Source organism: Thrips palmi, unplaced genomic scaffold (assembly GCF_012932325.1).
Source record: "Thrips palmi isolate BJ-2018 unplaced genomic scaffold, TpBJ-2018v1 HiC_scaffold_10, whole genome shotgun sequence".
Classification (NCBI taxonomy): domain Eukaryota; kingdom Metazoa; phylum Arthropoda; class Insecta; order Thysanoptera; family Thripidae; genus Thrips; species Thrips palmi.
The window spans coordinates 19,028,599-19,558,965 of NW_023144621.1; the positions used below are offsets into that span (position 1 = coordinate 19,028,599).

General features: G+C 58.2%; 15 protein-coding genes, 2 long non-coding RNA genes and 1 other non-coding gene across 40 annotated transcripts; 7 read left to right on the plus strand and 11 right to left on the minus strand.

Moving 5' to 3' along the window:
• Positions 1 to 406: 406 nt before the first annotated feature.
• LOC117654068 (sex determination protein fruitless-like) lies at positions 407 to 33,092 on the minus strand. Of its 8 annotated transcripts, none has more exons than XM_034400217.1 (5): positions 27,364 to 27,589; positions 25,577 to 26,133; positions 25,255 to 25,422; positions 19,514 to 19,631; positions 407 to 846 (listed from the first exon to the last, which is right to left on the minus strand). In XM_034400217.1, exons 1-5 carry the CDS (start codon positions 27,458 to 27,460, stop codon positions 422 to 424), a joined length of 1,365 nt encoding a protein of 454 aa, XP_034256108.1. In that variant the 5' UTR covers positions 27,461 to 27,589; the 3' UTR covers positions 407 to 421. The 8 variants fall into 8 exon arrangements, with proteins under 8 accessions (XP_034256108.1, XP_034256107.1, XP_034256109.1 ...); XM_034400216.1 differs by lacking the exon at positions 407 to 846 and adding an exon at positions 2,286 to 9,186; XM_034400218.1 differs by lacking the exon at positions 407 to 846 and adding an exon at positions 10,861 to 12,231 and having other exon boundaries at positions 27,364 to 27,583.
• A 48,530-nt stretch (positions 33,093 to 81,622) lies between these two features.
• LOC117650726 lies at positions 81,623 to 83,061 on the minus strand. Its single transcript, XM_034394316.1, has one exon. It carries the CDS (start codon positions 83,051 to 83,053, stop codon positions 82,571 to 82,573), a length of 483 nt encoding a protein of 160 aa, XP_034250207.1. The 5' UTR covers positions 83,054 to 83,061; the 3' UTR covers positions 81,623 to 82,570.
• A 4-nt stretch (positions 83,062 to 83,065) lies between these two features.
• On the minus strand, positions 83,066 to 84,694 carry LOC117650734. The gene is made up of 3 exons (XM_034394328.1): positions 84,626 to 84,694; positions 83,324 to 83,493; positions 83,066 to 83,256 (listed from the first exon to the last, which is right to left on the minus strand). The coding sequence occupies exons 2-3, from the start codon at positions 83,464 to 83,466 to the stop codon at positions 83,082 to 83,084; spliced, it is 318 nt and encodes a 105-aa protein (XP_034250219.1). The 5' UTR covers positions 83,467 to 83,493; positions 84,626 to 84,694; the 3' UTR covers positions 83,066 to 83,081.
• A 56,004-nt stretch (positions 84,695 to 140,698) lies between these two features.
• On the plus strand, positions 140,699 to 184,620 carry LOC117654540. Its single transcript, XR_004588321.1, has 3 exons — positions 140,699 to 141,008; positions 164,201 to 164,236; positions 184,573 to 184,620. It is a non-coding gene; the product is annotated as an uncharacterized LOC117654540 (long non-coding RNA).
• A 16,859-nt stretch (positions 184,621 to 201,479) lies between these two features.
• Positions 201,480 to 201,551, minus strand: Trnaq-uug. Its single transcript has one exon. It is a non-coding gene; the product is annotated as a tRNA-Gln (tRNA).
• Positions 201,552 to 204,716: 3,165 nt separating this feature from the next.
• LOC117654535 (tyrosine-protein phosphatase non-receptor type 13-like) lies at positions 204,717 to 210,433 on the plus strand. Its single transcript, XM_034401238.1, has 16 exons — positions 204,717 to 204,888; positions 205,298 to 205,434; positions 205,521 to 205,722; positions 205,827 to 205,928; positions 206,028 to 206,275; positions 206,378 to 206,519; positions 206,614 to 206,814; positions 206,895 to 207,103; positions 207,183 to 207,274; positions 207,363 to 207,499; positions 207,589 to 207,769; positions 207,849 to 208,181; positions 208,277 to 208,400; positions 208,483 to 208,604; positions 208,745 to 208,913; positions 209,002 to 210,433. Exons 2-16 carry the CDS (start codon positions 205,301 to 205,303, stop codon positions 209,285 to 209,287), a joined length of 2,682 nt encoding a protein of 893 aa, XP_034257129.1. The 5' UTR covers positions 204,717 to 204,888; positions 205,298 to 205,300; the 3' UTR covers positions 209,288 to 210,433.
• LOC117654539 lies at positions 206,696 to 211,924 on the minus strand. The gene is made up of 4 exons (XR_004588320.1): positions 211,529 to 211,924; positions 207,598 to 207,681; positions 207,161 to 207,527; positions 206,696 to 206,937 (listed from the first exon to the last, which is right to left on the minus strand). It is a non-coding gene; the product is annotated as an uncharacterized LOC117654539 (long non-coding RNA).
• Positions 211,925 to 211,931: 7 nt separating this feature from the next.
• On the plus strand, positions 211,932 to 213,767 carry LOC117654538 (ester hydrolase C11orf54 homolog). The gene is made up of 7 exons (XM_034401244.1): positions 211,932 to 212,194; positions 212,314 to 212,412; positions 212,576 to 212,751; positions 212,842 to 213,006; positions 213,082 to 213,178; positions 213,257 to 213,423; positions 213,506 to 213,767. The coding sequence occupies exons 1-7, from the start codon at positions 212,119 to 212,121 to the stop codon at positions 213,677 to 213,679; spliced, it is 954 nt and encodes a 317-aa protein (XP_034257135.1). The 5' UTR covers positions 211,932 to 212,118; the 3' UTR covers positions 213,680 to 213,767.
• Positions 213,768 to 213,815: 48 nt separating this feature from the next.
• On the minus strand, positions 213,816 to 216,121 carry LOC117654537. The gene is made up of 2 exons (XM_034401243.1): positions 215,638 to 216,121; positions 213,816 to 215,500 (listed from the first exon to the last, which is right to left on the minus strand). The coding sequence occupies exons 1-2, from the start codon at positions 215,999 to 216,001 to the stop codon at positions 214,023 to 214,025; spliced, it is 1,842 nt and encodes a 613-aa protein (XP_034257134.1). The 5' UTR covers positions 216,002 to 216,121; the 3' UTR covers positions 213,816 to 214,022.
• Positions 216,122 to 216,513: 392 nt separating this feature from the next.
• LOC117654536 (rap1 GTPase-activating protein 1) lies at positions 216,514 to 399,956 on the minus strand. Of its 4 annotated transcripts, none has more exons than XM_034401239.1 (13): positions 399,810 to 399,956; positions 294,575 to 294,644; positions 279,798 to 279,890; positions 232,281 to 232,601; positions 222,254 to 222,424; positions 220,397 to 220,635; positions 220,162 to 220,313; positions 219,951 to 220,077; positions 219,673 to 219,838; positions 219,272 to 219,595; positions 219,082 to 219,179; positions 218,651 to 218,993; positions 216,514 to 218,563 (listed from the first exon to the last, which is right to left on the minus strand). In XM_034401239.1, exons 1-13 carry the CDS (start codon positions 399,887 to 399,889, stop codon positions 218,423 to 218,425), a joined length of 2,325 nt encoding a protein of 774 aa, XP_034257130.1. In that variant the 5' UTR covers positions 399,890 to 399,956; the 3' UTR covers positions 216,514 to 218,422. The 4 variants fall into 4 exon arrangements, with proteins under 4 accessions (XP_034257130.1, XP_034257132.1, XP_034257131.1 ...); XM_034401241.1 differs by lacking the exon at positions 399,810 to 399,956 and adding an exon at positions 356,458 to 356,927; XM_034401240.1 differs by lacking the exon at positions 399,810 to 399,956 and adding an exon at positions 326,956 to 327,406.
• Positions 399,957 to 405,184: 5,228 nt separating this feature from the next.
• Positions 405,185 to 408,173, minus strand: LOC117651104 (mortality factor 4-like protein 1). Of its 2 annotated transcripts, none has more exons than XM_034394871.1 (9): positions 408,017 to 408,173; positions 407,376 to 407,493; positions 407,173 to 407,271; positions 406,812 to 407,097; positions 406,605 to 406,696; positions 406,428 to 406,530; positions 406,282 to 406,351; positions 406,082 to 406,166; positions 405,185 to 405,995 (listed from the first exon to the last, which is right to left on the minus strand). In XM_034394871.1, the coding sequence occupies exons 1-9, from the start codon at positions 408,048 to 408,050 to the stop codon at positions 405,911 to 405,913; spliced, it is 972 nt and encodes a 323-aa protein (XP_034250762.1). In that variant the 5' UTR covers positions 408,051 to 408,173; the 3' UTR covers positions 405,185 to 405,910. The 2 variants fall into 2 exon arrangements, with proteins under 2 accessions (XP_034250762.1, XP_034250754.1); XM_034394863.1 differs by having other exon boundaries at positions 406,812 to 407,100.
• Positions 408,174 to 408,217: 44 nt separating this feature from the next.
• On the plus strand, positions 408,218 to 415,074 carry LOC117651085 (ubiquitin-protein ligase E3B). 3 transcript variants are annotated; one of them, XM_034394842.1, is made up of 18 exons: positions 408,218 to 408,402; positions 408,515 to 408,810; positions 408,926 to 409,066; positions 409,194 to 409,500; positions 409,583 to 409,792; positions 409,871 to 410,062; positions 410,177 to 410,448; positions 410,540 to 410,688; positions 410,767 to 411,057; positions 411,128 to 411,300; positions 411,387 to 411,541; positions 411,617 to 411,753; positions 411,900 to 412,063; positions 412,190 to 412,452; positions 412,540 to 412,669; positions 412,751 to 412,915; positions 413,013 to 413,124; positions 413,248 to 415,074. In XM_034394842.1, the coding sequence occupies exons 2-18, from the start codon at positions 408,650 to 408,652 to the stop codon at positions 413,418 to 413,420; spliced, it is 3,195 nt and encodes a 1,064-aa protein (XP_034250733.1). In that variant the 5' UTR covers positions 408,218 to 408,402; positions 408,515 to 408,649; the 3' UTR covers positions 413,421 to 415,074. The 3 variants fall into 3 exon arrangements, with proteins under 3 accessions (XP_034250733.1, XP_034250744.1, XP_034250724.1); XM_034394853.1 differs by having other exon boundaries at positions 408,218 to 408,336; XM_034394833.1 differs by having other exon boundaries at positions 408,218 to 408,810.
• Positions 415,075 to 416,064: 990 nt separating this feature from the next.
• LOC117648049 (smoothened homolog) lies at positions 416,065 to 421,685 on the plus strand. 4 transcript variants are annotated; one of them, XM_034390231.1, is made up of 13 exons: positions 416,065 to 416,309; positions 416,458 to 417,031; positions 417,119 to 417,328; positions 417,422 to 417,594; positions 417,728 to 417,846; positions 418,167 to 418,391; positions 418,491 to 418,692; positions 418,778 to 418,975; positions 419,056 to 419,201; positions 419,286 to 419,442; positions 419,520 to 419,584; positions 419,654 to 419,769; positions 419,858 to 421,685. In XM_034390231.1, the coding sequence occupies exons 2-13, from the start codon at positions 416,501 to 416,503 to the stop codon at positions 421,022 to 421,024; spliced, it is 3,309 nt and encodes a 1,102-aa protein (XP_034246122.1). In that variant the 5' UTR covers positions 416,065 to 416,309; positions 416,458 to 416,500; the 3' UTR covers positions 421,025 to 421,685. The 4 variants fall into 4 exon arrangements, with proteins under 4 accessions (XP_034246122.1, XP_034246104.1, XP_034246116.1 ...); XM_034390219.1 differs by having other exon boundaries at positions 416,070 to 416,166; positions 416,252 to 416,309; positions 419,520 to 419,769; XM_034390213.1 differs by having other exon boundaries at positions 419,520 to 419,769.
• Positions 421,686 to 422,362: 677 nt separating this feature from the next.
• LOC117648080 (motile sperm domain-containing protein 1-like) lies at positions 422,363 to 424,799 on the minus strand. The gene is made up of 6 exons (XM_034390283.1): positions 424,660 to 424,799; positions 424,054 to 424,203; positions 423,802 to 423,965; positions 423,571 to 423,724; positions 423,352 to 423,495; positions 422,363 to 423,260 (listed from the first exon to the last, which is right to left on the minus strand). The coding sequence occupies exons 1-6, from the start codon at positions 424,733 to 424,735 to the stop codon at positions 423,226 to 423,228; spliced, it is 723 nt and encodes a 240-aa protein (XP_034246174.1). The 5' UTR covers positions 424,736 to 424,799; the 3' UTR covers positions 422,363 to 423,225.
• LOC117648073 (zinc finger protein 765-like) lies at positions 424,733 to 427,408 on the plus strand. Of its 4 annotated transcripts, XR_004587850.1 has the most exons (5): positions 424,783 to 424,899; positions 425,371 to 426,258; positions 426,347 to 426,558; positions 426,645 to 426,809; positions 426,895 to 427,408. XR_004587850.1 is itself a non-coding variant. In XM_034390257.1 (4 exons), the coding sequence occupies exons 2-4, from the start codon at positions 425,423 to 425,425 to the stop codon at positions 426,680 to 426,682; spliced, it is 1,086 nt and encodes a 361-aa protein (XP_034246148.1). In that variant the 5' UTR covers positions 424,733 to 424,826; positions 425,371 to 425,422; the 3' UTR covers positions 426,683 to 426,834. The 4 variants fall into 4 exon arrangements, 3 of the variants coding, with proteins under 3 accessions (XP_034246148.1, XP_034246133.1, XP_034246158.1); XM_034390257.1 differs by lacking the exon at positions 426,895 to 427,408 and having other exon boundaries at positions 424,733 to 424,826; positions 426,645 to 426,834; XM_034390242.1 differs by lacking the exon at positions 426,895 to 427,408 and having other exon boundaries at positions 426,645 to 426,834.
• LOC117648087 (PEST proteolytic signal-containing nuclear protein-like) lies at positions 426,965 to 428,892 on the minus strand. Its single transcript, XM_034390294.1, has 5 exons — positions 428,732 to 428,892; positions 428,496 to 428,616; positions 428,031 to 428,200; positions 427,794 to 427,942; positions 426,965 to 427,667 (listed from the first exon to the last, which is right to left on the minus strand). Exons 2-5 carry the CDS (start codon positions 428,530 to 428,532, stop codon positions 427,550 to 427,552), a joined length of 474 nt encoding a protein of 157 aa, XP_034246185.1. The 5' UTR covers positions 428,533 to 428,616; positions 428,732 to 428,892; the 3' UTR covers positions 426,965 to 427,549.
• A 5,421-nt stretch (positions 428,893 to 434,313) lies between these two features.
• On the plus strand, positions 434,314 to 446,872 carry LOC117654077 (protein drumstick). 4 transcript variants are annotated; one of them, XM_034400241.1, is made up of 4 exons: positions 434,314 to 434,615; positions 443,697 to 443,926; positions 444,806 to 444,893; positions 445,409 to 446,872. In XM_034400241.1, exons 2-3 carry the CDS (start codon positions 443,709 to 443,711, stop codon positions 444,849 to 444,851), a joined length of 264 nt encoding a protein of 87 aa, XP_034256132.1. In that variant the 5' UTR covers positions 434,314 to 434,615; positions 443,697 to 443,708; the 3' UTR covers positions 444,852 to 444,893; positions 445,409 to 446,872. The 4 variants fall into 4 exon arrangements, with proteins under 4 accessions (XP_034256132.1, XP_034256129.1, XP_034256130.1 ...); XM_034400238.1 differs by lacking the exon at positions 444,806 to 444,893 and having other exon boundaries at positions 434,315 to 434,615; XM_034400239.1 differs by lacking the exons at positions 434,314 to 434,615; positions 444,806 to 444,893 and adding an exon at positions 434,638 to 434,767.
• Positions 446,873 to 487,455: 40,583 nt separating this feature from the next.
• LOC117649206 (protein sister of odd and bowel-like) lies at positions 487,456 to 495,924 on the minus strand. The gene is made up of 3 exons (XM_034391730.1): positions 495,546 to 495,924; positions 492,190 to 493,276; positions 487,456 to 488,472 (listed from the first exon to the last, which is right to left on the minus strand). The coding sequence occupies exons 2-3, from the start codon at positions 493,191 to 493,193 to the stop codon at positions 488,004 to 488,006; spliced, it is 1,473 nt and encodes a 490-aa protein (XP_034247621.1). The 5' UTR covers positions 493,194 to 493,276; positions 495,546 to 495,924; the 3' UTR covers positions 487,456 to 488,003.
• Positions 495,925 to 530,367: the final 34,443 nt, after the last annotated feature.

Below are 530,367 nucleotides of genomic sequence, written 5' to 3' on the forward strand. Positions count from 1 at the left end.
GCCCCCCGCGGGGAGGCGCATCGTATACGTCGAGTCGGAACTGTGTGTCCACACAGCAGTTTCCAAAAAGAGGAGGGAAAATAGAAAACTTTTTGGCAACGCTCTTGTGTCACCTCCTTGGAGGAGGAATCAGAGTCACGCATGGCCCCACAAAGCCCTACCTGCACCGCACGCCCTACACGAAGCGGAGGCCCCACGACCGTCGGCCGCGAGCTCTGCCGCGGGGCCGGTACGCGACACCGTAAGGCCCCCCGAAGGGGTACTGTCCCGGTGGCGGCGGCCCGTACGGCCCGTAGGGGCGGGCGTCGGCCGCGGCGGCCGCGGCGGCGGCAGGCCAGTTGTTGTTGCCTCGCGCCCAGAGGGCGCTGGAGGCGTCGGCCATCAGACACGGCAGGCAGGAGCATTTGGAGGCCCGCGGCACCTAGTGCGAGTTGTGGTTGGGCGGCGTGCCGTGGGGCGTGCCGTGCGCGCTGTGCGGCGGCGCCATGGGCAGCGGCGGCGCCAAAGGCAGCGCCGGGTGTTGCGGCGGAGGCTGCAGGTGCAGGCCGGGCCCCAGCGTGCCCGGCCCCGTGTGCGCGGAGCGGTAGTGCGCCTTGAGCGAGTCGATGCGGTTGTACGAGTTGCCGCACTGCGGGCAGTAGAAGCGCTCCTGGCGGTGGGTGTGCGAGTGGTGCCATGGGTTCGACACCTCCTTGCCGCACTGCCGACAACGCCATTTTTCGCGGTCCTGCACCGTCTGCGGCGGCACCCGCTCGAACATGTCCTTGTACGAGGACGACTTGTAGGAGGTGCGGGCCTGTGGGCGCGCCCGGTCAAGCGGCCGGTAGCGGTGCTGCATCGGCTGGTCTGTGGACAGATAATGGCACGACAGGTCACGCGACACGCTCTGCAAGCCCCGCCCGCCCCGCCCGGCCATGGCCATGCCACCCCATGGCGGCCAAGCGCGAAGCAACGCACTGTCTCTCTCTCTCATCACAGAACCAGGACCATAGTGTGCCCTCTAGAAACTCGGCGACACTCAGGTGCTCGGCGGCGCGGACCCTATACCCCGACAACGGCAAAGCGAGGCAAGCCGTGCCAGCCGTCATGCGGTCTCTTTCATTACACCCCGAAGTGACAAAACTACCGGTAAACAGAAAAGTAAAGAACGAGGCCCGAGGTCGACCGGCGGGGTGACAGAGTCACGAGGACGAACGCGCGGGACGCGTAAATTTAAGCCATGCAAAAATCTACGTTTGACTGTGCAGACAAGGATATAATGGAACAGAAAGACCGCCTTCACCGAAACACAGAAGCACCGAAGAGCAAGTTGCTTGTGGAAACCATACATAGTTTGAGAAGAAGAAAACTAAGTAAATGACAAAGAAGATAATCCGCAGGAAGTGAGCACACTCCTCCCCCGAATCAAAGATTAAAACAAACAGAAACTTGAACGTAGTGCAGTCATCTTCCTAAAAGGAGCATCCCTGGATTTTCCGTCCGTCGCGCTAACACAACACTGGCCTCGGAAGGTCTTCGCGGTCGCAGAGTGGGCATGCGGCAGCTGCCCACAATGAACCACAATGAACCCGGGTTGAGCGGCGCGGCGCGCGGCCTACCTCGCCCCTGGCAGCCCTGGCGGAGTGCTGCACGCTGATTCCGAAAAGTGCCTTCCCTTGTCGCTGTCTCTCCCCCACTCCTAGGAACGGCCCGTGAGTGCGAGAAAGACAGTGCGTCAGTAACACAGTTTGCAATCGGCCTGCTGACAGCGCCTCACCGTAGAGCGGCGTACCTCGGGAACTTGGGAAAACGTCTGCCCCGGATTTCCCGCTCGACGGTACCGCCGCCCTTCACCACCGCCAACAATTATTTACAGATTTTCACAAAGGGGTAACTAGAGTCACTAACTACAAACTAGGTCTTGCCACAGAACCAGATCACACTTATATAAAGAAAGGCAGTGCTGAAAAAAAGAAATTAAGTGTACATGAGAATGACACATTCGTAAACCTTTTGTCTCCATCGTCTCTACACGTTGTAAATACAAATATTTCAGTTTATCCTTTTTTAATGCGAGGTTTCTTTTTATGGTGAATGGCGTTGGATGCTACGGTGACATTAGTCATGGTAGATATAGGTCGATAATATAGGAGTTGGTGTCACCTTCATCTTGATGAAAAAAATAAATTAAAGTATGTGTCGAATGGAGGATCTAAAAAGAAAAGTAAAGTTGCACTAAATGAAAGAAATTGCACACACACATTCCTAAAACTGAGATGTAGGGAATAACAACAAAAACAAATGGAAATGATTTTATGTGTTTTATTAGTAAGCTCAGAAATAATACATAATCAATGTGAACAATGTGAAAGTTTGTTTGGTTCCACAGCTGACTTAGATAGTATTCCACATCCAGGTACCACAAACTGTACAAATATGTCATAGAAGAGACAAGCCTATGTTGCCTCCAGGAATGTCTGTAGTCTACTTCTAAAGATAACACATGATTTGACACAGCAACGTTCCAATCCTTAACAACTTACGAACAAAAATATGCCTGACTTGCACTGTTACTGATCGGATAGATTCCAGTGAAGGGAAAGAAAAATGAGCAGGCTCTGCCAGCATTGAGTAAAACTGAACACATTGACATCACATTGAAAAATAAAATCAACAGAAAAGACAAAATGTTTCTTTAGACCCTGTTCAATTTTTTTTAATTCTATCAAATTTGGCATATTTGGCACAAGTTGTCCTTAACTCCTTATCACACACAAGTATAAAAGCATTCCACTATTCCTTATTGCACATACAAAACAGAACTAAGGCAAGAACCTGAAACTGAGTCAATGAAATATGGTTATCTCAAAAAGTGTTTCAAGTCAATGTGTGAGTAAGTAACACATGTGTTAATCACATCGGTCCAAGATGTTGATTTACTGACTAAATTAATAAGCTCACTTTCATTGCACTGCCATGAGTAAGTCAACAAGAGCTGTCTTGAAATAGTTGTTCAATTGCAATATTCAAACAGAAGAGAAAAAAATTAGCAAAAGAAGAAAAATCCACCTGCTCAGCTTTAAGAATAACTAAATGTTTCACCTTTCTCCCTTTTTATGATGGCTTATTATCTACTTAATACATTACAAAACTAACAAAGTTATACGCTTTTCAAAGATGTATTGACAGTATGTACAACGTATATTACACTCAATCTACCCCTCTCAATAAAACATTTACCAGGTTCGTTAAAAATAAATATATTTTACATATAAAAGTGTGGACCTTAGGGCAACTTGCCCAGCAACACTTTGCATCCTAATACCATTTTAATTGTACAGTTAAAAAAATCCTCACAATCTAGACCAGCTGGACGGATATCAACATAGCTTTCACTAAATTAAAAAAAAGAAAAGAATCTTCCCCTTTGCATTAAAGAAAAAAAAAGTTAATTACAACACATAAGAAACATAAAGGCATTATTATTATTAATGTTTTTGATACTTGGTAACTTATGGTAGTTCAATAATAACTGATATCATCTATAGAATAAAATCACATTTTTAGTGGACGATAATTAATCGTAGCCATCCTTTCACATACTCACATTTCCATCACTTCCTAAACTGAGTGGAATTCCCATACAAATAAATACTATATGACAAACAGCTAATCCATGGAAGTTACTAGTGCAAGTGAGCAAGGAGTTCTCATCATTTGGACCATACCTAAATTATAATGAGTTCCATCTTTCACAGTGTTAAGAGAAAATAATCACACACAGTGAAAACATTTTATACCTTGAAAAAGAAGCGTGTAATCTTCCTGCCTTTCTTTTCCCACAATGGGCATATGCACAGAAATATGTGAGTGAAACTACATGTTTAGCAACCCCATCACCTTTCTGAATGGTGAGCCTGCGGTTACATGTACAAATTTTAGAAGTACTTATCAATCAAAAGAATAAATTCTAAACTGTCAAGGTCAAAGCCATATGTTAACATGGTTCTGTTGTTTGTTAACAGGGAGAGAAAGCTTACACGCTTTTCATTTCAGTGTATAGGACTCATGACCAGAGTGCTACACAATATGGGCATATTAGAGAGATATTTCAGTAGCCTACAATTATCAAAGAGCCAATTTGCTACTTTTTATGGCATATGATACACTGACTATTTTGTGCTGGCAAGTGCCCTTCAAGGGACATTTCAATTGAAAAGCAACAGAGAGCACTTGCAGCAACAGTAGGTGACCGCTTTTAATTTGTTCGCTTAAACCTATTGGGTGCTTACTACACTGATTGATTCGCTTTTTGATCTATTTCCTTCTTCCCAAAATATCTTGCTAAATATTAAATATAAAATGACATCTTAAGCCAAAGAATTCATTTTGTTTGTTTTTAGTTTTATAGCAAAAGACACAGATTCCTTAACATACATTTCAAAATCACAATGATAAGTATTAAGTTTTGGCGTGAAAGACAAAAGAGTCTTCCTAGAAAATATTTTAATGTTATGTGGATATAGATATAGATGTTGTAAGTTATGAACCTGCACACATAACAGAAGAGAAACGGGGAAAGTGAACCAATGGTAGCAAAATGTAGATCCCAACACTCCACAAGAGAATAATTCCAGTGTTGATCGACACAGCCTAAAACTCGTAACATTCACTAAATCCGCAATAAACCAAAATGTTATTGAACAGGAAAATACTCACACTCAAACTAAACAGATTTTTCCGATAAAAATGATTCACACCACTTCTTAAAATTGAAATTACAAGATGGAAATCAGTCCTTTAAAAATAATACCCTTGTTACTGCACACTTGACATGGGTCCTTACATAATGAGCACCAACTGTCGAAACAAACAATAAGAATTTCACAAACAATAAACACAAAAAGGTAGTCATTCCACAGTCTTAAAAATCGGTTAAATGCTATTGGCATGTACATTATTACAACTCTTGAAAACCACAAAAAGAGAGCTATGAAACACTGCAAAATGATGGAATACCATACGCGACCAGGGACTCCAAGAAGTATAACGAAGAAGAAAAAATCAAAGGAAAATTCACCATTGACCAGAATTTAGAATTTTCAAACTGAGAGAAGGGAGACCAACTAATATAAATAGCTACTTCGAACATTATTCACATGGCTAAAAGACAGATTCTGGTCCCTAAAGTAGAAAACAACTATTCGTTTTGTAAAATTCCGTCCAATGTTTGTTTGTTGCAAGTGTGGCAACTGAATGGCATCAAAATGAATGGGCAAAATGAGATACGTATGCATCAAGAAAATCAGGTGCAAAGAACATTATTCTGAGCTGTCCCTAAAGGACGTACATGCAGATCTAAAATCTACCAACACAGAAAATTAAATCCAATCAAACAATACAATTTAGTAAGCTGGGTGCAAATGGATCCATACATTTAGCATGTGCTTCTGACATGGTTCTTAATGGTTCCTATACATTTAAGTAAAAATTATTTGATTCATACTGTTGATTGCAGTGCTATTACCACACAATGGCAATCCTTGTTCTTGTTGGGCATAATTTGAATATTTTTAGAAGACAACAAATGATGTTTCTCATGCAGAGAACCTTACTTTACTAATTGATACCAGCCTTGAAATTATGTACAAGTAGTAATGTAAAAAATGTAAGTACAGTGAATGGTGCAAACAGTACAAAATGTGGGATATAGCACTGGCATTCAACCTCAACCAGCTGATAATAAAAGCATATAGCTCAGTGTATAGTTGAGCCTAAAGTAGTTGATCAAAATTCTCCAATGCATACCTATGTATGATGTCTCTTTCAGTCCTTTGCAGTTTTCTAGCCAACAGGCAATACATTAAGGTGGTTGCAACACATAAACAATCACAAAAAAAATTAAGATGTAAGCCAGACTTAGTCATTTATTGGGACTGCCTCAAAAAGCAGTCCTTAAAGAGATTCGTTATTGTGACCAATTTCTTGATAAGTAATCTAATGTTGCAAGGCGCTCCAATGCACTATTTTCTCAGTTAATTGGAGATATTTGAACCACACATGTTAATATCCACAAAATCTTAAATAACTGAAGCACAGCTCAATTAGAGATACATCAGACCATTCAATGCTGAAAAGTCCATTGGAGTCCAATTTTGTTTCAGGATAATTAAAACAGAACCACAACCTTATATTAAGTTAGACAAGCATACTTGCGACTATTCAAGAAACAGCCTGCCATTACATTCAGTTGAGAGATCTGTTCTACTGCTTTTGAGAAAAATTTTATACCAGCCAAAAATGAAAATAAAACTTCATCATAAGTAGGTAGACAAACAGAAAATGTTGTAAAACGAGATTATGAATGTTGGTATGGATATTAATATCCACATCAAAATGGGTCTCTGAAAACATTGTTGCAAAGTGACAACGTCTGCAAACTCCTCACTAGCCATTAAAACTTGAATTTGTTGAAATAGCTACTCACATATATACATAAAGAGCATTTTTCGTTCTGTGTACTGTCACAGCCAATCAAAACACAGATATCCAATCTACACATATACATATGCGCAAGCAAATCCATCCAAGCCGACTACAATACACAATATTGACTGAGGGGCTGACTGCACTATGTGATACTGAGCACAAAAGAGTAAAGGTATCAAATCTTTGTTTCAGATTTGCGACAACTACTGGCAAAGGACCTACAGTTAAGTACACAGCTTCTAACAGCACCTTTATCACAAGGAAACAGCACAAGTATCCAGTCTCTGAAGTTTACGAACAAAGCTGAAAGAAACTTGTACATTAGTCACACTACTTCCAATTGAGGCCCACTGCATATGTGAGTATGCACATGTTTTTATTTTTGTATAAAAAGGTACCCCCCCCACACACACACATACACACATCCTTGTCCAGTGCCAATTTAATGGTTTCATTGCGCAGAACTTCTCTGGACTAAGGCAAGAACTTTGGTCATTGGCATGGCTTAGACTACAAACACAAACCTACCCAACTATGACAAGGTCACAAAAATGGGATGGTCAGACTAACTTATCCACTGAAACTTGCATCATTTGAGCTCATCTTCACAGAATTCAAAATTGGTACAAGCAATATTAATGCATGTGTATTACACATCCATTTTGAGTGCGTATATACAGGGCCTTAACTTGAGCTGTGCGTAGACAGTTACCATCCTCAAAAGATATAAGATATTTAAATATCATGATTTGGCCAGAAATGAGTATTGTATAATGACAGTTAAATTCACTTTAAGCTTTAACTAACAAAACCACATTACAGATAAGTACACACATAGACTTGAGTGCACATAGCACAAGAGTTTAATAGAAAAAGGTACACAATTTGATTAATTTGCAAGACATTAGGTCTATACACATATAAATGAATCACAGCATACATTTAAACATACAGAGTAACAATCATACACAACATCTTATTATATAGCAAGTAAGAAGAGCACAAATCAACAAACACTTTTTCAATGGAAATAACGAAAATAAAAATATAACTTTATATATATTTGTATATATATTGTGTGTCTATATAATATATCCATATTTATCTATATAAAAATTGTTTATTTCAAATGGAACGACCATCGCTCTTTCTTAAACCAAATTTGACTCAAAATGTCAAAAAGAAACAAAAATTGAGATTTGCATAAGTGTTGCGCTTGTCATACTGAGCACATTAAAGGTGCAATGCACCCATTAATGAAGTACGATGTATTACACACAATATTGTGTGTGGTACAGAGATAGAAGAAAAACTAAGGAGCCAGAAGGCTGTTAAGAAATGAAAAGGAAAAAAAAATGAGAAAACTATGTAACAAATATAGATTCTTTACATAATATGTTAATTCTTTTTTTCAGACTAGAAAAAGTTCGTTAAAGGATTAACAAGAAGAGTGGCATTTCAAATTCAGAGATTAATGCAAACATGACAAAGAAAATGTGTTTGATGTTGAATTTGAATTTTTGAAGTACTTGAGACATTTCTAGAATAATGAAAAACAAATATTAGCCTTCATGTGGAAACTGTAGGCATAGATGTTAGGTTCTTGAAACACAAGGTCTGAGATACATAAACTGTAATCCTAATATTAACGCGGTGATTGTTAACCATTTCCAACCCTCACTTATTTTTGACACACAAAATAGCATCATCACATCCATGAGAACATTCTTGAAGAGGTGATGCTACATACCATCACAAAATGCTGCATCGAAAAAATTCAGAGGAGAAGAAACAGAACTAGAAGACCACAACGATTTCAACATCAGCATTCAGAACAGAATGGGACAGTTTCCTCATTCAAGTTGCAACAAACCACGGGCGCCCTCTTCTCATATACCAATCACTTCCTTTCAGCAAGAGGCTCCCAGCCTCCGTTGCAACCCAATCGAGGCACCACGCTACGCCACGCTACGCCACGCTACACCATGCACCAGGGGGTAGAGAAGAGCACTTAGGGAGGGGCGCCGGGCCCGGGGAGGTGGCCGAGGTGGGTCGAGGCTGCGTGGAAGTCCATTTGCCTTGCGTCCCACCAGGCCCTCCACGGATGGAGCAGCCCACCGAAGCCCATGCCCATTCCCATGCCGGCCATTGGCCCAAAGGCTTCGTACACAGAGCGAGAGTAGAAGCCCAGGCCCAGGTCCGGGGCCTGTTCTCCTCCTCCCGCTCTGGCTAATCTTCAGGAGGATTTGTCACTGGCATCCTCGGGGTCGCGGTCCCTGTCGACCCTGTCGCGCTCTCCGTCCCCCATGTGCTTGAGGTCGCGTTCCCAGTCGCGCAAGCTGCTGGACCGGCCACTGCCAGCGGAGCCGCCCCCACCGCCGGAGCAGCCCCCGCCCCTCGAGGTGGTGGCGAGGTCCTGGGCTCCCACGGAGGCCGGGGCGGAGGACGGGGATGGCAGAGAGCCCGTGGGCGGGCGCGTGACGAACTTGCTGAGGTCCGGGTTGAACAGCGGGTGCTTGAAGCGGCAGTGCGTGCGCAAGTTGTCGCTGCGCGTGTACGTCGCGTGGCACAGGGGACACTCGAAGCGGCCGGGGAAGTGCACGTGGTAGTGGTTTCGGACGTGCGTCACCACCTTGCCGCACAGTCGGCAGCGGTGCAAGTTGTTGGCCACCCCCTGGATCCGCTCAAAGGTCAGCCGCATGTGCCACACTTTAGACCCTGCGAAGGAGAAAGGGCCGTGTGTCACAATGGATACCCTGGTTATAATGTTAGTGACAAGCCCTGCTGCCGTTTGCGTGCCCATGGCCCATGGCCCAGGGCCGAGAGTGCCTTGCCTAGCCGTGCGGGGAGACCAGCGCCAGCGTCACACACCACTCTCCAGCACACCAAACAGTACATCGCCCCGGCCATGCCCTGACCCACTCCGCCCTCGCCCGGCCCTGCAGGCCCCGCAGGCCCTGCCTAAGGGCCAGCCCCGCCCCGACCAGGACACCGTCCAGGACAAGGCCCGGCCTAAGGAGCCCCAGGAGCCTCAGAGAGGCGGCGAGAAACTTCACGAGACGTGCCCACCACTGCAAAGGAAGCCAAGGGCAGGGTGGGGCAGGACAGGACATACACCATTTTGCGAGCGCCCCTCGGGGTTATAGCGTCCATTTCTTAAACCCACACATGCTTGTTAAGTTTGATTGATCCATTTTCCCTTTTGTCTAACTCCACAGCAGAAAGGATCCGTCTAAGAGACTTAGGATCCTTTACCCTATCCAGTCTGCTCATTTAACAGCTTACGCAGTTCGAGGTTGGCTCTACCCTATATTATCATACAAAGTTAGGAAAACGCTTCACAATTTAATTTCTTACAAAATTTACATTTATTTTTAAAAACTGTAATATGCTCATGTCCAATCTGATGAAGCCATGATAAGATCAATTTAAAAGACTTTGAACATGTTTAGGATGCAACTCGAGCCACATGATAGATGAAGGTATTGAGTAGCATGCATATTGCACCCATTTAATGAGATACTCTGACAAAAACATGCAGCAGCAATGACATTTAGAGGCCAGTCTTTGAAGTTGTGCTGTATCTGAAGACTAAGTAAACCAATCGTTCAAACACAATAAATAGGAAGTATAAATTTAAAAGAAAAAAATGTTTTGCTATTTTAATGCAGCATGTGTGAAGAGAAATATGCACAAAATTGTCAAGGCACACAATGCTTGGAAACAAATTGGTGCCACTCTCCCAAATGTATTGTGCCCCCTTGACAATGCACAACTTTCACACAATGATGTCAAATTCACTGAACAATTAAGACATAGAAATGTTCTTTATAACTGGTATTCGAGTATATTCAGATATTCAACAACAAAATTTTACCAAGGTGCTGTTTTTCACTGATTTGATCACATACATTTTTGGCCCCACTCAACAAGCATTCCTCTGAAAAATCTCTGTCAACTTAGATGATAAAACTTAAGCATTAGATATTTCTGAAGATCTCCTCCTGCCATTGGATCTCTATATTTTCACTTTATTTCCCATCATATTTGTCGACATGTTTAATAGAGCAAAAACTATTGGTTTTCCATTGCCTTCAGAGATCAGCAGTTGAGAATACATGAATGAATGAATGAATGTATGTATGTATGCTAAGGTAAAAACTGAATGATTCTGATTTTTTTTTTTTAGAACTCGATCAACAGATACAGGTAGCAGCTTGTGAATGAAAGAGGAATGCCAGAATAGAAATACATACACAAGCAAAATCTTAACAGCCATGATGGAAGGAAAATAGAAGATCATGTGCAAATTAACAAGTCCCTTGGAAGTGGCAATTGGATAGGTGAGCTTTGGTATATTACTAGGAGACAAAGATTGAGGCTCATTCATAATACTGTTGCCACGAAACAATTTATTGCTTAGCTAAAGAAATATACATATAGCTTGGATGGTCGTCATTAAGGAACGAAGAAGTCGACACAGAAGATTCACACAATAAAATTGCTATGTCCCTTACAAATCCTCCAACTTTCTCACAAAGTCAGTTTCGTAACAATAAATTATGGCGCTGACACTAGCTTTCTCTCTCTTCTCCCACATTTCAATAAAAAAATATAGGTAAGGTTCATGAAAATATCTAAAACTAAGATAAAATTTATATAGACACATTTGTACATTTCCTATTCCAATTATCATAGAAATCAAAGAGATTTTAAAACGCTGGGACTAATAAACTTTTAAAATGCAGTGAAATTAAAAGAAGGAAAAGGAGTCAAGATAAAACGGACACAAAGAAAGAAAGCATCCAAAAACCATAGACCATAGGGAGATTTGCTGAATAATGGCTCAGTATGAAATGGTTGTGATGAATGAAATGCATGATGATATTTTGTTTATCAACAGAAGTGCCTTGAACATCATTTTTGCCTCTACTCAAACCAAAAGGGAAGAGACAGGGCGAACAAAGAGGGGATCAAAAATAGTAATGATTAGGTAAAGACAAACTAAAATTATGGATAGAAAAAATTTACAGACTTGCTCAGATGAGATACCCATTTTCAGTTACTTTGCATCAAGATCATACAGTACAAATTTCTTTAAAAAATTTACAACAAATTCATAGCACAAGTGTCAATATAAATAACTTAGATAATAAATTAGGTACAATGTGTCATAGGGTAGAGAACTAAATTAATGCCTTTGGTATCAACCATACATAAGGATGCATGGGCAGCAATTTTCAAGTAAGAAACATATACCATCAATGCAATGGCAGCTAGACTGCAGGACTGCCAATGCACTACATTACAGAAACAAAACACAGGGAGTGCTGGAAATGTTGCAGCATAAGATTAAAAAGGCACTGTTACTCCGATAAATTGAACCAACAATAAAATGGTAATGCAAAACATGACAACCATTTGAGATACTGGTTTCAATGAAATCAGATGATTTTTCCTCCCTATTTCCAAATATTTATGAATCAGTCGGAGTAGAGAGGCCATCGGTTTCACTACTAATCTGTTCAGGGGTAAGTTTGTGTTTCATGCGCATGTGACGCTTAAGATTATCAGCCCGGGTTAGGGAGAGGGGGCACAATGGACAGGGGTACTTTTTAAGAGCATGCATTTTGTGATGTCTTTCCTTATCTGTCACTATTTTGCAGCAAATTTTACATCTAGCTAGTCCATGAGATAAGTCCTCAAACATTTGCGTAAAGTCTTCAATAGATAGTTCAACTTCTGCCTGTGGATAAAGGAGTCCTGGAAAAGAAAGAAAGAAAAAATGTAGCACTTATTACCACTGGCTGTGAATGATAAAATTAGAATAATTGTAAAACCAAAAGGTTGTACAATACCAAGATTTAATTTAGATGCTTCAAAATTTGGACGTTTTAAAAATTCAGCTTGGGTAGATTCAAGTATATTATTATATTTGTGACTTGCTTGGAAAAGATTGTGATCAGCACCTGCCACTCTAATACTACTCTACATGTTTGAGTCTACAGGAAAGACAACACTACTTCAAGAGGGGACTTATACATGCATAACTGTTGTGCCAACACAACATACTTGTAGAGAAGAAATATTCTGATGCCAATGACATAGTCTTATCCACCAAACAATCTGTCGAAAGTTCCATTTCTTATAACAAATTTAATAGAGTACAGAAGAAGAAAAGAAAAAATGTAGGCACATAATAAGCAAAACAGGAACCTGATGGTTGTCTGACATCTTGAGTGGCGGTTAAAATACAGCTGGAAAGCACAAAAGAAACCGATGATGTGATGATAGATCATAGCATAAATTATAGACAGACAACGTCTCAATTTTGGATGCTAGAGAAACAAGATTCATTCATAAGAAAGGGTGGGGGAGCTTGATTACTGCTTAAAGAACTCACACTTTTCAAATTAGTATTATTTTGTGCACAATACTGATAAAAAAAATGTTTAAAAAGGGTCAGAGCTGTCACAAAGGATAGTCTGGGTGCACAGCTTTAATGTGACGCTTTAAGTTGTCTGGCCTAGAGCGAAACACAAAGCAGACAGGGCACTGAGCCTTCTCATTTGAATGTGTTGTAAAATGATTCTTCATGTGTGAGACAGCCCTGCCACAGATCTTGCACATTGTCAATCCATTGGGAAGTTTCTCAAAAAATAGTTTGTGGGACAGTTCGTGGCTTGATGATGTTTGAGCAACTCCTGTAAACCACAAAACATATGTGTTACACACATTGTTCCCACCCTACTCCAAGAAATCAAAGGAAAACGTTAAATAAATAGATAACTTCAATAATTCCATCTTGGGTCTTTGACTGACAGCACGCCATGCACATGGAGGCATTATCAGTTCACATGCACATAATAATGTTAGGTATGTACTGGAATGTGCTGGGAGTATGATAGTCCCTGGGTAGACCCAAATTGTACAGACTTCTACAGCGCTCACTCTAACCCTGGCCCCAGAGAGCAATAATATGTACATGTCCAGCACCTTCAAGAAGCTATTGCATACAATATTTCTTCTACATAGAGGCGAAGGACAGAATTTGAGGAACAAGTGAACTTAATAAATAACTAACTCTTCTTGTGTGTTTAAAAACAGTTGAACAACTCAACAACTCTTGACACAGCACATTGCTCAGATCATTCTTTTAATCACTCACAGCATACACTGAATTCACACTGTGATTGGCAAGGTGAAGTCACGATTCACATACTGTACCAGGGTTCCACACAACGCGCAATGTTTAACACAAAGACTGCACAACTCAGTTGCTACCCACTTATGATTGGATTAAAGGGGAAAAAATTAGGGACAAGATAATAACGTTGCAATCTAGAGAAATGTATACACACAACACAGGTAGCAAATGGAGTTGAGATACCTACATTGTGCTCATAACAACAAATTACAGGAAAACAAGACTGTTCCCATGGATTAGGAGTTCACGCAGATAAAGACAGCTTAGTTTTTTTTTTTTTTTTAGACATTTAACGGGAAAGAAAAAAAGGCCAACCCACAAAGGAAAACAACAAACTAAGAAATGATAAGGATTAACAGAAGACAGTAAAATGTTCAATATAATAGTTTTATTATATAAAATATTTTTCCAAAACGGGTACAAATTTAACAACTTAGAAAACAATAATCTGTTAATATAAATCCCTGCACCTTGGACCACTAATCAAATCAACAAAAATTTTTTTTTCAAAAAATCGCATTTACACATGTAGAAAACGGCAAAAATCCAAACAAGTCAATTTCATGACAATTTGTTACAGGCTTCATATTAATACTGCCATGGATAGTGTAATACTTTCAACATTAACACCGACATAGAATAGAAAGAAAATACCTGAGCTGATTGCTTGTCGTGTCAAAAATAAAAGCCAATTCAGCATACATGACTAATTTGTACAATATCTCAAAACCCTTGCAACAATATATAAATAAATAAATAAATAATTATCAAATAGTTCTTTAACCTAACTGAGCAAATACGGAATTACTTTTACCAGGTAGGGGAGCGACTATTTTCAAGAGATGCTGTGCTAAATGCAGCAAGACTTTTGTACTGAAATGTTCCACCGGAAGGCAATGAGTCTAGACATTAGATCACAGCTGGGTCAACTACTTTGTAACTGCAAAGTTATTTTTAAATTATGCATGTGAGAACTCAAGAAGCACTTTTTGAGCTGTCTTCACTTGATGAAAACATGTGAATAGTTAAATGATCCAGCGTGGTTCTTGATCTGACACTCAAAATCAGCCTCAACTTTTCTTCAAAATGTAAAATGTAAAAAGTTAAGAATATCAAATGGCACTTGCATACAAACTGAAAAGGCTATTGCAAAACTATTTTCAGTGTCAATAAAGGAGCCTGTTCAAATTCAATGAATGTAGCCTTCATCTCAAATCTAACATAGAATAAGAATTATGTAACTAGAGTAGCATAACTAGTGTTATTTCTATTTTCTCAGAAAGGAAAAGGCAACCTTACCTAACCAAGTATTGAGCAGATACATAATAAATTTCCTATAAGCTAAGACCCGAAAATATAGAAACATTACATTGCTAGATTTAAGGCTGCATCAATCCAATGTCATTGCGTTTTAAATTCATGAATCTGGTAACAGCATGAATCACATAACGTATGAATAGAAAATGAACCAGGCTTATATGGCTAGAGAGGAATTAAATTAAGTAACAACAGCTTTGGCATGAATAAGATTGCTCTTTAAATTGTCATAATTAGTGGCACAATGTAAAACGACATAGAATTGTGAACTCACTTCTTTGTACCAGTAGAACCCGTTTAAGTAAGTGCTGACAATCTATATCAGCAAATGTAATAAATAACTTAACCCATCAATCTATATTCCCAGCCCATAACGTCTACCTAATTACAAAGCAAGGGTCATATGCTGAGCATTTTGTGAGGTATAAATACCAATTAGATGAAACTCCAATACTGACTAGTGATTAAAAAAAGGAAGGGGGGTGGGGGGAGGGATTGACAACATAACAATGCCTAACAGCCTGTTAGGCACCGGTTTGACAGTGCTCATTTTGTCAACTTGTTAAAAAGTCAAATTTATAATTTGACTAACTCACAGCCTGTGGAAACGGGCATTAAATTTTCATATACCATGCCTATCTCTGAGGTGACGTTTAATATTATCTGAGCGCATTGTCAACCGGCAGATAGGACATTGTCGTTTATCAGGTTTGTGAGTCTTGAAGTGGCTTTTCATGTGCAAGACAATACGACCGCACAGTTTACACTTTGCCTGACCAAATGGAAGTTTCTCATAGAAATCTAAATGAGATATTTCAGTTCCTGCAAATGTATCGCTCGATCCTGCAAAACAAAAAAAATTTAAATGAAATAACTTTCTTTTTTGGAAAATTTGAATTTTAAAATTTTTATTTGAAGACAATAGAGTCATCTGTCTTAAAAAGTCCAACACCAATAGTGTGACTGTACACTTGTCTGTTACCGGTGTGACCAGCAGCCATCCAAGATTCTCAGAGGTAGAAGAAATAAATAACCAATCCATCCCCACATACATTTCATTTGGAGCACAGTCAATCAAAGATGAGGTATGCACCCACCAAAGAAAAGGCAAGAAGAGTTGCAATTATCAAATATTTGATAGAATGACAGTGCAAAAATTGGGCTGTACATACTTTGTCTTTGACATCAGCAGACCAAGCATTTCTTCTCTACAGTAATACATAAGTTTCAGAAGAGATTTGCTAACACCAAGATTATTTGTTGAGGATTGAGCGATAAAAGATTCCCATTCCATACCTTCCCTTTACTGTCCTACTTGGAAACAGGGTAAAACCAAGGAAAAACTGACTGTACAGAAAATCGGGCACCAAAACTTATCAGGGAATGGCAATGAATTAATGACTAACTAGTCCCATTTACAAAAGAGAAGATACGTGCCAAGTGTAATTTTACAGGAGACTTTATTCACCAGTAACATGTTTCATAAGGTCTTAAACATACTGGTAAACACTAAGCTTCAAACAAAACAAGAGAAAGTGGCACCTCAGCCCGGGCTTTGAAAAAAAACAACAAAAAAACATCATGCTTCCGTCCATCCCCTACCCCTCCCTATCTTTGACAAGACAAGCAATCAGCAAGAATTGGGATTCTCTGAAGTTGTCCACAGCAAGGGCAAAAAGACTAAAGGGTGCAAGAAAATTAATACAGTACTGACATTCTGTAAAACTGCATTGCATACATGTTTACAGTAGAAAGTATAAAAAGTAAAACAAAACAAAAATTTAGAATAAAATAAGATTTTAAAAACAGAAGAAACAGAAGAGATCTGAGTGATTTTGAATGATTCAGTTTTATTTATTAAAAGAAGGTTTCTAATTGAAAAAACTGTAAGCACTCATGCTTTTAAGTGTTCTACCTACACTAAACTGTCAATATCTGAATTATGCAGTCTTCAATCTCAAACAAAAACCAGAAACACTGATTTGCCAACAAAGAGTTTAGAACCACATAACATTACCTAGCAGCACACAGTACAAAAATGATTTTATCTTCTTATATGTTCTCAAACGGGAACGGAAAAGATTCCGATGGGGTACATCGTTCGTATCTTCTGGTTAGGTCCATTCCATGGGCTCGACGGAGGTGGGCTTTCAGCTTATCAATTCGACTGTACACTGCTTCACATAGGGTGCACTTATGAGCTCCTGGGAAGTGTACTTGCATGTGATGCCACTTGTTCCGGACTGCCTTTGTGCACAATGTGCAGAAGTACGTGCCAGGAACCTGGGTATCGGGCACGAAAATGTTCTCGGACTGCAGAGAGCTGCCTGGAAGAGAAGAGAGAACTATCAAAGTCTCCCTTCTCTCACAGGAGTTTAACTATAAGAAAATAGTATTGCTATGTAAAAGGGAAAATTAATTTCAAACTAAAATGAGCCAGTCTAACTGTCTTCTCTAAAAACAAAATAGAAGGAAATTGCCACCACACATTGTGTGACTGATTTTGACATCAAATAGTAAAACATTACATTTAGATATGAGCAAAAAGATTATTGCAGCCAGAGCAACATAGGCCAAGAGCAAATAACTTTTTAAAAATAGACAACACCCTTTACAAGAACACTTTTTTCCTCGTCAAACTTATTGAGAAACTTAAAATTTATAAATGTGAAATGATTCCCTTCAGGGAAAAGAAAAGACTTTGGTCTAAATTAAAACCTTTTGATCCTCTACATTCATGCAAATATCGGTTACTGTCAAACACCATGCACACACACTCAGCAATCATGTAGAACACAACAAATTTCCAGAGAGGAAAAATTAAAATTTAAGGTTACATCACCAGTCAAAACCAACTACTATACAATATTTGAATTACATAAGAGGATCCTTATATAAGTTAACTTTACTTAATAAGTGTGCTCTTAAATTTTGAGTGATTACGAGGTTTTATTATGGGCTCTCAATTACAACAGGTAACTGATGCTTTTGGTAAACGAATGAAAAAAAAATTCTGCATCAGGTAAATAAACAGTACAAGGCAAAAATAAGACAACACAAGTAATGTTACAGTAGACATGAACAGAGCAAAAGTTGTGTTGCACTTCATAAGAAAAATAACAGCGGCCATTATGTCATTTCTTCTAAAAAAATATTATGGCATGATAATGATGAGAAGTGGGTGATATACCAAGAGAAATAAATGATGGTTTGTAGAAAGGAATGGGGACTTCTGATGAATGTAAATATATGAAAGAAAAAAGGTCTTGTTAATAGCAATATAGGATGCTTCGCTATTCAATAAATAACTTCAAATGGGAAAGATTTTTCTCAAAGATTGTGTGTGCATTTTCTTTCAATTGTACAAATAACACCACCGTTTATACAGATGGGAGATTGTTGTGCATTGCATAACCAGAGTAACAATAGAACCTTAGGCATCCTAGTTTTGTATTTGTTTCCAAGCCTGTAACCAAGATGACTATTCTAAAATTTTCAAGAAAAAAATGGCCTCCTCCTTTGCACTTACCAGGAGCATGAGTCCACGATATGGTATGGCCATAAGTCTTCAATACAAGCAACAAACTTCCAAGGATCCAGTTCTTGAGCTGACCTGACCTACACTAGTGCCCAGTACTAGGTGGCTCCTAGGTCTGGGTGTTTGTACACGCAACAGCAGCAGGAATCCCTCTCTAAACCTCCCCAACCCATCTGGCATGCATAAGGAAAGCCCAGGTTAACTGTGTCATTAGAAAGGGCTGAGCCCAACTTGTTAGAAAGTAGTCTTTCTCATCCTAAAATTACCATGAAAGTAAAGTAGGGAAAACCAACAAACACAGTGGCAAAAACACAAACAACCATACAGAAAGCAACCTAAAGCTACTCAACAGGTACATGCATTAGAAGACTCGATGAGTAAACCTAGCTTTCCGTTTTGTAGGCACCAGCACAAGGCTGAATGAGACCTACTCATCATGTGTGCATAATCTTCTTCTCATTGCATCAAAATCATGGTAAGCTGATAAACCCAAACCAAGACCCCATCACCTCTATATCTACATTGACACTCAGGGCAGAAAAACCTGGACAGCTCATGCCAGTAACTGTGTCCAGGCGGTGTCATAAAAAAGGAAAGACGAGGACAGGGACGTTTCCTCCTCTTAGTGTCCAAAGCTATCAAAAGTACTTTTTCTTTTCTTAACTTTTCTCAAAAATAAGTGATTTAGAGAAAAACTTAGTGTTTAAACTTGAATACATTGAGAAGTTTAAGACTTCAAGACACATAAGAGGAGAAAAGGCAAGAAGAGATCCAAGTCACCATTTAAAGGTTACTTATAATAGCACTTCAATGAAGGCTCTCATGGAGGATGAACTTTAATAGACTAGGGACACACTTTATGGTTAAAATGTAGCATAACTGTGTCTATTAATGACCTAAATTGCATTTAAGGGGTACTGATAACTGAGCTACAGCCTCCCTGTACACTGGCTAACAGTAATTTAAAAAAGAAGAGATCTTACCATCAAGCGCGTCCAAGCTGTCTGCTGCCGAGCCGCCTCCTTCTGCATCACTGGCGTCTAATCCATGTTGCGACATATTGCTGAGGTCATCAGGATTGAATAATGCTCCTGCGCCAACCTGTGGATGTCAGCATTTTATTTAGTAAGGATATGATTTTCAAAAAAAGAGGAAAAAGAAACACATTTGTGAAAGCTTTTAATTAATACAAAAACAGATTGTCACATGGCTTATCTCCCCTCCCATTTGAAAAACATTTCATCTTTATTCGATGTTCATAAAATGGCTCATCTCCCTAGCAGTAAAGCAAATATCAAGAAAATGGTCGATGTTATTCTAGAAAGGCAAGAACTCAAACATGCACAACTGTTGCTGGCTACTCACTTCCCTGATAAGAGCATGTTAGTTAATTCATGACATATAGCATTATGAAAGGAGATTCAAATTATGCAATACTTAGGACAGAAATTGTGTACTGTGGTAGTATTTTGATTACTATGACCTAATTGTATTGGAAAGAAGGTCAAATCTCGGTATCCAACATGAGAAAATTGAGAAACTAGGTGACATTAACAAGGAAACCTTGAACTGCAAATAAATTCAAACTTTTGGTGACCTACTGAGGAATGATCGGGGTGTTCGTGAATAAAACACAAATAGATCAGTTTTATATTTATATAATGAACTTGACAAAGCCAACCTTGATGATTCACACCTTGCAAAGTTTGCATGCTAAAAAGTCTTATTCGCAGATTCACCAAACTGGAGCAATGCAACATATTGCACCAGATAATATCCCTGAGTTTTCTTCTTGCAGTAGCATTATCAAACACTACAAAAGTAACGAAAGTACAATGCAAGCTGAAAAGAATACATTGTCCTGTGGGCATGGGTCTTAATTCAATGACGACTTGATGTAAGTTCTACATAATAGAGAAAAAGTACCATTGAAACATTAACAGGGAAGTTCCAGCGTGACCACACTAAAATAATTCATCACAGACTTATTATTACTAAGCTACATCTGCCAGTAACAAACAAAACATACCCTGCAAAATCAGAAGTAGGTGCTAGATTCATTTGAGAAGAATAACAATGAATGATAAAATAACAATAAAACAGTAACAAGGGACAAAGGAAACATGTAAATCTAAATGGCTTTGTGACTTTAGAAAAACAAATAGAATTGTTAAAATAATAATACAGACAAAGAATGACTACCTGCAACATATAGAATCAGTGGAAAAAAAAAACTACCCTTTCTGTGAACAGGAACATGGTTCTGTTATTATGGCGAGCACAAGGGCGTGGGAAGGTTTCTCGGCTAGAGGGGGGCGCCAGAACGGCGGGCATCTTTGCTGGCGCCCCCCTTTGGCCGAGTGGCGCCCCTAGTGGGCCCCCCTTCCCTTGCGCTGAGTCTTAGAGCGTCCATGCCAAGGCACAGTTTTGGCGCCCCCGCCGCCTGCCGGGTCAGGGGTGCCCCTTCCCGTTACTACACCCCTGGGTGAGCACATCGTAATAGGTGCGGTTTAAATAAAGCCTTTGTTCAACTAATGATTTGGCACATATCTTAAAATTTCCTCATACACCACAATGGTCTCAAAACCTGTGCAGTACCTCTTTGATAGAAGAATGCATAAATGTACTCTCCAAGCTTAATTCTAAATTTATGGCATTTCCGGTTAGACACACCAAATCCATGACAAACATAGATGTCATGTTTGCGGCAGTGAAAAAAAAAATTTAAAACATAAAGACAAAGTGGAAAAGGTGGAAGAATCAAGTGCATTGGGGTGAATTATTTTTAAAGATGGATAAATCATCCATTATCAGGTTTCCTGAAACTTGCAAGACAATTTCCTTGAACTCGCAATGAATTCAGTTTTAAGTATTTGGAAGTTCCCACCATACAATGCAAGAGGCAACTTTGTACAAATCACAAAATTCCAAAAAGTATGTCATACTCTGGCTTACAGAATACTGAAAACTAATAGTGAATAAAATCTGATTCTTAAAAAGATAAATTTTATGTGACAGCACTAAAAATACCCTAGAAATACACACAATTTTATCAAAATATAAATTAATCTGAAGCCCAGCTCCAGTGACACACATTTTATGGGAAACGGAATCAGTAAACCCCATTGAAGTATACTTCTTTAATTGATTCTGTAATTGACAGCTGCTCCCTTACAACAGGGTGCACAGGAAACAACTTAAAAGGCTGGATTTTGGTTTCAACTTGAGCAACTGGACAAGTTGCACCATGAACTAGTTGATGCGATTCTAGAATAATTTAAGGGAGTTTCAAGGGATGCAGATAATTACTGTCCCTATTTATATTGGTAATGACAAGAATGGTATTCAGCAAAAAAATACCAACAGGTGTAGAAGATGTAACATGCCCAATAGTAAATTCAGTAAAAATTGACTGAACAAAGAGCACAGAATGCAATTGCTTCAAGAATGCTCAAGTCCATGCAATAAAACAGGGCATTCAATCTTAACATGCATTTGTTCTATGATCACACAGCAGAATTAAAATGATCCACAGCCACCAGTTTGCGCTCTGCAATAAATTGCAGTAAATGCATAGGCTACTTCCGTCACTACATGATGCAATTAAATAGGAGTCAGTTACCCTGGGTTCAACCATTTACTATTCTCAAGTATCATACCATGATGCAACATTTCAATTGCATTGAAAATGTACCAAAAAATATGAAAACCATCTTTTTTCCGTCTAATTTCAAGCTCTTCATCTGACTAAAAATATCACAGCCTTCCACTAGGTGACAACACAAACATCATTTAAACAGTGACCAAAACCAAAGACCAACACTTTCCCCCAAATTAAAATTCATTAAGAAGGATAAGAAAGCCACAAGAAACGAGGCATGCTGGGTAGGGGGCTAACCACAAATTTTATGATAGATGTTTGACATAGAGGGAAAAAACACCTCTCATAATAGCATCAGTTAAAAAAAAAATTTAAGTTTTGCTCTTGCAACATGATGAAAACAGATTTATACTCAGATCACAGCAGAATAGAAGGGGAGAGGGGTCTGATGCACGGTTTGCACACATCATAGGTGGAAATGTCAATGGTATAATAAGAATAAATTAACTAGTTTGGCTCTGTTGGTTTGGTTTCTTTCCCTTCTGATAAATGAAAAAGGAGAGAATCAGAAACTGTCACAATGATTCAAGACATGCAACAGGTACATTTGTGTGAAGTTAGGTTTCAAACTGGACACCTTATGACCTAATAAATGCTCTAAGTGAACTAAGAATATTATGGACATTGATAGACATAAGATAAAAATTTGTTATAAGCTTGTTTAGCATAAATTCCCAGGAGTTTAAAAATAACTTTTAGAAAATACAACAACAAATAACTAACATGATACTCTGTTGGTACCTGATTCAGTGACTAGAAGTACATATAAACTCCTGCTTACAAGTAACTAGTGTCATTTCGAGTAATAGAATCCTCTTCTCTTTCCATACATAATCTATGTGCTTTACATTTGTCATGATGATTAACAATTTCTAATCGAAAGTTCCCATTTCCTTCAGCAAAAGACGTGCGAATATCAGGGACTGACTTGCTCCATTTTCTACAATATTTACAGAACATTATGTTTAAATGTTCATCATATTGTAACCAGACGTAAGATTCAAGCCAACCCGCACGAAATCTTCCTCCTTTCCGCTGGCCACCAGAAGCACCAGCCATTGGAGTCCCACTATATCCCTGAGGAGACTGTATAACTGAATCTTGTCTTGAAACTTGTCCTTGGGTTTGAGTTTGGTTTGGGATATGGGACTGCTGTAGATGATGGTGAGATACCATCAATGATTGTCCATGCACTTGAAACTGTTGAATAGGTCCATCTTGATTCTGGACCTGATTCAAGGCTTGTAAATCAACACTTGCTTGCATTTGAGCCTGAGTGGTACTCATTAATGCAGGCACAGGTTGAAACTTGCGTAAGGGCTTTGAGTGTGTACGCATATTTGAAGTTGAAGCAGAGTTTGAGTTATGAGGAACAGTGTCTAAAGAATTAGGACTTAAACCGGGAACTGGGACTCTGTCTACTTTCTTCTTTGAGACTAAGTAGTGCAGATGGCCTTTAGAATAATCTGATTCTAATGCAGCTTGCGATGTTGCTACAGATGCTATGCCTCCTCCCCCTGTCATATCCAAGCCAACCATACACCAATCACCCACCGACGCTGTTGTGAGGCCAGCGGATTCACTACTTTTCCTTCTTCCACTTGTCTGTCAACAAAAGAAGGAAAAGAAATATCATTATTGTTTCTTTTTAAGAACCTCAAATGTAGAATGTTCCCCTCCCCTCAAAAGCTTCCTCACTAATTAGATGAGTTACAGGTCATTTTTGCCAAGGCTTCTGCTGCACCATTAATGGAATAAATTGATTTAATTTTGAAAAGAAATGAGAAGTTATCATATGCGCACTATGTCCCATAACTTAGAACACAAGCATGAGCATGTTAGCTGATTGCCCAAAGGTGTATCTTGTCAGGGCCCATAGTAATGTTGTTTTGAGATTTAAAAAAAAAATAAAAAAATGTTAAGATAGCAGATGACACCAAGTACATTGACATAAAATGCAGTGTTAGTCTCCAGAAAGAGAGAAGCGCATGAATGAGAACAATTTTAAAAAGATTAACATGATGACCATTCAGGCAATGCATCATAAACATTTGTTTATCTGCAATGAAAGCTCTTGAGGGATTTTAAAAAGAAATGCATTACAATTAAGTAGGTTACAAGGAAATAGAATACAGAATAGTGACACCTGCACCCATGAAAGAATAGAAGAAATTTAGAGCACGACACACAACGAGATTTGTCTGCCAATGTTAAAATTAGAAAGTGCTTTGAGATCCATAAGCAATCTAGATAGATATTAAGGTGTCTAACTCAATCAGAACACTTACAATAATACAGAGCAAAAACACTTTAAATATAGCATGGCTAATACATGAGCATATTTGAACTCTACAGGCTGTAAAGTGATTAAGGTTTTTTTCCAATAAATGAAGTAAGAAACATCATACTTTAGTCCTAAAGTCAAATGAGCTAAGAGCTAAGGGTAATTGAAATAATGCAATTTCATTGTTTCTTGAAGCAACAAATCGCAATACACATTATTGTTAAACAAGAAGCCATCTGATTCAGAGTCCACAGTACCTGACCAAGGGTGAAAGGAGGAATACAAACGTGCGTTATCTATTAAGGCGCTATCTACAGGAAGCCTGCTCACCGTAATGTAAAACAATATTTGATATACTCACTTGTGGTCTCATGACTGTTTCCGTAATAATCTTCTTTCACATATGGCACAAAGTACAATACATGTTTCCGTGGCATCCAAAAATGCGTTCTGCACCCTCACATTCTTACATCCAAACATCTTGGGCACTCGGAGTGAGGCAAGCTTTTTAGGGGAGAGGGGGAGGTGTAGCACATCACAGCTTTGCACATGTAAAATCCACTAGTGGCTTCTATTCTGATTTGTGTGCCTACAGTAATGCAATTCAGTTTTGCCAACGTACCATAACACGACCATTTTCTTGCTATCCAGAAGGGACAATAGACTTATGAACCAAGGTTACTGGACTGCTAACTTTGACTGTCAATTTTACACACCCCATAAAGCAGAGCCGGGAGGGAAAAAAAAGAGGCAAACAACGATGAAAATTTCTTACTTACCGAAGGCATTCCATGGAAGTCATCCAATTCTTGTTTAATTGGTGCTGCTGATTGATGAGGTGGAGGAGAAACATCTAACACATCATCTACTTCTGTTGGACTGGGTAGAACTGGAGCACTAGTAGATAAAAGGCTTGGACTAGTCTTGAAGCTCATTTGAGGTGAAGGCTGTCAAACAGATAAGGAACAGGTCACATTTGTTACAGTAGGTACACATGAAGTAGTGCAAGAAATATACTCTTGAATTAATTAGAAATTATAAAACGTTTTACGTTTGATAAAAACTTCTTAAGTGTGGAAAATAGTAAGTGATAAAAATTACCTGAGCATTTGAGTGAAACCTTTCACTTGGGCCGGCTCCTGAGATTGAGAGGTCTCCACTTGATGATAACTTGCGTTTTCTTGTCTTCTCGGGGGGAGGAGTGTCATTTCGAACCTCTACACTTCTGACAGGTGTGCTACCCCTTGAATTTGTCCCTCTTGATGTTGATTCTTCTGGCCTTCTTGCATTGTAACTGTCTGTGAGTCCTCGCACTTGGAGTGCTTCTGCAGTCTTAAGAAACATTGGCAACAAATTCTGACTAACATTCACTTCACCTTTGTACATGAAATGTAATAAGGCTTTCATTTCTCTGTAGTCAACATCTCGTAGGAAAATAATTGGATGTGGCACTTTATTTTGAAGGAATATGTTTTCAAAATAGGGACTACATGCAGACAATATTGTCTGATGCGCTTTGAATGTCTTTCCATCACAAGCTAATGTCACATCAACTAAGGCTTCCCTTTGGAGTAGGTCACTAAGCACATCTGTCAGATTTGTTGGGTGATTGTTCCAACGTAGGCAGAATTCTTGATCCATTTTGTTAACTTGAAAACCTGCAAATAGACAAGTGTGTCAGTTGATGGAAATTTTGGATCAAACAGACACGCACACTCGGGATCAGGGTAATTTGATGATGATTATGATCCTGAAAATAGTTGTAGAAACAAACACACCGGTATAAAGATTTAAACATTGCTTGAAGCTCAAACGGCTGTCACATAAAATGAAAGGCAGTAGTTATTCAATAATCTAACAGAAAGACATGGACTATCCTCACAAAATTCTAAAAAGCTCAGTCATACACCAAAATTTTACACATATAATCCAAGTTCTAAGCAAAACTAAATAAGTAGACATCTATGGATCACAGCTCAATAGCATTGAGACATGCAATCAACAACATGCTGAAGTGTTTATATACAAGGTGTGATACAAAAACAAAAATTTCGGGTTGGAAATTTTTTACGTTTTTAAAATAGATGAAAAATAATTTAAAACAAAACCAAAATATGGTTTGCCTTTGCTAGCCAAGGCCTAGTTTAAAAATAGATCCATCTAAAAACCCCAAAATAAAAATAATTTCTAAACAAAAAAAAACAAGAAAAAACACAAAACAGCAGGGGAGGACTTAACCTTCAATAAATATCACGAACTGCTGAAGTAAGTGCAGATGTGTGTGATCGAAAGACATACTTCCAAAAGTGGCTTCATCATCACTATTCTCTACTTGAAATTATTTTGTAATTCCCCACGAATTATCAAATAAAACACATCTTCACTCAAACACAAGAAAGAAAATACGCTGAGAAACTCAGAGGAAATGCTAGAAGGAAAAGCAGAACTACCTTACAGTGGGACATACAAGTAGGCCATTCAACTTCCTTGAGATCTGTGGCACAAAATGAAACACACACTAATCGGTGTGTGCAATAGAATAAGGACTGAGAAGTTAGCTGGTATAAATAAAATTTTTGTTCACTGTCAATAAGTTTAAAATTGAATACAAAGGAAAGATTTAAGAGCAACACCCAACCTTAAAATTTCACCAACTGTGAATGGAAAACAGAACCAGGTAAGTTTCTGCCATGTCACACAATTCCAATACTTCAAATCACTAAATTGGACCGCTGGTATTGGTTACAGAGGGAAATCTGCTAAGCAGACAGGTTCATTACCCCCTCCACATCGCCTCCAAGCCAGTTAAGAAATAATCTTTCGTTCACCACATCTTGCATTGACAACAAAAAACAAAAAAGAACAATCAAAATATAAGGCTATCTAACCTTGAGCGCATAATATCCAAAATAACACACACACAGCACCGCACAAACACAACAACGCGTTATTTTCAAGACATTTTCGAGGTATTTGCTGGGACATATGCAGCCTGCCTCAACCGTAAACACGCACGCCTAGGTGAAACCATCTCTTGCCAACATGACAGAACGCAGCGCGATGTGTGTCAGCCCAACAGGCCCCTCTGGGCCCCTTGCCCAGCCCCTCTCCTTCCCTACCGCTCCCTTCGTCTCTCTCTCCCGCCCTACCCTACCCTACCCTGCCCTGTCCCGCCCCCTCCCCCCTTCAGCGCGCCTTCCCGCGCCCCACTTCCAAGTCATGTCAAACACATACGACCAACAGCCATTCAAGGCAACGACAGCACTTGAGAAAAAGTCCTAACACACCAAAAAACCTAGAGGTAGTGAAGTAAAAGGCACAACAGTCACAAATCACGAGCCAGAAATCGGATCAAGCTAAAACAAGGTCAAACCACCAAGCTTTCGAACCGCCATTAGCCAATCTCTAGGTCATAAGCCTAGACGCATTGTTTGTCCCGATGAATCTACCACAAAACAACAGTCATGTTTCCCGCATTCAATTCACGACACTACCCAGAATCCATTCCCCAACAAAATGAGAAGAATCAAAACAAATTTCAAACAAACAATACAGTGCAATAACTTACCTTTTTGCGAGCTATTTTGCCATAACACCAAACAATCAACCGACTCTTACTATCACGGCCTCCTGGATATTCAGGTGTTCGCCGTTTTCTTTTGAGTGGCATGGCATAAGAGTCTCGGTCATCGGCCAGGGTACAGAGCTCGGATGTGGTTTTATTCTATCTTTTAAGTCCACATTTTAGGTTTTCAATAAAGATTTCCACTCTGTTTTACGTTTAGAACTTAATGTAATTGATTGTGATGTAAAATAAGTTATGCCATCCATTTGAAACGCATTGTTTTCTGATTTGCGTGACTGTACTAAAGGCATTGTCATTCTATCTTGAGGAGCTTACGGTTCTGACATACATTTTCGCTTTTCTTGAGCGTCTTGAATGACATATGAGAATGGAAAACAATAAAATCTGGCATGGTTTTGCCATTTATTTACGTTTATTTCCTTGAAGCGACATTTACAGTGGTAAAATCCGTTTGCGTTGGCGAGGTTAGTGCTGGCTGGTGACGTCATCTCTGACTTCGACGTGGATCTCCCTCCTCCTGCTGATCTCCCGCTCGAGAGACTGGAATTGACATTAAGCTATTTGAGCCAAAATGTTAAAAGACTTGCAGTATTGGCAAATTGATTGTTTCTTATTTTTACTTAAAATTTAAGAAATGAAGCGGCTCTTGTTCTGAAGCAGAAGTTCATCCTTGCCTTGAGTACTTAATGTCTAATATTTAAAAATGCGGACTCATACACGTATGCGTTAATTTTATTAACTCGAAATTATTAAAATCCTCTTCTTTTGAGTAGTTTGCCGATTGTTCATAAACAGGGCCGTAGAACGTCGGCGTGATTTACCCGCATTCTAAGGGGGATTCGAAGACGCGAAAGTTGCAGTGTGAGATTGGAACTTTGATACGACATATGTGCAACCCAGGGCAGCCAGGGCAGCCAGGGCAGCCAGGGCAGCCAGGGCAGGGCTCGCAGTGACTGCAGTGACCAGTGACGCGATGCGGCGCCACGCTCCGCCACCACGCGATAGGTGGTGGCCTGCGGAGCTATTCCGAAAGCGCTTTCGACCATCTGTCTCTCTCGCACTCGTCGTGCGTTGCGTTGCCGTGCGGGAGAGACAGCGACGAAGCGCTGAGCGGAATCCGTCCACAGCCGGGTGCGTCGTGCACTCTGCACTGCGTGCGCTGCGTGTGGCGGGTGGAGGCTTGCCAAGGCGAGGGGGAAGGCCTGCCTAGGCCTGCCTGCCCTGCCCCGCCTGCCTCGGCCGATGCCAAGAAAATCATCTATACCGCCGCGTCGTCGGTGCGGCCGTACCGTTCGACTTGGACAGACAGGGGCTCCAAAGGGGGGATTTGATAGCGAACCTTCGCAGGAGGCCGTCCAGCTCCGAGCTCACGGCACGGCCTGGGCACGGCCTGGGCACGGCCTGCCTGGGCACGCCTGCCGCGCTGCCGCGGCACTCGGCACGGCTCGAGAACTCCACAGGTCGGCGGGCGGGCGGCTCCGCCGTGGCTCCGCACGGCAGGCAGGCCCGAGGCCTACACGGCCCATTCCCTACTCCATAGTTATTAGACACCAAACCAGTTCTCCGCACTGACCTTGGCGAATATTCCAGCTTGCGCCAAGTAATTATTTAGGGACAGGGCCTAACGTGGAGGCTGCATGCGAGCCGCGGCAACGCGTCGGCACTGGTCGGCACGCCCGCGGGGAATATCTGCGGTGTGACGGCCCAGCAGGCCGGCCAGGCCCAGAGGCAGGCCGCCTCGTCACGAATCGGAAACGGGGAATGGCATTTCCTCTTGCACATTTTTCGCCTTTCTGCGCTGCAGGCCCGTCCCGCCGCGCCCCGGAGAACGTGTCGGGTCGGGTCGATCCTTCCCTAGAGTAACCCTGTGTAAGCTAGTGTAGCCCGGCCTGGACCTTTGCGGGCTGGACCCCTGGCCTACGCGGCGCGCTGCCCTGGCGGTGCCCTGGCGCTGCCTCGGCGGCCCTGTCTGTAGTTAGGACACGGCTAGTGGGCCGCGGCCGTCCTCGTCCTGCTGGAGGTAGGTGTGTGTACGTCCGCCGCGTCCGCGTCCCCTTGCGTAGGACCCCCACCTGTCCCGACAGACGCTGGCCTGGCACGGCCGTGCTCGCTGCTCGCCAAGGTCAAGGACCGTGTGGCTCTCGCGGCATGTCCTATCCCGTCCTGTCCTGTGCGTCTCCCTGCGCGCGCCCCGCCCCGCCACTCCCCGCCACTCCCCGCCACTCCGCTCGCAGCTGTACCCGCGACTCGAGGGCGTCCAGGGCCGCGTCCGGGAGTCCGGGACGGCGCGCTCTCCCTCATTTGCGTGCGGGGGGCCTGCCCGGACGGCCCCAGCCGGCCCCGCAGCCGGCCCAGCCCATCGCGGCGTCTCTCTCCCACCGCGGCCGGCGCCGTGCCCGGCCGTGCGTGCGACGAGGACGGCCGCAGCCGGCCGCAGCGATCGCGAGCCGCGGTCGGTTCCGCGCCGCTTCGCGGACGCAGCCATGGGCGTAGGTTTGAAACTTGGACTGTGGCACGACTCAAGTCGGCGCGGCTTGGCTGGGCCGGCTGGGCCACGGCTGGGCTGGCTGGGCCACGGCTGGGCTGGCTGGGCCACGGGCAGCGCGCGAGCTGGGTGCTGGGTCCACATCGCCGCGCCCGCCGTTCCACGCCGGGCAGGGCACGCTGGGCTGGGCACGCGCGCGGCCAGCCCAGGCCAGCCCAGGGCCGCGTTGCAAGTGTCGCGCCCTCGCGGGCCGTGCTCCTCGCTCGCGGACTCGCGGACCGCGGCGCGCGGGTGGAACCATGGGTGGAACCATGGGTGGAACCATGGGTGGAACCATGGGTGGGACGGAGGCGCGTTCTACGTTGGGCGCGCCGCGGTCGCCGCGGACGCAGCCCTGCCCAGCCCAGCCTTCGTGTGGGAAACATTCCCGGAACCCAAAGGAACCTGACGTGACGAGACGGCACGGGACGCCACGAACGCTTTCCAGGCCTGGCGAAGCCTGGCGTGTAAAAGGCCCAGCAGCCTCCACAGGCCGCACGGGGAAAAGATAACGTACTTGGAAAAAAAGAAAAGAACAGAAAAAGGGAATGGGAGAGACGAACGTGGGGCTGCCGGCAGTGCCAAGGCAGTGCCAAGGCAGTGCCGGCTGCACGTCGCTTGGAACGGTTTATTATCTGTTTAGCCGGAAGGCGCGACCGCCAATCGCCAATCTCGCGAGACGAAGCACCCGAAGTTCGATCGGCTTTGGCTGGCTTCCCTCGGACTTCCCCGGGCGAGGCGAGGCTCGGCGCGCGGCCCGGCCCACTGTAGTCAGACCCGCGTCACGCGTGGAATGTAACATTGTATTCCAGAGACGGGGAATGATCAAGAGGCGAGCCTTGAGGAGGAAGCCGCGGCGCCCTCGCGGTGCCCTCGCGTCCCGCAGGCCAGGAGATTACGATTGACCCACATAATGTCTGCCGGTTCCAATTAGCGTGTTCCCACGAGTCCCCGTGTGATGTCCGAGTAAGAAGCGATGTGTTTTTTGCGTGACTCCCCCCTCCCCTCCCTCTCCCCTCCCCCCGCGAGATAACGCCGCCCAAACGTCCGCTATTTGTACAATGCCCGCCTTTTTGGGTAGCTATTTTATTTTTCCAAAGGACAAAACGAGGAGAATACGAAGAGCCCGAGAGTGGGCGCAGATCAACTCGGTCAACTTGAGTGGGGTTGCGGCATTGCTATGTACTCTAATCACGACTCGTTAAGGCTAAGCCCTACATCAGACTCGTCTAAGGCATGGACGAACTTTGCTGCTTCTTAAAATGTAAATGAATCTGATTTGATTTTATATTTGCTTTTAGTTTTAAATGATCTGACTGAATGAATTTAGGAAGTGGTGATGCTGCTGCCGCTGCGTACCGATGGCTCGTTGCTGCTGCTGCTGAAGAGCGACGTGCTGGAAGACGGTGTGGCCGAGACTCGACATTTAATTTTCAAAGAAACTAGGAATCAAGAGCTGAAGGAAAAACTAAAGCAACATTCGCAAAAGTCTGACATGAATTTACTGCCAGGCGTTTCGCCAGTAGCTCGGAGGCATAGTGGGGAAATCTAAGGCGGGTTTATGGCTAGCGGCTTGAATGCTTTAACGACCGAGCGGGTTACAGCCGCACGAAAATCGGACATTTTCAATCGCGCACCGTTATATAAAATCGGCGGCACGGCAAGGAGCGGGAAAACTAGTTCTCAACTCCGACGCCAGGTGGCGGGAGGGGACGGGCCTGACTGCCAGCATGGATGCCAGCATGGATGCCAGGACGAAAGGGACCTTCTCGCCGAGTCTCTAGCGGGGCTTCCAGCCGAGCTTCCAGCCGCCTGGAAGACAGGCAGCCCGTTCAACTAGCGTGACCCATCCCATCCTCGTCCGAGCGGAGCCGTGCAGAACCGAGCCGAGCCGAGCCCGGTGGGCACGGTACCCGCTAGGTACCGCTCGGCTCGGCTGGCCGGCTCGCCACGGCCCGGCGCGGTCTAGTAGCAGCGTAAGAATGCGGTCCGGTCTCAACTAGTCGCGCAACGTTTAGCAGACTCTCATCAAGGAAAAAACTGCGCTCGCCGCTCGCCACGACGGCAGAATCTGCGGATTTCATCTGGCCGTCGATGCTGGCCTGCTGGCCGGGGAAGGGGAAGGGAAAGGGGAACCGCGGGCAACGCGCTTTGCCTGCCCTTCAGGGGCTGGGCCAAGGGCTGGACAGGCCAGGACAGGCCGGGTTGGGATGGGCGGGAACTGCAAAGCGAAAGGGTTTTCACGTTGAGGCCTAACGGGCTAAAGGTTCAACGCCTGGCTCAAGAAAAAAATGACGAGACAAAGGTAAAGAAGCTGAAAAAACGATCCTCAAGTCATCATCAAATAAATACTATGCAATCTCAATCGGGCGCTTCTGGCTACAAAGTGTAATTTCGTTATTAGTAAACTTGAGCTGAGAATGGAAGAACGGCGCTTGCCGAAGAGAGAATCAGAAACGGATCTAGAAAGCGGTTTAAAGATGCGGCCCGGCCAATGCTGGAGTCGATGATCAGCACGCCGCTCTGCGCGCCTCCGCCGCGCCGGGCCGCGCCGCGCTAACCGGGCCGGGTCGGGCTGGCCGGGATGGCTAGCCCGACCAGCCGGGCCAGCCGGCAAGCCACTAGGCCAGCCACTCGGCCAGCCACTCGGCCAGCCACTAGGCCGGGGGGCGGCCAGGGGCGGGCCTGGAGCGACACCACCTCTTCGTCCTAGAGAACCATGCGATGGCATGCACAATGAAGAAGCATTAGTAACATATATGGTGAGACGCACCGAGTACGTGCATTACACAGAACTACGACATGGATTCCCACACCAACGTACCAACGTAACCACAAGATACTTTTCAAGTACTAACAGGTTGATAGGGACAGTGGCAAGAAGTAATGTTGCTGAGACAAAGTCGGTGTTCCCCGAGTAAAGGTTACGGAAAGACAGTCAACACGCATAAGGACAGAAATAAGAAGGTGTGTCTCAGAGTTCAAGTAGATGAACGTATAATGACAGGCAACATCGACAAATAGATTACACAGTTTTTAAAGATACGCGTGAAAGGACAGACATGAAGAAGGCGATCACATGTGGTTGGGTTTCGTGCAACATGTGTCGGTTTGCTACTGCTACTCCCTTCCAGGTTCTAAGGGGTTAGGGAGTCGGTGGGGTTCTTCCTCGAATCTTTGTTCGAAAGGGTCGTGTGTTATGCTCGGGAGGCCGGTGCAAGTGCTATAGGCGAACAGGTTCCCCGATCCCGCATGGCCCCTGATGGGCCCCTGATGGGCCCCCCGGTCGTCGTCGCTACTCCGTGCATGTAGGTCGAGATGTTGCGGAGTATCGACACGACACGGCCACCGCGGTGGCGACCCGTCCAACTGGAGTATCGGTCCAGCCAGGCAGCCGATGGGTCGCGCGGTAGGGGCAGGGCGGCAGGGCCGGGCAGGGCCGGCTGGGCACGCCACGGCCCGGCTAGCGGCTAGCCGCGTGCCGCGTGGTGGAAACGTTGCTGGAGTTCACGCGAGACTCGCCTCCGAGTCTGTGCCAATTTCTGCGCCTTTTTTGCAACAAGGAAAATGCAGGCTCGGCGCCGCGCCGCTTCGGCCGCTTCGGCCGCTTCGCGCGGCACGTGCTGGCTGCTGGCTGCTGCTGGCTGCCCCCATTCAACGGAGCGGCGGCCGAGGCGGCAGCGGCCCGCCGGCCGGCCAGGCTTGCCTTTCATTGGGCGCGGCGCGGTACTTCCCCGGAGCGTCCGCCGGAATCCTTTTTCAAAGGCTGGCTTTAATTTATGGGGAAGGGCGTAGTGGCGCAAGCGGCGCAAGCTCTCGCCAAAAGGGAAGGGCATGGTTGGGGAAGAGAGGGGGCGCCTGTTGCGGTGCCGCGGCGTGCCGCCTCCCAGCTGTGCGCCCAGCTGTGTGCTTGGTAAGGCCCTTGCAGGGCGTGGCTGCCGTGCCGTGCCGCGCCGCGCCGTGCCGTGCCGCGCCCTGGCGTGCCGAGCTGTGCCCCTCCCCTCCACCCTTGCGCCACGTCCCGCGCCTTGCCACGCTTTACGACTTGCAAATAGATTTGCATTCTGGTTTTTTTGCGCCTCCATCCATGGCAGCGCTGCTCCGCGGTGCTCGCTGCTCGGGCGCAGGGCAGGCAGGCCGGCAGGTTGGTAGGTCTGGTTCTGCTCGCGCTGGCTGGCTGGCTGGCTGGCCGGCCGCACTGCGCCGAGCCGGAGCCGCCGCGCTTACATGCAAATTCTTTATATATTACTTTTTCGCCTCGCCTCGGCTAGCTCTCTTGGCTCGACTTGGCCTGACTCGTAATGCGGCGAGTATTGGCCGACGCGCAAGTGCATGGGAAGTGCCGGGCCGGGAAGGGGGCGGGGAGGGGGCGGGGAGGTGACGCATCAGCACGAGGCACGGAGACACGGAGAATGAATGCTGCAGCGCGGAGCCGCGGAGCCAAGCCAGCCTGCCGCGTCACGTGGGAAGCGGAGGGCCTCGGCCAGCCTCGGCAGTCTAAGGCGGCCTGGGGCCCGGAGGCCCTGACGTTGCGGCAACGGACGCTAACGGCAAAGGGCTGCGGGTGAGGGCCACGGGGGCCACGGGGGCCACTCGCCCATTGGCATACGAGTCGAGAGTAGGCCAGCAACTTTGACGGAGGCATCACGGCTCGGGCTTGGCGACGTCTCGTCGTCAGTTGCAGCTCTGGAGCCAGTCCTCGCGACCAGCACCGCGGAGCACCGCGACATGGGAACGGGTTCAAGACGGCCCGTCCGCTCCAACCTTTTCGCTTGCACGCCCCTCTCCCCGCCCCTCTCCCCGCCCCTCTCCCCGCTTGGCTGAGCAGCGCGCCGCCATGCCGCGGCGCTGCAGTCGCTTCGTCCTTGCAACCACCGCCGGAGAGGGGGCAGGGAAGGGGAAGGGCATAGGCAGGACCTCGAGACGTGACGCGGCCGCCTCTGGCCGCGCCAAGGAGCGCCTCCTTCGCCTGCTTCGCCTGCTGCCACGCACCGCTTCCGGGAGGCGAGCTAGCCGTGCTAGCCGTGCTAGCCGAGCCGGTCGTCGTCCTGCGCTTCCTGCTCCAGCGGGGCCGAAGGGCGTGCAGGGCGTGCAGGGCGTGCAGGGCAGCCCAGCGCCCTGTCTCACTCGCACCGATACGCAACGCACCGCGAGTGCGAGAAAGGCAGAGCGGCGAAAGAGATGCCCGGAACCAGCCCACCCAGTCCCACAGGCTGTTAGCTGGGTCCAAAGGTCCAGACGACCTGGCCCTCTGGCCCACCGGCCCACCGGCCCACCGCCACGCCGCGGACCACCAGTCTTAATAACCAGGTCTCGGCGGACGGGCGGCGGGGGAGGGGCAGGCGCTGTCCGATCCAAGCTTCCTCCGTCAGTCGAAGGGTAACCTGAGCGGCTACACTGCCAGGAAGAGTGGGGGCTGCACCACAATGGGGATGACATAAGTATGGTGTCGCCCGCCGTGGCCATACCGTGTCCGCCGATACGCAATCTCCCCGAAATTACACACCCCGACGGTACCGTTTTCGCCGCCCTCACAAGCGCCGCGATGGTGATGCAATCCCCCAACAACAACAACAACAATCTTTTCGTTATATTTGCCGTATCAAAGAGGGCAATCGTACACGCACCGTTAATGACAATGCGACGATACATGATAGCCCCGGCCGGACAGACGTGCGAGGGGAGGGAGGGGCGTCCTCAGTATCGCCGCACGAGGTGCACGAGGTGCATGAGGTGCGCCGCCACCGCCCTGTCGTGCACTGTCGTGCAGGCCATGTCAGCTTGCGGGCTGGACAGCAGAGCTCATGGGCAGCGCGACAATGCGACACGTCAGGCCGTGTCAGGCCCTCTGTGGCGGCCGCTATCAGATCAGCCTGCCTGCTGGTGCACCGCGGTGCTGCCGGCCCGGGCTTCGCTGGGCTTCGCTGGGCTTCGCTGGGCTTTCGCATCGGGGAAGCGTGGGCGGGGCGGGGAGAGGCACTTATCGACTTTCAAATGCCGCGGGACGCGGGGCCACGTGCCCGCCGAACGCCCTGGGCTGTCAAACAGAGCGCCGCCCCGATTGGCCCGATTGGCCGCAGCTTCCAATTCCGAGAGGGTGAGCGTCGCACCGCCACCGCACCGCCACAAACGGCGCGCTGGGTGTCTGCGCAAAATGAGTCGAACGGCGTGCGCTGCGCTGGCCGACCTGAGCGACCTGTGCGGCCTCCAGAGGACGAACCGGACGAACCGATACGGCTGGCGTATACGCCATCGCGGAGCGTATTGGCGTTTGCAGGCTGGGCCGGGATGCCGGGATGCCGGGAGAGGGCGTGCTCGTTTCCGTACTTCGTACTTCGTGCCCCCTTCTCCCTCCAGTGGTGCCTCTCTAGGCACCCTCCGTCCTCCGCGCGCCACGCGCAAAGCTCCGGCGTGATAGGGCTTACCCTGGATCATGGCGGAGCAGGGCGGCGTGCTGTACAATTCGTTTGCGAACCCCCCGCCGCCCGCAACCCGCGCACCGCCCGTCTCCCCCTCGCCGTGCAATTCCCCATCAGGTGGGGGAGGGGGGGGGGCGTGAAAGAAAATAGAAGGAAATCGAGGACGGAAGTTAAGTAAGGGGCGGGACGAGGGAGTGGGTGTGGTGGGGATGAAAGGAAATAGAGGAACGAAAAGTTACGGGAGGTTGGCGGGGGAGTTGAGGCCGTGCCCTCAGGTTGATGCTGAGGCGCGGCGGCGCGGCGGCGCGGCACGGCGCGTGGCTGGCACGGCGAGGCGTGTGCAGATTGTGGTATCGACCGCTACGCCACGCGGCAAGGCGCGGCAGGGCAAGGCGAGGCCAAAGGGGAAGGAAGCCACTCGCCTCGGTGACTGAGTGCCGGCGTGAGGCGGCGTGGCGCAAGGCGTGGCGCGCCCAGGACCTGCCCTAGCGACCCTCCGGCACGCCTCTCGAGTGCGAGGGAGACAGTCACGCCCTGCATCGCCCTGCATCGCCCTGCATCGCCCTGTCTCTCTGGCTGTCGCCCATCGCGCTCCTGTTGCACACGCAGCGCGCGGCGCGCGCATCTCCGGCGTGCGCGCTTCTTCGCTTCTTCTCTGGCGAATTCCAGGGACGACTCGACTCGAACACTTCCGAGCGCTTGGCTGCGCTTGGCTTGGCGTGCCCCGGCAGTTGGCACTGCTTGGCATGCGCACACACCGGGCCGCCGGGCAGGCCGAGCTGGCAGCGCGGCCAGCCTGGCAGGAGTCTCGACCGTCTCGGCGAGAGAGGCACGAGGGGCGCCGTGCGGGCGGGCAGTCCCGCCGCGCAGCCCTGCACGCGTGGAGGCCTACCCGCGCCCCGACGGGGGCTCGGCCCGCCCGGCCCGCCCGGCCCCCTCGGCAAAGCGCCTCATTCCAAGGGATCCCTTTCGAGTGATGGACTGCAGCAGACTGATTCCCAGAGGAGCTTCCGTCGCTCTGTCTCTCTCGCACTCATGGGGCGTTCCCTAAAGGTTCGAGAGAGACAGAGCGACGGAAACGACTCTCAGGATCAGTCGGAAGTCTGGTTCCGTGCAGTGCCTTCGTCGTTCTGCCTCTCTCGCTCTTATGCAGCGTTCCATTCGTCTTTCGAGTGCGATACGAAAGCACCAGAGGAGGCTTAGCGGATGGGGCAGTCTGTCCGAGGAAAACCGCAGTGATTGGTGGATGGATCGAACTAGTGTGGAACAGCTGCGGAGGAAGTTCTTTTCCCTTTTATTCGGAATAACGGCATGATGGAGAGAGAAAAAGAGAGGGAGAGAGAGGGGGAGAGAGGGAGATAGAGAGCGACGAGGAGGGAGGGAGAGAGAGAGGGGAGAGAGAGAGAGAGAGAGAGAGAGAGAGAGAGAGAGAGAGAGAGAGAGAGAGAGAGAGCAGAACAGAAGTGTGAAGCAGCAGCTCGGTACATCAGGCATGCAAACACTCATCGTACGTGCTCGGGGCGGGGCGTGGCGGGGCGCGCGGCGGGGCGCGATGGAAGCGCGGCGGGGGGCGCGCCGTGGGACGGGGAGGGTTGGCGACGGGCTGGCGAAGGGAGGCCATGAAAACAACCAGTGCCATTGGCTCTCCCCCGGGGATTGTCGAGTCGGCCGCCGGGACTGCCTTGAGAGACACCCTCGCGAAGGCGTCGCGTCGACCGAAGAGCACTGACAAGTTGGAATAGTCCGATTATTCCCGTTGCAAAGGCAGTCGCGAGTCGCGGACACTGGCCGCGTCGCGCCGAGGACCGCGGGGGACCGCGGGGGACCGCCGGGGGACGCGGGGGACCGCCGGGGACCGCCGGTGGTTTGAGAGCCGCATTAGGATTGTCGGATCAGCAGCCTGCAGGGAGGCCGTGGAGGCCAGGGAGGCCATGGAGGCGGCCGGTGACCAGATTGAGCGCTGATTCCCCAAGGACCCCAACTGGCTCCGGAGCCATTCAGAGCACCAGCGCGGAGGGACGAGAAGGGACTGGTGGACGACACGGCGGCAGCCCAAAAATGGACCAGGGCGGGATTTCGCTATTGAGCTGCGCAGCGGCTAGCCAGGCAGGCGGGCAGACAGGCGGGCAGACAGGCGGGCAGACAGGCGGGCAGCGGCCTAGAGAGCCACTCAGCGCGCCTGACACTGCCGGCGCTGCCGGGGCCCCGGCTAGGCTAGGTCCTACAATGGGGATGGCAGCGGGCAGCACCGCGAGGCTGCGCGAGGCTGCGCGAGGCAGACGCAGGGCTGCGGGGTGTTGACCTGCGCGCCGCTTGCGCCGCGTGGCGCCGCGCGTCTCGAGCCAAGCACGCCAGGCGCGCCGCGTCTACGTGCTGGAGCGTGGGAGCGTGAGTGCCGGCGAGGGGGTCGCGTCTCCCACACACGCCCTGCCCCGCCTTGTCATAATGTGTGTCTTTTCGCCGCTTCGCCGTCATCCTTCCTTTGTGCTGTCGAACGCACGCGTCGCCGCGACGGGGACCCGGCCCGCCCCGCCTGCGAGGGCGGCGAGCGCCCAGTGAGGCTCCAGTGGCGGGGCTGGGGCGGGGCCGGGGGCGGGGGCGGGGGCGGAAAGGAAGGGACCAAGTGGGCGTCGCGACGCCAGCCCGTCCGCTCGGCGCGGCGCGGCGCCCTCACGGCAATCTGGAAACGAAGCCCGCGTCGTTCCGCCGCTCCAGCGCTCCCTCTAGCGCTCCACGGTGGGGTGCTCCCCGTGCCGCCACCGCGCGCCGCCAACCCGAACCCGCGCCGCCGCGAGAGTCGACTCCGCCAGTGCCGAGCATGGCCGAGCACCGCGTCGACTAATCGACAGCGGGTCCGTTTTGATTACGAGTGTCGAGTGCGCCTTGCAGGGTTGCCAGGGCAATCGGGGCCGCGGCGATGATAAGATCGCCTCGGTGTCACGCGCGGCGACGCAAGGCACGGGCAAGGCACCCTCGCGAGTTGCCGCCGGGGCTCCGGTTTCACGACATCCGCTGGCACCTCCCCCACCCCTACCCACCCCTCGAGCGACGCGCTGCGCGCTCTCATCAAAATCAGGTCGCTTCATGAATTGGAGCACTGTCTGTTCGGGTTCAGCCGGAGCTGTCTCCGGCACCGCGCCGTGGCGTGGTGTGGCGAGGAGGGGCGGGGTGGGGCGTGGCGGACCGGGGCGTGGCAGGGCGAGGATGATTGTGAAGTAAATTTAATTGCAGCCCCGCAGCAGCTCACCATCGCGTTGGCGCGGTCGCTTCGAACTCTAAAACACACACACCCGCGCACGCAGAGTGTTGGCCGGACGACGAGAGCTACGTGTCTCTCTCTCTCTCTCTCTCTCTCTCTCTCTCTCTCTCTCTCTCTCTCTCTGGTGTGCGCGGCGTGGGTGGGGTGACTTCCGGGGAGAGGCCCATGCAGGCAGCCAGGCAGGCGGCCAGGCAGGCAGCCCCGGCGCAACAGTTATCAGAGATTGTGAATGGTGGCGAATTGGCCCCGTGCATTTCTATACGCTGCCTAACTGTGAAACAAGATCTCTGAGTGCACACGGGCCGCCAAGCTACGCAGCCTCGCGCGCGGCGCGGTGGCGGTCTGCCAGCTTCCCTTCCACGCCATGGCGCGCCAGCCCGCCATTTTCCTAAAAGGCCATGGTGTTGTGGGTTGTCTACCTTCCAGGCACCACGTAAATGTTGTGACAGAAAGCAAATAGGACATTTATTCAGTTGATTCGAAATCAATTTTAAGAACAAAGTCAGAGCGTCTTTCTACCTCTCGTTTTAGTTTGTGTGACAGAAATTATGAATGATTTGGCATCAGGCTGAGCATCGATGTCAGGCGACGGGACTTGGGTTTTCAAGTTGTGCAGTCGCGCATAAGACCGACCGTATGGACTGGGAATTTTTAAAGGCCATATGGACTCTCCGATTCCGATTCTAGGCCATACGGCATATGGCCTCATACGGCCCCATACGGCCCCATGGCTCCATATGGCCTAGAAAACACCACTGCGCCAGTCCCCCGCAAAAAAAGAATAAAAAACGATAACGGAAAAAGAACAACGTTTCCGCAGCGATCAGCGATTCTCGCAATAAATTGTCTTCCGCCTCTATGGCGGTGAAATCGGCACGTCCTCGCCGTTTTTTGCAGTTTTTTGCAGCTCGCCGCGCGCTTTGGAAGACACGCCCGTGCAGTAATGAACGGAATAGGCAGGTGAGGCGTCTCTGGCCGACCTCTCATTTTCCGAGCCTGCTGCTACGCTATGCGACGCCATGCTGTGCCCCACCTCACAGTGGGCTGGAAGACCGGTGGAGGCGGCCAAAATTCTAGACGCATTTTGAGCGAGCTCCAGCTCCAGAGTAGCTAAATGGAACTCGAACCGAACGTGTGACCGCACCAATAGATTGCTCTCCGAACGAGTAATCCATTGGTGGGGCCCACGCGGTCGGTTCGAACCCGAATTAGCGCCTCTGGGGCTCGGAACGCGTCTAGAGTTTTGGCCGCCTCCACCGGTCTTCTGGCCCACTGTGCACCTCCAGGCGAAGCAAAGCGAAGCACTCTGCCATGCGCCATGCATGCGCTGAATCCGATGCCGAGACGCTGACCCTCTTCGTCGAGAAACCCCCCCTTCCCCTCCCCTGCACTCAGGCAGTATCTCAGATTTCCTCTGGCTTCTTTTTCTCGAAATTGCACAAGCATCAACCAAGAAGCGACGGCGGCACGTTGTCGTCGGACGGGTGGTGGGTGGACTAGGGGCACGCCAACCCTTGGGGCCTGGGGGCGGTGCTGCACATGGCCTGGGGGAACCTTGAGGGGGACGCGCAGGTCCTGGAACACCCTTCCCCTCCCCCCCACACGCACACACACACGTACGCACACACCACCGCAGCAACAGAGCGACGTCAACAAGGACGTCGCCCTATTTCGGCCCGTATCGCCATCGCCCCGATTGCCGGCGAGTCCTCAAATGAAGTGAAATGTGTATAACTCCGGGGTCGCTCACCCCGCGCTGCTTGGCCTGCTTGGCCTGCTTGCCTTGCTTGGCCCTTCGGAGCGGGGAGGGCTCGGCGAGTCCTTCCAGAGTTCGTCCTGCACGGCGCCGGCAGCGTGTCGTGCGGGGCGCCGCGGTCGTCGGGCGTAAACAGACCGCAGACCGCCCCTCCCGGCACCCAACTTTTACTTTCCTCCTTTTCCCCTATTTTTTTTTTGCTGTTGACATGATCTCATTTCGAAGCACATACCAAGCGGAGAGCAATACCAACTCACTCACTGGCCGAGCGCCGAGCGGCCGAGCCCCGCCTCCATTCCGTCCTCCACCCCGATCCCTCTGGCTTGCTCTGGCCTCCAGCCATGTCATCCCGCTGCCCCCGTCGCAATTTCTCACGTTTTTGTAAAAGGATGGAATCTTCTAATATTGGGACATGCCGTATGTGTGTGTGGGCGTGTGTGTGAATGTGTGCGTGTGTGTGTGAGTATGCGCGCGTGTTGTTTGTCATGTGTGATGCGGTGCTTTTTTAAATATCATTTTTCTCTCTCTCTTTTTTTAAGGGACGGAGTGGGAATGAGTTCCTATGGCCGAAGCAAAATAAAGAAGGGAAGTGACCGCTCGCGTCCCCGTCGCTCGCGTGCTCGGCGAAATACGTGGAAATGCGCGGACTCCCCTGCGCTTTATTGCCGTCCCATTCGGACCGAACCACGAACGCGGAACAACGAACCACGAACCGCCAACCACGCCCTCCTTGTGGTCCGTCTTCCTTCTCGCTAGCCGAAACCACTTTCGCCCCCTGCATTGGCAGCACTGTGTTGTTCTCGTGACATCTACACTCGCGTTCCCGCCTGTGCCGTCTAGAGAGAGCGAGTACAATGCCGCAAGTAAACGTGTCATACACACGCACGCACTCACACACACGCGCGACACAAAAGTCTCTTCATTCATACCGAAACACGTTGCATGTGCTTGCCGGAGCTGCATATACATATTTGTGTGTGTGAGTATCATTGGAGTGTGTGTGCCTGTGTGTGTGCGCATGCGAGGACACGGGCATAAGGTGGAATGTGCGAAATGCCTGGTCCACTGTTTGCCTACCGTGCCGGGCCGTGCCGAGCCCTGCCCATATGTTTCCTGTTTACCTGGGCGTGATTACATGTCCGCCTCCATATGGGTGGCCATCCTCCTCCCCCTCCACCTTGTCTCGCCGTGGCGGCCATGGCGGTGTGTAGTTGTCTTTGTCTGATGAGTGCATGCGACCGAGGGCCGTCACTTTCACGCGTCTCTGTCTCTTTCCCTCTCTCCGTCGCGCTGGTCGCGCTCACACACGCGCGCGCCAACCCGCCGCGCCAACCCGCCGCGCCAACGTGATGTGCCACTTCGGAGCGACATTTCGGAACCAAATTATTTGCCGCGGAAGCTCAGTTGACACGCGGCCGCTTGGGAACACGGCTCGCCCGCTGCGACTCCGGCTCCAGATCCGGCTTCAGCGGACCGATTTCAAGAGTCGCTCTGTCTCTCTCGCACTTGTCGGGCGTTCCGTACGAGAGAGACAGAGCGACGAAAGCGACTCTCAGTGGAATGAGTCTGCAGTCGCTTGTCCGGCGGGCCGCGCTGGACCAGGCTGGACGCAGGGCCAGGCTGGAGGGAGGGGGGGAGGGGGAAGGGTGTGGAATTACATCGGCAGGGGTCCATCAACACGTGTATGCGGACTGCGGGGCTGCGGACCAGAATACGGAAAAGAGATTGCTCGGAGCGGAGCGCGGGGCATGCCACTGCGTTGTTGGCTGAGCGGGCCATAATTATTGGCCGTTGTCGAGGGCTAGAGCAGCCAGCCAATAGAGACGTGACGCGCAGTCTAGCCGCAGCCCCGCTGGGAGCGGGCGGCCTCGGGGCGGCCCTCCGCGGCGGCGCCAGCCCGCCGGCCTCCATGGCGGTGAACGCGGTGAAGGGACGAGTAAAATGGATTTTCGTCTGCTTCGTCGTCATGTTTGGATTCGGTCCGCCAACAGAGCGGTCTGTCTGTCCGTCCGTCCGTCCGTCTGGCTGGCTTGCTGGCTGCCTCTGTGCTGCCGCCCTTTGCCCGAAACACGGGCCGGCGAGGCTGTCGAGGCTGGCGCCGTCCGTAGTTTGATTAGCCACCGCATCCCGGCTTCACTATTGGCATACGCGGGGTCGGGGCCAGGGGGCGCCACTGCCACCGCCACTGCCACCGCCGCCACTCACCGCCATTCCCGCGGAAACCACGGAAGGCGAAAAAGCGGACCGGAGAACAAACGGGGATCGCACAGCACGGAAGCAGACATGCAACGCGCGCGCGCACACGCACACACACACACGACTTGATTGTTGAACGGCTCTATAGATTATTTGGCCACACAATAACAACTACAGCCGCACAAAGGCTGCGAAGGTTATATAGGTGTCCCGTCCGCGACATGGCCGGTGACCGAGGACCACGCGGACCAATAGCGGCCGATAGTGCCCCGCGGCGCCCGCGGCCGGGCCGTGTCGCGCCCGCCGGCACGCCCACGCACGGCACGGCACGGCACGGCACGGCACGCCACGCCACGGCACGCCACGGCACGCCACGGCACGGCACGCCACGCCACGGCACGCTTGTTGCCGCCATCCGCCATAATGAGAGAGCGCCATGCCGAATGAGCCATCAGCTCAAAAAGGCCCCCGCCCTTCCTTTTTTGGCCCCCGCCCGCCCTGGCCGAGGGGGTGGGGGGAGCCTATGCGGCGAAACAAATTGAAATCCGGTGACTGCTTGCCTACCCGCCGCCGGCGACCGAGAGAGATGAAGCAGACAAGGGAGAAGAGATAGCAAATACACCGCGGGAAAAACCGCAAACCAATTGGAGCGCCGGCCACATTGATCAACGGCCAGATGCAATCAGAAAGCCATTATATTAGGGACCTCAAAGGACCCCGGCAGCCGCGGTAGCCTCGCCGCCGCCAACGCCGCGGCGCCGCGCGGGCTGCTAGCGTTCCAGTCACGCCGCCTCAATCAAGGCCGAGGAGCGAACGCGTCGGAGGGAGGACGCCGACGTGGCGCGTCGCGGGGCTGGCCCGGAGTGGCCAGGCCGTTAGCTATTTACACCGGACGTCTGGGCCGCGTCGGGCCGCGGCGCGGCGAGTCGGCGCGCCGCTTCCGGCCGCTAGCCCTCCCTCCGCCGCTCCGCCGGCGCGCTGGCCGCCAGGATCGATCTGGCACTCCTATCGGACAGCCGGCGGAAGTCTTCGCCACCTGCAGGGCCTGCAGGGCCGCGCCCCGCCCCCCGCGCCCCGCGCCGAGCCGCCGACGGCGACCTTTCCTCGACGAGGGTCAAAGCGCTCCGGTCGGCGAGGCGGGCGCGGTGCTCGGCGCGGTGGGCAAACGAGTGAAATGAGTGATGTTACGTTACCGCCGCAGCCGCTGCTGCCCGCCAGACACCCCCTCCCCCCCCTCCCTTGTGGCGCGGTTAGCCGAGCGCCCTCGGGGGCGTACACAGCCGGCTGCGTCGGTACATGTGCATCAAGCCAGACTTTTAATCTGTTCCTTATTTTATTAGTTGGGATTATTTGAACAGCACGCAATTAGCTGGACTTGTGTGCTCAACCCGCCAACCCACGCGTCTGCTCGGTCTAATAACGCGGCAGCTCGCGGCTCGCTGGCCGTAGGGACGCCCCGCCCCGCCCCTCCCCGCCCCCTCGGAACACAAGGAAGAGCGGGACCGCAATCGGCAATGAATCCGCCTCATAGGCCGGCCCAATAGCGCCCAATAGCGCCCGATAGCCGGACCAATGAACACTTCCGCATTTCGCATTTTCGCAAAGCAAATTGGGAAAATGGCGGGGAGGACGCGGCTGCTACGCGAATCGAGTCATGCACACTTGACTTGCACTGCACCCAGCGCCCCGCTCCCCCCGCCCTGCCGCCTGCCGCGCGGTGTGGTGGGCCGGCGACACGGCGGGCTTTGCAACTTTGAGGACAATCTAACTTTGTCATAGGACCGGCGAAACTGTAAAGCGCGGTCGGGTCGGCCATCCGGCCATCCGGCAGCTGGCTCTGTTTTACTGCGAAGAAGACGGCGATCGCGACTGACCCTTGGACTGCCCTTGGGTTGCCCTTGGCGCGCCGAGCGTCGGCCGCCTAGCAGCAAGGCTGGGCCGCGCGCCGCACTCGCCGCCGTAGTTTCGGCCGCCCTGGCCGCCTTCGGCCGCCTCGGCCGCCTCCACGGCGCGCTGGCGGTGGCGCGGTAGCGGCGCCGGAAGGCGCGTGATCAAATGATGTAACTCGTGCGCGAACGCGGGGCGGGGCCCGGCCGGGCCAGCCGGGGGCCGAGGGCGGGGCGGGGGGCGGGCGGCGGAAGATGATGTTAGCGTACAAGTACTGCCAGCACGCCCACTTACTGGGACTAAACTCCAGCGGCCGGGCCTGCCGGGGGGGGGGGAGGGGGAGGGGAGGCCCGGCGCTGCATCCCTCTCCGTCGGCGCGCGAGAAGGTAGAGGAGCGAGAGCTCCGCGAACAAAACTTCTGGCCCAAACCTGTCCGAACTCGGCGGCGCACCGGCGGCGGCGCATTTCCACGACGCGCACCTGGAGCAGCCAGCCGCGCCTAGAGTGGCCGCGGTCTGCACGGCCTGCAGCACGGCCTGCAGCACGGCCTGCAGCACGGCCTGCAGCACGGCCTGCAGCACGGCCTGCAGCACGGCCTGCAGCAGGGCCTGCAGCACGGCCTGCAGCACGGCCTGCAGCCCATCGATCAGGCCGAGTCGCGCCCGCTGGCGTGTCCGTCACGTGGTCGATAAACGACTCGGACTTGGCGGCGGGCCGTGCGGGCCAACCGGGCGAGGGCGTGGTGCCGTGCCGACGGCGTGCCGTGCACCGCGTCATGACAAAGTAATACGCGCCGAGCGAGCCGCCAAGGGCCGGAGGGCTGGGCCGCCTGTCCGGGGCGTGGCGAAGACAGCCGAGCCCCCGGCATGGACATCCGCCCGGTATTAAATAATGTCGAGAAGCAGGCACTTCCAAGTGCACCGCGCTGCAAGCTTCTCCGCCCTCTACTTTGGACGCCGTCGTCGGCGAATGTCACGCGGGCCGACAAGAAGGAGACCGAGACGGAGACGGCATGGCTGCAAGACGCGCTTGCCTCCCAAAGCCCCGGAGAGCCCCGCCTCGGCCCCGCCGTCCTCGCTGCCCTGATCCTTCACGTTGCTATTTCAGCGCGCATAAAAACGTGGCCGCGGATCCCACGGCCCATTGCTGCCCGTGGAAACACACTTTGCTTTTTCGCGCAAAGAGCAAATGCAAACAGCCGGACCTCGCGGGCGGGGGGAGGGGAGGGGGCGCCGCGTGCAAAACCACGCGCGCTTTTTTTCCGCGCTCGCCTCCGACATCCTCGCCGAGCCCGGCAGAGCCTGGCAGAGCCGCGCACTTGCCTGCCTACTTTACAGCCGCTCATCGGCAGGCCGATGCCGAAGTGGAGTCGTCTCTCTCGCCGTGGGGCGTTCCGTGGGGCGTTCCGTGGGGCGTTCCGTGCGAGAGAGCGAAACGCGCCGTTCGGTCGCAGCCAGCAGCAGCGGGGAGGACACGAGCTGCACTTGGACGCAGCGCGGGAAGCGGGACTGAATAAAATGGATGCAATACGAGAGTCAGAAGAGTCCGTTCCCTGCCTCTGGGGGCCTGCACCCGCCTGCACCGCTTGTGCGAGTGCGCTGAGCGCCTGGCTGGGTAGGCAACGTTCGGCGAGCGATGCGAGCGAGTGCAGCGGGTTGCCTACGGGCCGAACTGCAGGCGCTGGCCGGCGGGCCGAGTGAGCACGGCCGGGAGCGGCTAACGGGGCGGCGGCGCTAGGCGGCGCGGAGGCCACTTGCCGGGCTGGGTGGCGGGCCTGGTGGCGGGCTTGGTGGCGCGCGGCCCCGCAGCGCAGCCTCGGCGGGCCATGGACGGACGGGGGAGTTAACGGCGGCGGCAGGGCCGGGCAGGGCCGGGCGACAACGCCAACCTCCCCCTATCTCAATAAAGACCGGATTAAAGCACTCCCGTCTGTGTTTTCATTTAACCGGGGCCAGGCCAGCGCGCCGGGCCGTGGCGAGCCGCGCGCGGCCGTGGCCGTTGCCCGCTTGCCGGCCCGGAGCGGACAGGCCGACAGTCCGACGGTCCTAAGTACCGCGCGGACGAGGCCCAGGCTAGAGCGGTCTGCCATCATTCACCAATCAGCCACAACAACTTTTCCCCCCGCCCTGCATTATTTCCGTTATTTCCCTTCTTTTTGTTCGCTCCGTCTGTTGTTGTTTTTCTGCCGGAGGCCACTCGCTCCACCGCCGGCGGTGTGTTCTTTGGGGAGGGGCCGTGCTTTGCCGCTTTTCCGCGCTGCCGCACGCTGCCGCACGCTGCCGCACGTCACGGCTGGTTGTGCCGCGGTGACGCCGCGCCGCGCCCCGCGCCCCGCGCTGACGGGGAGCCCGGCGCCTCCATTCCGAAGGACCGTTTCGTCGGGGGGCCGACACGTTCCGTGCAAACGGACCGCGCCGCCCGCTCCGCCCTCCGCATGTCGCGCGTCGCTAAAATGACGACTCTATCGGGTCGCGCCCAATCAAAATCAAAATCATACAGTGTACGTGCAGCCGGCATGCGCGGCCTGCCTGGGCCTGCCCGGCCGCGCGCGGGCCGATTGTAATTTAATGTCACGCCGAGTCGCATGTTGTTTGCGGGGGCGGGGTGGGGCGCGGTGGGGATGAGCGATGTGTGACGGGGTGGAGTGGGGCGGGGCGGGGGTGGGGCGGGGCGGGGTGGAGTGGGGCGGGGCGGGCGGGGCGCCTCTCATTAGCGACAACAAAAGCGTCGTGCGGTTCCTGGAAGAAGGGTCGCGGACGCCGGCATGGCGCGACACCGCACGCGAGTGAGTCGAGTGAGTGCGCAACCGGAAGGAAGGTTGCCGTCGACCGCCACGGCCTCCACGCCCTTTGCCGCAGGACGTTTTGGGCGCCAGAGTTCTCCATTTCGGCTCGAATTTAACATGTGATGCGGTTCCAATGAATGGCCTGCTTTTGGGATTAGTACTGCGAGAATGGTGATATTAATTGGAGTCCTCTTGGATTATAGAGCCCAGGCCTGCTGCGCTCAAGGCACGTCCGCGACGACGCCCGCACCACTCAGCGGCGCCGCCGGTCGCCTGTCGCCCTGTCCGAAGCAGGCACCGCGCGGTGCGGCGCGAGGACGCGGGGGCAGTCGGACTGTCTGTCAGCGCGCTTGTTTTAATAAAAGCTCGATGACCAAAGTAAACACGGATTGGGAATGGAAGGTCGGGACATGCACCGTGCACGCGGTGCACGCCACACCGGCAGACGCCATGTCAAAGTACAACGAAGCGCTCGGGGCGCTTGGCGTTCAATATGCATCACCGTATCGTGTTTGTGTCCGTTTGAGGGTGGCCTAGCAGGCGCCTTCGGTAAGAACCACTGCCTGCAGACTAATTCCGAGAGTCGTTTTCGTCGCTCTGTCTCTCGCAACTGTACGGGATGCCTCATGAGTGCGAGAGAGACAGGGTGACGAAAACGAATCTCGGAATCAGTCCACAGTGGCCGGGCACTGGGACCATGCCACCGCCGCGCCGCAAGCGTCCGACAACCACTTGCTTCTAAAAACGTGGATATATTTGTCGGTTGCGTGCGGCCACGGCGTTACTGCGCGTCGCGTGCCTGCGTCGCCAAAATAATGCGCAGGAATGAGCAGGGGCGCGGCGGGGCGGGGCGGGGCGGGGCGGGGCGTGCACAGTCGACTGCGTCTTGCGACTCCCAATGATGCAGAAGAGGTAGACGACACGGGGGCACGGCGCGCGTATCGCCGGGCTGCACGCTGCTCGCGTCTCGTCCCGGGAAGACGAAGTGAACTAGAAGGAGAAGAAGGAGGAGGAGGAGGAGGGCGAGGGGAGCGACGCCGTCGCCGCCATGCTCGGGCCGGGCCGGGCCGGGTCGCGCTTTCGCTCGGGGTTAATCTCGACGCTGATTCATCTGAATAATAATTCTTGACGTGGCGTTGGCTGCGCCGCTGCGCTGGCTGCGCTTCGCTCTGGGGACGCGGCGACGCGGCGTGCTGCGGGGATCACTCTATATGGAAATACCACGTGGCAATGGGCGCGGCGCGGCGCGGCGGCCTACGGGACGATACCCCACGCCCAATTCCAGAGCCGGGTGGACTGAGCGGTGAAAGTGTCGGACGCGGCTCGCCGATGACGAGCAAGCCCACGACGCGCGGCCCCTGTCCGTTCGCTGTCCGCGTCAAAGACAGTCAGGGACAGTGAGGGAACAGCGCGGCGAGGCGAGCGAGGCTGACGCTGGCCAGACGACGGGCGGATAGCTTGGCTGCAACAGGTCTTCTCTCTCTGTTTCTTTCTGTCTCTCTCTTTCACTGTTCTTCGCAGCCTTCCGAAGAGCGGTGGCGGCGGTCTCTGCCTGTTATTTCCCTCCCCTCCAAATCCTCCCCCGTCCGTCCGTGCTCTCCCGGCAAACTGGCTCACTCTTGCCGCCGCCGCCGCTCTCCGTCGTGCCCGTCGTGCCCGTGGCAATCCCGGCCCCGGGTCGCCGCCCGTCGCCCGCCGCCTCTTGCCGCCGGGGGCGGGCCGGGGGCGGCCGGGGGCGGCCGGGGGCACGGTGAGCCACCGCGACAGCGCTGTAGGGCGCCCCCAACAGAGCCGCTCGGTCTCTCTCGCGCCCGCGGACGAAACGCAGAGAGAAAGGGAGACAGAAGAGACTGGCTGCCACCTCGCGATCTTCACGACCCTCGACAAGCGGCTCATCATTACGACGAACCGAATTCCGAAAGGGAGCGCGCCGGTTTAAGGTCTCAGGCTTCCCCTCAATTAAATCGCGCACAAAATATTTTAATAGGGTCTGGACTGGAATGAGTAGCACGGCGCAGCTTCCGCGACACCGGCGGCGGATTCTGTGAGTTCTACGTCAAAAACGTGGGCTTAGACCTGGGCATAGACGTGGACAAAGGCCCGCCTCACGCTCCCCGCGAGTGACTCCCTTTTGGCCCTAGCCTTCGTTCTCGGGCCGAACGTTCCGAAATATCTTTGGCGTTACAGGGACAGGGCGGAAATCGATACGCGAGGGAAGGTACTGCCTCTCGGAAAGAATGAGACGGAGAATAAGCGAGAGGGGAATACAAACAGAGAGGGAGACAGAGGAGAGAGGGAGAGAGGACGCTTAATGTCCCGAATAAAGGAACAAACTTTTCCTCTGCGAGTTTGAAAGCAGACGGGACGGCACGGGGCTGAAGTTTAGCCGGATGATGGATATCTCGGCGTGAGGTGGAGGCAGAGGCACTGGGGATACTCGTAATGGGAATGGATACTTGAGAAATATGAGTTTTTAAAATGGGATTGGCTCCTGTCTTTTCGAACGCAGCGAGGCAGGGATTGCGACACGGGAAGTCCTTTTGTCGCACGACGGCGCCGCGCCGCCCGAGACGCTCCATTCTCGGCAAAAAACGAAGAGAAAAAGCGCGGATGGACTTTGGGCGTATTGTGAGGGCCGGGTCGATCTGCTTGTTCAAGTGGAAACATTTGGCAAGCAAAGCGCCGAGCCGCCGAGCCCCGTCCGTCGCGGACGCGTCCTGGACGCGCTGCGGACGCGCGCACTAGGTGCGTGTAACACGCGGGGTGGCACACATGGACTCAGACATTCGTTTTTCGATGTGCACAAGTGGACCGGGGATGCTCGCGCTGTGACGCGGCCGCCGCCCTGCTCCGCCAACCACTGCCGCCGTGGCCGCGGGAATCAGACTGCTCGGCCTGCTCGGCCTGCTCCACCGCGCGAGGCCGCAAGGGGTCGCAAGGTCGCGATGCTGCTATTCATGAAGGTGATTATTCCCGTAGCGCTGCCCTGTCCGGCTCTGCCTGGCTCTGCCCCCTTCGTCCGTGGCGACGCGATAGTTGTGTGGGTAGACGTCAAAATGGCGTCGGAGCGGCAAACGGTCACGGGGTCGACGTCGATACCCCCACCATGACAACCACGGGGAGGCTGGAGGTAAAGAGCACCCTGCCTCTCCGCCTCCCCCCGCACCGCCCCGCACCGCCCCCGCACCGCCCCCGCAGCATCCACAGGGCCCTGCAGCCGTCCCTGCGCCCTGCACTGCGCACGGCCTCGGCGGCTGGGGCGGCTGGCTGGGCTGGGCCGGGCCCTTCCCCCTCCCTGGCTTTTAAATCCGCGCTGCCGCCGGCCTCCACCACAACACGGCTCGGCGCTGCGCCGCGCTGCCGCAGCAGCATCCAGACGCGCTGACCTACATTTTGGGCGGTGGCGGCGCCCCGCCTCGTCCTACCGCACCCCGCCCCGCCCCGTCTCGCCCCGCCCTACATCCGGCCAAGGTCATCGCGGGCGAGCTGCATGTGCAAGGCCCTGCAGCCCCGCCAGCCCTGCCAGCCCTGCACGCCGCTGCATCGAGGGCTGTGACGGAGGGCCGTGGAGGGGCGAGGCCGTCGCCGTGGCAACCGCGGCCACAAACACACAGGCAGAGTGGCGGCGGCGCGGCGGCCGAGCGGCGGAGGGGGAGGGGGAAAGGGCGCCTGAGGGGTTCTGCCGGAAGAGGACGGCGAGGACGACGAGGACGGGAGAGGATATGAGAAGCAAAGGGAGCGGCCTGGGACCAGGCAGCCCTGGGCCGCGGCGCGCCCTACCTCCCTACCTCCCACCTGGCCGGGCGAGGCCGGCGAGGCGCTCGCGGGGAAATTGGCATTTGTTATCGTGTGGGTTTCCGGATCGGAGCGGATTAGGGAGGCTCCTTCCGGGACGCACTCGCTACTGGCTGACGTCGCCGGGCCGGCGGCAGGGAGGGCATCACGGCGACGGCGGAGACACACAGAGAAAGAGAGAAGGAGCTATATTGAGAGTGAGAGAGACAAATTGCAGCGAGCGCTGAAGCAGCAAGTACTGGTGCAGGGAGCCATCATCCCTTACCAATACCAAGGAGCTCTGCCCTGCTCCCCCCCCCCCCCCGCGAGCCTGCACCGTGTTCCCCCGCTCCCACTTTGCCACGTGCCTCGGGACCGACTCGGCGTGGCTCGGCGCACGCGAAGGCCCCCCCCCCTCCGCCCCCCTCCCGGGGCCCATCCCGCCGTCCCGCCATCCTGCCCCCATCACTTCCTCCCGCGGCCCAGGACGCCCAGGACGCCGAGGAGGGCTCAAGGGAGGTGGCGGTCGCACCCCAAGCGGCGCGGCGCCGTGCCGCGCCGCCCGCAGCTCAACTTTCCACGGTTTACTGCGCCGCGAAGCTGTTCTAGAAGGGCGGGATTTCGGCGGGGCTGCCCGGAGCGCGAGCCGCGAGCACGGCGGAGGAGCAAAGGACGGAAAGGTCGAAGGGTGGGCGAGCAGGTGGTCGGCATGCCTCAACGCGCACCCTCGCGGCGAGGCGGCGTGCCGACCGTGCCGACGCCGACCCGGACCGTCGCGGCGCGGGGTGGGCGGGGCCCGGGGCGGCGGCGGACCGCGCGACAAGTGCCGGTCCGGGCCCACGCCCACGCCCAGGGCGGCCAGGGCGCCAGGGCCCGGAGCGCGAGCCAAGGGCAGGTCAGGCGAGCGAGGGGGGCCGAGCCAAGCCGAGCGCGGCACAGCCTCGGAGGGCGGCCGTCTAGGCGGCCGGGCCGGGCCGGGCCCACAGCCACCGCCAACGAAAGGCGGCGGAGGCATTCTTCACATTGATGCGGCCACTCTCCGTGATTGATGTCCGAGCGCTCCCAACTCCAAATTAGACGGTGATGCATTAGGCGTACCCCCTCTCTCTGTCTCTCCGCGCGGATCGGTACCGCCCGTTTTTACCGCCCTACTCGCCGCGCCGCCACCGCCGCCACCGCCGCGCGACTCCGCGGGGTCGTTGCTCGTTACTCATCCCCGACAGGAGACGCATGGTGCGTATTAGTGTGACAACGGCGCGCACCGCCTGGCAGCGCGCGCCAACCGCCGCAATATTTCACAATCATGAGCGAGTGCCACGTCCTTTATTCATCCTCCGTCTAGCGGTCCAGGGCGGCGGGGCGGCGAGGCGCGGCGGGGCGGGGCGCAGCGCCGCGGTGCGTGCGGACGTACCCGTCGAGGGGCTTTGCCGAGTAATTGCCTGTTGCGCGGGTGCGCCGCTTAGGGCCACGCCGGGCCGGGCCGGGCAGGGCCGGGGAAAACAACGAAAACGACGAGGGCGTCCGCTCGGTTTGTATCTCCCTCCCCCGCGCGTCCCGGTCCTGCGACCTGCGTGCTCGCTCTGAATTCGGTGGTTAAAAACGCCCCCGGCTCTTGAAGCCCACCACCCGGGCAGGCAGCCAGGCAGGCAGCCAGGCACACCCGGGACTCGGGCGCGCGTGCCGCCTCGACTCTCGACGGGGCGCTTCTGCATGCAACAGCCTGGCCCTCGGCCTGGCTGCCCTGGCCTGCCCCGCCAAGCCCACCCCGGGCCCCGGGCCGCCTCGTGCTGGCCCTGGTGCCCGTGCTTCTCTCCCGACAACGCCGCCGACAACGGCCCTGGTCGCGTGCGCCGCTCAATTTCCGAGTGGTGGGACTCGAAGAAGTGCAGGCGGTGCAGGGGACGCATGCAGATGCACGCTGCACGCTCCGCGCGGCGCCGGGCGAGGCGCTCTCGGAGTGCAGCCATCTAGCAATGGAATTACGCCGTGCCGTGCCATTTCCCGGTTTTATCTCGAGCACTCATAAAAGAGCGGGGACGGCCCGACTGCGCGGCTCGGCTCGACTTCGCCCGAGCTCCGCTCGTCTCCCATTCGCTGCTTTTGTCCTAAAACTGTTCGCCGAGCAACATGCACACAGACCCGAGCGAGGTCATAGGGGAGTGGGGACGAAGATGATAGTACTTCGAATGAGTCGAGTTGGGGACGTGGTGTCAGGGATTTTAACGGGTTGCTTAGGTTGGATGAGAACACAGGTGCAAGTAGAGAGACCGTAGAGCGGCCGGCTTAAAAAAGGCGAAGGCAACTCGCTTTTGCCGGGTTCCGAACCTGCGAACGCCGCCTGTTTCCAGATTGGCGCGCACACGTCCTACGCAAGTCGATACGTGTGGCGACACACTGTGGCGACAGAGCGGCTGCCTCCGGCCTTCGGCCTTCGGCTTGGAAACGCCGGCAGAAGCACAGCGGACTTCCCGGCGCGACTCCCGGTCCCCCACCGCAGGACACACTGACACAGTGATACAGTGACAACCAGAAAGGAAGCAGTGATGACAGTTACGTTACCTGGCCGCCACAGGGATAGGAACAGACGCTCGTAGGCCCTACATCTGTCTGTCTGACCAAACAGGTCTGGCCGTCCGTTCGCCACTGCGCTGCCGGTGGTGGCGCCTCGCCCGGTGCCCGGGTCTGGGCCGAAGGCGCTGCCGGGGCTGAGGCTGTCGAGGCCGAGGAGGCCCTGAGGAGGGCTGTCGCCGGGGAGGTCGCCGCGGAGGTGGCCGCCGGCCAGCACGCGGTCTGCCGCGGGCGACAGCGTCGCCGGGGACAACCAGGGGCGAATGGGCGACAGGGCGACGACGGTGTTCTTCAGGGAGAGAGAAACGATCGCGGTAGAACGAGACTACTAGGGGACGAGGAAGGAGAGGAGAGAGAAAAAGACTTACGGACTATGGTTATAGGGAAACAGTTAAAACATGACACAGATACGGACAATGTACAATGGCTTAGACTAGGGGAACGTGACAGTCACTCGCGCTGACAACGTGACAGCGTGCGCGCGGGGTGACGGGCACGTGACGGGCACGTGACGCGTGGCGTGACGCGTGGCGTGACGCGTGGCGTGACGGGGAAGGCCAAGGGACGGCGCGGAACGGCGCGGCGCGGCCAGAGTCGCGCACGGCGGCGTGGGCACCCGGCGCGGGCGGCGCGCGGGCGGCGAGGGCGTCGCGGTGTCGGCGAGTCGTCCGAGAAGTGACAAGGGTGACAAGAGACAGGGCGCGGGGCGTCGCGGGGCGTCGCGGGGCGTCGCGGGGCGACGGCGCTGCGCTGCACTGGCTGCACTGCTGCACTGGGCTGGCTGGCTGGAGCGACTAGACTGTTGCCGGAGCCGAGTGAGCGACGACTGGGGCCCGCTCCGCTGGTGCTGGTGCTGGGGTTGGCATAGCAGCCCGGGCCGGAGCCGAGCCGAGCCGAGCCGGACGGGGCCGGGTCGGGCAGGGCGCGGGCTGGGCAGGGCGGCAGGGCAGGGCGCCGCGCGGCAGGGGGCAGCCCTCCCCGGCCCTCCCTCCCTCCCTCCAGCGCGCTACCTCCCGGCGCTCCCTGCCCTCGCCTCCGCCGGCAGCACGTGCGGGCATCAGGGAGGGGTGGGCGCGGCGGCGACGGGGCGGCGGGACGGGGCGGCGGCGACGGGGTGGCGGCGCGGCGGCGCTAGCCGAGGCGCGTGGTGCGGTGTACCCGTGTGCGCGCCGCACCGCTTCGCGCCGCCCCGCGCCCCCTCGCGCCGCCCAGGACCGCGTTCAGGTTCAGGCTACAGCAGTGGTTCTCAACCTTAGGGTCGCGACCCCAAGTGGGGTCGCGAAAAAATTTTAAGGGGTCGCGGCGAGGTAGCTGGGGTCGTGTTTTGGGCCGATTTTAAGCAGCCACTGCGTCTGATCCGAGGCGGGCATTTTGCTCCCTCAACGGGCAATTGGTCTTTGGACCTTCCTTTAGCATGCCTCTGTTACGGAGTGTGATTATCAGTCTTAGTTTGGGAGCAGTACTGTCTCAAAGTTGGCCAAAACGCTCAGAAATGTCTTTAAAAAATCATGTTTTGGGTCGATTTTAAGCAGCCACTGCGTCTGATCCAAGGCGGGCATTTTGCTCCCTCAACAGGCAATTGGTCTTTGGACCTTCTTTTAGCATGCCTTTGTTACGGAGTGTGATTATCAGTCTTAGTTTGGGAGCAGTATTGTCTCAAAGTTGGCTGAAACGCTCAGAAATGTCTTTGAAAAATCGTTGTGCCTGTTTTGGTCAACTTTGAGACAATACTGCTCCCAAACTAAGACTGATAATCGCATTCCGTAACAGAGGCATGCTAAAGGAAGGTCCAAGGAACAATTGCCCGTTGAGGGAGCAAAATGCCCGCCTTGAATCAGACGCAGTGGCTGCTTAAAATCGACCCAAAACATGATTTTTTAAAGACATTTCTGAGCGTTTTGGCCAACTTTGAGACAATACTGCTCCCAAACTAAGACTGATAATCGCACTCCGTAACAGAGGCATGCTAAAGGAAGGTCCAAAGACCAATTGCCCGTTGAGGGAGCAAAATGCCCGCCTTGGATCAGACGCAGTGGCTGCTTAAAATCGACCCAAAACATGATTTTTTAAAGACATTTCTGAGCGTTTTGGCCAACTTTGAGACAATACTGCTCCCAAACTAAGACTTATAATCGCATTCCGTAACAGAGGCATGCTAAAGGAAGGTCCAACGACCAATTGCCCGTTGAGGGAGCAAAATGCCCCCCTTTGGATCAGACGCAGTGGCTGCTTAAAATCGACCCAAAACATGTTTTTTTAAAGACATTTCTGAGCGTTTTGGCCAACTTTGAGACAATACTGCTCCCAAACTAAGACTGATAATCGCACTCCGTAACAGAGGCATGCTAAAGGAAGGTCCAAAGACCAATTGCCCGTTGAGGGAGCAAAATGCCCGCCTCGGATCAGACGCAGTGGCATGCTAAAGGAGGGGTCCCGTGGGGTCGCGAAACTTTTCCTGGGGGTCGCGGAAATTTTTGGCTACAAATTTGGGGTCGCGAGCCGAGAAAGGTTGAGAACCGCTGGGCTACAGCGTTCCGCGTCCACGTCGTCCACGTCCTGCTACATGACTTGGCCGACGACCCGCTTGTCTAATCACGCGGAACGATTGGGTCGGGAGGGGCGGCCATCACGCCATCACACCATCACACCCGGAAACGGGTTGTGCACCGCCACGGAAAATGGTGTAATAACGTTCTAGCCGACGATTGCCTCGCCCAGCGGCCTCGCCCAGCGGCCTCGCCCACCAGTACTCTGATTCCGAGTGTCGTTTGCGCCGCCCTATTCCTCTCGCACCCATAGCGGACCCCCCATGAGTGCGAGAGAGACAGAGCGACTGAACCGACTCTCGGAGTCAGTCCGCTGTCTCGCTGAGCGGGCTCGCCCAACAGCTTGGTCCCGCTCCATCACGTCGCCGCCATCAGGACACGTCAACGCGAAGCGCCGCCGCAGCCAGCCACCTGTCAGTTCAGTTCCGATGTTTTTCTTCCATTTCCCTTTTTCTGATCCCCAAACACGAGTCGGATGCCCTCTTGACGAGGTAGACGACGCGCAGGGCTAAGCGGGTGGGGCGGGGTGGGCGGGTGGGGCGGGGTGGGGGTGGGCGGGGTGGGGCGGGGTGGGGCGGGGTGGGGCGGGGTGGGGCGGGGTGGGGGGGGGGGCGGCGTCCCTCGGGGATTCCTAATCGCCCGAGTCGCTTTAGCTGCTTCATCGCCGTCGCGTCGCAGCTTCCTCGCCGTCTTACTCAATCATCGGGGCCTTGTCCGCCTTGTCCGGGGCACAGCCCGGCACAGCCCGGCACAGCCTTTGCTGCGGACGTATTCCGCGCCGTCTCTCTCGCTCCCCCACGCGAGCGCCGACGAAAGCGAGAGAGACGGCGGCGTCGCGGCGAATGTCAGAACACGGCCATCTCGGGCATAATGAGACGCTGCATCAATCTCGTTTCGTTTCGTTTCGGCGAGGCGAGGCGGGGCGGCTGGCCGGGACTGAGCAAGGCAGACGACGCGGCGCCGAGAGACAGAGGAAGAGAAGAAATTGGAGATTCGAGTTGCGCGTCGCGATGCTTCGCGTTGCGTCGCGTCCGGCACGGCACGTGCACAAGTACGCACTCGTCCCTGGTTAAATTGGCCCTCCAGGGACGAGCGGGCGGCGCGGGCGGCGTCTTCAGACCCCCGTGCGCTCTACCGCTCCCCCGGCTGCTGCACTTGCGGTGTGGGGAGGGGGCTAAAGAGAGGGGCGCAGGGGAGGGGGAGGCGAATGCCAGCAAGGCAGGGGGTAAAGGGCAAGCTGGCTTTGAAAGTGGGGAAAACCGGAAAACCACAACGCGATCCAGGTGAGGAGATCAAAGCGCCAAGTATGGAGGAGGCAGGGCGGGGCCCGGGGCCCGGGGCCCGGGGGGTGGGGCGGTGCAGGCGGTGGTCGGCGATGCATGCTAGTGCAAGCCGAGGGCCTGGAGCGGCCTGGAACGGCCTGGAAAGGCCTGCGAGGACGGCTGGAGTGGGGGAATGGGCTCCTTGGGTCTTGCCTGGGCGAAGCCTCGCCCGAGCGCGCGTTCTGCAGCATGCCCCCTCGGCCTGGCCCGTGCCCTGCATGGCGAGGCACGGCGTGGCACGGCGTGGCACGGGGCAGATGACCCAGATGGACCAAGACACGCTCTGGACGCGGCTCGAGCTCGAACGCGGCAGACTCGAACCTTTCGGACCACAAATGGAAAAAGGACGCGCCGCGGTGTTGCCCGCGTTGCCGGCGTTGCCAGCACCACGGCTTCTTGTTAGGCCTGCATTCAGCTCCTGCCTTCACAGCCCGGCACACAGAGGGTTGGTCCCGTAGCGCCGTCTGTCTCGCACCCGAGTGGTGTTCCACGCGGGTGCGAGAGAGACAGAGCGACGACGTGGCCGGATAAAGTGGGCCGTATTATGGCGCCGGCCTGCCGGGCTGCGGGCTGCGGGGCCCTGCAGTCGCACAAGGTGGCGGCACAAAGACGACAGCGAGGAGCTCGCTTCTGATTTGTTTGCAGCTCCGGGCAATCAGCGCAGTGGACGCAGCGGACGCGGCGGACGCAGCGAACGCAGGGAATGTCAATTTGCATCGCCCCGTCCGCGCGGCGCGGCGTCCCCTTTCTCCCCGCCGCCCACGCGCCCCGCCGCCCCGCCTCGGCCTCGCCTCGGCCTCGCCGCGCGCATTCCCGGACAACCTTCCCCCGCGAAACACTTCCGGTGCACGGCATATTGGACGCAGCACAGGCATGAGGCGGCCATTGAGAAGCAAGGCTGCCGTGGGCCGCCGTGGCCCCTGCGAACCGTGGGGTAGGCCCGCCCGCCGAGCGCCGGCGCGCAACGGGTTGCCTATGCCGAGCTCCACAGGCGCTCCGCGCGCCTTGAAAGCTCCGGGCTGAATGCCGTCCTTGCGATGACATGCTTCGTTTCCCACTCGTTCTCGATCTCCACCAACGGCTGGCTGCTCTTCGGACCCCCTCAGCATGCCTTTGTCACGGGGTGCGATTTCCTGCCTTAGTTCTGCGGCAGTAAAGTTGGTCAAGACGGTAATACTTGTGTATAAATCGTGGTATTTTTGTACTGGCAGTGTCCCTTTTTCTGTATCCCAACGCGTGCCTTTTCATTATTATCATCTCTATGTCATATTTCTTTTTCCTTCCCTGCCTCCATTCCTGCCGCGCGGTTCCTGGCGTTCTGTTTACGTGGCATTCCTCCCTCGCGGTCCAAGGGACGGGCGTCTGTCTCCAACGTCGCGGCACTCGACCAGGGACGCCGCGCTATGTGACCTACATGGACGGACCGTGCCACACATGTGAGTGTGTGTGTGTGATGGATGAATGAATGACCGAATGAACTAGTGCTGGAACGAACGAACGAACGAACGAACGAACGAACGAACAAATGATTGAAAAATTGAATACGCGTGAGTTAGTGCGGACTTGGCGCGACTTTTCCAGGCACGCGTGCGCGTGGACTGGGCCGAGGGCGCCGAGGGCCAAGCAGCTCGGCGGGCCGCTGGGCCGCTAAGGCGCTGTGGGGGCAGTGCTCGCCGCTCGGCTCGCCGCGCGCCCTGCTTGCTCCGCTTGCTTTGTCTGCTTTGCCGCCGGCCAGTTTGATGGATGGCGACCCGTGTTGCTACGCGTGTCCGAGACCAGACCACCGTCTGCCGCCCAGCCCGGCCCAGCCCGGCCCTGCCTCCCCTCCGGCCTTCCGCCCGCCGAGGCGAGCCAAGGCCACCGAGCCCCGGCCGCCCTGGCCGGCGTGCTCCGTGCCCCAAGGGCCGGGCGCGTGCTGGGTGCGGGCTGGGCACCCTCCGCCCCATCACGCCGGGCACCACGCTGCCGACGACACCCGTCCCGATTTTATTGCATACACCGTCCCGTGAACCGTTAGCCTATCGACACCGGATGGGAAAATTATTGAATTTGCAGCGTGACGACGACGCCGCTGCCTGACGACGCGCCTGTGGTGGCGCCCCTGCCCACCCCGCCCCACCCCACCCCGCCTGGTTGTTTGTCGACGGCGAGGCTCGATCGTGCGAGGCCGGGGGCGGCCGGGGGCGGCCGGGGGCGGCAAGGGGCGGCCGGGGCAAAACCGTGGCAGGGCGCACATGGCGGCAGGCCGCGGCAGGCCCAGTGCCTCGCACGGCCAGTTGCCCACTCTGAATGCTGCAGCGACGAAACGCCGCCGTTCCGTTTAACGCCGTCCCTGACACGGCCATCGGCCAATCGGCCATCGGTGAATGAGCTCCAGACACTCCCCTGATTGGCGCGTTGTGATGTGGGCTGCGGCGCTGCAGCCACCGACTGCCAGCCGGCTGATCGGATGAACCTGCGCGGCCCAGCCCGGCGCGGCCCGGCGCGGCCCAGCCATGCAAGCCGCTTGTCTCGGAATCAGGCAGTCGACTGCACACGGCAGGGCGGGGTTGGCGGTACGGCGCGCCGCTGCATGCCGGCAACAGGCTGATCCCATCGGGATCCAATCCTGGGGAAGCAATCCCGGCGAGCCGGCAAACCGCACCTTGAGGCCCAGCAAGCAATACACGGCCACACCGCAGCACGGCGCAGCACGGCGCAACGGCGCACGGCGACAGCGCGGTGTGGCCGGGACCGGGGGACGGCTTGGTGTGGCTGTGGCTCCTTGCGGCTCCTGTCCGGGGATTACATGCCGCTCCAACAATGCGTCTCGCCGGCAACCGAACCGAACAGTGCTGCGTGGCTCTGTCTCTCTCGCTCGCCCACCGCAAACGGGTTGTGGGAGTGCGAGCGAGACAGAGGGCCTGTAGATTGGCCTCTCGCGTGCAGTACATGGAGACGGCGCGGCTGTCCGTCCGTTCCGTTTGCTGCCGGTCTGCGCCTGAAGCCTGAAGCGCGCTGGTCTGCAAGTCTGCAAGTGCCAGACAGCGCAGCAAGCAGTCTTAACCGAGCCGTCGAGGCGGGGCCCCGCCGCCGCGGCCAGGCAGCCCGGCCAGCAGCGCCCAGCAGCGACCAGCTCCGAACTGACACTGGTCGTCTCGCCTGATGTAGTTCCGTCCCAAACTTTGACCTCCATGTTTTCACCAACCAAGTTTGACAGCACCCTGCTGCTGCAGCAGCAGGCCAGTCGCGTTGGCGTGGTGGGGCGTGGTGGGGCGTGGTGGGGCGTGGCGGGGCGTGGTGGGGCGTGGTGGGGCGTGGCGGGGCGTGGTGGGGCGTGGCGGGGCGTGGTGGGGCGTGGTGGGGCGGAGTGAGTCGGCCGCCACGGCACTAACAGGGATATAAATAGATTGAAAGAATAGAGTGCCAGGGCGGGAATGGAGACAGGGCCCGTCACTGGAGCCGGACGAGCCTGCATATTGCACGCGCAAAGCATTGGGCCATTAGGGCAAACATGTAGGAAGCAGGTGGAATAGGAGAGCGAATGCAGGGCGGAAGGAGGGAGGGAAGAAGGGAGGGAAGAAGGGAGGGAAGGAAGGACAGACGGACGGAATTAGATGAAGCGGAAAGGGCAGTGGAAGCAAACATAGAGACACACTCCGGCAGGCAATTCAGCGCGCATTGCCGAGGGGGCCAGGCTGGCCTGGCCGGCCGACCGAGCTGGCAGCATGCTGGCAGGGCAGGCCGAGCCGAGCCCGGGGGCAGGGCAGGGCGCCCTGTTGCTGGGTGGAAGGGTTGGTGGTCGGCAGCGACCAAGTGATTTGACCGCGCCCTGCCTGGCCCCGCCGCGCCCCGCCGCGCCCCGCCAGGCCGTCTTGCCGCCCCGTTCTTTACCGACGCCAGGCATGCCAGCGACTCAATTAGTGCAGGCGGGGTGGGGCGGGGCGGGGCTGGCTGGGGTGAGGTGAGATCGCTCGAGCTAGTCGAGCAGGCAGGTCCCTTTCCTGGACCGCAGGCCAGCCTGTACCCGGCACTGTTACGACACATTTGACCGCGGGCCGCCGCGCCGCTCCGCCGCTCCGCCGCCACCGAGACGGCCGAGACGAGGATGGGAGTCGTCATGGCGACGCCATGGCGCCCCCTGGAACGGGGGAACGGTGCGGCCCACACGACATCGTCCTTGGGTCCTGAACGCCGAGTCCTTCTTTCCCTCTTGGCTCTCTCAGAAAAGGAATGGTTGAAAAGTTGCCTGCACGGACGGGGTGCCCAGGCCCAGTCCGGACGCCGATTCGCGCCGATTCGGATCGCGGCGCAACGCGTAGACTCGCTAAATATGCCCTGGAATGGAAAACCGCTCATCCCACTGGAATTCGACAGAGTGCTCTTCACCCTGGAGGAAAATATCACCACAATTTACCATAGCGTCCAGTACGGTATTTACATTTAAACCAAAGAGGCCAGTTTCGGTTGAGTGTTAATTAAAGCAAACACGTTGTGAAATTGTGGAAACATGGTTTCGTCCGAGGTTTCGTCTGAACACAGGCGTCCTCGCTCATCAGAATAACATCCAGCGCTGCTCTACTTCTACAAAGTTTTCAAAGTGCTGGTGGCAAAGCGTGAAGCGGCAGTCGTTTGGGCTGTTAGGACCGATCGCCGCGCGGGATGCCACTATGTAAAACGAGCCAGGCGCGACGGCGGCGCCAAAAATAAGCCCCCCCCCCCTCGCACGTGTGATGGCGGCTGAGTGATTGCCTCCCACCACCGCCGCACCGCGCGGCACCACCGCGGCGCTGCCACTGGCTTCGGCCGGCTTCGCCGCGCGGCCGCCAGAGCGCGCGCGTGCTACTTTATCACTCTCCAGTGTCAGCGCGTCTCTATTCCCGCGGCACACCCTTAACCCGCCCTGCCCTCCCCCCCCCCCCTCCGCCGCCCCCGGTTCGCCCCTACCTGCACATAATGAGAAAAGTTGCAGCCTGTTGTCCTCCCCGTCGGCGGCCTGCCTGCCTGCCGTTGTTGTTTGTCACATATGATGCCTCGTTACAGGTGCGCGCCGGACAGCGGTGACGGTGAGCCAGGCCGCCACCGTGCACCACGAACAGTGCTTCGTTGCCTTGCAGGCTGCTGGCTTCGTCCTGGGCGGCCGGCGGCCCAGGCAGCGAGGAGGACGAGAAAACCCGGCAGGATTCAATAATTGAGCTGAAACCATCAGCAGCAGCTCGCTCGGCCAAGCGCTCGGCAGCCCCGAGGACACGAGATACGATCCGCCGCGCCCCGCCGCCCCGCTGGGCTGCCAGGGCTGCCAGGGCTGCCGCTGCGCCATAGCGGGCATAGCTGCGGAACTGGGTTGGGCGTTGGGCCGCCGGGCTTGGCCACGTGGAGCAGCCCGCTGCGAGGCTTGCCCGGCCTGCCTGCTATGCCTGCCTGCTATGCCTGTCTGGCCGGGCGTTTCACGGCAGTCTGGGACAGACGTGAGCTGGACGTGCAAAACCAGAGACTAATGGGATTAGTTTTGGGATTGGTGGGGCGGGGCGGGGCGGGGTGGGCAGCGGGGTTGCGCCGGTGCCGGTGGTTGCGTTTCCGCCTCCCTTCCAAGCATTCGACTTTGCGTTCGGCGGAGCTGCGAGGGCTGCGAGGCTGCCGGAGGGTTCGGGGCGAAAAAAATGTCCCCCTCGTTAAGACAAGGCCGAGGGTTCCACCACGCCACCCCGCCCCCCGCCCCACCACCACGCCCGCGTTTTCGCATTCAGAAACGATCGCGTCGGGTTTCGCCGTTTTGGGCCCGATTCCCCGAGGGGGTTGATTTATTCGCTCAGCTAACAGGCTGCCGTAACACGCGCGCACATACTCACACACACGCACGCGAGTGCGGTGCCACACTGCAAGGCGTGACAGACGCGTGCTTTGCGCGACGCCGCACGGATACATCGGCTAATTCTGCGTATAGCGACCGCATCAGTATTCAACCAATACGGCCGCGCGCGCGCACACGCACACACACACACACACACACCACAGACACACACACACACACGCAAAACAGACAAAATTCAGCACGAGCCTCGCCGAGCCGTGCCAGCCTCGCAGCATCGCACCGTGTCCGCGCTCTGCTCGTCGAGCTGCAGGTCGTGGCGGCTTTTTGGCGCGGCAAGAATCCGGCCGGGGCGTCGCCGTGGCGTCGCGGAGTCACGCGTCGCGCGCATACTTCGTCACTTTGTCGCGTGCCTGGCGGCGTGGCCTGGCCGTGACGGCGTCGTTGACGCGCACCTCGCTCCGCTGCCCCCGCCCGGAAGTGACGTGCCCAAAGTTTGGCGGCGCACACGCAGCCGCCGCAGGCACCGTCCACACGCCGTCGACCGCCCTCGCGTGGCGGGGCGGGCGGCGGGCGGGGGCGGGCGGGCGGGGGGGGCGGGCGGGGCGGGGCGGGCGGGGCGCGGGCGGGGCGGGACGCGGCCACGCGAGAAAAGAGCGGCAGCCAGCAATCCCGCGCCAGAAATTAAGGCCGACCACTCGGCCATGTATTATGGCGGGCGCAGCCTTTTCATAAAGCAAATTGAAAATCCGGCCGGACTAATATGAATCGAATCAGGCGCACTTGGCTGCCGACACTGTGTCCGCCGCGAATGCGGGCGAATGCGCGTGCAGCCAGCGGGATTATTGCCCGCCAGGCGGCAGGCGGGGCGGCAGCGGCCCACGCGAGGCAAAGGGGCGGCAGCCAGCAACCGGCGGCAGAAGACAGGCCGGACCACTGCGGCCATGTAGCAGGCGGGCGGCGGGCCTTTCATAAAGCAAATGAAAATCCGGCGGACAAATGATCGGACAGGGCACTTGGCTGCCGACACGGCCGCCGGAAGCGGCAGGCGCGGCAGCAGCGGGCGGAGGCAGGCAGGCAGCAGGCAGGCAGGCGGCAGGCAGGCAGGCAGGCCGGCAGGCAGGCAGGCAGGCCAGGCAGGCAGGCAGCCAGGCAGGCAGGCCGGCAGGCAGGCAGGCAGGCAGGCAGGCAGGCAGGCAGGCAGGCAGGCAGGCAGGCAGGCAGGCAGGCAGGCAGGCAGGCAGGCAGGCAGGCAGGCAGGCAGGCAGGCAGGCAGGCAGGCAGGGCAGGCAGGCAGGCAGGCAGCAGCAGGCAGGCAGGCAGGCGGCAGGCAGGCAGCGCAGGCAGGCAGGCAGGCAGGCAGGCAGGCAGGCAGGCAGGCAGGCAGGCAGGCAGGCAGGCAGGCAGGCAGGCAGGCAGGCAGGCAGGCAGGCAGGCAGGCAGGCCAGCATCCCGCCGACGTCAAGCCGAGTGAGGTTCGCAGACAGCGGGCCTGCCGTCGCGACGCGTCGGAATCGAGTGGAGAATAACGCAGTTGGACGCGGCGGCGGGGCGGGGCGTGGCGCGGCGTTCGATGGTAGCACGAAAACTTTGCCGACAATGCCGTGGGCCGCGGGGGGCGGGGCCAGGCGGGGCCGCGTCTGTGTAAACGTCGAGACGCACTCGGGGAGGTAAACAGGTTCCAGCTGAGGACGTGCCGCAGCGGTCCCGGCTGGGGCGGGGCGGGGCGTGCTCGGGCGTGCTCGCCTCCGCCTTCGACAGCTCCGGCCCGACACGACCTGAGACCAGGACCAGGTCAAGGGTCTAGCATAGAACGATGGAATGTAAGCGTGCTAATTTTCACCGAGTTTCGGCGGTGCAGAGAGTCCCGCCGTCCTCTGTCTTGTCCGTCTCCGCCCAGCCTTCGACTCTCTTTTGTTACACTGTCTAGACGGCGGAGCTTCGCGCAGTGCAGACGCAGCTTAGTTGTAAAGGTAGTGGCGCTGTCTGGGGCTGCAGCCAGAAGCTCCGAGAGCTTCCTCGTTCCCTCCCCTTCCTTGCGGTGGCGACGTGGCCGACGCTATATTCGTTCAGGCTGACGTGGCGTGGCGTGGCGTGGCGTGGCGTGGCGTGGCGTGGCGTGCGCCGTGCAGTGCCGCGGCCCGGGTCGACGCGGTTCTCCAATAAACTCGTGTTCCGCCTTCCGTTCCGCCCGCCTGCCTGCCTCACGGATAAAAAAAAGTTATCCCAACAGAAATCATCAGATATTTCTTTCGCTTCCTCTATCAAACTGTTACACACTCAACTAGACAAAGTTCTCCAGCAAGTAAGAGAGAGTCGCCCTGTGTTTTTCCGGGGCGTAGACCGAACTAAAACGAAATATACATTACTTCCCCTCGTCGTCCCTGCTGATGAAAATTTCAGGCCTCCAATTTGCCCCGTTTTGACGAGTCGTCACACGAACGTTGGGCGCGGCGAGGCGCGGCGGGTGGGTGGGCGCAGAGCGACGCGGAGCGCTCTAAGGGCCCGCCGGCCGGGGCGCGATGGGCCGGGGCGCGATGGGCCGCGGTGCGGGCGGCCAGTGAACCCACCCGGCGGGGCGGGCCTACGCCCAAGCCTACGCCGCCCACGGCCTACGGGGCGGAACGCGGAGCGGAACGGCCTAGGGCTGTGCGTGGCGCCGCAGGGCAGGGCGCGGCAGGGCGAGGGAGGCCTTCTCGCGGCGGCGCCCGGTGCGCAGGTCAGGGCTCGGAGCCCTGCGCAGCCCTGCGCGCCGCCGCGGCCCTTCCCCGTTGAGTAGGGTCGCGGTGCGGCCCGGGGCCCTGCCTGGCCTATGCGTAGCGCCACGCGTAGCGCGCAGCCCGCCACCCCGCACGCACCCCGCTCGCGCCGCGCCGACGAGCCCCCTGGCCCAGGCCGTGCCCAGGCTGGCCCCCAGCCCCCCAGTCGGCAGACGTCGATTTCGATTATTCCTCGCGAGGCCTTTCCTCGATTTGTCGTCGCCCGGTCGTCGCGCAGCGCGGCGCAGCGCGTAGCGGCGGCATTCCAAATTCGTCGCTCTCTCTCATTCTCGCGCCACTTCGCAGCGCCCCCATGAGAGCGAGAGAGACGGAGCGACGAAGGCCGTGCGGGGGTTGCACCGTGCCTGCATTTACGGCTGCCACTTCGGCCGCTTCGCCCCGCCCGCTTCGCCCCGCCGCGGCGCTTTCGCTGCTTTGCAACACGTTCTTCAAGGCCCCGCCTGCCAAAGGTGCCGAGAAAGATGAGGGAAAGAGAAGGGGCGAAAGAGAGAAAGAGAGGAGGTGAAGAGAGCACACACAACGAATAAACACCGTTATGGGTAAGCAAATAAAACAATGCGGGAGGGGAAGGCGGGGCCCTCGGGGCCTGGGGGCGGCGGCAGGGGCGGCGGCGGGGGCGGCTCGGAGCAGCAGGAGTATTACCGGCGTGTTTCACACAGAAGACGAGATGCAGGGGGCGCCTTCCTTTGTGTCGGCAGCGACCGTCTGTTGTCATTCACATCGGGTGGCGTCGCAGTGGCGTCGCAGTGGCGTCGCGGCCCCACTTTAAAACCATCCGGGGATGATACAGTGGCGTGGCGCGAACAATGAAGGGCTGGCCCGGGCCACTTGGCGACGGCAGCGCAAGCCACCCGATGCCTTGGGTCGGGAAAGACTTACCACTCTTAGTTCGAGAGCACCGCCCTCACAGAGTTGCCAAAAGGTTGAAATATCCAATATTGCTGCCTGTGGGCGTGGGCGGCCACTGCTTCCAATTTAAGTGTTCAAAGCCCTCGCCCCCGATACCTTTTAGCCCCAACTACTGTATGTCATAGTACCTCACCCCCCCCTCCAGCCGCGCTCTGGATCCGCCACTGACAGCGGTTTCAACGACGAACCTCACACTAACGAACGCGCGGCCTAACCTCCCGGCACTTGCCTTGCGAGGCGCAGCTGATCAGGCTAACCAGGTTGTCGCGAACACCGCGCCCTGTTTAGCATGAGCAGCCCGTGTGCAGCCCGTGTGCAGCCCGTGTGCAGCCCGTGTGCAGCCCCAGCCCGCGTGCAGCCCGCGTGCAGCGCTCGCCGCGCCGAGCAGGCCACGCCCCTAACGGGATTAGGCCGCATTAAGGCAGCACAACACTTTGGGACGCCGCGCCGCACGGCACCGCGCGGCACCGCACTGTATGGACGAATCTCGGTTAGTTCCCGCGGCGTGTCGGGTCAGAGGAGACGCCTCGGAACACGCGGAGGAGGCCGGCACACTGTCGGCCTGGCAGCGTCACACAGACTTTGGCCTCCACAGGTGGAGAGGCGAGGGCCGCGGCCTGGAGTAGCGGCACTGTTGAAGTTTCACGGGGAGTTGACGTCATCGCGTCGTGTCACAGTGGGCCAAAATTTTAGACGCGTTTTGAGCTCCAGAGTCGCTAAACAGGACTCGAACTACACGTGCGACCCCACCAATGGATTCCCCGTTTGGAGAGCAATCCATTGGTGGGGTCACACACGTTCGTTTCGTGTCTCATTTAGTGACTCTGAGGTTCAAAACGCGTCCGGGACTTTGACCAGCTCCACCGGTTTTCTGGCCCACTGTGCGCGTGGGTGCGCGTGCGAGGTGGAGTTTGGCGGGGGCCGTGCCGAAAGCTGGAACCTGGAACCGAATGTGGCGATGGCGCGCGATGGCGTCGTCGGGTAATGAGCCTCCGTCGGGGAATTCCATTCCAGCTGCTCGCTGGAGTCTCGTTGGCCGACCCGCCCTGCCCCGCCCTGCCCCGCCGCCTCCAGCACGGCTCCAGCACGGCTCCAGCAGCAAGACGACGACGGCGGCGCGGAGAGCTGCAGCGCATGGGAATGATCCGACTAAAGACGAGATGGCCGGCCGCCGTCTCTCTCGCACGGTTTGCACCTTGGCTCCTCCGGCCAGCCCTCCGGTTATCTTTTGTTGCCGTGCCGCGCCCTCCCTGCACTATGCAAATGAAATGACATATGAAGGGAGTTAGGCGCCGACGGGTCGGGACGCCGGGGCCAAGCCGGGACGCCTCCTAGGCGATGCAGGCGGCATTAGGAAGGCGCCAGCGGTGTAAGTGCCAAGGCGGCCAGGGCGCTATCTCCCTCTCCGTCTACCTCGTCATGTCGGGCCGGGCCGAGCCGGGCCGAGCCGAGCCACTTTAGAGCCGCGAGGGCGACGAGTATTCATCAACGCGCCCGGCGCGCGGCCCGGCGTCTTTGTACGCCCTTGTCTGTCTTTGTCACTCCCGTCGCTGCGTTCTCGTTCGTCTCTGTCGCTCCCGTTGCCCCGTCCTCACCTGTCTCTCTCGCTCCCATCGGCTCGGATGACGTGTCGCGAGCAAGAAGCGCGGACGGCCCAAAAAGCGGAAATTCATCCGTCGCGTCGCGTCGCCCCGAAACTAAGCTGTCAGACGCGGCCCGAGCGACACATGTCGCGCCGTCAACATCGACACGGCGTAGCACGGCGTCAGCCTCGGCGTCAGCCGGGTGTGAGCGGCGGCAGAAAAAGAGGTAATTGGTGGCGGTGACACAACAGCCACGCGTCGCGTTCCGATGCGTGGGAGCAGACAGGTAGGGGAGGGGGAAAAGGGGGGGGAGGCGACGGGCCCGCGCAGGAACAAGGTGCAAACGAAGGGACGAGGTGGAGAGGAACCATTTAAAACGAAGGAGAATATGAAACGCAAATTCCACGCGTAGCGGCGCACAGTGGGGTGCGAAGGGTGCTGTTCCCGCCCTGCCCTGCCCCGGGCCCCGGCCGTCACCATCCTCCTCGTCTTCGACGTCCTCCGCTCCCCACAAAGGCGGCGGCGGTGTTTCAGCTTTCCGTTCTGATGCCATGGCGCGGCCTCCTTGCCAAAGTGCCCCGGCCCGGCCCGCGTTGTGTACGTGTCTACTCCTCATCGTCGTCCGTTGTTCTTCGTCTGCCAGTCTTCAGTACATCGGAAATAAGGGGTCGGGGCGTCTGGTCGGGGGGCAAAGCGGGGAAAGGTGGCTGGAGTCGAATTAAGGGGCGGAACACATTTTCGGTCCGCGCCGCCCCCGGCCGCGCCGCCCCCGGCCGCCCCGCCCACCAAACAGCGCGGGGAACGCCAAGAAGAGAAAATCACACGAGCTCCGACGGAAAATGGCTTCCGCGGCCCCAGGCGAACGTGCTGCCGCCGCGGCGCCGCCTCACAGTGTACCAGCGTATGTATGTTGTTCCGGTTTTACGGTGTCGGCGAAGACTCCGCGGTGCGAGCGACGCGTTTCCGGTCTGCTTCGCCTGCTGGCTTTGACTGACTGGCTTTCCCTGCCTTTCCCCCGTGGGTTCATCGAGACGCACACGTAGTCCGCCAGGCCCTAGCCTCGCCCTGGCCTCGCCCTGGCCGTGGCTAAGAGAAAAATCACCGGATCAGCGGACGGGGTGATGAGCATCAAGCGAGAGAGGGAGAGAAAGGGGGAAGGGGCCCGAAGGGGGAGGCGAGCTCGATAGGACGGCTAATTGCTCATCGTCTCGGGAAGAGCAGCCAACAACGCCTGCTTATCCGACCGGCAGCTTCCCCGGATTATTTTATTTTGCTCCCCCCCCCCCCGCGTCCTTTGTGTCGGCAGTCAAGACGGGCCGAACCCTGGCGCGTCGGGCCTGACGACAAGTCGCTTAGGCGGACGCGGGATTTTTCCAATCGCATACCGACAACACCACAAAGATTGGTTCCAGAACTTTGAGCCGCGCCGTGCGACGCGAAGAGCGACGCTGCCAAGACAAAACGCTCGGCGCGCGGCCTTTTCAGTTTGATCCGGTTCAATGACGGAACCGAAATCGAAAGAGAGGGGACGGCGGGGTTATGACGACTGGTTCGGCGAATAACTCGACCTCGCCGTCCTTGCCGAAAGGGGGCTGCAAATCATTCGCCGTGCCTTCGCCTTCATGGAACCACCCAATCTCGCATCTCGCAGGTATTCCCCTCGCAAAAGAAAAGTCGGAACGAAAAACGGGACGGGTTTTCCCTAGGGTGTCTGCCATTGATTGTTTTCGACTGTGCAATAATTAGTGCCGGGTTTATCTGATTTTCGGTTGTTTCCTCTCTTGGTTCGTATTCTAATAAATCAAATCCAGAGGTACTGAAACAGAAAATGGTAGACGAATGCATGTTGTCGGTAAAAAGAGACTTTATTCTGTAGCGCTACACTCTTAAAACCTTACGAAGTATTTTGAGCATACATATAACAAACTAAAATACTTTGTTATACGAAAAAATAGTTCGTAAATTACGAAGTATTTTCTTTGTAAGCTGTAAAATACTTTGTTATACAAACTGCTTTTCTTTGTAAGGCCCAAAATAGTTTGTAAGGTTTTCTCAGTGTAGTAGCGCTAAAAGTTGGCAATACAATTACATTTATTGAAAAATTTGAACGCCGAGGTGCGACGCCAAGACCCCGAGGCTACGACGCCGAGGCACGACGCCGAGGTACGACGCGGAGGTACGACGCCGAGGTACGACGGCGAGGTACGACGCCGAGGTTCGACGGCGAGGTACGACGCCGCACTCCTCGATTTTATCCTCTACTGCGGTCTCTGCGCTGATCGAGTCGAACAAACACGCTCCGGCGAAGCGACGGCGCGCCGTCGGCCTGCTTGTAGTCATGAATGTTCGAGTGGCGGCGCCTCGTCCCGCTCCGTGGCGCATTGAAATTCGTGGACTGTCACTGCGGCGGTGCCAGTGCGGGGCCGGGCTTGCGCCGATACGTGCGCTGGCACCCGCCCGCCAGCTTTGTCTCCACGTAATCTGCCCGCCCCGCCGCGCCCCGCCGCGCCCCGCCACCTGCTGTAAAAACACCGCCGGTCCCGATCGCAAATGCTTTATCGCCTCTCCCTTGGGCACTCGACGCGGACTCGGGCCGTGCCCTGTGACGGGTGGTGTGTATGGATTCGCGGGACGTGCTGTCGTGCTCGAGGGTGGCGATCACAGGATGCGGAGGCACGAGTCTACGAAGGCCCCTCTCGAAGGGACGCCGTCGACGCGCACCACCAGTCCGCTGGAGGCGGGTCGGGATGACGCCGGCGGACGCCTTGAAGCAAGCCAGAACTAACACTCTTCCCAGCGGTAGATTGGATCCAATCCGCCCTCCACGGCCCCCACTCCGCGCACGTGCCCGATGGGACGACCCCGAACATGTAACCTGCAGGTGCGCTGTCTCTCTCGCGACCGTGCGGGAGCGGCACGAGTGCGAGAGAGACAGAGCGACGAACGTTCGGGGGTAGCAGGCCCAGCCGCACGGCCCGGACCAGCAGAAGCAGCAGAAGGGTGGAACTGGAGAAGGGAGAGGAGAGCGAAGGGACGGACTGCGGTCCGCACCGGACACGGTCGGCCGCCCCGCCCCGCCCCGCCCCGCCTCAACCGCAGCGCAACGCGTCCCCGTCTCGTCTCGCTTCCGAATAAACACGGCGTCACTTTTTATTTTCCATTTGGGTGCGAGTCCCTCGCTGCCCTCGCCCTGGCCGTCGTCCTGCTCGAGGCCGCCCCGCCCCGCCCCGCCCGGCCCCGCCACCCTCATGTTGCATGTCCGCTTAAATGGCCGAGGTTTATTTCCATTTCCCGTCGTTCGCCTACTTCCTACTTCGGCCGCAACCCGGCGCGCGTCCGGCGCGCGTCCGCGTCCCCCGTTTGCAGTGAGCCGCGTGTTGATTTTACAAATGGGGAAAAAGGAGGACGACTACGGGCTGCTATGGCGCACTTTTGGAGCGAAATCGGCGCCGCGGAAGGGAGGGAAACTCGACTTCATAGTGTGGGAAAAAAACTTGGCGGCAGACCGCAGCACAATTCGCAAAGTTATTTTTGTAGTAAATGAGACCTCCGCCCAAACTGGGACCAATTCCGCCATCTTCTTGTATCTCATTCCGGCGGCGAAGTGTGCCCCTAGTTGAAGGTCCCTTTTATTCAAACAAATCTGGCAAACCTCTCCCAGTCGCCCGGCCCGGGCCCGGGCTCCAAATACAGCCAACTTTCCGCAGGAGAGAATACCCAAGGAGAAAGATCCGAATCTGAAATACTGTGCTGCTTGTCTTCAGTCTCCGCCAAGCCGCGGCACTTCGCAGTTCGACACGGAGACGCCGGATTGGGCCGGCATGCCATGTCTGAGTGTGTGGACGCTTTGCCGCCCCGCCCCGCCCCGCCCCGCCCCGCCCCGCCCCGCCCCGCCACGCCGCCTCATTGGTGGCCATCTACGCGGCGCCCTGGCGACGACCAACCCAGTTTCCCAGAAATATCCCTGTGGCAATTCCGTCGCGAAAGGGACGCCAAAGACGCCGAAGCGCATTTTTGGTCCTTTTCTAACGCGGGGCGCGCTGCCGGACCACTCCCCCTGTCTGTCTCTGTCTAACGGTCCGGCAGCGCTCCCCGGATGAAACCGGGAGAAAATGGCGTGGGCCGCGCGGAGGGACGGGGAGGGGAAGGCAGGGACAACACAACTCTTTTAGGAAAACAAAATTGGAGCGCGTGGATATCGGAGGTGAGCCAATAATATAATTTTGTCGTCGTTGTCCCGCCCCTCGCGCAGCGCGCGGCACCGCGGCAGCGCTGCTGGCCTGTGCATGTAATTATATAGCCTCGGGAGGCTATTAAGAGCTGGATGTATGCGCAGACATACACACAGACTCGCCCAAACATGCAACCTGCCCGGCCTGCCCCTCTGTTCCTTCCTCCACCCCGTCTGCAGCGCGATGCTGATTGGCCCACGTGTGACCGGGCCGACCGGGGTGCAGTGCAGCCCCGCGCCGAAATGACGCGGAAATGGATGCACGTCGCTCCACGTCATTGGAAGGGCGGCAAAACGCCTTTCATTTCAAATCATTTACAGGTTGCCTGCGAGTTGCCTTCTGCAGGTTGTCTGTCTGCGCGTCGCCCGTCCCGTTGCCCGGGACCCAAGCCAATCAACGCGCGGATAAGTTTCCGCGGCCAGCCTCGGACACAATGAGACGACCTCGTCGAGTCGTAGTTGACGGGGTGCTCGGTGTGCAGCGTGCTCGTCGGGGCGTGAGATGGCGCGAGGTGGGGCGCCGCCGCGCCGCCGCGTTAGCTTCAACTCCTGGAGCCGAGCCGGAGTGGACCAGTGATCCAATCAACTTCTCGCAACACTTCCGCACCAGCGAGCCCTGCGAACGCCGCGGCGGTGCGGGCCGGGGAGCCGGGGCGGGGAGCCGGGGCAGCAGACCAAGCGCACTGCTGCGCGCGGAAGTTATTATTCCATTGATCATTTTCGATAAATTTTTATTCTTGCCGCTCGCTGTTGCGAGGAAAGCAGACGGCGGGGGGCCTTCCTCCCGCTCGCCCTCCCCACCTCCTCTGTCCGACTCAACACATAAAAGATCTGGTCGAATTGGAGCAGCAGGGGGCAAGGAGCGCGGCGCAGCGGTGACGTCAGCAGGAGCCAACCGAACGCCCGAACGCGGTGCAAGCAAGACCGTCCGGCCGAACCACCCGCACGCCCTGCACTGCATGAGGCTGACGTGAGGCTGCACACGCGGTGCACACTACTTGTGTGAGTGACGTGAACACCTCTCTCTCTCCTCCCCGCCTCGCATTACATCGTGTACGCCCGCCCCTCCACCGCCACTCTCTCAAATTACAGTGCAACTAATCCGCCCCCACCCCTCCGCGCACCGCCCCCTCCCCCGCTGGTTTCACCACCGCTCTCAACAACTCCATCAAAACCAGACCTCTGCGAAACAAAATTTTAATCTCTGGGGAACGGCGCAGGGTCGTCCAGCAAGCAGGTCTCCACTTCTCGCTAGCTCTCCCTCTCTCTACCGGCAGTGTCTATCTATCTCTCTCGCTCTTATTCGGACCTCGAACCGGCCCTTTCTTTCACCCTTCCCTGTCGGGGGGCTTCGGAGTCCGACAGCCAAAAAGACCCAGGAATAAGAGATTTACAAGCAAACAAAAAATACAGAGGCGTACCCGGATATTTTTGAAGGGGAATATTACCTGTGCAGCCTTGCCATGTCAAAAATATAATATGACATACCTTTTTTGGTGATATGAACAGTTTGACGTTGACACGCGTGCTGGACCTTGCCGACGTGGCTTGGCAATAAATAAAGCAGAGCGTGCGGCGAATGGCTTATTGGGCGGTACCCCACCACTGTCGGAACCTGGCCGGGGTCCCCCCCCCCCCCCCCCCCCCCGGTGGAGGGTGGGTCCGGCCCGGTCGTGTCGGAGGCCAAGTAGTCCTTCCTCGTTGTGAGATGCGCGCCGGCACGCCCGCCCGGCCTGACCTGCCTCGTGTAATCCGTGTAATTCGTAGGCGGCTGAGCGGCGGCGCCCTCGGGGGAAAGGGGGGGGGGGGCTTTTAAAGGGGCAAGGGGTAGTTTGAGTACGGCGGACTCAGGCAGTCCTTGACACGTTGCAGTGCACGCGGCCGACGACAGCTCTTATCGGCAGACGTCCTGTGTTTACGCAGAGGTCGTCCAAAGGCAGCAAATTTTCACAGTTTGACAACACTACGAGGCCGATGTGTACGATGTGTAAGGCGTCCATAAGTTAGATTGGGTGCCGCCACCCATATGACAATTAAATACTGCAGCAACAGGTAATAGTAAATTTTCCGAAGCTCAGTCAATATTACACACACCCTATTTACTAATTCACTCCACGCGGCCGCGCCGCGTTGATCCCAGTCCATGGGCTGCTGGCGACGTCCGGACGGTAATCCGCGGCGACCGCCACCTCTTTCCGAGGGATCGTTTCGTCGTTCTGTCTTTCTCGCTCCCCCGCGAGACTCCCCGCGAGTGCGAGAGAGACAGGGCGCGGCAGGTCCAACAGGTACCGATTCGGCGCCATTCGGCCAATCTGTCCGTCCGGCAGTCCGGGGCCGTCCGGGGCTGCAGCGCGCTGATTGCCGACAGCGATTCTCGCGATATGTTTCCACCGTTCCTTTCATTATTCATGGCCTGCCGCCGCGCGTTGCTGCAGACTGAGTCGTCGCTCCGTCTCTCTCGCACTCATGCCGCGTCCCGTGGAGGTGCGAGAGAGACAGAGCGGGGCGGCGCGTTGCTTTACGGTCGCGCGCAGCTTTTGTGCGGCCAAGACGCGATCCGCCGCGGCGCCGCGTGCCGCCACGCAATATCGTTTTCGACAAGAGGCGGGCGGGCGCGTCCGAGCCGCGTTTTGTTTGTCTCTCTCGCACTCACGCGGGACGCCCTGCGAGAGAGACAGCCCGCAGCTGCAGGTAAGCGCTCAGTGCCGACCGAGCTGTCCGCCGCGTGTTCCGCGCAGGCCTGTCTCGGCAGGTCTCTAGACGCGACGAGGCGCCGACGCCGACATCGGAACGAAAACGGGCGCCCTGGGACTGCCGGCGGGGCGGGGCGGGGCGGGGCAGGCGCCCGGGTGACGGGGAGCATGAAGTGCGCCGGGCGGGGCGCGGCGGGGCGCGGCGGGGCGCGGCGGGGCGCGGCGGGGCGTGGTTTGGGCGCCAATGTCACTGCAAGCCCTGCTGTCGTCTCGGCGCTGGCGCTGCCATGGCGCTGCATGCACCGAGTCCTCGGCGCCCAGCCCCGCCGTGGCGTGGCGTGCTCGGTCGTAAACTTACAAAGCACCGAAGCCAAGGCAGCCAAGGCAGCCAAGGTAATCAAATTCCACGGCCCGGCGCGATAGTGGGGCGGAGGGTAGACGCGCATCCGCTCGGCCCGCAGTGTGCCTGCACCACGTCGCTCCGTCTCTCTCGCACTCCCACTCGGACCGCGCGAGTGCGAGAGAGACAGAGCGATGGTTGGCGCTGCTCTTCTTCCTCGCGTCACACCTCCCCCCACCCCTTCGGTCCCCTTCGGCCACTTGGCTGCCACCTAAAGAGTTTGCCAATTATTTTTCGCCCGCAGAACTCAAACTTGAGGGAGGAAGTGCGCGCGACGCGTGAGAGGGAGGGAGGCGGAGCGAGGCAAGCAGTCGGAACAATAATTACCTCTCGGGCAACGTGACGCGTCGCGACGGCGGCGGCGCCGGGACGACTTGAGATTCCGGTCGAGCGCACTCTCTTCTTGTCTTTCTTGTTCGTCGTCTCCGGGCGTCTCACTCCCCAGTCCGCCGCCCCCGCCGCCCCCGCCGCCCCCGCCGCCCCCGCCGCCCCCGCCGCCCCCCGCCGCCCCCTGCAGCCCCACAAGAAGCGCACAGTAGTCATTTTACCGCGGTTCGCGCTTAGCCGCCAGTTACAAGGAGAGAAAGCACTGGCTGCAGTTCGGCGGCATCGCTGTCACGCGCGGCGGACATTTCTCATTAAAATTTAGCGCGTCACAGGCACTCGCAGGCGCACACAACACACACACACACATACACGGGTTCTGCCCTCCTGCCGCGTCCGTGCCTGCCCATTACAGCCCAGCATGCAGCAAGGCAGAGCAAGGCGCAGCAAGGCGCAGCAAGGCACACACAGACCTGTTGCCTCCTCCATCCCCCCGGCCTACCCTGCCTGCCCTGCCGCGGCCAAGTTTTTCTCCAACTTGTTAAACTTTCCGGCCAGACTACTGGGAAGCTGGAAAGCTGGGAAGCCTGAAGCTGGCTGTGTGAAAGTTGAGGGACATCCCACGGCTCGATGTGCATGCGTGACGACGACGCTGCCAGGTGGAGTAAGGTGGAGTCAACGAGGTCGAGACGGTACTGCTAGCAGAGCCGAGCAGAGCTCACCAAATACCGGAGGAACGCGGGCAAAAGGCGGGCAGACGGTTCGAAAGCCAAGGCTCTGTGTGCGCGCCATTCATATCGTCCAATGTTTGTTGTCTGTATCGACAACGACGTCATCCTCTTCAGGATCAAACCAATCTCTGCGCGTCCCTCTCGAGGAGAGAATCCCGAAATCCCGGCGCCATTCAGCCAGCATTCAGCCATCCCGGGTCGGGCCGGGCCGGGTCGGGCCTCTTGACCTGCGAATCAAACATGGCCCGCGCTTCTTGTCAAAGAGGGAGGAACGCACGGCGCGCAGAGTGCAAGCAGGCACGGCACCTGGAAGTACGGACGGCGAGCGGTGCGCGAATCCATGCGACGATAGTCGAACCCTCTTGGAGACCTTCTTCTAGTTTTGACGAGTTGCAGATGAACTTATGTAGGATCTTCCTGCAATTTTTGATCGAAAATAAAATAAAAACTTTCTGGAAATTTTGTTTAATTTTATTTACAGTTGTAATTTCTGAAAGCGTTCATCAGCAGAAGTCGGTAGATGTCGACAATTTTTCAGCAGGCGATAACTCTGAGTAGATTCCTGCCAAGTTGTGAGGCTTGTTACGGACGGAAGTCGACTTGAAGGCTTTGATTGGCCAGCTCGACAAGCCTCCTGCCGACACTCGAGCTACAGCGATTTCGAGATATCGAGCCGTCCGTGACTGTCCGTGACTGTCCGTGACGGGCGCATCGCCCAGACGAATATTAATGCGCGACTGCCCAGGAATGCGCCGCTGCGCTGCAGCGCGCCGCGGCGCCTTCTCAAGGCTCTGCTGCATCGAATTTGGAGCGTCTGGTTTGAAGCGCCGCGACAAGCAGTTAATCACGTCGGGGCGAGGAGAAAGGCACCGAGACGCAGACACGACGAGAGAATAAATTGCTATCCGCCCGACGGTGCTCCCCTGCCCCCCTCCTTCCCCCATCTGCCTTTATTATGACACGATGGCTCTCATTTTATTAAGTTTTTCCGCGAGAAAGGAGCCAAGCAGACGCGACGGGCGCGGCGAGGCGAGGCGTGGAAACGAATACATATTGCAATGCGTCAACCTGCGAGGCGACGCGACGAAAGGCGCGAGAAAGCAGACCGCGGCGCGCCGTGTGTCGAGTGGCCAGCGCGGCCAGCGGCCGGCAGGAAATGGAGTGTGGAATCGACAGGAAGCGAGGGACTGTCGAGGTGGAAGGGACAGGGGCGGGCCGGGGGCGGGCCGGGGGCGGGCCGCGCTGAAGGCTCGGGGTTTTGGAACGCCGTGTTTTAATCCATTCCGGTCCAGCCAACTCGCCCCGGGCGGGGCCGTGCGGGGCCGCGGAGCTCTGCGGGCGCGACGCAGCGACCCCCAAACGCATAATAGCAACAGCCCCGAGCGTGGCGTGGCGGGGCCGGACGGGGCCGGGCGGGCCCAGGCGGCCGGCAAAACCACGAGTTGGTCGAAATACTGCGCCTCTGCCAAACGCGGGACTCTGCGTGCAGCCAGCGGGCACCAATGGGCACCAGCGGGCCGATGCGATTTTAATGCGTCGCTGGAGTTCGAAGCCGTGCCGCCCACGCAGCACAGCGCAGCACCGCGCACTCGGAAAGTAGCGGAAGCGGCGCTACACTGCTCGCATCGCGGCGGCAAGACAATGGGAAAACGGACGCCTTACGGCGAGCGAGTGCTGTGCGCTTCCAGCGCAAAACAAAATCCACTTGCAACGCTTTACCCGCTCCCATTGACAGGTCGGGATGCGGCGCTGTATTGTTGGCATATAATGATATAACTTGGGGCGAATCCGATGCAAATAGGCGCATCGTGTGTTGTTGGCGGGCGGGGGAGGGGAGGGGGTGCATTGGCCCGCCAACTCAGTGAACATGGTCTGGCCTGGGGGCAGGTGACCGTCGAAAGCTGGGCCGGTCAAGTAGTTAGGTCAGCGGTTCTCAACCTTTTTCGGTTCGCAACCCCAAATTTGCAGCCAAAAATTTCCGCGACCCCCAGGAAAAATTTCGCGACCCCATGCGACCCCTCCTTTAGCATGCCTTTGATACATAGTGCGATAACCTAACCTTAGTTTGCGAGCAGTATTGCCGCAAAGTTGATCAAAACGGTCACAAATGTCTTTGAAAAATCGTGTTTTGGGCCGATTTTAAGCAGCCACTGCGTCTGATCAGAGGCGGGCATTTTGCTCCCTCAACGGGCAGTTGGTCTTTGGACCTTCCTTTAGCATGCCTCTGTTACGGAGTGCAATTATCAGTCTTAGTTTGGGAGCAGTATTTTCTCAAAGTTGGCCGAAACGCTCAGAAATGTCTATGAAAAATCGTGTTTTGGGCTGATTTTAAGCAGCCACTGCGTTTGATCCAAGGCGGTATTTCGTCCTCCCGCAACGGGCAATTGGTCTTTGGACCTTCCTTTCGCATGAGTTTGTTACGGAGTGCGATTATCTGCCTTAGTTTGGGAGCAGTATTGCCGCAAAGTTGATTAATACACAATTTTTTAGACATTTGTGACCGTTTTGATCAACTTTGCGGCAATACTGCTCCCAAACTAAGTCAGATAATCGCACTCCGTAACAAAGGCATGCTAAAGGAAGGTCCAAAGACCAATTGCCCGTTAAGGGAGGACGAAATACCGCCTCGGATCAGACGCAGTGGCCGCTTAAAGTCGGCCCAAAACACGATTTTTCACAGACATTTGTGACCGTTTTGATCAACTTAAAAGTTGTTCCCGCCAGTGCTTCGGCGTGTGGGTCAGCTGGGAAACCGCCGCAACGCCAAGCGACTCCTCGAAATTTTTTCGCGACCCCAAGGTTGAGAACCGCTGAGTTTATTGTTCACGCACCACACTAAGTCAAAATGCAACGGGGAACTTTGAAGCTGGTTGTTCAAAAAAGAGGCGAGAAGTGACCTGCGCCCCCGTCAGGTTGTCACAGACCAATGAGAAACCCGCTACCTGCGGCATATGTCGCCCACCGCGGTGGCCTCGCCAGATTACTTGTTCGTCGGAACCATAGAGACCGACGAAGGCGGACGAAGGCGTCCCCCTTCCCGCGGCGCCGCGACGGGGCCCGACGGGCGCGGCGCCCGGTGGGTAATGTGTTTCATTTTCACATCCATTTCCGCGTCGAATTCTGCGGAACGGCGGCGGCGTGCTGCGTCGAGGCGGCTGGGGGCGGACCGGGGTAAACCGTGCGCCGCAACTACAAGGTGCACTGCAACTCAAGAGCGGCTGGCGAGTTTGCCGGGGCGTCGGGGCCAGAGAGGAAAGGGGGAGGGGGAGGGGGCTCGAGCTGGATAAATCCCCGACTGCGCTGGCCAGTTGGCCGCCGCACTTTGTTCTGCTCATGTCGGAGACTTGCTGTCTTTCCCCCGGTGGCCTCCGAGTGGGGAGCGACAGAGAGAGAGAGAGAGAGAGAGAGAGAGAGAGAGAGAGAGAGAGAGAGAGAGAGAGAGAAGACGGAGGGGGCGGGGGAAGTGACGTCGGCTTCATACACCAGAGCAAAGCGCTGCTACATACACGCCAAATGAGGATTTGCGGTGGACTGCAGCGCGCTCTCGTGGCAGACTGTGTAAGCGCCGCTACTCTCTCCGGTGCAGTTCGCACCTCGCCCCGCGACGCCGCCCCTCCGCGACTACTTCCAGACGACTACTTTTCAACTCGTCAGGCGGCGGGTTGCTCTGTCTGAGAGAGCGAGTGAGAGACGCGCTAAAAATAATACCCCCGCCTCGTCGCCACGTTACGTTATTTATAAACGCAATCTCGAGATTCTGGTGAAAGGCCCGTGCAGACTGTGCAGGCTGCGCGGACGCGCCGCGCCCATTCAGAGAGTGATTGCATGGCTACCGATTTCGGCGCCGCGATTTCACGATTTCACGACGCGGGAATAAGCTTTGGCCACACGCAGCGCCGCGGCCTCGCCGCCCCGACTGGCACCCGGTGAAGCGAAAAGGCATTCATTTGTCGCCCGGCTCGCTAAATCACAGCACCGTTATTTTCATTTATTTAGAGTGTACAACAAATCTTTTGAGAAGTCCGTCACGGAGTTCACGCGGCTGGCGGCACCTCGCACACCGGAGGGCCGCGCGCCGCCGGGCAGGAGTCATCTGCGCCGTCATCCTGGACCTCGTCCTGGACCGCGACGCAGGCCTCCTCCAGCGGGACAAGCAGGCCGTGCTTGTCCAGCGACTGACGGTTCTCGGGGCACGCCTGGCGACGGCCGTCGCTGCCCGCCGCTCGCTGCAAGCCTTGCTCGGCGCCCCGGAATCGCTGAATGAGGTCCTCGAGCAGGGACTTGTCGTCCTTGGGCGCGGGCAGCTCCCTGCCTTTGGCCTGCAGCACCCGCTCCATGGCGCGCCGATCCGCCTCCAGGTCCTTGCGCATGTGCTCGTTGCTGCGAATCTGCTTGCGCAGGTACTGGCCGAAGTGGCTGCCGAAGTGGCTGTCCATGGCCCGGAACACGCCCGTGCTGTACCAGCACACGAAGCCCGCCACGACGAGCGCGCGCAACGCACCGCCACCCACCGCCATGGCTGGGCCGGGCCGGGCAGTGCAGCAGTCACAGGCCCACGGCGTCGCGGAGGATGTCCACCACCTGCCACACGTGCGACCAGCTCATGGTCATGAAGACGAGCAGCGAGTTGGCCACCACGAAGAGGCGCATGTAGGCGACGCCGTCCGTGGAGCGAAGCCAGTTGCCGAAGCCCTCGTTCTCGTCCTCCGAGTCGCAGCCCCTGCAGCACCACACTGGTTGAACCCTCGGCCAACAGGGTGCCGGACACACCGGAAGGGCTTCCCTACCTGTCGCTACCCGGAAGTGCTTTGGGCCCGAGCTTGCTCGTCGGCTTCTTCTTCTGCTCCTCCTCCTGCTTCTGCTGCTGCGCCGAGTCGCTGCGCTTCGCCTCTGCCGCCGCTTTGGACGAGTACGCCTTCCTCTTCTTCATCACCACGGCGGCGGAACAGCGGCGGCGCTGCGGAAGAGAAGGATTTATTAATTTGCGTGCAATCGGCTGCAGGAGGGGAGTGGAGGGCCGGCCAACCCTGCAGGCTGATGCGGAAAGGTCGTCGTGGCTCCCTCGCACCCTTACGCCTCGCCCCATGAGGGTGAGAGAGACAGAGCGACGGCGTTCGGAATCAGCCTGCAGCCCTGGTTGACGGTGCAGCCCTGACCATTGCGCCCTAACGACGTCTTTTATGGTCTTAATTCCCAGGAGTGGCGCCTGCCCGGCCACTCGGCCGCCGTCGGGCCGCCCGGCGCGCAGTCCCAGTCCCACTCCCACCCGCACGGACAGAGAATCAGCTCCCTGATTAACTCCAGTCCTGCATGCGCTAGCGGGGCGTGGCGTCGCTTGACGCTCGGTGTGAAGGGGTTGAATCGAGGCGGTGGTTGAAACGTGGCGGTGGTCATTCGCGGAGAGGGTTCAATGGTGGCGCCGCGAACCGTGGGTGAACCACGTGACTCGCTGGTCGGCTGGCGGCCTGGCTGGCGGCCGTGCGGTGCCGCTTGTGCCGGGGACAGACCGCGGCAGTTTCTCGGTCCGGAAAAGTTTGGAATGGCGGGCAGCACACGCAGAGAAGGGCACAAAGGGGGAAAGCCATGGGCTATTTTAGGGCCAGTGGTTTCGTAATGAATCGAAAACGAAAACCCGAGAGGTACCTGGGGGTGCCAAGATGGCGAGGGTGGCTTGGGTGAACCATACGACTGACATGTCTGCACCTGTTTTGAGCTCTGTAGATCTTATCTAGGAGAGGTGATGGCACCGATGGATTGCTCTTCGTTTGGTTAACCCATCTGAGCAATTGTGTGATAAACTCAAGTCAAACTTCGCGGTGTCGGTCGTAAGGTACTTGGGGGCGCCAAAATGGCGAAGGGTTACTAGGGGGAACCTTACTACTGACATGTCTGAACATGTTTTGAGCTCCGTAGCACTCATCTCGGAGATATGACGACACCAATGGATTGCTCTTTGTTTCAGTGACCGATCAGAGCCATCGTGATATCAGTTCAAGTCAAATTTCACAGTGCTGTCTCTGCGTGGACCACCGTCCTGACTGTGGCCGTAGCGGCGTTCCCACAAACGAGGTGTACTCATCGTCACTCACCCGTGAGATTATCCAATCCGCTGGGCCGCGTCTCGAAGTCGCCGCCAAGTCCCATCCGACGCGGCACGCTGGCCGGCCGCGACTGTCCGTTCGGGCCGCCCCCTGTCCCCGCCCTGGTCTGGGTGGCGGCCTGGGCGCGCGGCGTATGGGAAGCCCTCCTAACACACTAGTGCTTGCTGATCCAATTACTAGTGTGGCGGCGTGCGGGGCGGCGTTCGGACGGCCCGACGCGCCTTACGAAGGGGCGGCGCCCCGGACGCTATTCTCTCGGGGCAAGGGCCGTCCCCGACCGTCCCCCGGCCGTCCACCCGGCCATCCGGGCCACGGGGAAGGGGAGCCATTTGCGTAACGCCGAGTCGGCCCAAGTCGAAGTCGAGTATTTCGTCAGCCAAAGTCCGGTCAAGACGGTACGCCGCCTATGTGGTACACGGCCAGACGAATCTAGTTCAGAAGGGCCATATACCAATGGACACATTGAGTCACCACCCCAAATTGGACTTTGAATCACACATTTATGTCACGATGGATAGCCAGAAACCAGGAATTGAAGGACCTCGGGGCTCAAAACTGTCCATATGCGTTGCTTGATAGCAGCTGTGGCATGTATCTCTGTGAGTTTCCGATGCACGCCCCGCCAAAAAAAAAGAGTCCGTCGTTATCGCCTGGGCAAGGCCTGGGCCTCGATGTCGTCACTGCGAGCCATAAGCCCGTTGTCTTCCGTTTATCCTCTGCCGGCTCAAATTAATCGACTCGCACTGCAGAATATACAAACCCGTCAATGGCGATTGGGGCTCGTATATAAAGCACCTTAAACTCGCTGGATAAAACAATATAAATGAAAACGGGGAACGCAACAAAAACGAGAGACAAACAGAAAACAACGCAGCGAAAGGCCAAAGCCGCGCACATGAAAGCTTTTTATTGTCGCCAAACGCGCGCGCAGCGTAAAAGCAGCGGGGCCATGACGGGCGTTCCGACTTGATATTGAAAATACTGAATCGGACATCGCCAAAAAGGGGAGATGACCAAAAGTAAACAAAAAAGGGGGAGCGACGTGGAGCGCAACACAGTGCTTCAACACAGAGTCACGCAATGCAACGGTTGCAGTACGTGGTACATCCTCGGCTGCGCTCGCTGCGCTGGCTGCGCTGCCGACCTCAGCGATACGAGCACCAGGCCAGTGATGTCGCAGAGGCCTGCCAATACACCCCCGGGAATGGAAGACGGAAAGTTCACGGAGCCTTGTTTACACTGCTGCCCGAACCGTCACCACTCGTAGGCCGTCCAGTAAGCGCTCGCCAACGGGTGGAAAAAATATCTTGGAGCAATGTCCATTTTCCCCCCAAATATTTCTTTCTCCATCTCTTTTTCACGACTGCCGCCTTCCGACGGGAATAATTTCGTTTACGCCCTGCCGCGTCGCGCCGCGTCGCGCAGAGACACTCCGCGCCGACCTCGGCTTGCTGCCGCCACGGCGCGCCGTCTCGACGGGCTCGGCTAAGCGCACTCTGCCCTCATCGGTGCCAAAGCCAAATGGAAGCGCCCGGCCCGAATTAGATTTGATTTCTTGCGCTGCCTCATCGCGCCGCTGTTGGGCGCGCCACGACGAGAAAGGCTGTTCCCGATCCGGCTCGCCGTGGGCCTGCCGTGGGCGTGGTGCAGGTGTGAAGGCGGGGCGAGGCGGAGCGAGGCGGGGCCAGCGAGGCGGGGCCAGCCAAGCGGATGCGCTGCTAAAAGTTGTCAGCGCACAATCGGCAACAAAGTTGTGACTCTATTTTCATTGTCTGTGGCACACCGCTAGAACACCGGCGGGGTATCGTCTTGCCCTGTCCAATTACCGCAACGCAGTGCGTAGTCAAGGCTGCGCGCAGCTAGCCTGCCCGTCTCTCTAACTTATTTCGGCCCCAACTTCAACATAATGTGTTTGCTCGATAATTGGGGCCCCGGCACTGCACTATGGCGGACTCGAACCCCAATCTGTGGGGTCTGGAGCTGTGGGCCGAATGTCCCGCCACTGGACTAATAGGATGCATTGCCATGAAAATACAATTCAGCTCTCGCAGCACTCAAGGGGACCCTATTCTTGAAAGTTTTCTGTTTTTCAGTGATTGTTTAAGTATTTGTGGGTAGTCTACTACTGACAGGGGAATTTTATGCAGAGGATTGTGGGGTGCGAGCAGGTTCTTCACCTCTACCCGGATTCGTTTGAATAAAGCAAAGAATGTTTGGACGTGTTGTTTAAACCAATTCCTTCTTTTGGTCGCACAGACGCGACGCATTCCCACCAGACGGAATAATGTGGCTCTGTGAGAGTGCGCCACCGCAACGTCTGGTTTGATATGTCGTCTGTAGTATATTCAATCACGGTGAACTCGAGTGGGAATATCAAGTCAAACAGACACTCCCCCTCTCCCCCTCCCTCTCTGTCGGTGGTTCTGTCTCTCTCTCTTGTTCTCACACCGCGGTGAATCGATTTTGGCGCGCGCTGCCGGGAAAGCTTCCTGACAAGTTTCATTGAAAGTGGGGTAATAAGGAAAGAAGAGTGGGAAAGAAGGGGAGAGAGCGCTCAGGTCGTCGGCCCCTCCCTTTCATACCAACAACAGTCTAATTCCGCAGTGCGCGGACGGAGGACGAGGACGCCGAGGACGGAGGGAGAGGAGTGATTGGACGGAGGGGGGCGGAGAGACGGCGACGATGATGGGGTGGGGGGAGCGGCCAGAGTGGAGGAGAGACCTTTGTTGTTTGCTCCGGGACAACAACGCATTGATTGGGGATTAATATGAGCAGGAGCCAGGGCGTAAAAAGGTGATTATGGGACGAAGCGCCCCGTCTGGCCTGGAGTAGGGCGGCCTGGCCCTCGGCCTGGCCCTCGGCCTGGCCCTCGGCCTGGCCGCGTCAGCAGTCGCCTCGCGCTGCGCAGTCTTGGCGATGAATATGCAGCCTCCGACTACGCGACCGCGTCGACCGCGTCCACTTCGGGGAATTCCCCTCCGCCTAGCGGAGTGGCGCCGCCAAGCAGTGTACGCTTTTCGGACACGGACGCCGCCCGCACCATCGCCGGATCGAACGAGGCCGGGGGCCGTGATGGGCTGGCCCCGGTTGCTTCCCTTTCAGGGCGGCCAGTGAAAAAATAGATCGGCCCGACCGCTAACTCCGCACTAACTTTGCCACCGCGTGCTGGAAAACTGGTTCCCACCGATCGCCATGGTAGTTCGGCACGACGACGGCCCGGGGCACAGGCGAGGGGCGGGGTGCTTGCTCGCGCGCGCGGAGTTTAAGTGGCGCCGGTGATTGGCCAGAATCTGGTGTCGAACTGGGATATCAAAGGGTGTAGGGTTCTCCCGGCTTGACAGCGCGGCTATCAAAGAGGAGCGCGGCGACACACGGCGCGGCGGGGCCGTGGCAGTGCCGTGGCAGTGCCGTGGCTGTGCCGTGGGCGGGGCGAACGCACCACTGTCTGTGTGCCTCTGCGGCTCTGCAGCTCTGCACTCACCCAATCACGCAATATGACCGGCCCGGCCTACCACTCCCGTGAAATTTGTTACCCTGTGCCGAGTTTCAAAGAGGAGTCAACTTTGTTTTCGGAAAGTGCAGTGCGTGGAGTGGTCTAGGTAAAAAGAGGAAAAACAATTCGTTATTGCGGGAAAAAAATGGTATCTGTCGGGCTGGCTTCGACATTTAATAAAAGGTTCGTGGTGCTGGCTGGCTCCTGCGCCCACGCCGGCCCTGGAGGGGCCGGGCCGGACTGCGCGTCGGGTCGCGGTGGCGACGGCGACCCCACGGCGGCGTCTCGGCGGACGTCGTGGGTCGTGCGGGCGGAGGAATAGATTAGGTACCCTCGGTGGCGTGGCGCGGCGCGGCGTGCCGGAGTCCGTTTCATCGTGTGGCTTTGTCTGGCACGACCTCAGCCCCGCAGCCCGTCCCTCCAGACCACTCCAGCACCTGGATTGGGCGGTCCCTGTTGTCTCTGCTCACACACTCGCACGGGGGAGGACGCCCCGCAACGCCGCTTGTTTTTCCGGACCATCAGCGGCGCGGTGCTGCGGTGCAAGGCGAAGGAGTGATTCGCGGAAGCGCTCTGGCAATCTGGAACTCTTGGAGGAGGCTTCTCGAGCTGCACTCGGGTAAGGATTTTCTGCCTGCACTCTTGATGCACGATGGCTTTGACACCTGCGGGAAGCAGCGATAGCAGCATTGAATCACCACACCTGCGGGCGTCAGTCCCTCTGGGGCTCCCTCAGCAGGAAACAGAAAATCCTCCAATGGAAGGTGGCCGCGGGGCCTGGCCAGGCCAAGACGATGTCCTGGATGGGCGCGTACCGGGCTGTGCCGTGCGACAGCCTCTGCGACCTTTGTAAAGCGGAGCGACGCAGACGGTGTTTGTACAGGCGGGACGGGCAGGCTGGAGGCAGGCTGCTGCAGCACCGGGGACCGGCGCAAGACGACGCGTCGAGCCCTGCGGCGGAGCGGGCCGCCACGCTGCCAACGGGACAGGCAGCACCACGCAGCGGCAAAAACACGATGGAACGGTGCACACGCACACACACACACACACACTCGCACAGTGGCAATTCTGACGCCGACGTGTCGATCACCGGCCGTTTTCGGCGCCGATGTGTCACCAAACACGTGGTGCATTTTTTGCGGAGAGAAGAAAAAATTGACGCGCACTGCAATGTTACCCTTGACGTATTCGCGTGGTGGGGAGTTGGATAGGTCCTTTTCTGACCGAACCCACATCCCAGGACTTTGGGGTTTTACCAGGCACACCCCAACCATCCACACACACACGCGCGTGCAACCCACACAAACACACTCTCTCTACCGCGATTTCTTCCGCGTGTGGCTCCAACCCCACCCCGCCCCGCCCCGCCCCGCCGCACCTCTCCTCTATTGTTTGCCTAGACACTTTTCCCAGACGGCGGGTGCGCCCTGATTACGTTTGGACTGCAGGGCAAACTACCGTCCGAACCCGTGGGTCCGTGGCGCCGCGCTGCCGCCGCCGCGTGCCGGCCGGGATCTTTCTCAAATAACCCGAACCTGCCGTAAAACGCACCGGGATTCCATTTCAAAATGATTCGCGATAAAAAAAAATGCCGAAATAAAACTGTCGTCTAGCGGAAAGAATGGGATGAATCCGAAGCGCGCCGATACCCGCTCCACCCGGGAGGGCCTCCGGCATGGCCGCCAGGCATTCCCATCGATTCCGATGAGCGGAGCGTGGAGCAGCGGGCGACAGCGGCGTAGGTGTCACACACTACACTCTTCGAAAAGCGAGGCACAGTCGGGCCCGTTCGGCAGGGCGGAGAGGGCTCGCGCTGTGAGTGGGCGTGCCGGCGTCCTGGCGGCTCCGAGAACGAGAACCGCCGTCGCAATAAGAGAAACAGGTCCTCCGGATGCCTGGCTGTGCCTGGCTGTGCCTGGCCGCCACCCCCGCCCTGCCCCGCCCCCTCACGTCGCCGAGGGTCCTCATAATATTCTCCTTCGGCATTCAATACGACCGCCGAGCGACAGCGACGCAGCCACCGCCAAATACAGGCAGCGCTTCGCTTCTGGGGGAACGCCTTTGCCGTATTGTCTCATCATAATATTGCTGTTTGCGGGCGGGGCGGGGCGGGGTAGGGCGGGGCGGGCCAGCCCCACGCACGCCTCACCAGCGCGGTCTCATATCCGTGACCCACACCACGTAATGAAAATTCCTAAAAGAGGAACAAAGGCAAGAGCAGCGGAAAGAAGGCAGCCCGCCGCGGCGCGCCGCGTGTTGTGTTGTCTCGTCAGCCCGCCTGCCTCGGCCCTCGGCACGGCTGGGCCGGCCCGCCGCACACCACTAGGTTGCCTACCGCCGACGCCGCGGGCGCTTCAGGCGCGCTTCAGGCGAGCGCCTCTAGCGCCAAATGCGTTTTATCCTTCTTGCACTCTCTAGGATGCCAGAACTTCTGAAACCAAATTTCTAGAGAATGTGACAAAGAATTGCTATAAACACGGTGCGCTGTACGGACCCATGAAATGCAGTGTTCCGCGTCAGATATCAGACTTTCGACTGCCCCGCGGTGCGATTTGCTGTCGGTTTCACTGCGATCAAGAAAGCCACCTCATTGGCAGTGGACGACGGCACACACGGGTCGGCTTGTCTTTTGGGCGCACTGCTTTGGCGAGCGCTGCGAATCGGGCGGAGTGTCCTCGAATGCGGAGGAGCGATAATCACCACCGCTCCGCAGAGAGTCGATGGCTGGCGGGGCGGCCGGGCCCCTCAAAGGGAGCGAGAGAGACGGGGCGCGCCGCAATCCGGCCAGCCTCCGAGAGAAGCGAAGCCGACGCCCGTTTTTCGTCCCGATCAGAACCGCGTGCGTGTGGCGCTGCCGAACCCCGCCGAGCCAGCCCGCCGAGGAGCCAATGAGGCTGCGCACAATTTACAGTCTACTCCTGAATCGACCAAGAGCTCCAGCTGCTTGGCAACTCACAAACTTTTCGAAGATTACCAAGAGGGGAAGTTGGAAAGCTGCACTGTGGCTGACACGTCTAGCCGAACGGGCCCGGCGGACCGTACTTAAAACATATATAGCAGCTGCCTGTCTTGGCTCGGGGCCGGTTCTCCCCACGCTGCCCGGGGCACCGGGCCCCGCCGTGCCCCACCGGGCTCTCCAGGCCGCCCCGCCGGGCTCGCCCTAGCCGCCCTTGCCCGCCCTGGCCGCGGGGCGGGGCGGGGCGAGGCGGGGCGAGGCGGGGCGAGGCGGGGCGAGGCGGGGCGAGGCGGGGCGAGGCGGGGCGAGGCGGGGCGAGGCGGGCAGGTCGACCGGGCTGCGGCGGAGCTACACAGATCAGACACCGTGATATTGAATTATCGATGCCCCGCGGCGAGGCGAGGCGAGGCAGACACCGTCTGGGGCACCGTCGGGCACTTGCTGGAGTCAACTAGGGTGCCCCACGGCCCTTCGCATCCCGAAACGCAGGCCCAGCAGGGCTACTGACATTGCGCTTCGGGAACTGGGTCCGCGTCGGCTGAAAAAGGTCTGAAATGGGCGCAGGCCTGCCTCAACAGGTCAGCCCGGCCCTGAGCAGGCCCTCACAAAGGCCCGTTGTCGTCCAGGACTCGGCTCGGCCCAGGACGGCGCAACTTTTAAAATTGAAACGGGCCTCTTGCTGCTGGAGAGCATGAAGGCTTAGGCTCCGAAATGGCCGGGGCAAGCGCTTGCGCGGCTGCGTGTACTTTCCGTCTGCGATTTTCCAGCCCCCCTCCCCTGGCAGGTCGTCGACGTGCGGGCGTTTTCCCGTGTGTCTGCCCGCACGCAACGCCGCACCGCGCCACACCGCACGCCGAGCCACGGGATCAAAAGGATTGGCCGGAGCCGAGCCAAGTCAGCTCAGCCGGGCCGGGGCCCCGGCCGGGGCAGCGCCGACAGGCGCCGAGGCGGGGCGTTCGAACCGAGCCGGGCGGCACGTCGCCCTGCCTCGCCCTGCCTCGCCCTGCCTCGCCCTGCCTCGCCCTGCCTCGGGCTGTACCGGCTGTGGCAATCCCGGACCCGCGGCGCGCGCCCCCTCCCCCCTCACTTTTTCTTTGCCATTTGCGCCCCCGGCCGCCCCTGGCTGACCCCAACATGAAAGTAAATGCGCGAAATGGCAATTCGCGGCAGCAGACGCCGCGAGTGCGCGCAAGCCGAGCCTGTCGGCCCGTCGAGCCACCGGCCTGTTGCGCCGCATCGGCCACTTTATCGGCTACGCCGGGCTACGCTATCGGCCAGACGCCGTCTTCGCCGTCTCGGGGCTTTGTTGTGCCGTTATTAAAAATCTGTTTGCAGTCGAGGGCCGTCGGGCCGTCGGTCGGCTGGCGCCGCCAAAACTGTTATCCTGTAATATCACCACGAGGCCGCCGCCGCCAACGCGACCGCCAGCCGCCAGGGACGACGACGCCCAGCGGGCCAGAAGGACGGCGCCGGCGGCCGAAACTCTGGGCGCGTTTTGAGCTCCAGAGTTGCTGAGCAGGACCGTGTGACCAATGGATTTCTCGTTTGGAGATCAATCCTTTGGTGGGGTCATACGTTCGGTTTTATTCTCATTTAGCGACTATGTAGCTCGAAACCTGTTGGAGCTTTTGACCGCCTCCACCGGTCTTCTGGCCCACCGTGCAGGGACGACGACGGCCAGCGGGCTGGAAAAACACCCACACATCCTGGACCGGTGCCGTTTTTCCGGGGCTCGGACCGAATCGGACCGAACGCTTGACAATGCCAATGCCTTCCCCTTTGGAACGTGAATGTAAAGGAGCTATCTCCTTGCTGTTTGCCTCAAGCCACAAGGTCTCTGCGGGGCGACCCGACAGCTTTGCGCGCCTGGCCAGGCCTGACCAAGGTTTTTCATACAAGCACATGGCGGTAACCAGGCCGGACGCGGCGCGACCGACGCGGAGATCGTGTCAACCTCGTGGAATAAAAGCAAACCCGAAATCGATTGTCGGCCGAACGCATCGTTCCAGCTCGTTGTGGAGCGATGCCTCTGCTCGGATAACGACTGCATTACGGGACAGAACACGATGTTTGGCGGGGCGCGGCGTGCGCGCGGCGCGGGGCAAGCCGGCCGAAGCCATCATTATTTGCCCCCCAACCTTTTAGCGTGCATTTTCCAGTCCTGCGCGACGAGCCGGACTTAAGCGGCGATAAGCGTGTGTGCAGTCGGGTCGGTCCGACCCGGTCGTCCAACCCTGTTGCCAGAAATGTTTTCCCGGTGCACGCCGCGGCCCGCGCACGCGAGACGGGCCGGGCCGACCAGGCCTCCTCGCGACACCCTCGCCGTCCCTCCCGCACGCTCCCGCACCTCTGCGCGGGAGTGCGAGAGAGACGTCAACGTTCGAGACGCCCCAAGTGCGGCGCGCGGCAACGCCTCATCGCGTGCGCGGGGCGCGGCGGGGCGCGGCGGGGCGCGGCGGCGTGCCTTCGATGGGTACCCGATGATTGCTCTGTGCGCCGCCGCGATGCCGCGATCACGAAGGCCGCGTGGTTTGTGGCGCGCGGCGCCGCGCTGCATCCCCGCGTGCCCGATTAGCATACACTCGCAGCGCAGACAATTATTGTCCGGCATAAAGCCGGTGCAGTAAAGTGCGAGCAGACGAGACGCAGTGAAAAGGGGAGGGGGAGGGACCGTAAAGGTTTTACGCGCCAAAGGCAACGAGGAGGAGGCGGCGGCAGTGCTGCGAGCGAGGCAAGCGCCTGCGGTGGCGGCGATAGGCAACACCGCGTGCGCCGAGTGCAGCGGGATGGCCTGCCATCCCGGCGCGCTGGCGAGCCCCTTGAACCGCCGCCCTTTGGGCCTGGGAACGATGAGGTGTCGGTATTGGAGCGCATAGGGCCGAACAGGGCCGCGCAGAGCCGCCAAGGGTCGCCAAGGGCCGGACGGATATTGATCCATCTCGTTGAACACACCTCAACACCGTCTGGGACGGCGGGGCCTCCGGCGTGGCGTGGCGGGGCCTCGGCGGTTCAGACCGTCTCGGCTGCGGCGCGTCAGAGGAAAGGCAAGGGGCCCCGAGGGGACTGGAACCCGTGCCCTGCCGCCCTGGAGCCCCCCCCCCCCCCCCGGTTCGAGAGCCAGACGGAGCAAATATTGCAGCGCGATCGCGTCGACGCCAGCCTTGCCAACCCTTCGGTCACATCATCCCCTCGTTAAACTGCAGGCGGCCATAATGATGGCACTCGCAGACGCGCTACAGGACGAACTGCAACTCGCACTCAACAAAAGTGCCACCGAAACTCATTGGGTTTTGCTTTACACTATAACCCTTCGACCGTGCAGCTCGGAGCCCGGGGCCTCATGACGCTATTGTAGTCAAGCAGGTGACTCTCCCCGGCGGCCTCTGCCCCTCGTGCCGTGCGGTGCGGTACGGCGCCGTGGCACGCGGACTCGTCTTTCGAACACCCTGCGTTATTGATGCACAGTGGCGGGGGCATCTGGTCGATGCTGCTGGATTTTCCTTCTCTTTTTCGAAACGCCGAGAGCCGCGCGGCGCTGCCATCGTTTTTATAATGGATAACAAACCTGGAAAGGGGCGAGGCGAGCGGCGGCTTGCCATTGGCTTGCCTCACAGTGCGGAACACAGTGGTGCACACGGTCGCGGCAATGCGCCCCTTCACTTTGTAGCGCCGCAGCGGCGGAGTGGCGCGCCACGCGTGTGCAAGGCGAACGCGTTTCCAGCTCGTTCCACCTCCTCGCCGAGTCCATTTTCGCGCCAGAAGAGGCTCGTATTTGCATTTATTTCCATTATACAACACAATGGGTTTGGACGCCCCTCTCCACACTTGTTGCGTGTCTCGCCCTTGCCGGCCTCGCAGCGAACCTCGCAGGGTGCATCGCTAATGCGACTCTTCGCATAAAGACACCTCCTCGGCGTGCGCGTCCGCCCGGCCCGCGGCTCGGCCCGCCTCAATGAGCACAATTAATTAAAAATGCAAGACGTCGTTCGCGTGGCCCCACAGCCGCGCAGCCCCGCTCTTGGCTCGGTCCAACGATCTCCATAAAAAAAGGACCGCGGTGTCGCCTTCCTTACTTTCCCCTCCGGCGTGTTCATTTTTACTTCTTTTCTGTTCAGAGATTTTAAAGCAAGCGTTATGCAGATCGTGGTCTTTTGGCACATCAGCCAATGAGGACTTCTGAAGGCGACGCAGTTATTTGGAATGACGGGTGTGTGAAGAGCTGTGAAGGCGTCGAGGTTTTTTGGATTGGCGGATCAGCAATTGAAAAGAGTAAGTACTGAGTGCGTTAAGCTTTCTTTCTTTCGAGGTCTTTTTTTTAGTTGCGGGTCTATGACTGAAAAGAGTTCTGAAGGCGTCGTGGTTGTGCAGAGCGTCGCGCTGGCCGACACACGGCATCCCGTCCGTCCGCACCTCGCCGTCCACTACCCCGAGCTTCACACGCCGAGCAGCACAAGTAGGCTAACGAGAGGCCAATTAACGGCTGGCGCCCTCTTGTTAAAAGTTCCGGCTTGTCGGCTTGAATCGGTTCGCTGGTCCGGCTGGGTGGCGGCAGCCTGCCGGCAGGGTGGCGCGGCCACCGACACCTCCAAACTAGCAGTGGCGTGGCTCTGCCGGCTCTGCACGGCTGGGCGTGGACGGCAACGGACAGCCGAGCCGCACCAACCAAACAACCACCCCCGGCAGGAAGCAGCCCGTCGCAACGCGCCGACAGCGTGGCTCACACTGGAAAACCGGCGCGGAAAAGTTGTGAAAATCTCAGTAACCATCAAGCCTACCAGTCCCGCCCTGGCGTGCTGCGCGGCGCCGACGCCCCCAGACCCCACCCGGCTCGCCCGGTTCCGGTCGGCTGGATGTTAAGGCGCTACTGCCGGAGGAGCGCGGGGCTGAGGGTGGAGAGGGAGGGGATGACAACAGAGGTGTCAGCGAGGTGCGGCAGCAGGGGTGTGCCGAGACTCGTCGAGTTAGTGGCGTCGCCCCCGTTGCATCTCGTTACAAAACTTGAACTGCCATGCCAACGCACCGCGCCGCGCCCCGCTCGGCACGCATTACGCCGGCGACACTTCCCCTTTCACCCGCGGCTGGGGCGCTGGTTGCAGTGCAGGGTGAGGTTAGGTGAACTGTCGACGCCCGCGTGGTATGAGATTGGTTATTGGTTGGTGCTTTCCGAGGCGCTGGTGCGCTCTGCGAGAGTCCGCTTCCATGGGACATCAAAATGGCGGCCAGCTACAATGGGGGATCCATACCACTGACGTCAGCCTGCTACAATGCGGGATCCATACTACTGACTGACACGTCGGCCTGCTACAATGGGGGATCCATACTACTGACTGACACGTCGGCCTGCTACAATGGGGGATCCATACTACTGACTGACACGTCGGCCTGCTACAATGGGGGATCCATACTACTGACTGACACGTCGGCCTGCTACAATGGGGGATCCATACTACTGACTGACACGTCGGCCTGCTACAATGGGGGATCCATACTACTGACTGACACGTCGGCCTGCTACAATGGGGGATCCATACTACTGACTGACACGTCGGCCTGCCACAATGCGGTATCCATACTACTGACGCGACGGCATGGCAGCGCGGCGGCGACGGGGTGACGGTCGCACGCATTCCCAGCCAACCCTTACAGAACGAGAAGTCCACAGAGAGGTTGCGAACAGGCTGATACTAGTATGCATCAGTGTGCCACGGTCCAACGTCAGTATGCCAGAGTATTTTGGTCGGACTTTTGGTCAACCTGCTGGTCTCCTCAGAGTATGCCCTGGGTTGACCAGTACGCCCCTAGTCCATCCAGTCCGCTAGTCAACCTGGTCAACCCCGCAGTGTCCCTTGGCGGACCAGTCGGACTCTTCCCACACTCTTTGAACTGATAGAAGATGGCTACGATGGAGTTATTAGTCAAATATTAAGAGACAGCCACGTGGTTATGTGGACGGGACGAAAAGAAAAATGCAAAATATATTTTAGTTAGCAACGAAACTTTTTGACTAAAATCAATGCAGGCCGCTGCCCAGAACTTATTGCGGCACCGAACTTATTGGGTGCAAGTCCAAGCTCGTCCAAGCTTGAAATACATTACGATAATACAGTGGGTGTAGGCACAAACACTTATCATTCGCCATACAGCTTGCCTGGGCGCATAACAGCGCACAAACGACAAGAGTCAGCTAGGCGCAAGCGAAGATACAGAGCGCTCCGCGTCAGTCCGTGAAGCAGAGATGAGCCGTGGTGTAACGGCTAAGGTGTCGGGACACCAAGCCGAACGTGTGGGTTCAACTCTCGCTTCTGTTCGTTTTTTCGACCGACCGTTTCAACCCGGTCGGACTAGTATCAACCCGTTCCGAGGTTGAATTTAGTCCGAAATATGAAACCTTTTCAACCCGTTCAACCCCTTGGTCAACCTGTCGGACTCAGTCCCTTCAGTATGCCGTCAGTCCACCCATCAGTCCCTCATGAGTCCATCCCAGCAGCCCGAATCAGGACTTCTCGTTCTGTAAGGGAACCGACAGTCCGGCTTGCCGCTCGGCTTGCCGCTCGACGTGCCGGCCGGCCTTCGAACTTGACGGACGCATCGCACTGTGAGTTTCGGAGTGGAAACAGCTCGGCAGGATTAGCACAACCCCGTGACGGACAAAGGGGGAGCAAGTGGAGCAAACGGACCTCGCTCCGCCCCGCCCCACCGGCCCCACCCCGCCTCGCCTCGCCATGGGAACACCCACATGCCGCCGTGCTTACACAGCACGACCAGCCGTGCTGTCTGGCCGGCACAATTATAATATCCACACCTCGCCGCCGGAGGGATGAGAGGGGGCGGCCCGCCCCGGCGGGGATCAAGGATCAGACAAAATAATGCGGGGATTTTGTCTATTCCGTTGTGTGTGGAGGTGCCCGGCCCCACCCCAGCCGACTCGAGAGCGCTGCTGCAGCACTCCGTGGACGCAAATAATCTGCAGAAAGGACCGCCATCCGCCTTCGGGGAGGAGGGGGCGGTCACAGCGATCCAGATGAATTATCGAGTTTTCGCGATACGTTACGGTGCTTGTGGGTTTGTATACCCCACGTGCGGTGAGGGCGTCGGAAAAGGAAACAAGACATCAAAGTGCCTCTCATAACCTGACGGAATTCCCCGCATAATGGCTGTTCCTCGACAACAATGAACGACGCTCTCACTCCATTCCCGACTTTTCCGTTTTGTGGCTTCCGACGGCGCATCCTCGTCGACAGCCGACGTCTGGAGCAAGGGGCACCTCGAGGGGAACCGCCCTGCGCGCGCCCCTGCCGCCGACCCGAAGGTGGCCAGGTAGAAGGGAACACGGGAAACTACTTCGGTGCGAGTGCGGTCGGGTGCAGCCCGGCAACGCGGCACGCTGGCCATCAAAGACGTCGGGCTGGCCGTTCGGGGCCCCGTCTTCGAGCTCGTCCTCCATACACTCCTCCGTGGCACCGCTGGGCTGCGGGCGCCCATTATGAAGCTGCACCTGATTGTCCTGGCAGCGGTCCGAGGAGGGCGGTCCGAACATTTAAGGGCACCCCGCACCCCCGCAGCAACAGGTAGCCCTGCCCATCCCTCCTCCGCCCTCCGGCCTCAGGACTCTCTTCATCCAGCTAATCTCGCCGGAGACACCGACCACCTCATGCACTCCACCCACCCTCCCCTCGCGCCCTAACACGGAAAACGTGGATCGTGACGGCTGGCTGGCAGCTCAGTGCTATCGACAGGCCCTCGGCGCCAACAGCGCCGCCAGACAGACAAGCCATTTTCGAAACCTGGTGTGTGTGTGTGTGTGTGAGAGAGAGAGAGTGTGTGTGTGTGTTCGAATTCACACAAATGGCGTGGGGTTGCGTTGTGGCCCCACCACCGCTGACTAAACTTTGCGCGCCGGGTACACGGTGAAGCGGGGTGCCCCGCCACGCCCCGCCCCGCTGGATAGAGAAGGGCTAACTTTATCCCATGGCAACCGTGCCGGCGGTGGTCCACGGCGGAGGCTAGACAACCCCTCCCCCTCGCCGGCTCGGTATGTGCCCTGGGGCACGCCAGCACGCCACGCGCAGGCATCCAAACCAATACTGTTAGTACCACCACTACCAGGGCGGGGTTATCGAAGGTGGCGCGGCGTGGCGCGGCGGGCGACGGGGCGGTGGTGGCGGCACCAAGTTTTGGACCGGAGTATGGAGTCCCTTCGGGCCGTGGGGGCCGACAGGACGGACGGCACGAGCCGAGACACAGCGGCAAAGAGCCCCGGCCACCTGCGAGCGAAGAGCAGGGAGTGGCGCACGGAGTGGCGCACGGAGTGCTCGGGGAAGACCCCTGGATGCCCCTGGCCCGGCTGGAGGCTTGGATGGCCCTGTCACCTTTTCGCCCCGCCGCTTACTCCTGGGAACGGGACGGATAGCGGGGGGCGCCGCAGAGAGCGCCGCAGAGAGCGCAGCGACGCCGCGCCTCACAAAGACCTGATATCATTAGCTACAGGCGCCAGTGGCACCACGCCGCAACAGACGGGGGCGGGGGCGCGCTTCCTTGTGATGCCTCGGCGTGCCGGCTGGAGGTGAGACGGGGCGGGGCGGGGCGCGGCGAGGACTCCTTGGAGATTCATGAGGGCGGCGGCGCGCGTGTGCCGCGACGCGCCCCGGCATGACAGGGGGGACCGCCGCCGCCGTGCCCCGCCCCGCCCCGCCAGGCGGGCTGCTTGCCGAATCCCACAGTTGTCGCCGACATCGCCGCAAAGGGCGCCCTGACTTTGTGCGCCCGGTTCGTTACCCTGGACGTGTGCGCCAAATCAGCACGGTTTCGCCTTTTTTGGGGCGCTGCGCGCTCTCCCTCCGTTTTACGCGGTAGTTTGCATCATCACGCCAGGAATAAAACATTTGCCACCGTGGGCAGTCGGCGCTCTTGCCAGCAAGCCTGGCGCCTGGTCCTCGCTCCTGGCTCTCTGCCCGCAGTGGCCGCGCGTGCCTGCGCCGCCCACGCCCCAGCTGCCCCAGCCTCCAGGTGCCCTCAACATGGGAGCCCTTTAGGCCTTGTCTTTTCCCATCCCGCCCCGTGTCACGGAAACGTCCTTCGGAGACGCCCGCTGGCGCCCAGGACGCCGCACACTGTGCTCGACGAGCATATATGCGTCGAGTCTGGAGGCTGCCTGCCGCCTGCAGTGTGTGGCCTGGGGACAGGACGAGACGGGACAAGGCGCCCTGGGCCAGTGTAACCAAGACGTGCCTCACCCTGAGTGCCCTGCCCGCCCTGCCTCCGAGCTGGCCGCCCCAGGGCCGCCCTAGCCGACATGGAGATAGGTTGGGATCACGTTCACCGGGCCGGCCGGGCGGCGCGGGGCGCTCAGACTGTCTGGTTCAACACGACGGGCTGCGTATTGATCGGCCAGGGTGGCGGCGGCGGCGGGCGCGGGGGGTGGCGGGGGCGGAACCGGTGTGCAAGGCACACAGTACCGGTACGAGTAAAGAATCAGGTCGCCCTGCTGAATTCCAACACCTCATCTCCGCAGCATCCCGACGGCCCGGCATGCGGAACGCCACGCCACGCCCCGCCACGCCCCGCCACGCCCCGCCACGCCCCGCCACGCCCCGCCCGACGGGGCCCCACCTGCTGCTCCCGGGCCGGCCGTTGCGGCCAGGTGCGCCAAAGTGTGTCCGGCACATGGGGACGGACAGCAAGCCGTGCCAAAGTGTCCAAAGCGGCTTCCGTGGCCAAGCATGCCCAGAATACTTTCATCGAAAAAACAATAACAAGACACTACAGTTTGAGTTTTTGCTTTTTCTTGTGGGAGAGAGAGAGAGAGCAAGAATCACGTTTGGCACGCGTTTAACGATCGTCAAGTGTCCTGTCCACTGGGCCGCCCGCGTCGAACGATTAGGACGATCAAACGTTGGTGTCGAAAACGTGACCACTCCGTGCGGTTGCCAGTTAGTTGTCGCCGGCGGGTGTGAAGAGTTGTCGGCCGCGAGCTAGTGCCGGCCAAGTTGTTGGCAAGCAGAACGTGTTGCGGCGGGCCAACGGCGGGCCGCGAGGGGGGGGGGGAGGGGGGCGAAAATTGAGAGGCCCCAAGCAGCTTGCGGGTGGCTCGGCGGTAAGAAGCCAGCCACGTCGGGTGCCGCAACTCTCATCGCATCGACCTCAGTCGCGATCGGAAAAGACAGCGCGGCTTGCTAAGCCCTCCCGCTGGCATGTTCCGAGCACAAGGTAGGGGAACAGAGATCGATTTAGTTGATCGTGGCCTCTGACGCGTTTTGTGAATTTTCAGCGACTTTCGGACTGCTTGTGGGTGCGGCGGATCGCGCGTATGAGTAGTGTCATAACGAAAACGTTTTGGTCCGACGGCTTCGGGCGTCCCAAACTTTGTTCTCCTCGCGGTGAGGGTCCGGGAAGGCGGAACCACACTGCCAGAGCGCCAAACCGTCTCTCCGAACACAAACGAAAGGCCCCGCACCGCGCTCTGGATCCAGGGACGGCGAGTGGCCAAGAAGAAAGATTACACACCGCTGCAGCCCCGCATTGCACGGAGGAGCGCGGCGGGCGGAGAGGCCCCAGAGGCCCTGGAGAGAGAGAGAGAGAGAGAGAGAGAGAGAGAGAGAGAGAGAGAGAGAGAGAGAGAGGCGGCAATGCCTGCGAAGGCTGCAGAGGCACGTCGATGAGGGGTGCAAAATGGCTGTCAAAATGTGCGGCCCAAAACACGGCGCAGCGCATGCAAGCCGCAGAATGAAATTTGCCGGCGGAAATTGCGCGCGCTCGACGTATTGGCGGCGAGGCGAGGCTGGGCGAGGCGCTCTCCCGGCCTCGGCCGCGCCGGGCCCTGCTGCAGCGTGGAGCGCGTCGATCGTAGAAAACCGCACGACAGCAAGTTTTGGCGCGGGCTGGCGCGGGCTGGTGCCTTGCGTGCGGTTTTCTTGGCATGTGCGCGCAGGGTGTCGTGTCATTCGTCCAAATTGTTTCGAAACTAGCTGCCGCGCCCAGTCGCGCCCAGTCGCGCCCGGGAGAGGCGGCGGAGGCGGCGGAGGCGGCGGCCCCAGCGCGCATACCCCGGCCAAAAGGCAATTCGTTTACAGGCGCGGCTTCCATTCCGCGATGCGCGCCGCCAGGCGCCGCCTTCTCTCGAGGCAGTCAGCATCTCATTCGCGGCGTGTGTGCTTGCGCCGCAGCACAGTGGGCCACAAGACCGTGGAGGCGGCCAAAACTCAAGACGCGTTTTCTGCTCCAGAGTCGCTTAACAGCACTCCAACCGAACGTGTGACCCCACCAATAGATTCCTCGTTCAGAAAGCAATCCATTCGTGGGGTCGGGCGTTCAGTTAGAGTCCCCTTTAGCGACTTAGGAGCTCGCAAACGCATCTAGAATTTTGGCCGCCTTCAACGGTTTTCTGGCCCACTGTGCGGAGTGCATCGCTTAAATCGCGGCTGTCCTTAAAAACTATTTAAAAACACGCTACAAAAAGGCCTGCACGGAGCCTTCGCCACTTTCGGCCACGATCTGGGCTGCGACCTCCGTGTGTTGCGCCAGTAAGGGGCTCGCTGCATGCAAATCATTAATTAACTCGTATTGGAGGTGAAATGGCTAATTGGCCCAAGTCTGCACTGTGCCCCGCACTCCGCCCCGCGCCCCAGCCCACGCCCCGCCCCGCACTGTACCCGCCGCCGCCGAGACTACAAAGGGATCGCTCATCGCTATGTTCCCTGAGCACCGTCGCGGCTCGGGGGAGGACGGGGAGGGGCTCGGGGAGGGGCTCGGGGAGGGGCTCGGGGAGGGGGCAGCTAGTCGCACTGCTCCGCTATTCCGAACCGCACGGCGGAAGGACTCAAGAAGGACAATCTCCAGAGTAAACCCGCACTAATCTGGACTGGGATTTCAGTCAGCGAACCATGGAAAAAAAACTGTTTAAGAAGTAACACTGGCCGTGAGTTGCACGCCTGGGGGATGCAACACGGGCAACGCGCGGTGGGTTACATGATTAATAACCAGCCGAGACGGCGGGTACATATTTAATTGGCATATATGCGCAGCCCGCGTGAAAAGGCGAGGAGAAAACGAATTATTGCAGAGCGAGCCAACTTTTTACAACTTGCCACTCCGCCCGCAGCAACTCGAAGCCACCATTATGTATTTCGCCAGCATTTACCGGTCTAATCCGGGGCGTGGCGGAGCGTGCCCGGGGCGGGGTGGGGTGGGGCGGCCAGCATCAGCACGGTGCATGCAGTGTTGTTATGACGGCCCGCCCCGCCCCACCGAGGTCCGGCCAGTGCAGTCAGCCGCGTGGGAACATGCAGGTGCATCCTCTCTCTCCACGGTGCGCCCGCCCCGGCCCGCCCCGGCCCGCCCGGCTCCCAACAGGGCTCCCTGCTCCATCGCCGCCTGGGGCTGTCTGGACCACACAGACGCCGCGCTCCTGCAACCCCCTCGCGCCGCGCTAGTGCAGTTTTCCATTTCTTTTGGCAGTATTATTATCATCACACACGCGTTTCGTTTTGTTTTCATTACTTCCTCTTTTTGGTTTCCCTATCCTCTCCGTCGCTCTTTACCCCTCTCTCACTCACTCTTTCATATCCGCTCCGAGCCAGCCAAGCTTCAAACACAGTGCACGTAGCGCGTTTGTTTTCCTTTTATTTATTTTTTCCGTCGTGATCCCCCAAATCTTCACAGATGCACGCCATGCGTGCGACTGCTCTCATTAGGCGTTGTTGTCTCTCTCCCCCACGCCGTGCCTCCGACCTGTGCGTCTCTCTCGCTCGCCGCACCACTCCAGCCTCGCCGCCGGGAGGGCTTAACTGTCTGTGGATTCCGGGACCTGATGCTCGCATGCATGATGGCACACCGCACGGCCATCCCGGCCATCATCAATAATGTTCTTTCTCACATTTCGGGCGGCATGGGGTCAGCGCGAAGCGGCGAAGCGGAGCATGAAGCGCCGGGGGCCGCGCCGCCCGCCCCCAAAGCTCGCCGGATTACCAAATATTTCATTTCCATAACCCGCTAAAAATACATGGAAACGACGTGGATTGACACGGAGGGGCATAGGAATTTATTCACGGAGTCACTGGTCGGGGCAGCGCAGCAAGACTATCCGTTCGACCGAGATATGAATTATAGAGCTTTAAACCGATATTGATTTACAGTTCTCGGAAAAGGTAAAGGCGGTGGAGCTGTGTGTTTGCCCTGAACACACTAATTGCACATCACGGAACACAGATAATGAATCATGCAAGCGGCAGCGCAGCACAGACCTGCTCGAGCCACCCGGTGGAAGGTGGGGCGTGGTGGCGTGGGGTATCCCCACGGACCTACCCCTCTCACTTCGGCGGCACTACTCCGCGCGCCCTTCTCCATGAGGCCACTGAGACCGCGAGTATCCCCGGCGAGAGGGTGGTGTCGCGCGGGGTATCGCCGCCTGCCGTACTCCACGCCGGTGGGTGGTCCAGCCGGTCCAGCCAGCCGTCACTGAGAGCCTCTCAATGGGAACGAGAGGAGAAGGGGGGAGGACAGAGACCGTACGCCCTCGCGTATTTCGTTGCGGGAACAACTCGAATTACCCTTCCATGCTGAAGAAAATGAAAGAGAAAAGAAAGTTGCAGTGAGTTTTCTGCGCATCTGATCAAAGGGTTGCGCCCTTGGTGGTTGGCTCCGCGACATCGAGTGTGTGGGTGTGGGGCGGTGCAGTCCTCCGGACTGACTCCAGACTTGGCGAACTCGCGCCGCCGCCCCGCCCGGCTACAAGCCCGGCTACGCCACGCGGAAGTCGTTTTTGCTCGGCTGCAGCTGCTCGCAGCCCTTTCAACAAGTCGGGCCGCGTTTGCTTCGGGTCTGTCCGACAGACTTCAATCGAATAAGAACGCCGCGCGGCCCCCTGTTCCGAGACGCGGCGTAGAAACTGGTGGAAAATGGAGGAAGCCCGAAGGGGGCCTTGCAACAGCGCGGTCGAGGTATTGAGAGCTCTTTGCCCCGACGTGCCCAAACGACGCTCTAGGGGCGCGGAGCAGCACGGCACGCCGTCGGCACGCCGTCGGCACGGCCTGACCCGTTGCTGATTCCATTATATGTTGCGAAGATACGGCGCCCTCAGCCAATGAATAACTAAACAGACCGCCGGCCCACCGCAACGCAGTAGTTCCCAGGCAGCCGGCCGGCCGGTCCGTGGCGAGAAGAGTGAATACCCCGCTTGCTGTTGAGGTCGTTTAGGCGCCGCCACACCTGGGGACACTCAAAACACGTGGCGGCTGCCAACGAATGCCGCGCCGTGCCTGGCCGTGATGAATGGCGCGCGTGTCATGCCCTCGGCGAACGCGACCATCGCGGTGCGCACGTCTGGCAGGGAGACGCGCCGATTGGAAACGCGTCCGTCGCCGTGGAGCCCCGCCCGGCCAGCTCGGCTCCGTGCTTCCGAAGAGTCCCTCTGTCCCTCTCGCAGCCGTGCGGGACTTCTGCTGAGTGCGACAGAGACAGGGTGACGAAATGACTCTGCTGGCCCGGCCTGGCCCGGCCTGGCCCTGCCGACGATGACCGCGCGGCTTGTTGACACATCAAACAGAGCGCGCGGGTGGGCAGGGCCCTCAGCTGGGCCGGGGGGGCCAGGGGGCCGGGGCCACCCCGACGACCGAAATGAACGGCCAAGTTGAAAGTGGCCCCCGCAGACGCACCAGGTACCCGGGAAGTCTTATATCGCCAGCGGTTTTCCCTCTTTCACTTGATTGAAGACGGCTAATGCCTGACCTAACCTCTAAAGGCCGTTTAGGGATATCAAAAATTAAGTTTTGATGTTCGTATCTCGCAAGGAGAGAGCGTTATTAGAAAACCCACACGACAACCCATTGAAGAAATTGGAGCTCTTCAAGACTCTTCTACGACAACGAAACACATCAGTAGTAAGAACACCCCTTCTTAACATGCGCCATTTTGATTTTCCGCTACTTGATTCAGCGGACCTTACTAAATCATGGGTCTAAACAAGTCTTTTGTTGCTGCTGGCACAGCGCCTCTGAATTCAAGCAAAACCTTGAACCATGAGAAAAGCCTACCTTATTTCCGTCTCCATTTCTTAACTTTGCAACACATGACGAAAGTTGATCTCAATTTCAGCGCGAGAAGGCGACGCTCCCTTCCCAGGCTGCCACGCCTCGGCTACGCCGCCACTCAACACAGCCACGTGCCCCACGTGCCACTCTCCCTGACACGTTACTCGCCTCCCTTTGTCTCACTTCCCCAAGGTTTGCCCGTTTGCCCTCCCCGTCTCCGGTGTCCCTTCCTCTCGCGTTACCCGCCCCATTGTGCCTTTCCTGCCGATGGACCGCAGCGCGCCTATCGGCCACTCTGTCAACCTATACCTAATTAAACACACACAAACTTTGCATTTTTAATTAAAGTTTCGTCGAGGCTAATTACTTTCTTTCCTTGTGTCCACCAAGATCGGCCTTGCAGCGGCGCGGCAGCGGAGCGCCCTCCGTCGTGCCATTTCCTTCGACATTATTTCGGCACCGCCTTCCTGCTCCATGTCAAAGGGCCGTAATGGGCCGCTTCCCCTCGATAAGAGTAGGTAGGTCAGGTAGGGCGGAGACACCATTGTGCTCTTTTTTTGCTGCGCGTCTCCAATTGGGTCCTTTTCCTACGGTTTTCTTTTTTGCTGCATTTGTTTAAATGTTCCCTATTGAAAGAAACCTATTTGAAAGTTGGGGCGAGAACACGCCTACAAATTAAGCTACCGTGTGACAGCCGATCTGAACTGAGAGGTTCTCGGTCGTTGGACAACAAAAACATCCGTTTGAATACAAAATAATGTCGTGATGTATACAGAGTGTGTTTCAAAAGAAAATTAATATTAAAAATGAAAGTAGCTCTTGGGGGAATCGAGAGTCCCGTGCGGCCAGGAGTTGTGCACCAGGGTGATGCCGGTGTGCAGCCCGCTGCACTTGGAGGGCTGAAGGCCTGCAGGCATACATGTGATATATCCTGTGTCGGCTCACGTAGATCAATGCCCTGCCCCTGGGCTGCGCCAGGCTGGGCCGGTCCATCCGGCACTGAGCGCAACACAGTGTTGCCAACACTGCCGGCCGAGACGGGGCGGGGAGGGGCGTGGCGGGGCTGGCGGGGCTGCAGGGCGCGGAGGGGGCGCGGCGCTGCCAGTGGGTCTGCAGCCCTCGGCGAGGCCGTGCCACCAGTGACGCCCAGTCGCACCCTGGCGCTGCCTCCGTGCGGACCTCCGCTCCCCGCAAGCCTCCCGCACCGCCCTCCCCTCGACGTGGTTGCGATCGCAGCGTCGCCGCCCCCGCGGTCCGTTCGCGCCGCCCCCGCGCCGCCCCCGCGCCTACACTTCGCAGTGTGTGTGCCGCTGGGCCTTCCAGAGTCACGCGTCCGGATTGGATCCTGACCACGAGAGCGGTGAGTAGTCCGTCGGATTTTCACAAGTCAATAAAGGCTGCTTGTCTGACTGCGATGGCAAACTGTCAGTCAAGGAGAAGCGCAAAAAAATGTAAAGTCAAATGCAAATATAAATAAGCAAATGGAGAAAGAATGTTTATTTGCTTGCAGAACAAAAGTTAGTCCGTAAACAAAACGCTAACTTTCTTACAACGAAAAAGCAAACAAACGAAAGGGTAGAAACGTGGCGATGGTTTTGTTATCAGTACAGTGGGGCGGTCGGAGTCGTCCCACTGCTCATTTAAGTCATTTGTGGTCCAGCCGTGTTCCCGCAACCGCACCGCACACTGTCCGTCTGTCTCTCACACACAGTGTATCCGTCCCTCTCTCTCACGCACAGTCTTGCGGAAAGAATACGGCTCTTCGTGCCCCTTTCTTTTATACACACCTGGCTGGTGAAAAAGAAACAGCAAATGCCAAGAATGTGGGTCGTTTGCATGCAATTGCCGGCAACACTCTCGGCGTGGAATGCCGCTTGCTCGGCTTGCCTCGGCTGCCCCCTACCCTCGGTGGTGCCACGGCCGTGGCGGACGGCGGTGCGGGCGGCCGATGCGGCGGGGGAATGCACGCTGGATACAGTCCGCCCCCCCGCCCCGCCCCGCCCCGCCCCGCGCCCCGCCGCGACCACGCGGCCGCGACACGTTTTTCATTTCAGGAACTCGGCCCGCAATCCCGACGCATTCTCCACCCCGACGGCAAAGTTGTTGTCCGCCTACCCTCTCCGTGGGCAGCGAGACAGTGCTGGGCAGTGCAGGCTCCTATGGCGAAACTTGTCCCGAAACTCATCGCGTCGTTTGATATCGCCGTAAACGGGATGCTTGAAATTCACGGTGGAGGGCCTCACGGTCGCGGCGCGGTCGTTCGAAACAGTAAACCGCTCGGCGGCCAGCCAGTCAGCCACTCGTCCACACGACTCACTTTTTCAACCGCCCACGCCCACATCCAAAAACAAAATGCGGAGTTTTCAACGAAAATGTTATTGATCCAATCTGTGAATTCTTGCACAAAAAGAAATATTAATTGGGAAATGAAAACAATCATGAAACCTCTTTTTTTGGGAGGGGGGAGGGGCGGCCCACTTGGTCCGAAAGTCTCATTACTCGCGGCGGAAAGTCGACGGGGCGGTCGAGGCTCTGACGAGAGAGACAAATCAAAAACGAGAGAAAGACTGGAAAATAAATTGTCGAGGGGAATCCAGCGTAGGGCAGCCGAACATGACGGCGGCGCGCCGTGGCGTGGAGTCGAAACCCCGAGCCAAACGAATGGTGAATGTCCATCCATCCGTCGGATGTCGCCGAAACAATGGCCGATGCGGACATTCGGACCGGATTCGGCCGTTCGTGTTTCGGTCGTGTCGGAATGCGACGCGGGATGTTCGACTGTTCGACCCCGCGGCCTGGGCCGGCCTGGGCTCGGCGCCCTGCCCCGACCCGCTGGGGACACCGACGGAACTGGCCGTTTCATTTCCGCGTCGCCCGGCGGGAAACATGTCCTAATCGCCAGCCATCATCGGCCGAGTTCGCAATCAAACCGCAAAATGGGCGAAAAATAATTCAAGAAATTTGGGTAAAATGCAGGCAGGAGATGACACACTGCGCAATCTGCAGCCCCACAGCGGCGGATCCTCCAGCCAGGTGCGCCGCGGCGGTGTTCTGCCACTTTCAAAGCATCGTTATAATCTTTTGAGGAACGCGCGCGCACCCACACCCACTTGCATCTCGGCCCAGAGGAAGGGGTGAGCGGGGCAAGGGGGGGCGTATCATCAGAGCAATTAAGATCAAAGCTGTTGGGAGCGCGCCGTGGGTCGCTGTTCCCATTAGGAGGGGGAGGAGGGGGGAATGTGTTGGCGGTGTTCACACGGCGGGCCGCGGTGCCGCGCCGCACCTGCGTCTGTTTGCGGGAGGGGCCGGGCCTGCCAAAGGCTGCCAAAGGCTGCCAAAGCGTGGCAAGTTGCAGCCTTTTATTCGACAGCCGGGCCTCCACTCGAAAAGCGCCTTTCCCCTGTCGCGCGGCGTGGCCGGCGTGTCGCTCCCTCCCCTCCCCCGACGACGTGTCAGCCGCCCCGATATATTTCCATGCTCAGAGTGAACTATTGGAAATCGGCAAGGTTGATGCATCCCCCCACCCTTCGGGCTCCGCGGCCCCTGCAGCGAGGCAGCAGTGGGGCAGCGCCGGGCAGCGCAGGGCAGCGCCCCTTTCCCCAGGACAGCCGGACTGGCCGTCCTCAGCGGAGGGTGGCCGCCCGCGTCCGGCTGGCCAGCCATTGCAGGATGGGGCTGGTCCGGGGAGGAAAAAAACAGGTTTTACTCATAAATCTGCGAATTTATGGCGATGGCCGGCGGGGCGGGGCGCGTGGCATGTCGGCTGAGCGTTCCATGTCGACGCTGGGGAACAAGCATGCAAGCGTTCTTGGCGTCGAGCAGCCAGCGCCGCGAGGGTCGCCGTCGTCCGGGATTCCTCTCGTCGGCCGGCCCGGCTGCTTGGCTCTCGGAATCGAAGGAAAATAAAGGGAGATGCCGGAGTGGCGCCACTTGACACCGCCTGTGTTTGCGGGGCCAAGACTGACCGCTGACCCGCCGGGAGTGGACTGCGGGGCCTCGCCTCGGCCTTGCTGGCCTTGCCGGCTACAGCCGTGTCGGGTCGGCGTGGTCACTGCGCCTCGCCCCGCCCCGCCCCCAAGGGGGCCGACTCCTGGGACCGAAACGGTCTGCTGCGCCAACAAGCCCCCGGATGCCACGGCACGCCGTGCCACGCCGTGCCACGCCGGCATCCAGGCCACACCGGTACACTCCCACTCAAATTGCCTAACGCGCCACCGATAGCATTTGAATAATGGTCTTGGCCACTGCCAATGCAGCCAGCGCGGGGCGGCGGGGCGGCGGGGCGTTGGGCAGGCGGAGGCGAAACGGCGCCGCAACTTGCGCGTCAGCCCCGCCGCCCCGCCGCTGCAACGCCCGGCCAGTAAGGCGACTTGGACGGACAGAGCTCCTGCAACTTAGTTGGACCGGACCAGGAAGGGGGAGTTGAGAGGTCCTCGGCAGCCAGCCAACGCATCACCTGACCGGACAGCCAGGCAGGTGGGCAGGCAGGCAGCCCCACCGGCAAAAAATGCGGTCTATATAGCGGATCGGAAGGCAAGAAATGATGATGGCCCTTTTCCCCCTTTTCCCCGCACGGCGGCGCGGCGTATCGGTCAACGCACCATTTGCGGCGCGTCACCCACACAAAGCGCGGCCCTCTCCGCCCGGAATCAGGCGTGAAATTTCATTTTTGCCGCAAAAACGAGAGGGACGTGATTGATGACTCACACACACATACACACGCACCCTCATCCGCACCTGCCCACCCACCGCCGAGCTTTTGAACGTCTGACCGGGGCGCATGCTGCCCCTCGTACAAACACCCACATTCACTCACTTGCACGCACACACACATACACTGTGATGGCTGTATATGGGAGTAGAGGGCTGTGTGGCCACAAGCCATCTGTGACGCATTCCCTTCCGCTGGAAAGCTGGAAGCCAAGCCCTTCCTGCTTCGGGCGCCACCCCCACCATGCACTGTTTGCGTTCGGGTCGAGCAAGCCAGGCGAAGCCAGGCCAGCCCGCGCTAGTGCCACCCACATTGCAAAGCGCGGCCAAGCCCTCCATTTGGATGGCTGTTTTACCGACCTGCGCGAATGAGGTAAAATCTGAGGCAACCCGCGCGCTAAGTATTTAAGTACAATTATGTACGAGGTGTTGCAAGATTTTAAACCTGTCTCACATTTAGCAAAAAATTGCGCCAAAATTTGCATAAAATTGTCCCAAAATTTGCATAAAATTGCGCCAAAATTTGCATAAATTCGTGCTTTTACGCAAAAAATTATGCGAATCCCACGTTGGCACAAAATCATGAAACTTATTACACGTACAAAATTCCACACAAACATTTAGTGTGCGGCTCTGATATCAGCTCTGATTTTGTTTTTTTGTTGCTAAGTTTTGTACGGCAAAGCTAGATTGCCACACCACGTGACTCGAGGCAGCACGGAGCGACACCACTATTGGCGGCGGTACCGAACAGGGCAGCCAACTTGTATCGTGCAATTGTGTCGAGCGAGCGTCGCCGAGAGAAAAGGCCGCCCTAGTTGGCGACACTGCTCGACACTGCTAGTGGCAAACGGCGGGGCCGGGCGGGGCCCTCGAGTCAAAAGAGATTGGCCCCACAGCGCCCCTTGCGCCTGTCTCCCAACTTTTTTTTCTTTATTTTCGCGTCATGACAGACCGAGAATATTGAATAAGGATGCCGCCGCTGCCTTGCGTACCTGACGCTGACGCCTCCAGGCGCGAGAACAACTTTAATCATCCTTTCGTCCGCCGAGCTCAAAACAAAATGCAGAGTGACTCTTAACGACGGCTGCAATTGTCCACTCGTCATCCATCCCGCAGTCACTCACTCACTCACTCACTCACTCACTCACTCACTCACTCACTCACTCACTCACTCACTCACTCACTCACACTCACGCACTCACTCATTCACCCACTCCCTCAGCCCTTTTCCCACAGGGTCGCTTCGCCTCCCCACTTTTATTTTTCTGGGACTTTATATTCCGGCGACTCCATTAAAAGGCCTGGCCGCGTGCACACGTGGCGCGGCGGCCCCTCGAAATGAGCTCCGCGCTGCTGCTGCAGATGGGATGCATTTCAAGGCTGCAGCTGTGCATTATCACGCTGCCACGTCTAAATGAGACGAACGTGCCTCCCATTCCAGGGGGAAATGCGCCCGAAAAACAAACTAAATATTCCACGCGACGGGGAGGGGGGGAGGGTCGGCGGATTGTCTAAACAGTTTAGGTGTGCAAAACGTCTGGAGGCCCGACTTGGGAGTCTCGGGCCGCCCCTGGGCCGCTCCGCTCGAGTCCCTGTCCGTCGCGCACTAACCGAACACCAATATTGGCTCTGCTGTTGGATCTTAGCCCCGCACAAAGCAGCCAGGGAGCCCGGCCCCGATCCGACTCGATCCAGAAACGTGTTTAACAGCGGATTAACGGAGTGAACGAACGCCAGTGTGTGTCTGCAGTGTGAGTGGCAGGCTGCGGGGGTGTGGGGGTGTCTTGTGAGCCTCCATGTCATCAGACGGTACAACATAGTAGCACGGCTGCTCGGGGGTGGGCGGGCGGCAGGCGCTCGTGGTGTGGGAGTGGGTTTGTGGCTGCACCTCGTATTCTTTGCTTTGCCCCACAGAAAGAGTCTCACTCGCAAGGCGCGGCAGGGCGCGGCAAGGCACGGCAATGCGGCAAGGCTCCAGGCGGCCTCGGGGCGCCCCCGCCAAAGCCACACCGCGCGCGGCCGCGCCGAGACTGCCGACTGCAACATTCATACCGCCTGATGGCCGCGTATTGGCTCCAGCCTCACAGCCACACAGCAAGCAGCTCCGTGAGAAAGAACTACAGTGGGCCACAAGACGGTGGAGATGGCCGAAACTCTCGACGCGTTTGGAGCTCCAGAGCGCTCCAGAGTCGCGAAAGAGGACTCAAACCGAACGCTCGACCCCACCAATGGATTCCTCGTTCGAAGAGCAATCCATTGTTGGGGTCACAGGTCTGGTTCGAGTCCCATTCAGCGACCCTAAAAATCAAAACTCGTCCGGGATTTTGGCCGCCCCAGCCGGAGCGCCGTGCTGGGTAGGCAGCCCGAGCACTCAGGTGCCGGCGGGCGGCCTACCCCCGACTTCGCAGGCGCTCTGCGACGCTCAAAACGAGTCTACAATTCTGGCCATCGGCCTGGCCCACGGTGCGCACCTGACAGGAGGACAATCAGAGATGATTCATCTTTGTTTGGCAACATCACGGCAGTGGTCGATACTGTTATTCGTCACATATTGAGCCACCGGAAGAGCGGATATTTGGAAGTCCTTTTCAAAAACATCTCCCTTTTTCTCGATATAATAAGTGAACGCAGCTCGGAAGGAGGAAAAACGGACGCTATTTCCATGACGATTCCTACAGAACCGACGGACTGCGATTGCCCGTTCTCTTTGTGATTGATCGGGCGTGGCCTGCCATGACGTGATGGCATTTCCGAGCCGGCCAGGCATGGAAAATAATGGAGGCTCCAGCGGAATGCGTCTCCTGTTTACTAAGAGCCGGCATGCCCCGCTCACAGTCACACACACACACACACACACACACACACACACACACACACAACTCACATAGACGCTTATGCACACACAGAATAACGGACGCCAATTTTTCAAGAAGCTTGTACCAAACCTACCGTGCATCACAGAGCTTATGTTTACTCTTTCAGAAGAAGGATCCCGCCGTGCCCGGAGTCCCCGCCCTTCGACCGACGTTACGGACTTGATGGCGCGGCAGGAGACGTCGTCGCACCCTTCCCCCTCCTCTTTCAACCAAAAAAAAAATAAATTATGAAAAATATTTTTGCCAAGTCGGACCGGAAGTCGCGTCCCTATTCTTGAAAGCGGAAACAGTACACCACGAACGCGCCGCGGGCCGCGGGCCACTCTGGAGGCAGCTGCCTGGAATTTGTCAACCCACTCCCCTTCATGTTGCACATCTTGCATGCTGAGTGAAGGGCCCGACCCACCCAGCTCCTCTAGAGGAGCAAACGACAAAAACACCAAAAAAAAACACAAACAAAAAACGTGGAGGACCTCCAAAAAACAGCGCCAAGATGAAGAGTGGCTATCTTGATGAAGGAAAATGGCGCTGTTAGAAGGCCGTGCCGTGCCGGCCGGCTGGAGCGGGACAGCTCGGGCGGTCTGTTTGGCGCGCCACTACACTGGATAGGGACCCCCGGGGACGCCGAGGGCGGCCGAGGCGGCAAAGGCGGCAAAGGCGCCGGGATGAAGCGAATTACATCGGCAAACGGGACGCACAAGGTGTGGCTGGAGGGGCCTGGAGTCTCGCCTGGAGTGGGCTGGAGAGAAAGGAGCCGAAAGAGCGGCCGGGGCGGCTGGAGCTGGAAGGTCGTTGCCAATACTTAGTCGGCCCGGGGCGGCTCCCCTGCTGGAGGACTAATCTTCTGCTGATGGACGGAATAAGACTGGAGGACCATTCCAGCGTCGGGTTAGCCCCGCGCCACGCCCCCGCGCCCCCCGCGGCCCCGCGGCCCCACGGGGTGTCAGGCCCAAGTTTAACAATTCGCATCGGAAACTCGCAGTGCTTTCCAAATGTAAGACAGGCCTGCGGAGCACTGCTTGTCAGATGGCGCGCCCGCCCCGCCCCGCCTCACCCCGCCCCGCCCCGCCCCAGTGACCCGGGCCGGGACCCGGCCGGGCAAGAGCGGCAAAGTTTCCGAGGCGCTTGGCTTTCTTGGATTGGCGAGCGTAAACCATATTGGGAAAGCGAGACAAATGGCGAGGACACAAGTCGGTCGCTTTCGATCCACAAAGCGACCCTCCAGTCAACTCCATTAAAAAGGCGGCGGCCGCTCGGCGGCTTGGTGGCTCCGCTTCGTTAGAGGCGCTGCAGCACACTGAGAGTCGCTCTGTCTCTCTCGCACCTTGACGGGAGCGAGTGCGAGAAGGACAGCGCGGACGAAACCGACTCTGAATCAGCCGCTGCAGCCCGCTTCGCGGCTTGGCTGCCCGGCCACCCGACTGCCGGGACTAGCAGCGCCGCACGAATTTGCTGCGCGCGGTTCGCTATTTTTTCCCCTCATTTTCACCTTTGTGACTACTTTGCCGCAAAGAATTTAGATTAAAACATTTTCCATCGCAGTCGTGCAATTACAGAGCGCATTCCTGCGAGCCGCGACCCACCGCGGACCGGCCAACCCGGCCAACCCGGCGCGGCACGCGGGGTGGGGAAGGGGGGGGGGGGACTCGGAACACCAAAGGCTGCGGGAAAGGGGCGAAACAACAACAAAAATAAATTTAAAAACAAAAAGTTATAAATGGCGTAATACATACCGTCGACGCAGGAGGAGTGCTTCGTTTCCAATCTTCGTCTAGAAAGCATCCCACCTTTTTACAAGCGGGCGACTATCGGCTGCACTTTTTTCCGCTTCAGCAATCACGTAAAAAGAGGAAACGAAACAAAAAGTCGTGCCCGTGCTTTGCTGCGGTTGTGGTTCAATTCGAAGAACCGGTGCTAATTTTTTATTTCCCTGCGGGTGAGGGCTGGTGGCGGGTCGAGGGAAATGGAGCAGAAATCATTTTCCGGGCGATGTGCGCGGTGCGCGGCTCGGCACAAGTCCCGACACACTGTCAACCACTTTCCCATTCCTGGAACGCCCCTGCAGCCGCTCGGCCGCGCTCGGCCCTGCTGATTCCGAGGTCGCTCTCGCAGTGGGGCGGCTCTTCCTGCGAACTGTCGGCCCTCACCTGCTGCCGCGCTGCCTGCTGATCCGCCTGCCGCTGCTGCTGCCTGCCTGCCTGGCTGGCTCTGCCTGCTGCTGCCTGCCTGATGCTGGCGCCTGCCTGCCTGCCTGCCTGCCTGCCTGCCAGCCTGCCTGCCTGCCTGCCTGCCTGCCAGCCTGCCTGGCTGCCTGCTGCCTGCCTGCCTGCCTGGACGCAACCCCCAGGAACGGGCGGGCCGTATGGGCAGGTTTAAATGCCGCTACACATGTAGGCTGCCGGGGCGGTTCGGTCGACACCTTGAGCCCGGATGAGGTCGCAGGCCAACAATTGTGTTCCTCGCTGATTTAACTTTATCTCTGGGCGTGGCGCGGCAAGGGGGAGGGGCGGCGTGCCCGTCTCCAACTTTGGCGGATGGCGGTCGGCGAATGAGGTGGTGAAGGGTGCTGATGACAGAGAAACGAAACTTTTGCTGTCCCAAAAGGACGGGGGTGGGAGGAAGAGGGGGGAGGGCACAACCGCCTTAGGATTTTTTCCAGCCCGCCTCTCCCCTCCCCCCTCTCCGCGTAGGGCTGGAGCGAGTACACTGCCAAAACGCTTTCAAAGCAATCATCACCTCAACCGTATGCCTCGTAAAGTTGTTACGGCGCACTCCGGTTACCGTAACAGAGAGATTATCGACCTACACACACACACACACACAAGCATACACAACAGACGCGAGCACACGCACACCTACTCACACATATACATACACGCACCTGAGCGTCGCGCCTTTATGCTTCCCCCTTATCACCAACACCCTTATCGCGAATCCGCTTCCTTTTTTTTCCCTCGCCGAGTGTCGATTGCGAATGGCCCTCATAACCGCCTGCCGCCAAGCGCGCATTGCTATCGTAATGGTGCTGGCCGGTCGGCCCAAGCCGCGCTGGCCGTGCAGCAGACTCGTTTTCGTCGCCCTGTCTCCCTCGCACCCATACGGGACGCCCCATGAGTGCGAGAGAGACAGAGCGACCGTGCCGTTCGCTATCGGCCCATCATTGCGTTTCGGTGACCCGCGCGGGGAGCCGCACGGGCCGCCCCATCACATGGCCATGCCGGGGCCATGCCGGGGCCGTGCATGGAGGCGGTAATGCGGCCCGAAAACGCCCACAGGATGCCCGGGGGGGGGAGGGGGCATTGGAATGAATGGGCCATTGAGGGCTCTGCAGCGCTTTTCAGCGTCTGCTCACTGTGGATCCAAAAAGTGACACGAAATGGAGTAAGCCGAAACGCGCGAGTGCATCTCAGCCCGGCTTTGTCTGCGCCCCGCTTCGCTGGAGCGACTCGCTATGTCGGAATGTCGTTAGCCCGGCCCATTATATCACTATTTGCAGTGTCGCACCATGAAACTTCCCCGCGCCGAGTTTGCGTGGTGGTGCGGCGGACTTTGACCGAAAGCCTCTTACTCGGCTGCGTTAAGTAACGCGCCTTAAAACGGGCCGCGGGATTTGCGAGCCAGGCGGGCCGCGGTCGGGGCGGGGCGGGCGGGGCGGGGCGGGGGCGGGGCGGGGCGGGCTGGGCGGGGCGGGGCGGGCGCGGTTGGGGCGGGGCGGGGCGGCCCCAGGCCGAGCCACTGTAAGCCTGTCGCCGCGCCGAACGCCGAATCGACTGGAAGAATTGGCCACTATAAAACGCGCCGGATTAAAAGTGGCGGGGCGGGGCGGGGCGCCATCGACGCTTGTCAAGCAAACCCGTCGAGAGCTGTTTAGGTCGGCGCGATTCGAGACGCCTGGTTGCCTCGAAACAGGACTCGAAGATGGCACCGTTTGGTTGGCCTTTGCACGAGCAATCGATCGGTACCATCGTGTGTCCGAATCAAACACATGCGCAGTGAGTAGGCTGGGCGGTTTTATATTCAATATCAATACCCAATATTTAAAATATTGAAAATTTCTCTCAATATCAATATTTGGTATTGATATTGAATATATTGACTGTCAATATAATATTGAGATATTGAAATATTGAAAAATTGAAAAATTGAATATTGAAAAATTGAACTATGGAAAACGCAAATATCGGAAATAGTAGATCGAGTAAAATGAAAGGACTAAGACAAGAAAAGGTAGGAAACGATGATATATCCATATCATACATTGAGAGCAGCCATGCTCGGACTGGCCCCCAAAAGGCCCCGGCAGATAAGACCGCAAAAGGCCCCCGATCATCATTGTTTTTACCCTTCATGACCAACTTTGTGAGGCTGCCGCTCCACACAAGTTTGTGGTCAACGTCTTCCCTATACAGGCATGAAAGAGTAGGGTCTTGAGAATACTAGGACGTTGAGGGAGGCCGTTTACGGCAACTATTGGACACAGTGGCCGTCCAAAGTCAGCAAAATAAGCAAATTTCCGAGATTCGACCACTTTTTGACCAACTTTGGTCCCAAAATCGTTGCGGTCAAAGGCAAAATCGTTGTGGTCAACGTCTTCCCTATACAGGGCATGAAAGAATAGGGTCTTGAGAATACTAGGACGTTGAGGGAGGCCTTTTACGGCAACTAGATTAGACACAGTGGCCGCCCAAAGTCAGCAAAATCAGCAAATTTCCGAGATTCGGCCTCTTTTTGACCAACTTTGGTCCCCTAAATCGTTGCGGTCAAAGGCAAAATCGTTGTGGTCAACGTCTCCCTATACAGGGCATGAAAGAGTAGGGTCTTGAGAATACTAGGACGTTGAGGGAGGCCCTTTACGGCAACTAGATTGGACACAGTGGCCGCCCAAAGTCAGCAAAATCAGCAAATTTCCGAGATTCGGCCACTTTTTGACCAACTTTGGTCCCTAAATCGTTGCGGTCAAAGGCAAAATCGTTGTGGTCAACGTCTTCCCTATACAGGGCATGAAAGAGTAGGGTCTTGAAATACTAGGACGTTGAGGGAGGCCTTTTACGGCAACTAGATTAGACACAGTGGCCGCCCAAAGTCAGCAAAATCAGCAAATTTCCGAGATTCGGCCACTTTTTGACCAACTTTGGTCCCTAAATCGTTGCGGTCAAAGGCAAAATCGTTGTGGTCAACGTCTTCCCTATACAGGGCATGAAAGAGTAGGGTCTTGAGAATACTAGGACGTTGAGGGAGGCCTTTTACGGCAACTAGATTAGACACAGTGGCCGCCCAAAGTCAGCAAAATCAGCAAATTTCCGAGATTCGGCCACTTTTTGACCAACTTTGGTCCCTAAATCGTTGCGTCAAAGGCAAAATCGTTGTGGTCAACGTCTTCCTATACAGGGCATGAAAGAGTAGGGTCTTGAGAATACTAGGACGTTGAGGGAGGCCTTTTACCGCAACTAGATTAGACACAGTGGCCGCCCAAAGTCAGCAAATCAGCAAATTTCCGAGATTCGGCCACTTTTTGACCAACTTTGGTCCCTAAATCGTTGCGGTCAAAGGCAAAATCGTTGTGGTCACGTCTTCCCTATACAGGGCATGAAAGAGTAGGTCTTGAGAATACTAGGACGTTGAGGAGAGCCGTTTACGGCAACTAGATTGGACACAGTGGCCGTCCAAAGTCAGCAAAATAAGCAAATTTCCGAGATTCGGCCACTTTTTGACCAACTTTGGTCCCTAAATCGTTTGCGGTCAAAGGCAAAATCGTTGTGGTCAACGTCTTCCTATACAGGCATGAAAGAGTAGGTTCTTGAGAATACTAGGACGTGGAGGGAGGCCTTTTACGGCAACTAGATTAGACACAGTGGCCGCCCAAAGTCAGCAAAATCAGCAAATTTCCGAGATTCGGCCACTTTTTGACCAACTTTGGTCCCTAAATCGTTGCGGTCAAAGGCAAAATCGTTGTGGTCAACGTCTTCCCTATAATGATGAAAGAGTAGGGTCTTGAGAATATAGGACGTTGAGGGAGGCCTTTTACGGCAACTAGATTAGACACAGGTGCCGCCCAAAGTCAGCAAAATCAGCAAATTTCCGAGATTCGGCCACTTTTTGACCAACTTTGGTCCCAAAATCGTTGCGGTCAAAGGCAAAATCGTTGTGGTCAACGTCTTCCCTATACAGGGCATGAAAGAATAGGTCTTGAGAATACTAGGACGTTTGAGGGGCCTTTTACGCAACTAGATTGGACACAGTGCCGCCAAAGTCAGCAAAATCAGCAAATTTCCGAGATTCGGCCACTTTTTTCCAACTTTGGTCCCTAAATCGTTGCGGTCAAAGCAAAATCGTTGTGGTCAACGTCTTCCCTATACAGTGCATGAAAGAGTAGGGTCTTGAGAATACTAGACGTTGAGGGAGCCTTTTACGGCCCTAGATTAGCCACAGTGGCCGCCCAAAGTCAGCAAAATCAGCAAATTTCCGAGATTCGGCCACTTTTTTGACCAACTTTGGTCCCTAAATCGTTGCGGTCAAGGCAAAATCGTTGTGGTCTGTTGTAGTGGTATGAGATTACGTTGGCAGTACCGCCCAGAAGTCGGGTATGAGAACTATTCGTGTCACTGCCTTGTAACCCTGGTGTCCATACTATGCAATTACCTATGAATAATAAATCTCTCTCTGGAGTGTTCCCTTTGGTGATTGAGTCTGAGTCTTTGTTCCTGTGATCCCAAATACTCGAGAATAACTATTCTATTCAAGAATAGAACATGGCGCAGTCGTAATCGAATCTTAACAAGTGCTCTGTCATTGTGAGTAATAAATTCTTGATCGGGAGATTGAGAAAAGTGAAAAAATCAGTCTGGTTTAAACCGGTGGTCTGGTCTCGCTACTTGCTTGGTGGCTTGGTGGTGGTGAATTCTGCTGAAAATGGGTGATAATCATCTAAAAAGCCCTGGGCCTGTCAATTTAAAGTCAGGTAATATTCAGAAGTCATGGGAAACTTTCAAGCAGAAGTTTGGATTCTTCTTAACCGCAATTGGAAAGGCTAAAGCGGCGTCGGATGTTCGATGCGCACTCCTGATGGGAGAGGCCGGGGATGAAGCTTTGGAGGTTTATAATGCCTTTAAAGATAAGCTGATATCCAAAACAACCAACGATCAAGGAGAGGAGGTCATTGAACATGACTATACAAACAACTATGACAAGGTTGTTGCAGTTTGACCTCTATGCGGCGGAGAAAAAATGCATTACGGGTTGTCGTGAACTGTTTAATGCGCGAAATCAAAAAAAAGAGGAAACGTTTTCCAACTGGCTAACAGATTTGCGAAACTTGGTGAAAGACTGTGAGTACGCAACTATTGTTGATAGTATGCTGAAGGACAGAATTATATGGGGTGTCTGGGACAAGAGGTTAAGAGACACTCTGAGATCCAAGTCAAATCAGAGTTTATCTGATATTATTGATCTGTGCAAGGCAGTTGAAGCTACGGCACGATATCCGAAGTTGAATGGTGATAACGATAATGCCCAAAATGTCGAGGCTATCCAGTCATTCAACAAAAACCGTAGCAAGAATGGCATTCCCTCTCAACCCTACCAAAAGAACAAAGGTGGAGGAAAGATGAAAAATTCACAGTACCACAACCGACCCGGTCCAGGCTATAAATCAAAGAGGAATGGATCACAACAGGGAACACCAACAGTTGTTTAAATACAAGTGCAGAAAATGTAATAGAGTGCATGAGGCGGGCAACTGTCCGGCTTATGGCCAAATTTGCTCTGCTTGTAATGGAAAAAATCACTGGGAAGTTGTGTGCCGTAACAAGGACAACAAAATGCTGGCAATTTTAAAAAGCAAAGTAAGGTTGACAGTCTTGCTACTGTGACTAATCAACTTCAAGATTGCTTGCTTAGCTCGTGGACAGATGATGGTGCGAGTACCAGGTATGTACATATGTTAACTGCTGTTAAAGAAAAAATGAAATTATTGTCAGTGGGGAGAGTAAAAGACCTAGAAAGAATACACTGAGGTATTAAAACTTCAGGGGGTTCACTTTGTAAATTTAAGTTGGATCCTGGGTCTGAAGTAAATATTCTGCCATTTCATGTTTTCCAAATAATTGACAAAGGGTATACTGTCAATCCACTAACACCGTGCTGAAGGCTTATGGGAATGTTTTTAAGCTCACCTAAAGGTACAGTAAGGTTGAGTGTTGAAACAAAATATGGTGGCAAAATGATTTGTGAGTTCCTACTCTCTACAATTGATCCTAGACCAATTCTTGGTATAGAAGCATGTGAAATTTTAAATCTGGTAAAAAGAGTTGAACATCAGTCTAAAGATGTGAAACTGTCAAAGTGATGTCTCAGTTACTGCCAGAGTCTAAAATTGTGTTCCTAGAAAAATATAAGGAACTATTCACAGGTCTGGGTGAGTTCAAAAATAAAGTAAAATTACTGTTGATCCCAATGTTACACCTGGAATGTGCCCTCCTAGAAGGTATCATTTTTCAGTGAATGATAGACTTAAAACTAAACTGGAAAGTTAGTACAAAGAGGTATTGTGGCCAAAGTTACTGATGAAATTCCAAAATTTGTTAGTAATTTGGTAATTAGAGAAAAAAGTGATGGTGATTTAAGAATTTGTCTTGACCCGGAGTTGCTGAATCAGGCAATAGTCAGACAAAATATGTAATTCCAGATGTTGATAACTTGTCATGTCAGGTTAAAGACATGGAGGTTTTCACAGTGTTAGACCTGAAAGAAGGGTTTTGGCATGCTACATTGGATGATGAGTCAAGTCTTCTGTGTGCATTTGCTACCCCTCATGGAATTTACAGATTCTTAAAATGCCATTTGGGTTGAAGTGTGCACCTGAAATATTCCAGTTTATGACTGAAACAGCATTTCAGGGTACAGGCGCAATAGTATATTTTGATGATTGTCTTATAGCAGGTAAAGACTATGAGGATCATGATCTAAAACTTCAAAAAGTAATGGAGAAGGCCAAGAGCAGAATGTTAGGTTTAATCCTGGTAAAATTCAGTACAGACAAAAAGACAAAAAGAAGTAAAATTCCTGGGACACTTGTGGTCAAAAAATAAAACCAAAGTGGATCCAGAAAGAGTTCGAGCAATAGAAGCAATTAAAGAACCAAAAACAAAAACACAACTCCAAAATGTTTGGGTATTTTTAACTATCTGAGAAAATTTATTCCTCAGATGGCTACAATTGCTGCTCCACTCTATGAATTGCTGTCTAATGCTGTTCTTTATAAATGGATGCCTACACATGCAAAAGCTCTTCAAACTCTAAAAGAAAGTATTTCAAAGGCCCCTGTCTTGGCTACATTTGATAGCAAAAAGCCAATTATAATTCAAGCGGATGCCAGCCAGTATGGACTGGGCTGCTGTCTCTTGCAAGATAAAAAACCTGTAGTTTTAGATTCCAGAATTCTCACTGAAACAGAAAAGAATTATGCTCAGATTGAGAAAGAAATGCTGGCTTTGTGCTATGCTGCCCATAAGTTTGAAAAATACATTTGGGGTATGCCTGATGTATTGTTCCAAACTGATCACCAACCTTTGATTCATATTTTCAAAAACCTATTTACAAAATAACCAACAACAGGTTGAAAAAAATGAGACTCAAATTACTCAGATTCCAACCTAAAGTTGAATATTTACCGGTAAATATATGCATATAGCTGATTTACTGTCTAGAAATTGCCTGGAAGATCCTGTAGAGGATGATCCAGAAATGGTTGAGGTTGTACATGAGGTGACAAAATATTGACATGTCACTCAATGTCAAGGCTGATCTGGTGAGAGAAACAGCAAACGACCCAGGTTTGTCAGCTGTGATGCAATATTACCAGGAAGGTTGGCCTAAAAATAACAAAGTTATTGTTAATGAGGTAAAACCATATTGGAAACTGAGAATGGATATCTTTGTAGAAGATAAATTGGTAATTCTGGAAGATAGATAATCATTCCGGTATCGCTCAGGAAAAAAGTTTTGAAAATTTACATACCGCTCACTTGGGTGTTGAGAAAACCAAAAGTAGAGCCAGGCAATCTGTGTATTGGCCAGGTATGTCAAATGACATAACCACATTTATAAAAGAATGTCGGACATGTGAAAGACATAGTGCCAAAAATAACATGAGCCACTAATTCCACATGACATTCCGCAATTGAGGTTCCAGAAAATAGGAATTGATATATTACATTTTAATTCCAAAGATTTTTTGGTTGTTGAGGACTACTTGTCAAAATGGTTAGAATAAAACCACTGTCAAGTAAAAGTAGTAAAGCTGTAATAGATGCACTGAGATCTATTTTCTCTACTCATGGTAATCCACAAATAATATTTGGTGATAATAATCCACTCAATTCACATGAGTGTCATGAGTTTGCAAAAAGCATGGGGAGTGTGATTAAAACCAGTTCACCTGAATATGCTAGAAGCAATGGACTGGCTGAAAAAGGAGTTCATATTGCTAAACAAATGCTTAAAAAATGCAGTGATTCTGGTACGCATATTCTGGATGCTCTCAAGGAGTATAATAACACACCTTTAACGGGTATGAATGTGTCTCCAGCTGAAATACTTATGAGTAGAAAGTGTCGTACTTTAGTCCCAATACTAAACAAAAATCTCGAACCAAAAGTTGTAAAGGTTAAGCAAGTGCTGGAAAGATTGCAAGATAAAGTAAAATCTCAACATGACTTGCATGCTAACCGTAAACCTGTACACTTTTCGCAAGGTGACAGTGTGGTTGTCAGACGAGGAAAGAAATGGCAGAAAGGGAATATAGTTCGTAAACTTTCTGGTAACAGAAGTTACGTAGTTGAACTATTAGGGGGAGGTCAGTTACGCAGAAATACATGGCATTTGAAACATTCTAGTACCAAACCGGACAGAGTTGATGCTAGAGAAAATAAAGAAATTGATGCTGATGCAATTCTCGCCATATTAGAGCTGGTGAAAAGAAAGTGACCATTAACCCTAACCCTACTGTTCGTGCTGTTTCTGTTCCAGCAGCTCAAGGATTGATGACATTTGAGTCACGACAAACAACAAGATTTGGTCGGAAGATCCTAAAACCACATCGTTATGATGGGAGCTGTTAATAAATATTATTCATGTAATCAAATATATTACTCTGTATTTTTATATCAAATATAATCAACTTTTGTATTCTGCTATGTGTTTGTTTACTTTCAACGTAGAAAGTGTTGCCAACTGAATACTTTAGTGTCTCGAAGGGGGAGGTGTTGTAGTGGTATGAGATTACGTTGGCAGTACCGCCCAGAAGTCGGGTATGAGAACTATTCGTGTCACTGCCTTGTAACCCTGGTGTCCATACTATGCAACTAACCTATGAATAATAAATCTCTCTCTGGAGTGTTCCCTTTGGTCATTGAGTCTGAGTCTTTGTTCCTGTGATCCCAAATACTCGAGAATAACTATTCTATTCAAGAATAGAACAGGGTCAAACGTCTTCCCTATACAGGGCATGAAAGATAGGGTCTTGAGAATACTAGCGTTGAGGGAGGCCTTTTACGGAACTAGATTAGACACAGTGTCCGCCCAAAGTCAGCAAAATCAGCAAATTTCCGAGATTCGGCCACTTTTTGACCAACTTTGTCCCTAAAATCGTTGCGGTCAAAGGCAAAATCGTTGTGGTCACGTCTTCCCTATACAGGGCATGAAAGAGTAGGGTCTTGAGAATACTAGGACGTTGAGGGAGGCCGTTTACGGCAACTAGATTGGACACAGTGGCCGTCCAAAGTCAGCAAAATAAGCAAATTTCCGAGATTCGGCCACTTTTTGACCAACTTTGGTCCCTAAATCGTTGCGGTCAAAGGCAAAATCGTTGTGGTCAACGTCTTCCCTATACAGGGCATGAAAGAGTAGGGTCTTGAGAATACTAGGACGTTGAGGGAGGCCTTTTACGGCAACTAGATTGGACACAGTGGCCGCCATTCGCACATTTCTTAATGAACCTACGGGACGGGCCAAAGTTGCCGATGTATATCGCTACTTTTCCTGTTATTTCAGTATGGTCCCCTTTAAGATGAGGTTTCATGGGTTTCATATGGAATACAAGCAAGTTCTAGAACGGTGGTGAAACAAACAAGGCTAAACAAGCCACATTTGCGTTGAAAAACAGTCGTTTAGCGCTGGATTGACTTCAATATCAGATATTGAAATATTGAGATCAATATCATGTATTGAGATATTGAGACCAATATCATATCGAATATTGATATTGGTCATTTCAATATGCCGATATGAAATTCAATATAAAAAAAATTGAAATTGAAGTCAATATATGAAAAACCGCCCCGCCCTAAGCCAGAGGGCCGGTGGAGGCGGTCAAAACCCCAGACGTGTTTTGAGCTCTAGTGCCGCTAAATGGGACTCAAAGGGAAAGTATGACCCCACCAATGGATTGCTCTCCGCACGAGGAATCCATTGAAGGGGTCACACGTTCGGTTTGAGGCCTATTAGGCGACAATGGAGCTCAAAACCCATCCCGGATTTTGATCGCCACCGCCGTTCTGGCCCACTGTGACATGCTGCCACCGTTGGATCGCCCTTTGTGCGAGGAAGCATCGCGTGGTCGATGCCAGTCCTGTTCAGGGAAATGCGCCTAAAAACGTTTCGGCGGGCCGGCCGGCGCAGAGCTTACTGCGGCGGTGCGCTGCCGAGGCGGCGTCGACGCCTCCATTAGCGGCGTGATGGCGTTACCTGGCGAGCCGACCCCTTTGTGCGCGACTGCGCGTTGGCAGTGGCCTGGCCCGGCCTGGCCCGGCCTCCATCGACGCGGGGCAAAACGTATGGCTGGCCGAGGCGAGGGTAAAGAAATATATATCACCTCGGCGACAAGCTTCTTATTCATCCGCTCTTTTCCCGAGATAAACCACCTCTCGGGCCGCTATTCGCGGCGAAGGGGCGACCCGCGGGGCGGGGCCGGCCCACTCGCCGTTCGCGGCCTCGACGCCTCGGCCTCGTCTTGCTTGCCATTGTTTCGGTTGTGCGGTTGGCTGCCGCCGAGTTCCCCGACGTGCTGCCTCTGGCTGCCTCTGGCTGCCTCGGCTCGCGGCGCCGCGATCCAGTCGGCTTATCGGCCGAAGATACCTGCCGCGTGCCTCGGCTGGCCTCGGCCGATATCCGCATCCGATACAAGACGAGGCCCTTCTTGGGGCGCGCGGCGCGCGGAGGTGCAGAGTGGCGGCCCCATTCCTGCGGCCTCGGACAGCAGCAGCCTGGCCGACGCCGACCCGGCCGGCAGTGGGCCAGAAGACCGGCGGAGGCGGTCAAAGTCCCAGACCTGTTTTAAGCTCCAGTCGCTTAGTGGGACTCGAAACGAGCGTGTGACCCCACCAATGGCTTCCTCGTTCCAAGAGCAATCCGTTGGTGGGGTCACAGGCTCGGTTCGAGTCCTATGCTCAGCGACTCTGCGGATCAAAACACGTCCGGAGCTTCGGCCATGGCGGCGGTCCCTGGCCCACACTGTGTGCTGGCTCCGAGTCGCGCCCCGTGCGCCACGCCCTCGACGTTGTTCCCCGCGCCGCGCCGTGGATGCGGGCCTCAGAGACAATGCGGCGCGGCTGCGTCCGCCCGCGGCGGCCTCGCCGAGCCCCGCTTTCCAAAATAGATAGAAAAGAACTGGGGTCCTCGACGCGAGCGCCGTATAAGCTGGCCGTGACTTGGCCACTCCGGCCGTGATCCGGCCTTGATCCGGGATGGGATGCTGTAGTTTGGCCAGATAAATGGTCTTGATAGGAGAAAATAAGATTCGCACGTCACTGCTTTTTGATGAATGGTTTCTTGAGGCCGAGATCGGCCTCTCCCACACTGGCATCCTCCCCCGCACTCCCCTACGCACACACACACATACGAGCCCCCACACACACACACACACCACACACCAATCAAACCTATGCTGGGCCCCGCTGGACGTCGTCTTTGATGACGTCACCATTAGCGCCACTTCGGCCTGTGATTAGAGCATGTACTGGGCACGGCCTGGGCCCGGCACCCTCCTTGGCCTCGGCCAGGGGCGCCAGGGGCACGCCGGGGCAGGGCAGGGCAGGCCAGGCAGCCCAGTGCGTCGTCCCCACCGCATCGCCAACTAGGCGCTGCCAGATTAGGTTGGCAAATTTCCCACGAACCCGCAGGAATATGTCATGCAGTTTGTGTGGGGCGCGTCCCAAACACACGCACACACACGCACACACACACGCACACAGAGAGGGGCGGGCAGGCTTCACGCGTTGGTTGCGCGCTAGTTTTCGCGGCGCTTACGCGGCTGAACCGCCGCAACTCTGACGCGCCTCAACGCGCACACGCCGCCCGCGGTCGGACGGCGGTGTGATATTTGTGGCCGGCAGTTTTGAATCGGAGCGCAACTTTCCATCAGGGACAGACGCCGCTCTCACGTCGGGGGGGGGGGGGGGGGGGGGGGGTTTACAGAGCCCCGGGGCAATCAAACTAACTTACGTCCGCCGGGCCCTCCCCTCGCGTGGCTCTCGCAAATCACAGATTGAACAAAAACGACAAAAAAAAAAAATAACCGGAACAAAACACAAACATAATCCCAGCCGCAATCAAGATTAACCGCTCCGCCGCACGGACGGATTTATTTCAATGACGCACTTACTTGACTCGCAGCCATCACTCAGACCGCGTGGAGCGCGCTGGGCGGACGGCCCCCGGTGTGCGAGAGAGAGGGCAGAGGCCTCGGCAGAGGCAGAACCGCCTTGAAGAGACACACATTTGACAAGGAAAGCAGAACAAGCAACTGTTCGGTCTCTTTGAAGGTGGCGGCCCCGTCGGCGTGCTCACGTCACTGTAGGGCGACGCGGCGACGCGGCGACGCACTGGTCGGAAGTCCCCGCTCGCTCCGCGCATGCTCCGCGGCTCGCTCCCAGTAGACTCGCGGTGCGGCCGTCGGTCTTTCTCTCTCGCACAGGTACGGAACGCCCCTTGAGTGCGAGAGAGAGAGAGAGACTCGGAATCAGAGTGCAGACTGCGCCGAGTTAACCCTTTGACCCTTTTCCTCGCGCTCGAGCGGCCCGGCCGAGGGCGCCGAGGCCCGGCAGTCCGTCCATCCGCCTCGGCGCGCCTGCCAGTCTTGTCCCGCTTCCGGGCGAGCGCGTCTCGCGATGCACCGGCGCGTGAAAACAACAACCAAACAAACAAAACAACAACAACAAGGATCGCTTATTGTGCAGCCTTTGCCGCCCCTGCGGCGCGCGCCGAGCATCCCAAAGCAACACTGTGCAACGTGCGGCAACGTGTCGCTGTGACAACCATCGCATGGTGGCGCCCGTATCGGCCGTATCACCCCGGGACCTACAGTGTGGTTGGCACTGCCCGGTTGTCCGTCGGCGCCCACCCACTCTCCTACTTGAAACCGAATCCCCATTGGGCAGTACTTACTCTGGCCGGGCTCGGCCATGGCTCGGCCCGGTTAGCGCGCCGCTCGGCGCCGCTCCACCCCGCCCGCCGGGCCCTGGCTGGACAGGGCGTCATCGCTCTGGCCGTCTGTCTCTCTCGCACCCTTCCGAGCAGCCCCATGAGTGCAGAGAGACGGAGCTATTCGCTGCACCGACGACGTGTTTCTCTTACCCCTCCCCGCATTTTTTGGCGTGGTATGCTCTCGCGTGTTTCAGTTTTTATTTTACCGCCCATCCCCGTTCTGCCGGGCCAGCCGTTTGTATCCTAACACTGCCGTAACACAGCCTCTCTCTCTCTCTCTCTCTCTCTCGTGCGTGCCCCGGCCCGGCGCGGCCCCACAGCGACGGGCCTTCTCCCCGTCCTCCCAAGGCAAGGACACAATGACCAGTCACGTCCGCACGCACACACGCACGCACGCACACACACACACAAAAACACACACACACACACACACACACACACACACACACACACGGCAGATACACAGTCGGCCTTTTTACCGCGGCCCTTTTTAATGGCGGCGCGGCTTGGCCAGCGCTGTAACCCCCACTGTAACCCCATCCCCGGGGCGCCGCTCCGTGTTTGGGCCAAAAGTTGGGGGCGGTGGACGCAGCGTGCGAGAGCGAGAGAGAGAGAGAGAGAGAGAGAGAGAAGAGAGAGAGAGAGAGAGAGAGCAGGGTCCGATAACAACGAAACCACAATACCACGAACCACAGCAGCCCGTAAACAGAACCGGCAGTCAAAAGGTGAATCCTTCGGCTGGCTGCGCGGGGCTGCGCCACTGCATGCTGCGCCTCTCCTCTCCGCCCGGCTCCCCATTCAGGCGGAAGCGCCGGCGAGCTCGGCCGAGCACCGCCGCCATATCGCGCAGCTTTTAATCGCAATACGTAATAAGCGTGCCGAACGCGAACAACAACGCGGACACAGCCGGTACACTGTGCACGGCCAAGGAGAGGGACTAATTCCATTTACGCAACGCCCTGCTGGCGGGTGGCGTTCGGAGGGGAGGCGGGCTTATTTGCAAGTCCGGCCGTAGTCTGATTCCCCCCGCCCCGCCCGGCCCGACCCGCCGGCCTGGGTCTCCCCGACCCGGCGAGAGGATCGGCTCCGCTGCTTCGCCTGCTTCGCAACAAGCGGCGGGCGGAGCACGGCCAGCCGCACGGCAGCGGGAAGAACGACCGGGAGATGGAGAGGGTGGCGCAGGTGTCGCACTCGGTGCCACTCGCCGGCGCCCCAAACAAGGAGGTACCGCCGGCCGGGCCGGGCCGCCACGCCCGCCGCGCCACCCATCGCGCTCACCAGGATTTACAGCACGCCTCAATCACTCGGACAACGCGCTGCACGTCGGCACCGCGCACATCTTCATGTCGAAGGGGAGGGAGAGACCGCGGCCGGCCAGCCAGCGGACTGATTCCGAGGGTCGTTTTCCTCGCTCTGTCTCACTCGCACCTATACGGGACACCCCATTAGTGCGAGGGAGACAGAGCGACGGAAACGACTCTCGGAATCAGTCTGCAGCGAGCGCCTGCCATCGCCAGGGCGGCAGGCCCGCCACGCAGCGCTGCCGCACGGCGGCCTACCTCGCAGGCGCCCTCCGCAGCGGGCTGACTCATTCCGAGTTCCAAGTGCGACGTTTCTCTCTCTCGCACTTATGGAGCGACCCTTATCCGACCGAGAGAGACAGACTGACGCACCACCGTCCCTTTCGATTCCGAATTACTCTCAGTCCTACTGTCGGATCGATCTCTGCATCAACTTTGATCATTAATTGGCGGTTTTCGCGTGTGTACGCGTTTCTGTGCGTGTGATTGTGTGAGTGGTGTTGGAGAGAGAGAGAGAGAGAGAGAGAGAGAGAGAGGAGAGAGAGGGAGAGAGAGAGAGAGAGAGAGAGAGAGAGAGAGAGAGAGAGGGAGAGAGAGGGGGGGGGTTCTATACAGTCGGCCTCAACCCAATTCCAGCCTCACTTCGACATCTGGCGGTTTCTGTTCCTGCGGGGCGCCCTGGTGGGGCCGTGGCGGGGCCGTGGTGGGGCGGAATGGGGTCCGGGGGCGAAGCACGAGGCAGCGAGGCAGCGCGCCCTGGGTCGGGCTGGCCGGCCAGTCCCTTCATTTGTCTCGAAAGTGAGACTAATGCGCCCGGCCTGCAGACAGTACTGAGGACGCCCTGCCCTTGGGTTCGGCCGTGGACGCTAGCCCCACCCCGCCCGCCCCCCCCCGCCGCGCCATTTGTCACAATGACATTGCGAGAGTGTGCGCCGTCCCGGCCCGTCCCGGCCGTTCCCGCTGACTGCGTGACTCCCAACATATAGCGACCGACACCCACGCAATTAAGCGCTCGCGCCTCAATGCGAAAACACCACCAGGACGCGGCCACGGCGCCACGGCCTCGCAAAAGAGGAGAGCAGGACCAAAGAGCCGCCCAGCACGCACGCACACTCACGCGATCACTCGCGCGCGCACATACACACACAACCCCGCTGTCGCCCAAAAGCGAGACACACACTCCGCACGTGACAAATTTGGCGTCGTGAATGGCGGCACACACACACACACACACGCACGTGGCCGACACGACACGTCGCACCGGTGTCTCGGCGCGCGATATGACTTTGACGCGCGGCCACCATTAATTACTGGCAATTAATTAGCAGTGCAGCAGGTGACCGCATCGCAGCGTCGCGCGGCCAAACGACGCCCCGGCATGGTTCCCGCCGCGCCGCGCCTCGCCGCGCTAGGGCCATGGCGGCGCCGCGTCGCAAACAAATGGACGCGTTACTCCAAAGTGCCGCGCCACATCCTTGTCGCGGCGGCGCTTCCATGTCTGTCTGTCTGCCTGTCCGTCCTTCTGTTGGCCGCGGTGCGTCGTTAGGCAGCCGCAGCCGCAGCGCCTGCAGGCAGGCAGCCAGGCCAGGCAGGCAGGCAGGCAGGCAGCCAGGCAGGCAGGCAGCCAGGCAGGCAGCCAGGCAGGCAGCCAGGCAGCCAGGCAGGCAGCCAGGCAGGCAGGCAGCCAGGCAGGCAGGCAGGCAGGCAGGCAGGCAGGCAGCCAGGCAGGCAGGCAGGCAGGCAGGCAGGCAGGCAGGCAGGCAGGCAGGCAGGCAGGCAGGCAGCCAGGCAGGCAGGCAGGCAGGCAGGCAGCTAGGCAGGCAGGCAGGCAGCCAGGCAGGCAGGCCAGCCAGGCAGGCAGGCAGGCAGGCAGGCAGGCAGGCAGCCAGGCAGGCAGGCAGCCAGGCAGGCAGGCAGGCAGGCAGGCAGCCAGGCAGGCAGGCAGGCAGGCAGGCAGGCAGCCAGGCAGGCAGGCAGCCAGGCAGGCAGGCAGCCAGCAGCAGGCAGGCAGCCAGGCAGGCAGCCAGGCAGGCAGGGCTGCAGCCACAGCGCGGACGCCCCGCCGTCGGTTGGTCCCCGCCGCGCCGCCGCACTGAATGAAATGCTGATGCGAAACACTCACGACCTCGGGCCTCGACCTCAGCTCCTTCGCCCCCCTCGAGTTCCCCTTCGGCCGAGGCCCCCGCCGAGGCCCCGCCGAGGCCCCACCGAGGCCCCACCGAGGCCCCCGCCATCAGTCAGGGCGGCCGGTGCATGGAGGAGAGGCCGCGATAGAGAGGGAGAGTGGGATAGACGCGCCGCGCGCCGACGGTCCCCCAAATTCACGGTCGCACTGATGGGACGTGGCGCCGCGTCGCGCGGGGGTGCGAGAGAGACGGAGCGACGGGGGCACTGTTCGCGACCAACCTTGCAGGCCGAGCGTGAGGGCGCAGAGCGGAGCAGAGTGTCCCGCGAGGCGCGTGAATGAGGGACTCGGTGCAGTGCCGTCAAGTCCGCGGCCGTGGTGGCGAGGCAGGCAAGGCGCCACCAGGCGCCACAAGGCGCCCCGCACGGTACGGCCGGGGAGAAGGTCGAGAGGGAGAACTTTGACTTTCACTGTTATTCGGGACGAGCGGCTCTCGACGGGGAGCTCGGCTCGGCAGGGCGCCGCGGCCTTGCCTCCGCCTTGCCTCCGCATTGCCTCCGCATTGCCTCCGCCTTGCCTCCGCCTTGCCTCCGCCTTGCCTCCGCCTTGCCTCCGCCTTGCCTCCGCCTTGCCTCCGCCTTGCCTCCGCCTTGCCTCCGCCTTGCCTCCGCATTGCCTCCGCCTTGCCTCCGCATTGCCTCCGCCTTGCCTCCGCCTTGCCTCCGCCTTGCCTCCGCCTTGCCTCCGCATTGCCTCCGCCTTGCCTCCGCATTGCCTCCGCCTTGCCTCCGCCTTGCCTCCGCCTTGCCTCCGCCTTGCCTCCGCCTTGCCTCCGCCTTGCCTCCGCATTGCCTCCGCCTTGCCTCCGCCTTGCCTCCGCCTTGCCTCCGCATTGCCTCCGCCTTGCCTCCGCCTTGCCTCCGCCTTGCCTCCGCCTTGCCTCCGCCTTGCCTCCGCCTTGCCTCCGCCTTGCCTCCGCCTTGCCTCCGCATTGCCTCCGCCTTGCCTCCGCCTTGCCTCCGCCTTGCCTCCGCCTTGCCTCCGCCTTGCCTCCGCCTTGCCTCCGCCTTGCCTCCGCCTTGCCTCCGCCTTGCCTCCGCCTTGCCTCCGCCTTGCCTCCGCCTTGCCTCCGCCACGTCAGGGCGTCTAGTCGGGGCGCCAGCAGACTGATTCCGAGACTCGTTTCGTCGCTCTGTCTCCTTCGCGCCTCATACGAGGCGCGCCGTGCGGGCGGGAGAGACAGAGCGACGGAAACGACTCTCGGAATCAGTCTGCTGGGCGTCAGAGGGCGAGGGGAGCAGAGCCGAGCAGAGCAGCCAGCCGCCGCGAGGAGGCCATGTTTGCTCCACAATTTGTGGTTATCCATTTGTCGCTCGTGCCGCCGGGCTGCCGTCAGCTCGCATGCTGCTCCGTTCCCGCGCCAACTAGTTAGACTGCCTCAATCCATTCGCCGGCCGAAGCTTGGCTCCGCTCGGCTGGCCCGCTCCCTGTGCGCCCCAAGCCCTCCCCTGCTCAGCTCGCAGCAGCACGCCCAGCACGCCCAGCACACCGCCAAGCCCATGCCTTAATTTAACTTTGCCGCCACCGACACACTCACACCTGTACGCGCGACACGAGCTGATGCATCTCCCACACTGACACGCTCACCTGTTCACCTTGTTGCGACTTTCCAAACAACGGCACGGCCACTTTTGCCGCCGGAATGCGTGCCTGCGACACTGCCTGCGACACTGCCTGCGCCTGGAGTTTGAGTGTCGCTGGCTGCCCTGGTTGGCCTGCAGACGCCGGCGTGTGCGTGCGTGTGTGTGCGTGTTCCTGCTGACGACCCGCCGTCCGCGATCTTCGCACGCACACGAAACGCGTCACGTTTCGCGCGTAAAACTCTTCCTTCTCCATCTTGCGCATTTCGTCCCCCCCCTGTTTTTTCCACCCTGTCCATGCTTTTTTTTGGTGGGTTCGTTTTCTGCACGCACACAGAAGCAACAACTCTGCACTCACTCAGTTACACTCACAGAGACACTCACTCATACACAAACACACACACACTCACACGCGCACAGAGATGCAGTGGGGCCGCCTGCTTTAGAAAAGTAAAAAAGAACTCGAGGGGGAGCATTTGAGAGTTGGCTTTGTCGAATGCTTGGCTGGCATTAGGTTGATGCCGCACTGCTGCAGCAGCCCCACAAGCAGTTCTCTCTCTCTCTTTCTTTCTCTCTCTCTCTTCTCTCTCTCTCTCTCTCTCTCTCTCTCTCTCTCTCTCTCTCTCTCTCTCGCACTCGCCGTCAAGCACAGTGTGCGTACCGTGTCTCGGTCGCTCCCCTCCGGTCCCCTCGCATGGCGACGGGCGCATTCAGAGTCCCGACTGCGCTGCGATGCGGCACCAAATTTTTCTTCATCGGGGTTTCCTTTTTCGCGCTTTTTCGATTCACCAGCACGGGGTGGTTACCCTTTCAGATCAGAATAAAATACATCGTTACCACTTATTTTACCACGAACCGGGGTAAATCCTCAGGTTTCCGAGGGTGAATTTCTATGTACTTATCAGAACAGGATTAACCCGACTCAGTATACTCACAAGATTTTTCAAAGGAATTATTCGCTCATTTCTTTTCATCGGAAATTTGGCGTTGCTGTTGTCAATCAGCAAAAAAGCCATTGAGTACCCATCAAAAATTCTGAATTTTATGTCTAGTTGAAGCAGAAATTTCCCGTATTTCATGTACTCATTGGCAACCAGAAAATCTGAGTGATTCATCCCTCGAAATCGGAAAACCCATTTTAATTTTATGGTGTAAAGTACAGGGCAGCCATTAAAAATTTTTCGATATCGGTTTCATTTTGGTATGTGACATGTTCAGCCGATTTGACTAGGGCCATTTTAATCTTATGCACATCGGATCATCTTTAGTAGCATATCGAGGCCTGATCACGAGCTATCGAAAATCGGACTTCAGATTTGGATCGGACTCAGTTTTGACCCCCCAGAGAAGTTATCATCAATTTTGAATGTGCCTCGGCATGGTCATATTACCGATGTTTGAAGTTGTCTTACCAATCAGAACTGTCCACTCAGAAAAAACACAATCAGAAATAGTCAATCAGAACTGGTACCAATCAGAAATCATCAATCAGAGGTGCGCGAAAAAACATCAGGATTTTCCAATCAGAAAATATCCTGATTGACCAATCAGGAATTTCCTGATTGAAATCCTGATGAATTTTACACCGGTGGACGTGCCTCTCCGCGTTCGATCCGAGGGGTGAATCACTAGTGTACTTATGTGTACACATTAACCCGTACTCAGTATACTCACAAGTTTGGAAAGAGCAACATTCGCTCATTTCTTTCGCGATTTGGCGTTGCGTGTTGTCTAAACCGCTAAATAAAGCCAAAAAACCATTAAAAATGTGGAATTTAAGTGTATTAGAAGCAGGTGTTCTCACCCGTACTCATGTACTCATATGTGTACACCAGAAAGCTGAGTGATTCACCCCTCGGTTCGATCCCATTTCAAGTTATTTGTAATACACAGGACAGCCATTATTTTGCTTTTCTCCGCCTTCATTATTCGTCTCTCCTTTCCCGTTATACTCCGCATTTCCTTGCTTTTTTTGGGTCTTGGCGACGCGGCGCGGAGAGAGAGAGAGAGAGAGAGAGAGAGAGAGAGAGAGAGAGAGAGAGAGAGAGAGAGAGAGAGAGAGAGAGAGAGAGAGAGAGAGAGAGAGAGAGACATGTCGTGATGAGAAGAGTCCCTGAAAGACGCTTTTGTTCGCCTCATCGAGGCTCTGGCGGCACACTGCCCGGCACACTGCCCGGCTACTGCCCGGCACATCATTCCGAACAGGGCTCTCGTCGCTCTGTCTCTCTCGCACTCAAGGGCCGCTCCGGAGGGGAGCGACAGAGACGGAGCGCTGAGCCAGTCGTGCGCAGGGCGCTCATTGCCCCGCCTCTCCGCTGCACGCACCTTCCGCTGCCTCTCTCGCACCCTCGCGGGACGCCCTCTAAGTGCGAGAGAGACGGCGCGACTTTGATTTTGATGCTCCGGCCGTGAATGGCGGCGGGCCAGTCATTGGCGCGACTTGGCGCTGGGATTAAAACCAGCGGCCAGCGCCTCTTCCCGCCTCGCCTCGCCTCCGTGCCGCCATTCAAAGGCCCGCCGGACCGAACGCCCCGCCCCGCCCCGCCCCGCCCCGCCCTGTTGTGGCCAAGACCCCTTCGTCCCGCCTGGGCGCCTCTCCTGCCAGCCTCTCCGCCCATTGATCAAGCTCGCCCACTGTAAAAATTAAAACGCACCGACGGAGGTACACTGCTAATCAAAGTGTGAAGCTTGCTAGCATAGAACTACGTATTTGTTCCACGATATTATCAGAGCGAGCCTAACCCACCCAATAATGGATACGAAAGTTGGCCAGCTTGAAAAGTATCAAAATATTTTCCAACTAGTTTAAATAAGCAGCACATACCTGTCAAATATTAGACGATAATCTTGAGTGGTCAATATCCAACCAAGGATGAGGACGGCTGATCTCAATGAGCATAGTGAAACGGAATGTTCTTGTCAACAAAGAGAAGTCATCACTTAATTTTGTCCAAAAAATTACCATTGATCACAATTCAAAAAAACACTGAGGTGCAATGAAAATTTGGAAAATTTGGAAGCACTAAAAGGAGTCCCTTTCTTAATCTTGAAGACGGTGCAGATTCCAGGGTCCAGTCGTGCCTGGCCATGAGGTGAGGTTGGGCGGCCCACGAGATGGCCATATTTTCAGAGTTTTGACGCGTGTCAACATACATAAGTCACCCAAACTCACTTTTCTTTTTTCAATTTCTTTCATGATTTCACTTTCTCAGCTGTCAAGTTTGAGTGCAACAGATCAAACCCGTAATAAACCAGCACACGCGAAACTGCACGTAAAACAAACGAGACGCAACAAACAAAAACCGTTGTTGATGCTGCCAACATTACAAATTAAAAAAAAAAAAGTCTGAACTAAAATGCCTGATTTTGAATCTTAACCCTGGTACAATTTCGGGTCATGAGAAAAAGGCGCAGGATCATGTGCAAGATTTTGGTCGTAAACTCAAAAGGTTACATTTATTCTTATTTTCTTACGTTGGCAGCATCGTCTGTTTCAATTTTGTTTTGTTTATTGCGTCGTTTGTTTAGCATGTAGTTTTGTGATTTCGTGCGTGTTCCCGGCCTATTTATACCGATTTCGGACTTTTGCACACGAATTCGAGTGCTTCGAGACAGCTAAATTGTGAAACAAACTGAGCAAAGGATAGTGAGAGTGCGTGACGTGCGTCAACACGACTCAAAACTCTGAAAACGTGTCCATCGCGTTGGGCAGTCCAACCTCACCTTATGGCCAGGTCTGACTCAGTTCCGACTGGCTCTTGGAATCTTCCCACTCTTCAAGATAAGGGAAGAGACTCCTATTGGTGCTTCTTTCCTTCAAGACCAAATTTATTTTGTCACCTCAGTGTTTGTTGAATTTGTGGACAGTTATAAGTTTCCGAACAAAATAAAATGATGGCTGCTATTTGTTGGTAAAAACATTCCGTTTGGCCATGCGTGTTGTGATCAGCTGTGCCCATCCTTGGTTGGATACAGACTACTCAAAATCATCAGCAAGTATTTGTCAGGTATGTGTTGGTTATTTAAACAAACTGAACAATATTTTAATACTTAATAAGTTGACCAAGTTACGTGTCCATTATTTGGTCTGATTTAGCTTGCCCTGGTGATATTGTGGATGTAGCTCTATGCGCTCAAACGTTGATCCAAAATGTGGTCTACGCTGCAAAGCAAGGAACAATCTGGTTCATGTCTTGAACCGTTGGCAGGATCCACACTGGGATTTGCAGTGCAGTCCTCGTCCCAGTCGCCACTTAATTCTCACCTTCCTCCCCGTCACCACTCTGATCACGCCAGCGGCAAACAAAACAAACCCATAAACAAACGGACACGGAGGCAAACTGGCAGCAGCGCCGCGTACCGCGTGACGTCAAGTGAATGCTGAGAGAGGACTGGATTACCATTCATTCGGCGCTGCTGTCTGCGCCACCGCGCCCCGCCCCGCCGCCCCGCCCCGCCCCGATGTGCAGTGCCGACTAAACCGGGTGCCCCTCCCCCTTTTTTCCGCGCAAACAAACACATACCCGCACACTCACGCGCGCACGCAGCGAAAACATTTTTTTTAGAGTGCTGGCTGCTGTTGCCTTTATTGAGTCGGGGATGAGCAAAGAGGCTCCCCGACCTCCCCGGCGGGGTGGCACCGCAGACCAATTCCGAGAGTCGTTTTCGTCGCTCTGTCTCTCTCGCACCTATACGGGTCACCCCATGAGTACGAGAGAGACAGAGCGACGAAAACGACTCTCGGAATCAGTCTGCTGGCGGCACGGGGCGACGGGGACCGCCATTTCGGACGCTGCCACGCCACTAGATAACGCGGCGTTATCGCGCGCGCTGCGTCGCCGTAGGGTAGGGGGGGGGGCAGGTAGGAGGGGAGGGGAGGGGAGGGCGACCCCCCGGGGGCGGCGCGCCGTGGCGGTCGAGTGAAATGGGTTGTCCGCAATCACGCCGTTTTGCCCTTTATTTGTTTGCCGCCCTGGGCTCAGCGTGTGGGCTCAGCGGCCAGCAGACCGACTCCGAGTGTCATTTTCATCGCTCTGTCTCGCTCGCACTAAAGGCGCTTTCCGTAGGGGTGCGAGAGAGACAGAGCGACCCTCGGAATCAGTCTACTGGGCGTGGGCTAGGGTGGGCGACCCGGGCGGTGCATGCCTGGCGCGAAGCCGTACGACCTCACCTACTAGAGCAGCAGGCCGAGGCGCCCGCACCACCTGCAGCCTCATTCCGAGAGTCGTTTCCGTCGCTCCGTCTCTCTCGCTCTCGAGGGGCGTCCCGTGCGGTGAGAGAGAGACAGAGCGAAACGACTCTCGGAATGAGTCTACTGACCCGGCCGGCCGGCCTGCGCCCGTAGCTGCAGGCTGATTCCTAACAGTGCTCCTTCGCTGTGTCTCTGTCTCTCTCGCGCCGGCACGACACGCCCCGTGGGTGCGAGAGAGAGCGGCGCCCGTATGGGGCGCTAGCGCGGTCCAGCCTAGTCCAGCCGGCCATCAGTCAAAGGGCGGGCCCAATTACGCGCGCCGCCGACTCGCGGGCCAAAGCCCGGCCCGGCCCACCCCTACAAGACGCTGGATCGGATGTTGTCCCTCTCGGCGGCGGCACACGTCCCGGGCCTCGTCCGGGGCCTCGTCCCGGACAGACAGGCGGAAGCGAAGAGCGAAGGCGGCGTCCGTTGGCGTCCGTCGGGATCCTGGCCGGGATCTTGATGCCCCAGCCTGCAGGGCCTCGCTGGGCCTCGCCTCGGCCTTGCCGCGCACCGCGGCCTCCTTGTCGCTCATCAGTCACGTCCGTCAACAGACGCCCGGGAGGAGTACGCCTCATCAGCACGCCCCGGGCACACGCCCTGACCTTATCTGCAGCTGCCAGCTGTCACTGTCTCTGTCGCTCCCATGCGCGAGACAGGATTACACACGCTTAAGACACTTCCGGAGTGTAACACGGCGTGCTTTCTGTTGCAGGTGGCGTTGCAGGGCGTGGGCGTGCTGGGGCAGGCATGGGCTTGGTGCGCCCTGCCCTGGGCCCCTCGGCCCCCGCGCGCCGCGCACGCCGCCAGCGCCGGTAGCGGACTTGCCTCGCTGCTGCAGGCCTCGCAGGCCGCCTTGGAGGCGCGGCGCGGACCATCCCTATGTTGCGCTATGCAGCTGCTGGCCCTCAATGCCCTGCTCATGTTCGACGTCGTCTTCGTCTTCTTCCTGTTCCTGGTGGGCGTGTCCTGCCTCGCCTACTACCTGCCCGCCACCACGCGCCGCTCCACGCCCCGCTTCGCCGACCCGGAGCCGCCGCCGTCGCCGCGGCACTACGTCACGGACCCCAACGCGCGGCACGCGGCCAAGTCCCCCGTGGACCAGGTGTGAGGCCGTCGACGCCGGCGTCGCGGTGGCGGCCCGCGGGGGCGGGGGCAGGCGGCGGCCTCGGCGTGGCAGGGCCGCCCGCCCGAGGACACCGCGGCACCGCGCCGCCCCCGCACCTGACGCGGCCCCACGGCCTCGGCGGTAGTGGCACCGGCGGAACGAACTTGACTGCGTGTGTGTTTGTGCGTGAGTGTGAGTGTGTGTCATAGCGGATTCGTTGGCCATTGATTGGCTTTCTCTGACAGTGCGTGCGTGTGCTACGCGAAACAGTGGACTGTCTTTTTGTTTTTCTGTCGCCCAACTTTTCGATTGTCTTTTTTTTTTCAATTTGTGAAATCGGGCCACCGCATCACTGACGTCGTGGCTTCACTGCTGCGACGCCTCGACCATGCGGTGCCAAGCTTCACGGCGGGGACGCGGTGCAAGGTGAGTCCCACACTGTTCTTTTTTCTTGTTCGTTTTTCAATTTCAAAGGTGAAACAACGTTTTTCATTATCGTGCCTTCCGCTTGTTGGCACTCGGTGTGTACTTGTGTACTCTGGCAAAATCCCAAAACTCATAAACACCTAAAGCTCTCGACTTTCGCGAAAAAATAATAAACGTAGAATCACCGACACGTATTGAAAAGTCGAAGCAGCGGGCGCGGCAGGCAGGAGGTGGAGGCCGCGCCGCGCGGGCAAGAGTCTGTTTGCGGGAGGGATCGCTACACCGATTGCAGCCGCATATTAAAGTTGGGAGACCCAGCTCCTCACCCTCCCCACATCGTGTATTACTGTTCCATTTTTTGTAACTTTTTACTCTCTTTTTTTCGAGCAGTGTCGCGAAGAAACTCTTTGTTGCGCGGCCCTCGATAATCGACCTCGTCGCCACTCCGTGCCGCAGCGTGCCGCGTGCCCCGCGTCGGCAGCAATTAGTGCGCGTGGCGGCCGCCATTAGCGATCCCTCCCTTGCCTGCGCAGACCTTTGTTCTGTCACGATTTGCATCCAAGTGGCATCGCTTTTCGATTAGCGCGGCGCCGCGCATAACGCCGACGCGCCACCTCCCCGTGCGCAGCGCGGACCGCGTGCCCACGCGTCGGCACGCCAACTTAGTCGCGCGGGCCGGCGACGCGGCGGACCGCGGCGGCCCACCGCGCGGACACCGCGACAGCCGACACCGGCGGACACGCGGCGGACACGCGGGACAACGCGGCGGACACGGGCGACACGCGCGGACACCGGGGGACACGCGCGGACACGCGGCGGACACGCGGCGGACACGCGGCGGACACGCGGCGGACACGCGGCGGACACGCGGCGGACACGCGGCGGACACGCGGCGGACACGCGCGGCGCCGTCACTGTCGTCACTCACGCGCGGATATTGCGCCTCACTCGGTGTCACTTTGGCGTCACTCGCGACAACCTTCATTACATGACGCGTCGCTCTTTTCCTTGTTGTCGGCGCGCTTTTTTGCGTCCGGTTAATTCACCACCGGACCGCGGGTGGTAGACCGGTGGAGGCGGCCAAGCCTCTCGACCGAGCTCTCGACGCGTTTTGGGCTCGCTAAATGGGACTCGAACCGAACGTGTGACCCCACCAATGGATTCGTCGTTCAGAGAGCAATCCGTTGGTGGGGTCATACGCTCGGTTCGAGTCCCATTTAGCGACTCTAAAGCTCAAAACGCACCCGGGATTTTTGACCGCCTCCACCGGTCTTTTTCCCCTCCGTTGCCGGGCCAGCCGGCCGAGGCGTCCCATATTGCAAGTCCGCGACGGGTTTCATTACTTGTGCTAGTTCAACAGAGCCATGCTGCCGCGTGCTGCCGCTACACCGTGCAAGGCCAGCGGCAAACTTTGCCGGCCGAGTACACTGTATCTGGTGCAGCAGCGCCGTGGTGCGCCGCGCCTCCTTGCGCACTCCGTTGCAGCACCTGTGCCGGGCTGGGGGAGTTGCTACCTGCCCGGCGACTTGGTGGCGCTTTCCTCTGCTGTTTTATTATGTTGTTAGTTTACACGGGCTGAGCAGCAATTGCTATCGTGTTTACCTTGAGCCCCGCCCGGCCCGGCCCGGCGCGCCAAACGCCGCCCCACGGGGTGTGGGGCCCCCTGGCTCTGCCCCCTGCCCGCCCCCGCGCGGGGCGGCCCGTCGGCGGCTGTTCTTGGGGGATGTACCCGGGTTGGCGCTCGCCCCGGAAATTTATGTGACTCGTCCTCCTGGACGCCGCCGTGCCGCCCTGCCGCACGGTGGGCCGGAAGACCAGCGACTCTAGACGCGTTTTGAGCGCCAGAGTCGCGAAACAGGACTCGAACCGAACGTGTGACCCCGCCAATGGATTGCTCTCCGAACGAGGAGTCCATTGGTGGAGTCACACTTTCGGTTCGAAGTCCCATTTAACGACTCTGGAGCTCGAAACGCGTCTGGAATTTCGGCCGCACCCACCTGTCTTCTGGTCCACTGCGCGCCGTGCCGCTGCCTTGAAGGAGTAGCCGGGGTGTCTGGTAGACGGCCGCCCGAAATGAGACTCGGGGAAAAATGTGTTTGCGGCGGTAATGACTGCAGCGCCTTAGTCGCCCACACTGTGCATTAGCGAGGGGGGGCGAGGCGGGGCGAGGAGGCAGAGGCAGCGCCCATCCATTGTTGGCCCACCAAATTATCCGCCCCTTGTTTCCTTGTTAGCTCGGCGCGCTCGGCGTGACAAGGTTCAAATACCGAGGCGCGTCTGTCGCACGGGGCCGCACGGGGCTCCATTAGTTTCCTTCTCTGTCAGCGGTAAATTTCGCACATTCAATTTTATTTCTTTTTTTGGCCAGAGTGCGAGCGCGTGGTGGCGGAGGAAGGCGTGTGGGTAAATGTGTATTTTCCTGATGCTGTGGGTGCCCCGACCGTCCATGAAGCCGAACTCAATCTTGCCGTTCTCGGTGCCAATTCAAAGCCCCCTGGCACAGCAGCCCTTCTCACACACACACACACACACACACACACACACACACACACACACACACACACACACAACGGCTGCTTGGTGCCAGGCATGGAATGCGCCAGGGTTCGCCATAGGCACTCCGTAGTCACGCCGAGGCAGAATGGGTCGGGCGGTCCGGGTCGGCGGGGTCGGGAGGACGTTTGGGAGATGGGTCGGGAAGGGGTCGGGGTCCTGGCCGCTCAGGTGAATCGAGGCGCATTCCCTTCCCCACCTCCTTAAGCATCCCCTGCACACTGGGAGCGCCCCAGCCTGCTCCACCCTTCCAGCCTTCCAGACGGTGGAGGCACAATTTCCGGAGAGCAAAGCATCTGGCGTCGCATGCGACGGGCGCAGGCGGCGGGGCGGGGGGCGGGGGGCGGGGCGGGGCGGGGCGAAGCCTTGTTGCCATCGGCACGCCGGCGAGACGCCCACGCGTCTGCAACGCGCCTTTCCAATAACCACAAAACAAAATACGAGATGAGGGCGGCAAGCAGCCGGGCCGGGGCTGGGTTCATTTCATACGAGACAAGGCGGAGATCTACTCGGGCACCGAGCTGCACTGCGATCAGCTGGGACTGGGCCGCCAGCCCCGCCAGCCCCGCCAGCCCCGCCAGCCCCGCACTCCGATACGAGCCGTCATCACTTTCGGATCCCCGCCCCGCCCCGCCTCGAATAAAACAGCAGGCCCCGTCGGATTGGCGTGCGTTTTCGCGTTTTCGCGGCTTGGTGGGAAATGACGGCCGACTTGAAATGACAGCGCAGTTATCCTCTCTCACCCCGCCAGACAAAATGAAAACGGAAAATCGAAGAAAAGGAAAAGGGTGTCTATTAACAGGGAGATAATGTGCTGCGCAGGGGGCCGCTCGGAGGAGGCGGCGGCGCGGACGGCGCGTGCGGTTCCCCGACCGGTGACCGCGGACCGCGAGTTGCGCGCGAGTGATCTCGTTCGCACGCTCCGTGCACTCCGTCGTCGCCCCGCTGTGCCCCGCTGTACCCAAGGCTGTGCCGCACCCTCCTGTTGTGCCCCTGGCTGCTGCCTTTGGCGCGGTTCGGCGCCGCTGCTGTTGGGGCTGCCACTTGTCGGGCTCCTTCACCGCCTCCTTCATATCGTAACCTAGACGCGCCCCCGCCCCGCCCCGCCGCACCCCGCAGACGAGATTCCGGCGAGAGAGTGAAAAGTCGACCGTAAATCTTAGCGCTAAGGAGCGGGAAAATTACGGATAAACTGTGTGCGCCTTCTCTTTTTTTCCCCTTTTTCTCCCCCTTCTTGCTGCGAAACGAGAGCAGGAGTGCGGAGGGCGGCGGCGTCGTAGGCCGCGCGATGTGATGAGAGGGAAACGGGAGCGGAGGGAGCAAAAGAAAGAGGGGACACGGTGCAGTCGCCCAGAACGCCGAGCGCGCCGTGCGGCTCAAGGCTCCTGCCCGGCCTTGTCGGGCCCTTCCGAACGGCCACGCTGCGTCTCTCTCGCACCCTTGCGGGACGCCCCGCCAGTGTGACAGAGACAGCGCGACGGCACGGCGCTTCGGAATCGGTCTGCCGGCGGCCCGGCGGCGCTGCCCTCGGCGCTGCCCGACGGGGTTAGGGCGACGTCACACGTCAGCGGCAGCAAGCCGGACAGAAAAACCGAACGCCTCGCCGGCACGGCGGCACCGCCTCTTGTTGATGCCCCTGCCGGCCCCTGCCGGTCCACGCCCTCCCCGTCCTGAGCACCGCAAGGCGACCAAAGGCCTGGCCAAGGCGCGGCTGGCTTCTGGCCGTCTGCAGGCAACGGCCGGGGCGGGGCGGGGCGGGGCGGGGCGGGGCACAGTTTACAGCCCTCAATAGACAGGGCGAGGCCACGCCGGCCACGCCACGACGATGCTTGTTCGAACACGACGCCGCGTGTCGGCAACGTTGGCAATCCTGCGTACAGTGGGCCACAAGACCGGTGGAGGCGGACAAAATTCTAGACGCGTTTTTGAGCTCCAGAGTCGCTAAATGGGTCTCGAACCGAACGTGTGACCCCACCAATGGAAAGCTCTCCGAACGAGGAGGAATCCATTGGTGGGGTCACACGTTCGCTTCGAGTCCCATTTGGCGACTCTGCAGCTCAAAACGCGTCGAGTGTTTTGGCGGCCAGGCTGGCCAGCGAGTCTACGTGTTTCCGTTTCCAGCGACGGGATGCCGCACTCTTTCACGCACCGTTGTATGGCTCCGTGTTGCCGAACTATTTTTGTGTGTCCTGCTCGCGGTGGCGCACGCGCGGGGCTGCCTCGTCCTTTTGTGCGCGCGCCGCTGCTATTTTTTTTCTTTTTTTGCTGTTGTTATTGTTTTTCTCTTGTGTCGTTGCGGCTTTGTTTCCATTCGCCACACGCGCGGGCGTGACCGCCATGCCGAGGCGCCGGACCTGCAATATGTACACGCGTCACGGACTTTTGTATGAATCGTTTAATTAGCACTCGTAAATTGTTGGCGCCGTGGTGTCAAGCCACGCGCATCATTGCGCGGACCGCAAGACACCGCCCCGCGCCAAAAAATAAATAAAACAAAAAATTTTTTTAAATATACTTTGCGTGGAATTGTTGGCGTTGTGGTGTCAAGCCATGCGGATCATTGCGCGGACCGCAAGGACACCGCCTCGAGCAAAAAAAAAGAAAGCAAACAAAAAAACATTTTTGGAAGTTTGTTTTTTATTTTGCGGAGAGCGTCTTTTCATCCCGTCTCAATATGTTGGGGCAGCGGGGCGGTCTTCCTCCGGGTCCTCCATCACGCGACGCAGCCGTCACGCCACCCCGGCCGGACGAGGCCCTTATCGGCGGCCGCGACGCCGCGACGCCGCCAAACATCGTATCTCTTTTTTTTTTTTTCATCCCAGTGGAGTCGTTTGAAAAGCCAAGGGGCTAATGAAGAGACGGGCTGCCTAGCTCCGGTTTGAGTTGGTTCTGCTCGTCTTGTCGCTTGGCTGACCTGCCGGCAGCGGCTGGACACCGAACATCTCGCCGGACAATCGGCGTCACATTCTCGGGACGAGGATCCGGAAGTACGGAGCGAGCGTGCTGTGCTGTGCTAGGCCTCTTGAAGCCGATGCACGAAAAGGACGCACTGCGGTGCGTGGGGCGGGGCGTGGCGGGGCGCCGCCGTGCCTCCCGCCGCCTCGCGACTGCTCCTGACAGCTTGTTCCACATGAAGGAATGCTGGTAAACCCCGCCAGTGGAGCTCCTTGGCAGGCATCTTGGCGTGCCGGGGGAGCGCGGCGCACGGCCGCACGCGGCGAACCGGCCCGAGTCACGCACGCACTCACGGCTCACGCGCGCGTGTCACAATAGCGCCGATAGCATCCGTGACCGTCCGTGACCTCCACCGGGGTCGCCGCGCCACGCCGCGCCACGGCACTGCAAAGTGGGCTCTTCTGGCGGCCGCACGCACGCAGCACGCACGCAGCACGCAGCAAGCACCCTTTCCGCTCGCCAAGTTCCGGGAGGAAGAAAGTCCAACTATTTGGCCTCCACAAGCGGGGGACGATTCGGGCATTTCAGGCATTCCGAAAAGTTGAGTCGCAGGTCCGAGATTAGCGCGGCAGGGCGTGTGGGGCGGCTGGAGGCTGGCTGGAGGCTGGCTGGAGGCAGGCAGGCTGTAAGCAAGCACCGCACGCCGGGATGCCACACGCCGCCGCAAGAGAGACGCAGTGCGACAGCCAAAAAAGCATCGCGCATTCTTCTCGAAGGCCGGAGACCTGGCTAGGCTGGCCGTGGCTTGACTGCTGGAACAGAAAGAGTCTAAGTTTAGACAAGACCTGGATTGTACACGAGATGGTGCCAAAGGGTTGCCCTAAAATGAGGGCATCCGTGTGACGGCGCCCCAGCCGGCTCCAGCCCACTGCCGAATCATTACGAAACGACTCACTTTAAAATAGGTCGGTCGCGTTTGATTCGGGATGTCTTTGAGGACTGTGTAAGGCTTCTGGCGCGGCGACCAGGCCCAGCGCCGCCGTCGCAGAGCGCCCGCGAAGTCTGGGGTAGGCCGGCCACCGGCACCCGCGTGCTCGGGCTGCCTACCCAGCACGGCGCTCCGGCCGCCCGTCGGCGTGCACCATTAGTACCGCCGGCGCCTCTCGACATCCAATCGTCCGTCTGTGGGCAGGCGAAAAGGGGGGGGGGGCTACAATCTCGATTCGAGCCTCTCGCGTCGTGCAGCGATATCTCGATGGCTCTCCTTCCCGCGCGGTGTGCAGTCGTGCGGTTCACACTCCCAGGGGCACGCCGCAGCAGCTCCTCGCCCCCTCTCCCTCCCTGTCCCTCCCGCGCGGCGTGGACAGGCAATACCACGCAGCCCCCCCCCCCCTCTCTCCCTCGGTAGGCAACTTTATCACCCCCACCCCGGCCAGTCCTCGCCAGTCCTTCCCTTTCAGACTCCACCCTCCCCCGTTCCACCACACTCACAGCTCTCTTTGCTCGATTTCACAAGTAGACCGCGTACATCTAAGTGGGGCCGCAGTGCTGCGCCGCCGAAGAAAGCGGCAAGGAAGGCGGGGCCCGTCCGGACGGCCTGCTCGCTGCCGCCGCCCGCCGCCGCGGATTTCGGGGGTTCCAGAGAAATAAGCGGCTTATAAACCGAGCCGCCGGATCGCCCGCGACAGGCAATACTGTTCGGTAACAAGCGCGCCGCGGTCGGGGAGGGGAGGGGAGGGGACGTCACCGACGCGTTAATCTCGTTAAGGCGGCGTTGCGTTATTGGCGACGGCCGACTCGGCGCGAGCAAGCTTGGCGTTTCGTCGTTGGTGCATCGGACTGGTGCGGCGAGGACGGCCTCTCTCGTGCCGCGTCCAGTGTGGGTGCGACAGAGACGGACCCCTCCCCCTCGGAATCAGCCGGCAGCGCTAGCGTTAGTTAAGACTGGCCGGCGGCGCAATATCGGCCATCGCCCTGGCTGCGCGCGGCACGGCACGGCACCGCTCGGCACGGCACGCCTCGGCGCAGCAGGGTTCGCCAGTGCGGGTGGCCCGTAATGGCTAATCAGTTTCAATCCCAGCCTCATTATCGCTCCGCTCAAGCCATCGCTTCTCGTTAGTGCCGTGTGCTCGCCGCGCACGCCACCGCCACGCCTCGCCACGCCACGCCCCACTACGCCACGCCCCGCCACGCCCCACTGCGCCTCGCCCCGCCACGCGAGCGCCGAATCGTCCACCCAATCAGGCCGATCCGCAACAACTCAATCGCCGCGGCCCTGGCGGTGCAGCGGACCGTGCAATCGAGTTTTTGGCGACGCTGTGTAAGGCGGGGCGGGGCGGGGCGGGGCGGGGCGGGCCGCTGCCGTCGTGACTGAGTTCTTCCGGATTACTTGGCGGGACGTGTGCTGCGCCGCCGCGCCTGCCGCCTTCCGCTGCTTGGGCCCGGGCCTCGCGGCCTCGCCACAATGGACCAAAAGACACAAAATGAAAGCGCCCCTCGACGACACGGCTCGCGTTGCACACCGCCTTGACTGATTCCGAGAGTCGTTTTCTTCGCTCGGTTTCTCTCGCACCCATAAGAACGCCCCATGAGTGCGAGAGAGACAGAGCGCGGGGAAACATGGGGCGGCTGGCAGGCCGAGATACTCCAGCCGCGGACGGCGAAAGTTGTCCCGGCAGACGGTGCGTGCGCAGCGTGGCACTGCGTGGCACTGCGTGGCCGTTCGGCCGCTCGGCCGTGCCGCTCCACCTGTACGCCTGCCCCACTAATTGGCTCGTCCTCGACTCGACTTCATTAAAGCCCCCTCCCCCCTCCCCACCCGCTAACGACCTAACAGGCCGCCCCGCCCCGCCGGGCGTCGAACCCGCGCCAGGCCGCCAGATAGACCGATTGCGTCTTGTTGCGCTGCACTACTCGACTGTGCTCCCACTCGCGTCCCACTTGCGGCGCGGGGATTGGCGGCGACGCCACTTGGTGTGATTTCAAGGGATTCCAACTACCCGGGCCGGGCCAGCCCACGCGGGGCCGCCCCGCCAGCGCCTCGCAGCCCGCGCAAGCCCGCGCCGCGCGCTGGCGGTAAGCACGTTTTACCGCGGCTGTACGCCCCGCCCCGCCCCGCCCCGCCCCGCCCCGCCCCGCCCGCCACACCTCGCAAAGCCACGGCGCGCGGCACGCCTGGTCGGCATGAATAATTCACGCGGCCCACTCCCAGCCGCAGAAGAAGGGGCAGATTTGATGGAATGTTACGCGGAATCAGGAATCGCGGGTTTTAAGAAGCAACCTCGCCACTGCCGCCGCGCCGCGCGCTCCGCACCGCACCGACGGACCGAGGAGGGAGGCAACGGCCACCGTGCGCCTCCTCGCTGGAAAGCGCCGAAAAGATTTATGGCCGTTGGGAGGATAGAGCAGCTTCACCGACACGAACCTCCTGACCTCGGGGGCGGCCCCCATTGAATCAGAGGACGCCGCGTCACCCCGGGGCCCCCGGGCCGGGGGGCTCAGGGCGGGGCGGTGCCGAGGCGGTGCCGAGGCGGTGCAGGCCTGCAGGCTGCAAGGCGGCCGCCGAAGGGGCTCCTGCCGGCCCTGGCACCGCTCCACTTGGCCGACGTAAACATGAAGTCTCCGTAAGACCCCGCCGTTTCGGCAGCGCGCTGCTACGGAAGGAATCGGCCCGCGTAAATCACAAAGGGTGTTGATGCCCTGGAAGGCCCTGGAAGGCCTGGAAGGCCTGGAAGGTCTGGAGGGCCGGGAAGCCCTGAAGGCCTGGAAGGCCCTGGAAGGCTCTGGAAGCCGCCCTGGAAGGCCCTGGAAGGCCTGGAAGGCCCTGGAAGGCCTGGAAGGCCCTGGAAGGCCCTGGAAGGCCCTGGAAGGCCCTGGAAGGCCCTGGAAGGCCCTGGAAGGCCCTGGAAGGCCCTGGAAGGCCCTGGAAGGCCCTGGAAGGCCCTGGAAGGCCCTGGAAGGCCCTGGAAGGCCCTGGAAGGGGCCACATTTCAGACCTTAATCAAGCCAGGAGCCGCGCTGCACGGCACACGGTGCGGCGTGGCGCGCCCCGGTGGGATCAAACGCGCGTACAAATCCGACTTGTGTACCGCGGCCTCAGTCCCAGCCACTAATAGGAAAAGTAACACACCAGAAGTTTGGAAGGCGGGGCTGGCGAGGCGGGCGAGGCAGTGGAACTCTGCTGGGAAGCCCTCTTCTGCCCCGCCGCTGCAGCTGCTGCCCGTAATAGCCGGATGAGGGAGGGGCTGGCGAGCGCTGCGAGTTCCTGAATCCTGCTCCACCAGGAAAGACGCTTCAAACAACTGGCGGACCACGCCGCCCTGCCCCGCCTCGCCCCGCGCGGCCCGGCCGTCGGCGAGGCCGCTTTCCGGCGGTGCCCGGCGGTGCCCCCAGGACTGCTCCCGAACCTCGCTGCTGCGATTAATAAAACAAAACACTTTTGATGATGGCGCGGCGCGCAGCGCGGCGAGACCGGCTGCCGCGAAAAGGCTGCAAAAGGGCATTATCAGCACTTTGGCTCCTTTTGTTGGGTTTGTTGCCGCGGCCCCGGATTAGCTGTGATTTTCACACCGAGGCGACGGCGGTCATTTACAATGGAGGTTCCCACTGCTGGCTGAAACAGGGCCGTCGATGTGTGCGTGTGATTGCAGTGTGTGCTTTCGAAGAGGGAATCATTTCCAGCAACACTGCAGAATGAAATTTGGTGGCTGGTGCTGTTGTTGTTGCCTTTGGAGCTCCGAGAGCAGCATGTTTGCATTCCCCTGCCAAACAAGTTCAAAAGTCGAAGTGCGTTTCGCTGTTGGATTCGAGCGGCATAGCGCCTTTCCGTCCTCACGGCAACCTTAAACTGGAGCGGGGCGCGCCGCAAGGACAGACCGACCGGCCCCGCTCCAATTGGAGAAGTAGGGGTGGGGGGAGAAGCCTGTCAAAAGGGGACGCAAACAGAATTGGAAAAATTCTCAGCCTCTCCCTCGTCGGCACCCTTGCTATTTTCCGCGCCATCAAGATGGCAAGGATGGCCTTTCTGTGAGTTTTCCGAAATCGAGTTGCGGCCGTTTCGTGACATCTGGCGGCGCGTTGGCCCGTCACGTGCCGAGGCAGACCGAGGCGGACCGAGGCCCCCACGGACGCCACCCCAAATGGCGGCCCTCTTGTTGGGCGAAACAGTGGTTTCGTGGAAGAGGGCAGCATTTCCACGCCCTCCTCTGCTCTGTTTTTGAGGTTCGAAACGACTTTTGCGTGGAAGCCCCGGATTGGTGTGTCATCCGGACCACACGATGGGGAGCGGTGGGGTCCTGCTTCATATTCCACTGGGCCTTCCGGTCGGGGCGCTAGCCCTGCTTAGCATTGCCTCCCCCATATGAGCGACCCGTCGGTAAAGTCAACGTTCGACCCCTCGACCCGTCAGATTAACAAGCCTGACAGCGCGGAGGGAGGGACGATCATTCTTTGGCTGGCGTCAGACTGTCCGTCGTGGGCCGGATGGGGCGAGCGAGGCCTGATGAGTCGGCCGAAGGGGTGCAGTCTCAAAGCCAGCCCTTGCGGTGGAGTGGCGCGCCAGCCCCCCTTCTTTCCACCTCTTCGTGGAAATCAACCGCTGCTCGCCGTGGCCCTAATTTATTTGGACTCGCCGGGGAGAGGCCCTTCCCTGCCCGCCAGCCTCCGGCCCCCAGGCCTCGGGCTACCGGCACGCGGTACCCGGGACGTAGGACGTGCCTCGTCGGTGGGGCTGGGGGTGGGCTGGGGGCGGGCCGGTGGCGGCAGGCTGACTTTGGCAGGGGCGGCCCAGACGAAGCTGGAAAGAGAGAAAACCCGGAAAGCAACCGGGGCCACGGCGCGTCCTCATCGCGATGCTCGTCATTGGCTGCCTGGCTGCCCTGCACTTCCGGCCTGTTTCCCGCGATGCACTTGAGCGCTGAGTGAGTGGGCCGAACGCGGGGCCTACACTTTGTTTGCGGAATGTTGATTGCGAGTGGGGAGTGGTTGAGCGGGGCTGATCTCTCCCCGGCCGCCTGCCCGCCGTTTGATTTGCATGTGATGTGATGGGATGCGCGGAATAAGCCGCCAAGCGCCTCACCACTACACGCGCAGCGCAGCGCAGCGCCCGGCCATTGGAAAAGCGAGTAGTACCTTTCGGGTCGAAAGTTCCCGCCGGCCTTAAATATTCAACACGCTGTAAGCTGAGGCGGTCCATGAGCGTCCCTCTCCCTTTCTCTCCCCGGCTGCACACGGCCGGGCGTGGTGCGGGTATAAATCCTTAATGGTCCGTTCCGCGGCTAGTAAATGGAGATTAAATGGTGGCCGGCCGCTGCCGGCCTTACCACTCGCCCACCTGACACACGCAATGAAACGGAACCGCGCGGCTCGGTCTTGAGCGCTCTTGGAACCGCCGCGACGCGCCGCGACGCGCTTCACCGAACTGCCGCGCAGTTTCAGCTGTCACTCGGGTGTACTTTGTATTTTTGAGACGCATACGTATACATTTCTTAATTTCATGAAAAAAAGGTGTTTTAAAAAATTTGAAGTAAATTAATGGCGTCAAGTACCTGCAACAATGTTTTTTCATTTGTTTGTTTTTTTAAGATCTTTGTAGATTTAGAAAATATATTTTTTGAATGTTACCTAGTATTTGTTAAATTTATTTTTTCAATGGTTTGTGGGGGAGAGGTGGGAGCTGTTTGTTACAGAAAAGGGAGCGAGCCCAGAGAGTGGTCTTAAAATCAAAATCCCCCGAAAAGCATAAAACTCAAGTTTGAGTGGAGCGCGTCCGCGAGGCCCCGGCCAGGCCTCGGCTGCGCGTTACGAAATTGATAGCGCGCGGCAAAACTTCCAACTTGTTTTAATTTTAGTCATTCCCCGCGGTTGCCTCCCAGGTGGGCGTCGCGGCGAGGGCCTAGGGCCGCCACGTCACACAGCGGAGCTTAGCGAACTTGCTCCCCTGTCGAGGGCCGCGGCTGCGCGATCCAACTCTCCAGGCTAATGTTCGTTCCTTACTGGCATTAAGGTGCCCATTACTCATTACCGAGTAATTTATGCCCAGCTTGCTCGCTGCAGCCACCAAGTTGTCGTGTGAGGCCGGCCTTTCTTGGCCCACCACTTCCTGAACATGTCCACACTGCTGGCACTCGGGAGCAGAAAAGTTGTGATCATCTCAACAAATTCACAAAACGGCATGAAATTTAGGCTTGTTTGGAAAACGTCCTCACTCATCTATTCTGTTCAACGCCATTGCAAAGTTCACTCGGCACGTCGACGAACTCCCCACGCTATTCGCAAGGCGGGCGGTGAACACCACTAAAGCAAGCAGAATTAAAGACACCTGTTAACCTTTCATCCAAAATTGCGACTGCTTCTCCTGCCTGTTTGTTGGCTCTCCGCTTTGGCATCGGCTGCCGTCAGAGCAGGGCGACAGGCCGACGCAGTGTTCACTGAGAGTGTTTCCAGAGGAGTGCCCCGAGAGCTCGGCAGCGCAGCAATAAGCCTAAGTGGGCCGTTTTTGTCCCGAAGAACGGGCGGGCTGCACTGCTCCACCTGTGACGAGCCTTTCCCTGTGACGTCCTACAAAGGGACTCGTACATAGAGGCGCCCCGGCCCGGCGACTGCACTGTTCAACTTTGCCTTTTGAAAAAGTGAAACGAAAAGAGAGAACAAAACGAACAGTGAGCTGTAGATGGAAAAGAGGGAAGGCACGCAGTGCATAGCGCGACGCAGCCACTCTGGCTGCCTGAGACCCATTTGCCGCCTTCTTGAGGCCCCGTGCCTCGGCGTGCCTCGCTGCTGGAGTCGGCTGGAAGGGCCTGGAGTGGCGCGGCTCGGCGCGGCGCCGCGGAGCATGAATGTTGCATGAGAGCACCTTGCTTTCCTTTCCATATGTAATTACCGAACAAGCCGCACAGCACCACGCTGGTCTGGCGCGTTTGGGGCGTCCTTCCGCCGCGTTCCGCCGCCACCACACTGGCTGCACGCTGGCGCGCTGCCACAAAGTGGGCCAGAAGACTGGTGGAGACGGTCGAAATCCCTGACGCGTTCTGAGCTACAGAGTCGCTAAATGGGACTCAAACCGAGCGTGTGACCCCACCAATGGATTGCTCTTCGAACGAGGAATCCATTGGTGGGGGTCACACGCTCGGTTCGAGTCCTACTTAGCGACTCAGCTCAAAACGCGTCTAGAATTTTGGCCGCCGGCGCCGGACTTCTGCCCCACTGTGCTCCAGTCTGCCGCCAGTCTGGCCAACCACGGCGGCGTGCGGCGAACCGTGCCGCTTCCGGCGGACAGGAGCAAACACAACCTGGCTGGCAAATAATCGGGCGGGCTACTTTTTCGGCCATTCCTCGCAGCCCCGCCACTAAAGTCCGTCCGCTGTTGTTGTTGGCGTCTTTGGTGTTTGTTTTCCGCTGGCGTGCACGCGCCGTCTCCGATTCCCGCGCTTTCCACTTCTTTCATCCCGACTTGCCGGACGGACCGCTGTCAGCTCGCGGCCAGGCAGCCGCACCGCCCGGCACCGCCACACCCGATCCAGTGCGGTAATGAAGGCGGTGCGTCGCTGCACGCGGGACGACGACGCCGACCGGGACACCGCCGTAATCCCTCCCGGAAGCAGAATGAAAGAGAAACAAGGCGCCGCTTTTCCTGCTTCGCTGTGCCGCGCCGGCGAGCGCGGTGCCTTTTTTTGAGCCGCTTAGAGGGAAAGGTGCTGGAGCGCGGCGGCACGGCGCGACAGCCCGGCGACAGCGCAGTCGCGCAGCCGGGGGCGATAGCGTGTGCGCGGCGCCGTGCCCACGCCATCCGGGAGACGCACCCCCCGGGACCAGGGGGGTCATTATCACCTGGGGAAAAGGGACAAAAAGCGGCCGCGGCCAGCGCGGCCAGCAGCGCGGCCAGCGCACACACCGCCACTCCGCGCCGCATGACGGCGTCGCGGCGCCAACAACCCCCCGGGGCCCCCGGGCCGGGGGAGCCTGCTGGGCCCTGGCGCCGCGCTGCCGACCGGGGGAGGGGGGGGAATTTGTATACGCCGGGGAGCAACAAATGAGTGTGCTGAAATTATCGCCGGGCGTGCAGGACGCGCCGCGATTTGCGTGATTTGTGAATCTGTTTGTGCAGGTGTCTATTGAGGGCGCTTCGCTGTTGTGTGTATGTGTTTGTGGGTGTAGATGATGTGTGTTGGTGTGAGTGAGTAGGTGTGGATGTGTGTGTGTGTGTGTGTGAGCGCGTGCGCGCGTCTGTGTGTGGGTGTGTGCCGCAGGCTTGGCTGTCCGCATGGATTTAGGCTGGTCACGCTCTCCGCATAATTAATGCTCACACGCCGTATCCCCCACAACATACAACCGCCATACAAGCCGTGGAAAATGCCGGCCCACATTTCTATTTTCGGCCGGCTATCGGCACCCTCGCCCTTGAAGCAAGTTTTCCTGCCGCTGCGCCGCTCCGGGCGCCGCTCGCCCGCTTCGCCCTCATTTAGGCCTCCACTCCCCACCCCACCGGCCCGGCCTGGCGGGCCTGGCCGCTTTTGCGCCATCGAAAACGATGCGCTAATGTGCCGGCCTGCCTCTCTCTCGCTCGCACTCGCTTTCAGCGGGCCAGCCCGGGGCGGCCCGGCCAGGCCGGCCGGGCCCCGGGCCGTTTGCTTGGTTTCACCCCCCTCCCCCCATCCCCGCTCCTTTGCTGACTTTGACCGTTTCCTTCTCCCGTTCCTTATATTTAAAAATCCAACTTTAAAAACTGTCCCAAGGGCGGCGAGGGCTGGGCCGGCCGGGCTGGCTGCTCGGTCCGAGCGGCGCGAGGCTGGCAGTTCGCGCGATTGCCGCCGGCCCTGGCGGGGCTGGCAGGGCTGGCAGCCCTGCGCTACAAGATGGCCCTAGATGGTCCAGGGTCATATTCATTCAAGGATAATTCAATTGCTTGGGCGTGATTAGATCTGAGTGGCCTTCGTCGCGCCGCCCGGCTCTGCCCGACTCGGCCCCCTTGTGAGAATCTTTTCATTGGCGACAACCCCCGCTCCATTGGGAGTCCCATTTTCCTCGCCTCCGAGTCGTTACCCCCTCCCCCGGGGTCCCTAGGTTATTGCGCGGCGGCCCTGGCAGGCCTTGGCGGCCCCGGCGGCCCCGGCGGGGTGGGGCGGCCGGCGTCCTGGACGCTGAGCTGGGCGATATGGAGCCGACACGTCGACCTGCGACTCGGGGGTCACGGGCGGGGCGGGGCGGGGCGGGGCGGGGCGGGGCGGGGCGGGGCGGGGCGGCGCGCAGCAACAGGCGACACCGAGGAGGCGCTGCGCCTTGAACGCCACCAGGACGCCAGCGGGAGGAAAAAGAACCCGATCGGAAGGAAACGACGCCATCGGTTCGTGGCGTCGCGTGCCGCCCCGCCCCGCCCCGCCGCGCGGCAGACGCCGGTGCTTAAATTAAGTCGCGCAGAAAAAAACCAGGCCGACGCCGCAACAAAAAAGCGATCCGGCGTCATCTCGGCTTTTTCCCACTCGACCAAATGCGGCGCGCACAAGGCAAACAACACATAAAAGAAAACTTTGCGACACAAACTGCCCAACTTTTCCCGGACGTCCTTTTGATGTTTCACCTCTGGCTTGGCCCAGCCCACCCTGGCTGGCAGCCGGTCCCTCCGGCCTCCCCTCCGTGAGCCAGATCAGCGCACACACTGCACTTTGTCCCGCCGAATGGCAATCCCGAGGCCAATGCCAATATCCCCGTTAGTCATCCAGCAGGCTTATACTGTCTAGGCCCCGGGCGGCGGGGCCGGGGAGGGTGGGCGGGGCGAGGCCGCCAGTAGGGCCCAGCCCTGCAGCCTCCTAGGCCCCAGCCTGGCCAGGTTTGTTGGTTTTTCGGGGCTCGGCACGGTGGGCACGGCACAAGCGGACTACAGCCAAGCAGGCCAAGCCTCCTTAGTAGATCCAGGCAGGGGGTTTCGGGCTTGAACCTGATTGCATGTTTGTTGACCAATAGGAGAGGCGAACTCACGAGAGAGTTGCCCCCGCCCCCAACTACCCCCTCTGCCTTGATCTGTGGAGGACGGGGTAATTAAATGCCATTGTCCACACCCCTGGCCCCCTGCCCCCCACCGCCCGCCACCCTGGGGCTGAGGCCGCCCCCACGGCCGCCCGGCCACCCGGTGCCGCCTCGCGAGCCAGCGGCCCGGTGCGGGTCCCCAGCCACCCTCCCATTCAAACCCTGCTGTTTTACTACTCCCATTGCCGGCGCGGCGCCCTCCCTCACTCATCTGGACTTTCGCCACCCTGCAAAAAATAAACAAAACAATAACCGGGCAACCTGGCTTGCCCGGCCTTGGGCAGCCTCGGGTGGTACATCCGGTGACGCGCGCGGGGCGGTGCTTGTGTTTGCACTACTTCATTATGACTAAGTCAGTGGAAGGGAAGGAGTTTCCATGAGATAACCCAAATGGCCCTGGGCACAGGCCTGAGAGGAAGGGGCGGCGGAGTGGTTAAGCGGCCGGCCCCGCCGTCCCCGCCGCCCCGCCACGGACGGACTCACCTCCTATCTCTGGCCAGCGCCAAGGCGGCCGGACGGGCCGGGCCGGGCGCCCAAAATGGAGCGACACCGGTGCGGCCGGCCGAGACCGCGCTGAGACTGGCGGGCCGGGCAGGCTGCCGGTGCCCCCGATGAAATTCCCCTTATCCCTCCAGCTGGCGGTGGCAGCTTAGAGGCCGGGTCCAAGTGAAGGGACCCCACCGCCTGCTGCTGCTGGTGGTGGCAGTGGCGGTAGGCAATCCGGCTCAATTTTTCATCGCGAGGTGAAGCGTTGCGCCGCCGGGACCGCGCCGCCGGCACCGCCTCCCCGAGGCAGCCAGCAGGGCCGGGCCAGGCTGGCAGCGAAAGCCCGGGAAAGGCGTCCCAGGGGGTATTACGGAATGGCGCTGCAGTGTAGGGCTGGCGGCGGGTGCAGCGGGCTGGAGCTGATTTCGGGGCGAGATTTGGCGGACCTGGCGGACCCGCCATCCGAGCCATGGCGGCCATGGCCTCACCGGCTGCTGCCAGACCACCTGCCTCTCTCGCGCGCAACAGTCCGCCGCAGATGGCCTGGCCTGGGACGGCGCAGATGGCACGGGACTCGCTCGCACGGCCGCACGGCCGCAGCACGCCGGTTACAGCGGGAATGACGAGTGGGAGTTCCCAAAGTTCAGCGGGAGGCACATAAAAGTAAGAGAAATATAGCCGAGTTGTTGGGGCCATCTGGGATATTGATGGCCCGCGCCATTTCTCATACTTTGAGGCGGTGCATAGCTGTCGCTGGCTCGGTCTTGTGTTCTTGCCAAGTAAACAGCCCATTGGGCAAAAGGCCTTCCCATCGACGGCCGAGTGAAATATTAGTTTCTTATTCCGCGCGGTTTCGTTCGTTATGGATTCGCGAGGGCAGCACCGCGTGTCTCGGCGTGTCCCATTGTCGTTTCCAACGCCATCTCCTGATGAATTCAGTGCAACAGGTATTAATGAGGAATAATAATTGTTTAATGAACCCGTCTACTGCCAGCGCCCGCCACAGGAAATGCTCGACACGGGAAGGAGCCGCATCGCGTGATGGATTTTTGTGGAGGGCCACCGCCATTTTGATAAACGAGCCTGGCTGACAGCGCGGCCGGCGCGGCCGGCGCGGCGCCGCACGGCGGTTGCCACGAGAAGAAGCCTCTGTTCCGCACTAAGACCCTAAGCCCCGGGGGCCTCATCTCACGTCATTCGTCCCTGTCTTCATCAGCGCAATTCCTCATATTCGGAAAAAAATTCAAAAAACTCCCCCGGCTGGGATGGCATGGGCGGCGGGCCCTTTAAGCTCATTCAAGGGGTACTTCTTAAGCGGAAAAAAAATCTGATATTTGTTGCTTTCTGTCGGTACAAGGTGTCGACCAAATGTTTCTGATCCGCTTCGCTCGCTGGGGGGCTTCGTCCCCGCCCCATTGAAAAGCCCTTGATAATTCAGTCTCAATTTCAGCTTCTAACTATTTTGACGGATTTCGCTGGGGCGTTGCTGCCGAGAAAGACCAAGAAGACTTCCTGTCTCTCTCGCTCGTATAGGGTGTCCTCCAGGGGTGTGTGAGAGAGAGAGAGCAAGGAAGCGGCCCTGACCAGAAGCAGTTTACTGACGTCATGTCGAGCTGCAGCGCGTGGCGTGGGCGGACCGGGAGGGGTAGCCACTAGGCCAGCAGGCCCGGACTAGGCTCTGCAAGGCCCTGCTAGACCACACAAAGCTAGCTGCTTTAAGAAGATCAAAGCAGTCCGTCTTATTCGTCCTCGCCCCACCGTCGCTGCCCCACAGTGCTGGGCTGTGCTCCCAGCCAAACCACGCGCCTCGCGAAGCGTCGCGAAACCTTGCAGGCATCGGTTCCTTCAGGGCAGAGGGAACGAAGCCCTCGATGCTTCCCCCTGGCTCTGTTTCCGTTCAGTGTGGCTGTCTCTGCCCCACTTCTACGGAATGCCCCATGAGCGTGGGGGAGACAAAAGACAGCGTGTATTGAATTACAGTGCGAAGGCCGCGCTTCGTTTCAAAGAGGCATCGCCAGGCGCCCCGAATGGCGGCCCTGCCCGCGCCCCACCCCGCCCCGCCGCCTGCGTCCCGGAAACTTGTTAGAACGAAATGGATGACACAGTGGCGGCTGCGAGCAAGTTTTGACGTACTACTTGCTTGGTTACTTTTCCACCTCGCGGCACTCGCGCAGTGCCACACACACACTCACGAGCTAGGGGCCCCGTGATCCATCACGCGGCTGTGTGTTGCAGGCGGCGGCGGGTCGAGGGAGAAAGAAGAGAGTCTCCCCTCTCGCTCTGGCAGGAATCCAAGCCGCGCGACGGCCGCTGCTGCCAGAGACTGCATGCCGCGTCTCTGGCAGACGGCATGGCGCCAGCGCGCCAGCACCCAAACAGGGCTATGGAAAATCAATGGGGTCACGAGCGAGACTGACTGGCGGGGTGAAGGGGGTCGAATGAGACAAAAGTGATGAGGAGCTCGGGGAGGCGAAGCAGGCAAAGCAGGCGAGCGTCAGGCACAATAAGCGAGCGCGGGTTATTCTGATGGAAGGAGCTGGCCCACTGCCGCACGGAGCGCACGGCGCACAGTGGGCCAGAAGACCAGTGGAGGCAGCCAACATTCTAGACGAGACACATCTTGAGCTCCGGAGTCGCTTAACGGGACAACCAAACGTATGACCGCGTCAATGGATTGCTTCTCTGAACGAGGAATCTCCATCGGTGTAGTCACACGTTTAGTTCGAGTCCTGTTTAGTGACTGCGGAGCTCAAAACGCGTATAGAGTTTTGGCCGCCTCCCCAGGTCTACGGCCCACTGCGGCGAGCGTAGCAACGCCAGCAACTCGGAGACGGCGAAAGAGGCGGGGCGGCAAGATCCACACCGCCGCCGCGGCGCGCCGGCAGGAGGACCGTGCAAATATCAATTCTGGTCTTACGCCGTCGTGTGGGATGCACGCCGACGTTGTTTGCGTGAGGTACCTCCGAAGCCCTTACCCCGGTTAGTCCTCCCACAAACTTGTCTCGTGTTTGTTGAGCCCATTCCGCGCGAGCCACGCCGAGCCACGCCGAGCCATGCACACCGCGCCGTGAAGCGCGCATCCCTCCGGCCTCCAGGCCTCCAGGTGGGCCCGCTGCGGCCGCCTCCAGCACGTCCGGCGCCGCGTGTGCCGGATCACATGGAAGCCTGGACAGGCTGGCCCGGACAGGCCTCGCCCCGCCCCGCCCCGCCCCGCCCCGCCCCGCCCCGCCCCGCCCCGCCACGCCCCGCCCCGCCACGCCCCGCCCCGCCCCGCCCATCACGAACGGTGATTCACTGGAATTACCATTCCGTGCCTAGCCGGGCCGTGCCTGGATAAGCATGCCGACACACTCACAGCACGGCCGGCCTGTTTGTCTATTCTCACAAGAAAAATCCACTTGTGGCGTGTTTTCGTGGTGCTGCTGCCGCTGGCTGGGGAGAGGACCGCATTCCAGCTCCAGACGGAGCAGGTCGCGATCCCGCCCAAGGCAGCCACGGCTCGGGGTGGCGCCCTCCCGGGACGCCGCCGGCCGCGCTCCGGGCGTGTCCCGGCGTCCCGGAACGTGGCCCTGGCCCTGCCGCCCTGCCCCGGAGAGCGTCCCAGCCCGCTGCTGTCCCGGGCTTGCAAACTTATCGGCGCAAAAGGGGATTCTGGGACTTAAGCCCCGGGCGAGCGCCATGGCGAACGCCGCGACGGCAAGCGTACCGATGACGGTCGTCATGGCAACACACACAGGGAGGGCCCATAAATTCCTTAACGCAAGTCAACACGCCAGCCGCGCGTCTAACAAGCTCATTAATGCAAATTAAGATTTGTTGGAAGTGGCGCGCGCCGCGTGAGGGGCGGCCGTGGCAGCGACGGGCGCGACGCGCGGGGCTCGACATTCGCTGACACATTGCGTGTGTCGGCTTTGGCCGCGTCTTGGCGTCCATCGGCCGCCCCGCCCGCCGCCCACCCCGCCCCGTGGACTCGGCCCGCTCGGCCGCGCCGTGGGGGTCCGGCATATTGCGCGCCCAAAACAAGTTCGCAGCGCTAGACTATGCATAGCGCGCTCGTCCCCATTACTTTCTGTCCTCCTCCTGTTCCCTTTGGATTTCTTGGCGTCGCCCACGCGGCCCCGTCGCCCCGCCGTCGCCCCGCCGTCGCCCCGCCGTCGCCCCGCCGTCGCCCCCGCAACCCGGCATTCTTCTGCAATATCGCGATCCGCGTCCGGGACAGCTGGGAATGGTAATACGGCTCCTATTTCATTACGCCGGCGTCGCGCCGTCTCTCTCGCACCACCGCGGGACGCCCGCCCCGCCCCGCCCCGCCGCGAGTGCGAGGAAGGGAGTGGGTGTTTCGCCCCGTCTCCACCCACCCAGCGCCTCGCCCAGCGCCAGTCGGACGACGCCGAGGACGGGGCCCGACGCTTCGCGGACCGCGGTTGACATTCAGCGAACTCGGCACATCGATCTGGATTTATTGCTGCAGCTCGCCACTCGACAAAGTCGCATGAAGCGCAGAGAAAAAGCAAGAGAGACTCGCCCTTTGAGGCGTGCCTCGGGTTCTAGGCGCGCGCCGCGTGCACCGCGTGCACTGTGAGTGCGCGCCCTCGGGCCAAGTTGGCGGGGGATGTCCCGAGTGGTGCTGATCACGGGGCTCTTCAGGCCGGCAAAGCCAAAGCCAAACCCAGAGTCGTACTACTCGCTTCCGCGCTTCACCTGAGCGGGCAAGCCAGTGCCCCATTGTCGGGATTGGATTCACACACACACACACACCACGTAAAACATGCCTTCCGTGTTGCCCACGCAGAGTGCGTGAATGGTGAAGCCCTCGCCGAGAAATCTCCGTAGTTATACCAGCCCGCAACGCGTTGTAGCTCCGTCTCTTTCTTATCTCTGAGCGAGGGCCGGGTCGGAGCAGGGTATACTGTGTTGCCGGGGCTACAACACGGAGCCACACGCACAAACTCACACACACATTACACGCTCACTCACACATCATCGGCAGGGCGGTCGAAGGGTGGGTCGGTGGCTGCTGGTCTTCGCGATACAAGATATGCTGGCCAGCGGCGCACCCTCACACATGAGTGGAAATTTTAATGACGCAAGTTTGGCTCTGGCCTCCTGGCTGGCCTGGCGGGCTGGGCTGGCTGGGTCTCTGCGGGGTATACCCCTCCTCCTCCTCCCGCCCCTTGCTCCGAGGGCCCCCGCGGCCTGACTGCGAGGTCTGAGAGGTTGTGGGCCTCGTAGAACATCTTGTTTGGCGGAGTTGCGGCGATGCTGGCAGGGCCCGGGGAGGGGCCGCGCCGGGCCGGGCCGCGCCGCGCGCTGTGCGGTGCTTCACACACCCATCGCACTAACCTAGCCCAACCGTCGAAATAAAATACGCCGGGCGGTACGCCAGCCCCGGCGTCAGGTCGTCCGGTCGAGGACGTAGTGGAGGACTTGGTGGAGGACGTGGTGGAGCGCGAATTATTGGCGCTGCTGGAGTGGCCGGCGAGGGGGAGTGAGCGGAGCAGACCGGCCGAATCTTGTTTGATCTGCAGCAGCGGGACCACCGCTCTGTCGTGACTTGGTCGTTGGCAATCGCAGGGAGCAATCGCGCTGCCGCATGTTGTTTACCACTGCCGTGACCTTCGGGCCGGTCGGTCGGTTCGGAGGGCCAGCCTGGCTAGCGTCCGCTAGCGTGCTGCGGGGGGCCGACCAAGCTCTGCCCTTCCCTGGCACTCACATTTACGACCGCTGCTTCGTTCCTCCTCCGTTATTCCCTTCCGGGGCATCCCGGCTTCCACTCCAGGGGCTGCACAGCGGGCGCAGCGCCCTAGCGAGGGCCCCGCGAGGGGTGCGGCCCCCCTGCCCGCCCCCGGCCCTTCACGACGCTGCTCCTGAGCGACGCGGCCACCACTGGAACCGTTTGCCCGCGTCTTCTGGACCCTACAATTTTGTTTTTTCCTCAGCACGAGAGCAGCCGACTTTGCGTTTTTAACGTCACCCACGAACAAGATCTGCATGTTAAAGAAGTTGAAATTTTCACTTCTCTCATTTTCTCTAGCTGGTTTTTACCTTCAAATCTTCTCGTTTTTAAGTTTTTTGTACAGCATAGTCCCAGTTTGCCTTTGCATTTCGCTTTTCTCAGGTGAAGAGCCGGAAGATCCTCACATGACTCAAATTCAAAAGTAGATCCAAAACTTTGAGCCGCGGAGGGAAACTCTTGCTCCCAGCGTCTCTGACACCCAACTGTTTTCGGTTTGTTGCAGGATTTTCCGCCCCATTTGCATATCAACGAAATGGAGGTAAGGAGGAACAATGCTGCCCTAAGCTCACTTCCGCGCTCCTCGCAGCACAAGGGGTGGCCCGGCGTTCGCGGCGTTCGCGTTTGAAAGGGGACTTTATCGCTGCGAGCAATTCTTTCCGGATCGGGTCTGGTGGCCTTTCGGCTCCTTTGGGGACAAACGCATGCATCGGCACGCTCAGCCAGGACGCCCCTCCCCCACTCCACCGCCTTCCGCCCCGACCCTCCCTCTGGCACCGTGCCTTGTGCTTGCTCTGCAAAAATTGTCGACGCTGCGCTGACACGGGATCGCCCGGCAAACTGTAATAACTTGTGGTTCAATCCGGCAGAAACTGAGTTAACGCACGCTGAGGGCGCACTTTGAGCCAAGACCGACCCAAGCACCCTCTCATGCTGGCCTCTAGGAGCATAGCGGTCCCCTTTCCCACATGTGGCTACTCCCCTTACTTTTACTACTACTACTACTACTACAACCACTACTACCACAACTACTACAGACTTACAGAATGCTGATTAGGGGAACCAGCAACACTGTAATTGTATCCGTCGCATAGTTGCACAAGGAAACAGAATCCGGGTTGCGACTCAGACCAAACGAATTAAATCAAACTTCAGCAAATTTGTGAACTTCGCCCCTTTTAGACGTCTGTCCCCGCTCCCCCTGTCTTTTGTCATCCCTGCCCGAGGACTCGTGCCGTCATTCACAAGGAAGTCCACCAAAACAGCGACGAAAAAACACTGCGAGTCGGCTGGCAAAGGGAGAGGAGGTGGCGCTTCAGAGGGTGAGGAGACCCAGAAAAAAATGATTAAAAAGCGACCCAGGTGGAGGGACGGCAAGGAGCACAGCAAGAAGGACACGGAATTAACGCCAGGAAATAATTACGAAGCCCTGCCGCGCTGCGGGGCGTTGCACCCGCGCCCAGCCATGTAGCCAAAAGTAATGACCAGAATGTGCCCTCGACGGACGCGACGCGGGTGAACGCTCTCCGCGTAAGTGCGGGCCGTGCGGGGCGCTGCAGGCAGACGGCCCCTCCCCCTCGCGGTTCCGGCCGGCTCAAATAAAAGTGACGAAACGTCGTTGGTGCCTTTCAATTTTTTCTCCCTTTGCCTCGCCTGCTTCGCTTTGTTTCGGCCGAGCCGAGCTGCAATCACTTAGGCCGCTGCGGTCAGCGCTGTGCCGCGGCAGCCGCGGCCCGGGGCAGGGGTGCTGGGGGTGGCGCGTCGAGCGCGTCGAGCGCGTCGAGGCCGCCAGCTCTCAAAGTGGCGACTTTCGATTCGGCTTGTTGTGCTTGTTGCGCAGGAAAAAACAACGAGAAAAAAAGCAACTCACATCCCGGCGCGGTCCCATGGCACCGCACGCATAACTTTACCATACAGACCCCTTCCCCAGATGGGTGGCACCCGCAAAAATTCCGCGCCAAACTCAAAGCCGTCGGAGAATGCACCCGTTCGTTCCGTGTATCGAAAATTCGCCGGCGGCTAGAAGCGCTGCCTCCACTGCCGCCATCGGCATGCCTCGCGTGCCGCCCCGCGTGCCGCGCGCGCCACATGAAAGGCAAGACAGGGGCGCAAAGCCCGCCCCGCCCGGCGCAGCATCCTCTCGACGAGTCACTGCGGAAGTCGGAGCTGTTGACGGTAGGCAACTCTATCTACGCCGCCCTGCCGAGGAGCGGGGAGGCTGGCAACTCTAATCGAACGAACCATTTCCCCCGCCGGGGATAACGATGGACCGAAACGCCTAGCCGGGCCCCGGACTCAGGCTGCGCGGGCGGGTTCGGAACCGTGGCCGTCCCTCTCACTCCCCAGCAGGAAAGCCCCGGCAGTGCGAGAGAGACGCGGCTCTGCTTTTAGTCATTTGGCGGAGCGAAGACGACTAGAAGGCGAGAGCCGTCCCCACTGCACTCCCCCCGTCGAATTTGGCACGTCGATTGCATCGCCACCTCACTGCAAGTTTCCTCCGCCTGCCTTAAATGCGGCGCCCATCAGCGAACCGCGGCGAACCGCCTCCACCAATCTGAGGGCGGGCCGAGGCTGGGGCTCCGTGGCGGTGCTCGAAGCGAAGCTCCTAGCGAAGCTCGAAGCGAAGCTCGAAGCGAAGCTCCAAGCGAAGCTCCAAGCGAAGCTCCAAGCGAAGCTCCAAGCGAAGCTCCAAGCGAAGCTCGAAGCCTCCCGCCGTTGGCCGCAATCGCCGCGCCTGTTAGCGTAGCCAGGCCAGAGTCCTTGCATCAGCGAAACTCTGGCAACTTTACGCCGCAGCGGCCGCTCGGGGCTCCGAGTGGCTGCGCGCCACGCTGGGCTGGGCCCGGCCTAGATGCATGTGTAGATGGAAGGCAGCCCCGGGACTCGGGACCTCCCCGACGGCTTCGTCACGAGCCCATCACGCCGCCTTGGAGGAGAGCCCTGAAGGTGGGTGGTCACTCAGGCCCGGCCAAGGGCCCGGCTGTAAAGGGCGACCAGTTCGGCCCTCGGGGGGCGGCGGCTGGCGGGGAGGGGTGGGGCTCGAGGGGTGGGGAGTGCATTAGTCGACATCGCGCGACGAGGAGCACCGCCCGAGGCCGGCCGGGTGAGCCGGGTGGCGCGTCGGCCCGCGCAGTGGCGCGCAGTGCCGCGCCTCGCAGTGTACGAGCAAACTTTATGGACGTTCCTCCTATCCCTTCTGTCACGCTTGTCCTGCTCCTCGCCGTCCTTTGCCGCTCCCCGACGTCCGGGCCGTGCCGGGCCGGGCCGCCTGCCGTCCCTCGTGAGGGATGGGCCCGGCGTCTTGTGTTTGCGCTGGGACGTACGATGTTCTAGGCGGGCTCGGCTCCGCGTTCCGCCAACACTGTATTCATGGGCTTGCAGGAATTAATTCGGGCGATAGGCCTAAAACACGTGGTCGGCGCTCCCCCCGGGCCTCCGCCGCCCACTCTTTTCGGCAGCCTTCAGCGCCGCGCTGCAGTCGGGCGCGCGCCGCCGCGGCGTCGTGATGAGAATTTGGGCGGGCGGGGCGAACAGCACAACAAGCTGAATAAGTCCACCCACACGTACCATCACGGCGTGGCCGGGGGAGGGGGGGGGGGGCAAGATGGAGGAAGGGTTTCGAAAACGTGGCGGCGCTGGAAGGGGGTGGGGCACGCGGTGGCGCTGAGCGGCGGCGGCTGGGGAACGACAACCCTCGCTTAATCAACTACCCGTGGTGATTTGATTAGCAGCTAAGCCGCTGCGAGCGGGGCTGCCTGTGATGTGTGTAGCGTGCTGTTGGTTGGCTACGGCTGGCTGCGGATCCTCGCCCATCGCGGGATAAAATATGCCGATTTCTCGTCCCCGCGTGTCCTGCCCGTGTGTCCTGCCAGCGTGTCCTACCCGCGCTCTGCCCGCGTGTCCTGCCTGTGCAGGGGCGCCGGAAGTGGGGTGCAGGGTGGGCAGGCTGCCCCCCCTGGACTTTGGTGGGAAGCTGCGAAAATCGAGCCTAGGGTCAGTTGGAGCAATTATAGGACACGGGGTAAAAATGGGACAGCATATTCCAAGGAGTACCCGACTCAAGATAATCATTGCGCGTCTAGTTGGTAACCAGTGAAATAATCAACATCATCCAATCATACTTGCGGGGATTCAATCACTTTTGACAATTTTTGCGAGACCACTGCTCCAACTATCAGCGGTCAAAGCCTTCCCGAGGCGGGGCATGAAAGAGTAGGGTCTTTAGGATAGTAAGGCGTCGAGGGAGGCCTTTGACCGCAACTAAATTGGATGCAGTGACCGCTCAAAGTCAGCAAAAACGATGATTTTTTGAAATTCTTTCACTTTTTGACCATTTTTGCGAGACCACTGCTCCTAAACTATCAGCGGTCAAAGCCTTCCTTAGGCGGGGCCTGAAAGAGTAGGGTCTTTAGAATAGTAAGGCGTCGAGGGAGGCCTTTGACCGCAACTAAATTGGATGCAGTGACAGTTCAAAGTCAGCAAAAACGGTGATTTTCTGAAATTCATTCACTTTTTGACCATTTTTGCGAGACCACTGCTCCCAAACTATCAGCGGTCAAAGCCTTCCCGAGGCGGGGCATGAAAGAGTAGGGTCTTTAGAATAGTAAGGCGTCGAGGGAGGCCTTTGACCGCAACTAAATTGGATGCAGTGACAGTTCAAAGTCAGCAAAAACGGTGATTTTCTGAAATTCATTCACTTTTTGACCATTTTTGCGAGACCACTGCTCCCAAACTATCAGCGGTCAAAGCCTTCCCGAGGCGGGGCATGAAAGAGTAGGGTCTTTAGAATAGTAAGGCGTCGAGGGAGGCCTTTGACCGCAACTAAATTGGATGCAGTGACCGCTCAAAGTCAGCAAAAACGATGATTTTTTGAAATTCTTTCACTTTTTGACCATTTTTGCGAGACCACTGCTCCTAAACTATCAGCGGTCAAAGCCTTCCCGAGGCGGGGCCTGAAAGAGTAGGGTCTTTAGAATAGTAAGGCGTCGAGGGAGGCCTTTGACCGCAACTAAATTGGATGCAGTGACAGTTCAAAGTCAGCAAAAACGGTGATTTTCTGAAATTCATTCACTTTTTGACCATTTTTGCGAGACCACTGCTCCCAAACTATCAGCGGTCAAAGCCTTCCCGAGGCGGGGCATGAAAGAGTAGGGTCTTTAGAATAGTAAGGCGTCGAGGGAGGCCTTTGACCGCAACTAAATTGGATGCAGTGACCGCTCAAAGTCAGCAAAAACGATGATTTTTTGAAATTCTTTCACTTTTTGACCATTTTTGCGAGACCACTGCTCCTAAACTATCAGCGGTCAAAGCCTTCCCGAGGCGGGGCCTGAAAGAGTAGGGTCTTTAGAATAGTAAGGCGTCGAGGGAGGCCTTTGACCGCAACTAAATTGGATGCAGTGACAGTTCAAAGTCAGCAAAAACGGTGATTTTCTGAAATTCATTCACTTTTTGACCATTTTTGCGAGACCACTGCTCCCAAACTATCAGCGGTCAAAGCCTTCCCGAGGCGGGGCCTGAAAGAGTAGGGTCTTTAGAATAGTAAGGCGTCGAGGGAGGCCTTTGACCGCAACTAAATTGGATGCAGTGACAGTTCAAAGTCAGCAAAAACGGTGATTTTCTGAAATTCATTCACTTTTTGACCATTTTTGCGAGACCACTGCTCCCAAACTATCAGCGGTCAAAGCCTTCCCGAGGCGGTGCATGAAAGAGTAGGGTCTTTTTAAGCACCTTTTTTTTGTGGGGGAGGGGGGTAATTAGGAACGTAGGATTTAAAATTGTTTGCCCCCCCCCCTGAGGAAATACACTTCCGGCGCCCCTGTGCCTGTGTGTCCTGCTAGCGTGTCCTGCCAGCGTGTCCTGCCAGCGTGTCCTGCCCGCGTGTCCTGCCAGCGTGTCCTGCCCGTGCTCTGCCCGCGTAGCTTGCCCGCGTCCTTCCCGCGCGTCCTGCTTTGCCGGCGACATGGGCGGCGACGTCGCGCCCCTTGCCTTTTGTGGGCCGGCATGCCGCGGCAATACTGGATCAAACCTCCGCCGAACAAAGAACCGGATGTAGACCCCTCTCCTCCCCTCCCCGCCAGTTCCCACCCCTTCCCCTCCGGTTGAAAAGCGCTCCATATTCATCGCGTGAGGCCCCCGATCAGTGCCCAACTTTCCCCTTCAAAGGAGGAAATCGAATATGAAAAACGTGGAAATTTATTTTTTCACGTGCGTGTCTGGGGAACCACGGAATGATGAGGGACGAATATCAATGAACTTTTGGGGGTTCTTTCTTTATTTTAATTATTTTTACCGGATCTATTGTTTGTTTGTTGTTTTTTTTTGCCGAGAGCGAAGAGGCGTCGGACTGGGTGTTGGGAGAATCTGAGTTTGACACCCGGGCCGTCTGTCATGTTAGGCGGAAGCCAGACATTTGAAAACAGATTTCTGCAGGTTTTGTAAAGTAGATTTTGATTGTAATGAGATTCGAAATCTTCCTATTCCGGTTTCTCTCGAGATTTTTGGACCTGGGGAGTTCGAAGATGAACCCAAAAAGTGTCTTTTCGTTTGGAACGGAGCACCCGGCCGGCGGCCGCCTCTGCGCGGGCGGTGGACGCAAGGGTGGACGCCAGCGCGCTGTGCGCGTGCGCGCCGTCTACTGAACGCAGCAACGCAGCCCAGGCCTGGCCTAGCCCCGGCCGCCACACCCGAATGGACCGGACTTATTACATTTTTCCAGCGTAGATTTAATTCCCCCCTCCAGGCCTGGGGAGGGGAGGGCGCGAAGGGAAGGGGGTGGGCCGCAGTGTAAGGGAAGCAGCACCCCGTCGTGGCGGGGCGGGGCGGGGCGGCGCAGAGATTCAAGACACGGATCGTCGCGCTGGAAGGAAACAACCGTGGTAAAGCGGAGCAAGTAAAACCAAAACCGGCGCGGTGTAAGACCAAAAAAAAATTGGGAGAAAACGGAAATTATCTGTCGACGCGCACTTCCCCGCCTAATTTCATCCGAAAGGGAAATACTTGAAAAACATGACGGGCCTTCGGGCCTCCTCGCCTCCGGCTAGGCAAGGCAAGCATGGCGGCCGGCAGCCCAAGGCAGCCCAAGGCAGCCCAAGGCAGCCCAAGGCAGCCCAAGGCAGCCCAAGGCAGCCCAAGGCAGCCCAAGGCAGCCCAAGGCAGCCCAAGGCAGCCCAAGGCAGCCCAAGGCAGCCCAAGGCAGCCCAAGGCAGCCCAAGGCAGCCCAAGGCAGCCCAAGGCAGCCCAAGGCAGCCCAAGGCAGCCCAAGGCAGCCCAAGGCAGCCCAAGGCAGGCCCGGCGTGGCGGCAAGTTTAATGCGGCCGTTTTCCGCGTTGCTGCCTCGCCGGCCCGTGGCGCCCGTGGCCTCCGTCCCAAACATCCTTCCGGGGACCCGCCGCGGATCAGGCCCGATCTGTCTCGCTGATCGCACCCGGCCCGCCCCGCCTCGGACACGATCCGCGCCGCTCGAATGTAGCTTGACTCCACCCGGGCAGAGGGAACACGGGGGGCATGGGCGCGCGCGCGCTGATTGAGCAAAGGATCTGCGAGAGGCAAAGCTCCCTGCTGATATGGGCAATTTCATTTGGCGAGTGATCCTGACCGACCGGGGATCGAAGCCATCGAAGCCGGAGCTGAATCAGCCGCTCAATCCGAGCGGCACTCTGCTTCTTGGCCGCCGCCGTGGCTCAGCGCGCCGCGCAGATCCACCGGCCGCACCGCCGCACCGCCGCACCGCCCGCCGCATCCGTCAGGCGGCCGCTGTGCGTGTCTGCCGCCTGCTTGTCGCTGAGCGATCGCAGCGAGCGCAGCGCCTCGCGTGCCGCGGCCGGCGAGCAATCAAAAAACGAGGTGCACTGCAGAAAAAAAAAGAAAAAAGAGAAGCAGAAAGGGAAAAGAAAACGGCGAAAAAGGAAAAGAAGGCAGCGCGCGCAGCTGGCGCACTCTTTCGAATTAAACGGCTATTTGCCGCGCTAAAGGGCATCGACCGCATCGGGCGCCGCGCCGCGCCCGGAGAGGAACACGTACCGCTTGTGAAATAAAAACAAATAATAAAAATAAAACATTTCATAAAATGCCCGACACTTTTATTGTTCTTTTTTTTTTTAATTTGGCGAGAAAAAAGTAAAGAGGAGGGCGCTGCGCGAGCGGTTCTATCGGGGATTGGTTTTTCTCGTGCATAAAAAGTGACGAAAGGGAGCCACGGTGTGCAAACGCTGGGGGGGGGGGGGGGGGCGTTATTCGGCGAGCGGTGTCTGCCCGGCGAATATGGCGTTGTCACTTTGCAGAGATTACGTTTCTCATCTGGAGACCGCCGGTCCGAAATGGCAACGGCAATGGCGGCGGCAATGGCGGCGGCAAATGCAGTGAGAGGGTGGCCGTGGCCGCGGGACCGCGCGCGACGGACCGCCAGACCGACTCCGAGAGTCGTTTCCGTCGCTCTGGCTCTCTCGCACCTTTGCGGGAGCCCCCCGACGGCACGACAAAAAGAAATTTCTGTGATTCGACGTACAAGTATTGGTGCGAAAAATATTTCGCGCCTAGGTCACTTACCTAGATCACTTGCACGATCACTATGTGCAAGTCCACAGTCCCGCCCCGCACGCCCACAGACCACGCAATCGCAAGCAGCAGCCTAAACGACGCGTTGTCTTTCACGGCCCCGCAGTGTGGCGCGAGGACGCCGTCGTAAAGACGCTGCAAGGTAGTCGCACCGAGTCGCACTCCGCCGCCGCGTCTGAGTGTGTGTGCGAGAGAGAGCGCGAGGAGACAGGCTGTGTACGAGGGTGTGTCTACTGTGTTCGACCCGAGTTTTTTAAGGTGCGTTCGCGGTTTCGGTCCGAATCAGTTGTATTTGAATTGATAGAAAGCCCACGGCAGTGTCACTACAGTGCCTACCGCCTTGCCTACATTGCCTACTTGTGGGTTGGGACAGCTGCACGGCGGACAAGGCAGGCAATGTAGGCAAGGCGGCCCGGTGGTACACCTCCGGGCTGGAAGGGGAGCGGCGCGCGTCGAGCCCGGCCAGAGATTGGAGACGCGCCCGACGGCCCCGGCGGCCCCGACGGCCCGGTGAACGGATACTACGGCGTGCACCATGAAGAATTGGCGGCCCGCCCCGCCCCGCCCCGCCCCCCGTGAGCCTCTGCAAAGCCGGCAGACAGCGCAGGCAGGCGCGGCAGGCGCGCGCAGTTTTACTGTTCGTTTTATTATCCCCCGCTGTGGCCGCGCAGCGACGCGCAGCCGGGGCGCCAAGAGACACCTGCACGTTTTCTCGTACGTCTCGTCGCCAAGTCCTCGCGGCCTCGCGGGGAGCAGCGGGCGGGAGCAGAGCAGTAGGCTACTTGCGGGGATAAAGCCGCACAAAACTTGGCCGCGCCGCCGCACCCCACCCCACCTCGCCCCGCCCCGCCCGAATGGGCTTTTGTTACGGGAAATAACGCCCTCGAGCGGGATTCGAACCACATCGCGCGCGGATGTATCTGTCCGGGCCTGCTGGGGTGCAACCGAAGAGGTGCGCCGCAGGATTACCCCCACCCCTTGAATCTCCGCAGCACACTGTGGAACAAAGTTTTGCTGTCACTCACGGCCTGTCTGAAAGGTAGTTTTGCACAGAATGTTTTTAAACGTTGTTCGACGACCATGTCCTCATATTCTTTTTACGATGGCTGAGCTTGGACGCATTATCGCTCTCTGATGAAATGGTCACCACCTTTTTTAGGTCAGAAATATCTTATCAGTCATTCTGTCATGAAATGGTAAACAAAGTTTCACAGTGCGCTGCCGGGAGGCGTAAGCCCTCGTTCCCGCGTGTCATAGCGCTGCCGCAGTTCCCCACCTTAATTCACCCCCGTCTTCGCGCCAAAAAGCGATGATGGAGCCGCCGCCAGGAAACCAAGGAAAATCCGATCTAGCCGCCCAACCGTTCCTGTTTCACCAAATTTCATTTCCGATCAGGAGTCTTCGGTGAAAAAAAAATAGCACAGGTGCCGCTAGCCTGACTGGGGCGGCGGAGAAAACGCGGAACTCGCCGCGGTGCAGCGATCGGCAGGAGCAAGAAGCAGTGGAGGGGGAAGAAGACGGACTACCCGAAGAAGGGGAGGGGCAGCAGTGCTCTCATTAGCTATCTGTTGGGTTAATGGGGAAAGTTGCGGGCACCGCCCTGCCGGCCCGCCACCGCGCCATGGCGCCCACCGCCGCCAGTCGGACCAGCGGACTCTCGGGGCCGGCGGACCAGGGAGGACCACCCTCGGCGGTCAAGTCGGAAGCTGTTGCCACAAGTGCCGCGCCGTGCCGCGCCGCTCCGAAAAGACCCGGTGCATTTCCCAGGCGTGTTCCGCTCCGAAAGCGCGCGGAGATACGGGCCGCGTGTAAGGACGATATCGGAACAATGCGCGCCACAGGCCGGGGCAGGCCGGGGACGGGGTGGCAGCGCGCATGCCACAGAGGACAGGGGCGGCGAAGGGTCGCGTACTCGTTTGTAACGGCAGCATCGAAAATCGGCCACGTTCGCCAAATTGGTGCCGCCGGAGTCTCGCTGGAGCGCACCGTGCGCGCACCGTCCCGCGACATCCATATGCAACACGCTCGCGCTTTTGATCGCCGCGGTTCAATATGCGCCGAATACATGCGTTGTCGCTCCGCCGCCAAATTGCAGTCCCTAACTACTCTGGCAGGGGCGGCCGGGGCGGGGGTATCGCGTCGACGTATTCAGGTTGGCCATAATGTTGCCCCAGACTGCCGTGTCGCTGCCGTGTCGCCATCGACGCGGTGCGTGCACTATCGCGAGAGTCGACGACGCGCTGCTGCGGTGATGGCGGCGCCGCTGTCGTCTGAGGCGCGTCGCGTCGCGTCGCGGCACGGCGTGAGGACACCTGACTGCGGGCGATAGCACACGCCGATGTGCGAGGCGTGCTCGGGCATGCGCCCCGCCGCGCCACCGCGGTGTCTGGCGCGCCGAGTAACGGCGGCCTCGGTGTGGGGGGGTGTGTGTGACGCGGACACTGAGTTGGCGGGCGCCGCCGGCAATCGGCACCTCGCTGGCACCCGTCACGGCCTTGGAGAGCACTCCGCGCCACTCCGCGCCACGGCAGTGAACGGCCTGCTGTGTTTAATCGCCACTCGGCCGGCCGCGAGCACGCCGACCACGGCCTGCTCACTGATTTCGAGAGTCTCTCTCGCACTCATGGGGCGCTCCGTGCGGCTCCGTGTAGGTGCGAGGGAGACGGAGCGACGAAAACGACCCCCGGAATCAGTGTGCTGCTGCAGCGCGGCAGCGCGTTGGCCAGCCCGGCCAATCCCCCCGCGGCGTAACGACTGCCACGCCGCGGCCTTCGCCCCGTCCATGCGGCAGCGCGACCAGCAGGCTGATTCCGAGAGTCATTTTCGTCGCCCTGTCTCTCTCGCACTCATGGGGCGCTCCGTACAGGTGCGAGAGAGACAGAGTGACGAAAATGACTCTCGGAATCAGCCTACAGGCCTCGACCAGGCCTCGACCAGGCCGCCAGCCAGCAGGCTGACTCCCAGAGTCGTTTTCGTCACTCTGTCTCTCTCGCACCTGTACGGAGCGCTCCTTGAGTGCGAGAGAGACAGAGTGACGAAAGTGTGCCGGCCGTTTGTCATTCGGCGACCAGGCCGCGTGGAGGGAGGCGGTGCGGGGAGCGCCGCGCAGGTAGGCCGCCCCGAGGCCATGCGCACGCGTGTGCGGCGCGTTGCCTACCCGCGGCCCGCAGGCGCTCCACTCTGCAGCCCCGCCGCGTCGCCATCACGGGGCGTCCCGCTCGCGGCAAGGCAGACAGAGCAGCCAAACGGTTCCGGGAAGTCGCTCGGCGAGGCGGGAGAGTGTTATCGCATCGCGCTTGTTTTTTTAGCTCGTCTGTGGCTCGCTTCGTAACAAAGGTTGAAAAGAGGGGGGGATACTGATGACGACGTGCAGTGTGCCATCATCGCCGCGTCTCGCTCCCACTCGTGGGTCGTCCCGTCGGGGTGCGAGAGAGACGGACGAAACACGGCCGTCGGCATGCAAATCAAAACAGTAACAAGGGCATTAGCATGCCAATTAATGAGCAAGCCGACCGGGCCGACCCGTCGCTGTCACCGCGCCCAGCCGCGCCCAGCCGTCAGTCCCGGCCAGGCCGGCCTGTGCGGGCCACGTGCTGCCCGCGCCCAACGTCCGCCCTCTCGCTCGCACTCGCGGGGCGCCCCGCCCCCGCCGTCCCGCGGCCGTGCGAGAGAGACGGAGAGGCGGAGAAATAAGAGGAGCCGGACAAAGCCGGGGCGTCGCTGGCGTTGCCGCGCGCTGCCGGCACTTCCCCTCCGAGGCTCAGAATGCAAGCCCGCCGACAAGGGTCGGGCAGGCTCGGCTGGGCTCGGCTGGCCCGCGGGGCGCGGCGGTGTTGTGCGGAAGGGGACCGCACTGGAAGGAAACAAGTACGGCTGTGTGTGTGTGTGTGTGCGTGGAGGCTGAGTGGCGCTGCGGGGGCCTCGGTGCGTCATTGTGCCCCACCCCCTCTCTCCTTCCCGTCCGTCGCGTTCCGCGCATTGTCCCTCGATCACCTACCGCCCTCATTATTCGCCCCTCCCCTCCCCCTCCAGGGGGTCAGGGCACGGCCGGCCGGCCGCGGACGTAAAGCCAGTCCGATGAGAGGAGGATGGCGGCCGTTGGCTTTTTATTTTATCGCCACTAACGCTACGTGTCTTCTTTTGTTCCCCGTTTGCCGCCGCGGCCTGCTGCGAGGCCTGCTGCCTGCCTGCCTGGATGCCGTTATGCGTCTCGCCGCTGGAGGCTTGCTTCGCACTGCTCGCTGCGCGCCGCTCGCGCCGCTGGCGTGAACGTGTTAGCGGGGCCCGTCCCGTCGCGTCCCGTCGCGTCCCCGTCGCGTCGCGCTGAGCTCCCTAATTTCGTTTGCCGCGCTGCCTCGCTTCGTTAGCTGCACTACGTTTGGCGCCACGCCGTAGTCCTCCGCCCCGCCGCGCCCCGCCTCGCCGCGCCCGTGGGCCTTGAGTGGGATGCGCGGGGGAGTCCGATGCAAAAACACTAAACCCCGCGCGGCACGCCGAAGCACCGACATTGTCAGCGCGGTCAAAGCCACGAAGGGGGGAAATATTTGCGGGGAAACTTGTCGGCAACAACGACCAGGCCAAGCCGTGGCGGCGAGGCCTCGTTTTTTTGCTGGTGTTTTTTTTTTCACTCCGTCGCCAAAGGAGACCCCTTCTGGGGCGCCACCGGGCCGAGCAGAGCAAGCCACAAGATAATAATGGCATACTTTGGCGTGGTCGCTTGTTGCTTCCGTGCCGCTCCGTGCCGCTCCGTGCCGCCATGCGGTGGGCGATCGTGGCCTGCATGGCGGCGGACCGGAGCGGCACGTGACCCCGTGTCCTGGGCGCCGCCTGGACGGACGGACGGACGGACCTGGATGGGTGTGGCTGCTGCCTCGGCACTGCGGAGGCGTCGGAGGCCTCCGTTGTTGGACACCTTAATTCTCGTTCCGGGTTGTCAATCCCAAGAAGTTAGGCAGGCTGGCGGGGGAGGGGAGGGGAGGGGGATTCGAATTCAGATTGGGGTCCGGGCTCGGCCGGGGTACTGCTGCTGCAGCCGGCCACGGCACGCCGCGCCCCCCAGGTGCCCCCTCTGCCTGGCCGACTGGTTATCTGAGAGGGCAGCATCGGTGTCGCCGGGAGCGGCCGGGAGGGTGGGGGCGCCTCCACTGGAAACAGTGGAATTGCGGTATCAGTCTACATAGTAGAGGAAAAAAAACGTACACTGTTGAAACTAATGCATAACACTACGACTTCCGTGGAGCGTACCAGAGCTCATGCGTTCCCTTTTCCCTATCTAAATGTTCGAATCCGTCCAACGTCCCCATTTTTTTTCGTTGCGTGGCATACCGAATCACTTTCCGAACCAGCATCCCATTTCACGAAAATGGCAAAACGAGCTGCTGATGGCGACCATGTAATAGTGGAAGTCTCTAGAGGGAGGGGGATGAATTGCAATGTGCAATTGTAGGTAAAGCCTGTGCCGGCGTCTAATCGCTTTGAAAACTCTGGCGGCGTGGGGGGTCCATTCTTTCCGCCGGGCTGTTTCTCTGCTAAGGAATATCCACTAAAACTTTTATAAGCCCTCGGTGTGGCGGGCGGGGGAGTCAGTGCGCATGGCCTGCCACGCCCTGCCACGCCCCGCCACGCCCTGCCACGTCTCGTCTTAACTCTGTGTAATCCCACGCCTGCATTCCGTGACTAGCAAGCGGCCCCGCCCGTCGCGCGATCAGCTCCTGATTACTCGCTCTGCCGCAAAAATAAATTTAAAAAATAAACAAATTTTTACAGTAGACAGACAACAGCAGGGTACACAGATTTTTCACCACCTAACTTTTGCCATTCCAGCGGGCGCGTTTACTATGAAACGGGAAAAACTAAAGCGGAAAAAAATCCAGCTTTAATTGTGGCCGCCTGGATAGGGGAATGAGAGGCACGTGCGAGCTGGGGGGGCGGGGGGGGGGCACCGACATTACACTTTCACAACGGCCGCCCTCATAATTTAGCGCGCCGCCCTCACGCGCACACGCACACAAACACCCTCACACCTACGCACGCACACACTCGCACACGTCGCCGGCAAAGTAATAGCGCGGCCGGTGGGCGCGGAAAAAGCACCTGGGACGTGTGGCGGTGGCCCAGGCGGGCCCAGGTGGGGCAGTACCGAAAGGGTACCACACCATGGCCATGCCATGGCGGTCCGGGCGCCGCGAATTTTCCCCGGGGCTGGTATAGCCCAGCTCGAGGCCGGGGCTGCATGCCGAGCAGCAGACTCATTCTGAGAGTTGTTTCCGTCGCCCCGTCTCTCGCGCACCTTTGCGGGACGCCTTGTGAGTGCGAGAGAGACAGAATCAGTCTCCAGGTCGTGGATCGGGCCGCTCGCAGTGAGGTAGAGCACCAATCAAGCCGCGAGAGACGCGTCGCGAAATGCGCCAAGTGCCAAACAAACGAGATCCGCGCGCAGCACTATCGTCACGCAGTGGGCCAGAAGACCGGTGGCGGCGGCACAAATTCTAGACGCGTTTTGAGCAACAGAGTCGCTGAATGGGACTCGAACCGTACGCGTGGTCCCACCAATGGATTGCTCTCCGAACGAGGAATCCATTGGTGGGGTCACACGTTGGGTTGGAGTCCTGTTTAGCGGCTCTGGAGCTCGAAACGCGTTTGGGATTTTGACCACTTCCTCCGGTCTTCTGGCCCACTGTGCGTCGTGGGCCGTCTGGCTGGAAGGAGAGGTACAGTCCGCAGCAGCCTGGCAGGCGGGCAGGCGGGCGCAGGGCATCGGGCCGCTTATGAAGGCGATATCTTTTGATTACCCGGGTCCGACCCGACGTGCTGCGGCCGGGCGGGCCGGGCCGGCAGGGCCGAGGTCAGCAGCTAAATTAACCAGCGTGACCACTCGCTGGAAGGGGTTTATTAGACTTTCAGCGCCTGCGCTGGAAGAAAAAGGGAGGAAAAAAACTTAAACGGAGGCGCCCTGTCGTGTCGAGCGGCAATTATTGTTATTACCGCCTAATGCGATTACGCTGCAATATTGGGATGGAATTTATGAGGAGCTGGTCGGCCGCCATTATTGCCGGGCCCGGGAAGGCCAGAGCCAAGGCAGGCTGAGGGAGGCAAGGGTGCGTCTTGTCGGTGGCCAACGCAGCGCGACGCAGCGCGACGCAGCGCGGGGTACAGCAGGGCGCTTCAGCGTGTCACCACCTCCCCTGCCAACCTGTATCTTCACCTCCAGCATGGCTCCGACTTGAACCTCCCTCCAGCAGCCTCCCTCCGCAGCCTTTCTCCAGCGGCCTCCCTCCAGCGCGCTCCAGCTCGAGCTCCAGCCGGCCCAGAGGGCTCCGAGGCTGTTCACCTGTCAACCTCTTTGTGCGCAATGTAGCCCGCCCTGAAATATGAGTGGGACCGTAAGCGTTTCCTTCCGCCCCACCCCTTCCCTCGCAGCCCCGCCCCGCCGCGCCGCGCCACGCCACGCGCCCCGCGAAACGTGCGGTCCCTGGTATACGGGGCGACGGAGGTCGCCTAGGAAGAAATTAGGGCAAATTTAAATAATTTAGACGGGTGTCCTGGGCGGGGCAGTGGGGCGGCGGCGGCAGCATTTCTGCACGGGAAGGAGCATCAGATTTAGTGTTTCTGGCAAATGACCCGGGGAAGGAACTAGGAACGGGCTTAACGGGCAGAAAAAGGGGAGCATGACGAATTCCGAATGTCCCGGCGGCGAGCGCGCGGCCCGGTGGCCTGGTGGCCCGGCAACCCGGTGTGCGTCTGTGTGTCGCCGATGATGAGTGGAGGCGAACAAAGTTTCCACGGCGGGCCGCCCCGCTATGGGGGTTGCTTATCCCATCGGGGCCAACAAAAAAACACCAACAAATTGTTTCTATTTCACCCCGCGGCAAACAATTTCACTCCTTGGCAGAGTGGCTGTCAGACGGGGACAGGCCGCAGGGCAGGGATTGTCCAGAGAGAGAGAGAGAGAGAGAGAGAGAGAGAGAGAGAGAGAGAGAGAGAGAGAGGCAGCAGCCTGCTCATTGTCTTGTCAGGCCGGCCGACTGAGGGCGGCCGCAACATATCGAGGCCAGCCTTATATCCCCATTGTGGGGCCACACCAGGCACACACTCCGCCGCCCCTCCCCGAAATCCCCGACCCTTTTCCTTATCTTATTCAGCGATTCACCGCCCGCGCGCGGTTTAGCTGCTTTTTACGGGAGGCTCCACAGGTGCTGCTCCGCCGTGCTCCGCGCGCCGCCACTGCCACGCCTCCGCCGAGCCGAGCCGAGCCGAGCCGAGCCGAAATCCGCACGGGGCTGAAAGCCACAGCTGCACGAGGAATCTGTTTGGCATCTGCCTCCCCTCCCTCCTCCCCCCTCGGCCGCACCGCCGCCGTTTGCGTCCATCGGGGGTTTGGATTCTTCTTCTTTTCGGCTCTGCGGTCCGGATAGCCAGGAGGGCTGGGACCGGCGGGCGGAGGCGCGGCGCGCAGCGATGTCTTTAGCGAGGCGGCTGGGGGGGGGGGGGCTAAACGGAGGCGCGGGAACTAGCAGGCGGCGGCGTATATACATTTCCGTTCTAGTGTTGACGGCGGCGTGCGCGTCCGCCGCTCTATCAGGATGATGTACCATATGACCTCGTCTTCGCACCCTCGGCGCCGAGCCCCGCCCCGACGCCGCACCACCCTCCACGACGCCCCGTCCATCACTCTGGCAGCCCGGGCGGGGCGGGGCGGGGCGGGGCGGGGCGGGGCGCGGCGGCCGCGACATATGAAAGTCACTGCCACACGGAGAAAAAAAGTTAGTTGTGACAACGAAAAGGTTAGTTAATTTTTCCGGAGCAAAATAAGTTGGTTATGACAACAAACTTTTTTCTTGCCGTCGCAACGTTAAGAAGATTACTAGTTGAAACAAATTTGTAGCTTCAAGGAACGAGAAACACTTGCTGCTGTAACTAGTTTCTTGACTTCAAGAGCGATTGAGTTTTAGTTCTGAGAACGAAGCCAATATTGTTCTGAAAGCAAATATATTGGCTCATGTAGGCAAAGCTACAAGTAATGAGTTCGATGAGGGACGGAACTGAGCCACGTGATGTGCAGGTTCTCTACAGATGTGGTTATTTCTGAAGGTGCGCGTCCCCGGGGAGACCAAGCATAAAACAGTTGATCAGTACAACCGACTTACAAAATTTTAACGGGCGGAGGTGAATGGAATAATCCGACCCATCAAAGGATGCAGCGAAGTCATGACTACTTCAGCTCCACATCAACGTGAAGTGGGTCTCTGCCCAACCAGATTCACGCTGTGAGCTGCCCGCGCGAGCGCCAGACCGCTGGACGATCGCAGCTTCTGCAAAGTGTTCAAGTCACTGCGACGGACCATGACAGCATAGGCAGATCGGCAGTGCAGTGGCTTGCGATGTCGCGTCTCAATACGAAGAGTGCGGGTTCAAATCCCCATCCGGGGACTTCGATGTGCTCGATTCTTTTCTCCGAGCTTGCAGCTCTGATGCTGACGTCACAGGGAGATCGTGCCTCTGAGCACGGTTGCAACCCCTTTTAGGCGAGAGCCTCACAATTTCGTCGTTACAACAAAAGAGGCGTGAAGCAGTTGTAACGCGCTGGGGTAAACAGGTGTTTCGTACAGGCTCCCAAAACTGTGACACTGATGACAAAAAAAATTTTGCCGCCCTAGCAAATTTTTGTGAGTGCCGGGAACTAAGTTTATGCATTCGTAGAACGAGGTTTCATGATGATCATTACAAAATTGATGACGTTAAGACTACATTCATAGTTTTGTTGCATCAACTAATAGAAATCGTAGAGAGAGCAATGCTGTTTGTTGAGACAAGCGAATGATTAGTTCGATCAGCTAAGCGTCTTGGTTTCGGAAAAAGTAACTAATCTCTTAGTTGTCCCAACGAAGTGTTTGTTGCCACAGCAAAGTCTTTTTCTCCGTGCAGGCCGGGCCTTGTCAGAGGGCGAGTGGGTGGCGTTTTGCCGTAGATTGAGTCGCCACCGAGTGATGAGCCGATAATGAGTTGGGTGATTACGCCCGACGCGATGGCATTGACGACAACGCAGTTCGCAAGGACCCGCGCTTCTTTTCTTCTAGCAGTTTTTTGGCTCTTGTCTTTCCTCTCCTGTGTTTTTTTGTTTGGCCTCCATCCGCACTTAATGATGCTTCTGGTAGTCATTTCTCGTCCGCAGGGGTTCCACGTTGCACGTAAATTCACCGCAGCTCAGTCTGATTGGGGCAGCCTGGGCCTCTAATCACGCCGCCGGGTAGTACTCGGGGTTTAAAGAGGCCGGGCCGGGCCGGGGCGGGTGGAGATTACAGGACCAAGAGGCTCTGCCGGAAGCGGCTCACGAGGAATCGGTCTCGCGGCGGTCCGAGCGCATGGCGGGGCGCGGGGCGGGGCGCGGGGCGCACAGCGAGAAGCCTTGTCATTAGGCCGCAGTCTGCGGGGCCGCCGCCCGTCACCGCCTGTCAGTGGAGGGAGCATGTCATCGCCCCGGCGAGGCCCGGCGAGGTGGCAAGGCCGGGCAAGGCAGTGCCGTGTCGACCTGTCGTGCCGCCGGCCCGTGCGTCGTGTCACATCTAGTCACGTCGGGGTCGGGTCCGCCCGGGTCCGCCCCTGTCGGCGCAGCGCGCACTGCTCGGGATCATCCGCACGCCCGGCCTCGGCGGCTGGCCTCGCCGGGGGACGCTCCACTGGCGGCGGCGCGCGGCCCTCGGGGACGGAACGGGCACAGGCACGCCAAATCAGCGCCCTTCGTTTTCTGCTAGGAGCGCGCGTCGCGTCTACGACACGCGTAGTATTCTCTCCGCCGTGGCAGAGACGGATCGCTATCTCTCCGCGCCCCTCTCGCCGCCGCTTGCCGCTGCGGGCGGGGCGGGGCGGGGCGGGGTGGAGAAATTGCCGAGGTGTCGTCGTTGTGCTCCGCGACGCCAGGGAGCGCCGCCGTCGCGCCGCCACCGCGGGCACCGCAGGCCTATTGTCCCAATTTGTGGTTTATGATTCTGCCGTGCTCTGCTGGTGGTGCTGGCTGGCTCGGTGGGGCGGCCGGGGGCGGCGCGCGGGGACAACACCTGCCACTTCGACCTCCCCCGCCCCTTTCTCTCTCATCTGCCCCCTCCCCCCTTGCCCCGCACTGCTCCGTCAGCCGGAGGGGAGGCAACGCCCCTGCTATCCGGGGACAGAAGGTTGACGGCAGCAGGATATGAGCCGCTGTGGTGTTGCTGCCGAAGAAGGAACACCCCGAAGGGGGCGCCAACCCGAAGGGGATCACCCGAAGGAGAACGCCTGCCAGGAGAGGAACGCCCTCGGGAACACCCGAACATCCCGAAGGGGCACAGCACTACGAAAACAAAAAGGGAAGAACACCCAAAGAGGAATCACGAGCGCAAGAACGCGCGGAGAGGGGCGGGGGGCGTCCAAAGCGCGCGCCAAAGTCTCGCGGCGCGTAGTGCCCCATTCTGTAGGCAGGGCCGTTAACGCGCTCGCTGTCGCGGCGCTCCAAAACTCGCGTGCGCGTGCCGCGCGTGCTGCGGTCGCGCTGACGGGGTGGTTGGCGTGCTCGGCGCCATGCCCGCCATGGCAATGCACATCGGTGGCGGCGGGGCGCGGCAAGGCGGCGAGACCGCCTTCGGATTTTCGGCTTGGTCGCGTTTAGTGCTTTATTGTGTGTGGGAGTCTATGCGCGCACCGGGCCGCCGCCGCCTACCTCCTGGCTGCCGGGCGATACGCCGCCGCCCCCTTCCCCAGCCACTACACTGCGGCGGCCCGTAAATCCTGCCCACTTGCAGCGCTCTTGACGCGCTCCGTGTAGTGCCTAGTCCCGGACGAGTGCGCTGCGGACGAGTTCACATGGACGTTGAAACACGGCGCCGTCCCGTTCGTCATCCTGGAGAGCACGACGGCGCGCCCACGCACTTCACGCCGTGCAGCACCACCTGCAACACGCCTCCCCCCCCCTCCCCGAAGCAACACAACTCAACAAGCCGACACGGCGTGGCCGCGGCGTGGGCTGGACTGGACAGTGATGTTTGGCGGGCCGGCCCGGGACTTCCAGTGGACACGGCTCGCTACGCCGCGTCCCTGCGAGGATGTCACGATGTCACTGCGGTGCGGTCCAAGTTGTGCTGGGCGGGGCGGGGCGGGGCGGGGCGGGACGGGGCGGGGCGGGGCGGGGCGGGGCGGGGCCAGGCTTTGGAGGTTCTCCGGGCGGCGCCATGGCGGCGCTCCCCAGATCAAGACCCGCGGGGGACGAGTACTTCCGGAAGGAGCCCTGTCTCTGCGCGCGCCTCGACGCACTACGTGTGCTGTACTAACTGCTTTGTGTTTGTCTGTCTGTTGCAGGGCGCGCCAGGCCGGGCCGGGCCAGGCCGGGCCGAGACGGGCGGGGGCGTCCACGACTGCAGACTGCGACTCGACTCGCACGCTTTGTAACATGTGTGTACACAATAACTGTATAATGACAATAAACAGTTGTGAACTGATTTAACACAAAGGAGCGCGTCCTCTTTCTCCCCCTTCTCGCTGCTCGCGGAAAAACAGGAGAAGACAACAACAACAAACACACACGGGCTAATTTTCCGAGCAAACAATCCAAACGATGGAAGTAAATAAAACTCTCCATGCTGAATACAAACTAATTAAAGAGGTCGCTGCCCGGGGCTGAGCCACGAATGCGTTCATCCCTGGCCGGCAGACTGATTCCGAGAACTCGGTCTCTCTCGCACTCATGGGCGTTGCTTATAGGTGCGATGCGAGAGAGACAGAAGGACGAAAGCAGTGCTCGCAGTCTGCAGGCGGCACGGTTCTTGGTGCCATTGTGGCAACTCGGTACTCGGTCACTTTCAAAAGCAATTACATAGGTCATTGTTCCAGTCGGTTTCTCGGAACAAACACAATCCGAGTGTCCGTAAGTCCGGAACTTATTGAACAAGAATGACATGATGGCTCGATGAAAACCCGACCTTCCGCTGACTTCTACAAAATTTTGTAAGCGTGATATGTTGGTCTCTTTCTGCAGAGTGGCTTGGGTCAAATTTCAGTGCAAAATTGGACGCCTTCTATTGCGAAATTCCGGGTCGGGACGGGACCAGTGGCAACACCGGAGGCCCAAAAAGAATACTCATTTTCCATTTGTCTTCCTCGCTGGCTGCCGGAGCGGTGCAGAACAGTCCTTTCGCCACTGTGTCTCTGTCGCACTCAGGGGGACCTCCTTGAGGGTGCGAGAGAGACAGAGCTCTTCCGCATGGCTCGGCTGCACGGGATCGCGGCGCAAAGTCGACTAGGGTGGGCGGTGCCTGGGCGGTGCTGGCCGCGCTTCAAACAAGGCCGGCCGGCCGGCCGAGGCGCGCCCGCTCGAAATAATGCGGCGCCCTTTTTTCCCGACCGTACTTCCTCCTTTTATTTTCCGAGGCGGGCAATATGCATTTTGCTTATGAATAAACATCACAGAACGTTTGGGACGGAGAAGCACCGCGAGAAAGCACGCCGCCGGGCTTTGGTGGGCGGGGCGGGGCGGGGCGGGGCGGGGCGGGGGGGCGGGGCGGGGCGGGGCGGGGCGGGGCGGGGCGTCTCCCAGGAACAAGGAGTCCCCCCGGACCGGGCAGCAGGCCGCCACAACTCCACGCAAGTATTCCTGACTTTGGTCGGCCGGCTGGGCCCTTGCGGCTCGGCTGCTGGGCTCTGCCACGACTCGGCCGTCACATGCCTAAACAAGTCGCCGACCTCGTTAAACAATTTTTCCTTCTTGTTATTCCGAAATCATCGCCCTCCTCATTCCCCCCAGCGGGGAATGGCTCCGCTCGCCCCGCCCCAAACTTTCTTGCAAACAAAGACGGATATCCGTCCGGATCAGTCGGGGCGGCCGTGGCGTCGGGCGCCTCGGCGTGGCGGTCGGGCACTGGCACGGCGGCATGGCGGCGGAAGGGTCGGAGCGAAGAGATACAAGGGCTTGGAGGGCTCCCAGGCGGCCAGGCAGGGCTGGCAGCCAGGCTGGAAGGGATGATTGCCGTGAAATGGTCTGGTAATCACATTAACGACTTTGGGCTGCGGTTCGGGACACGAAGAGCGTGGCTGCGTCACCGGCCGCGCCGTGCCGCGCCGCGCTGCCGAGGAGGACCGACTCTTGCGCCTGCTTTGTGCTGGCGCGGCTTGCGCGGCTTGTGCGCGGTGGCGGTGGCGAAGCAGGCCGACAAGTGGGTGGGTGGCTCCGGCCTGATGTTGTCTACCGTGTGCTGCGCCGTGCTGCGCCGTGCTGCGTGCCCCGGTTGGCTGCCAATACAAGCTAATGAAACCACTGGTAATCGCATTAGCCGCCCGAACGGGGTCCCCAGCCCGGCCCTGCAGCCCCAGGGACCCAGCCCCCCTCCGGGTCTTCTCCAGGCCCTGGCTCGGACCTTCCAGTGCGGCCCACAGAGAGCTAACAAGACGCAAAAAAAAAGACACCGAGGCAAAAAAAAAGCATTTGGCCGGTAATTTAACTGGCGGCATTGGCCCGGATATTCTATTAGCGCCGGAGTGGTTCAATTACTGGTGGCGTGGCCGCTGTGTTGTGCGACGCGGCCAAAGGGCAGGTGGCGAGCAAGGCTGCAGGTCTGCCGCGGCCGCTCGGAGACCGCAGTGCTGTTCTTGGAGGCCCGTGCACTTTCCACCGGGTTCCGTCCGGCCACGCCCCGCCACGCCCCGCCACGCCCCGCCACGCCCCGCCACGCCCCGCCCCGCCACGCCCCGCCACGCCCCGCCACGCCCCGCCACGCCCCGCCCCGCCACGCCCCGCCACGCCGCACCGGTGACTACGCGACGCCGGTCCAGGCCCGCCGGACTAATTCCACGGACGCGATTTTCAGCCGATAATGAGTTTAGTTGATCGCTTTGACGCAAGCCGGCGCCACTGTAGCGCGGCCGTGGCCCCAGCACAGCATTCACAGCATCCACTTCCCGGCACGGCATCCAGTAATACGCTAATTTCCTGCCGGCCCGGGAGGGACGCGGCGCGGCGCGGCGCGGCACGGCGCGCTTCGACGAGAAACAGCCTTCGATTTCGTTTTGCCATTGGGGTGATTACCGCAACTCAACTACCTGCGGGGCGGGGCGGGGCGGGGCGGGGCGGGGCGGGGCGCCGCAGCCAGCAACAGTTGCCCGCAATGGCGGGGCCCGGTAATTGTCACGGCCCGCCGAAGACGCACCATCGGCCAACTTGGCGTCTGGCTCGCGTCCGGGTCGGGTTAGTTGGCTGCCGGATGCGACGATCCGCGATCACGGCAACTCACGGCAACTTTGCGACGGAGTGCCCGTCGCATCGCCTCTGCCACCTCCTGCCCGGCCTCCACCTCCCCTCGATGGTGAACACATTCAATTTCCAGGCGCTTCCTTTGGCTTGTTCCACCTATGCGCATCCTGTGGCAGTCCCATTTCCTTAGAAACACACCCGCCCCGGCCCGGCAGCCCCCGCCCGTGTTATAATTAGATGGCCGCTTACTCTGCCCTGCTTTGCGCCAAGTGGGCTGGGCTTCTCGGCGGGCAGGCCTCTGAAAACGCATCTGGATAAGTGGCCGCGAACGTGCGATCATCCTCTGAAGTCGAAGTTGCGTTTTCAGCCCGCCGAACGCAGGGTAGGCAGCCCGCTCCGCTGCCGTGCGAGGAGCGAGCGCGGGTTGCCTACTGCGCAGGCGGCCCGCCGAGCCAGACTTGACTTGACTTGAAAGGCTAGACCACAACTGATCTTATGCCGGTGTCGGCGTGTAAGTGTACCCCCCTGACCCAGAGTACCCCCGGGTACACAACGCCTAGGGCCAAAGTACCCTGGGGTACATGACGACTAGGTTCAATGTACCCAGGGGTACAATGCGCCTAGGTGCCAGGCGAATTGTGCCCCGGGTACAATGCGGCTAGGCGAAATGTACCCCGGGGTACATTTTGCCTAGGCTTATTGTATCCCCGCCGGCCGGAGGAGGATGCACGTCGCCTAGGCGCAATGCATCCCCCCCCCGGATACAAAGAGCCTAGGCGAGGAGTATCCCCTCGGCCGGCCGGAGGGGGATACAAAAAGCCTAGGCGCAATGCATCCCGCCCCCCTGGATACAAAAATCGAAAATAAAAAGAAGAAAAAAGGGGGGCCCTTCTCCCACCTCCGCACACAGGTCGGAGGGCCGCCTGCAACTTCGGTGGATCGGGGGAACCGGTGCTTTACAGGCGGCGACCCCAGGGGTTCTCGTCTGTATATGGGCCGGGCTTGAAGGGCGGGTTTGACAGTCTCTCTCTGCCTTGAGAGCCTTTGCTTTTCGCGGGGTGGTCTGTACCAAATGTACACCCGCTGTCCGGCGCTCTCTACCAAACATACAGCTTGTTTAAGGGCCAGCTTCAAAGGACTTATCATCTCCTCCCGACGAATCAGGAGGACCCACCCGCGACCAATTACGGGTGGCTGGATTGACGGATCGAATACTCCGTCGCTCCAGTGCCGAGGCCAACCCGCCGAAGCGCAGTTGCTTTTTAGACACCCCAGCGGAGTGGCCAGGTGAATGTGACTCTGACCACTACGCTATCAAGCTTGTACGTCTGGCGTCGTGTTGGACGACGGGTTTGAGTTGCAGTGGAAGGAAGCCAGTCGAAAAATGTAATGAAATGATGGGAGTCGATCCCAGGACCCTACTGCCGGGACCGCACGACTTTTGCCGCTCGCCCACCACGACCCATGACGAATGGAGCGGCGTGAGGCGGGCTCTTGACGCGACAGGAATGGACCGACCCGGTCAAAATTTCAAAAGAAGTTTGGGGAGTCGAACCGCCGGCCTCAGAACGGAGAAGCGACGCCTCTACCCCCTAGACCACCACGGAACATGCAGTTCGTTGGCTGAGGTCACGGTTTTCAACCACACTGGGCGTGGCAGTAAAATTAAATGTTAATGTTTGTTAGGAATCGAACCCCCGACGTGTGGGACTGTTCTACACGGCTCCGCTCTGATGGCCTCAAACCGTTCCACAAAAGAAAGGAAATCGAAAAAAAAATTTGAGATGCCGGTATTCGAACACGGCACTGTGCAAATGCGATCGAACGTCTGTAACATTTGCACAGTGCGGTGTTCAAATACCGGTATCTCAAATGTTTTTTTTCGATTTCCTTTCTTTTGTGGAACGGTTTGAGGCCATCAGAGCGGAGCCGTGTAGAACAGTCCCACACGTCGGGGGTTCGATTCCTAACAAACATAAACATTTAATTTTACTGCCACGCCCAGTGTGGTTGAAAACCGTGACCTCAGCCAACGAACTGCATGTTCCGTGGTGGTCTAGGGGGTAGAGGCGTCGCTTCTCCGTTCTGAGGCCGGCGGTTCGACTCCCCAAACTTCTTTTGAAATTTTGACCGGTTGTGCCGTGGTGGTCTAGGGAGTAGAGGCGTCGCTTCTCCGTTCTGAGGCCGGCGGTTCGACTCCCCAAACTTCTTTTGAAATTTTGACCGAGTCGGTCCATTCCTGTCGCGTCAAGAGCCCGCCTCACGCCGCTCCGTTCGTCATGGGTCGTGGTGGGCGAGCGGCAAAAGTCGTGCGGTCCCGGCAGTAGGGTCCTGGGATCGACTCCCATCATTTCATTACATTTTTCGACTGGCTTCCTTCCACTGCAACTCAAACCCGTCGTCCAACACGACGCCAGACGTACAAGCTTGATAGCGTAGTGGTCAGAGTCACATTCACCTGGCCACTCCGCTGGGGTGTCTAAAAAGCAACTGCGCTTCGGCGGGTTGGCCTCGGCACTGGAGCGACGGAGTATTCGATCCGTCAATCCAGCCACCCGTAATTGGTCGCGGGTGGGTCCTCCTTGATTCGTCGGGAGGAGATGATAAGTCCTTTGAAGCTGGCCCTTAAACAAGCTGTATGTTTGGTAGAGAGCGCCGGACAGCGGGTGTACATTTGGTACAGACCACCCCGCGAAAAGCAAAGGCTCTCAAGGCAGAGAGAGACTGTCAAACCCGCCCTTCAAGCCCGGCCCATATACAGACGAGAACCCCTGGGGTCGCCGCCTGTAAAGCACCGGTTCCCCCGATCCACCGAAGTTGCAGGCGGCCCTCCGACCTGTGTGCGGAGGTGGGAGAAGGGCCCCCCTTTTTTCTTCTTTTTATTTTCGATTTTTGTATCCAGGGGGGCGGGATGCATTGCGCCTAGGCTTTTTGTATCCCCCTCCGGCCGGCCGAGGGGATACTCCTCGCCTAGGCTCTTTGTATCCGGGGGGGGATGCATTGCGCCTAGGCGACGTGCATCCTCCTCCGGCCGGCGGGGATACAATAAGCCTAGGCAAAATTGATCCAGGAAGCGGAAGAAGGGGTTAAGTCGAGTTGATTCAGTGACCTCTTATCAGTCTATCAAGTAAACGTGAGCGAAAATTTGGTCCAAAAATAAGTGTGGTGAGACAAGTCCTATCCTCTTGCATCTATTTTTAGTTGACACTCCCCACCTAATCTCCCACCTGCAAGGTTTAGGCCTTGCAAAAATGCACGGATTCAACTCGACTTATACCCTTCTTCCGCTTCCTGGATCAAATGTCGGGGTACATTTCGCCTAGCCGCATTGTACCCGGGGTACAATTCGCCTGGCACCTAGGCGCATTGTACCCCTGGGTACATTGAACCTAGTCGTCATGTACCCCAGGGTACTATGGCCCAAGGCGTTGTGCACCCGGGGGTACTCTGCGCCGACGGGTACAGTTCGCCTCCTACACCGGTTCGGGCCCGGTAACTGCCATGCTTGCACTGCTCAACATGACATACCGTCCGTACAAAGAGCAGGAACCTTTACCTCGGCGGCCAGAGGCGGCAGCCAGATCACAGTGGGCGTTGGAGACGGTCAAAATCCCGGACGCGTTTTTAGCTCCAGAGTCGCCAAATGGGACTCGATCCGAACGTGTGACCCCACCAATGGATTACTCTCCGAACGAGGAATCCATTGGAGGGGTCACACGCTCGATTCGAGTCCTGTTTAGCGACGAGCTCAACGCGTTTAGAGTTTCGGCCGCCTGTTCCGGTCTTCTGGCCCACTGTGCAGAGGCAGCCAGAGAGAAGAACGGCGCGTCGCGCAGATCGGCCAGCGATGATAAAGTCCACGCGCACAATTTCCAGAGTGGAAACTCTTTTCTCTTTTCAGCGAGCGGGTGCCGCCGTGCCGGTCCGCGACGAGGCGCTGGCGGTGCGGCGGCGGTGGAGGCGGGCGGAGACCACGGCGCCGACGCGAGCCTTGCGAGCCCTCCTCATTACACTGAAAGCAGCACATCCTTGCACCAGGCCACGCCCGGCCCGGCCCGGCCCGGCCCAGCCCAGCCCCGCGTAGCACTGTTACCTTTGTGCGGCAGGGGTACTGGGGAGGAGGAATGCTCACGGCTACAAGGAAGACTCCCACACTGCACTACACCAGCCCCTGCAGCCACATGCGGAAAACGCGATTAATTTTTTAAAAATATCCAATGTGCCCTGGTGATGTTTGAGCCCCGCGGAACGCGTCATGAAAATCGCGCACGTTTTTCATCATTTGTCGTTTTGGGAGCGAAATCTCGACAGTGGTGTTATGCTGGCCGGGCTGGCAGAGCTGGCAGTCGTGATGAAGTGCAATTACCATGCGCGTTGTTCTTCACGTGGCTTCGACGCGCGCCTGCTCCCCCGCTTTTCCGAACGGGAGTATAAATCTTCCACCCCGCCCCACCTCACCTTACCCCGCCCCGCCCCGCCCCGCCCCGCCAACACCAACCAGTGGCGGCGGCAACACCGCGGCGGGCTTCGCCAGGCTGCGCGCTGCAGGGCTGCGGTGTCGGCCCTCCAATCAAGCCGGAGGGGCACTTACACGCTTGCACTCTCTCTCTCCCTCGCACTCACGGGGCGGCCCGGAAGGGCGCGAGAGGGACAGGCCGCCCGAATGAGCCCTTAGGCGCTGCGGCGGCAAGAAGGGGCAAGCATGGAAGACACGGCCGCTGGATTAATTTAATTCTCCGTTTAATTGGCTGGGCCGTGGCGGGGCGCCCAGATATTCGGATTGGCTGTTCCGTTTCCGTTCCGTTCCTCGTCGCCTCGCAGTGCACCTCAGTGGATTTGCCAGAAGACCGGCCTCGAGACCGGCGCAGGCGGCCAAAACTCTAGGCGCGTTTTGAGCTCCAGAGTCGCTTAACAAGACTCGACCCGAGCGTGTGACCCCACCAATAGATTCCTCGTTCGGAGAGCGAGGATTAATGATGGGGTCACGCTTTCTGTTCTAGTCCCATTCAGCGGTTCTGGAGCTCGAAGCGCGTCCGGGATTTTGACCGCCTCCACCGGCCCTCTGGCACACTGTTCCGGCACGAGTCCGTTTGTTTGCCGGGCCGGCAGGGCCTTTGCATGATGGCGCTGTCACTTCGCTGCGGCGCGGCATTGCGGATCGTATGAATAACGTATCTGAGGAGAGGAGGACGAGAAAAACAGGCGAAATAAACAACGGAAAGGGAACAGAATGGCCGAGGGAGGGACAGATACACACAGAGAGCGACAGGATGAAAAAAAATGTTCCAGATTAGATGAGTTTTGAAAGACGCCGGGGAACGTGATATGGCATCCGATTGATTTCCCTCGGGCCTCGCCCACGCCTCGCCCACGCCTCGCCCACGCCGCCGCGGGGGTCCTTGCGCACTCCCACACTGCAAGCCAGCCGCGCCACGCGCAGCCACGCGCCCGCCGTTCGTGCGTATTGTCGCGAGCCGATTGCGGAACGCTGTTTCCCTTCCTCAATTATAAACATTCGCGCGGAACGATGCCACCACAAAATTCGCGCCAAAAGGAAAGGCAAGAGCGGATATTTAAAAATGAAAAGTGACACGCAAGAGGCGACGAGGCGTAAACAACACGCGCCCCTCCACCGGCCGGTTTGGCCGAGAAGGTGCGGAAATGGCTGCGAGATGAAGCGGCAAGGGTGCCGGCGGCGCGACGGTTTGGCCGCCCTGCTTTGGGGCGGGGCGGGGCGGGGGGTGGGAACGTTTGCAACCTCATCTGCAACCTCCCCGCTCCCCTGCCTGCCGACGGAGTGAGGAAATGGCATTCGCTCTTTTTATGGTGTTTTTAATAACAGCGCCAGGGCTGCCCTCATCTCGTTACTTCACCTGTAACGTATTTACCGTCTGAATATCGATCTATCGCTGGGCGTCCCCCCCCCCCTTCCCCTCGCCCCGCCGCCGGCCTGTCGGAACGGAACACCAGGCCTCATCTTTGCTACCCCTACCCTGCCTTCCTAGCGCCTCGCGCCAAGCCTCGCGCCAAGCCTCGCGCCCAGTTCATCCCCGGGCCTGCTGCGCGCTGCGCGCCTCGCCCGGGGGTATTAGTTTAGTTCAGGCGAGCCACATTATAATTTTATCGGACCAAAGTAAGGCCGAATTTTGTTGGTCCACTGGGACTGTATTGGCTTCAAAAGAGGGAGGGGGCTGCCACCCCCAGCCGCCCCCGCCCCGCCCCCGCCCCGCCAGACTGGCGCGCTCGGTGGGTCGAGTCGAGCCAGGCGGTTAGCGTCTCGGCCAAGGTAGTGATGAATAGATAGGAGGAACTCATCCGTCCTTTCAAAATTCGGGGAACCGCCACGGGTCCTCTCCGGGTCCTCTCCCCTGGCTTGCCCAGAACTCGCCCCGCTTCGCCAGAGGGCAGCGGCGAGCCGCGGCGCCTCTCCTTGATAAGAAACCTCCACGGCCCACCCCGCCCTCCGCAGGTTGGCGCACCTGCTACAAATTATCGAGACATTGAAGGGGGCGCTCTCCACCCTGAGGATGGCGCGCGGCGGTGCATCGCGCGCGCAAAGTTTCGCCGGGACGCGCGGAAACAGTCAACAAGGCAACGCTGGAGGCGGCGGACAGTCGGACTGGCTGTCCAGAACTCACTCGCTCACTCTCACTCGTCTTCCTTCGTCATTGGGGTTGTCTCAGGGGTGTTTTAGGTCGCCGAGACAAATCCGTTTTGAGATTGCAGTACTTCGGCCCGTTCGGTCGCCTTCCGGAGGACAGTGACAGTCGCGGGTGCTCCCAGGCCCTCCCCACGCGCGGCCTCCACAAAAGAGCAGAAGGGCCGCTGGGGGTAGCTTGGGTAGCCTCACCCCATATCACTCGCCCTCCTGTCGTCACATGATACACCCCCTCGCCGCAATGGCCTCCCCGCCCCACTCCCCGCGGTACACTACTGGCCTCTTTTCACTTAGGAGTGCCAGCGCCGCCCCTCTCCAGCCGTCCTCGCAGTGACAACCCAGTGAGTCGTCTCTCTCGCACTCGAGGCCTCCCGAGGCCCCCCCTGCAGGTGCGAGTGAGACAGAGCAACGAAAACGAGTCTTCGGCCTCCCATCCATTTTTGGCGCGGCGCGGCGAGACGCAGTCGCCGAGGGCGTTGCTCGGGCGAGGCCCTCCGTCGCGCCGCATTATTGCCCTAACGCAGACGCACGACCACGGCGGGGTTCAAACACTCCAAGTGCCGCTACCCCGCGCTACCCCGCGCTACCCCTCGCTGCTCTAGTTGATATAAACGGGACGTACCCGCGGCGTATCGTGCGCGCCGAGAGCCCCGGGACTAGACGCGAGACTCGGGGGTCGTAGCTACGCCGGCTACGCGTAGCCAGGAAGGGTACAACTCCAAGTGGCCCCTGGAGGCCGGAAGGAAGGCCCCCCCCCCCCAGCGTCCCCCTCTCTGACCCCCGCGGCGAGCATTAGCGGAAATGGTCCCAGTGCCAGTACTAAAATCCAATCTGCCAGTCGCCATCTCGCCGTCCACTTCGGCCCACTTGGCATCGCGTTGGCCGCGTCAAGCCTCGCGTCTTAACAGCGCACACGTGCTGTGCCGCGCCCTCCGGCCCCTCCGGCCCTCGGTCAGCAACCCGAGGGGCCCGAGCACGGCGATAGACCCGCCGACCGCATCAAGGTTAATCCCGCCGGCGCCCGCTGGCCGACGTTTGATTGTTTGATGACCGTTACGCCGGCCGGGGTAGCGTGTGGAGAGGAGGGAAGACGGAGGCAGGGCCGCGGCCTCGACGCCAGCCCTGGTGGCGGGCAACACGCAGCCGGGACTAGGTCCTGGAGCAACCCTGGCACAGGTGTGGTCGTTGCTTAATAGCGCGCACTAGTAGCGAGGCCCGCCCCGTCACGCCACGCCTCGACCCAGGTGCTGCCGTAATCGTGTCAATCCTTGTCGGGCCGAGAGCACCGCGACAGCCCCCACACATGCTCCCCTCCAAGGTTCGGCAGGGACAGACCCTTGGGGTTACCCCTCCCCGCCCTCCACCCCCTTTCCCCTCCGCCTTCCGGAGCGCTCCGGGCGAACGGGGTAGGCCGATCCGGATCCAGCGCTGCGGCCCGGAATCGGCAACCACGCCATGATGTGTTTACTTTGGGAGGGAAAAGATTGTCCCAGACGGAACCGGCCTGTGCCTTCCCCGCCGCGCTAGGGAGTGGTGAGGGAGAGAGTGAGAGAGAGAGAGAGAGAGAGAGAGAGAGAGAGAGAGAGAGAGAGAGAGAGAGAGAGAGAAGAGAGAGAGAGAGAGAGAGAGAGGAGAGAGAAGAGGGGAGAGAGGGGGGGGGTCGAAGAGTACCAGTTGGGACCGCGGCGGGAGGCGTGGCAGTGCGACGATGGACTGCGAGGGGTGCATGTTGTCGCCGTACAATGCTTCTGCCCATTCATCGGGCCGGCAAAAACCGCCCCGGCATCCAGCGCAGCCATCGCCCCGCGCAGCGCAGGGCGCAGCCCGTGGAGGCCGTGCACCCGAGGCCGTGCACCCGAGGCCGTGCACCCGAGGCCGTGCATCCGAGGCCGTGCACCCGAGGCCGTGCACCCGAGGCCGTGGCCTGGCTGCGGCGGCCAGGCACCCCACCTGGGGGCGCGCCCTTCGCAGTGGCCCTGGGCCCGGCAGGCCCGGCAGGCCCGGCAGGCCCGGCAGGCCCCGGGGTGCCGCAGGTGTCGGCGCGTCCGGAGGGCGATGCTCCGGCAGGGCGTGAAGGACGTCAGCCTGGCCTCGGCCCTCCGGTCCGGCCGCGCTCCGGGAAAGCCCTGGACGGCGTGGAAATCGAGGTGGAAATGTATGTCGGAGAAAGCGAGAGGCAGTAGTCACTGCTGCCGCAAATCGGTCCATTTGCTACGCCACTGGAGGCCGCGGCCGAGGCGTGGGCCGAGGCGAGGGGTCACTAAGAACGAGGGGGTGGGGAGGGGCGGGAAGGGATCGGCCCCGACAGTCTCTCCCGGCTCGAACGGTGGTATATCGGCTCCCGGGCGGCGTTTCTCCTTCCCAAATGCCAAATGCGTGCGGCGGCCGGGCCTGGGCCGGGCCTGGGCCGGGCTCACGCACACACCGACCCACACGCACGTGCGCAAAGGGGTGGCGCTGAGCGTGGGGGCGTAGGAGGGCGTCCTTGAGATCGGAACTCATTCAGAAGGGGCAGCGAAGGCGGCGCGGCGCGGCGCGGCACGCCGACGTCTAGGAAACTTCTCCATTACTCCATACATGACGTAGGGAGTGGCGGTCGGGCCGCCCCGCCTCTTGGCGGAGGAATTCAATGCGATGCAGAAATGCTCTCGCAACTTCCCGTGCCACATCGGTTTTACACTCCGGTGCCCCAGAAACTTTGCCCCCTGCTCCGTGGCGTCGCCGCCAACCCCGCCAACCCCGCCAGCCCTCACCCTCGCTGCGCCGCTGCGCGCTGGCATCGGGACGAGTCGGCGCGGCTGTAGGGCTGTAGGGCTTTGGGGCCTGCAGGGCCAGGGTGGGCATACAGTGTGCCACACACGGCAGCGCAACGGAGACACGCCCCGCCTCTCTCGCACTCATGGGGAGTCCCGTCGCGTCCCGTGGGGGCGCGAGGGAGACAGCGCGCCTGCAGGGTAATCATTGCTGCCCTGCCATCATTAGGCCCTTGAAGGGCTGAGGGGCTGGGGACTGAAGGGCTGGCACGCTGATGACTTGTATCTCCGCCGCGTCGTCTTTGTCTCGCCACCCTTTAAGGCCTGCGGAAGGGCCGGCCCAGCAGCCGTCGCTCTGTCTCTCTCGCACCAAGGCGAGACGCCCTGCGAGCGCGAGAGAGAGAGGGCGACGACGCCTGCGGGTCCTCGCAGACGCGCGGACGCCGTGGTGCCTTTGCGGATCACACCAAGATCAGTCCATCCATCCATTATGAAAAGGCCGGGCGCTGTTGTGGGTGCTGTTGCGGGGGCGGCTGCGGGGGCGGCGCTGACGCCGAGAGAGAAAATAGAAAAAAGGAGATAAAGAGGTGACCTTATTTTAAGGTGGAGCCGCCAACGCAGCCCCAGCATTATGGCGCCGCATTCACCAAAAAACATTCTCATTCAGAATTTTTTCTTTATTGGACGGCCGGCCCTGTGGTGGTGCCCCGCGGTGCCTCGTGGTGCCCTGCGGTGGGACGCGCCGCGCCGCATCCGGAGGAGGAGAAAGAGGGGGAGGGAGGGGGCGATGCCTCGGGCTGCTCGTCTGGAGGCGCCTACACAGCGGCGCCGCACGCACCCTCCCAGCAGCATCCCCGCAAGACGATGGTGCCGTGTTGCGTTTGTGTGAGGCGGGGCGGGGCGCGGCGTGGTGCGGCGGGGTGCGGCGTGGTGCGGCGTGGTGCGGCGTGGCGCGGTGGACAGCTGTTGTTTGCCCTTTAGGACGATGTCATCGGCCCGTGCCAGACAAGTGCACACTTGTCATGGAGACCGAGCCTCCGTTCCACTCCGCCGGAGGCTCCTGCAGGACTGTTACGTTGCTGTTGTTGTTGTTGTTGTTTTTGTTGTTTTTGTTGTTTTTGTTGTTGTTTTTGTTGCTGCTGTTGTCGCCCTCTGGCCGCCAGGGGTTGGGTTACTACCCCGTGCAGTAGGTCAGACTAGCTCACCGGGGTCAGCAGCATGCCGCCCGCGCGGCGCGCGGTGAGAAAAGACAAACTGAGTTGGGGGTTTGAACTTCGGCCTCCAGGCTGGCAGGCTGGAAGGCGGTCACCGCTTTCGCCCGCGGCGCTGAGGCCTTGTGCCGCGAAAGCAGGCGCGGCGCGGCCGCTTTGAATTTCGCAGCGAACCCGTTCAGAAATTTATAGAGGCTGGGAGGTCCCTGCCGCCGTAACTTCGGTGATCGGGCGCGCGGGGACCGGCGGGGACCGACGGCGCCGCCCTGAAGATCGGCGGCGACGCGGCCGCGGCCACCACGGCGTCGGGGCTGGCGGGCTGGCGCGACCCTTAGCGCCATTCTGTGACGGAATAATTGAAAGGAAAAATGGGGGCGGCATTTGTTCTTGGTGCTGCGAGGCGGCAGCGGCAACACGCCTAGAAGAGGACTGACAGGAAATGGGGGCTGCGCTGCCTCTGCGCGGTGCGGTGCGGCCGGCCACCAGAAGGGGGAGGGATCGGCCGCGGTCTGGGCGCGGACCGCCGCGGGTCCCAGCCCGGGGCATTAGTGACTCTGCAGGGCCAGGGCGGCCAGGGCGGCCAGGGCGGCCAGGCGGCCAGGGCGGCCAGGGCGGCCAGGGCGGCAGGGCGGCAGGGCGGCCAGGGCGGCCAGGGCCAGGGCGGCAGGGCGGCCGGCGGCCAGGCGACAGGCGGCCAGGGCGGCAGGGCCCGGGGCTGGAAAAAGCAGCCGGCGGCCACCACCGCGGCTGGACAAAACATTGCGCCGTCGGTGGCTCGGCTCGGCCCGGCCTTGTTTGGGTCTTGTCCGTGCTGATGAAACCACCACACCGCGCGCCGTGCGGCGCCGTGGCCGCATAGCGCCAGCTCGGCCTGCATCGTCATTGTCCACGTGCGGGGCGCGGCCAGCCAAGGGCTGGAGCTGGAATACTGAATAGGGCGCCGCTGTGTTGCCTGGCGCGGTGAGGCCCCGCCGGGCCCTGCAGGGACATGGCGGGGCCCAGCGCGCGGGGCGTCGGCGGGGCACTGCCCGCCGTCGCCCCTGTCACACCCTTACAGTGGCCAGGGGTGTCGCACTTCCGGTGCGCGCACGCACGTCGGCACACACTCACACACACACACACGTCACACACACCCCCTCACACACACACACACTTACACTAGCGCGTTCTGAACGTCAAAGCTGGACAGCAACCTCTCCGCCTGGCTCGCCGCCTAGTCTCGCCTGGACAGTACCAACTTCCCCGATGGTTTTGCAGGAAGTGAGTTGTTAATGTGAGTGGTGTCCTTTATTTGAAGCTCGGCGCAGTGGAGCGGCGAGACAAGACGAGAGAGCCGCCAGTGCCGCTGCCACCACCGCTGCCTCCGCAGCCACGCTCCGTAAATGGATGGCCGCCCCCACTTCTCTGTTAGTGGCGCCACGGCGGGCACGGCCGCCACACGACCATGTTCTCCCTCGCTATTCACCACTCGGGCCTTTTTCCCTTCACTTTTCCCCCCACTTCTTCACTTCGTTTATTTTGCAATTACGTTTCGCGCGCTGCAGCGCCGCCGCGGCCCGCGTGCCACACTGCAAATATTGGCCGCGCGGGGAGTTAGGCCCGCCGCGTGGTCGCGTCGCGGATGGCTCGGTGGCTAGCGCTGGCGGCCTGCCTCTGCCTCTCTGGCGCGTCCGCAGGGGCGCGTCCGCAGGGGTGCGAGAGAGACACAGCGACTGAGCACCCGGTCCTGATTGGACTGGAAGCCCGTCGTCCTCTTCGTCCTCGTCGTGACGCCCAGCTGCCACGTCAGATGGCGCGTCAGTCGGCGTCAGTCGGCGTCAGTCGGCGTCAGTCGGCGTCAGCCCAGTGAGTGGCGTGCGACATCCCGCAGCGCCCCGCAGCCCATCACGGCCATCACACTGGCATCACGTCTGGCCGCAGGCCGCAGGGCACCGGGGGCGTCCTGGGGCGTCCTGGGGGACGGCGCGGCACAGGACAGGCAGGATAGGACAGGGACATATCAGGCTGGGCGAGACAAAAGGCATTGTTCACTGTTCATTTACCCCCTCCCCCTTCTACCCCCCCCCCCCCCCGGCTAACTCTCACTGCTACCCGGCCTGCTGGAGGTTAGCGTGGGGACTGGACTAGGTACTGGAGACGGGCCAGAGGGTGGTGCACTGTACACCATGGCGGTGGGGCGACGTCGGGTTAGCGCTGATTCCCTGGCCCTTGTTCGGCTGCAGCGGGCTGCAGCGGGCTGCTGCAGGCTGTAGCCGTGCTCGTCGTGCTCGTCAGAGCGGGGCCGCGATGAGAGCGGCTCCAGTGCCTGACGACTCGACCCAGAACCTGGATTGGCGTGCTGTCGCGCCGCCTAGCGCCGCCGTGACGGGTGGCTCGGGTGGCGGCGGCATGGCGGCACCCTTCGACGAGTTCGACGTGACACCGCCGTCACCGAGGACCTCACGGAGGCCCGATGCCCTGATAGCCCCCAACCGTAACTGGCTCTTTTCCTCATACTAGTTGGCAACAACACTTAGCTCATCAGCCACCCTCGAAGCGGGGACGACGGGACTGGGGCGGCGAAGGCGGCGGCCCCCGAGATGACACTGTAGGTGCAAACGAGGCAGCCGAGGGGGGAGGGGGAGCGCCGATGTGGCGAAATCATGAATCCTGTGAATGTTGCCTTATCAGGCATCCGGCACGGCCGAATGAGGCCGACGAGTCCTCGCCCCGCCCCTCCAAGTCCTGGAAGTCCCCGAAGTTAGTAGTTATTTCTTTGCAGCAGCATCGGCGAACCAGGCGAGCGGCACGAAAACGTGTGGAATTCGATGCTCGGGTGCCGTCGTCCCGCGTCGTCCGGGACTCCTCCCTCCAAACAATGAACCGTCATTGACGTATTTCTGTTCTGCTTTCTCTTTTTCGCTCCCTTCGGCGGCCTTGAGCTTGCCGCGCTCGGGCTGTCTGCTCGTCTGCTCGGCCCGCGCGCCGGCAAGTGATTTGCCCCAAGGAAGATAGTCCAAACATGGTGGCAATCAGAGTTCGATTTCGCGGCCCGGAGAAGACAAGACGGGGGCCGAGAGAGGGCGGCCCAGAAAGAGACATCGGAAAATCGGCCCGGAAATTTAAAAAGAAGAAAGTGACGAGGAGGAGGAACACGAGGCCAAACGAAGCGCTGAATGCCCTGAATGCGCGTCAGTGCGAATGCCGCAGTGGAACGAGTGGAACACAACCCGGCGGCTTCTAGAACGTTCTCAATCGAAGCCAAAGTCGTCGGCGTCCGATTTCGCAGTCCCTCGCATAATTTTCCTCTCGGACTAAATGCCGATAGTGGTGCCGCAGATAGGGCTGTCTGAACGGAAGGATCAGAAAGATGCTGCTCAGGACACCGCGTGCAGAAAATTAAAATAATATCCCGTTTGGATAGGTCCCACCGAGATTTGAACTCGGATCGCTGGATTCAAAGTCCAGAGTGCTAACCATTACACCATGGGACCAGATGTACCGGCCGGCCACGCGAAGCGCACTTAGAGTTCGTAGGTTCAGGAGTGCCTTCGCGGGCCGCGGCTCGTCCTCTCTCCCGCGGCGCGGAGGATCCGCGATCCGCGTGGCGGAGTGGAGTGGATGGATTCGAAAAGAAAGCGTCGAGGAGAGAGAGAGAGAGAGAGAGAGGGGGGGCGAGGCGGCGGCGCGGCATAGCTCACTTAGTTCACCAAGCTGCCGCCGCACGGCGAGGAGCGCTGCAGACGCCGCGTCGCGGCACTGCTAGTGCAGGTCGCTGCCGCTGGGTGGCGCCACTGGCCTGACCAGGTCCTTCCGCCGAGCCTAGTGACCCTGGATAGAAAGAGACCGGCGAGTGGGGGGGCCAACGCTGGTTGGTCTAGCGCAGTCACGTGAAGCTGGGGGCCGCCATTTACGTGAATTCGGAAGCAGCAACACACTAATATTCAAAGGAACGTAAAAATAAACAGGAAATTCAAATCAATACCTATTTTTGATCAAATCTCAAGCTTATGTGAGTTTTAAACATTTACGTTGGCCTCCTTTTAACCCTAAAGAGTACTTTTACATTCCTCGCACGTTACTTTGTGTATACAGGTTGGCAGCCTTGCTTTCACGTTTTCAAAAACTCCCGCCTATGCCCACTCCATACAGCGACTTTGAAGTTTCATATCCTTTGAAATTGAAGACCCAGAATATTTGGATACTAAAATAATCGCTTCACTAACTTGTCAAGCCCACATGTTATGGTCGCCTGTCGTTAAAAACGTCTGGAATATCGAAAGACAGTAGTTTGAGGTTAGGGGGCGACGGAGGGCGAGTCCGCCATTTTCGTGAATTCTCTTCTCGCCATGGCCGGGCCACGGCGAGCCGAGCCAAATCCGGAGCCGCACTCGCTGGTCTCTTTACATACAGGGTCACTAGCCGAGCCGCTCGGCGGGTCGCGCGCTCATTTTCGAACTTGTGGCGACGACAGCGGTCTAGCGGTAACAGCGAGTAGCTGCTTGGAGTTGGGGAAGCGGGTTGGATAACCAAGCTATGTTCAACACGCCGCCGAATAATGCAGACGGTCATAGGGACGGACTATCACCGAAAGCGGGACGGAGACAAGTATGAAACAGCGACCGTTGCAACGTTGGAGCGTTGGAGGCAGACAAGGACGGCAAAACTGCAAAGAGGGAAGCGGCCCGCCTCCTGTCGCGCTGCCGTGGAGTCCTTCCTCCTCCTCTTTGCCAAGTTTTTAATTGGTCCTGGAAGTGGTCGAGTGGCACGGACAGGCTGGCTGGAGGAGCTGGACCGAGCTGGAGCACTGGAGACTGGAGGGACTGAAGGGCTGCGGGAGGGTGCAAGGGGCCGTCTGCGCGTCGCTCGCACCGCGCGACCGGGACAAAGTCATGGACAAAGTGCCCCCCGAGTGTCACGCGATGTCGCGCGATGTCGCGCGCAGGTGCTGGTGGCCGGCCCTTTGGTCTCGATGTCCACTGCGCCCGAAGGGCTGCTTGTCTCCGACGTAAACGATTTTCTCTCCTCCGCGCGGAGTGCGGCTGCGGGTTCCGCTGTCCTAGATTTTTGACCTGGTTTTACCCCCGACGGGTGGGGCCAAAAAAAATTCTTCCGTCTGTATCACTTGGCCCAGCGGAAACGCAAACCGGATCGTGTTGCCACGGAGTCTCGTGGTGCTGGTGTTGCTTCCAGGAAGACAACGGGGTGCCAAAGAAAGGGGTCCTCCAGCAGGACGAGGGCGCTGACGGGGTCATCCCGGAGGGCCGCCGCCGTCGGGCGACGAGACAACAACGTGTAAGCGAAAGTGGTGTTTTGTCCGGGTGCTGCAGTGCTCCTCTGGCTTCGACGTGCGGTGGCTTCGGGCTTCGGGGCCGGGTCAGGGCAAGGGCCAGGGTGGCCAGGGCTGTCAGCGCGAGGACGTCCCGCCAGTCCCGCGTGCCCGCGGCCCCGAAGCGAGGCCCCGAAGCGAGGCCCCGAAGCGAGGCCCCGCCCCGAGGGAAGGCCGGGCGGGGCGCGCCTCGTCCGTCTCCACTCCGGAATGAGTATTCCGCTCCCCGCGGCCCACGCCGCGTCCTTTATCATTATTCAGACAACAAAACAGCTAGACCATCCAGCAGCCGGGGCTGCGGGGGCTCGGCCGCAGAAAAGGCAGAGACGGGCCCCGACGGGCCGCCGCCGCAGTGCCCTCCGCCACGTCCACTACCACCGCGCCCCGCCCCGCCCCGCCCCGCCCCGCCACGCCCCGCCACGCCCCGCCCCACCCCGCCACGCCGCGGCGACGACGTGCTTTTGTCATTTCAGTCTGTTGACGAGGAGAGAACACAGGAAGGAAGAATAAGGGCCGGCACGCCACCCGCGGCACCACCGTGGGCAGCGCGAAAAACGTCAAGACCCGCAGCAGCCCCCACCCCCACCTTCCCCGACACGACAGACCGAGCGACAGACTGGCGGACAGCGTGGGAGTGGACCAGGACCAGTGTACTAGGCGTCGAGCACACTGGCGCCGGGTCACTCGGGGGAAGTTTTTGCCGGCAACGAGGAGGTTTCCCGGAAGCGATGGGAAATGGAGAGGAGATTGAGAACAGGTGGCGGTGCGCGGCCGCGTCCCAAATTTCCACCTGGATATTACTGCTCTGGCGATGACTCGGGGGCCGCGTACCCCAGCTTCACACACGTCGGGGTGCCGGACTTGCCATCATCCGTCATCATTGCAGTCTGCAGACGGATTCCGAGAGTCGTTTTCGTCGCTCTGTCTCTCTTGCACTTATTCGGGACGCGCCATCAGTGCGAGAGAGAGACAGAGCGACAAAGACGACTCTCGGAATCAGTCTGCTGTGTTTTCGATGTCGATGAATGATTCATGGTTCATGCCACCATTGATCGCCAGCACCCCATGCTGGTGTGGAAATGAAACTCCTTTCGGGGCGACGCGACGGGCTCGGCAACGGGCCAGCCGGACCGAGGCGAGACATTCTAGCCTCCCCTTTGGTGATTGATCCGAAATCTTCGCATAAATCTAGACCCTTTTTAATTTCGATCGACCTCCTCGGAGGAGGTCTGGACTGACCACGTACTGTGTCCCTGCAGCGGCATCGCTTAAATTTTCCCGCCGGGCGGGTCCACCTGCCGGAGCTTTCTCATTGGTCACTGCAAAGGACACAGGAAAAAATGAGGAACAAAAGAAAGACCACTTGTTTGTTTGTGATGGGAGACCTTTGTTTTCGTTTGGGAAGTTGGAGTTTAATTAAGCAGAAAGTTACCAACGGAGTGGAATCATGTGATTCTTTCGTGAAGCTGTTTTAGTTTGTTTGCTGGGCAATCTCATTGATTGTAAGTGGTTTTGTGGTCTTTAAAAGATTTTGTATCCCCTATGGCGTCCCTTCGTAACCTAACCAAGACGATTTTCATTGGACGCTTATGCTTGTAACACTGCTCTGACTTATTCTATATTTTTGGGAGAATCGGCTTGTGTTTGGCTTTGTATTTCACAAACTGCCGTGCACTGCTGTTCTTACCCACTTGGCCTTTGGCAAAAACAGTGCAACAGGTGCATTTGCCGGGCTCCGCGTATCTTTCATCGCTTCATTTTCTGTAGATTATTTTCTAATCGTCTTTTATTCTTGCTCTATTGGTATTACTCACTGACTATGTCCCCCATTTTTATTCCCTTTTAAAAAAAATATCTGTCTTTGAGTTTGGTTTCTTGAAGTTTGGTTCTTATGAGTACGTATTGTTTCAGTTGATGACCATGACTGTAAACCGTTTCGATGCACCTTTAGCCCAGCTAGAGGTTGAACTTGAAAAAGCTCGTGTTAAGCGTAGGCTGATTCGAGAGGCACATGACATGCAAGGTTCCGTTGAAGACATCAAAAACATGTAAATTCAGTATTGAACCTTAAACTTGATAGTTAAGAGTTTCTCCCTGATTCTCATTGGTACTTTGTCTTTTTGACTTCTTGCAGGGTGGTCCCACCAGGTAGTTCACTTGATGGTGCAGCTAGGAAACATCCAATTCAAAGGGCACCCTCTCGGTTGTATAGAACTGTATTACCCGCTCAAGGTAATCCTCGAGCTAAATATTGCTGTCCCAACACCTGTATTGGTCCAGAATTTGTTGTCAATTCATCAAGTGCTGTTAAGCATATCCGTATGACTGACATTAAGGTATAATGTTATTTACATGTATTTATTTCTTTTTTCCTTTGCTTTTGGGTGTTTTGTCATTGTTGTAACTATGTCACTAACATTTAAACAAAACCTCACTATAGCATTCTTCTCAAATACGGCGTATTACTGTGATCCTTCTTAATGGCCAGAAATTAAAAGTCAGTTGTAACATTAATTCTATGACAACTGGGCAACTTTTTGAGGTAAACTGAGGCAATTATGAAACTGTCTGTCTATTTCATATTTGCCTTCTATTTGTGATGCAGGAAATAACCATTTTTAAAAATTCTTTATCTTTTTAGGTGGTTGTCAGCAGTGAGGCCATAGAAGACAATTTTACTCTTGGTCTGGCAGTTCTTTTGGGAGGAGACTTTGTGTTTCCTCCCTCTGATTTCCGCCTTAGCAAGGTTTCACCTGCAGGACTTTGGGATGAGTGCCGACGACCACATTCAAATGCAGTCTCAAGTTTACTCGAGCCATTCGGTGGACATCCTCCTTTAACCATGTATATGAGAACAAAATTTTTCCTTCCTAGCTTGCGAGGAATACGGTAATTTTATTTTTAAAACTATTTGCTTGATTGATTTTAATTGAATATTCCAAGTTTTAAAATTTGTGTTATACATGAAATTCTTATTTGACTGTGGTTCAGAAGCTGGAATTTAAAGCATCAGTTGTACTTGCAACTCAGACGATGCCTACTCGAGCAACAGTTGCGTAGTCCCAACAGAGGTCAACTATTAATTCTCATGGGATATGCCCTTCAGGCTGAATTTGGTGATTTTACAGAAAAGGTAAGTTAAAGTTTTGAATGTTGTTTTAATATCCATGGTGTTCGCTATCGCCCAACCAGTGTCATATTGCTTCAAATGTAAATTCTGAATGCAGGAACATGGGTGTGGAGATTATTTCTTAGTAGAGCATTACCTTCCTGATGGTGATTCTGTTGAAGAGTCCATTGTGCGCAAAGAGTTGCAGGCAGCACATCAAGAAAGAATTGGTCTTGACCCTGGCAGAGCTGAAGAAATGTTTATTTCTCTTGCGCAACAATTTTCGGAGTATGGCACACACTTTTACTCTGCCACCTCAGTGAGTAAAATTTTATTAAGCCTAAGTTGATTGTCAATAAATGTTTAACATGGTTTTCATTGATTTTTTTTTAAATGCAGGCCCAGAAGTCTGGAAGAGATGCACCAGTGTGGCTTGCTATCTCTGCAAGTGGAATAAGTCTACATGAATGGCGTGCAGGAGCGGTGCAGCGACCTGTAGCCCAAACTTATCATTGGAAAGACATACGAAAGCTGAGTTACAGTCGACAGCAATTTTGTCTTCAGCCATCAAGTGGAAAGAGACTTAAGCTTCGCATGGACTTTCGAAAGTATGGTGGTTGCATTTTTCTTGCAATTTAGTTCTTTTAGGAATTTCCAATACTCACCTGTAATTTGTGCTTTGTGTAGGAGTTACTTCACTTTCCGTCTTGCTTCTCTCCAACATCAGTTCTTCTTGAAATATAGAGCAGAACTGAGTTCTCTTCAATCAGTTGCTACTGGTGGGTTCACCTTCATTTGAGTTAGGTTAATTAATTCAAGTTTTAATGGATGTTTTTACTTTTTTTTTGTGTTTGTCCTTGGTTCTAGAATTTGGTGTTCCCATTAGGAAAAGTAATCTTCCTTATGTTGAAAGCCGAGAACCTCCAGATGTTGCATCCAAATCAGCATCATCTGATGTTAAATCAGTTCTTGGAGCTGTGCTCGGTCCAGTAAAATCACGACAGGTATGCAAACTACTATATCTTCTGGCTCCTGAAATGGACAGTTCAATGTAAATTGAAATAATTAATATTGCTCTGCATCTTGTTTATAGGTTGTTAACCTGCCCAGTCCACCAAAGTCTTCATGCCGATTCAGCCAGTTGGCCTGCATACTGGGTGCTGCTGTTGCGAATAATTCACACAATCTAGAAGTTATTCAAAACAAAGAAAATGAGCTTCCGACTTGGGTACCAAGGGCAGTGCATCAACGTAGTGGATCTTATGATTCAATAGGTATGTTAAGATACTGTATCAACATTCTACTTTGATTGTTATAGTTCCCTGTTTTCATATCTTTCAATTTTATTTCTAGGACTGTTACGAGATACTAGGCATGATTTTCGTAGGGTAGCCACCTCTCCATCTAGCACGCATGCGTCTGTTTCACCAGCATCAACAATTTCAAGGACGTCTGTTCAAACATGTTTTGGGATGATAGGAGGTGAAAATCGTACTCCAAGTTTCCCTCGTCGCTCAGGGGTAAGGATGGGTACCAGAGCATTTTCTCTGGGGAGCAGTTGCCAAACTCTTGCAGGAGCCACAGAACATTACCGCACTACTAGTGTGGGTGGTACCCCATGTGGAACTCGAACACCCTCAGAATGCTCTGCTCCGTCATCGCCCTATGCTGAAGCCTATGTAATAAGTAAGTCTGAGTAAAATAGAAAGTTCTTATGTATTGCTGCTGTTTTACCAGACAATTTCTGTGTTAATTAAGACTTTCTTTCTTTGACTTTTTAGATTCAAGCATCAAATCAGTTGATGAACATTTTCAAATGGATTCTCATGAATCTATAAGTGAATCCCTTGCAGAAAAGATGGGAAACGTTTCCTTTGAGGAAGAGAGAATCCTTCGCACAATAAGGTTTGTGTTGAGGTTCTCCTAAGCTGTTGGCTAAATGTTTGAAAATGGGTGAGAGTGATTATTAAACTTGATGCGTTTTCAGATTACAGAGAGATAGATTAGGTAGTTTCGGTATTGAAATTACCGAGGGGGAAGATGGTGGAGTGTACATTCAATCTGTTCAAAGAGGTGGAGCAGCAGCAAAGCTGGGAACTATTCACAGAGGTAAATGGAAAAAATTTATCTTTGATTTCTATTTGTTGTGTGTGTATTTTGCCTGTTTCTTTGTTTGTTTGTTTGCATGTCTCTTATTTCCTTTTTTTGTTTTATATTTTATCAATTTGCTTTTTTTTTCCCTGTTTCAGGTGACAGACTCATTGCTGTTGATGGGCATTGTCTGCTGAATCGACGATATGAAGAGGCTCTTCGTCTGATGCGTGCAAGTGGAGAGGAAGTAGAATTAGTTCTATCACAGGCTACTCAATTGACAAGTGAGGAAGACTTGAACCAACCATCCACCTCTTATCAAAATGGGTACGTCAAAAACACCAAACAACATTAGTTGCCCATCTTTTCCTATTACTTTATACAACCACTGTAATTTACCCAATTTTTGTTTAAGATTGATGAGACTTGCCGAATGCAACATCAAGAACACCCCTGTTGAGGAGACATATCTTAGAGATATTCGGTATCGCACTGAAGATTGTCCAACCCCACAGCACATTATGATGCCAAAATCTCTGCCTCAACCTCAAGCCCAAGCAACAGGGATCGCTATTGCTGCCCCATCAAAGTGGACTGCACATAAGAAGTACCCAGCACCTAAACCACCTCACATGAGGAATGCATGCTTCATTGCCCCAGTACCAGAAGATTGTATGGATATGCTTGATATCACCATCTGAACATTCAACCTAGATTGTTATTTATTTTAGAATCTGATGCATGAGCTGAGAGATGAAGACTGATGTGTATGCACAATATGTACAATATATCCGTCTTGTATCTTGTAGTAATCTTATCAAGTAATTCAAACATGTTTGAATATTTCCACCTTTTGTTCTACAGAGTTATGAGTGTCCAAACTTGTTATAGTTTTGTGGTATCCCACTGCCTGGTTCTCTTAGGACAGCAGATATCTGAAGAACGCAGTATTCCATTATAAGTTACCATTTGTATTCGTCCAATCAATTTTCCTCCTATAATAATTAAGTGCTTTTACACCAGTGTTGTTTTGTGCTTTCCACAACTATCTTTCTGTAGGGAGAAAAACAATGTTAAATGTATATTTATCCTACAAAAGCAATTGTAACAACCGTACTCTCTCGTGTTATTGAACACTTATCTGTTGTGTAAGCATTTTATTAGTCAACTCTAGCGTCTTTAGTGTATCTGGAATGTTGTTATTTTCCAATCCTTGGTACAAAACACAGAGTAAAATTTTATATTACTACTCTGTTATTTGTATCTTGTAATGGAAAAAAAATGGAAGTTATATTCTGGCTACTTGCTCTACCAGTTTGAAGTGTGATATAATTTTTTGACTTTGTAAAGCAAAGACATATTTTTATAAATTGACATAGTACTTAAAGTGTGTAACAGATCTGATCTGCGTGTTCTGTTTGCATTAGAAATTATTTAAATTATAGGCATATTAGACAAACCCTTTTTCATTGATCTGGACCATATTTATCTTTTATGCCAATAATTATTATAGCAATTCATTTTCAAGACTACCCTACCTTAGTAATAGTACGGTCGCACTGACTGACAATGAATGCAGAGCAACAGTCTTGTTTTCTAATGTTGGAATTTTATCTGTCCTCTCTCTTTTCTCATGATCTCCTGCTTCTGAGGATGCAGATTTGTTGTTCCTATTTTCCTAAGCTTTTATGTATGTTTTTATACATAAGTTTATGCCAATGTATAGCTTCTGTTAAATAGTGTTGTCTTGTACTTCTGACCCTTTTTTTAAATTTTATAATATTGTGTTTATCATTTGAGTTTTTGTACCATTTTTGTCTCAAATATAAAAGTTAATTGTGCTAGAACACTCTCCAATAACTCCAGAAGCCATTTTTGGGCGAGTCATAAGATCAATCAAAAGAGAACACAGACATATCCTAGAAGAGAGGATCATCGGGGAGGCCCTTCGCCCCGAGAGAGTACGGTGTCTCGGTGGCTCAGTGGTCGTGGTTAGAAGTACTTGGGTTCAAATCCCGGCTGGTATTTTCCGCTGCCGCGCTGCTTTTGCAGCAGCGTGTCAAATGGGTGGCCTACCTTGACGGTGCTTTGTAAAAGTGCCAGCACTTCGAGGCAAACCTGGACACAATGATGATAATAGACGCGAAGCAAACACTCGTCTTCCCCTTCCCCCTCTTGGGGCCCCTTCCCCTTCCCTCTCTAGGGGGATGGGTGCCAAATGGGTGGCCTACCTTGGTGGCGCGGCTAGCTTTCCCCCTCTAAGATTCAAAAGAGTTCCCGCCGTCGGCTCCCCCGTCAGCCGACATCTCTACCATCTCAGCCACTGCGCAGTGATGCGATCAATCTAAGAGTGATGCTACCAACCGATATCAACAGTCTCGCTGGGGAAACTGTTGTTACTCTTGACATTCGAATCTCAGTCTCTCTCATCGCGGCAGACATCTCTGCTCACTGAACCATCTGACAGCCGAAACTTGGCCAGCCCAAACTTAGACTGCTATGCATTCAAGCGGTCCACTGAGAAAAATAATTTCATCCCTGAGACGCGAACACATGTCCTCATTCGTTCGTGGCGGTCGCTGCTACGCTGCCTCTGCGCCGATGTCGCTTAAGTTGCCTACCTACAGGGGCCAAGTGCGACTATAGTTGCCTACCTTTCAGGCGGGTTTGCCCCCCGATCCGCCCTTGTGATTGGGTGGCGCCGATTATTTACTACTGGCCGCTCGCGGGGTTAGCTACCTTCCCTGACTGTGCTACCTGCCAAACATGTTCCCACATGAATTTTGACATTCCAACTCCATCGATTGTGCCACCCTGGCGTATCCTATCCGACCGCAAATTTTCCGCCGCGACGGGCCAGCAGTCTGAAAACCGGTGAAAAGCACTTTTGGGAGAAATGGAGGCCTCTGATTGGTCGAGACCGGTCACGTGACCAAACTTACAATTTCCAGTCCCTGGAGAAACCGCCTGAGAGAGCTCAGGGGTCGACCGCCAGAACCGCCAGAGAGGTCACGAGGAGGGAAGTTCGGACGCTCGACGAAACAAGGACCGGGGTCAATGGGGATGGCCGTCGACTAGTCAAATCGGCGAGCGAAGCCGCGAAGCTGCCCCCGCGAGCGAATGGGATCGCAAAGTGCGCCTGCGCTGGGCGGAAGGGGGAATGACTAGAGAGACAACAGGGAAAGGTGTGACAGGGGGGGGGGGGGCACTGCAGACTGCAGAGCCTGCAGAGCCCCCGAGGCCTTGGCGGGCCGGCCGTGGCGTAGCAGAAACGCCTAGTGACAGAAAACAGTCGGCAGCCGGCTGCTTGAGCCGAAACGTTTTATAGAACGATAACAGCTAGAAGGGAGTTAGGGCGCCAGAAAGATAAGATAGGAACGGGAGGAGGCGGGCGGCGATTGGCGAGCATTTGTTCTCGCGGCACTGCGGAGCACGGCGGCCTTGTCCTTCCTCGCCATTTAAAGGACCAGCCTCCCTTCAACAGGTGTCCTTGCGTCCTTGGCGCGCCGGCCGCAGTGAAAAAGCAGCTATCATGGCACAGAAGATGGCATCCTTGAGGATCGACCGGGCGCCCCTCAAGTGCCCCCCTCTAGAGGAGGTCGCATCGGGTAATTAATAGAGTTATCATTCTATGGACGGTGTTTGTTGCTTGATATGACACTTGCAAAGAATGTCAGTTTATAATTTGATTTAGAAGCTGTATTTGATTCTTGTCTTGTCCTTCCAGTCTTGTCCAAGGGACTGCAGAATGGCTTTTCACAAGTCTCCGTGGAGGTTGTTGATTGCCCAGATCTTTCTCAGCAACCGTTCACCTTGGCAAAACAAGGTTAGAGACATAAAATAAAAGAGATACCCAAAGAAAAATATAATTAGTTTCAGATGGGTTGCTGTATGACTACAGCCCCATTGCCTTTTAACAAAATAATAGGCATTTAATATTTTCTCTATCTGTTTGTACTTTTACTGAAACTACTTTAATTAATTCTCAGGTCTGGGCGGGAAAACTGCCCTGATTGAATCGGGTGGTGTTCCATTCCTGCTTCCCTTGGTACAGCGTGATAAGATGTACGACATGAAAGAATTTGGAAAATTAGCGGGTCTTGATTCATGTTTAATTATTGGAGCTGGGGCAGGACCTTGGCCATTTATTGGGGTCAACTGTGAGGTACGAACTTAAACCGTCATCTGTTGATGTATATATTTTTTTAGAGTGTGCATGACACGATAGTACTAATTTGACATCCTGTTGTTTCAGCTGATGGCAAATCTTGCCATTGATGGTGATAAAATTGATAATCAAAGTCGTATGGCCAAAGTAAGCCCTAAGGATTCTAGTTGTGATCTGCAGGTTTTGCCAAATGACGAAACTCGTCATGCTTTACTTGGAAATCTGTTCTGTTCTGAAGGGAAACCAGGAAAGGTAATCAACCTGATACTCCTATGATTTGAACCCTAGTATTTTATTAACTGAAACCTTCCAAAAACCACCATACAGGTGTTGAAGGTTCATTGCCGCAAGCGCACAGGAGAGGATGACTTCATTACAAGTGTGAGAAAGGTCTTAGCATCGCACTACAAAGATGAGCCTGTTGGTCAGTATTTAATTGTTGTAGCCAAAGTCAAAAATTCTTGAGTTTTTTTTTTCACTTTAAAATTTCTGTTTTTAATAGGCCTAGGAGGAACATTCCTACTGAAGGAGGGAAAAGCACGTCAGCACGTTATGCCTGATTTCTCTACCACACCTCTGCACACTGATGATGATGTCAATTCTTGGCTTAAATTCTACAACATGTCTGCCCCTCTCATTGCTGTGGGAACTCTCGTTTCTGCTGATCCTGTGAGTATAATTACAGTCAACTCAGAATACTTTTAAAAATTCTGAAATTGTGCAACTCACAATATGATGTCTGTCCTTTCAGGGCCTAGACCTGCGTGTTCAGCATTTCCACAGTTTCTCTCACCACGGAGAAGGCGGTCATTACCACAATGATACTACACCAGATACTGCTGAGTACTTGGCCTATTTCAACTTGGGGCAGTCCATCATTAGGGTTGATGCACCCATCGAAACTCACCACATAGGAAGAGACTGAAATTATCTTAGCACTCTTTAGTGTTAACATCACTAAAAATTTTAAGGATATTGAAAGTTTAAAATAAATGTAAGACACAGTTATAAAAGAGATTTTATTTTCCTGTTTGCAATACATAGGAACCTTGCAGTTTGGCAGTATAAAACCTTTGTACTAAAAAAATACTAAGAATCAAGCTAATGCAGCCACATTTGTCAGTTTACAACAATGAGTTGTACAAATCAAGGCATAGTGAGCAGTTATGATTCATTAACATTACATTTGGCAAAGAAAAAAGTCATTAAAAATTATGAAGTAGAAGTAATTTAAAAACTAATATAGAACAGTACAAAAAGATACATAGCTATTTGAAGAGAGCAGCATAAGTCATGTAACTGTTAGGGCCCATGAAATGACCCTGGTCAAAGTTGAAACAGGAAGACAGCTTCTGAAGGACTTCCACATCATTCACAGCATCATGGGCATCTTCATCAGATATTTGGAGGAACTCAGCAGCCAAGTGGGTCTGTGAGCACCTGTCAAAACGCCTTAACTTTGCCCTGAACAAAGGCAGGGTGTCAGCAAAGCCATTGACTACATTACTGAATTTGTCAACCAAGCGATGACGCTTAATCCAATAAGCCAATCTTAGGCTGTCAAACTCTATGCCATTGTGAGCAACTAATAGGCACTGTCCTCCTAGTCCTGAGAGATACTCATAAAATTTATCTAAAGCTTCCTTAATGGGCACAGAAGGTAAAAGCTGACCACGACGGTGCAACTGGCCATCTACATTAGTCATATGGTTAATTTTAGTAGCGGCAGCTGCAATTTTTTTGATTGGATTAACAAAGGTCTGGAAAGAACTGTCACCACACCGTGCAGCAAGCTGCAGTATATCACAGGTTTTGCCCAAGCCTGATGTTTCAAGATCATAAAAAACAATTTTTACAATAGGAACATTGCCTCTGTTGATGCTTGTGCTTGTATTGCTGTGATTCACTTTTATGATGCTTGTGCTACTATTGCTATCATTGACTTTGTTGATGCTTGAGCTAGTCTTCTGATCATTAACTTTGTTGATGCTAGTGCTGATAATGCGAGCATTGGTTTTGTTGAGGCTTGTAACGGTGCTGCAATCATCAACTTTGTTGATGCTAATGCTAATACTGCGATTAGTGTAAGTGATATAGTTTCTGGGATCCATAAAGTGGCCTTCATCAAACTCAAAGTGAGCGCACAGCTTCTGGAGCGCTTCCACATCCTTGGCAGAACCGTCTGTTATTTTAAGGAACTCAGCAGCTAATTGGACCTGGGAGCAATTGATGGAGCGATTTAGCTTTCTCCAGAATAAAGGCAGAGTATCAGCAAAGCCATTGACAACCTTGCCAAATTCATCAACCAAATGGCAGCACTTGATAGCAAAAACTAATCTAACGCTATCAAAGTCTGTGCCATTGTGAGCAACAAGGAGACATGGTCCTCCCAGTCCCAAGAGAAACTTGAGAAATTGACCTAAAGCATCTTTAAGAGGTACAGAAGCTACATGCTGGCCAAGGCGATACAATTGACCATTAATATTAGTCAGGTGGTGAATTTTAGTTGCAGCAGGTTCAATCTTTTGAACAGGATTAATGAAAGTCTTAAAGGAGGTGTTACCGCTCCTTGCAGAAAGGCTGAGTATATCACAGTTTCTGGCCAGGCCTGACGTTTCAAGATCATAGAAGACTATCTTGAAGAACGGGTCCTCGTCGTCGGGGTTGCACACGTAGACTGGGTGCGAATCTGTTGCCCCTTTGTTGAGTGGCGATTTGCCTGCGTGCTGAGGAGGGCCTGCGAAGCCTGCGAACAGTGCATGTGTTGGTAAACAAACCATGGGCAACATAACCTCTGCAGAAAAAGGCCCCAGCAAAAGTGGACACAATTGACAGTGGAGGGGTAACGCAAAATGGTACCTCCACATAGTTTTTAAAACTCACCAGCAGCATCTGCGGTGTTGATGTTGATAAGATTGAGCGTTCCCAGTCTCCTTCGGTGCACGTTGCCAGTTCCCACCAGATTCACCGACGAGCAGCCGTGACATTGGACATGCATGTCCGAGCCGCCTTGGTTTTCCTTTTCCAGGAAGCACAGGGGTACATTGCAGGAGGAGCATTTCGTATTGCTGGCAAATACTTTCTCTGGTGGTTTCTCTTGAGCAACGGGCGCGCATTGGGGCACCGGCACCGGCCGGGGAGCAGGGGCAGGTTGAACGGGAGCAGGTTGAGTCTTCCTCCTCCTCCAGTAGAACCGTTCATACGGCACAAAATTTCTCCAGCCACTCCAACGACGATAATAAGGCATGGCAGCAACAAGAAGTGGCAGTCAAAGTGGATGCACTAGGCACACCGACACTGAAGAACAGTTGTCGTGGTCGACAAGTGGCCTGACCACAATCCAAAATGGCAGGTGGATGGCGGGAGATCAGTCAGCTGTAAACTCGTCGTGCGGATAGTCCACCAACACGCACTCTGATTGGCCCAGCCTGCTCCTTGCGCCGCGCGGTGCATCCAATCAGAGTGCGTTCTGGTGGCTATACGCAGGATAGGGTGAGTGAGTTATGTGCAGTTTTGCGAGCATGGAGTATTTTCTCTGAACACTGGACAGTCGACACACTTTCACCCAATGACAGACAAATCAGATCTTTGCGTTGTGGGAGGTAGTTATGTAGGTCAATTTTTCTCAGCTTCATTTAGTTTTTAAAAACTATTTTATATTGTATTTGTGGTTGAGCTGAGTATTTGGGTAAGACAAGAGGGAAAAAAGGGGGGGGGGGTGTTCCGTTGGGGGGGAGGATGCAAAATGAGAATTCGGGATAATGTTATATAATTTAATATTCTCTCTTGAACTTGAAGTTGCACAGACATAAGCATCGACAAATTCTTCCATACTATTACACTGAAAATCAAATATATGTCAAGTATGTGACAGCTAAGCAGCTTGATTACTGAAATTTAAATTTTGGTACATAGCAAAATATCTTTTTCCCAAAATCCAAAAAAAATTGACACCAAATAAGCATAGTCACAGAAGTCACATCTTGCAATGTCATGTCAATCTTGGTTCGAGTAAATCAAATGTACACTTTCTTTGATAAACATCTATGAGGCACTTTATGAAATAATCTTTTAGGCAAAGTATACAGTTCAGGTCTTGAGGATATGGTAACAATTGATAAAGACCTTAACTATATACAAAGACCATTTGGAAACTGCTCTTGCGCACCAGGTAAACAAAATCTGCATCAAGTTATTTTAGCTTTCTGATGATGAATTATTTTGTATTAAGCAGAGGTATGCCAACTTCGAGACAACTGTCATGATTTCAGAGTGATTCACAAAAGATGATGGCTAAATTTCTGAGAAAGTAATTACTAGATGCAGAATTGAATATTGCAAGAACTACAGTAATACATACATAACTAGTATATACAAAACCAAAATTGTGTGTTACAATATATAGCCTTTGGGGGGAGGGGGAGACACTAATAATTCTCTAAGGAATAAAACAGGTAATTTTCTACTTTACAATAACATATATACAGCATACTATCAATGCTTACTGACTTGAGGAATGTTAGCTTTGGTATGTGCTTTATGTTTCAAGAGTGCATATGCGCAAGCACACAAACGTGCTAAATTGAACAGAAAAGTTGCAAGTACTGAGCTTGTTAAGTGTTTCCGGCATAATGATTCATATCATGAAAACCCAATGCATCATTTTGCAGGAAACAATTAGAAGCCAGACTCGAAATTTAGTAATTGAAATGCCACTCTAAGTTCAATGCAGAAAATTCTGCAAAATGCTGCAATTTCAGAAATGCTTTAGTCTATTGGTAAATAAGACAAAGTTTTCTCATCTCCATAATTATGATGTTTTCACCACAGAATGCTAATTAAAGCATGCAAAATGGTATTCATAGGACAAATACTTAACAAGGATGTTACAAAAACAATTTTCAATTTAATATCTTAAACTGTTATAGGATGCAAGAATATACAAGAAAGATAGACTACACTCAATATTAATATAACTTAGTGGTGAACTTCGAGTTAACAACACAATCAACAAGATATATATATAAAAAAAATCGAGAATCCAGATGAAAAAATATGCACATTACAATGTTGCATAGTCGTTTGTGCTTCTTATACTGCTGTTATTGGGTTCTGTAGTATTTATTTTGGGAAGATTCAAACAAAACCTGTTACAACTGCAAAAGATGAAATTCATCATCATGTGCTATAAAATATATATATATCTTCAGAAAGAAAAGAATTTTGAACTCATTGGATCAACAGTACGGAAACATCTAACATTAAGAAACAAAAATATATACAAACAACAATAAATTATTAGATCACATCTATCATAGAGTGTCAAACATGCTGAGTCTAGTACAGAAGATTTTCTGAGGTGTGCAACTGTCCAAACAATAAGCAATGTCTCTACACAAGGTAATATAGGAAATTCTTGTCTGTTTAGTGCACGCCAATGATATGAGGCATTGTTTCTCCATTTGACTAAACCTTCTGTTGAATTCAATTCAACCATACTTGTTCCTTGCATCAAAATGCTACAAATAATTTAGTTACATTTTTGCTCAAGTTCTGAACTCATAACACGACAAATCATCTAATCAAGATGCTGATTTCTTAACTGGTAAACATTAACTTTGGCTAGATCACATTCAAGTTTTGTCAGTCACAGGGCTTGCACACTAAGCTACACTGGCGATCCCTCTCCACTGCTTCCGAAGTCCTTCAGCATTTCTCTCAACCGAAGGATCTCTTTTGATGCAGCGGCCAGGTCAGATTGAAGCTGCAACTCTTTCTCACGTAACCGCTTGATATCTCTTTGGCAAGTCTGCAAAAGCAATTTAAAATTCAGGTCAGTTAGCCCAGTAATGTGTCACAAACAACGATTTAAGTATAATTGATAAGTCTAACTTACCACATTCTGCCGCAAGAGATCCAGCTTATCACACTTTAATCTGGTAACTTCTTGCCTCAGTGAATCTGTGTTTGGTTTGTCACCACAGCACCCTGTTCCAGTTTGAATGCTGACTCCATTTGATGGTACAATGCCATCGGTGCTTCCAGTTCCACTGCTATTAGTGGATCCACTTGTATTGTTACAGCTACAGGCATGACAGTGTGGAGTGCCATTGGGACCACTTTTGTGGGGTGTTTCAGCTGAAGACATGCTCTCTAGTCCTGTGTCGCTGTCCACGTAAACTGCTACATCCAGGTCCATGCTGTTCAATGATGATGAATCGCTTTCTGACAGGGTTACCCTGAATTTGAAAAAAGAAAGCCAAAAATTAATGTTTGGTTGGAACAACAATGGTCAGGAGTAGTTTCAAATTATCTAACAACTCTTACCTTTGAGAGCGATGTGCATACATGTCAGGACTGGACACAGGCGATGAAGGAGAACTTTTCTTGTTAGATGAAACAGACTTGGACTGAGACCTCACACACTGTAAAGTACCAGAAAACAAAAATCAGTTAAAATCATGAAGCAAGATGCTTGAAAAAATGAGCAGATGAGAATAAATAAATTTAATCTTACAGCTGGTGTAGTTCCTTCCGAACTGTTTCCCAGTGACGACTGAGCAATTTGAGCAGCAGAAGATTTTCGCATGCCGTTCTGATGAGTGGGGTTGTTGTTATTGTTGTTATTATTTAAGTTTTGTTCAATACTTTGAGACCTTCCCTTGGTAGAAAGTGCTTTTCTGACAGTATCAATAAACCTACTCCCAGCTCCACCACTGCCTTCTGATTTAGGGGTGTCTGGGGTGGAACTTGTACTTCCTGACGTTCCCCCTACAAAGCTTTGAGACTTGTCTTGCAGCTCATCCACCAATGACTGAAGGAGTGAAGAACGCGTTCGCAACTAAAACAAAGAAAAAAATATTATTAATAACTGTTGGATGTTACTCTAGGTGAATGAAAAGAAATGTATGAGCTTACCTCCAGCTTAGCAAACTTTTCTGCTTTGTAGCAGGCATTCTCTGCATTGATGAGCTTTGTTAGAAGAAACTCTCGAAATTCTGGCCCCTTCCTAAACACTGCTGGGCTAGGAAGGGCTGGGCCAAAGAATGGTACATCATCTCTCGCAGTGACACTAACTTTATACCTAGAGGAGAAAAAACAAAAGAATCTTATTAGATATGGGACTCACTTTGAGTTTGTTGCTGCTGGCTTTATTTCCCAACAGCCACTTTCGGTTTAATCTAGTCGGTACATACCTAGTGTTTGGAGTGTTGGGTTCCAAGACTTGGACCACAATGTAGGCATGTAAAAAGTGAGAGGCAATCATGTCTGGCGAAAAGGGTGTGTTGGATTCTTGAAAAACAACAGCTACAATGTCATTTCCTGAGAAAGGGACAACCAGATTAGAACAAATCCTTATGAAACCAGATCATCGGGATGTATTCTGAATTTACATATTCTACTTACCAATGTGCCTTTTCCGCTGCAGTTGCTGGGGGTCATTTTCTGTGTAAGGCAGCATGGTGGAAACATGGAACATGATTTCTCTGTCTTTGAACACATCATAAATGGCTTCGTCCCCGGTCTGTCCAAACTGAGTGTCCAAACCCCCTCGGTACCTGAGAACAAGAACAGCATTGGTCAGAACAAACCTTGCAGGACGCAGTGTAGTGGCGACTCTTCGCACCCCTTCGGAACTCACCCCTTGTGGTCCTTGAGCTGGATGCGGCGTCCCAGCACCTGCAGGAACTCTTCCAGAGCAGGGGAAGAGTGGCGGTTTGAGAAGAGCTGCTCCTCGGAGGTCTGGCCGAAGCGTTGGTACAGGACTCCGAACTTGAAGTTGGACACGATGACGTGCTCGTCGTAGGCCGCTATCAACTGGGAAGCGCGCGGACAGAGCACGGGGGACACACGGTCGACGGTCAGGCCGTCGTTCAGGAGCTGCAAAACACAGACGAGACAGAGCGTTAGTTTGGCTCAGCCAGGACACGGGGAAGTCCCTGTCGGTCCCAGTGGTGTCCCGTCGCGCCTACTCTTTGCCAGCCCCGCTGAGGACAACCTGCTCGTTCCACAAGAGCAGCCCTAGCAGCCCTTGCCCTCACCTGCCGTGACCACCACGCCGTGCCGGCGAGACCGGGCCAGACCGGGCCAGACCGACGGGTAGCGACGCAGCCAAGCCTTCGCCTCGCACGGAAGCACGCTTGGCTACGCACCATCCTGCGGGCAGGGCCGGGCAGGGCCGGGTTGGCTCGGCCAGGACAAGGCTCCCTTCGGCATACAATACGGGAGGGCGTGGGTGGGCGTGCGATACCGACCGGGGGAAAGGGAAAGAGTACCTCCCCCTACCGACACGACACACCGAAAAAAACCTGAGCAATAACACGGGTATTCAGCCAAAATAACACGGCAGGCCAGACAACGGCTAACGCGCTCCCCCAGCCAACGTGTACGACGTACTGCTTCCCGGGCTCTCGGCCGCCAGGGCCGGGTTCAAATTTCAGGGTGGTCACGTCGCGTCGCGTCGCGTCGCCGTCTCGGCGGGACGCGCGGCTGGGGCGCTTCTCGGCGTTCAAAGGAAGCTGCCACACCGTAAACGCGAAGCAGCGTTACTTCCGCGTGACGCCGTGCGGCGTGCGAATCCCGAACAGCATCGCTCCGTCTCGCTCGCGCCCCCACGAAACACCGCGAGTGCGACAGAGACGGAGCGACGACAACGACGGAATCGCTCGGCAGCCGCGCCAAGTTCGCCATCGCCACTGCAAGACCGCACTGCCGCGGTGCGCGGTATGCGCGCACGCAGCCGGGCCGCGAAGACGACGTCCACCGCAGAGACGCGACGCGCCTCCGACGAGCGAACCGCGTTACCGCGTTGCACAACCAACGCCACGCATCGCCTGGGCCTGCATCGCCGGCATCGCCCTGGCGCGACCGCCACCGCCATCGCAATCTCCGCGGCGTGGAGTCGGACGGAGTCCCGCAGAGCGGCGCCGCGCCAAAGCGACGCCAAAGCGCCCCGCGCGCCACGGCCCCACGGCGCACCGCGACGACTCATCCCGAAAGATGAGCACAAAAAGGCCCGGGGGGAACGCGAAGAAATAATGACCCCAGTCGGTCCTGGCGGTCCTGCCGGGCCGTCGCGGTGGTTAGCGCACCAATCGCGGCGCGGCGCGTCGTCCCGGGTCCTGGGCCCGGCGGGGCTGGCGGGCCGGCGTCGTTAGGCGGCGCAGCCAAGCACCGCGAGGCACGGGACGATGACGGCCGGGCCGCGACGCCCCCGAGACGCCGTCCCGCCACCGGCCTTTCTGCTGTCCTGCCCGCGCGGCCGCGGCCACGTGTCACGCCGTGCAGCGCGGCACCGCGGCAGTGCAGTGACTCAGCGTGCCGTCGACCCGTGGCCGCGTCGCCCAGCACGCCGTCGAGGCCCCGGAGGAGGCGGAGCGGGGACGGACGCCCGGGCGCCCCGGCGTCCAAGTCACGCGTTTTTGCGGCGTCCCGCTTGGCGTCCCGCTTGGCGCGCTGCAGGCTAATGCCGTCACTCTGTCCCAAAGGGTGCACCCACCTTGGCGAGGGCGGCGGGCGAGGGGTGCGCGGCGAGGCACGACGACGGCAGCAGCTCGTGCACCGTGCCCGTCCGCAGCCGCAGCAGCAGCCGCGCGTGCTCCTGCTCCACCTTGAGGGACAGCAGCATGGGGCCCAGGGCGTCGTCCACGCCCACCCAGTTGCTGTGCTCCTGCGACAAACAAAAACAAAACAAATACGTTAGTCGAAAGGCCGAGAAGAGAAGCGGGTCACACAAACGGGGGCAACGTCAAGCAGCCCTTCCCGCCGCGACGGAAGTTTCCTCGCGTCACGCCGAGGCGGAAAGGGGGGGGGGATGGAGGACACACACCACTGCAAGGACGGCAAACGGAACAAACCCGCGGCAAGGACTCGGCCTCGGCCCCGCCGCCACCCTTCGAAGGCCTGGATCGAGGAACCAGCCCTTGAGCGCGGCGCGTGTTGCCACACCGTGTGCTGCACCCTCCACGGCGACGAGAAGCCCGCAGGACACGACTTCCCACGCTCGGCCCCGCCGCCCCCGCCCGCCGCCCCCCGCCGCCCCCCCGCCCGCCCCCCGCCCCGCCCCCGCCCCCGCCCAGCACGCTTCCCCGCCACCGGGCGGCTAGGGGTGCACGCCACGCCGCCACCGCGGCCCCTGCGATACGACTCCGCGACGCCCACCCTCGCCCCACCGGAAACACACCGGAAGCCCGGCAGCCCGGCGCCACCACAACACGGGGTGGATGCAGCACGCCGCATGCACGGTGCGGCACACCGGACCGCACCGCCAAAACCAGGGCGGCCCAAAAATTTTTACCGCCGACTGGGGAAATTTCACGAAAACGTGTTGGAGGGAGACGTGCCGGCCGCACCGCGCCACAGCGAAGGGAGCTTCCCTTCCCCCTGCGCGCCCCGCCCCCACCCGCCCCCGCTGCAGCCCCTGGAGAGCGCGGGCCTGCGCGGGGCAATGCAATCTCGAGGAGCTCGGCGTGGCGCGGCGTGGCGTGGCGCGGCACCACAGACAGACACGGGACCACCTCGCCGAGCAAGACGTCTGCTCCGCCATTCAAATACGTTCCGCGCAAACAAAAACAAAACAAGATCAGCAACAGCAGCAATCTGGCGGTGCAAGCAATCCGGACGGAGCGGGGCATTGTCCACGCGTCGCGCCCCTCGGCCCCTCGCCGATGCAGCGCCCGATCTCGTTCCATCGGACAAATTGCCCAATATCTTAGCCACCGCTGCACTCCCCCCACCCCGCCCCGCCCCGCCCCGCCACGGCGTTCCTCGCAGGCAATCGCCCGATATGCGCTCGCCAGCCCGGCCTGCCAGCACACTGATTCCGAGGGTCTGAATCGTCTCCCTCCCACTCATGGGGCGCCTCTAATAGGTGCGAGAGAGACAGAGCGACGAAAGCGACTCTGAGAATCAGTCTCTGCAGTGGGCTGCCCCGCGCCCGACCACCATAAATACTGCCCCGCGACGCCACGCGACGGCAGCGTCGCGCCGCCGGATTCCACAACGCTCGCATTAATTACTTGATTGCTTCGACGGAACTCCCCCTCCCCCTCCCCCAGCCACCTTTCCGTTCCACCCCTTCCCAAATACTCCAGTCGCCCGCCTTTAATTGCCAACTCCAGTGTGCGTGTGTGTGTGTGTGTGCGCTCTCATCCGCGAATAGACGACGCGTTATGCTCATTTCTTTGCAATGCAATGAATGTTATTACTCTTTCAACGTGATCCCCCATTAGTGCATTGCGTTCGAGGCGGCGTGGCGCGGCGTGGCGGCGATGCTGGCCGCATGCCACGACGACGGCCAGCCTGCTCAGCACCCTCGCCACCGCCGCAGCGCCGCCAGCCAATCACAGTGCACACACCACCACTTCCACTCCGCCCGGGGCTCTCTTCGCGCCTCTCTTCCCATAAATCCACACAGCCCGCTCCGCACAGAGACAGACCGCGGGGCGTGGCGGTCTGGACACACGCGGCGCGATGTCGCGACTCATTTGCAAGAGTGTTGTGCGCCCCGCCCGCCCCGCGGCACGGCCGGCGGCCACTGAGAGGCCCTCGAGGCCCTCGACGACGTCACCGGGCGTCACTGTATCACCGCACCGGTCCGCGTTTTTACCGAGCAAAACGCCGCCGCCGACTTTTTGTCGCGCGTTTAGTTCCGAAGCGCCAAACCGAAATTTATTTCTGCGCTGCCGAACAAGTTGAACAGCTGCTCGCGCCGGCTCGCGCCTCGCTGTTGGCGACCGCGTCGTGGCGACCGCGTCGTCCCCAAGGCCGCCGCGCAGCGCCTCGGCACGCCCGGCCCCTCGCCCGGCCCGCCAGGAGGAAGAAAGGCTCCCGACGGCGACGCACACACGCGCGCACACAGAGGCGCAGTGGCCCATGAACGCCATTATATTCACCACCACGATGATAATCATGACGGTCGTGGTCATGAACGGCAGCGCCGCCATACCACGATCCAAAAGTTTTAGTTTTTAATGACCCCAATTTATGCGTGAATTTGTTTTTGGGGGGCTTTTTTTTTGCAAAAAGAAAGGAAGCACCCCGAGCCCCGCCCCCTCCACCAAATCATACACGATATCCCGCCAGAGATTCGGAAATGAAGATGGATGTCTGCGAGGTGGCCAAAAAGAAGTCGGGGCCGCGACGCCGACGAGGAAAAAGACGAGGGGAGGGGAAGGAGAGAAAAATAGACCCACAAGACGGCGACGCCGCGGCGGGACGCGGCGCGACGCGCTCTGAGGTGTAGTAGGTGGGTGCGGGCTGTTTTCAAATGCAAAGCCCGCTCTGGACTCTCTGGACGCGGCCAACGCAGTGACACTGATTGCTGGGCAGCGTCGCAGCGTCGCTCGCAGCCACCAGGAGAAAGACTGGACGAGGCCAAGAGGAGGAGGAAGAAGAAGGAGGAGAGGAGGAAGCGGGCCATCACTCGGGAGACATCCTCCCAGGAGTTCTAATTCGCGCGGCCGGACGCTGGACCTGCAGACTGATTCCGAGGGTCGTTTTTCATCGCTGTCTCTCTCGCACCCATAGGGGGACGCCGCACGAGCGCGAGAGAGACAGAGCGACGAAAACGACTCTCGGGAGTCCGCAGGCGGAAGCAGGGACAGGGCAGTGCAAAACGAGGCGCGGGGCATTCGCATTGGGCGCGGGAAGGGAACTCGTTGCATCACAATCGGCCGTTAGGAAGGGCTGCCGCTGCTGGACGAGGGGCGCCGTCAGTGTGGGCACAGCGGGACAGGCATAGCCAAAGGGGCTTGCGTCAGCGCGTCAGCGCGCCCGGCCGACCGGGAGTCGAACCCACGACCACAGCCTTTGTGCGCCACACATAGTAATTGGCGCCCGCCAGAAAGCGACTCATGCCGAACAGGCTGGTCGCTGTCTCTGCCGCACTCGAGGGGCGTCCCGCGAGTCCCGCGGGGGTGCGAGAGAGACGACAGGCGGCCGGTCCAGCCAGCAGTCCCAGCACCGCGGTCGAGTCGGCAAGGCCGCCCACGCCACAGTGACCAAGGGCCGGCCCGGCTAGCGGACGACACAGACAATGGCAGAGCGCTAGGCCGGCGCCAGGATATGCAAATGGCGGAGACGGGCCGATGCTCCTCGCTCTGCCTTATCGTCCAGCCACCAGGCCCGACCAGGCCCCACCAGGCCACCGGGACAGCCCGACCGCCAATTTGCCTTGCTAAGGGCGCGTCATCAGGCACAGTGTAGGCACTAGCTTCACGTGCCGACCGCGACAACAACAAAAAGACAAGCAACAAAAATCGGGGCAGGGCGTTTCGGCACGCAAAGCTACGCCGGGCAGCTAGTGGAGAGTGTGGCGCCTGCGACGATTGTCACACATTCCCTGGGAATCCGGCACGCGCGCAGGACACGCACTCACGCGGGGTCGCACTGACAAAAAACTGCAGTGAATCCAGGTAATTTTCACACCAGCCTTCGCGACAGTTTCAGCTATTCACTGTACTTTTTTCCCCCACAGACAGTGCACCGGCCGCTGAGTGGAAGCAACGAACGGGCTCCTCAAATCCAAGCAAAGCTGCGCGAGACGCGGAGAAAGATAAGCCGCGCGGGTGTGGGAAAAGGAAAAAACATGTCATAATGGTAATGATGATTCGTACGGGGGCTGCACGCCAGTCGGCATGCTCGGCGTGACCTCCGCCGCGCGGGGCGGGGCGGGGCGGGGCGGCCAGGGCCTAGCTGACAGTTGCGAGAGTCCAAATTACTCCCGGGATGAGAAAAAGACTCCCTCCTAAGCCGCGACGCCAGGCAGGCCAACAATGCAGCGCGAAAAGCGCGGCCCAAAACTCCCACACCAACAAACAACGCGGAGGGAGACCGGCAGGCACACTGCTTGCCGCTGCTTGCTTGGAAAATGTGTAGGAAGGGGGAGGGGGAGCACTCAAGAGGCAGACTGCAATGCCGAGTAGTTTTTCGCAGCGCTGCTGCGCCAAGCCCTTCACACACACCACCACCACCCACCCCGATGCATGTTCGATTTGGCGCACGCACACACACACAACGCGGGGCTTGTTGGAGTGCGTGAGTGTGCGTGTGTACAGTGTGTGTACACAGCAGCCCGCAAGGCGTGCCTCCATAAGCACCCCCCTTCTTAGGACGCGCATGCAAGATTTATCGAATTTATCGGACAGCAGACGCGACGCCGACTCCCCCGCCAGGCCAGGCCGGCGCCGTCATCGGCTACAAGAAAAACGCTTGCCTTTTTTCCGTTCATGGGTTCATGCATGCATGCATGCCGGCAGGTTGGCGGCGTGTCCGAGTGGCAGTGCGTGGCAGTGCGGCAGGGAAGCACTGGCGGCAGGGCGGCAGGCGGCGGCAGGGCGCCCAGGCCCAGGGCAGAGCCCTTCCCGGACGTGGGAGAGTTCCCACACGGGGAGCCTCGCTGGCCAGTCGCCGCCACAAACGCCTCGCCTCGCCGCAGTCCAGTGGTCGCTCCGTCTCTCTCGCACCCACACGGAGCGCCGCACGAGTGCGACAGAGACGGAGCGACGAAACGACTCGTCTGGATCGCTCGGCAGTTCCAGCGGCGGCCGTAAAGTCCGCGGTCCGCGACAGCAGGCCCCACGGACGACAAGCAGCCCCCCGCCGCCTCCACGACCGCCGGCGCCGCGACGCGCAGGTGGCTGACGGGGTGCTAATGAGGAAGCACACTGCGAACGCGAAGCACGCGAAGCGTCCCAAAAGCCGCCCAAAAGACGCGCTTTTCGCAGTCGCTAACTTTTTGGAGGCTCGACGACGGCGACGCCCTGACCCACACCACTGCAAAGGCGGCGGGCGCGGCCTGTGGAGCGCCGCGTATCGGCCGCGACACGGCGCCACGCGTCCGGTCGGACTCTTCCACTTCCGGTGTCGACAAGGCGGAGGGCCCCGCGAGCCTCCAGACGCGCTATCTCCTCGTTAGCACACCGTCACGGGGTCAAGGAGGAAAAACAAACTCGAATCCTTGGCCCAAAAAAGGGCGGCGACGACCGACTAATTCCGGACAGGGTGCATGCATTCGTCGCTGTCTCTCGCACTCACGGGGCGCCCCGCGCGCGTGCGAGAGAGACAGAGCGACGGAAGCCATTAGCGCTATTGGCCGGCACGGGCGTGCGCGCGGCGTGCCGCGGCGTGCCTCGGCAGCCAGTTTAGCGCTTTCCCGGCGCGCACGCCACCCGCGCCAGCAGGCTGCCCAGCACGCAGCAAGCAGCGCGATGCAGGCGGTAACGAGCACAACGCCCGGTCAACGAGAAGAGCCTCCCGTCAAAACCATCGCGGGAAAAGAACCAACGACGAGCGAAGAAACCGCGGGGGCGGCGCCGGGATTCGAACCCGTGACAGCACCGCGTATTGTGTGTCAGACAATCAGGCGCCAGTCCGAGTCGCTTACGCCCCCGCGCCGCCCCGCCAGCCGATCACAATATAATGCCCGCGCATTTGCTCCGCGGCGGGGCGCGGGGCGGGGCGCCTTTCACCGGCCGAGGTCGTGAGCGGGGGCGGGGCGGGGCGGGGCGGGGCGGGCGCCGACAGTAAGCAATAGGCCTGTCGCAGCATCAAGCATAGCCAGCCTCTCTCAATACGCTCGCTCCGCCAGCAACCGCAGCCAGCGCCCTGGTTGTAGCCGGCTCCGCCCGCCTCGCCCTACTAAAGAAGTTACTCCCGGTGGTGCTGCCCGCGCGGCGTGGTGCGGCGTGCGACCGCCACCACGGCGACGAGGCGATGAGCTTGTCAAAGCCGCGCACTGGACGCGGGGCGCGGGGCGACGCGGGGCCGTCCGGCGGACAGACAACGAGTCGCCTTGTGGTGGCGGTTGGGTTGGACAGTGTCGCAGTCGCACAGTCGCAGGCCCTGCGGTACAATGCGGTGCCTGTGGCCGAACACGTCGCTCCGTCTCTCTCGCGCCCCCGCGGAGCGCCCCGCGAGAGCGAGGGAGACAGGGCGACAAAGCCCGTGTTTGGAGTCGGCCCGCAGAGCGCCTGTGGGAGCGCGGCGGGCGCGGCGGGCGGGGTCACGGCGTCACGCAAAGCGCACGGGAGGGTGTGTGCAGGGCGGCCCCAGGGCCCCCAGGGCCGGGTCGCGCATAGGAAGGCAGGCAAAGGCAAGGTCGGCTTGGGGGAGAGAGAGGTCATGTCATGTAAGCGAGAAATCGCGTGCCCCGCGCTGGGCCTTCTAGCTCGCCTTCTATGGCCTATGCAGTGCAATGCTGGGCCATGCTGGGCCGGCCAGCCCCGGGGAGGAGTGGCGCAGGCGGCGCAGGCCATAAGCCAGGCAGGCAGGCCGCGGGGGCAAGCTGACCCGCCGACTCACTCCACTGTCTCGCTCGCACGCTTGCCGGACGCCCCACGAGTGCGAGTGGGACAGCGCGACCAAAACACCGTTCGGAATCAGCCCCGGCCCAACAGGGTACCCGCGGGGCCCGATTCGCACCCGATATCGATCAGGCCGCACGCCGAGGCGCAAAGGCGCAGAGGCGCTGCGAGGGCGCAGCATGGCCAGCTCCGTGCGGCCAGGGCGCCCTTCCGACCGCCCCGCCGCCGCCAAGCCGCGAAGCTCGAATCGAGGTCGGCGTCGACGCCACGGCCAGGCCCACGGCCAGGCCCACCAGCACAGCGCCGTCCCTGTCGCGCTCCGGCGGAACGCCCCACGAGTGCGAGAGAGACAGAGCGATGAAAGCGCTGTTCGGAAAGGGCCCGCAGGCCCGGCAGTCCGGCAGAGTTCTGCAATGGGCGGGCGGTCTCTACCCGCCGCCTCAGACGTGCGAGAGAGACAGACAACGAGCGAGGGAGACGAGGCGGTAGTGGCGTGGCCGACGCTACAACTGCAACTTGCCGAACTCTTCCGATTTGGCGGGTAGGCCTCTACCCACGGGCTCGGCTCTGCTCGGCTCCCACTCGGGCCCGACCTGTCAGCCGAGCGCGCCGGTAGCGTGCCGTGTGGCGTGGCGTAGCCGGCGCGGAGCAGGCGTGGCGTGGCCAGGCGTAGCGCTCGTAGGCAGAGTTGGTGGGTACCCGGTCTACCCGCTCAGCTAGTCTGGTCGGGCGGCCACCCTACCCGTGGCCAGGCGCTGGGTAGGGTCGGGCGCCGGACCAGGAGTGGTGCCTGAGCCAACGGGTAGAGGCCGCCCGCCCAATGCAGAACTCTGCAGTCCGGCCGCCGCACGCGCGTGATAGGGCGCCATCAGGCACGCCTAGCGCCGCCACCTTCGCGTGCGCGCACGCCCCACGACACGCGGGGGAAGACCCGAGACCGTCCGCGACCCGGCGTCGGTTTTTTCGGAGAGGCAGCACGGCAGCAAGAAACTGGAGCGGAGTGGGGCCGCCATCGCCGCCGTCGCGTCCCCGCGCAATGCAACCCTCCATCCTCCGTGGACGTCACCGCTCCAAAAGAAACGGACCACGGCAGCGGCGCTGCTCGGCGTGGCTGGCCAAGACCATCCGCAACATGCTGCAGAGAAACTCTCAGCTCCGCGCATCACGGCATGGGGATGGAGGGCATGGGATGGGGTACCGACAGGGACAACCCCGCGGCGGGGCCCCGCCTCCCGCCAAGCCCTCTTAGCGTGCCTCGCGGGCCTTCCTTCCCGATCCGCGAGGTCCGAACCGGAGCCGAGCCGAGCCGAGCCGCGCGCCGCAGCAACAACAAACAAGACCATTTTTATTTCCTGCCCGCCCCGCCGCGCCCCGCCGCGCCCAGTCACGTGCCAGATGGACTCGACTGCGTTTTGGATGAAGTAATGAGCGTTGCGCCGCGGTATCACTTTAATTGGCCGGACCGCCGTGGAGCCGCGGGCCGCGCCGCTTCCTCATCAAGCAGACCCTCGCCGACGTGCCGCGTACGCGACTCGGCCACGAAGGCGGCGCTTTTCAGCCGCTTTCCACCCCTTTTTGGGGCCCGTTTTCGTGGCAACGCGCGGACCGCCACTTTCGAGCGGGCTGCAGCAGCATGTATAGTCCTGCGCCCCATTTCTTGACATTGTCCGCTCGACCTCCCCGTCAGGCAGACGGACAGACGGACGGCCAGACACTGTAGATAGATCCGCGGCCCGCAATTGCCTCGACGTCCAATTTCGTTCCGCCGTGTCGCGGTCGGCCCTGTTGGGCTGCCCCTGTTGGGCTGGACGGCAGCTGCGCCGTCGTCGCTCAGTCGCTCTCTCTCGCACCCGTGCGAGAGGCCCCCGCGAGCGCGAGAGAGACAGCGACGAAAGCGCTGTTCGGACAGCGGTAAGTGGGGCCAAGCAGGCCAAGCAGCAGGCCGGGCACACGGACCTAACAATGCGTCGCGTCGCCCCATTCCGTTCCATTCGCGGCGTAGCGGCGCCACTACACTGTGGCCGCGGCCGGCAGCACAACGTGGCCGCGGTTAGGTTGCGCGTCGCGCCCAAAAGGAGCCCGGCCCGGCCAATCCTGCCAAATGACTCACTTCACTTCGTGACCGCAACACGCGGAGCACAAACATGCAGTGCACCCGGCATGTGCACGACGCGGGCACCTGCACCGCGGGTAATGCGTTCGGGTTCCTCGTCACCCACATCGTGATTGCCATTACCGCCAAGAGCACAGCAGGTGACTTCACCCACCGATGCCGATTCTCGACGGCAGCTGCTCAAACACACGCCAAGTCGACCGTGGCGGCAACCTTTGGTGGACGCTGACGCCACTGCAGGCCACTGCAGGCCACGGCACGCGCACGACGAGCAGGTGGCCGAGGCGCACACGGTCGCCACGATTAACGCGCACCCCATCGATAGACAGCCCGGCGATAAAAGACCGCCAGTGACACTACGCCGCAGCGGCAGGTATGAGACCGCCCTCCCGCGAACGGGGTGCCGTGGCGCCGATAACCACCACGCTGATAGTTGCAGCGGGGAAAGGAAGCCAGCAACACTCTGTCTCTCTCTCGCACACGCGCTGGCGCCAAGGGCCCAAGGGCCACGCCCCTCGCACCCCAAGGCCGGGGCGCACCGCACCGCGCATGACGCACACCTGTTAACGTAATAACCGCCCCGCCCTCCCCGGACTCCTACACCCTATTGATCCGGCGGGGCGGCCTGTCGCCGCCGCCAGGACGCCGATGACGATGACCGCGTCCGGGGCAAATGTTTCATTAGGTTCGCGCTCGCGCAGGCCGGCTTAGACTGGCCGTGCTGCAGCCATGGACAGCGCTCCAGCGCCACGGCGGCGACGACGGCGACAAAACCCGACGCGCCCATCCCTCCCTCTAGAGGGCCTCTAGCCGCCAGGCCTCCAGGCCGGCGTCCTCCAGTTCCTTCCTGCCGCCACATTGTAGCGCCCTCCGCCCGCCCCCGCCCCCTTTCCACGATGCATCTCCCACACTTTCGCGTCGCGACGCCCCGACACACAAAGCCGGCCGCCACTTCCAGCGCTCCAGCACCGCGCCAGCGCCGCTCCAGCGGGCCCTTCCTGTATGGAACCAGGACACGCGGGAATGTCGTCGCCAGCGAAAGCGACGACGACGTCCAGGGACTTTCAACGCGACGACGCAAAGACGGAGACAAAGGCAAAGACGCTCACCCTGCCGACGAAGAAGCGGCGGTAGCAGCGCGCCGTCTCGTCCGTCTCGAACTTGTGCGCGCGCCAGTCGGCGTGCGGCAGCACGGGGTTGCCCAGCGTGTCGAAGGCGCACTCGTGCTCGGCGCCGTCCACCCAGTAGCCGCGGCCGCCCTGGGCGCCCGGCGGGCAGCCCTGCTGGCCCTCGGGGGGCAGCACGATCATGGGGAAGGGCGCGGGCCGCGTCAGCGCCTCCTCCAGCTGCCGCTGCGACGCCGACACCGCGGCGGGGGCGGACGACGCGGCGGGGGTCGAGCATGACGACGACCTCTCCTCGCGAGACGCCTGCAACAACAACAAGGAAAGCACTTCCATTAGAAACGAGCAACAACAACAACATTCGAGAGGCCGCGCTTCGCGCTCCTCGCCGCGTCAATGAATGAATAAACGGAATGAATGCCCGGGCCGTGTGCCACACGGTGTGCCCGACGTGTGCATTCAATACACTGTAGGATGCGGCCCGGACGCAGGGCCGGAGGCTCAGGTGGAGCCACATGCCACACTCAATAGGCAGGCCGTTACTTTAATTAATGCAGGAGAAAGAGAAGAAAGGCGCAATGCACGCCGCCGCGGCGCCCTGGCAGTCCCTCTCGCACCCCGACGGGACGCCGCTCGAGAGCGAGAGAGACAGAGCACCGTTCGGAATCAGTGGGCGCACAACGACGGCGCACTGCGCGCTCAAAGCGGCGGCCGACGGCAATGTGTCCGCCGCGGCCCGTACCGCCCCGCCACCGCCCCGCCACCGCCCCGCCACCGCCCCGCCACCGCCCCGCCCCGCCCCCAGGACTCCCCGCTGACCGTACAAAGCGCTAGGACCCTGCAGGACCACACGGGACGAGACGCACTACAAGTTGCGCGGGGCTATTAGGCGTGTCGCCTGTAACGCGATCCGACCAGTCAAGCCCAGCCACGCCACACAGTGTGCCACACACGCAGCGCGTCGCGGCGATTCGCACAACAAGTCGGCAACTCTAGCTTGGAGTGTACCGGCGGGAGCCACGCACGGTGCAGCGCGGTGCGCGGGTGGATAACAGTATAGTATAGAGTTGCCGACCCAATCTGACGGCTGCCTCGTGGGGCTTCCTGGCAATAAGCCCCCAGCGGGGCGGCAACCCGCCCGCCGCCGCGCCACGCGCTTACAGGTGGGTGGTTTGGGCGTATCCTGCCATCCTGCGCTGCCGCGCTGCCGGCGAGGAGGGCTCCCTGTGGGGAACCTTGTGGGGGATCCCTGTAATGTCCTGGAGGGTCCTGCAGGCCCCAATCCTGGAGGCAGGGCCCAGGCCCAGGGCCACCCACCCAGACGGGGCGAGGCGAGGCGAGAGAGATGCCATCAACAAGTGCATGTCCAGGGCGGGGCCATGGCGGGACCCCTCGCCGCCCGTCGAGCGGCGGAAGTGACCGGGAGAGGGGCGGGGGAGGGAGAGAGAAGGTCAAGAGACCCGAGTCACGTCGCAAAGTGGCCAAAGGCGGGGTAAAAATCACGCCATGGAAGGCTCTTTAAAAACCGCCGCGCCCGGCCCGGCCACGCCGTCCGAGACAATGTCATTGCGGGCAGAGCGGGGCAGAGGGCAGACATTCCACGGAGTGCATCATTTTTTGGGCCGTCGCTCGGCACGATTTCCATCCCCGCCGTTGCCGTTCGGCCGTTGCATCACGCACTTGGCGTGCGAACGGGCCCTCCAACGGGCCGCGGCGCCGCGGAGCTCCACTCGAAAAACAAAACAAAACGAAAAACAGGCGCATTTACCCGGCCGCACGATTTCCACCGAAAGCCGGGCGAGCGTTCCGAATCGAGGGCCGACGCTCGTTCCGCGCGCGCTACAATTACGTCTTTTATTATTTTTTTCGATTAGGTTGGGAGAGAGAAACAGATGATTAAACCGCCCACCGCCCCGCCCCCTCCTGCAACCCCTGCTCCCTGCTACAGTGGCAAATTCCTGACGTCCCAAGTCAGTCGGTCATAGTCAGACTGCGGTCCAGAGGGGGGCGGGGAGGGAGAGGCCCTCGGGGGGGGGGGGGGGGGGCTTGGGCCGCACGGTGCCGTGCCCGCCCCGTCCCCAAAAGCCGGGGCCATGACGCATTCCTCCAAACTGTACCAACACACGCTGGGCTTGGGGCACACCGCCCAGGGCCCCCACGTCAAGGGGTGCCACGCTGCCACACTGCCACGGGCCCCACAAATTCCTCTCCCGAGCATTGATGAATGCGAGGCCCGACGTTAATTCCCTGTAAGAGAATGACGGGGGCATTTAAAGTGCATCCCCACACACAACCCACACACGCGCGAGGGCGAACGTCACCCGCCTGCGGGCAGGGCAGGGCGCGGCAGGGCAGGGCAGGGCACGGCAGCACTCTCCTCCTGTCCGAGATTCCCGAGAGGCAGTAAGGGCTCGAGTCCTACAAGGCTATCCCGCCCTAAGCCCCACGGCGACGATCAGAAACCCGTCCCCTTCCCCTGCTGTACTTTCATTAGGACGAAGTGACGTCACCCGGGCCGCAGGCCGCAGGGCGCAAGGCGCCGCAGGGCCGGGCGGCGGTCCAGCACTGCCAGGGCACTGCCCAGCGCACGCCGGACAGGGCCAACAAGGCCTTCAAGGCCCTGGTCCACTCCAGCGGGGCAGCGTCCCGCTCCACTCTTTTCCCAATCACCAGTCGTCAAACTCGACAGGGACAGACTACTCAGCGTGACGTTATCGGCATCGACCCTTCCAAGCACCAGCGGTAGCGTGGCGTGGCGTGGCGTGGCAGGGCGTGGCGGGGCGTGGCGTGGCGGGGCGGGGCGTGCCGCGGGGGTGGGAGCGCGTCCGTTGGGCCGCGCGGCGCACGCTTGGGTGCGCTCTGCTTCCGCCGCGGCCTACAGTGCAGTGGGGGCGGCACTGACCCGCACCGCACCTGGCACCCCATCCACCACGCGGCGCAGCGCGCGGCGCCGACAGATTTCACACTCGGCTTGCTATCCGCGCGGAGTCGACGCGACACGGCCAGCAGACTGATTCCGAGTCGTTCTCGTCGCTGTCCTTCTCGCACTCGTGGGGCGTCGCGTACAGGAGCGAGAGAGACAGTCAGGTTTTGGCCGGGGGAAGCAAAAAGGGGAAAGAACCCGGGGTGTTTATTTCTCGGCCCAAACGGCTCCGCAATCACCGCGTACACCGCGTGCCAAACCACAGTGCATCGGCACTGGAGAAGGGGGGAATCAGGCAGTCAATGGCAGCAAGGCTGCGTGTGTGTGTGGCCATTTCTTTTTGCATCTGTTTATGCCGGCGGCGAGTCGCGGAGGCAGGGACCGCGGCAGGGCAGGGCGTGCGCCGAGCCGACGCGCCGACGCCCATCCCGGCGTCATCGACATCGACAGACCTGTCCCCCAGCCACGGCTGCCACGGCCCACCCAGACGGCCGTACGCAAGCCGGCATAATGATACAACGTGCGAAGACGAGTCTCCTTCACAGAGCGACACCAAAAAATCCAAGATTCCACACACGGAGAGGCGCGAGCGGCAAAACTCCAGCCTCCACAACGACCACGACGATGAAGATGACAACACCTGGCGGCCGATGAAACGAGCCAGAGCCAGGACGGCCGGCGTGCTTGCGCCGCCACTCGCCACTGGCGCGCCAATGCCATTTTGTCTATGGGGAAGGCACTGGGGCCACTTACGGGCACGCCGACAAAGTCACGCAGCGGCCAGGCCCAGGCCAGGCCCAGGCCAGCGCGGCGGGGTGGTGGTGCTCGCCGAGGCCCCGGACGGCCGCGCCCAGCAGACCTCTGTCTCTCTCGCGCCCCCACGGGCCCACGGGGCGCCCCGCGAGTGCGAGAGAGACAGAGCGACGAAGCCACTGTTGGCGGCGGCGCCCCCGCCCCCTCCGTGTCGTGTCGGCCCGTCAACTTTCCGAAGAGCACGCGGAAACGGCGCGCCGACGGCAAAGTGCCCCGCCAGTGGGCCTCACCTTGGGCCGCCTCGGGGCGCCTTGGGGCACGCACGCGTCAAGTCGACAAGCCGAGCCGAGCCGTGGGCCCCAAACCCCAAACAAGAATACAGTAATCCCATTCCGGGCCTTCGTTGCTCGTTGTCCGCAGTCCGTTCCGGCCGGGAGGAAGTCGGACGACAAACCGGCCTCAAGACTGATTCCGAGAGTCGCTTTCGTCGCTCTGTCTCTCTCGCACTCATGGGGCATACCCTACAGGTGCGAGTGAGCCAGGGCGATGAAAACGACTCTCGGCATCAGCCTGCTACGGGCACGCGGGGCGGCGACACGGGCCGCCGAGGGCCGCGAGGAAGGGCAGGGCAGGGCAGGCCCCGTTACTGCACTTAGGCCCTCGAGGTGGCGCAGGGCGGCGTGTTTTAACGGCCCATCCGTCCGGGCGGACCCGGGCCGACCCGGACCGACCTGGCGGACGGACAGACGGAAGGGCAGGCCCATCGAGCGGACACGACCTTGACACGACCAATCAATGAACTGCGACGCACGGCAACCGCGCCAAAGCGAATAAAAACGCAGCTCAGAGAGAGACGGCCGCAGACCGAGAGGCAGAGAGAGCGAGAGAGAAGCGTCCACACAAGGTACAGTCGGCCTTTCGGTTGCCAAGCAGAGACGCAGGCAGGCAGGCAGGCGGGCACACGCGCGGGCCGCGGAGACACAGCGACAATTTCCATTCAAATGGAGCGAAGAGTGGTGGAAGCAAACGCCGAAAAAACGCGTTCGATGAAGCGCGGACGGCCGTCGCCGTTTCACTCGGCAAGAAGAGCGTCGCGGCGAGAGGGAGAGAGAGAGAGGAGGGCCAAAAAGGCAAGGCAGTCAAGCCTCGGCAGGTAGCGGCGGAAAAGCAGTCGCGGCCCGTGCCCTTGGGCGTTGTGCCGTGGCGTCGCGCCTTCAAGACGGATAGGGCCGGTGCCGGTGGCGGTGGCAGGCCGGGCAGGCAGTCATCAAGCCCGGCGAGGCCCTCGCGAACTAATCGGCGCGCCACGCGTCGCCGTCAACAACAAGACCCTCCGACGGACTTCCGCCTCGCACGGCTTGACTGGCGGGCCGGCCGCCGCATCCAGGCGATGCCTTTCCCCGTCCGCGGCCCTCGTCGTCGTCGTCGTCCTCGCGTCGACGGCGGCCTCTCGCCGCGGTGCGCGCCGCAATAAAACACAGTCGACGACATGCAGTGCGCGATCGTGACTCTGGCAGGGGGCCGGCGTGCCGCCCACGCGGATGGGGGTCAGCGTGTCGACACCACGCCCGTGAACACGCCCCGCCCCGCCCCGCCCCGCCCCGCCCCGCCCGGCCGCCGTGGCCCCGGGCCGCGAAAGTGCCTAAACGGGCGACGAGTGGCCGATAGTGGTCCTGGTGTATTACGATGTTGACGCGGCCGGTGACCGCTGGGCTCATCAGGACTTTCGCTCCGCGGTCCGCCGTCCGCGCCGATGACTTGATTGAGCTGCACCCTAGAGGCGCCGCGACCCTGCCGGGGACTCATTGACGCCGAGGCCCCGCCCCGCGCCGCGCCCCGACCCGGCCGGATTGGAAAATAAAAAAACAAATCAAATCTGCGGCGCGCCCGCACGTCCCCGCCATCATCCTTACGTCAGAGTCGCTGAACCAGCGACGGCGGACGTGCAGCACCACGTCGCGCGCCTCGCGCACCAGGACGGCGAGCTGCTTCTCGGCCTGCGTCATGGCCATGGCGTCACCGAAGCCCCGATGGTGGCGGCGGCGGCGGTGGTCGAACCCGCGACCTCAGGGACGCCGTCGGTAATTGCCTCGGCCGGGAGGCCACGCAGACAATCGAGCAGCTAGGCACTGCTTCCTCGACCTGGGGCGCCGCGCCCCGGCCCGGAATCTGGGACCCACGCGCCGTCCGGCCGTTCCCGCCACAGGAGCCCCTCCGCGCCGCGCCGCGACTCCCGGACTACTGTAGTGGTGCAGCGGCGGCAGCGGCGGGCCTGCCCGGGCCTGCCTTGGCGTCCGCCGGCATGCACGCGCACACACACACACTCACGCCTCGGGCGATAACACAGCCAGTCGATCGGGAATGTATGTGCGCGCGAACGCCGCGAACGCCGCGAACGCACGCCCCAGAGGTGCCACCTGTGGCGTGCACGGCCAACACAGGTGTCGCCGGCGGCTTCCAAAGCACCGCGGCGGCGGTCGGCAGTCTCGGTAGCGGAGAGGCGCTAAACGCCTCGGAAAACACCTCGGCCGACAGGAGTCTCTTCACCCCCAGGCAGGCCGCGCTGGTCGCGCTCCAGAAGCGAACGCGCAACCGACCGACGGGCCGACGGGCCCAACCACGCGCCGCCCGGTTCGGCCCGCTTCGGCCAGCACGGCCAATGTCGGTCGCTTTGACAATGGGACGCACCCATTGACACCGTGACCAATCCAATCGGGGAAACAATGACCACCGGTCCGGTCCAGACCCGTCCAGACCCGTCCGGCCGTGACGCGACCCCGCGGGCCGCGGCCCCGTCAAGGGCCCGCCGAAGAGTCGCTCCCTCTCTCTCGCACACCTTCGGAACGCCCCGATCAGAGTGACGAGGGCGAGACGAAGTATAACGACTCCGCGCCCAAAGCAGCCGGCCCATACCACGCGCGGGCCGAGAGCGCTTTCCGTCAACATGCCGTGCCGTGCCAGCGGGCGGGACGCGAAGCGACGCGGAGTGCAAGGCTATCGGATTGCGGGGCGGCTTAATGGAGGGCGCCAGCCCTGTGAGTGAGTGTGTGTGTGTGTGTGTGTGTGAGAGAGAGAGAGAGAGAGAGAGAGAGAGAGAGAGAGAGAGAGAGAGAGAGAGAGAGAGAGAGAGAGAGAGAGAGAGAGAGAGAGAGAGAGAGAGAGAGAGAGAGAGAGAGAGTGTGCGTGTGTGTGCGCGAGAGTGTGGGCGAGTGTGCGAGTGTGTCCGTGCGTTGAGCCCCTCCACACACAGGTACGTCGTCCATCGCGGCGCCCCCCGCCCCTGCAGACTAAAACGCCCCCTTTTTGCACGCGAGACGCAAGCGGCAGGCCGGCACTAACTGCAACCGTTTGGCGGCGTGGGAAGCGCGTCCACGCCGTGTACTATAGTAGTGTAGTGCAGTGGCTGAGAGCGCCAAGCTGCAGACTGATTCCGAGAGTCATTTTCGTCGCTTCGTCCCTCTCGCACTAAATGGGGCGTCCGTATAGGTGCGAGAGAGACAGAGCGACGAAAACGGCTCTGCTGCACCACCGCCACCGCCGCAGCTGGCGGCAGCTGCAACGCAGATGCGCCGCGAGTCGCAAAAAGCATCAATGGGCGCAGCGGCGCAGCTGCGGACGATGATGGACGACATGTCGCCGCGTGCGAGTGTGTGAGTGTGAGAAACACTGCCTGCGTCTGTGTGTGTGTGTGTGTGTGATGTGTGTGTGTGTGTGTGAGTGTGTGTGAGTGAGTGAGTGCGGAATGGCTGCAAGCTGCAGGACGGCCTTGTCGACTATATCCGACATCTTTGCGGTCTCCATCTCCCCACCGCACACACACACACACACACACCGATACAAAGCCATCAGCCGCCACCGCCATGCCGTCCGTCATGCATCGGGGACTCGGGGACCATCAGGGCGCGTCATCGCGACTGTGACACTTTCCCATGGGCCGGCCTGCAGTGCCACACGGCAGTGCCCCGCACTGGCCAGTCACTGGCCGGGCGAACTCTTTCCCGGCCGGACGGGTCGGGGATTAGCATGCAGTGCGAGAGAGACGGTGCGATAGATAATAACAGCCCGTAATGGAGCGAGCCGGACACGTCGCCGCTATAATCGCTTCGGTCATCGCATAGTTTGGAAGGCCGAACGGAGCGTCGCCCCGTCTGTCCATCCACCTGGCCTGGCAGTGGCCTGGCAGTGGCCTGGCCGACGGCCCGGCCCTGCTATGCCACCGCCGCTGTCGCTCCGTCCAGAACGTCGAACCCGGTCGAGGCGTGCGTGTATCATAATCGCTCATCTCATCTCGAAAACCTCTTCCCGCGGCCAAGCCAGGCCAGCCACCACCGTTCTGACCGTTCTCCTAGTTCTGAGCCGTTTTCGGCGCGACTCCGCCCTGCCAGCCGACGCACAGTGGGCCAGCCAAACCACCGACGCCGGCGGCCAAAACTCTGAACGCGTTTTCGAGTTCCAGAGTCGCTAACCGAGACTCGAACTGGACGTGTGACCCCACCAATGGATTCCTCGTTCGGAGAGCAATCCATTAGTGGGGTCACACGTTCGGTTCGAGTCCCACTTGGCGACTCTGGAGCTCAAAACGCGTCCAGAATTTTGACCGCCTCCACCGGTCTTCTGGCCCACTGTGTGACGGCGTCCTCCTCGCTGCAGTGGCCAAGCAGCTTAGGCAAGGCCTCGCCGGCCGCGGCGTCACTGCCATTCGTCAACAAATATCGCGGCGTAGAGGGTGGTCCGCTACCGCCGCGGCGGCTACTGCTGGCTATCAGCGGCACGGCCTGCAGCGGCTGCAGAGGGAACAATGGCGGGCTTGGCGCAACGCGGCGCAACGCGGCGGCCCGCGCTGCAGCACTGCAGCCTGCTGCGCCTGCCGCAGGTCCATCAAGATCCAGCAGCGCCACCCAGCGGCCATTCCCAACGCCAAACGCCTCGTGTCGAAGGGCGCGGCGCCGCGTGGCGCGCAGCAGAGGCCTGCGACTCCAATCTAGAACAGCGGTCCTCAACCTAGGCGGCCCACATATAAAGTAGCGGATAAAAATACTAGTGTAAGACGCGCGTCAGTCAGCAAGTCCCTCGAAAAGTGAGACAAAGTGCATCGCCTCGCTGTGCAGCGTTGTGCAGTGCGGCGCGCCGCGGCCCCGTTTCCACTGGATGCAAATGCGAGAGCAGCGCGCCTAGACTCCAAGACGGCCGCGGGGGAGGAGGGAGGGATGGAGTGGAGCCGCAGTCAGTGCCGTCAGTGCCCCCGCAGGACCGGGAGCCGGCAGCGAGGCGGGCCGTACTGGTGGACCCTTTCGCTCTGCTTTCGCCGGCCGGGGCGGGGCGGGGCGGGGCGGGGCAATCGCTCACACACGGCCGGATTTCGCCGCCATCCATCTGCATTCGGCGCTCGGCAGCAGCGGCCCGTCCACCTGGCTCACGATCTCGACCGAGTCCCGCCCCGCGCTTTGCAGGGCTGCGCACGGCACTACGAGTGTAGTGCGGCGCCGTCCTTCGCTTCGATCGGCGGCAGGAAGTTTACTCGGCCGCCAACGTGACCCAGGCAGCCAACAACAAGCGTGACGTCGTCGTCGTCGTCGTCGTCGCCGTCGCCGTCAGCACCGCCACCGCCTCCACGCACCCCCGCACCGCCAATTTCCCGTCCGGCGCCTCTTCCGCGAACCGAACCCGCATTAGACGATTCGTGCCTCCACCACCGGCGCGGCGTGCGGCGCGGCGGTGGTCACCGTCACGACGCCGTCGGGCACCGTCGGGCCGCGGGGCCGACACGTAGGGCCGGCGTCGGTCACGGCGCGCGGCAGCAGCGCAGCCAATCGACCCTTCCTCGCGTTCCAGCGAGTCCGCCGAGTACTTCGCCACTGCACTGCAGTCCACAGTCCGCACGGCGCGCGCGAGACACGTGGCCGCGACGCCGCGACGCCGCGACGGGGCAGTGGGCCGCGGCGTGGCGTGGCCGCCATTTCAGCGAACGAACCCGCGGGACGGGAAAGGCTGAGTCTCGCTCCCACTCACGGAGACAGAGCGACAGTCCGGAGCCAGCGGAGCCAGCCGGCGGCGTCGTGCCCCACGGGCCCCACGGGGCTCACATCCTCCGGCGAGACCATCTGGGAGGAAGGAAGGTCGCGGCGTTCGCGTTCACCTCCACGACAGGAAAAGGGGTGAGGTGCGGCCATGGCGAGCCAGCCGACGGGGCCCTTTAGTTTTTAAAAGGACGGCCGGGGGAAGTAAAAGCTCTCGGCATAAAAACGGAGCGCATACGGCGGCGTGGTCGCCAGCTGGCTGCGCGGTACCCCCTCCTCCCCCTGCCCTACCACACACAAAGGGGGGCGACTGCAAGGAGCGCAGGAGTCAAGCCGGGTCAGGTAAGAATCCGCGCTGATCCACCCATCCCATCCCCATCCACCGCGCCGCCTGCCGCCATCACGGCGCGTTTTCCAATTTCAGTTTTACACGTTCCGCAGCTGCCGCGCGCCGGCGGTACCCTCGTTTTCTTTTTCCCAACCCAATTTAACAGCATCGCCGCCGTGCGGCTTTGCGCGCCGGTACTAAATCACGCCTCTATCGAGCGGGCGGGCGGACAGACAGACAGACGCGTCGTTCGCTACAAACCAGCTGCCAATCGCGACACCAGCCACGTCCAGCGGCCAGCACTGCCAGCACTCACTCACCTGCAACAGAAAGAACGAGGTCGTCAGGACAAACGAGACAGATTCGCGTCAACGTCAAAGGGGGGGAGGAGTCGCCGGGCTGGACAGCGGACAGCACCTGGGCGGACAGGACGCGAGCGGACGCTGCGCTCCGGGGAGGCTGCCCGGCCCGGCCTGGCGGACACCCTCTTGGGAGTCTTGGGCGAGTCTTCGCACGACGGTAGCCGCCTTGTCTCACCTTACCGGTCGCGTCGGTCCCCGCGTCCCCACCCCGCGCGCGTCTTTCTTTCTGTCTCTTTCTTTCATGCCCCGCGACCGTTGGCGGCCCGCGCACCCCTCGCCTCGAAGATGCGCACTGCGCCGCGCGCGCTGCCCGTGGCTGCCTTGGCTGCCCACTCCAGTCGCTGCTGGGGGCATCCAGCTGCCACCACACTGCCACGCCCATTCAGCAGCGCGTCGTCGCGGCGTCGCCAGATGCAAATCCCAGACAGAAGCACGGACAGCAGCAATGGAACACTCGTCGACGACGGGCACGGGCTCAGCGTGCCTGGCTGCTCGCATCAAGGCGAAGGACACTCTGATTCACTCACGGCGCCCCCCCCCTCCCCTTCCCCGCCGGAGGAAGCGGCCCGGGGTGACTCACGGCGCGTCCGGCCGAGTGCCGAGGCAGGCAGGTGCGCTCCGCCAGGTGTCCGTCCGGAGCACCGTCCGCCCCATGCGGAGCCCCTGCAGGGCGACCCTCCTGTGGCGCGAGGGGCTTCGGCTTCGCCCGGAAAGTCGGGCATCGGTGGCGGAGGCACGCGTCGGGGTCCTTACAAGGTCCGACCTGAGTCACCGCCGGGCCCCGGCACTCCATGAAGAGAGGCTCTACTACACCGTGATGCACACGGTGCACAAGGTGCAGGCCGCGCTCGCGTCGACGCGCGCTGACCGCTTTGTCGCGTGGGCTGTACACTACACCGCCAGACCCGGTCAGGCGGCCGCGCCGGCCGCGCCACTGTGCGTCGTGCGTGCTCGCCTCGCTTCCCGCATTCTAATTTTCAATTTCGGCCGCCGCGGCCCGGGCTGCCGGCCGTGGGCCGCCGTGACGACCGAAACAGCGCGTCTTCGATCAAGGCCGCGGCGCCGGTGCGGGCGTGGCGGGGCGTGGGGCACGTGGAGGCCCAGGCAGTGCCCAGGCACTCGCTCAATTGATTGAGGCTCGCGAGGCCGACCGACTGGGCGACGCGGACAGCACGGCAGCGGAGGCGGTAGCGAGGGGCGACGCGGCGACCTGGCCGATCGGCCGAAGCTTGGGCGTTCCCCGCGCCGAGTACGCATTGGCTCCAGCCAAGGCCCCCGCGTCCTGTCGCCGCCACTGCAAACATTTCCCGAGCCGCCAACAACGCCCTTCTCCAGGACGCCGAGCGTCACCGAGGACGTCATGGAGGCTGGCAACCCGGACCTCGCCTCGCCGTGCCTTGGCCCTCGGCGCCCTCGGGCACGGCGGTCGGCGGTTCCTGCCCGGCAAGCCCTGCCTGGCCCTGCCAGTACGACACTGACGCGCAGCCGCTCAACCGGCGGCCCCGAGGCGGCCCCGGCCCCGCCCTCGCCACTTTCACCTTCAGACTCCGAAATAAACGGCGGGCGCCCTCGCGAGCGGGCACACTGGCACCAGGCCCTTCCTTCTTGTTGGAGGGCTCCGGCGACGTGCGCCAGGATATCCTGGAAAGGTGGCGCCGGCGCGGCGGGACCGCGGGACCGGGCCGCGCTCGGGGCCGGGTACGGCGGGGGAGTAGCACACCAAGGCCTCGCGGCATGTATCGGCACCGCCAATCACAATTCGAGCAGACCCGGCGGGGCTAGGCGGGGCAGGCCTTCCTGCCTTTCATGCCCCGACTCCGTACACCGTAAGCAAGCACACCGTACGCCGGCCCAGGGCGCCCCGCCCCGCCCCGCCCCGCCCGGAGGCCAGAGTGAAAACAAAAGAAAACGGCGGCAGCAGAATATAGCCCGGGCCGGACGCCCGTCTGACTCCACCGCTCCGCTCCGCCCAGGTGTGCAGACACGCTCGCGACGGACGCACCCACACGCCGGCCTGAGGCCGCCACACAATGCCCCCCGCACTGTACCCGTCACTGGGCACTCACTGGCCGCGCTCCGCAGCCGGACGGGCGGACGGAGACCCACAGCGCCCCCGGCAGCGCCGCCACCACTCGGGCTAATTAATTAATCCGCGTCAAACTGCTCGTCTCGTCTCGCCTCGTCCCGACTCGTCCGGCCGACACGTCTCTACGGCCGCCCGGCCGAGCGCGCATTTGCATAAGGCCCCAAACGACGCGCCGGCAGCCTCCCTCGGCAAAGCCGGGCGAGGAGGAGCAGACTCCAATCCATTATCCCGACCGATATACTCGATATCGGCGCCACTCGGGCCGAGCAGGCCCAGCCCCGCCCAGCCCCGGCAGAATCGGCAGCTGGCGGGCGGGACACGGGCGGGCAATGCGAGGGGACGCCGTGTCCACCACCTGCCGGCCCGCACCTGGCACCGCCCGGCACCGCCCGGCACCCTTAGCAGGGCTTGCAGCACGTGCCGGGCACTCACACACTCACACGGACGGCCGGACGTCAGCAGGACCCGGACGCGCACAAACGCGAAGAGAGAGTCCTTCATTATGACAGGAACCACGCGAGCATTGTGTGTGCCGTCGTCCCGTCCGCCCGTTCGTTCGTTCGGGCTTGAGCGCTTGAGCCGTGAGTGGGCAGCAGCAGCAGCCGCGCCACTGGGAAAGGAAGGGGTACAGGGCGGCGGGCGGCTGGGCCATGCCTGGGCCCGTCCCCCAGGCCCGCGGCGGGCCGCCGTCACGGCAGGACGTCGTCGAGGGCCAGCAGCACCACCACGACGACCACCACACCGCGCCGTCGACGGGCGCGAACGCGAGTCAACGGTTTCCCTTCCTTTCTCACTCCAGCTTTTGGCTGGCCTTGCTCCGCCGTGCTCGCCGCCCCGCCGATGCAGTGTGCTGAACAGCGGCGCCGCAACCGGTACCGTGTGTCTGCTGCGGTCATTCCCTGACGGTTCGTTGTTTTCGTTTTTTCGCCTTTCCCATTCCGCGCCGTTTCCACACTTTTCTCGGGCCACCGCCGCATCCGCGCATCCCCGTTTCGGGAGAACTGTTAGCGCAGCAGCGCCGAGGGAGGCAGGGCGCGCCAAACACAACACAAAAACGTGTCGGCGGCCAGGCAGGCCGGCAGGCTGGCAGGCATCGGCCTTTCGGCCCTTCGGTGGAGGGATAAGCGCGGGGCGTCCATCACGCGGCTCCGTTCCGACCGAACAGTCGTCGCTCCGTCTCTCTCGCACTCGACGGCGTCGCGTGGGGGTGCGAGAGAGACGGAGCGACCAAAGCCCAGTTCGGGGTCGAGGTTCTGCCCCGCGGCGCGAACGACGCCCTTCCTTCGCCGCGTGGAATTTTCTCAGATTGGAACGGGACACGCGGAGGGCACGGCGGGCGGGGCGTTCCTGGGGCTTCCCTGTGGGGCGGGGCGGGGCGGGGCGGGGCGGGGCGACTACTGGATCATCGGCCTGGTGGCAAGTTATGGGCGCCTCGCGTGGCGCTGCCCCATCTCCGCCATTCCGTGGACCCCCAGCGGCGCCGCGGCCCGCGTCCCATCGCCTCGCCAACTACAACAACGGCCAGGGTCAGCGGGGCCTCCTCGCCGTTGCCGGGGTCAGGTCAGCATCGCACCGGCCGACGAGAAAGTGCCGGAAGACACGACGCTGGAAAGAGAGTTCGCTGGAGCCGATCCGATAGTCCGTACTGCAGCGGGCAGCGCCGAAACGGGCAGAGCGCACGCACCAACTGTTTTCCGCCGCTTTTTCCACGGTGCCAGCGCGCCCCGCCGAAAAAGCAGGCCGAAAACAATCCGGGACGGGGAGACCGGCCGCCGTTGCGCCGCCACTAGAGGACCATAATCCACGGTAGGCGCGGGCCGCCCGCCTCGCCCGCCGCCACAATGCAATGTCGGCCGAGCTTCAATTATGCAGACAATGCGGCCGACTACTTGAGGAGCAGTCCCACCCTCTCTCTCCCCCAGCCGAGCAAACACACCTGGGCGCACGGCCCGCCGTCCGCCGTCCCCCGCGAGCCCATCAAGTGCCAGAAGAACGCCGAGCGTCCCGGCCGCTCCAAATCGCACGCGTCAAGCGGCGAGTCGTTTACCGCCGCACTGCACCTCGGCGTGCGTGCCGCGTGCCCAGTGCGCTGGCCGACGACCAGCCGTCGCTCTGTCTCTCTCGCACTCGCGGGGCGTACTACAGCCGCGGCCGGCCGAAATAGACAGGCCGGCCGCTAGGGGCCCACGGACCGACGCCGGCGACGCTGCACCGAGCCAACCTGCGTCCCGCTGCGTCCCGCGGCGCGGCGCGGCGCGGTCTCGGTGTTCGTCCGCGGCACCTCCGGGTCGCACAACTCAGGCCCGTTCCGTCACGCCGTCACACCGCGCGCTAAATATACCGCCAGAGAAATTGCCGGGCTAATTTTAACGCCGCCAAGAAGACCATCAGGCGCTGCAGTGGCAGCGGTGCGAGCCCGAGCGCGAGGTACAGTCAGTGCCAAAACTCGTTTCCCAGTTGACCGATCGCCGAGGCCGCCTCACCTTTCGGCGTTTCGGCCGCGCGCATAGACGCAGCGACGCAGCCGCGCTGTCGTCGGAATTTACGACGCGCTGCCCTACACCATAAAACAGGGCTCGTTCACCCCACTGGCAATGCGATCCACGGATTAGGGCTGGAATTTTTATTCCACCGGCCGGGCCGCCGGGCCTCCAAGAAGACGTCCACCAGGACTGGCGGCTCTGCATATTTACACCGGGCAATCGCACCGCCCAAAAACGCCGACGGCGGAGGCAGGGCCCGGCCCGCGGCCCCGGGCGACGCACAGTGGGCCACAAGACCGGTGGAGGCGGCCGAAATGCAAGACGCGTTTTGAGCTCCAGAGTCGCTAAATGGGACTCAAACCGAACGAGTGACCCCACCAATGGATTCCCCGTTCAGAGAGCCATCCATTGGTGGAGTCACTCGTTCGGTTCGACACCTGTCAGCTACACCGGAGCTCAAAACGCGTCTAGAGTTTCGGCCGCCTCCACCGGTTTTCTGGCCCACTGTGCAGCGGAGTGACGCGCGGACAGTGGCAGTCCGCGACGACACCGGCAACGCCCTGTGCAACGCCCCGCCTCGGACTTTCCATTTCCCACAGGAGGAAGCTGCATGTCGCGCGGTGTCTGTCACCCTACACACGGCCGTGTCGGGGCGAGGCGGGCCATGGCGGGCAGGGCACATGGCTTCACTTTCCAGATTACGCCACTCGAGCGAGTTTCTCGCTTCTCCATTCCCATAGCAACTTCGGACAGGACTCATCACACCGTCGGCGGCGCGAGCGGAGCGGAGCAGAGCGCCTCGCCCGCTGCAGCTTTACTACGGTTTCGACAACAATCCGGCTTCTCCTCCGAGCGCATTCCTGGCCAAACCACGACCGGAACCGGCACGCCGGAAGCACGCAGTGCCACGCAGCACGCCGCGCACGACACAAAGAAGTGCAGGCCGGCGTGCTGGGCCGCCTCGGCCACCTCCTCGTGCACTTCCTCTCCTCCGCCGCGAATGCATTATAAGGCTGACCCATTCAAGACGCGCCCGCCTGGGCCGGCCGGCCGGCCGCAGGAAGTTGGAATATCATTTACAGTGGGGGGAAGCCAGACCCATGCGAGAAAGGATATAAAGGAGATGAACTCGAGGAGGGCGGCGTGGGCGGCTCGCCAGGACACTGGCAGGGCGGCCATCAGGTGGGCCCGGTGCTCGGCCTGGTGGGCCGCGAGGAGGTGCCAACGGAAGCGAAGCGGGAACCGGCCGAGGACGTCCCAGGGGCTGTCTCTCTCGCACTCGCGACGCGTCCCGTGTGGGTGCGAGAGAGACAGACTGGCCTCTCTGAATCGGCTGCCCGAGGCGGCCCGAGGCCTCGGTGCAGCCCAGCCCGGCGAGGCAGAGCCATGGCAGGGCGGCCAGCCAGCCGGCAGGCCGCGGTTCCCAACGCGATACCATCGCCGGCCATTTGCACACAAAGACAACACAACACCACATTTTCCCAAACCAAATTTCTTCTGCTCGCTCCGTCTCGGTGCGCGAGTGCACGCGGGATAACGCGAGAGAAAGACACGCCGGTGGATAAGGCGGACTGGAGGCTGAACAGCGCCGTCTCTCTCGCACTCGCGGGCCGAATCTGCTGGTCGTTTTCAAGGGGAGGGGGACTTCCCCGGTCAACGAAAGCACAATCCAGTTCGATCGACACAGGGGGACAGTCCGCCCGCCCCGCGCCGCCCCGCGCCGCCCCGCGCACGGGCCCGTTCTTTCTTTGAGTACTTCCACACCGGACATCCGGTGGCAGGGAAAAATTCCGCGATACCTTGCATACAAACACAACAACAGCAAGCGTCGTGTTGTTGAGGCTTGACGGCTCGAGAGCACGCAAGAGGCGAGGCAGGTCAGGGTGGGAAGGGACGCCCTGGCCGGGCTGCGCCGAGGGCGAGGGAAGGAAGAGGGAAGCCTGGAGACGGAATGTCGACGAAGGCATGCATGGCTGTTTCCTTCCCTTGACGGAACACACACTCACACATCCTGCACCGGAAACACCCTCGCCTGCCGGCCCGCTGCGCCGCAACACAACGCCAAACAAAATGCACCGCAACGCCACGCCGCCCCGCCCCGCCCACCTGCCCCCCGAAAGCACGGGGAGGGTGGCCGCGATGACGGGGCGGGGGCGGCGGGGGCGGCGGGCGGCGGGGGCGGATAGGACGGGCCGGGAGGCAGAGGCGCGCCGATAAAGGCGGCGAACCGCCGCAGGAAGTCATCATCATCGCCGTTGTCATGGTAACCACCTTCACGACGATGCAACGCGCGGTGCAGCCGGCCAGCCGCGTCGCCGCGTCCCAGTGTTCGTGCGTGTGTGTGTGTGTGTGCGTGCGGACGCACGTGGAGGCGTGACACTCACACAGGCAGGCGCGCGCGCGCGCGCACACACACACACACAAACACACTCACGGGCCTCTATTTCAGTCGCCGTCGTGGACGGGCGCCAAGCATTGTCATTACGACTTGCTGCGCCTAACCGCTCGAAATGAGTTGCGTTCCTTTCCTTTCCCACCGCGTCTCTCTCCCCCTCTCCCTCCCGCTACACCTGCCTGCCCCGCCGCAGCCACGCACGCCACACAAAACAGAAATCGAATTTCCATTGGCGGGGAAAAAATGATAACACACGGACGGAACAATAAAACGGCAACACGACCGGCGGTGCCCTATTTCCTGGTTCCGGAGCGACAGCGACAGCACGCAACGCCGAGCCAAGACAGGCAGCCAGCAGTGTGCCAGCAGTGGGGCACTCGCCGGCACTCGCACGCTCGATCACCTTGAACACACGCTGCAGCACGTCCTGCGCGCCGCGCGTGTCACCGCGGACGGCGAGGGCGTGCCGGCAGAGTGGCATGCATAGTGTGCGGCGCCAAACCCGGCCGAACATACAGTGGCGGCGCCGCCACACGCAAAACGCGCAGGCGAGGGGACACTCGATAAACCGCGGCGCGGGTATAAACCTACATAGCGCGGTCGAGCGAGCCGTAAAATAAAACACATCGCGCCAAAAGGGCGGGGCGGGGCGGGGCGGCGGGCGGGGCGGCGGCCGTTCCGCCCGGCGCGGCCTATGCAGGCTCCGTGCAGCACCGTGCAGCTCCGATAGCCATCGGCCCTTCAAACTGCAGCGCGCGGCGCGGCGCGGCCTCCCCAGTGTGCCCGCTGCAGCGCTGCAGCGCCAAGGGCCGAGGCCTAGAGGACGCCAGGCTGCCTGCGCGGCGCGGCGCGCGATATCGCGACGCCAAGGGCCGTTGTCGCGGACCAGCAGCAAAGAGGCAACAACAAAAACAGCAACATAAACACAACCAGCCGCGGCCGCAAGAAGCGGGCCAGTGCAGTGCCACACCAACGGTGCCGCTCCTTCCCCTCCCCCCCCCCTCCCCCCCGAAAACGTGGCTAATGATAAGGCGGCTGCAAAATGCACTTGCGAGTCGCGTGGCTGGCCGCAGTGTGGTGGTGCTGCGCGTTGCGCGTTGCACGCCAGCCTCCTTGGCCCGGCCGGCCGGCATTTACAAGCATTACAAGCCTTGTCGGCCGTCAGCCGGCAAAAACACGGCCGTTTTTTCGTTTTGCTACCCGTCAGCGGCCGCGGCGGCAAACACTTCGCTTAGTACTTGCGCCGCCACGCCAAGAGGGCCACTCCGCGGTCACCAGCGCCACGACCGGCCACACACCACACCATTTCAAACTTCGTGGCGTTTTACCTCACGGGGCGGGGCGGGGCGAGGCGGGGAGGCGGGGCGGGCGGGCGGAGGCGGGGCGGGGCGGGCGGGGCGAGGCGGGGCGAGGCGGCGACCGCGTCGTGCGGATTATTCATGAGGCGTCGTGAACCACCATCATCATAACCATGACCATCACCGCAATTAAACGAGGGCGTCATCGGTCGCTGATCATTAGCCGTGCACTACACTGCGCGCCCCGCGGCCCCCGCCTCGGCCCCCGCCGAGCCGCGGACACTTCCAAGGCGCTCCATCACTGGAAATCCCGCGGCCGCGAAGCCAGGCCTGAGCCAGGCCGTGCCGCGATCCAGCGCCCCGTTTATGCGCCATTGTGCCGCCCGCCACCGGATTCCGAGGTGTCTTCGTCGCCGCGTCCCTGTCGCACCCATGGGGGACACGTAGGGGTGCGAGAGAGACAGGGCGACTCCTCGAAGTCGCTCGGCGCGGCCCTCAGGCTGCACGGCCTCTGATTCGACGCGCAGACAGAGGTCGCGCTCCGGACTAACGGGGACCCCCAACACGGCCAGGGCACTGCCAAAGGGCCTATCACTGCCGCGCGCGGAGTGCGGAGCCAACGCGGCCCACCCGGCAGCGGGCCGCCACGCCGCCACCGGCCGGCACCGCGACTCCCGTCCGACCGCCGCAGCGCTGCACCCGCCTTTGGCTGCCTTTGGCTGCCTTTGGGTGTAGTGGGCGGACCAGTCCGCGGTCGCGGCGCGCGCGGCGGGCGAGGCGACCGGTCGCCAATCAACAAGGTCGTCGACGTCGTCGACGCGGGAAAAAAGGTGAAGAAAACCGGGACGGGAATCCGACCCTCTGCACTGTGGTTACCGACCGGCGGCGGCGAATTCCCCCCCCCCCCTCTCCTCCACGTGGAGGTCCTGCCCGCCCCTATCTTATCTAGGCCCACCTGGGCAAACGCCGCCACCGGCCGGCCGGCCGCTCGTCGAACCGGCCGGACACCCCGCTGCGTCTCTCTTTGCTTCCCAGTAATTGTTTCACTTTCTTTCCGCTGCCGGCAAAAGGGTTGGCTGCCGGAGTGTGACCAGGCATGGGCGCTTCCTCTTAGCAGCCGCCGTAACAAAGCCCTGCAGTGCTGCAGTCGGCTGCAGGCCCAATCACTGGCCGTGGTCGTGCCGGGGGTCCAATCGACGCTTTTCGACGGGGAGCCTTCATTACCAGCGGGGCAGCCTTGACGAGCACGCCTACCGGCAGCGCCGTCTCTCTCGCACTCGCGGCGCGTCCCGTGTGTGTGCGAGAGAGACAGCGTCCCAAACGACTCGCGCAATCAGTGTGCAGAGGCAGCGAACGGGCAGCGCCTAAGGAGCCAAGGTGCGCGTCGCGCCGCGAGCGAGGGGACCGAAGGGTGCATGCTAATGGGCTTGTCCTTTTCACCAGGACCTCGACGAGCCAGTGCAGCACCCTGATGAGCCGGGCAGTAAAGCACGCCGACAGCCGAGCCAGTCGTCGCTCCGTCTCTGTCGCACTCATGGAGATCTCCATAAGGGCGCGAGAGAGACAGCGACAAACCGCTCTTCTGAATCGCTCCGCAGATAGCTATGCAAGGTAAGGTGGGACACTGGTGGGACACCTTGCTGCCGTGATTTGAGACCGCACCACCTTTATGAAAGGGGGGGGGGGGAGAACACTTCTCTCTTGAGGCACGCACACCACTACAAAACGAGGATTATTTGCTTTTCGCCGTTTTTTATTTCCGACATCATAAACACGGCTATTTTTTTTCTGTCGCGAGGCCGTCAACGTGGCGAGGGTTCCCACAGAGACAGACCTGTGGATTTTTCTAACCGCCTCGCGCCAAGCAACAACCCAACGGATCCTGAACAACGTGCGCGCACCGGGCCTACTTGATGACTTTGAACTTGTGCTCGAGACATCTTCCGCCGCAAAAAAATATGAGCAGACTGTTTTTTACCCTCCCCATTCCCGACGCCACACTCCGACGTTTCGCTTTGCTAATGGACATCCTGCAAAACATCACCTGGGCTGCGTGCGAGGGAGGGAGAGAGGCGCCCGAAAAGCAGCGCCCGCCCGAGTGAAACCCCAAGAATGGGACTGCGCCTGGGAACGGCCGCCGCAAGCCGCACGGCGCGCGGCCGGAAGGAAGGACGCAGGCACGCGAGATTCTTATTAAATCCGAGTCTCTCCGACGCGGCGCTCGTGCGGCGTCGAGCGGCGTGCATGCGAGGCCCGCTCGACAACGGGGACGTGTCGCCGACCCCCTCCGCGACATCCTCGTAGGTGCTACCTGGACGGCCCCGGCAGGCTGATTCCGAGAGTCGTTTTCGTCGCTCTCTCTCTCGCGCATATAGGGCGCTCCGTATGGGCGCGAGAGAGACAGAGCGACGAAAACGACTCTCGGAATCAGTCTGCAGCCGCCCTCGCCAAGGCTGCGTGCCCGCCCCGCCACCGCGGCACCGCGGCGCTATTGTTGTTTACCTCGCGCAGCGCGCAGCTGCCATTCTGCCAGAGCGCTGCCAAGGTGCTGCAGGGGCGGCTGGCTGGCCGAGGCTTGCCGAAGTCGCGGCAAGCTAACACTCCCCGCCGGGCGGCGGCCAGCCCTCACAGTCCGCCACCGGCCGCCACCGCGCCGACGGGGTGCTTCGCGTAGCGTCCACGTTCACACGGACTCTAATGAGTCGCATTCTCCAACGGCTCATCACTCGTCTCCGGTGACATCCGCTCGTCCAGTCGGTCCGACCCCGCCGGGTCCGGCCGGGTCAGTCCAGTGGCACGGACGGTGAGTCAGTGTCGCGGACGGTGAGTCAGTGTCGCGGACGAGGCGAAGCGCGAGGAGCGCGAAGCATCCCGCGGCGAGGTGACACGGCCATTAGCGATGACGGCATGCACCGCCACGACCGGCTCGGCCCGCTCGGCTCCCGTGCCACCGAGTGCGCCCGACTGGCCGCGGATGCTGCGCGGCGCGACCGGCGCGACCCCGCCGAAAACGCGGCCACCTTTCTCACGGCCAGCGCCATGCTGCCCGCCGCCAGGGCTGCTGCTGCTGCCCAGTCTGCTCAGGGCCGCGGCAGCCGCGGGACCGCCTCACACCTCCACCGCACGCCACACTGCGATCGCCGTGCGGTGGCCGCCGCCTTGGCCGCATCGCGGGGAAAGCAGTGCAAGTCGATACCGACCACACGCGGCCCTGCAGCACCCTGCAGCAGCAGAAGAAAGCCCCGCCGCCACCACACATCGGCCAGGCGACCGCCGCCGAGGGTCCCTGCCGACTGGCAGGTCTCTCTCTCGCACTCATGGGGCGCTCCGCGATGGTGCGAGAGAGAAAGACCGACGAAAGCACTGTTCGGCATCACTCCGCTGCCCCGACCGCAGAGACACGTCCATGCAGTGCACACAGTAGCGGCGGCGGCCAGGCGGCCGGTCCCACGCCGACGGTTTATCGACGAAAACGCTGGAATCCGCGAGGGGCGTCATCGCGACCGCAGGCCGCGGCGCGGGGCGAGGCATTGCACCCCTCCCTCTCGCCACGTCGGCGGGGCTCGCCGTCCGTGTCGCATTCAACAGGCGGCGGCGACGCGGTCCTCCCCCACCAACCCCACCCTCCCTCATCATCCCCGTCATCCACATCCACGCGGACCGACCACTCTTCGCCCGAATCCCAATCAGCCAGAAATGACGAATGTTGTTCGAAAGCGCGGCGGGCCGTCGTGGCGCTAAGAAGACCGATCGGCCAATCCGAGCGAGGCACAGCGAGGCAGCGTCACTTTCACTGTAACAAATCGCAACGCGTTTATTGCGCGCCGCAGTGGCTGGCTGGGCTGCCGCGCTGCCGGCGGCGCCGTGTTCGCGGCATCGCGAGTGTGTGAGAGACGCGTCATAATCTGGCCACTCATCCCGGGGCGCCTCGCCTGGCGTGGCCTAACGGCTCCGACGAACTTTGCAATTATTGCCACCGCCCCGCCCCGCCAGCCCTGCCCTGCCAGCGATGCCGCAGCTATGCTAGCTCTGGCCTCCGAGACATGTCCTGTCTTGTCCTGTTAGAACTCCGCTCCGCGGAGCTCAGCTCGACGCGCGCGAGCCGGGGGCATGCAGGGGCAGGGGGAGAGAAGGGCAGGGATGGGTCGGACAGGACGGGACGTCTCCGCGGGGCAGCCCCGGGGCCGCGACTTGGCCGCACGCCGCCGGACAAACTACCCCCCCCCCCCCCACTTCCAATTACATCCGGACAACTTGGAGCGAATCCCGCTCGCCCTGCAGTGCAGTGCACATGCAGGCCGTCAAGGTGGCATGACGCGGACGCCATTCCTCTCTCTGTCTCTCTCGCACTCGCGGGGCGACGCGCAGGGGTGCGACAGAGACGGCCGCGCCCTCGCCGACGTGCACTTCTTCGGCACTTATTTCTTTCTTTCCCCGCCCAGGTGAGAGGGGAGGAGACTTTATTCTCCGCGTATGACGTGGAGGAATCAGTGAATCTGCCCCCCGCGGCGGCCATGCCTTGGCCATGCCGAGGCTGGCGGGGAGCCCATTACCTGTCCGTCCACTAAGAACAATGGCACTAAAGCAACCACCGACCACTTTTTCTCCCGTGCCACGTCCAGCGCTCCGTCCGTCTACAACAGCCAAATTTTACGATCGAAGGTTGCCGATAGTGAAATTAACGGCCACTTTTTCCAGCCGAGAGGCAGCCAGCAGAGAGTGCGAGAGAGACAGAGAGAGAGGATCAGGCATGCCACCGCACGGCCGCGCGTGGGAGTCCACCTGGAGAGGCGCCCGGCGTGAGGCTAGTTTTCCCCGCGCCGCGCCGCGAGCGCGACAAAGAGGGAAGGCGGACCGTTAGCGAACAACAGTCAATACGGGGCGAGCCTCGGCCGCCTCGGCCGTCGCCGTGTCGCTAGGAAGACGAAGGGAGCAGCGCTGCACTGAGCGAGAGAGAGACAGACAGGGCAAGCGAGCACGGAGAGGATTACCAGGGTCGTCCATAAATTTGGTGAAATGAGACGAGGTCCGTCTGCCGGGAGGGGGCCATTGTCTCGAGTCCTATTCCTGTCACTCAGCCCGTCGGCAGGGCATAATTGAAGAAATGAAATGGCCAGGGGAGATAATGTGTAAGCAGCGGTCCGTATTTACATGCTGCGCAGATTCGCAGGGCGGCCGGGACAACAGCGTTGTGGCGAGGCGAGCAAACACAACAACAAACGTGGAACGCCTCCAAAATAGCGAACAGGCTGAACCTCGAGGGAAGGCCCGCCTAAAGGCCCGCCGGGCCGCCGTCGCGTCCGGACACGTCCCGACAAGCCGAATTCCTCAATCGACAGGAAGCAACAAAGCGAAAAGCTAAATCCGCTTTTCCGGGAATTCGGCTGCGTTTCCGCGGCCCGTTCGCTAATCCCGGAGGCTGTTCCGCAGAATAGAGGTGAGTGAGGTTTTACCTGGGCATCCAGCTTGGGGCAGTCGGCCTGCCGCCGCTGCTCGGCCCTGTCTCTCCATCGCAGGACCCCCATGGCGACAGTCACGAGTCCTGACACGCTCTGCGCCAGGGCGCTGGGTTCGAACCCCGCGGGGGGCGGGCCGAACCCGGGCACAAAACACTAACGCACGCACACGCGCGCGCACACACGCACTGACACACTGCCTCTTCTGTCACCGGCGGCTTCTTGCGGTGGCCATGGACGGCGTGGGCGGATTAATCCAGAGCATCCACTCCCACAGTCACAACACCACGGCACCGCGACGCGAGGGCGGATTAATCCAGAGCATCCACTCCCAGAGTCACTGCACCACAGCACCGCGATCACTTGCACCACAACAACACGACACGCAGGAACACGCGGGGCACTCGGAGCGAGCGCGCGCACGGAGCTCTGACCAGCACACCGCGAAGGACCTCTCTCGACTGACAACACGAGCGCGGCGGCGGCGGCGGCCGGCGGGCTGGCAGCCAGGCAAGCGGCAGCAGCGGCGGCCCGGCTGGCTGCCAGCTCGGCCGGCGCGGCCTGACTCGCCGGGCCGCCGCGCTGCCGGCGCAGAGCGCGCTGGCTTCGCTACGCCTCGCACGGCCACGGCAAGGCGGCACGGCGGCACGCCCGAGCAGCCAGCCACGGGCCGCGCCGCGCCGGCCGCCTACCCCGTGGGACCGCGCTGCACTGCACTGCACACTGCACTCGCTGCACCCCGAACCCCGAACCCCTTTGTCTCATGCCATGCCAATTCCCATTGTACCAGCATCGCCAGGCCTTGCCAGGCACTGCCAGGCGCACCGCAATGGCGGCCTTTTGCAGTCCCTTGCAACCCTTTGCGTCCCTGCGAAATGCGAAAGTCCGCCAGGCTGCACAGGCTGCACAAGCAAACCCCGAGCCAACGCAGCCAGCGCAGACCCCCACCCCCTCCCCACACGATTCAATAGCCCCTAAGCCGTCCCCTGGCTTTCCCTCTTGACGACCAGCCCCGCCGTCGCGGGGAGGGGGCAGCGGGGGCAGCGGGGGCGGTTTTGGGGAACGGCTCTGCATTGTGGGCAGGGGGGTGGGGGCTGGCTGGCACACACGATATGTTATTGTACGAGGATGCGGCGGGCGCGGCGGGCTGCGGGACAAGAGGCATATGGGCGCCGTCTCCTCCCTTCACAAACCGGGCCAGGTGGCCAGGTGGTTGGAGAGGTCCGCGCCACTCCGCGCCTCTGTGTGCGTGTGTTACAGTGTAGGCGAGGGTGCAGTGCATCATCTCATCAGGGAGTTATCGCACGCCCCCCATCTCGGTGCTCCACGGCATGGCGACGCACGGCGTGCCCCTGGAGGACGCAGACGGCCGCCCATTCCTTGACTGGATTTCAGGGAAGAAAGGTAGTTCTCCTGCAGCGGCGTGCAGGCGGCGCGCTACCGGGCCCAAACACATGAATATACAACGCGGAGTAAATAAGAGTCCCAGTGGCCTGGCGGTCTACGAGCAGCACAGCATCGCTGGAGCGGAACACGACGTCACGTTCGTCCTGCAGCAGGCGACGCGGGCGGAGCGGCCAACGCCGTCCTGCCACCCCCAATTTAGATGAAAATGAAATTCCAGCAGCAGCAGGAGCGAAGCGGCAGCGGCTCGGGTTAGGTGCAAGGGGTATCCCGCCTCCTCTCTCCCTCTCCCCTCCGCGCCACGACGCGCCAAAGTGACTATGGCATCCGCTTTTGTCGTAAATTCAGGAAATTAGCATAATCCTCCTTGGCGCGCTAGGCACTGCTCCTTGTCTTCACGCATGGTTTAATCGCGGTACCGCCTGTCAGTCTACTATCAGTCTGTCTGTCTGTCTGTCTGTCTGTCTGTCTGTCTGTCTGTCTGTCTGTCTGTCCGTGGTCATTAATACCGAACGGTTAATTTTCGTTGGCGAGTGTGTTTCGCCGAAGCGCGCGCGTGGCGTGACAGTATAGTACAGTTCCGAACAGGTCGCCTCGCCCTGTCTCTCTCGCACCCTTGGACCGCCCCGGCCGCCATGTGAGCGCGAGAGCGACAGAGCGACAATGAGAAGCCCTGTTGTTCGGACTCGGGCAGCAGGCCGCCGAGCACCGTAGAAGGACCGAGCAATTACACGCACTGCGCCGACTGCACCATGGGAAGGTATCGGTCCGCGTAACGCTGCGGCGCTGCGGCAACCAAACGAAATCTTTGTCACGATCCAGGAAGAACCAGGCCGGGGAACTCGGCACGGCGGCACGGCGGCACCGAGTCAACTCAACAGAGTGAACCGCGCGGAGGGCGCCGCTCGTTTGTTGTTACGGCCGTGGAATTTTTCATAGCGCGCCAATCGACCCCATCAGCAGGGCGCGGCGGCGCCGACAGCGGGCCGCGGTGCAGTGCGGTGCAGTGCGGTGCAGTGCGGTGCAGTGCGGTGCAGTGCGGTGCAGTGCACGCGCCGCGGAAAACTATTTCAGTTCTTTCTTTTGCCGTCGTTTGCCGTGTGCACCGTGGAACCAGCGTCGCGATGTAGCGATACCGTGCCGGCAGTCATGGGGCCTTTTGCCGGCCGGGGCGGGGCGGGGCGGGGCGGCGGGCCACCACGACCGCGGCGCCCGCCCCCAGGGCCCCCAGGACAGGACACGTTTCGCGCGCCAAAAATTTATATTCCTTGCGAAGGGGGCTGCTTGTTGCCTTGCTGCACAGCCGGGCTGTCACCACATCTCGGGCGCGGCGACGTCGGCGACGTGGCCGGGGAGACAAGGAGAGACAGCCGGCACACTGCCGGCACGACGCGGACGTGAGTCACTTGTCGAGGTAACTAGGCTAGGGGCCCCAAAACAAAGTGGGCTACGTCCGGGAAGCGCGGCGCTCCGCGGCGAGGCCAGTCCGTATGGAGAATCGGAGCACCGCAGCTCGCGGCATGGCTGTGGCAGCGCCGCATAAAGTAACGTATGCAAGGCGGGGGGTCCTCTCCGCCCCTCGGTCCTTGCGCAAGAGGCGAGGGGGCAAGGCGTGCGATTCGCCGCGAGGGGGACCAAAATAGTCCCTGGGGGCGGGGGAGGGGGAGGGGGGGAGGGGGAATTAACTTACAGCCGCGTGGGTGACAGGCCAGAGACTGCTCCTTTTTCATATCGGCCGCCGCCCCGCCGCCGCGCACGAAAGGGGTTTTTCAAACAACATTTTCAAATTCAAGCAAACCCGAGGTTTTTCGTCAGTATTTCTGTTGACTTTTCGTGTTTTTTTCCACCGCCAGCGACGCGACACGGCGCCCCTCCACACGTGGAACACGCGGCCGCAGCCACCTACAGTGTCGTAAAGGCGCCCCTTACACTTCAACCCATTTTATCTGCTGCCGAAGACGCTCGTTCAAGCCGAGAGTGCGGTGTAGAGGGCGTCTGGCTGCCACTGGCACACTGGCTGCCGGGCCAGAAGGGGAGTCACTGGCACGGCCGGCACGGGGACGCTGAGGGCGCTCCACTCCCGTTGGGCGACAAATTTCCACGCGAAACGAGAACTAACAACAGGCGTGCCCGCGGCGCAGCGCCGCGGCGGAAAAAACAAAGTACCTTGTTCGACGACGACCGACGCAGCGTGGCCGCCTTCTTGGCGCCGTCGGCGCGCGGACTGACACCCGTGTATACCTGCAACAAAGTAACAAACAAGCCGTCAGCGACGCGAACCAAATTGAAATCCGCTCACCAATAAGTTACTCCTTCTGACGTCGAAACTGAGGCAGCGGGACGCGAGGGAAGCCCAAGGCCCGCCAAGGCCAGGGCGCCCCAGGGCCGAGGAGGGTAGGACGCCATGCAGGCCGTGGGGTCCGCGTCGTCCGCGTCGTCCGCGTCCACGGAGCCAGCGGCGTCCTAAAAATAGCCCCTGGCCGCTGTGCCCTGAGCGCCTCCCTTTTCAGGAAAAGTGAATAGGCTTTGGATGACGCGCGCTGGTCAAACTGGCTGCCAGCCCCGCCAGCCCCGCCTGCCTGCCAGCCCTGCCTGGCCGCCCTTGGCGCGACCTCCCAGCTTCCAGGACCAATTTGCGGCGATTCACTGTATTGCTTATTCTATCCCTGCCGCCCCTCCGCGTCCTCCGCGAGGTGCTCCGCGAGGTGCTCCCCCTGCCCCACTGCGCTGCTCCACTCTCCATCTTTACTGCCCCGCGGCGCTTTCCGCGCGAAACAACAAAAAATGCCGCGCCCTCAAGACTTTACGACAATTTTGGTCCCGCGCGTCACGCCACTGTCATCGCGGCCGTCGCGGCGCGGCAAAAGAAACGGGGTGAAATTGAGTTCTCGAGGACTGGCGGTGACATCGACTTTACGACTAACCGCCCTCGGCGGCCCTCGGCGGCCCTCGGCCTCCCCGGCAGAGGGGGCGGCATTGCCGCGGCGATAGAGCCAAAAGACGAAACGTGAACAACTCGCCTTTCTTCCGGGCCACAGGGCCAGTCGAGTGGAAGGGAGAGGGGCGAGGCGAGGCGGTACTTCTGTTCGTCCCGGCCATGAAACTCTCCGGGTTGCCTCTTGCCTGCCTGCTTGCCTGCCTGCCTGCTCGGAGGCGCCGCGAGGCGATATCGAAGAGCGTCGCGAAAACGGGACGGAAACGGCCGAGGGGAAAAGAGAGAGAAAGAAAAAGAAGGCGGCTGCCGCGAACTTATTGGCGGGGAAAGGGGCAAGTGGTGGAAAGGCTGGGGAGTGCTGCAGCTGACTTGTGGGGAGCGCCCCACCCCGCCCCGCCCCGCCCCGCCCCACCCCGCCCCGCCCCGCCCCGCCCCACCCCGCCCCGCCCCGCCGAAAGTGTTTATTGCCGCACTCAGGGCACTGCTGCACGCACCGCGGGGGGTTATGAATCGCACTTATGCGAAAATGACGTAAACAAGGCGGCGGTTCCCGCAACAAGTTCAGTTCCCTTTCAGGAAAAGCGATTAGCAGTGCAGCGACCGCGCGGGGTTGGCGGCGACGTCATCGGCCTCGAACCTGCCTCGTACCCGCATAACGTTTCAGTTGGCCGCGATTCTAGCCTCAAATGAATTTTAAGACGGGCGGAGAGCAAATTTGTTGCGGTTGGGCAAAACCGAGGCATGGACCGACGAAAGCCTTCTTTTCCCGGGTGCTGGCCTAGCGGCGCCTAGCGGGCCCCAAGGGCGGGCCCCTACGCCGTCGGGACGCGCCGAGTGACCGCAGTGACCGCGGCGTGACCGGTGCACGCAAGGCGGGCAAGGCGGGCGAGGCGCCTGGAACACACACCTGACCGATACAAATTATAGATGGGAAGGCGGCGGTGTCGAAGCGGAGCGCTATTTAAAGAAAGGCGTTCCGCCGCCACGCCGCGCCAGGCCGCGCCAGGCCGACGGCCCCGCTGTCTATAAAGCAAACTGATTAACAAAAATTGGCCGCGAAATCGGCGCGGCGCCACTAACGACTACAACGACCACCGCGCGGATCGGCGGGCCGGCTGCCGTGGGCTGCCGCGCTCCGAAAGGGGCCGCCGTGCCTGGCTGTGCCCCACAAGGGCCACGGGCACACCTATGGCCGTGAACTACACGCGCGCGCTCACAGCGAGTCACACACACACGCACACACACGCCCTACCAACACAGCCACATATTTCAAAGGCCTCATTAGTTGTCGACCGAAAATAAACTGAATAAAGTGAATGGAGAACGAACGAGCGTTCGCGGAGCTCACCGCGCGCCAGCGCGCCCATAGCTCAGTTTGTCGTTTCGGGCAAAACGCGATACATAGCGGGGCTGATTTGTAGAGCCCGGCCGTCCGCCAACACGACGCGCTGTCTGGCCGCGCCCCGCCACGCCGCGCCACGCCACGCCCGCCACGCCCCGCCACGCCCCGCCACGCCGCGCCACGCCACGCCCCGCCACGCCGCGCCACGCCACGCCCCGCCACGCCCGCCACGCCGCGCCACGCCCCGCCACGCCCCGCCACGCCCCGCCACGCCCCGCCACGCCGCGCCACGCCCCGCCACGCCCCGCCACGCCCCGCCACGCCCCGCCACGCCCCGCCACGCCCTGCCACGCCGCGCCACGCCACGCCCCGCCACGCCCGCCACGCCCCGCACGCCCCGCCACGCCCGCCACGCCGCGCCACGCCACGCCCCGCCACGCCGCGCCACGCCGGTCGGCCGGGTAGGCCGCCCGCGCGACACTGCACGGGGACGAACAGATTAGCCCGGCCAGGAAGATCGGAGACAACCGCGCACTACACGGCCTTCCAGTCGACGTCGCGGTCGATCCCGGACGGTCTCTCTCGCGCGCCAACGAGACGCGCCACGAGTGCGAGAGAGACAGCGGTTCGGAAGTGGGCCTGCAGCGCGAACCGCTGCACCGCCGCCCCTATCTATCAGTGCGTGTTTTAATTGGATAATGGGCCGAAGCGAGTTAATTACAAGCCAAGCCGCCTTCGAGCGACCTTCCCGCGGCCGAGCAGGCCGTGCAGGCCGTGCGGTCGGAGGGGCTGAACGGGCCGAACCGGGTCCGGGGTCAGCGGGCGGCACCGCGGCGCACGCACGCCCCTTTGTCGCGGACGGCCACGACCACGACGACCACGGCCACGTAGGAGGAGGCGCGCCTAGGCGGTGGGCCGGCCTTACGCATGCACGGAGTGGCACGGAGTGCACACCGCGGTGCACACCCCGCCAGAAAGCGGCCGGAAGCAGCCTTGCAGTGCAGTTTACGCGCGACAAACAAAGCAACGGACGTGCCGCCACCGCGGCGCCCTGTCTCCCTCTCACTCGAGGGGCGTTTCACGAAGGTGCGAGAGAGACAGAGCGACGCGGCGCTGGGCCATGAGTCAGGGCGGGGCCGAGGCGAGGCCGAGGGGGGCGTCGAAGGAGAGGCTCCGAGATAAGTTGGAGAGGATCTCGCCATGCGCCTGCAGGCTGATGCCGAACAGCGGCCTCGTGGTCTCTCTCGCACTCGTGGGCCGTGCCGTGAGGCCGTGAGGGTGCGAGAGAGACAGGGCAAGCCCGCCCCCCCCCCCTTTCGGCGGACTGTCTGAAGCAACTACCGACTTGACGTGGCGATAGGGACGGGGAGGGCGGCGCTCCAAGGACACTGGAGGAGGCGATGGCGACGCCGCGCCGCCGCGAGCACGATGAGTCAAAGGGTGTAGGGTAACGAACACGGAAAAAAGCAACTTGCCCCATTACGGCAAAACGCGGCGAGTTTACCGCGCCAAATTGCAGGTCGTCTCGCAGGCCGTCCTGCTGGCTGGCCCTCGGTTGGCGATGTTTGCCGCAAAAAGCAGAGCCGGGCCCTCTCGAGGGGTTCTACTCGGTTCTACTCTAAATAACACCGCCATCGCGCCCTCCCCGCCTCGCCCCCTCCGCCCGGACGGCACGGCGTCGCACGGCGTGGTACTCTACCCGAGGTTCCCACGGCGTGGAATCATCACCGCGGACGTCCTGTCCAGTCTGTACCGTTTGGCGCTCCGAATCGTAAACTCCGGGACCGTTGCACTGTTGCACTCCATTCGGGCAGCACAATAAGCATCGGGAAACACTAAAATGTGTGCAGCCGGCGCGGCCAGCGCGGCCGAGTCGGCCGCCGCGTTTTGGCGGGAAAAGCACCGCGACAGCAGCAGACGGATTCGTCGCTCTGTCTCTCTCGCACTCGTGGCGCGGCCCGTGTAGGTGCGAGAGAGACAGAGCGACGACTCGCAGCCTCGCGCGTCACAGCCGATCACGCCACCGCACGCGGTGCACGCGCGTGCGACTCGGTGCGACTCCAGACGAGACGCGGTTCAAGAGCCGCGCCGCTATGAGAAACGTCACAGAACGCAGCGCGCGTGCCTCGAGTGCAGCTCTAGGATAAACAAAGTCAAAAACGGAACAACGCAGGCGCGCGGCTGTGTGTGTGTGTGGGTGAGTGCGTGTGCGTGTGTGTGCGTGTGTGTGCGAGCCGCCCCGTTTGGCCTTTCGTCTTTCGCGCGGAGAGTGTTTTAGTGTACACACTGCAAGTTCCTAGGCATAGCGCCCAGAATAGTCAATCGGGGCGCAAGAGCCTACAGGAGATAGAGAAAGGGAGAGGCGGGACGCGTCCGTGCAGCGCCGAGGAAAGGGACAGTGTGCGCACGCGCGCGCTCCGTTCAGTTGGTTTATGTTTGGCCGGATAGAGGTGGTATAAGTCGCATGATTGTCGCCCGATGCTCGCCCACGGGCTGCCGGCCCTGCCGGGGTCGCCGCCACGTCGCCGCGCGGCCACGCCCGTGCTTGTTATGCAACCGGTTCACCAACACACACACACACACACGCACATGGAAGGACATGGCCAAGCAGAAACACAAATATGTGAGCTTCTTCCACTAAGCAATCCCATTTGACATTTTAAGGCATGGACGGATGAGCTGCTGCAGCAATGGTGTGTGTGTTGCGCGCCATGGCAGCCCGTGTCAAACTGTCCGCCACACACACACACACACACACACGCACAATCCACCTCCATTCTCTCGTGTCACGCGTGGGAAGGAAAAGGGTTGTAGATTTTCTCGGCGCGCAAAGGAGCATGCAAGACATTGGAGAGAGAGAGAGAGAGGAGAGAGAGAGAGGAGAGAGAGAGAGAGAGAGAGAGAGAGAGAGAGAGAGAGAGAGAGAGAGAGAAGGAAGGGGGTGGGGCCGTCATCGTGGCTCTAGTGAAACGGAAACCAGCCTTCGCGTTGCTTCGCGTCGAGGAATGACCCGCTGACACTCGCCTGATGAGGTAGACGCGGCGCGGACGCGGAGTGACGATTGGCTGATGGATTGATTGGCTCGTTCCGACCGACACGGCCCGCAGTTTCTCCCGCAAAGGTTGTTGCATGCAGCGCGGTTTGAATATGGCGACCGCAGCTGCGGCCGGAAGTGGCTGCCTGCCTGGCTGCCTGGTTGGCGCCCCGCGGTCGGCGTGGTCCGACTCCATCGGGCCCAAATCACCGATATACTGTACCGCGCGGTGCAGTGTGGAGCAGCGAACTTCCCGGCGGCAACGGCACCCGGGCGCCGCACGCGCATTCCTTGGCCTCCTCCTCCTCCTTCGCGGTGCTACTCGAATTCCGTCACGCTCTTTACGGTTCATGCGCACGACAAAATAATTAATTTGATGAGAAGAAAAATCCCCCTCCCGGCCGCCAGGGTTTACCAACGCACACGCAGCCGTTGGGACGCACACCGAGAGATAACTACACTGGGAGTGCGGGTCGGTGCGGGAGGAGGAGAACAAGGTGCTGCCCTTACTTCATCACCGCCATGGGAAACCATTGTGGGCTGGGCAGTCCAGCGTGGACTCGCCGACTCGAAGCGAGACCTCGGAGCGGGCGAGCCGGCCCAAGCCACCCTTTCGTTCGAGGACAAAGCCACTGGCAAAAACAACGCACCGCCGCGTTGCATTGCACGGCCGGCAAAAACAATACCGCCGTCTTGCGCGGGGCGGCCGGCCGGCGCCCCGTGGCTGGCTGCCTGGACTTCCCCCGACCACGGCCACCACGGCGACCCCGCGGCGACCATGGCCGGGTACCAAAACGGTACCACGGCGCGGCGACCCTGCATCAGATTGGGCGCAAGGGCCGTGCCAGCCATGGCAAGCCAGGCCCGGTAAGGGCGTAATAAGGGACAATGGAGATCAGAATCGGGGCCCGCCGCCCCGCCGATGCAGCGGGGCCTCAGCCAAGTATGGTGGCAAGGTCACCGGAAAGCTGCGCGCAAAAAGGGACAAACTTCGGCATCGCGCGCGGGATTCGAACCCGGGGCACGCCCTGCCGAGGCAGGGCCAATGACAGATGACATAACGGCGCTGCTCCAACATCGCGACGCACGGCATGAGATTAGAGTGTAGGGCCGCTATCTGATTGGCGGGGTCCCTGGCGGGGGACGGTGGCGGCAACGCGCGGCAACGGACAGACTGGCCCACATGAAGGTTGTCGCCGAGCGTTGGCCGCTGGAGCGCGCCCCGCCCCGCCCCGCCCCGCCCCGCCACGCACCGCGAGGCACGCCTTGGTTGCGCCCCTATCTCCGCGGCAGTATCTGATCCGGCATCGGGTCGTGCTGCGAGGGGCCGCGGGGCGCGGGGCGGAGGGGCCGAGTTCACGTCCACGTCGCGGTGCTTCACCCCCGGGCCCCGGGCCGCGGACTCCTCGGACTCCACGACGCCTACCTGCACGGGGCTCAGCCGCGCGGCCAGCAGCCCGTCCACCATGATCTTCATGAAGAGCAGGCGACGCAGGCGCTTGCTGCCGCCGTCGTGGTGCTGCAGGCGGTCCAGCAGGACGAAGCGCATGGCGACGAGCAGCGCGGCGCACGCCAGGCAGAGCAGCACCAGCAGGACGGAGCACCGCAGGCGGAGCTTGGCGAGCGCGCGCGGTCCGCGGACGACGGCGGGGCTGCGCGGACGGCCGCGCGGAGGGGCGCGAATTTTCGAAGCGGTGCGCGCGGCGCGCCACTGGAGGTTGCCTTCAGGCGGAAGGGTCGTCGCTGGCCGCGGCGAGGCGAAGCGAGAAGCGAGGTGTCGGCGGCGAGGGCGGGACGCGAGTGCGGTTGGCCGTTGGCTGACAACTTGACAGAATCACGCCACCGGCGAAGGCGTGCACTCCCCCGCCGTGCCGTGCCGCGCCGCGCCGCGCCGCGCCGAGTGGTGCGTCGCTTCGGAACCGGCGGCGGCTCTCCGCAAACGCAAACAGCACTCACGATTCGCACAACAAGTCTCCCCGCTTTTGCCGAGCCAGCGCTTTTTTTCCTGCCTCCCGCCGAGTGTCCGCGTGTGTGTGTGCGAGTTTCGCGTCGGTGTGTGAGTGAGTGCAAGTGCCTCCAATGCATTGAAAGCGGAGACCCCCAATCCGAGCCGGGGCGTCGCGGCGCTGCGGCACTGCACTGCGTTGCACTGCGTTCGGCATCACGTGACGCGCCGCGCTGCGCATCGAGTGGCCGTCACTGTAAACCCCAAGGGGCCCAAGGGCGAGGCGCGAGATGTTTCCCCGTTTGTAAAAACGGCCGCCAAGACGGACAAGCAGGCGACGGCCATCGATTTGTTTCATTCCCATTCACTACCACACAATACTGACACACACACACCGTTACCGCGACGACGGTGTAGTAGTGCTGCGGTTGCGAAACCAAGAGCGAGGCCTTGTACACACACCAACACACACGAGCACAACACGGAAAAACTTGGACAAAGGTGCGAAAATGGAGCTTGGCCAACCTCGCGGTCGCTTCGCTCGGCGGGACGTGAACTGATGACCCGGCCGCCGTGCTGGCCGTGCCGGCCGTGCTGGCCTAAACGAGCGCCTGGCTGATGAGACTCCAAGGCGTCCGCAACCCCGTCCGCCATGGACACCCAATGCCGTGCCTACACTCGGCGGCCGCGTCCTCCGCCACCGATTCCGAGTTTCGATCTGGTCGCTCGGCCTCTCTCGCACGGGACGCCGCTTGAGTGCGAGAGAGACGGGACGACGAAAACGCCTCTCGGGGCTGCAGGGGGAATTCCAGGAGGCGGCGTGCAGTCCGAGGTCCGGCAGGCCGTCATTAGCTAAGGGCGACGGCCGCGTGAGGCAACCCGTTAGCGCAGCCTGGAGTCGCTGGACGCCGCGGTGCCGCGAGGGTGTCGCTGGAGGAGGACCAGGTCGCCGTCATGGCGGCGTCAGCCAGCCAGACACGCGGCCTAATGACGACGGGCACCTCGGCGACGCCTCGACGGCCACGCCAGCGCCTTCCAGCGCCTTCCAGCGCCTCGCCAGCGCCTCGCCAGCGCCTTCCAGCGCCTTCCAGCGCCTTCCAGCGCCTTCCAGCGCCTTCCAGCGCCTCGCCAGCGCCTTCCAGCGCCTTCCAGCGCCTCGCCAGCGCCTTCCAGCGCCTTCCAGCGCCTTCCAGCGCCTTCCAGCGCCACGCCCGCCAGCGGTTCGCGACCCCGCCGGACCGGCGTGACGCCTCGCCGTCTTGCCGACGCCCCAAATGGGTGCGTGACGAGCGCTGACCTCCGCTCCGCCGCGGCAGCAACAACAACAAGAGGCACGGCGCGGCGGCGGGGCGGCACGGCCCGGCCAGCAACAACAACAAGAATGTGGAACGCGGCGCGCTGCGGCGGGGACCTTGGCGCCAAACGCGTCCAGCTAATGCAATTAGTCCGCGGCAACGCAAGCAGCGCAGCAGAGGCGGCGGGACGGACGGACGGACGGCCGCGCGGATGAATGGATAAGTGAATGGGCGCCTCGCTCGCCCGTGGACTCTGTGTCGCTCTGTCTCTCTCGCACCTACACGGAACGCCACATAGGTGCGAGAGAGACAGAGCGACGAAAACGACTCTCAGTCTGCCGCTCGCTGAATCCGTTGCGCCACACGCACGCATTCGCTGTTTCAATGAGACGGTGCCGCCGTTAAAGTGACCCAGTGTCGCCGAAAGCGGCTCGGCGACGCGCGGAGCGTTGCGTCACCTGGACGAGGGGGAGGAGCGGGAGGAGCATCGCAAGAAAGCTTCTCACCTCGGCGAGTTTGAGCGATCGCGTTTTACGGGGACACGCCTCCGCATCACGCGAAAAAAATAAAATCGGAAGGACAATAATGAGTAATGGGCCGGGTCGCTCTGTCTCTCTCGCACTCGCGGGGCGTCCCGTAGGGGTGCGAGAGAGACAGCGCGACGGAGCGCAGTCGCGGCCCGGGTCAAGCAAGTCAAGCAAGCCGTGAAGCTAATGCTATGCAGTTCCGGCAACAGCCTCGCTCCTTACGATTCCCCGCGCGGCGACGCGATGACGACGAATCGCACCGTGTAATTCCACGGCCGTTTTATTGCCGGTATTATGCGGCCGGATCAAAAATCAAAATCAATCGGTATGCAGATGAGCGCCGCGAGGGGGAGTGGGAGAGGGTGGTCCGTTTCCCAGCCGCCGAGTGTGGGACCGGTTGGCTAAGACGCGGCTAACGCTGCACTGCGCTTCGCACCGCGCGGCGTAAGTGCGGGAGGCGGGCTGGGCTCTGCGGGCACTGCGCGCTAAAGACGAGCGAAAACGGGGCGCACTCACTCGTAGCGCCACGTAAGAGCGGCGGCGAGGCGGCGGTGAACGCGCCAGCCAATGCTTCATTCACACCCACACACCCACACCCACACTGGCGGGCACTACTAAGCTGCTACCGGAGGAGCAGAAGGGGGAGAAGATCCGACACACACACACACACGTGCATTTTGAAGCTCGGTCTGGGAGCCGCCGTTAGCCAAGACGAAACAATGACGGCGAAGATATCCCTATAAAAACCGAAACAACACTATAAAAAGTGTTTTTATCTTTCAGTTCGCCGCGGGACTCGCAGGAGACACCCCGGGACGGATAGATAGATAGATGTTGGCCGAGCCCCCGCTGGCTGTCGCTGGCAGCAGACTCATTCCGAGAGTCGTTTTCGTCGCTCTGTCTCTCTCGCACCCAAACGGAGCGCCCCACGAGTGCGAGAGAGACAGAGCGACGAAAACGACTCTCGGAATGAGTCTGCTGGCTGTCGTTGGCTCAGAAGGCGAGGTCACTCCCACTCGCAAGTCATTTGGCGACGACTTTATCCCGTCGCGATCATCACCATCGTGGTGGCCGCGTGAGAAGCTGGACCGCGCCGCACCGCACCGCGCGCACAGAGAAAATGAGCAATTTTTTCGGAAACAGTTCCCTGAGGCCGTTTCTATTTTCTAAAATGAACCGCGGCGCCAGTGTAGTTGCAGGCCGTTGGCGGCGGGGAGATGCGGCGGCCTGCGACTCATTTCGCTGGGCTGTCTATCCACGCGTCCATCGGGCGATTAAAGCCCCCCCTCCTTCCCTTAATGGCTAATCAGGGCCACGAATTTGGACCAGACTTAATTAAAACAGCCCAGGGAGCTGGTGGCGCCGTGGCGGCACCTCGCGTACCTCGAGTACCTGCAATCAGTCAGGCGGGTACGGCGCGGGGCGGGGCGGGGCGGGGCGGGGCGCGGAGGCCAATTTCGGTCGTCTGCTCCTGGAAAGTGGTTCAGTCCGTTGACCGCCGCGGTCCCCCCGCCGACAAGCACCCCTCCCTGCTCCCGGCCGACCGCGGTCCTTGGTCCTCCGGGCGGCCCACGGCGCGGTCATCCATTCCCAGCGACAACCAAACGAGCGGGTAAAAGCGGTTGGCGTTCGTTGGTCAATGCCGAGAGTCGCGTTTTCGCCGCTCTGTCTCGCTCGCACCTGTAGGGGACGCCCCGTGAGTGCGAGAGAGACAGAGCGACGAAAACGACTCTCGGAATCAGTCTGCTGGGCCGCGGTCCTCGTCGTGATAAGTGTCCACTGTCTTGTCCGGGGCCACGCCCCCGCCTCGCCCCCGCCTCGCCCCCGCCTCGCCCACGCAGCCTGCCGGCACACAGACCCCCAGGCCGCCGCGCCGGCCGGCAGGACCCGCGGATGATTTATGAAAAGTTTGGGGAAACTGGTCCACACACGGACACGACGCGTTCGAGTGCGCGCCGCGGACGCCGCGGACACGCACACTTCATTTCTTTGCTGGTTATGTCGCGTTTCATCCTCCCCCACTGGAAGTGGTGGACTGGTTGGGCGCGGCCGTTTGCACCGGAGGCGTTCCTGCGGATGGGATGGGAGCGTTTGGCGGGCACGCCCGGGCTGGCACGCCCCGCAACAAAGCGGACAGGAGAGCTTCGGCCTGCCGCCTCCAGGGGGCGCTGCTACACTGCTACGCAGCGCCGCACTCCGTGCACTCCGCCGACCGGAGGAGCTTCCCCGTGCGACTTTCCCACGGACGCGCGTTCGCGTTAGTTGTTGGTTCACCTTTTGCCGGCCGCCGGCCGGACAGCCCGCGCCCCGCGGACAGCCGATGACAGCGGCAGGGGCGGGGCGGGGCGGGGAGGAGGGCGATCGTTTTAATACGTTTCGTGTGATGCTGGCTGCTGCACTGCTGCATGCCGTGAAAGTGCACCGGGTCTTCCCCCTGCACTGTGGAATGGCGGAGTGCGGCGCCTTCCCCGCGGCCCAGCCAGGCCCAGCAGGCTGCCCGGCGCGCCGCGGCGGGGCGCGGAGATCAAATGCAATATCACACGCCTCGCGGTGCAGGCTGGTGCAGGCCAGTGCGGCGCGGTCGGTAAACTTGCCAGTCCGACGCGTGGTATGCCTCGCACGCCGCGCGGGGCGCCGGGCGCCGCTCCTCGGGCTGGACCAGCCAGCCCCAGGATCACTAATTGAATATTAAACACAGCTTTTTACAATGACCGGCGGAAGTTGGGTCCGCACGTTGTATTATGGTGATGCGGTTACGCCTTTCCTGGTCCGCGGTTCGAGCACTCCGCTATGATCCTTGCCCAATGCGCGGCGCGCAGCTCTGGCGCCGGCCATGCATATGGATGGACTGGGTCAACACGGGGAGTGCGAGTGTGTGTGTGGCCGCGGTCGGCGTGCTAAAAGTCCCCACGCCGGCCGGCCGCACAATTTCACCGCCTTCAGGAAACGTATCGGCCTTACGCAAGTTCGGCATTACCAGCCCGGTGCATTGCGACCTACAAGTGTGGCGGTGCGTCATTCAACACGGTGCCGGTGCGGTAACGGTGGCGCTAACGGTGCCGTGAGTGTCCAGGGCCAGGCCCATTCACTGTGTCGTCCAGATCAGCTGCTCATCAATGGACTACTTGTCGCGCCCTTCGCCGCGGCCACTACACTGTTCCACGGCCGCGCGGCCAAAGTGGCCGAGGCTGACGTCACGGCCGGCGCCCCGCGGCCGTCCCCGCCTCCGCCAAGTCCCCCGGCGCGATGATGATAACGCGCCGGCCCCCGTGGGTGCGAGAGAGACAGCAACGCAACAACCCCGCCGCAGTGCCTGCAGTGCCTCGCTGCTGGAGCGAGCGAGACGGGCAGACCGCTAATGAACGTATTATACTTTCAAACGGAAGCGGCGCGGCCCGCGGACTCGACGCACACGTGTGCTGCACTGCGTCGCGGCGCTCATGTCGAGCACGGCGAGCAGGAAGGAGACTCGCGAACTCACGCCGAGGAATGCACGAAACCGAGGGAAATGGAATAGGAAAACGTCCAAAACACAATATGTGCGCTGCTGTATCGATTCATCATCGACGGCCGGATGACAACAATGTCCAGACGATCAAGATGAAGCCAGCTTTGGCCCACGCGTTTACGGTTTCCGGAAGTCGGCGACATCTGCGCAGGCAGCCGTCGTGAAGACGCATGTGTGCGAGGGCCACAGCGAGCCAGAGCACACAATGCGTCACCCAAGCGGGCCAAGCGTCCCTGACCTGGACGCGGAGTGCGAGGAGTGCGAGCGGGTCTGTCGCGTGCACTGGTGCACCGGGGCGATCGGGCAGACCGGATCTTGAAGAGTCATTCCCGTGTCTTTGGGGCGGCCTTACGTTTTTAACGAGGCACGGAAATAGAGGAACCAGTTTTGATGAGCTGTTCTCGAGCCGAGCGTGGCCCGCGGCGAGGGAAACACCAACGTCACAACAAAACAAAGTGAACGAAGTGTCGCCGCAAGTCGAGGCCAGCACGGTGCGTAAGAGGAGTTGCCTTGCCTATCTCCCCGGCCGACAAGGGGTGGACACGAAGGGGTGGGTGTGAGTTGTGTTGCCTACCTCCACGGCGGACAAGGGGTGGACACGAAGGGGTGGGTGTGAGTTGTGTTGCCTACCTCCACGGCGGACAAGGGGATGAAAGATCCAGGGCGTGGCCTGTGTTGCCTGCCCTTGCGGCAAACAAGGGTTGAAGACAGTCGCAGACGGCAGCCACACTGCATGTGGCGTGTCGGCGTGCCGTCGCGGCGTCGCGGCCGTGAAGCAAAACGGCGAGAAAAATATTAAAAAGCCGCCGGCTGTGAAAGACGAGCCGGCGAGGCGAGAGAGTTGCGATGACACGAGAAAGGGCCGCAAAGTTGCAAGTTGTAAAGCTGGCAACTTTCAACACTCCGCCGCCAGACGCGCGCGGGCTGTGCCGTGGCTGTGCCGTCCGTGATTTGCAGCGCGTTGCGAACTGCGAACGGCCGCGAGGACCTCGACGACTACATCTAAGGAGTGCGTGGCCAAGGCGGAGGGGAGTGACGTCAGCGCGGCACGCGTCCTTCTCGCTGCAGCGCCAAGCTGCGAGCGCCCGACGCACCGCGGGTAGGCAACCCAACGCTCGCGGCCGCGCGGCGCTGTGGCCGGCAGCGGGCGGCGGCGCGCTCAGCGCCAGAGCGCCGTGGAGGTAGGCAGCCCGTCGGGCGTGACCCGAGCGCGGGCCGAGCCGCCGGGAGGGCAGGCAACCCAACGGGCTCACCAGCGCGCGCGGAGTGGCCACCCTAGCCGAGCGGCACGCGTCGATACCCCGTGCGCCGGGGTGCCGTGCCGTCGGCGAGGTGTATCGCCGCTCTCGCGACGCCGCCGCCACCACCGGATCTCGCTACGCGGGGTATCGCCGCGTGTCTCCAGCGCGGCGGGGTATCGCCGCGTGCGGCCGGCGTGGCGGGGTAGCGCCGAGTGGCGGCGACGCGGCGATACCCCTTGCGCGCAACAGCGTCGCGGGACGCAGCGTGCAGCGAGGGAGACGGGACGGCGACGGGCGCTCGGCCAGGCCAAGCCCGCCTGGAATGCATCGCCGTCCGTACGCCGTACGCGGCGGCGCGGCCAGGAGGTGCTCGGCGCGCATCCAATCATAACTGTCCTGTTCTGGGAATGAGGCTCGATCGACCTAGTTCCCCGTGCCAGCGTCAGCCCAGCCAGCCCCACCGCGGCGGCGGCCGTGCCCCGCATAGCCCCGCCAGGGGTCACACACCGTCACACACACACAGACACAGCCGCCGCAAGACTTACAGTGCGGGGAGCAACGTGCGGCCACACACACACACACACACACACACACACACACACACACACACACACACGGCGGGCCTCTCAGAACAAACGGCCTCGCGAACGCCGACACTGTCGGGGACCGCAATCCGCGGCGAGGCCTGCTTACCCCGAGCGCCACACCGGCTGCACTGCCAAGGCACTGCCAAGGCACTGCCTGCCCCGCGATCGGGGCGCTGTGTCCCGATAAGCGCCAACAATCGCAGCGAGTGGAGGGCCGTGGGGCGTCACGTCGCAGTCACGTCGCCGCGCTTCCCCGTCCTCGTTGGCTGGCCTGCACCTCGCCGCGCAAAAGTGCAGCCTGCTCAGCGCGTTATCCCGTGAGAAAAGATGTTGTTGCGAGCGGCTGCGGAGTCCGGCCGGGCGAAAGCGCTTTCTCCCCTCTGTGTGTGAGTGAGTGAGTGCACGGACACTCATCATCTTCATCCTCGTGCTAAGGTCACAGGCGGCCCAGGCGGGGCCCTCCACACACGTAACGCGACGGCCGGGTCGGTAGCCGCGCGCTGCGGTGCGCGGTTACGCCGTGGAGGCCGCCGCCGCCCGCCGCACAGTGGGCCGGAAAACTGGTGTGGAGGCGGCCAAAATCGACCAAAATTCTAGCCGAGCAGCTAAATGGGATTGGAATTGAACGTGTGGCCCCCTCGAGCGGACAGCAATCCATTGGTGGGATCACACGCACACGTTCGGTTCGATAACTGTTCAGCGACCTTGGAGCTCAAAACGCGACTGGAGTTTTGACCGCCTCGCCTCCACCGGCCCTCTTGGCCCAGTGTGCCGCGTGCGGCGCGGCAAGTGCGCCTGCCAGGCTGCGACGCTGCGACGCATCCCGCGTGGACGGCCCGGACGGCCTCAGCCGCGACACTGCAACTTTGACAGGTGACTGCGCGGCCGCGCGGCTGCGGCCCCGAATCTGGGCCAATGCCGTCGCCGAACACGGGCACGGGCCGTACGGCGGCGAGGCGCAGCGTGCAGCACACGATGCGCGCCATTCCCATGCACGCCGCGACGCGTCCGCGACGCGGCCAGGCATTCCACGCAGCGCGCGCAGGGAGGACAGACAGTGTGCGGCGCGCCGAAGTCGTTTCTCAGTCTGTCAGTTGGAATAAGACAAGACAGGAAGGAACAGGACCATAACGGCGCTGGCCTGGGCCTCGGCCCGGTAACCAGCTGCGTTCATCCGTGTCTTATGGCACTTCTTGTTGATTGGCCCGATGCATGGCCGAGCGGCGCGCGCCCCGCCGCCCCGGGATGGCAAACGGCGACCGCCGTCTTGCCCACCGTCTAACAAGATGACGTGACTTACTTCTATCGGCCGGGCCCGGCCAGGGCAATTACACTCGAAAATGGATGTGATCGACACGCGACGCAGCGGGCCGTGTCGCACAGTCGCGCGCCAAGACGACGCCCTTGATGAGCTGGAGCAAGCCGATCAACAACAACGAGGCCGCCGAAGATAACGACGTGTCGGTGTGTGTGTGTGTGTGTGTCTTTAATTAATTACACGCGCCGCGTGGTCCGTGACCCGCGCGGCGCACGCAGCTGCAGCAGGCCGCGCCGCCTCCAAGACGCCCATGAGACACCCCGACCCGCCCCGACCGCTTCACGAACGGCGTATGGCACACGGCAAGCGGCCGGCCAGCCGAGCGATTCAAAAAGAGTCGATCACTCTGTCTCTGTCGCACTCACGGAGCTCTCCGTAAGGGTGCGAGAGAGACAGCGACGGAGCCCGGCAGCCACCCCCAATTAGGGCGTGCCGCGCGATGAGCAGTCACCGCGGCCGGCTGGCTGGCGTACCGATACCGCCCCGCAGTGCAGGTACCCCTGCAGGTACCCCTTTAGCCGCACGACAGCAAGCAGCCCTGCAGAGAGGCGACTCGCCGCGTCTCCCTGGGCAACGCCTGGGGTCAGTTGGGGAAGACAGAGCGACGCAACGGCCCTACGGAATGGTTCGGCTGGCGCTCCGACGGGCTGAGTCTCCAGGACGGTCCAATTCCGGAAAGGCGAGCGGCGCGGCGCGGCCAGAATCGTGACATTTTCTCACGTCCTTCCATTTGGCGGCGCCGTTTATCTCTTTTCCCTTCCGACTCACTAACACACACTCACACACTCACACACACACACACACACACACACCTTCACACACACACACACACACACACACGGGGCCAGGCTCGCCGCCAGGTTTTGCCATTCCCAGTCCTAGGACACGTACGCCGCCGCGGTGACATGCGGTTCCGGATCCGGCGAGGGGAGGGGAAGGGAAGGGGACGGGCGGGCGGGCACACGCGACACTACGACTTGCTGACCAAGACTCCAGGGAGGCCACTTTACAGACAATCAATTAAAGTCTCTTTCTCTTTCTGTCCGTCTGTCTGTGACGGCACGACCACCCCTGCCGGGCTACTCGCCCGTGAAACAAACGTGAAACACGCCGCGTCATCGTCTTCTGGGACGTCTTGGAGGAGTCGGCGGCGTCCTGGCCGTCCCGGACGGCACGGCACGCCACGGCACGGCACGGCCAGCCGTGACCGCACAGGCGTGACTGCGTGACGCCGCGACAACTGCATAGCGGCGTGTAGTACAGTGTAGCGGGGCCAAGAGGGTGGCGCACCTGGGCCGAATGAGCCAAGACGACGTCGCCGCCCGTCGGACGTCCGTCACTCCCAAGTCACTCCCAAGTCACTCCGCAGCTGCTCGGACGGACAGGGCGGCCAGTCCGACGAGGCTGAGTCCTATCACTTTCTTCGCGACTCGCCCGCTGCGGGATGAGGCCCCCCGCGGCGCATCTCTCCGTCTCTCTCGCACTCGTGGCGCCTTGCGGCCTCGCGGACGCGCGCGAGAGAGACAGCGCGGTGCAGCGCGGTGCAGCGCCGTGTGCGGCATCGCCTGCAGGGCCATGCACGCCACGGGCAAGGCCGTGGATAGATGAGTCCCCCACCGGACCGCACGGCTAGAGCCTGGAGACAGCCAGGGCGCGCCAGGTCGCCGTCGCTGCAAGCCGCGGTCTCTTACAAGGTGGCGGCCAAAAGAGGAATCCGCTCGAAAAAACACCATTAAACCACGCCTCGAAACAGGGATGAAGGAAAGAAAACGACACACACACACACACGAGGGGCGGAGGGTTAATCATCCCCTTAACCTGCGGCCGAGGAGTTCCGCCAGAGCGTTCCGCTGCGTGGCGTTCAATTGGACAGAGCGTCGTTTGCCGCGACGCGACACGCCACGCCGCGCCCACGGGACGCCGCGGGGGAAGGCGCGGCCGGGCGAGGCAGCCTTCGACGGCGCTGGGCCGTCGCCGTCCGAGGGGGTGGTCGCTGCGCCGCTTCGCCTTGCGAGTTCCGGTGACCGTGGCCGGCCGATGCCCAGCGGGGGTCTGAATGGAAAGTGCGGCTGGATCAGATCGGCAGCGCCACGGTGCAGGCCGCACCAGGCCGCGCCAGGCCGCGCTCGCCAGGTGAGAAACAAGGACCCGGAGGACGTCAACAAGGACCCCTACAAGGACCTCAACCGCCTCGCTATCACGTCGCCCAATCGCCCTAATGACTGCGTATTGGCCGTGCCGTGGCCGCGCCGGGTACGGACCGTCTGCTCCGCCCCGCCCCCTCCTTCCCCCTCCTCCAACCTCCCACAGATTTGATATACCACCATCGGGCGACGCTGGTATGTGTGCCTGCCGGCCGGGGGGATTTGTGGCACGGGGAAGTGTGTGTGTTTTCGTCTGGCCAGGTGTCGTGCGCGGCGGCGGTCGAGAGGCGGTCGCTCTCGTATGGTTCGACTGGCCCCGGGCCGTGTGCGAGTCTGTTTGGACACGAGCCTCCCACGATAAAGTTCCTCTCGAACTAGTTCCGAGCAGTGGTCCGCCACAGAGCCCCGCCCGGCCCGGCCGCCGCCGCCCGTCTGGCGCTCGCCAGTTCGCAATCAAATCCCGCGTCCGCCCGGGGCAGCCCGGGGCGCCTTCCAAGCACTGCCAGCGCCCCGCCGGCGAGTCGCCGCAGCCCAGGCTGATAGGGCGAGGCCGTGACGCAGGCAGCACCGACGCCGCGACGGACCGACTCTATTGTATTAATTACTTGACGATGACGGTTTTATTGATTTTTTTATATCGACATTTTTTTTGCGCGACGGCTCGGGTCGAGTGTAAAGCTGTGAATGGGAAGGGGTTTCTCAACACTTTAAGACGGTGCATTGGCGATATCGGTCCACACACACACACACACGCTCACGATCGCTAAATCATTCCGTGGATCTATGGGAGCCGCTGTCCAAATAGCAGAATGGAAGCCACCGCCGCCAAGAAAAACGTCTTTTTTCCCTCCCTTCCCTCTCCGCTCCCCTTGGCCTGGCCCTTTTGTGCGAGTGCGGTTTATCCGTTCTGGTCAAGTGCGCCGGGTCGCCCTTCCTTTTCCTTCCCGGCGGGCCGCCAATTGAAAGCCTGAAAGCGCCGAAGATGTTGTCAAACCCCGAAAACGCGGCGCGGCGCGCAGGAAGCGATATGAATGCGGAAGCAGCAGCCACTTGAGGAGCAGGGGTGGGTGCGCTGCCCTGGCCTGCCCTGGCTTGCCGGGCACGCCGGCGGGTGGGAACCCCTCGCCCACTCCGCGCCCACCTCGCCCACCCCGCCTCGCTTTTTCACCACTTTCGCTCCAAAATCTGACAGCCGGAGCGGCAAGCTCGACCACGCGGTGGTATCAATATCTTCATGACCCGGCCGGCCGGCAGGGCAGGGGGCAGGAGGCAGACCCATTCCTCAGATTTTCTCTCCCGAGATGAAAATGTCCGGGCGATGGCAGACGGGCGATAGGCGTCCGGTCAAGCCGGCCGGACCGCGCGCCCGAACTAGATAATTTAATTACGGGACCGGATCCATATCAGCGAATAAATAACATAAATATCGCCCGCGCCTCGAAATCATGACCCGCCCTTCCACCGGCCTCGTCGGCCTCGACCGCGGAAGCCGTGGCGAGAGCGGAACGCCGCTTTGAGCAAATAGCACGTCTTTACAAGGCTGCACTGGGAACATCTTTACCCCATCTCATCTAACAGCGAAATCTAGCGGGCAAAACAGCTGGACAACAACAAGAAGACAGGGTGGCCATTCAAACGCACGACCGCGACGCGTTCAAAGGAGCGCAGCAGTCACCTTGTGATGACAGGAAGTTGGAAAAATATTTGTGAAATTAGCGACATCATCCTAAAGGGAGCACACACACGCACACTCACGCGCACGCGCGAACACAAAGACGGAGACAACAAGGAACGATATTGGACACGCCTGGGGAGCTCAAACAATGCCGGCCCCCTTCTTGACTTTTCGGCTCCTTGGCTTGCACCGCCTGCATGGCCTGCACACGTGTGTTGTGACATGTGGTCGATGCGTTCGCAGTGACGTCACGACCGGCTGGTGAACGGCGGTAGCGAAAAACAACAACGACTTGATGGGATTTGAACCGGGGCCCCGGGCCCCCGGGCGCGTGCAAAGTCATCCATCAGCAGGACGGCGCGTCCGGCCACGCCTCATTGAGCAGCTTCCGCGCGAGAGGCGCGGGTTCGAGTCCCCGTCGCGGGCCCGTTTTTATTGGCACTCACCTGAGAGAAGTACGGCGGCAGGACGCATCGCTGGTCGTCCAGTCGGCTGCTCTGCACGCGCTCCAGCAACTCGAACAGGTCCTGCGTCGCGCCCTGCAACAAGGAGGGCGGTGAGTCTGGCGGATGGGGCAAGGCGCGCGTAGCGCAACGGGTAGCGTCCTCGCTTCCGGCAGCGAGGGATGACGGTTCGCTTCCCCGCGGCGCGCGGCGACAGCAGATTTTTATCACGCAGTCCTTGCATGAATGAATGGATGATGCACTAAGACGGAGCACTCTGAGACGAGGACGACGTCGGGGAGTATCCATTGGCTTCGGTTGGAGGAGTGCGCCACATTAAAAATCCCAGGAAACGGTCACAGTGGTTGCAGCACTTGATTATTGCTCCATTTACCTCACGGTAACATTAAAAGCACCCCCAAAAAATCAACGTGATTTTTCGCCGCTCACAGACACCAGAAAACGCGACGAGACTACATCCATGCCGGATCGTCCTTGCGACAGGATTTCTGCTGCCGCCGCCGTGCTCCAGTGCAGTCAGTCGTTTGACAACAGCCCACGCAGCAGGGCTTGCATCCTGCACACACACACATACACACACACACACCAACACGTACACGCACACTCACATCCTGGCCGTCCATAGAGTGCCAAAGGAAGTCCTCGTCCGGCGCGGCGGGCCAGTACGGCCGCCTCGCCACGATGCACTTTTGATAAATTGTCGCCGATAAGGCGGCCGCCGTGCCCATGGCCGTGCCCATGGCCGTGCCCATGGCCGTGCTCATGGCCCTGGCCCCCACGGCGCTGCCCAGCGCGCTGCCGCGGCCCGGGCCACGCACCCTGGCCGACGGCTTGGGCCGCTTGTTGGCCGCGGCCACGGCCTTGGCGGCGGGGCCGGAGACGGGGATGACTGCACAGTACACATTAATCCCGGAGCGTTCGGCGCGCTCGGCGCGTTCCGCTGCCTGTCGGTTCGCCGCGTCGCCGCACCGCTCTCGCTCGGCGCGAGCCAGCACACGTCGCCGGCACCACGAGGACATGGCACGCTGTGCCTCCGCGACGCTCCCTCTCCGCGCGCTTGCTCGAGGCAGACTGAACCCAACCGGCCGGCCGGCGTGGCTTTGGCTGCGGTGGGCTTGGCTGGGCTTGGCTGGGCCGGCTGCACCGCTGCAGCGCGTCATCCCCTCCCCTCCCCCAGCCACCCCTGCACCGCGTCATCATCCCCTGCAGGGCCTGCACGGCTGCATCGACGGGTGCTGCTGCGGCGGACGGATCTCCAACTAAGCTGCATGTGTCGCGATGGAGCCGCGGAGCAGAGGAGCCACGCGACGCGTCAGTCAGCTTCGCACCGCGGCCGCCGCGACGGGCTTCATGGCGAGGCGACCTATGCGCTGCGCTCCCGAAAAATAATTTTTAAAAACTTTCGGTTTTATCAAACATTTGAGGGAGAATTCAAGTGCCTTTCTTTGTCTCTTAGTCTCCTGAAAATAATTGATGCAGTTCTGCCCAACGCGTCCGCCGCCAGCCGGCGCCTCTTTCCCCCCGCCCGGCCGCCCCGTCCCTTCCCCTTCAAGAAACCCCTCGGCCGCCCGCTCAAACGGTCCTTTCTATCCCAATCCCATTATGCCTTAACGTCCCGCTCTATTACTCTGTACGACGTGCGACTTTTGCCTCCCCCCTTTTCTTTTGCTCTGCTTCCTTCCTGCCAACCTTGCGCGACACACTCACACAAGCACACACTCACACACACACACGCACACATACGCAGTCTCGCACACGCACCCCTTCCGATCACCACAACAGCGGCGAAGCAATCCCCTTCGTATTACGCGGAGGCAGCGAGGTGGCTATCCCCAAAGTGGACCTCGCCGCGCCGTGCCGCGCCGTGCCCCGCTGCAGTGGCACCATGGTGCCTCACTGGCTGATGAGCAGAGAGGCAGAGAGAGGTCCATTGTGCACCCGTCTCTCCCTCTCGTCCTTCGCGGCACGCCCACCGGGCTCTTCCTCATTTCTCGCACCTAACCACCCCCCCCCACACACACACACATACACACACAGTCCGAACTTGACCTGTCCGGTCGGCCACGCCGCGGCAAAAACCGTCATCCGGACGGTGTATGAGAACTTGAAACATTTGCCGAGAGTTTACGCTCGCGGACTGTTGAGGTTCCCTATTTTCCGGGTTTCTTACTGATCGAGAGGGTTTGGATTAAGTGGAACACTCACACTGGATTGGACTTTGAGTATATTCTTTGGACTGATTGATTTGGCCTCACACGCACCTTTACACGATTCTAGCTTCCCTACGACTGCCCCGAGGCCGAGGTGTCGCTCTCGCTGGAGGGCCCCGCGGCTCGCGGAGCGGGCCGCGAAGGGCCCGCCGGGCGGTGCTACTGCTGCATCAATCGTCGCGCCGCGAACCCGCTCGTCTAGGTGGCCGTGAGCCGGGTCGCGGCGCGCGACTTTTGAAGTTGTCCCTCAACATCCGCCCGGCCTAGAAACTGTCGACCCCGACAGACACCGTTAAGAAAACTTGATGATACTAATATTTACAAAAGAAATCCTAGGGGCGTGTGAGACCGATACAATACTTTTTTTTAGATACGAGATTACAAATACATAACCGTTTTCACAACGGGAAAGGATACAAGAAAAAAATTCTTATCAATTGACAAAACATACATAAGAATATACAAATGAAGTTTCACGATGAAATCATCCAAAAAAAAATTATTTTCTACCCGTAACAATTCTAAAACTACTCCCAAAAATGTATCATTTTAAATAATAATATGGCACTAAGCTATTATTGAAGTGTCATCTAAACCCTATCTCTTTCTTCTCTCTGGCTAGCAACCGGGCAGGGACGCTGGCTCCCATGTGGCTTATTCAGGAAACGCCGCGGAAAGCACGTTGGCAAAAGGGTAGGTTCTTCTTCCTTTTGCGGTTTTGGAGATGATGTGGCCAGCACTGTTAATGGCGCCGAAGGCAACCACAGTGGGCTGCGGCAGGCGTTGCGCCTGTCCGCAGCTCGCGCGACTTTATGAGTGGTAGTCATGCGCCTGGACTTAAACCAACGCCCAAACATCAACTTTTAGTTTTATGTTTGTGGTCAAACGGCGTGGTTCTTTCCTTAAGTCCCTCGGCTAGGAGAGGGTGCGCCATACGCCTTCCCATCTCCGTCCGGCCGCCTCCCTACGGACTTGGCTTGGGCAATCGAGACAACGTCGATCGACTGTGCCTCCTCATTAAATGACTTGGCAACTTAAGGAAAGGATAGAAATTTGGTGATCCCGAAGTATCTGAAGTTGGGTCCGCGGTGATCCTGCTTGCCTGTCGATCGTCGGAGTAAGCCACACAGGAGTGAGGCTCCCAGGCACACAGTGCCAGCCAGAACCCTAAACTACACTACTGTATTTATTGCTATTTACTTTTAATGCTACAGTATTAATTATTAAAGTCTAGCGGCATACCTAGTGCGAAAGTTGTCTAATTCTATGTCTTCTAAGTCATCATTCTGGTCTCGCCTTCTCCTACGCCTTGTTGTCTGCGTTAAGGCTGGTGTAGGAGCTCTCTTAAATGGGGAACCACTAATTGACCTTTGAATAAAAATCATCCATATAATAAGTCCAGTTTGGATTCCTAGTAAAACACCGCAAAGCACATACACTATTACTTTATCAGAGGATAGAGATGTTTGAATTTTTCCTGTTGGTTTCTGTGGGCCGCTCATTACAACAAAATCGGGGAGAGTAAAAGATAGATTTTTAGAAATGACATTGGAAACTTTTAGAGCCGGATGCACATATTTTTCCGGTTCAGCACTCCATGGCTTGTTTGTTTTGGACCATAAAGACGGCAATATGACCGTTCTGTTGAATACATTGTTTAAACGGGGGTCACAAGGATACTGTGTATCAATCAATACATTTTGCTCGTGTCGCAGCACGCAGTCACACGGTATGTTAACCCTACTCGCACCTACCGGTACAGCTGACAGAAAAATCGCGTTCCCTGGACAGTCGACTACCAAATCATGCTTAGGATGTACTAGTACGTAATCATTTAAACCTAAACCAAGAATTTCCGGTCCGAAGTATGGCGTGCATTGGAACTGACACGTCTTACGTATGGATTCTAGATTTCTATTTTTATTTGTATAGATATTATTAACACAGCTACCCAGGTCTGCGTTATACGATGTTTCTCTGGGCAATGGGCAGATGAGACCGTCAATGCAGTCAGATCTTTGCTGTTCAGACAGGATACGAATATTTGAGGAGTTTGATACAATCATAGTGGGTTTTGCCAAAATTTTGCAAATGAAATTTCTGTACGCAAACGGTGTTGGAACTATGTCAATTATTTTCCAATTCTCACCCTTACGACGCACCGGATATTTTACAACCACTTCTAGGGACTTATCCTTAAATACACAGGTTACAATTTTCAGTTTATAGAGAGCCGAGAGGCTGGTCACAGCATAACGATTCATTAGCATGCCGCGAATGCCATTAGCTAATTGTTTCCCGCGCTTTGATGGCAGCAGCATTTGTTGGCCATGTTAATGCGGCACTACTTGTTGCAGTAACGCGGCCGCGAGGTGCGACTAGGGCACAATAATGAGATGGTAAAGTAAAACTTTCAAAAACGATAAATTAACCTGCACCGGGCAGGGCGGTCTGGAAGCTATGACGTTTTCGCACTCTTATCCACGTTTCATCGGCTGTGTGTAGAAAAAAAATGGATAGGCGCGAAAAGTTACACGACCGATTTGGCGGCACGGCGCGCCAACCCGATTAAAATCTCCCCCGCGGCCCGCCGGCCATCCGTCCATAGTATAGTGGGTGAAGGACCACCACTTTGTTTTAACGATGAGCTTTTGAAATGCACACATACGGACGCATAGCGCACACACGCACACACACACGCACACACACACTGGCGGCGCTTTGCACGTTCGGCTGATAGCATCAGCCGTGATAAGACGCTAATGGCCCTCATTATGCCGGCGGGGTGTTGGAGGTGTTGAAGGTGGGCGGGGCGGCGGCGCGGGGCGGCGCGGCCAGTGTCCAGTGTGGGAAACCCTCCCCTCCGAAACTCCTTTCGGCTTGACCCTTCGAGGAGCCCGCGCTCGGCTGGTAAACAGATTTAAACGTGCAACAAGCAGTGGGAGGAGTGGGAGGCGGAGAAGACACGAACGAAAGTGGTGGGCCATTGGGCAGGACGCTTGGATCGGACGGACGATCGGCAGCGACTGTTTCAATCAGGCGACTTCCTGTCACGCTTCCCTTTCGCCGACGCGGTGACGCAAGGAACGCACGTTTTACGGCGTACGGCCTGCGCGGCGAGGCAGCAGGTTGACTTTGCATCTTTTGTGTCCTGGCGGCGGCCCGACTCCGCAGGATCGTTTCGTCGCTCTGTCTCTGTCGCACTCGTGCGGCGTCCCGTCGGGGTGCGAGAGAGACGGAGCGGCGGGCGGCCACCGCGGGCCCACCGCGGGCCACGCACTCGGCGTCGTAAACGGAGCAACCCCTTCAAGTTCCGTATTGAAAAGAGGCTTCATTAAAAGGCGATGCACTCGTAAACAAAACGGGGACAAAGCGCGGTCGCCTAGCCTCGCACAGGGCACAGCCTCGCCTAGGACGTGTGAGAACGACATTAATAACGGCGGTACAACCCCGAAGGTTTTTTTATTGTTTTAGTTGTTGTTGTTTCCTTGGCGCGCAGGCAGGTGACAGCAGATTCGCGATTCGATGATAATGATGACCTGTTGGCGAATCCGCCCTAATGCATGCAAAGCCTCGATGACCGTTAACGACCGGGAGGAGGTCAAGACCTCGCGGCCAAAAATAAGGCGGGGAAAAAAACGGCGTTAAAATATTCCCGGAGACAAACGCGAGAGTCCGTCCCACACTGCTTCCACCTGACTTGGCTCGCCACTAGGCCAAAGGGTTGCCCTTGGCCCGAGCTTCGGCCTTTGGCCCGCCCGGCCGCACTCCACCCACGCCGCCTTCCGGCGGGGAGGAACGAGGAAACGGCGAAAAAAAGGGACGCCGTCAGCGTGATCGGACACGCTGCGGTAGGGACGTCATCGGGGTGGTCGGACGACTCCGTCAAGCCTTGACGGACGCGAGGAGAGCGTCGCCGGAAGAGCGACCCGTCAGCGTGGCGCGGTGCGGCGCGGCGCTTGGCAAACCTGCCGCACCACCTCGTCCCCGTCAAGCCGACCGTGATAAGTCCACCCGCTGTCAAATTCGCGCGCCTCAAACTCGTCCGTCTCGCCTGCCGCTCCGCCTCACCGGTCCGCCGAGCCGTGCCGAGAGCGCGCCGCACGGGGCCAAAACCATTCCGCGACGCGAAAAAAAGTGAATACAAAAACGGTCACAACATTCGAGTATTTACTCTGCAGATGATACCGCGGCCCGGCGCGCGGCATGGGGGCGAGAGGGACAGAGGGCGCATGCACACGGTACCGGACACGCCGTCACACCTCACTGGCTCACGGCTTGGCTCACGGCTTGGCTCACGGCTTGCCGCACGGCGTCGTTGCCGGCGCAGCGGGACGCAGCGGGACGCCCGAAATGAGTCGCGACGCCGCGACGACGCCGTGGCGACGCTCACACGCACGCACGTCCGACCGTCTTCCGACCGGCTCGCCTTGCTTCGCCTCGCCGCCACACGTGCAGTCCACCGCGTGGACTCCACCCCTTTGCCCAGCATCCCTCCGTATCACTGCCGTATCGCACCGGGAGCGCGCGCACACACGCACGCAGAGAGCCTCTTACGTCACATGCACCACCACGACGACGACGTCATGTGAATGGCCGTGCCATAGGATTGAACGACAATGCCCGACTCTATGGCTCAGCACGCCACGGGCCTTGCCATAATGCACATGTGACGACACACACACAGAGCCATGTGACATGTGTGGCATTCCGCGCGCGTAACGCACGACGCGCTCCGAATATACGTGAGAGTAAAAGGCAAGGCGAAGGCAGGGCGGCGGCCAATTTCGCAACGACAAAGCGACGGCGATGCGAAAATGCAAGAACAGAAAGGCGCTGAAATAGCGAATCATTTGCCTAATAGTAGCTAATCTCTGCGTCCGGCGATGCCTCAACGGACTGCAAGGGCTGGCCGGCCGGCTCCTGAAAGGCAGGGGAAAGGGGCGGTCGGGCTAGGCGTGGCCGCGGCGTGGCGTATGCAGATGAGGACCGCGCTGCCCGCGACGCGAAGCACGGCCAGCACGGCCAAGCAGCCCGATCGACCGATAGTGAGTCACAAAGTCACTGGGGGAGGAGGATGACGACGGCGACCACCACCACCACGGTCAGCTTGCTGCTTTCTCATTTCGCTCGCTTCCGCGATCGCAATCGCGATGCCCAAGTGTGGGACAGACTGGGGCACGGGGGCCAAGGACGCGTCGCGGAGACTTCGACGCGCTGCGGGACCGGCGGAGACCTCGACGCGCGGCAGACGCCGAGACCACCGCCGAGGAGGAGCACTGCCGCAGACTAAGATCCCAAAGGAGAAATCCGATCAAGGTGACAAAATCTGCCCTAGGGACAAGAAATCTTGCTTGTTTGATTTCTCGCACATGTTACCCTTTTTACGGCACGTGGCTGAGATTCACACTGATTTTCCACTGGGGCAGAGAACAAGCTGTGGCAGCGGCAGACGAGCAGGACGAGGAGCCGGAGGACGGCCTCTCGAAACGGTGTGGCGATATCTACGCGAGATATCGTCATTCAATACGGCTTTATTCCCTCAAGGAGAACAGGAAATGCAAAGGGGGCGCTGCGCTGCCGCTGCGTCGCTCCATCGGCGGGGGGATCTCGGCCGTCACGTCACGCCACTGATTGAGACATCCTCCGCGGCATTCCGGCACGCCGTCTCATTATTTAAGAAAGAACCTAGGGACTGTCAACGAGAACGGCTAATTGTTGCACACTGCAGCAGCGCGTGCGTTACGGCCCCGTCCGCGCCCTGCGCGACGCGCCGTGAGAAAACGGGAGACGTTTTCTCAGTTTTTGAAACAGTCACCCAGCCCGGTTCCCATAAGGCGCGCACGCACAAAGACGCACCGCACAATAAAGGAACGCACAACAGTTTACAGTAATTTGCCGCCTCGGCCGCCCCCAAGATGGAGTCATTTTTAATGCTATTCATAATTTAATCATCGGAGCGGCGGCCTTTCGACTACCGCCGCCACCCTCCCACATTTTTCCTCCGCTGACCACCTCAGGGTGTGTGTGTGTGTGTGTGTGTGTGTGTTGCCGCAAGGCTATTACCGAAATCATAGCGTGCACCCATCGTAGCCAAATTACACCTGGATCGGAGAATATGCGCCTCAAGTGGGCGATGCTTTTGTTCCCCGGAGCCTCGGCCAGCCTCTGTGCCGCGGGCATGCAGGCGGGCATGCAGGCAGGCACGCTGGGGGTGGTTCAAAGCCGCACTGCGCTGCAGCAGGTTGCTGGCGAGGTGCTTCGGGGAGTCGGTCCCCCGGACCCGCTCCGGGCGAGGCAACATGCGCCCGCGGCGGCCAAACACATCGTCGTCGTGCACCGCACGGCGTCGTGGTCGCGCGGCGACACGACCGGTTCGTCGCCCCACACAAACGCCGGGGGAGGAAGGGAGCGGTACCGCGTTCGAGTACTAGGCCTTCCTAGGCTAGGCCACTCGATTTCACAGTCCGCGGCACCGTCGTATGCAAAGTGACTGCGCGACAAAGGACGGCGGCGACACTCCGCCTGGCCTAACCTAATTAGCGGTTGACATTACAGAGCGCCTCGGCACGTCATCGACGCGACTTCTCTCGGCTGGAAGGAAGGAGCAGAAAAAAAATCCAAACGACTCTTTTCAGAGAAGGAGAGCGGAAAAAACGAAGAAGCCCGTCACTAGAGGATTCGAACCCGCGTATGACGTGCCGTGCTGCTACGGTGAGAAGCGAAATCCGATGATGGATGTTTGGTGAGCCGAGCGAGGGGGCAGCGGTACTTTCGCTCTCGAAGAGTGAGATGCACTTGATGCCGACGCTACCACACACACACGCACGCACACACACACACACACACACACACACACACACACACACACACACACACGTGTGTGCATGCATCCATCCAACAAGAGTAAAACAACAGCAAACGCCCGTCCCGAATGCGAGTCCTAAATCTCCCTTATCGAGGAGCTCGCTGCGATCGTCGGTCGGCTTGTTTTCGCGCCATAAACGCCACGCAGCACAGCGCGCTCGCGGCACCAGCCCCGGCCAACCTTCCGCATCAAGAGCGTAAATAACGATTTTTTCGACAGGTGACTGAAACCGCAGGTTTTGGCCGGTGGGTCACGCGGATCATACCATTGAGGCCGTTCGGCTGGCCGTTCGGCTGGGCGCCATGCGGCCTTGCCGGCCTTGCGGTGTGTGTCCGACACGCTTCACCGGGCACGCGGAGGTCCGGCCGCCGACCTGCAGGGGCATGCCCCTGGCCCGCCCCTGGCCCGCCCCTGGTCCCCTCCCCGCTGCCCGGCCCGACACCGCGAGGGTCACTATCGCGTGACAGGCGTGCCGTGTCCTACATCAACCACGGCCCTGGCAAGGTGGATCGGTAATGTTACAATGGCAGAGTAAAAGACTCTGTGCGGAGGGGTGATGTTTCAGCGGGTACTTTACAATGGGGTTTTGTCTTTGGGTATTAGGTGCTCACATTCAAACATTCAACAAACTGTTGTATCCATTTTCAAAAACAAACAATAATGATAAAAATTTAATAAAAGTGCGGATAAAATTTTGAAAGGGAAAACTATGATTGGCATGACATTGGCATGCAGTGGCGCAGTGCGAATCACAGTGAGGTGGCAAGGCGCTGCGGCAGGCAGACGGAATGCTGGCTCCGCCGCGCCGGCCGGCCGCCAGAACAACTGATCAGTGGCGATTGTGCGGCGAATCGCGCCTGAATGAGGGCTGATCTCGCTCTGGCTCTCGCCCCGGGGTGGCAGGCCGGGCGCACGACCTTCACGGCCCCGCCCCCCACAGTGGGCCAGAACACCGGTGGAGGTGGTCAAAACCCCGGACGCGTTTTGAGCTCTAGAGTAGCTAAACAGCCCGCGAACTGAACGAGTGACCCCACCAATGGAATGCTCTCCGAACGGGGAATCCATCGGTGGGGCTGTTTAGCGACTCTGGAGCTCAAAACGCGTCTGGAGTTTCGGCCGCCTCCACCGGTCTTCTGGCCCACTGAGCACCGCCTGACCCTAAACGCGTCCTCGGCGAGGTGCTTATTAGTCGCTCATTGGCGGCCGAAACGTGCCGGACGCGCTGAATCCCATCTTCATTATTTTTCTCTTTCGCTAAGTGGACCGGCTCAGTCATTGGCTGGGCCTTTCTCGGGGGGCGGTGGGAGGTGGACACTGGCTGCCTGGACGGCCATCTTCAAAAATTAAGGAACAATAAATAAGCGGATATTTCTGCGGTTTGAAGTTTACGGCCGGTCGCCGCGCCCCGCCTGCCTGATGGACGACATGGCACCCACGGCAGCGGCCGCTCCAAATCGGCGGGCCCGCAGCAGCAGCGCCGAATCCGCGAGAGAATTCGACCGAAAGCCCTTGGCACACGGCGAAAAGTAGATCATCTCGAGCAGTGGCATTTCTTTCTCGCTTTTTATCTCCACTAGCAGGTGGCAATTGCCGCCTAGTTTGGCTCGCCGCAGATCATACCACATATGGGTGGTCGCACAACGGCCTATGTCGCGGCAGATACGGCCTGTGTCCGGTGACCCTAGCCTGAGTGACGCTATCTGCGTGACAGGCGACGCCGTAAATCAAGCGTAGGTTCGAATCAGCCGCGCGGCGTGTTCGAGAAGTCAGCACTGCTGGACACTGGCCTCCAAATTAGCGCGCAGGATGAATCAATAAATTGCCAGAGAAAGCAGCAAGAAACGGCGCCGCTCGTCCGTGTGGTTCCTCCTGGCCCCCAAACAATCAGCATCGAACGGAGATTTAGGACTTGCCGCGCCGCAGTAGTTCTCACGTGTAGCGGGTAAAAACCAAAGTCAAGTTCGGCGCGGCTCGCAGTGGTGGAGGGGGCACCGCGGCGTGTAACGTAACAGGTGTGGTTTCTGGCTACGCTAAAGGATTATGGATTTCTTCACATATTCGACGGAGATCAAAAGAGCCGATTGCGCAATGCAGCGGTACGAGTCCGAGCGGCGTGCACGTGTGCACGTGTGTGAGTGCGCGCGCGTGTTCGACTGTGTCTGAGGGCGAGCCAGAAGAAAACAAGGAGAGGTAGCGGCGATAAAATTCGGGTAGGTACCCGATCAAAAAAGAAAAAAAAAAGACAAGTTAGAGAGAATATGATGCACTTGATGTTGCACTACATGTTTCTCTTGCTTGCAATGCTGTTCGGTCTTCGTCATCACTGCAGGTGGAAAAGGAAAGCGAAAGTGCTGTGCCATCTCCACGGAATCCGCTGCGTTGGTGTTGGTGCGTGTGTGTGCGTACGGGTGTGGTTGACTCATCTCTCCGCACACGGTTACGGCGCAGCAGGTGACCCTTTGAAACTAATTCCAACTTCACCTTGTCAGCTTCCTCGACTGTTTCCATCTGACCGTGACTGTTACTGAATCAACGTGAGAAAACGCGTAGGTGTTTGGGTCTGCCGGCTTGCCGGTCCAGGCCGCGCGTTCACGCAGCATCCTACCGTCTGCCCCACGTGCCGAGGTCTCGGAGTGATACGGCCGGGGAAACCGAGGAAAGTGGCTCAGATCAGACCGTGACGTGATAACCAGCTGTCTTACACGGCGGGCCGTCTCTCTCCCGGCGAGAGAGCGAGAATGCAGCTCGCGTTACACTGCTGCGTCTATGCCTCACTTCGACCCGATTTGGACTGGAAAACACACTAAATCTCGAACTGGCTGCTCGAGCGCTCGGCCCTTACCCGGACGAACGGCGCGGGTCCTGCCGGGATCGAATCGGAGATTAACACACGAGAGCGCGCGCCAAACTTTACCACGGTAATAAAACTATCCACTTCCTTCAGCACCTGCCGGGAGCCATTGAGACTCGCATTGAGGCGCACTGGACCGTGCTGTCCGCTTGACCAGTGGCCACGGCCAGCGCGCTCGCTGACTGATTGAAAGAAACTGACAAAGAAATCGGGGAAGAAAGAAAAAACTTGACGAATGTCTTGCAGTGCTCACTAATAGCAACGTTACTTCCCACAAACCCTTCTGCATGGTATTGTCCGCGCGGGAAATAGTAACACTCGCGAGTCGAGAGCGCTCTCCAGACTGCAGTCCAGACTGGAGTCCAGACCGGCCGGCCGATATCGAGACGATTGAAAAAGTGATGTTTTAATATTTCATACTGCATTGTCTGAAGCACGCCGAGCTTGCTCGAGTGCACGACGTCCTCACCGACTCCGTTACTCCGGGGTTGCGAAACGCGAAGCAAACCGCGCCTCGAAATTCCTCGCTAGATTTAGCGGGAAATTTCAAAAGCTTTTGCGTGTCGGCCTTAATTGACGTATGGCCGGTCCCTTTGCGATTCGGCCGCTCGTGCGGAGTCTTCAAATCAAGGCGGAAATAAATTCCTCGAGATCGGGAACGAAATCAAGCGGAGCGTGATTTATGTGTCGGTGAAGGAGTGACCGCCGCGACAGCCCGACGGAGAACTGGCGGCGAAAACGGCCAACGAGAAAAAAAAACGAGGCTAAGTGATAATGTCGGTGATACCGCGGCGGTCGTTTGCCCCAAGGGCCGTACAGTCTCGTTTTGTCTGATCGCCGAAGAATCCGGGAACGGGCGACCTTTCCCGATCAAACCGTAAACCTGTCGGACGCGACCGCCGGATGAAGTGATTAGTGTCCCTTCGCGCGAGCAGTCCGAGCACCGCGCTTCGCAACCATTATTTGTCGAGGCGGCGTGTCACGGACCCGAGCGCCGGACCCGAACGCGGCGACGGTCGGACCCGAACGGACCCGAACAAGCCGCCGGTGTTTATGAGCGCTCACACGAGGCCGCGAATGAGCAAATAGTGCGGCGACTTATGGCGGGACTAGATTCGGCCCGCTATAAAGTCGAATGAGAATGTGAATGTCAGCGCCAAGTGTCGCCGCGCGCCACAAAGTGCAGAACGAAACGACGCGGCGCGCGCAGCCAGCCATCATGCTCGCGCTGCTCGCGTCACAGAAAGTCCTTGACGGAGAGACAGAAGTTGGAAACGTTGGCGCCGCTTTTGGCGCGCGTCCGCCCGCTCTGCCCCCGATAGATACCGGGCCAGCCGGAGCCACATCTCCGGCGCATGGGAAATGAATCACAGTTCGGAACGCGCCAACCGCCGGCGAGGTCCACGGCGGCCCGTCCACACACTCTTGGCTCCAATCAGCGGCCGCGACGCTATTTAGATAGGGCCGCGTGTTGCCACCGTATGCCACCCCACGCACAAGGGCCGTAACGAGGTCTGGCCACACAGTAGAAGACAACGCTGTGTTTGGCTCAAAATGTATCTGGATTTCGTGTTTTGGGTGACCGCTGGGTCCAACCAAACGTTCATTTCTTACCGAAACACACTGAGCGTGGTCTTTCTCATCCATGCACTGCTTCTGTTCGGGCCATGTCCTTTCTGCCCTGAGGATGCCCGTTCTTGTACGGTGTTGGCGTTTCCAGGCCGGCTCGGTCGGCACGCTAATCTACCAGGGTGTGGCGGGCAGATCAGCCAAGGCCGTCCCCGACCGCAGCCACTGAGTCACGGCCGGGAGGTGGCGATGGTGGCGACGGTGGCCGGGCGGGCCGATGATGACGGTAATGTCGAATCGCTGACCGCGCCGTGCGGCGCCGTGCCACGGTCAGGGCCCGGCCGCGACGCCGCGACCCGGGCACGTCGGCGGCGCCATGCGATCCGCCGTGGAGGTGTGTCCCGGCCCAGCCAAGGCCTCCCCCTCCCCTCCGCGGGCTGATTGCGTGAGCGGCCGGGAAACAATTGGTGGACAGATTTAATGCGTTCATTTGTTGACAAGTGGGTGGCGGCGTAGCGCGGGAACTAGACGGCATCAAGGGCGCCCCGGGCCGCCGCCGCCGTCTTGTTGCAGGAACCAGATGGGGAGCCAGGCGCCGCACGGGGCCGACGGGGGAGGCGCGCGGGACCACGATATATCACTCGGCGTCGATATCGAGCATAATCCGCGCGCCATCGGGTGGGCAGCGGAACAAAAACCGAGTTCATTACTTAACCGCGCGTCTCGTCGAGGCGAAACTAGAATAAAATTAGCGCTATTGCGGTGATGGCGCGTGGCGGGCGTTGCGGAATCGGTTGTGATTTATGAATGGGCGGCCTTCGCGATGTCGCCGCCAGTCGCCGGCCAGGCCAGAAGGCGCCAGAAGGCATCAGCGAGTGTTCCACGGTAAGCCGATAGCTTCCGCGCGCACTGCCGCCCGGCTGCTGAAACTGGATGCGGACACGCGGACCGACGCGGTAGCGATCTCAAGGTGCCGGCAGGGCCGTTTGGCCAGCGCCCTAAACGAGTCCCAGTTCTAGCGGTCCACACCTCGGGAGCGGGAGGCACCAACACAAGGGAACAGTCCGAAAGCGCCAACATTTTCGCCACAACACAACATTCGATCACTCATTGAACAGAAAGACTAAATTCTGCCCGTGTTTTTTTAGGTGAGTGGGTGGAACACATTGAACTAAAAGAATACATCGATCCATTCAGTCACTCTTTTGCACAAGTCTTCCTTGCTTTGACAGAACCCTAAACAGAGAGACGGATGTCTTACCTTGATTTTCTCCTGGCCGGTGTCCGGGTCGTAGGATCCCTTGAGGAGCGGCCCTTCCATCTGCTGGCGCCTGCAACGGGACAGACACGACGCGTTAGCATTTTGGAGGTCTGCAAGTCTCCCTCGGGCCGTAAACCTGTCCACCCGATAATTAATTCAGCCTTTATGAACAGGATCATCGCGCGGCCCTAAACTCGTCCTTCGCCCCGCTGCTTAAGTCATTACACAGAAACTAAAAGGGCGGGCAAGGCAGTAAAGCCCTGCGGGGCCCGGCCGGTCCACCTGCAGTGTGTGAGTGTGTGTGTCCGTGTGCGGCCGCTTGTGTGAGTGCGCGCGCTATGCGCACGCGTGTAAGGTCGGCACAATGGTGGACAGGCACGCTCGCGACGCGCGGTGCGACGAAAAGACGGTGAAAGCCCCGACGCCTTTCAAGCGGCACCGCCGTGACGCCGTACGCACCGCACGATTCATCACGAATACCGCCACATACGCCCGACTGCGCCACGCCACGCCACGCCGTGCCGCCGCGCCCATGCGTCTGGCGCGTAGATAGCAAGCAGCGCAAGCGGCGAGCACTGCAGCCGTGGGAAAGGAAAGCCCGGCGAGGAAGGGGGCGGCGGGGGAGGCGCCCTCTGCCCCGAGACGGCCTTCAGGGCGTGCAGCAGGGCTTGGCGGCGCGAGGAGCTTCCAGGCGTGGTGCAGCGGGGCCTTTCAGGGCGTACCGCGGCGTACCGCGGCGTGGGGCGCACCGCGGCGTTCCGAGGCGTACCGCGAGGCGTGCCGCGAGACCACATCACGGCGCACCGCACTGGGCCACACAGACAGCGCGCACCGCAAAGCGTGCACGCCGCAGCGACCGCAACACACGGCCACGCACGCGTGCTTCCCAAACACGATCCCCGTGAGCAGCACGCGGGGCCGTCCCGCAGTGGGCCAGCACACAACGAGCTAACGCGTTTTGTGGACGGCCCCGCGGAGAGTGAGGGGGAGGCGTGCGAGCGAGCTAATCCCGCGGGCATTACAAGCAGATGATACTTGGTAAAAGTAATGACGGATGGAAGGCGCGACGCGTAACGCATATGTGTGCACGGCTGCGAGTGTGAGGGCCGCTCACATGTGTGTGAATACAGTGTCTGTTACGTGCGTATACAGAGTCATTCGATCTTGGTGGGACTTGTATACGACCCAAGTGCGTCTGTGCGCTGCCGATGCGCCGGGGTGTGAGTGCTGGTGCGCGTTTGGCCAGGCATGCGCGAGCGAGCATAGGCGAAACATTAAGGTACAGCCACGTCCAGCAGTCGAGTCAGGCTGACTGTCGTGCGTGCACTGCGGTTTCAATTCACTTTAGCAGTAAAACATAAATCCCGCTTACAACGGAGAACTTGGCATGTCTCAGAGACGACTGGCAAAAAAAGACATTAAAAAGGGATCCGGGAGGCAGTTTTGTCAACACTACAGTGCGATCGCGTTTGAAGCTGGCTTGCATTTACTGTCGCCGTTAGATGCGCCTCGGTGGCCACGCCAGGCCACGCATTTGGATTGAATGTGGGTCTTAACGGCGGCATGCCAGGACTTGGCTTCAGCTCGCTCCAGCTCCAGCCTGGCTCCGGCCTGGCTCCAGCCTGCAGACAGTCCGGCCCGTCAGACGGACGTCAAGGGAAGGCGAGGCGAGGCACAGCGCCAGCCCGCACTCATTCATAATAAATAAACGAGAGATCCGAATCAGGAGCTCGGAACCATCACCGCCGCAAATTAAGGGGGAAACCAATTTGCGGAAAGAAGCAGTGTCCGCGGTCAGCGCGACGACTTTCAAGTAAACACACCACACACACACACACACACACACACACACACACACACACACACGCGCGCGCGCGCGCGCGCGCGAACACTCACAAGCCAACATCCAAACATGCAAATGAACGTCTTGCCGCAGGAGCCAATATGACAAAAAATCGTGGCCGCAATAAAACGAAGACTCAAATTACGACAGAGAGGTGAAGCATAACTAACCCTTCTCACGACACTTTAATTCGAGGTTAATCGTCCGAGTCGATACCCGAACCCTTTAGCTGACTCCGCGCCCGGGGCTACTGCAGGGGCCCAGCCCAGCCTCCGCCGGCAGCCCCCTTTCGTGCGATTCGCGTTTCTCGCTCGGCTAAACCCAGCCTGTGCCAGGGCGACGGGCAGGCAGCAGACTACACCGCACGCAGCCACTGGTGGCGGCGCAGCGGAGGGATTAAGAAAAGGCATTAATTTGTGCGAGACGTCACGGGGGGAGTGGGGGTAGAATATCATCGCTGTGTTCTATGTGGGCGAACTGGAAGGCCCAGCAGCGCCGCGCCCCGCCCGCCCCGCCCGCCCCGCCCGCCAGGAGGCCCATCAGCAAGGGGCTCAGCTCGCAGCCCGGGCCCGCTGCCCAGCTCGCTCGAGGCTTCGGAGCGCTACCGCTACCGCGCCGCAGATGGCGTCGATTCTACGGCGATGGCGTGAATTTGAGCGCGTTGGCGGAGTCATCACCACCTGATCAGATGGCTGCCGCGTTTCACAATGCCCGCCCCCCCTATCGCCGCGCATCCGCTGCTGCTGCCTGGCCTGCCACCTCTTCAATTTTCATGCTCTTTCTGAGCCTCCTTGACCCAGCCACGCCCCCAGGAGGCAGCACAACAGCCTTCGATAAATTGGGGGATAAAAGAATTACTTACCCTGGGAAACAATAATTTTGACTCTCTTTCTCTCCGACACATGCAGCCAGGCCAAGACGACAAGCGTGCCGAGGCGTGCATGCGGCTGCAGTTCTGCGAAAAAGCGGTGCATGGGGCCGGCGGGGAAAACTGTCCACAGAGGCTTCTGCATGAATCACGTCAAATACGGCGAAACCTCTCGCGTCAGACACATCTGGGTCGCAGTGCTTTTTAACAAGAATCTCGACGCGGCCTGGGATATTTCTTTTTTACAGCTTGGCGCGGAATTAATTCGCGTTTCGCGCGCATAAACGCGCCTGTTATTGTGCAGCCTAGACACAGCCATTAGCAGCCACCGTGTCTGAAGTACAATGTCTCTGCCAGTCTCGGTGTGTTGTGGGTGTGTTGTGCAGGGCGCCCCCGCGGCCCCCGCGGCCCCCGCGGCCCCCACGGCTCCGAGGTCAGGGCGATATCATTATTATAAAAGGCGTCGGCTCCTTGCAAAACAACGCAATACAACAAGGCGGAAAGGGGGTGGAGGGGCAGGGAGGGCAAATCAGACCAATTGTACTGCAAGGCCGGGCAAAAGAGGCCAAAGTAAAAAACAACCAAACGTGACCCTTTGGCGTGATTTTTTTTCAAGGGGTAGGCGGCACGGAGTTCTCTTTGAAAACGAAGGAAGATTTTTATCTCGTTCGGGAGATCTTATTATTATTTTATTTCCCATAGCGGCCGAAGGGGTTTGATGAGGGCGCCGACGCACGCGGGGGGATATTTTGTGGACGGCGGGACGCGGGGCGCCCCCCGCAGCGCAACACGGCGCCGCGCCTCAACCCGCGCCGTCACCGTCCTGCATCGTTTGAACGCCGCCGCGCCGTCGGGCCAGACGGGAAGAAAAACAAAAACACGTCGAAAAGCAGCATGACCTGTCAGCTCTGGCCTCTGGCCTGCCGCCTGCGAACTCGAGATAGGCCATCACGCCGTCTTCCGTGTCGGCGGGTTGCCTACCCGGCAGGCAAGCCCGTTACGCATAGGAGTCAGCGGGTTGCCTACCCGGTGGCCGCGCAGGCGCTTCACTAAAAAGGGTCAGTACGAAGAAGTGGCGAAGCATCGTGAGGCTCCCAGGCAGGAGAGTAGTGTGCACCGTGAGCAGAACAGGTTCCCGCGCGGTGTGGCGACGCTAAATCAAAGCTACCAGCAGCGCGACAGTGTGCTACGCTACGCTGGGCTACGCGGCGCTAGCGTATTGGCCGCTAAGGGCGACACCGGTACGGCCTTATCGCTCCGCGTCAGTCCGGCCGGCCAGGCCGACGCCAGGCCGACGCCCCCCGCGAGGCGACCGAGGAGGCGACGCCCCGCCGCTGCAGTTTCCACCAAGGAGGCCCCCATTTTGAATGAAGCCATCATTCACGCTGCCACCGCGGAGTTCCTCGCGGCGGCGCAGGGCCTCGGGGCAGAGCGGTCCGGGAAGGCGAAAGGAAAGAGGAGACCTTTCATGCCGGGCCTACAATAACTGGTCCCGCTCTCACACACAAAACGCCCAAATGCCACAACGCGGCGCGCCGCGGCGGGGCGGGTCGGCCGGCGCTACTGTGAACTTCAGAGGCCGCCGCCGCCGATCTGACTGTATACGGGCTGCCGCTTGGGCTGCCGGGCCGGCCGAAAAGTTCAGCGGCGTCGTTTGCATTTCCACGTGTGGGAACGCGGGGCCACGCTTCCAGGCCTGCCAGTGGCGTGCCGGGCCTGCCGGGACGCCCCTCCGAGCCGCGGACGGAACGCGGCCGAGCGAATCAAAAAACTTTGTGGAAAGCTGATACGCCGTGGAGCTCGCACCTCGAGTATAATCAGAGCCAGTCTAGAGAATTGTTTGTGTATTTTTTATCCGAGGGGGAATTTTTATCTCTCAGTTTTGACGAGGGAATGATGAATTCCCGTGATGAGCCCCGCGTAGAGCGGCAGTCCGCATCATCTGTGTGTGTGTGAGAGTGTATGTGTGTGTGCGTGTCATTAAGTTGGTACTGCAACCACGTCGCCGAGGCCGCGATGCCTGGATTTTTTACTGCGCCTTTGGCCGCGTAGGACGGCTCTATCGCCGTATGAAAGGCGTTATGGCCATTTGCATTCCGCGACTGCATTTTGTTGGACGAGCGCGCCACTGCCCACAGCCTTTATCACTCTGTCATCTGTGGAAAAACTTGTTGTTTTCGTTATTTTTTTCGAGGGAACAAGCGGACTCCAGTGAACGGTGCGGACGGCCCGGCCGCCAAACTGTGGTTCGGGGGCGTGTTCAGCCTTCCGTCCTTGGTGGCCTCGGAGCCTCGCTCGGCGCCCGGACCGCGCGATCACTGTACTTGTACTCGGTTTGCGGGGTCATGAGCACGGCACTGTGATTGTCGCACCCATGACGCCCATGGCCCGTTCAAATCGATCGGTGTTGCCGGGCCCGCCCCGCGGCACCCAACGCCCCTCTGGTTTGAATACAATGATGGCGTTGGCCAAGCCGGCCGCGCTGACGGACGACGCCGGACAGGACAGCCCGTCTGGTCCGTGTGACCGCGATGGCAGCGCTGCGTGGCGCGAGCAGAGCGACGCAACTGCGAGCGCGCGCCGTGGAGCATACCGCCGATGGCGTGCCACTAGTACATGTGGAGTTTGTTTTGCACGGACGGGGTGTGAACTACTAGTGCCGTGGCAACCCGTTATTATGCGAACACACACACACACACACACACACACACACACACACACACAGAGGCGCAGACGCGAAGACAAGTGAGGAGGCGCCATTATCATAATCAATTCAACAACCGCGCCGCATGCAAGCAAGACAGTCGAGGGGTGACACAACACCCGTAAATATTGGCCACCGACAGAGGTTTGACCAGCCCGGCCCGCAGCGTGGCGGTGAGGCTATGGGAAGCGAGGACTGGGAAGGAACAGCCCGGGGGGCACCGCGGCCAGGGCAGCCAGGGCACTGGACAGGGCACCCCGCGGACGTCCTGTTGGCTCGGTCGGTTCCTGTCCCGCTGGCACCATGCCGCCGACGCCGCCGCCTGCAACATTCTGCCTTATTGAGACATTGCGCGGTCAAACGCGTTCCGAACCATTTTACCGCTAGATTCGATAAAGGGGAAGAAGGAGCAGGACAGCTTGCAGCGGCGGACCTTCGCGGCTCGAGACACGCGACCGCCACACACACACACACACACACACCTCGGGGAGCTAATCGCCTTCCTAATTACGCAAGCATAATGACACGGTGCGGCAGCCTAGATCCCTAACCTCCGACACGGCCGGCACCAGGCCGGCACGGCCCGGCGGTGCGGCCCGACACGACATTAAATGCTAAAAGGCCGGGCCGATCCTTTCGCTACGCCCGCAACGGATCGGATCAAAATCCGCTCTCTTGCCCAACCCGTTCGGTTCAGCGGCAGCCTGAGGTGCACGGTGTGCAAGGGAGTGTCTGTGTGCGTCTGGTTGAGAGAGAGAGAGAGAGAGAGAGAGAGAGAGAGAGAGAGAGAGAGAGAGAGAGAGGTGCGTGTGGACGGCGGGTGCGCGCACGAAGATGATATGCGGCCCGACATGCCCGGGCTGGGTAGGGCGTACCTGCAGCGGAGGACCTGTAGCATCCCAGGCTACCCCCATCAGGGGCAGGACATCAAATGTTGCGCCCGTCCTGCTCCTAAATCGGGTCCGAGGGGAGGGGGGGGGGGGGGGAGAAGGGAAGCACCCGCCTCTGCTGCCGGACTCTAGTTCAAGTTGGGCGGGCTTTCGAAACGGCGTCGTGCCCTGACAGCTTCCCTGGACGTGTGATTCTGCTTTTGCAGAGGTCACTAACCTGTCAGCTCGACGGGGCTCACGGCTCGGCGCGGCACGCCACACCACGGCACGCCACGGCCAGCGGCACGCGGTGTCGACATGCAAATTAATCACGGGGTGCCACCACACGACGCGGAATGCAGCCCGACGGTATCGTCTCCGTTTCTTCTTTTTTCTCTCTCTCGTTTCGTTCGTTTTCCAAGTAGCTCGTCTATTAATTTAGGGAGAAAAACCTCAAGACACACTACACACACAGGCACAGGCAGCCGCAAAAAATTAAAGGCCTGCGAATTTTTTTTTTTTTGAAAAGTCCTCGCATTGTGTAAACCGTGCTCCTGCCATTCCAGTATCGGGACCATGACAAGTCGGCAATATGGATCGGCTGGCCGGACGAAAACGAGCCGAGCGCATTCGTATTCATCAGCCAGAAAGGAGAGCGGCGATACGACCAGAGAGAGAGAGAGAGGCGTTGCAGATGGACAGTTGCAAAGCCCCCCGCCCAGCAGAGTACAGCACAGCACCGGGGCGCAGTAACATGTTGCAGCGGACAGAGGAAAGGAAAAAAAAAGAGGCAACGAAAAGGCGATAATGGAGCAGTACTCCTTTTCTCTTCTTTTCGTCGTGTCACCCAGACGCTGACAGCATGCACGTGGGTCGCGAAACGCACGCTGACAACGGCAACACACACTCGGGCGCGCCATTGCATTCCATTTGCATTTTGGAAGGAAAGGGCGCTCCCTCCCCGCTCCCCTTCCGAAGGGCCCCTTCGAGGAGGGTGGCGGGGAAGCGGCGCCATTTGAGCGCCAAATCGCCGCTTTACCTGAATTTACGGTCGCCGCTGTCAACGATGCATTTGAATATGCCGCGCCCATTTCTCGCTAGGCGGAAAACTTGTGCGCGGCCTTGCGCAACAACCACTGCACTGGTAATTGGCCCGCCGCGCTGTTTGGGTGGGAAAGGAAAACACGCGCACTGCTCTGCCAAAATATGGGTCGAACCGGTTCAAGCCCGCAGCGTGGCGCAGCGTGGCGCAGCGTGGCGCAGGCCAGCCTCGCCGAAACGACGCGACGCCCCGACAATTACGCATGCGCGTCCCGCGGCGGGGCGGGGCGGATGACCGCCGCCCTGCCGGTCTAGGCGTCCGTCCAGGAGTCCGTCCCAACCCGTTATCACGGCTACTGCAAGGCAGAGCCGCGAGGCTGCCGGCAGAACCGGACCAGCGCGGTGTCATCACGACCAATCACACGCAAAACACCACGCACACACTGCAGCGAGGCCCCCAGCACGCAGAGCATCAACGTGACCCGGCCTTGTCACCCCCTCCCCCTCCGCGCCGACCGTCAGGCCCGCCAGGCCCGCCAGGTCGGCGAGGTGAAAAGGGTTGGGGCACCGTTCGATGGGTGGCATCGAGGCCTTCCTTTGTTAATAAGCCCTCCTGCGACACACACACACACACACAGGCGCGCGCGCAAACACCGGATTTCCGCCGCCAGACCTGTTGTACACGGCCCGCCGATACGCAGTACGCAGACGCCCACCATTGAGCCGCGAGTGGCCGCGTCGCCTCGCCCGGCGCGCCCAGTGATAGCAGCGCTCCCTTTGAGCGGGGTTCCTTTTCAGCAATACGTGACACACTTTCGGAGGGCGGCGATGCATGCGTGCGATAGCGCTGATCTTCATTCACACCTACGTGGCAAGCAGTTTTGTACATTTTGTAAATACGTCCAGTTGGACGTAGACTCATTTCAATCTCATCACCCTTTCTCAATGTCAAAAATTCTTTCGAGAACCGAAGCTCCCGAGGCAGAACCAACAGCTTCTGCGAAACCAAATCCCGAATCTCATACCAGACCATTTTTGATGGAATCAAGTGCCACTCAAGCTTTTCAAAAGCTTCCATCGGAGGTTAAAAGGCTGACGCCAGGGTTGCCATGGTTGCAATAGGTTGCCATAGATTGTCACGGGTTACCATGGGTTGCCTTGGCTTGCAACGGGTCACCACGGGTCACCATGGGTTGCCACGGGTTTCCACGGGTCACCATGGGTTGCCACGGGTTACCATGGGTTTCCATGGTTTGCCTGTTGTCATGGGCTGCCATGGGCTGCCATGGGCTGCCATGGGCCGACCGCGCCCCGGCCTGGCAGTCTGGCGGACTGAGGCTGACGCGCGGAGGCGTCGCGCGGCGATGAAGGCATGAGGTACGCTGATTGCGGCCGCCCTATCAGCTACCGTCGCAGTGCCGCTGCGCCGTCGTGCTGCGCCGTGCTCCGCTGTTGGCGGCCCACTCGCAGACTCGCGGCAAATTATCAGCATCCAGCCGGCCGGCCGGGACGCAGCAGGGAGGCGGGGAGAGACGGCCGGGACGCAGCGAGAGGCTGGCCCACGCATCGCCTTCAGCCGTCAGCGGCACCAGCCGGCGTCGTCGTCGTGTGCCTTACCTGCAACCAAAGAGAAGCCAACGTCAGTCACGCGACACTCACAGGCAAGGACGAGCCCAGCGCCGATTGGCGGCCGAGATCGGCAGGGCGCGGTCCGGCACACCGTGGGCCGGCGGAAGGAACGAGTACCGGACGTCCCGATTGTGGTCAAGCAGTTCATGTCGCAGCACACAGTCCGGCCCTGCGCCCTCCACCCAGAGCGTTGCACAGCTTCCACAGCGCCTGGCAGGCCAAGGTGTCCGTCGGCGACCTATTAGCGGCCCGATGGCCTCCTAATTAAGACAAGCTGCTCCACTTTTCCAGTGGCGCAGCGGTTTACGGTGGCGGCCACATTGCTGCGACGCCGGTGGCCGCGCGGCGCCAGGACGGGGGGAAGGAGGGAGGGGTGAAAAATGGGACGTGGGTGGGGCGACACGCCGCACAGGTACGCGCCGTGTGTGTGTGTGTGTACGTACCCATCAGTCACAACACAAGGTGGAGCACGGTCACCGCGTGGCGGCAATGACGGTAATCGCTGCTAAAGCGTACCGCAATCATGCTCACACACAGCCGCGCGGGCACGCACACACACGGCTGGGGCTCGTTGGGAAAACAAATAGCAGCGCGACTAGGGCCTTGCTGTTCTAATATCCTTGTGCGGCAAGGTAGCCACCGCGCGAGCGGCGCAAGGCGAGGCTACCGCCATTCAAATGCGTCGCCCGGGGCCGCGCTGGCTGTGCTGGCCGCGCTGGCCGCGCTCGCCGAGCAGGTGAAGGAGCCTCGCCCACGCCACGCGGCGGCGCGGCACCGCGGCGGCACTGCACCAGCGGGCGTGGCAGTGGCGTGGCGCCGGGACCGCCGGGACCGCCGGGACAACAAGGTGGCGACAACGCGGCGCGTGGCGACGCCAAGTCGAGCGGAACGGAAACGGCAGTAAAAGTGGCCAGCAAACAGTGAAACGCCAACCGACGGCCGATGTTTCGATCCGACGGCGACCGCCGCCGCACCGCCAGAGCCTCGTGCCGATCCACCAAGAGACACAGTTACACATTTACTAGTCCAGCCTGCTGCGTGTTTAAAAACGCGCGGGTCTAACGGGCCGGCCGCCTGGACGTAGACCTGGACGTCGACCTGGACGCCGTCGATGAAGCCCTGCCGCCCCGGGGCACGTCTTGTCGTTAGCGCGTTGCGGACACGCCAGGCCAAGCCAGGGCGAGCAGGGCGGCCGCGTCGTCCGGCTGCAAGTTTGACCGGTCAACGCCGTGGGCGCCTAGCGGCCTAGCGGGGCCACAGGCCTTGCCACAGGCCTTGCCACAGGCCTTGCCACAGGCCGCGGCCGCCTCGCACTGAGCACTCGCGTCCGCGGCGTCCGCGGCGAGGCTGTACCGACGGTGGGCGGGGCGGCGGCCCTGGTGGCGCGTCACCGCGCGTCACCGACGGGACAGGTGCTGACGACAGCCGAATCAGCGATCGACAATCGACATCGTTACGCGCCAAGCTCCCTGTCACCGCGGCCGCGCCGGCCGCACCGGCCACGCCGGCCACGCCAGCCACGCCCACCGCACTGGCGGGGAAGACACTGGACTGACTGACACTCCATCAGCACGCTGGCCGCCACCGGTCCTCATAAATATTTGCATATTTGCCCCCCTCTCTCTTTAAACGACCCGCTGGCCACGGCATCGACACCTAGCCTAATGGCACAGCCAGCCGCGCCATGCATCGCGCGGAGCGAAGCACAGCGAAGCGGTCTGCGGACGGTCACTCATTCAAAAACGATGCCGCCTCTTTTTCAGCCCCGCAGCCACCGCGGCCTCGCGGCGTCCCTCCCTGTGCGCGGGCGGCGGAGCGTCGGGACCGCGAGGCAGATGAGTATCAACACGGCAGTTAAAACATCGAACCATGATGAGTGAAAGATAGCGATCGCCAATCTCGCTCGCCTCGGATCGCTTTATATCAATTAAAGAGCCGACGTTTAGGGGCCGCTTGGGAGGCGAGGCACGCGGACGCCCATTTGTTTAATTAATTGGCCTGCAGCGCCTGCACCAATACCGGACAGGGATTCGACCGGTGACTCTGTAGCCGCGAGGGCAGAAGAAGAAGAAGAAGAAGAAGACGAAGAAGAAGAAGAAGAAGAAGAAGAAGAAGAAGAAAGCAGAAGAAGAAGCTCTAGAAACAAAGGAGGGGAACGAAAGCAAACTCAAACGAGAAAGCTGAAAAAACGAGAAAATGCGAATAAAGCCAGAAGAAAAACTGAACGAGCAGAAGGAGACCCCGGAAGGCGCGGCCGGCGCGGCCCGCAGCGCGCTGCAGCGCTGACTCGGCCTAATTACGCTATTTTGGTGACGCAACGCCGCGGAGCGTCGCGGAGCCTCGGCGTGCGGTCGTTGGCCTGTCACCCACAGAGGCGCCGCGCGCTGCCCGCGCTGCCGCCGCCAGGGCCGCGCATTGTCCTTCTCTAATTACTCTCTGTCTTTCTCTTTTTTTCCATCTCGGCGAGGCGTTCGGATTATTATTATCGCCCTCACGCCCACCTGCTTTGCAATTGCGGCGGCCCCTCGTCGCGGAGTCAGTCAGCAAGTCACACTCCTTTTTCTTCTTCAGCTGTCCGTCGTTCTTCACTCTTTACCGGGGCGGCTGAGACGTTTCCAGCAGAAAAACCGGGTCACGACTGACTGCGGCGTCGGCAACACGATAAAGACACAAATAAAACGGAATGGCGCTGCGGCCGAGTGCAGGGCGTAAGTGCAGCGACAATGCAAGGACCGATATTATACCTTATTATGATTTCTATTGTCGCTCGCATAGATTTGTATCGAAGCGCGCGCGCACACACACTCATAGCAGTCGGGCAGACCTCGCTCGCTTCTTAATAGAGGCGACAACACGGTCGCCAGCAGGGCGTTTGATCACCTATTGAGTCGCCGTGCGTGTGTGTGTGTAAGAGTGTGCGAACACACGCGCGGGTGTTGCCGGAGCATGATATGCACATGCGCTGCGAACGGAAACAACAACAACAACAACCAGCCACTTCTCGACGAGCACCTCGGTCGACACAAAAAAGGTACAAAGTGTTTGTTTTTCCTGCGGTCAAGTTCGCGGGGCAGCCGACGGGGCGTCCTGGCGAGGCGGTGGTCATTCGGCGTGTTGAATTATTTCGACCCCGGCGCTTGACCCGCCCGGCCCCGCCCCGCCCTTCCCGTCGCGCTGGTCCATCCAGGTAACGGTGGCCGTACGCACGGAGGGCCAGAGAGACGAGGGACGCGACGACCGGTTTGCACGGCCGCGTCGTCGCCGCGTCTCGCGCCGCCCGGCCGCTCTAACCTGGCGTATCATTTCGCATCAATATTGACCTCTTTGCAGCGACATAAAGCAGCGTAATGCGATTTCGGGTGTCGCCGCGTCGCCTGTCGCGCGACAGTCATCCGCTTGACCCTTCCGGCCGGACACGACACGGCCATCGCGTGGGCCCTGCTGGCCCTGCTGGCCCTGCCCGGAATTGTGGCTCCGGTTCACGCGGAAGCAACAACAAGAGCAACAACATCCAGGCCGAATGCAGCGAACGCAGCACGGGGTGGCCGGCTAGCGGTGGCAGCACTGTGCAGCGGCCGAAAGGGGTGGAAGGTAAAAGGCGGAGGTTTCGAGAGAGGAACGGGCAAACGTTGACAGAGAGGGGTAACGAGATAAAAATGAGTGTAACAACATTTGCATACGTGATTGAGCGCAGGGGAGGGGGAAGGGAGGGGAGGGGCACGGCGGGGACTGCGTGCGTGTGCAGCGCGGAGGTTCGGCTGCATCGGTTTGGGAGCGTCGCGGCGCGGCCTCGACATCCCCAACGTGCGCTCCGCGGCCAACAAAGGCCCGAGGCTTGACCGGCAGCCACTGGCAGCCACCGGCCTCGCAGCCACCCCGCATGCCGACCCTTTGGCCAGGCGCACCGACCGCCCCGGCCGCAGCCTGGTCCAGCGAGCAGCACAGGGCAGGGTGTGGCGGTCGCCACGGCGGTCGCCATGAGGGCCCCCACCTCCAGGAGAGGAGACCGGCAAATGGGCAACTGCAGGCGGATTCTACCGCAGCCAGGGCCACTGTGGTGCAGTTCGGCTGAGAAGGCCGATGTGGGTCAGCTGGGTTGTCTCCAGCTCAAAAGTTATACGCCCATCAAATCTCCTGGAGATGCGTCAGGCCTCGCATTTGGACTTCGATAACGACATTTTTCGCCGTTTATCGTGGACCCTCTTAGCCGCACTCCCGGCCGGTACGGCTGCAGCGGCCGCCCGGGACAGCGACATGACAGTGAGTGCGACCCCCGTGGCTCGGGGACATTTTTAATTACCCGTCCCCTCCAGACTGTCCTTTTCCCCCTCTGCGTGCGCACGCGCGTGTGTGAGAGCGTGAGTGTGTGTGAGTGGACCACACGCGATTGGCACTCGATCAGAACAGCAGGAATCCGACCAACACCAGTGGCAACACGGCCTCCTATTTGCCTGTAATTCCCGTCCCCTTTACCAATCGCCGCCTCTGCGGGGGGCGATCGCCTGGCCCGCCCGGCCACCCCAAGGCGCAAGTGCGTCCCCCAGTCTCCTGCGGGCCGCGGGCCGCCCCGCAGCTGTGGGCCTCCATGCAGTGCAGGCTGGCCGCGCCGTCGGCCCTCGGCGGGGGTCGCGCGGGGGAGTCTACGCTGCACGCGCCTCGGGCGAGTGCCGCGTCGCCGACATCACGACTACTATTATTTACGGCTGATCGGCGGCCACCTTTTTGATTGAAGGTTCGGTGCCGCGCTGCAAGGGTTGTCGCGCAGTTTGACTCTGTGCTGCCAAAACGCCGCCGAAAAAAAACACACACACCCTCCACCCGATGTGGGAGGGTCGGTGGGGCGCGCGCCGCCTACAGGCTGACTGCTGCATTGCCATGCTCACGCACGTTCTGTCAAAACTAAACGGGAAAAAATTACAGTTTTTTTTTGCAGGAAAAAATAATTACCCGGCTTGTGGTTGAAAAGGTCCAACAGGGGCGTGACGTTGTACAGCGAGGGGGTAAAGCCAGGGACGAAAAAAAGCGATAGGCTCATGCGCGTACATGCCGAAAAAAAGATAAGCACATGCGCGGTGCTCGTCAATCTCTCCGCAGCGTTGTCGCAAAGTCGACGAGATTTTTTTTCCAGCCGCATTTCAAACAGGAACACGACGCGCTTTCGAGAAGCTAACGCCGGCGAATTGTTACAAATCGGCGAGGGCGACCGAAAGGGTTTGGGAGCGGAACCGGGTCGGACACGCGCGACAATGTGCCGCACTTCTAGTTACAAATGAGATGGTTGACAACGGCAAAGTGCAGCACGTCCCCGGAGCGGGGCGTGGCGAGGCGGCCGGACCACTCCGCCGCGACGCGCCTCCCGGTGAAAAATAGCGACGCTGATAAATTGGAAAAACAAAACGCGGCGGCTAATCCGGACGGGTATTGATACAGCGCGTGCCGCGGCGTGCCGCATCCCCTTCGCGCCGCGAATCTGTCAACGTCAGCTCGGCCGCGGACCGCGGTCGCGCCGGGGACGCGGCGGACAAGGACACTGGCCCGGCCGGACGATGCCGCCCCAGGATGACGCTTTCTCTGACCTTACCGTCGAAAGGTTACGTCAAATCGGAAGAAATTCGAGAGATGTTCAGGAGGTCACTCTCCACTGCCTCAGTACGCCACCCATCTTACTCTCCATTTCCACTAGTAAGGGCAACACAATGAGATCATTTCGTCTCCAGCATCGCGTGGTGGCAAGCGTTGTGGCGGGGTTGGTCGGCCTCTTGCCGTGTTTCCGGAAGTAAAGCGTCAGGTACATGGGCGCGTCCGTTCGTGTGTGTGTGTGTGTGTGTGTGTTGGACTTGCTGAAGAGGTTGAGGTGAACGAAGAGCGAGTCACGCACATGTCCGCACGCACACAGAGCCACCGAGGGAGACAGCGCGCGGTGCCAGGCAGCCAGGGCCAAAGGCGTGAGTGCCTCTACAATAGCTCGGATAATGAACAATAATCAGGAACATTATGCATTCGGATAACATCCCTGAGGCCTGGCGGGGGGTGGGGCGAGGGCGCGAGCAGGGGGAGGTGATCGGGAAAAATAAGCAGAAGAGTATGACGGACGACGGAGCAGGAGCAGCAACAACACGAGGAACCAACAACACCAAGGACGGGCAGGGCCGATGCGCGTGTGGCTGTGCGAGTGAGCGAAGGAAGATGCAGCCATTGAAGGGGCTCGGCCGGCTCGGCACAATGCGGGGTGCGGACGACGGGGCGGGGCGCGGTGCCGCGCATCCCTTGTATCTGGACCGCATCTGGGCCACTTAACCCTACAATTTGTCTCCGCGACGTGTAACTCGAAACCTTTTCGGTTCTGTCGCGTGCGCGCCGTGCGCCGTGCTCGGCCAGCCCCTGCCTCCTGCTCTTCCGCGTCGGCCGGCCGGGCGGACCACGGGCGACCTTGGTCCTGGCGTGGTCCAGCGCAGGCAGAGACTTGGCAGGCACGCATCCGTTGCTCATCAGTATGGAAAGCCGCCAATGACACCCAATTTCGGCGAGGTTTCATTTTCAATCCGACTGAAACACGACAAGGCTGTGCTCCGCGTGCGCTTGCTGCCTTGCTATGCTCCCTAATGATTCATTATGCATTTCGCCTCCGGGGCGGCCCGCTACGTCCCGCGTGCGTCGCGTTGCCACGGCGACCGAGTCCTTGCCGCGCGACCACGCCAAGGTACATCAGACAGCCCCAGAGTGTCCGGCAGTCACCGCGTGATAAACTTTGATGACAAATGCGGAACCTTGCAAACAATACAAAGTCCAGTCTGTTCTTTCTTTTTCAAAATTATGCTTTGAGCATCATGGCAGCCCTCTGCGGGAGCCCCGGGCAGACACAGCGTGCATACGTAATGGGGACAAGGTGTTAATCCCGCGAGGAGGGGGTTGCCTGGGGTCGGGATCGAAATGATCTTGTAAATGCAAAGACATTAATCCGCGAATGGGTGTCATCGTATTACCGCTTTCTCTGTACGCATGTCACTCTCCGCCGTATTTGCGTTGCAATTTATTTTTTGTCGCGGCGCGACCGTGCCAAAGTGCACGGGTGGGACCACGCAGAGCAAAGCCATAGCCACTTGAACAAACAACAAACGGCACTGCACGGGGTCACCCCTTCCCGCCCCTTCCCCACGGCGACTTGGATTACCTAAAAGCTTTCAGAGCGCCTTTTCCCGCTCGGGGCCTTCTTGGGGCACGCCATCTCGTGACGACGCTCCGCTTTCCCAACCAATCGTCACTTTTTCGTGTCACAATGCAAGGCGATCGGCTCCGCCCCGCCGGCCGGTTGGATTTACGTGACGGCCGCGGGTTCGACTCCCACACGGCGTTCCTTTTTCGTGTGCCGCCAGGGAAAGCAGATCATCCTCTCCCTTTCTTCCAATCGGTCACGCCACGCCCCGCCGCTACCGCGCAGCACCGCGCAGCACGAACCGTTCCCAATTGAACACTCCCTGCCAAGCAGCCCCGCCGTGTTTTTCACCAGAAGACGTCTCGACGCTCTCTCTCTCATCCCGGCTCCATTTTCTCTCGAGTAATGAGCGAGTGCGAGGAGGACGGGGAACATGACAAGTCAGCACCTCATCAAGGCGCTGCGCCGCGCTGCGCCGCGCCGGGCGTCGCGTCATATCACGGCCCACCGAATCGGGTCCACTCTTTCGATCTCGCCATCATCCGCCGCTTCATCAGTTCCCAATCACATCAGCGCGTGCCCCCGCCCCCTCCCCGCCACACCACCTCGCTGGGCCGTGCAAGACTCGCCGAGACAAACCGCACTCCCGGGCCAGGAGCGTCTCTTCGGTGATGGGGACTCGCACCGCGGCTCACGGCAAGCCCAAACGGTCAAACGACCCGCCGACGGACACACCGCATTCGCTGAGGCACTCGCTGAGGCATTCGCTGAGGCATTCGCCGGCGCTGCGGGGCTGCCCGATACCGCCACCAACTTTCGCCCACGCCCTGCAGTGGGGCCTCGCCTTGGGACTCGCCGGCCGCGGCCTCTGCAGGGGGCGCAAGGTGAAGGCAAGTGGGCCACGCTATCGGAAATTAGATTAGGTTCGAGACAGCGATCGGCCGGAAGTGTGCAAATCACTGTGTCGAGTCGAGCCGGCCGAACGTCGTTCAATTAATTGGAAAGTGACGTCCGCGTCGGCCAGCTGGCGCTTCTCCGCCTCCCGCACGAAGCGCGCGGAGGTCCCTGATTGGTCCACGGCGAGCTCGTGTGAGGAACGGCCGGTGATAGCAGGCCGGGCCCGAGCCCTCCCTTGTTTACGCGCCAAAACCACAGGACCGCGGCGCAGCATTTCATTTTTGAAAGCGCGCGTCCGTCCAGGAGAGGCTGCAGTGTAATTACGGCCGATGTTTCAACAACACTTGCTTTCTTCTCTTCGCCGCCTTGGCGGTGCTGTGCTACGGCCCGCGGACACGCGAGCGGGTAAGGCACCGTGATAAGGCAGGCGAGCAGATCCAGGCCACGCCGAGGCGGCCCGCCGAGGCAGCCAGGCACACTGTGCCAGGCACAAGGTGGGCAAGGTGAGAAAGTCGGGCTAACGAGTGACACCGGATTAATCGATCACGGGGCGCCCTCGCCATACGTGGCGCCAGGAATTTATTGGCGAACAGTGGTTTCGTCGCTCAGTCTGTCTCTCTCGCACTTGCAGGGTATCGGGCAGCAAGGGGTGTGAGAGAGACACAGAGCAGAGGGACACTGTGCGAAATCGCGCTGCGGGAAATTTATTGTCGAACAAGTGTCCACAATCAAGCGGCACTTTCCCGCCAACGGCACTTCTTGGTCGGCGCGGACGCGGTCAGTGCGCAGAGGCGATGCATCATCATCAGGTGGAGTGTGTGTGTGCGTTTCGCCGGGGCCGTCGCAGCTTCAAAGCCTGCAGCGGCGAAGATACGCGATTGCGCACCGCGGACGGTATAAAAGCTTCCTGAAAGCTCTCTGCGAATCTGTGAGAGAGTGTGTGTGAGAGTATGCGCACATCTCTGTGTGTGCGTGAGTGTATTCGCGCAGTTGTGCGTTTATAGCGGTTATTGCCTCTGACGAACCAATACAATAATAATGATTGCGCAATGCGCTTTACGCGGCGGAGAAAAGGCTACTGGTTAACCTATCGGGACCAAGATAATGGAAAAGCTGGTGCGCTCCGTCATATTCCCAGATGCAAGGCAACCAGGAGACTGCAAGACCGGTCGGGGCAAAGCGGCAGATAAGACTATGAGCTGGTCATCGTGCCTTTCTGTGTGCGCGGCAGCGACGCGACCACTTAGGCGGTTTCACTAATCCACTCAACCCTGGAAGGTCTCACGAGCGGATCGGGTCAGGTCCTCCACCCCTGAGGCTGGGGCTGGCCCTTGGGCTGGCCGGCCGGCTGGTCCAGCGAGATGACGGACGGCCAGCATCCCTGTGGTGACATCTTCGGCACAGGTTCAAGCGCGGACGGTGAGAAAGTGAAGTGGGGAAAGCAGGTAAGGCTTCTGTCCCAATATGTCCCCGGCCGAGGGAGATAAACCAACGGCTGGGAACCGCTAGCGCGACAACCAAATTCCTGACTAATCATCGGATGATTTTTACCACTTGACAGAGCAAACGGCCCGGCCACGGAGGCCTATTTGTCCGTGCACCAATCGATCGTTCCCAGGAAGGTTTCTCTGTGGCCGTGTACGCATGTACGCGCGCGTGTGTGGGTGTGTGAGTGAGTGTGCGCGAGTCAGTTCACTTTGCCATCGACGTGTCTACAGTTTGAAACAAGCCAGCTGGCAAGCTGCGGGACGAGCAAACTGGTGAGCGTCGCGACGCATCAAAAGACGCTCGTCCACACACACAGAGTGCTGCCGTGCCGTACCCCTTGCGTCACATGTCGCCGCTAATATCATCAATCAAAAGGCGCTGGGCATGCAGCCTCCCTGGTCCAGCAATGACACGCTACGCTGCGCTACGCTGCGCCACGCTGGCCAGCCTGCAGTGTCTCGGTGCAGTGCCGGATGCAACAGGTCGGACCGGACTTGTTTGCTTACACGACTTCCTCCAGCGACTTCGGCGACGACCTGGCCGGGCCACTGCCGGGCCGCGGGGGGTCGCGCCTCGTCCTGCCGCGTCCTCCGGGCCCAAAAATCCATAATCTCCGCAGCGCGTTTGTTTTCGCCGTGGGAACAAAACAACAAACGCGCAAAAGCGGCAGGGAAATGTGTGGAAATCGCGGCGGACTCGCGAAACAACAACAAACGCGGTGGAGCTGGGCGAAGCCAAAGATGAGCAGGAAGAGGCAGGCGGCTGGCGAAAGTGGCTCCCACGCCACGCGGAGTGTACGGGCTATCGGCTCTTAGCGCTGCCGATTCGTTGGCGGCGCGTCACGAGGACGTTACTGGTGCAGTGTGCAGGCACTGCCCGCGTGACACATTAGGGTCACGCCTCGGCAGAGGAAGAGGGGAAAATGAAAACGACTGCCGTAATGAGGCAGTGCTTCGCTGCGTCTCGGAGCCGCTGTGCGCCGCGGCGTGGGTGTCGAAACCTGAAACACAGAGCGCTGCGGGGGCGGAGCGCGGAGCGCCGTGTTGAAACGCCCAGGCAGTGACAGGTTGCGCTCAAGCCGACGGCCGCTCAGTCAAACCCGGGGAGGTCTCAGGTATGAAAAGTAGACGCGATGCGCACGCGCGTGCCTCGGCGTGCCTCGGCGTGCCTGCACGACCGTGCGTCTCAGTGCCGCACACACGCATGGCTTGATGGATGACCCACGCCTGCTTAGCGCCACTTAGGCCCAACTAGAGCGTCGTCGTCGTGATCAAGGAAGTGGTCGTGACCTGACCCCGAAGGCCGAAGGGCCGAATGGCACACGGTTGGGCCGGCGCGCCGGGCGCCATGACCCGCAACATGTCAGCACAACAAGACGGTGCCAGGCGAGCCGGATCCGGCCCGCCCCGTTCCGATGTTGCCACGGCGGACTGTGCCGATCCCAAGACAGATCGCGGCGCCCCGCCCGCCCCGCCCCGCCCCGGCCGCGGGGATCGCCACGGGGATCGGCATCGAGATCAAGATCGCGGTGGCGCATGCCGTAACGCGGCAACGTCCGCGGTGTGCAGTCGGCCGGACTTTCGGATCTTTTCAATCAGCACCGCCCCGCCGGCCGCGCACCTGCCGAGCTTATCTGCACCTCGGCGTCATGGACCGCGGCGCCAGGGCGAAGTCGGGCGAAGTCGGGGCGGCAGCGCGGCCAGGGGTCGCTCATCCCGCCACCGGAAGTCCGTCCGCGATTCACGTGGCGATCCGACACACCACCGCGATGCCGGCGGTGCCCCACTGGCACACCGCGGTGGCACACTGTGTGGCACACTGCCGGGGGGAGCTTCCCGGAGACGTGTATCCGATGCCCCCTTCGATACAGCAGGTGATAAGCGGATCTCTGACGGACCGGGCCGCTATCAGTGGCGAGATCACGCCGCCGCACCGCGGCTCGCAGACATGTGCGAGTGGAAATAGCACCGCCAGTGGCATGAGGGACGGGGACGCGGGGCGCCCTCCTGGAAAGCCTCCAGCTCCAGCAGGGCTCCAGCAGGGCTCCAGCAGGCCTCCAGCCAGGCCGGGCAAGCCTCTCGCCGGCACAATGGAACACAACACAGCACATAGTCCACCGACATGCCGACGGCGCGGCGTCAGTGGAAAGGAAAGCAGAGACACGGCCCGCAAGTGGGGCATGCGAGCCGAGCCAGGTTGGCGTCGACGAAAGCACGCGTGTCACGCCACGTTGCCCGTTTTCGGATCGCGTCCGCGCCGATGAGGCAGTGATAGCGCTGCCTATTCGCAGGAAGGCGGGCGCTGACTGACGACGCGGCGAGGCTTATTTGCAGGTGGCGACTGACCCCGGCGTGACCCCTAGTCAGCCGCCGCGGCGCGCAGCCCTGCTATTCGCCGAGACAAAAGAGCAGCGCAGCGTTTTGTTTTCGAGGCGCGCCTAACAGACTAACAGGCCAGGCTGGCTGAAACAAAGGCTGCGAGGCGATGGCGTCGGGGTGATAGGGTGGAAGGATCGCCTTACTCGCCGCACTACTGCGCGAACTTGCTGCCCAGCCCAGCCATGGCCCAGGCCGCGACCCGCGGTCGCTCTGTCCCATTCGCACTCACGGCACGTCCCGTAGGGGTGAGAGAGACACAAGGAGCGACGAAACAATCTTCGCTAACAGTGAGCTAGGTCGGGACGGACGCGGTGACTCTCGGCGCCGCAGACTGACCGCAAGCCCAGTGGGCCTGGCTGGCCTGGCTGGCCTGGGTTGGCCGCCCCCGTGGCGAACATGATGACGTCGCGTCGCCGCGGCCACGGCCCAAGCCACGGCCGAGACCAGACCGCGGCCCACACGTCAGTGCCCAGGGCGGCCGGCGCGGCCGCGCTAGGGCCTATCTGAGCAGGACGTAGACTCTGGCCGCGGGCGGCGCTCCGACACGCCCCGTGCCACTGCCGATTTGACGGCCGTGTGTGTGTGCGTGTTGGTAACGGCGCTTTTACATGCCCGCTGCCCATAATAATCAGCCGGCGGTAGGCAATGGGCTGCAGCACCTTGTGGGCGATGATCAATAGGGGGAGAAAAAAGGTCACGCGGCACGCGGGAGTCGAACCCGCGGCCGCTATCTTCCACTGTGAAGCGCCACGAGTATGCAGCGATGCAGGCAAAAGTAGAGCAGCACAATAGGCTTTTTAGTGAGTCAAAGTGAGGAAAGCCAAGTCGGCCTGGCAAGCGGGTCCAAGAAGCAAACTCGAAAAAAAGAGTAGCATGAGAGATATCCCTGGTGAAAGCCGCGTCCACGCGCCGAGGCGCGGTCCCTCGCTCAAAAGCAGCCTAAAATAAAAGGAGAGCGCCTCCTGCGGCATTTCCTGAGCATGTGTGTGTGTGAGCGTGTGTGTGAGGCCTCTGCAGGATGCCGCGCGGCTCCTGGAATCTGGACGACAGACGCCACACCGTTGTCCTTCTTCGACGTCCGAATTCTTCGGCGACGACGACACACTTGTCCAGCCCGGGGCGACGTCCAGCGGGCCGAGCCTCGGCCGAGCAGGCTGCAGCACTCAACGGCCAGCGTGCGCAGAGCGTGCGCAGAGCGTGCGCGGCCGCGGCACGCGCGCCACGACGGTCACTGCAGACTGATTCCTTCGTCGCTCTGTCTCTCCTGCACGGGATGCCCGAAGGAAGCGAGAGAGCGACGAAAACGACTTTGCTGACTGTGCTGTCCACATAGCGCCGCGGCCAGACGACGCGAACCGTTGTCGATGTGTTTTCACAAAGGTACGCGATGGGCACGCCATCATACTCGCCACCAACACACATGCAAACAGTGCCGCTATGCCGCACCAACACACACGCACACGGCGACGAGAACCGCTAGCGCCGTGATGTTAGGCAGCCCAAAAGTGCTAGGGTCATAAATCGCACGATTTATGGCAACGTACACGCCACGCACGCGATGTACTGCATGTACTGCAGCAAGCAGCAGGTCATTCCCGCCGTTCCCGCCACAAGTTCGCACTCGGGCGGCCGCTGTATCACCGCTGCATCCCGTAGGGCCAGAGGGAAGGCTGGAGCCGTCTTTCCGACAAGCACGACGAGGCGACGCAGGGAAGGGAACGGTGGAGGCGGCTGAAATCCCAGAAGCGTTTGGAGCGTATTGCGTCCGAACGAGGAATCTATTGGTGGGGTCACATGGTTCGGTCTAAGCCAGCGGTTCCCAACCTTGGGGTCGTGAAAAAATTTCGAGGGGTCGCGGCGAGGTGGCTGGGGTCGCCTGGAGTCGCGGCGGGCTGGCCCAGCTGGCGGGAACAACTTTGCGGCAATACTGCTCCCAAACTAAGGCAGATAATCGCACTCCGTAGCAAAGGCATGCTAAAGGAAGGTCCAACGACCAATTGCCCGTTGAGGGAGTACGAAATACCACCTCGGATCAGACGCAGTGGCCGTTTAAAGTCGGCCCAAAACACGATTTTTCAAAGACATTTGTGACCGTTTTGATCAACTTTGAGGCAATACTGCTCCCAAAACTAAGGCAGATAATCGCACTCCGTAGCAAAGGCTTCCTAAAGGAAAGTCCAAAGACCAATTGCCCGTTGCGGGAGGATGAAATACCGCCCCTTGGATCAAACGCAGTGGCTGCTTAAAGTCGGCCCAAACACGATTTTTCAAAGATATTTGTGACTGTTTTGTTCAACTTTGAGGCAGTACTGCTCCCAACCCTGGGTGAGGCGCCCATGGGCGACCAATGGTCCGTCCACACTGCAACCTTAGACACCCATGGTGAATCCATTGGTGCCTATGGTCGTGAAGGGGTGACCATGGTCGATCCGTGGACAGGCCATGGACAATCCATGGTTGGCCCATGGGTCATCCATTACAAATGGACAACCAATGGTCATCCACAGACGGTCCATGGACGGCCAATTGACAATGGCTTCCTCGTGCATCTAAGTCTCCAAGTAATTTTCACAAAACCCTTTTAACTTTTGAACCGTTTGTCCGAAACAAAATCTGAATTTGGAATTGAGTGAAGCGCGAAAAGTTCATGTAGAGCCCACCATATAATTTTGCCTTGGAAAGACTGCTGAATAGTGAGAGGACTTTGCCAGAGCAATATGCAGCCAGTGTGGACCCTCCATGGGCCGTCCATGGACTGTCCATGGACTGTCCATAGATATCCGCTTTCAATTTCCCATGGACCGACCATGGATCGCCCATGGGCGCCTCACCCAGGGAAATTAAGGCCGTAGGAGCGCAAAATTTTTTTTTCGCTAATCGATAGTGACTGATATGTTGAACCATCATGTCGAACCGTTTTGCCCTCCGACGCTTAGTTTCGGCGTCGCGACGCCTCAAAGTTCGAAATTTTAACATTTTCGGAAGCACCGATTGGGAGAATTAAGAGTCGCAGCGACTTGAAATTTTGCACACATGTTGGCAGTGACCATATGAAGGGCAAGTGGTGTTTTGATTTGCGTCCCAAGTTCCAGGAGCGCTCCTGGAACGCCTTGAAAGTAAGTGATTTTTGGAAAGCCACTGAAAGGGACCTAATAATACGGAGAGAAAAAGAAACCCCACGTGCCCTAGGCCCAATCTTCCTCTTTACGGCAAAGTTTTTCCGGTGACGCCACGACTTGTGGTTTTCGAGATCCGTGCGTTAGAAAACTACCCAGATTTGCAGGTCCTGCACCAGTAGAGAGAGACAGGCTGCTTCGGCCGATGTGTTGTTTCCGTCGCACACCGGAGCTCGAGGCAGGTAGTCGGGGTCCGGGGTGACGCGCCGGGCGGACAATAGGCGAGCCGTCAAGGAGCCGTCTGCAATGCAGGCGGCACCGAGCCCCGACCAGTTTTGGCCAATTTTCGTCGCCATTTCGGTAGAAATTATCGTAGAACAGGAATTCAAACACCATTCGACCCAGCTTTTTGCAACGAATCTATTGCCGCATGTTCCAAAATCGGAAAAAGGCTCGTTTGAAATTTCCTATTTTGTGCCTTCGGGTAATAAATCAGCCTGTCATCATCGTCACCTCGGCGCAGCCCATTGTGAAGCAGGCCTCTCCACACAAAAGGGAGGCGGTCCCTTCGCTACCTGAAAGCTAAAATTTTTCTAACGCGTCGTTTGACGCTGATGGGATGTTCACCATCGTACTCGGGATGAAATTCTCGAACTTTACATCTAAAAATTGTGTTTCTGCGGCCACTTTTAACAGAGCAATGAAAACAATTTTTTTTAGCTATATAGAAATAATCAGTACTTCGCAAAAAATATTTTGTCAAAATTTGGTTGAAACTTTTAATTTTGGCCTGAAACTTGGACTTAGGAGTTGAAGACCGGCCCCGAGCGCACGAAAAGCTGGCGATCTGCTCCGTGCGGCCCAGGCCGAGCCCCGTGCCGGGGTGTCATTCACCCGCACTCCGGCAGGCCGGCCATAAACAGCCGGCCGAGGGTGCATTGTCTGCGAACCAGGTCTACGGGGCATCGGGACCACGGCCTCAGACGACTGCGGATGCACCCGAAAACGCTCTCGGATGCTACCATTCTCAGAGTAGTCAGCCGCTCCTACGCCCTTAAGGCAGATAATCGCACTTTGTATCAAAGGCATGCTAAAGGAGGGGTCGCGTGGGGTCGCGAAAATTTTCCTGGGGTGTGACAGCTCAAAATGCAAGTAGATTGGCCGCCTCCGCCAGTCTTCTGGCCCACTGTGCGGCCTGCCCGCGTCGCGTTCCGCCGCGTTGCCGTGGCGATGTGGACCGGCACGCGCGCCGAACAAACACACGGACGAGCAAACGACGCGCAATCCCGGTAAGAGTCCGAATTTGCTCTCGTTCGGAGCGCCATTGTGCTGGTCTAGACGAGGCGACGTCCATTGCCCTTTCGGTCGTAAAGTTGACGAGACAATGCGGCGGTCCGGCCGGCGGGCCGCGGGGCTGGCTGGCTGGCTGCTGGCGCACCCCGACTAGAGCACCACCGCGGACGGTGCCGCGCGATCATTCCCTCGCGACATACCTTTACGACGCCACGCATCTGTCTGGGAGCGTTTTCCGTTTTATAGAGGTCGGACACGACATTCATTGACGCAATGAATTCATGAATCGATAATACAGTGAGCGCTGCGGAGGCGTGCTTGTCTTGCTTGTCCGTCACTCAGCGCGCGGCAGGCAAGGCAGGCAGGCAGCTGGTGGAATGGTACGCGGTCGTAAAGGCGGCGCGCGCGGCGAGTCATTTCGGGGATCAATCAGGCAATCACTGCGAGCCGCACCGCACCGCGGCTGGGTGCAGCCAGACGGGGGAAGCAGCTTCGAGTTTCAGCGCACAGAACAACTGTACCGGACAAACTGTAGATTCGAGCGTCAATTTTAAAAATTGCTTCCCCTTGAACAAAATTTGTGCTGAAAGAAATTCCAACAGCTCTTCATTTTTGGTGAGGTACTTCCCCTGGCCCCTGGCTTGGCTGTCTGGAGAACACGTTCCCCGCGGGTGTCAAACATTCCAGTGCGGCGGGCCGGCCGGGGCTGGCTGAGGCGGTCGACGCGGTCCCTATGTGTCCCCCATGCGCAGCGGGCGTGTGTTGGTGGGGCTTTTGTCCGGAAAAACGCACTACGAGGAAAACCATTCGACTGAAATTTTACAACCGGATGCATAGCGCGGGACCGCGCCACCACGCTGCCGTTGGCCGCTGGGTCCCTGCCGGAGTAACCCGCCCGCATCCGCCATTCCAGCGCCGCGTTTTACGATTTGACGAGCCGCTGACAGGGCGAGGGGCACGCGGGGCGAGGCGGGGCGCGGCGGGGGCGTGGCCCGGCTGTATACGATTCAATGAACAGGCCAAGCACCACAGAAAAGTAGCGAGGGAGAAAGTCCGACCGGGCCGTGGCTGCGACTCGCGCGTCCACAAAACCTTCATTAGCGGCGCAGGGCGTCGCCGCGTCGCCTCACGGCGAGGGTATCTTGGCGTGGACACGTCCGCCTCCTAAACTTCACTCACACCGCGGCGCATAAGAAAACCGCCCCGGCCACGCCATTTCCCTGTTCTTTCGAAAGATGCGCGGCGCGGTCATCCGCGATGCGCCCCATGTCGAAACTGCAACTCAAATCTGCATCACGGTGCACACGGCTGCCGTGCGAACACACACACACGCACACACACAGCGGGGCTTCGCGTCAGCGCTGAGGTCGGCGCGCACTTGGGCCGACGTGAGCAGTGCAGTGCAACAAGACCACGATGCGAAACCATTTCGCCGCGCTGGCGTGCGGGCCGCACTGGGGACTCGGCCCGGCCAAATTCCTGGCAGAGGTGCAGAAGAGAGTATGCTAATCGCAAACACGCGAGCTCCCAAATGGCGTCCCCGCTGCAGCGCAAACCGGCTGCCTTGCCACTCCTCCCCCGCACTCCTTGCCGTCCCCTCCCCCTCTTGGAGCGAAGCGGCAGGACGAGGTCCGGATGCACCGCGCGGTGCATCCAGTCCCGCTCCTTTTTTTTGTTCAGAGATGCAGTCGACCGACCTCCAAGCGCGGACCCGAGCGCGGCGCGCAGCGCGGCGAGGAGGTGTCCCGATGCACCGCCCTGCAGCTGCACTCCACTGCACCACAGCCCGCCGCCCGGCCGTCCACCTGAGGAGGGGAGCGGCGCAGCGGGGCAGCCTGGCGCAGCCAAGACGATGCACCCACCCCGCCTCGCCTTGCCGCCTCGCCTTGCCGCCTCGCCGCCCCCACCACAACACCGCCCGCGGCAGCCGTACCCCTTCCCCCCGCCCCTGCGTCGCGTGTAAAAGACGTAATAACACGTCTTGGCCTTATCGCTACCTTTATTTTTGGGGGCCGGCGCCGCTGCTGCCGATTCGGCCTTTTTCCACGGGTAATAAGATCGACACAGAGTAGGATGCCGTTTAAAACAATACGCACGGCGTGCTTTGAACGTTTCGACCGCCTGGCCAAGTCAGAGGCCCAGCTATTTTTCATCCGGATTTTGTACGCCGCTGGCAAAAAACATACGAAACAACAACTCTAAATTCCGACGCTGGCAGCTTCCGAACCGAACCCACACTCGACTTCACGCCCCCGGACGCGTCCGCCAGGCTAGCCAGCTACGCCGGGCCGATGGTCCGATGGATGGATCCCAATCAGAAAATGGGCGATCGGCTCCAAGGCCCGCGTTTTGATTTGTGCCGCCAGCAGCGGTCGATTCCGGACAACGCTCCGTTTCTATCTCTCTCTCTCTCGTACCCAGGAGACGGCAGAGTCAAGTCAAGAGAGAGACGAAGCCTGGAATCCGAGTGCAGTGGCTGCGAGGGTTGCCGTCCGGCTCGGCGTGGCTGCGTCCAGTCAAGCTCACTTGCCTTTGGCGGTCTCGGCGGCGCGGCGTCCCACGGCGACCAACCTGTCCGGCCATGGGCGTAGCCTTGGCGTAGCCTTAGCCTGCCATCCCCGAGGAGCGTCTGCTACACCAGCGGCCAGCCAGGCCGTGATGGCGATCGCGGGAGTGCGTCCGAGGGTCGCCGATCGTAGCGTCTTCGCCTCACGGGGGCCCAGCCAGCCTAAGCCAGCCCGGCCCGGCGGCTCGTAACTCTCCACGAGCGTTTACGAGTCACATTAACCCCCTCTTTCTATTCGACGGAATTGCCGAGCGGCCGTCACATAGGCAGGACCCGCGAAATATATCCCACGCGGCCGCACCTCGACGCACCCACCGCGCGCTCCGCGGGCCGCGTTACACTACACAGCGCGAACGCTCGTCTAGAATTGCCTCGGTGAATAATAAACGCGCCTTCGGCATGAGTCTTGAGTCAGAGGCGCCCCATCCCGTGCCGTCCCGGATTTCAATCCTGGACGTCTCCCTACCAGCAGGACTCCTTCCTCGGGTTACTGCCGTCGTCCTGTACAATTTACTACTGGTTCTTCAAACCCGCTGCACGGTCCGATGAGTGGAGAAGAGGGGTACGCGTGGGTAACCTCGGCAATTATAAGCTGGCGCTGGCTGGTGGCAGGGCGTGGCGGCTCGGGCGCTATGAGGCTGGCGAGGCTGCCGTGGCATAAAGATTGACCAGATATATAATAAGAGCCACAAGGGACGGACGGCGGTGAATATTCCAGCGTGATTTACACTGGCCCGGCCGGACGGGGACATCACCGCGGACTAGGAATGCTTTCATTAGGATTGACGGGCGAGTCTTGCACATGGGCCCCTATGGCGCGGCTCCACGTCAAATATTCGCTCGATTTATGTCCTCATATTGTCCGGGCGGCACCCAGCCTGAGGCCCTGCCCTGGGGCCCTGGGGCCCGGGCCATGAATGTGTCCCTCTGAATGTCCCCGGCCAGGCCCAGCCACGACCTGGAAGGCCCTGTAATAACGCGCCGGCCATTTACACCGGAATTCAATTATTTCAACTTGAGCGTCGAGAAGACAGTTCACGCGTGCTGCTAGCGAAAAATAAAACGGGAAGGAGACTGTTTTTATTGCAACTCCGGGCGAAATAAAACACCGCTACACGCGCATCCCTGTACACGAGGCGTGGCGTTTAGGAAGCCGGGAAAACGACACCTCGGAGACCAATACGGCCCCGGCCGTGGCGGCGCGGCGTGCGGGGACGGGGACGGCCTGGCGGCCCAGCCCGTGGCCCAGCCCGCCCACCTGGAAGTCATTGGACACCTTGTAAACGGGACGGCGTCTAGTCGAGTCGGCGTGAACGTCACCTCCGCGACTCCCACACCTCAGAGGGGCCGGACTGCCCGGCCAAGCCAGCGGCTGGACCCCAGGGACCGGAGGCCCAGGGCAGGGCAGAACCAGGGCCCCACCGCCAGCACCGGGCCGTGGAGAATCCGCTATTTGCTCGCTTTCGCCCGTATCGCTTTCAAGCCGTCCCGCCACGCCCCGCCACTGCCGGACCAGAGGAGGATACTCGCAGCAGTGTGTGTGGCGGCCCGGCGGTCCGCCCAAGGTCCGCCCCATCGAGGGCTCCGCCAGCCCAGCGAGGCCCAGCGGCCTGCCAAGGGTCCCACCGTTGCCAGGATGAATCGCCTTCACCCACGCAGCACCGGGGGAACCTGGGGCCGCTGAGGCCGGCCGGGGCCTAGGGGTCTTACCTGCTTGACAGCGGTGGCTCAGGTGTGTGCGTGTGTGTGCGTGAAAAAGGGTGAAGTAAAAAGGGAAACACGGTGGGGCTCGGGCAGGCCGCCGTGGCAACGAAGGTGGAGGGGAGGGGGCTGACGACGGTGCAAGTGTGCAGAGGGCATCGTGGCGGCTGACCCCAGTGCAGCCAAGCCGAGCCCGGCCCGGGGTGCATAAATGATGCAAGGCCAACCAGGCTGTGGCCACACAGGGCTCCGCAGGGGGGCGGCCTCGGGCCTGTCTGCCTCTAGAAGATCGGGGCCTCCCCTGCGTCGCTATTTTATAATAGCGGGGGGGCTGGCTGAGCCCTATAGAAAAATATGGCGGCGGTAAAGAAGCCGGGAGAAGCGGGGGCGAGCGGGGGCGAGTCGGGGCGCCGCAGGGATGAAGGGGCGCCACCGAGGGGCCCGTCGAGGGGCGCGCAGCGAATCAAAGATTCACAAGTCGGCTTCGGCGTGTGGGAGGGCGCATCAATGTGCGTGTGTTTGTGTGTGTTCGTGTGTACATGTGAGCGCCAGGACACACAGCGCTGGTAAAAGAAAAGAAACGGCGAAAGCCACAAAAAGATAGATGGTGCAAAATGCAGCAACATTTTGGCCGAGTTTTCCTAATTTTCTGTCAGGTTAAAATTACTGCTCCATTTTTTTGCCTAGGGTATTTCACCACCGCACGTTGCTACACTAAACTAACCGCAGAAAAGAACAAGAAAAATTAAAGCAAATAAAACCGCACCGGCAAACGCACTCTGCGCGCATGCACGCTCTGGACAACTTTCATCGCGGGCGAACTCGAGATAATTGTAGTTGCTGCTCGCTGCCCGTACGTGTGGCGGGCCTGGCCTGGCGGCCCGTGGCAGTACCCGCATCGTAACCCCGCCGCCTCGCCCTGCCAGCCCTGCCCGGGGCCAGCCTATGATGTTGTACATCACCAACTTTCGTTCCATCTCACTTTTTTTCGGTCCGGGGCGCGAGGAACAAGGACAACATCGACCACGCGCCAAACTCGCCTCGCCCTCACGCAGACGCCTCACGGTCAATAAATCGACGTAAACACCGGTAATCAAAGAGAAAGGGCTGTCGGCCCTACCGCGTCAGCTGCCGTCAGCGCATGCAATGCACCGGGCGCGGCGCGGCGTGGAGGCGATGCTGGTGTGACGGGTTCAACCTGATCGGATTCGAGGCCCGCTGGCCCCACGCCGCTGCAGCTGCCGCGTTGACTCTTGGAATATGCGGGGCTGTGGCATCTGGAGTGAAATTCAGCTGGCCGCGTCGCCGCTCCACAGCGCCCCGCCAGACCAGTGCTGACCAGTGCACCGAGGCGGGCGATTCAATGAGCGCGGCGGGCCGAGGCGGGGCCGCATTCCAGGCGACAGGTAGTCCGGGCTGATAGCGCGCCGCTTTGACTGCGTGACATGGTTTCTCATTCGACCTCCGTGTGAGCCCGGTATCGAACCGCTTCCAGGTAGAGTCGCGTTTTCTTTCGTTTTGCCGTCTTATGTGGGGCGACCACAAAAACGCAGAGAGAATGTGGACGGATAAGGAGGCCCCTGTTATCGAATATGGGACGAAGACGTCAAGACGGGCAGTCAACACAAACGCGCGCGGACACACGGACACACACACCAACACACACACAGAGGCGCGCGCAAACCGGTCAAAAGTAGAGCCCGAGGGGGTGAAACCACAGCCCGTGCCCGCGTCACCTTGTCTCCCGGATTAACGCACTGCCCAGATGCACTCGCACACACTCAGACTCACACACGCGCGCCCGTCCTCACACGCGGTGCTCAGCGGGACATTCCACTACCGCTTTCAGTTCACGTGCCGGACCCAAATACCTGGTACGGAAGGTGCGTGAGGGCCCCACAGAGTAGCACCCGCACCCCGTGGAACATTTCGATCAGCGCAAAGAATCCAACGGGACCGAAACTTAAAACGTAAACACAAACTATGGCCAGTATTGTCCGCAGAGTTCGGTCCGATGTAGACACCTTTGACACCTGAGGGCCATGGCGGGCGGTCATCATGGCGACGATCGAATCAATCAAGTGCAATCGCCTTAATGTGTTTTACTTGTCGCGGAAAACATGTAGGCCGGGCGGCAGGCTGGACGGCAGTCTTGGACGCCGCGACGCGCAGAGGCGACTAACCGGTGGCACTACTTAGCGAACCAGCTGCACACTGCACGCCAAAAAAGAATCACTGTTAAAACGCGAGCTTTCCCGCCAGCCATCTCGTTCCGACGGGGCCGCAGTTCAAATCTCAGAGGCGTCCCAGAGGGCGCGGGGGTCGTGGCAGAGCAACGCAGAGCGCGGGGCAGGCCGTTTGGCGAAGCCTCAGGTAAGTGTCGCGTAAAGCGGCCGAGTGTCGCTACACTACGAGTCCCGCCCGTAAAGTCTAAAAGGCAGAACCAGTTACGGCACGACGCACCGCGTGATTAATGGGGATGAAAAATTCACATCTGATTCCTGGGCGAGGGGGAAACGCGTAAACGCGTAAAAGACGTCCATCCACCTGCCCTGCCGCGCCGGGCGGCGAGCGTCAGGGCGAGCGTCAGGGCGAGCGCCACCAGGACCGAGGCATTTGATGACCGCGGGGCAAGGGTCGCCGTGACGGGCACTGCTAATTAGTGCCCGACAGGTGCGACTGTCAAAACTACGCATTCCTTTAAGTCGCAGAAAAATAACGCCAAAAAACGCTCCGAAATTTAAAAATTATGCGAGAAAAAAGGGTGGTCGCGCAATACGGTTGATTGGAATGATGAAAACAACTAACATAAAAGCAGCATGGCAACTCACTTACCTTTTCCTCATCAGAGAATATGACTCTCTTCTACCCGTCGTGGAAAACTTCATGTCGACAGCTCCGAGTTAATCCCAAAGTCGGCGTGCGGAAGGCTTATCCACTCAAATCCATAGCGATGATGTCACACACAAACTCACAAATAGACACACACTGACACACTGGGACGCGCACGCAGGCCGGCCGCGCCTTCCGCAGGCCACTGTCGCGACGAGCAATCTGCCGAATCCCTCCCCGAGTCCCCCGTCGCCGTGTCCAAGGGCAATGGTTCAGGCAGGTGACACACACACTCCAACTAGAAAGTTGGGAACTAAAACCACGGCACTGGTCGGAAACACGCGAAATCCAAATCCGCCCCCCGGTGGCGCTTGGTCGGCTTCGTCAGCAGCAGGCCCAACAGGCCGCGAGGCGCGTAGCTGTCTGAGCAGACGGCGCAGACGACGACGCAGCAGACGACGCGACGGCGCTGGCTCGGCACGCACGGCGCTCGCTGTGCTTCCCTCCGCAGTCGCAGCCCGACTGGCCGGCACGGCCATGCCCGGCCCCCGCGCTGCCCCGCCCCGCCCCCCCGGGCCCCTGCCGCCGCCGTCGAGGTTGCGGCGGCGGCCCTACCCGGCGAGACGCGACGGACCGCGGCGGCCGGCCACCGTGCGGACCCGTGGCGCCCTCTCGCGCGACCCGCGGCCGGCGTCGGAACTACAAGCTGCTGCTGCAACTGCAGCGACTGCAGCCAGATGCACCGCGCAGGGCCCTGGCCTCACAGATACATGGGTAGATGGATGGAGCCAGCGCGAGAAGCAACTGCTTGCCCCACACCAGGGGGAAGTTGTGTTGTCGTGCGAGTGTGTGTGTGTGTGTGTGTGTGTGTGAGCGAGAGTGCAAGTGTGTGCCAGAGAGACAGAGATGGAATATGTGAGCGCAGCGCATGCATGTGTGTGTGTGTGTGTGTGTGTGTGTGTGTGTGTGTGTGTGTGCGCGCGCATGGAACAAGGTGGGCCCGCGAGATAGGCGAGGCACCGCTCCCCTCCCCGCGGGTGCAGTGCAGACCTCACCCCCTCCCCTTTCCCCCTTCTTCAAAACTCACCCCGGATCGTCCCCTACTCAGGTAAACTTGTTCTGGACGGGGGGCGAGTTAATTACGACGATTCGAGATGTACCCACCAATAACCAAGTTCGAACGGTGGGCACAGCGGGCCGAGTAGTACTCCATGCCCCGGGCAGCGTGCGTACCTGCAACACAAAGATGGGGCCCTCGTTACAATCAGACGCCAGCAGCGGCTGGCGGCCGGCCTCGCTCCACCGCTTCTCTCTCCGCAAAACAGCGCGACAGTCTCTTATCTCTCCGCGTTGCGTTCCGTGCGGTCGGTGTGCGAAATCGGTTCCCGCAGGGGGGACAAGTTTTGAATATGGTCGGAATGCGACCCACCCCGAGCAGTTTATCGGGCATCATCTCGCCGCCACTGGAATACACACAAATCGGCCGCCACAATGCGAACCGGAAGCCCGGTCTGTTTTTGCGGCGCGGGGAGTGGGCCAGCGGGCCAGCGGGGCACGCCGCTGCATCGGGGTTGCATTTCACATTTCCCTTCCCGTTTCGGGCGTCGCGACGCTACCGACGCCACGCTACCCGTGAGACAAAGCACGGCCGTAAAACAAACACGGTGGGAGGGGTTCAAATTTAGAGCCGCGTATCGGGAAGGAAGGGTTTGGAGCGATGAAAAAATAATAAAAGAAACAGACATGATCGCGCGCGTACTTTTACGATCAAAGGGCGCGAGGCGATGCCCGCAGCGTATGGCTTGATCCTGTTCCATCTTCGTAAAACGAAATCAGCTTGCAAAATCGCCGTGAACCACCGACTCAAAAATCCTTCCAGAGTTTACGATCGTTTTCTGCTGTAAAAACGACTCGTCCCGTCCCGCGCGGTGGCGGGCGCCGCGGGCCATCCGTCTGCGTTAGGCACGCCGGGTGTCGATTTCATGACCGCTAACCCTTCCGCGGGCGCGCTGCTGCGTCACCCCTCCGCGCCTGCGCGGCAGACAGTCGCGCTTCTCTGCGGCCGGCAACGAAATCGCTGCGCGCGCGGCGCCTGGCGGCGCCCTGTACGGGGACCGCGAGCCATTACATGGCGGTCTGGATCCGAGGCGCCGCGCCGCACCGCACGCCCCATTGCAAAGCAAGCACGTTCATTAGCCTCACCGTGACGCAAGCCCGCCGAGTTCGGCGGCAGGCCAGCCTTAATAGCGGATCAAAACGATGATGTGTCAACGAGTCCCTGGCCGCCGCGCCGCGCAACGGGCTGCCGAGGGCGTGCCCGAGGGTGTGCCCGAGGCGCTTCCTCGCCATGCAAACCCTTCCGTCGGGTTAAAGCAAGCAGGATGCGAGAAACAAAGTAGCGTCCCGATTCGAGCGAGGCTCTCTTCCTGCTGAGACTCTCACGGCGACACAGATCAGGTGCCTCGGCCCACATCTCCGCCCGTCCGTCCCCGGGGCGCTGTCACTGCATTCACCGCGCATTAAACCCTCGCCTTGACAGGCTGCAATTAGCAGGGCCACCTATCTCGTCTTGATGACCGTCAAGCCCCTAGAGTGTGAGAAAACAAACGGTGAGAATTTCGGCCTTTCGCGTCGGGGCCCCACTGCTTCATCAGATATCTGCACCGAGACCCCTTCCTTCCTGCACACCAAACATTCAAATTGTAATCGGACAAAAAGCCGTGCTGAAACGTACTCTGTTGGCGCGTATTTTAATTGAAGCAAGTGGTTCAATACAGCAGCTTTTTAGGAAGACAAAACCAAACTTAATACAACGGGGTTTAATTTTTACAAATTGCTTTTGACGTTTGGTGTGATTGTCAGGTCAGAAGCTCACCGTCGGCGGCGCTTGACGCATCTGTTTGCTCGCTTTGGAAGCGTTTAAGGTGTGTGGCGGGCGAGGCGCCGATTACCGTCTCTCCCAGGCGTCTCTAGTCTTTCCAAGAAGAGCCATATCGTCCTGATGCGGCGCGGCGCGGGGGTTCGTTCCAAGTGGCAAGCGGCGCCCGGCAGTGCTGGCCGTGCTGGCCATGCCGGCGGCGAATCACGGCCATTACGCGCTACTCTAACCGAATTAGTCCGCAAATAACACGACGTCATTTTCTCGTGTGCTGATAGCATCGCGAAAGTGCGCCAGGGAAGTCCGTTCACGACGTCCACCACCCGGCGAGTGCCCGGGTCGCGACCGTCCGCGACGGACGCCGTCACCGCCGCGATGCAGATCGACGTCACGACTGCGCCGCGCTCGCGTCTGTCCGTCAGCGCCGCTTTCGTCAGGGAAACCGCGGGAAGTGTGTTTGTGCCTCGGGGACATTCCCTTAGCCAGGGCCGCGGAAATGAGTGAGTCATCGCGCCCTGGCGGCGGGGCAAGGAGACCGACGCACCACAAAAACCCCGTTAGCGGACAGCCTTGAGGGGGCATCGCGTCGTCAGGGCCACAAGGGTCCCGAGGGCGGCTCAAACCTCGCCGCCGCGATAGCGATCCGTTCCGCTCCGGTAAGGGCCGAAGCATGCAGGGTGCCGCTGTGCTGTGACAAGGGGCGGAGCGGGGCAGAGCAGCTCACCGAGATTCCATCCGACTGTGCACAGTCCATCCACCCACGCACTGGCATTCGACGCTGCAACGTTCCACGGGTCGGAGGCCAAAATTTCATACTCGTCGAGGACGAGCAGGAGTGGGGCGTGCCCAGTGCCCGCTCGAGCGAGACAGCGCAGCCAAACAAGGAGCGAGCCTGACGTGCGTTTTGCGGCGTTCCCTGGAAAAGTGAAGGTGGGCTCGTCCAGCGGTCCTCCCGGCCGTGCCGGCCAGACGTCGCCACGTCAGTCTGCGAGATGGTCCGATAACGTCTGTCCAGGCGAGCGCGCCAATCGCTTTTTATGGCCCTTTCACAACACTCTTTCTCTGTGATATGAGACGAGCTTACTAGTCGAGACGTGCAGCTCGTTTTATGACTCTTTAGTGGCAGACAGGAGCCGGCGGTGGAGCCCCTGGGCGGACCCACCGGACCATAGGCCACAGTTTCATGGTGCAGGTGTGGCGCCGCTCTAGGCGCATTTCACGGCGATGCCAGGCCAGTGGCAGCGTGTCGCTCCAAAATCCGCCTCGTTTCACGGACCTGCTGCCGCGTTTTCGGGCGAAAAGCATCGGAGCGTTGAAGAACGGTCGTTCACACGGAGCGTGTGGCCGTTCGGGTAGGGAAAATTGAAAGGTGACATTCGGTTGTGTTGTTTGGAGCTTCAGCAAAAATGTTATTAAATTGTTTTTATCGCATTCTATTCTCCAATTTCCAGACCGAAACTTTACATTGTGGATAAGAGACCCTGTGTACCACCTATCGATTTTTGGTGGACCCAAAGAAATCCTGTATAGTACTTGACATTCAGAAACAAATTTCGCAGGTAAGACATGATGGTTTTCGTCATGAGATCACTTCGGCAATCTGTGCGAGGAATGCGACAAAGTGTCACAGGCGAGTGGATTCCGAGCCGAATCTGTATTCCAGGCGCGCGCACGCAGTGCTCGCCGAACCGGCTGACATGTGCACCGTACTAAAAGGCGAGCTAATCGCCTTGAACGCGACACCTGACCCGCGGGGCCGCGTGGCCGCGTGACGCGACAGGTGGTGGCGGAGGTTGAGGTGCGTGAAGCGCGACCCTAGGCCGGAGGCGGCCCAGAGGCCCGGCCGAAGGAAGGCCACAGGAGACACCGGAAACACGGTTCGAGGACCAACCCTTTTGCTGACCCTTTTGCCGCCCCGAGGTGTTCCACGTCTTTCACATTCACGCCGCATCGGTCTCCACTGGTCCCACGGGGAAGAGAGTCTAATTCAATTCACTCCATGCATTGCGGCCGATTAGGATCCGTGGCTGCGCAAAAAGTTCGGCAGAGGAACCTCATAAATGTCACCGTGTTTGCACAGTCGGACATTCATAGACTGCCGAATCTGCGAGGGAGGACCAGCGGGACGGACCGCGTGAGAGAGACAAGGAAGGCGCACTCCCCCGCACTCTCCAAATTCCAGATGCTGCATACAAAGCGGCGTTCCCATGCTGAACCCGCCTCCATTATGCACGGTGGCCCGGCTAAAATGTTTATCGTAAACACATCAGTCCGAGTTCGATTTAGATTTAGTCCGCGTCTCGATAACGAGTGCGATCGAACTGGCTCACCGAGCATACCGGAAATGAATGAATGAATAATGGAACGCTTCCCACAGGCTCGGGGGTGGACGAAGAAGGCATATGCAAAATGGTCGATGGCCCGGCCAAACACGTTGCGATCATTTCCATTCCGGAGCCACTTTTAGGGTCATCCGCCCGCTGCATCTTCAGCTGCACCGCTGCAATTCGGACCGTGAACTGCTCGGCGGAGCAGATGGCCGCGGGGTGCAGCCTGAGAAAAGTTTCAACCAAGGGAAGAGGAAAACCCATTCACCATACACAGTAAAACTCTCACAGAGCAAAAGGAATAAGAACTACTCGATGCAAGGAGAATAAAGCAGAAAAATTGTCTTGGAATAGGTACAGTGGGGGGAGGGGGGAGGAATCACGTACGCACTCCGCGCCTCTACACCTCTAATTAGTACGTTGGGACAATGCGGTGGGGGCGGGTCCAGGAGGGGTCCAGGAGGGGGTCCAGGGTCAGACTCGTGTGACACTGCGGGTGACGCAAGGTATTACGGTACGGCCCGCCAGCAGTGATATTCTCGAACATCAATAACTGCACTGCAAAAATAACTTTCTAGGAACTTCATACTCACCGCAAAATCGTTTACAACGTCCCCGACGGCCCATTACATACGGCGGTGCTAAAACAAAAGGCTTAGAACAAACACACTCATCCTCCGCACTGGATTCATCACACGGCAGCTGCGTGCACTCGATCTGCTGTTTTTTTTTCAACCCGTCCCCGCAGTGACACGCGTGGTGGTCCGATCCTGCGACAAATTAATTAATGGAATAATGAACAAAGCTCCCTCTGGCCGGCCTGGGCTTGCCGCGAGCGTGCTAATCACCAGGCCTCCGAAAACACTCGTTCGGCCCTAAGGTAAACACGGTAGAGCTGTATGAACCATGACTGGGACCGTGCGTCCAAATTGGGGAGGACCGGATTTTCTTTTTTTCTGCGTTTGTTCTAGCTGGACTTCTTTTCGTTTTCAATTTACTCCTTGTCGCAGTATTCATGGAGGTCATCATCTAGTTTTTTTTCTCCCACCACTCTTTTCGTTTGCTTTCTTCCTTTCTGCCCCCTTTCACCCCTGATAGTCTGAGGGTTGGACCGTGACGTCCGAGGACACACACTCACACACGTGCAGCCGCGCAGCCCCAACCGTCCGAAGGTCCTGTGCCTGGCCGAGCCGGAAGTGCATCCAACTGCAAGGTTTCTAAAAACATTGTCTCGAATCGTCTTTCTCCTTACGCGTTGTTGGCAGCGTACAACGCGGAAACGCACTTCTCCCGGAGCACAGCGACGGGTGGCACAAGGAACAGGCAAATTATGATGACGCGTGTGCCAAGACATTTTGAAACGCACCAAGATGGTGGCCGGCCGTTCATTAGGAGCTAACGACGACGATTCAAAGTAGTCTATGTGCTGCACTGCCCGGTCCTAAAGCAACCATGTGTGTGTGTGTGTGTGTGGCAGGTGCGTGCGGCCACAAAGGCCTAACTACGCCTCTTTCGAAATGGAGCAGGTCCCTAAACTCTCTGCTATTCAAGCACAACTGTGTATCGAGCATGAAAAGCGCCGTCTAAATTATTGACTTTCCTTGTGGGTAGACTAAATACGAGAAAAAGAAAACTGTGTCCAAATTCCGGTGCTCAGGAGCCCTGGCTTGACCGTCACAGAAGAGCATCCTCAATCACGTGACGGGGTCCTCCTCCGTCCTTCACACCCACACCCCGATACAAGGCATGCTCACACGGTCCTCCCTTCCTCCTCATGAATACCCCAATCTTCAGTACACAGTAGCCCGGGCCGGCAAGGTGTGTGGCTTACGGAAGGGGCTAAATACATTCAACTCTCTCTTTCTGCATATATTTCCTCCATGACCGAGCAAAAAAATAACCTATAAAAGAGGGAAGAAAAATTTAAAAGCTGTTTGGGATTCCGTGGCGTAGTGTCACGGAGCGTCTCTTTACTTTCTTGTCGTCAAAACAAAGCCAGTGGCGTAGCAGCAGGATGGCCGCGGGGTTCAGAAACAGTGGCGATGCTGTTCGAGGAGCTCCGTGCCACGCCAAAGGCTTCAGCCGCTGAGGGCCCATTAGCACTTGACAAGAAAACAGCGCATCGGTGGGTCGAAAAATGTAAATCCAGCCAGCCGGAGTCGGGACGAGGGCGCGCGTCCGTACGTCGTGTCGTGGCCGGCCGCGGCGCGCGCTTCAACGGATGCGAAATGATTAATTAGCGGCAATTAACCTTTGTTTCGTCGCCGGTGGCTGACAAATGGTGGTGGCCCGCGTCACTTACAGGTGAAGCACTTCGCGTGTCGTTAGGCCGGCCGGCCGGCTCGTTCCGTCTCTCTCGCGCCCACACGGGACCCACCTCGAGCGCGAGAGAGACACCGATTCAGTCTGCGGACGGCGGTCCGCGACGCAACGCGCGCCGCTCGTCTGCCGCGGCCTCGGCGTCTGCCACCCTCGGCGGTCCGGCGCATCACAGTGTCCTCCAGCGTCATTGTCACCCACCAATAAAACCCCCGGAGGAATAGACAAATGATGGCCTTTGTGCGATGCAGAGCGACGCATGCGACGCAGTGACGGCCAAGTGGACGACGTCGACGCGACGCCTTTTTTAACGGATACGTGTGAAGCACTCCTCATTTGCATAGCGTCGCCGCACGCGCGCTTCATTAATCAAAGCGCGCCCCGCGACCAAAGCGCGGCCAGCGCGACGCAAAAACGGGGAAAAGAGCAGTAAAATGGAGGAGGGCGTGGCGACGCGACGCGGACGCGCCGAAAGTCACGCGCAAATGAGTCCTCGGGCCGAGCCACGGCGAGCACGGCCAGCCAGCCGGACGAGCCTCGTTGCGGCCTCTTCGGCAAATACCGCGCGTCAGGGCCCAGGGCCCGACCAGGACCCGACCAGGGCCGAGGTGGCCGAAACACATAAAAGGGACGGGTATCTCCGAGTACCCGCCACGAAGACAAACGAGGGGAAAACGAGAGGACGGGCATCTGGGCCGGGCAAAAGCAAAGACACAATGATTCACTCCGCTCTGCTGGGTCCGCTCTGCGTCGGCGCGTCCCTGGCCGCGAGACGCGCGCGGGCTGGGCGGGCGGGCGCGGCGGCAGGCGGTTGACCCCAGTTGCCCAAAACAATCACTCACAAATGGCGCGCTATATGCAGACACGGAACGGGCCGCGGATCATCCATTTATTACTCTCGTCTCCGTAATCGGGACCATTCCTCAACGCGCGCCGCGACAGCTGCTGTGACTCGGCTCGGCGAAAACGAGACGAAGCTCGGGCCGCGGAGGTCACCGCCGTGATGAAACGAGAGCGAGTTGAGCAGCCTGGCAATCACCAGCCCTCTGGGTGTGACAAACCGTCAGCAAACAATTTCATCGCCTGGATAGCAGGGCAGAAGGGATAGCAGGCCCGTGGGGACTTCCACAAAATTGCCCCGCAATCAACCAACCTCCCTGCGATCTCTTAATTTTAATAACGGCGAGGACGGGTCGCAGATTACTCGAATCATCATTATGTATACTTTTGGGGCCGTTCAGTTAGCTGAGTTATGGACGCGCTCTGGGCCGCCGCGGCTTTGCATAGACTGGAAAATCGAGGCGGCCGAGGCAATCCGGAGGGCAGACCGCGGAGCAGACCAGAGGTGAGTGACAGCCACAAAGCTCCTTCCTTCAGAAACACTGGAAGGGCAAAGTTTGTTGATCAGGGGCAGCCGTCCGCTGGATTGGTCAGCAAAGTTTCACCTTCATCGCAAAACCAATCGATGAATACGCTGACCCAATAGGCATTTCTGATATTGTTTGGCAGGCCAAACGCACAAGAAACTGTACACAAGGTAAGTGTAGAGGGGCCCATACTGCACACGCTGCATCATCCCCTGACGGGCGGCTCTCACGCGACTCGGTGTGGCAGAGCCGCGGCAGAGCCATGGCGCGGCGGGGCGTCCGTCCGCGTTTCCGCGAATGTAGGTTAGCATGACGCCACCGCCGCCACGCTTGGCGGTGCCCGCTGCTTACTGGAAGCACTAAGTCTGTCACTGCGCGACTTAACGAAGTCTCGCTTCGGATCGCATGGCACGGCAAGGCACGGCATGGCACGGCATGGCACGGCATGGTGGGGATGACAAAGGGAGGGGCTCAGCCAAGGGCTTAGTCGACTTGAGAAGCAACGGCCTGGCCCTTTCACACGCGCAGTGTGGGCGCCACACGTGTGTGCGGCGCTGTGTGTGTGTGTGTGTGGGTGCGCCTCCCTTCGCGTAAGAGGAGCCCGGCTCCGCCACGCCCCGCCCTCCGCACAGCGGCAACTCACGGCGGACGGCGGCCAGAGGTGTCAACCTGCTTGTCCGGCTTGTCGCTTTCTCGGTGCGAATAATGGGCGCGTACACTCACCACAAAAACACTCGGGGCGGAAGGGCGTATCGTGCCACCCATGCCTTCGACACGTGTTCGTCCGACAGACGGAGGAGCGGTCGCTGCGCTTGATAGTTGTAGTCCCCCTTCCCCTCGCGACTCCCGAATGTGAAGTATAAAAAAGGAGCCGGGGGATAAATTGGAGGAAGGGGAGGGGGAGCGAGGGGGTACAGTGTCGCAATGATGGTGCGACGGTCGGGGGAGGGGGGATGCGCCCGACGTGACGTGACGAAAAAAGGGAAGTGGAAAAGGACAATCTGGTAATGATATGCCGCAGTGCCGCGCGGACGTGCCGCGGAGGTACCAACCGATGCCGCCGGACACGTGCAGTGGCGCAAAAAGAAAACAACAGGACGAAAATCTATTTTTAATCCATAAGCTCACTTTGCTAAAAATAATACTTTCGAACAGAGGAAGCGTGTTCCACACACAAGCTCACACCAGAGGTCAATTCACTGCGACGTGACATCGTTACTCTTACAGCGCATCCCCAGCCACCGATTCGTTCCAACGTCCTTTTTTTCCGCGACTGCTGTGGGGGAATGACCACAACTCGATGCAATCGGGTCCATTTTCCGTGGACGGAAATCTGCCCAGTCACTTAATATACTCCCGAAAACGCGAGACGAATGTTGGCACGCGGGGCAAAAGCGATCCCAAAATGACCGCAAAAAAAATCTAACCAACATGCACGCGCGTTCGGCACGTTTGTGCGGCGACGCGATGACACTTCGGCACGGCGATTTTAGCACTTCTTCCGCAAAAAATGGACGGAGCGAAGCCGATCCAGAGACAAAAGGGCGCACGAGAGAGTGACGATGGCGGAAAGATGAACACGCCGACCACCGCGGCGTTCCATTAATCACCGTTCCGACGACGCGGGGCGAGAGAGACGGAGCGAGAGGCTGGCATAGAGTCAAATTAAACATCGCGAGGAGCGCATTAGTGGAGGCCTGCCTGGCGCGCCTTGCGTGAGGTTAAGAAATGCACGGACGTGGATCATGACGAGCACACCGTTATGCGAACCGTCGGACCGTCCACAACGCTCCCGTGCGCACAAATTCGTCAGGCGATTTTTACATTTTCTCCCCCAAATTTCGTCATTGATTCACCCTCTTCTTTTTGTCCGGGATGAGCTGCTGGTGCTCCGTGTGCCATCCATTTTCCTTCCGATTGAGCATTAATTGCAGTTTGGTCGTCGCCCTGTCCTTTTTCTCCTGCTTTTTTTCCCTCGTCGTTTGTCGCACCACCATGTACCCAAAAGTGATAATGCCGCAACAGTGTCTGCGACACTGTGCGTCCCCGTTGCGCCAATTTGCAGCTCGCGCCGTTTATTTTTCATTAAGGCTTGCCCGATCGCCGCAATCCGGTTGCCATAGGGTTGGGGGATTTGGTCCGAACGCACGACACTGCAGGGATTAACGGAAGGGTGCAAGGGGTTGTGGATGTTGGGAGGGGCGACCGACCGGCAATGGTCTCCAGTAATATCTGTCGAGCAAGGTGACGATAGGAAAAGGCTTCTTCGGGGACACATGCAGGGTTCGAGCTCGGTACAGCAATCAACCACAGACAGCAGGCCGACAAAAACATTATCATTTCCAAAATTTTTAAAGAGACGAAGCATTTGCTTGTGTACAGTTTGCGTCCCGCAAACTTGCGCTTTGCGCTTCGCTAAGCAGAGCCAGCTCCGCACGGGATTGAATTCATATTAAATACCCTGCATTCGATTTCAAGCCCTACTGGGCCGAGGCCACCCACCCCAGACCGGAACTCGACCGGATCTCCGGCCTAACAGCTCCGGATTATCGGCAAAACTCGCCGTTGTCAGCAGCCGTCACATTAATGCGGTCCCCTAAAAGAAAATATTAAAAGCAGCGCCGGCCTATCATGACCTCCAGGTCAGCGCGCATCCCGCCCCAGCCTGCCTGGCGCCCACCCGGTCCACGCAACTGGGCAGATTAACACCTTCGGGTACAGTCCCCGCCAGCGCGCGGGCGGTACAGTCTTCGCCAGCAGACCGCTACCAAACATGACGTCCGGCTGGGCGCGCGGCGTTGGCGCGGATTCGCGGTGTGGCAGCCGAAAGGCAGCCGAATGCTGAGCCGCGGGTCGAATCGGCGCGCCGAGCATCTCACGCACATGCGTAACAAAAACGGAGTCCGCGTGTACTTCATTATACGACGGCCCGGCACGCGCGCGCTCCCATTATATTTCCACTTTGTATGAAAATTGCAGATAAAAATCGGGCAAGATAGACAGTCCGTGTCCGGTCGGTCCGGCGCGGCCAGTGGCGTGCCGCAGTGCCCAGCCCATCGGGGTGGAAGGGCTTGCTGACCGTCCGGCAGAAGGCCGCCGCACCGCAGGCCGAAGGGGTGACACACAGTATCGCCTTCCGATTGACTTGGCGCGTTGTGCTTCGGGATTAGGCCGCCATGATATCACACTCGCCGCTTTGTGGCGGTCAAGCCGGCATGCACAGGCCGACGCGGCTCTGTTTTGCCTGCAACGCGAGGAAACCGCCAACACAGGCCAACCCTCTGCGCTCCGCGACACACTCCAGCCTTACCTGCGCCAAAACAAAGACGACATTAATAAGGCCGTTTCGTCGAAAAATACGCCCACCGCAATGACACTGTTCACTGCCGGGCCCGCAAATCCGCACCCCAGAGCGCTTCGGCACTACAAACGGCGCGGACTCGGTATAATTGGCGCTCTGAGTGCAATTATAATGCCTCATGGTAATTTCGGAAAGCAGGGGGTTCAGCATTAACATAAGCAAGCCGCAATAATTTGTCGCGAGTAGGCTGCCAGGCACTTGGACGCCTCCCATTACGAATGCATCCGTTGCATGCTGCGCTGCACCGGCGGCGCCATCGCTACGACGCAATAACGCGACAAGACTGACACGACGTCGGACGACGACAAGATGTATGTGAAGGACAAAGCGCACAAGGCGCGATGCATCGCCGCGCACCGGGCTGACCCACTGACATGGGTGCATTCCCTGGCCGCCGCCGCGTTGCCCATCGCCCCCTTCCGTTAGGGAAAAAAATTAGGAAAAGTGATATCAGGTGGGCAGTAACCGACAGTCCACGGCGGGCGCACTGTAACGAGGAATTTTCATTGTAACCACCAGTCACTGAAATGCCACCGGCCGGGCCGCCCGCACGCCGTCGCTCTCCACCTGCCCGCGTCAACAAATCGGAAATGCGATCTGGATCATTTAAACTTTGGAGCGTTCCGCGCCAGGTGCGGTCATAGCAAGTACCGCGAGGCATGCGACAGGCGAATTGCGCGCCAAAAGCCACACACGCAGCAGAATCACGGGCAGACACGCACCGCAATGTGAATAACGGGCTGCGCCACGTAATTGGACACTGGGCTATTGTCTCTCCCAGATTTAATCTCTGTTTATTTAGTTCCCAGGCATCGAGTAATCACACGTGGCGTGTTGAAGCGCGAAGCGCACAGACACCGATTTTCCTACTCCGTGTGTGTGTTTGTGAGTCTACGTGCATGTGTTGATGTCGGTGTATGCGGCGTAGAGCGCACCGCACAGCTAACTCCCCGCGCATTGAAAGATACATCCCGAGACCTCGGCCTCCATAGGGCTCAACCACACCCACGTGCCATTTCGCTTCAGTTCCCCAGGAACTAGGAAAGGGCGCACGGCGTCTCTCAAGATCCAACGGCACTCTACATACGCACAGCGAGTGCGCGCACACACACAAATACACGCCGTTTACGTGCATCGCGGCATACATTATGATTTCAACACCGTCCCACTTAATAACTCCTTAATTTTCACACCCTCCTCCGAGACAAGGACCCAACGGAACACATGTAAATGAAATCAGAGGTTACATTGCTCTATAATTAAACGCGGAGGGCCGAGGAGGGCGCCTTTTTTCAGCCGGAAGGAGCGCAGACGTGGCGCGGGTCCCTCCGAGAGCGGTTTGCGGCCACGCCCCAGGGGCCAGAAAAAAACTGGACCCTGATTAAAACAATGGTCAGAACGGACCGTGAAGAAATGTCCCAGACAGGCAAAACAGAAACAAATACATTTGCGTCACGCTCGGCACGCCTTCAACCAAGAACGAAAGCAGCATTTGCCTTGCTCTAGGTGTGATCTTCGTTCGCACCTGAATATTTTCTTCGGCTTGTTCTTCAATAGTCAATGTTGCCTGACTATCCTGCGGTGAAAACGAACTGCTGCTGCGGGTCACCGGGTCACCGCCGTCGGCAAGCATTTCAAATAAAGCGCAGCCACGATCGTCGCGAACATTTTCGACAACAGATATTCATCTCATGTGACAACCTAACGCTGCGGAAGTGTCCCTCGCCTTCCCACGTCGGCCGCGTCGCCTTCAACCCCATCCACATCCGACACTGCGACACGGCGCGACACCGGCGGCGACACGCAAATTCAAATATTCATTCGCCGATACGGAAATATATTCATGCGATCCATCCATCCGCAGGCCGGGCAGGCCCTAATGGAGGAGCAGGGGGATGTGCGACATGCGAAACGTATGGCTGTCCCGCACCGCTCGCACGCACACAGGTGTTACACACCGCTTCTTACTTTTTATTTGTCCTCTTCCTTTGCGACGGTTCCCTTTGTTGGCGTCCCCGTCCCTCTCCCCCTCTTTCCCCGTTCGGTGAGGTGCACAAGGAGTTTAGTGGCGAGGAAGCGCACCGCGGCGGGGTTCTAGTCGGCCTCCTCGACGCATAAACTAGATCCTAAGCCGGTGGAGATTGCTACAGCAATGACGGCGTATTAGAGTAACCTCGTTTGCGCAAGACACCTGATTGTTTCTCTCCCCCGTACAGGTGTGACTGCGTAGTCGCACCCCCATGCTGGTCCTCTGCCATAAAACATGCAAGCATAATCGGCAAGGGGAAGCCAGGAATCGATCAATTCGGCGTGCCGTTTGCAAAACAGGCCGTGTTCCCACGTGTAACTCCGCAAGTAACGCGATCCGTCTGGGAAGCGCCATTAGTGCCGCAGACTCGCATCCGCGCGTTGAAAGTCGACGGCCCTTTTATGCAGTCAATTAAGCAAGTGTCAGTCTGTTTGCGGACACAGTGCAGTGAGCCTTGCGCCAATCACGTGCAAACACACAAATGCCATAGATCGCAACCTAAATTAATAGCGAGCGTCCCCTCACGTACAATGGAATGGAAGCTTCCGGATGCAGATCAAGCCATTTTACCCTCTGATATTAAGTTTCAAGATTAAAAGTATTTGCGCAATTTTTGCAAGTTATCACGTGGGTGCAAAAACATGTAAACATAAAAAACCAACTTTTCAAAAATTTGGTGTGTTTTCATTAATTAGGAAGCCTGGAGAAATTTACCACGTAATTTTTACAAATCTACTAACCCTTCAATCATTTTGCAAGGTTCGAGCAGTGGTCGTCCGCGGGGCCGTTGGAGGCAAACGAGATTTCGGACCCCCCGCGACCTCTTTGTCCCAGCGCACCTAGCGTGATCGAATCTAGCCGCGCCGTGTCGCCGCGCGCCGGCCGCGGCTTATCGCGGGAAGACGAAGAAGCGAGGCCGCGGCCGTGACTTCTTTTCAATTAACGAACGCGACGCGCTAATCCACTTTCTTGTTAAATTAATTAAGACAGGCGCTGCTGTCACCGCGCCGCGTGGGAATGTGGGTCACGTAGCGCACCTGCACCGATACCTGTGCGCGCGCCGATTAAAAAGGATTACGTCTTCATTAGACCGCCAAGGGCAGGGCCAGGGCAGGGCCAGGGCAGGGCCAAGCCGCGGCCCGCGGACCGCGCGCCGGGGTGTGACGGCGAATAATTAGGCCGTGGACGGCACCGAGCGCTGCCAGGCTCTGCCAGGCGGGGCGGGCCGCGGGCGTGATCCTGTTATGGATGTGGCAGCCAAGGCGTCGCGGTGCAGGCGGTGCAGGACGAGGCGGCAGTGCGGCCGCGGGGCGTCGCGACCCACATGGTGACTTATGGGTGCATCGCCGTGACCCGCTTACTGCAGCGGAAGGGTATCCGTTGCCGCTTGCACGTGGTCAAATCGTTTTCGTGACTGGTCGCTACGAAACGGGCGCCCAGGTAAAGTGATGGAACCCCTTCACAGAAAGGAGGAAACAGTTCCATCGGAAAGTGACAAAATACTGGCATTTTACGAGTGCAAAAGGAAATCATTTTATTTCACAAGCCACGTGGGTGAGCATCATCCTCAGGACCATCTCGAGACGGTCTCATATCATACCATACAACTCTTAATGCGGCGTACAAAAAATTACTCCTTTCCTGGGCTCAGCTGCCCACGACGGTTACCCCTTGCTCGTCCTCCAACGGTCCAACGGGTCGGTAGGGCTCCCCGCACGCGTACAGCACACAGCCCACCCACGCCGCCGCACCGGACACGGAGTCATTACGATAGCACGGACCAGGGTCATCTATAACGTGCTTCACCCATCGGTCCATGCTGCGCGCCCCGCCACGCCCCGCCACGCCACCAACGGACAGCAGAGACCGCCACGCGGGAGCTAGCAACAGCACGCGTTCAACAACAAGACCATCTCCAGCGCTGCAACAAGGCAGCCGCGGGCGTCGGCCTTGCCAACCCAACAAACGCACTGATTGGGAAAAGCAATGTTGCGTGGGGAAACATACAGTACAGCCGCATTTCTGTCCGAGCCGCACAGACAGGCCACCGCCGCCACCGCTTGCTGCACACAGCTGACCATTTCGCATGATGGTTCAGTGTTTCTTTTCCAAACTCTGCAGAGGGGGCAACATGAGGACCCACCGGCAGCGCGACACAGCCGGTGCGGTGCAGCTCACCGCAATGACTAATGACTGTATTTAGTCGACAAGTCATTTCGGCAGCCGCCCTAAAGGGCCCTTCTCAAGTCATTTTCCCGCACCAACTCATGAAAAAATGATAAGGTCAAGGAAACCTGCTTCACACACCGATACTCCTGGTGGCAATGGCGGTTTTCGGAAAGAATCCCGCGATCCCTTGCACTAACCGCGCAAGGTGCGGAGGCCGTATTCACAGGCCCGGACTGGCCCGGGCCGCGGGGGCGCGATCGCGCCCGGGGCCTCGCGCGAAGCGCGGGGCCTTTCGGCCGCGGCCACGGGGCCTTTCCACCGCGGGGCCTTCTTGGCCGCGGCAAAGTCGCGGTCTTTAACTATTTACGTACTTAAATCAAGGGGGTACCCATTTGAAAATTTCTCAAGATTTCGCAGAATTTTGTGTCAAAATTTTGAGATTTTGTTGGTATTCCACGAAATTTCTGCCGATTTTACGCATGATTTCGGCAAATCAAGCGCATTTTTTGGCCAACTTTGGTCCTAAAATCGTTGCGGTCATAGACAAAATCGTTGTGGTCAACGTCTTCCCGAGACAGGGCATGAAAGAGTGGGGTCTTAAGAATACTAGAACGTTGAGGGAGGCCATTTACGTCAACTAGATTGGACACAGTGGCCGCCCAAAGTCAGCAAAATCAGCAAATTTCCGAGACTCGACCACTTTTTGACCAACTTTGGTCCCAAAATCGTTGCAGTCAAAGGCAAAATTGTTGTGGTCGACGTCTTCACGATACAGGGCATGAAAGAGTGGGGTCTTAAGAATACTAGAACGTCGAGGGAGGCCTTTTACGTCAACTAGATTTGACACAGTAGCCGCCTAAAGTCAGCAAAATCAGCAAATTTCCGAGATTCGACCACTTTTTGACCAACTTTGGTCCCAAAATCGTTGCGGTCAAAGGCAAAATCGTTGTGGTCAACGTCTTCCCGATACAGGGCATGAAAGAGTGGGGTCTTAAGAATACTAGAACGTCGAGGGAGGCCTTTTACGTCAACTAGATTGGACACAGTGGCCGCCCAAAGTCAGCAAATCAGCAAATTTCCGAGACTCGACCACTTTTGACCAACTTTGGTCCCAAAATCGTTGCGGTCAAAGGCAAAATCGTTGTGGTCAACGTCTTCCCGATACAGGGCATGAAAGAGTGGGGTCTTAAGAATACTAGAACGTCGAGGGAGGCCTTTTACGTCAACTAGATTGGACACAGTGGCCGCCCAAAGTCAGCAAATCAGCAAATTTCCGAGACTCGACCACTTTTTGACCAACTTTGGTCCCAAAATCGTTGCGGTCAAAGGCAAAATCGTTGTGGTCAACGTCTTCCCGATACAGGGCATGAAAGAGTAGGGTCATAAGAATACTAGGGCGTCGAGGGAGGCCTTTTACGTCAACTAGATTGGACACAGTGGCCGCCCAAAGTCACCAAACACGGCTTACCCTCCCCTGGCTAGTAAATTTAAAACAATGGACGCATATCGGAAAAGGGGGCCCTTGACGTCACACTGCGACCGGGGCCCTGACTTAGCCAGTCCGGCCCTGCGTATTCACGGTATTCACGGACCCTTCACGGGCCACCGACCAAGCCGGCGGGGCGCGGAGCCGCGGAGTGGCAGCGAAGCCACAAAGCACCTTTTCATGTACGGAAAAGGCTCGCACATAACTCAGTACAGGAGTGTAGGCACCGATATAATGTACCCGACTCGTAATTTTCACACGTACCTCCACACTGATTTAATAAGGGCCGTGTAGAAAGGAGTTTCATGTCGTACTCCGGGGCCCGGTACTACACCTCTCTCCGCGCCGCCGCCGCGCCTAGCTCTACTTCCAGGCCGTAACGAGGTTACTTGATGGCTGCCATATCGGGATGTTTAAGGAGTTTGGTGGGCTCCGCCAGCCCCCGCCAGGCCCCGCTTCTAACAAGGTGTGTATTATGGTCTGGCCGTGCGTGAGTGCGCGTGCACGGCACTGGAGGCACTAATCGCCGCTGCACCGATCGCCCTCCCGATACCATTGCACCGAGCGGGACGCCGAATCTGGCGGCAGGTGCATCGTCGGGGCCCGTCCGTGATGCAACAGGCGCAGTTTTTATCCCTCTCCTTTTTATATCTCTTTCTTGTTTAGGATTCCGTTTCAGTTTTTCTTCATCCTAGATCAGCTCAGCCCAGGTCAACGACCGTGCAGCGTGTAGCCCCACCGCTTACGGAAGATCACCTCTGCGCTATAGAGTGTACAGCTTTCCTTCGATTGATTTCTGCGCGCAGAGGGACGCCCCCTTTCGTGTTTCGGGTGAACCCTCATCTTTATTCAACGCCTTATTGATCTGCCCCGAAATCTGGCGCCGGCCGAAGGTGTTCTACTGTCCTACACACACGCGCTTGAAAACGACATGCTCCAAGTTATGAGGAAAATGGCTATATTCACATGGAATTGAAAAAAATAACGCTTGAGAATCGTTATTCAATGGATAAATTGAGTCTATTTATTTGTAATAATGGTGGTGGTATCGACTATGCGCTATACAAGGTACCATAGTTTTACTTGAGTCTGTTAAAATATCAAATGCCCAATTGCTAAAATTGCACATGCCTTAAGTTTTTTACGGCGAGCAAACCCCGTTTGTTTGGCCGCAAGTACCGTCCGGCGAAAGCACAAAAGCACCCGTATTACAGCGTAACCGGGGCTGGCGATGGTGCGCATTTTTTTAAAGTTTAATGTTGACGGTGCACGTTTAATCATCCAGAGGCGCATTTCCGCGAGCGAAAACTGGGGCGAACGAGAGGGAGACAGAGAGAGACAGGATGCAGGGGAGGAAGGTGAAGGGGCAACACGGCGCGTGCGGCCAGCCCGGCCCGGTGACACGCGCAAGCGCGCGCGAGCATGCACCGCCCTGCACTTTGCAGCATTCCACCTCCGCCCGCTCCGCCGGCCCCTTCCCCGCGCGCAGCCCGGCGCAGCCGCTTTAGCACGGCCACGGTTGCGCCGGAAACGGAACTCGAGGCAATTAATTAAACAAGAAACTTTTTAATTAGTCTTGACACAGGGCGCGGCGCGCGGCAGCCAGCGGGGAGGACAAGTGCAATAATGTAAAGCGAGAGTGCGACACGGTCGGGGCATAACTTGGAGCCAGGTGAGCCCGGCTCGGCCTGGCCGCACAGGAGGCCCTCTCCTTCACACAAAGTGCGGAGAAAGCTCCACAAAGCAAAATAAACGACCAAATTGGCGACATTCTGAAAACGGCTCGCGTTACAAATGAGTGGGTCCGGTGGTCGGCCACAGGCTGGCCGCCCAGCAGACGGTTCCTTTCCCCGCGGCGCGTCTCCACGACTGCCGCGCTACCCCGCGGTGCCGCGTCCTCGCGGCGCGGAGTATCTTCGCTGCCGCGCGGCGCCGCGCCGCAGTCCAGCGAGCGGCGGAGCAGCGGCGATGAGGCCCCGTTCATGTCCGCGCGTCGCATATCCTCACGCAAAATCAAGACGCCAATCATCGTCGCTAGCAATTAGCAGAGAGACAACAAAAAGAATATGAAAAACGCAACGCGAAAAAGAAAAATTGAGCTCGATCGGCATTTCCTGCCGTCCATGCAAGCAGCAGTCTGACATGCACACCACGGCGATGACGTCCGCGTCCAGCCATGCAAGCACACGCTGCCACTCTATGGCGAAGACGTTTTGCTCCATTTTCAGAACGACGAACGCATATTCGCTTCAACACGCTCTGAGCTTATTCCGCCTCGTTCTGCCCCCGGGGACGGCGGGGACCGGGCCGAGCGGCCTTGCGGGGACCGTCCGTAAGGTCCAAGCCGCGGGGACCGTCCGCAAGGCCCAAGCCGTGGGGGCCGTCCGAAAGTCCAAGCCACAGTGACCGTCCGTAAGGTCCAAGCCGCGGGGACCGTCCCGTCGTTTCGCCGGCTGGACGTGAGAGGCACTCCATTTGCGAGCCAAACTAGCGCCAGTGCACGCGGAGAGAAAGAATGAAAGAAAAAGGAACGGGAAAGGGGATGCAGTGAGGCAGCAGAGCGGATGAGTGTGAGCGAGATAACGCCATCCGAAGGCCCACCGATCGCCATCAGCCTTTTTTTCTCCCGGTCCGTAATCGAATTGGAGCGCACAGCACTCTGAATGCCAACGACAATGCGCCAGTGCCGCCAGTGCGCCGACCCGGCCGCCGCGCACGCCATTCCTGCTGCGGATTGATTTTCTAGATCGCTGGAAAAAACACGCGCAGCACGGCACGGTCATATTAAATGCTGCTCCAGGTCATGTCGGTACCCGGCCAGTACCCGACGTCCTTCCCAAGGCTGCCCGGCCACGGCGCGCCACCCCAACCTAGCCCGGGGCGAGTAAGGGCTCCTGCATTCCAGCGCTGCACTCATTCATGCACGGCCGCGCCACGGACGCAGCGCACACGCGTGACGAGGTGACGAAGGACGTTACCGTCGACGGTGGTTTGGATCGATCCAAATCCGATAAACATCCGAAAAGAGGAATGGTTTTACTTCTCTGCCCATTTTCACCGCATCGACACACTTGGGCGTTTCGCTCTTCGTCGCACGCACGCTCGCTTGCACGCACTTTGTTTGCGCGTGCTGATGCGCCCGCACGACCATATCGCGGCTGCATTAGCAAGTCTGCATCTCTCACACCGCCTGAATCCCCCCACGGAAGGCGCACGGCTGGCGCGCGGTGTGCTCGTGGCCAGGAGCGGGCAGCCTCATGACTCACAGCCGCCACAGAACTAATTTCCAAATAACAATAATAAAAAAGCCGCCTTTGGGCCCGACGGGCTGTCGGAATTTCAATGCGATTCGGGACGCTTTTGAGCGACGCAGGACGACCACAAGAATGTGGGAGAGCGGCACGACGTGTCGTTCACAGCGCTACGGCCCCGCTGCAGCTTGCTTTGGACTGTGGCGCTACACTGCACCCGCATGGCCCGTATCGTTTCGCTGGCGTTGCTGCCAGCAATATGGTACTGAAAACGCGAGCAGATTCGTACAAAGGCTCGTCTGCCCCCATATAAACGCCCCCATGGCCGTTATCTAGGAGAAAGTATCTTCTCGTTTAGCAGAATAAATATGGTCTATTTAGCGGCCCGCGCTGCTGAAAGGAACGGCGGAGGATTTTCGTCGAGACGCGAGGAATCCGCCTGACGGCGCGCCAGTGCCGCCAGCCCGAGGGCCTTACGCAGTAACTACACTGTGACGGATCACAACTACGCTCCGCCACATCAAAGCCTCCACAAACACCGCTACGTGATCTCGGCCTTTCATTACGAACGGTCCCACCCAGCCCGTGCGGTCACCTCCACTTTTTTCGACCTTAGGATAATATCAGCTCTTCAGCGACAGAAATCTGACTGGATAGCTCTACAATGGTACTAAGTAGCATGGCGTTTTAACTATAGCAGAAGAGAAGTCTCACACAACCAAAGATAAAATTAAGTGGAGTCAAGTTGTGTGCACGACAAACCACGGTGTTTTCGTGCCCCTTCACACTGAAGTGACGTGAAGGTGGCACGCAGCATAAAGGGATTCCTGGCACGGTGAGTCATACGCGGGATGAAACGTTCAATCAACAAGTGCCGAGGAAGAGGTCGCTCTGCACCGCTCTGCACGCCACGGCCTGACTTGTTTTCCTCATTCGCGCCGTTTCAATCAAACAGCAACTCCGAGGCAAAATATTCTTTCCCGAGGATTTTTTTTTTTGCGTTTTTTCGCAACAAGATAGAACATTACTCTTTGCCTCGTGAGCGTATCTCTCCCCGGTCTCTGGAAGCCGACGACAGGGAGAATCAGGAACATAAATGAAACGTTAATTAATCCGACAGAACAGATTTTTAATGGGAGTTTCGGAATAAATTTCCAAAAGAATCAAAAAGTTTCGCTTCATTGTCCTCTCCAAACCTCAATAACGACGATTGTCTCCTCGGGGCCAAGACCGGAATATTAATTAAGAAATCAAAAAAGTCAGTTGTCCGGCGGGGCCCGGCCACTGCGCTAAACTTCTTGAAGCTAATCGTCTGCTTATTACTTTTACTTCTGCAACCCTATACAGCCCCGCCCCCTTTTCACTCTCCCCCTCCATTGTACTTTGACCGCGGCCTTTGTTTTGCCGTGATGCATCTTGACATCATTAACTTCCCACGTCTACTAGACGCGTTTCCCCCTTCATTTCAGACCGCCTGCTAGTGAAACGACCAAGAATGTCATTTTCCTGCGTGCTCGCACAGCATTAGCATGTCTTTATGGCGCAGCTATGCTTATCACTGGGCAGCCTGTTTCAACTAATTATCACACTGCCGGTCCACAGGTGGTCCCAAACTAGACCCATTTCTCGCGTCCGTATCCGGGAAATCAGTGCTGCCGAGCAGTACCCATGCGAATGTGTCATCCCGAATCAACCGCGAGGCACTCGGAGCTCCACTGCTAAAAACTTCATTTTAAGAAGCCATTGCGGGCTTCGACATCAATTTGGAAGGAAACGAGGCCTGCTTATCCAGCACGCTGCAGCACCAAGCGCGCCTGTTTCCGTTGGCAATATTTGTCCCCCATTCGCCTGAGCGTGCAGGTGAAAATACAGCACGCTCGGCTGCACACGGCCGTGTCACGGCGTGGCGCTGCGGCGCGGCCGGGGGCGTGGCTCCGGCTTGTTGCAACTACTGCGCTACGAGCACTACGCAGGGAGGCAGCGGGGTGTCCACCGGTGACATCCAACGTCACACTCACCTAGCCGTCGTCCCCCTTCACTTCCACGGTTTGACCAGAATAATGCATAAACTGCGAGCCCGCTGTGCATCATATCCCTTCGCGTTTCTCACACTGCGGCATCACACCAGCCAAACTGGCGACGCGCTATCCGCTGGTCCGCCGCGCCACGAGTTGAGAGATTGCATTTCGCACGTTTGAGCGCGCCGCCCGCAGGGAGGCCCTGCCGGGCCCTGCGCCGGTTCGGTTGTTGTGCCCGTGCACGGCACGGCCCCAGCCTCGGGTGGGCAGCGTTTGACAGTGCGAGCTAATTGGCATCCCACGCCCGTCAGGAGCCACCGAGGCCTGGCCATTGGGCCTGGCAGCCAGCCGGCTGTATCTTGCTCTACTGACTGATGGCGTAGCATATATCCTCCAGGAGAGCGCGCAACGGGCGCCAGGGGCGACACGGAGCGGATTCGTCCGAATGCACTTTGCTTTCTCAGATGCAGCAGCTTCCGCCGAACCCGTGTCGCGTTGTGTTCAATCAGAGCAAGTCCAGGCTTGTTGCGAACAGCAAAGCAAACTTGCAGCCACCCCAGTGCCCCACTTGGGGTCGGCTGTCTCCTTCGTAGGGTACACGACGTGTGAAGTTTTTAAATGATGGCACGCGTGAGAGCGGCGCGCGGCGCGTCGTTAATTACGATCGGGCAGCTCGCTCAAAGCGCCTCGGTGCGCCCCAAATGACAGCGGCCAAGTGCAGAGCGGCGGGGCCGCGCGGGGCCGGCAGGCTGGACGATCAATCTCGGGTCCAGCCTTAATCAGGCGCTAGGCTGCCAGCCCCAGGCCAGGCCCAGGCCAGCCCCAGGCCAGCCGGGTAGCCCCGAGCGCGGTCCGGCCGTGTGAATGGACAGTCCGCCTTTCGATTCAGGGGGTGCGGCGCGCAAGTCGCTGGGCCCGGGCCTAAGGCCTGCGCCACAAGGCACCAGGAGACCGGCGCAGGCGGCCAAAATTCTAGAGGTATTTGGCGAGCGATAGCGAGCCCATGCCGTGTTTGGGGGTACCAAAAAGTGACTGGTCGTGCGTCTGTCTGTCTGTCTGTCTGTAACTCACTCACGTTTCTCAGCAACTACCGCACAAATAGTTTCAAAATTTCGCACCGGAAGGCTCCTAAATCTCCCCCAGGGGGAGTTTATCTTATATTCACGATTACTATTGTTTGAAATATTCAAAACATCTTTTTGAATTAGGTTCTTAGCGTGGTTAGGTTGGCAGTGGTTGGCAGCTCGTAGCAATTTTTCATACTTGCAGCCGCGACTCTCAAATACGGGACCTGGCAAAACATTGGCAAATAAAACAAACTAAAGAGCAGAAGGGCTTAGAAGTGAGTACGGTCATAGTTTTTCGATATTTTAGAATGATTGAAACCCCTCCGGAGTGTCAACTCAGTGAAATACGGAAAATGAAAGTGACAATTATTACGCGTTTCGTCCGTCCATCCACCCCCTCCCCTCCCCCGCTACAGGGGAAATGTTTTAGTCAGTGGAGTGTGTTTGATAATTGCAAGAATGATTTGGTCTTTTTAACCTTTGTTAGTGTATTTCCATTTATATTCTCAGACACTATATTTTTTAGTTGTTTGCTTTGCTCAATTACAAGTTAGAAAATATATTAATACATTCTATGAGTACAAACCAGATGCTAATCTTGCCAAAATAAATAGTCTTTGCTGACTCCTGGCACTGATTCTGGGAAAAGGCTTCATTGCAATGCTGTGAGTTTACTATAGTACTAACCTTAAAGAAAACCATATGATGAGTGAGTGTAGCGCATTCAAGGTTTGACATTGACATCAGATTCAATGAGACGATTCACTGACTTGGTCATATGATTTCATGAGACGATTCTTTTAACTTAATCATACATTGTCTGCGACAACTGGTAATTTGTGTTGGTCATGGTTTGAGTTGGCTTTTTTTTAAATTTACTCAGAATGTTAGGTAAATACTTTTGCTAAACTGTTTCAAAGATTAAATAACACACCATGACTATCATTATGAATAAGCTAAACTTGCGTTTAGCAATAAGTGGCCTCGACATTGGATTCTATGAAACGATTCATCGGATCTGACAGAAGGTCTTCTCCGTAAAGTAGTTGAAATCAGCCTGCCTGTAAATATGTCTCTTTTTAATTAATGCAGATAAATCAATATAGTTTAATCCACTAGTTTAAACTAAAAGGGAGAAAGGCTTTTTAGGTATTACTAATATTATTGCGTATTCATAAGTTCAGTAACAATGAGATATCGAATGGTAATTGAAGTATTTGTGAATCGTATTAAGCAATTCAATGCTGGCTGTTAAATGTTACTGGACTGAGTAACAGGGTCAGGGTTCATGGCATGACACCATGAACAGGAAACGCTCTTAAAAAACCTAACAACTGAAGACCCATACTTTCAACTGGAATTACATGATTTAGGACCAAAAAAATTTCCTCGGTGTTTCATTGCTTCCTGCAGTATTTGGTGTGCTGATCACAAAAATGACTTCCAATTTCATCTCAGACCTTTACTTTTCCAAATATTTACCAATTTCCGTCCAAAATTTTTACATCGAGTTTTACATAGTTTCCTGCAGTTTTTGGTGTGCTGATCACGAAAATGACTTCCAATTTCATCTCAGACCTTTACTTTTCCAAATATTTACCAATTTCCGACCAAAATTTTTACATCGAGTTTTACATAGTTTCCTGCAGTTTTTGGTGTGCTGATCACGAAAATGACTTCCAATTTCATCTCAGACCTTTACTTTTCCAAATATTTACCAATTTCCGACCAAAATTTTTACATCGAGTTTTACATAGTTTCCTGCAGTTTTTGGTGTGCTGATCACGAAAATGACTTCCAATTTCATCCCAGACCTTTACTTTCCCCAAAATTTACCAATTTGTGACCAAACTTTTAAAATTGAGTTTCACATTGACCCTGTATTGGCCTTACTTTGCATATATTCTTCACCATCTTCTACAAGAATACAGACGCATCGCTCGCCTACTACGCGCCCAAACAAAACGGCGCGTACCCCTAGTTTAACAGGACTCAGACCAAACGTGTGACCCTGCCAATGGAGGGCAATCCATTGTTGGGGCCACACGTTCGGTTCAAGGGATTTTGGCCGCCTGCGCCGGGCTTCTGGTCCACTGTACACTTTGCCCGCTGGGTCACTGAGGCCCCAAAGGGCGACCTCTCGACAAGCCGTTACAATTACCGCACGAGCTTATCACGGCGACAGCCATAACCGTCAGGCGAATGGCCGCTATCTGTATGCACGCCAAACGAATGTGGGAAAACCCGGGTGGAAGGAACTGAAGTTCTAATTATATCTGGGAATTGCAACTTAACTATTTGTTAGACTGTACGCCACATACTTTCTGTTTATAAAGTAACTTAAGTTTTACTGTATTCAATAAGTGTAGCCTATTTGCAGACGAACAGCAGTCAGACTGCAGACTGACCGATGCAGTTTGACTGTAGTTCAACTGTAATTTAACTGGTGAAACTGCAGTCTAACTATAGTTAACTATAGTTGAACTGCAGTCTGTTTACAGGAAAACTGGTAGTTTTTTCGGACAGAGCAGTCTTGTCTGCAGTTTTAATCATGGTTTCATCTCGCCAGTATTACAGAAGCTTTAACTCGAGTTTTATATTGAAGTTAAAATTATTTTCGAGAAGTATTTTCTGAATTTTAGTCACAAGTGTGGATTTGGAAATCACGTTCAAATTTAGTTCTGCAAGCCCCCACTGCCGACCCTGGCCCTACTCCTCCCATGTCCTTTACGTGGTTGTTTGAAATGCTGTGCCATCTCCGCAATGAGAGTGGAACCCGGTTGAAGGCCGGGCGGGCAAGTCGGGTGGACCAGTCCATGCCACTCGACAAGTGCTGTCGGTATTGACTACAAATTGGAAGGAGCTAGTATTGACTAACATCGCCTTCATGCGTTACCACTGCATGTCACCGCAGACTGCCTAGTAAGGTAGGATAGTCTGAAGAACCGAGCGAATCATGCGTGGACCCAACCTAATTGTCGCCCGTAGACGCCATCGAGTGCTAACACGGAATTCCGTTTTTCTCCACTTCAGTGCAATATTCTGATTCAAATTTTTCTCTAACGTCTAAAGCAGATATTTACTGAAATGGCAGATGGTGTAACTTGCAAAAATAACTTAATTCACTAGCCTAAATACGAAATCCCGTTTGACAAACACTCACAGCGATCCAAGCGCCACCTAGCGGCAGGTCCTTGAAACCTGGCCTTGCAGCTCGGCGGCTGACAGTAGACCACATGGTGTGGTGGGATGAGGATTTTTCCACAGTTTGCGCACTACCCCGACGTCTAAGAATATCGCAAAAATTTTTTATGCTCAACGTTAAATTTTGGCTTCACCCCGCCATGCTTAATCTCAGAGAAGAAAAACCATATTGATCGACGTATGATCCTTCCCTTTCCCAGTCGTGTCGGTTTTCAATAGCCCCTTTCGCTCGTCGCCGAGTGAAGAAAAAAGTACTCTAAAAGCCCGGAACCAGTAGCGCGCCACCAAGCGGCCGTTATAGCGAACTGTCAAAAGCTGAACCCTGATTGGCCCAAACGTAGGTCCGAACGAAGTTCATGCATCGGCCGCTAGGTGGCGCGCTAGTAGTCCCTGCACTGTGATTACTTTTTTTCTTCAATCGCTTCCTCATTTCCCGACTGCATTGAAAAAGGGATACTATAAGTGTAAAATTTAAGCGTAAAGGTGTCTAGACAATAATCATGCAGATAAAATTACAGATAAAGCGTTGATATACTTGAGTCAAAAGTAGTATTTTAACACACTTTTGAAGTATTGTTTAACTGAGCAATGGTGAGTGTAACATAGCTGTAGATCAAGCTGAAGTTTCGACACTATTTAAGAACTGAACTCTTAACTGGAAAAAAACTGCAGTCAGACTACTATTACGAGTACCACCTGAACAGTACACAAACTTGTAAATAATTACAGAGTTTTTTCACACTTTGACTGCACTGAAGACCGCAGTTTGTGCACTGCAGTTTTTCACTGTAGTCGGTACTCAGTTAAAACTAGACTTCCTTCCACCCGGGAAAATCCCCTCGGAATGGAATGGACAGACCTATATTTTAATTTCCGGCCGGCGTTATTAGTGCGGCTGCAGGGCGAGCCACAGCGCCGCAGCCTACACCGCCAAGTCGGCAGGTCCAGGGCGGGCAGAACCCCGTATCTCCACGCGGGCCGCCCGGCACTTGCGGCCAGTCGGCGGCCAGCAGCCCGGGCCAGCCTCGAGCAAAACAAGAACACTCATCTAATCGTAATTATACGGCGTTGTCAACAAATGAGTAAGAGATTTGGTCGGCGTGTGGCTCCCACGAGAAAGGGCGGCATTCCCTCTCGTTCCGTTGTGTCCAGTTCGCCGCCATATCAAGTCATAAAAGCATTTTCGCGGCGCGTTCCCCCACCAGAAACAGGTGTAAAGACAAATGTGGCCACGGCCGCGGCTGCTCGGGCCGACTGGCTGGCCGTGCCGTTAGCCGGAATGCTCCCATGAGAAGTCGCTTCCTTTTCAAATGTCTTCAATGGCCAATAGAATCCACTTGCGCCTGCCCCCAAGGCCCCGCCGCCCCGCACCTCCTTTGTAGTGTCACCCGGACTAAAGGTCGGCCGACAGTGCTTGGCTTGCTTCGTGTGCAGCCTGCTAATAGTTACAAATTGCAGCGGGGCCGTCCTTAGTCCAAAGAGCAAGCGGCCGGTTGCCCCACAGCGGGAGGGAAATCCGAGAGGAGAGGAAATACAAATGAGGCCTCGGTTGTGCCCTTGATAGCGGCTGTCACGTCAAACTGATAGTACCTCCAACGACAGCCGAGGCTGGCGCGCGCGCAACACTGCTCTACAGTATCAGAAGCGAAGGGAACAAGTCCGAGACGGGACAGACAGGCCTCGACCTCCAGCAGGCCGGCAGCCAAGGACCGTCAGCAGCGAGACAAGCCGATAATGCAAGCGACATCACATTGGCCCGTCTGGAAGGCGAGAGAAAAGCGGTAACGGTTCACGCGGGGTTTGGCTCAGCGCTGCGCGGCCCTGCGCGGCCCTGCGCTACTTGGCGGCCTTTGTCTCGCCACAGAATGGAGGCGTCGCGACGCCTGGCCGCTGCGTGTTCCGCCCCTGTGCCTTTACGGTCCCCCCTCTCTCTAGGAATGCCGGCCAACGCACACACACAAACACCCGTTCCAAGTCAGGTCAGTAATGGCAAGGCAGTACAAGTACGAGTCCGGTAGTGACCACCTACCTGTCATCCTCCTCGACCAGGTGGTCCAGAAAATGAATCTTGAGCATGGTGGGCGCTCGGTCTATCCTGTGGCGAAGTTCACTGCACTGCACACACTTTGCACGCACTCGCGGGCTGAGCCGCGCGCCCACACTGTCTTGAGGTCACCGTTGGCTTCACGAGTGTCGTCGCGGCGCCGTCACGCCCGGCGTCCCCGTTAAGTCCATCACAGCTCGGCGACTTGGACCAGCTTGGACCGCAAGTAGGAACACGGTGGCCGCAACAGGTCCTTTGGCGGAAGGGCGTGGCGGTGTAGATAGCCTCGCACCGGGCGTGCGCACGAGGATGGCTTGCGAAAAGAGATGGTAGCGCTGATGCGGGGGAAGGAGGGGAGGGGGCGTCGAGGAAAAGCTTCGGGCCGGCACTGGTCGGCACGCCACGCGCTTCACCGGCGCAGTGTCAGTCTTGCCTCACGGCTTTCTTGTTATTGTTGTTGCCGGTATAGGGCGCTGTGTGCACTGCGTGGCACTGCGGCAAGCGTCATTGTCGGGCGTGCCGAGGACTGCAGGCACGAGGGCCGAACACAACACAGGACTTCCTCGGGGCGCCGCGGGGCCGCGCCGACGGGTCACTGAACTTGGTCTTCATGACACTCGTGCCACTCGTGCACCGAGGCTTGCACTGCCATTACGCGGGTAAGTGCCGCACGCACGCGGCCCCACACTTGACGTGCGGCACGCGACACGCCGCGACACGCCGCGATTGGCGGCGCGGCACGCGGCGCGCCTGGAGCAGGGCAAGGCCCGGCAAGGCCCGGCAAGGCCCGGCAAGGCCCGGCAAGGCCCGGCAAGGCCCGGCAAGGCCCGGCAAGGCCCGGCAAGGCCCGGCAAGGCCCGGCAAGGCCCGGCAAGGCCCGGCAAGGCCCGGCAAGGCCCGGCAAGGCCCGGCAAGGCCCGGCAAGGCCCGGCAAGGCCCGGCAAGGCCCGGCAAGGCCCGGCAAGGCCCGGCAAGGCCCGGCAAGGCCCGGCAAGGCCCGGCAAGGCCCGGCAAGGCCCGGCCACCTGGACGCGCGTTGACGTTCGCCGTTTCTTGCTGTGCTACTCGCGGTGCGTCCACGGCGTGGCTTGGAGCGTCGTCTGCAGCCTCCACTAGAAGAGCATGCCGTCGTCTGCAGGCCAGTCCAGATTATTGTCCTCTTGGTTGTCTTCCGCCCGCGGCGTTGGTCAAGTCACCAGCTTGGGGATGCCGCCTGAAGTCACTGACCTTGGCGCTCGCCTTGGCGCTCGCCTTGGCGCTCGCCTTGGCGCGGTCCCCAGGAGTCCACTGCGGCCACTCGCTGCGTCTTCCGCTGCAACCACTGGGGATCCACTTGCACGAGTCCGCGAGTCCGTCGCCGCCACTGTGCACTAGCTGGCCGGCACTGTGCGCTGTCATCGCCCTGGCGCCAATTGCAGCCCTGTGCGCACAGTGTGCGCCCCGGGGCGGTGCGGCCGGCGCGGCAGGGCGATCCTCGCGGAGAGCCGAACAGCGACTGGCGGGACGGGCTTGACTGACTAACTGGCTGCCGCTGGCGTGGCGCGGCGCGGCGCAGCGGGCCTAAGGCTCAAGGCGTGCCGCCGGCGTGCAGTGGGGCGCCGGCGCCTCAGGTGGGCCGGGCCCCGGGAGGGAGGGGCGGGGCGCGAGGAGGCGCGGCTCGGTACGGCACCCGACCGGAGGAAAACGCGTTCGAACTAATTTCCACGCGGCGTCGCTTCACGCCGCGGCGCGCCGCCCGAGTGCGATGTGATGAGCGCAGTGCAGTGGCGCCGGCAGTCGGCTCGGCAGCCTCGAGAAAGGGGACGGCGGCTGATTAGCGGCAGCCTCGCTTTATGTGTGCCGTTGCCGTCCAGGCCGTCCGGGCCGCTTCCGCTTTCCGCTTTCGGATTCCCGCGTCCCTGTGGCCGGCCAGCCTGGCGCGGGCGAGGCTCTCGTCGATACTGGCGGTCCGTCGAGGACCCACGAGGGTGTCGGGGTGTCCACGCCGGCCACTCCTCACGCACTTTATTGCAGCTCAGCTGGACCGCTCTAGTTGCTGCGGCGCGGACAATAAAGCGATCGATCACTCAGCCTATCGACTCTGGCTATGGAGACCCTCAACGGCGTCCGGCCAGCGGCGTCTTGCCGAAGGCCTCCGCGCTGAAGGCGTCCTCTTGCTGAAGGCGCGTCCTCTCGCTGAAGGCGTCCACTCGCTGAAGGCGTCCTCTTGCTGAAAGCGTCCTCTTGCTGAAGGCACGTCCTCTCGCTGAAGGCGTCCTTTTGCTGAAGGCGTCCTGTCACTGAAGGCGTCCTCTCGCTGATGGCGTCCTTTTGCTGAAGGCGTCCTGCCGCTGAAGGCGTCCTAAGGCGTCCTCCTTTCGAAGGTGTTCTAAGGCGTCCGCGCTGAAGGCGGCTCACAGGCGGCGCTTGGCTGCCTCCGTTCGTGCCGTCCGCGGCCCGTTCGTCCCGGAGGCCGTCAAACTCGCGCGTTGCGGGCCCGCCACGCTTCGCCAGGCCACACTCCGCCAGGCCACGCGGTTCGGCCGGCCCACATTCCAGCTGCTTCGCGTTCGCGCCGCGTCGCGGCGATCATTGACGGCGCACTTGGGTACGCGGCGCGCGGCGCGCGGTTCGGTCCGAACGCACTGAAATGTGTCACACTCTTGGCACAACACGGCGCGGCGTGTCCGAGGCGTGTCCGACGCATCCAGGTCAGGACGGCGACGACGGGACGCCGTTACTCGTCATGCAGCACAACAACGACGACGTCACTGGCACACTGGGCGTCCGCCGCCTGTTGCTCGCTGCGGAGGGGCACCCCGCCCTGCCCTCGGCCCTGCCTCCCCGCGATCGAGTCCCCGCGGCCAGGCAGGCGGCCAGGGCCTCCCACCCACGGCCGGCCGGGCGATCGACGCGACGCGGGAGCAGGGACCCCAGTAAGTGGTCCAGCCTGGCTTATCACTCCCACTGGGAGTCGCAGTGGCGCGCCGTCCTGGCGACCCGGCCTCCAATTCCGGAGAAACGCCACCGAGCGTCTAAATGGAGTGGGGCGGCGCGGTGGCGGGGGGCCTGATGAGGACCAGACCGGCCGATGGAAGCGGGGACTGACAGAATGCACGCAGCGGCCAATTGCACGCATATAACTCTCAATGAAAGCAACGGACAAAGCGCAGCCGCCGAGGGGCCTTTCGCTGCCGTCGGAACGCATCGACAAGACAGAAATACGAATGGCAACCTCCGCGGTTTACTCGCCTTGAAGCAACCAATACAAGCGTTTTGGAACACGGGATGCCTATGGATCAGAAACTTGCTGACGGTGGCAGACGAAAACTTGAGGTGCAGTACGACGCAGTCCAAAAACAAAAGCAAACTTTTCAGAAAATAGCTTTGCCCTCGCGCCTGGAGGGCAGGCAATCCCGGACGCAGCGGTGTCTGACGGGACGGCCTACCCCAGTGGTTCTCAACCTTAGGGTCGCAACCCCAAGCGGGGTCGCGAAATTTTTTTAAGGGGTCGCGGCGATGCTGGGGTCGTGTTTTAGGCCGATTTTAAGCAGCCAATGCGTCTGATCCGAGGCGGGCATTTTGCTCCCTCAACGGGCAATCGGTCTTTGGACCTTCCTTTAGCATGCCTTTGTTACGGAGTGCAATTATCAGTCTTAGTTTGGGAGCAGTATTGTCTCAAAGTTGGCCGAAACGCTCAGAAATGTCTATGAAAAATCGTGTTTTGGGCCGATTTTAAGCAGCCACTGCGTCTGATCCGAGGCGGGCATTTTGCTCCCTCAACGGGCAATTGGTCTTTGGACCTTCCTTTAGCATGCCTTTGTTACGGAGTGCGATTATCAGTCTTAGTATGGGAGCAGTATTGTCTCAAAGTCGATCAAAACGATCGCAAGTGTCTTTGAAAAATCGTTGTGACTATTTTGGTCAACTTTGAGACAATACTGCTCCCAAACTAAGACTGATAATCGCACTCCGTAACAAAGGCATGCTAAAGGAAGGTCCAAAGACCAATTGCCCGTTGAGGGAGCAAAATGCCCGCCTCGGATCAGACGCAGTGGCTGCTTAAAATCGGCCCAAAACACGATTTTTCATAGACATTTCTGAGCGTTTCGGCCAACTTTGAGACAATACTGCTCTCAAACTAAGAGTGATAATTGCACTCCGTAACAAAGGCATGCTAAAGGAAGGTCCGAAGACCAACTGCCTGTTGAGGGAGCAAAATGCCCGCCTCGGATCAGACGCAGTGGCTGCTTAAAATCGGCCCAAAACACGATTTTTCATAGACATTTCTGAGCGTTTCGGCCAACTTTGAGACAATACTGCTCTCAAACTAAGAGTGATAATTGCACTCCGTAACAAAGGCATGCTAAAGGAAGGTCCGAAGACCAACTGCCCGTTGAGGGAGCAAAATGCCCGCCTCGGATCAGACGCAGTGGCTGCTTAAAATGGGCCCAAAACACGATTTTTCAAAGACACTGCTGACCGTTTCGGCCAACTTTGAGACAATACTGCTCCCAAACTAAGACTGATAATCGCACTCCGTAACAAAGGCATGCTAAAGGAAGGTCCAAAGACCAACTTCCCGTTGAGGGAGCAAAATGCCCGCCTCGGATCAGACGCTGTGGCTGCTTAAAATCAGCCCACAACACGATTTTTCATAGACATTTCTGAGCGTTTTGGTCAACTTTGAGACAATACTGCTCCCAAACTAAGACTGATAATTGCACTCCGTAACAAAGGCATGCTAAAGGAAGGTCCAAAGACCAGTTGCCCGTTGAGGGAGCAAAATGCCCGCCTCGGATCAGACACCGTGGCATGTTAAAGGAGGGGTCCCGTGGGGTCGCGAAATTTTTCCTGGGGGTCGCGGAAATTTTTGGCTTCAAATTTGGGGTCGCGAGCCGAGAAAGGTTGAGAACCGCTGGCCTACCCTCCATCCGTAAGGGGCACTGGCGCCTGGTGGGCGGGCAGTCCCGGACGCAGCCCTGTCAGGCGGGACAGTCCAACGCGCACGGCGTCCGTGGCCACCCTGTGACCACACCGAGCCGGCTCGTGCGTTTTACGGCCCCAAACTAACGGAAGCTTATCGCAGACAAACATTTGTCGTCCCTTTTCCCTCGTTTGTCTTTTTCCCCGAAGAAATCTTCGGAGTGCGTGCCACGCCGGCCGCGCCACGGGCGGCGCCTCGCTGACAAGCGACACATGGACAAGTACGGCCTCAGCGGCCGCCGGGGTACAAACAAATATAAGTGAATAAGCTCCATTTAGCAATATCGCGCCAAAAGTCGGAAGCGTGAAGCACGAGTCACCCTCAGATCAACTGAACACCAGTTTTCCTCTCTTTTTTTCCCGGTTCGGGACAACAACGCCCCGTGCGGTGGACGGGTTCCAAATACAGACAGATTCCCGGAGAAAAGCGAGAACTCCCTTTTTTCATTCGGGCATGACGTATTTCCTGGTCATTTTCCTCGGTGCGGCACCGACCGCTACGCGCGCTCCGCCCGACTAGCAATCTTCGATCCCTCTCCGCGCTTTCACCGTTGATTAGAACCATTTCAATGCGGCTGCCCCGGAAAAGTGATGAAAAGTGGCGAAGATTTGACCAGAGCCCGAGGCGCTGCGGGCGACGGACCCGAAACCGCAGCACTGTTTGCCGCGCCGCCCTGCCGGCCAGTGCAGCCGACGGCTACGGGCGCAGCCCAAGGAGACCGGCATCGAGTGTGCCGCACCCGACTCAAATTCAGTCAACACGCCGGAAAAAATCACTGTGGACACTGGCGCACGCGGGAGTTGAACCCGCAACCCGGACCGCAGTCGATGAGCACACTCCGGACAAAGCAAAGCAGGTGGTGCGAGTCGCACACGTTCGGCGCGTGCGCGCCTTCCGCAAACACAGATTGATACAACACGCCCGGGGCAGTGGTGCACTACAGTGTGTGTGTGTGAGAGAGAGAGAGAGAGAGAGATGGAGGCATGACCCCTGTCACGGTGAGGCGAGTCTAGTTTGCCCCCGCGGTGTCCCCGGGGGCTTCCCGCCTCACCCAGCCGCCCGCCCAGCCGCCCGCCCAGACCCCAGAGCAGACCCCCCCGGGCACTATCATGTTGACCTCCGCGGCGGCCGGGCCGGGTCGGGTCGCGGTGGATCACGCTAGATCGCGGAGGGGTCACCGAGGCGACAGGCCGGCCAGGTCGCCCCAACCAAGACCCGAGGGCCGCGCGATCGGCGCACAGCACGGCGCGAGGCGAGGCGAGGCGGCGCGCGCTGATGACACCAAATTTTGCACCTCCAATCCCGCAGAGCGCTTCGTCTCTGTCTCTCTGTGGGTGTGAGAGAGACGGAGCACTCTGTAGCAGCCGCTAGCATGAAGATTCCGCTCGGCGGACTCGGCACTCGCCACGAGGTGGACAGGCCAGCGTCAAACTTGACACGCCGCGGCTCCGGCTCGTCCCGACCCGACCCGCCCGGCGCACGCATCGGACGGTCGCGCCCGGTCCCTCGCGACTCTAAATATTGACCTACATCATCCTCATCCCGCCCGGTCCCTTCCCCGCGCCGACCCTCCGCGAGGGGGGCGAGGGGAGGATAGGTGACGTTTCTGCCACGCTTGGCTGCCCCCCTGGCCGTTCGACGCGCTCCCGTGTTCATGGTAGCAATCGCGGATTCGCACCCTTCAATGCAGTGTGCGTGTGTGTATGCAAGTCTCTGTGTGTATGCAAGTCTGTGTGTGTGTGTGTTCGTGTGTGTGTGCGTGTACATGTCTGTGTGTGTCCCTGTGGCTTCAAGCCAAAATTGAACGCACTGCCTCCGCTGAATGAATATGATGGGCAGCGCGCCTGCCAGCCTGCCTCCACTCCCCCTGGCCGTCTGGCCGTCCGCTGGCCACTGTCCACACACTGGCCGCGCGGCCGGACGCTCGGGACGCACTACTTTATTGTTGTTGATACACTTCTTGTTGTTGATCGGGATGTTAGGGGCCGGCGACGCGACGCCCATTGTCCGCGGCGCGCTGGGTGCCGCACTACACTGCACTACGCTCCCCGCGCCAAGACAAAGCTGGATGACAACCCGTGATGCACTCGTTTCGCACGGCCGGCCACGCGTCGCGACGCGTCGCGGGGGGAGCAAAAGTGTGATTGACAAAGTAACGCAGAAAGACCACATCACCGTCTCCGACAGCCCCTGATGTGTCGCGCTTACTTTCTCCGAGTGCGAACCACCGACTTTGTTGCCATTCGCTTCGAATACGTAATGAGCGCCGCAGCACTAATTCGGAAAAATAATAACAATAAATCAATAAAAGCCGCCCTGCTTCCTTATGCTCTTCCCGCCCTTCCGGCACATGCTGACCCGGCCGCCGTCCGTTTGTTTGCGTTTCGTTTTGCGGCATTGTTCTATGCATGTAGTCCCGGGGTCGGCCGCGCGCCGGACACCACGGACACGGGGCGGCTTGTACTCCCCCCCCCCCTTTCCTGCCCCGCGGCCTACAATCCGGAGATGACCTAATCTGTAATGGACTGGCCCCGCACGCTCCGCACACTCCCGCACGCATGGCAGCACTGATCGGCTCGCGCACTGTTAACCTGAGTGTTGCGTTTCTGCAAGTGACAAGCTGCTACATTTATGAATTGAGTCGCTTGCGAGCCATCGGCAATTCTGTCCATGCACCTCGATCAAATGCAATTTTGGTGATGCGTGCCGCTTTGCGGAGAAGCACGTGGTGCCTTGCGTTGTTTGAATTTGAGGAAGGTGTTTGTTTCCCTTTCGTGCATGGACGTGTTTGCCCCGGTGCAAGCCTGCTTTGCGGTCTGCTTTGCAAAATTGCAAGGCAGCCCTCGCACTCACACAAGAAAAATGCAAGGGACATCTTGCGATCCAGCTTGCACTACTGCAAGGCAGCCCTTGCACTTCCATTGCAAGGCACGCATCCAGATGCGCCTCTTCCTCCTCATCTTCCTCTTCTCATCGATCATGCCCGAAAGGGCTGATGCGCAACTGGGTGGGTGGAATCGAACCCCGGTCCTGTAGCTTCGTAGCGCGGACGCTTACCCCGAGACTACAGGACTTGTCGATGTTCCGATGGCGCCGTACTGCATATGGCCCAAGCGCGCAGGAGGGGACAGTTGCTGCTTGCGATGGTGGGGGTAGGCTTGCAGTCAAGACGCTATGGTCTGCTTGCATTGATGCAAGGCTAGCCGCAGGCCGAGGCATGCGGAATCGCAAAGCAGCCTTGCATTGCCGCGAGGGACAGCCTGCATCGTCGGAGCGCGGCTGGACTTGCGATTCTGCAAAGCGAGGCGCATGGCCTTCCATGCGACTGCGCGGGGCAAACCTTGCGTCGCTTTGCTTTGCAATATCGCAAGGGTCCTTGTGCGTCTGGCACCCAAAAAAGCCGTGTTGCCTTGCGTTTGGCACAGGTTTGCCTTGCAGAATCGCAAGGTGGAGAGGCAGTGCAATTAAAGCCTTGCGTTTCTGCAAGTTTAACTTGCAATCATCGGAAACGCAATACACCCCGCTAGGTGTTCCTTGCGAAAGGGACACTTGCAGGTCTAGGCTTGCATTTTGCCTTGCGTTTTGCCTTGCTCTTGGCAGAATCGCAACAGGCGGAACTACAGTGCGCGGTATTTTGCATGTCACAGGATTCGCCGCGGCGGCAGCGCTGCGGCACAGCGGGCCGCATTGGGCCGCATTAGCGCGTCGTCACAGGCGACCATTGTGCGCGCGCGCAATTTTTCATAGTTTCGTTCGGCTAAGTAAGGCCGTCCCCTTGACGTCTTCCTCTCGCGCCACGAGTGGCCAAATGGGGTGTGACCGGGACATTGCGCCAAACACGGGCACCGCGCGAACGCATCACGGCCACCGGTCAACGGAAACCATATTTCCGCCCCCATTTCTAGCAAAAGCAATAACCGACTTCTCTCTCTCTCTCTCTCTCTCTCTCTCTCTCTCTCTCTCTCTCTCTCTCTCTCTCTCTCTCTCACTGTCGAGTCAAAGGGCGGGACCCAGTCGGTCGGGACTGTCCGTCCCAACCTGTCTAAGTAATTTCCGTGCCATTGTTCCGATAGCGCGGTTCGTGACTCGCGGCACGGCGCGTCTTGCCGCGTGTCTCTGCCGTCCCACCTCGAACCCGGCAGTACTGCTTTCCCCGTTTCAAATCATGCCGGCCGCACGCGTGCAGGCCGCCGCCGGTAGGCAACATGCGGCACGGCGGAGCTACGTTGGAGGTGGCCAGAACTCGAGGCGCGTTTTGAGCTCCTGAGTCGCCAAACAGGGCTCAAATCGAACGAGCGACTCCACCAATGGATTCCTCGTTCGGAAAGCAATCCATTGGTGGAGTCACACGTTCGGTTCGAGTCCTGTTTGGCGACTTTGGAGCTCAAAACGTATCTAGACTTTTGGCTGCCTCTCCCGGTCTTCTGGCCCACTGTGGCGGAGCCATGGTCTGCAGCGTCACTGGCGGCACCGCGCAAGAGTGCAATCACCGATACCATAATTTAATTGCTCTTTTCAAACTGCTGTCCTCCCCGACCCCCGCCGGCACCCTGCCTGCACCCCGCGCACGCCCATGCGGTGCCGCAGTTCTGCCGCTGGGCGTGTCGCCGCGCCGCCGCCGCGCCGTGTAGTGTGTTCAGTGCAACTCATCGCCAGCTATTGTGGTCAGCGCGGTATGAACCGAGCGCGGCAGGCGGTCAGGGCCACGCGCGCGCGCGCGCGCACACACACACACACACACACACACACACACACACACACACACACACACACACACACACACACACGAACGGATCTGCCCCACATGCCGCGGCATTCCGAGGTGCCGGGGTGCGTGCACCGTGCCGCCTGGCGTGGCGGTTGCAGGGGGTGGGGTGGCGTGGCGGGGGTGGCCGCAGCGCGGGGTCATGATCCGCTACCGGAATGATGAGTGCGCACACCCTCCGTCCACCCACTGCACACACACACACACACACACACACACACACACACACACACACACACCCGCACGAACACGCCTACGCGCACAACGCACACACACACAATAACCAACGCGTCCCGATTCAATCGTGCGCGATTGCCAAACAGCTTCCACAACAAAAATAATACTCCGAAAAGTGCGCGGGCAGCAACAGTTGTTGCGCAACACGGCAGCAGAGCAGCCACCCGCAAAACAATTTCGCTCCATTTTCTTATCAAGAGCGATTGGGGCGCACAGCAGTGCGTTACCGGGTCGCACGCGGCGGCACGGGCGACCGCACGCAGCGCCGCGGTCGTGCCCGTGGCGTGGCGCGGCGGGCTTACGGCTCTCGTTGTAATGCCCATCGCCAAACTACATACCGGAATTAACTTTTCGTGTCTCGTCAAATTTCTCCCTCAGAGACTAAGCTAGCGCTTTTCGTCGGTAAAGTTGCGCAATCGGGGCTGAACTGCAAACCCACCTGCTTTTCTGGCACGCGATTGCCACTTGCGTCAGTCGGGGCGTTTTCTCGTTTTCTCGGCAGTTTGTAGGAAAACAAACGGGGATATTAGAGCATCCCAAGCGCCATGAAGCAAGCGGAAGCAAGCGGAAGCGCTCCAAATGCAGTGCGGCGTGCAGTGTACCGCATCCAGTCCGCCCCGAAACGCAATCCGAATGTCAACGCGACGGTAAACACCGCCAATGCATTGCAATGTGAATGTGCCGCCGACCGGAAGGAGTTTCCGCCAAACCGGAGCGGCACGCGCGGGCTAAGCCGTCACCGCATCGCGCGTAATCTTGCATCATTGCAGTCGAATCGAAACCACATTTGGGTCGAAATCTGCTTTCCGTAAACCGATTCAGTCCGATGGGGCTTGGCAGATTCGGCCGGGGGTCGAGGGAACCCGAGCCGCAGTCGAGTTTTGTTTCCAGTCCGGTGGGCAGAGCGATACTCCGGGTAAGGAACAGCGCACGTGTCGCGCGAAGGCCCACGCACGTCCACCTCGTAATGGATGGGACATTAAAAAATGAAATCACTTCTAAAGAATTGCGAAAAAGCACGCAAACAATCGCTCACTCCCAATCAGTCACACACTCGTGCGGCCACTTTTGTCCCTTTCTCAGACACGGCGCTCCAGTTTTCGCCCCAGTTTTGGCTCCAGTTTTCGGAGCAGCGGCGGCCAATATGTGATTGATGGCTTGTGCTGGCATGAAAGGCTGGACTGGCAGGACTCTCTTTGGCGTCGTCTTGCCGCGTTAACCGACATCTCTGCCAAAACCGCGCGCCAGGGTGGGACAATTTGCTGCGCTCTTCAGACCCAATGCACGCATCCATCCCATGATCAGAAATTTTCGGCAGTTCTAAAATCCGAGGTAATGTGACAAAGTTGCTGGTTGTGACGAGGTGAGATTGACAGATGAGACTGATGGAAGTGGCAAAGCAGATTCCGAGCCACGCGTCGCCACCCTTCGTTAATATCCACCGGGTGTCCTCCCCTTTTTTTCGCAAACCCTACCACGCCTTCGAAAACAGAGCAATTCTATTATATCAAAAGTGAGGTTTTTCGCAAAAAAAAAGTAAATTATTGTGCTCGGTCTTTTGCGGTAGCGCGACGCGCTCCTGCCAACGGGGTCACCGATGATGACTACACTCTTAAAAAATATCAAGAAACAAAAACTAAACTTGCCAATTGCCTCCGGCACCAATCCCCAGCGACTTTTTGACTCCGGGCTTCACTGAGACAATAATAAAACATGCCTTGATAATGAGCTTTCTTTATTTCATAGCTGGCTGGAACGCTGAAAAGGCGCCACCACAAATAATATTTCTTGCCTACTCTTTTTGACTGCGTACAACCACTCATTCAGTCGCTACAAATCCCCCAATCGCACACGCCACTCCTGGAAATGCGTGAATCACGCGGCTTTCCCCCATTCTTTATTATTTTGCTGTTTTTTACTTCTCTTTCTGCGCGGCTCCCCCGCTCCGCCGCTCCATCCCCCTTCCCTGTCCTCTCCCCGGGGTCGCAGAATTTACAAAAATTGGTGTACAATGAAAAGGGAAAGAAGGACGAGCACCACGCGGGACGCCATGCGGCCGGCCGGCCGCGAGGTGGTAGGAGTCGTTATACCGGGGTGCGAATTGGGGTGTAGAGGCGTGCGCGGCCAGGACAGGGCCACCCCACCCCACACAAATAGAGCACAGTGACCGGTCGGGCGGCATATCTCGCCAACACACAAACACGCTGGCGCACACACACACAGACGCACACCGTTGCTGTGGTTCAGTCCTGTCATTCATCCAGTGGTCATTCCCGTCAAGTGGCGGCCGCCTCGTCCTCATCCTTGGCGGGGTGGTCCCGGCGGAGCGTGCGCCGCGGGCTGGGCTGCCGCTGCTGCCGCTGCTGCCGCCAAGGCTGCCGCAGGCCTAAACACGGGTCTGGTCCAGCGCGCCACGCCGTGCCACGCCGTGCCACGCCGCCGTGTGGTTTCCAGAAGCTCCGCTCGCATCAACGAGCCGTGTCAACGCACGCGGTCCGCTCCGGTAGTCCGGACCCAGTCCACTCTGCAGCGCCGGCGTCGCGACGCCGCGGGGCCGGGGCGCCTAGCGCAGGCTGGCGTCCAATCACAGGGTCTCTATGGGCGCGACTCGTTACGCCCCGCGTGCGGCCGTTGCAGCGAGCCGCGCACTTGGGATGCGAGACGCGTCGTTGTCCTACCTCGGACCGCCGGGCCGCCACGCTGCCGCGCGCTGCCACTGTTCGACGCACGATGTCTCACTCACCTGGAACAGAGAGGAGAGAATGCAAATTCAGGCGAGGTATTTGTCTTTCTGCCGGGACACAAAGCCGCCCCTCCCCCTTCCCCCGTTTAGTCGTGCATAATGCGATGAACCTGCATATTGCTATCCGATCGCAATGATGATTCAGCTTTCGGGTCCGGTTCGGTTCGGTACGGTTCGGTTCACTTCGGCTCGGCGTGCCGGGCGCTGGCCGGGCGCGCCACGGCCGGCTGGTCACTTCACTGCAGCGCTGCGCAGCGTGGCCGATCGCTTCCGAAATGTGTGTTTGCAGAGCCGCACGTGGTGTGGGCGTGCGGTTACCGAAATGCACCGGAACGAATTCGAGCCACCCTCGCTAATCCCTTTCGGATGGGCCATGAGCCCAACCGGCGGCAAGCGTTTAGCGCCTGCCATTTCACTGTCCGTTTTTCCATTGTTTTTTCACTGAAAATTGTTTCTACATTATGCTTCTATATATCTAAATGGCACACACATGAATGTAATCACGACAAATCAAATCAATCCCACTGTCTTCTGTTTGGACGGTAGAAAAGCCAGGGAGGGGACGAGGCTGGGTGCACGACGTGTCGCAGAGGAGGGGGTTGGTACTGTCCAGCACCCTGCAGCACCGAAATCCGGCACGGGAAAGGAGAGGACCATGACGGTGATGAAGAAAAAACGAGACAGGAAATTTGACACCTTCGACACACGTCGGCGGCCTCTTTTTTTTCCATCGAGTCCAGCATAGAGGCAAGAGTTAGCCGGCTCAAGGGGCACCACGGACGTGGACCCCGCCGGGTATGACCACCTCCCTTGTCAGTTGTACCACTCCCCCTCACGCACTTGCGATTGTGTGAGTGAGTGTGTGTGTGCGCGCGCAGCAGATGGGCACGCGGCCGATGTTTGAACCCATTAACAGTGATTATACTCATAATTCACCGACTCACTCGATCGCGATATGAATAGAGGCAGCGCGGCTCCAACAAGTACACCGTTTCAGACGAGAAAACCGGACGGCCGGTCAGTTCGTACGGCCCAACAGAGACATTACGGTCGAGCAAGAAATAAATCCATTATTATTTGAACGGAAATAGTTTTGCAATGTGGCAAAAATCGATAAAATGTCTTTTCTGATCATCAGTTTGGTTCACAACGGATACAGTGCAAATTTTACGTGAGGAAGGTGTTGCCGGGTAAGCCACCGGGCGGCTTGGCTTGTGTTTCTCACACCGCTGCTGCTCCTCCGCGTCCAGCGGACGTCGCCGCTCGCACCATAAACCTAATATTTTTATTGTCCATTTTGCTCATGAAGCCAACTGCGCCACGCCAAATAGAGACGCGGCATCCTCATTCGCTTCCCAGACCAAAACAAAAGAACGCGGCTAGTACGTACCGTCATGTGTGTGTGTGTGTGTGAGTGCAAGTGCGTCTCCTCGCGGTTGTCAATACAGACACGGTCCACCGTACAAAAGGGGTGAAGTGGGAGGAGTCGCCGCCATAAACAGAGGGGAAGCGGCAGGGGAGTGACTTTTCTTCCGGCCTTGTGCAATGGCCTCACCTGTATCGCCCTTCTCAGCCAGTCAGTCCGCGCGCGATACAATTCCCATAGACATGGCATAGACGCACGTTGGTGGACGTTAAGGTCGTTGTATACTTTTGAAAACACTTGCATAGAGCAGCGCTTATGATACACCAAGATAGGCTCTTTTCCTTGAAAACGGAAAAAAATTATTTCGATAGACCACCCTTTTCGGGACATTTTCATGCAAAGGGCTGCAGTGAGACAGCAGTCCCTAGCTGGCACAGGCCCTGCTCCCGTTTCGCGCAAAATAACACTGGGCCACAGAGCAGCGCTGGAGGGTAGATTAAAACAAAAGGACAGGGGAGGGGACGACGCTAGATGAGGTGTCCTTCTACCCGCTCGACTTTATTAACCAAAAGACGCCCCTTCTCGTCTTTCTCACGGCGCATCCCGGCCGGCATGCCGCGGCAACGAGGATGTCAACACCGTGCCACACCGTGCCAGCGCGGCCAGTGCGCTGCCCTTTGTCTCAGGCCGCCAATTAATTGTCGCAATGTCACGGCCCGGCATGGCCCGGCATGGCCTGGCAGTGCGGTCGTCTAGCTTCCCACAGCCGCGATGGACACCCGTGGAGCACACGGGGTGACTAGGAACGCGGTGTGTGCCTATGTCGCTTTTCCGGCGGTGGGCTGCCGAAAACCATTTGCTGGGATAATCTGGTAATATTGCTCGTGATCAATTTTTAATATATTTTTTTTAGAGACGCATCTTATACCTAACAGCGGAAGGGTCATTGATGGAAAGAACAAAACGAGTCCGTGTAAAAGTGTATCCCTTTCCATGTTTGATCGTGTCGTGTTACACGGCCCGCGTCAATTCCAGTTCACTGCGCGCGCCTCCGTCATCGGAAGGAAAACAATAATCTAGACGGCGAGGCTGGGGCAGGGACGGGACCAGTTTTCTAACTTTGCTTTCTGTTCCAAACCAAAGTAGCAAAAATATTACATCCAACTTAAATTTGATTTCCAGTTGCGCGTTATTTAAAGAAAAAAATTAAACCTATTTTCAAGGAAGAAAATAATATTGTAAGTTCACAACTGCACTTTTAACTTGTGTGGCTGCTTCTGTAAATTAATGGAAAAGGTAGTGGCATGGCGTGACCTGATCTGACCAAACGGATGCCACAGGTGTGATTTGTTGGTCTGCGCGAGCTGGGCAAATACACATCACCATACGAATGAGTGCCGAAACACTGCCATTTTATCATGTAAAGCAGCCGGTCGCGCCTCCCACGCCCACCTTCAACACCTTTATGGACTAACAAGATCATGCGCGACAACTCATAACTGTGACCGGCGGCACTGTGCCGTTTTTTTGCACTTGTTGCCTGTTTAGCGACTTCCTTGGCCGTTTAAGGGAGTCCCGCCTGCGTCCCGCGACTTCAGTAGGTAGAAAAAAAATAAAATGCAGGACGGCGAGGCAGAATCCTCCTGACTTTCGGTTCGAACCTCGGACCCACATTGCTACTCCCGTTTGCTTTGACTGACTAAACAGATCGAATCATTGCCTTGCGTCATGTCACCGTGTCGGATTACTGTTGGCACAAAGTACCCCCAACGTACCAATTCGTCTTACCCTGTGCTGCTGCATCGTGAGAGAAATGGCACGTCTGCAGCTACAGGATTTGCAAGGAAGCCGTGAATGGGATGGAGGTCATCTTTCCGCGATGACAATGTTGAGCGTGTGTGTGAGTGTGTGCATGTGAAAGAGGTAGAGGGAGGACGACACCGGCTCCACAGCACACCTGCATACGACACAGGCATGCACACACGCACAATGAAGTTGTCCTCTTGTTGCAACTCTTGCGGTGGTTTGTCTTATCTCTCACTCGACGTTTCCCTAGCCTCGGAACAGACGTTGCAGTCGTGTTATTATTTCGTTGCCGTAATCATAGAACGCATGTGCACAATGTGCATCTTCAGCTTACGCAACGGCCGTGCGTACGAATCAATGCGAGCGCGCCGTTAGAAGTCATGTGCTACCGGCATTTGCGCAACCCGTCCTTACTGAAGCGAAGCTCTGGGATCAACTGTTGCCATCCCACTACAATTACGACGAACGGACAGCTGCGTACGCTTCTATTGGCCGCTCGTTGGGCCGCGAGTTGTCGACGGGAAATTGCACATACTCAGTGTGACACTCCGTGAAAAGGTTTCTTCAGAAATCACTTTGGTTTTAAACGGTTAGGAAACCAAATCATCTTTGCAAAACGCCGATGCCACCACACACAAAACCTCATTTTTCCGATAATCCCACGGACGCATGCATGACAAGGCAAAAGGAATATTCCCACAGGGCTAAAAATTTGCGTTCCAGAACCATCAGCATTGCCTTATTAAAATGGCGGCCGCAAGGGAATCCAGCCGTGTCTGTGTGTACCAACATGCGATACGGTGCATTTGAATATCGATGGAAACACCGTGTAAGCATGAGTCCACCAAGACTCCTCAATTTTCAATTTTGAATTATGCGGGAGGTGAGACGGCCGAGGGATTAGCGGGCAGGCCGGTGGCGGCCCTGCGTCCACTGCGTCATGCAAATGGATGACATCGGGATGGCGTCACTCAATGATTTATGTGGCGGATGGTGGCGGCCGCGCGCTGCACGGCGAGCGGTAGCGTGCAGCGGCGTGCAGCGGCGTGCAGCAGGGGAGGCTGTCCTTGTCTTGAGGGAGTAAGTCCCATGAAATGTAGACGGCAGTGTATGCAAAGGTAAATTAAAGCAAGACGTCATGTTTTATAAATTTTCCTAGTTTGGCGCGCTGTGAGAATCCCGGGGAATCACCCCGTTACCGCTGCGCGACGCGAAATGCGCGTCCCGGATGACCTACTCCCGCAGTCGTGGGATGCGGAGCACACTCGTACGCCGCCAGGGCGCGAAATGGGCTGCGCTCGGAATCCGAATCCCGCAGCCCGGTGCTCGAGGTGGCACGGCGGACGTCGGTGACGCTGCCGAACTCACGGGGAGGACCGCGGTCCGCGGGGGTGGCGCGGGCGGCCTCGCGCGGCCCTGACCCCGTTTCTCACGGAGACGGGTCGGCGTCTTTGACACGCCGTTGATGTGCGTGAACAATCACTCACTGTCCTCCACCCCCACGTCAGAGTCAGGTGGCGGTTGGCGACCGGTGCGTCCGAAACGGGCGCTAATCCGCGCGCTTTCGGACGCGGCTGCCTGAGGTAGCTCCGCGGCTCCGCGGCTCCAGCACGGCCTACCTGTTCTGGCGAGCGTTCGCTGCAGCGTGTGAAATGACAAGAATGACGGTCCTGGTTTAATCGACGCGATAAATCTTATACGGTCCAGCTCAACGTTTCTTTCCTTAAAAATGAAGTAAAAACGGTCAAGTTGCCGGCGTGGGGATGGGAGGTTACTGGTGTCTGAATTAGCTGGGGCATATATGAGGATGCATTTATCTCCCACGCATCAGGGCATTTTTAAGAAACACTACTTTTTCTGCCTTTTTTTTCCTGCACCTACGCGTCCAGCCTCCACGATGAACTGAATTACGACGATTGTAGTCCAGTTCCAGCTCGCGACTCTGGAAACGCACTAAATGACAGCAGACCCTTTTTTTCGCCACTTTCCCCCTTTCCCGCAATGTTATTCCAGACGTCTCTAAACACGCGTGATGGCCCGCGTGTCACTCCCACGCAATCCTCCACAACACGACCGCGATCATCTACGCACAGTTTAACAAGAAGGAATCACGCGGATCCAGAAAAAAAGGAGGGGGCCGCAGAGGCTGCTTGTTTGGCTGTTTGGCTCCGCACACGACGGCTCCGCTTCCCCTCCTCCCAAGACTGACTGCGTGTCACTTTTTTCGCACTGACACACGCATTATCGCCGCATCTCGTCAGCTCTGTTGGCTATCTGATGGGGCGTATGACACGCATTGTGGGAAATTAACTAGGCAAGCCCAAAAAAGCCTAAAAGGCACTTCCACTGCACGTCACTTGATAAAGACGAGGATATTTTGATGACCCGTGCGAAAATTCTCGTTTCCCAGGAATTCCCTTACCTGTTTTTTTACGTTTGTGGAGCGAAGATCAGAGAAAATTTTACACCAGATAAATCCAAGACGTGTTCACTCAAATGGACTCAAAGACAGAATGACACTAACAGTAAGGAAAAACACGGGAGAAAAAATAAGTACACACCCACTATCACCCATGTCGTTGTAGGTAGAATCATAATCATGACATTGCACCATCTTTGTTTCGTGCAAAACTTAGTGGGCTCTATCTTAGATTCAAGTATATCAGCAGCCCACACCACAGGCCATACCGTAATGATTGTTTCAACTTTAAAAAAGCTAGCCAGTGACTTAAAACAAGAGCAATGCATCTGCTGACATCAATTTGTTGACGGAATTATCGAACAGCTTAAGAGGCAGGAAGCTCGTGCCTTCAGTCTCATGTCCCTTACCTTTCCGCGGCACTGCCAGCCAATACTTCTCCGCGCGTTGTCCGCTCCCTAACCGCGGCGCGGTTCCATCCTTGCGTTCGCGTCCACGCAATTGACCACGCAATGTTGCGTAGTGTCACCGTGCCATTCCCACGATGTGACGCGGCGCGCCCGCGCTCGAGTGCCGCGATGGACACAAGTAGGTTTTCTTCTCGATTTATCCTTTTCGGGTTCGAGTTTTTTAATCCTTTCCACCGGTCGTGGGTGGATGTGTTTGCAATTCGTCACCACCGTGATGGCTTTGACGGGACAGGTTTCCAGAACGGGAGGCTGGCTCAGCCTCGGCCGCCTCGGGCTAGACTAGACCAGCCGCGGAGGGGTGGCGGCGCGCTGCGGCGTCGCGGCGTGGGTGTGTGTGCGAACTGGTGTAAAACATCCCCGCGAGTGATAATGAATGTGGGAGACACTGTGACAGTCTCAGATGGACAAATAGATAGCTTTCCCCTTTTTTGCCCTATTTTATTTTTTTCGTCAAAATAAATTGAACTTGCAAAAAAACAAAGCCGTGTTAACATCCCTCACGCTTTGCTGTGGTGACGCCTGACTGATCACTAGGATGAGTGCTTTGCGGGGGTGTGAGAAACAACACAACAATCACATGGCAAAAAAAATCATCGGTCACCAACGTCTTTCCCTGCTTACATGTGTTTGCACCTTTTCCCCGATGGGCACCATAAAAACGCGGGACAAATGAGCGGCTTTGCGACATGCAGATGCATTTCACACTGTAGGGGTGCGGACGGTAAGATTCCGCGCCTGTGGAGACGGGCAAATTTACGCGCAGAACACAAGTATAACAATCAAGGCCGTCGTGTTCGCTCACCCCTATCGGCGGGACAAAGATCATCACTCGCGAATTATTGCAGCCTGCCTGGCCGGAGCCGCTGATCAGGGGGGCCAAACAAACGGGGCGAAAAGACCTCGCTGGCCAATAAATGCAAATGCAAATGCGGGGCGTTAAGTACGTGTTTTACACGCGGCGAGTGCAGAGGTCGCGCGCGGGCCGTCACGCTGCGCCGCGCTGTTTGCATAAGGAGGCCCACGGCCGAATGCATTTCCCCACCAGTCTCCCGTCGGCGGTGCCAAACGCGATTATGGCGCTGTGGGAGAAGACTTGCGGCTTTCATTGGACAGGGGACGGGAAAAATTACGATTGATCAACGCACATTGACGGAGTGCAATTTTTAGAACTAAAATGAATTATAAAATCAAAAAAGGAAATAGATGGGATAGTTCAATTTTTTTTCCAGCTGAATTACGACCAGGTTGTTTATTATTTGTACGGTTAGCCAGCTAAATTGATCGATTTATCAGGTACTCGTCCATAAAAAAATGGACGTTTTTGTTTGTTCTTATATTAAATTTGTGACTTGCTGATCACTTTCTGCTCCAGAGTTTCGGTTGACGTCGCGGGCTGGCACACGCTGCCACTCATTACCCTAAAATTCTCTCAAAAATCGCCGCACACGCGCGTAACGGAAAGCCGCCACTTTTTAAAATGGTTTCGGGGGAGCCACCCCTCTTTACTTGAAATACCGTCGCCCCGCTCAGAATGGAATTAATTGCAGCCTTTGGGTGAGTTGGCCTCGGGGACAGTTATTGGCCGGCCGCGCGGTTTTACGACCGTGCGTCGCGCTGCGTCGAGCCTTCCCTGGGGAGACATAGCACTGCGACTGCAGCGCGCCCTGACGGCAGACGGCTCAACCCCGACATGTCGATGCACCGCGTGAGCTGCCGACCCCAGCCACCTGAAGCCGCTGGAACCTCCGCGATAACCAGAAAATAAAGGAAGTACGATGACCGATTCAATTTAAACAAGTTTTGGGCGTGCGTTTCGAACATGCATGGATCACATTCAACATACAACTCACCAATTATTGGTCAGTAAAAATTTGTGCTGCGATACAAATTTTAACTGACCAATAAATGAGTGGTAATAATTTATTATTGTTTTTCGCGTTGTTCTAAATTTTAATTTAATTTTCTTTCAAGTTTTTTTTTTGTTACTTGAATATTAGTCAGTTTAATGTTGGACTCTGTAAACGACATGTGGTTTAAAAATGCAGTAAGGAAACAGCAATGATCGTGGCCGAACCCAGTCAAAAGTATTTCACGCACGAATTTTAACTGGGAAAAAATTGGCGGGTAAAACAATATGTCGTTGCGCTGCGACTCGTGCGGCAAAGTCACCCACCACGAGCATACAATCGCGCGCGCGCATATGAAACCCAGCTGTGCGGCAATCATGCGCTTTGGGAGAAGTCAGGCCGGGCCACGGCCAAAAGCCACCACAATACGGCCATCGCCGCGGGCCAGTGGTCCCCGTCCAGCCAATCTCCCGCCCAGCCTCTCTGGTCCTGCCCGCCCGCCGCCGCAGCGCGCTGACCCGTCCGGCCCGTCCGGCCAGCCTGCTGGCTCCATAGCCTGCTGGCTCCTTCCCCTGGAACGGCCGGAAAATGTAAATAGCGCGGTAATGAGGAGGGGGAGGGGGGGAGGGCGTGCGCGACCACACGTGCCCAACCCGTCCGACGACGCGGTCCTCGACGCGGTCCTGTGGGCGATCGGAAAGCTTAATGCCGGTAATGGGCGTGCCGTGGCGGCGTGGCGGTCACCGCATCGCGACTAACGCGACAATAATAGCTGGGTGACTCTTCGGACGGCCGCTTGCATCGCGCTTCGAGGCCCGTGCGCAGCTATGGCCGGCCGCCTCACAAAAATACACCCAAATTCAGAAAAGAAGGGTGGGCAAACAGGCCACAAGTGGCGGTGGTCATTATGCACCGGGCCACACACACACACACACACACACACACAAACACTTCACTTTCTCTCACACACACACACCCAGCGTCCGGCCCCCGGGTGGCCCAGGGAAGTCCCGGGGACAGCGGCTCACTCCAACACGTTTACTGAATTCATTGACTGCCAAATTAGAGCGCGCGGGCCTTTCCAAGCACCTCGGCGCTCACGCTGACGAGTGTGACAAACTGACCCTTTCGTTGAAGAGGCTCCAGATTTGTCTTTTAATTGTTCGTTTTATTCCAGGAATGTTTAACAAGGCTATTTTGCAGGGTTATCGAAGCTGCTGGTCTGCCCCACCCTCCGGCTGCTTTGCACAGTTTTAACAAACTTCCCTTAGAAAAAGTAGCTAGTGCGCGTCCGTTTGAATGGCTGTGAAAATTGGCTTTCCGCGTCGCGTTGCAGCCGGTTTTCGCCGCGCCACACGACACTGCGAGCAGGGCTTTACACGGTCCGCTGCACACGTCACGCAGAGTGGAAAGAGAGGGGGGGGGGAGTGAGCCTCCCTCTCGGTCTAGCTCGGCCGGCGCGCGGACGGACGGTTACGGGGAACAAATAGGAGGTCCTAACTGCACAGTACACACCCACCCCCTATCTGTTCCGGGAACAAATCACACTGATAAGATTTCAGCGAGCGCGCCTGAACAATAATACCAACCCGCCAAATCCCGGGCGGCGAAAAGCGTTCGACGAACTCCAGGCTAAATCGGGCCGCGATCGACCCCACCCCGACGGGCCGGCCTGGGAGGGCGGCGAATTTTCAGTTTCCCTCAACGTCCCAGCGAGGCAGCGCGACCTGCGCGGAAAAGCGTTTCAGAGGTCCGGGCGTTGTCGGGGCCTTGATGACGGCGCGGCCACTCGCAGCACAGAGATCAAACGCCGCGTCAACTCCACTGCGTTCTTCTAACGAGATGAGGCCAGCTGCCCGCCAGCTGCAGGCGGTAGTGCGCTGTGTTTGCGCCGCGCCGCCCCACCTTGACGCCTCCGATAAGAGGTAGGACCCTCGGCAGGATGCCCCCGCTCGCCGGGCACACCGACCGTTGGGCCCGTTGGGGCTGCAAGCGCTTGCCCGGGGACTGGCCACGCGCCCCACCTACCCAGCGGCCGGGAGACAAATATGGAAAAAGCCACGCCCAAAAACAAAACAAAAAATAGAAAAAGAAAATGAATTAAATTTATTGCTTCCGTATGAAATTGTGGTTTTGTTGCTGCTTTTCCACGCTCTATTTTCCCAGGGTTGCTGACGAAGAATAAATGCTGCCTTATCTACAGCCCAGCGTCCTGAACTGCAAACCCTGGCTCCTCCGAGAGACGGCGCCGGGAGAGCAGGCTGTCCCGGACGCAGCGCTGTCTGACGGGACGGCCTACCCTGACTCCTCCGTAAGGGGCACTGGCGCCTGCTGGGCGGGCAGTCCCGCATGCAGCCCTGTCAGGCGGGAGAGTGAACTCCCACGGCGTCCGTGGCCCACACTGTACAGGTCTTGTTTCATTACACTGTCTCTATTTAAGTCTTGGACAAAATTATTCCCCAGATCCATGGTCTGAATGAAGCCATGTTTGCAAACGCGAGTCGGTTCGAGTCCAGAGGCATATGGCGAAAATACTTCAGAACAGAACTCTAAATCAAGACTTCTGTTTTCCGGGTGTCTTAGTTCAACAAAGGGATGAGGAAATTTACTGCCTTTTTCATCAGATAAAGATCCCTTTCCACGACGAGGCTTTTCAAAAACTGCCGATTTCACCGTTCGGGCGGCCCGCGCGAAGAAAGGGCCTCATTTAGGGGAATTTGTCGTCCGAAGCCGGCCGACCTGAATCGCATGCGTCGCTTTTTTAAAAAGCGTTTATGTGCCGTGACGGCGCGCGAGCCACGCCACGCCACGCGCCTCCCTCCGCGACACTTTAAAAGATCGCCATAGTTCCGCGCCATTGGCCCCCCGGCCCCGGCCACTTAGATATGCATTAATGGCCAATCAGGGCGCGCGATAAATTGTCGGCCGGCGATCGCCAAAATAACAGCCGGACGTATTAATGAACAATTTATTCAACGATCCAAAAGGGTTCCGGGGGGACGCCGCGGCTGGGAGGCGAAGCTAGGCGGAGCTAGGCGACGCCGCGCGAAAAGCCGAAGCCTCACGCTTCATTTGGCGCGCGTCACCCCTTTCCCTTGCCTTCCGCGACCCCGCTGCCGCGCCTTGCCGCGCCTCCACGTGTTTTTCCAGGTGGAATCACATCGCCGCGATCCGCGCGCCGGGAAAGAAAAGAAGCGCACTGCAACGACTGCTGCTTGTTGTGGCGCCCGCGGCCAGTCCGGCTGAGCGCACCGCGGCACCAACAGACGCTCTGTCTCTCTCGCACTCACGGGGCGTCCGCTAGGGGTGCGAGAGAGGCAGGGCGACCCAAAGATTCCTCGGGGTCGCTCGGCTGCAGCGGAGCAGCGCCCCAGCCAGCCATCTGTGCGTGGCGCGGTGCAGGTGCCGGGGGTAGCGCGCCAGCAACAGAACCGTATGGTAATGCCGTTCGTCGGAGAAATCACTGGCCACCCCCACCCCCTGGAACCAGTCGCCCCACGTCGCCCCCACCCCCTCCGAGGGAAACAACATGTCATATCACAGCTTTGTCTGGCCGTTCATTTAAAACCGTTGTTTGAAACGCATTTGCGCGCGGCGGCGGCATCGAGAGCTGGCAGATTGAGTGAGAGGGGAGCGGGGCGGCCCTGCCCTGGCCGTGCCCTGGCCCTGCCGGCCGGCTGGGAGGGAGAAAGGCAGACAGAGTGTTTGATTCTTCGCTCCCCTTCACTACTTCATCACGGTATATGTCCACCTCGTGTCCTCCAGCGGCAGCTTCCAGCCGCTCCAGTGCGCGGCACGCTCCAGCAGCCCTGTGGAGTGCCTGGCCCTCGGCGCGGCTCGGCGTCACGCACCGGAAATGCCATCAGCGCGTCGCGGCGTCGCGTCGCGGAGAGGAGTCGCGACACACACGCCATCTGGCGCGAAGTAGCCCAACGACCGCTCCGAAATTCCCCCGCTCCACTTTATGCAAAATTCCTTTTTTTTTTCTCGCAAGTACATCGATGATTATTTTTTTTAAGATTTAAAAAGAAGTGCGATCTTAATCGAACTAGGCGCCTAAAAGCCCGCGCGTGACCCTCTCGTCCAAAAAAAAAAAGATCCCATTTGGATGAAAGGACAGCAGGGTGCACTGAAAGCAGGGCCACGAAATACCAAGACGGAAAACGATGTCGACCGAAATTCGTCGATAAGCTTGACCCCTCCGAAGATCACCCCCCACCCCAATCAGCGCCGCAGCCAAAACAAGAACGCTCCCCCCGCGTCGTCCGCCCGGCAAGCTCGGCCACGGCTTGGCGCTTGGCGGTGCGCTTGGCGGTGCGCTTGGCGGGGGGTCGGGACGATGCAGCGCGCTGCACCCAGCGGCGCAGGGTGCACTACAAGTTATGAATTATGGCGAGATTTTTTTTTCATGCCGAGAGCAGCGCGCGTCGCCAGGGCAACAATGAAAGTATATCAAGAGCGGGAGAAGCTGTTTTCGCGTCCCCCAAGGGGATAGGTCCCTGACACACACACCGGCCCACACAAACACTCCAACTCACTCTGGCTCACACACACACACACGCACACACACACACGTGGTGTCAATGCAAAGCACGGCGTGTGCTTGCACTGCGCCGGGCGTCGCCGCGACCGCGACGCCGCGGGTGGAGGCAGTCGGCCTGCCTGGCTGGTCCGAGGGCTGGTCCGAGGGCTGGTCCGAGGGCTGGTCCGAGGGCTGGTCCGAGGGCTGGTCCGAGGGCTGGTCCGAGGGCTGGTCCCGCCGCGTGGCGTCCGTCCCGTCCATCCCCCTTAAGGCTCTAATGGACAGCGCCCCCCACCCCACGGGGCCCCCCGAAGGGCCCCAGGCCTGGAGGCTGGCCTTCTCATCAGGCGCCCCCACGGCCCCACGGCCACGGCATCACATGTCCAAATATTTCCTCAGGCCTCGCGGGCCCGCTGGCAGAGATTGCCCGTCCGTCCGCCAGGCCCTCGGCCGGGCCCGGGCAACGGGACACCTTTCCGAAGGCCCGGCCGGAGACAACGGCGCCGTCAGCACTCCGTGATGCCCAGCCGCGTCCAGCCGCGTCCAGGCGCCGGCGAGACAGCGGGGAAAAACGCGCGCAGAAAAGAACAGAAACAAAACACCGAGTGCAAAAAATTGGCAGCCGAGTGCCGCGCGCCGTGCCAGCCGTCCGTTCCATTACGCGTGGCGCGTCGCGTGGCGCGTCGCGTCGGTCCGGCAGCTGCTCTGCTGCTCTGCCCGGCCGGCCCGGCTGGCCAGTGCGATAATAGTAGCGACTCAAATATGCAAAAAGGCTCCCCCACCCCTTCCTTTCGCCGGGGGGACGGCCGCTGCCCTTCACCCACCGCCAAGGGCGGCGGGGCGGCGCGGCCTTTTCAAACACGACGCGATTGAGTGGCGACCGCCACCGCGCCGCCCCGCCCCCGCCACGCACGGCACACTGACACAGTAAGCCGGCAGGGCTCAGCCCTTCACGACGCGTCGCGACGCCAGCCAACGGCAGCAGCCCCCTCACTGCAGCCCCCGGTTGCCCCGGGTACCCACTCCTCCGTGGAAACTGGTGGAAGCAGACCTCCAATTCGCCGCGCGCGACGCAAGTCCCATTCTGAATCTGAATCGGCTCTCCCGCCGCCAACCAGCACCAACTGATTTGCTGAACTCAGCTGACCAGGAAACCACGAACGAGTTTTAACGGAGAACCACCACCAAATCAAACACGCGACTTTCAAGTGGCGCGGATGGCGTGCTTGCACCTCCCCGGGGCTTCGCTCGCGGTTTCCGCCGACTGCCGCTAGGGCTGCCGCCGCGCCATATCGGCAGCGACGCGCCGCCGTCGCCGCCTTCAATTAAATCGAATTCATATGCTAATCGACCGATCGATGCGACGGCATGTTTGCAAACCACCCCGGGCAGCGCAGGGCAGCGCAGCGCAGGGCACACAATGCACGGCACGCTTCCACATTCACTCGCCTGGGCCGCGGGGCGAGAAAGGATTGTCTTTTATAACATTGTCTCCGAGGGGCATCAACGGTGCGAGATAAAGGAGTCAACGGCGGGGATGTTGTGTTGCGCGTTTGTGTGTGTGCGTGTGTGAGTGTGTGCGTGTGTCCACAGGTGGGATCCTCGCAGGGTGACAGGCTGGGGCGCTGCGACTCGTTGCACAGTGGGCCAGAAGACCGGTGGAGGCGGTCAAAGCTCTGGACGCGTCTTGAGTTCCAGAGTCGTTAAACAGTACTCGAACCGAACGTGTGACCCCCAATCGATACCTCGTTCAAAGAGCAATCCATTGACGAGCAATCCACACGTTCGGTTTTAGTCCCATTTAGCGACTCTGGGGCTGAAAAGGCGTCTCAGAGTTTTGGTGGTGGTGTCCCACCTCCCGTATTTGCAGGGAGAGAAATTCAAACCCAGAAAAAAACAGAGCATACGAAGAAACGGTTAGCAATCAAAAGCGAGACCGCGAAAGGTTATGAACCGCATCCGCAAATCTCATAAAGTACACTTTTTTCGGGTGCAGGTGACAAGAAAAACGCAAATAACTCCGATTCGATTTGGTCCCTGCATGCGGTTGTCTGCGTACGTGACATTATGCATTTTATCCCCTCACGCCTTACCATCGGATCCTGATTACGATCTTATTCTTAGTTTTTTTTAGGAGGGCATTTTTTTCTTCGTCTTTTTTGGCTATGTGCGATGTAGGGGTTAAAAATGTTGAATCAAGAATTTCAACAGTGCAGAAGTTTGGCGAGTTCATTTTGTGTGGAGGTGCTTGCAGTCCAACCACAGCACTTTCTTTTGCAACAAGCGCCGCCTAAATGAGCAACAACCGAAACAAGAGTTATGGAAACCGCCAAAACAGACAGTTTTGCTCTGTTCGTTGGTGCGTTTTCGTGTCCTTCCAGACTTCGATCCTCGGTTCCTCCTCAATCTTGCTTGACAATCGGCAATGGATCACCCCCCTGATCAGTCAAGTAACTGACAAAATTTTGATGTCCGACGCGTTGAGCAACGAAAAACATTGCCTCTGGTCACCCAAGGGTGAAAGGACAGAAAAAACCGCCGAAAAAATAGCCACATACAGCATGCACCCCACAACCAGACTCGACGCACAACACACACCTCCCGTCCCCCGCGGACTACAAAACGCTTTTGCCCGACGAGAAACAAAAGCAGTGGCTTTTATGCAAATCGGTGGCATTGCACCACTCCCGGGGATACAACTAGTTGGCAGAGGCATATGGCCGGACCGGAGCAATCAGGCCCGCCAACGCAGCCGCCTTATCAAAAGGCGCCCCGCCAACAGGCCAACAGGGCTACCAACCAGCCGGAGTGCACTTCCCTGGCGCTCGGCGCGCCGCGGTCATCAGGCTACTTGGCGACCCCCCGGGGCTGGCGCGGACGCCGCGACCCCCAGGAGGCAGGCCTGGGCCTGGCCTGGGCCTGGCCAGCCAGCACACTGACTCCGAGAGTCGTTTTCGTCGCTCTGTCTCTCTCGCATTCATGGGGCGTCCCCTGCAGGTGCGGGAGAGACAGAGCGACGACGACGACTCACGGAGTCAGTCCGCAGGTCAGGCACGGCGAGGCGAGGCGCGAGGCGCGACGCACCCCGTCGGGCGGTTTTTCAGTCGCGGGGTGCGGCACTTTTTTATGCAGAGTGCGGCGCTCGGGCGACAAATGTTATCCGTATGATAATCGGTACAGCTTCGTGTCAAAGTTACGAGTGGTGCGTGCGCGGCGGCTGCGTGGCCGAGACACGCGACAAATTAACACCGCGTCAGACTCGAAGTTTTACAATTACACTGTCGCTAACAGACGCTGCCGAGCTGCATCATTAATCCGCCGGTCGGCCGGCGAGTGGTTTCGCGACGGAAGAAACGCCCCCTGCTTTTCCTGAAACCGCTCATGCAGCCAAAAAGCCACACACAAGTGACTTGCACTTTCCGTGAGAAAGGCAGCGGCGATCACACGTTGATCACTGAGACAGAAGACGTCACCTCGCCGTATCTATAAATCAGGCCCCAGTCAAAATGTTTACTATCGCGCGCGCCATTCACGGATTTATGCTGTGGCGTTTTTTCCGCATTTTTTCTGGAAAAATTATAATTTATTCGTTCCCACAGAGCAATGTTTTACCTTCGTTTTATTGAGTGGCCTTATGTAGATTTATATACACACAGACAAATAACTCCAATAGGCAGCAGAGATGAACGCGGTCTTGACTTTTTGTGAGGAGCGCATGGATATAAAAAAAAACTTTTTTCAACCCTTTTTTTTGCATTTACACTACTGTTCCCAGACCAGCCCTCCTTATTGCCACTAAACGCAACAATCTTCTTCCGCGACTTGCGACATACGTTCAAGTTATCACAGACTTTTTTTCCACTTCGATGATTCCCCAAACTTTCTCTGGATGAAATGTTTGCCTTTTCCTGGCTTTTTTTAACCCCACAGTCTTTGATGTCCCGGCTATAAAAATTGAGGGTTATTCGCGTGAGGGAGAACTGAGAGGGTGGTCCAAGCAAGGGAAAGCTTTCGCGGCTCTGCCTAATTTTTTTTAATGTTTTTTCCCTTTAGCTTTCTGTGGTTAGTCGTACAAGATGGTCGGACAAGTCAATAAAACGTGATATCGCGTGACAGCATCTCGTCCATCTCGTCACAGCCTCGGATTTGTTTTGTCACTCCCCGAGTTTGGTTAACGTCGCGGCCGCTGTGTGAAAATAGTGATGGCCAACAGTTCTCATGAGACCGATAAGGGAGGGACTTGGTGTCAGGGACACAAAGTTTTAGTGTTTTTTTTTTGTTTTTTGTTTTTTGTATTTATTAAAATTGTCAGTACACAGTTTCACAATACTTACTCGGTTCGAAATTCCGGACAGAATAAAACCCTGCACGCATTTTTCTCATGGCACGCAGCGACTTCCGCAGCGTCTGGCAAAGCGAAAACGACATGTTCCTTACCGTTTCCATGCCACCCATGACGCGGCAGCGCTGCAGCTCCGCCAGCAGTTACTTCTTCTCACGTGGATAACGTCTTAACGCGACAGACTATCCCGCCAATCAATGCAATATTTACAACTCACTAAAACTCGCGTCGTCACCGCGGCGAGACAGCTTGGCGGGGCTCCCTGAAAGGAGGCAGTAAAGACGGGCCGCTTTTAACGAGGACCTCATGACCGACGCTTTGTCAGAGGCAAAGGCATTTGGCTACAGATTAACGATATTGGCCGATCATGGTGGTGGCCAGGGAGCCTAGCCTCCCCTCGGCTTTGCCTCGGACCGTCCGTCCAGGGCCCATTCTTGGCGTCCCCCTCCGATTCAAAAGAAGGCCTCCTTGTAGTAATCCGACTCCCTCGGCCCCCGCCCCTCCCGGCCCGGGCCGTTTGCGGTCACATGCGTGGCTGTTTGCACCTCGCCAATGGGCCCTCGCGGTGTTGGCAAAACCCGATTAGCACCGGACCAGTGGGCAGTGCATGGCAGTGCAGTGGACGCCGCGGCGTGCGCCACCTCGGCCCCGTCCTCGGCACTGGCGGTAGACAGTGGGCCAGAAGACCGATGGAGGCGGTCAAAATCCCGGACGCGTTTTGAGCTCCAGGCTACTGGGACGAGAACCGAGCGTGTGAGTCTACCAATGGATTGATCTCCGAACGAGGAATCCATTGGTGGGATCACAAGTTCGGTTCGAGAGCGACTCTTATGGGGCTCATAACGCGTCTAGAATTTTGGCCGTCTCCACCAGTCTTCTGGCCCACTGTAGAGCGGCGCACGCACAGCCTCTCACGACCGGATCGACTCGCAGTCGGTACACCCAAATGGTGTGCCACGCGCATTTGTACTCGTTTTCCCCCTGAGCGTCCACATTGTCGCAAGGCCGATCGAAACAAAGAAGTCATCCGCGGCAAATAAATACTGCGCCGGACGGAGCGGACGCGACGCGTGGCGCGACAGACCTCCATTGCATTGCAGCTTCATTAAATTTTGGAAATTTAATATGCACGTGAAATAAGCCAGGATGCGCGGCCTTCCTCGCTCTGTCGCACTCGTGGCGCGTCCGGCTGGGGTGCGACAGAGACGGAAAGCTGTCGAGATTTATTGCCGGCGATCGCGCGACGAGAGGTGGCCTGCATTGTTTTACGAAGCATTAGCATCCGCTGGATTAAAACACACATCGCGACGCACGCGGCGCGCATGACCAAGACAACAAAAAAACCGTTTTGTTTGGGTTGAAAGTTGAAAGGCACAGCTTGGTGCCTCCTGTCGCACTTGCACCCTTGCGAGCCACGCCGGCCGGCCCGCCGATCGAACAGCAAAAGCACCCTCCCGATGGAAACATCACGTCCCGCTTTCCATTAGCCAAAGGCGCCGAGACGGAGCAACTGTCGAGTACCGCGCCGCCCTGCCGCGCTCACTGTAAGTCTGAAGGGTGCGGCGGGTCAACGCGGCCGATTCGCGGAACGGGACGGAACGGGCGCAATCGGCGCAATCACGCGGGAGAGTGGAAGCGCGCAGCCACGCGCAGCCGCGCGCAGCCAGCCAGTTTTCGTTATTAAACTTTCAATCCCTTGCCGCTGGCGGGCTGGGCGCTGGGCGTCTAGGGTCCATGCAGTCGGCGGCGGGCCGGTGGCACCGTGACCCTTCCCTTCCTAGGCAGCGCTAGGCAGCAGGCTCACTCCGAGAGGTCGCTCTGTCTCTCTCGCACCTATAGGGGGCACCCCATGAGTGCGAGAGAGACAGAGCGACGAAGACGACTCTCGCAATCAGTCTGCAGCGCGCGGACCGGGCGACGGCCGTGAAATCGGCGCGCCGGGACGGTCGGCCGGGACTCACCATCACAATGGGTGTGGCAGCGCCTCGCGCGCGCTGCACCGGGATTGAATCGCCATTCGCTGTCACGTCAACCCTTCGGTGCCCTTCGGCCGGACGCGGGGCGGGGCGCGCAGGGACGCGGCGCTGCCGATGCAACCGCTTCGCCACGGCCCGCCGGCCGGACGGACGGACAGGCGGCGGCAGGGTGCATCCAGCATCGCGCAGGTTTGCGACACATTGGCGCACATTGGCCGATATGTCGCTCTGTCTCTCTCGCACGCATGGTGCGCACGCAGGGCTGTCGTGAGATACAGAGCGACGCATAGCCCGCGTTCGGTTCCAGACTGCTGGTCAGTCTGGCCTCCTGTAGTATCGACCCAACTGGTCAAAACCTGACGCTCTGCGACCCAAAATGTCAGCGCGGATAGACTTGTGTGTTGCAAAAAAGCAAAGTGCAAAGCAGACACTGCCCCTTCTGTTGATTTTTAATACAAAAATATCACACTGCACGGAAGGGAAGGTTTAGACAAATGCGAAAAAAAATCCGTATCTGACACGCACTCGAGATCCGTGCATATGAAAAGGGGTAACACCGCGCGGCGACACAGCGCGCGCCGCTGAGTGACAACCGTGCCATTAGTGCTGTAAGTGGCGGCGTGGTCGCATGTAAATGTGCAGCCAGCGGCACAGCCAGGGCCTCGGCCAGGGCCGCGCGGATCGAAAAGCACAGACAGCCCATCATCGAAAAACACGGCCGGTATTCGTTCCGGCGACATGTCGTGACGCGTGCGCGGCACGCGGGGCGGCACGCGGGGCGGGCAAGCACGCGAGCAAGGGCCGCCATGTCCCAGAGGGACGCACGGACGGCACAGACAGACACGCAGGCTGACACGGACACACACGGACACACAAGGACACACACACACACACACACACACACACACACACACACACACCACACACACACACGAGTGAGCGAATTTAGCTCATTGTCCGTGGCGCACACCCAAACGGGTAATTCATTAGCGGGTGCGAATTCAACACAACAGCGCCACGCCTCGCAGGGCCGTGGCCGGCATGGCCGGGGCCTCGCATGCAGTGGCAGGGCAGTGGCAGGCGGGCAGGGCGCTGTGAGGGCTGAAGGGCTGAAGGGCCCCCGCGCGACACGGAGGCCGCGGTGGCTCCGGACTCCGTGCCGCACGCGCGCGCCGAGCGAGCGCCACGCGCCGCGCGTCACGCTAGACAGACACGCACACCGCAAATTCGCGGCCGAAACGACAGCGATCGACGAGGACGACACCCATTCCGCAAAATTGAGCAGCATCGGCGGCACCGCGCGGCACCGCGCAGTAAGCCTTTTGTCGGCGGCATGGCAGGCGGGCGGGCAGGCGGCCCTTCACGCGGACGCACTCCACCGGCGCGCCGCCAACCTCGCCGCCAACCCTCGCGGCCTCGCCCCGCAACCCTTTTCCGCGCTTTCGGCTGCCTGTTCGGCGACGACCTGAACCAAATTCGGCCGCGCCGACGCGGGTCATCAAACGCATCCGGCAGCGTCAAAGGGATTTCAAGAAATAACCATTTGTCAAAGCAGCAGCCGCGAGAGAGGAGAGCCCGCGGCGCGGCGTGGCGCGGCGCAGGATTAGCCCAGTGACACCGCCACGCCACGCCACGCCACGCCACCTCCCGGCCGCACCGCCGCACTGCCGGGTCGGCGGAGGGCACTTTGCGGACGACATGCAAAAAGCGGTCCTGCGGTGACACCGCCAGAAAGGAGGTGAAGAGGCGCATTATTTTTGACCTGCGGCCACCCGCGGCCGCGCTGCCTGCCAGCGCCGTCTGCCCCGCATCATCTGGGTCGCGGCCTGGCCGTGCGCCTGGCCCTGGCCGCCGATACAACCGCAAAGAGGCGAGCGATCAGACGGGGATAATTACCGGGATTACCCCCACCCCCCTCGGAGGAAAAGGGAAGTTCATAAAACCGTAATCCCAATGTAGCCGAAAAAAACTGCGAGGCAACGCGGTGTAAGCCGCAGCCCCGCTGGGCGCCTCCAGCCGAGCCGGCGACCTATCGCGGCTTTTGCTCGAATTACGGCCAATGATTGAGTCTGGAGCGTCCTTCCTCGACGTATCGACACCCGCCGGGTGGCATCATTATGTTTCGCGTGCACAAAATGACGCGAATCGCGACCGGCGCGTCTCGCTGCGAGTGCATCACAAAACGGACACACTCCAGCGGCGGCTCATTATTACAAATATCGAAAGGGGGAAGCAGAAAGGGAAAAAAGGAAGAGAAAGACGGACAAACAGCACCTATCCATTACACGCGCCCGACAAAAAGGGGTGTGTCAGTCCTTGGCCCAACTTATCGGCACACCATTTTATTTGCTCATCCGATAGAAGGAGGGGGCTGATTACCCGCCGCTGATTCGATGCGGTGTAAGCTGCACCAGATGGGATTGCGAAGAGTTTCGATCGGACTGATCGGCCGATAGACAATGAATGGACAAAGGTACTGATAAATTGACTGGCGCGGCGACGCACCGCGCGTTACGCTGTCATTGGCACCGCCCAGCGAGCGCTGCGTCGCTCTCGCGTTGATTCGACAACAGGGCCAAGCGCGACGCCTCACTCACACCTTGCGCGCCTCGCGCCTCGGCCTAGGACAACCCCCTCCGCGCGTCCGCCTTTTGTTTTCCACTTACGATTAAAAGCTAAGGACACCCCGACCCCGACCCCAACCCCCTGAGCCGCCTCGGGATGCGCACCGAAGCACGAAAACGGCACCCCGACTCGACCGGGGCCCTCGCGTGGCGGGCCAGACAGGGACACTCGCCAAGTGGTCTGGGCCTGGCCTGGCCTGGCCTGGCGGCACACCGGTGCAAGGGCTTGCCTGCAGCCTGCGGGTCACCGCGGGTCACTTGATCGAACCCTTGCCTCCCCTCCTCGCCGCGTCGTCAAAGGGCCGCGCGTTACCTGCCCGGCTGCCCCCAATGGCTTCCGCGCCGTCCCGCTCGCCCCGCTCCCGCTCCGCTCCAACGACAGCCCCGCCGAGGCCACCCAGCATTGTCTCTGCCGGGGAGGACAAAGAGGCGGAAGGCTGGGCCGCTGGGCCCTTGGCTGGGCCTAGGGCAGGCCGCTGGGCGTAGGGCCTGGCGGCCTAGGGCCTGGCGGCCTAGGGCAGGCAGACCTTGCGCGCCAATCTGGCCGGCAGGATGCGCTAGTCAATTCCCTCCCACCGCCATGCGCAAGTGCGCACTTCACTTGCCGCTCGCTTGCCGCCCCTTCGCCTCCGTCCGCCCGTCCGCCCGCCCGCCCGTCTCGTCGGGGCGGCGGGGCGACATTCGATCGCCGCCGCGGCAAGGCAACCCTAAAGGCACGGCGCGGTGCGGCGCGTTGGGCTGCCTACTCTCCCGGCGCTGAGTCAGCATTATGCAGCTTTACTAAAATTTCAGCATAGGGTTACACATCAAAGTTTTCGTTTTGTGTTTTAATTAGCAAATGAAGACTCCAGAGACAGGAACGCTAGTTAAGCTGCCACTCCTTGTTCTGGACGAGTCTGCTGGCTCCGCTAGCGCTGCGGTGCACTACTCTCAGGAAACTACACTGCACACGGCTCGCGCAACTAGCGGCTCCCCCTCCTCTTCCGGGGCCAAGAAACACACCAAAGTCACACATCGAGCCGTCGGGGCGGAGCGACTGGAGTGACTGGAGCAGGCGGGTGATCTCGAGAGTAGCTTTCGTCGCTGTCTCTCGCACAAATCCGGGACGCGCCATGAGTGCGAGAGAGACAGAGCGACGAAAACGATTCTCGGAATCAGTCTGTAGGCTGAGTAGGTGCGCCACACACGCCGGGGCCGCGGCGTCTGGCGTCTGCCAGTGAACCGGGCAGCCGCGCATCAAATGGATGTCGATGTCGATACACTGGGAGAGACGGCGTGCTCTGCGCGATGGGCTGCCTAGCTGCCGGCGGTCCGTGCTCTGCTGTGCAGTGCTTGCAGTGCTGCAGCGCGAGGGTGGGTAGAGAGGCGTTGCCGACGCCGCCGCGTCTCTCCAAGCAACGCGTGCACGTTGGGCTGCCTGCCGCCGCGGCGCGAACGCTGAACCTCTCCCTCCTCCCCCCTCCCGCCTCGCCAGTCGGCGCGCATCCGCCGCCAGCCAGATTTCTCATAGTGTGCGTTGGGTTGCCTGCCTCCACGGCGCTCGCACCAGAGGACTGCTGCACTGCCGCGGTCTCGGTACATCCGCGTTTGCGGAAACTGTGCGAACGGCGGCGGCGGGTTATCCCTTTTTACGACGCAAGAGTAAGCAGCTCGTTCCCGTGGGAAATTCGAGGCGGAGAGCGGAGAGCGGGCGGCCCATCCAACCCGGAAGAAATTGACCCCCGGCCTCCACGCCGAGGCCCCGCGCCCTGCGCCCCGCGCCCCGCAGCGCCCCGCCGCGGCCACATGAGTCACTCCAGACCGCCGTCCGGCCGTCCGTCGCCGTCACACAGACCCACAGACTCACGAGAAGCAGAAAAACGGCCAACATCTCGCTCTCGTTCTAATTAGAAGATTTATTTCAAGATGCCTCCGCCTTCTGCTGACCCGGTTGCCCGGCTGCCCACGTGCAGGCCTGCAGGCCCTTGAGCCGCGCCACTGCGCCCTGCCAGCACACTGGCAGCCAGGCCTGGAGGCTGCCCGCTGCACCACTGCGGCACCATCAACCGGCAGCGCCTAGCGCCTTAACGCGTGGCTGCATGTTTAATTCGCGGCTCGTGACCGGCCTGACTGACTGGCCTGGCCGGTCTCCACCGCGACGAGGAAACCCCACCCCTCCTCTTTCCCTCTGGAACACAAACTGAATACAAGTGGAGCGAAAACGAGGTCCCGCCTGCAGCGCCAACACTTCAAACTCGATTTGCGACGCACGAGCAAAAGACTAAAAATAGGCGAAACAGATTGAGCCGTGCCGCCGTGCCGCGCCCGGGGCGCGCTGGTCCGGGGCGGGATGGGGCGGGGCGGGGTGGGCGGGGGGGGGTGGGGCGGGGCGGGGTGGGGCGGGGCGGGGTGGGGCGGGGCGGGGCGGGGCCGGTCCGGCGAGTCACAGGCCCTATCAGCAAGGTGCAAAGCAAAGGGGTTCGGGGTTGGGGGGGGGGGGGTCGCAGCCAGCCGATAATGCACCGCCCGCTTTCATTTCCGTAAAATGGATGGATTCGGCGAACGACTCGGAATCAGAGAAAGGCGCGCGCCCCGCCAACGCCAAAGGCAACGCCCTTGTACGCGCTCTCGTAGTCTCTCGCCTCTGACACGGCCACGGCCCCGATAGGCTGCTCCGTGTTCCGGGCGACGGTCACCCGGCTAACCCGTCGCGACAAAAAAAACGTTAACGCTAACGCTAACGTGAAAGCAGATGATACTTATGAGAATGTTTATTGAAATGTATGAATGTGACATTTTGTCAATTTCTTTCAAAGAGTAAACACTCGGAACTCTTTTTTTTGACAAATCTCTTACGCACGGTAATTCATGAAAATGACAATTTAAGTATAACTTTTGAATATCCTAACGTGCCATGTTCGCAATGACGGTGGGACACTCATATGTCCGATACCACTTATGTCCGATACCACTTGTGTTGGGTATCATTTTCGTTGTTTCAACGCGAAGATGCACAATTTGGTGGCTAATCACATAACTACTCAATACCCATAAAAGTTGTGTTCGGTACTAGGGCAAGGCGCCTTGCGGCACGCGGCGTGTCAGCCACATCTCCAAGCGGGGCCGGCCGGCCGGCGCGCCACCCGAACCCGACCTCAAGATAGATAAGCAAGAGTGGCGCACACTGCTGACTGCCGACGCGCCGCTTCTCGAGAGGGGCAGGGTTTCGGGGGGCGCTGCACTATGCGTTCTACGCACTCAAGGCTCAAGTGCGTGTGTGTGTAGACTGCTACGGGGTGTGGCGGGGTGCGGCGGGACGTGGCGTCTCGGCAAGGGAATGGGCGGGGGGGGCCGCTACGCGATGCGTGCTAGCAGCGTCCCGTAACGACGCGCAACGCGAGGGACGCACTTCATGAGTACTAGATAACTGGGTGTCGAGGTTATACGCCGCGCGCGCAACTCGAGCCCCCGCAGCCGCCCCGATTCATGATGCGGCGGGCGACGGCACGGCGCGACGGCGCGGCACGCTGCGGGCCCTCCGCTCATAATCTTCTAGGCAGGCTAGCCAGCCGCTGCCTTGCCAGCGAGGCGCTCGGCTTCTTCTAGGCTTGCTAGTCAGGCAACGAGGCAACTGCTGCCTGGCTAGCCGGAAACTCGGTACTCTCTGCACGAGAGTACAAGCACGCTGATACGTGAACGTATCATCTGCTAAAAAACGTTAACGCTAACGCTAACGTGAAAGCAGATGATACTAATGAGAATGTTTACTTAAATGTGTGATGTTTTTATCTCCACTATTAGTAGAAAAAATTTTACGATGATGAGTGACATTTTGTGAATTAATTTGAAAAAGTAAACACTCGGAACTGTTCATTTGACAAATTTCTTACGCATAATAATTCACGAAAATGTAAATATTATTTTAACTTTTGGATGTCCTAACGTGCCATTGTTTTGTGTTAAACATGTTCGCAATGTCGGTGGGACACTCATATGTCGGATACCACTTGTGTTGGGTATTTTCGTTGTTTCAAAGCGAGGATGCACAATTTGGTGGCTAATCACATGAATACTCAACACCCGTAAAAGTTGTTTTCGGTACTAGGGCGGGATGCCTCGCCGGACGCAGCGTGCCAGCCTCATCTCCAAGCAGGGCCGGCCGGCCGCGGCCTGCGACACCCGAACCCGAGACGCTCAAGATAAGCATGAGTGGCGTGCACTGCCGACTGCCGGCGCGCCGCTTCTCGAGAGGGGCAGGGGTTCGGGGGGGCGCTGCACTATGCGTTCTACGCACTCAAGGTTCAAGTGGGTGTGTGTGTTTGGACTGTTGCGGGGTGTGGCGGGGCTCGGTGGACGTGGCGTCTCGGCAGAGGAAGGGGCGCGGGGGGCTGCTGCGCGATGCGTGCTATACCAGTGTCTCGTGACGAGAGGAAGGGGAGCGGCATAGCGCGCAACGTGAGGGACGCACTTTATGAGAACTAGATAACTGGGTGTCGAGGTTCTACGCGCGCTCAACCCGAGCCCCCGCAGGCGCCCCGATTCATTGTGCGGCGCGCGGCGCGCGGCGCGGCGCGGCGCGGCGCGACGGCGCGGCACGCTGAGGGCCCTCCGCTCATATTCTTCTTGGCAGGCCAGCCAGCCGCTGCCTTGCCAGCGAGGCGCTCGACCTCTTCTAGGCTTGCTAGTCAGGCAACGAGGCAACTGCTGCCTGGCTAGCCGGAAACTCGGTACTCTCTGCACGAGAGTACAAGCACGCTGATACGTGAACGTATCATCTGCTAAAAAATGGAGGGCGGGCTAAAAGTGGAAATGGAATGATGATGAGTCGACGGGATTCGAACCCGGGGCGTCGCGGCGCCGCGTGTGCCCCGCCACGGTGGACGTGGGACGAGCAGCACGAGGTTGACGCAACTTGGTCCGCCGCGCGCAGCACCGCGCAGCACCGCGCAGCTCGCACCGACATCGCGGAACTGCCGGTAGGACTGCGTGAATGTAGCACGTGGGCTTGCTCGGCGCCACGCCCCGCCGCCACGCCACGCCCAGTGTGTGTGACACAAAGTGTCCAGGATGACTTGCCTACTCACTCATCCACACGCCGCCCATACCGTCACAATACAGCAGCATTTGCGAAAACCTTTTCGTTTGAACGTTGAGCAAATTGTGATAGTGAATTCGCGAACGTTTTGGAGAGGCCAGGTTGGCCTTGACGGCGTCGTCGGAGCGTCGACAGCGCCAAGGCCGCGCGACGGACGTGGCGCCGGAACAGATAGGGGTGCACGGAGACGGGCCGACGGGCCTGTGTTGCAGGGGTACCAATCTCTCCTCGACAAACTTCCCCCTCCCCCTTTCTCCTTCTCCCCTCCCCCCCGGTCCTCTGAGAGGCGGGCCTGCTGCTGGAGAAGTGCGCGCGCGCGGAGGCCGGCCGAGGCCACGAGACTGTGGACGCCGGCGTGGACGTCAGGGTCAAGGAGTTGGCCGCTACTGAAAGAAAGAGTGAAAGAGGGGGAGGGGGAGGGCTCGCGGTCAACCGCCGCTCCAGCCGCGGGACACGAGCGGCAGTGGTGTGGCGGCAGTCGGCAGTCTCAAGGGCGCGGCGGCGCGGCGCGCGGAGCGTGGCTCTGCGGCAATGATATGCTATCGCCTAGGGACGCGTGCCCACGCCGGGCGCACGCCGACATCGGCCCGACCGGGCTCGAGGCCCGACCTAGGGCTAGGCCAGCGGTTCCCAACCTTTTTCGGTTCGCGACCCCAAATTTGTAACAAAAAATTTCCGCGACCCCCAGGAAAAATTTCGCGACCCCACGTGACCCCTCCTTTAGCATGCCTTTGATACAAAGTGCGATAATCCACCTTAGTTTGGGAGCAGTATTGCCGCAAAGTTGATCAAAACGGCCACAAATGTCTTCTAAAAATCGTGTTTTGGGCCGACTTTAAGCAGCCACTGCGTTTGATCTGAGGCGGTATTTCGTCCTCCCTCAACGGGCATTTGGTCTTTGGACCTTCCTTTAGCATGCCTTTGTTACGGAGTGTGATTATCTGCCTTAGTTTGGGAGCAGTATTGCCACAAAGTTGATCAAAACGGTCACAAATGTCTTTGAAAAATCGTGTTTTGGGCCGACTTTAAGCAGCCACTGCGTCTGATCCGAGGCGGTATTTCGTCCTCCCTCAACGGGCATTTGGTCTTTGGACCTTCCTTTAACATGCCTTTGTTACGGAGTGCGATTATCGGCCTTAGTTTGGGAGCAGTATTGTCTCAAAGTTGATGAAAACAGTAAAAAATGCCTTTGAATGCCATTTTGATCCACTTTGAGACAATACTGCTCCCAAACTAAGGCCGATAATCGCGCTCCGTAACAAAGGCATTCTAAAGGAAGGTCCAAAGACCAAATGCCCGCTGAGGGAGGACGACATACCGCCTCGGATCAGACGCAGTTGCTGCTTAAAGTCGGCCTAAAACACGAGTTTTCAAAGGCATTTTTGACCGTTTTGAACAATTCTGCCAGCCGGGAAACAGCCGCGACCTCAGGCGACCCCAACCACCTCGCTGCGACCCCTCGAAATTTTTTCGCGACCCCCTTTGGGGTCGCGACCCCAAGGTTGGGAACCGCTGGGCTAGGCCAACACTACACTGCCTCGGGCTACGCTGCTGCGCGCCGTCCCATCGCCAAAGTCCGCGACGCCGCGCGCCGATCCGTCGAGGGATTCGAACAAAGTCCCGGAACAGACCGCAGCCGCCCCCCGCCACCGCCGCCCCCGCCGCGAGCGGTTCAGTCTGGGCGTCCCAGAAGGCGCCTCCCCGTTCCGTCCGAGTCGCGCTGCGCCGCTGCTGCGTTCTGATTCTCGGATTCGGCAGCGCAGGTGGAGCTGGCGAGGCCGAGACGCAATCTGGAGACTGAGCTCTAGTGTCAAGTTCGGGACTCGGCACGGGGCACGAGGCGTGCGCGATGGGGTGGGGCACGGCACGGCGCGGCACAGGCCAGAGGGAAGTCCAATGCATAAATGCATGACGTTTAGCGGCCCCAAATCCCCGATTGCCGACAGGGACGACAGCAGGGTCGCGCCGTGACAGTGTAGCGACAGTGCAAGGACAGTGTAGCCACAGTGTTTACCCAGCGCGGCGGGCAAACAACAGGTGGCAGGGGCGGCGCCTTCAACCCTTCTTCCCATTCAGATTTTATGCAGGCTTGCCTTGACTTAAAGTTGGGATTTTCGCCAAGTGGAGGTGCTGGTCCGGGGAGGGCATCACTCGCTAGTATTTTTGAGTGCCGAGAATGTGAATATCTGCGATAAAAAACGAATACTCATATTCGTCAATTGAATTAATTTTGGTTCGGGCTGACTCCATGCGACCACCGCCTCCCATCCAGGCCGGACTTGGCACTCCCTCCACATGCCTGTGTTCTTCTCGTGCTCCGGTGCTTGCCTTGGGGCTTTGGTGCCGTCCCAACCGTGGTTCGTCCACTGGCAGTAAGAGACAGCTTGTGCAGAGCCTCGCCACGTTCGGCGCGGCTCAACGCGAACCCAGCCCCAATCCGTGCCGTGGCGTCGTGCAGGACGCCCCATGCAGCCCCGTGAGACACGGGCTCGGGTTGCCCACGCCCCCGCCGAGCCGCGCAGCGTGGAACTCCATCATCGCGGGGCACTCGGGGCGCGGCGCGGCGCCCCAGCCACCCGCCCCGACCCCCGGCAGGCGCAACGCACTGCAGCCACGCCGTCCGACGCCATTCGCGGCACCCCAGTCGGCAGACTCATTCCGAGAGTCGTTTCCGTCGCTCTGTCTCTCCCGCACCAACGGGACACTCTACGAGTGCGAGAAGGGCAAAGCGACGAAAACGACTCGGAATATCAGTCTCAGGCCAGCCTCTCCGGACGAGAGTAGTTGGGGAAACAGGACTTAGCGGCCGATGGAGCGTTATTGGGTGGCGGGTCGAACACGGCCTGCAGCGCCTTGGCAGCGCCGGCGCCTATTACCCGTTATGAAGAGGAGTGGGGGCGTAAGTACCTCAATATAGACCGCAAACTTGGCCGCGCACCCACGCCGGAACCAGATATCACCACAGCCCCGCCGCTTGCAGGCCGCAGGGTGGCGCAGGGCCCTGGCCGAGGCCCTGGCGACGCCCTGGCGACGCATCCCCTCGCAGGCCTCGCACGAGTAATATCCGGCGATGTCTCGTAAAACGCGGCGCCGCGCTGTAGGCTCGCCACCCCCGCGCCAAAGCCGTGCGCCGCCGCCCTCCAGTCCCGCAATAGCCCCGCCGGCCGCGCCGCGCCACGCCGTGTGGGCGTCGGCCGGGATGGGGCGAGTCGGGGCGAGTCCATCGACCCGCAAGACGAAGTGGCGGAAAACGGCGGAAAAGGTACCGAGTGGGCGGGCCTTGCCCGGCCTTGCCCCGCCAGCGCTTTGACACGCCGGCGACGTAACGACCCTCCGGTGCCCGCCGGCCCTTCACCTGCAGCCACGTGATCGGCGGCCCTTACCTCCCGGAAGGCCGGAAGCAGTTGAGGGCTTCACAAAAGCGACGCGGCGACGTCGAGGAGACAAAACAGGAGCCGACCCTTACGCGACGGGGGAAGTCGGAAGACGAAAGGCGGGCACTTCCCGGAGTCACGCGATTCAATTTTTCCAGGCTTTTCCGCGCGCGGTCGAACAAGTGCATGCAGGTGCACGGGCTGGCCTCTCCGGCCCCGCGGGGTGCTCCTGCAGGAGGGGGAGGGCCTGCAGGGTCAGGCCAGGCTCCGTGTGGAGTCCTGCGGGGCAGACGGGCGTTGGGGGGGCCGCCAAAGAGGAGGTCGCGGACGCGTGCCGCGGCGTGCCGCGCGCCATTGTGCTGCACAAAAGGTGTGGCGCTTGCTGGAAGAAAGGGGAAAGGGGTCCGAGGCACGTGCCGGAAAACACTGCCCTTATTTCAGCCCCCCAGGGCCGGGCCGGGCCTCAAGGCCGGGCCTTGCGGGAGCACAAGGGCATCTCAGCGGCCCTCAAGCGGCCCACAACGCCCACAACACGTCGCACGGCCGGGGTAGTGCACACCTACGTATGTCCCCCCCCCCTTCCCATTCGGCCTGCCGGGCAGGCGGAGTGATTCAAGACGTCGGAGTTTGGGGTGAGCGAAGAGCACCCGAACAATGACCACTTCCTCGTCGTCAGTGAGGTTTCGCTGAAGACGAAAGGGCATTTTCGAGGCCTTTTCATACGAGTGGGTCTTTGAGAGGAAGAAGGCGCGGCCCTCCCCACTGCCAAAGCCTTCTGTGAAACGCGGAAAGGGCGCCGGACTCACCTTGACCCCGTGATGGTGTTGGCCCTCCTGGGACGGTGGCCGTAGGCGAACTGCGAGCTGCCGAGCGCCTCCACGGACATCTGGTGGTGCAGGACGGGCCTGCGCGGGCCGTGGTGCACCGTCGGGGAGATGGGCGCGGACGCGGACGCCGTCGGCCGCAGGACCTGCCCCTCGGACAGCTGCCGCTGCAGGCGGGGCCGCCGCCAGCCCTCCACCGGCCTGGAGGAGGGCGACGGCGGCGTGCGGCCCGCGGCCGCGGACACCGACGGCGAGCCTCGCGGCGCGCGGGGCGCCTCCCGCGACGCCCTGGAGCTGGAGCCGCTGGAGCCCCTCATGGCGGCGGGGACGGCGGCCCGTCCAGCTGGACAGCTAGCCGCGCTCGAGGCCGCGCTCAGTCTCAGCTGGAGGTCGCTGTCCAGGTCCCAGTCAACGCGTTGCATGTGGGCCGGCCATGTCCTGGGGGGCGAGTCGTCTTCGGCGCCTCTGCAAACAGGGACAGGATTAACGTTAGGCTGGACCACTGGCGGACGAAGCAAGGGCCCTGCCCAAGCCCCCTGCCACCCCCTTCGAGCTTCAAGCGACCGAAGACCGAAGCGACCTTCAATCCCTACCCCGTTCCCTTCCCCTCCCTATCGGCGCGACGCCCCATGCACGCGAGTCCTTGATTACATCCTCCGCCATCGGTACACACAGAATCCTCCCGGCCCTCCCCCTTGATTGCTTTTCCGGATCAACAATTCCGCCTTCCGTCCGCGGCGTCGTCCGCCCAAGCGGGTAAGTGACGGCCCAGGACGGGCCGCGCAAATGTCGAAATGTCGCCGCGCAGCTAAGCCGAGCGTCCATTTGCCGCCACCGCCTGGCTTCCCCTGGCTTCGTTTTCCTTTTCGTGGCTCCCGGGGGGCGTGGCGGCGTCGCGGCTCAGAAATCATACGGCGTGGCGCGCGAATCCGCGCGGGACTTCCGCACACACACACACACACACGTCTCTCTCACTCACACACAGGAGTAATTTGAAGAGCGCGGAAAGCTAAACGGGCTGTTCGTCCGGCTACGCCCCTGGCTTACGCCCGGCTAACTCCTGGCTAACGTCTGGCTAAATGCCTGCATCCGAACAATACATCGATGTGCCCGGGCGTGGCCGCGCGTGGCGCCTCAGCAGCCTCAGCAGCCCCAGACGTGCGGTGCGGAGGTAGCGCCAAGGCGCGCCAAGGCGGCGCGGCCTCAGATTCGCAACGGACCGACGGGGACCGTGCATCAACACAAATCGCCGCCGCAACCGCCCGCACCGCTGCAAAATGCGACGCCACGGCGCGTAAAAAATAAAGAGAGACAGAGAAAGAAACGAAGAAAAAGTGGCAGGACCTGTCATTTGCACACGTGTGGCTTTTTGGATGATACGTGGTAGCGCGCGCTTCCGATTCAAAGCTCAAACGAGGTCGAATCCAAAAAGGAACGCGCACACACACACACACACAAACACACCAAAAAGGATGGACGAACCTTGTATGCACACACTGACTGTGTGCTCTGCCAAATCACGCAAAAAACTTAAAACTTTTGTTTTTTTGTGATTTTGTTGTTATTGATTTTGGGGGTCGGAGCGGGTGGGGCTGACAAAAACACGCACCTGACATCGAGTGCGAAAAAGCACACAAGGGTATACACCTCATGAAAAGCAAGAGGCCGCACAACTTCATCGAACTGCTTCGCGAGCACCACCACGCCACAGCGCATCCGCTGAAACGCCAACCGAGTGTGACACTATCTCCTCTCGCTCTTTCGAAGGGGTTAACTGAACAAGGTCTAGACTGTGGAGACGGTGGAGAGGAGACAGCGAATTGAGACGGTCCTTGCGCGCCTTGCGGTCTTCCTTCCCTTTCACCGAGTGACGCGCGGTGACGCGGTGACGCGGTGACGCGTCCTCCCCAGGCACCTGTCCGTCCCGGGACGGCCGTCGGGGGGACTCCTCCCGCGTCCCCTGCGAGGCCCCGGCAGCTTGTCGATAAGGGGCCGTCCACAGATTACGTGGCGCCTTCGGTCCTTCGGTCTCCCTCGCACTCAACAACAGCCCAGAGGAGCGACAAGGACGGAGCTATGAAGAAGCGTTGCGTACATGCGCAATTTTTATTTCAGGGCATTTCGAGCGACCATCGTAAAACTTCGCGAAATATCCCTGGATTTCAATGAACTAATGAAACCGTGTTTCGGAGTGAATGTGCCCCTAGTGATAGTGGCTGACTGAGCCTTCCTATGCATGGTTATCGCCGTCACGAGACGTGGACCACGCAGACCCACAATCCTCCAAAATTGGTCAGGTGGTGTGGTTCATGTGCCATGCCAGAATCGCGTCGCCGCGCCACAGCGGGGCCGAGCTTTGGGCAGTCGTTTTGTCACGACGGGGAGCTCGGCCATCGAAACGGACCGCCGGTAGAGGCGTTTTTCGGTGAGCGAGGAAAGCGGGAAAAGAGGCTGGCGGCGCCCACGGACCGCGGCCTTGGCACTACACTGCACCCCAGGGCCTCGCCCAGGGCCTCACCCAGGGCCTCGCCCAGGGCCCACGGGGTCCGAGTTCCAGCACTACTTGTTGGCGCAGACAAAACTCGAAACCGCGCCGCGCCACCCCCTCCCTCCCTCAGGACAAATATTGTACTTGAGGCCCCATTCACGGCCACCAGTCCTTTTGTTTTACTTTTAGCGCCACGAACAACAAACAGGGATGGCAAATCGGCCTCGCATCTGCTGCCCCCATGACCGGACCGGGACTGCGGGGCCTTGGCGGGGCCGGCCGGCCGGCGCGCTATCTCGCGACACAAAGTTGCACGAATAAAACTTGCAGGGCGTACTCCGGCGGCATAAAACAGGATCCCCGGAATAAAAAGGCGCCTTTTACAGCGTACCGCGCGACGATGCTGTCCTTTCTTCTCTCTCGAGCCGAAGGGGAAACGCGGGAAAAATGCGCCGCCGAACCCAGTAAAGGCCGAACGGCACGGCGAGCGCGCCACATGGAGGACATCCCGGCCGGAACTTTGAGGAAGGGTCCTGGCGAGGCCGGCCGCCTCCAGCTTCACTTCAAGCTGCCAGCCCGCTGGCCCTAAGCCCTCGCCGCCCTCGCCGCCCTCACCGCCCTCCCCACGAGGCCACGTCCTCGGTGTCCCCGGGCCCTGGCCTCCCCGGGCCTCGACCCCGGCACGGGGCTTCCCTTAAACTTAACCCCCGAGTCTTCGATAAGATTTTCGGCAGCCGGACAGGTTTTCCCGGCCCCCCCTTCAACTTGGCCGCCCAATCCACGAAAGACTGTTGCGGCGGGCCCGGCGGCTTTGGGGCCCGGGCCCCGGGCCGCGGTCCGCGCGTGGCCCCCCCCCGGCGCCCGTGCCACGCGGCGCGGTGCCGCGCCGGCGCGCCTGCCGCGCCGTCCCGCGCCGTGCCGCGCGTGCCGCGCGTGCCGCGCCGTGCCGCGCCGCGCGCCGTGCCGCGCCGTGCCGCGCCGTGCCGCGCCGTGCCGCGCCGTGCCGCGGTAGCGAGGCGACGGCAGCTGTGGTTGCAGCGGGCTCATTCAGACCAGATGAATGACTCACAGCCGCGCCAAGACGACCGAGACACGGGCGTGGCGTGGCGCGTTGAATTTGTCGTGCGCATGATCGACGCTTTATCGCTGGAGATGCAAATCGACCGCCAGCGCAGCCAGCCCAGCCTCGGCAGCCTCGGCCCGGCAGCACCGACAGCACCGGCAGCCAGCGCGGACAGCTATTAGTACGGCAACGGAACGCGTTCGGCCGCCAGGAGACTGCTTTTCGTCGCTCTGTCTCTCTCACACCTGTGTGGAACGCCCCACTAGAGCGAGAGAGAGCGACGAAAACGATTCCCAATCCGCAGGCCCAACGCCAACACCCGCTCGATTCAGACAAAAATGGCAGGGATAGCCCCGCCAAAGGCCGCCAAAGGGTGGCTTAGACAAACACCCATGTTCGAAGAATCAATAATCCGCGGTAATCCAAACAAGCCGAGGCCGGACAAGCGCGTCTCCTAAATTACGCGGTGGGTCACAATCCGACAAAATCTTCGGTGTTCCGCGACACGAATCACCGCCAAAAATGAAAACGCCGCTCACAGCCAGAGGCGCCAAAGACTCCGCTCCGCCCGACTCCGCCCCGTCGGCTGTCCAGTACGGGTGAGGCGATGGTATCTCACTTTGGCGAACGAAAGTTCAACACCCAGTACGTTCCTCATTTTCGATAGGCTGTCCCGGGGAACCAGCCTCAAATTTTTGTGACGCTTAAGTAAGCTGTGACGACTACGCTTAAGCACAGTGTACTTAAGTTAACCTTACTCAATCGCGACCCCATGAACCTTGCATGAACCAGCCCCAGGGTTGAGAACCGCTGCCTACGGGGGCACGTTCACAGAACTTCCCACATTCATGTTGTACAAAATTTGAACACATGTCACAACTGACAAAAACGTGGCTATAAGTAGGCATCATAGCTGACACAAAGGCCAAAAAATCTTGCACAATCCTGGAATCATTGTACACAAAGTTTTAGAGTGGGTCCCCTTGTTAACAGGCGAGTGGGTACAGTCTCACCTCGGGCTTGGCTTGCTTCGCTGCTTGCGACAGGCCGGAGCCTGGTGGCGGGCTTTCCGTCGCGTGGCGCGGAGCGCGGACGGCACTTCTCGAAACACCGTCAATTCTTCAGGAGCTCGCTTGTTCAGTGTAATTATCGGCGCCACCACACTGGTGATGTCCGGATGGGATGGACCTGCTGCTCGCGGCGTCGGCCCACGGCATCCCCAACGCAACAGGCGGCTGCAGGCGGGGCGCCGAGCCCTAACTTGGGCCGCACGGCTGCGACGTGCTGAGCCTTCGGAGCAAGGGTGCGACGCGACACCGCGCTACCGCACGGGGGATGCCGGGACACGGCACGGCACGGCACGGCCGGTCAGCGAGAATGCGACCGAATGGGGCTTTCGGCTTTCGCGCGCCACGCCGCTCAACGGCACACCACACGTCCGAACCGACTGGCGGGGCGACGGCGGCCAGCGCCAACGCCAGCCGCGGGGAGGGCAGGGAATCTGCGCTCAGCTGGCCGCGGCGCGGCCGCCTCGCCTCTAGGCCCGACTGCCGACTCGGGGAGGAGGGTGGGGGTAGGTCGGGGCGGTCGGGTGGGGAGCGGCGTCGCGGCGTCGCACCCACGGCATCGCTCAGGGGCGTCGGCGCTTCGGCATCACAGGTGCACCGATGTTACAGCCACCTTTCACAGTCGAATCGAATGTGCCTCCGCCGAGCCGAGTGCGGAACGCGGTGAGCGAGCAAAAGGAATGCTTGTCATGCAATTGTTTACACTTGGTGTTGCAGAACAAGAAATAAAATACAAGACTTGTAAATTCCAGATATTGTATTACACTAATCTAAATATATTTACACTAGAGGTCTTCTATAATCAACATAGAAATACATCAGTCATACATACAGAAGGAATTGTACAGGCGTTTCAAAAATGAGTCCCATGCTTATCAACAAAACATATCAGTGCCACTCATACTATGCCACAGTAAAGACAATTACACATAAAACTAAAATTAGTAATAACTAACAAAATATGGCAAAAATATTTGGACACCAACATTTTAAGAAGATTCAAATGGGAAGGACTGTGCTCTTCCTTAAAAATACAATAGACAATCCTGTTACAGATTTACCGGCTCCAATAATCTAAGCCTCAATACAATAAAAACGGATCCAGTCAGTATTATAAACCAAGTCATAACTGAGGTAAGAAAGAAAACACCAGGAGCAGACAGAAATGGGAAAATTACACATCACTTCTTCCTGGAGTTCGCTATAAACAGAACTTCAAACTAATTTATGTGATTTTGTAGGGCAAAAATCTGTTGATTGGTTAAATAAGTTAGTTGGGATGTGCAGGTTTAATGCACCTAGCGTGTAACACTGGTATGATTGAAATTTTAATGTTCAATTTTGAGGGCTATCTTGGAACATATTTCAAACTCTACAGAAATTAAAATATTGGTACATTGTTACATCAATAAAATCTGCACCAATGCCTAATTTGTAAGTTTACAACAAAAATCAGTTGCCACTTTCAGATGATTTTTCTCTGGTATTCTGGTGAAGCTATGCCATAATCTTGAAGTGAGAAAATAGTGGATTTGTTTTTAACCATGTACCTGAAATGAGAAATTTTGTTTCATGTACAAACACAATGTACAACATTAAATATGTTTTAACAATATATGAAATGTAATGTTCTCACCTTAAAAAGTCTTGGATTTGCATTGACAACAGTTGAATGCTTTTGTCATCCAATGGTGTGTATGCTAAATTCTTTCCCAGTTTCACTGCAAGGGATATACATTATTATTTTTTTAAAAAGACATCAAAACAAAAACTATAGTGAAACTTTAAATTAAAAGTAGCATGCAGTTTTTCTATTTTCTAATTTCACTTACTCACCAAAAAGTCTTAAGAGATGAATTCCTCCATAAATACCACTCATAGACTTGTCAGGATGCTGCTCCAATAGCTAGAGAAGTACAATGAAGTTTGTAGAATACAATACAAAGTATAAAATAGGTGTAACACTTCAAAATTTTACTCACTTCACTATACTGTGAACGCTCGAACTTGTAAAGAAGTTGTGACCCCAACATAACATTGAAATAGTCCTTAATTCCTCGTACTACATCCATCAGGCAGCTTTCCCTGCAAACAATAAAACCGGTCAGTAGAAGAATCACACTACCTGGTAGCTCTACAAGATAGAAAAAATTACTCACTTGTTTGGAGTGTTGCTCTTGCTGGAAGTTTTCATTTTGACATAATTATCCAGAATCTCATCAACAGTGAGCTTTGCTGGAAGGTTGACAAGCTGAAAAATTTATACCAATTTATACTATACAGAGCAGATAATCTTTAAAAATTGAAATTAAATATTGATTGATGAACTTTAAAGAACTTCTAATATGGCATAATCAGTTGAATACCTTTCTTTGTCTTGTAATGAGATCCCAGTCATCAACAAGAGACGGTTTAAGTTCATCTGGCAATTTCACTTTAACCTCTACTTTAGATAGAAACTGTTCTTCTGTTTCCACAGTGGCATCTGCTCTGCTCTTCTTCTTTTTAGGCACATCACTGGACGAATCTTGAGAAGATGACGGTGTTGATGGTTGAGACTTTTCAGATGCCTTCTGAGTGGGAGTTGAGGAACGGCTATCAGTGTCCCCGTCACCCCCTTTACCCTTGACAGCTTTTACAGCTTTCTTTTTACTGCTGTTGAAGATACATGGAGTTAGTCATAGAAATAGATCATTTTTTGGGGCAAATTAATGCTTAGTTTCTTACACTGGATTTGCTGCATGGTTACGCTGAAGGTCCTTCTGCTTAAGAAGATTCTGCTCATTGTATTTCAACACTCGGTCTTCAGGAACCCACTCATCCCAACTAGAAAGGAAAATTTAGTTAGGATACCGTGGTTGAAAATGTTCAAATATAAAATTTAAAACAGCATTGAAATTAGGAATTTAAGAGGGTTCAATATAACCTACTTCTTATTCCATCCAGCATAATGGATTAGATATTTGATAGGGCCTTTATCATTAGATGATTGTTTCAGGCATTTTGCCTCATATATTAGGGGTCCATGAAAGCATAGAACCTTCTCTCCTGCCAAAAAATAAAAAGGTAATCAAAATTCCACCATATTGGTTCAATTAATTCCTTCGCTTCATGAGATAAAAGGTACATAAACATAGGCGGCAAGGCAAGAGTGCAAACAATACTTCAAAACATGCTTGCTTAGTCCATATTTTGAGCATTTCTGATCAAATACAATCCCGGAAAAAAAATCAAACACCAAAAAGTACTTTATAACTCCATCCATGAAATTTTAAACAACTCTGCAATAATTTTACTGAACAAAGCCTGAATAATGTTCAATTACCAACAACATCCTTTCACACTCATAAGAATGAGAAAATCTGGGACATACCCCAGGTATGTAATAGGGTCAAAAAGAAAGAACATTTCTAGAAATTTGGTATAGAGTACCGACAAAGTCCATCGCTTACTAGAAATGCATAATTTAATCAAGAACTGCTCATTACATAAAACTGTCAACACAACTACACTGATATGCCAGGCGTAAGCAGTTTGTGCTTAAATTAATCACATAGAAAAGAACCCGAACCTTCTTTAAATTTGTAAGGTGCATTAGGGGCCATCTCAGAATAAAAATCTAAAGGAAAATGCTATCGAAGAGAGGTTACCGCGACAACTAGAACCACAACTTCAACCGGTGCGGAAAGACCGGTGGGCGAGATTCTCTATTCACACGAAATGGGCCTTTATTTGCACGGCAGCTGTCTGCCAATAACGAGAAGTTGTTGACAGGACTATTCGCACACGGCATGGGCAGACAGGATTTGTTTGTTGATAATATTCTGAGAGTCGCGCGAAGTTTTATGTAGATTTGTAGATTGTACATTCTCAAGGGAAAGGAATTGCATGGTATGCACAATGCATTGCCACTGCATGCTGTGGCTATGACCTGCCCTCTTTTTAATCCTGCCAGTTGTACGTTTGGAATCATATCACTGACGTAACTCGTAACCAACTGCGACGAAGTTTTTCTTCAATTTGTTATTTTGCGTAAAATTAGAAAGTTGTCTTGTGCTGTCCCCTTCAGCATTCGACACCTTATTTTGTGCAGTTTTGGACTGATTGATTTGGGAAGAATGTGCCGTGTTCCGGGCGTTATGCCCTAGTGCCCGTCTTTTAAGGCTTGTTTGGACTGCAATCCTAGAGGTTAGAGGCACTAGCCATGTTTGACAGCCCCGAGTCTAAGAAGGATGAATTGCTGGAGCAAGCACGAACCGCACGCAAGGAAAGGGAACTTGAGAAGAAGAAATGTCTGGCGGCCTCTTGCATCCAGGCTCACTTTCGAGGCCTTCAAGCCAGGAGGGAGTTCTCTAAGACTGTGCTGTAAGTGTCACTGTCATCTTGCAACAGAAATCAGTGCAGTATGTCAACAGACACTTAAATGAAAACTTTGTTGTTGTTCTTTAAAATACAACTTGTTGTGTTTGTGTTTTCCTAGGGAGCAGTTTGATACGGTAATCAATGATGATCCGGCAACAGCTGAAAAACTGCCGGCACTGCAAGCATATCAGGTGGCTCGCCGTTTTATGCTTGTTTGGAAGCAAGATAGAGATGTGGACCGAGTTTTGCAGCTTTGCAGGTTAATTGAGTTCTCCACATGTAGTAATCCTCCATAAATTTCTCTATTACTGCCTCAACATTTGATGACACTTGTTTTTTATATAAATATTTATATGTCATATTAATTTAGCACCCTATGCTTTCAGGTACCTTGTCTCAAGCTTGGAAAGTGAATCCCCACGTTACAGTTATGTCGGAATCGCCTTAAACAAGGAGCATGTGCTTCGATGGATATCACACATGAAGAATATATTATCGAGAATTTTGTTGTATATTGATGGTTTGAAGCCAGAGCGCCCAGTGGATTGCAAAAGCCTGATGACCTATCTTCATACACTCATAGCATTTACTTCAACATCAACTTGGGTTCTGATCAAATCTAAAAACTTTGAAAATTTAAGACCAGGGCTGAACCACTTGTGTTCCAACATAATGGGCCACCTTGCTTCTCAGGTATACAGACACACCTCTGTAACCTTCAAAAGGTTTAAGTTTGTTGTGAATTTTATTTCTCAATGTTCCGTTTATGTTGCAGGGTCTTTATCAGTCTCTTCAGTTACTTCTCAAACGTAGCCTCTGCCGATCTACAGTAGTTCTGAAGCATGCAAGCTTATCAGCAGCTGTGACTTTAGCACTGAGACCTCTAATTGCTGCAAGTTTTTCTGACAAACTTTCAACCATTTTCCTCATTCATATTCTCAGTGTGCCTGCCTTAGTGTCCCATATTCAAACATTAGCACCAGAGGTACAATATGTTTCACCCTTTTAAAATTTTACTTTTATTTTGGTATGTTGGTGTGTAACAAATTTTGTTCTGTTGAAGTGTTTAACATTGATTGAACAACATTCCATTCTACGGAGAAGTTTTGAACTGTTGAGTATTGAACAGAATCTTCGCATTGTTTTCAATGCTCTTGAAGGAAATTATGCTCTTTGCTTGCTTGCCAACCTTATTCAGCTTGCACATTTTGAAAGGGAAACAACTCTTCCAGAACTTGCTTTCCCAACTTTTACAGTAAGTGTATTTCAATTGATATGCGCTCTGTTCTTTATCAACAACTTTTAATTGTGTGAGTGTGTGTGTTTTTTTTTTCCTTTTTTCTGATATTAAAATTGTTTCTTTGTTTAGGTTGTTGTGACTAGACTTCTGGAGAGCTGCATGCACTATGTTATGCAGAAGCAATCACCTCTGGCTCATTGGCATCCGGTTTTGGGTTGGTTTGCTCAAAGCACTGATGCCTATGCTCAAGAAGCCATGCCTTTGGTGAAGCAGCAGTTACACTTACTCTGGTCGGGCTCCCTTGTTAAGCTTCTGTTGGGGCAAATACTTGCTGAATTTTCAGAAAAATCACAAATAGAAGAAGAGGCCAGGAGCCCAGCTCCTACAAACATCATTAGAAGGTGAAATTAAGAATGTGTTTAAGTATGCAAGGATTATGATCAATATTATTACAGTATTTCATTCTTATTTCATTATTTTTTGCTCACACAGAGCTCTGGAAAATCGAGTTAACCGAGCTAGTTCTGCTAAAAGCTATAGAAAGTTAGGCAGTCCAGAATTCACAAAAGTTGCATTGGTTTGCTCATTGTATCAGACTGCTCTTTCCACCCTTACCCAATTATCCCTTGATATATTGACTGGTAATGTGTTCCCAACAACAATTATTCTATGAGTTACATATTTCTTTTTATTCTCAGTTTTTACACCCATTGTTTCAGGTCTATGCTACCAGGATAAAGTTCTTTACCACCTTTGGTCATTTCTCTGTTCTTTGGGTCCTAATTGTGGCTTGAAAGCATTTCTAGAACTTCTTGCAGTCAACATCAAATGCACAGCCCCTGAATTTCAAATGCTTATCCTTTTTTGTAATTGTATGACTAACTATGTTACCATTCTTGATGATATGGAAATGTATGACCAACAAGAGCCATTTAAAATTACTGATTATGTCACATTGAGTAACTTCCTCAATCTTTTCTTATACCGATCCATTTACAATCAATTGTTTGGTAAGTATCTTTAATTACATGCTCAAATTGCTGTCTTATCACTCTATACTTTAACTCACTTTATTTACAGACTTGAAGTCTTTGCACACCAACCCCGTCTTTGTAGAAATGCATACCCTCCTTCAAGTACTATATCGTCGAGATTGCCGGAGGCGTTACAGTCCGGATAATCACTGGCTAATTAAAGAAATAAGAGTTAGTCAGTTTATGGCTGATTTGGAAAAAGGAAAAAAGCCAGTAGTGGTAAGTTTAAGATAACTTATTTACTGCCCTATGCTGGTCTTGCATTTAAGCTTACCCATATCCTCTGACTGTATTTGTCTTTCAAGATGCTTCTTCAGAAAATGCCACACATCATTCCTCATGAAGAACGTGTTAACTTGTTTAGAAAGCATGTGGCTAATGAAAAGGCAGTTTTTGGGCTAACTGAGTCTGCATGTGCCATCTCTGTTTCTCCTCAATCAACTTTAATCACAGTCCATAGGTAAAAGCTTGACCTTATCTGCTCCTCACTGCTACATTGCAGCATTTCTAACGTGATTTTATTGTGTGTCTTTAGATCACGAATAGTGGAGGATGGTTATAGGCAACTGGCTCTTCTGCCTCCTCAGTCCTTAAAAGGGGTTATACGAGTCCGCTTTATAAATGAACAAGGTTTGGATGAAGCTGGCATTGACCAAGATGGTGTCTTCAAAGGTAATCTATTTTAATGTTTCCTTTTTTTTTAATAAATGAAAAAGGGTTTTAGTTCTTTTGCCATGAACAAGTTCACTAAAAGGTCTTCTGGATATTTTTGCTTTTATCATTCCCTTCATTTAAATGTTTTTTGTGATTTATTTTAGAGTTTCTTGAAGAAACTATCAAGCGAGTGTTTGATCCCACTCTGAACTTATTCAAAGCAACTTCAGAAGAGAGGCTTTATCCATCACCAACTTCCTATATTCAAGAAAATCATCTGCAACTCTTTGAATTTGTTGGACGTATGCTGGGCAAAGCGGTGTATGAGGTAATTTGTTATTCTTGGTTGTGAAAAACTATTTCACCTTAGTCTGTTATGGAATACAGCTTTTCTTCTTATAAGTATGTCACTGTTCTTATATATTTAAGTCTAATAAATTTTACTTTGCTTTAGGGTATTGTTGTTGATGTTCCCTTTGCATCATTTTTCTTGAGCCAAGTCTTGGGTCACACTCATCAAGTGTTGTATTCAGCAATGGATGAACTACCATCATTGGATAGTGACCTTTACCGCAGTCTAACATTTATTAAGCACCATGCTGGTGATGTTGGGGACCTAGATTTAACATTTTCAGTAGACCAGGATTGCTTGGGACGTGTTGTAACACATGAGCTTGTCCCTGGTGGCCGTGTAATACCAGTAACCAATGAAAATAAGTAAGTTTCCCCAGGATATAGTTTAATTATTGCTTTGCATATTCACTACATGAGACCTTGTTAATTAATCCAACCCTTTTTGTAAAGAATCAATTATATCCATCTTATGGCTCACTTTCGAATGCACACTCAAATTCGAGAGCAAACAGCAGCCTTTATCAGAGGCTTCCGATCTCTGATAAATGTAGAATGGTTGCAGCTGTTTTCTACTCCTGAGGTAATTATGGGTCTCTTTGTGTATTTGGTCCTATTGTTTCACTGACAACTGCAATTTTCATACTAAGTCCACTTATTACAGCTCCAGCGTCTCATATCTGGAGACAATGTTCCCTTAGATCTACGAGACCTGAGACGTCATACCCAATATTATGGTGGATTTCATGATTCTCATAGAGTTGTTAATTGGTTGTGGGATGTTCTTGACCGTGATTTTACTGAAGAGGAGCGTGCGCTATTTCTTAAGGTAATGTGATAGCCATGATGATAATACAGCAACAATAAAATTTCATCCTCCTTGATGTGCGATAAGCTTGTTCTACCTCAATTATTTTTTTTCATAGTTTGTTACAAGCTGCTCCAAACCACCTCTCCTAGGATTTGCACACTTGGAACCCCCATTTAGTATTCGCTGTGTAGAAGTTGGCGATGATGAAGATACAGGAGATACTATTGGTAAGGGCTGTGACTTGTCTTGAAATAGCCCACAAGTTGTAATTCTGACCTGAAAATTCAAATGTATTGCGTGTGCTTTACTGTAACATTTAATTCTTTTACTTCTTTCCTTGTCATTTGCAGCCAGTGTAATAAGAGGCTTTTTTACAATTCGGAAGAAGGATCCACAGAACCGCCTGCCAACTTCATCCACATGTTTCAATTTATTGAAACTCCCAAACTACCAAAAGAAAAGTACATTAAGAGAAAAGCTGCGTTATGCTGTATCAAGCAACACAGGCTTTGAACTTTCTTAAAAGAAACTAGCCCTTTGTTACTTAAACATGTCATTATGAACATATTTTCGCAAAGGAGAGGTGTATGTTTTATAGCTAGATGTTCTGTGCTATTAGTGAAAATTGACTTCTTCAAAGTTTTTCGTTTTGTTTTATGAAAGAATTCTTGCCATTTTGATGGCTTTGAAAGAAAAACTGCTTAATTTTTATAGATTGGATGACTGTAGGGTACAGTAGTTTGTATATGTTCCCTGTCCTGTAATAGTGTCAATAATTTACAATTTGTCAAATGGCTTTAAGAAATATTGTGACTTACTCTGTTAAAACTGTGATATTATTACTCCATTAAAAATGTGGAATTGTGGAGGTTTCCGTTTTTGCAAAGTTCTACTCGGATGCTTATATTATGTTGTTAGAGATGGTTAATATATGTGATGGAAACAAAACAGAGGCTCTTTTTATGTGTGCTTTCAATTAAGAGGTAAATGAGGGAGTTTAGGTATGTTTTATAATAGTTTGTACCAGCAGTAAAAAATTTTACCTTTTATTTATATGGTGGTATATTTTCAGTGATAAATACATTCGAAACCCATAAATTTTCATGTGTGATAAGGGCAGAATGTTGATTTGCCAAACTATTGTGAACATGTAGTTTTTACGCTGCAAAAACTGAACCAGCTTTGCTTGCATATCTAGTCAGAAAATATCTTCAAGTTTGATCAAAGGTTGTGCTGCCAACTAACTTTCAGTTGGCCCTTTTAGGTAGTTATTGTGTTGCCTTGAAGTTCCACTAGTTGAGGTTGGTTATTTCTTGTTCAAAATCTCTAGTATTGGTTTTAACTATTATTCTTTATTGTTTGAGATAGTTCTTGCCATAGCCTTCTTTCGTTTTTGGGAATGCTCTTTAACATCATTAGAGATAATTGTTTGTGTTTGGTGCCTCTTTATAAGAAGGCTCATGGTTCATGCTAGTTGACCAAAGAAAGGCTCTAAATTGCTTTCATCCGTTTTTGTGCAGTACTCTTTAAGTTAGTTATTTTGCCTTTTTAAGTAAAATATATTTCTTAACATCTTTGAGTAGGGTGAGGATGGTCCATTTAGTTTTGTCTTTTGTCAAAAATGTAATGTTTCCTGAGTTGTTTTTTTTTTTTTTTTTTTTTTTTAATTCTTGCCTTTGTGTAGAAGGCATTTGTCCAATCACTTTACATGGCTTACATACAATGACCTTTTGATACTAGCTGTACTGTGTGAAAGAGCTAGAAATAGCATTTTTATTACCCTTTATTTACATTGCTGTAAACCACTCATTTGAATGTAGACTGATAGAGAAAGGAGAGTTTCTCAGGTGTCTGTTTGGCGTTCAATCTTTTTTTATTCTTTTTTTAATTACTATGGCTGTGATACATTGGCTTACAGTTAACATCTCTTCATATTCTTATTTATTTGTATGAGGATCATCAAAATGCTACTTTTAAACCGTGCTAAACAATTTAGAAATCACCCAAGTAGTCTGTGTATGGTTCAAACAAACTAATGTGAAGGTGGCATAACAGCAGAGACACTGTAAAAGTTGAAATATTCATAATTAAATGTGATATGTGTGCTTCAGTACGCATCTGAATTGTTGTTATTAATCATGAATAAAAAAACCATGAACATTTGACATTGTTTATAATTTTGTGTTCTTAATATTGTATAGCACTTAACCCACTCTCAGGGGAAGGGGGGCTGTAGGCGTAAAAACATTGCTTAGGCTAAGGGGATCTGCAGGAACACAGGTAGGCGATAAATTGCAGTCATCTTGGACAAGAGAATAGCCTGGACCAGGGAGGCAAGTCACCTTTCTGGTCAGCCCCCCTTACCCACATCCCTTCCCCTGTTAGCCATGCCTTTTTTTGTGGCCCTTGAAGAGATCTATCGTCTGCGTGTCGATATCTTTCACCCAGTTGGAGAAAGCGGCCCCACACTTATTGGACTCCCCTGCCTAACTTACCCTTTGAGATTTTGATCAAAATTAGGTATCAAGGTATCGAGCCTCGAGCCAGAATCTCAGCTTCCTACCAAGTCGAGAACTGTTACTTCGTCTAAGTATTTAGCAGCATATTTTAATTATGTTTACACTGGTGGAGGAACTCATCTAGTGTAGTGTAGAATGTGTGGAATGGACTCCTCCCTAGCTAAGAGCTCAACAAGGTAGTGGGAGGAGAGGCCACCCTGAGGCTACGCCAGCTCCGAGGAGCCGGAGCTGCGCAAGAGTCATCAAGGCTGCAGGTGTTAAGGTTCAGTTGCACTTCTTGAGCAATGATGTGCAACGCTTTTTCAATGCATTGGTTTACCACAACTGTCAAGACTTGAACCCTGTTCCGATTGCCGCCACCATGCCGCTCGGAGCTCTGCCAATGAGCGTCGAGAACGGTTGCTCGTGGGTATATTTCAAAACTGCCAACACACTAGCAATAACTCTCCATGTACATCAAAGACTATGGCTTATAGGATCCTACAATGTGCCTCAAAGCTAGCATCTGTAACTAATTAAGGAAGGAGTGGATCAATGATAAAATAAAGAACACTCGCTAATTTTCCTGAGCTGTTGACAGAATGGTAGCAATTTTGATGCTGTTAGTGCACAGGCCTGGACAGCGAAAACAACAAACAAGAACAACAACATTACAACAACAACACTACGACCAAGCGCATGAGGCTGGGTGGTCTTCGTGGGTGGTCAAGATGCGTTTGCTTCTCGACTGATTGTGCAGTAGGATGCATTGTAATCCTAATTGACTTTTCTAACTCTTCAGAAAAATATGTTGCCATCGGACAAAGTGTGAATATACCAAATGCCGTACTTTCAGATATTTTATGGAATGATCAAGACCGCTCCTTCGTGGTGTTAGGAGAAGGAATCATCAGGTAGGCACGCAACCAAGTTTCGTTTTATAACCTTTGCGAAGTACTTTCTTAGTTTTGATGTCCTTATCTGTGAAACACGGAGTTAAGTCGTCATTTGTATCTGTTACATATGTTTCGGTTTCATTGTTGGTCTTTACTTTGTTCTCAGATTGGAGTTTGATTCTTCTTAAGTCGTCAAGCAACCTCACACAATGCTTCTCCTGCATCTATTTTGGCTTGCTATTCTTGCTGTCCAGTCGTCAGGAAATCAAATATCTAATGAAAGTGACACACTGGTCATTCCTGAAAATACATCTAGAGATCTTGGTAACCGCCTCCGAATGAAAGAGAAACCATCTCTGCTTATGTCACCTCTGGATACAACTGGACCACAATGTCGACGTAAAGCAAAATGCGAACATTTGAACAATACAATGTGCTTAGGAGCAAAATTACCGTACTCTTCAAGCACATTGGAATTGGTTGGTCTGACTCAGGAGCAAATGCAAGAAAAACTTCAGTTTTGGACTGCTCTTAAACATGTACCAAGATGCTGGGCAGTTATTCAACCTTTACTCTGTGCCTTATATATGCCTCGTTGTGACAACGACTCGGTTGTCTTGCCACTTCAAGAAATGTGCAAGACAGCCATGGGCCCATGCAGAATTTTAGAATTGGAAAGAGGCTGGACAACACCTCTTCGATGTGATGATACCGACAGGTTTCCTCTCAATTGCAGCAAAGTAAGCTGATCTTCTAAGAAAAATTCTAACTTGTTTGTGTCTTAATGTGAATTTATAATCATTAACATGCCAAATGTTTCCTTTCAGATAGAGGCTCGTGAGGTGCGCTTCAATACCACCTCTGAATGCATGGCACCTTTAGTACCTACTGATAACCCTTCTGCATTTTTCGAAGGGACAGAGGGTTGTGGTATGCAGTGTGCCAACCCCATGTTTACTCCAGATGAACATCGCCAGATTCATGATCTCATTGCATGGGCTGGTGGCGTATGTGCTGCTGTTAATTTCTTCACAGTTGTAAGTGACCAAAACACTTATTGTTAGAAATGGGTACCTATGTGGAATCTATGATCATGTTCACAGTCCTTAATTTTTGTGGTCTGTTTTCAGGCATCTTTTCTGATTGACTGGCGATCAGCTAACAAATACCCAGCTTTGATAATTTTCTATATCAATTGCTGCTTTCTGCTAGTGTGTGTTGGGTTCATGGCACAATTTTTACCAGGAGCAAGAGAAGGCATTGTGTGCCGTAAGGATGGTACACTCAGAATGGCAGAACCGAGGTAAGTAACATTATTAAAAGCACAGGACTATAATTATCATCATCATTTTTTCATGTTGTGTAGCGATCTGGGTTTCTTTTGTTAATTTTGTGTTATGCTTATGTCAATTTTGGAAATATAATTTTTGTTTCAGTGCAGGGGAAAACTTGTCATGTGTCATAGTCTTTGTGCTAATTTATTATTCTTTGATGGCTGCATGTGTATGGTTTGTTATTTTAGCATATGCATGGCACCTAAGTTTTCGAGCATTAGGTAAGCATTGTTAGCACTGAATGATCTTCTGGCTTATTCAGATGCTTATTTTTGCATGAAGTATCTTTTTCCCCTCTGTTTGCATATCATTTTGTTGTTTATCTATTAGTTAAAAGTGCTTGTGTGCTAAAGTGATTTGAAAATTATTTTGTTTTTCATAGCTATTGAAAGCATTTGAAAGTGTGCTCTATTTCATGTTATGTTATACTTTTTAGATTGAATGTCAAACCATAAGCTCACTGGTGTTCTTTACAGTAACATAATCAACATTATATCTCGCATCTTTATTACATTGCATGTCTTTATTTTTTGTCTTGCAGGTAAAATCCAAGATCGTATTGACAAAAAAGGGGCATATTTTCATCTTGTAGCTTGGTCTCTTCCTCTTGTTTTGACTATAACCACAATGGCTATTGGTGAGATAGATGGCAATAGCGAGTTGGGCATTTGCTTTGTTGGGTATATGAATCCAGCAGCAAGAGGAGGGTTGCTCCTAGGGCCCATTGCTGTGTTATTCTCAGCAGGAGCGTATTTTCTATTAAGAGGTTAATATAGTAAAATTTATCAGAAACCATTTCATCTTTAATATGTGGAAATAATTTGTTTGTTTTCTTATATTTGCTGTCCGGCCTCAAATGTTTCAGGTCTCATCACTCTTATAAAAGTTAAGATCAATAGCCATGAAATAATTTCTGAGAGAGCCAGTGCCAAAATAAGGGAGACTATTGTGAGAATGGGATTCTTTACCTTATTCACTTTTATTTTTGTCGTTGCTACCTTTGTTGTGCACATTTATGAATTCCAACATCGGCGCTCTTGGAAGGAAAGTTTCCGCACTTTCATGATGTAAGTGTTGAAAACAGCAAAAACTACCCACCTCTCTCTATGTCATTGAATGCATCAATTTATATCATTTTCCCCATTCTCTCAGATGCAAGATTATGCGAAGTGGTGGTGTATTGACAGATGGTGTTGGCCTGACTGGGCATGGTGACTGTCGCATTGAAGTGCGTCCCAGCCTGGCTATGGTTCAGTTGCATCTTTTAGCTCTATTTACTTGTGGTGTTGTAATGTCTTCCTGGGTTTGGACGTCGTCAACTGTAGACACTTGGATCCGATTCTTAAAAAGGTATGCACAATCATACTGAAAATACATACTTGCTTTAATTTTACTTCAACAAGGGATAGTGCTAATAATTTGTCTTAAAGCAGGTTTTTTAACCAAGAAGAAGAAGATGAACCAGTAAAAATGAAAAAGCACAAGGTAATAGCTCAAGTATTTGCAAAACGGCAAGCTTTCAATCGCGCGGGAAGGATCTCTATTAGTTTCCACAGCACCCATGATGACCCAGTTGGTAAGTCTCATTTTTATTTTGTTCTAATTATTATAGGGCAGTTCTACTTAATTTTTTTCTGCTTAACAAATCTTTTATTTTCAGGGCTTAACTTTGAGTTAAATAGTGTTGCATCTCAAGACATGAGTACAACCTGGGCAGCTGCTCTTCCCAAACTTGTCACTCGAAGAGGTGCCCTCATAGATCCTGCTACAGGGTCCATTTCAAGTCAATATTCTGATTTTAGCCATGGTGTTCGCAGGTATATATTTGTGGTACTAGTAGAAATTACTCAACAAAATATGTTTTCCCAATGGCTTACATTAAATTTTGTTCTAGAGTGTCTAGATTGTCTAATGAGTCTCGGAGACAAAGCCTTGATTCACAACTGTCTTTTGCTCTGGGTGAGTTTACTGCGGGCCGTAAAGCTGGATGCACTCCAGTTCCACCTCTGACTTCTTTGGGTGTATCAGGAGGACGTGTGAAACCAAGACATAAAAGGAAAAAGCATCAGGCCAAACGCAGTCGAATCGGCTTGTATAACAGACGAGGCAGCTCAACATCTCAAGAGAGTCAACTGGGAGCTCAAGTATGTATTTCCAATGAAAGCATAGTACATTTTTCCTGGTTTGTCTAAAATGATGATACTTACATCCAGGGTAATATTTCCCTTTTAGATTTTATCCACTTTCGGCTTGGGTAACCCTAATCTACCATCTCTGGTGCCAAACCTCAAGAGAAGAACTGGCAATGCTGGGTTAAATGATGACCAAATACTTCCAAGTTCTCTTACTACTGGAGGTATGTTTAGATTTCCTGATCCAAGTGAAACTGAAGATGATGCCCTACCAGTACTTTCCCCAGGGAAGAAGAAAAATGAAATTGACCGACAGAATGCCCCTGAAAATAAGCCAGATAGCAACAGCAGAGCATCTGGAAAAACTCAAGGTGAAATTGGCTGTGATACTAATGAAGGTGGGGGTAGAAATAGCAAATCTAGTGGCCAACAACAAGTGCAGAAAGATGGTGCACAGAGCCGGGATTCTAGTTTAGACAGTAGCTCGGTTTCTCCAGATAGAAAATGTGGAGACAAAAATGGTGAATTGAATGGAGGAAGGAAAAGAAATAACAGAAAGTCCAGGGAAAAACTATCTGCTGATGAGTCACATAACAGAATGAAACTCCTTAATTCTAATGAGTCTAATAAAGTAGGTACACTGGAAACAAAAACTCACCAAGGTATGACATATACCAAAGTGAAGTCGGAGTATCCAAGTAATGTTTACTGCAGTGATGATAATTCATCAGCCAGTGATGAAGAGCAGGAACATTTTGGTGTTGACATTAGTTCAAACACTAAAGAAAAGCCCTTTCGGAACAGTGCTGAAGTAAGAAAGACACCAGATAAAAATACTTCTCTAAAAGAAGGCTCAAAGCCAAATGATGAATTATCAGACGCATCTTCATCCTCCTACAGCCATGAAATCTCTTGCCTGAACCTAAAATCATCCCTCTCTGGGATATCAACTGGAGCTAGCAAGCATGTCACAGTTTCTTCGTTGAGACAAGCTCGGGAAGTAGCCACTCAAACGTCACTCTCAAGTGGTCTTAATGATGTAGGAAATATTGAGGATGAAAGACAAAGATTCTTATCAGAATCTCATCCTAGTCACCATTCTTTATCAGACGCATTGAGATCTGACAACATTTTTAATAACATCAGTAATAATCATAGTTCTAAGAGAAGTTTCCAGGATAAGGAAACCAAAGTCTCAAGATCAAAAAGTAGTGAGATGGATAGACGCAAAAGCTCAACTGAGCTGGTTCGCAATCCAAATGCTTAGTTATGGAAGTACTGTACTGGTTGGATAAGAACAAATCATGTTTGTTGAATGTATTATTGAACATCACTTTTAGTATGTACATTATGTACAATATGTGCCAAATAACTTCTATTTTTGATAGAATAAGCCTCTCTTTTTACTTCTTAGTGTGTTACATATGATGAATTTTTCTTAAGTTTAGGTTGAGATTTGTGTGTATGTTTGTTATGAACTTGTGTAAGAATACTCATAACACTTATTTATTTATGTGAACATCCTCATGTGAATAGCATGAGGGATTTTACTTGCTATTTTTACAATAATGCAGTATTTTATTTTTGACACTTTTTTTTGTCAGTGTTTGGCTGGTATCTGCACACAATTTCCTTTATTTAATGTAGGCAGTAAACTTTGTAATGTGAACCAGAATTTAAGTCTGGCATGATATTTAATTTTACTATGTTCTCTAATGAAAGAACAACCACAATTTGTTACTATTTTGTTGACAATTTTTGAAGTAGAGTACTTTTGTGAGAGTGAACTCTTGAATATTTCTCACTGTTAAGTTCACAATACTATATTTTAAGACTGACAAAGAGACTGTCAAAATGCCCTGGAATTCGAGATTATACACATTTTTTGTATGTATTGCTCAGTTGTAATAAACACACCATTACATTTACAAAGCTATTGTATTTCAAGTTCTGCAGGTACAAACCTTCAACCAGCTTCCCAGCTCTGTACTTTGAGTTTGTTGATCTCCCGGACTAGGACTCGGCTCCCTAGCGTATGATAACATTGTCCTCAGTTTACTTCCAAAACCCAGTACATTTACTACCTCAGTTGACTGCTTGAATTCGTTCATCACTCTAAGTTTAGACGAACGTAAACCAATCGGTGCCTTGGTGGGCTCAGGTGTAGGCCGTGGTTAGAAGTACTTGGGTTCAAATCCCGGCTGGTACTTTCCGCAGCGCTGCTTTTGAAGCAGCGTGTCTAATGGGTGGCCTACCTTGACGGCGCGGCTCTGTAAAAGGGCTAGCACACCAGACAACCCGAAAGTACTAGTTCAAGGCGAGGCTCGAGCCCGTAGGGAGAGTATTTTGCGGACAAGTGAATGAATTTGTGCGTGTTTGAACAGAGGATTGGTGTGGGTGATAAATCGTCAAAATCAGAATCACTCCAAGATTTAACTCCCTCTAAAGCTGCGCAGAAGAGTTCCTGCCGTCGGCTCCCACCCACGCCAGCGTGTCAAATGGGTGGGTGGCCTACCTTGATGGCGCTGATTAATCTTAGAGTGATGGTTCTGGGTTTGAAATGCCACCACCTGAACTGAAGAGCATAAGAAGCTAAGAGCATGAGTAAAGTTCCTGCTGCTATTTTATTGAATACATCACATAAAATCTTGAATTTACAACCCCCTTAAACACAAACAAACCAAGGCAAAGTAACAAAAACGTTTATGATGTTCCATTCTTAAAATTGCTCAGTAAAAAGCCCCTTACATTTTTGTTTTAAGAAAAGAAAAAAACCTCTGAATGATGACTTGTTGATAATCAGTTTATATCTTTCTTGTCTAAAAAATGGAAAAGAAAAAATAAGTACAATAACATAATGACAAGGAAAGTTTCATGACAATCCGCCTAGTTCTGAAAAAGAGAACTGTTACAGTGGAATTTTTGATCAGATTTTTAAAGTTACCAATTACAGTTTGAGACTATCCAAGTTATTCAGATGTCAAAGTAATTACATGTAAAAAAAATAAACTTAATACTATCACCCTTATCACAGATACATGCCCTCAACATTTCTCTTGAAGCATAAAACAGGTTTCTTTACTACTGTATCACAGAGGAAGATGTGACTTGAAATTGTTATAAAGCTTCTGACTGAATAAATACAACTGAAAATCTTAAGTTGTCATAAAATACACTCAATTATGGCTCTGAATGATAGTTACTTCATAGCTCACTAGAGTGAGGAGGTACTAGTAAGTTCGCATGCATATACACTCTCCACAGAACTTCCTCACCCACATCTTAAGATAAAACACTATTTATACAAGCAACTTCTTTTTCTTTCTGTTTCTTCTTACAAATCACAGTGGCTTAGCAGCAGAGACCTGCCTAAGAATAACTACTGTCATGGTATAGAACACAGAAAATTTCAACTCCCACACCTCAATTCAGAAACAGTCAGAAGATATGCGTTGAAGAGAAAGACACTTAGTATGGACGCAGAACTACCATGGTAACCAAACCTGCAACAAACCACAAAAATTACATTCTACACTCCTCATGGTGTAAAAATACAAGTTGAATATGACCATTGGAAACTTGTAAGTACTGTACCTAAAACATAGGCAAGGACAAGTTTAAAATTCACTGAGAGGTGAAATGGGGCAGGCGATTTATCTCCTTCCGTGGGAAGCATTAGTGCAACACAACAGAGGACTCCGACCGCAACAGCAACATAGTTTGGTGCAGCAGCACGTCCTACAAAAGCATAATGAGATTAATGGATCTAAGGTAGTGCAAATAGGTGTCGAATATCTGAACAAAAGTGCTCACCTGCTCTTCCATCTCTGACAAGGTACTGTTGTTGTTGAGGAGACTGAGCACCAGATACAAGTGGCAGTTGTTGAAAATTATCCCTATCTCTCTCTGAAGAGGCATCATGAGTTCCAGGGACCAGTCGAGCTGTAACATCTCGCTTTCCGATAACCTGCGAAAAACGGCAGCAAATATTATTTCGACTCTTAAACACACAACCGAAAACAAAGGACTATTTCAAATAAGTACCTGTTTTGTAGTAAGGTCTTGCATTTGAATTCGGAATTTATCAGTTACATTGCAATTTGATGAGGTTGTTGCATTGTGGCGTACTACAATATCTATGCAACACTGTGGCTTAATTGAACCTTCTGGATCCACAACAGTATACTTGTTGGGAGCTGTACACATAACTGAAAGCAATTTTTTTAGTTTTTTTATTGGGCTTCAAAAGCATAATGACAGAAAATTTATTGTGTAAAACCTAGTTATGGAGCATACCTTTAAATCTTACTGCAAATTCATAAGGATTATAGAGAGTCAAGACTTGTTTGTGAGTTGTTTGATCATCAAGATAAAAATTAATTGACTGTGGAAATACAAAAATAGGTACTTTTTGATCAAACCCAGGAGATGGCTGCATGTTGTGACCTGAAAACAAGGAATACATCCATACAATCATGCCAACCACGAGATTGTTCATAATTTTGTCCTTGGTAGAAATTAAGTCATGACATTGTATGAAATGTACATAATGACACGAGGCGAGGGCGCACTTTATGATTATTGAGCAATGAATTAGCACAAATGAGGGGAAAGGTGTAGCTCGTTCACAAGCACTAGCAATTAGCCATGACAGAACCACTACAACAAATAAATGAGAACGAGAGTAATTTTGTCGAGCAGCAAATTAGCTCATTCTAGACAAGGGAAATCCACGTCGAGAGAAAAACATATTCATGACGTATCATTTCATGAAGCATAGCAGAAGATAAAGGTGGAGATTCCCAGTTTGCGAACGAAATAATTCGACGACTCTCGCGCGAGGATATTATCTCAATCATTTGCCCTTCATAACAAATCTAGAAATAATGTCGCAAAAATTACCTGACTGGCTTTGACGGCTGGAAAGAAAAGGTAAAGTACCTCTAACCACAATAGTTTCTTTTGTTGTTCTCAGCATCAACACATCGTTATGACGTCACTGGTCACTGCCATGAAGCAAGCGAAGATTATTGGCAGTACAGTCGATTAGTCTGCTGCACTGCAAATAGGTAGGACGCACCACCGCACACCTCTTTTAATCGAAAGAACTTGATGTATTTGTGGGTGAACTGCATAAAATGGGTTTGTGACTAAATTTTAAGGAAAAGAACATCAGGCCTCTGAGAGAAAGGCCGGTTTCATTGGGTGGGCAATGGAAGGGGCATGGCATCCTCTCCTGGAAGGGGAGTGCGGTCTTCAGGCGGTGGGCGATGTCCTGAAAATTACCAAGTTAGAGCACATATTCATGCTTTTGGTCTCGCTAGTTTATCTTAACTGCCCAGCAAACTCTTTGGATCCAACACCGCTGTGCAAAGTTTCCATTGGGGCGCTGCGACGTCGAACGACGGGAGCTTCCCGTTGCCGCAGGCTACCGCAGGCCGCCGTGTCGTCTGTTTGTTTGTTTTGATTCTTTATCTGCCATGCCCCTTGCATCGTTCAATATTGATAATTATTTTTCTTAAACATGTTAAAGGGCCTTTGGAATTAAAATTCATCTTTACTAGATTTTACGGTTATGTATAAATAAAGTCTGTAAAATTTCTTCACTTCCAGGTAAAGAACATTGACAAGTGAGTTAGCTACTTCCAATAGTAAATTAATTTAAATGGATCAGCAGCTGCAACAACAGCATGAACAACAGTGTGCAGGTGTATCAGAAAATTACATCTCACCAGCCTGGCTGTGCACTCCACACATAAAAGTGGAGAGTGACGTAGATGTTTACCGATGTCAGACTTCACTTTATGACTTAAATAATAGCCATCCGACCAACTGTGTTCCACAAAGCAATTCAACTTATGTCAATGGACCTACCATGAATTGTTCACCGAATGATTGCGGCACTAACAAAATATTGTCAGTGGGCCATGATAGTTCTACTTACCATGAACAAAATAATTTATCTACTGCTCAGCAGCCTGCCATTCAAGGTTTTGGTAACAATCAAGAAAGTGAAGAGAGGATGAAATTGAAGAATCAAGGCAATGTTGAATACCACCGAAAGCAAGCTTTTGATTTGACTTGCAGAAGTAAAAGCCCATCAAAAGAAGAAGAAAGCTCTAGCAGTGATTCTCAGTTAACTGTTGATGAGACTCTAAATGTTGAAGGGCAGACTAGATTTTCAACCAAAACAACATGTGAAATCTGTGGCAAAGTTCTATCTTCACTTTCTTCATATTATGTTCATATGAAAGTACATTCAGGAAACAAACCATATGCATGTACTTATTGTGAAGCGACTTTTTGTCGCAAACCCTATTTGGAAGTTCATATGAGGACGCACACTGGTGAGCGTCCGTTTGCTTGTGTCACTTGTAATAAGCGCTTCTCCCAGAAAAGCAGCTTAAATACTCACAAGCGAGTGCATACAGGAGAGCGACCCTACTCTTGTGATATTTGTCAAAAAACTTTTGCTGTCAAAAGTTATGTGACTGCTCATAGGTAAGTAAGCCCTTTTTTCGTTTAAGTAATCTTGCTAATATGTGAGAAATTTGAGGTGATCTTAATTTGTTTCCTCCTCAATTACCAGGTGGACCCACATTTCAGAAAAGCCACTGGATTGTCAACACTGTGATCTTAAATTTACATCAAAGAATCTGTTTAACCTGCATATAAGAACACATATCGATCAAAATCATGAATGTAATATTTGTGGAAGAACTTTCATGAAAGATTCATATTTAATTCGCCACCAGAACAAAGTTCATCGGGAACCAAATTTCCAGACTCACATCAATCAAGGTAAGTTATGATGTCTATTTTACAGAGATTCCCCTGTGTTTGAGATAAGATGATGAATGATGAGTAATGTACTTTGTTTCCTTCAGATCATTTGGTGTGTCCACCTGAGACTGACCCAACTTAAGAAACTCTCCAAAACTTTTGCTTTATCTCTGCTACCTACTATGTACTCAAACATATACCATTTAACATGTATTAGATATTGCAGTCAGTGGATGCCTGCTTTATATATGCTAACCTAGGATTTATAGGTAAATTAAAGTAAACAAAAAAACATTTGATCGAATTTTTGAAAAAGACCCTTATGCAATTCATGTTTGTTCCTAATATTTTCAGAAGCTACAAACCACCAGATGTTTGTCTCATAAGGGAACCAGCATAGTCTAAAGCAATTAGCCAATTTTTAAGAGTCAAAGGGGCTTTATGCAGATAAGACAAGTACAAGATACAGTATTTGTACATAGTATAAGACAAGGTACTCTTGGCACATTTACCTAAGCCTACAAAAAGAATCTTGAATTTTTAAAAACAAAGGAAACACAAGTCAAATCACAGGGACTACAATCAGTATTAATCAAACAATACGTATTCAAGTAATTACCAGTAGTTTTGTGCTCATAATACATGAACTGATAAAGTGCCCATCATGGCAATATTAGTGCCAACATTCCCCTACTAAAAAATTTGAAGGGCCACTATCACACAATTCAGCTGGGATTGACACAGACAACATCGTCATTTCTAAGTCACAAAAAAAACTGAGTGGGACAAATGTGAAAAAAAAAATTAACATTGAGAAGACAACTAAAAAAAGCAATCTGAATTACTTAAAAACTTGGAAAGTGAATAACACTCTACATATCAGCTCAAAAGCAAGTGAAGGATAAAAAGACAATAATGAGATGATTTGAGAGGACAGGAATATAACCGACATAATTCACAAGATATTCCTTGCATTGTTCACAAAAATAATTGGAAAATATTTTCTAAATCATTGTTTCACTTCTTCCATTTTCTTTTTAAGTGACTTCTCGAATACCTTTTTGGCATCACAGAAACCTTGCTTTGTTTTGCCAAAGGAGTTAGGCCCAGCAGATGTTGGTGTGTCTCTGGAAGAGTAAATCATTGTGAGAGCGAATGATGTATGTTACAAATGACATGCAATGCACCATTTTTAGTGGAAAGAACAATAAAATGTGTTCTGTGGCGTTAATCAGGCAGATGCTGATACTAACCTGCCAATATTTCTCATGCGCATTCGTGCTTCTGGAGGCATTTCTTCTACTTCATCATCGTCATCTACATTGAATGCAGCCGCAACAGTTCTTGAAGGAGCTTTTAAAGATGAAGATGATGATGACGCAGGTTTAGCAACACTCGGTTTCTGGAAATAAAAAAACAGAATTGAAGCAAACAAAATGCAGATAAAAGATAATTTTGAGCACAAATTACATGATTTCAATTAAATATACCTGAAATCCCAGCTTCATTTGAATTGACTTGGATGGAGGTCCGTCTGTTGGTTTACATACTGTTGGTTTCTGGCCTACGCCAAAGGCGAGTTTTGTCTTCTTCGGTGGTGAACGATCATCCTCCACATCTGACCCACTGCCATCGCTGTCGCTGTTGCTGGATGAGTAACCTAACAGCAAATACTGGACAAGTTGAGACAATGCTAAAATTAGGCCAGAGTGGGTCTGAAACCATTTCAAAGATTTTAAACAATCTCGGGTAAGTTTTGAAGGGTTCTCTCTTCGGACTCAAAAACTTTTTTGTTAAAACGTTCCTCACTTAACATGCTATTTACATTCAGAAAAAAATACAAAACGACGGCTGCCAAAAAGTGGATAAAACAGAAATTGGGATCGACTGGGACCGAATAGTCCTAAACGTATGAACATAACCTCTAAAATGAAACAAATAAGATGAAATCTCACCTGTTTCCCGTCTGCTGTATGAAGGTCGTTTCGACATCCTGCCTAGGAGTCTGTCGAAGGATTCCACTGACTTAAATTCTAGCTTTCTAGAATGAATTCCCTTCGGATACTGATCCAAAACCTGGAAAGAAACAGAACTCGTTCAGACGTTTATACACAAACAGTGAGAAAGCAGACGATTCCTGAGCTTCTGCAAACATTAAGCTCTGCTGATGCTTTTCGGTGGTTGGAATTACCTTCAAATCAGCTCAAATCCCACTGGTTTTAACCACGGACAGTCTGGAAAACGATTTTGTGATGAAGCGAACTTGACTACCAAAGCAAAAGCAAAGCGGCGGTAGCAGTAGCAGTAGTGGCGGTGGAACAGTGGGGAGAGATGCTGGCTGACTGGGGTGGGGGTGTCAAATGGGTGGACTACTCCCCGGGCGCTTCATCGCGCATCAGACGCACAAGTCGCCTATTTCCAGGCGATTGGTGCCAGGCAGTTGGGTTGCCTAACTGGTAGGCGCTCCGCAGAAAAGGAGGGGGAGGGGGAGCCTGTCGACCTCTTCTGGAGCCGCAATGGGGAGCAATGGAGCCGATTTTCACAAATAACTCAGAAAAGAGAGTTCTCAGAAAATGATGCACTCGTGTTTCCCCGCTCCAGCCTCCCCAGCCTCGCGGGTGGGGATGAAGCGTACTCTTCGATCCCCATCCCCTTCCCAGCGGCCCCAGCCCGGACAATGACAATCAATCCCACGAACAAGGCGGCGGCATCGAAATACATCGAAACGCCCGGATGGCTGGGTGCGCGCCGCGCGCCAGTGAGACGCCTGCCGAGCGACTCAGAAGATCGGTTTGTCGCTCCGTCTCTCTCGCACCCTTACGGAGAGCCCCATGAGTGCGAGAGAGACAGAGCGACGAAACGACTCTTCAGAATCGCTCGGAGAACAACAAGAACCGCCGCCGCCTCGACTGCGCCCCCTCTGATTGGGAAGCAATCGAAACGAAAGGGGAGGAGGGAGGGGAGGGGCACCGTGGCCGCTTATCGGGCACTTTGCGGCAATAAATGATGGGTTGGCTGTCGGCTGGCGCTGGCTTCGCCTGCTTCGCCGGGCTGGCCGCGCCCCGCGCCTCGCCGCTCGTGCTGGGGGCTCTGGGGGCCGACGGGACGGGCCGACGGGGCGGGTTGCTTTCCCACAGGCACGGCCGGCACGGCCCCGTGGCTGGCCCCGTGGCTGGGCCCGTGGCTGGGCCAGGCGGAATGTTGAACCTGCGTACCGTCGTGGCCGGGCGCGGGCCGGACGCGGGGGCGGCGGCGCTGTGGGAGCGTGGCGGAGCGTGGGGAGCGGCGGAGCGTGGCGGAGGGGCGGCTGGGGGCTATTCGGCGCCTCGGGGACCGGCAGGGACCGGCCAGCCGCACTCAAATGGAATTCCAGTCTTGGGTTTCTAACACCTGTTTCGTCGCTCTGTCTCTCTCTCGCACCCCTGCCGCAAGGGCGCGACATGGACAGAGGCCTCTTCGGAATCAGTGAGTCTGCTGGCCGGATGTTCCAACTTCGAACCAGCCGATCACACCCACAGCGCAGCGCACAGCGCCAAGAGCAACAAACAATCAACCGAACGGCGCAGGCGCCGCGTCAGCGCGTTTCCGGCTCACGAACGCCGCGAGGCTGCGAGGCCGCGCACGGCGCAGGCATAATTGATTTATCAGCCAGCCAGGCCGCATCCTTGCCGCCGTCCTCGCCCCCGCCGCCCTCGTCTGCGTCCCGGTTCTCATCTTGATGCTGTTCCTGCGGACCTGCGGACTGATTCCGAGAGTCGTATCGTCGCTCTGCCTCTCTCGCTCTCATGCGGCGTTGCGTGGAGGTGCGAGAGAGGCAGAGCGACAGAAATGACTCTCGGAATGTGCGCTCGCTGCCTTCGTTGCCGTCGTGGCCGTGCCGTACCGACTGGTGCTCCCGTGGGAACTGCCTGCGCGCTGCGCGTCTGCGATGCGCTGCCATTCCCCGCCCAGGTAGTAATTGCCTCACCGCCCGCGGCCAGCCGGCCAGCCTGGAGTCCAGGCCGACAGTGCCATGGAAGTAAAGGGCCCGAACGCGGCCCACGGCCTGCCCACGGCCTGCCCACGGCCCACTCATTCCGAAGACTGGGCGCTCTGTCTCTGTCGCACTCGTGGGGTGTCCCGTGAGAGCGCGACCACGGCAGGACCGAGGGAGTCGCTCGGCCCTCGGCTCGGCCCTCGGCTCGGCCCTCGGCTCGGCCTCGTGCGGGTGACTCATAAACGCACCCCGCTTCTCGTGCACTGGGGCCCGTGCGGTTCCGTCGCTCTGTCTCTTCGCGCCCGCTCGCCAGCTTCAGTGCGACGACGGAACGACTCATCGGGGTAAGTCTGGAGATTCGCAACCCAGATTGAAGATCGAAGCGCGGCTGGCACAATGTTTCGCCGTCCACAAAACTGGCGCGGGCCACCCAGCGCACAGCGGGCCGGAGACTCTGGAGGGCGGCCTGGAGAGCGGCCTGGAGAGTGGCCTGGAGGGGATCCGGAGGCTGGCGAGGCCCGGAGGCTCTGGAGACTGCAGCGCGGCGCTCTGCTGCAGTGAAAGGGCCCCGTCGGTTTCGTCACTGCACTGCAATCTCACGCCGATAATGAATTCCCCGTTGTGCGGGGTCTGTGTTGCGTCGCTCTGTTTCTCTCAATGAGTGTGAGAGAGACAGAGCGGCTACAGCGGCGTGCCGGCGGTGGGGGCGGGGCAATGGCTTCCGGGCACAGCGCAGCTAAGCGCAGCCAGTAGCGGCGCGGCGCGGTGCGGCCGCCTCGAGCAAAACAACGTAAAGCCGGTAGCAGTGGAGCAGTGGCGGGGCGGCCATGGCGGCGGCGCGCAGCCGAGGCAGCGGGTCTTGCCGGGGGGAGGCGCCGAGCGCCGAGGGCGCGACCGCGACGGCCGCCTGATTCTAAAGGACCGTCTCGTCACTCTGTCTCTGTCACACCCCTAAGGATCGCCGCAAGAGTGCGACAGAGACCGAGTGACGAAACGATCCTTCAGAATCGCTCGGCTGAGAGCGATCCAGCACATCGCGGTCGTCTCTCTGTCCCTCTCGCACCCCTGGAGGCCCTGGAGGCCCTGGAGCGTCCCGGAGGCCCTGGAGCGTCCCGGAGGCCCGCAGGTGCGAGTGAGACATGCGTCGCGCGTGTTGGTACCTGTTGGCGCGTGTGAAGCGAGGGGCAGGCCCGGCAGGCCATGGAACGGGTCGAAACGTGTTTCTCCACAGATCAGGCCCCGGGCCGCGCGCGGCCGCGGCCGGCCGAAACAATGAGAAACACTCGCACGCTGCTCAGAGCACTGCAGCGTCCGGAAGGCGGGACTGCAACATTTCGGTTTTAGAACGGCCAAGGCAGACTTCTTGCCCTTTACTTAGACGTTCACCGACCCCGTTTCGGCCCGCCTCCCTCAAACACACTCTGCCTTGCCTTCTGCTGGCGCTGCTTGCCAAACCAGTCATGAATAAGCCACCATGAAGCATGAGCCTTCTTCCTAGTCTGCTGCCCCCAGGATAGAGCAGTGGAGAAGGGGGGCTTGTAGGAGGCGGGGAGTCATCAGAGATGCCTTTCCTTTCCCTGCAGGAGGAGTGCGGCAAGCAGACCACCAACGGGGCAGCAACATCTCAATAGCCGCGTTGTGCGGGGAGAGAGGGAACCTGGAACGGCGTGCAGTGGACTGATTCCGCGCCGCGTCGTCGCTGTCTCTCTCGCACCTTCGCCGAGACCTTCGCGCAACGCCCCAAGTGCGAGAGAGACAGAGTGACGAAAGCGACGTTCGGAATCGCTCGGTCCGCCATGTCTTTGCCGCGGGCCGCCCAGAGAGGACGCCCAGCCCAGCAACTCGCGCCCTACCTTCGCAGCCCACGCCAGAGTGCTCCGCGCTGCTCCGCGTCTCCACCAAGTCCGGCGACGCCATGGCCGCGCTTGGCCGTGCCATGGCCGACGCGCCGACGCCCACCCCGCGGCCCGCGAGGCCCACGTCGCCGCCCCGCCACTAAAAGCCCTGTAATTTCCTGGCCCGAAAGTGCAACGCAGAGCAACGCCCCCCGGGTACCCCCGGGTGGGCCCCCTGGGCCCCGTGGGCCCCGTGGGTAGCCCACGCCCGAAGAAGTTCGAGGGGGCCTCCCCCGTGCTCCCGGCCGACTCTGCGGTGCGCAGTTCCCTCCCCGCGTTCTCAACAGAGTAGCTTCGGTATCGGGGCGAGGCAGAGGCGAGGCAGGGCGAGGCAGGGCGAGGCAGGGCGAGGCAGGGCGAGGCCCGAGACGTTACGAAACTTGAGTCAACTCGGTGCACCGAGTGCCGGCCGGCCGGCCCAGCCATGAAGCTCCATCAAGTCGTTTCTCATGGGAGTCCATCGAGGCCGGGGGGCTGAAGGGGTTCCCCGGTGGCCCGTGGCCGAGGCGGCGAGCGAGGCGGCGAGGCGAGGCGGCCCGGCGGCCGAGGAGGGGGCGGGGCCTGGCCGGGCCTGGCGGGCCGCGGCGGCGAGGCGGGGAAGGGTGCGGCGGCGGACGCAGGCCCCGCCCATCGAGCATCGCGACTACCGTGCAGTTCCCACGGCCGGGACGGGCTGGGCCGGGACGGGCTGGGTCGGGGCGGCACGGGTCGCGCTGGGAGGGGATTCTGCTCTGCTGCTCTTGAGATTGCCTCTCTCGCTTTACGACGATCCTTCCTCCTCCTCCTCCTCCCATTTCTTCTTCTTCTTCTTCTTCTCCTCCTCTTTCTCCTCTTCTTCTTCGTCTTCATGTTCTTCTTCTTCTTCTCCCCGCCGGCGGCGTGCCTTTGGGCAGTATGTGGTCCGCGACAGTGCCCATCCCGTCAGGGCCAAAGGCAGCCAAAAGGAAGGACGCCGCGGACACTAAAGTCCTGGAGAAATAGCCCACACCAGCGGGGAGCAGCGGGGAATACCGTTTCCGGCCTAGATGCCGCTCGTCTGCCGCCTCGGCCCGCCTCGGCCCGCCACGGTCACTCCGTCCTGCGCGTCCCAGTCACACGGGAACCGGGAGCGCGTGCGCTCAGCCGCACGCACCAAACCAAAAGAAACAACAACAAAGCAATGAGTTGAATTTTGTTTACTGAAAGTCTAAAAGCCACACAGAACCTAAAGACGGACGAGAAGAGTTTGCGGCGGCAGCGGCCGAGCCGAGCCGAACGCCGAGCCACAGGGAATGCCACGGCTTTTTCCAGTGCTCGTGTTCGGAGCGAGACCCGGAGCGAGACCCGGAGCGAGACCCGGCCCCGGCCGGCCGTGAGGTGGCGAGGATCGCGTAGCGATGCGTGCGTAGTGCGAACCCCTCGCCGTAAAGGAGTAGGTCCTTCCTTTATTTTGGCGTCACGCGTCCTGGCGTGTCCTGACGTGTCTGCACGGCCAAGAAGCAGAAAGAGGCAATCACCAAGCCCACCGGGGGGCTCGCTCACTTCGCTACCCGCGTCGCGGGGCGGCACGCCGTCCGCACGCCGTCGCGCGGGGGAGGAGGGGGATGCCCCACCGCACCCCGCCCCGCCCCGCCCTCACAGCCGGGCCGCCACGCCCTGCCACGCCCCGTCCCACCAGAGTGGGAGGAGCGCGCGAGGGCGGGGGCGCGGCGGGGGCGGGGCGGGGCGGGGCGGGGCTGGTGGGGGCAGACCGGCCTCCCTGAGTGGCTGCCGCTGCGCGCCGCGCGGGGCGTGGCGGGGCGTGGTGGGGCGGGGTGGGGAAGTCCTGCTCCAGAGGTTCGCGCCGGTGGGTCGAGCCGAGCCGCGCCGAGCCGAGCCGGGCACGGGGTCGGCGCGGGGCCGGGGCGGGCCGAGCGGGCGCAGACGGAAGTACCCATTGAGATGGTCACTGAGTGCTTTGAGCTCGGCAGCGACACAAGAACCTTACCGGCCGTCAGCCAACCAGCAGCGCCCCAGCCAGGCAGCGGCAGCAGCAGCAGCAGCGGCAGCAGTAGCAAGGGCTGCAGGGGTAGCAGGGGCACACATCGCAGAGGTCTGCTCGTTAGTCAAGACCAGACCATCCTGCGGGACAGCGAGTAGAGATCCAGCCAGCCAGCCAGCCCAGCCAGCCAGCCAGCGACAGCGCCAGCGCCGTGCGCGACTTGTTCAACCAGGGATACTCCAAGGTAAGTCAGTGACTGTGCGATACTCGTCAGTGTGGTCCGTGTGCTCCGCGCGTCGTCGTCGGGTCCCAGGCCGTGGTCCAGGCTGTCCAGGCTGTCCAGGCCCCGCGCGCCGCGTTCTCAGTGAATGAGTTCCTCGACGCAGTGAGTACGCGGTACGCAGTCCCGGTGCCCGCGCTCGCGGTGACGTCCCGCGTCGACGGCGCCCTGGCCGGCGCCTGTCCGCGCGTTGACGGCGTCCTGGCCGGCGCCGCGGCGCGCGACCCGCTCCATCCAGCGGTCCATTCGTTAGACCCTGCAGTGTAGTAAAACCGGCCAGCCGGCCAACAACCCAACCGTCGCTGGAAAGAATAAAAACGACAGTTTCGGCGAAACTGCCCCGCTTGGCTGGCCGGAGTCTGTCTGGAGAAGTGCGCGGCTCGCTGGAGCATGGCTGGAGCACGCTGGAGCGCGCGCCTCTTCCAACTCGCCTCGTTCTGCGTGATGAGTAGCGAATTCCGACTGCAGGTCGTTTTGGCCGGCCTGGTGGAGCCTGGCGGACCGCCCTAAGGAGCGTGCTGTATTTCGTTTCCCAACGGAAGAGGCCGGGCCGGCGGGTCGTTTTGGCTTTGCCGCGGGTTATACCCGCCCATTACGCGCTACTTTGCTGCTTTAGCACTCGCGTTTCCGCTCGGGCAGCACGCCGCCGTGCCGCCGACCATGGCGAAACTCCCTGGCGCCACGGCGACTGCCTGGCCCGAGCCACGCGACGGTCGTGGGTTCGAATCCTGACGGTGTCGGTGCTGTTTGCATTTTTCCGAAGCTGGCCCAAGCTTGGCGGCGGGCATGCCTCGCGATGACGCATCCCAGAATGCTCATCACTTAATTAATTTGGGCGCCCTTGCCTCGCCGCCCTCGCAGCGCCTCGCCGTGACAGCCTAATGAGCGGCCAATTTATTCACTTTATTCACGTAATAATGAAATAATGGCGCGGCCGGCAGCCCGGCAGGTTGGTTCGTCGCTCTGTCTCCCTCGCACCCCCACGGAACCCCACGCAACGCCCCGCGAGCGCGAGAGAGACAGAGCGACGAGAGCACCATTCGAAATGAGGCCGCTCCCACCGCGGTGCACCGCCCTCCTCGGTTTTATGGCGAGGACGCGTCGGCCAACACGTTCTGCTCCTCTACTCGTGGAACAGCGCGTTAGAGCGTCGCCTGGGAATCGCACTCTCAAACGGCCGTGCAAAAGGTACAAAACTGTTTTCGGATTCTCGCATTATTCGTGAAACCTTTTGGAACCGCCCCGCCGGCCGGCCTGTCCGCCGGCCTGTCCGCCGGCCGGCCTGCAGCAGGACCCCTAGTGAGAACCCCTTATGAGGGCGGCCCTCAGGGACCCTGCTGCCGCGGTGCTGCCGCGGTGCTGCCCCGGTGCTGCCCCCTGCCGGCTCGGTGCGGAAACCGACAAAGCTAATAGCCCCCCGCCCCTCGCCCCCGCCCCCCGCCTCGCGGTCGTTTCTTGAAAGTGTGCCGTGTCGCTGCGTTTCAAAAATAATGATAAAAGCCATGATAAAAACAACCAAAATTAGCGTCCGCTCGGAAAGTGCGCGCAACTCGGGGGGCCCGTGGCGCTGGCAGCCAAGAAGGCGAGGGCACTTCTTTTTGGCCAAGAAGCGACTGCAAGTCCAGCCGCTCCGCTGCGTTCCGTTCGGCGAGGCGCGGCACGGCGAGGCGCGGCACGGCGATGTCCACCGCGGGGGGCTGCCCTCTTCCTTTCCAGTGCCGCCGCATCGCCTCTCTTTTATTACACTAATTCCATTTCTCGCTGTAATTGCGCGCCACGAGTGCGGGACGTCGTGGAACACACAGCTGGCGCACTGCTGGCGCTGCGGCCCGATTCCGAAGTCGCTCCGTCTCTCTCGCACGCACGGCGCCGCACGGCGCGAGCGCGTGAGCGGAGAGGGAGCGCGAGGCGCGGTCCAGCCCGGAGCACGCCGTGAGCACGCCGCCGGCGGCGCGCCTCCCGTTTACTGACCCATTGTCAAAGACAAAACGGCATGGCGGTCGCGCGCGCTCTCGCTCTCTCCGCAACCCCCACAGACGCGCGCGCTCTCTCGCTCTCTCCCGAACCCCCGACAGCGCGACCGTAAACAGCGCACTCTATAAACAGCGCGCCTCCGACCGACCTTGTCCTTGCGTCGTTTCCTCTTCTCGTTACAACTGATTTTCGTTCGGCATTCCTCTTGGCGGCCTGGCCGTGGAGGGGTGGGGTGGGAAAGGGAGGGGGGGGGCGTGGTGGGGTGCAGTGCGGTGTCCGTGGAGGGCGGCCTAGTCGATGACGCCGCGGATCGAGCCGAAACCATGTAAACCAAACCGAGAAGCCAACAGGGTCATAAACGTCAATACAGATATCGTAATAACGCGGCTAATTGTTAAACGGCCGATGGCCGCGGGGCGGAGGGGTAGAGAGAGAGAGAGAGAGAGAGAGAGAGAGAGAGAGAGAGAGAGAGAGAGAGAGAGAGAGAGAGAGAGAGAGAGAATAAATGAAACGCTCTGCTCTCACGGCCGGCCGACAGGACAGCGCGTATTATTTTTCCACTAGAGGAGCAATTGATGAACAAATTATCCGAGGCACTGGCCGCACTGGCCGCGGCGCCGGACTGGGTCTCATCTCTCTCACACCTCTTTGGAACGTCCAGAGCGAGAGAGAGGAAGCACTAGACTCCGACTGCTGGGCTTGCTGTGTTTCCCGTGGCCACGTAACACTCCCGCCAGAACCCCGCGGATAAAAAGACCGCTGAAAGAGGTTGCGGGGGATTTGAACCCACGACTCTCCACGGCAGCCAGCCGAGCCTTTTACGCAGAAAACGTTCCTTTTGGGACGTTTCCTGCCTCTCTCGGTTGTATCAGATCGTGGGGCCCCGTGTGCGACTCCACTGGCTGGGCAGCGAGGCACGGCTCCGCTGCTCCGCGTGTGCGTGATTTTCTTTGTCGGCCCCGAAAAAGGCAGCGAGGTCCACCTGTGTGTGTGCCTGTGTTTGCGCCCGTGGGAGTGTGTGTGTGTGTGTGTGTTTGACGTCGAGGCACTGTGTGTGACCCCCGCGCCGCGCCCCTGCTCTTCTTGGCGATATCTTATCAAGCCTAGTCCTAGCAAAGGACGCTGCTGCTATCAGCACGCACTAAGGACGTCTCAGGACCCGGCCGGCCGCCCCCGCCGCCGCTTTTAGAACGCCCTGTCAACAAAAGTAGGGCGACTGAGGCCTTTGCGGCGAGTGCCGCCGCAGACGCCCGGGCGCCCCCCGCCCCACCGCCGGGCTCTCTCTCGCACTCGCAAGCGCCGGAGTGGAGGTGCGAGAGAGACAGAGCGATGTGGTTTGGAGTCAACTCGCATGCCTTCGTCGGGTCGACAGTGGCGCAACATTGCGCCAGCGCGGCGGGGGAAGTTTTCGCGTGCCGACTCGAAGCCCACTGAGCGAGGCCCACTGAGTGAAGCTCCTTCGGCACGCCACGCTACGCCACGCTACGCCACGCCACGCGCGTGCGTGGACGCGTGCCGCCACAGCAGGCCGTGCCGGCCGTGCCGCACTCGGCCCGTGCCGCCCCGTGCCGCCGTCCCTGGCCACCACGCCATTTCCCAGGCGGGGCTTGGACTGGAGCCCGCCGCGGGCCAACAGACCGACTCCGAACAAGCAGCGTTTTGTCGCTCTGTCTCTCTCGCACCCCTGCCGAGCCTACCCGAGCCCTGTGAGTGCGAGAGAGACGTGGCACTACTCGGCAGCAGCCTGCTTCGGGACGCACGCGATGCGCGCCTTGCGTGCGGCAACGCCAAGGCAGAGCCAAGACAGCAAGGCAGAGCCATAAGACGACGGTCGTCCCTTTGTCACCGGCGTGACGTCACGCTCTGAAACGACGCTCCGAAAAGTCGGCCCGGTTTTACAGCGTAGCGCGACTTACTGGTGGCCGAAACAAAAGGCAATATCGCGCCGCTGCGCCGGACGGCCTGCAAGGCTGGGCCGGAAGGCCCCCGTCTCGCTCTCTCTCTCGCACTCACGGGGCGGCCTGTGTGAGTGCGAGAGAGGCAGAGCGACCAGTCTGTGGACGGTCCGGCCGGTGACTTATGCCCGCGTTGGCTGAGTCAGTACCCCCGCGGGGCCCCGGGCCGCGCCACGCCGCCACGCCGCCACGCCCGTGGAAGCGCGTGGGAGCGAGCCGCGCCGGCCCAGCTGACGCACACATCGCCAGGGGCGGCCAGGGGCGGCCAGGGGCCAGGACGGGCTGGAGCCGGCAGGGCGGGGTGAGGCGGGGTGGGGCGGGGTGGGGCTCCGCGCTGCGGCCTGGGAACGTCTGGCGGGCTGGGCTGGACCTCGCGCTGGACGGAGGCCAGGCCGAGCAGGAACCGCTCGGGGCGAGACTGGCGAGACCGCGAACAAGGCCGTCATCGTCCTGATGATGTTATCGCGGAGCTGGCGCTGCTGGCGCGGTGCGAGGCGGTGCGAGGATGCCGCTCGCATTGACAGTGGGGGCGACGAGGCGGACCCAAAGCGGACGTGACCGCCACCGCCGCGTCGCGCGCGTCGCCCACCAGCGCGTCGTCGCTCTGTCTCTGTCGCACCGCCGCGCTCCGCGGGACGCGAGACTGGGCCTGACGGACCCGACGGCGCGGTGTCCCTCCGCGACGGTCACGGCCACCTCGTGCCTAGGCGGGGCAGGGCGGGGCAGGGCGGGGCAGGGAGGGGCCGCCAGCGCTCTGCCGCTCTGCACACCACGCCGTCAAACTCACCGCCGCGCGAAAAATGTGGCCACAAACTCGGCGCGGAGATTTGAGAGTGCTCCGTGTGCGGCTGTGCCGGGCTGCGCGGCGACGGCCGCCATGACGCGAGGCACGTCGCCGCGTCCCTCGTCAAGGCGTCAAGGCCCAAGATTTATGCGTTCGTGTCTCCGACAATGCCAAGGCAGTGCCCGGCACAGTGCCCGGCGGGGCGGGCGGGACTCGGTGCAGCGTGGCGCGTACGGCGCGTACGGCGCGTACCCGCAGCCAGTAGCAGGCGGCCGTGCGTTGAATGCAATGGAGACCCTCCCCCACCACCGAGGCCGCGGTAAGCGAGGCAAAGCGTGGCGTAGCCCGGTAGCCACTTCCTCCCCCGGTGCCCCCTCCACGCCCGCCACGCCCCGCCACGCCCCGCCACGCCCCCCGGCAGCGTAACGAGAACCAGTAGCGGCGCCGCGCCGCGCACTCGACGTAATGGAGGCCGTCCCCCACTCCGACAGCAGGCCGGCAGCACGCCGTCGGCGTAACTCCGGGGCCGGTAGCCGCAACCCACTGGTTCACACCGCCTAGGCGTGGCGGCGAGGCGCATGATCGCCGTCTCATGCATCCCGGACGCCGGAGGCCCCTCGCGCCCCACACCGCCCCGCCACGCCCCGCCACGCCCCGCCACGCCCCGCCACGCCCCGCCACGCCCCGCCACGCCTCCTCGGCTTCCGAACACGCGCCTTCTCATCTCTCTGCTAATTGTTCCATAATAAGACCGGCAGCCTCCGCCGCCCGGGGGGCTCGGCCTCCTCGGCCCCGCCCCGAACGGGTATCGCCTCGTTGCTTCACTGCCGGCCTTGTTATACACGGCCACAGTGCAGCAGCAGCGAAGCAGCGGCGTGATGCGGCGCTCCAAAAAAAGAGGCTCATTTGTTTTCGGGGCGGCATGACCCCGACAGTGCATACGTGCGGCAGGCGAGATAGCCGGCAATAAGATGACCATCAGCATCACTGCAAGGCCATCGCACTTTTAATGAGGCTTAAAAGAAAGGGAAGAGAAAACAGGAAAATAGTCTAAACGCCGGCGAGGGTATTTGAACCCGCGACCCCGTTCTTGTGGCACCCGCGTAGGCTGGATTTCTCTCTCCCCGCTTTGCGTATCGCGCCATCGCGACCGCCCCCGCCTCCTTTACGAGTCAATTAAATTAAACAGTGTGCCGCGCGGTCGCGGGGCCCCGCCAGGCAGTCGCCAGGCAGTCCGCCACTCACTCGGAGACTCGGGGGCGTTGCGCCTGCAGGCTGATTCCGGACAGAGTGGCTTCGTGGCGCGGCCTCTCTCTCGCCCTCGCCGTGCGCACCATGAGTGCGAGAGAGACAGAGGCACTGTGTGCCGTTGGGCCGCAATCCAGCGCGGCCGGCCGCGGTCAGTGTTGATTGGGCGGCGGATGGAATTCCCTTCAGATGGAACACAATGGGAAGGCGCGGGCCCCGCTGCTGGGCACCCCGCGACCAGACGAAGGCCTGCCTGATTATGACGTCATCGGATTGCCGTGGCCGATTGGACCCCCTCAGCGCTGGCCGGCCGGCCCGTTTACACACCGCTTTAAAATAATTGTAGCGATGAGTACTCCCCCTGGAGGCGGCACCACCGGCGGCCACCTCTGAATACCATAACACCGCGCCCACCGAGAGGTCCGAGAGGTCCGAGAGGATCGGGTTGCCGCCGAAGCACCGCCGACCCGCCGCCGACACGGCCGACCCGACGACGACCCGCGTGGCCGTGGGTTGTTGTCGGGCAGGTCCGCGACGTCGGACGCCGCGCGGTTCGAAATTTAACGAGCATGGTTCGCGTTTTACGCGGCGAGAGAGAAGGGACGCTAGCGCGGGAAAGCCGAGCTGGACGTCGGCGAGCACGCGCCGCGTGTAGTACTCGGCGTGTCCGCCGCGGGGCGGGGCGGGGCGGGGCGGGGCGGGGCGGGGCGGCCCACACAGCGCGGCGGCGCAAGAAAGGACTCAATGGCGTAGGCAGGTGACAGCGCGGCGCGGTCGACAACATGAAAAGACGGCCGCCGCCGACGAGGACGGCCGAGGACGGCCGAGGACGCGGCCAGCTAATAGAGTGACTCTGGCCCCCCGCGGGCCGTGGGGCCGTGGGGCCGTGGCGGTGCGGCCAGCGGGGACACAGGAGGCCCCCGTCGGGGCTCAGCGACGTGGTTCAAGTCGGATTCCTGTGTTTTTATTCCTCTTTTCAAATGCGGCTGCCCGCGCGGCCCCTCAAGGAGGCCGGCAAGGTGGACGGGTACTTCGCGGTGCTCGCGGCGAGGCGGCTTTGGCCTGTGCTTTGGCCTGTGCTTTGGCCCGCGGGGGCGGCCGCGGCTAGTCGCGCCAAAGCGGGAATTGGACAAAAGGACCACCTACGCCGCCCGAGGGGCCAGGGCGGCCAGGGCCCGGGGCAGCCGGGGCCGAGGGGCCGAGTCCAGCGGCGGCGACCCTGGGAGAGGGCGAAACCCCGGCCAGAAAAGGAACATAATAAAAGCCAGTCAAAAGTAAAAGGCAGAAAGTGAAGAGTGAAGACATTTTATGTGGGAAACGACGACCACTTGGCCAGGAGAAGTTATTCCCGAAGCGATATTAATATTGCCATTGGCCAATTATGCACGGTCATCAAAGCAGCTTTGGGAGACGTTACAAGTCGTACTTTACACAGTTACGCCGTTTGCCTCGGGCCGCCGGTCTCCAGGCCCAGCCAGGCCCAGCCAGGCGAGGGTCGGCCGGCCGTTCTTGGCGGCAATGCAAGGCGAGGCGGCCAAGCGACACACGGAAATGTTTTGACCGGGGTCCGATGTGGTCCGATGCGACCGGCCTCGGAAGGACGGTCCTCGCCCATGTCCTCGCCGGAGTCGGCGGGACCGTCTCGTCCTGCTCAAGGCGAGCACTGTGTGGCGGTGCTTCACCCAAAATTCGGCTTTGCACTTCGCCATAAAAGACTGTTAGCTATAAGGACTTCGAAATTATCGCTTCGAGAAAATAGACATTCCGATCGCCGTTTATCCAGCGCAGTGCGATTGCTGACGGAGGATTTTTCGTTGATCAATTTTAGCCAGTGCTATTTTCCCGACGCGAATCGTTTCACTGAAAATCTAAAGGCCACTTTCTCGCCACTCCAGAGGCGAGACACAAATGTTTGCCCCTTTACGTAGTGGTCAGACTTTTTGGTTTGACAAACTTTTGGCCCGAGCTTTCAGACCTGACTGAAACGTGGCACGACTTTTTCGCCTTATTCTAGCGTACCATTCAATTTCCAGTGTGCTCCCTCTGGGCCCCTCTCAACTTTTGCGAATGCGACACACAATGTGCATTGCTCGGTCGGCGATGATCAAGCCCACCCGCTTGATGCGGCGTGTCCTGCAGTCCTGCGCGGCGCAGTGCGGTTCCTGGAACCTCCTGGAACGCGCCGTCAAGCCCCTGGAGGCCCTGGAGTCTGGCTGGAGGGCGCTGGCAGGGCGAGGTTTGGCGCGGGCGGGCGGGCGCGGTGCGGCGTGTGAGAACTCGTAAAAGTTACCGTGATGGCCCTTCGATGGAAGGAGGCGCGCTGTAAGCGCTGTAAGCCTCGGCGACGCGGCGAGGCGCGCCCCGGCCGTGCCGAGGCACTGGACAAGACACACCGCCGGATTAGCGCGTGTTAAAAGACGTGACACTGCGACATCTCCTCGCGTTACATGCATGGTTAGAGACGGCGAGAGAGTGTGTCTGTGTGTGTGTCTGTGAGTGCGCGCGCGCGTCGGAGAAGAGCCTTCACATTTGTCAAGCTATGCGCGTGGTGACAGTCTGCGGTTCCGTCCATATGTACTGTTGGAGCACTTACGCTCTACTGGTTTCTCGGACGACGACGGCGACGACGGCCAGCGGAGGGAGCGAGATAGAAAATAAATTAACGCAAAAGGGGGGGAGCCGGGGAGTGTGACGTGTCACGGCTATACATTGTAAGGCGCTGACGCAATGCCGGGGGACGAGAGAGACATTTACAGTCTGTTCGAATCGTATTAAACTCGGGGTCGCGACCGCAGCGCCCAGTGGAGGGGGGAGGGGGCCCGCCGGGCGCGGTGCCTGGCGGCTGCCTACGGCTGGCGGCTCGGGCGGGGCGGCTCCGATGAGCGACGTATATGACGTATCAATAATGCTGGCGGCACCCTCATTTCACGAGCGAGACAATGCGAAAGCGAACGACGGCCTATCGATCTCTCGAAGCGCGGCCGGCCGGCGAGATTCAAGATTCGAATTGAATCTCAACCGCCAGAATAATTTTATTTGGGAAAACAGCCTTTTCTAAACTGTTGCTTCCTTCCCCTGTTTCAGACGGCCGGCACCATGTTCGCCATCATGCAGGTGGAGACGGACGAGCGGAGGGCAGAGTTTCGGCGCAAGATGCGCACCAAGTGCGAGTTCATCTGCAAGTACTGCCAGCGCCGCTTCACCAAGCCCTACAACCTCATGATCCACGAGCGCTCGCACAAGGACGACGTCACCTTCACGTGCGAGGCGTGCGGCAAGACCTTCAAGAGGCAGGACAACCTCAAACAGCACAGGTGCGGTTGCTCTCGCACACGGGTGCATATAAATGACAGCCCCGGGTTCGAATACCACCTCCGAAAGGCTTCAATCTTTTTTTTTCGTGCTTTTTTTTCCACCCTCAATGAGGCCGTTCCGTCCGTGTTTCCTGCAGGCACCGCACCTTGAGTGAGTGGTAGCACTTTAGTTGGGCCCCGCCTTTTATGGTGCACAGGGATGTTTGTTTTGCGTTGCCTTGGCCCATGGCCCTGGCCCATGCTGCCCATTGCTCGGCCAGTGCTCGGCCAGTGCTCGGCCAGGAATGTGATGAGGTGCTATAAAGGCATCGGGCCTCGGGCCGGCCGGCCGCGACGCGACGCGTGTCGCCAACACTGTTGTGGCGACATAACTCTGACGCGAGTGACGCTGTCGCCGCTTAGCCTTGCCTCGCGAGGTGCGTTGCCTGAAGGAAGCGGGCCTTTTTGCTCGAGGCGCACTCCTCTAAGTGTCATTCCATGTCATGTGCTTCTAACCCATTTCTTCCAGCTTTGGGCACTGTACATAAATTCCTGGTGGTTTGTGTTCACTATTAATCCCTGTTAACCAATAATTCCTTTGCTGCCCTGTCGGGGCCGTTGTCTCCGCCGTTCGGCAGCACAGGCATCTCTTTTCTTCAGGTGGAAACGAGTTTTTTCAGCGCTTTCCCGCTCCCGCGATCCTTTAAAGCTTCTCCAGAAACAGTCCGCCTAGAAGGGTTTCAAATCACGTTAAACTCGATTATAGAGGGCTCGCGAGGCCGCTATAGTGGAAAAATTTTTCTCATAGCGGCAAGACTGGTTAAAAGGCGCGGGGTGGGGGAAGCACAACCGTGGTGTTCGCCTCTACTAAAAGACGTCTCATTTCTGTCTGTCCAATAGATGTGGGTGGAGCTCTGGTGGGTGGAGCTCTGGTGGGTGGCGGTGAGGGGTGTCTTGTCGGGACTTGCCACCACTGATAAGACTAACTGTAAGCAAGCACTTATTCCCTCACGATAATTACATAGCTTAAGACTTAAGACTTAGATTAGGATTACGGAAACTCGCGTGCAAGTTTGTTGAAAAACAAACGAAAAAAAAATAACAGAAAGAGAAAGGAAATTAGAGTTGCATATTTGGCCCTACTTTATACTAGTAATAAAGAGACTTGCCTTTCTTCTGACAAAATTTTCCAAGCTTTTTCGTTGTTTGGTTTCGCTTCATTCCTTACTGCAAGTATTTGCTGCACTCACCCATTAATATCACTGCATGTCTTCACTTCTAAATTTATGCCTAACAATAATTTTGGCCGAACGTTTCAATCCGTGACTCACTTTATAATAATTACTTTTTAATATGCATCTTATTACATTCAGAAAGCAGTGGCGACAATCGGTGGACTGGGCAGCCGCCGTTCTCACGTGACCGTTGGAAGCTGCCTACGCCACTCGCTGTTGTCTGCTGCCGGCGACTTGTCGAGTACTAACAGTGTGTCTGTGTCCACAGATCTATTCACCTGCCGTGTCGGACTGCCACCGGCTGGACAGTGAGGGTCTGATCCGAGAGGGCCACACGAGCGACGCATCGTCCTTTAAATTATTTTTCATAGAGTTACTACATTTTTGGGTTTTTTCTTTTGCCTTAACTGTCTGACCACAAGCACACGAGCAAGTGAGTGTGTTGTGATAACTTTTTCAGTCCGAGTTCTGTCTGATTTTTTTCTAGTAGATAAGCGTAATATACTTTATTTTACGTTTTATGCGAAATAACACGCATCAGTTGGAACTGCTCACCGCCATTGCATTCATCATTGACTGTGTTTGTCTTGAAATCATTATTTTGGGAATGCATTGTGCATGGGTTGTTTACTAGGGTGATATCGTCATTGTTTTTGGACACTTGCGCAAGGAAATTTTTAATTTTGACGCATATTTTTTTGAATTACTAGAAAAGGCGAATATATGAGTTACCACTATTTTGATTACGTATGTCTTACTAGACGCACTACATAACTGATTAGCTATTGATCTCCTGCACCCTTAATTGACGGAGTTCCTCGAAGCTTTTTCGTTCCTTGCCTAAGTTTCCGAATAAGATGAATTCTAGTCTAAATGCTAAAGCCACTCAAATGGCTGTTTGGGATCAAAATGTGCACTTACGTCTTTGAATTGTCAGGAAATGAACTATGTATGCAAGACAAAAAAGTATATTACAGTGAATCAGATGTCACTAATGCAGCTTTGTCATGTCAATTAAGAAACCTTGTTTAAGATTAGATTTATTTCAGATTTGTTTAATGTGTACATAGTTTAAATATATGTTATCGCCTAGATATTTGTATTTTGTACATACGGTAGTATAACGACGAGTCATGCGTACTCTCCCTCACTGATTCAATGAATTGTTACTTTTGCAGTCCCCCTACATCCATTTGAGCTTTGTTGTTTTCAAGGAGTACGTGTGGTTGGCGTTCAGTACAGTTCTTGTTCTTAGTACCAGAAAGAAAAATCACAGACATAAAAATTATTACGACGATTTCTTGAAAGGTGTCAGGAACTACGAGCTTATTTTTAAATCAACTGGACGCTTCGATCTCTCGAAATCTGTTGTTTAAGTGTTATAGTTTAGTTCTTTCTTGTTTGTGCTAGTGTTTTAAGTAAAGCTTCATGAGCTTGTTTATTCTTCTTTATTTAATTATTTCTGTTTCTATCGTTTTTCTGTTTCTACATGAAAGAGTGAAAATCTATTCTTCATTTCAAAGAACTTTCACGTTATTATTGCTTTTTTATTGTGTATATCAAACGCTTTTATTTTAAGGCAAACTTACAAACTATGCCTTCGTTGAAAAAAAATCTTATTTATTTTTACGTAACGGACAAGTATAGTGTTATATTACATGACTGATGTGTGTATGTGTGTATGTGGTTCGAATGAATGGAAAATAAACATTCATGAATGTTTTTAGACATACGATTTAATTTTTTCTGCGCCCTAAACAACCCTTTCATAAATGAGAACACAACTGGGAAAATATAATAAACGGGTTGCAGAAACAACGGAAGATAGGCACTTGGGAGTGTTTGGCTACGCCACTGACAGTGTGGAATGCACGCAATGCCAGTGGAGCCGCAGATCAGCCCCAACGGAGAGGGCGCTGGCACGCAAGCTAAAGGCGATGATATGAATGGAGCGGGCCACACCACCCGGGGCCCAACCAGGGGCCCGACGCCAACTGAATGAGTTCACACTTCTGCCCCTCACGCGAGCCGCTCTGGCCACTGACCGCACTCAGTCGGACACGCCGGCCGACAAGGCGGCCAAGGCGGCGGCGCGGTTTCGCCGCAAGGGTCCCGATCTAGAGCCTCGACCACACGTATGTGTTTTGTGGTCCAGTGTGAGAAATCGCTCGGCACGCGCGGCTGCAGCGTCCCAACCACGCTTTGCGGGGTAAAACACTCGCGGCTTACGCTTGGTTCACCGCACGGCGCATGCAGTATCTCTCCACGACGCGCAAAATTTAAATTTATTATTTCCGGTCGGGATGAGCGAGTCATGAAGCGGCCGTGTGTGTGTGTGCGCGCGCGCAGAGCGGACATGTCCGAGCTCCATGTCAAGATGGGACAATAGGCCGCGTTTCCGGACGGCGAATGAGCGAAGGCCCGATGGGGCACAGGCACACCGAGGGGCCCCGCAGACTGATTCCGAGATTCGTTTTCGTCGCTTCTCGCACCCAAAGGAGAGGCTCCGAGTGCGAGAGAGTCAGAGCGATCTGCTGGAGGGGCCAGAGGGAAGGGCGGCGTGGCCCAGACACGGCGGGGCAGGGCGGCCTCTCTGATAAATGTGGGTGGATCGATCCTTTGTCTTTGCCGGGACGTGTCATCCTTTTTGCATGTCACGCCGACTCTACCGGGCGGATGTGTGTTATGGATATGAAGAGGAAACGGAGTCATTTTCGAACCACGCCGCGCAAGCATCAAAGTACCTCGACAGGCACGAACCCATACCGCACCACTCGCATTCTGGTTTGGAAATGGAATAAAATTTGATTCGATTGTGACGCCAGGGCGAAAACCTTGCGCACTGCAAGCAACGCGAAGCAACGCACCCAATCGGACGTCACGGTAACGGAAGCCAATTGCCAAATCGAACTTGCTGCTAAGCATAAATTGTACCTCGCAGGCTTGACCATACCGTTTCACGTTTGTTGGAAATGCTCTACTGCGGGTTTGTTGTGACGCCAGGGCAAAAATCCTAGCAGTGCCCGAGTGCGAAGCAACGCCCCAACGGCGGTCTGGAAAGGAACCCAACTCCCAAAAACGAAACTTTTGGCTGTTGCAGACATTGTTATGGCAGGACTTGATGCTATAATATTGTTGTCACTGTTGTTAATGGCGTCGCTCCTACTGCGGGCCTTTTGTCTCTGAGTGAATAGTAAATCACAAAGGAGTGGCCCGAGTGCCAAAGTGACGCCCGTGAAAAATTGAATTAAATTGACTAAATAAGTTTTTTGTTCATTTGCAAACTGAATTTGTTATCTTGTAAGCCTAATAAATCTTAATTAATGAATAAATGGCTTACAAAGTAAAATTTTTAAAATGAATTAATTAAAAATAGTTAAGTGTCAAGTTGAACAATTAATTAAACAAAATTTACTAAAACTATCCTATACAAGTTTTAATTGGTCACGAGGTCAACCCGCTTGTTTCGGGATCCTTTTTGAATTCTGTTTTCGAGCTTGAAGGGCATAGCGCACGCATTGTCGGCGGGAGTAGGAGGACTAACCCGTGCCGGACGGTCTCAGACGTAACACGGTTAAATGACTCTTAAACGGGGTCAAAGGGGGCAGGCCAGGCAAGGGCGTGAATACCCACAACGCGAACCCACACGGCGCGTCGCTTTGATACCGTCAAAGTGTTGAAGTGCGGCGCGGCCGGCGCGGCCCCTCACAATACCGACTCACAAATTTATCATACTTGACAACGACGCCCGACCCGGGTCCCATTATTCAGCTATTAATCACCGTGCCTTCGCGCCTCGCGCCGTCGGCGTTCGCCCAAAGGGTCACTCCCTGCCGCCCTTCGGCCCCGGCGGCCCTTCACCGCGTGTTGGTTCTGGACCTGCTTTCGGTCTGACCCGACGCGTCACCGACGGTTTATAATTTGACCCAGCGCTCTTCTTTTTACTCCACGTTTTTTTTCGCCTTGCTCTGAAGAGGTGTGAATGCGTGTCCTTTGATCTGAATAAGGGTACGGCACGTACACCTACGAATGTAGGACGTTTTGTTACCCCAACAAAACGTGTAGGGCGACAAGGGCCCAAAAGGGTCCCCATTATGTTGTATGTGGCACCATGTGGCCCTATGGCGGGTCGGTTTAGCCGGCTTATGATGATAGTGTTGTTGTCCGAGGCCCCGTGTGAACTGCCCCGGGCCCCACGCCCCCTGCCCAGGGCACTGGCCAGGGCACTGGCGTGGCCGCCCAATTACCAGTGACATTGTCTCGTCATTAGCAAACAAATCGGATTTATTCGACCCACCGGCCTGACCTGATCCACAAAGCCAGCGGCAGCGGTGCAAGGCTTGGGCCACTGTCGCCGTGTGAGCGATGGAACAGCAACAACAACAAGGCCGACAACAAACAACAACATTCGCATCCCGGCCGCGCCAATAAGACACACAATGGTGGATGTGGGTTTGTGGGTTGACTTCCGTGAAGGAGTTGAATAGTCAGGAGAAAGCCGGCGGGGCGGGGCGGGGCGAGGCGGGGCGGGGCGGGGCGACAGGTGGCGCGGCACCGCTAATGATTTCGAGTCGAACCGCAGCATATCCATTTGCCAAAATAAGGTGTCCGTCGCGGCGGCGTTCCCAGAACGCCTTCTCCGTGCAGTGGGAGCCAAGGAGCACCATCGGGTGGGAAAGCAAAAGCAAACGCGGCGGGACGCGGCGGCAATCGAATATGCGAGTACTTTCAAACTATAAACAGGACTGTACAGTTGGCCAAAAATTATTTAGTTTCAGAACGATGTGGGTGGTTCCTGCAGTGCAGCCGCGGACCTAGGGGAGTGGTAAAGGGAGAAATTACCCCCTCCGCCTGGAAGGTAAAATTACTTTTCCCCTGTAAGAAAGCAAAAAGCACTGCTCACCCACCTCAGGAAAATCCTGAATTCACGCCTGCTGTAGTGTCGTCTCACTAAATTCCAACCAAGTGCGTGCAACCTTGGGTGCAACAACACTGTGCAATGCTCTCTTTCTCTCCTGTCAATGCCTTACGGTAGCCTGCACCCACACTGCAGCGCACTGCACCCATTGTGCGCTGTGCCTGTTTGAATGGCCGCCTCGAGAGTCTCACGCTTTCTCCACAGCGCCTTGTAAATCATCCCGGTCATTTGCCCCCGGCTGATTTTCGACCAACCCCTCTCTCCATTAACGCGTTCACCTTTCGGGGGAATTTTAGCGTTCCCGAGAAAATGGTGATGGAACAGCATCTTTCCCAACCCCAGTGACACCGGGGTCACAATCCAATAATATAGCGGCGCATTGACTATATACTTAATTAAATTTAAATTTGATTGTATCCTGTAGGCTAGGTTTTTCTTATTTCCGCAGTAAGAAACCAACTCCAATGGGTTGCGTGGCCAGCGTGTAAAACCAGGACTTCTCGGGGATGGTGGTGACCCCGGCCGACCCCTCCCCGGTGGCCGCCCCAGTCTCCGTGGGGCAAAATGAGCGCCGCGACAATGGCCCCTGAATGGCCCGACTGCCCCAATAATGAGCCGTTTTGTGTCGCCCCGCCGCGCCGCTGCCGGCCGAGTCCCGCAACGCAACGGGACAGCACAACGCGTCCACACAATTGGGCGAAAGGGCGCGCTCCTCCGGGGGGCCACGACGACGGCCACGACGACGGCGACGGGAGGGTCGAGGACCCCGCTGAAGAGGCCCGCTCCGCTCCGGAGCCTTCCGGGCTTGTTGCGAACAACGGGAGCGGCAGGGACGTCAACCTCGGCAGAACGCGCAGCTGTCGACTAGCCTGTCGGGGCTGCGAATCAGAGAAATCGGAACCGATCGTGCGTTGACCTGCAACGGGACCACCCCGGACTGGCGCGGCCGCGTTCGTCGGCAACCCCCGGGACAGCTCACTGCAGCGCGTCATCGAGGTGAACCACCTCCCCGAGCATCTCCCCGTCCAGGCCGTCCTCCCCCGCCACGCCGCGGTGTCTCAGTTCCTTACTAGGAAGCAGAGAAAGTACGCGGCCAAGTTCGTGGACGCGTTAGAATGGGAGTGACCCGGTGGGCCCGGCGGCGAGGGAGGCTCAGGCGGCGGTGTGGTTGCATCAAACGGACGGGGTCAACACCCCGCCAACGTCCCGTGGGGTCCAGATCGCGGTTACCCTTTCGTATCCAGGCCACGGGTCGACAGCAAAATCAATTAGGACACTTTATCGACAGTGCAGAACCAACTTGATAGCTCACGGAGACTTTTCAATACTGTTATTCCACGAATGTGACGCCATTTTCGTGACAAATGCGAATTTTGCCGCGTTCGTTTGAATATGATGTCACATTCGTTTGAATGCTTGATGCACGTTCATATTCAAACGAACGTGACAAAATTGACATTATAACGGATATGACGTCACATTCCTTGAACAGCAATGAACAAAGCCAACGAAAGATTGTCAAATGCATTTTGAGGTTATGTTGCCTTGACCACTTGCATTGCATTGTGTATTAGGTTCACAGGTTCACACAAGTTCGGACAAAACGTCACCTGGTTGTTACAGAACCGTATGTGTCTCATAGACAACTTGAGTTCACAGGAAACAGTTCGGTAAAACTGCTGGGCGTCGCTGCATCCACCGACACGGGTGGACCTGCTTTGTTGCGAGCGATGCTCGCCGCGCCATTACGGCAGCACGCGGAAGAGAAAGCAGCAGGGCAGCGAAGCAGCCACCCCGGGTTTCCCGGGTGGGCCGCGCCGTGGCGGCCAGGTCGACGCTACTGCACCTCGACAAGTGCAGAAAGAAGGAGGCGCTGGAGGCCGCGCCGCCGCCATGCTGGTGTCTCCCTCGCGCTCACGGGGCGTCCCGCAGGGGTGCGAGAGAGCCAGCGCGGCCAAACACTGTCCGGCCGGTGATTGGGCGTGCTCATTGTTGTGACCAAACAAGGAGCGCTTTGGCGCGCCGTTCCCACGCACCGCGCCGGCCGGGGTGGTCCACTGCCCGGCCGCCACTAAGCGGATCACAAAACGGCATTAATGACCAGTGTTACCAACAGCCGAAAAAACACAAAAAAATCCTCAAATGCAGTCGCCATGCCGCGCAAGACACCTTGCCCGAACCAAAAACGGCCTAAACGCTCCACAAAGTCACTTCGCTCGCAGACGACAAAATGGGTACAGAGCGCCTATTTCGTTGCGGAAGGCCGTCACGGTATTTTTACCGCAATCTTTATCCCCTGGCCGTGTGGTGCGGCGTGTCGTGCGGACCCGTTTCGCCGCGGTAATCGTCCCGGTCGTCGCCGGTTATTCCTGGTGATTCGAGACTGTACTGCAACACACGAGGGTAATTTCTGGCAATGCCTTTGTATTGCACACCCCAATTACTCAGCGACTGCATCGCACGCTAAGTGCCCCCCCACCTCCCCTTCCTTCCCGGACCAAAGTGAATCCGTTTAGTTTCGATAATAGAAGACGAATTTCCGGCGAGGCGTCGGGCGCATCGGGTGTGCCCCAAAGAGCCTGCAAGCCACAGCCACAGGTATGGCAGGAATTACACTCACCCTTCTTTGTGGTGAGGTGCACGGGCCCATTCAGAGATATCATTAAATGCGACGCGCGGTTTTGGCGGTTTATTCGCCTTCAGATCAAGTCGTATGTGTTGTTTTTTCAAAAACAAAAAACAACTACCAGGACCACCACCAACAACAAAAACACGACAGGTACTTTGTTTATCCAGAATTGAAGAAAAAGGATTTACTATAATGAAGAACTGTTGATTTGGTCTTGAAAACTGAAAAATCTGGAAAGAAAATAAAAAGATTAATTTAAAGTATGCTTCATTTAAAAACCTGCTGCCTGCACTGCACCTTTACAACTAAAAGTAAATGTGACTTTAAACACGATACGTATATTCGGCACGGAAACTTGCGCCGTATTTTTGACAGAGCACAATACAGGGGACATACTTACTGATGGTGACACGAAGTGGCGGCTGTTTCTGACAATTTCGGATGGTTACCCGGATGATCCCTTTCCTCTTCCGCACCTTTTGTCATTGATTCTCTCGTGTGATTGCCGAGGATTACAGCAACCCGTCGCCCCTGTCCAATTTTTCCAGAGACAATAACCTTCCTCCTGGATAGACCTGAGGACAAAAAAACATAACGAAAATAAAAGCGGCGCAGAGAACCGTATAGCACGCTGATGATACGCGTGTCTGCCAAACGAACTTTCCAATCCACCTCAACGTGATTTAGATAGTAAGTTGGTCGAGTATGAAAATCGTGAGCTGCAGCCACGGCAATTCTATCAATTACTAAGCTGCAACTTTTCTTCATCCTCGCCTCCAGCGCACACGTGCAGTGGGGACACAAAAACTGTTTGTCCAAAATAATTTTTGAAGCGGCGCCCTGGCTATGAACGCTCTCCTACACTGCGTTTCCAAACACATGGTGTATTGGTGGCCGTACCCAATAACCTATAAAGAGCGCCTTTCGTACTGCGCAAGGAGAAAAGCGGTTGACGTAGGCGTGGCGGGGGAGCCTGAGCCACGGCCGGCCACGACGGCCAGCCTTGCCGAAGAAGACACTCGTTTTCGACCACGCGCTTCGATGCTTCACTGCCTCGCTCCGCGCAGTACGTTATGCTCGCCAATAATTGGGGTTACGCTGGGCCGTATACAACACGTGTGTCACGTCGAGTGTGTGTGTGTGTGTGTGTGTGTGAGAGATGAGAGATGAGAGAGAGAGAGAGAGAGAGAGAGAGAGAGAGAGAGAGAGAGAGAGAGAGAGAGAGAGAGAGAGAGAGAGAGAGAGAGAGAGAGCGAGCGGCAGTGGCGGTCGTTTAGGTCCTTATTGAAAGGAAGTAACGTGCATTGCCCTTCACGCCGGGGCGGTATACGCACACAGTGTACACGCGCAGACAGCCAGAGGTACTGCGAATAATTGCGGTAGGTCAGCGAGCGAGGTGTTTAGTGTTTCCTGCGGATCGGAGACGATGCCCGTATTGGCAGTGGCTGATTAATACCCCGCGTGTGGGAGCGGCCCTCGCAGGCCCGGCCTAACCTCACCCCCCTCCCCACCTCCACCCCCATTTTACCCTCCTCCCGCGCCGCCCGGGCCTTCCAAGTCCTCCTGGCCATAACACCCGTAATGACGGGTTCGCGATTCCCCGGCGGAGGAAGTAGGCGTGTTGGCCGACTCGAGGACATTGTCATTTGTTCCGATTGGCGCCCGTCCCGCCGGGGACCGCCGCCACCGCGGCCTGCTGTCCCTCTCACACTCGCGGGGCCGCCCGCAGGGTGCGGCGCTGGGTACAGTCTACCGCCGGTGCCACGACGGCGGCAACCGCACACCTTGTCCCCCTGCAGACTGATTCTGGGAGTCGTTTCCATCGCTATCTCTCTCGCACCTATGGGGTGCCCCGCACAGGTGCGAGAGAGACAAAGCGACCAAAAAGACTTTCGGAATCAGTCTACTGCCCACACTTCACTTCCTCTCCCGAATTGGGAGTCAATTTCGGCGCGGCTGCCGCCTTTTCCGCCGCAAGGACTTCCAAGGAGAACACAAATTGGGGGGGCCGGGTTTGAAAACCAAGCCGCGACAGTGGCACGGTCACTTCTTGCGGTGGACTACATTTCATTTTGGGCTCTCCGCCGCGCCCGCCAGGAAGCGCAACACAGGATACGCTTCGGCCGACTCTCTCCCGGTTGTTTGCGAACTGCTCCGTCCCTCCGGAGAGGTGATGCGGGAGTCTGTCGGCTTCTGGAGCAGCAGCACAGTGCAGTACCGAGAAACAATTACCCCTCCAGATCTACTTACGGCCGTCGTTTGTTGGTAGCAGAGCGCCGCCTGGAGCGTGGCGCCGCCTGGAGCGTGGCGCCGCCTGGAGCGTGGCGCCGCCTGGAGCGTGGCGCCGCCTGGAGCGTGCCGCCTGGAGCGTGGGCGTCCTGGAAAAATGTTTTAATTTTGAAGGTGGCTCCCTCGCTCGTGTCACCACCACGGTCCCGCGATCGGCTCATTGGCCGCGGCGCGGTGACGCAGGCCAATCAGAACGGAGCCAGCCGGGCCGCCCATCTCCCTTTACAATCGCCCAATAAAGTCGGCGTGTGGCCACAGTGTGGCCGCGGGGCCGCGGTGTGGCCGGCCAGTTTATTGCACGCGCTTGGCAGCCCTGGAATGCGCCCCGTGGTAGCAACACGGAGCGAGCGTGCTTCGGGGCGCCCAGTCCGCGGCGGCCACTCCGGCCAGCCAGCGGCGGCGCCCGCCTCGGTGCTATGCCGTGTCGTGGCTAGACTGACTCACCGGCGGCAAAGTTCGGGGCGAGGTGGAATCTTGCACACTACAGCACCCACAATCATTGCCCACAACATTGTACAGTCTCGCAACACGCGCGGCAAGCGACTGGAAAATGAAAATAATCCCAATCCCGCTGTGAAAATGCCTGTCGACGTTTGCGAGTTGCAGGTTCTTTGCCTGGCGGTGTGGATTGTTCGAGGTGCAGGGAATACAAGTGGAACGCTGCCGCCAAGCCGCGTGCAGTGCTGGCCAACTGCAATCGCGAGCAAAGCCCCGTCGAACCGCAATGTGTCGCCTCGTGCTCTGCCGACGCGAGGCGCAGCACGGCTGCCTTGGGACCGGCCTGCATTCCAGCTGCTTGGCTTGGCCGTCCAGACTTGGCAGCCGCACGGCAGTGCCATAGAAACGGCAGCAGATTCCGAGCGTAGCTTTCGTCGCGCTACGTCTCTCTCCAGGAGGGACGCCCCGTGAGTGCGACAGGGACAGAGCGACGAACACCTCGGAATCTGCCCGCTGCGCTGCTCGGCTTGGCCGGCTTGGCAGCGGGCTGTGTTTGGATTGAAAACAGTGAGTCGGTAGCGTCTGCCTCTGTCGTGTCGAGTCACGGCGCGCGCCCCACAGTCGATTTAGTCCACATTTCGATGTATCGCTTTCACGCGGCAATTTTCAAAAGTCGTTTCGGGTGCCTTATGTTGCCGCCAGCCCGCCGCTTCACCCTTTGGGTGACCCTTTCCCCTGGATTCGCGTTCCAATGAGTGAGGCGTTGCGCTGTCCGGCAGCGGGCTGGCGGTGGGAACCAGTGGCAGGCCGTCCCCGTCGGTCCCCGTCGCGTCGGTCGCCCCGAAGCAGCGCGTCATCCTCCAGATCACAGACACGAAATAACACTCCAGCGCCTCTTCCGCCGCTTGTGCCGCCCCATTGTTGCCACGAGCCCGCCCCGCCTTGCCCCGCTATGCACCGCCTTGCCCCCAGGCTGACCCTCCACTGCCTCACTAATTGTTTTCATTTCTTCGGCGCGACGCTCGAACCGAAATCCGGCCTTCGAATCGGATTTCATTCACTTAGAGAGAGCGGGTTCGTACTTTGATATACGACGCTGAGATTGCTTCGAACAACCGTGAGGTAGTTGAGATTATGACATTCCGACGGCGAAATTTTCTGTCGCGCGTCATTATTTGTTCCGGAGACTCGCGTCAATTGTTTTGGTGTTAAATAGAAATCATACTGCATCAAAGGAAATTTCATTAAACCTCAATGGAAAAGCTTTGAAGAAAATCTTTTTTGGCCTTTTTAGGCGTGTTCAAAAACATTCCTCTGGAGGCGCTTCAAAAGGCCGTGAAGTTACTGGTTCGTCAGACGCCTGGCTGGCTAGCCGCAGGCCGGCCGGCCATGGGAAGGGCAGCTTCTTGGCAAGACACCCGAGACAGCTTCGTCTTCCTCTCCATCACCGCCGCCCCGATCCTCGCCCCGATCCTCGTCCCGATCCGTGTAAGCAATACAAGTAGGCAGCGCTTCGTCGCCCGCCGGCGGCGAACCGCTCAATCTTCCCTTCGAGCCTTCGAGGCGGTGGGCACACTGGGAACGCCGTGCCACGAACAGGCAGCGCGCCGCGCCGGGCCGGGCCGCCGCAGCCTCCAATGGCAATGGTAACGGCAGGGGCAACATAGGCCGCCGTCTCCACACCGGTGTGTTGCCCGTCGGGTTGGCGGCCTACCTCGCAGGCGCTTCAAGCCCATGACCGAAACGATCAATTGTGGTCTCACCTCTCAAATTCAAGCCCAGAATCCTGCGACCAAGCGGTGACCGAGCCCTGCGGGCTGGCCCTTCGCTGGCCTACGCAGACACGCTGCCAGTGTCGCGCTCTTCACATCTGCGGACTGATTTCAGGAGCGCTCTCTCTCTCTCTCTCTCTCTCTCTCTCTCTCTCTCTCTCTCTCTCTCTCTCTCTCTCTCTCGCACTATGGGGCGTGCGAGAGAGATGGGCCGGCAGGTGCGCGCTCACTCCTGTCCGGCTCAGACCCGCGCGACGCTAGGCCAGGGAATAACAGGAACGAGATTTATGTAAGAGCACGATGACCGCTCTTATCAGCACCGCGTGGGCTAGGCCCGGCCAAGCCGGCCGGCATGTAGTAGTCTGAAGGTCCGTCTCCGTCGCACTCGCGGGGCGTACCGTGCGAGTGCGAGAGAGACGGATCGGGGCGAACGCTGTTCTGGCTCAGCCTTCTGCCCCGGTGGCGTCCACCGTCCTCCGGAAACCCAGCTATGGTGGCCCGAGGTGTGGGGGAGAGGGAGAGGGAGAGAGAGAGAGGGGGGGGGGAGCCTGGGTGGCCGCTTCGCTGGCCTGCGAGTGCGAATAACGGCGGACAAATACGATGACTGCGAATAAGTAACGGCAGACGGACGGGCGGGCGCGGGGCGGGCGTGCAGCAGGCTGTTTGCAAACAGCGCTTTCGTCGCTCTGCATCTCTCTCTCCCACTCACGCGTCGTTGCATACGAGTGAGAGAGAGAGGGAGAGAGAGCGAGAGAGAGCGAGAGAGAGCGAGAGAGAGAGAGAGAGAGAGAGAGAGAGAGAGAGAGAGAGCGAGCGAGTGACTTCTCGGAGTCGGCCGAGACGCGCGGGCCGGAAGCAACCCTCCCCGCCCGTAAACGAGAGCAGGTGACCTTTGCGCGGCGCTGGCTGGCTGGGCTGGCTGGCGACTTTTGGAGAGTGCTCTTCGCGCTGCTCGACGACGGTGAGCTACTCTCCTCGCTGCTGCGGCTGGCTGCGACTGGAGAGGCTCGCGATGCGACACGGAGCATCCCGCGGCAGGCCCTGTCCGGCGGCCAAACTGAGACATTCCCTCCGCCACTCCGCCACCCGACCGGAGAGTCCGAGGAAGTTTGAAGGTGACGATACGCATCGCTGAATGTCCAATGTCCCCAGTTCGGCCTACAGCTTTCCTGGCGCCATAAATTCCCCTGTGCTATGCCGTGTGTATGTGTGTGTGCGTGTGTGTGTGTGGAAAAGGGGGAAGAGGGAACCCTCTCTGACGAGCAGCTGGGCTGGAAGCGATCTACGCAGATCGCCCGCCGATGTCAATCCTCTCTCTGGCTCTCTCTCTCTCTGTCTCTCCCCCGCTTCTTCAGTGGTGTGCCCCGCGTGGAGGCATCCACCGCGCAGCTCGGTTTGTCGCCGTGCTTTTCCCAAAGAAGCTCAAGTTGTCCGGCCAGATCCTGCGGTATCTCATCACATCCATCAGGTCTGCAACTATATTAAGAGGTGCTCACGCCGGCTCACTCACACACGCACAAGCGCGCGCACACACATACACACACGCACGCACACACACACACACACACATACACACACCTACACACACACACACACACACACCAGAGTCATGCGTGGGCCTGCGCACCAACAAGCCCGCTGCTCATTGGTTATACATAGTTTTCCGCCGTAAATTTGCCATCTAGCCGTGCTAGCGGGGCGGCGGCCGCAGGAAGCGCGCGCGGAACGCGGATTCGTGTTGGCAACACCTCCCCTCCGCCGGCCGGGGCGGGACCTCCCAGCGGCTGGAGCGGCGTGGGCCGAGGATGGGGCCCAGCGATAAAAGGGACACCTTTCGGTGACCGCGCGCCTCGCCCCAGCGGCCCCAGTCACTGCAGTCCCCCTCCCCCTTCTCTCGTTGGTTTGTTTTCCGTGTCGCCCGGTTGTTTGTTAATTCACACCTTGCTTTATCCATCCCACCCATGCAGCAGGCCCGGCCAGTGTGTTGGATGGCAGTCATTCCCTCTCTTCGGCTTCGGCTTGTCGGGGACCGTCGGCCCGAAAGGGGCCTAATGGGTCTGACGAAACAAATCGCGGGCATGTCCTCCAACACGCCCGGCCAGCCCAGCCGGCCGGCCAGCCAGTCGGCCAACCGCCGAGTCGATTCAATGAGTTGCTTCCTCAGACCGTTTGTATCTCGCGCACTCCACCCTCGGCGACGTTTATGACCGCGCCGCGCCGGCTGCCTATTCTTTCTGCAGCGGACTCATTCCGAGAGTCGTCGCTCTGTCTCTCTCGCACTCATTGGGCGTCCCGCACGGGTGCGAGAGAGACAGAGCGACGAACTCGGAATCAGTCCGCAGTCCTTCCGCCGAGTCCCCGCCGATTCCGAACAGCGCCTTGGTCGCTCTGTCTCGCTCGCACTCCCGGCGCGTGCCGTAGGGCTGCGAGAGAGACAGGCGACGAAGGCGCTGTCGCAAGTCCGGCCGGCCACCGCCTCGCGCTTGTTCGTCCGCAAGATTAGTGGTCCTGCCGGCCCGTCCGTCGCGGCGAGGCGCGGCGAGGCGCGGCAACGCGCAGCCTGCGAGGAATCCCGCGACCCGCGCGGCCTCTGATTAAGATTCTCCTTTATTTATCCCCGCTTTGGCCAAACTGCACTCGCGTTCGTTTTGCTTTCGCTGCCGGCCGTCCCTCTTCGTCCGGCTGGTCCGGCGCGGTGTCCGAGGCCTGGCTGTTGCCAACGCTCAATGGGCGGCCGAGGCCCGGAGACCTGAACGCACGCGGGGGGTCGAGGCCATTGATAGTGCTGTGGGGGTGGCGGGGTGACTGATGGCCCGGCACGGCGGCACGGGCTGGGCTGCTTGGCGGCCTCGGCCGCGCAGCCGGCCGCAGGGCGCGCGTCGGTCGTCCTCACAACCATTTTTCCTCCGGCCACTCTGTAACGACCCGCAGACCGCGGGCGGCGCGGGCACGGCCGTCTGATAAGAATGGGGCCTCCACGCCCATGGGTCCCCACATGGGGTCCTGGAGGGCCGGCCGCGCGAAGAGGGGCCCCAAGGGGCGCACACGTGTCCCGCCGCGGCACGTTGACGCCGCCGAGGCCGTCGGGGATGGGGTGGCCTCGGACGCTCAGAGGCGGATCCAGGGGCGGCCTGGGGGGAAGGAGTAGAGCAGCACTTCAAAGGGGTGTTGCTCAGCATGCCTTTCAGGAGGCCACAGAGCGTGGGGAGCGGTGAGGCAATCGCCTTTTTCCCTCTTTGGTTCCGCACCTGTTCCACCTGTGGTCGCCAGGCCTGCGCGACGTCCCCGCCAGCACAGCCAACCAGCGACCTGCGCCACAAGCTTTTGCACCAGCAGCGCAGCGACCGGGCAGAAACTGCCGGGCATGCCCGCTTCCACCCCTTGAAAAATCACTGGTACTACAAAAGGCGGCGTGGCCGCGCGGCTCACCATACCGAAGGGAGACAAACTCTTTCGGTCGGTCACTTCACTCGGGTTATAAATCGTGGCTAACAGCGTTCATCAGCCGGCGTGTAACTTGACACACAACCCTCTCGGTGTCGCCGAGGCCGTGGCCACAGGCCGGCCCGCCTCTCTCACACACTGCCACGATGCGCCGCATGCGCGTGTGCGGACGGCACGGCGCAGCGCGACGCGACGCGACGCCTTGCGCGTCCCTCGGGGCCTTAAATAAATATCTCCCCGAAATCTCGCCCGTTTCCCTTTTGTTCGGACAGTTGGTTTTCGTGATGAATATGCGTGGCCTTGCCTTTAATCTGGCCCGGTTATCGCGCCACCAAGGCCGCCCCGTACCCTCGGCGTCGAGCTTGACGTCGAGGCGAGCACGGCGTCGTGGGGCGTGGCCGGGCGTGGCGACGACGGCCACCTTTTTTCCCCTGAGCGCCATATTACTCCCTAGAAAAAAATAATTAAAAACGCGTCGGACTTACAATCAGCAGCTGCTAAAACTGGATCCAATTGTTCTACTCTGAAGACCTCTTATGACGCGCTTTTTAAGTCTGTAATGCTCCATCGAAGCCTAGGATGTGACTTTTCGTATTAGTGATGCTCTTTCGACACGATTTTGGAATGTCTTTCGAGTTTCCTCGAGGCACAGCGCGTCGCCGCTCGGGCGGGGGACTCCTACACTGGCCGAGGTGGTCCAGGAGCGCGGCCAGCAAGGTGGAGTGCAGCGGCTCGATGCGCATGTCGGGGAGGCACCTGTGGCCGTCATCACAGCGTGATGCTTGAGGAGGCCCTGGCCGCCCTGGCCGCCCTGGCCGCCCTCTCTCATATCGAGTTACGCCGGCACCACGCCGCGGCCTTGGGCGCCACCCTGCGGGCCGAGTCCGAACAGCGCGCCCTCGCGTCGCTCTGTCTCCCTCGCACTCACGGGACGCGCCGTCGGGGTGTGAGAGAGAGAACCGAGTGACGGGCGCCCTTTCCCGAACTCAGCCTGCCGCTCCAATCGCAGCGTGCCGATAGCGCGAACGAGAGCTGGAGCGATTCAGGACCAGATCGGTCTGTCGCTCTGTCTCTCTCGCACCCTTATAAAGAGCCCCATGAGTGCGACAGAGACAGGTGCGACGACTCTTCGCTCGACAGTGGAGTGGGGAAGGACTGCACCGCGCGATAGCGCTGCGCTGTGCACGCAATGCACGACGCGGTGCACTAGGCGACCGCGCGCCCCCGACTCCGCCACCTCCGCGGCGACCACCCTGGTGCGGCGGGGCCGAGGCTGGGCCGCCCTGATGGGGTCCGAGTACAACCTGGCGCTCGCTCTGCACGCTCACACACACACACACACACACACACACACACACACACACACACACACAGATTTTGTCTTGCTCCTCGTCGTCGTTTTGTCGACTGCTGCATCGTCTGCTGATGCTATAAAACAAACGTGGACAGGAGGCGGCGGAGGCGCGGGGCGGAGGGGCGTGGAGGTGGCGGCGGCGAAGTGAGATGAACAGAGACGATGACTCAAACTTAAAGTAGGGGCATAAAATTTATAATGAAATGGTCATGGTCGTGATCGCCGGCGTGTGTTCAAATGAAGGGCGCGCATCAGATTGAAAGCCGTCATGAGGAAGACGGCCGAGCCAAGCGCCACTTTTGCGACGCTTGGGGTTCGGGGCGTCCTGTGACGCTACACTCGCAAAATCCAACGCGACCTGAAAACGCTTCGCGAAAAAGCTGGACCGCCAATGGTCCTACACTTTTCTCGGGCGCTTTCAAGTGTTGTGACTGGCGGGGTAAGGGGCAATTCAACGAGATTACAGAAGTGCAGAACGGTTTTACACTGTATAAAACAAGCTTTTTGAAAAACGTCGCGAAAAAAGGAAACGGTTGCTGGTCACTTTTCTGAGTGCGTTCCGTTTCCTCTTCAAACGTCCAATTTGTCGACGCCTCCCGGTCGGGGCGCGAGGCGGGTAATCCTTCGCATCCCCCCGATACGTTGGACGCAACCCGTATAAATAAAAAAGATAACACGAGGAAATAAAAGGAATTCGGGGCCGAGTGTTTAAATAATGGGAACAGGAGAAAGGTAGACGCCAGCTTGATAAGGACGGGGGAATCAATGAATGGTGGCCCGCGGCAGGCCGGGCTGATTCCGAAGGGCGCTTTCCTGGCGCTGTCTCCGTCGCACTCATGGGGCGTCCCGCGGGGCCCGCACGACACGTGGGGGTGCGAGAGAGACAGCCATTGCCTGGCGTGCCCGGAGTCAGCCCGCTGGCCGTGCTGGCCGTGCTGGCCGTGCCGGCCTGCTCGCAGCCCGTCAACTAGCTGGCGTAAAGCAGATTAGGGGAGACAGGGGCCCGGCCTGTGGCCCGGCCTGTGGCCCGGCCTGCCGGCCAGACTCGAGGGCCTCCATTCACAAAAGCCCTGCAGGAGCCACTCGCCCATTCACGGGGCCCTTCACCCACGCATCCTGTCCGGGCTTCCCATTTGCGTACTTCTCCAGCACCGCCGCGGCGCTGAGTCCACACCCTCCTAGACCCCAGTTCCAGCGGAGTCTCTATAAAGCACCTCTCAACAGCACCTTCAAAAGTTTTTCTCAGAGTGTTTTTGACTAGAGCTTCGACTAGTTTCTCTATATCTGGCTGATTTGAATTTTGTAGTCCAGTCCATACAACTGACTCTGTACTCTACAAATAAAGTCTAAACCGCAAAGAAAGAAAAATTGTGCAGTGTGCTGGAAGGGGTACGCAGGGAGCCCGCCATGGGGCCAACGGCGCGGTGACACTCGGACGTCCCTTCCCACGGTTCCCCTCCCCCGAGTCGAAAACTAATGAAAGCTTGTGTGTGTGTGTGTGTGTGTGTGTGTGTGTGTGTGTGTGTGTGTGTGTGTGTGAGGGAGGCGGAAAGACACAGAGGGATCGGGCGTGCGAAACGGCCGGCCACCTGCGCGCGAAAAGGTAAGAGGATGCCTTCGGACGCCCCTTTGTTCTCTGATTGAGTGAGTCGTAGCGTGTGCGTGCGAGCGTGCCGGCAGGGCGTGTCACGCACACACACACACACACGCGCGCAAGGGACGCGCGCATTCTTGAGTTTCAGGTGACGGGGGAAAGGGAGGGACCTTTAGCCACCCACCACCACCACCACCGTGAGATTAACTCGTCACGGGCTCGTCACACCGCCGCAGAGACACGTGGTTCCTTACGCAAGGTGGTGCGGGGCTGGCAGGCAGACTGATACTCCAAAATGCTGTCTCTCTCGCACCTACGAGTGTGTGTGTGTGTGTGTGTGTGTGTGTGCGTGAGAGAGAGAGAGAGAGAGAGAGAGAGAGAGAGAGAGAGAGAGAGAGAGAGAGAGAGAGAGAGAGAGAGAGAGAGAGAGAGAGAGAGAGAGAGAGGCGGCCGCACGCAGCTGTGCGCCCCGCTAACGCCCCGCTACGCCCCGGTCCGGGGCTCTCCACAGTCCCGGCTCCGGGTGACGTTATCAGCCGGACAAGGTGTGCGACCAATGGATAAATGAGTTGTAGGGCCCGGAGCTGGCGCTCATCCGGTCGCCGGACCGCTGCCTCGACGCGCTGCCCACACGCGGCGGCCACCTCCGGCACCTCCGGGCAGCGCCAAGGCAGCGCCTCGGCCCGGACCTCCGGACCTCCGGCAGACGACGCGACGCGACGACGTCCAGAAGGGCTCGGCAATCAATTCCTCGGCTCGCAGTCCTGCCTGTGGGCTGCCTGCCCCCAAACGGACATCTTGTTCTTCCCACCCCGAGGTGCCCGAGGTGCCGGCTTTATCGCTCGAGATGGCCCCGGTCCCCCCCGGTCCGAGCGTCTCGTCGCCCTGTCTCCCTCGCACTCCTACGGGACCTGCGACCGCCTGCGACAGAGACGGAGCGACCAAACGAGTCTTCGGAACGGCCCGGCGGGCCGTGGTGGGCCAAGCCGCTGTGGCCAAGCCGGGCCCTCGCCTTCCGTTTCCAATTCCTCCACACCTCGAAGTGCAACTTTACGTTCTTGATAGAGATCGCGCTGCCCGGGACGGAGATGGCTCGGAGATGGCGCCGATAAACGGAGGTGACGCGTTGTGGGCGCTCCTCCCGGGCCCCCCTGGGGCACACGGGGCGCCAGGATAGCCCCCGGGGGCTTCGACGTGGGGCCACCAGGGCCACCCACCTGCGGGCAGAAGCGAAGCGCCCCCATACGGCGCGCGGAGGGTCGCGTGGGGCACCAGAGTGCGGCCCCAGCACGAGATTCGCACAGTCACTCCTTTTCCTCTCCATTTCCACTTGTTCTCTTGTTCCTCCTCTTCCTTGGGCCCTTCTTTCCCTCTCCCTTATACCCTTATTTTACTCTTCTCTTCCTTTTCCCTTTTTTCACTCTTCCTCCTCCTATTACCCTTCTTTGATTCCTCATTTTACCCTGTTTTATCCCTTCTTTTCCCCTCCATTTCTCTTCCACATTTCAACCGCTGCTTTCGGAACCTCTTTTCAAGTCGGTCATCTTCCCCCTACGCTGCCTTCATGGAGGCCACTGCAGTGACCAAAGAGTCGCCGTACATCCAATTGGTGAGAATTTGTGCCTCGATCCTCGCCACGCTGGAATTAACCCATTGGCCGAGATAGGCATCGTCGCCGTGTTGTGACAGCGCGGATCACCCCGGCAGAGATAAAGGCTTATTATCGGATTTGATAGGCTACTTCACGGAAGGGCGACCCTTGCGTGGGTGGCAGCAGGGTGGCAAGCACAGCCAAGCAGATGGGTCCACTGATTCTGCGGTTTACGGCGACCCCTGGCGCCGGAGCCCAGATCCCGAACACGCTTTGTCTCACTCTGTCCCTCTGGGTGTGGAACGCCGCGAGAGAGACAGAACGACGACTGTTCGGAATCAGCCTGCTACGGGTCCAGGTCAGGCCGGCCGGCCCACACAGGCAGGGGACACTTCATTGGGAGGAGTTCATTACGTCATGTTTTATCAACAGCCGCGCCATAGCGCACGCAGCACACGCACGAACACCCACGAATGGCGGCCTGTTCCGGGAAGTGGGGTGAGTTCGCACCGTTCGCACGCTGCAGACTAATGCCGAGAGACGTTTTCGTCTGTTTCTCTCGCGCCTGTAGGGGACACCCATGGGTGCGAGAGAGACAGAGCGACGAAACGAGTCTGTGGACAATGCAGAGGCACTCATTAGACGGCGACGCGGGAGACTTTTCAGTTTTGTGGCAATAAAACCCTCGCGGTGAGTGAAGCATTACGATCAAAGATAAGAGCTGTTGTTTAAAAAGTGAAAACCGTATTTAAAATGGGATTCGTTGGCAGTTCATTCGACTTCACAGACGACACCTAACCTGCAAAATGCCACACTGCACGCGGTCCTAATGGAGTGAGACGACCGTCGACCCAGATTACGACACAGGAGGATTAAACGACCCAGTTTAGAGATTTGACCCAGATATTCGACCATTCAGCCAGTGGTGTGCGAATCGAATCGAATCTCAAAAAATCATTCGAATTCAATCGAATATCTTGTTCATTCAATTCGATTCAAAAACGAAAAAAAAAGAAAAAATTGGCTCATCCCTGGAGGAATTTGAGCGACCCTCGAGATGGACAATGACCTAAGCGAACTCGTATGGCTGCTGGTTCGCCCGCACCACCCTCGCCGTGCGACGGGTCGCCTCGCCCCGATCGCGCCGCTCCTTCCCGATAAACGAAACGCTATCTGATGGGTCGTTCCCACGCCGGCCGCGCGCTCGCCGCTGTCGTCCGATCGTAAGTCCGAAAGTCCGGTGATTGATGAAAAGTCTGATTGAAGGTAAGGTGAGGCGGGGCCACGCTCCACACGCCGCCGAGGCCCCGTCTTCGTCTCTCTCGCACTCGTGGGGCGTCCCGCAGGTGTGCGAGAGAGACAGAGCGTTAATCTGAACCTGACTACGCACAGCCGCCCCGCTCCGCCTGGAATGTCAGCCAGCGAGTCATCCGGGCGCTGCTCACTGAATTTCGTCCCGAATATTCGCCACGTTTTCGCGTGCGATTGCGCGCGCTCGTGGGAACGCTGTGGCCTTTCCGAAATCTTTGAAGACAACTCGTTTTAAACTTGCTCAAGATCGCGCCAACGCCTGAATTATATTTGTCACGCTCAAATTTCCACAGGAATCCAAGAGGAGATAAGGATTATTGGTCAATAATTATTAATTTAAGAATCATTATTTTTTGTTAAAAGTTGAGCAGCACTTGATTCGTCGTTTCAGGACCGAGCGAGAAGGCCTAGGACACCGCGAGGAGACGGAGGAGGCCGAGGTGGCGGTGACTCACGGCCGCGGAACGCCGCGAACGCCGCGAACGCGTTCCCATGCGCCGCGGGGCGCGCCGCCACGCCGCCACCCTTACGCCCTCGACCGCCTCGACCGCCTCGGCCGCCTCGGCCAAAACGAACAATCGGGATTAACCCCTGCAGTCGATGAGTCGATGCTATCGAACCGCCGGAATGCGACTCCCGCGGCGCGGCACGCCAACGGCACGCCAACGGCACGCCACTGCCAGTGACGCAGTCAAAACGCGACGCCGCCGCCCTGGTCCTTCCACACACCCTGCTGCACCAGCAGACTCATCCCGAGAGTCGTTCTGTCTCTCTCGAAAACGACTCTCCAAATCAGCTTGCAGGGCTGCACGCTGCCATCCCTGGCTCCCTTCGAAAAGTGTAACCAAGCCCGTCAAACCTTTCTGCCAATTTTTGGGGTTGATTTTTGGCCGTGTGCGTTGCGCGCGCCAATGCTCGGTGCCGGAGCGGGTCATACTGTACGCACCTGAGTGTGTGTGCGTGTGTGTGTTTGTGACACGAGCGAAGACCCCGTCATTACTGGAGTGGGGGGCACGCACGCAGGCCACGCAGGCCAGGCGAGGCACGCACCTGCCGCACTTGGGCGGGGACAGATCGTGCCGGGACAGGAAGTGTGGCGCATTACGGGCGACGGGATGCGACCGTGGTGTTGGTGCGACAAGACAACACTTACTTTTTGCCACCACACACACATACACACACGTCACATACGAGCTCACTCGACGATCACGATGGCGATTTTTGAGGTCTTCTTTCTTTGACTACCACCACCGGAGGCGGCTATTTAGTTTTCGGTGAGCCGCGAAGCAGGCCAGCAAAAAAACCCAAAACAAAACAAAAACCATAAGCAGGCTGCGCTGCAGTATTGTAGAGTCGCAAAAGCAATGCGAGAAAAGGCGACCAATTGTTTACTTCCCAACGATCACCCACGTAAATCCAAGTGGTCGAGGTGGACAAGTCGGTGGTGTCGCCCCCGACGAGACGGTCCTATTTCGTTGGGACGGTTCGGGCGGGCCCTGCTCTGCTTTCACCACCCGGTTGTTGGGTGGGCCGTAAGGGGGCGAAGGGCGCGGACGCTCTCCGTCTCTCTCGCTCCTAGACGGGCCGCCCCGTCAGCGCGAGAGAGACAGAGCGAAGGGCGCGGCCCAGGATTATCGTTGATTGAGACGTGTCGCGGCGCGTCGCCTCAACGTCCGTCACATCCGGGGTGCCCGGCGACGCCCGCCCCGCCCGCCCCCGCGACATGCATGGTCAGACTGTTAACGTATCAATGGAGGCCAACGCAGTGTGCGTGCGTCTGTGTGTTATCCATATTGATATCGACGGCGACGATGGGGGAATTACGGTGCGGAGAGGTGGTGCTGCGCGGTGCCGCACGACGGGGACGGGGCCCGCGGCCCGCCCTTCACTTCCTGCGCTGGGACCGACCGTTGCAGGCGGAAGTGGATAGTTGAGCCGAGAGTTCGGCTGCCGCCAGGTTCAGCCTGCGCCCTGCGCTCAAGTCTCCGAAACACGACTGGCACCGCGCTCGCAGACACTCGGTGGCGCTGACGCGGCTCTGGACTTTACGGGCATGGCTCCGGGCGCGGTAGTCTTCCTGGCTTTTCAAGGAGCAGACGAAACGGCCAGCCAGGCGGACAGACGGGCACGTTGTCGGTTTTCCCTTGTCGCACGCTCTGCCTCTAATAATGAGTTCTGGGCCTGTTTACGACTCGCGTGTGCCGTGTGGGAGGCTGCGGGCGGAGGTGAGGTGCCCCATCCCTGGCGCCCCACCCCGCCCCGCCCCCACCGGGGCCCCGTGCACTTCGTGGGAGCGCCCCCGGGGCACAGGCGTCACTCGCAAGGCGCGCGCTTGAGAGCTGCTCATCCCTGCCGTGATCTTGGAGGAGCGTACCACACCGCCACGCCACGCCGCCGCGCACCGCTGCGCACCGCCGCCCATGAATCAAGGCGAAGATGCCATCAAAGTGAATATCCCACACCAGAAATAGTCGTCGCATTCCTCGCGCACTGTGCGCCACCAAGCGACCGCGGCGCCGCCCAGTGTTCCGCAGAGTCACACTTTCGGTTCGTGCTCCGTTCAGCGACTCTGGAGCTCAAAACGCGTCCGCCCGCGCCACTCTTTCTGGTCCACTGTGCGACGGCGGCCTCGGTCGACAGGGACTTGAATAATCCCCGTGATGAGTCAGACAGGCGCTGGAGGCGCTGGGGACACAGTAAAGCCTGGAAGCGACACTCGAGCTGCGCGGGGCGTCGCGGGGCGTCGCGGGGCGTCGCGGGGCCCGACTCGGGCTGACATCTCAATCAACCAATTGATACAAATCACACGGCGTCGTAAAGCCAGGCGGGCAGCCAGGCGGGCAGCCAGGCAGCCAGCCAGGCGGGCGCGCGATGACTGCCACCCGATAGCGCCCCGACACTGTGACGCGTCGTCCGCCATTGCCGCTCACCGCGGCCGGGACGCGGCCGGGACTCCGAGAGGAGCCCCGCCAGATGAATGCAAATGTTGGCGTCCAGCGGCCCGAATTCGAACAGTGGTGTCGTCTCACGCGATCACGGGGGAGTTCATGGAGTGCGAGAGAGACAGAGGCCCCGTTCGCACCGCAGGCCGGGCCGACTTCTGCGGGCGACTTCGGCTGCCTGACGGTCGTCCGGGACGTCCCCGTCGAAGCCACCGGCACGGACGCCGACGGCGCCGTTGGTGGCGGCCGGCCGTCGCGTTCTGCATGGCTCTATAAAAAGGTGTCGCTGGCGATGCTATCGGGGGACTTTTACACGGCCCTTACACGCCCGGGCCCGACCCGTCCCGGCCCGGCAGCGTCCCCAGGCTGCCCCAGGCTGCCCCAGGCTGCCCCAGCAGGCCCGGCCGTCACAGATAGAGAGATCCAGGCGCCAACGGAAATGAAATAACATCTTCCTGCTGCGCCACGCTGCGCCGGCCGGTCAGCCTGCCTGCTGCCTAATCTGCAGGCGTCACCACGGCCCGGCCGGCCCGGGCCACCCATGGACCGTCCGGGGCGCCGTCCGGGGCCCATTCACAGCGCGACGGGTCACTATCAAACAGACACCCACCCGGAGTCGTCATCCAGCAGTCCTGCAGGCAACCGGTTGCCCGCCGCGCCTTACTGTTCTCGGCCGGAACGCCATCCTGTGGCACTCACACTCACAAAACACACACACACACACACACACACACACGACGCAGTCACAAAACACACGCACACGTTCGTTGTTTTAGGTCGCTGGTCCAGCGCGGTCCATTCATAGACCCATTTCGTGTAATTGCGAACGACCCCGGCCACACAAACACACATTCGCTCGCACACCTAAAACACACACACACACACACAACACACACACACACACACACTTGCTACTCGCACGCACGCTCACACGCACGGCGGGGCGAGGCAGTGCGGCCAAACCCCGAGAGAGCGCGCCACCCGAGGTGGGCGCGAAATGGAGGGCCCAGGTCGCCCAGGTGGGTGTCCGCCCGGACGGTGTCCGGCGTGCCGCTCGGTGCTGAGTGGCTGTTTAGTTTCGGTTCTTTATGAACACCGGGTATCGTCCGGGCAGTCAAATCAAGCCATGAAAATCCTCGCTCTCCGGGGCCCCAGCCGGCCCCGGCCGGCCCCGGTCCGCGCGCCGACATCGTGTAACAATCGAAGCGGTATCGATTTCTCGCGTCAATTGAGTCTCGACATTCCCCGGATGCCCGTGCCCGCTCGCGGTGCGGTCCGTGCGGTGCCGTCCAGGCCTCTAAATTTGTCGACTCGTTTTTATTGCGTTGTCCCGGGCTTATTGGCGCTGCGAGTGAAATCGAATCATAATTGTCTTTCGCGCCTCCGTACTGTACGAGGGGGCCGGCCGGGCCGGGCCGCCTCTTTCGCGCACACGTGTTTGACCGTGTAATGGATATTCAGCGCGCGGCAACACGGATTGTCAATAAGATAAATATTTTTCCGCGCCGATTTTCTGTCTCTTTTTCATTTCGCTTCAATGAGGGTGGGATAAGCATCGCGGTTCGCTGGCTGTGCTGGCTGACGCGCATGCCGGGCCCACGGCCCCCCTCGGCGACGCGCTCCCAAAAACCGTCTGTAATCTTCCGGGGGCCCAGGGTCGCTTTCGTCGCTCTGTCTCTCTCGCACTCATGGGACGCTCCGTACAGGTGCGAGAGAGACAGAGCGACGAAAACTACTTTCGGAATCAGTGCCCTGGCAGTGCCCTGCCTCCTGCCGGCCGGAGGCACGCCGGAGGCCAGTGCCGTGTGGCCGTGCGCAAGTGCAGTCCGATCCGACCCAAGGCCCCAGTCGCGAGTTCGCCGATCCATCATTCCCCCAAATTGGAAATGAAAACATTGGCCGGCGCTGCGGCGCTGCACTACACGGGCGCTGATGGCACTCGGCCCCCTGGCGGTGACTTATGCCGCGTCGCCGCCCCCGCCGCGAGGCTAGTCGCTGTCTCTCTCGCACACGCGGGGCGTCCCGCAGGGGTGCGAGAGAGACTCGGCGACGAAGGGGCCTTCGGAGTCGCCCGGCTGGCGCGCCTCGCGCCCCGAGGAGGCCCTCTAGGCCATGCCGGCCATGCAGGCCGCACGAGGGCCTGCAGCACGCATTCCAGGGCACGCCAGGCTGCGCCCCGCGGCGCGGCTGCTGTTCACACCCGCGAGGACATTATCAAGACGCAACGTGGATGACTCACTGGCCGGTATTTAAACACGCTAGAGCGTGCCGTGTTGTTGTTTCCAACGGTCAAGTCAGGAATTTGATGCGCTGGTCGCGCAGCGGGACGCACGGCGGGGCGAGGACGGCGGGGCGGGCGGCATCGATATCGGAAAAGTGCTGCGCTCCAGCGAGAGCGGACAGCGGAGCCAAGCCGGTCGGAGTTCGGCCACCGCGCGAAAGTCGGAAGGCCGCGCGGATGTAAGGACGGGGGAGTAAGGGGGTGATTCCCCCTCCCCAGGTACTAGATAGGCCCTGAAAGGTGCGTCTTTTCCTCTGTGAGTGGGCAAAAATCGCTACAGTACATCGACCCCTTCTTCAGAAAAGTCCTGAATCGACGCCTGGTGGTGCCCTGGACCGCAGGGGCACAGGCGACCTTCCAGTCTCCCCAGGATGACGGCGGTGACTCCTGGAGGAACAATGCGAGTCGTCACCCTCCAGACTGCCTCCAGGACTCCAGGTGCCGCGGCGATGCGATCCGGCCGATTAATGAGAGAATCCAGCATGAATAAGCGTTTCCCTGGAAATGACCCAGTGTTTCTAGGAAGCCGCACTGGCGCGCTGCTCCGCGGGGCGCCGTCGGGGGTCGTCGGGGTCCCGGGGCCCGCCCTGCCGCGCCCTGCCGTGCCCCGCGCCCGGGCCTCGGGATGACACTCCGTTTCGGGCCGACGCCCTCCTGCTCCGGGCACCGCGATGTTGACTTTCGGGCCACGGAGATGACGTTGTCGGGGAGCCTCGGTGTATAATGGCCTTGTCGACATGGTGTGGCGCAGCGCAGCGGCGCGGCCAGGCGCCGTCGCGAGCCGGTCCGGTACGGCCCGGTGCTGTGCTGGGGTGAGCCGGTCCGGTGCGGCCGCCAACCGAGCCGGAGTGGCGCGCGGGGGAGGCGGGGGCCTCTGCGGCAGCTGGATGACAAATGGTACGGCCGGGGTCTCCGTGGTCCTCGCTCTCGTGTCCGGGGGCTCCTCGCCGGCCGCGGAGGCTCGCCGAGGAGGCCCCCCGGGGGGCGGCTGACGACAGGCAGGGCACTGGCAGGGCAGGCGGTGGCCTCAACCCCTCAACTGGCTCAGCACTTTACATAATACGGAGAGAGGCTAGTTGTCGAGTGACTCGTCTCGCGGCGCTTCATCAAGACCATCCAGCAGCGGCGCTTCCGCGGCCCGGGGGTTCAAACTACTACCATAATGATGATCTCGATAATCTTCAGCCGCGTCGCAGCGACCGTTGCAATTTTTCATACCGTTTTCGCGGCGCGTCATGATGCTGCTTGATGCACGGCCGGCCGGCCTGCCAAGAACAACGTCCTGGGGCTGGCCGCCTTCGCTGGCTCGGCTGCGGGTCCGATTCCGCTCCGACGCCGCTCGACGACCGCCTGGCCGCCCTGGCCGCCCTGCCCGCACCAGCCGCACTAGACTCGTTGACGACGGCGACCCCACGGCGCGCGCGGGCATAAAAAGTAGCTCCTGAAACCCAATATCGCTGCCGTGCCCCTGTGGCCGTTTGGGCCGTTTGCGATATCCGCAGGAACCCTCCCGGATCTCCACGACGCGCTCCGACCGGCCGGCCGGCCAGCCGACGGTCTGTCCATCGCCCGGCGGACGACACACACTGCAGGCCGATTCCGATTATGCTCTCTCTCACATTCATGGGGCATCCTGGAAGGGAGCGAGGAAGACGGGAACGTCTCGGATTCAGTCTGCTGGCTCGCCTCGGTGCAGGCCGTGCAGGCATGGGGGGCGGAGGGGGCACTTCGCACAATACGGATGAATGAAATACAGTGAGTTATGGAGGATGGTCGCCAGGGCCGCCCCGCCGTACCGGAGTACTGGGGTACGTACCCATGGGGTACCGGGCCTGGCCGGGCTGGGCTGGTCTTGCCAGAGGCCTGGAAGAGCAGCCTGGGATGGAGCCTGCTTCCAGCCGCCTGGGCCGCCTCAGCAGCCCGATGCAATAACCGGGACGCCTTCATTGGCGACAGCTGGAATTTAAGTTCTGCCCGCCGCGCCAATATTTTGCCCGAGTCCATTCCTTGTTTGCACAACAACCGGCCAAAATTGATTAAAATTCCGATGAGGCCTTGGCTGCGACGGGGCGGTGTCGCGCGGGCTGCAGCCGGCCGGATGAGGAGGCCGGCCGATAGCCATCTAACAGAAGCCCGTGCCGCACACTGAGAGTCGCCTTGGTCGCGCTGTGTCTCTCGCACCCATGAGGCGGCCCGTACAGGTGCGAGAGTGACAGAGCGACGAAAGCGACTCTCGGAATCAGTGTGCTGGCCGTGCCCCATCTCTCAGCCACTTTAGCACCCGCGCCGCCCCGCGCCACGTCGCGCTGCCCCGGCCGGCCGCCGCGGGTGGCGCCCCTCCCCCTCCCCTCCCCTCGGCGTCTCCGCCAAAGATCAAAAAGCCTGGCGCGAACACACGCCTCACTTGGCGGGGCAGCGGCCGGGGTCATTTAGGCCCCCCCGCCGTGCCGTGCCGTCCGGGGCCGTCTGCCCATCTCCGCTGGCGCTGGCCGCCGCGCTGGACGCCGTGCTCGACCTGGTCCCGCTGACGGCGACGGGGGCCGGTCGGCCAGAGGCGGCCAGAGGCTGCCACATGCCCCCGTTTCCCGTGTTAGCCATAATTTTGCGCGCCGCTGTCGCCGGGGTTCCCTACTGTTTCGAATAATGACAGTCATCCGCCTGGTTGCCACTGCGACTCGCGGACTCGGCGACGCCAATATGAATGTGGGGTCGACGCGGACGCAGGCAGCGAGGCAGGCAGCCCCGGCAGCGCCGCACAGCTTGCGGCCGCCCCGTCGGTAATGTATTCCTCCGATTCGAGCGGTTTCATCTCTGCCTGACTGCGTCGATGCCATGTCGATACCTCGATCTGCGTGTTCCAGTGTGCCGCTCGCTGCGTGACAGCGCTGCGACATGTTCAGGCCCGTGTTTGCGGCAGGGCGCCTCGCAGCGCCTCCCCATAGTGTACCTGCAGCGCGCGGCTTCAGCGCCGTGTTCTCTGGTGTCCTCCTGTCCTCTTTTTCTGTGGCCCTTTTTATTTTTGCACCGCTTTTTTGGCCGGAAAGTAATATTGGGAGGTCCTTGGGCCAGCCTGCGGTGGTGCAGGCCGGGCCGGGCCGCCAGGATGTAGTATATGGTTGCCTACCGTCCGAGTGCACTCTGTGTACCGATACCGGCCAGTACCGAGAATCTGGTGTCGAGTTGGCATCATGGCGTTTTCTTTTTCTTGCCGGACCGCCGTTTGGGTGAGTCGGGTGAGTCGCGCTGGGCGACGTGTTCCCGGACTACAAGCTCGCCGACGGTGCATCGTACGACGTGCGGGTGGCCGTGCCGCCGTCCGTGCCGCCCTGCCGCCGTGCCCGCGGCGTGCTGGCCTGGCCCTGCCGGCCTGCCTGGCCGCGCCGAGGCGGACGACGCGCTCCTCAAGGCCGAGGGCGTGCTCGGCGTGCTCGGCGTGCTCGCGGCGTTTGGCGGCGGTCGGTGTGCGCCCCCTGGGGCTGTCTCCGCGACGGCGCCCCGCGACGCCCCGCGACGCCCCGCGACGCCCCGCGACGCCCGCGAACCGCGACGCCCCGCGGCCCCCCGACCCCCCGACGCCCGGACCCCCCGACGTCCCGCGGCGCGCCGCGGTGACCCGGGAAGGGAGCGCGGCCCCGCCCACCAGGTCCCCGCGACCCCCCCGATGACCCCGGAGGCAGCCGATGACGCCCTTGGCCGGGTGAGGCGCGGGCCAGCTGAGCCAGTCGCGACGCGCCGCGACGCCCGCGACGGCCCCCCCCGGTGCCGGTCGGGGCCCGAACGCCGCCCGGACGGGGCGGCCGCGGGGCCCGGAAGGGGAGACGGGCCTCCTAGCGACCAGGGCCACCCCGGCCAGCCCGTAAAAATGAATGACGGGGCCCCAGGCCAGGGGCGGGCTTTCGAGCAGTCCCGCCAAAAGGGCCCGCGGACACCCCCCAGGGCCCGAACGCCGCTGGACTGCTGGGCCGATAACGTGCCGATAAGGGGAGACGGGCCACTAGGGCCAGTCCACGGCCAGTCGTAAAAACAACACGGACCTAGGTCCAGTCGACTTTCGAGTGTACCCGCAGGACCCGCGGACACCGGCCCCAGGGCCCGCACAGTCGCTTCACTGCTGCTCTGGAATTTCGGAAACAACGCCCTGCATTGCTCCGGTGCACTATGGTGCCCCGGCCGTCGACGCCTCCACCGCCATCACCATGATCACCATCACCATGATCACCACCAGCGCGAGAACAATGCGGCGCCGTGTTGACATTCCGGCCTTATACGGTGCAGGCCCTTCATTACGGTGGTGTAATATTGTCTCACGTCTCGGCTGTCGATGCTGTTGTTGTTTGTTTCGTGATCGCGGCGTTTGAGCACCCTTTGGCCCACAGCGAGGCGCCGCCGACGGTAGACGGGCTAGCAGACAGACAGACACGACAGACAGACAGACAGACAGACAGACCGAGGTGGAGGGATCGGGTTGATTGTGCTATCGCCTCATTATTGCCAAGGCATCAAATAACAATTGTGTCCGAGCTAATTCACACCTGGCAGTCCGACTCGGTTCATCATCACCTGATTACCCTACGACGGCGCCAGAACTCTCAAACGGGGTAAACATAGACAAAGGTTTCAAAAAATTACGATTCTATGAGAAAAAATAAAGAAAAACTAGAAAATTTTTATAGATGAGCGACACTAATGGAATGAATTATAATTCGAGGGAAGAAAATTGACTGGAAAAACTTCAGTAAAGTTTCTTCGATGAACGGTCGAGTTTTCCGCTGTGCTCCGAAATTCGGAGCAGTGCCGCCGACGGCGAGGTCGCTGAGGTGGAACGACGGTATAAAACATGCGCGGGCCGAAGCCTTCGGGCCGAAGTGCCAGGAATGCCCTAGGCAAGGCCGGCAAGGCCCTGGAGAAGGCCCGCGAGGCCGCAAGGGGCTCCGCATGCTCGGAGCGTCCCGATAGACTAATTCTGGAATTTATGGGAGTCCCTCGTCGTGCTTGATGGACTCATCGGTGAGCAGCGAGCGCACCACAACTATAGTGCTTCAGTTTGAAGTGCTGATCACAACGAGGCAGGCGAGAGGAATGTTGCTTCACTGCGACGGCGGCCGAAAAAGACTTGACGCAAGCGAATGGCCAAACAACGGTCAGATGAAGAGAATTCACAAAAATTATCAAACCAAATCACCACGTGCCTAGAGCAACAATTAGTAGGGTCGCCGCCGGGCGCAGCGGCAAGCCAGCCAGGTCTCCGAGCCCGAATGGCTGCCTACCCTCCAGGCGCTTGCCGTCACGGTCTGCACCGCCGCACCGCGCCAGACCGACGCGACCGAGCGTTCACCTCCGCGACCCCGCTGGCCCTGCTGGCCTGCCGAGCTAAATCGGACACAGAGGCGCCGCCGGTGTGCTCGGCGTGGCTCGGCGTGGCTCGGCGTGGCTCGGCGTGGCTCGGCGTGGCTCGGCGTCGTCGCGGATGAAAGAGCCCGCACCGCCAGCACGTGGCGTGGCGGGGGCCTAAGCGGGGCGGGGCGGGGCGGGGCGGTGTCGCCCGCAGTTACGGCGCGAAGCGTACTATTATTATCCGGGCAGAACAATGAAATGAGCGCGGCCGGCGCGCCCTGCCCGCGCCCTGCCCAACCTGCCCGGTCGCTGTCCCGATGTGTCCCGTGCCGCGGGGCCGCGTCCGAAGCGACATCAACGCGACGACCCACCGCCACACACTGGTGTCCAACAACATCAGCGAGGTATTCGGAAAAACTCGGGCGCGCCCTCTCGTCTGCCCCACACCGCCTCCAGAAGGGCGTCTCCCTCCAGGGGAGAGTCCCCCGACCGACGCGGCGCCCTGAGCACGCCGCCGTACGCCATGGCGGACGGCAACGTCTCCCGCTTGTTCCAGAGCGATCCCTTATCTGCGCCGCCATGGCGGCCGAGGGCGTGTCACAAAGCCACAACGCGGTCCTCGGAGGGCTCGGAGGGCTCCGTGCCCCCTACGACGCGGGCCTCGGAGGGCAGGGCCTCTGGGGCGGCACGGGCGGCACGACAGTGCGCGACAAGGACGCGGTATTTTCCTGCTCGTTAGTTACTTTTGACTTGACAAGTAGTGTGTCTGTATATTATACGCGCGCGTGTGTTCGTGTGTGTGTGGACGCGGTCCACTAAGTCTATACTGGTGCCGACACGCGTATGGGACGCGTCCACACACACAGACACGCGCACGAAAACCTACACACACACACATTGCCGACACGCACGCGCGCTAGCTTCAACAAACGTGCCGTGGGGGCTCTCTACACTTCAAACACATCCGCCCGCGTGGCGGCCGCCGCGCACGCCCCGCCGCACACTCGGCCGGCACGCCGGACACCGTATATTACATGAATCACGAACGGGTGAGCACCACAAACGGACGCCGCGTGGACGCCGCCGAGCCCCCCGCCCCGCCGGGCCCTTGGCCGGGGCCTTTCCTTCCGCGAGCCCCAGCCTCCCTCCGTCTCCCTCGCGCCGCGGCGGGGCTAGGCGGGGCGCCCCGTGAGTGCGAGAGAGGCAGCGCGACGAAAGCGCTGTTCGGAGTCCGCCTGCCGGGCGGCTCTGCACCGCGCCGCGCCGCGCCCCTGCGAAGAGGAAGTCAACCGGCTTGCCTCACCGGGACGCCCTGCACCGCCTGCACCCCGGGCAAGCGGGGCAAGCGGGGCAAGCCTCGCAAGCCAGCGCCGCGCCGAACGTATTATGGAAAGCGGCGGAGCGGCGGACGTGCGCAGCGCCGTGCCGGCGGCGCTAAACAGTGTGGAATTGGCCGCCGCTGCGGCTCAACCGCGCAACCACTTACACTGTGCGGACTGTCGCTCTGTTTCCGTCGCACTCGGGGCGTCCCGTAGGTGCAAGAGAGACAGAGCGATGAAAAGCTGCTGATGGGCCGTGCGTTGGGGTGGCTTGGCTGGGCTCTAAGAACGCGCTCGCGGTCGAGGCTGGGGCGGGGACATGGCCGTCGACAAGGCTGTCTTGTACTGCCCTGCCCCGCCACGCCCCGCGAGACGAGAGGCGAGGCCCCACGAGGGGTCGAAGGCGACTGAAGGCTCGAGGGCGAGTCAATGTCCACCATCAATCCCTAATAGACAGCCCCCCGTGACTGCGTGACACCCGGGACGTCCCGGACGGCGGTGCCCTGGCGGTGCCCTGGCGGTGCGGCGGACACACAATGCCGCACAGACACGCCGACGACTGGGATCGCCGCGTCGGTAAATGGTGTTACGTACTCGCAGCCACGCCGCCACGCCCTGCGCGCCGCGGTTCCGGGGAAGCGACCCTCCCACCTCGACACTCGAGGCCGCCGCCGAAGAACCCACTAATTGCGTCCTGGACACACACCACGCCGAGGATTCGAAGCAACGGGTTGGACGCTGCAGTGCGCCCGCCGCCGCCATCTTGGTCGTTGCGCTGCACGGTAGCCAAGCAGCCAACCGCAATGCGGTACACCGGTAGCCGCCGACGGCTAGCCGACGGGGAGGGGACGCCGCGGTGCAGCGCGTAGCCGCGTAGCGCGTGTGTCCTGGAGCGCTGTTCGGTGCGGCTCGCCGCGGCCCGGCCCGGCCCGCGCCCCTATTGGAGGAGCTACCGCGCGCCGCGCCTCGCCCGCCTCGCCGCTACCGTGCGCCGCGCCGGCCGCGCCACTGCAGGGCGTCGCTGTACGCTACGCTGTACCAATCCGCGGCCGCGGCGCTTTGGCCCCACCGCACTGTGGGCCCTAAGACCGGCACAGGCGGCCAAAACTCAAGACGCGTTTCGAGCTCTAGAGCCGCTGGACAGGACTCGAACCAAACGTGTGGCCCTGGCCTCCAACGAGGACTCCTTGTTCAGACAGTAATCCATTGATGGGGCCAACGTTTGGTTTGAGACCCATTTAGCGGCTCTGGCCCGTCCGGGATTTTGAGCGTCTTCTGGCCCAATACTGAGCACGGCGACGGTGGTGGCGCAGCTTCGCGACGATGTCGCACAAAACCGCGTTGGCTCCGCCGTGACCGCATCGGTTGCAATCACGAAATGAGTTCATCCAGACGCGTCCGCAGTCGCCTCACCCTCTATTTATTTGCCATCCGAGCGCAGCGTCGCTGCTGACGGTTCACAGCCTCGCGGAGCCCGTCCCCGCGTGCGTGCGCGTCCCGCCGCCGCCGTGCTGAGTGAAACCCTCTCCTCTTGCCGCCCCGACACTGTAACACACCGCGGCACCGCGGCGCGGATTAGCGCTCGTGCGTCCCCGCGGCGCGGCTCGGCGCGGCGTGCCTTGTGAACCTGTCAACGCGATGCCCGCGCCGCCGCGTGACGAGGCGGAACGATGTTGCCGACCCGCTGCGCCTCGCTGCGCCTCGCCGCGGGCTGCCTCCGAACAGTCTCTGCCCGGCCTTCTCGCACCCCTACGGAGCACCGCGCGAGGTGAGAGAGAGACGCCGGCGTCGTTCTGGAATCAGCCCGCTGGGTGCGCCGCGGCAACCCTCTCGGTCCCATTAGCGAGATATTACGGTTAGGGAGGAAGAGAGCGAAATCGTCTTCTGTTAATCAACACACCAAAAAAATCAAAAAAATCAACTAAAATCGGCACAACGTCGGAAGGGTTGCGGAAGACCCGGTGTGCGAGACGCGCACGACCAAAGCGAATACACAACCCTCGGCACCCAAAAAAGTTTGGCCCTTTAACCCTGCCGTTTAGGCCCTTCGGGCTTCATAATGGCCTGGCGTCCCTTGAAAAGGGCGAGTCGGGCAGGGCGTGCCCTGTAGGGCACTGCAGGGCGCTGCAGCCGCGGCCACAAAGCTAACGTCGACGGCCAGACGGCCGCACAAAAGCCCCGGACACAAAGCGCGCCCAGGGAGAGGCACTTGATATGCGGCCGGAGAGCACAGCCTCCACGAGGGCGGGGCGGCCGGGGCGCGGACGTATTTTTCATAAGCGGCGCGCGGCTGCCAAAGGGGTGCGATCGGCACCGCCAGGCACCGCACAGGGCCGAGGCGGCCGTGGCGAGACCGAGAGCCCGGGGGACATTTGTTTTTGTTTTTCTTGTTGTCGGGTCGCACCTCACCGGCACCTTCGACGTGTCGAAAGGGCGCAGATCCATCAAAGACGGCGGTTTTTTATTTCCTCCAAAATAATGATAGTGGTTTGTGGGGTTCCCGCGGGGAAAGGGTCCGTTCGTGAATGAGCGAGCGACGACGTCGTGGCGTCCCTCCCCGTGGTAAAACACACTCGCCTCGCACGCGGGGGTCGTGGAGGTCGTGTAGGCCGAGCCAAACGACCCCAAGAAATGCAGCCGCACTCGCGCAACTGGTGCAGGCCTCTGTGAGTCATCCGCTCCGAGTGCAGGCGCAGATCCACGATTTGCACAAGGATGGGGTTTTCAAGGTTCAACGCTGGAATTTCAACAATCGACTGTCATGCATGAGCCTCTCACTGTGTTACTTTGCGTAGTTGGTGAACGTTGAACAAGGGGCCCCAGCTGTTTGCATATTTAGGGAGCAAGTGTAGTACCTTTCGGGGAGGGGAGGGGGGGTGGGGGTGAATCCCTCTACCCTCAGACCCGCGCCTGTCCATAATGGTGTCCAGGCAGCCTTGTGTCCTAGGGGCTGCAGGGCGCGGGAAGGCCCGGGGTGATGTCAGCCGCGAGGAATGCCGGCATCATGCCCATCACGGCGTGCATGCGCGGTGCGGCGCGGCGCATACCGAGGTGTGAAATCGAAACCTAATGACTCAAAATGACGCTTCAATACAGTACCGCCGGCCGGCCTGGGAGGAGGGGGATCAGCCAGACGAAAATGTCAATACGTTGTCGGCGGCGTGTCGCGCCCCCCATGACCGTCGTCGGCGTGGTGCGTCGGCGAGCCTCGAGGACTTGGGGGCCGTCGGCCGGGGGCTTCATTTGTCAAGTGCTATCACCCCGGACTAATCGAGTCCACACCCCGATACACCCCGGCATGAGCGGCGGCTCAATGAAAAACCCATTTTGGGTGGCCTCGCCGTGGGCCTCGCCTTGCATGCAGTTGGGCTCTGAGGACCGCGACGGAGGTCACGGATCAGAGGGCGTGTTATACATCTCTCTGTGTGTTAGGATGTGCGAGCGGATGAGTGTGTGTGTGTGTCTTCGCACCACCACCTGCAAGGAGGAAGGAAGTGAATGACAAAGTCACACACCGCCATGCAATCCGAGTCACATACACACACCCACACCAACACGGTCGCCGACAACCGCCCGTCACACACGTTCGCCGACATGTGCGAAAATGCGGCATGGTACATACGCAATGCATACATAGCGTGTGGTACAGGCACGCGAAGGCGCAGCAGTTGCAAGGCAAATACTCCTTTTCAAAAGAAGGAAACTCAGCCTTTAGTTCGCGCTCGCTGCGGCACTGTTGCAGCGTCGTGCGTCAACCCAGCCACTCTAGGTGCTCTCAGTATCGATCTCCTTTGTAATAATTGCACAACTGTCATTTTAACTCCCCCTCCTCCAAAAAGCTCCGTCTCTCTGTCTCTTTCTCACACAAACAGACACCTGAGGGGAGGCGGCAGCGAGGATGCGAATAAACAGAGCAAATTGCGTTTTCATAGCGCGGCCCGCGGGGTGCCTCCCTCCAGTGTGCCGCCGGGGTGTCGCGTCCGCATTGTGCGACGCAAAGAGAGCAGCAGCTCAGCAGCCCGCGAGTAAATAGCGGAAAATCCCGGGTCATTGACAAGGCATGCGCGCGGCGGCCTGCTTTCTCGCTCTGTCACTCTCGCACCCTTGTGGCGTTCTATAGGGGTGCGACAGGGACAGAGCGACGAAAGCACTGTTCGGGAATCCGCCTGGCTGCTCGGGCTGGCCGGCTGGCCGCGTCGTCCGGCCCACTGGCAGTGCTGGCAGTGTGCTGGCAGCCACCCCCATTACTCGCCCATCTCCTTCATGGCTCCAAAACGACTAGACCGGACTTTGTAACGTCACCCTTACGTCGCTCCAAATGGATGCCGCGCGGGATGCGGTCGGACCGCGGAATGCGGCAGGGCACGGCACTGTAGGGCACGCCACGGCCGGGCGACCATTCAGCGCACGATGACGACCGCGGTGCGGCACCAGTGCGGCACCAGTGCGGCACCGCCTCGGTACAGAACGTCACCGCCCGCTGTAAGTGTCGGCCGTGGAACGGGACGGGCGAGCCTCGGGCCGAGCCGGCCGGTCGGACAAGGCAGTGATCAAACGAAGGGGCAAAACCACAGCGTCAGTGCCCCACCAGCGCCGTGGCCAACCGCTGTGAAAACAACGAGGCCGCGGAGCGTGGAGCGCAGCACGCAGCGCGGCCTCCGCCGTCACGCCCTAGGCCGCCCCGCGCACGCGTCACGCGCCAACTGCCAATCACGGACGCGTATTTAGCGAGTCGCTAATGTGTCAGGCCCTGGCCCAAGCCCTGGTCGGCCGGACGGGGCGTGCTGGAGCACGCAGCGTGTGTCGGCACGCCAGTTCCGAACCGCGTCTGTCTCTCTCGCACCCCCACGGAGCGCCCCGAGACAGCGTTGCGCGCCTTGCCCGCGTTGCGCATTGTCATGCGATAGGCCCTGATAGCGGCGCGGCCGCGGCGTGGACGGCGTGCATCGTGTGGGGCCGCGCACCGCGCCGAGTCCACGCCGTGCGCGACGCCGTGCCGCCGGCCGCGCCGTGTCCGACATCGAGCGCGCCGTTCAGGCCGTTCTGCAGCGAGCGCGGCCAGCGCGGCCAGCGCAGCGCCCAACGAGAAGTCACCCGATCCGGGGCTGTCCGTTGGCGACGCGCACGGAATCCGTCACCGGGGCGGCACTCTGCTGCAAGTACTCATCCGCCAAACAGCAGTCTTTCATCGCCCCGGTCCGGTCCGGTCCGGCCCAGGTTCGGCCGGCTCGGCCTCGGCCTGCCCGCCGTCGGGGACCGTCGGACCTTCCGCGGTTCGGGAAGAAATTAGATCCCGATGGGAACGGCAGTGCGGCAAGCCGCCGGGGCCGTCGCTACGTTTTCAACTGGCCTGTAGAAAGGACTACAAAAGGTTGAAAAGTTATTCCAAAAATTGAATGGGACGCAATTGAAAGGACGACTACGAGAGCGAAATATGTGCAGAAGTGGTTGGTTAATTTTTGCAAGGTCCGCTTTGAGACCTACTTCCCACTCAACCCGTGTGCTTGAGCACCTCTGAAAAGTCGGGAATTTCGTCAAGGAGCCGCATAAGCAGCGACCCGCTGTCAGCGTGCGTGCCTCCCGGTCGTCGGGACGCAAGGCAAACCAGCGGCCACCTTTTTGCGTGAGTTTTCGTGTTGCTCTTACCTGGTCTTACCTGGCCGAAGCGCTGCCGCCCGGTGGGATAGACACGTGTGTCAACAGGGACGGGGTCGCGGCGCAAATGAAGCACGGCATGATCAGCAGACCGATTCCGAGAGTCGTTTTCGTCGCTCTGCCTCTCTCGCACCTCTACGGCGGGCCCACGAGTGCGAGAGAGACAGAGCGGCGAAAACGACTCTGCGGAGCGGAATCAGTCTACTGCTTGGAGTCCCGCCAAAGCGAGCCAAAGGGTCGCCGTGCGGTTTGCAAACACGCCGGATGGCCGGCTTGTTTTCGAAGGCGGTCGACGGGGACGCCCTCGAGGGCCGCGGCGTGGCGTGAGGGAAGCCGACTTACTGCTGCGCCTTCTTTGTGTCCTCGCAGAACGTGTTTAGCCGCCCTGCGACGCCCTGCGAAAGCAAGCCTGCTTTGCCACGGGTCGGCGGCTTTCGGTTCGCTTCCACGCAGAGGCAGCGTCTCCTGTCTCTCTCGCACACATGCGCCATCCCTCATAGTTGCGAGAGAGACGGAGCGACTAAAACGAAGAATCAGTCTGCTGTGGGCCAGCGGTGTCAAACGCCCGTCGAGTCGTTCTCTCCGGCCGCAGCGCGGCGCAGCGCGGCGATACTCCGCGCGTTGGGGCCTTTACGCCTGACGCCGCGCCGCCAAGCCAAGCCGCGCGCCCTCGGTAGCGCGCCGGTGGTCTGCACCGCTAAAACACGGCTACTGACAGGTCGGTAAGGCGAGCGCCGCCTTGCAGGGCTGCCCTGGCCCTGGCCCTGCAGAGCCGTTCCGAACAGCACGACTTGCCGTCTCTCTCGCACCCACACGCGACGCCCCAGAGAGAGTGAGAGAGAGGAAGGCCCGCGCCGTCCGGAATCGGCTGGCCGGCTGGTCCGGCTCGCCGTAATCCCCGTTTCCCTTATCATTTGCATAAGACGCAGCTGCCAACACCTGCCGCCGGCTTCTGTTACAGGGCGGTGAGGCCTTGACCGGGACGGGGCGGGGCCACAGCGGCTGCAGAAGAAGCCGACCCACGAGGAAGCCGTCAGCAGCGCCGCGGACTCCACGGCGACGACAGGCGGGCAAAAACTGGCCTTTACGGACCCGGCCTAGTTGCCGGTCGAGATTTACTTCCTCCCGAGTACAGGCCCGACTGGTAAACCGAGGCCGACTTTTTGCACCCGACGCCTGAACTAGCTTTTTTACGCGAACAGTGGATACTGTCTTAAGTCACATTCGGTTCACGCCGTCGGCGGCGGCGTCAGCTCACCGTCGCCATCATTTCTTTTTGCAGCTCATTGCAATGAGGCATGGCGAGTCACATCGTGCGCGATGGCGCCGAGGCCGCCGCCGTACGTTGCAAGGCGCGACTGTCGCCATCCGCGCAGCCGCGTCGAGCCCCACTTCTTGATGGCGCCGCGGAGCGGCAGGAACAGGCGTCGTGTTGCAGCATTGATGAGACCGGCGAAAAACCAAAGCCGAAACGCGCGTCGCGTCCAGGACATTCCTCGCTAAGACGCCGAGACACTACGCGTCCAGGACCGTCCGCGGCAAGACGTCAACGCCAGCACACCGCGCACGCGCCGCAGCCTGACACGTCCGCCGCGGCATTGTCCAAAACTTTCTCCATCAAGTATAGTCCTCGACTCGCACTGCGGGCTCACTCCGAACAGAGTGGTCCTGTCTCTCTCGCACCTCTACGGAACACCGCGCAAGGCAGAGAGAGACAGAGCACGGTTCGGCCGGCTTCAGCGTCGATGAGATGGCGGGGCGCGGCGCCGCGGCCCGTGGGGCGTACTAATGAGGCGTGCAGCACACTGATTCCGAGAGTCGTTTTCGTCGCTCTGTCTCTCTCACACTCATCGGGCGTCCGGTCCGATGTAGGTGCGAGAGGGACGCGGCGACGAAAACGGCTCTCGAAATCGGTCCGCAGGGTGCGACCTGCGCGTACTGCCGTCAGTGTGCTCTACGAAACACCGCGACGCACCTCGCCTGCTCGCATTGCTGCAACCAACGACGACGCCTCACAGGAAACGCGGCAGTGTGCCGCCGAGGGTGCCCGTCGACGGCGGCCTCGGCACGCGACACGGCGACGTGCGGGGCCGCGCGCGCGTGGAGGAATGCGGTCCTGCAGTACGTGGAGCACGACGGCGGCGGCACGCGCCGCACCGAGCACCCCGACGACGACTCCATCATTTTGGGCGAGGAATTTCATTGACCACTCTGCGCACACTCACACACGCACACAGACACAGACGCGCGCGCCCTTTCCAGGCAGTTCATCGCGAGCGAATGGGGCCGAAGGCGCGGCCGAAGGCATTGTCTCGGACCGCCAGACGCAGCCACTTCCCTCTCGACCGGCCGTCTGCACCGTCGCGCCGTCCAGTCCACGTGCCGTGTCAAATTCGCTTCCATCAAAGTAAAAACATCAAAATAACTACTACGTACCGTCCAAACGCGCTCCTAACTAACGCAGCATTTTACAAGTTGGGCTTCCGGTTTCGTCGCACGTCGTCGAATGAAAGAACAGCGCCTCGCCTCGGAATCGGGCACAGCGACGCCAAGCGGCGCACATCGCGGACGATGGAGCGAGAACACGGCAGCAGTGCGGGTGGGCGGCGCGCTCCGAGAAAGCTCAAACACAGCGCTCTCTGCAATGAGGCATTTCGCAACGCCGTGTGTGTGTGTGTGTGTGTGTCGGGGTGCGCGCTCTACCCAGCAGCAGGTCGAGGCAGGGACGAGCAACAGCAGGGCCTTGAACAGGTGTTGCAGCACGCATGTACGCGTATGTGAGGCGTGGCGGGGCGTGGCGGGGCGTGGCGGGGCGTGGCGACCGCAGGGCGCGGTGCGGTCGCGGGGGTCGCGCGCCTCGCCTCGCCGCGTGGAGGCGAAGCAGGCTAAGCCAGCGAGGTGACGCCGCGGCGAGGCGAGGGTCGAGGCAGACAGAACAGGCGCTGCGCGGAGCGCCCGCTGAATCTCAAATGAAATGCAAATCCTTTATGGGCTGGCTGCGCTGCGCCGCGCTGCGCCGTGCTGCAGGTCGAGTCCAAAGAGTGCGCGTTCGTCGCTCCGTCTCCCTCGAACGACTACGGGACGCCCCGCGAGTGCGAGAGAGACAGCGCGACGACGCGCCGCCCGGAGCCAGCCTGCTCGCTGCAGTGTCGCGCCGCGCCTGCAGACTGAGAGTCGTTGTCGTCGCTCTGTCTCTCTCGCGCCTCTAGGGGACTCCCCACGAGTGCGAAAGAGACAGAGCGACGAAAACGACTCTCAGTCTGCAGGCCGCCGTGTTCTTCTTTCGCGCGGCTCTGTCGCGGCGTCGCGTCGCCCTGCTGGCAATCGCTGCTAGGTTCCACACCGCGGGGCTTCAGACACAAACTGCTTTTCTGGCTTTTTATCCAAATTGCGTTCTATTCTTTCTTTTCAGGTTTTGTACAATTCTATAATCTTCATAAACAATTCTCTTTTTATCACAAATTTTATTTTACAGTCGAGCAGCGTCACGTCTATCTTGGCTAGTACAAAATCGCGCGGTGACAGTGGCTAGGATTTAATTTGAGGAACATTAAACATATCTTAAAAACTGAAAGAGAAAATTTTAGAGAGAGCAGACCTGGACGGATCATGCAAAAAAATGCAAATCGTTTCACGGTTTTCAACACAACCTCTGAAAACTAAATCAAACACATCACTGCAGAAAAACTGAGTTATCTACGCCTGCATTAAACAGCACTCACGTGCCTTATCACATAGTTTTCATAGTTCATAAAGACTTCTGGAGAAACGAAATCTCAGTTACAGCTGTACAGAGAAACAACGAACACAAACAGTATATACAGTCATTGAGATCATATTTTACAGGGCAGTTGCAACAACAGCTGGCGCTCACAGACAGCGCGCTATCTTCGGCGGGTTCGTTCAACAATGTACACGTGGCGGTTTCTGCCTCGTTCTCAGTCTCAGTTCGCTGCACGAAACGCGCGAAGGTCCTGAGGCGGAGGCCGCGGTCACTCGGCGACGGCGGCCCTGGCCGTCCGGGACGCCAGGGGGTTCACCTCGTCGGCGTCGAGGCCCGCCATGCCGGCGTCCACGTCGTCGTCCAGGTCGTCCAGGTCGTCCATGTCGTCGTCCAGGATGTCGTCGACGCCCAGCAGCCCGGCCCCGAGACCGCCGAGGCCGGCGCCGAGGGCGGCGGCTGCCGCGGCGCCCAGGTTGTGCGTCAGCGAGTGGCGGCGCAGGTCGCAGTTCCGGCGGAACACCTTGCCGCAGGACGCGCAGTGGTACGGCTTGATGTCCGTGTGCGTCAACAGGTGGGTCTTGAGGTTGGAGCGCTGATTGAAGGAGCGGCTGCACACCGGGCACTTGTGCGGCGACTCCTCCAGGTGGAGGATCTTGTGCACGGCCAGGGTGCGCGACTGGCAGAAGCCCTTGCCGCAGGACAGGCACTTGAAGGGCTTTTCCTTGGAGTGGATGTACCTGCAACAGGCAACGCGCTGCGGTCAGATTGCGGGAATCGGCCAAAACAAAACGAGATGCGCCAGGATTCGAAGCCAGGGCGGCGCGGGCACGTGCTTCGAGGGGAAGGTGGAGAGGAGGGGCGGCGGCGACGGCCCGTAAAGACACTGCGAGTCGGCAGTGCCGCGCCCAGACAACAGTGGGCATGTCAGGCTGGGCTGGGCGCGCGGCCCTTCGAGACGTGGGTGTCGTGCCGGGCCGCGGTGCCGCCTTGCCGCGGCGTCGCCCCGCTGCACTTTGAGCCGCCGCTACGCTGAGTCGTGCCGGCCAGCCGGACGTGCCGCTTTAGGGACGCGCCCCGCGAGCCGGACCGCGAGCCGGACCGCGAGCCGGACCGCGAGCCGGACCGCCAACCGGACCGCGAGCCCGGCCTGCAGACTGATTCCGAGAGTCGCTTTCGTCGCTCTGTCTCGATCGCTCTCATGGGGCGTCTCGTACATGTGCGAGAGGGTCAGAGCGACGAAAACGACTCTTGCGGAATAGTCTGCTGGACCGCGTGCTGCTTTCCAACAGTGCTCTCTTCGCTGTCTCCCTCACACTGGCAGGGCGTTCTGTTAGAGTAGGAGAGAGACTGTTTGGACCGCAGCTAAACGACGCCGCGGCACGGAGTCACGGCGTGGCAAGCCACTGGCAAGGACCGCGCCGTGAGCCGAAGCCTCGCGTGGGCGCTTGTCGAATCGCCGGCCGACGGTGTGTGACGGCGCGCGAGCATCCGCGAGGCCGTGGACCGAAGGCACCTCGAGGGCGACAAGCAGTGCCCCAAGCCCGTCACGATGCCGACGGCGGAATGACAATGGAGTTACGCCGACATGATGGTGATGGGGCGGGTAATGGGTGATCGCGGTGCATCGGTGTCGCCTTGCTTATGCACCCGAGTCATTGACAGCGAGGACAGACAGGCGGACAGACCGATCACAGTTTTCCCCCCAATAAGGATACGAGCAAGGCCGTCGCACGTACTTCAACGTCTGCCGTCGGAAGGGTTGCCTACCTCGGCGTGAGGCCGACCCAAATGGAGCTCAGAGCAAAAAGGATTTTATTTTTACGACTCACTTATCCGCGCGCGCTCTCCGCCGAGACCGCCCAGATGGAGGGAATACATACAGCACCTCGCGAAGCTCAACGCAGGGCTGCCATTCCGTGTGTTCTGATAAGGACTGGAAGGACCGGTAGAATGCGAGGCGTGTGGGTGATCGCGCGCGTGTGCCCTCCCGTGCGGTGTGTGTGTGTGTGTGTGTGTGTGTGTGTGTGTGTGTGGCGTGCTCGAGATGTATGCCTCGCAGTCAGCAGCACCATACAGCGCGCAGGGTCCGTGTGTCGCCACACTGTCCGGTGGCCGAGAGTGTGCTGACGGCATGCGGCCCGACGCGGCCGGCCAAAGTGGTTTTGGAGGTTGGCCGCGCGCCCCTCCGCGATAACGGCCAGGATGGCGGCGGTGATGGCCGAGAAGGCCGTGTCGATGGCGTGGTGGTCGAGCACTCGTCGCGCCGCGCGTTGAGGTCTCCGGCACGCGTCCCGCACAAAGTGCGAATGAAAGGTGACAGCCCCGGGAGACCACAAGAGCCAAAATAATGACTACATGTTCAACTGATCGATTTCGGTCGATTTTGAAGTCCGCTTGGACATCGACATGACCCTCGGCTACCCTGTTCTCCTTAGAAAGTACGTTTACTTGGAAAGTCGCATCGACTTCCAGGACCGACGACAAGTAGGGGCACAGGCTAAGCCAGGCGGCTCGCCATTTTCCCATTCACCCTGCCCCGGCGCGTGCCACCCTCCCCTCCCCTTGTTTCCGGCCGGCCCGCCCCGCCCCGCGCCGCTGTGACGCATTGTGTGTACACGCATCCGGACTGATACGGCCGGAGTGAAGTGAAGACCCGTGTTCCTCGGGGCCGCGCGGCGGGAGTCGGTCTGTCTCTCTCGCACCTTTACGGGACGCCCCATGAGAGCGAGAGAGAGAGCAACCTCCGTGTCGCCACGCCTTGCGGGACCACCGCGGACGCCGCGCGCGTGTCGCCGGCAGGGTCCAGCACCAAAGCGACACCGCTGTTCGGGACCGTCGTCGTCGTCCGTCTCCCAGCAGCAGGCTTGACGCCGAGCTTGACGCCGAGCTTGACGCCGAGCTTGACGCCGAGCTTGACGCCGAGCTTGACGCCGAGCTTGACGCGCACCGTCAGCGAAGCGCCGCGCCTCGCCGCCGCCCTTTCCCATGTTTTGAACCGCAAGTGACTTATGGCTCGGCGGACCGGTGCGCGGCGCACATGCCGCACTGCGAGGACCGCCAGTGGACCCACCGCGTGCGGCCGGCAGCCGGGCGCACCTAACCGCACGGCCCGGCCGGTACGGCACTGCTGCTGCGGGGTCACGCACGGTTATTGACTTCTAGTGCGCCAGTGCTCGTCGCTCTGTCTCCCACGAGTGCGAGAGAGACAGCGACGAAAGCCCTGATCAGTCGGCGGCGGGTCCTAGGCGTGCCGCCGCTGCCGCCGCGTGCCGCCCAGCCTGACGCGCTCCTTGACGACGACCGCGAGTGACTCACCGCCACGCCGCGGCTCGCTCGTATCGATAACCGGGCGGTAAAGCAACGAGACAGGGCGACCGGCAGGGCGGCCGGCCGGGTGGGGCCCCACCGTGGGGCTCACTCTGCTCACACTCCGCGAAGAGTATAAACTTTTGGTCGGAAGTACGACATCAATTTGTTGGCGCGCGTGGCCGCCGATTTGGGGTCGGGTCGGGGCCGTCCGGCTGGTTGGGGCCAGCCCTTAACATTCACTCAGACACACGCACACATGCACAGGCTTGCACACATACACACAGACGAACGCGCACACACACGTCGACGCCTCGGCGCGGTTCATTCATTGCAGGCTGCACCTTGTACACTTGTACACACCCAACCGGCCGAAGAAGTCAGAGGAGTGAGTACGTACTGTAAGCGGAGATAAACCACCGCCGCGGACGGACACGCTCAGCATTAATGCCGACACACACACACACACACACACAGTCCATTTTGACGCCGTGCAGCAGGGTGGTGTGGTCCAGGATGTACTGTATCCTCGCGGCCGGACGCGTGAATCCGAACACACACACACACACAAGCGCGCGTGCGTACACACACACACACACACACACCATATCGCCCCGCCGGCGGGATGTTTTTCGATTACCGAGGCGATTCGCGGGGCGAGAGATCGGTTTTCGCGGAGAGCCACACAGAGATGAAAGTGCCACCAGATACCTCAAAGAGGGTTTTCGCAGAGAAATTCCGGTCGGACTTTGATCGCGTCGCGCGACCACCCGCAGAGGTAAAGGAACCCTGCGACGGGAAGAACGCCAATCAGGATACGGATACTGTGTGTCGCTGGCGGGGCGGGGCGGGGCGGGGGGCGGGGCGGGGCGGGGCGGGCGCGGCGACGTGGCTACTAAATCGCGGCGTCGTGACGGCGGGCTGTGACGCGACCGCGGCGACGCATGCGGGCGAGTCACGTGACGACGGCGTGAGTTACCGCGCCGCCATACGGCACCGTGCAGCCAAGCGGTTCCGAACACCGCTTTCTGTCTCTCTCGCACCCCCACGGCACGAGTGTGGGAGAGCCTCGACGGCAGCACAGCGCGCCGCACAGCCCGTGCCAACGTCGCGAGCGTCGCGAGGCTTTCGAGAAAAGAAAACTGTACCTGTGGTCCCGGAGGTGGTCCTGGCGGCGGAACGCCTTGCCGCAGATGTCGCACGAGTAGGGCCGCTCGTCCGTGTGCGTGCGCTCGTGGATCAGCAGGTTGTAGGACTTGGTGAACTGGCGGTTGCAGAACTTGCAGATGAACTGCTTCTTGGGGCGGGACGCCCTGCCGCCGCCCGCCGACGAGCTGACGGCCGAGGACGCCACGGGGGCCGTGGCCGTGGAGGACACGGACAGCGAGGACGCCGTGGCGGTCGTCGCGGGGGTCGCCGGCTTTGGCGGGGGCGCCCGGTACTTGGCGGTCGGGTACGGGCTGTCCCCGGGGAAGGCGGGGAACTGACTAGTCCTGCTGTCCTCTGTCCTGCCGACATCATCGTCGCCATCCTCGAGGTCGTCGTCGCGGTGGTCTGCGCTCGGAGACCGCGGCGAGGAGGGTCGCGTCCGCTCGGTCGCGGCCACCGTGGACGAGGGTGAGGCATCCGGCGAGGGTGGCGGGGACGCGGCGGCCTCGAGCGGCGCGGGGGCGGTGAGGGCGGACTTGACGGCGCCCAGGCTGGTGGCGGTGGCCAGCCGCAGGAGGTCCAGTGGCAAGGGGTTGGCGCCGGAGGCGTTGGCTCCACCGGGGGCGGCGAGCCGTTGCAACGTGAGGTACGACTCCAGGGCCTGCAGGTTGAGGGCGGCGGCGGCGGCCGAGTTGGGGGGCAGCAGGGCGGCCTGCTGCAGCGAGGACACCAGCACGCTTTGCAGGGACAGCGCCAGCCCCACCCCCAGCAGGCCGCCGCCCCCGGCCGCCCCCGAGACCATGGCGGCGGAGCGCGAGCCGCGAGGGGTGGCCGCCTCCGCGGGCGCGCAAAGACCGCTCAGCGAGTTGAGCGACGTGGCCTCCAACATGGCTAGGTACCGCAGCAGGTCCGCGGTGCCGTTCAGGTCCTCGTTGTTGTTGCTGATGATGCTATTGTTGTTTGCCTTGTCTGATATCTGCTTGTGCATATCAGACTGCTTCATGGCGCGCGGGCCGGCGGCCCATGGGGTTGGCGGCGGCCGGCGAGGGGGTGGGGGAGCGGCGCCGCTCAGGCGGTCATGTCTTCCTGCAACACACAAGGCGCCTCATTAGTGCAATTCCCGTTGCGCGCAGCGCGCCTCGCCTCGCCTCGCAGAATGCCGTCGCGCTGTCTCTCTCGCGCCAGTCCGGGACGCCCTCAGAGTGCGAGGGAGACACAGCGCCGCTCGGAACCAGCCTGCTGGGAGTTATACGGCCGCGACGGTCCGAGCGACCCCGGCGCAATCCCGCAGTCCAGAGAGTAAAGTCGCGTCGGCCGCGCCATAAAGTCGACGCCTCCAGCCTCCAGGCCCTCCAGGCCCTCCAGCCTGGAGTCCAGGCTCGGCGCACGGCCGGCCGGCCTCTCCGGCGCCGTCACCGCTACGCGGAGTCCGTCCACGACCAAGTCCACGACCGTCCACGGCACACGACGCTTTAGCACTGCCTTTTTGGAACCGTGGCCGCCGGCTGTCCGCGTGGCACTAGGTAGTTTTAACACCGCACGACGGGACGCGGACAGCCGGCGAGGGGGAACAACTTCCCACATTCACGGTACAAAATCTGAACACGCTCCAATTCTGGAGGCAACATGTGAGGCAAATACGTCGAAATTCACAGAATCATTGAGCACAAAATTTTACAGAGGGTCAGCCCTTGGCAGCCGGGTACAGGGGTCTCGGCGACGACGGCGCTGAGACAACACGGCGGCCGTCAGTCCGTTCGTCCGCCCGTCACGGACGCCGACGTGACGCGTGCGCCACGCTGTTTCGAATAATTAGCGGACACTAAAGTGCGCCTCAACGCGCTTCGCTTCGCCTGGCCGCGGCGTCGGGCCGGCAGGCCGGCAGGCCGTCGGGGCGCCAAACGACCCGGTCGTACGACGGCCCTGCGCGCCGCGCCGCCACGCCGCGTACCTACACGCGAAAAAACAAAATGGCCCGTCCGCGCCAAACCAGTTCCCCGCCTTAATTAATACGCCTCCCGCACTCGTAAACGGGAGTATTTATACGGAAATGTGACGCGTGGGTACACCATTCGTTTCGGGGTAATATTCGAAATTATTCATGGTGCCGCTTGCCGGCCCCGTCTTGTTATCGGCAATGTTTTATTAAGGTGAAAACAGTCGTATAACGCCCAGCGATATAAACAGGCGCGGCTCCGCGGAGTGGAAAAAACCCTTTTGCAGGACCGCGATGAGTTGGAACTCTCCTTCGAGGTGGAGCTGATCAAGAGGGGAGTCTGGAGGCACCAGATCGAACCTAATTGAAACCCTATTCGGGAAAGCAGGCGTCCCCATCGACATCCCTCGCAAGCCTTTCCAGCCGCCCGGCTGACCCGGGACTCGCTCGGCCCTGGGCGTGACCCAGGGATTCGGGAGCGCAGCCAAAGTGTCGATAATATTCCGTTTTGCAGAGACATTTATGACCCACAACATCACTCACGGCTGCCCGGGCTGACCCTTAAACTCGCCCCGGGGTGTCGATTGCTAGCCTTTTCTGTTTTTGTTTCTTTCCTGGTTCTGTGGGAGGCTGCCGGGGCAAGGGGCCGTGTACGACTCGAAGGGGGTGAGGGCGGTGCGGTGCGGGGGTGTCCCTTGTTGACCTTCCTGATACGTATCTCCTCACCATGACGTGGGCAAGGCAGGCAACGGCAGGCACGGCCAGCTTGACGCGGCCCAACCGGCCCAACGCATGTTGTCTGGACCATCTGCCTGCGCCACGCCGCATTTCATTGTTTTAGGATCATTGCCCAATTTTCTCCCGTGTGGGGCACGGAGCGTCAGCAGCTCCTCTAAGGGGCTAGGCTAATGTGAGCCCAGCAGGGATGATGCGCGTGTGAGTGAGGTGTGGTCATCAGCTAATAAAGGGGAGGGGGGCTGGGAGGGTGAGTCATGGTCCAACAGGTGGGCCGCTTTGGGCAAAAGCGACATTTTGCGATGCTGGAGGACTGACAGTAATTCGGCAGCATTCATTTTAAACCGCGAGAATTGAGTTAACTGAGCCAACCTAGGGCGTCTATATGCTCCTCACATAACACAAGTGGAATCACAAATCTTTTATATGAATTCTCCAGCTAGAGCCAAACGTAGACGGCGACAGTTTAAGTTGTCTAACGACAAACCCTAGGAATGTCAAGCATCAGCGCCAGAGGAGTGACAGCAGAGTAAGAAGAAGCAAGGGTCACTGTCACCAAGATACAGGGTACGCCCTACCTAACCTCAAAATGCTCACCCCCACCCCTCCCCCGCACTCTCTCTCGTTCACACTCACTTCCACGCACCAACACAAACAACAAACTAATTGATAATGGCACTGTACCTGATTGGGAGATCGCTGCGCTGAATGGCGGAGACAGCAGTGCAGCGTCCAGCAGCGTCCCGCGGCACACCGTGTCACTCCCTATCCGGGCCGTCACCCACCATGGCAGTGTCGCACTTGTCACACGCTGTATAGTCACAACACAACACAAATCACAACACAGGCACGCGCGAAGACGACGACGAGGAGGACGGCGTCGATGGCGGAGAAGCGGAGCGCGCGCCGGGACTTGACTGTCTGCGGCTAACTCCAGCACGGAGCCTGTTCCGCGCAAGAGGTCCTGGCAAGGTCCTGGACGGAGCGGCGAGGCAGCACCAGGACTCACAGGACCTGCCCTGCCTCCTGCCCTGCCAGGCCTGCCAGCACCGGCGGGGCCACCTCGGCGCACCGCAGGACTCTCGGCCGGCGCAGGCGGCGCAGCATCCAGGCGGCCGGCCCGAGCTGGCAGCACGCCGCGCAGGTGGGGGGCAGGGGAGGGGAGGGGGCCGGGCCGGTCCGCGACGGGGAAGGGGTGACCGGAGGATGGCCCCACGAGGCCCCGCAGACCAACTGGAGACCCCCCGCGTCCTCCGCCTGAGCCGTCTCGACTCTCTCTCTCTCTCTCTCTCTCTTCTCTCTCTTTCTCGTAGCGTCCACGCCGTCAGTACCCAGCTGTCTGTTCAATGAAGTTGGCTACTCATATTTATGTATTAAATGTGCACACTTTCGGAATAAACATCTACCGCAAAATCGATATATCTTCGACGGGCATTCCAAACAGACGACCCGAAAAAATAAACATACGTCAAGCAAACCTTCCACACACGGCTTCAAATCAGTCAATTTCGCACAGGTTCGTCAGAGCTGCCGCTTGGAACAGAGTCGGCGGTCCAGTGTAAACGCCTGGTCGCCGCACCGCCCTAAATCACCGAGTCCGCAAAGACGCGACGAGCGGCGTCCTTGCAAGCTGCAGAGGCTTGCCGAGCGCGTCCAGCTGCGCGCGCGCAAACCACGTCAGCGTCGCATAATGTCACCTGAGCGACTCGCCGGCGACTTGGCAGTGCCCCGCGCGCTCCGCACGCGCGCCGTGGCGTGCCGCGCCAGGATGACCGCGCTGAGGGGCACGGCGGGACGCGGGGGATGCAGCACGAGCGCGGGAAAGCGCCGCGGGCGTCTTCACGAGGGGCAGTGAGTGGCGGGGCGTGGCGGGGCGTGGCGGGGCGTGGCGGGGTGGGGCGTACTCGTTAACGGCCCGCGATGAGTCACGACAAGTTTGTCCGGAAGCAAGCCAAGCAGACCGACCGACCAACCGGCCGGCGGGGTCCCCGACGTCACACACGTTTGTCACCTTCCCGATTTCGTCGAAAGAGCGTGGCCCGACCAGTGCGGCTGCCGGCCTCTTCAAACGAGCGGGCGGAGCAGGCAGTACGCGGCGGTGCTCCTCCTTGGGACAATATTGGCTCAGGCGCGGCCGCGTTGCCCGCGGGTTCGCGCCGCGGCGTCGCCTCGCGCGATGCCCCCGCCGGATGCGACAAGGCCTCCTCGGCCGCACTTCGGGAAGTCCGCCAGGGCCCCCTTCCTCCCTTCCGCCACAAACAGCGACTTCCGTTCTGGACATGAATCACCGCCGCGTCGTAAGGATGGCCAGGCGAACTGAACATTGCCAGCCGCCACCCGCGCAAGTGCGTCCACCATCAGGACGGTGTGCGTGGTGGCCGGGCCGACGGTGTGCGGCCCTCGCGGCGGAATAATGCAGCCCTGTGCCGCTCGGCCGATCCCTGTCCGAACGACAGCCGCTGCCATCGACCGAGAGAGAAAGGAATAGAGGGAGGAAAGGAGAGCACGACGGGGAGAGAGCGAGAGATGGACGGCATCCAGGTTCGACTGCCGGTGCCGAGCTTGGCTTTCCGGCCGTTCAGCAGGCCAGAGACAATGAATGGGCGTGGCGGGGCGTGGTGGGGCGCGGCGGGGCGTGGTGGGGCGTGGCGGGGCGTGGCGGGGCGTGGCGGGGCGTGGTGGGGCGCGGCGGCCCCCAGTAACCCCGTCTCTGTCGCACCCACGGCAACGCAGCGGTCGCAAAGACACACACATGCACTGGTCAGTGCCCGTGCAGCATCAATGGGATGGCCCAGCGCCCCTTGAGCCAGACAGAGAAAGACGAGGACGGTAAACGAGGGCCTGAGGACGTCGTGGAGCCCGGCATGGCGTTGCCCGGGCGGTGCCCCGCGGGGCCAGGCATGTGCGACAGAGAGAGAGAGTCGCAATGCAAACCGGGAGGGACAGAGAACACCTCGGAGCGCAGCAGTCGAGATATCCCTTTCATCGGCCGCCGCGTCGTGTCCATTCAAGTCTGCACCAAGTCCACAACATGTACTCGCTCACGCCAGCTCCCGCCCGATTTTCAGTGTGTGTGTGAGTTGCTCGAATCACGCGAAGGATATTATCCTCTTGGCGCCACCCGCCTGTACCGATCACGCAATCGAGTGGAGCGGAAACGGCAACAAGCGACACGTTAATTAATGATTTGGAAGGAGTACGCGCGCACGCGCCGTGTGTGGGCGTGGTGGGCGTCCTTGGGGGCGGCAGTGCAGTGCCGCGGTGGCCGCGGTGGCGGGGCAACGACCGATGGGCGCGACACTTGCGTCAAGTCATGCACATCCCGTGCACCGCGTGCGCCGCGCTGCCTGCGCGGTACAGACGCAGGGGCGGATTGCTATCGGCATGATGACGAGAATGGTACAGTGGTACGGCAAGGGCAGCCTGCCTTCGCTTGACACTTGGATGCCCCTGCCGGTGGGGCCGTGCCGCCGCTCCGCCACCCGCCCGTGCGCCGGGCCCGTCGGGGACCCACTGTGATTCTAATTACCTGGCGAAGCCCCCCACGACTTCGGGCCGCGGCGGCGGGGCCGTCGGAAGTGCGACCGCTGTGACGCTGAGACACGCGCTGGTGCTCATCGGCCTCGTCCACGCACCTGCCGAGGAAGCCCATAGAGCGCTCTCCTTTCCTGCGATTTGGCGAGACGGTTTTGCGACGCTGCAGGAGGGGCCCCCACGGGGGGCCCTGAAAGGCCCGAAAGGCACGTGCTCTTCCTGCAGGCGTCGACAGGATGCTTTATCCCGCGTCCTGCGGAGACCGGCCGCCGTTCTGTTTTCTTTTTCGCGCCAACCGGTTTCACCGCCAAATTCGAAATTGGATGTCCGGGGTGCGCGCGGCGTGTCGGGTCGGTGTGCGCCCCGATGGACTCTTCAGGTTGAGTAAATGGTCCGGCGGACGAGAACCGACGAGAGTTGAACCCGCGGCGTCAAGCCTGACCCCTGGCGATGGCCCCTGGCAGTAGTGTCGGCCTGCCTGCCAGGCCCGTGACGCTGATGGAGCTGCCAGAGCGCAGAGCGCTATGACCCAGACCGATCGGAGAGGCCGTGTTGACGAACGGGATCTCCAATGAACACACGCCGAGTGAGCGCGCGCGCTTGTGTGTGCGTATATGTGGACACCGCTCGGTACACAGCACGCTCCACTAAAGCACGAGTCTTTTCCACAAGTGCATCCACTGTCAGGCACGCTTAATTTTCATCGAAATTTGGAATCACAAACTGACCCAGCACTATAACTCAACGTCAATCAGATAAGACACGAAAAATCATAGTGACCTGATCTTGATACTCTCGCACTCCGTGAGGGCGACGTCCTCCAACGACAAACTGCTTCTGCGGCAGTCGCCGAAGTGGCTCAGATTTATTGACAAGGCGGCTGCCCTGCGCTGCCCAGCGCCGCTCCGGCGCTTGTGATTTAGTCGCCGGGGCACGCACGTCGCCCTCCTGAAAAACGACGAGCTTCGCCTTGCGCGCGTTTCGGCGGAGATGTCGTCTAGTCGTGCCCCTCCTGCGCCGCACGACACCCGATCCCCGTCCCTGACCGTCCCTGGCCTGGCCGTAGGACGCCGTTGGCGCCGCACGGTGCGCCTGGCCGCCCCTGTCATGACACTCGTTGCGGTGTGGCACGGTGTGGTCCCCGGCGCGCCCATGACCCTCACGTCGCTGATGGGCAAAGGGCTTCATGGAATCCGACTCGAACTTGATCCGAACCGAAACCGAGCCGCGCGCACCCCGGTAGTCGTGCCTGGGAACGGGTAGGCTGGCGCCACCGCGCTCCGCCAAGGCTGCGCCAAGGCTGCGCCAAGGCTGCGCCCCGAGGCCGAGGCAAACGCCTAGCTTGCGTCTGGGAGGCTAGCCGGGCGGCGGGAAGGCGCCGTCTGGCTAAGTCTGCCACCGGAATCCCCTCAACTGCCTGACGGCCGAGTCGGCCGCGTCACTAATGGCCTGCGGGTGACGTGGCCGCCCCGATCGGGCCGCAGGCACCGCGACTGCACGGCAAGCAAGCAGCCCGCCCACGCCCTGCCGAATGACAGCGGCAGCCACCGAAGGTGCGCGTGCGAAACGCCGTGGTGTCCTCGGACGCAGCCCCAGGTGCGTGGCGTCCATTAAACCCCCGCCGAGGGGCACTGCCTGCCGGGCCACGGGGGCCGCGTCGAGCCCCTTTTACCCCCCGCGAGGGGCATTCCGGCAATGCCATGCCGTACGAGGGAGCGACCGCCGCGCGCCACGCCATCTGCGCGCCGCGCCGAGACAATACATTTATCATACAGAAACACGGGATGGTGGAAGAGCCGCTGGGGGTCATCCCGGTCCGTCCGGGGAGTCCGGTGGCCGCCAGAAGCCGGCACCAGTTCAATTAGGCATTTATCTCAATCTTAATATCTCCGCCGGCCGCCACATTACTGGAGGCGTAGGCCCGTTTGGCGTTATAGAGCTGTCTAGGAGACGACGCGCATGTCGGCGACAGCGGTGCTGCATGCAGCCTCCCCCGCGCGGCTCGACGGGGAAAGCTCTGCGTACTTTCTCTGCGAGGCTCGCTGCTCCCGTCATGAAGGCCGTCGGCGCGAACGCTTGACTGTGAAGCGCAGGGCGGTGCGGCAGGAAAGCAACGCTGGCGTACCTACGGCTCCCACACGACGCAGTTGCGGCGCTCTGCCCAGGATGCGCCGCGTTTCTCCTGTCCGGGCGTCATGCAGTCACCTCCACGGCCGGCACCCATTATCTAATGCTGTTACGTCCCGTCCCAAATCAAGAAACGCCTTGGCCGCTCATGCCGTGGTGTCGTTTCCAGAGTGCACCCCGGTTTTCCTTTTATTCGCCTCGCTGCCTAGGGTGGTGGGCTGGCGCATCGCGTGCGGCACGTATGGCCGGGGCATCTCGTTGTCGCACCACCAAAAAAGCAAAAAACACACACCGGTCTTGCTCTCTTTTGCCCGGGGTGGCCGTCTGCAGGTTTATGCGCGGCCGCATCGATTCCTGCCAAAGCGTCGGACGGAGACGAACCGCCGCCCCGGACGCACGCGCGGCCGCCCGGCCCCGGCCCGGCCGGCAGGCTGCGCCTGGCTGTGCCGCAGCAGGGCGGCGGCCTCGGCGGCGGCCGAGTGGAATATCTTACTCACCGACTGGCGAGACGCCGCGACACAGCAGTATATGTGATCAACACGGTGTTTATGAACAGCCCGGAGTGGTAAAGGAGGTGTACCAGGCCGCGCCAATTAGCATTATGATCATCGAGGCCGCGAGGGACCTCGCCCTACATGGCGCCGACCAGCGGCCATTTTGTCCACCGAATCGGCGACGAAATCACTTTACCGTCGCACAAGCCAACCATGAAAAATCTACGACCGCAGCGGCGGCTGCCAGACGACCTACGAGTTGTGTGGAATTGAGGCTTAGTCTTAATCCTGGGGGGAAAATCTGACGAAACAGACGAAAATTTTAATAATGGTGGGCTACGGGTGGGCCATGTCAGGCTGCAGGATGGCCCTCGTCCTCGGCCAGGACTTGCCAGGACGCGCGCAGGGCACGGCACCCGAAATGGCCGTATCTCGGCCGCACGGCAATGCCAGTTGCGTGTCTGCCAGGCAGTCGATGTGCGGCCGAGGCGGTATGGGCCGAGCCATGTTAACACGTCATGCAGTGCCTTGTACCTACACTGGCTTACAAGTAAGGGGTCGTATGAGTCATCGCTTTCCAAACATAAAGGGAGGAAAAAAAGTTGATCTGGAAACATAAAGACGTCTTTTTTATGATTCTGTGTTTTTGTTGGTAGGCTTTGGCTATCGATTCGTCGAAAGACTTAAGACTATTTTAGAGATGCATGGCGTCAATTTGTCATCTGATGCCGGTCGTTTGAATGCAGCATTTGTCAGGGTCTTGTACAGCCAATAGAGTCAGATCTCTTTCCAATAACCGATCACTTTGCCGCCCTTGTTCAAAAAGAGGCGTACAATCAACCCTGTTGTCAGCAGAGCGGCCCTCCCTCCTCGTTTCCACTCGTTTTTTCCAAAACATTTTACCAAATGACAAACAGTATTTTTGTTGCACGATCATAGTGGCGGGGGCCGACCTGGTGACCCACCTGATGAGCCAACATTCCACTGATACGACACGCCCGGTGAGTCACAGCCACCCCGTCGCACGCTGAACCCCGGGCACCTCGGGGTACCAGCACCCTGAAGGCCCTAAGGGTCTGCACGCCTTGATGAGTCGAATCAGATTGGCTGAGGAATTCCGCAGTGCCAGACAGGCGGGCTCCACCGACGAAGGGCCTCAGCCACCGGGAGCAGTATCCCGCAAAAGTCACAACTAGGAAACGCGCCACCGTTCAAGTTTGCATTGAGAGCCACAGGCGCTAGCCTAGGCCAGCCCGCGGCACAACGGAGCGTAACGGAACTGCCTACCCCGCAGGCGCTCCGCTTGCCACCGCGCGCATCACTGCCGTCCTCCTGTCTCTCTCACGCTTACAGGCGCGAAAGGGACAGAGTGACAAAACGCTGTTTGGAATCAGTGCACCGCAGGCCTGCGCGGCGTTACAGAGGTACATCGCTGCAAATGGCCGCGCGAGGTGTTGCGTCGGATCGCCTCGATTTGTACCCCTTCGATAATTGATTTATTTCGGACCGGTTTTCCACACATATCGTTCCGACACCTGACACACTTCGCACCGGAAGCCGAATGCGGCGCCGCGGGGGAGGTGTGAGAGAGCGTGTTCGCCCCCCCCCCTCCCCGCGGGGCAATACGTCCGACTCGGTGCGTGGCATGCGTGGCCGGTACAGCGCATCATATCTGCATATTACTCGCCCACTGATCACCTCTCCGCACGAACCTCCTTCCCCGTGTCGTAGCGGCGGGGCGCGGGTTCGAGCCTTGCTCGTGCCCTCGCCTCATTAGACGCAGCGCCCAGTTACACGGCCGCGAACACGAAAACAATGACAATAATTATCCGCAGGAAAATTTATGCACATGAGGTTTACCCCGTCTCTGCATTTCCGTGCCCAAGGCGTGCATTTTTGACGGGTACCTCCAGTCTCCAAGAGGCGCGTGACAGGGCTGGTCCACGCCCGCGCGCGCCTCCTGCTTCTCCTCCTCGCGCGGCCGCGGCCAGACAACAATAATTGATATCCGTTTTGGTGCCGTCACGTCCTCGGCCCGCCACGCCCCGGCGGCCCGGGCCCCGAGCGCGCCTCGGAATGGGGATTGTCGCGTGCGCGACTCGTGCCGGAAGGGTGCGTGCGTGCGGGGCGGCGCGTGCCGGCATTACCAGGTAGCGTTATTGAAGAGTGCCCGAGGTACCTGCTCACGGAGCCTACCCGCCGCGGCGCGTGGCGCACTAACATTTATCCCAGCACGCGTTCATGCGTTTGACTGAGACAAAGCGACTGTTTTGGTGTCTGAAATTTTAACAGGACATTTATAATTTTGATAAAGTTTATTGCGCGATTGGTTCAAATGTCTCTTTAATATAAGGGAGAGCGCGGGATATTCTCTTAAATTTTTATTTCTTTTAAAGGAATTTCCTTAAAATTCAAAGAGACACTTTTTCTGTATTTTTACCGAAAACAGGAACTGATTTCGAGCAATGCGCATAATAATGAACCAGCAGATGAACCGTACCAACACCTGTCCGAAGGTGGGCGCGGGAACAGAAGAGGGCTTTCTGGGCGAGACGCGACACAGCAATTACAACGACATCATCGCCACGCCATTCCGTCGACATTTCTCCCAAACACGGCTGTGCGTTCCCCCGACGCGCCCCGTCTGTGTGGCCGGCCCACAATGAGGGCACAATCACCGTGTGGCGTAACTCGTCGACAAGGCCCTCTCCCTGGCCGAGTCAAAGGTGCCGGTCGCGTGCTGGGGCCGCTGGGGCGGCTGGGACGCCCCATCGGGGCAACGCTGCAGCGACCCAGACTGCCCTGCCGCTTTGGAGAGAAGCCGCCATTCTCTCCACTTCATAAATAGTGCATGGCTGTCGGGCGTGAGTGGGGTGGCTGCTGCGTAACGGGGGCCTCTGTGCCACACTGTGCCCGCCTAACGCCCCGTCCAAACCGTTTTGTGCGCCCACAATGCGAGGCCACGTCGGACCAATTTTCTGATCCACAATAAAAACAAGAACGATTCCATTTCCAATGTTCGCGTTTCATGTCATCGTCCCTCCGCGCGGGGTCTCTCCCTTGCACTTGGCATGCACGCCGTCGTGTATCGCACTATCGATGCATCACGACAGGGCAGTTCAGTCCCACTCAGCCGCCCGGCGTACTCGTTGCGCGGAGGCATTAATTGTTGTGACAAGGAACTAACTTTTCCGGCCGGTCGCTTCCTTTCCCAGCCTGCGGAACTCACACATCATATTCTCGATCTCAGAGCCCACCTCTCTTTTGCTCACACAGTCTGTATCTCACTCTCTCACACACCCTCGGAGATACCTCCGCGGTCGTAAACACAGTCCTAAATCAAGCGAGGACACCCACACCATGATGGCACTGCTGACCATGCAACCACACCATGCCATCACCGCGCTCATTCCAGCGCCCGTAAACTCAGCGTGCCCCCTCTCTCTTCCTCCCCGCCCTTCCCACTTCAAATTCGCTCTTCCTTGCTCCACTTCCTCGCTCGGTCCCCTGGGTGTCACCGTGGGAAAGGGAGAAGGACGAAATCTGCATAAAAGTTGTCTCAATCGCAAGTTGCACGTGGCGATTCACAAATCCTTCGCGGCTGACAGGCTTATCACGGGTTCAAATCCCGGCGAGCTGTGCATCCGTGTCGGTGGTTCCACAGCCGGTCGTTCAGAGGGCGCGGTGGGCGCGGTGGGAACTCATCTGAAAGGCCCATCTCTAATTGGCCGGTGGGTGAAGCACGCTAGGTATGCGTTATGCCCTCGGCCACGGCCCGCCGTCATAATTTAGGCAAAATCCCGCCTGAATAGTAGCCAGCAGCTGATAAAGCCAGCACGGTCACTCAGATCGTGGGTTCGGATACCAGCGGCATGGGAATTTTCTCGCCCGGAACAGGACCGTCGTGCCATTCGGGTCATTCGGTTGCGTAGGTGCGAGGTTGTTTCCTTTGACCTTAAATTTTTTCGTTTCCAGCTTGCTTTTGCAAGAGCCGCCGCGACCTGCCACTCGAAGCGAGGTCTTCCTTTTGATTAATGCCGTCTGCTACGTGGCCGGGCCTGTGCTGCCCCGGGGCAAGCCACCAGCATTCTTGGCAGGCAGGGGTTGTGCGGTAGGGCGGGTCTGCAGGCCGGGCCGAAATCTATCTGGTAGCAAGGGCAGCCGAGTGATGATTTTCATTTTCGGACCCTTGTGTGTGTCTCTGTGGAGCCAGGCTGTCTGGCGCGGTCGGCAGGGCAAGGGTCGGCCAGCTGGTTAGGTTAGGTTGGAGTGAGTCGGCACATATGAGGCACCACACACACGACGTGGGCGTGCGGGGCCCACACTCGCAGTGCTGCCAATGTGGAATGCCGAATCACAACATAATTCCTGGGGCCCGGTAGCCACGCGGCTCCTAATGGAAATAGTCAGAACCATGACCCCGCAGAAAAATATTTGGCAACTCCTGATTGACACTAGGTCAATGGGGAAGAAAATTCGTGAAGAGCTTCGCCTTGCCGTCCGCCCGGAGTTTGCGGCGAGTGTTTATTTGGCGCTGGGAAGGGTGAAGATTGAAACTCGTATAACTCGGCGTGGCCCCATCCCCAGTCCTTTGCATTCCGATATCAGGCCAAATATAATAAATCTCCGGGCTCATGTGTCGGCCTGGCAGCGGAGCCTGGCAGCCGAGCGTGGCGTGTGAGGTGCATTCCGACGCTCGATTGGTCCATATTCCAATCCTGTAAGACGAGCTCTGCCCGCCCGGGTCGTCGCGACCAGCGCAGGTGCAGTCTAGTGCAGCCCTCACAGAAAGTATCATCCCTGTGCAGTGCACTTCTTGACTTTATAGGGAGCTGTATATCAACAACACCGGCAAAAAAAAACATATGATTTGTGCCTTTTTTGAAATACAAGATGTAATACATAAAATTGAATTTACGTTTTATAAGAACGCGACAAAAGTGCTGCTACTTTTGAGATTCAAGAAAACTTTATTTGCGCAACTAAAACCTTGAAGACTTTGCTGTCATCTTAAAGCGCACTAAGGTATTATTCGTAATAAGAAATGATGCCACGGTTTCTAATACTCTCAATATAACGCGCGTAGAGGTAAGTAGGCTGGACGACAAGCACCCAAGACAATAGGCTCAAGTTTCAACAGTGTGTATCTAAAAGATAAATAAGCTCACAGGCAGCGCTGCTGCTTGCATGCAGTACAGTAATGAAGTTTTACCGATGCGCCAGGTCAGTCTAGACGATTACGAAAAACACAGTGTGTTATATTTTGCAAAGGTTGATGTTTTGGCAAAGGCAGCATAAAATTTAGTACACTTGACTGGTGATTTCCTCGTCCATATTTCTCGCCGATCCCTATTAGCTTTGCGGTGCGCCGCCGGTCCGAGCCGGGCTGCCTCTGGGGCTGCCCCCCGCTGAGGGGCGCGAGTGGGCGCGGGGGCGCGGGGGCGCCGTTGCGCATTAGGCGCCGGGAGCCTCGAGGCGGTCCCAAGGGGAACCCAAAGGGGAACCCAAAAGCGCCTGGACCTTCGCCGCAGGACGCCACGGGGGGTGGCGGTGGCCTCGGGCACCGCGCAAGACGCGTCGCCGCCAGGGCCTAAGCCGCGCAACGGCCTCCCGGATCATTACAATTATTTATAACTGAAATAGTCTACTTAAGAGGACGTTGCTTTGCAAAGGTACGCGAGGCGAGGAGCGCAGCCCAGTCTCGCTTCACCAAAGAACGGGAGTGACTTATCCGTGCAGACCATTAGGCGCCGGGAATAGCGTGGCGAACCTGCTGATCAAATAGCAGCCTCGGCCGATAGGGGGTTGGCCCCCCTGATGCGATGGCGGGTAATTTGATTAGAGCCGCGGCGCTTGGGCGCCCTCACGGCGCTAATCGAGAAAGGCCAATGAGGCGTGGCGGCAGGTTGGCAGCATTCGCAACCGCACCACCTGTGGAGACGCGGCGCCTAGCGGTCAGCCCGATCAGCGATCAATCCGTCACGGTTTGCCGCCATTTCGGAAAGCCCATGGCAATCAACACTTTTTAACCTGATCTCACTTCTGTCAGCCGCCCAACCGGCCACCACCTTCCCTCCTTGCATGTTGATAAGGCATTGCTGATCAATTGTGGCTTTGGGAAGCGGGGCAGCGCGGGTGCTTTCGAATATTTATGCTTTCCATTCGGTGGTTCGAAACCACCCTGGTGCCCTGGCAGGGCGACGGCGTCCCTCCGCTGGACGGATCCCACACTGGCCTCACAGGAGGGGGTCGGAATTCGCTCCGGGCTATGCGCGGCCCGCCGGCCCTGCCCCGACTGCACTACCTCATTTAAATCACCAATTTACACATTTCAATTTTTCATATTCGTTTCGTTAATGCGCTGCGTCTCCTTCACTGTCTTCCCTCTCGCTGCCCCGCATATTGCTTTAGTTTTAACGTCGCTGGAACAGGAAAATTAATCCAGCCTGCAGAAGTTACAAACTTACATGGCACTTTTCTACCGAGAAGTAATGGCAGAAATCGAAATAACTCAAGATAGTAGGATGTGCAGGCGGTTTTTTTCGGGCGAGAGCAGTTTTGCTACCGACGTCTAAACGCAAGGCATGTTGGCAGACCTGGTGCTCGATGACAGGATGCTAGATTTATACCTCCGCGGCAGGAATTTGTGGCCGTGCGGGCAGGGCGTGGGCGTGCGAGTGTCAACGCGTCCAGCGCCACGCGGCCGAGACGGGCACCCCGACGAGCCAAGGCGTTGGCCCCCCGCGCGGCCCAGCGGTGATGCCCGGCAGTGCGGCCCGGCGGTGCGGGGGTGTGGATGGAGGCCCACCGGGACGCCCCCTGGCCGGCCCCCGTGCAGCGGTAGCAGCCTCTCGGGTTGCGCCCCCCTGCGGGTCGCCGAACACCCCCCGGAGCCCCCTACGCCGCGGCGCACCGCGTGGCTCGCGCGTGGCCACGCTGGCCCTCGGGCAGTCCGCGGGAGGTCCAGCGAGGAGAACGAAATAATCAAACAGGCGGTGTATCACTAAGGACCAGGAAGTTCCACAATCCATAGTGCACTCTTCTTGCCCAACAGTTTACTTATACCGTTGCGCGGATACACTCCAAATGGCGGCAGTCCAGATGCCGGTCATCCAGCGGACCATTATTGGCATCTCAACGGCCAGCTGCAAGCACCGGGCCATATTCCAAAACAAAAAATTGAAGTCACGAAATTGGCCTTTGAGCCTTACTCGCGGCAATGAGCCCCTCAGCAACGCGCGCCGTCGCCTGCCGTTGTGAATAATTAATGCGCGGCGATGGGCCGCGCAGGTGATGTGATGCATTTCGTTTTGATAAACTCCCGAAAGGTCCCGAAAGTCCCGCCGTGGTCCAGGACGGGAACTAATTGTCTCGGCGAGGGTGTTTAGCCCCCGGCAGTGGCCCCCAGAAGGGCCCCCAGAGGCCCGTCGGGCACCCCGGGGGCCTCAAAGAGCCCCACAACGACCGGCGGCCAGGTCTTCCCTCTCCTTCGCACTGCTGTCCGCGGTGCGAAGTCGAGAGAGAGGCACAATCGGCGGGCAGGTCAGGCCGCGCCGCTTTCCGGGCGCGATCTCCGGCTGGCAGGCCCATCAGCCGGTCAGGGCGCACGCGCAGCGGGGGTGCCGCGCCCCAGAGAAAAACAACAGTTTTTATGGTAGTAGCTTGTTATGCTAGTTAATGACCACGGGGCAGATTGGAGCGCAGGCCACCAGTTTATGGGCAAGTGATGATGAATCCAGGCCAGCCGGCAAAGGGTCCAGCCTCGCGTCACGCCGCCAAGTGTTATTGGGATTTAATTTTTCGCTGATGCGGTCGTCAGCGCGACGGATGCTGATATATGTCCGGGCCGAATGCCGGTTGGGACGCTGATTGCAATTGGGCAATTAGGGGATTTCTCTCGTGATTATGAAGGACGACACGAGCGGCTGGTATCAACATTTATATATGCACCAGGGTTTTGAGTAAGTCTGTAGCGGCTGTGAAATTCCACAGAGCGTAAGGTCCATGGCCACTCAGGTTCCTTACTTGCAGGCGGTGGATCACTTCTCACTCGCTGACGTCTAATTTTAGCCCCCTTTGCCCTTTCGCTATCCTTTACCCTGCTGCTGTCCTGCGGCTTTCTATGTCGGCGAAACGAAGCCAACCGCAGAGGGCACCGCGTGGCGGGCCGCTGTCACCGAGCGGGCAGGTGAACTGGAGAGGTGTCGGGGTATCATCGCTCACCTGCCGCTCATTTTCTGCCGTCCAGACACGGAGTGGGGGCTCCACGAAGGCCGCACCCGTAATTGGTGAAGAAAAGAACGAAGCTTTCGGGTCGCCGTTTTCAAGTGCTGTCGCAGAGTTGCAAAGAAAAAACAGTAGGAAACAGCAACATTGAATCAGGTTTTTTTTTACGGAAAGAAACGTAATTCCTTTCAACTACTCCCACTAAGTGTCTGGCGAAAATGCCTCTGCAGCCGATTCATCGCCTCGGCAGCGACTCGCGAGCCCCTTTCGCCGCCCGACGCGGGGCCGAGAGGGAACCGCATTGGAGAGACCCCCTGATGAGTTGCGCCAGAAGCGAGGAGGACACCCCAACCCCTCGGGAGGTATTGGGACCCGCAGGTACGTGGGTGCGTGGCTGGCTGTTATGCCGGACGAGTAAATTGAGAACTCGACACAATTTATGATAGTCCGCAGACTGCCTCGTGAGGACCGTTTGGCAGGCGAGGACGCGGCCTCGCGGACAGCGAAGCATCATCAACCACGGGGAGGACGAAAGGGTTCCGGAGGTCCTTTCAACGGCCGCGATTTGTGGGGTCCGCCATTAACATATCATAAGTATTAATTATAACTGCGACGTCTGGCGGCAGCACCTGTCACTGATGAGCCTTTCGGCGGCCTGGTCGCGCCCCGCCCACATTTGCTTTGAGCGACATTTCAGCGAGTGGGTGGGAGGCATCACGCGGGGAGGTACTGCGGCCGCACTTACCTCACTGACAAGCTGATTTCTAGCCACTCGACGGCCAGTCACCCTCGCCCCGCGCATAATATCCGCAACGTCCGTTTCTTGTCAGCGCCAAACGCAGACAATGCGCGTGTTTCCTGGGAACGCGTCTGAAGCGTCGTCTTTCCCTGCAGGCGGGGTTGTTTACAAGACGCGGAGCTTGTCAGCGTGCACACTTACTCCCTTTCAAAAATATTTGAACGTGGTCTCCCCAATTTTGTGCTTTTGATACAAGCTTGTATACGAAATTTTGCACGACTTTGGGTGATTCGAAGTACATATCCACAAAAAGTCTCACGTACTCAAAGTTGTGTGCGGCGCGGTACAAATTTTTCACATACATTCACTGTGAGGCTCCGGCCGCCCTCGTTACACCGTAACACCCGGCACACTCACTGTAGTAAGGATCCTGACAATGCCCTGCAGCGAAATCGGTGGCACCTGCCGGCTGCCTGGACTGACCCAGTGCCAGCACACTGCCCGTAGGGAGGACACGGGACCGCTGCCCACGCACCTGCCACGCCCCAGGCTCCCACGAGCCAGCCTCCAGCTTGCCGGCAGCACCAGTGGCGGGGGCAGTCGACCCAGCGATCGCAGAGGGCCACCGGGGACGAAAACTAGGCCAGGGTGGCGGTTACTCCAAAGCAGGGCGACGACGTCGCTCCGTCCTAGCGCCACCCTGGCGCCAGTCGTCACCGCCCTCCGAGACGCACAGACGCACCTGCAAGATGGCCTGCACGTGCCTGACGAGATGATTATCGTGGCCTGGGTGGGCAGAGCAGCGCTTTTCGCCGACATGCAGGGACAAAGTATGAAATCTGAGCTAAGCTCTCAGGCCGCTATCCAAGTGCCATGGAGGGGGCAAAACTCCTCTATCCGCTCTTGAGTTGGCCTGCCCTCGGGTAGCACGTGGAACATGGCGAAGGCCCCGGCGGCCATGGCGGCCGTGGCGGGGGGCGGCGGCCGTGACGCGGCGTATCGTAGTGCTTCCCGAGTTACGCCTCCCCTCCTCCAGTGTAAGTGGAATGGGCGCCGAGCGATGGCGCGCCGCCACGAGCGCCGTACTGCGCTATTTCCACGAACACCGGAAAAATGACGCGGCAACGCAAACAAACGTGGTGCCACAATCATTTTGACGGTGACAGTCGCGGCGCGCCAGTTCGAAACCGTGACACACACGCCCGTTTTCCGGCGGTGCGCGCCCTGTTCAAATATCCTGCTTCCTTCTCGCCCACGGCAAACAAAGGCGCTAAGTGAGTGCTAAAGTCGATTTCCGTGCTGGTGTCCCCCTGTTATGAGGCAAATCACTCCGGCAAACACACGAACTGCATCGCGCAGAGAGCACCTGTGAGCAGCTGGAACGACCCAGCACTAATGGTATGCACACGCTGGTCAAAATGGTGGGGGAGGTAAATGGTAAAAGAGAACTTACCTTCGCTTACCTTGACGAAGTGCAATATTCTTCCTGAGAAAAACTTACCTTGATGGCGATGTCAATCACAAAACTAACTTTCCTAGTAGATGCTGACGTTCTGAACAGTTCACCCCTTTCCTCCTGACAATACCATTGACAGGAAAAGAACCTACCTTGGGACCGCCGCTTTCCTGAGAAACAGTACGTACCTTAAAATATTTGTCTCCGTGACGGATAGCCTTCCTTTACGGGGCTCGGGTTTCAGTTTGCCTAAGTCGCCGGCGCCAACAGAACGGTGTGGGAGCGTACGTGCGTGCCGGCCGTGCCTGCACGCTCCCAAACGGCAAGGCACACCGTCGGCAAGGGCGGCCCAACGACAAATACCAATAATTTGCTAAACTGTTGCGAACCGGGCCGAGTGGCGCTGAGGCGGCGCAGCGTGGCGGCGCGCGGCGGCCGGTGTGGATTGTGATCACGGCTTCAGAGTGTTTAGAGGCAATGAGAATACCCATATTCTCGGTGCAGCGACACTATAATTTCATGGATTGGGGCGGTGCGCCGCATGCGCGCCGGCGGGATCCTCGGGTTCCCACGGGCATCGGCCTTAGCGAACTATACCGGTGGGAGCCCTTCACTAAACGGACACTACCTGACGACCGAGTGTAGGTACAGCAGTCACGTGCGAGCGTCTGCATGCGTCAGTGCGTGCGTGAGAACGTTAGTCATCCAAGAGAATCACATACGTCTTTATCGCCGATTGTATTGAAAGTACCAATTTTCTTACAAATAAGCCTTTAAGCATAGACAATTCAAGAAGCATTCGATATTTTCCAATTTTAACATTAAAACTTTATTTGCTCCATAATTCAACCAGCTTTGCAAGATTTTCTCGAAGAAAACGATCAAAACTACGTTTTCCTTCACTATATCTTCACATTCTTTGCAGAAGAGGAATGCACCACAGTGCAAACCCTAAGTACAGGTCCAGCCCGAAAAGAGAGGGCCAAACCACTTTCCAGGCAGGCCACTGGCAAGCCACTGGCAGGCCGGGCGGCAAAGAGCAAAAAGCGCGGCGGCAGCGTGCGCTCGTTGGGCCGCGAGCCGCGACCTAGTCATTACGGCGCGCGCTGGCTACCCGTCACTTACGCGCAGTACGGCAGTACAGTGCGGCACCCACCTCGTGCACCTCAAGCACCTCGTGCGGCGCGGTAACCGGCTGCGCACCGCGACCGAGCAAAGGGTGTGTAATTTTGTAAAGACGAGAACAAATCACCCCAGCCAATAATTGATTCTGAGAGGAAGACCTCGGACAAAATGCACGAGCAAGGGGTGCACGTGCCACGCTGTTGTAATGCCTGTCACCTGCAGGCCTGGAAGAGTCTGAACTACTCTGAACTAACGGCGAGGGGTGGCCCACTGTACACTGAAAAAAAATTTCAGTATATCCAACGGACATAACATTTTTTCTTACTGAACCGTACAGTAGAATATCGTTAGCTGGGAATTCAAGTAGATTTTACGGAACGGCCATTCCGTAGACGCTACTACAAAATTGTTGTGGATGCTACTGGTCGCGTACAGTAAATGGGACTGCTGGCCAAAAGCAGTCGGGGGAGGGGGCGCGCCCAGCCTCACCCCACCCCCTTTCCCCTTCCCCTTCCACACTCGTCAATCCTAGCTTTCGACTTGGCTTGCTGCGACGAACTGCGACGGCCACGACTCGGAGTTGAACCCGGGCCGCCCGATCACAGAGCCATGACTGTACCACTCAGCCATGCCTGCGCGTTGAAGGCCTCGCCTCCGGAGACGGTAGACAAGCACATCTGTGTCGGTGCGGCCCGGACAAAAGCGCGCCAGTGCGTCTCCAAAGGAGCGAGGGAGGGGGTAGCGCGCGGGTGGAGCCGAGGGCTCCGGCGGGGGTGAGGAGGTGTAGGGTGGGGGGCCCGACGACTAAGGTGCAGTAGCATCCACCGGCCTGCAGTAGCATTTACTGTACGGCGCGCACTGAACTGTTCAGTAGAATCTACTGCCACTCAAACAGTAGCAGGTATTGCGCGCTCCATACAATATACTGCTGAGGGGTCTACTGAACGCGTTCAGTAGAATCTACTGAAACAGTTTTTTCAGTGTAAGATTTAGTCTACAACGAATGTGGGAATGTGTTGGAATGTGCAATGTTTCTGCTATATTTGTCACTTTTGTTGTCTACTTACAGGCGTTTGTTGCCTCCTTACAGGCGTTTTCGCCTGCAGAATGTGGGAATGGGTTCAAATTTTGTACAATGAATGTGGGAAGTTATTTCCCCTCGACTAACGGCCTGACTGAGTAACCCCGGTTTGGGAGGTTCTCTTTTATTACTCGGAGTGTTTTTAGAAACCTTATAGTTCTGTGCGATGGCCTTCAGACGACATGTTTTCTTTTCCCTGCGCGAAGCACCCAGCTATCGCGGTGGGCATCGGCAGGACACACACGCACGCGCGCGCGCGCACACACACACACACACACACACACACAGGCGCCGTGCGCGTCAATCAAACAAGTTGACGCGCCGCCAACACTGCCAGACACTGCCAGCGGGTCGCGTCGGCCGTCGGGGCAGCAGTGGGGCACGGCCAGGGAACCGCCCCCCGCACAAAGCGGGCGGACAATAAAATAATAGCGCGGTCAGACGGCGAAAGCCGCAGGGCTGCACACGGTGCTACGCTACCGGGGGCGTGGCCGACAGGGCGACACACGGCTCGGTGCGAATTTGGCATTTGTTATGGCCAGCGGGGGATTGAACGGGACGATGGCATTGTTGGGCCGGGCCGGCGCACCGCGCTGGCGCCGGGGACTGAATGCACGGGACAGCGTCAGACAGCGCTTGCGGTGGATGTTTTTCTGGGAGTGTGAAACCGCCTCTATCGCCGAAGCGCGCCTCCAATTTTAAATCGTCGACGGCGCCCGAAAACGTCGTTGCGGCGCGCGGACCACAGAGAGACAGGCTAAGGACCCTGACCCTACCTTCGCTGCGGAGCGGCGCTGGGGCCGTCACTTTCGCTGTCCGGGACGCGGGCGACGCGGCGCGGCCGTGATGGACAGCCCCAGCGGACTCATTCTGAACCGCGTTCAGTCCGTATCTTTCTCGCACTCCTGCGGGACGCCACACGAGTGCGAGGGAGACACATCGTCGAAGGCGCCGTTTGGAATCAGCCGGCGTCCACTCCAGCTGGGCGCCGTAATGGCAGTGGTCCTTCTGGACTGGTAGCGGCCGGGCCGGGCAAAGAAGGGGTCGCCCATAAGGACGCCGACGGTGGCGACATTCGTCATCGCCGACGTGGCCGGCCGTCGTTCCCCCTCGACCGCCTGACCCCGCCGCGACGCTCTTTCATCCCGGGCAGCCGAGCCGACGACCGAGCCGCCAGACGTCGCCAGACCGAGGAAATGGGCCCGTTTAATACAGTTTATTCATAAAGACCCGAGTTGATCGAGGACGGGGTTGACAACGGCATCATTGGCAGTGGGGGGCGCGCGCGCGGCCAAGGCGGGGCCGCCCCGGACGCGCCAAGGGGCAGCCCAGCGGGCGGGAGGTGCCCACGGGGAGCCCCAACGGCCCCCCGAGGGGTGCGCGGGTCCACATGAAAGTGACCGCGCCGCAGGTCGGCTCCAAATAGTGCCTTTGCCGCTGTCTCTCTCACACCCGCGGAGGCAGCGCGACGAAAGCACTGCTCCTCGGTGGGACTCGAACTTGCGACCTAAGACAGGGGCGGCATTGTGTCACTCGGCGTGGACAGTCGGGCGTTATGACCCGGTGGCCAGACGGTCCGAGGAGGCTCGGCGGGTGGGCCGCCGCTAGGCCCGGCATCAGGCCCGGCCGGCACGGTTTCGGTAGCGACAAAAGCTCTGGGCCGGCGGGCATTAAAATGAAAATATCGAACCGTCCGAGCGACTCTAAGCGCCGCGCCGCATTTATGCGCAGTAAAAATATCAAGAAATGGAGGCTGTGCAGCCTTTTGACGCTTGTCCCGGCTTGTCCCGGCGGCGCCGTAAAGACGCGGCAGTCAATGTCAAGAGTAACTCACGGCAGACGGACGGGCCGCGCGGAAATCAAGCCACGGCCGCGCAAAAATGGCAAGCGACAAGCCACGGGTTCAAATACCCACATCAGAAGGCTTTTATTCTTTGTCAGCAGCTCAAGTAACGTTACTGTTGTTATTTTGTCGAGTGCTTGGCGACTCAGCTGCTATTTGGCATGCGGTGTCCATTAGTGACTTGCCGATATCGCTATCGCCCGCATCGGCTTGTCACGGCCAAGTGCGCGTCGCGAGGAGGCGCCTCCCAATTCAAAAGGATGAGATGGAGAGCGTCTTGGACGACGAGGGCCTCGGCACAAACACGGGGCCCAGCCAAACCGAAGCAGCCCTGCGGGAACCCGGCGAATGTTTCCGAGAAAATCGTCTCACACGGCCCCGGCGCGGACCCGGCGCGGGCCCGGCACGGCCCCGACTCGCATCCCCGGCAGCAACAGGTTATGACAGCCGCAGGAGGCTGCGGGTAAGTTATTGGAAAAACAACAACGCCCCGGCTGCGGATTCGGGCGCTGCGAATTTAGAAGTGCACGAATCTGCCGGCCCGTCATCGCATAGAGAATATGGCCATCCCGCTGGCGACGTCCGGCGACAGCCACGTGAATTACCACCGACTTCCACGCCAACAAAGTTGGCTGGCGCAGCGCTGCAAGGCGCAGCAAGGCGACCGCAAGGACGCGAACTTGACACGCCGGCAATGGAGCGCTATTCTCGCCGAGGGCTGACCGCATCTATTCCTTAATGTCAGTGCCTTAATTTATGAACAATTCCAGGAGTGACTGCAGCGGTGTGGGAAGGTGGCCCGCGAAAATGGCGCATTAGAATCCACTCTCTTACGGGAGTCTCATTTTCCCGCACGTCACTTTTCTTTTTATGGAAAAGGCAGCGCGCCGCGCGGCGACGCGTCGGCAGGGAAAAAGAAAGAGATAGAAGAAAGCTGCCGACGCCTCTGGAGTCCTCCGCAGTCCTCTGGACAGCGGGATATCGCCGCGCTGCTGAAAGAGTTAATATATTTTAAAGTTGATTTGAGTACGGTCGTATATTTCCCTCCTCCTCGGAGACAATGAACTACACGGCACGGAGGAGCACCTCATGGCCTTATGGCCTTTGGCTGTGGAAGGGACAGCAGCAACAGAAACCTCTCTCTGTTTCTCCCACTTGTCCCATAAGGCCTCTCCTTCCTCTGACACCTTTGTCCGGCCAGGGACCCACCAGGACCTCTCGCATGTTAATAAGAGAACCATTCCTCAGGATTTGTAACCGATATTTACGACAGTCGAGTCCGCTACTGCGGCGACATCACAACAGAATCAACAAGTTCAATAAAGGGTCCACGACTTCAATTCTCTTTCTGCTTTTCTCAGTTTTTGGACGGTGGCGCTTTATGGAAAATAAAGGACTGACGAAAGAAAAGCACAACCTCTTCTAACTTTTGACTTCCCTGCAGGCTTCGGCGGGGCGGTCGGATCCGATTGCACCAATCACAATGATTGTGAGATATGCTTCCGGCAACAGCGCTTTGTGGCCTGATGAAATCGGCTCCTGCCGTCAGACCGTCTGTCTACGGCATCTGGCCGACCGTCCGACCGTCTGCGAGACTGGTCGGATGACAACAGACACATATGTCAAAGCAAGACTCTCTAGGTGAGCGACAGAGAGTCCTTTAGAGGCTTCGCCTGCTCCAGGCGGCTCCAGGTAGCCTCGCCGCCGCAGTAGGCGCTTCCAGCCGCTTTTAGGGGACTATCGCGGTGCCGAGACGCCGAGCTATTCACCTGTCAGGCGGAGGAATGGGCGGAGGAGGCGGTTTTCGGAATGATGAGGACCAGGACCACTGCCACGGGTGGGTGGACTACTGGTGCTAATGGTGCCAGGACAGAGATGCAAAGCCACTTTATAACCTCCAGCAGTCACCAAAGGTGCGGGTACTCCTTTCAACAGCTGGTTTCGGTACTCGTTTCTCTCTGTCCGATCGGAAAACAGGCTCTGCCGCACAGGTGCGGCAACGCGCTTCTACATTTTTCTCAGCGAGAAGAAAGAAGGGTTGAGCCTTATTCATATGAATCGACGTAGCCGCGAGTCCTTCTTGCTTGTCTCGAATCCTTTCCCAAAGTGATTTATAGACAAAGGGTCGCCGGTAGCTGTGCTTGCAGGGCACAGCCTTGCTTCGCTTTGCAAAATCCATCACACGTTTTCAGAACGTTATGAAAAGGCAGCAGGCGGTGGGCGTGGCCGGGTTTCCCGGTCCATTCGGGTAGCGGGGACCCTTTGCGGTGGCTACAAAACTTTGTAATGTGAGGAAAGCATGGCAAGCCAGTCGATACCCCCATAAACCAAGGCACTACCTCAACTGTCTCGGTAACCGACTATCTCGCCCCTGTCCCGACAACCGGTTTCTGCCGCACAGGTGGGCAACCGCTTCTGCTTTCTCCCCGAGAGAAAAGGGTTGAGCCTTTTTTTTATGAACCATTAGTTCCCTTTCTCGAATCCTTTCCCAAAAGTCAAATTTGTAAACAAAGGTCGGTTTAAAGGTGCTTTAGGTGCATGGATTCGCTTTAAAACCACAACTTTAACCCGTTACGATGTGGATGGGTCGGTTGGGCGTGGCCCATGTGCTGGCCATTCAGGAGAGCGGCCTAGAGGTCGCTATCATAATTGAAGTAGATGGCTTGTTGCGGGGATCGAAGTCGGTTTGAATGGGCCGCTACGCCGCCGCGGTCGACACTTTCTATTTCATCGTGGATCTGTGGGATGCACCGCGCGCTCCCACGCGCCTAGACGCTAATATAATTGGAAACGAATTTTGGATAAAGTATTGAATTTGACGAGGAACTAAGAATAGAACGCGAGGGCGCACATTCCAGGTCACTTATATTCGTATTGAGCTCTCAGAAAAACAAGTTTTTACAGTTTTATAGATTTATGATATCACACGGGTTCTATATTTTGGGCCAGACATTTTTTTTCTGTGCACTAGTTTGTGATGCTACCGGTCTCTGCCGGGCCGTGGGAGTTGAGGTCCTTTATGACGTTTGGCGTTTTCGCCGCCCAGCCTCTGCCCTTGCCCGTCGACCTGCACAACACAAAGTGCCCATTTGGGGGCGGCAACGCGCAGCGACGGCATGAGAACAAATCATCACACCGGCGAGGTGCGAGTTTTTATTCTCTCGGGGGACAAAGTAACACCTGCTACACACACAGCCGACGTATACGCACACAGGCAACGTGGGGCACAGTCGCATTGGACGTGGTGTGAATTTTCACTCTGGCGGACGATTACGCAACCCTGCCAAATGTGCGACCCCTGCTGGCGTGCGTCCGCGTTGCATCGCCACGGCGTGCTGGCGCGGGGCGCATTTGCGGGCAGCTACTCTTTGCGGTTCGTTGTGCTGTCCGACTTCCATATTTTGTCACGCTCTCTCGCGCCGTGTTGCCGGGTCGTTTAGCCCGGCCACCGCGACTTCCCATTCGCATTCAAACGGCGTCTCAAGCAGCCAAGAGAGTTTTCCAAGGCGGTGCTTTTGGCGCACTTGCAGGCCCGGATTCAAAGGGGGCGCTAAGGGGGTAATTACACCCTCCTTGGGTAGTAGATAGGCCACCTGGAAGGTAGGTAAAAGAAACTGCTTTCCACCCTTGCGTGTCTACAATCAATTGACAGATTTGTACGCAGGTAAGCAGTTAGGAACCAAAATTGTGCTTCAAGTATTCATGAAATTTCACGTGTCACGTAAAAATTGACACAAGTTCATGTAAAAAGGCCCATTAGCATTATTGGTGTGCTTGCCAGGAAGCAAAGCCGTGCACCCAAGAAACTCATAGACTATGTGAACTTGAAAGAGCGCTTCTCGTCGCAGCAGGTAGCACGGGACCAGAAACCGTTGAGAGTGAAGCAATCACAGCAAACACGTCACTGAGAGGGTCATTACACGCGTGTGTCTTATCAAATGGAGCCCTCATTTTTTTCCCTCCCCTCGTCCCGATGTATGACTCATGTGGAACAGTAAATGGACAATCAAAGAGCATTACCCTTCCCCGGCTTAGGGCGGGCAAAAGGGACCTGCCGTGTGAAACCGTACGGCACCGGTGCGGCGCTGCCAAGGCGCTGCCTCCGAACGCACGCAGCCCGCACGCAGCTCGCTGTGGCCCTGCCGGCCCGGGCGCAGGGTAGCTCCACACACGGTAAGTATTTCGAGGCTTGCTCGAGTTTTACCTCAATTACGGCGAGATCCCCCGCCGCATGAGTCACGCCGCAAGCACGGCCATCAACCGTAACGCTCCTCTTGCAGTGCGGGCCGCAGGCCTTGCAGAGGACCTCGCAGCCTTGCACTCTGCATTCTTCCGCACATGCATCGCGCCCTCATTCAAGCTCGCCAATTGGTTTATCATGCCGGGGGAACCTGTTTTTCAGCGAGATGGCAACCCTACACGACAATCAGCAGGGCCGCACTGGCGCCGCGCGGCGTGCACGGCCGCATGCGTGTAAAGGGTTGCCGCCCGTCACGGCCACTTTCTGCCGCTCATTAGGCTATTTAATCCCCCGGCGCGGCGCCGTCAAATAAAATGTATCATTTCGAGGCGCACGCTGAGCGGTGGCATTTAAGGTGCTTAATGACGTCTGCCTTCTGGTCCGGCCGGCCCGTTCCGTGTTCGAACTCCAGAATAAAAAAAAATAGTCCATTTATAGCGGCTGCGCACCCCTCCAATTTTAATCGCTATCCAATGACCCTGCCATCATCGGGGAGAGGAGACAGAGACGAGCGCGCGGCGCCCGTCCCTGCCGCTCTGCATCTCAATCATCATCATTATCGTCACCGAATCATTACCATTTTGGTCGCCAAACACACCGTTTCCGAAATCGGCCGCCGTGCGACCGATGCCCCTAATTCCCGAAAAGCTTGCCCATTGCTTCCCATCATTCCTTCTGATCTGTGCGTTTGTGTGTGTGCGCATGCTAATGGCGATGGCGCTACCAACACCGTGGCGCTCTTGACCGTGTCGTTACATCATTTCTCGGGCCTTGCTTATTAACCGCGCTCCCCTTCGGAATGATAGGCACGTCAGTGGAAGGGAAGCCCAAAGCCAAGCCCAAAGTGGGGCGTAATGAAGCGGCCGGTATGTCGTTCTCACACTCGGCGGCACGGAATTCGTCGCGGAAGGTGGCGGAACGCGGCGAGAGTGCCGCTGTCACCTGGAAGGAAGACGAGGACGGCGAGTGCGTAGCTTCGAAATATTGCACTGCTAAATTTGGAAAATATAGGGGGTCATCTTTAAAATATCTAACTCACCTTGTTAAGTACTTGCCAACAGTTTAGATATTTTTAGAGGATAAAGGCTCACATTGGTACTTACTGCATCTCTTGAAGTTTAGCTGGCCGAGAGACATTTTCACGCACATCCTCCGAACTTGGTTCACGCGCAACTCCACGAGTAGTTTTCACCAAGATAGTGACTGTGGCACTACGTATCGTGTCGTGTGGGTCTTTCGAGTCACGAATCCAGCAAGTGGTCGGCCAGCAGGCCGTGTGATTGCCACTACAACCAAAGATTACAGAGGTGTGTCCAGGGTCGGGGACGGGCCGAGCAAGGGCCGAGCAGGACGGCAAGGCTGCCCAGCTGGGCCACTCGGTGGGAACCCAAAGGCCGAAAGGGGAGACACACACGAAATAGGAAGGAGGCACCGAATGTTTGGGGCCGATCATGCCGTGTGTAATCAATCGGTAGACGCGCCGCGGACGGGCTCGACCAGTCGCTCAAGTGTATACTTTGAAAGTTGGAAGAATTCACACAGAAAGTCACACACACTTAAAAAAATAATTGAAGATCACTGAGAAAAATTTGCAAAATGTTTATTTTAAAGATGAATTTAAACAGCAAGGCAAACACAATTTAATAGTTTCCAAAAAATAATCAGGAAAACAATATACAATGCCTCAGGAGGGACAGAAAAAAAGATTGCAAAATATTTTATTTATTAAGACGCATTAAATTAGTTCAAAAAGAGTGAATGTTAAATACGGCTTCCCCTCAGGCCTCTCTATTGGCTCGTCGTGGTCGTGCCGTCGACGACGGCGGATCGTCAGCGGGTCGTCTCCATATCGTCGGCGTTTTACGCGTCTTGACCCCGCGGACGGCGTCGGACGGCGTCGGACGGCGTCGGACGCGGGACGTCCACGTCGTAAGAGAGACGTCCCCCGCTTTATCGCGCAGTGCCTTTACAACCGACGCCACGCCTCGCCACGCCTCGCCAGCCGTATAATACAGTCGTAGCGATGCACCTCTTCTGCAGCACTTCTGCAACGCCATGGGGCGTCTAGCGCAGGTTTTCTGGCGCATTCGCGCTTCCAAAAAAGACACGTGCGAGAGCGAGCATCTTTCAGAGTGCAGTTTGCCACCTCCAAGAGGCGAACCAGTGGCGGATCCAGAAGGCAGCCTTGGGAGGGGGCGGATCAAAGTCTGCACTTTTTGTGTACTGACAGGGACAAAGTATGGCTATTTGCTTACTTGGTGGTTATCTAGGTGTTACAGAGGCCCTCTCACCCCGACAGCCCCAAGCAAGTGACGCAAACACTGCGCCACACAAGCGCGTGCGGGCAAGCTGCTACCTGGGGACCGATTCCGCTGCTCTGCCTCTCTCGCACCCCTTTGTCACACTTACCGCGAGCGAGAGAGACGGGCCCTTTCGGAATCGGCCAAATAATTGAAATGGCGTGAGTGCGAGTGAGCGCGCGAGCGGCGGCAGAGATTGGCCGCTCGTTGAGCAGCGTGTGCGTGTCAAGCCTGGGCAAGCCGGCAGATTGAATAACAGCGAGTAGTTTGGCGGAGTAAGCTGCCCCGAGCACGCAGCCCCAAACAGAGACCTAACCTAACCTAACCAGCAACCTTGGCGGCGGTGGCAAGGCAGGCTGGGCCGCCAAATTGAGCGGGTAATCTCACTCTGCCGCTCTGTTGTTTTGAAATAGTGCCGATCAGGATTTCGTGAGTGCAGCATACCGAATTGGGGGCGGCTGGAGTGACAGCAGAGGGGAGGGGGCGGAGGGGGCAAGGCCGTCACGCACGCGGCCGTGCCGTGCCGTGCCGAGGAGCATCGGCCAATCAGAGCGGCGGTCGTGGGTCCGTCACGCCATCGCAAGCGCGCGCACGCAACTCACGCTGACAACAAGATTATTTTCATTTTCATTTTCGCAATTACCGAATCAAGGAAGGTCGGGGCCTCGTCCTCTGATTTCGCCAAGTAAGCGCCCGCGTCCAACGATATGGGCTGCCCATCACGCCACTAAAACTATAGACTGTTCCGACTCCAGGGGCCGATATGGGGGGAGTGGGAGGTAGTTTTTATGCCCTCCATGGCAGCTAGACAGTCACTTGCAAGGTACGCAAAAAGCCATACTTGCCCCTCGAAGTAAGCAAAGTGTGCTACTTTGCCCCCTCTTTCCAAAGACCGCCTCTGGACCCGCCACTGTCCGACTCGAGATACTTCGGGGTGGGCGTCGCCTTTGAGGGTTTGTTCATTGCAGCAAAAAGCGGCAGGCAGAGGCGGCGGCGGTCTCGCGCGGCCCGCTGGCATTTGCGACGCTGACTGGCGCGGAGTGGCGTGGAGTGGCGCCCACGGAGACGCCGGCGTCGGCCGCCAGGGGGCAGCACGGGGCAGCACGGGGCAGCACGGCGCAGCCAGAAGGCTTGGGCGGGGCGCGCCTCTCCCAGCACTCCCAGCCACGGCAGCTGAGAGGGGAGGGGGGCAAGGAGGTCAAAGGTGAGGCGAGGAGGAAGGCGGCCAGGCTAGGGTTGCCGCCGGCAATAATGTGATGCATGTGGCAACTGTAGTAAAGGAGAGCTGCTCGATCCGGCGGCGGTTTCGCTATGCACAAAGCAGCGCGCACTCGCCGTTAAAAAATATAAATTAAAATTGGACGGCGGCGCGGCGTTTTGGCGCGAGCGGCGGGGCGTGGGTCCCGCCCAGCCACTCCCCCGCGCCTCATTTTGTCATTTTGTTTGCAGACTTGTTGCTCCTAATGGCGATACACTGATACGGCATGCCACGACAATGCAGACGGTTCATTATTATAAAGCACATGCAGCGCCAAACCGAGCCCCGCTCCGCACGCCCCGCGGCCACAAAACGACCAGACAGGCCGATTCCATTCCATTCGACGCGCTGCTTATATTATTGGTTTGCTCGCGGGGGAGAGAGGCGGGGTGGAGGGAGAGGGGGCGGGGGTTAGCCGCCATCTTGCCTCCGCGACCACCACCCCTGCCACCTGCTCGGCAGCGGTGGCAGCAACAGAAACAAAAATTACAAAACAATCCAAAATAAAGAAACAAAATCAAAACAGCGGGAGTCGCGGCGGCTTGAACCCGGGTTGTCGGTTCAATCACCTGAATCGTCCTTCAACGTCTGCGCGATGCTGCGCGGTGTTTGGCATGATGATGGCAGCCGCTCACACCCATGGCTTGCCCATGGCTGGGGCGGGGCGGGGCGGGGTGGGGCAGACAACATCCATCAGCCCGTGACAGACGCGGCGAATATAGAGTCCATCCAACCTCCCCCGAGTAAGTAGTGTTTAAATTGTTGCTGCCTCACTTCGCAAAGGATCGCGTGGTAGGTAAGTCGAATCCGAGTCCAAAAAAACAGCTCGACGTGTTTTTCATGGGCGTGAACCTTATACGCAAGGAGGAGACAATCCCACAATCTTGAAGCAGAAAAGCCTGCAAGTAGGCAAAAGTCGCGACAGAATCATACAGTATCCCAAACAATCCGAGACAATCGCAATCAACCAATCTGTCTGTGTACGGCAAAATTCCGAGTGGAGGACCCCTTTGGCCTGAACGTAGTGCACCAGCACAGTTCTTAAAATAAATTCCGCAAATTCGCAAAACAGTGTCCGGCCTGCTCGCCATGCTTTTGCCCCCTCCACGCTGTGGCGGGTGAAACTCCGCAGCGACTGCCGCTCGCACGGCAACGCTTGGCAACCGGCGCGCGCACGCCCAGTCATTACACACTGGGAAGGATTCTAATCAGCGTCAGTCGGGCCAATCCATGCAAATGGACCCGCCGCGCCCCGCCACGCCGCGCCCCGCCACGCCGCGCCCCGCCACCGACGGGCGGCCAATAACACGGCCGGCGTATTAGGCGTCCGCCACCCCCGCCGCTGTGCCGCTCTTGGCGGCCCGGCGCGGGCTCGGCTCCTCCCCGCGGGGATAACCATCTCGCTGCATGCAGATCCCCGACGCCATCATGGAGGCCGTCATGGAGCCCCACCACGCCACGGCCACGCCACGGCCACGCCGTGCATCAAAATTAATCGACGCGGGAGGCACACCGGAACAAAAAAACACCGCCGCGCGCACCCCTATGGCAGCGCGGCCGCGACGCTCGCGGCGACCGAAATTCCACAACATTAATTATCAGCCACGAAACCGCGGCCGGCCACGCCCGGGGGAAACGACACTGGCGAGGGATACACGCTTTCGAAAGCGCGACGTCCAGGCCCAGTCGGCCGCGGGGCTGCAGTGCGGCGCGTCGTCAGCAGGCTGACCCGCAGACTGAGTCGTTTGCGTCGCTCTGTCTCTCTCGCATGGACACGGGGTGCGCCGTGAGTGCGAGGGAGACAGCGCGGATGCCCCTCGATCGGCGTTTCTCATCTCGGCCGAGTCCGCGGGGTGCTGGGGCCGGCCGGGCTGATTCCAACAGGGCGGCTCTGTCTCTCTCACACTCGAGGGGTGTTCCTTGGGGGTGCGAGAGAGACAGGCAGCTGGGCCGCGCGGTTCGCGGTTTGGGTCGAGCGCCGAGATTGGATTCAGCCATCACGCCAGTATCGCACTCGATCGCAAGGCACCGCGCGTCGGCCACAACGGCGGGCTCTCCGAACACTCTCTGTCTCTCTCGCACGCGTGGGGCGTCCAGTGGGGGAGCGAGAGAGACAGTCAGCCTGCACCGTAGCAAGCAAGGGGTAATTGGCGCGGCGACAGAGAAGAAGACGGAGGGCCGCTGCAACACGATCCGCACCGCAACGGCCGATAGTCGCGGTGGAGCAATCGGTAGCGCGACAAGCCAGCAATGTGCAAGAGGCGGGTTCAAATACTGCCCTATCAAGGAATAACTTTTTTTCTAGCAGGGAAAAAGAACGGCATGCAGAGCGCATTCCGATTTTGCTCTCCTCGCTGTCAGCGCGCGCGCGCTTCGTAGAGAAAACGCAACATGCTGGCACCCATCTCCATCATCATCAGCATCACGACCGCGATCGCGTTCCTCGGAGCGGAGCGCGGAGCGAGTGCCGCCAAACTACCCGACGGCCGCTCGACGAGCAGGGCTTAACTGCCGGCGACGCGACGCGACGCGACCCGCACCTGTGGCGGGCCGACTCCGCGCGAGCTCGCTCCATCTCCCTCGCACTCACGGCTCGTGCCGTCGGGGTGCGAGAGAGACAGCGCGCCGCGCGCTGTGCAAACGCGCGCACTTATTCATGACGGACGACATGAACCGCATGCCGATGAAGACGCGTTGCGCGCGGTGCGGCGCGGTGCGGCGCGGTGTGCCGTTACCATCACGTTGGCCATGAATAACGTGCGGCCGAGTCCGTCGTTGACGTGTCCATTTCGCTTGCCGCGCTGCGTAGCGCTGCGTAGCGCTGCGTAGGCCTGACAGACCGTCCGAACCGAACCGACTACCAACGTACAGTGGGCCGGAAGAGCGGTGGAGGCGGACAAAACCCTAGACGCGTGAGGTCCAGAGTCGCTAAATGGGACGTGTGACCCCAACAACGGATTGCTCTCCGGACGAGCAATCCATTGGTGGAGTCACGCGCTCGGTTCGAGTCCCATTTAGCGACTCTGGAGCTCAAAACGCGTCTTTTGTCCGCTTGCGCCGGTCTCATTTGGCCCACTGTGAAACGGCAGCGACGATGGAGATCCATAGTTTTTGCCCGATGCCTTGCAAACTGCCGTCGCTCTGTCTCACTCGCACCTGACACGGGACACCCGTGAGTGCGAGAGAGACAGAGCGACGAGGACGGCTTTCGGAATGAGTCCGCTGCCGTTGCCGCAACGCACAGCACGACACAGCGCGCGTTCCGGGAATCCAACGTCAAGGGCATTAAAACGGATTCGGAATCATCCGCTACATAAAAGACACGCCAATTAATGGCTCCATAAATTCGGCGCGCAACAATGATAAAAATATCAATCCTCGGCGGGGCCTATCTAAAGCCCCCGCGGGGCGTGGCCAGGCGTGGCGTGGCCGCGGGGCGGGGCCTAAGTCGCGGCGGTGGGGGGACTGCGACGGCCGCCACGGCCGCAGCGAGAGAGGAAGAGAGAGGCCCTGGGTGCTCCTCGCGGTGCTCCTCGCGGAGGGACGATGGGTGGGGCCGCGAGTGGGGGGCTCGGGCGGGACTTGCTCGGGGTCAAAGGTCGCAAGCGTGTCGTGGCGGAGCGTGGAGGGGCGTGGCGCGGAGCCCCGGCTGGGGTCGCGGCGGGGTCATCAGACTTGTGCCCCGGGGGCTCGGCCGGGCTCCTCGCTCCGCTGCCCCCGCAACGCGTTTTCTCCCCGGAATTCGTGCGTGCGGCCGCGCGGCCCCCGCGGCCCCCAACCACCGGCCGGCTCCGCTTGGCGCTGATGATCGCCGGCCTCTCGCGGGGCGGGTCCGCCTCCACAGCCGGCACGGCCCCGGCACGGCCAGCAGGGTCATCGCGGCGGCGAAACTCGGGGCCCATCCATTCCGAAGGCTGCTTTCGCCGCCGCGTCTCTCTCGCACTCACGGGGCGCGCCGTAGGGGCGCGAGAGAGACAGAGCGACGAAGCTCTGTTCGACGTGCAGCAGGCGGAGCCAGGCGAAGCACCGCTAGATACGCATCACGTCTGCACAATTGCACGCCTGATGAGCGGGAAGCTCTCGAATCCCGTTCCGACTCCAACGGCGCCGCGCTCTAGCCGGCGCTCTAGCCGCGCTCTAGCCGCGCTCTAGCCGCGCTCTAGCCGCTTGCGTCAGGCAGGCCGCCCCGCCCTGGTCGGCGGGGTGGTCACGGACCATGGACAGTCGCCGCCGCCATATTTTTCATGGCGATCCCTATTGGACGCGCGCCGACTCACGCGCGCAGTTAGTGCCCTATTCAGGCCGACAGCCTTCTCTCTCGCACCGCTGGGGAACGCCGCGCGAGTGCGAGGGAGACAGCGACGAAACGGCCGTTCGGAGTGCTGCACAATGGCCGCTGCGTGGCGCGCCACCGCGGTGTTCCGGCGAGAGGTTCCCGACAGTGTGCTTGGCGCTCGCAGCGCATCCCATGCCATCCCATGCCATCCCCCGCCGAGTGGCGAGTCGTGCGGCGCGGTGTTCGAGTGGCCGTGCCCGGCGTGACGCGCGCCTCGGCGGTCTCGCGGCGCCTCGTCCCGGCCCTCTCGGTCCTCGGCAGCCCGCCGCAGCCCGCTGGCTGATGGTTGTTGTCATTACCGCCCCGCCGCTCGGCCCGTGGCGCAGCAGGACGAGCACTGCTCTGTCTCTCTCGCACTCCTTCGGGGCGCCCCATGAGTGCGAGAGAGACAGCAGAGCTCGGAATCGGCCGCTGCCGGTGCAGGCCCGAGTCGCATTCCAGAGCGTGGGAACGCTGGACCGCCGGACCGGCCCCCGGGCCACGGCCAGCCACCGCCAGCCACCGCCAGCCACTGCGCGGCCACGGGCCGGCCCACGGGCCCACGGGCCCACGGCAGGCAGGCCGGCCGGCAGATCGCCCCGTCTCTCTCGCACTCGTGGGGCGTTCCGCACGCGTTCCGCACGCGTTCCGCACGGGTGCGAGAGAGACGGCGCGACGGGCCGCGGAGAAGCCGTCCGTCGCTCTTCATTTATGTTCCGGAATGCAGATCATTAATTCCGACGTCGTCGTCGGCAGGCCGCGCGGCTTCATTATTAAAAATTAGAGGCTCGGCTTGTGAGAGCAGCGCGCTGCAGTGGGAGACGCGAGCGACCGCCAGCCACCTGTTGGCAAAGACGGCGCGGGCGGCCGCCAAAATGATCCACCTGACGCAGGCGGACAAAGTCTTGGTGTGTTTTCAGCTCCAGAGTCGCTACACAGGACTCGAGCCAAACGTGTGACCCGACCAATGGATTGATTCCTCGTTGGGCGAGCAACCTATTGGTGGGGTGACACGTTCGGTTCGAGTCCCATTTAGCGACCCTGGAGCTCAAAACGCGTCCGGACTTGGAGCGCTTCTGGCGGCGGAGCGCCTGCGCGATGCAACCCGGCCGCAGCCGCGCCAGAGGGTTGCCTACCTCCGCGGCGTTTCGTCCTGCCCGGAGCGCTGCGCTGCGCTGCGCTCGGCGTGCCGTGCGAACAGCGTCGACGTAGGCGGGGCGGAGCGGAGCGGAGCGGAGCGGGGTCAGCAAGGGGTCGCCCGGACCGGCTGGCTGAGATTTTCGCCCGGAGCCACGACGGGGGCGTGCGGGGGGCGTGCGGAGCCTGGCGAGGGCGGGGCGGGGCGGTGGGGGCAGCTACTCTGCCAGTCGCACGGCCCGGGCGCGCGGCCAACCCTCCGTCGCCTAGGGCTCCCTCCGGCCGCTCCGCCTCCACAGGCCACTGCCCACCTGGACGTCCTCCACGATCACGTTGTAAGCGAGCTCCGTCAACTGACTGTACAGGAATTCGAATATTTTCGCAGCGAACATTAGCTCTTCCCAACCTCCACGGCAGCCGGCCCCGCCTTCATTACCAGCGGCCTGAAGGCAGATTCTGAGAGTCACCACTTTCGTTGCCTGTCTCTCTCGCACCTTACGAGTCACCCCTTGATGGAGAGAGGACGGAGCGACGAAAACGACTCTCGAAATCAGTTCGCAGCGGCCAGATCGACGACAAGGACCGCCGCGGTGTTATGACTGGCCGTCCCGTCCCGGTCAAGGTGAAGCATGCCCCGCTTATCGGGCTGCATGCCCTCCCCACCGCGTGCAGCCGGCGTGCCGGGCATTCCAGTGTGTGGGAAGTGCCGTGCCGGGCCGTGCCGTACCCCAACGGGGCCCGGGGCAGCCCGGCCGGCCCTTCGCCGCCCCCGCACCGCCCTGCAGGCCCACGGGGTCCACGGGGCCCACGAGCTGCTGTCGTCGCCGCGGGGCGGTTACGCGCGCGGGCCGACGAGGCCGACGAGGCCGACGAGGCCCCACGGCCGGACGGGGCTCTCCGTGTGGGAACCGCCGGGAACCGGGAGGAGCCCGGGCGAGCAGGTCCAGCCAGCGTCCGGGTCCCGGACCGTCCCGGACTCCGGACTCGGGCCTGGGGGCACGACCGGGGAGGAGGAGGGGGAGGACGTTACCGATCACGGGGGAGTCGCACTCGGGTCACACGGCACGGCCGGGGCGGGACGGGGCCGGACGGGAGGGGGCGGGGCGGGTGGGGCTGGCGGGGCAAACTTCCAAACGATTGTCTTCGGAAAATCGCGCCGGCATCCGGTCACACACGTTTAAGGAAGCCGCTAAAAAAAGGACAACACAAAACAACGTCTTCCCGCTTGCCGTTTTGACACGCCCTGAACGAACGCCGCGCACGAGGCTGCAGACACATCGAGGAAATCCGGAATGGCGTTTTGCAAAGCCGTTCTGCGGCGCCGCGCTGCAGCGTTACACCGTGCTAAGTCGAACGAGCTGTGGAAATCTGTTGCATCCTGCCTCCCGCCGACAGAAAGTCAGTGGCGTTTCCTTCGCGTCGACTGATTCCGAGAGTCCTTTTCGTGGGTCTGTCTCTCTGGCACACCTTTAAGGGACGCGTCATGAGAGCGAGAGAGGACACAGGGCGACGAAAGCGACTCTCGGAGTCGGTCTGCAGGGCCAAAACAGGGTGAGTCACGCTTCACGCGGCGGGCGGACTGTACCAGTGTAGGCACCGTGATCGAGCCGTCGCCGCGAGCACCGCATAGC

Bases quoted from the DNA above. Each gene is read 5' to 3' on its own strand.
- LOC117654068 (XM_034400214.1), bottom strand. From the start codon at position 27,460: ATGTCCCAGCAAATACCTCGAAAATGTCTTGAAAATAACGCGTTGTTG. The intron at 26,134-27,363 runs GTTAGATAGCCT...GTCTATTTGCAG, and splicing joins TTGGATATTATGCGCTCAAG to GTTTTCAAGTTAACAAAATG. The intron at 25,423-25,576 runs GTAATTTTTATC...TCTGTTTGACAG, and splicing joins GGTTTCACTCAAATGCTCAG to CCTTCACCTCAAATGAGCTT.
- LOC117650726 (XM_034394316.1), bottom strand. From the start codon at position 83,053: ATGGCGGTGGGTGGCGGTGCGTTGCGCGCGCTCGTCGTGGCGGGCTTC.
- LOC117650734 (XM_034394328.1), bottom strand. From the start codon at position 83,466: ATGAAGAAGAGGAAGGCGTACTCGTCCAAAGCGGCGGCAGAGGCGAAG. The intron at 83,257-83,323 runs GTAGGGAAGCCC...GTGGTGCTGCAG, and splicing joins GCACTTCCGGGTAGCGACAG to GGGCTGCGACTCGGAGGACG.
- LOC117654535 (XM_034401238.1), top strand. From the start codon at position 205,301: ATGACCATGACTGTAAACCGTTTCGATGCACCTTTAGCCCAGCTAGAG. The intron at 206,276-206,377 runs GTAATTTTATTT...ACTGTGGTTCAG, and splicing joins CCTAGCTTGCGAGGAATACG to AAGCTGGAATTTAAAGCATC. The intron at 207,275-207,362 runs GTGGGTTCACCT...CCTTGGTTCTAG, and splicing joins TCTTCAATCAGTTGCTACTG to AATTTGGTGTTCCCATTAGG.
- LOC117654538 (XM_034401244.1), top strand. From the start codon at position 212,119: ATGGCACAGAAGATGGCATCCTTGAGGATCGACCGGGCGCCCCTCAAG. The intron at 212,752-212,841 runs GTACGAACTTAA...CTGTTGTTTCAG, and splicing joins TTATTGGGGTCAACTGTGAG to CTGATGGCAAATCTTGCCAT. The intron at 213,007-213,081 runs GTAATCAACCTG...ACCACCATACAG, and splicing joins CTGAAGGGAAACCAGGAAAG to GTGTTGAAGGTTCATTGCCG.
- LOC117654537 (XM_034401243.1), bottom strand. From the start codon at position 216,001: ATGCCTTATTATCGTCGTTGGAGTGGCTGGAGAAATTTTGTGCCGTAT. The intron at 215,501-215,637 runs GTGAGTTTTAAA...CACTGTTCGCAG, and splicing joins CAACACCGCAGATGCTGCTG to GCTTCGCAGGCCCTCCTCAG.
- LOC117654536 (XM_034401239.1), bottom strand. From the start codon at position 399,889: ATGTCCGTGGAGGCGCTCGGCAGCTCGCAGTTCGCCTACGGCCACCGT. The intron at 220,078-220,161 runs GTAAGTAGAATA...TCCCTTTCTCAG, and splicing joins GCAGCGGAAAAGGCACATTG to GAAATGACATTGTAGCTGTT. The intron at 218,994-219,081 runs GTAAGAGTTGTT...TTTCAAATTCAG, and splicing joins TATGCACATCGCTCTCAAAG to GGTAACCCTGTCAGAAAGCG.
- LOC117651104 (XM_034394863.1), bottom strand. From the start codon at position 408,050: ATGGCCCCTAATGCACCTTACAAATTTAAAGAAG. The intron at 406,697-406,811 runs GTATTCAACTGA...TAAATTTTTCAG, and splicing joins TCATTACAAGACAAAGAAAG to CTTGTCAACCTTCCAGCAAA. The intron at 406,352-406,427 runs GTGAGTAAAATT...GTACTTCTCTAG, and splicing joins AGCGTTCACAGTATAGTGAA to CTATTGGAGCAGCATCCTGA.
- LOC117651085 (XM_034394833.1), top strand. From the start codon at position 408,650: ATGTTTGACAGCCCCGAGTCTAAGAAGGATGAATTGCTGGAGCAAGCA. The intron at 410,449-410,539 runs GTGAAATTAAGA...TTGCTCACACAG, and splicing joins CCTACAAACATCATTAGAAG to AGCTCTGGAAAATCGAGTTA. The intron at 412,670-412,750 runs GTAATTATGGGT...CACTTATTACAG, and splicing joins AGCTGTTTTCTACTCCTGAG to CTCCAGCGTCTCATATCTGG.
- LOC117648049 (XM_034390213.1), top strand. From the start codon at position 416,501: ATGCTTCTCCTGCATCTATTTTGGCTTGCTATTCTTGCTGTCCAGTCG. The intron at 417,329-417,421 runs GTAAGTGACCAA...GTCTGTTTTCAG, and splicing joins CTGTTAATTTCTTCACAGTT to GCATCTTTTCTGATTGACTG. The intron at 418,392-418,490 runs GTTAATATAGTA...CAAATGTTTCAG, and splicing joins AGCGTATTTTCTATTAAGAG to GTCTCATCACTCTTATAAAA.
- LOC117648080 (XM_034390283.1), bottom strand. From the start codon at position 424,735: ATGCTGAGAACAACAAAAGAAACTATTGTGGTTAGAGGTACTTTACCT. The intron at 424,204-424,659 runs GTAATTTTTGCG...CCTTGTTTTCAG, and splicing joins CAGCCGTCAAAGCCAGTCAG to GTCACAACATGCAGCCATCT. The intron at 423,966-424,053 runs GTATGCTCCATA...AATTGCTTTCAG, and splicing joins ATTTGCAGTAAGATTTAAAG to TTATGTGTACAGCTCCCAAC.
- LOC117648073 (XM_034390257.1), top strand. From the start codon at position 425,423: ATGGATCAGCAGCTGCAACAACAGCATGAACAACAGTGTGCAGGTGTA. The intron at 426,259-426,346 runs GTAAGTAAGCCC...CTCAATTACCAG, and splicing joins AGTTATGTGACTGCTCATAG to GTGGACCCACATTTCAGAAA. The intron at 426,559-426,644 runs GTAAGTTATGAT...TGTTTCCTTCAG, and splicing joins CCAGACTCACATCAATCAAG to ATCATTTGGTGTGTCCACCT.
- LOC117648087 (XM_034390294.1), bottom strand. From the start codon at position 428,532: ATGTCGAAACGACCTTCATACAGCAGACGGGAAACAG. The intron at 427,943-428,030 runs GTATATTTAATT...TTTTATTTCCAG, and splicing joins AAATGAAGCTGGGATTTCAG to AAACCGAGTGTTGCTAAACC. The intron at 427,668-427,793 runs GTTAGTATCAGC...TTACTCTTCCAG, and splicing joins CGCATGAGAAATATTGGCAG to AGACACACCAACATCTGCTG.
- LOC117654077 (XM_034400238.1), top strand. From the start codon at position 443,709: ATGTTCGCCATCATGCAGGTGGAGACGGACGAGCGGAGGGCAGAGTTT. The intron at 443,927-445,408 runs GTGCGGTTGCTC...CTGTGTCCACAG, and splicing joins GACAACCTCAAACAGCACAG to ATCTATTCACCTGCCGTGTC.
- LOC117649206 (XM_034391730.1), bottom strand. From the start codon at position 493,193: ATGAAGCAGTCTGATATGCACAAGCAGATATCAGACAAGGCAAACAAC. The intron at 488,473-492,189 runs GTACAGTTTTCT...TGCCTGTTGCAG, and splicing joins GACCACCTCCGGGACCACAG to GTACATCCACTCCAAGGAAA.